Consider the following 478608-nt stretch of genomic DNA (forward strand, 5'->3'; position numbering starts at 1 on the left):
ATTTCCTAGAGGAAATTTCAAGAACCTGAATCATTGGGTCATGTTAAAGGTCATATTAAAGGTCTCTGATGTGCATTAAGGCAAGGGTTTTACACCCTGACCAGGCCCTTGCCCCACAGCTTATTTAGTGGGTTTGAGTTTTGAGGAAGGCCAATTTTACTTGGGACAGCACTAGCTGAGTGATATGACCCTGTCCTTTCCATGGCCAAACACAGTGAGGGGACAGCTGGGTCTCATTGGGCCACACCCCAATTCCTGGGTGGGTAGCAATTTATCATGTGGGGAAAAGGACAGTCATGGGAAGCCAGCCCTGCCTCCTTGGATTTCCTTCTGTCTCACAGCGGAGACGTCGCCTGCCTCCTCCAGTGCACGGAGAACACCTTACAGATAGACAGCACCTCCAATTCATCTTTGCACCCCAAAAGCTAGCACAGACCCTGGCACATGCTGGTGCCCAATAGATAATTGCTGAATAAATGAGTACCTACTGTCTACTCTGCAGGAGACACTACTCTCAGTTCATTCACATGCACCATCTTATTTAATAGCCATAGCAGTCACAAGAAGTTGGCTTCGTTATCTCTGTTTTTTTTGTGTGTGTGTATTGACAATTTTGAAGACATTTTTATTGCTATTTTACCAATAATTTTTAAAAACCAGCTCATTTATCAAAGATTACCAAATTTGTGTGAATTTGAAAAGTATTTGGGCTTATATATAAGACAATTTTGGTACCATGTAGACCTATAACATGGACGTTATCTCTGTTTTTACAGGTGAGTAAATTGAGACTCAAAAAAAGAGGAAACTTGCCTGAAGCCACACAGCTAATAAGCAGCAAAGTCAAGATTTGACTCCAGGCGTAATATTTCTTTCCACTAAAGTTGGAATGCTCCATACCATAGTGTCATGTGACGTGGAAATCACACCATTTTCAAAAGCGGTGATTGGTGCCGTCTGTGCCAGGGTTGAAAGCAGACGCTGAGCTTCAAAGGCCAGGACTGTGGGTCAAACATTCAGGAAGAGGAGATGGAGCTCTCTCCGCTGCAGCCCTGGCGCTATTGCCATCACTGTCTCCACCTTGGTCTTTGTGTTTGCAGGTGCCAGTGAGGTACAAAGAGAATTATAGCCCTTACAATACCAGGTTTCTCAGAGTGGGCTTGAGACCACCTGTGTCGGAGTCCCCTGCAGCGTGTATAAAAACGCATGTTCCTGGGTGTCCCTAGAGCTATTGAGTTACATTTTCTGAGTTGAACCCAGAATCTGCATTTTAACAGTTTCTCCCACTAATTCTCATAACACACCCTGGAGTTTGAGAACCACCACCTTAGCAGGGAGGGCCCGTGATCAGAGCCACAGGCCCAGCAGAAGGGCTTGTAGTCAGGGACAGGCGTTCCCTGATCAGATTTGGGTCACCAAGGCATACTGGGACTGTCCAGCATGACTGAGAGAGGGCCCTGGGCCTATCACATGTGAGGGTGTCACATCCTGACCCACAGAACTGCTCTGTGCTGTGACCAAATCAACAGTCCCATCTCAGTTGACATTTGTCAGAACCAAGATGTCATATGACGTACAAGTGACATTGCCACTAGAAAACAGATGAGAAGAGTGTTGATGAGTTTGAAGCACAAGTCCATTGGTTTGATTTTTTTCCAAGTTCATAGGAATGTTCTCTGAACTTCACCTGGCTTCTGGGTCATGCGCTGGGGCCAGAGATGGCAAGGAAAAAAAAGGGGGTGGGGAATGGAGGAGGGAGGGAGAGACACTTTCTAGCTTATCAAAAGAGGAAATAGGTGGGGACCCGTGTTTTATCAAGAAACCACTGGAGGAAAATGTCATCTGTGGTTGTTCTGGGTAGAAAAGACTTTGGGGTTAATCAATGAATGTTTCCTCCAACTTTTCTGTATTTTCAGATTTTCTTTAACAAATATAGAACAATAATATCTAACATTTATTGTGCACTTACTATGTGTCGGACACTCTTCCAAGCACTTTACAGGATTAACTCATTTCATCCTCACAACCACTCTGTAATGTTTGTGCTATTTTGACCCCTTTTGCAGATCAGTACAGTGAGGCACAGAGATGTTCAGTAATTTGCCCAGGCTACATAGCTGGTAAGCGGCAGCGGGTGGACCCGAGAGTTTGGATCAGAGGCCGTTGGCCTTCAGAGGCTGTGTGCTTAGCCTCAACACTGTGCTACGCGTTACGTTCATAATATGAAAACATGAGCACTAACAAATACTTTTCATATAACTATTCTGAGTGTCACCTGTGTTCTGTCCATTTCAAGTGGTGAAGGAATTGACCTCTGTCAGCTCATTTAACTTCCCCAACGTCCTCATGCCACACCGCCCACGGTGGCAGCTGGTCCCCACCTGCGGCTACCGAACACATGAAAGCTGCCTACTTTGAACCAAGACACACAGTGTGTACAAAATACCTGCTGTCTTTCAAAGACTTCGCATATTTTTAAAATATATGTAAAATATTCCCTTCATTTTTAATTGATTACATGTCAAAAGGAAATGATGACATTTTGGATATTTGGGGTTAAATAAAAGATATTATTAGGACTAATTGAATTCGTTTTCCTTTTTACGCTTTGTAATATGGGTATCAAAATTTTTAAAATCACATGTGTGGATTGCTTGGGTGGCTCGTGTGATATTTCTGTTGGGCAGTGCTGGCCTAGAAGGGAGGTGGTGCCACCTGCCCTGCTTTTTGATGAGGAAATGGAGGGGCTGAGTAAACTGCCAGGGTCCGACCGCCGTAAGGTGTGGAGGCAGGGTCAGTATCAGGTCTGTGACCCCGTCTCGCCACGCCGCTTTCCTTCCTGTACTCATAAAGTCTCGAATCTGCAGAGGTTAGACAAGCATATGAAACAAGTAGCAGACAGGGAGTTTGCACCGCTTCCCTGGTTCACAGCCGTGTGCTGGGCACCTGCCATGTGGGAAGCACTTTGTACGCAGGACCTCATTGAATCTCACACCGACCCCATGCGACTATAGTTAGTAGTCCCGGTTCACAGATGAGGGAGCCGAAACTTGGAGAGCTTCAATCCGTTGTCCTGGGTTACGCAGCCAGCGTGTGGTGCAGCCAGGACTCAGTCCGCCTTGCCAGCCCTAGGCTCGGTGGGGAGGGCAATATGCACGCTCAGGTAGCACCCCCACAGTGCAGAAAGCGACAGGTGATCTGGCACAGGGCCAGAGTAAAGTGGACAAGAGCCCCATGAACTAGTAATTCTGAGAAACAAGGGAAGCGACAGGTAAACCAGAAAATCACATCCCAGGTCAAATCAAGAGACTAGCTGACTAAAGGCTACAGATTCAACCACAACCTGGTCTCCATGCCAGGAGGAGGAAGACAGCGTCAGTGAGGAGGGAGGTCGGGCAGTGTGCAGTGCAGGTCTCCCTGGGACCAAGAGGCAGAGCTTGCAGCTTGAGTGCATTCAGGGCTAGGATCTTTCTAGAAGGGTCCAGCTTGGCCACTTCTGGGATGAGGAAGGTATTGTTGAAGGCCGAAGAACCTATAAAGTTCACTCAGCTTCGTTGAGAGGATTTGCTCCCAATCGGATGAGCAGTTGGCTTCCTGAGGGTTTGCTTCTGGAGAGAGAATTTATTGCTCTGCTGACAAGAAAATTCTGGACGGTGTGACCCTGGGGTTTCTTGTGGCAAATGAATGAGCGTAGCTTTGGAGAATTCCCTGGCCTTATTCCTGGGCTCTTTCCCTTAGGCTTTGTCCCTGTGGATCTCAGACCATCTCCAGGTCTGAATCTTTCTAGAAGGGTTGCTTCTCATATCAGTTCCCCAGATGCCACCACAGCAGCTCTGGACAGGTGGTGCCAAAAGTGGGTGGCAAGTTGCAGGTGACCGCCCAGGCCCAGGGTTCCCTGCCCAGTGTCCTCCTCCTCACTCGCCAGGGAAGGAGGGCTTTGAATGGATTCAGGTGGTTTTTTTTTTTGTTTGTTTGTTTGTTTTGCTATCTTCCTTTGGTTTTTCTAAGGTATACTGCACTATAAATAATGGGAGAGTTCTTACTTGTTTTGGTTTTTTGGTTTTTAAAAAAACTAAAAGTCAGTTTCTTACACTTTTTGGTTGATGAGAATCATTTCTTCAGAACCTTATCATCTCAGAGAATTCACAAAGTCAAGGTGTTGGGCTTAACAAGCTGAGAAACGGATCCCAGAGTGAGGTTAAATCATCAAGATAACATGCTGGCCAGCTAGCTGCACACGTGATCGAACCTGCACGTTGATCTTCCTGTCTTGAAAGTCCCATTGGTTACCTTGCCGTCGTGGGCTCTGGTTCATGCTTCACCCCAAAGGCCGAGAGTCATTTTCCAGGCTCCATGCTCCCTCTTCCTTCCTCGTGGTTCACTATTCTCCTCCCTCTCTCTGTTTCCTTGTCACCATTCAGATGCTGGCTCACGTCACCTTCTTATATCTGGCCTCATTTTTTAGAGATGCCCTCCTTCTTTTCCACCAGCCACTCCTTATCATTTTATTTCATTTTCTCTTCTTTATAACACTTATTACTACAGAAAGCATCCATTCATTTACTGTCTGGTTGTCTGTTGCCCAGCTCCCATTCCCACTAGGCTATAGGCTTCTCGAGAGCAGGGCTCTTGTCTGTCTGCGCAGTGCAGAGCTCTTGTGTTCAGAACTGAGCCCAGCTGTCTTGGAGCCAGTCTTCCCACTATAAGGTGAGGTCTGAAAATGGCATCGTGTTGACCTGAGCCCCCCCAGCCCCAACGCCATCTCTTGCACAGGATGGAACACTCAGCTTTATTTGCCAACATAGCTTCCCCGCACTTGAGCCCACCCTTCTGACTCTAGACGTTCAGGAAAGGGTGCTCCATGCATAGGCTTTGGCTGGTGGAGCCCTGAGAGGGCAGAGGCTGGAGTGTTGTCCAGTGGGGTACACGGCGCGGAAAAGGAGCAACATAGGATGCAGATCTGGAGGGAACACTGGGCACAGAAGTCCTCCTCCAGAATTCTTGAGGTTTGGAGAGTGACCCTGGCTCCCCCCATACTGGGGCTGGAAAGCACAAGGTAATCCTGGACAGCCAGATGCCTTGGGGACATCTAAGAAGCTAACACAAAGGTGACATTTTCCTCAAGAGGAAGCTCAGGGCCAAGGCCACACCATGGGAACATAGTCGTAGGGGAAGGGGACTTGAGAGAGAGTTGATTTTGGTGTGCTGGGGAGCTGGGACTTTGGGGTCCTGCTTTCTGGAGGTTCCCAGCCTGGAGGAGTCTGAGGCTGCCCGGCGGCGGAAGGAGCGGATGAGCCCGCGAGCCTTTCCCAGGGGTGTCAGCAGGTGGCGCCCTAGGCCAAGTACTGGAAGGCTAAGCGAGCGAAAAGTGAGTCTGTTCTCCAAGCCACTTCCCAGGAAATGACTCACAGGATGACGTCATCAGTTGGGTGTTCTTCATTCCAGTCATGGGGTGAGTGAGACCCAGGAGCACTGTATCACTTCATTAAAGCTGAGCTGTTCTCAGGGTGAAGGGTGCAGTAGGGGGTAGTCTCTTGACTCATTCATTTATTATTTCATTCATTCATTCTACATTCATCAACATTCTAATGAGTTACTGCAAGGTGCAAGGCATTGCACCTGTTCCAGAGGGACAGTGCAAGCATTTCCTCAAAGAGACTTGTGTCCTCGTCCCATCTGAGCGTGGGGAGTGTAGTGGGAGGATGGGAGTGAGGGCCAAAGGCTGGTGTTTGAGTGTGGAAAATGGGGGACGTGGAGGACGCAATGGAGGACCTTCCCCCACGCACCTCCTACTCAGCCCAGGCCACAGTTCTATCTCATCCTCTCCCTCCTCTGAAATCGGGCACCACTTATCACATGTACCACATTTCTGGCATTTATTACAAACTGCCCTATAGTTTGATAATCTTTTTCTGAGCATTTATTTTGTCTCCTCACCCAGCGGAATGATAAAATATGCCAGGTCATATCTCACCCAGCGCTGCCATCTTCACCCAGCCCCCGCCTCCCCAGCACTGAGCACAGGACCCGGAACATGGGGATGCTGGGGAAGATGTGGTGATGATACATCCATGGGCCACCTGCAAGGAGGTAGCAGGGATGGGAGACAGGCCCTGCCTGGCAAGCTCTGAAGTCACAGGTATTCATCAAGATGTCAGAGGTCACTGAGGCAGGGAGGGGCATGGGACTGAACATGAGGGTAGTCAGCAGCTCTCAGGCAGCAGGTCGCACCGAGAGGCCTCACAGCCAGGCCATCACCACCCTCATTATCATTTCAGATGAATATGGATCACATCTGTCATAACAGTGTGGGCCCCACTGGACACAGAATTGACACTCATCTCCCACTGGTTGAAATCTCCCCGTGATAGAAGGTTTCAAGGCAATGTTATTCCCTGGGCACAATAATAGGTAGTGATATTCATTATTTTTTCATCCATTTATTCATTCATTTGTTGAGCACCTACTACTTGTCACCTACTGTGCTAGGTGTTGAGATGCAATAATGAACTGAAACAGACATGGCCCCTGTCCCCACTGAGTTTAACATTTTGACAGACATCAAATCATCACATCAGTATAAAATTATTGCTGTCTTAAGTGCTACAGAGGAGAGGTACATAGTGACATGAAAACATGCCACAGGAGGTTCAGCCAGGAAAGAATCCCCTTCTTTCACCCAACAGAGGCGGGAAACCAGTATGGAAACAGATGTCCGAGCAAATCCAGCTGTGCCGTCCACTGAGACTACCTGCTTCCCCACTGAATTCTGTCTCCTGGGAGACTCATTGGCTGACCTCTTTGTGTTTGGATTTGGGGGATGTCATGACCTGAGAGGCAGCTGGAAACACAAGCTCTACCACATTCTGGGTTTGGTCAAATAGCAGGATACCCAATCCGGGATTCACTAATCACCTCTTCTATCAATTCAAGTGGAAAAGCCACTGAAAATTGGGAGATGAGAGTTTTAGTTAGGATGACCAACTTGTCCCAGATTTCTCAGGACTTTCCCAGATTTAAAGTCCCATATTCTGGGAATTTTCTGGTTTTAAACCTGAAAGTTCTGCATCCTGGGAACCCCCCCTCAGTCCTGGGCAAACCAGGATGGTCAGTTACCCTAGTTCTTGGTCTCTGCCCAACACTGCTTGTCAGCTTCCTCTTCCGTAAGATGAAGTTAGATTAGAACGTGGGTTCTCAGGCCTGGCTGCTAATTGGAATTACTAAGGAGGCTCTTAAAAAACAGAAATGCTCAGGCCTCCCCTACAGATATTTATTTAGTGGAGGTAAAGCCCAGCTATCAGTGAGTTTTAAAAGCTTCCCTGGTGGTGCTTCTGATAAGAGGCCAGGACTGAGAACTGTTGCTCTAGTTAATCTAAAGTCCTCTGTGGCACTCTGATTCTCTCCTAGGGGGAGTTAGTTATATGTGGACCCATTAATTCACATACCCCGAGCTCCTGGGGCTGGTTGGAGTTGCTATTGTTGTTCCTATGGATGATAAAGTATACTTTTTTCTCTCCCTCTTTCTTTCCTTTGCTGCTCTCTTGTTCTTTCTCCCTCTGCCTGCCCGAGCTCCTAAGGCTGATTCCATCCAGCTGTGCTCACTAGGCCTGGCTCAATCAGTGATATCCCTCCTCTGCCTGACCTCTGTCTTGGCCTTGCCTTTCCCCAGCCTCTCTGACCCCTCACTAGAGGAGCGGAAAGATCTGTGTGGACAGAGCCAGGTGCTGTCCCAGGAGTCCCTTCCTCTCTCTCTGCTCAGTGGAGACTATTTCCAGGTGTGTGCCTCCTCCAGATGGGGCCTATATGGGGGTCAGAGGCTGGTGCAGAGCTCCCAGCTTTATACACCATTGTTGGGGACTGGCACAGTCCTTGTCAGGCCCTACTCTACTCTACTGAAAATTCTGGGACACGGCCTCTAAATCAGTGCTGATGGTGCAGGGGCTCGGTATGTGGAAGAATGTTCCAAGCCCGGCAGTGCTCCCTCCGCCAAGGCTCTAGCCCTCGCTGACAGCCTCCATTACATGAGGCTGAAATGGCACTTTCATCCACTCAGTTATCCAGGTAAAACCTTTTGAAGGGATCATTCCCCACTGCGATCTTTCAGCAAGTCAGCTCTATTTCTGAAAGAGATCCATGGCTGCCAGCCTGATCCAAGCCCTCTTCATTCCTCACCTACACAATGACAACAAGCTCCCAACTGGTCCCCCTGCCTTTCTCTAATTCTTTCCCAAGAGTCATCTTTTAAAAACATAAATCAGATCGTGCCATCAATGCAACTCACCGTACCAACATACTACAAAAGAAAAACCACATGATCATCTCAATAGGTGCAGAAAAAGCATTTGACACATTTTAACTTCTATTTATAATTAAAAACCCTTAGAAAACTAAGAATATCCTCAACTTGATAAGGGGCATCTATAAATAATCTACTGCTAACACCTTCCTTAATGGTGAAAGACTGAATGCTTTATCCCAAAGATCAGGAGTAAGGCAAAGATGTCTGTTCTCACCATTTCTATTCAGCATTGTATTTGAATCCCTAGCAAGAAACCAGGACATTTCAACTCAACACTGGACTGGAACAATAAAGCAAGAAAAATAAATAAAGTGCATACATACTGCAAAGGAAAAGGTGAAACTGTTTTTACTCACAAACAACATGATCATCAACATTTTAAAAAAACCCTAAAGAATAGACAAAAAAAATCTAGTAAGTGATATTAGCAAGGCCACAGTATCAAAAGTCAGTATGCAAAAATCAATTGCATTTCTAGCAATAAACAATTGGAAATAGAAATTTTAAAAAGTATTATTTACAATCATATTGACAAACAAAATTCTTAGGGATAAATCTAACAAAATATATGCAAGAGCTCTACACTGAAAACTATAAAACATTGCTGGAAGAAATTAAAGAAGACCTAAAGAAATGGAGCAATATACTATGTCCATGGATCCAAAGACTCAATATTGTTAAGATCAATTTCTCCCCAAATTGATCTACAGATTCACTGCAATCCTAATCAAAATCTTAGCTGGCTTTTTTTGGTAAACATTAACAACCTGATTCTAAAATTCATGTTAAAATGCAAAGGACCAAGAATAGTAAAAACAATTTTGAAAAATAAGAAAAAACCTAGAGACTTACACACTAACTGATTTCAAACTTATAATAAAGCCACAATAATCAAGATAGTGTAATATTGGCACACAAATAGATCAGTGGAACAGAATAGAGAATACAGAAATAGACCCACATATATATGGCCAACTGACATTTGACAAAGGTCCTAAGGTAATTCAATGGGGAAAAGGTAGTCTTTTCAACAAATGGCACTGGAACAATTGGATCTCCGCAATGGAAATGAAAATAGATCTTGACCCTTAGCTCACACCATATACAAACATTAATTTGAAATGGATCATAGATCTAAATGTAAAAGCTGAAACTATAAAAATTATAGAGGAAATAGCAGGAAAATCCCTTGAATTAGGCAAAGATTTTTAGATAGGTCATGAGAAACACAAACCATAAAGGAAAAAAACTGATACATTGAATTTCATCAAGAATAAGAACTTTTATTCTTTCTTTCTTTCTTTCTTTATTTTATTTTTGAGACAGAGTCTCGCTTTGTTGCCCGGGCTAGAGTGAGTGCCGTGGCATCAGCCTAGCTCACAGCAACCTCAAACTCCTGGGCTTAAGCGATCCTACTGCCTCAGCCTCCCAAGTAGCTGGGACTACAGGCATGTGCCACCATGCCCAGCTAATTTTTTCTATATATATTTTTAGTTGGCTAGATAATTTCTTTCTATTTTTAGTAGAGACAGGGTCTCGCTCTTGCTCAGGCTGGTCTCGAACTCCTGAGCTCAAATGATCCACCCACCTCGGCCTCCCAGAGTGCTAGGATTACAGGCATGAGCCACCACGCCCAGCCAACTTTTATTCTTTAAAAAACACTATTAAGAAAATGAAAGACAAGCCACAGATTGGGAGAAAATATTTGCAAAACATACATCCAGAATGTTCAAAAGGTTCCCAGAATATATAAAGAACTCTTACAGTTCAATAATAAAGAGACAAACCACTCCAAAAAAGGGGAGGAGAGCAGCAAAAGATTTAAACATACTTTACCAAAGAAAATATGAAAATGGCCCATAAGCACATAAACAGAGGCTCAACATCATTAGATGTTGTAGAAATGCAAATTGAAATAACACTACACACCCACTAGAATAGCTAAAATTTAAAAAGAATGATAATACCAAGTGGCGGTGAGGATGTAGAACAAGCAGGACTCTCATACATTGCTGGTTGGTATGCAAGATGGTACGAACACTTTGAAAAACAGTTTAGTATTTCTTATACAGTGAAATATACACTTACTATATGACTCAGAAACTCCACTCCTAGGTATTTACCTGAGAGAAACAAAAACCTATGTCCACACAAGGATATACATGAGTATTCACAGAAGCTTTATTCATAATAGCCCCAAACTGGAAATAACTCAAATGTCAATCAATTGGTAAAAGGACAAAAAGTTGTGGTATATCCATATATTGGAATGCCACCAACAATAAAAAAGGAACAAACTACTGCTATATGCCAACTTGGGTTAATCTCAAAGCATAATCTAAAGCATTATGCCAAGTGAAAGAAGCCACACACCAAGGGAGTGTGGAGTACATACTTATGGAGTACATGTGGAGTAACCTATGGAGTAACATATTTATGGTCCTATGCATTCTACACGAGGGACAAAAATATGAATCCATGGTGGTCAGGGACTGGGGCTGTGGACAGAGGATTGACTGAGAAAAGGCAGAGTAAATTTGGGGGGGAGCTGGAAATATTGTACATTTTGATTGCAGTAATGGCTACACAGCTGCAAATATTTGTCAAAATTCATCAAACTGCAAACTTTTAAAAGCTGGAGTATGTAAATTAAACTTTAATAAATCTGATTTTTAACAAAAGAATCAGATCCTCCCACTACGCTCCCCTGGCCCGTACCACTATACTGACTTAAAAGGACACGTGGCTTTTCCTTGCACTTGGAATACAGTTCAGACTCCTGACTGGGGCCCACAGGGCTCTGGGACCACTCTGCCTTGTTCACTCCGCTTCTGCGATGTTCATCACTTTTGTCCTCCTCAGACTCGCTGGGCTCTTCCTTCTACTTCGAGCACCGTGCCCCCAGTTCTTGCATGACTGGCTCCTCCTCACTACCCAGGGTCTTCCCTGACTGCCCCATCCACAGCAGCCCCTCATTCTGCTCTGTTTCATCACTGCTCTTTCCATCCCTGCGTGCTGTGACCATGCTCACTCACTCAGACTTGCTTACTGCCTGTCTTCTTTGTTAGCATGCGGAAGAACATGGATCATTCATTAGAATCCTCATTGTCCTTGTTCACAAGGATAAGGGACCTGATCTGTTTTGTTCGCCAGAATTTGTCCAGATTTTTCCACCAAATTTCTTCAGAATTCCCAGCACCCAGCCCAGGCCTGGCATATAGGAGGCCCTCAAAATTATTTGTGGAAAATTTCCTGAAAAGGTGAAACAGCGTTACCATATGACCCCGAAATTCCATTCCTATATCCCTGGAAGAATTGAAAATATATGCCCCCAACAAACGTGGCATAGCAGCATTATTCCCAAGAGCCAAAAGGGGGGAAACAATCCCAACAGCCTTCTGTGATGAACGGATGACATAAATGTGGCACATTATTCCCCAGTAGAAAGACATGAAGTGCTGATACGAGCCACGGCCTGGATGCACCTTGAAAACATTTTGAAGTGAAAGAAGCCAGTCACAAAATGCCACATACTGTGGGATTCTAGTCACAGGAAGTGTCCAGGGCAGACAAATCTATGGACACGGAAAGTAGATGAGTGGCTGCCGGCTTAGGCGACGGGCTTTGGGGAGAAATGGGAAGTGACTGCTAAAAAGTAGAGCGTTTCCTTTGGGGATGATGAAAATGTTCTAAAATTGATTGTGGTGATGATCGCACAACTCTGTGAATGCACTAAAAGTCGTATCATTGTACACTTTAAATGGGTGAATTTTATGGTATGCGAATTCTGTCTCAATAAAGCTGTTAAAATGTCTTTGTGAAATGAATGAATGACTTATGATTGTGTTCTGGGTCTTAGGGGAGACAAATCGGGCAGGACATGTCCCATGAGCTGGTCTCTGGGCCTAGAAATGCACACATGAGAGGAGGCAGCTCCTACTGTCTGTGATGTGCAAGGTCCCCCTCTGGGACTTCAGCCCCGTGGCCTCTGGGTGCAGTGGGAGTCTCATGGGAAGGGGTCCTGGAGGGCCAGGCAAGGTACAGGCCCAGGAGGGGCTCCCGGCAATTTTCTCCCCAGCTCTCCGCAACCAGAGCAAAGCACCATCTTAGTCAGCGGGGCTCCTTCACTCCACCTGGGGTAATTACCCCTCGTGAGCCCCTCTGTGTGTGTCATCTGCACATGTGGGTAATTAACCTGAACTTCGGGCCGATGACTCGGCTGCTTTGCATCACAGCAGCCCTGGCCCAGTGCAGACTGGGAGAACTGGCTCTTCCAGGCACCCAGTGCGGGGAGGAGGAGGGTGGGGATGGCACAGGAGGGCTCTCTGGTCTTCCTCACTCCTTATCCCAAAACTGGAACCCAGAGCAGGTGGGGCCCAGGTGGTTCCAGGCAGGGCTGAGGATGGTTGGCTGGTTAACCTTGGGGCTGTCCTTGAGGCTTTGAACTCCCTATGCCAGGGCCTGAATTTGGTGTTGAACCAAAGGAGCCTTGGGCAGCCTCAAGCCTCAAGGCATGGGCTGAGGCCTGGGAAAAAAGACCAAGCACAGGAAGCAGGTCTTTTGAATCCTGGCCTCTCCAGTGCTCTGCCTCAGGGTGTCAGAGGGTTGCTCTGGAATCAACAGCTCAGCAGAATGAGTGACTATTCAGAAAAGAGGAGCTCTGAAGTTCCTTCCAGTTCCCACATTCTGTGTCCGATTGTTAATATTGGACACTTACTCTGCATAAGGGCTGTCCTGCATCATCTCATTTCATGATCACATAACCCTCTGGGGTAGATCCTGCTGTCCTGCCTGCCTGGGTTACAGAGAAGGACACTGGGGCTCGGAGAAGTCATGTCCATTATTTGCTCCACGTCACACACCTTCCATGTGGTGAAACCTGTATTCAAATCCAGGTCTGCCTGACTCAGAGTCCAAGGTCTCATCCAACCCTTGCCCACGCTCCCTAAATCTGTAATTTTAGAAATCCAGGCTCTCTTTCTGGTTATTTTGAAGAATGTGCATGTGACATAAGAACTAGATCATGAGGGTAGATACATGATTCATTCAACTGAGGTTATTTTGTAGGAGGACACAGTATTTTTTCTTTGTGATTGGGAGATCAGTGGAAGCAATTTAGTTATTGAGCAACTCCTATTTGGCACATAGTAGAAATTCAGTAAGGGTTTGTTGATTGACTGACTGATTGCTTAGACTTGTGCTAGACATTGTGAGGAGATGCAGAAGAATTTTATCAATCAATCAGTGAGTATTTACTGAATGCATATCATGGGCAAAGTGTTGGCCAGGGTTGGTAGGCAGACCAGACTTCCTTGAAGTTTTAAATGTTGGCAATTAATTCAGATAAAAACAATACGGTCCAAATTGAGCAAAATGCATCTGCTAATCCAGCTTGACAGCAGCCAGTTTGCAACATTCATTTTAGACAATCTAAATATGTTAGAAAGTTCCAATACCTAAGGCTATTGAAAAAATTGTGATTAAGAAAAAAGTTGTATAACAGCATACACTACCATTTTTAAGGGTTATCTCATTTAATCCTTACAACCCATGGGATAGGTGTTATTCTCCCTGTTTTATGGAGGAAGAAACTGAGATTCAGGTAGTAAGCTTATAAATATAATCAGAATTCCAATATAGGGTGTTTTGGATTTTTTAAAAACCATAATATAGTCTACACTCTTAATCACTATATTGCCTGATAGATAAGGAGCGAGTTTGGAACAGCAAACCGACCATAGGAAAAATTGGAAGCTTGCCTATACAAAGTATTGTCGATTAACACCCCCCCGAGAATCTGGGTCTGGACATACCTTAATGACAGCTTCAGGAACCCTCTGGAGGACAGAATGACCAATAACATTTCCACATCTGAAGGTGACATTGAGTTGGGAGACTGGGTAGAGAGCACAGAGCAACACTGAAAGCAATTTCAGGAGCCAAACAGCTTTGGGTGCAAACGTCATTTCCAGCACTTCCCAACTCTGTGGTCTTGGGCAATTTACTTACCCTTTTTGAGCCTCGGTTGCCTCTTCATCTGTAAAATGGCAATAAGAATATCTATCCATAAGGTTGCTATGACAACTAAGACACTGCACATAAAGAGGCTCCAAGAAACATTAGCTGTTACTGTTCTGGCAGCAGTGTCCCAAGGTGAGAAGGGCCAGGAGAAGGGGAAATGAGGCTCCTCACTGAGGGATGCGTCCGTGAGGGCATGCACAAGGTCAGGCTGTTCCTGCTCTATTTTGGTGGCCTGAGCAGCATTTGGGTACACATGTGGGTACACAGTAAATAGTTGTTTACAGAATGTATAAAAACTAAACAAGATCCAGGGGCTGACTGAGTGGGCTTTGACTTGCTAAAATGGACGGGAGCACATCTCAGCAAAATGATTCATACTCTGGTCCTAGCGTCACAGACCCTGAGCCACCTATCTTGATGTGCAGAAGGGATCTCGGGGTTATGACAGGCAGTTCTGGACGCAGCCTGCTAGTGGTGGTCCAGTGGTGGCCACAGCCCAAAGACCAGTGGAATCTGCATGTTTGCAGGGAGGATTTTGGAATTTAACTGGAAAACTTGTCCTCCACTTGTCTAATGCCTCTCATTTGGTACTGCTATGGTTAAGGCGGCTCCATAAGAAACTACTAGAATCATCACAACCCCTCAGGGTAGGAAAACCAAGGCTGAGAAGGAAAACAACACAAAGCTATAAACCCTCGAAGGCTGAGCTGAATTCTGCATGTTACAAGAGGAAGCATCTTAGAACTCAAATGTATTGTGTGAAGACAAATTGTAGGAAGAGCTGTTTGCACAGAGTTTTAAACCTATAGTAATAGTGTCCGATGTCCTCAAAGTACTTCAGAGTTTCTCAAAAGCCATCTCACAATACCATTTGATCTCTAAGGGGCAGGCAGAGCAGATATGCCTTTGCTGGGTCACAGCTGAGAGAACTAAAGTAAAGTGATGGGCCAAGGTCCCACTTCTGGGAAGTAGCCAAGCCATGGCTTGTCATGATGCATTGTCCCTAAGAAATGCTATAGGTTGGAAATACAGATAGGTTCAATAGAAGTGTTCATATCTTTGTGAATTTTGTATCCATCATAGTTATTAAGGGACTCTACGGCTGTTTGGACTGTCCCACTAATGCTGTGAAGTGCGCAGCTTTGGAGACAATTCGACTGCAGCCAGGCTCAGCCAAGCCACCAGCCTTGGGGCTTTGAGCTAGTCCTCAAGGCTCTCTGGGCTTTAAGAGAATGTCATTTTTCCTGTCTACCTTGGAGGATTGTCCTAAGGGCCAGATAATGTAAAGGAAGAGACTGTGCTTTGCAAATGTGATATTCCAAGTCTCAATAATATCACACCGGAAGATATCACTAAACGTCCCTTGGTATCTCAGCTGGAGAAAGCCTCCTGGCCCTGTTTGCCGGTCAGTCTGACACAGTGTGTATTAACTTCTCTACCCAGTCCAAATCGGATTAAGTCATGGATGCTGAGTGTGCAGAGAACTAGAGCAGGAATGTAAACACTTAGGTTAGGAAACGACCTTGGTGTTTGTTCACCTTCTCTACGTGCACAGAAAAAACTCATATTCCTTTAGATGAATTTGTTCTAAATGGAGAAGTCTTTAGAGAACTGAAAAAGCAGAAAGGCTCATGTTTTCTTTTCAAACTCTGAAAACCTATAAGAGAAATGAGATAATGTAGCTATATACTCAAAGATCTAAAATTTACCATGTTAACCAGGTTTAAAATCTAAGAAACTTTGTGTCTTTTTTTAATGATTCACATTCAAAAAGCAAAAAAAAGAACAAATTCAAAATGCATAACATTTCCCTTTCACTAAGCACACAATATAAATGTCTGTCTTTGGGTGACAGTTGGCAAAACACAACATGATTAATCTGGGGACCTGCAGGAGTTCACCTTCAGTGACTTCACACTTATCACCTGCTCTGATAAAAACACATCTGAAGCAGCTGAGAAGTGAACCTAGGAGAAGAATGGCATAAAAATAAAGCATTTCTTTTCAAACACTCTGAGTTGTACAGAGTATAGATAAAGGTTCTAACAAGAATGTACACATTTAACATCTTAAAATTTATTACCAAAACAGTAAATTGACATTAAAGAAAATTTTAAAAGATTGATCCATTACATCTATTACAGCTGACACTGTCATGGTAAGAACATTGATGCAGAGGCAGAAAACGTGTCTTTAGAATTCATCAATTAAATTAACATGAGAATTAGCTCCTTCCTTTATAGTCTGGAAATGTATTTCTTTGAGTCTTTGCTTCCTTGTTGAAAAACGGGGAGGGTAATAATAACCACATGCAATTGTGTTTTGGGGACAAAATGAAATAATACATGTGCCAGTGTTTTGCAAATGTGAGGGAGGTTTCCTGGTGTTCTTTTATTTTTATCATATAATTTTTCTTCGCAATTTTTATTTATTGCACACTGCACCTGTTTTTGCTCAGTCTGATTCCGTTCCTGTCTTTCTGGGCAGGGACATTTTCTTCTTTCTCAAACTGTGACTCTGTTTCCCCTTCTCAGATTCTGTTTCACGGTTCTTTAGCAAAGAACTCCGGACTACCTGATCACCTTTGTCAACTCTCTTCTTTAGTGCCAAATCTCTCTAATTAGAGACCTCTAGTCTCTCCAGAGTTGAAAGGGACCTCATTTTTTAGGATGAGAAAGTTGATGTTCAGGGGCCACGGGGAAAGAAGTTGCACTGCCTAAAAGTAACAGAGCCTCAACAAAAGCCCAGTCCCAAAGTCTTAGCCCAGCGCTTTCTCCACCAAATCTCTAGCAAAAAAAATCGTTCTCTGTGGGCTTTGGATTCAAAGCACATGTCTTAATACTCTCCTCTCCTGTTCACAGTACTATCTGTTGTTCAAATCATAACTATATACATAGTTATATATATAAAGGTCTGCATGGAAAGTATCCAGCCATTGTTAATATAACGAGCATGGTTTGTGCGACATCGATGGAACCTGGCAGCCAAGGCAAGTGGACTGGGATGCGCATGTGTGAACAATGGCGCCTTCACTATACTGGGCAGTGGGCGCCAGATGCCATGCTGTGAGCATGTGCACTGTGTGGCCGTCACATTCAAAATGACTGAGCGGGTAGAGCAACGAATCTGCATCAAATTTTGTGTTAAGCTGGAACATTCCTCCGCGTAAACTATTCAGATGATTCAGAAGGCTTCCGGGACGATGCAATGAGTGAGCACAAATAAAAGTGTGGCACAAACGCTTCAAAGATGGTTAAGAATCTTTTGAAAGTGGTCCATGTTCTGGAAGGCCTGCAACTAGCAGAACACCAGAGAACGTTGAACGTGGACGGGTTAGGTTACGAGACGCTGGGAGAACTGTGTGAGGTCCCAAGGTGCCTACTTTGAAGGGGGCTGAGGGGTCATTGTCCTAGGTACAATGTCTCTTGTATCTTGGATCTTCTTCAATAAATGTCTCTATTTTTCATATTACATGGCTGGATACTTTCCAGACAGACCGTGTGTGTGTGTGTGTGTGTGTGTGTGTGTGTGTGTGTGTGTGTGTATAAAATCATATGATAAAAACTACTATTTATTGATTTATTGGTGGGAACTATGTAGCAGGTCCTGAGCCAAATGTGTTACACAAAATGATTTCATTGAATGGACGTAAATATTCTATTTGAGAGGAACCATTATCTTCATTTTAGGGATGAGGAAACTGAGGTTCTGAGAGGGTAACTTGCCCCAGGACACAGGGGTAACACATGGCCAAGCTGGGACTCCATGGTGGTCTGACCTCAAAGTCCGTCCTACAAACCACTCGACACTGCTCTGAATGTCCCCCCCCCCCCCCCGTGCCTGTCGAGTGCCCCCGGCAGCCTAGAATGCCAGGCTGTCATACGGTCTTCCACGCAGCTTTTGGAACCTCACCTGCTCCTTGAGAAAGCCTTCTCACATTGTCAGAGAGGAGTTAAGGCTGTTCCTGTCTGAAGATGGGGTTCTCGTGGTCACCGTAGTAAGCTGGCTGCTCATCCACCCTGACTTACTCTGCGTGCGCGAGTGGACTCACATCTGCCACTGCCGGGCTCGAGGCCCACCTGTCTGTCGGCATCGCTGGTCTCTCTGCAGCTGCTTCTCTTGTGTGGACAAAGTAGCAGCAGCCCGAGGAGTATTTCCAGCAAACACCTGCTGAGCTTTATCTAAAGAGTCAGAGCAGCCTGTGTAAACACAGCCGTGGGGCTCCCTGGCTCGGGCCACTTCAGGAGGGTGGCAGTGCCTGTGGGCCTTGTTTTGTCGAAACCCCCTGGGGAGAGGGGACTTGAAACCGCTTCACACCAGGAGCAGGTGGAGGACCTGGGTGTGTTCACGGAGATGTGCAGACTCAAAGGGTCACCACGCTGTCCCCCTCAGGTGTGAGAAGGGCTGTCACAGGGAGGTGGGATCTGACTTCTGCTGTGTGGCCCCAGAGAGGCGAACGAGGAACTATGGACAAACAGGTCTGGAGAATCACTAGGAAGAGCGGCTGCACCAAATCCTTCTTGGAAACAGGTGGCACCTAATCAGTCAGGTGCTCAGAACTCTCCCCAGATGGGGTGATGGTGTTTTCTACCCCCTGGAGACAGCGAGGCACAGGATGGGCATGTGCCGGGTGGGGCTGGCACAGAGGGTACACTCCAGAGGGCTCAGCTTTTCTGGCCTGGGAGGGCCTGGAGTGCCAGGGCAGCCTCCTTCGTCGTCCATGCCCACTGCCTCTCTCCAAGGGGGTGGGGGCCCGCGTGCGCTCAGGGTGCCAGGGGTCCTGCCAAGCTTCTTACCTAGCTTATCCATCTAACCATGGAGTTCTGCTGGTGCAGTGAGAGCTACGCCCATGATGGAGAGATGAGCAGGGCGCTGGCCCTCTCTGCCCCCATCTCCTGAGTGAGACACAAGGAGACGGTAAATTCCGTGGCTGAGGGAAACTGTGGCTCCTGGGTTAAGGATTCCAGACCCCGAGCCACAGACCTGCTGGGGATCACTAGGTGGCCCTTTGGCCACCTTGCGTCTCCCCAGCATCTATCTTCTGGCCCCTCCTGGGTGTGCCTGTCCTTTCTCTCTCTCCCCTTCCCCTTTACCCAGCGGCAAGGCTCAGCGTCTGCTGGAGACAGGGGCCCCAGTGTTGCCCCACCAGCACTGTCCCCGTGAGTCTTTCTTAGGGCTGGCAGAGAGGGCAGCCGGGGACTAGAGGCTCTGTTTGGACTGTGGGTGATTTTCTCCTGGCTTGAAAAAATTTCCTGCACCCTACCTGGCCTCTCTTACAATACCCGGAGGGATGCCCCCTCCGAACAAGCAGCTGCTGTGCGTCCTGGGGCAGAGACCCAGCTGGTCTGTGCTGGGGATCAGTGTTAAATCTTAGGGAAGATCTCTATGAGATTTTTATAAAAGGGAAAATTAACCTCTAGTGACAAGAAGCAGATTAGTTGTTGCCTGGGGCTGGGGTGGAGGGGAGGGAGGTGAGGAACTGACTTCAAAGGCTGGAGGAAACTTTGAGGGGATAAGAATGTCCTAGATCTGGATTGTCATAGTGGTTTCACAGGTGCATACATTTGTTTACTCATTTAATTGCATAGTTATTATTGATGCAATGGTAATTAAAAAGAAAACAAATCTTAGAACAGATGGGTGGCAGATGCCCTTGTCCAGGCAGTGGCCAGACAGGCACCCTGTGTTCTTAATTCTAAGGATCCTGTTCAGCCACAGCAAAGAATATGTAGATCGTGCAGATTCTTGGAAGACTCAAAATGAAGTAATACTGCATGGAAAAGAGAGCACTCACCGGATGTTTGCAATGACGACAGCTTTCTAGCGCTGGGGTCTGCTCTGTTGCAGAGGGGGCTCACCCCTGCAGCAGAGGCATCGCTGGCCCTTGGTTTCTCTGTCCCTGCAAGGCTACGAGGTGGCAGCCTGCAGAAAATAGAAGGAACAGGCAGCAGGGAGAGCGGAGTCCTGCTGACACCTACAAAATCTGGATGGAAAGCTGATGCTGTCTTTATTTAAAATTTCAATATTTTGTTTATTGTGGACTTTTTGCATTAATGTCGATTTTTTAAATATTGTATTAAAATACGGTCTACCTTGATTCTTTGGGCACCCTCCTCAATTGTGTGGGCTCGGTGGGTGCCTCACTTGTTCACCCTCATCCGGCCCTAAGGGAAAAGTAGGAAGAAAGAACCAGCCATCAGTGCAGGGAATGCAGAGACAGCAGTCAGTCCTCTGCAAGCCCCGGTGGAGAGAGGCCCGAACTGCCTGGGAAGGTGGACTGGGATGGAGAGACCTCCCTGGGGCTGGGGGAGTGCTGGGCTTGGGGTGGGGAGAGTAAGGCTCTGGGGAGGGCTCCGTGTCCTGAGTGACTCATTCCCTTGAGGGTGGGCTCAGTGTCTGCTCTCTGCCCTGCCTGGCCTCTGTGTTGTAGCTGCCCCAGGCCTGGAGGGAAGCCCACTGTTGTGCCTGGAGTGGTGGGGAAGCTCAGAGTGGGGTGCGGAGAAGGGAGGGCTACTCAGGAGCTGGGAGGTAATTCAGGACGAAGCTGCTGATGGAGCTTGGCCTGAGGTAGAAACTAAGGAGGTGACAACAGGGCTGGGAATAGAGTGGCCCAGAGCGCTGTTTCCCAGGCTGGAGCCCTAGGAAAGAGCTCCCAGGCCACTGGATAGTGGCAGCTGGAACAGCCATGGGAGCAGAGAGCTGGGACTTTGGCCTCAGAACAGCAGTGAGAGTCCCTCACTCCTCACTCTCTTGGCTGGTGGCTGTGACACTGTGCTTATTTGCACAGCTGACATGATTTTTATGTAAAACTCCCTCCACTGCAGATGGAAATGACCCAGGTGGGAAGTGATCAGGGTGCCTGATAGTGGCCTACGGTCTCCACTAGGTGGGGGTAAAAGGTGGGTCCAGATGCTGCTGACAGCCTCTGGGTGGGGAGTAGCCAACGGCGTGCCTGGCAGGCATCTTTCCAGAAGGCAACCAGGGAGCTGGAGGGAGAAGGGCAGGGACCAAGGCCAGAGGACAGCTGAGATCGTGCAGTCAGGAGGAAGCCAAGCAGGCTGGAGGAAGGGAGCCAGGAAAAGGTGGAGGAAGGGGGCCAGGAAAGGGTGGAGCCGGGCCAGGGTCAGGTGCCCAAGTCAAGGGCAGGGGCAGGCTTCCGAGGCCAGGTCTTGTGCTGCCCTAGCACCTTCCTCCCGGAAATAGGGAATCTACTAGCAAAGAATTTCATGCCTAGTGCCCCCCGCCCCTCCCCTGCCCCCAGCCCCAGCACATACCCTGTGTGTTCTCCCGTGGTAGATGCCCTGCCTTCCTGTTCTTTGCCCCCAGCCATCTGGCAGTGCCCAGCGCCAGGCATGTTCTCTGGTGTCACGTGTTGGGCCCATTCTCCAGCTGGTAATCTGCAGACCTCCAAGTTCACGTCGCTGACCTTTCCCTCAGAGTCAGGATTTCCATTCCTCCTGGCTGCCCAGAACCCCCAGCCTGAGCTCTTTCTAGAGATCATGAGACTTTCATGGAAGGAGGCTGAGGGTGACCCTCTGAGGCTAGTGGCCAGCCTGGGAAATGGAGCCGGGACCCTTAGGTCTGGCCTAGGCATGTCAAGGCTCCGTGGCAATTATGTAGCTCCCTGGTGGCCAAACAGCATCTGGGCACCTCCCTAGGAGAGAGGGAAGCGCAGCTGAGGACACGATGCTGGTGTCTCCTCAGGACTGATGACAGGCGGGAGGGGTCCCTCTGCCACGGTGAGCTGGTGCAGGGGCAGGAAGGGGATCTGGCCTGTGGCTGAGTTCTGCCGTCTTGGAGAGCCCCCCAGAGCAATCTAAGATTAGAGAACACTAGGGTACCTGCCTGGGCCTTCCAGAAGTTCTCTCCTCCGTCCTTCTGCCTCCGCATTCAATTTCCCTCAAGGCACCCTAAGCTGGAGCAGGCAGTTCTCACCCTGGGCTAGAAGTCTCTCCTTTCATGAATGTAAATGGAAGAGAATAGTCGTCACTTCTTTTAAGTCTTTGCTCAAATGCCACCTTGGAGAGGTCTTCCCTGACCATCCTGTTTCAAACTGTGACCTCACCCCCCACCTTCTTGATCTCTTCCCTGCCTCATTCTTCTGATAGCACTTCTCACTTTCTAATTCATTGATTTTTGGTGGCCTCCTCCTCCCACCCCCAAAGGCTGGTGCCAAAGGGCAGGGGTCTTTGCCTGCCCTTGCCTTATGACTTCTGCACTTGACCCTAGCTTGGCTCTGCCCTTTCCTGGCTCCCTTTTCCAGTCTCCTTGCCCCCCTCCCAACTGCACAATCCCAGCTAGAACGATGCCAGGCACACAGAGGCACTCAATAATACTTGTTGAATGAATGACTGTGTGAAGGATGTATGTAAAGCATTTCCTAGCATACGGAGCACCTTCTGACTATTGCTGCTGTTGTTGTTTGTTGCATGTGACTTGTACAGATTCCTTAGCCTCTCTGGCCCTCTGTCTCTTCCTCTGTGAAATGAGAAGACTGACCCACTAATGATCTGTGAGCTTCCTTCAAACTCTAAAAATCTTAGTGCCTCCAAAAACTCAGAGTCAGGAAAGTTCTTCCCAAAGCTCACATAAATCTCCTTTTTCAGTTCTGAGCAGCAGCTCTGCTGGATTTGAAGATGCTAAGCACCCTTTTGCGGTAGCTCTTCCTCTACTTCTTTTGACTCTGAAGATCAGAATGGGACATATATACGGGACCATGAGTCAGCCCAATATTTCTTGGACCAGTTTCCATTCATATGTTTTATTTTAATTGACTTTGGAGTGGTGTTTCATAACATTTGATTGTTTTCAGTAGATGCAATTCATTATGTACATGATTAAAGGTCATTTGATTTTAATCTCTTCATTAAGAGTTGTCCTAGAAATCACCAGAGTTCAAGAAAATAAAATTGCCAGACCTTGTGTCCTGATTTGGGATTTGGACATGTGGTCCTTGGAGATGAATGTTCACACCGTCCTGCCTTGGCTGGGGTTCTGTCCCCTGACCTGGGTCATCCTCTCTGGGGACAAGGTCATACCTCAGAGGGCTCAGGAGCATCTGCTTCAGGGGCTCAGATCAACAGGGCTAAGACCATCCTCACTGGGCCTCAGCCCTTTCTCTCAGAATCTACCCCCCTCTGAAAGAGGCGGTCCAGAACCCTCGCTGCTGCTGTGGGGGCGGTGCAGGAGTAAAGGTAGCCTCGCATTCCGGTATTCTCTGAGTAACTGGGACGGCCTCGGTTGCGGGGGCGGAGGGACAGGTCTGGCAAGTTCCGAGTTGTTTGTGCTGGGGATTACCTCACACATCCCAACCGGCTTCCCCGCCCCATTTGGTGGGGGCCGGCCCTCGGCCCTCCAAACCCCTTTTCCCCACATGCCTGGGAAGCCAGGGGCCAACATGGATCTTCTCCTCGACATCAGCTGAGCCTGGAAGACCCATCCCTCGGAGACCATGGAGAGGGACAGCCGGGTGAGTGTGTCCGTCGCCTGAGGCCAGACTCTCCCAGCGCTGAGGAAGCTGCTGGAGCTGGGAGACAGGTGGGGCTGCCACCATGCGCCCCAGATTTGGGTAGATTGAGTGTGCCTTTTCTAGGTTTCTTGGCTTCATTTCAATATGGTTCTAGAAGGAGCCCCTGGGAGGAGAAGCTGATGGAGTTTGGGGTCTGGTCAGCAAGCAGCCCCAGGGCTGTGTGGCTGAGTCCTGGGCTCCTGCTCTGTGGCCTGCGAGCACTTGGCCAGACATCTATGCGGTTGGAGTGTCCACTGTGCTGCTTGAGAATCTAACCTGATCTAATTTATTTTCATCTCGTTGGTTTGAGAATCAAAAGCATTCTAACTGGTATTCAGGGTCACCTTGTCTAACCCCCTCACTAGTCTCCTAAACTCTCCCAGAAAACTGTGACCGTCTATGTCCCTTTAAGATTTTCAAGGGTATGTTTCAACCTCCCTTGGTCATTTATTTTTAGGCGTAATAACCTTCATGCTTGGGAAGTGCTTCCTTATGTTTAACCACAATTCCTTCTGCTGCAACTCAAGCTTTCCTCCTCCTCCTCTTTCTCCTCCTCCTCCTCCTCAGTCTCCTTCTTCTCTTCGGGGCAGTAGAGAGCAGCAAGTCTGTCCTCTGTGGAAAAGCCGGTCATATACACAGGAAGGCTTCCAGAGATTTTGTTCAAATGTGCTTCTGTTTTCTTTTCTGCCAGGAAATCCCTCTTTGTGCTCACACTTCTCCTTACATCTTATTTTCTGCTTTTTCTCACATTCTTTGTACTTTACTGATATGGTAGAATCTGGGACTCTGGGAAGGATGGACCAGGTTTGAGAAAGATCAGGTCATCCTATGTTCTGGCTTATAGTTGGCTTGTGGTCCATTCTGAACCCCAGATGTGTTTCTACAAATTTTACCATCATTTCTCCCACCATTCTTCCAGCCTGCTCTTGACTCTTCTTTCTCAGTCTGCCTCCCCTACCCTTATCTCTGATTCTTGTCTCCACCTCACCAAAGTCACTTGGCCCTAGGCCTCAGGAGCTCATTGAAGCCTCTCTTGAGCAGTAAGAGTGGTGCACTGGGCAGAATGGAGTTGTGTCTGGGGAATGGGGAAGGTGAACCCACAGTCACAGCCATGGGGGATCCTCCTTGGTAACATGCTGGGAGCCCAGACTTGATGGTCCCTAAACCCAAGGATGAGAAGGGCTGAGCTATCTGAAGGGTGACTATGATCACACTGGAGGTGGATGATAGGGCCTGTCTCTGGGGCAGGGTGATGGAGGTGATGTCTACCTAGGAAGCTCATCTCTCCAGAGTCAGGGACAAACATGGAAGGTTGCTGGAGGGGCACAGGATGGAGAATAGAATTGATAGAAAAATAGTGACTCCCAATTAATCTAGGAGTTAAGTGTCAAATAGTATGGGAGGCGCCATGTTCATTCTGGAAGAAAGATTGCCCGAACTTCTCTTGGAATTGAAAACCCGAACAATTATATCCTTATTTAAGGTTCTTAAATTTAACCCCCCGTTTAAGGTCGAACCTCCAAGAGAGTGAGCCTGAGGTGGGGACAAGGAGGGCTATGGTTGGAGATTTCTTAAGTCTGATGAACTAGGAGCAGTCTGGGAGAAGCTGCTCATCTGAGGCCGTGCCTTCTCCCTGAGGGCTTTATTGCAGAGAGATGCATTGTGGTTTTTGTCCCCCAGCTCCAAAAACTAGTGAGGAAGATGGCGGTCCATGGCTTAAGGCTGATGGCGCTCCTGTGGCAGCTGTTGGGTCTTAGAGGAATCTTGGAAAGGGGCGGAGAAGATGCTCAGCTTGTGGTGGGCCTGTTGCAGTGGACAGAGGACTGACCACGTTCCGGGTCAGCTTTGGGCAGACACTTAAAACTTCCTGAACCTTAGTCTCTTCATCTCTCAAGTGGAACAATAATAGTACTGTTAAAAGAAAAACTCTGGACAAATTAAATTTGACAGAGTTTAGAACGATTGAGCAAAGAATGATTCGAGAAACTGGGCAGAGAGACTCCGGTGCTGCTGTGTGGTCGGAGAGGATTTACGGACAGCAAACGGAAGTGAGGGACAGAAACAGCTGGATGGGGACAGCTCAGCATTTGCCTTGTTCGAACACACTTTGGACAGCTGGCTGCCTTTGACTGGCCGAAACTTGGTGGTTGGTACAAGAGTGGGTTGTAGTCTGTTTACACATCCGGTTAGGCTACGGTTCATTATGTACGGAGAAATGTTTAGGCCAGACTTAAACCATGTAAGCAGGCATCTTTAAGCTTTGTTTAATAGTGCCTAACTCAAGGACCTTCAAAATAGTGTTTTTCACATAGTGAGGCTCATTCAGAATAGTATCTGCCATAGATATTAGAGACATAGATCTATTCACACAGTGTTAAGGTTTATCATCATTATCACCATCATCACCATCACCGTCTAGGGTCTAGTCTGGGCTCCTCAAAATTTGGACAAATATCTTCTTCTATCCATGCCTCAGTTTCCCCACCTACCAAAGCAGAGGGCTGGACGGGTTGGACACACTGCCTCCTGAGACCCCACTCTGGCTCCACGCCCGTCTCTGGGATGATGCAGAATGGGGTCCAGGTCACTGCACTGGCTATGTGCATCTGTTCTTGACATACAGTGGGCATTTGGTGCTTTTACAAAATGGGTCACATTTTTAATGCTTAGAGAAGTGCAATGTTTATTAAAGAAAGACCGAAGTAGACCCAATGACGGAGCACCATTCTTCTGTAGAGTGGATTTTCTTATACTGGGTCTTCTTAAAGCAGAGCAGGTTCCAAATCAGCCTGAGACCATAGATGCCACAGACAAGTGAGAAAGGCAGGGGGCCCAGGGCTGGTCCAGGATGAGGCACCATCCCCAGAGGGACCTGGGCTGGCTCCCAAGAGGGCAGACCAGACTCAGGTCACTCTGCCATCCCCCAGCCCCCAAGCGCAGGCACTCTGAGGACCCCGGCACTGCCCTTTGCCCCTGCGGGCAGGCATCCTCACCTGAGACCTCTGTTTCATGTTTTCCTTGGTGCTGAGCAGCCTTCCCTGCCATTCCCTGTGCTGTCCCCTGTGACTTGGCAAATGTGAGTGTAAGCATGTGGGAGTGTGTGCACCGAGCTCCAGGCTGGGGTGCTGGGCGGGAAGGCCGACTGATGTAACATGGCCACTTAGCTTAAGTGTCTTGTTTTGACAAAACAGCTTCCTCTTGGCATAGCAACAATGGGGGCGGATGTGTCTGGCCAGGTGGGCAGGGTGCTGATGGGGTAGGCACGAGGGAAGCCACCACGGGGAACTCCGGCTCTGTCAGCCAAGCAGGAGCCTTGGTGGCCCTGAGTGAAGCCTGGCTCCTCTAATAAGGAAACAATACCCAAGACTATACAGGGAGCCCCCATTATATACCAGCCCTGAACAGTGTCACCACCCCAGTGCTGGCAGAGAGGGAAGGCAGAGACACAGGGAGAAACTGAGGCAGCGAGTTCCTGAGCCATCCAATGGGCAGTAGTGAGCACCCAGTGCTCTTTAAAGTATTTGATGAACAAATGAACAAATGAATGAGTGAACAAGGAAATGTGTTGATTCTGGTCTAACAGGGCTCTCCCAGGCTTTTTCACATGTATAGGAGGCATCATAAACTAGAAGGAATTTTAACACTCACCCTGGCTAGTAATTTTCAAGCTCTTTGTAGCAGCTGCCTCTTTTATTCAAATGAAATCTTACGTGGACTCCACTGTATGAAACTGAAAAGCGGATCCTCTCTGTTCGAGGTGGAGTGAGGGCTCCGAGCCTCACCACAGTCCTCACCGGTCTCCAAGGCACCTCCATGGAACCCGTAATGCTCCGTGGAACCCCATTTGCAAACCACTGAGTGTCCAATCCCTTCATTTTACAGATTAAGGAGCTGAGACCCAGAAAGGGATGTGACTGTCCCCAAGGTCACGTGGCTGGCTAGGAACAGAAGCAAGGCTCCCCTGTGCCTCCCACACCTGGGGCAGGGGAGGCCTTGCGCTCTGGCTCCTCTGTGTGGAGCTCAGGCAACTCACAGGCTGACGGGGTCCCTGAGGTTCACACCGTGTGCACTTTGGGTGCTGGTGGCTGGGTGTAGGCAGTAGGAATGTGGCTGTGTTCTTGGGGGGGGCTGTATTTGTGGAGTTTCTCTGGGGTCAAGGATGGGGAGAGGAGAGAGCCCTGTGTATCCAGAGCTACAGTGAAGCCTCTGTCTAGCAGGGAGGAGGGGGAAGAAGCCATAATGTACTCCCACCCAGGCCAGGCCAGGCCAGTCCACGCCGGGATGGGTTTGGGGCTCCCCTGCCATGCCCCAGGGCCCCCAGATTCCCAGTAGGCAAGGAGGGGTTTTAGGCCCTGTCAAGAGAGCTTCTGATCTTTCTTGGTACCCTAGTGCCTGGTGGGGTTCGAGAAGTCATCTGTTCCTGCCTAGCCCAGAGTGCTGGGGTGCCAGCCATGGTCCTGCCTTGGCCCACCCCTTTGAATGTCCTCAGTACCCAGGGTCACTGGGAGAGAGAGGCTCTCTCCACAGGGGCCTAAATCTGGGGTGGGTCCTTTCTTGTTGGAGGTTGGTAAGGGTGGGCAGTGGGACAGCACAACAGCCCAAGGATAGGAGTCAGGAGATCGGGGTTCTAGGACTGGCACTGCCCCCAAACTGGCTATGTGACCCTGGGAAAGTCACATAGGCTCTCTGAGCTTTCATGGCCTTATCAATAGGACAAAAGGCATGGACTAGAGGGTTTTCAAAGTCCTTCCAGCCCTGACAGCCTGTGATATGTCTAGCCTGCCCCTGGGTGGTCACTTTACACAGCGATGGCAGACTGGACTTAGAGGGCCCTAATGCCCCTGTCCTCGGGCTATGAAGATGCATCACTGTTGTGCTGCTCCTACTACTGGACATTCTTCAGGTCTAGCAGGAGAGCTTTTTAGAGGGTCATTGTCCCTGCAAGCCTGGATTCTGGGTGATCTGCAGTGCATGTTTCCGGGAGTTCAGGCTGCTGCCTGTGGCCAGAGAACTGTCTGTGCAGAGCCTGGGGCTCACCGCATGGCAAAGCCACATCACCATGAAGACGAAGCAACCCAGGAGCCGGTGTCACTCAGCATACAGGACCCTTCTCCTCCCTGGTGTCACTGGCTGGGCCCACAGGAGACCCAGGAGAGGCCAAGGGCAGGACACACTCCAGGGCTTGTTAACTAACTCCCATTCCCCACCAGGTAAGGGCCCAAGGAGCAGAGTCTGCCATAGGAAACTGCCAAAATGCCCTATTCACCGCGGGTGGAGGGGCTACCCCTGGAAGCTGTGGCATAGAGAACACTGGGCAGGGAGCAAGGGCCTTGGGTTTTAGTCCCTGTCCTGCTATAAGATGGACCCGAGCAACTTTGGCCAAAGCACACAAATGTTTTGGACCTCTGCATCCTGGTCTGTAAAGTGGGAATAATAATCTGTATAGACTCCTGTCCACAGAAATGTTTGGAAAGGGTCCCAGAGCCAGGGACTGCTCTCCTCAGCTCTCCCCTGGCCCGTCCTCACTGCCTTCCGTGGACCCCTGCCCTGCCCACCTGCCATGCTGCCTCCTGCCCCAGGATGCCTGGAGGGCGCTGAGCAGACTTTGAGGGAGGACCCCAGGGAGGTGCACAGGCACAGCCAGGTGGCAGCCGTGACATCCCAGGGTGCGGGCCTGTTTCATGGCATGGTAAGGGCTCCCAACTGTATTACCCCAGGAGACAACCTCAGAGACCATCTCAGGGGGAGGTGGGGAGGAGAGGCAGGGCCAGGAAAGAATGATTGGTAAGGTTAGGCAGGGAAATGGCCCAGGGTCACCCATGGTCCCCTGCTCTCCCCGGTGCACCTGCCCCTGAGCAGGCTAAGAAGGCTTCGGTCTGCAGACAGGTTGTGGAGAGGCCGGGGCACATCAAGGAGTTGGTCCTCTGAGTTCCATTCCTGGGTGTTCTGCTCACTGGCAAAGGCCAGGATTTGGGAGGCAGAGGTTCTGGTCCTGGCTCTGCCCCTTGGAGCTCGGGACCTTGGACAAGGTCTCCTCCCCTCCCTCCTCCCCACCTGCTCTGAGGGTGAGGTCAGGCCTCCAGTGGGAGGCTGGAATCTCAGCAATTGTTCTCCAAGAGTTGAGGAAAGGAAATGAGTTAGTGCTATGGTGGTTTAGACATCAGGAAGAACTTCCAGCAGGGTGGAGCGGCAGGCTGTGAAATGCCTAAAGAAGGGAGGCTGTGGAACCTCCTGTCCTGGTGGTCCCTGAAGATGAGAACACTGCTGACTGTCCTGAGACGGTGCGGCTTGAGGGGTGGAGGCAGGGGCTGGAGCAGATGGCCTTACTCTGGATGCTTCTCTCCTCTGGTCTTGGGCTGCCCTTCCATCCTGATGTCCCTGCTGGGACTCGAAGTTCCCTCACGAGCAATTCTCAATCAGGTCTTGGGGTCCCAGGACTCTCTCTTGCCCTTCACCTGCCTCCTGCTGGCTCCGACAGCAGAGCACTCGCTCTTCCAAGACCAGGGCTGCACACTCCCTGGACCCGTCCACAGGGCCTCCAGCCCTTTCTCTGATACACCCTTTCTAGCTGCTTCCGGCTGCCCACCCTGCCTGCCCAAGACCAGTTCTCCCTCTGGTCCGATTCCCTTCACAAAACACCATTCCCCACTCAGTGGGGAATCTTCCCCCACATTTTCCTCCAGGCCTCACCCCTCAGGCCTCTCTGCCCTCTCTCCTTCAGCCTCTCATCATGGAGACAGGGACAGGATCACAGGGTCCCCTTCAGGTGGAAGCAGCACTTGATGGGGAATTAGAAGACTGTGTTAGAGTTCCCAAAGACACCAGTAAGTTCAGGGGGGCTACGCATGCTGATTAGCCCCTCTGAGTCCCAGTTCTTCGAGCATAAACTGGTAAGAGTAATTCCTGCCCAGCTTGCTAGCTGGCAGCCTGGTGGGAATCGAATGAAATAATGGGTGCGAAACCGCGAGCCCTGTCTTCAGGAAGGACAGGGAGTTCTTGTGGACATTCGTGATACATTGGTCAAGGCTCTCCTCCCTCCTGGCAGGCCTGGTTAGAATCTAAGCCCTGTCACTTCCCTGGTGTGTGACTTTGGGCATGGTCTTAACCTCCCCACACCTTGGTTTCAATACCTATAAAGCGGGGCTGGCAACACCCATGCAAAGAGCTGTTGTGAGGTTGACATGGGATCTAGCAAAGAGCTAGTGGGCTGGTATCTTCATCACGGTTGGACACATACTTATAGACCAGGCTCTTTCATGTATATTGCCTATTTATCTGGGGGAAGGGGGTAAAATTTGCCCCACTTTACACACGTGGAAGCCAGTTCTCAAGGGTTAAGTTACTTGCCACAGGTAACCCAGTTAGTAACAGATGCAGTCATATTCAAACAGATCTTTCTATTTCAAGCCCAGCATTCTTAAACAAACAAACAAACCGATAAACAAACCGCACCGTCACAGCTAAAGTTAACCAAGCCCACACTGTGTGTCGGGCCTTTGCATATATCATCTATGACTACAATGCTATGTTGCAAGGTGATTAGCTCGAACTTACAGATAAGGAAACTGAGATGTAAAGTGAAGTCACTTGCCCGGGGTCACCCAGCTGGCTTAGAGGCGGGGCTGGATTCCAGCATGGTCTCTCTAACCCAGAGTGCTTGGCACCCACCCTGACCCTGGCTCCAGGTCACTAGGCTCTGCCCAGGCCTGGCAGGACTCAGGGCCCAACCATGGGTCACACTGGAAAGTTCCACAAGACCAAGATGCCTGCAGGAACCCCAGGGCCCCACCACCAGGCTCCCAGTGGTGCTCCCAGCCCTGTAGGGCCCCAGGTCCCAGTTCTTAGGCCATGTCACAGTGCAAAATGAACACGCTGTACACATGTTTCAGGGAGAAGACTGCCCAGGAGGCTCACCTAACTCAAGAAGGGCCATGGACTCAGATGCAAATAAGCATGGGGTAAAATCCTGACTGTGTGATTCTAAGCAATCCGAGCTCTGAGACTTGGCTATCTTATCTGTAAAATGGGCTTCTAAAAGTACCAACCTCCCAGGGATGTAGGGATAACTTCATGAGGTCATAGACGTGAAAGTTTATTGTACACTGTAAGTGCCATACGTGGGTGAGCTATTGGTATTTTATTGTACTGACTTATGGGAGTCCCCCTGAGCTGGGGGAAGTGTGAACGTAGCAGGGCAGGAGACGAGGCACCAGTGGAGGTGCCACAATGCCAGGACCCCTGGCAGAGGCCAAGGCTCAGGCCACCGCTCGGAAAGCTCAGGGCCTCACACGGCTGGGGATTGTCCCTCTTACTAACGGACCTTATTCTGGCTTCTGTGCAACACTGTCTTTCTTTCTCCCTGCGATGAGCTTGCACCACCTTGCAGCCCCTTCGGTCGTGCCCTGTGGCCGTTCAATCTCAGCACGGCGGGGGCCGCCTGTGCCAAGGCACAGGGGAGGGGAGCGGCGTTTCCTACGCAACTGCTGTGTGCCGGGCATTGGCAAGAGCTCTCCTATGTGATCTCACTGGGTCCTCAGGGTCATTGGTCCTATTTTATAGATGAAGAAAAAGGCAGTTAAGGGGCTGGCCCAAGGTCACACTGCTGCTCCGTGATAGACCCAGCATTGGGACCCAGGTCTGCCTGATTCCAAAGCCAGCGCTGTCTGCGATGCCTTCTCTCTTTCCACACATCCTCCACACCCTTCCTTGCCCCCAACCCCAATCCTGTTCCTCCTACAGCTGCCAGAGACTAACCTGCCTCCTTTTTATGGAAATCAAGTCTCCAGACAATGTCCCCTTCGGCCCTGGGTCCCCTGGGTCAGCAGCAGCTGCCCTTCAGGTCCCTAGACACACGCAAGTGTGCTCCTGCTCAGCTGCTGGGGCGTCGGGACCCACATCTGCCAAGTAGCCCCGTACTCCCTGGGGAACCCGTCCTGGTCCCCACCTCTGGCAAGATGAAAGCAGTCAGGAACTCAAGATTCCTCCTTAAATTCATCCCACAGCTCCCAGAAAAATGAGAAAGCAATCAAACTGATCACTTCGATCGCCCAGAAGAGGGAATTTTTTTAAAATAAAAACAAAAAACCCAACTCGGCAGGGATGGTGGTGTTGACTTGGGGCAGATGTTCTAATGAGGGGGACGTTTACGTGGCCAGCTCAGTAATAACGTCAAATGCTTTTAAGCACAGCGGGAGGTGAGGGATGGCCACAGAGGCGCCAGGGGTACCAGAATCCTAGAGCCTTCTGTCTCCTTTGCACATTCTGCGGACTGTCCTCAGCACAGGGTCCCCGAGCGCAGGTGGGCTTCCTCCACGATTCCTGCTGCCCCCCGGGAAACCTGCCCTCCTGTGCAGCCAACCAGTTCCCAGCAGGAATTATGATGGAAGTCAGACATGGCCCATGGGTGAGGCCAGTTCCCAGCTTGTCCTGCTTCTCTGGGGACTTGAGAGGGGGCTGCAGAGGCAGAGATGGTGGCAGGATGTCCGAGACCTCTGTAAGGGGCAAAAGGGAGGTGAGAAGATGCCTCGTGTGACTGCTCAGGAACTTCCCATCACCCCTGGCTGCCCACTGCCTCCCTCTCCCAGATCTGGAGCACCCCAGAGGGTCTCCAGGAACGGAACAGGACTGGCATTTGTAGATTGCCTGCTGTGGCCGGGGGCTGCATCCTGTCATGCGTCCCTCCTCAAAGAGTCAGCAAAGCCTTGAGGTTGAGAACACAACCTCCAGAACATGACTTCTGGGCTCAAACCCTCACTCTGCTCCTTTCTAGCTGTGAGAACTTGGTCACGTCACTTAACCCCTTGGCCTTTGTTTCTCCTTTGCGAAATGGGGATAATAATAATTCATACCTCATAGGAACTATTATTAAGGGGATTAAATGAGTAAATACATATAAAGCACTTAGAGCGTGTTATGTCCTCTATAACTACAAATTAAAGTACTAAATCTAAATTAATAAATCACCCCACCTACAGCTGGGTAAGGCTAAGGTTCTTGTCCAAGAGTGCTGGCATCATAGCCCAGCCCTCACACCTTCTCCTGCACCTTGCCTCTGCAGTTTCCCTGGTGTGTGTGTGTGTGTGTGTGCACGTGTGTGCACGTGTGTGTGTGCACATGCAGGCCTGCACACATGCAAACATTCTGGTGTTGCTGAGCATGGTCGGGTACAAGACAAACAGGACAGTGCTTTTCTTAAGCAGTGCTTTCCAGACTTGTTGACTGTAGCTCATAGTAGGAACAATATTTCATAATCTAACACACATACGCAAAAGGAAAGGCTGGGGATGCAGGAGTGGGAATGAAGAGGGCAGAGGGGCGGGCGCTTCCCCCACTGGGGGCCACATCTCCTTGACACAAGCTCTCAGAGTGAGTGACCAGCCCAGCAGCCTCTTCTTTTGACCCTCCCTAGACACTCGTAGGCTAAGCAGGGGTCCCCAAGCCCCAGGCAGATGGCCCACTGCCCTCTGCCCACCTCTGCCGGTCCTGTTGGGGAAAGACTCTAGGGGAGCTGAGGGCCAGAATTTCATTCTGCACTTGGACACACTCCTCTTTTCAGACACTTCCTTGTCTAGGGGGCTTTGCTCAACCCCTAGCTGCTGGCCCCGGAGCATCTGTCTCCCAGCTCAGCAGGGCCGACGGCTGGGGTGGGTCGGCAGGGGAGCAGCCTGAGGGATGCTCTTCACTCTGCTTTCAGAATGCTTCCCCAGCAAGGGCGTCTCCAGCAGGGACATCGTCTCCCGCTCGGGCATCTCCATCCAGGACATCTCCAGCCCGGACATCTCCGGCTCGGGCATCTCCGGCTCGGGCATCACCTTCCAGGTCATCGTCCAGCAGGTCATCGTCTGCCAGGTCGGCCTCCATGGCATCCTCCCCGACCAGAGTGTACCTTGTCAGAGCAACACCAGTGGGGGCTGTACCCGTCCGGGCATCTCCTGCCAGGTCAGCGCCAGCCACCAGGGCCACCGGGGAGAGCCCAGGTAAGGGGAATGCTTCAGGAAAGGCAAGAGGAACAGGGAAGCAGCCCATGGGCCAGGGGGAAATCCCAGCACCGGCACCCTCTGCTCCTCGTAATGGATAATGATGGGGGGACGGGGGTTTGGGGTGGGCAGTGAGGGACCTGGTGAGGTAGAGGAAGAAAGGAACCCTTACATGGAAACTCAAGACAGTGGAAAATTAGGGGCAAAGTGGGTAGGCAAAGAAAAACCAGGACCAGCGAAGCAGTGTGTAACTTTGGAGGCTGCACAACCCAGGTCGCTGATTTCAATAGCGAGAGCCCTCGGTTAGAGACCAGGGCTCTTCCTTGGGTGGCCTTGTGGGTCTGTCCGGGAAGCTGGGGTCTGCAGTGAAACAAGGTCATGATCAGTGGGCCCCGCTGTGGGTGGACAGGAAGTGGGGAGGTTCTGACCAGGCATATACCTCCACCCCCAGCCCCCCAAACCGTGGGTTGTACGATTCAGCTACCAGGAAGTCAGAGAGGCCAAGTGGGCCTTGGGGACTGACTCTGCCCTAGGGAAACTGTTCCTGCCCCTTCCAACTTTGTCCTCCTCCCATCTCAGATGTCAGACTGTCCCCACCACAGTACAAACAGGCCTGGGTGATATCTGGCTCTGGAGGGTCACCCGAGGTTTGGGGCCCATCCACAGTCTTGCCCCCTCAAGGGCGGGTGAGGTACTCTGACATGGTAGGCTTTGGAATCAGACATGCCACTTACTAGCCAAGTAACCTTGGCTAAACTATTTCATGCCCATGAACCTCAGTTTCCCCATCTATAAAATGGGCCTAATAAGAAGGCTCACAAGGTTGCTGTGAGAATTAAGGACGAGAACACACACAAAGTGCCTGGCTGGCCCAGAGGAAGAGCTCAGTACAGAACAGCTGTTGGTAGCAGGCAGGGCGGTGCCTTATTCTGGGGTGCAGAGGTACTACTGGGGCCCTCCCCGGCCAGCCCTGTTTCCTTCTCCCTCCTCGACCATGCCGGACTCCCCGCAGTAGCCTCACCCTCCCCTGCTCCTAGGTCTCAGCCTGCCCAAGTTCTCCTGGCGGGAAGGCATGAAGCGGCTGCCGCTCATCGGGTGCGTGCTCCTGCTCATCGCCCTCGTGGTGTCGCTCATCATCCTCTGTGAGTTGAAGGAGGGATCAGGGGCGGGTTCTGGTCACTGCATGGTGGAGGGGAACCCAGGGAAGGGGGCACATGGCAGGGACAGGCCTGGGGACCACAGGCTTACCCAGCTGCCCTGTTCACAAAGGGCCACTCCTGCAAATGGCCTTGGACCACAGTGTACCCCGCTTTGAGGGAGCCAGGTCAGGAGTCGGGAGTGAGAAGAACCTGGGCTTGGGCTCCTCTGTGCCACTACCCACTTGGGCAGGTTAGTCAACCGCTCTGAGCTCAGGGTGGATAAAATTCTTTCGTTCATTCAATTTACTATGTGCCCCATGAAATCTCAGTCCAAATGCCCTGAGTTATAAGGAATAAATGAGATAATGGTGCAATACCTGGCACAAAATCTCACTCTAAAAATGCTAGCTGTTTCAGGCCAGGCACAGTGGCTCACACCTGTAATCCTAGCACTCTGGGAGGCCGAGGAGGGAGTATTACTTGAGGCCAGGAGTTCGAGACCAGCCTGAGTGAGAGCGAGAACCCATCTCTACAAAAAATAGAAAACTTAGCTAGGCATGGTGGCGTGCACCTGTAGTCCCAGCTACTCAGGAGGCTGAGGCAGGAGGATCGCTCAAGCCCAGAAGTTTGACGTTGCTATGAGCTATGATGATGCCACTGCACTCTAGCCAGGGTGACAGAGTGAGATTCTGTCTCAAAAAAAAAAAAAAAATGCCTCTCAATGATATTCAGTCAACAGGATGGTGTTCAGTGTTCAGGGGTTCAGGCCCCTCAGTCTCCTCCCTCTCTTTGGGAAAGATGCCCAGGACGTGTCCCTGGGTTCTCTGCTCGGGGGTCCACCGTGAGCCCAGCACAGTGGGAAACCCTAGGAGGGAGCAAACGTGAGCATGCGCTGTGCTCTCCCGTCCTGGGTGACGGGACAGTCTCCTGGAGGACGGCTGGAAACCATGAAGGGCAGATGCATTTCAGTGTGACTGTGAGGAGGAGGTGACAGCTGTGTGGGCTGGGTGCAGGGGACAGCTCCTGATGGCCGTGAGGCCAGGTGAGGACCTGGAAGACAGGAGAGCAGTTATGCCCCCGACAGGGCACATGCGTGGATGGCTGCCCACATGCCCAGGTGCGCAAGGGCGGCAGAGGGGAGAAGGGGAGGGAGGACCCAGCTAACCAGAGAGGAGAGTGCACATTTGGGGACCTAACGCCATCTGTTTGGTTTGGTAAGGCCAGGCCACACTGTGGAGAACTTTAAATGCCAGGCCGAGGAATAAGGACTCTGTTGAAGAGGCAGCATGGGTGGAGACGGGCTGGGTGGGCTGTTTGAGGGGGAGGCAGCGTGCTGGAAGAGCAGGCTACAGCACCGTGCAGACCTGCTGGGGCACCCCAGTTCTGCCAGTGCCCCGCCGCGTGACTTTGGCAAGTTCATTAACACTGCAAGCCTCAGTTTCCCCTTCTGCCTGATCAGGCGGTGGAGTCACTGTCATGAGGCACAGAAAGGCCTTAGCACGATGCCTGCCACAGGGAGCCTCCAGCCGGCACCTGCTGCCTGCCCGCCCTCCCTTCCTCACCCACGGCACCCCACTCCTTAGAGAGTGGGGAACCACCCATGGAGGGATGAGATGGCACCCACGGGGGGCCCCCCTGACAAGAATTAAAACTCTTGGTGTGGTCTCACAGCATTTTCTGAAGTCCATCTGCCAGGGGGACCTACAGACTTCCAAGGCCAGGGAGGTGGCTTGACTTGTGCAGGTCACAGAGCAGCTACGTGGTGGGGCAGGACTAGAGCCCAGGCCTCCCGGCTCCCTGCTCGGCACTCTCTCCGCTGCATGTCAACATGTGGCTTTGTAAACATTCTGAGGGGGCTGTCCAGGGGTCCCCTGGAGGCTCCCAGCCCAGGACATGGGAGGAGAGGAAGTCCAGGGCTCGGAGAGGGGCCAGCCCAACAGATCAGAGGGGATCTGTGTCTGGACCTGGAAGGAGCAGTTGCACAGGGTGGCCTTCACCCTCGGTGACCAAAAGCATGGTGAGGCTGGGGCAGAAGAGGGCGGTGGGGCTGAGGAGCTGGTTGAGGACGAGGGGCAGGGTGAGGAGCTAGACCTCAGGTCTCTGAGGCAGCCGAGGGGAGGTGTCTCCCTGCAGGAGGGGCCACGGTTTCTGGTTTGGAAAGAGGTCCATCAGAGATCAGTCAGGAGGCTGATTTTCATGTATGGTTTGCACAGTTGTTTTCTTTTAGACCTAACTTACACATTTGGGAATCAGCCACCTAGAATTGCTCGTTGAATGAGAAGACGTTCAAGGCAGAAAGACAAGTAATGGGGAAAGAACCGAGCACAGGGAATGTCTCCTGTTCAGTGGGGAGGGAGCAGGAGAAAAGCCTCTGGGGCTGGAAGGACGGTAGCCTTTGAGAAGAGCAGACAGGTGGTGATTGCGTGTGTGAGACCATGAAGTCACAGTTTCTCTGCTGTGACCCTGTGGAGCACAGAGGAGGTGGGATGGCAGAGAAGGGGGCTCTGGGATACTGGAGGAGGTGGTTTCTCTGGCCACTACCCCTGCCAGCAAGCAGGGAGGGGCGTTCCCAAAGTGGTACCTGTCTCCACACCTGTCTCCACACCTGTCCCTCTCTCTCTCCCTCTCTCTCTCTGTCCCTCTGGGTGGCTGGCTGCTTGAGTCTTCCTGGTGCTGCCCTGCTTGCAGGAGCTTTCTGGAGCACTCCGGAGCATTCCTGAGCAGCCTTTCTCTCCATACAGATGGGGGACGAGAGCCCCAGATTCCAAGAGGGATTGCAGGTCGGTGCCTCAGAACCCCCAGGGCCTTGGGCTGCTTCGTGCCTTGTCACTCTTGGGCTGGCAGTGACCCGGCTGTCTGCCTCTTTCCTTCCAGTCTACTTCTGGCAGGGCCGCACAGGGATCAAGTACAAGGAGCAGGTAGAGAGCTGTCCCAGGCATGCCGTTCGCTGCGACGGGGTGGTGGACTGCAAGCTGAAGAGTGACGAGCTGGGCTGCGGTAAGGAGGCTGGGCACGGGGAGAGAGACTGTGTGTGTGTGTGTGTGTGTGTGTGTGTGTGTGTGTGTGTGCGCGCGCGCATGCCTGCACGTGCCCACACTCGGGTCACTACAAACTGTGAGGCAAACTAGGTGGTGCAGCTGAAACAGGAGGTGGTAGACCTGGAATCAGCCGATCTGGGGTCTAGTCATAGTAGACTGGAGCTTGAAACCTGGCTTTGAGTGCTGCGTGACTTAGACAAGTCACTTAGCTTCTCTGGGCTTCAGTTTTCTCATTTGCAAAATGAGTGAATGGGACAAGATTAGTGGTTCTCACACAAAATCTGACAACTCCCAAATATGAGACTGAGCAAAGCAGAGCAGCTCTGGCTGGAGGCGGGTGTGGGGTCTGGAGTCCCATCTCTGTGCCTCTCTTCTTTGTCCAGCAGGTGACCTCTGACTTGTCACCCTGTGATTTCTTTTTTTTTTTTTTTTTGGAGACAGAGTCTCACTGTGTTGCCCGTGAGTGCCGTGGCGTCAGCCTAGCTCACAGCAACCTCAAACTCCTAGGCTTAAGCGATCCTCCTGCCTCAGCCTTCCCAGTAGCTGGGACTACAGGCATGCGCCACCATGCCCGGCTAATTTTTTTTATATATATATTTTAGTTGGCCAGATAATTTCTTTCTATTTTTAGTAGAGATGGGGTCTCACTCTTGCTGAGGCTGGTCTTGAACTCCTGACCTCGAGCAATCCACCCGCCTCGGCCTCCCAGAGTGCTAGGATTACAGACGTGAGCCACCGCGCCCGGCCTACCCTGTGATTTCTTGACTGTCAGTTTGTAAACACCTGGCCTAGATGAGCTCTGGTCCTCAGTGGATCTTGCATGTGCTGCCTCCATACAGCCCTGCTGTGGGCGGTGCGTGCATGTGCCATCCATCCCACTGTCCAATTACGTGTGCCCTTGCCCAAGACTGTGTCCATCTGGGACTGAACCTGGCTCTTGGGCACTTGGTCAGATCATAGACTTTATTCTCCTTGTCACGCTCTTGTCTGGGCACAAGGTGATGGCTCCTGGCAGTGGTCACCCCTTCTCCCAGCAATGGCACCCTGGGTCCTACTGGACGGCAAGCTCTCTGCCCTGCCCCAGCCCCTTGCCTTGGCTCTGCCTTACTGGGCATCCTGGGCTTCTGCCCATCACTGCTCAGGCCAAGCTCCCGGACCTCAGTAAGGAGCCTCAGGACAGGAGCTTCTCGGAGCCTTATTCAGCTCATCCCCCAAGAGCTTGAACCTTCCTAGGTGCTAAGCACTTGCTCTGCCTTTTTCTTGCCCTGCAGTGAGGTTTGACTGGGATACATCTCTGCTTAAAGTCTACTCTGGGTCCTCCCATCAGTGGCTTCCCATCTGCAGCGACAGCTGGAATGATTCCTACTCAGAGAAGACCTGCCAGCAGCTGGGCTTCCAGAGGTAGACTACCCCCCACACCCCAGGGCCAGCTTCAGGGATGCCTCAGCCATGTCAGACCAGGGCTGATCTCACTAGCTCAGGACACTTGTGAGGTAGTCAAAGACACAGGGCCCTAGGATCCTGAGAGTTTGGAGCAAGCTATTTCCATGAGGCCAGAGAAATTATTGTAGAGCTGTAATAGTATTAATATCAGGCTCTTATATGGTTCTTTGCATCAAAGCATCCTCCTGTCCATTATCACATGCAGTGGTCACGGTGGTGGCCCTGAGAGGTGGAGGGGTATTTGGGCAGGTCTTTCCTTCTTAGATCTGGGAACTAGAAGCTCAGACTGTGCAGAGCCCTTCAGCGGACTTTGTTTTTTTTGTTTTTTTTTTTTTTTTTTTGAGACAGAGTCTCACTTTGTTGCCCAGGCTAGAGTGAGTGCCGTGGCATCAGCCTAGCTCACAGCAACCTCAGACTCCTGGGCTTAAGCGATCCTACTGCCTCAGCCTCCCGAGTAGCTGGGACTACAGGCATGCACCACCGTGCCCGGCTAATTTTTTCTATATATATTTTTAGTTGTCCAGATAATTTTTATTTCTATTTTTAGTAGAGACGGGGTCTCGCTCAGGCTGGTCTCGAACTCCTGACCTTGAGTGATCCACCCGCCTCGGCCTCCCAGAGGGCTGGGATTACAGGCGTGAGCCACCGCGCCCGGCCCCTTCAGCGGACTTTGATCTGTGGCAGCTGTGGCTTGGGCTAGAACTCACCAAATGGGAAATGCGATGGGGCAGGTGAGGCCAGGCAAAGTCCTAAGGATCTTTGGCTGTAAAGATATTAAACAAATCAGCCAATGCTGGTGGGTGGAGCAGGGAGTAGGGTGAGCAGTGCCCTTCCAGCTTGAAGGAACCTCTCCATCCCACCTCTTGGTCTGAGTTTGCAAGCTGAGTGGTTTTGGGGCTCACCAGTATGTGTGAGGAGAAGGATTGAGGATCTCACTGTGGGTTCTTTGTAGAAGCAGCACCTGGAAAGCCAGAGGTGGGGGGAGTTAGGACTTAGAACGAGTTCTCTGCCCCCACTTCAGCCTCAGAGTCCGGATCCGTGAAAGGGGACCTGAGGGATCGGACGGAGGATGATGGGCATCTTTTATCCATGAGGTGGATGCCCTCACGCAAGTCCAAACCTCCCCTGGGCATTCAGTTCTTTCAATGTCATTTATTCAAAGAACAGTCACCGAGCTTCTGTTACATGCCAAAGACTGCGTGGCACCCAAACACAAAGGCTCCAACCCTTGAGGAACCTCTCGTGTGGGTAGTGAGAGAGACTTAAACCGTAGTCACAGCACAAGGTGATGTGTAATGATCAGGACAGCATAAAGCACGAAGGGCACACGACAGAGAGGGTGCCTAGCTGCTCTCAGAAGAGAGCAGAGAGTGGAGGAACGGACCCGCTGGGTAGAGGAGCGGCATGTACAAAAACATGGTGTCATGCAAGGGTACCGAGTTCTAGAAATGCACACAACTTCCACACAGAGAGCGGCACATGTCAGAAGCACCTGCCGCGCTTGTAAAAATGTACCCCAGAATCAGAGTCGCTGAGATTAGGGTTTAGAACCTGCTTAGCAAACATTCCAAGGTGATTCTTAGGCACACTGCGGCCTGAGACCCCGTGGGCTTGTCCAGAGCTCTCAAACTTTAATGTATAAGTCAGTAACCTGGGATTCTTTAAAATGCAGACTCTGGTTCAGTGGGGCTGGGGTGGTGCATCTGCCTGGTCCACGTATCACGGTTTGGATGGAAAAGGGCCAGACTGGTGCTTCTCACACTTGAATATGCATCAGCAACACGGGACAGCCTCTTGAAATACAGACTGCTGCCCACTCGCCACCAGAGTTTCTGATTCAGGAAGTCTGGGGTGGGCCCAGAGAATCTGCATTTCTGACAACTTCCCAGGCAATGTTAATGCCGCCAGTCTATGCTGGGAACTACTGGGCACTACTGGGGTAGCCACACGGGGCTAGTGGGGGTGGGGCAGTGGAGTCAGACTGTCCTGGGCTTTGACTGCTGCATGGACCATCCAGGCCATCACAGCCCGGCCTCTGCCAGCTGGTGGGGACTCTAATGCCGCTGGAGGACCTGGGTGGACTCCGCCTCCAGGGGACTCATTCTTCTTGCAGTGCTTACCGGACAACCGAGGTGGCCCACAGGGATTTTGCCAGCAGTTTCTCAATCTCTGAATACAACTCCACCGTCCAGGAAAGCCTCCACAGGTACGGCAGGGTGGGCTGGGCTGTTTGTGAGCAGGGGAATGAGGAGGTGGGGAGGGGCTCTGAGTCAGGGAGTGCCCCCCTTTTCCCTTTCGGGGTCCCAGCCTCCAGGAGTTCAGAGTGTCAGGGCACCTCGGAAACAGTCCTCATTCACCATACTGCCTCCTGACGTGAAAGTTCTTATGTGAGGCTTGGTGCAGAGACCACCAGGGGCGCCCCTGAGAGTTTACCTGGTTGGCAGAGACAATTCACAAGCCTTGGGGCCGCCAGTCAGCCAGGTGTCTGGACTGAAAGCTGCTACTGGGAGTGGGCCTGGGGCGGGGAGAGAGAAGCTTTCCTGGGGTTGGGGACAGGGTCGGGGAGCAGCAGCAGGGGGCTGCCAGGTATGAGTGTCAGGGACAGGGAAGCCCACCTGGGAAGCATCGGCCTCCTCCCCGGCCTCCTCATCCTCTGTCATCTTTGCCCTAGAGCCCCCTGTCCCAGGCCCGCTGAGGGGGAGGTTTGGGGGTGTCTGCCAGCTAACATGGTTTACTTCGCGGAGCGGTGAGAAGGCCCAGTGAGGGAAGGGAAGGGAATTTGCCGCACCTGGATGGCTGCCCCGTGCTGGGGGCAGTTTGCATGCTACATTGAGGAACTGTGTCAGAGGAGCATCAGGCCACCCGTTTAGTTGTGGAAAGATGCTGGGACAATGAAGTAGTCCTGGGTTCAAAGAACATGGATCTAGCCAATGTGTGCAATCTGCCACAGAAATTTGGGGGGTGGGGGGAGTAGAGGAGGTTTGCATTGAGCCACCCCTGAAGGCACTGAAAGGGAGATTATCCCAATGAGAGGAAGAAGGTCATAATCTCCACCTTCTTGTGTAAAGGGTAGCTCCCTTGGAAATGGAATAGGAACTGAGCAGGAGTCAATCAGGAAGGCTTCCTGGAGGAGGTGGCTAATGTACCCTTTTCTCATCTTCTGTGTCTCCTCCTGCAGGTCTGAATGCCCTTCCCAGCAGTATGTCTCTCTCCAGTGTTCCCGTAAGATGCTCTTCTTGGATGGTGGCCAGTGTGGTGTGGGAGTCAGGAGGCAGAAGGGTGGGACTCCTCTGAGGGAGATGACTGGCCCTGGGGGTCCAAGCCAGGGAAAGGGGCTTAGCCAGCAGGACTGCTTTAGGGCCCGGGTCCCCTGTAAGGCACTGGGGTAGCCCAGGATAACATTTCCCCTCCTCCTGACTTTGGCAGGAGCTTAGCCCAGCAACCTCTCTCATTTCAAGGAAGCTATTTGCTCCTATGCATCATGGGAAGTTTCTTCCTCCTTTGTTTTGAATGATAGAGACCCCCATCATAGGGCTCATCAGTTTAGGGTCTTATTAGAATTCGTCTGCATGCCTTAGCCCCTGACAACAGCCCTGGGATGCAGCATCACAACCCCAATGCCTGGCACAGGGCCCAAAGCATGGGGCACTTAGTAAGCATTTGTCAAATTAACGAAGGAATGAATGAGTAGAAAGAAAGAGGAATCTGCCCCAGTGAATCGAACTTCCCAATGGACGATCCCAGAAAGCTAACCCACCATGTGGTAGCTCTGCCTTGGCAGGAAACAGCTGTGTGTATCAGATTAAGTGAGCAAAGCAGCATCCATGGGTGGGTGGGTACCCTTTAGGACGGGGCTACCCAAGCCTGCCCTGGGCCCAGGATTGTGGCACGGGCTTCCTGAGCAGGAACTCAGGAAGAACTCTGGGAGAAGCAGGGTTCAAAATCTGTCTCTTCCTCTTCCCCCAGACTGTGGACTGAGGGCCATGACCGGGCGGATTGTGGGAGGGGCGTTGGCCCCAGAGAGCAAGTGGCCTTGGCAAGTCAGTTTGCACTACGGCACCACCCACATTTGTGGAGGCACACTCATCGATGCCCAGTGGGTGCTCACCGCTGCCCACTGCTTCTTTGTGTAAGTACTGGAGTGGGTGGGTGACTCCATGCTGCCAGGACCGGGGATCACCAGGAAGGGCTGACTGCAGGCTGACTTCTCTGTAGGCGAGGACGGTAGGCGTGAGTTGGGCACCCATGGGCCAGGCAGTGCTGGCGTGGCTTGGACGGTCACTCAAGGGCCAGGATTTGCAGTTGATGTCCTGAGAGTGTGAGTCGGGGGTATTGTTGTCAGTGAGACCCAGGGATGAGAAAATCCCAGTGATGGCACCTAGGGAGAGAAAGGCAGGCAGGAAGAGAGACTTGGGAGCCTGCCCTTGAAGACCAGGCAAAAATAAAGAGTCTTTGGGTTCATTGCTGCTTCCTGCAACTGAAACTCACGGCAGAGGAGCCCAAAAAATCAGAAGTGCTGTCCCAGAGACTGTGGGTCAGGGATTTCGGGGAGGGCATTGTAGTCAGCTTCTGACAGTCACCAGCCAGCCCTGTCCCTTTGGGGGTGTACAGCCCAGGTTAGGGGCAGGAAAGAGCCCTGGGTCCAGGCCTCCAGGGCACTGGCCTCCCCAGCAATGAGTTTTCTGCGGTCACTTTGTCCTGTCTACACTTCTGTTACTGCTGAGGCTAACACTACTGAGATTGGTCCCACCTGCCATATTTGATCCTTGACGACTTGCAGATCAGATAGTGGGGCAGCGAATGCCACAAAGGGGTCTTATTCATCCCTTCTCCTTCATTACTGTAAGGCGCAGAGCAACCAGTTCAGAATTTTGGGGGGACAAGATGTGGAGGGTTGCTTTGGACCCCAGGGATAGGATAGAGGGTTCCCTCCAGGGGGCCTTTCATCCATCCTCCTGCCTCCAAGCTGGTGCTCTGGCTGTGGCTCCCTGTCTGTAAACTCTGCCAGGCAGGTAACTAGCCCCTGCTCCCTGTGACTCTTGCAGGACCCGGGAGAAGATCCTAGATGGCTGGAAGGTGTACGCAGGCACCAACAACCTGCACCAGCTGCCCGAGGCAGCCTCCATCTCCCAGATCATCATCAACAGCAACTACACTGACGAGCAGGATGACTATGACATTGCCCTCATGCGGCTCTCCAAGCCCCTGACACTGTCCGGTGAGTGAATCTGCACCCCCTTCCCCCCACTCTGGCACCTTTGGCAGCCCGTGGACTTGGCGGCACCTGTCAACTCATGTTGGGGCCCCAGAGCTTCGACATGGCAGAAGTCAAAGATGCTTAGAGAGCCTTAAATGGAACATTTCTGTTTTATAATTGGGGAAACTGAGGCACGAAGTTTAGAAATAAGTTTGCCCCAAATGACACATCTTACATTACAAACTGGTGACAGAGCAAGGGCTTGGATACTGGTCTTAATCAATATAAATAGATTGAATTGTTTCACTGGTATTAACTGAGCAACTAGGGTCAAAACACTGTAGAAGGCATTTTACGTGTATAATTCCATTTACTCTTTACAACCAACCCTGTTGGAGCAAGTACTATGGTTAGCTTCATTTACTATATGAGGAAATGGAGCTTGAGAGAGAAAATTACCTGGCGCCACAAGTAGCAGGCGGCAGCTCCAGGATTGGACCCAGGTTGGTCTGACTCCTAAGCCAGGCTTTTTCCACTCAGCTCCAGGCTGGCAAACTGCTTACCCTGCAGTTGGGAACGTAAGCCGAGTACACACTCAAACAACTAATTGCCATGAAGTCGTTGCTGAGGACCAAATGAAACTATATAAGGAAATGCTAGGGAAGTTCCTAGAAAATCACTGTGGACAGGGAACGTCAAAGAAGGCTTCATTCATTCATTCACCTATTCACTCATTTGTTCACTTGTCAAATACTTTGTGTCTACTATACTGCCAGCCCTGCGGGTGCAATTGCAAATATAACAAAATTGGGGACACAAACCAGGACAACCGGTAGAGGCCAGTGATGCGACGCTGGGGGGAGGTAGGGAGCTATAGTGCCGCAGACGGGGCAACTCAGCAGCCCTGGCAAGCTAGGGGAGGCGTTCCTGATAAAGGGTAGCTAAGGGGAGTCCTCAAAGGATTGGTGAACACGGGGAAAGGGGAGCAGGAGGGACCCTGAAGAATGAGGCCAGGGTCCTCTCACATAAGCAAAGTCATACAAGTGGGAAAAATAGGAGCACTGGGACTTCCGGAAGCCTTGGAGGGCTCTCTGGTTAGTCTGGCCATTCTTATGCTCTGAGCCTGTGAGCTGGTGTTTCCTGGAACATTAATTATGGAGGCGGTGTCTGTCGTGAGTCAGAGCAGTCAGCTCATCGGGGTGGGGTGAGGAGGAGGATCCCTGGGTAGAGCTCGGTTGGGCGGGGCCGGCCCAGAACCACGCCCGGGTATGGCCACGCCCACTCACGACCACGCCCATCCAGAGCCCAGCCCCACCCACCGTCCCTCCTCCCGCCCCTCCAGCCTTGTCTGGGTGGGGGCGGGGGCTATGAGGTGAGGGGTGCCAGCTGCCTCCTGCCCTGCTGCTCACCCCCACATACAAGGGGACCAGAACAGGCCTCCCCCTTGTAAAACCCAGACTCCGTTTGGCTAAACGTTCAAGTCTTACCTCTCACCCACCCCCTTAATATTACTCAGAATTCCAAAACAAATCAAATAATCCCTAAAACCGAATGACGGCTACTCTAATATTGCACATCCTTTTCAGACCGTGGCAGCCCCTCTCCAGGCTCGGACAGGCCCCTGGGCAGGAGGCAGACCCTTAGAGAATCGCAGCTCACATTTACACAGTCCTGTGGTCGGGACATGTGCCCTGATTTTTGGTTTTGAAATCAGGGCAGATTTTCTCAAACTCGTTTGCAGGCCGAGCACCTTGAAGTCACAGTACTTTCTGAGCAAACTTGTGAAAACGAGTGGAATATAGAACAATGGAACACAGAAAGGTGTTACATGTTTTTAAAACTTTACCTCTCAAAAATGGGCATAGAAAAGAAATCATGTTTTGTGTTTTTTGTTAATAATGAATGCTATCCCTTCGTTTATTTTTTTGCTTGTTTAGTCTCTAGCAGACAAAATGTGGTGGACACCAAGATTTAAAGTCCAATTTATCGAGAAGAATTTAAAATTCATTCATACTTCCGCTCCCTCCCCTTCCTCCAGCACTGTTCTAGGTGGAGAATGCTGTAGTGAATATGACAAATGACTGAGACTATTGCGAACATCCTATCTACCAACTATTATTTTCTTCCTGCAGATTGGAGTTCAGTGGTCAGTGCCCTAGTCCATCTAAGGACTCTAGTCCTCAGAGGGAGTTTATGAATGATACACAACAGCCCCTTGGTGGGACCAAGGTAGCAGGGCTTTGTGGTCTGCATCTCTGGGGATGTGCTCTTCCTACTTGAAGAGATTTCTTACCCTGTACTGGGAGAACATTTGGAAGGAGAACCATGGGCCCTGGTTCTCCCCATGTGAACCAGGGTGCCCAGGTGCCCTCCCCAAGCCAGGCTGCACACACCACTGAGATGCCATGGCCATAATATCTGGGACTTAGCCTGCTGCAGTTCCTTGCTGTGATGGAAAGGCATGGAAGAGGCTCAGCCAGGACAGCCACTCTTGGTGGGGAGAGACCCTCAGCCTCCCAGTATCAGCTTGACAAGGGACCTTCCAAGTCTTATACATCTGCCCATGGGGCAACCACTGAAATCAGACTGGCTTTGAGAACTCTGGCAGCACCTAGAAGGCTGGAGGATTGAGATAAAATGATTATGTTTCTTGCCTGATCAGTCCGAGGCCCTGGCCCACTCTGGGGCAGGGAGAGAGCTCCTAGAACATTGGTACTTTTGACCCTCTACCCAGTCCACCAAAACCTCCAGTCTTGTTCCTCCACTGATGTTTTGAGGTCTTATTGCAGCTCACGTCCACCCTGCTTGCCTCCCCATGCATGGACAGACCTTCAGCCTCAATGAGACCTGCTGGATCACAGGCTTTGGCAAGACCAAGGAGACAGATGGTGAGAGGCAGAGATGCTAGGCTGCGCGTGTGTGTATGCGGAGGCAACGTGTCTGGTATACGGATGCAGGCCTGTCTAGATGAGCGTTTGGGTGTGCAGATTCATGGGCCTGGGTGTGAATGTGTGTATATAGACACCTGCGTCTATGCCAGTGCAGCTGCTGTGGCAATACCCTCTAGTCAAGACTAGAAAACCCCTGTAGTTGAACAAGTTGGGTTCATTGCTCACTGCAATTAGGCAGAGCGCACACCGTGGAGAGCCATGGAGCATCTCAACAAGAGGGTGCTATTATAGAAAGGACTTATAGGATTTGGGTGGTTTGGGGAGAGGTCAAAGATGTGGGTCTTTTCTCTAGATTGGATGCTGTCAGAAAGCAAGGGTAACTCTATGATTGGGATTCTTGCTAATCTTACCTAGAAGAGTCTAGATGCTGTAATTGGTAAGGAAGCAGCAGTCACCCATACTGGCCAGGAGAGGGGGATGTTTGGTATTTTTGTGGTTTGCACAGTGACCTTGTTTTGGTCGGGCCTTAAGCAGGATGATGAAGTGGGCTTGTTTTGCCTCACTTCATCCCGGTCACAGTCTGCCTGGTCCAGTGTTGGTCCTGTAAGGCTGTTTACTTGCCCAGGAGGACACCATGGTCTGGCTGACCTCGCTGTTAGCCGCAGGCCTGTTGCACGTGTCAGGGCCACTTTTCCCTGTGCTGTGTGATGGAGAGATGACTGGTCTGGTGCACGTTCTTATGACCTTGCCTCCATACCTGCTAGCTGTGTGACCGTGGGCAAGTCACTTCCTCAGTTCTGGGTTTCCCCACCTGTAAATAGATTAGTAAGACCTGCCTCTTCAGGACACATGGTTTCTGAAAACAAAGGAAGCCGTGTATCTGACGGTGCTTTGGACTCAGCCAGGCGTTGTGCAGCATGTCAGGTCATCGTGTAGGCTTGTGAGTGTGTCTGTGTACATGTGTGTCTCTGTTTTATGTGCAGTGAATTGTGTCTCATGTGAGGGTGTGTGCGCCCATGTGCCCTGGGTGTCCAACCACAGAGGGCCTCCCTTGGGCCGGGGCCAGGCATGGGCATGGTGCCCTCCACTCCCAGGAGTCTGGGTCCTAGGTTGGGGAGCTGGAAGCCATGAAGCTTCCCACAGTCTCACTGGCTTCTGTCCTCTCTCTCCTCCAACCCCACTTCACTGAAGAGAAGACATCCCCCTTCCTCCGAGAGGTGCAGGTCAGGCTCATTGACTTCAAGAAGTGCAATGACTATTCAGTCTATGACAGTTACCTTACCCCGAGGATGATGTGTGCTGGGGACCTCCGTGGGGGCAGAGACTCCTGCCAGGTGAGGGGTCTGTGGGTGGGGCTCAGGCCCCAGTACCCTAGGGATGGGGGAGGCTGGGGTGTGGGGTTGACATGGGGTCAGGCTGGCCCTGCTGACATGCTGTCTCTCCCCAGGGAGACAGCGGGGGGCCTCTTGTCTGCGAGCAGAACAACCGCTGGTATCTGACAGGTGTCACCAGCTGGGGCACAGGCTGTGGCCAGAGGAACAAGCCTGGCGTGTACACCAAAGTGACAGAAATCCTCCCCTGGATTTACAGCAAGATGGAGGTGAGAGCCCTGCCCCGGGACACTGCAACGAGCAGGCTGGGGACTCCCAAAGGTGGGGAGCCCAGAGGAGCCCCCAGGCCTTCCCTGGGGAGTAGGCAGAGGCCCCCTCAGCCCGATACATTGAGAGGTGTTCAGGATAGGGTCAAACCTCAGGCCTGGGGCCAACTCCAGCTGCCTGTGTTTCTTTCTCTCCTTTCCTTCCCTCAGAATAGAGCTCAGGGAGTTGCCAAAGGCTGGACTCAGGCCCAGTGCCCTCCCCAGTGCCACTCCCTTCTCCCCAGTGATGGCCGAGGTGTGAGTTCACACAGGCCACTGAGGGTCACATGTGAGAGGAGGCCTCCCTCCCTGGCCAGAAGTTGGGTATCAGGAACGGGGGTCTGTCCCCAACTCTGCTGACTCAGTTCAGACTCTGCCTCCCCTCCCTGGGCCTCCCATCCTTAGCAGTAAAGCAGGGAGCGCTGAGCCTACCCTTCTCCTCTCTGCCTGGGGCGGGGGCAGAGAGTGGAGAGCTGGGAGCGGGGAGGGGGCGGGAAGGCTGCTCTAGAAATCCGGTGTGGTGGGGCTCTCCGAACCTGCTTGCATCCTCTCCCTCCCGGCCCCTCCTCTCTGGGAGGCAGTGCCAGGTGACAGCTGGGCTGAACTGTGGGCTCTGAGCCCCACCATGGGCTTCTGTGCTCCCCGCCCACCTTCATCCTGTTCTCCTGTTCTCTTCCTCAGAGTGAGGTGCGCTTCCGGAAATCCTAAAGCAGCTGGCCTGCTCCTGCTCACAGCGCTGGCTGCTGTGACGACTCTGGCCCAAGTGACTGGCCATCTGCAGCGTGATGGGGCTCACAGCCCCCAGGCACCTTTGTGCTCCCACCTCCGCTGTCTGCTGCCTGTGTGTGTGTGTGTGTGTGTGTGTGTGTGTGTGTGTGCGCGCGCAACCAGGAGAGCTGACAACTCTTCTCGAAATCCCAGGTGGGAAATCATCTGGAGATAAGAGTTCGGGTACCACGGATGTTCCTACAGAGATGTCTGGAAATGGTTGGAGGAGGTGGAGCCCAGGGCCCAGGGAAGGGCCTGGAATTCTTGCTCCTCTGACCCTGACTTGGAGACTAGCCCAGTGTGGGCAGGCGCTGGCAGCCTAGGTGATGCCACTGCTGACCCAGGACAGATGACAGGTTTTGTTGGTGTGCCAGCCTCCCTGCGCCTGGACTCCCAGTGGTGTTATGAGTGTTGCGCCCATGCTCAGCCTTCCTGCCAGTGCCTCGGATGTCAAGAGTTGGGCTGTGCTGTGACTAACCAGGCTGATGACTGTGGATAGGTCTTAGTGCATTTGTTTGGTCACAAGTTGTTGGGGCAGATTTTATTTTATTTTATTTTATTTTTATATTCAAGAAATGGAAATAGATGCATTTTTAAAGATTCTCTAAAAATTTCAGGAGCCTTGAGAGCTAGCATCAACCACCCCGAGAATTCCAGGGGACTCGTATGGAAGTTGTACCACTTTTAGAGTCCTACAGAATGTTTCTGGCTTCAAAGGACTGCACAAAGGACTGGACAAAGTCCCTGGGATGGACATCTCCCGAGTCAGTGCAGCATCTAGAGCCTGTTCGAGATACTCAGGGCAGCAAATCCTCATCTGGGCTGGCGAGCAAATCCAACACAGAGATTCACATTCCTGCATCCCAGGGCCCCAGCCAAGGCTTGAAGAAATAGACGCTGCTCCTGCTTAGGCTCCCAGCAGCCACCGGGAGGGGCAAGTGCACAGCATCCCTCATACCCAGGGGCTGTCCTGGGCCTTTGGGGTTTCTTCTCGGCTTTCTCCTCCTTTCAGTTTCTCAGTTGTTCCAGAAACATAGCACTGGCATAAAAACTGCCATGGAGAGAAAACTAACCCTGTCCCCAGACTCCCCCAAAAGAGCTCTTCTGAAGGAACCCAGTTGGCCCTGCTCCTGCAAACCATCAGTGGGGCTGGCCCAGCCGGCTGAAGGCCCAGGCCTTCCCCAGCCTTTTCTCTGGGGCACCTGTGTCTCCGCAAGTCTCCCTGTCCTCACCTTCCTCAAGCTGGTCTGGGCCCCTTGAGGTGATATGCTTCTCAGAGGCAGGGGCCGAGCAGCCCAGCCCAGCCCAGCCCAGCCCAGCCAGGTGGCTGCGCAGGGGAAAGACCACCCCAGAGGAGAAGGCTGGAGTTGGCTGGAGTGGCTGGGCAGGATCCGATGGGTCTGGGTACACTGGGGAATGTTAGCAAGGCTGGGGAGGGGGCCACATTCATGTCTACAGCAGTCCCCCAGTAATGGTCTTCAGCAATAAAAGTCCTGTGACCTGAAGAATTTGTCTTTGGATATTTTACTGGTACCCTAGGTAGAAAATTGAGATTGCCCTTCCAGGTCCCGAGACATCCTCGGTTTTGATTCTTAGTTTTGGTTCCTCATCTTTGGGCTCTGATCACTTAATCATACATTCATTTATTTAACCATTCACCAACCATATCCATGCCTCCCTGTGCCAGGTACTCACGTAGGCCCAGGAAATACAAGGGGCATGACAACATCCTCAAGGAACTAGGTCATGACCCGGTGTGCTGGAAGCTGTGCTTGTGTGGATATCATATGTGGAACTTGGCCAAAGCAGCCACCAGCCACAGCTCGAGATGTCAGGAAAGTCTTGGCAGAGATCAGGTTTGAAAGGAGTCTTCAAGAGTAGGTGAGCCTTCACAAAGCAGATGGGGGGAGAAGGGCACTCGAGGGCATGTCCTTACTCTCCTTCCTTTTCCTCTGCCTTGGCCAGCCCAGCAATAGGCCTGTTGACAAGGAAGCCCCAAAGCTTACTCAGCTGTTTCCAAGACAATTGGATGGGCGGTTCCACTGGCCTGTTCTGAAAGATTTCCCCCTTCTTGCTCTGCACTTACTTGTCCTGTGTTTAATGTATCGACCTCAACCATTACAATCCCACTGGGGAAGCCCCAGTAGCCTGGCCACATGCTCAAGCCTCTGGCTGCAAGTACAGAATTCTCCAGGTCTGCCCAGCATATCTGGCGTCTGGGGAAGCCTCAAGCTTGTTTGCTTTAGTCTTTCATATTAATGCCAGGGAAAGTCCTTCCTCCAATTCTTTTCTTGTCCCATGTGCACAGCAAGGGGGAGGTGGCAGGTGCTATGTTCACTGTATTTCAAGTAGGGGTAACACCTACTGTAATAGATCCCACCATTCCTCACAATTTCCATTGCTTAACCCAATCGAAGTTTATTCCGTGTCCACCTAGCAGTTCAGGGAGGGTGTTCTGATCAGTGGGAGCCTTTCTTTCCCATGATTTTTCAGGGACTCATGTCTTTTCATCCTGTAAGTTTGTCATCCACATTGTCATCTGCTTCTGGCCAGAAAGAAATTTCCACTTACATTTTATAGGTGCAAACATGTCACATGGCACCGCCTAGAGGAAGCGGGATAGGGAAAGGCAGTTGTTGGCCGATTTCTATAGACTTAGGCCATTTCTGTTCTTTTTTCCTTAGAGAGCAGACCCTTTCCCCTCTCTCTGAGGTTTCCTAGGGCATAAATTGATTGGCAGGGGTGTAGGGATATTGGCGGATCAGGGAAATAAGGTAGAAAAAAAGAATCTGAATAGAAACAGAAAAAAATACATTCCTTGGTCCCAGGATATCTACAGAGCCTAAAAAAATCCTGCAGGGGGAGGGGGCTTCCCAAAATGGTCCAGAATCTCCAGGGAGATGCATGTGTTTCCAATGGGGAGGGGGAATTTAGGTGACATTGTCCTATGTCCCTGGATCCCACACATCTCCAGGTACCAGCCAAACTCTCTGGCTTTGTCAACTCTACTGACTACTGAACTTCCATGGAATTTCCCTGGGGAAGGGGCAGAGAGCCAAGTGCGTATGTCGGGGGTGGGGTGGATGGTGGATGACAGCACTTTCAGCCTCTCAGGCCTCCAGCTGCCTCTGGGCTTTGGTTTCATTCCCAAGGGCCATTGTTTCCCATAATAGCTTAGCCTTTGTCCTGATGCAAGTGGGCGGACATCAGGACAGGCATGTGGAGAGCTTCTCAAAATGACAATGATGAGGATAATGACAATAATAGCTAGCATTTGCTGAATGTTTGCTCTGTGCCAGATGCTGTGCTAAAAACCTGATGCATATTATCTCCTGTAAGCACAATAATCCCATGAAGTGGGCATTGTTATTACGCCTATTTTACGGATGAGGAAACAAAGGCCAAGGTAGTAAAATAAGCCTCCCAAAACTACAGGAATGCTATGTGGCAGAGTTGGACTTTGAGTCCAGGCTGTCTGATTTTAAGGCTGGTTATACCATGCTGCTTTCCAAAGTCAGGTGGAGTCCTCCCAGCTGTGACCTCATAGGGTCCACCATCTGGCTCTGTGTATCTTTCCAAGAGGCATGAGGCTGGGCACACCCCTCAGAGGGTCACATGACCAGAGGCTTAGCCATGTGGTTTCCGGGGCCTTGGTCAAGTGCATCAGGAGAGGAAGCTCCCGCCCCTCCCCCACCCTTGTGTCCAGTGGATGGTTTCTGGGAGGCCTTGCTGAGCCATGACAAGCTGTCACCCCAAACACCTCCATGTCTCCTTGGTGTGGGTGGGTGGTTCTGAGAGGCACATGCCATTCATTCTCCACCTCCTCTGCACTGGCTCAGGCTTCCTGTCCCTTGGGAAAGCTGCTGCCCAGCCCAGGAACTAAGCACCATCCTGCTCTTACAGTGGGTCCTCCCAGAGAGCAGGGAGGACCATGCGCTGGAGATACACAGCCCTGGACCACAGGCAGGAGGCTTTGTGAGATGAGACCTCTGAGAAAGGTGAGGGCATGGCCCGGTCTTCAGTCCTCATTGCTCAGCTCCTTCCAGCAGGACATGGGATGTGGACATAGCAGATGCCTTCTCTGTCCAAGCCCTTAGTCTCAGAGGAGGTTCTTCACTTTTTATACAAAGAAGGAGCCGGGAATCAGCTTTGAATAATTCCTCGTAATTACACTGTGTTGTAGTAGAGAGAGCACTGGAATTGGAATCAAAGTACCTGAAGGTACAAATTCCAGCTCTGCTACCTACTTAGCCATGAGACCTTGGGCAAGCCATCCTCTCTGTTTCTTCATATGTAAAATGGGTGTATCTGTCCCACGTGTGTTGTGAGATTAAATGGGATGACACAAGTAAACATGGGGGCAGGGCAAAGTGATTGGCATATTGCGACATCTCAACAAATGTTGAATCTGCAGCAAAAGGGCCAGGTCCTTCACCAAACAAATGAGACAGGAGAGAGAATTATGGATAACTCTTCAGGAAATCCTAGAAAATTTGCCATTTCTCTGCATAAACATTGCTCCTACTCTCTTAGCAATGGGCTGGCTTTCCATGAAGGTGACACTACCGCCTACGGCAGATGGACATGGTTTCTCTAGGTCTTGGAGCTCCCCTGAGTTGAGCTCACTGTGGTCTCTCTTGTCACTGATGGGGCCAAGACAGCTGCCGGTCCATGGAAGAATTCTCCTCTGGGAGAAATTAGTGCCCTGTGCTGGTGGCCTCTGTCTGCTCAGCCAATAGAGTCAGGAAGTTCAGGGCTTGAGGGGCACCCATCCTCACCCCCCCCATGACTCCTCAATCCACAGCCATCTGGCTCCTGCCCTATCATACCAGTGACCCCCCATGTTGCCATATCTGGTAGACACTTTTTAGTCCTCATCTTACTGGAACTCTTGCAGCATTTAACTGTTGAGTACTCCCTACTCTATTTCATTGCCATAACCTTCAAGACACGGACTCTCCCAGTTTCCCATCCAGCCCTCTGGCTGCTCTTTCTCAGTCTTCCACAAGTTCTATAATGGTCTTCCCAGGAGATTGTCAGGTCTCTTCTCTTGTCACAGTCAATGCTCACCCCGGGCTGGGCCATCCCATCTGTTCTTGGGGTTTCCAATTAACATCTATGGAGCCAGCAGGAATTTGCTCTGTGTCACTAAGGTGCAAGAAATGTCACATTTCTTTTTAAAATCAGATTAATCTGATTTTGCACTGCTGCAGCCTGGCTGAAAAGCATCCCTTGTCATGTTCTTCTCCAGGAGAACTTGCACATAGCTCTCCAGGCTGGGTGCTCAGTCTGTGGCCTGCACAAGCACCCCTCAGAGAATTGTACAGGTAAAGGGCATAGTTCCCAAACTTGCTGCTCTCTGCACCCTCAGTCTCAGGAATCCCACTCTCCCTGGGTCAGACTTAGGCTGCTTTCCTCTCTTCAACCGCTAAAGCCCCTTCTCCCAGCAGACAGTGCAGGCTTGTCTCTCTTAGGAACATGGCATAGGGGCTGTAAATTCTCTTTGGGGTCAAACCCATTCCTTCCTGATGAGATCATGACAGAAATCAAGATGAGGATAGATTCCAGTAATTGCATACCGGTTTTCATGTGAACACAAGCCTTCATTCCTCTAGGATAAATTACCATAGGTGGGATTGTTGGGTCATCTGGTATTAATAATTGTGTGTTTAACTTTGTAAGAAACTGCCAGGCTATTTTTAGAGTGGTTGTACCATTTTGCATTTCTACCTGCAATATAAATGTTCCGGCTGTTTCTTATCCTCTGCAGTATTTGGTATCGTCAGTATTTTCTTAAGATAGTAATTTAAATAGATACACTGAAATACAATGATATCTTTTTATGGTTTTAATTTGCATTTCCCTAATGACTAATGATGCTGAGGATCTTTTTATGTGTTGTTGCCACCTATATATCCTCTTTGGCAGTATGTCAGTTTAAATATTTTGCTCCTCTTTGGTGGGTTGTTTGTTTCATATTGTTGTGTTTTGAGAATTTTTTTATATATTAGGGATACAAGTCTTTGTTGGACATGTGATTTGCAAATATTTTCTAGCTGTGCAGCTTGCCTTTTCATTCTCTTAATTGTGTCCTTAACGGAACAAACATCTTTAATTTGGTAAAGTCCAATTTATCAATTTTTTCTTTTCAGGTTGTGCTTTTGGTGTTATATCTAAGAACTCTTTGCCAAATACAAGCTCATGAAGATTTTCTCTGATGTTTTCTCTTGAGAATTTTATTGTTTTATATTTTCCATTTGGGCCTATGATCCATTTTGAGTTCATTTGGATACTGTCGAGGTATATACTGAGGTTCATTTTTATTTGTTTGCAAAAAGACGTTCAGTTGTTCCAGCACTATTTGTTGAAAAATGTGTACTTTTTCCATCCAATTGCCTTTACATTTTGTCAAAAATCAACTGAACATACTTGTGTGGGTATATTTCTAGATTCTCTATTCTGTTCCATTGATCTACATGTATGTCCTTTCACCAATACTATCCTGTCTTAATTACTGTAGCTTTATAGTATGACTTAAAATTGGATAGGGTAAATCCTCCATATTTGTTCTTGTCCAAAATTGTTTTGGCTGCTCTAGTTCCTTTACATTTCCATGTAAGTTTTAGAACCAGCTTCCTTATATTTACAAAGAATTTTTTTTTTTGGAATTTTGTTTGGGATTGTGTTATATCTATAGATCAATTTGGAGAGAATTACCATGCTAACTATATTGTGTCTTCTAATCCATGAACATGATATGACGTTCCATTTATTTAGATCTTCTTTAATTTCTTTCATCTAGCTTCTGTAGATACATACAAATCCTGTACCTATTTTGAGTATTTACATGTTAACATAACATTTTTATTAAAATAACTATATTTTTCAAATCAAAAAGAATAAGGAGAAAAGTGGCAGTGTTTAGATTTTTGCAAGTTTCTTTAATGTATGGCTTAATAAAATGTAACTGGATTCTCACACTTGCTTCTGTATTCAATCTGTTGTGGTATGCTATTTTGGTTGAAATATATGAAGAAAATCCAATCTCACACAGACATAGCATTAGAAAGTTGAAGAATATTTCAGTAGCCTTTTCAGATAATTGAGTATACTTTTCTTTCATATTATACTCAACCTTGACAAGTGGTAGCTTTTTAAAGGTTAGTCACAATGTGCAATCTGAAACCATAGTAATGAACTTTTTGCATTGGGTTAAATTAAAATCTTTTGGTCTGTGTCACACTTTGAATGAGTCCTTTACCCATGCTTAATTCTGTAGCATCATTTATTGGTAATTTAGAAAACATTGGTTCTCTGAGTTATGAAACTCTTCCAAATGTTGACACATTTCATTATACAATATCAAAAATTACATGTATTAATATGAACATTGATATCAGAAAAGTCTTTAAAGATTGGAAGCTGTCGATCCCATGGTGAAGATGCAAATTCTCTAAAATTTTAATTTTCAATTGAAAGCTTAAATTCTATCATTAGAAACAAATATTGTCAATTGTTTTCCTTGAGATGACAAGCTCATTTTATTCATATCTTAAGAAATGATTGCCAGCTATCAAGTTTGAATAAGCATAGTTTGTCCATCTTCATTCAAGTAAAAACGGTGTTATACGAACAACGTATCTAGTTTAGCATGCAACTCAAAAATACAAATGCTTTTCCTTGAGACAAACTTAGCACTTTGGTATGCAGCAGAAATGCTTCATGCATACTTCCTACGCTGTCACACCAAATATTAAAAAGACATGTGCTCAGGGTTGAAATTTAATAATATTAATAATTTTAATAATCAATAAACCTTGCAGCTTCTTCAAGGATGTTTTTAAGTGAAACTGATGGGTGTGTGGAGGAGAAGAACACAATGACTACAAGTACTTCCCACTTTGGTGCCACTGCCTTGATATGTGTCAAGAAGCCAGCAGTTTTACTCATCCTTGCTTTTGTGCCATTGGTGCAAATGCCAACACAATGAAAAAGGCAAAGAACATCATAGTATTATTATGAAAATACTTTTGACCCTGCTCACCCCTTGAAATGTCTCGGGCATCCCCAAGGGTTTTCAGACCATACTTTGAGGACTGCTGCATTAGACCATACAAGACAAAAATGGGAAACTCTGCAGATAGTGACTGTGAATAGGGACTTCCTGGAAATTCTACTGGAATCATATCTTTATCTTACCCTCATTGCCCACCCTTGGGGAAAACTGAACAATCTATCATCTGAAGAGGTCTAAGACTAGTCAGCTTTATGCTGTGATGGGGATCTTGTTGAAGAAGAGGAATAAAAATTTAATTGCAGTTTAATAAAGAGCACAGTTGGGGGGAGAAAGAAGAGTGATTGGGAATTTGCATTTTCTTAACTGCCTGGGCTGGATGCATCCCAGGTGAGCACTCAAATTCTAGTTAGAAACACTTCAGGCATTCTCCCTGGGTTTGAGGAAGTGTGGCTGATGTCCTCAATATCAGTGATGAGGTGCGGGTGGGGTTGGTTTTGTGGGTGAACTGGAGACAGGAATCCGTCAGTTGCTCTCTGATAATTCCTCTAACTGGACTAATAGATAACCCAAATTTAGTTGAAATCAACAAACTGTCACAGGCACTTGTTAGTACCAAGGAATGTGTTAAATGCCAGGAACACAGGCTACAGCTGGGTTAGAGGACACACACCTACAGATAATTTATCATGGTATCACCCACTGGCCCTTCCTACCCTGGTCCTTTTTTTTTTTTTTAGCTTGATTGTTTTTGTAATTTTATAATTTAGCTCTCATTACAGGAGCACTTCTAAAAATACAAACAATCTTTAAAACTATACAAATAATATAAAAGCTACCATTTTTTTAATGCTAAGTATTGTGCTATAAACTGGTCACATTGTCACATACTTTATCTCACTTAATCTCTCAACATTATGAAGTAGGTACTATTACAAAGAAGAAAGTAAAAATTACTTTAAGTCCCACCATCCAGAGGTAAATATTATTAGCATTTTGGTAAAGTCTTTCTGGAACTTTTTTTATACATCCATAGATAAAGGTCTACAATTTTATATCAGTGGGATCATATTATACAGGTTGTTTTGTATCTTGATTTCATCTTAACAATATGAGATGCAGACCTTCCCTACAGGGTTAGATATTACAAGTAGTCCTCCCTTACCTGAGAAGGATACATTTCAAGCCCCCCAATGAATGCCTGAAACGGTTGCTAGTACCAAACCCTATAGATAAATATGCACACACATGCACACACTATATATAGATGTGTGTGTATAAGTTTTTTCCTATACACACATCTATGAAGTTTAATTTATAAATTAGGCACAGTAAGAGAATAACAACAATAACTAATAATAAAATAGAAGAATTCTAACAACTATAATAATAGTTATATGAATTTGTTCTCTCTCTCTCTGTTTCAAAATATCTTACTGAACTGTACTTAACCCTTTTTCTTGCTGTGATGAAGAAGAGACAGAGCCTGATGGCATGAGATTTCATCATACTACTTAGCATGCAAGTTAAAATTTATGGATTGTGTATTTCCAATTGACCATGGGTAAATCAGACCACGGAAAGTGAAACCTCGAATAAGGGGGGACTACCGTATCATCATTTTTAATGGTTTCAGAATATTCCATTGTATGGATATATCAGTTTACTTGATCCATAAGTGGACATCTAAGTGTGGTAGTTTCCAATTTTTGACAGTATACACGATCCTGCAACAAATCTCTTTGTGAGTGCATATTTTCATTCTGAAGCAATGATCTCCAAAGGGTAAATTCCTATAAATAGGATTGTTTACATTTTTATCCCAAATGTTAAACTGTTTTTCAGAAGAGTTGAACTAACTTCTATTCCTCCAACAGTGTCCAAATCTACTATCTTGTGCTTCAACGAATGCTAAAGGCTGACATAAAAGTGCATGTGAATATGTTCTTGTACGGATACCTGCGTGTATATGTGAGCTGTCCACGTGTGTGAGGGTTCATTTAGTCATTTAACAAATATATTTTTGCATCCACCATGAGGCAGACAGTCAGCTAGGAATGCAACCGTGAGAAACTCAACACGAATCTAACTCTCATGGAGTCAAATATTCCTTTAAAAAAACTGCCATCAGTTCATGAAGAAAAATTGTGTAGAGACATGACACCTATACCAAGGATCTTGAGGGTCTGGTGATGATGATTTGGAGAAGGAGGGGTAGATCAGGGAAGGCTTTCTTGACAAGGGGATATTAGAGCTGAGATCTGAAGCACGAGATGGCATTCACTACACAAAGAGTAGGCGGAATCATGTTGCAGGCAGAGAAAAAATTTTTATCTCTTATTCCACCCTCACTGGGAACTATCTTGCCAGGAAAATCTACTGCCATTCCCTCAATGTGAGTGGTCTTGCCTTTCTGCCTCAGTGTGCTGTTCTCCCAACTCTTTCTCCTCCCAAGGCAGGAGGCCTATGACTCAAAAAATGCAAAGACGGCTGGAGCCCAAAGGGTGAGGGCGAGAGTCGGGCCGGAGGGAGCTGAAGAGGTGGGCAGGGACCAGGTGCCTGATCACACACGCGTGAGCGTGTATATGCATCTGGGTGCATGTGTGAACATCTAAGTGCTGTTGGTAGGTGGATTAGTCACTGGCCCTCATAGTGTGGTCCCCTGACCAGAAGCATCAAGATTTCCTCGGGGTTCCTCTGTATGTTCAAGCTTGAGAACAACTGGCCTAGAGGACGTGTCTGTCTGAACACACCTGCATGGGTGAGACTTGGGGATATTTGACTTGCAGGTGGAGCTTTGCATCTAGGTATCCTTGTGGCAGGAAGCCCACTCTATCTCACTTGGCCTTGTCCTCTCAGAGCACTCCTGAGCTGAGGGCAGGCACTCTGGGGCACTTAGCACATATGAAATACTGATGGTAATGTGGCAGCCAGACCTGTCTCCAGCTGAGCCCCTGGGAGGAGCAGCCACAAGGCGCCCTCCTTTATCACAGATAGAAATCTAATCTCCACAGTGCAGAAAGCAGGAGGTTCACACTGGGAGAGCAAGAGAAACAGCCTATTCAGAGTGGAGAAACATCTCCCTGCACTTCCCTTAGATTTCTGGGACAAAGGAAATAATTGCTGCCCACCTCTGGCTAATGGCTCTGAGTGTGCAGAGAGAGACAGAGAGGGCACAGGTGGGTGCTAGGACCTCAGGCCCACATGGAGCAGGGATGGGGGATTGCTGGTGCCTTTGGGAGGGGGTCCTTATGTTACAGGATCATGTATGGTGAGACTCCCCATGGAGCAGGACCTCCTCATGGGAAGAAGGGGCCAGGAGTGCAGAATGACTGAAAGCTATGAGCCAAGGTCATGTCTTCCCCAAACAAGACCCCAAGCAAACACCTGCTTTGCATCCAGATTCCAGTCTTGCTCTGCCACTTACCAGCTGAGTGACTTGAGAAAGTTCAGGCTCAGTCTCCTTATCTCTGAAATGAGGCTGACAATATGTTCTGCATCAAAGGGGATTAAATGAGGTAACAAACATGAACTGATTAGCACCATGCCAGGCATATAGTAGATGCTCAGTTAAAGTTGGCCGTTGTATTTGTGTCACTTCCTTGAAGCCTCTCCTGACCAGAGGGTTACAGTCAGTTCTCTTGCTCCACTCCTTGAGCCAGCTGAGTTAAATTGGGTTGGTCGGGGTCCTGCAGAGATGGGGTTGGAGCACTCAGTTTCCAGGCAATCTGTACAGGTCTGAAGCAGTGGGCATATTCCTGGGACCCCACAGTTTCTGGTGCCTTGTGTCTCTGCATTCACCGTGACTTAGTGTCACAATGGTCTACTACGGGGCGGGGTTCACCATAAAGACGGTCACAGGTAAAAAGGGACAAGTATACCCAGCCCACCAAGGTGTTATGTGGTAAAGTGTGTGACACACCTAGTTCCATGCCTGGCATGCAGTAGTGTTGGCAAAGATGAAGTCCTATTTTGGGGCTGGTCAAAGTGGGTTTAGTTAATATAGGAAAGTCAAGAAATGAATAGTCATTGAGCAATGACCTTTGCCAGGTACTACAGCAGGTATTTTACACGTGTTATCTCACCCAATCTTCCCAAAATCCCTGTGGAGGATGTGATAAATATTATTAATATCATTTTCACAGATGAGAAAACTGATGCTCAGAAAAGTTAAGTAACTTGCTCAAGACCAACAATAATTAAGTGGCAAATCCTGGAGTTCAGTGGATGATTATATATGTTCATTCTACTACCTCCCTACTGCCTTCCAAAAGAACCTTATTCTTTGGCATGGGAACTGCAAACAGCATTATCATCTCTCCATTGAGCGAGAATTATTTGCCAAGGAAATAAGTTTACCAACCTGGCTCATTTTGCCCACTCTGACCACAGGGAGCTTTCTTCCCACTATCTGACCTTGACCCCTCCTAATACAAGCAAAACCCCTTTTCTCTTGTTCAGTCCTCTGCAAAGGGCAGCTGGGAACGTTTAAATAGCTTGCTTCATGACCAGCAGTTCTTAGGAGATGGGAAACTAAAAATAAACTCAGCTGGGTGGTGTCTCTGGGGCCTCATCCCATGATAAGGGGGCTGGACTTTGAGGGGAGAGAGAGGCAGAGAACAGAATCTGGACACCAGGTTCAGAAGTCCTTGACCTTGCTGATTTAGTTCCTGGGGCTGGTCCTCTTCCAGGTCAGCTTTCTTCTCCGCATAGTGGGGCCCGGGAAGTCTGTGTCAAAGGCCCTCCCACTTGGGCACCAGCCAGTCCTCCATCCCCTCTGCTGGAGGAGGAACCAGATAAGACAAAACAGACCCAGATGGAAACTTACAAACCTTCCCAACAGGACTTTCTGAACCTGCCAAGTAATCAGCCTGCATGTCCCACTCGCTCACTGTGGCTCTGTGTGTCAGTTTGCTCTGCCCCAACCCAGACCCCCAGCCTCCCGTATCAGAGGTTGACTCTTCCAGGGTGATTGCCCTCAGCCCCACCCCTATTCTGGTCCCTCTCTTGCCCTGGCTGCTTTTGGCAGTTTCACATTAACTGGGACATCAATGATCAGCACTCCCAGGCCAGATGCAGTGGCTCACACCCGTAATCACAGCACTTTGGGAGGCTGAGACAGGAGATTGCTTAAGGCCAGGAGTTTGAGACCAGCCTGGGCAACATGGCAAGACCCTGTCACTACAAAAAAGTTTAAGAACTTAGCCAAGTGTGGTGGTGCACACCTGTAGTCCTAGCTACTCGGGAAGCTGAGGAAGGAGGATCATTTAAGCCCAGGAGTTCAAAGTTGCAGCGAGCTATGATCATGCCACTGTACTCCAGCCTGGGTGACAGAGCAAAATCCCTGTCTTTAAAAAATAAATGAAAAATTTTTAAGAAATCAGCACTCCCAAGTACATAGCTTAGTTAAGATTTTAAAATATTTTTCAAGCATGTAGGAAAGTATATGTTTTCTCACTCTGCAGTTAGGATGCAGAAATCCTGAGAGATGGATGGTGTAAGGTTTTTTGGAGTGGCCGGAGCCAGAGAAAGAAAGACGAGCAGAGTTGAAAGGGATAAGTAAAGAGGCTTTATTGGGGCGTTCCTGGATGAGGGTAATGAGTCCCAAGAAAGGGACCCAGGCGAGATTTTCGGGTCTCAGGAGAGAGAGAGAGAGAGAGAGACCCGAAAAGTCGCATTACCCAGAAGTCTGAGTGGGTTTATATATGTTTTTAGGGATGGGGATAGGGGTTTTTTTGGCAGGAAGATTTATGGTAGGGAGAACAAGGAATTGTCCCTTGCAGTTTTAGGGTGGGTATTGAGAAATAGGAGGGGCCGGTGGTATGTGTGGACTCTAGGAACCGAGACTCCTATCAGGGTAACCAGCCAGGTGTGGTCGTCCTTTAACTTAGCTGGGCCTTGCAGGCATTGTCCTTGGCAGGTCTCGTGGGCTTCTTCTTTTTCCATTAGGGAGGGGAGGGGTGCCCGCCACCAGCCTTACAGATGGGGCAAAGGAAGGGGGACTGGACCAGTAGTCAGGAGATCTCACTCTGGTTCCAAGTCAACCACGAACAAGCTGCAGGACTCTGGAAAAGTCACTTCCCCTCTCTGGGTCTTGGACTCTCAATCTGTAGACCATTCTCGAAGGCCTCATCTAACTCCTATATTCCACTCTGTTTCCTTTGACTCTTCTTGCCATGTCTGGTTCAGGGCTCTGCACTCACAAGTCTCTCATGCCCTGTGTCTTCCGAGCCTCTGCCTTTCTGAGTCTGTCTGATCTTCTTACCATATATGTCCCTGCCTGGACTGCTGCAGCTCAGGCTCACTGTGTAGTCCAAGACTTCAAACCACTGTGTTGTCTGCAAGTCACGCAGGAAGCAGCCCATGGGAGGAGTGAGTGGAAGACTCAACTCTTAGTCCTGGGAGAACCCGTTAAAATACAGATGCCCAGGTCCCGTCCCTGGAGAATCTGATTCATGGGTCTGGGGTGGGGCCCTATCACCTTGTTCCAGTCATCTGCCACTGCAAAACATAATGCCCCCAAACTTTACATTTAGAACAACAACCATTTAATTTGCTCCTATCTGTGGATTAGGAATTGGGGCAAGGCCCCGCTGAGTGGTTTCTGGTCAAATTCACTGCAGGGGCTGCCTTCATCTGGGAGCTGGGCTGGGTTGGGAACATCCAGGATGACTTCAGGCCACTCTCCACGTGGTCTCTCTCTTTCCAGCAGGGTAGGCTGGTTTCTTAAGAGGCAGCATTCAAACAGCAAAAGCAGAAGTAGCAGATTTGTTAAGGCCCAGTCTAGAAAGTTATATAATGAGAGCTCTGCCTCTTTCTATTGCTCAAAATAATCACAGAGCCAGCTCAGATGGAAGGAGAGAGGAAGCGGCCCCCACCTCTCAGTGGAAGTGGTGGCAAAGTTTCATTGCAGAAGAGCACAAGGGATGAGGAGCTATTGCTGAGGCCATCTTTGGAAATGCAATTTACCACAAGTTTAAAAACACTCGAGTCTGATATGCTCAAGGTCCCTGAACCATGCCCCAGGGAGCCCGCTTCCCACCTGACCCTTTCTCCCTCCTGTCAAACCAGGTGCAGCAGCAGACTGCTCACAGGCTGGGAGGGGGACTAAGTATTGATGCCTCTTGGTTTTCTCTGTCCATATCATTCCTATTTTTTGCATACAGCAAATATTCATCATACACTAATTATACTGACAATGAGGGAGGGAGGAGAGGATTAAAAACATAAGCCAAACGCCCCTCCTGTCCTCAAGTTACCTGCCACCTAAGCGTAAACAACTTAGTCAACTCCTTGGGCTGAGTCATCGTGTCCCTTCTGATTCTGAATTAGAAAGGTGCAAGTTAAACTCAGGAAGATAACCGTGAATTTTCTTTTTAACCATGTGCTGGAGAGGAGATGTGTTTTAGGGCTATCTAAATGTTTAACGCTAGAGCGAATGGTCAGAATGATGAGTGCTTTACACCCATCCCCTCCCACCAGCCATATCGAAGGTCCTTACAAGTCCTGAAAAACGAAAGTCAATAGAGATAATGCTTTGAACCGTGGACGTCCAACATGCCTCTGGTCTGAGCAGCAGTTACACCAACAGCCTCACCAAAGGGATAGCTACATTACAGGAGGGTGGGAGGGTGGAGAAGTCAATGGGCCCAGGAGCCCATTACAATCAGACAAGAGAGGCAGTGACTCTGATCACAGTGATCTGCTGACCCACCCAGGGCCCCTCTTATGCCCAGTGTCATCAGAGATCAGCCCTTTTTCCAAGACAGGCCAGGCACAGCCCCAGGATGCCAGGCCTCTGGCCACTGCTCTACCCTCCTTGGGAGAAATGCAGGTTTGTCTACAGGTCCTGAGTCTGCCCTACAGGGAAGGTCCTCTCTACCCTCGAGGCGGGTAGTCTGCAGGCTTCCTGTGACTTCCTTGTAAAGAACCTGAATGATCTATCAGCCCCAAATCATTTTTATTGTTTTCCTAAATCCCAGCTCAGGCTTTGGGGTGGGGGTGGAAGAGGGAGATGCAAAAGACAGTAAGTGGATTCAAATCAGTCTTACTCACCCAGCAAACGTGACTGGGCCAGGGGGTTATTGTTTAGTTGCAAAGCTGTTCTCCAGACTAAATGGAGGTGCCTGCTGGGTCCCTACAATTCCTCCTGGCTCAAAAACTCAGCTACTGCCTCTGTTCTGAATCTGGATCTGGTGGGTTGGAAGAAAGTATATGATGATAAACAGGTGCCTCTCCCCACGAACGCTGGCTCCAGGCACTCAGGGAGGGGCGGGGAGTTCAGGCGCCTGCTTATGCTAACAGACTGTCAGCCTCCCTGAGCACAAGGAAAGCGGAAACTCACAGCTATTCTGGTCTTGTCTAGGGAGCCATTATGTCTTGAATTTCCAACGTCATTATCTCCAAAGGGCAACATCGCTCCGTTTTTCTCCCATTTGCATTCACCGGGAAAAGACAAATGGGTGCGTATTTGCAGAGTAGAAAGGCTTGGGGGGGGAGTGGTCATGTGCTGTCATTTGGATAACCAGCAGCTCTGGAAGATGCCTGCTCATAATTAGAGATCGGCACCTTGAGGTGACATTTCACACTTACAAGACAAGTTTAAGTTAATCAGGCAGCAATTGGTTCTCTAGACTAATTAGATTGGGGTGGATTTTTCACTTAGAAACAAATCCCATCTATGCCTTGGCATGCCTTGAATAATGCTTTCTCCTTACGTGTGTTGTGGTTTTCCTGCGGGAAGACAGGGTGAAATTTTATTTCAGACCTTCACCACTCTGACTGCCTTTGTTTTCTCTCCTTCCCCCCAAATCAAGATCTGACATAAAGGTAGCTGTGCAGGACCCGAGGCAGGAAGAGAGATGCCGGTCAGTGTGTGTTTGATTCTGATGTGCTGCACGTGTCAGATGTGTGCTGATGGGGCTGTAAGTGGCAGGTCAAGGTCTTTTAGGGGAGAAAGACATGCTGAATTTCTACTTTGTCATGACAAAAGACTGTCCTCCCCAGCTGGGAGCCTCCCTTATAACAGTTAGGATTGTGTTGGCTGCATGGGACAGAAAACCAGCTGTGGTAGATTTATGTAACAGGAGCTGAAATTTCTCATATAGCGAGAAGTCTGGAATGATGCCATTCAGATGTTGTTGATGGTTCTTTCAGCGTCCTGCCCTGCCACCCTCACCTGAAGACTTCTTTTCTTCATGGTTACAAATGGCTGTTTCCTCTCCAGGCATCACAACTACATTTCTGATTAAAAAAAAAGAAAGATGAGGATAAGGACGAGGGGAAAGTGTGAAGAGCAGAGGACAAAAAGCACATACCACTGTGTCTTTCCTGGAATTCTCACCTAGTATAGTTCTGTTCCAATCTCCTTGCCCAGAACTGGGTCATATGAATGGCTCTATTTTCAAAGGAGTCTGGAAAAATGGGTAGTTTAAACTGAGCACACTGCTGCTCAGTTAGAAAAAAGTTCTGATAGAAAGGAAAAAGAAGAGAAAGGATCTGGCTAGGGAGCCAGTAGTGCCTGCCACCTTGTCCCTGCTGCTCCACACATAGCCAGAGAAGGCCGACTTTTCATCCCCCAAAGTCAGTATCGGGGTTACCTGCTCTTCCTCTGCAGTCTGGTCTGGAGCTGCCCAGGACCCATCACCCAGGAGAAGGCCTCATTTGGGAAGGATTAGAGCCCTGGGAGGCTCAGTATCCATCTGTCCTCTGCCTGTCGCCTCAATAGCACCAAGTACTTCATCCCTTCATCTTGGGAAGAGAAAGCAAAACTAATGCATTTCATGGATGTGGTCTAGGCTCAGGGAACCAGTTCCGAAGACCTTTGATTAAGAGCTTTGGGAAAGCCGGGAGGTTGCTGGCTGGAGAGAGAGCAAAGAAGGTGTTCGAAATGGGTGTGGAGAGGTTGGCTGGTGCCAGATTATATAGGGTCTTATGAGTCAGCAACTGCAAGTCGTTCCAATTCAACAAATTATAAGTGGGTCATCATTTAAGATAGTGGAGTTTATAAACGAAGTAAAATGCCCTGTCTGACCTTCAGGAGTTCCCATTCTACTGGGGCAGCAGCCACATGCAACTAACATAGTAGAGTTCAGACTATGGTAAGTGCAATTACAGATATCGAGGCGCCGTGCTGTTAATGACAACCTGGACAAGATAGCTTTCATTTCAATAAGATAATATTGGAATTTAGTTTGCAGGGTAGGAGGGGTTCTTCTAAGTAGAGAAGGGAGGGAGAAGATGTTTGAAGCAGAGAAAACTATATGAGCAAAGGTTTGGGGGCAGGAAAGCAGGCAGTGTATTTGGATAATTGTGCATGGCTCTCTTGGGCTGGGAGGTAGCATTTATAAGGATTGGGGAGACCAAGGCGATGGGGGTGATAGGACATAGGTCAGGAGATGAAGCAGCAAAGACAGGTGGATGTTGGGTTGTAAAGACTGAATGGCATGTTAAGAATTTGGACTTGTAGAAAATAGGGAACCATTGAAGATTTGAATGACATTTGTGTTGTGGAAAATATCTCTACCGCATAAGAGTTGACAGAGGTGAAGGTGGGGAGACTGAGGCAGAGTCACCAGTGGGAGGCTGGTCCCATGGAGGCCTGATACAGATGAGAAGCAGTGAGGATGGGAAGAGGCACTGGAGGCAGAGGCCTGAGGATGGCAAATGCAGGAAGGGAGCAGCGGTGAGGCTCAGGAGGATGGATCCGGCATGGGTCGTGCTGAGTCCCTGGGATTATTCATCTGGTCCCGGGAGAGAGGACCAGGCAGGAGGTGGTGGACTCATCAAGCCTAAGTGGGTGGTAGAGGAACTTCATAAAGTGACAAAGGGCCCAACCCAGCTGCCTGAGGGAGAAGCAGAGGAGTCTGAGACAGAAAGGTTGGGGCGGGAGGAAGTATGGGAGATCCAGGCATGGTTTAGAATGAGCAAAGCTCCCTCAGCCTAGGAGCCAGGAAACAGTCTGTCCTAGGGGCTGGGGGCTCAGCATTCAAACCTGTGCACAGCTAAGTGGGTGTGAATGGACACTAAGTATCAGTCAGTGGGCAGGGTCTGCTCCATTTTGCAGAACTGCATCCCGGAAGGAAAAGGTACCTCAATTTCTTCCTGATTCTACCTTGGAGGGTTACCCGCTGAGAGGAGCAGGGTCTCCCCTGAGACTCCTGGTCTCTCTCCTTTAACTTCCCCTTTGGACCCTTTGCCACCTGTCCATGGCTGTGTGACTGTGGCACTGACATGTGGAAGGACTATTTTTGCCACAGTACAAGGGAACCATGGACAAATGCTATCCAGAGGGGGTTTTAGCTGCACAGCTGTAAGTTAGCCCAGCACAAGCTTCAAAGCATGAAGCTGTCCCTATGCTCCCAACAGTTGTGCTGTCCTCCCAGGTGTCTTCCCATGGATCCAATTCCGGGGGATTGGGGAGCAGTGTTTCAAGAGTGGTTTCTGTCCTTCCTTGCCCTATTTCCACTAAGGCTGGACAGCCCTGTCCTGGCTCTTTCTCTCGGCTCCTTGGACCTATAGAGAGGCAGCGTTCTTCACTGAGGACCCAGGCCCATTTCTCAGCTTCATGTTAATACTGCTTCCCTCACAGCCCCTTGAACCCTGACTGTAGGGTCCCCTGAGAACAGCATGAGCCATCCATTGCCCCAAGGATTAAATCTGGAATCATCCAGGAATTGCTAGGGCCTGCCTGGCCTGACATCTGCTTCTTTCTCCAGCCTGTCTCCTCTGCTCAAGGACCACAATGGCTTCTTTCACACCATGCTCCTCCTGCCTCAGGGCCTTTGCACATGTTGCTCCTGTTCCAGTGTCAGAATCACTTCCCAACCCCGTCTGACACCCCGATTCTTTGCTACTTCACTTCAACTCCTTAACACCTCTTGACCCTTCAGCTCCTTTCTCAAATGCTCCATCCACAGGACTCTGAACCATCTTTCAATTACATACCTATTCATGGGAACATTTGATAAATATCTATCTCACCCATTAGCTATAAGGGACCATGTGTTTCCTTTTCCCACTATAACCCCAGAGCGTGGCCCAGGGCTCAGCGAAGAGAAGCTCCTCCCATCCATAAATGTGTTGAATGGATGGAGTAGCTGCTGACCTCCTTTTAGCCATCCCACATTTTTCACAGGGGTAGATGTGTTCCTTCTTCCCCTAGAAGGGAGATGCGACTCCCCTTAGCACAGGCTTGTATGTTGCTGTGTAGCTGTAATATTCCAAATTCCTCCCACTGTACTTCTGGATGGGACGTGCGTGAAGCAGCACTATTTGAGAGTCAAGCCACGGCCACCCCTCATGCAGATCGAGCTCCTGTTATCCCTCTGCAGCCCAGGCTGGTCAGCGTCAGGCAGGGGGTCTGAAAAGTGACTTGTCCAAGCACTTTGGAACGCTCTGGCAGGAAAGGGGCTGAACCAACAGGTGGCTCCACTCTGGTGTTCCAACCCATTGGCCTTTCCTTTCCCAAACAGGCTTGCGAAGCCTAGGTTTCACTGTCCTCACCAGTGGGTGCTCCAGAAAGCAACACAGGGAGGTGGCCAAAAAGCAGGACTCAGGGGTATCTGGAGGGAGAATCTACCTGCCTAAGGACACGGGCCTAGAAAGTGGTGTGGTTTCACATGTCCCACCTAGAGCAAAAGAGAAGGAAAAAGGACAATTGTAACGAAGACCTCAGTTTATGGAGGAAAAGACAGGAACAGAAAGGCTAAGCACACGAATGGGCAAGATTTCAGTCAAGCTTTTGTGAAAGAGCTTTAGCTTTCACAGGAACCCAAGGGACTTGGGGACTGGGCCAGAGTGGCATCCACCTCAGCCCAACGTCCCATGCTCAAGAGGGCAGAGCTGTCCTCCTGAGAGTCTTCCCGAGGGAACACTCTTTGGCTACTCTTTCTCTGTAGCCATTTACGGTTTCTCTACTCCTTCCACAGCCTTCTTGAATTCATGTATATTTCCTGCCTTGGGATTTTGAAACCCTGCCATTTATTAAATAATTCAATCACCTAAGGCCAGAGCTAGAAGGGACCTCAGGATTATCTAGAACATCGCCCCCATTTCACAAAGGCAGAAACGGATGCTCAGATCAGGGTTCTCTTCCTAGCAGGCCTTGGGGTTTATAAGGAAGTCCCTGTGGCCCTACCTAGGCTTGGACAATTACAGCCTCTCTCAGTAGCCAGCCCCCTCCCCTCCAACACACACCTTGGCTGAGGCTGGACAGCCCCCATCGTAGCATGGCTTCTGGCTACTGACCGCATGGCAGGGCCTTGTGTTTCCATGGTTTCGGCCACTGCCTGGCCTCCTCCTCTCCTACAAGCTCTGTTCCTCATAGTAAGAGCTAGTTTGTTGAGCTAAGCTTCCCATGGGGTCAGTATTCTCTTCACCATTTCCCACATGAGGAAACTGAGACTCAGGAGGTTAAAGCAGAGATACGCTCAAGGTCATGTCACAGATAGAGCTGCAGAGGTAGGATTTACATCTTCAAATTCAAAGCTTGTCATCTTGAATTTTGATTCTTGGGGACTGGGCTGGGGAGAGGGTGGTACTTGGCAGGGCCAGAGTTTCAGAGGGGGTTCTGGGGAGCAGATCTGTGGTTCAGGTGAGGGCTGTCTCCTCAGCTCCCCACCTGGCTCTGGCTGAAAATGACAACTACAACCAGAGCTGGCTCCTGCGCCTGCCACACAGCCATTCATGCTTTTGGTGCACATTCTACTTAATAGCCAAAGCTCCCAATTAACGTGGGCTGCTGTGTCTGGTGCTGGGTTATTTTCTATTTCCTCTTATTTTTGCGTTCCCCTGAGTTTACTATTTCAGAGAGACACTAGCTCTGTTATTGAGTCTGTCTCACTCCCTTCCCACCCTTGCCAGAGGGAAATCAAAAAGCAACAGCTGATGGCAAATCTGCTCTGGCGCTTGCACGCGGCGCGCCCTCGGCCGTCTCCTGTTGCTTCTCGGAGCCTGGAGCTCCGCTGCCCTTTGGAAAAATCTCCGGGCAGCCGAGAGGAGAGGAGAGGGGAGGATAGGGCAGGAGGGCGCGTGAGCACGGGTTGGGAGGGCGGGCAGGCAGGGGAGGAGAGGGGGTCTGCGCGCGGACGCTACCCAGAAGCCACCGGCCCGCAGCCACAGCGGCGGCCGTCCTCCCTGAGCCCAGCCGGGCGCGAGCTCCCGCCCCTCGCCCCCCAGCCCGCAGGACGCGCCTCCCAGCCCGCCCCAACCCTCCGGAGGAGGGGAGGCGGGAAACAGCTCAAGCCTCTCCCACCGCCCTGCCTCCAGCCCCGCCACTCCCTGGCTCCTCGGGACTCGGCGCGTCCTCCTGGGATCGTCTTGGAGGGGACCAGCTGCGCAGGTGAGCGGCTGGGGAGGTGGCAAAGTTGGCCCCTTATTCCGAGGAGGGCCGAGGCCGGGGTGGGGACCGATGCTCGGAGCGCCGGGCGCGCGGGCTGCGCCGCTTGGGTGGGTGTGTGCGGCGCTCCGCGGCTGCTGCGCCCCGGCGGGCGCCCGGGCGGCGGGAAGGCGGCTGGAAGTAAACAAGGAGGTGGGCGTCGGAAGGCCCGGGGGCCTCGGAGCCCAGGCAGGCCATGGCGCTGGGGGTGACGCTGGTGGCTGCGAATTGCTTTCGTGGCTGCCTCGAGCTTGGGGCCAGGGCTTCCAGACGCGGGGAAGCGGCGGCGCCCAACCTTTAGCCAGGGCAGTTTTTCCCTTTGTTACTTGGAAGCGGGGGACACTTGCGTGAGCGCGGGGACGTGCAGACGGGGTGGCCGGGCGTGAGTGTGGACACATGAGCCACACAAAATGGAACTCGCAGGTTTGGTGCGGGCGGGGGGGAAGGTGGGGCCGGGAAAAGGAGGGCTTCCAGCGCTGGGGGATTCTTGAGCACGTCTGCACCCTTTTTCCCTCCTTCTTGTCTGTCCAGTCCTGGTTTCTTTCCAGGGGGCTCTGGTCCCCTTCTTCCCCCTTCCCCAGCAGGGCTGGCGCTGGCAGAGCCTCCCCCATTGTGTCTCCCGGGGCTTCCGTGGGGAGCTGATGGGCAGCCCGGGTCTCCCAGCGCTCGCTTCCGGCTCTTACAAGTGGTGGCTGGTAGAGAAAGCGCCCAAGCGCCCAAGGGTGGCAGCGGGCAGCAGCCTGGCTGGAAACATGGGCCTGCCCAGGCCCCTGCTGCCCACTAACCTCCATGCTGGGGGCCATAGCTGCTGGAGGCTTCTACCGGCCAGTGTAGCCTCTGGCTCCACTCCCTTTGTCGCCTTGGCTTCGTGCTCCCTGGCTGGGCTGGGATTTCCAGGCTCGAAAACGGATCAGTGGACATCCCAGGCCCTCTACGAAGGGACCCCCGCTCGGGGGGCCAGCCGCCCTCATATTGTGGATGTGTATATGTGTTTCCGCAACTTAGCCTTTTGCACGTGACCTGCCTGGTGGTTGCCATGGAAACTCTCCATTCTCAGCCTCCCTCTTTTTCCTGCCCATTCCTCACCTCCATATCTCCTCCCCTCCCCCCCAATATGGTTGCCTAGATACTGGTTATCCCTGGCTTCTCTGGATGGGAGACCCTGGATGTCTGGCTCCCACACCAAACCGAGGTGGCCCCTCGTCCCACCCTCCTCACACACACTGCATGTCACAAACACCACACACACATATAGACACATACCACACCACGCATACCACACCACGCACTCTCCGTAAACACACCCTCACATGCACACCACACATACACATATGTACACATACACATATCATACCACATACACACCAAACACACCGTATATATAGCACACCACCACACACCTTGCACTGTGTGTGCTCACACATACACCCGGCAACAGTTGCACATACCGTGGCTTCCCAACACATACACACACGCACATACACACACGCACACCGTACTTTTAAATAGGCCTCAGGCTGGGCTGAGGCAAGGAAGAGAGAGGGCAGTTTCCCTCCTCATCCAGCTCTGCGTGTGGAGGGGAAGACAGGCTCAGGAAGCCCAGGGGGAAAACTCTAACATCTCCCTGGAACCCTGCAGAAGAAGATGGAGGAAAAGGCACTGCCAGATTCTCAAAAGAGGAGCCCCTTTCCCAGGGGCCAGGCTCGAGAGGCTCGGCACAGACCAGAATTCAAATCTTTTCACTGCTGCCTCTCCCTTCCCTACCCTGAGACAGCCTGAGGCTCCAGGAGTTTTCCTGACTAGTCGAGGATCAGGCGGGCTCTGAGCCCCAGAAGGAGGGAAGGAAAAGCTGTTACTGCTCCAGGAGAGCAAAGGGTGGCAGGGGAGGGCAGGGAGAGGAGGCAGGAGGAAAGGGAAGTCAGAGAGAGCAGGAGGGAGCCACAGGAGTTAAAAAAGTGGAAGTTAGGGTGACCTGCTCCTGCCCGGGGCTAAGGCCACCCTCTCTACCCTCTGGCACATTTTCCTGCTTGGCCTCCCCAGCCAGATCTGTGCATCTGGGAGAGGAAGCCCGTTTGCAAAGGGCTCCAGGATTGCCAGGGCTCTTCCAAGACTTGTGGCTTCTATGATTGTCAGATGGTAACGCCTGAGGGAAGAATTTCCTTCTTGGCTTCCTTTTTATCTTCAGTCATTCAGGGAATTGTTTTAAGTATCTGCTGTGTGTTAATTGCTGGAGACCTGATTGTGAAGGGGGCGACACAGTCCCTGAATCCCAGATTTCTCAGAGCCAGAAGAGGTGGTCAAGACATACTGGGGAAACTGAGGCACAGCAGTCACACAGCCAGTAGTAGCTGAGGCCTTCTGACTCCTCAGCCAGGATTTGGTCCCCACACTGCCTGTCCTTATCTCTTGCCTTTTCTCTGTTGCCACGAGAGATGGTGGGTCTATGGAATCCTATGAAGGGAGAGCCTTTCGGCAGCTGGAGACTGGGATGCTCCTTCCAAAGTGAGGGTCCCCTGGTGGGCAGGGATGATTAGGGAACACTGTGTTTTCTTGGAGGGTGAGGCTGGAGGGTGCGGCAAGGAAGGGGGGAGAAGGAGCAGCTCCCTAGACTCTGGAAACTCCCCGACAGCCTTCAGGGGAGTCAGCTCACTGCGTGTCCTCCATAAACAAGATCCCCCCACCTCCCAGCCCTGTTGGACCTCGTCGGCTGCCATCTGGATGACACAGTGTGCCAGGCAGCCCCCAGGATCCACCTTCCAACAAACCACCTTTTGGCATCTGCCCGAGCGCCCTGGAGAAAGCAAACCCGTCATGAAAGGCATAGCCCCAGGGAGGCAGAGGGCCGGTTCCAGCCCCAGACCTGCCCCTGCACTGCTGTGCTTCCCAAAGGCGAATGCATTTATTCCACAGATATTCTTTTGGCTGCAAACTGAGCTTCTGGTGAAATTCAAAAATGGCTTAGACTGCTCTTAAGCAACTGAAGACCTCCAAGATTTTATAAACTCTGTTTCTGCATCTGTCAATAGTGGGGTTTGGAGTCATGATTTCTAAGGCACATCTTCCTCTAAGTTTGTGTGGATTATGCAGTCTTGAAAGAGATCCCTTTTCTCTCTAGGTACCAAATTGTACTCATTATTTCACAGCACAGGGCTGCAGCTGAGCTGAGCAGGAAAGGGCTGGGCTCTGGTTACTCTGGAGAAAGTCCCCCTTTCGCCCAGTGTGGCAGGAGGTGCCCAAGGAGCTGAAACTGCATTTTCTTATCTTCAACCCAGGGACCCAGCCCCTCCTGGACACTGTGCCCACCTGGTCTTCTCCCAGGACACACACTGGGACTGGGTGAAGTCTTCAAAGAGGCGTGCTGGGGAGAGGATAAGATCCAGGGCTATCATTTAGGGGCCTGTGAAATCCTCTGGAGGGAGGACCTTTGGCCAGCTGGAAAGTCAGGGGCAAGAGGGCCTGGTCAGGGACACATCGTGCCGGCTCTCTGTCCCTGATGAGAGGCAGGACCTCTTTGGCCAAGACAAAAGCCTGGAACCAATTTGGCAGCATCTTCTCTGCTGCAGAATTAGGGGGAGGGAGAAGCCCTGACCTGGGAAAGTATGAGGCCAGCTTGGAGGCCACACAGGAACACGCTTGTTACAGAGACGTGCGGGGGAGCAGGAGGGGCTGCAGCCGTGGGAATGTGGCAGCTCCAGCTCAGAATATCTGATTTGGGCAGCGAGGGCCAGCCAGGGATGAGGGGATCTAGCTGGAATGACAGCAACCCCCACGCAGCCGTAGGACAAAGCCAGGCCTGGGTTGAGAGACTAGAGGCCAAGGTCTCAGATTCCCTCATGGAGTCCCTCCGATATGGCAGGCAGGCCCTGGGGGCTTCTGAGGCCCCGGCAGGCTGTGAGTTGATGGTTCCCTGGCACTGGGGCCGTCCTGCTCAGGCAGGCCAATTGATTGTCCCTTCCCTTCCTCTCCCCCACTGCCTGCCTCACGTCCACTTCCCGCCAGGAAGGCTCTGTGACCCTGTTCCTCCACAGGAAGGGCCCCACAGCCACTCACATGTGCACTCACACTTGCACACGTGTTCCCTTCCTCACACATCCATAATCTCCCACACTGACACGGAGGCCAGTGCTCAATATTCCCACACACCTTTCACCTCCTTCCACTGCTGTGCCTCACCCTGACCATTGTGGCGGCCTCTGAACTCCCATCCTCTCAGCCCGACCCTCTCACCTGCTGGCCCACAGCTCAGGTCCAGTCCCGTCGCTCCTCTGCTCCCAGACCTCCTGGGCTCGCCATCGCCTGTTAATAAGCGCAGGCACCCGGCTCTGGCATTTAGGGCTCCTCGTAACCCTTCTGCAGCCACCTCTCCAGCATCTTCTCCAGACGGTCATCCGAAGCCTGGTGTTTCCCTGCTCTCCTCCTGAGCTCAGGCCCTGCTGGAATGTGCTCGCTCACGCCAGTCTGCTGAGTAGGGGTGGCCGCCTTTGGACACACACATTTGGGTTCTAACCTGATTCTGACACTGTCTAGTTTTCTTAACTTTTCTTTTTTTTATGACCTTTTTAAAAATCCTTTTACATATATATTCTTTATTTCAGCATATTATGGGGGTACAAATGTTTAGGTTACATATGTTGCCTTTACCCTGCCCTAGTCAGAGCTATAAGTGTGTCCATCCCCCAGAGGGTGCACACCACACCCGTTAGGTGTAAACATACCCCCCCACCTGCCCTACACCCAGTGAATGTTACTGCTATATGTGCACATAAGTGTTGATCAATTAATACCATAGTTGTCTTAACTTTTCTAAGTCTCAGTTTTCTTATCTGTCAAATGTACATGAGGATGGAGCCGGGTAAACTATGTAAAGCGCTTAGCATGGTGCCTGGCACATGGTAAACACTCAGTAGCTATCAGCTGCTGTAATAATGATAGTAATGACATATCATTATCATTAGAATGACATGTTGTTAGGTCACCTGTGTTCGAGGCTCTTCCAAAGTGCTCATTCTTTCAAGTAGCTCTTCCTGATTCCCAGTAAACAGGCATTACAATTCCCAACAAACATACTCCTCCTGTGCGCTGTAGGCCCTACTGATTCTTCCTTTAGAATACACAGCCGCATTTAGTTCCTTACAGACATGCCTTCTCCCTCCACCCCACCTCCCTCTCAAAGGCAGGCCTGTTCTCCCCACGGTGCCTGGCATGGGGTCACTGGTGAGCACTGGTGATTGAACCTGTGGGGAAGAGTTCTCACCGCTGGGAGGTGTTGAAGCCTCGGAGCCATTTCCCTGACCCTGTGCACACACACATTCCTGGGTGGACGTTCCTTTATTCCCAGACATCATCTCAGTGTGCCCAGTTCCTTTGGGAGAGTCTAAAAACAAAGAATTTGACCCTCTCTGAGGTCTGAGAGAGGCTTAAGGCCCGAAGTCAATGGAGGGAAGCTGAGTCATTACAGCATTTTGGTAACTGGGATTTGACAAGAGACCCAGAGAATAGAAATCAGGAAGTGAGTGGGGAGGGCCAAGAAAGTTTTTAAATGCCTTAAAAATTCCATACGGATGCTCAGGTTGTTCCGAGCTTAGGTTGGATTTTGACTGAACGGGATAACAATGCTGAAGCATCTATTCATTCACATATCAACATCGGGCAGCTGCTGTGCTCAGTGCGGGGGATCCAGAGATGACCAGAATGTGCCTCTGCTCCCAGGGAGTTGCAGTCTAGCGATGGCAGGATGTGGGAAGAGGTGTGGCCTTGGCTCTGCGGGAATGGGGGGAATGAGGATGGGGAGAAGGGAGGGGACCACGTGTTTCCTGAAATAGAAACAGAGTCAGGTCAGCAGCCCCTACCCCCACCCAGAGGTAGGGCACATCTCCAGGTATCCAGGCCCATGGGCCAGGGTCCATCCTCCGGCCACTTCCACCCCCAAGGGAGATGATGTGGATATATGCAAAGAGCTCTGCAGGCTGAAACTTGCAGGCCAGAGCTGTGCTTCCCACGAGGCGGCAGAGAGAGCGAACGGGGAGCAGGCCAAGCTGCCTGGTCCTGTGGTCTGGCTGTGGGCAGGGTAGCGTGGGCCTGGCCTCTGGGTTTCTGTTTCCGATGCTGGGACTGCTAGTCTGTCCTGTCTTGAATGGGCCTCTGTCAGCAGGTGTGTGGGGGAGGTGGGGGCCGGGCCTGGCCGGTGGCTTCTGTGCAATACCTCCCGCCACCCAGCCTCTCCAGAACCAGGCTCTGTGCGGGCAGGCGCAAGGCCCGGGTCCTGCTCCCGCACTCACTCCGGGCAACTCATGTCCTTGGCCTGCGCTCGGGTTGGCCACGCAGTGCTGCTTCTGAGTGCTGTGTGAGAAGTCCATGGAATGATGGCCGGGATGCCAAAGACGGTCACAGTCATCAGTGACACTGAGGTGACGGGAGGTACCATGCCTCCAAGGTGGACCAGCTCGGAGTCTTTCCAGGAAGACGTCTAGAAATCAGGCCTGGGTTTGTGATTTGTGAATTGTTTTCCTTTCTAAGGAAGAGGCCTTATTTCTCTGCAGAGTCAGTTCTTTTCTTCATCCCTTTTTTCCCTTCCTCTGAGCAAGTTTCTCTTATGCGGAAGGAGCTTCATGTTAAAGGTAAAGGCACCTTCAGGTTAAAGTAACAAGTTCCCTACTGGATAATAAAGGAGTTTTTCCTCTCCCACTCTGCCCTGTAACAGCCAGGCTGGGTTGGGTCTGGGCTCTTAGAGAAGCAGCTTTGAGTCTAGGGGACCCTGCGGACCTGCCTCCCCAGCAGTGGGGGTGCCCCTCCTCTGTGAATGGGGGACCGAGGGGCAGCATCCCAGCACTGGGCTCTAAGAGGCCCCGCCAGGCCTCTAGGCCCATGACTGGAGAGGGAAGAGACCCCCCTGGGAGGTGTCAGCAATGCTCTGGGGCAGAGCTGCCCTACCCTGCTCCTGGGCTGTCCGGCTGCCTTCCCGGTGGTTTGGGGAATTCAGCAGTGTCCTCTGCCACCTTGCACCCTGGGCTACTGGAATTTCACCACCCTCTGGTCTCTCTTTGCCCTGCCCAGGTTTGGAGTCTCTTCTCTGGCACTTTTTGTGGGGGAGGGGGGGAAATCATTTCAAGTCAGGCTATTAACAAAATAATTGATGTTTAATTGGTTTTTTTTTTTTGATGGGCATTTCAAATGCAAATTGAGGGAACGGGGTGCATTTCCCTTTGAAGGCCACAGATCCATCTGTGGTTGACCCAAAATGCAGGTTTTAAAAGGCAGCTCTAAAAGCCTTTGCTGGCTGGGTCTTGGCTATGGCTCTGAATCAGAGCTCAGCACGCTACAGAGCATCCAGCCCAGAAGGGTGAGCAGATGCAGGAGTGCTGGGATGGGGTTGGGGGTCTGTTTTTGTTTTTAACTGAATTTTAAAATTTTTATTATTTTTCTATATCAAGATTTTATATGTTTGGAACAGTTTTAGATTTACAGAAGACGGGAGCAGATAGTGCAGAGTTCCAATGTTCTCCCCTGCACGCAATTTCCACTATTACTAAGATGTTACATTACTATGGTACATTTGTTACATTTAATGAATGAATACTGATACATTGTTATTAACTAACATTGACACTTCATTTACATTTCCTTAGTTTTTACCTGAAGCCCCTTGTCTGTTCTAGGATCTCATTTGGAATACCACATTACATTTAGTCACCATATCTCCTTAGAATCCTCTTGGCTGTGACAGTTTCTCAGACTTTTGACAGTTCTGAGGAGCACTGGACAGGTATATTGTAGGATGCCCCTCAGTTGGGATTTATCTGATGTTTTGTTCATGAGTGGCTGGGGTTTGGGTGTTGGGGAGGTAAAGTGCCATTTTCATCACATCACGTCAAGGGAGCATCCAATCTGCATGATTCATCGCTGTTGACGCTGGCAGGACTGGGTTATCTGTCCCTATCGTGCCCCTATGTAGCACAGTTCCAGGGCTTGGTGACAAACATATCATCACATCGGTGTGTCAGCCAGTACTCTCCAGGTGTCCTCCCCGTCCCAGGCCTTGCAAGTCATGAGGTAGCCCAGAGACTTCAGACAGGACAACCTTATTAAAGAGCATGAAGCAAAATGTGTGATGGACAAAATCAGTGCCAATGACAGGCGGCAGGTGCTTTTTTTTTTTTGAGACAGAGTCTCACTCTGTTGCCTGGGCTAGAGTGCCGTGGCGTCAACCTAGCTCACAGCAACCTCAAACTCCTGGGCTGAAGCAAATCCTCCTGCCTCAGCCTCCCGAGTAGCTGGGACTACAGGCATGCGCCACCATGCCCAGCTAATTTTTTCTATATATTTTTAGTTGTCCAGATAATTTCTTTCTGCTTTTTTTAGTAGAGACAGGGTCTCGCTCTTGCTCATGCTGGTCTCGAACTCCCGAGCTCAAACAATCCACCTGCCTTGGCCTCCCAGTGCTAGGATTACAGGCATGAGCCACCGCGCCCGGCCGGCAGGTGCTTTTTGAGTCTGGAGAAAGGGGTGTCCATGGAGTGGTAGCTGGACAAAGACAGCATTTCTCAACCTTGGCTTCACATTAGAATTAGTGGGGAGATTCTCAAAATTACTGATGCCTTGGCCACACCCCCAGAGTTTAGAATTTAATGAGTCTTGATTAATTCCCAGGCATCATTTTTTGGGCCTTTTTTTTTTTTTTTTTTTTTTTTTTAGCTTTCTGTGTGATCCTAAGGTGTAGCCAGGGCTGAGAACGGGAATAAACAGGGATGGGAAGGGCATTCTAAGTAGAGGGAACAGAACATATGAAGGTATGCAGATAGAGACACCCCTGGCAGAAGATGGTAAGTAGACCATCTTAGCTGAAAGTAATGGGAGAGAATACTGGAAGGGTAGAAGTTTTTATAAGCCAAATAAAGTTTGGATTTTAGAAAAATAGATAGGACACTGAAGCACCACTGAATGCATTTGAGTTTGGGAGGGAAGTGATCAGAATACACTTTAGGGCCATCGGTGTGCAATAATTAGTGTTCAGGACAGGGTGGGAGGAGGAGGTCAAAGGTGGGTGCAGCTACTCCAGTATCAGGCAAGCTGCTGCAATTACCCAGGGCAGCAATACTGCAGGAGTAAGCATGGCCGGAACGTTGCCACAGATGCAGCATGGAACCTAAGAGGGAAAGGGGAAACCCTATAGACATGGTTAAACTGTACGCTCCCTCAGGTGGGGACTGTGTCTGTCTTGTTCATTGCAATGTGCTTGGAAAACAATAGGCCATCAAATAAATGTTTGTTAATTTTGCTGCTGGAAGGATAAGGGTGTCATTCTTTCCAAAATTATGCCTTGTTCCAAAATTTCCCTTTCTGCACTGATTTCTCCACCCGAATGCAGGCAGATTTCTCTGCTGTACAGAAAGCAATCTGACTAAAGAACTCAGGCCTGTTAGGATTGGGAATATTTCTCCTTTAAAAGAAGGATTTAGTGCCATTTAAAAGTCTCTCCTTGAGAGAATGTTGCGGGGTGTGTGTGTGATATATTTTTCAGTAGGGGTGGTCTTTATTTCAATTTTATGCCCTCATCTAATTCTGAGCTACACTAGAAAAAAAGGTGACCAGCAGCTTTGCAGCCCACTTGTGAAGCGTTGCCAGTCTCTGGGCTGGTAGTTCTGTTGGCATCTTCTGTGAGCTGAGCTCCAAGGGGTAGAATCACCTACGACTGGTCTGGGACACGATCCAGCTCCCAGCGTAAATATACTGGTATTCTGCTGGGCAGAGAGCAGCGGGTGCCCAGCAGCGGCTGTGAGATGGGCGGAGGCTGAGGGGGAGAGGAATGCACTGAGGCTGAGGCTCAGCTGGGAGCAATGGGGCGCAGCTGTGGGTCAGCAGGTATGCCCGGCCTCCTCCCTCCTGAGAGGCTCCAGGGTCCCAGCCCTACCCCCACAGCAGTCATAGAGCAGAACAGAGCTGGGCAAGAAAAAGTGAAAGGGGAAAAGAAAAGACATAATGCATGCCACAGTTTCAAAAAGCTGTATTTTGGGTAATTCTCTTCCTGGCTATTCTCCCCTGGCCTGGGTGAGAACATTTCCATCAAATGAGCCCAGCTTGGTCCTGAGTCAGGGTCAGCATGTTTTTTCCCATCAACTGTACTCAACTTCCCCCCCCCCCCCCGATTTCTTATCATTGTAAAATACATATAACATAAAATTTACTATCTTGATCATTTTTAAGTATATAGTTCAGTGTCATTAAATACCTTTATTAAGTACAACTATTACTAACTACCGTCCATCTCCAGACTTTTTTTTGTCTTGCAAAACTGAAACTCTATACACATTAAACAATAACTCCCCATTCCCCCTTCCCTGAACTCCTGGCAACCACCATTCTACTTTCTGTCTCTGTGATTTTGGCAACTCTAACTACCGTACATGAGTGGAATCATGCAGTATTTGTTCCTTTGTGTCTGATTTATTTCACTTAGGATAATGTCCTTGAGATTCATCCATGTTGTAGCATGTATCAGAATTCCCTTCCTTTTAAAGACTGACTAATATTCCATTGTGTGTATATACAACATTCTATTGATCCATTCATTTGTCAGTGGATACCTGGGTTGCTTCCACCTTTTGGCTATTGTGAAAAATGCTGCTGTGAATATGAACAAATATCTCTTCAAGATCCTGTTTTCAATTCTTTTGGGTATATACCCAGCAGCAGAATTGGTGGACCATATGGTAATTCTATTTTTAGTATTTTTGGGAACCACTACACTTTTCCACATCAGTGTACCATTTTACATTCTTACCAACAGTGCCCAATGGTTCCTTCCAATTTCTCCACATCCTTATTAACACTTTTTCTTTTCTTTCTTTCTTTCTTTTTTTTTTTTTAATGGTAGCCATCCTAATGGGTGTGAGATGGTATCTCATTGTAGTTTCTGTTTTGTTTTACAGGTTTTTTTTTTTTTAAAGACAGAATCTTACTCTGTTTCCCAGGATGGAGTGCAGTGGCACGATCATAGCTCACTGCATTCTGCAACTCCTGGACTCAAATGATCCTCCCACCTCAGCTCCCTGAGTCCCTGGGATTACTGGCAGGAGCTACCACACCCAGCTCTCCTTGTAGTTTTCATTTGCATTTATGAGGTTGGGAATCTTTTCATATGCTTATTGACCATTTGAATATCTTCTCTGGAGAAATGTCTATCCAAGTTCTTTGCTTATTTTTGAATTGGATTGTTTGCTTTTTTTGTTGTTGAATTTTAGGTCTCCATAGATGCTGGGTATTTATCCCTTAGCATATATATGACTTGCAAATATTGTCTCCTATTCTGTGGGTTGCCTTTTTACTCTGTTGATAATGTTTTTTTGATGCCCAAAATGTTTAAATTTTTATGAAGTCCGATTTGTCTATTTTTATTGTTGTTGTTGCCTGTGCCTTTGTTGTCATACTCAAGAAATTATTGCCAAATCTAATGTCATGATGCTTTTGCCATGTTTTCTTCTAAGAGTTTTATAGTTTTAGGCTTTACATGTAGGTCATGGATCTATTTTAAGTTAATTTTTGCATATGGTATTTGGTAAGGGTCTACCTTTATTCTTTTGCATGTAAGTATCTAGTTTTGCCAGCACCATTTGTTGAAAAGACTGCCTTTTCCCCATTGAATGGTTTTGGCACCCTTGTCAAAAATCATTTGACCATATACATGTGAGGGTTTTTTTCTGGACTCTATTCTAGCCCATTGATCTATATGTCTGTCTTTATGCCAGTACCACACTGTTTTGATTACTGTAGCTTTGTAGTAACTTTTTTTTTTTTTTTTTTGATACAGAGTCTTGCTTTGTTGCCCAGGCTAGAGTGAGTGCCGTGGCGTCAGCCTAGCTCACAGCAACCTCAAACTCCTGGGCTTAAGCGATCCTACTGCCTCAGCCTCCCTACTAGTTGGGATTACAGGCATGTGCCACCATGCCCAGCTAATTTTTTTCTATATATATATTTTTTAGTTGGCCAGATAATTTCTTTCTATTTTTAGTAGAGACGGGGTCTCGCTCTTGCTCAGGCTGGTCTCGAACTCCTGACCTTGAGCGATCCACCCACCTCGGCCTCCCAGAGTGCTAGGATTACAGGCGTGAGCCACCGCGCCCGGTCTGTAGTAACTTTTGAAATCAGGAAGCATAAGTCCTCCCGCTTCGTTCCTTTTCAAGATTGTTTTAGCTATTTGGGGTCCCTTCAGATTCTATTATAGATTTTAGGATGGATTTTTCTATTTCTGCAAAAAATGACATTGGGATTTTGGTTGCATTGAATCTGTAGATCATTTTGGGTAACGTTTGTTTCTTAACAATATGAAGTCTCCCAATCTATCAACATGGGATATCTCTCCAATTATTTATGTTTTCTTTAATTTCTTTCAGAAATGTTTTCATTGCACAAGTTTTTCACCTTCTTGGTTAATTTCTAAGTATTTTATTCTTTTTGATGTTATTATAAATGGAATTATTTTCCTAATTTCCTTTTCAAATTGTTCATTGTTATTGTATAGAAATGCAACTTTTTTGTGTGTGTTTATTTTGTATTCTGCTGCTTTGCAGAATTCTTAATAGTTCTAACAGGGTTTTTTGGTGGAATCGTTAGGGTTTTCTATATATAAGATCATATTATCTGTGAACAGAGATCATTGTACTTCTTCCTTTCCAATTTGGATGCCTTTTATTTATTTTTCTTGCATAATTTCCCTGGCTAGGACTTCCAATACTATGTTAAATATGAATGGTGAGAGTGAGCATTTTTGCCTTGTTCCTGATCTTAGAGAAAAAGCTTTCAGTCTTTCACCGTTTAGTTTGATGTTTTTTATATACAGCTTGTATTATTTTTGTTTTGTTTTGTTTTTGTTTTTGAGACAGGGTCTCGCTTTGTCACCCAGGCTGGAGTGTGAAGTAGCGTGATCATAGCTCACCACAACCTGAAATTCCTAGGCTCAAGTGATCCTCCTGCCTAAGCCTCCTGAGTAGCTGGGACTACGGGCACATGCTAAAGCATCTAGCTAATTTTTGTATTTTTTGTAGAGAGGGGTCTCACTATGTTGCTCAGGCTGGTCTTGAACTCCTGGTGTCAAGGGATCTTCCTGCCTCAGCCTCCCAAAGTGCTAGAATTACAGGTGTGAGCCATCACACCTGGTGGCATTATGTTTTGTAAATTCCTTATTTGTTGTGTTTTTATCATGAGAGGGTGTTAAATTTTTTCAAGTGCTTTTTCTGCATCAATTGAGATGATCATGTAGTTTTTTCCTTCATTTTGTTAATGTGGTATATTGTATTGATTGGTTTTCATGTATCGAAGCATGCTCGCATTCCAAGAATAAATCAGGACCACCATTTTTGTTTCCCTTAGTCCTTGTACATTGCCACAGTTGCCAGGGAGGCAGCAAGAAAGAATGGAAACAGAATTAGGTGACAATTCCAGGTAGCAATGAGGCCTTAGACAATAACATAATTCTGAGCCTCTTCTTTTCTAACAAGTAAAATAGCAGTAGTAACCAACATCACATACAGTTGTGATGTTTCTTTGAGCTACTGCTTGTGAAGTTTGGTGTTATTAACATCATCATCATTGCCATCATCCCCTTCAGCCAACATGGACAGATAAGAGGAGCAGAGAACATTTGCTCCTCTTTCTCTTGTAACAGCCGCAGGTACACTGGAGGGTCCAGGGCTGAGGGACAAGAGTCCCTGTCCTGATACATCTTGCCCTGACCCCCTGAACCCAAGGAGGCAGAGGACCAGGGCCACCTTAGGAACAGCACCCTGGTTTTGGAGAAGTCCCCTTGGCTCTGCCTATGTGTCTCAGGGCCCAGCCCTCCTGAAGATTACACAGAAGGGGCCCCTTGTGGGAGGCAGTTGCTGCTTCTTGAATGACTTTGACAAAGGAAGAAAACTGTGCATGTTGACCACAGGAGTGGCTGAGGACCTTGGGGGCTGGGGCTCAGGTGGGGCAGCGGCAGGCTCCTGGCGTCTGTCCAGCAGAGACACTAAGTCTTCCGTTGGGCAGCTGCCTTGCAGCCAGGGAGGGGCGTGAGATGTTTTCTCCCAGGAACGGCAGCTGTTGACTTTTCCTCCCTAGCCGCGCCCCGCTGCACTTCCTCTCTCTGCCCTCTGGCGCGTCAGCATGACTAGGGCACGCAGGGGCATGGCGGAGGCACCCGGGCAGCAAAGGGCGAGGAGGCCCAGTCCAGCCTCAGGGAGGACAGCATGGGGGCTTGTTTCATGTTTCCTCCAAAGCCAATTTTCTTCTCTCCGTGGTCTCACCTCTCCTGGCTTCACCGCCTGTCCCCCGTCCCTTTCATCCCCTCACCCCCAGTTTCTGCAAGGACTCTGCCCCTGGGCCAGCCTCTTTCTCTTGCCCTTGCCTGCCTCTCTCCCACTTTTCTTTGGGCGTCTCCCATTTTGGTTTCTCTTCCTCTGGGGTTTCTTTCCTCTCTTGCTGTGTCATGTCCTTTCTGTCTTGCTTCTGTGTCTCTTGGAGGGGGCTCCCTCAGTTTTGGTTGGGGAGGACGTGTCACATGCTTGGGCTATCCCAGCACATGTGCCCTCCCCACGCCACCTGTCTGCGGCCGTGGATGACCCAGGGGTCAAGTAACTTGCCCAAGGCCACAAAGCCACTGAGTGGCAGAGAGGTGGGAGAGCCGAGTGTTCGGAGTGAGGACTCTGGGACAGGTTGCTTGGGTTTGAATCTGGGCTCTGCTACTCTCTAGCTCTGGGACTTTGGGCAAGTTACTTAACCTTCCAGCCTCAGCTTGCCCATCCGTATAGTGGGAATGATCATAATAATAACTACTTCCTAGGACTAGTGTAAGTATTGAATGAGTTAATATATCTAAACCACTTAGAAGAGCACTTGGCGTGGCGTGAGCCACCTAATAAATGTTATAATGGCACTTTGCAGTTTACGAAGTTCACAAAGAACCTTCAGATGTATCATCTCACTTGCCTTTTTAGTATCCTTGGGAAGTGGCCAGGGGAAGGGACTGGCTGTGTCCACACTGTCCCCACCCCGTGCCCGCACCCTCGCCTAGTCAGCTGCATGGTTCAGTAATCTGTTCAAAAAAAATCCCCCTCCCGAGTAAATGACTCTATGCAACAAGGGAATATGAGTTTTCTCTCGGGGCTGAGCTGGCAGCCTGCGCATTCTGTTCACTCCCCTTCTCTCATGAATATGCATGAAGCTGGAGATGCGGGGAGTCGGTTGGTAAATATTCATCCAGGGACAGGAGCCCCTTTCACCACGGCCCTCTTTGCAGAGCTTGTTTGACTCCCCCAGGACTCAGCCTGCTGGGCTGGGATAGGAGCAAAAACCAGGTGGCAGCTGCCTGGGGGAGGTGGGCCTGCAGGTGGCCCGTCATGGCCCTTAGTCGCTGAGCGGGGGTGAGCCCTCTCTGCCACGTGGGCCTGGGGGCTGGAGTCTGGGGCTGGCTGCCTGGGTGAGCCGGCCACTCCTGGCATGGAGACCACCTTCCCTCCACCAAAGGGAGGCAGACGGGGCAGGGTCGAGGTCTGGAATCCAGCACTCATTCACCAGGGGCCTCTCTTTCTCTGCCTCACTTTCTGTCCCTGTAAAATGGGTCTGATGTTATCAGAGGAGCTTATGGAGTCCTGGAGCCAACCCTCACCTCTCACACGGGAGCAAACAGATGAGAGCAGCAGCGCGGAGCGGGCGAGTTTGGTGCGGGTCGTGTGCCTGCAGCGTGGATCTGAGCAGTGTTAGGCCAGGCCAAGGATGAAAACCGAGAAGCCCGGGACTAAAATCGTCACAAACAGGTCAGACATACCAGCACAGAGGGGGATCTTTACAGTCCTGAGACATCAGTAAGTCTTGCTGTCTGGGAAGAAAACGGGATGGTGGCCGGACCTACCTGAGTTAAGGAAGACCTGGAGGGACGGGACTGGCCCTGAAGGCTTCGCAAGGCCTCCTTAGGCCTCGGATTCTATCAAACGGCCTCCCACGCACGTTGCAAGTGTTACCATGAGGCTATCTCTGAGGATTAAATGAGAATAAGTATTTAAAGCACTAAGAATAGTGTGTGACTTGTGTATTTGTCATGATTATTATCACCTTTCATATCTAACTCAGATATTTGAGCCTGGGCCCTCAGATATGGGGTTTCCATCTCAGAATTTGCAATTCTTCTTGGTTGCTTCTGTGGAGTCCAGAGAAGAACTCCCGTGGTGCAGGCAGACCTCTGTGCCCACCCCGCCTCCTCATGACCAGTGACTTATTCCTGTCACCGAGCTTGCCACCCCCTCCACCTAGAAGACTCGGGGCCTTCCCTCTGCCTTCCCTTCCACACCTCGTGCAGGGCTGCTGCCCAGAACGTGTGAGTGAGCGCAGGGACAGGCTCTGAGCAGGCCCAGGGAGCCCCCACCCCGGACGTCTCTCTGCAGGAAGGAGATCGTGCCCTACGGCTGAGGTGTGCAGGGACCTGGGGTCGGGCACGCTGGCCTCGGCGCTGCGTGGGAGCGTTTACCGTCAGGGAGGCTGGAGCCGTATCGTGTGACTACACGAGGAAACGGAGTTTTGAGCAGCCTCCCAGAAGGGGCCAAAGATGAGTAAGATCAGACCCTCCATTTAAAAAAACCGAATGATGAAATCTGGTCGTGGCCCTGGAACTTTGAGGTGAGAGTGTTTAGGGCGTAGTGTTGGGGGTCTGAGGCCACAGTGTGGTCCCTACTCCTGTCTCCAGGCAGGACCGAGGTGAGGGGAGAAAGAAGCCCTGAAACTGAGAGGGAGCCAGGGTCCCTGGGCTCCACCGGGAAGGACCCTGGAAAAGCCCCGCTGGAGCTCTGTGCGATCCCTCACGCAGGTGAGGACTGTCTTTTTGTTCTTCACTTTGTTTTCACTCTCGCACGAGAACTGAAGCCAAGCAGCTGAGACGGGAAGCAGAAAGATGATGGGCAGTTTGGAGAGGGAAAGGGCGTCTGTGAGTGGGGGGTGGTTTGCTGGGGTGCTAAGGACACCCTGGTGCCCCAGCCTGGATGGAGAAGTAGGGAAACATTGGGTGGGGGCAGGGAGCCAGGGAAGATTGAGGAGGACATTCCAGCCTCCCCTGCACTGCGGCCTCTCTGGGAGTCTGTAGCATTTGTCTGAAAGCATCACGACACCTAAATTCCCATAAAAACAAAACACAGTCCAAAGCCGCGCCAGGGTCAGGGCAGGGTCTGCTGGTTTGTACTCACCGGCCCCCGAGTCCCGTTCGTGAGCACAGACAGTGGGGAGGTGATGGCAGCGCTGACAATGTGGTGCTTCTGCAGAACCCCATGCCTAAGGAGGCCTTAAAAAGCCTCCGGGTCCAGTCCCTGTTTTCCAGAAGGTCTTGCTTAGCACAAATAGACCACCCTCCCCCTGTTTTTTCCCCAAATGGTAAGACTTACTAATGTCTTAGGAATGTAAAGATTCTACCTTTCTGCCAGGAAATCTGCCATTTTTAGTCCTGGCTGTCTGTTTTCATCCTTAGCCTGGCCTTAAAGACGGCTCAGATCTATGCTACAGTCATAGCCACCTGCACCAACTCACCTGCCCAGCGCAGCAGGGGTAGTGGGAGAGGCCTGTTCTCATCATCTGTTTGCTCCCCGTGTGAGCAGTGAGGAGTTGGGCTCCATGCCCCCAGAAGGCCCTTTCTAGATGAGATTCTACCCCTCACCTTTCCCAAAGCCAGTGCTGCCCCTTCCGTCTCCAGTCCAAGGTCATCTTATAATCAAAGGAGCCTTTTGCTGGCTTCCCTCCTGCCCCTCTCGTTGCCCTGGCCACCCGCATGCCTGCAGGGCCTTGTCTTCTTCCCTGGTTCCAGCCCGCTGCCCCAGTGACCTCCGGCATTGCTCAGCCTTCCTGCTGTTCCTTGTGGCCACTCCTCTGCCAGCCCTGGCGTGCCCACCTCCCACTCCCAGCACATCAAAGCTGCAGGCGGGAGCGGGAGGCATGTGTTCTGAGCCAGGCCTTGCCCCTGACTAGCTGGATGAATCAGGTGCATTGTCTCTTTTTGGGGGCCTCAATCTTCTCAAATAAAAAGTAGGAGGCTTCATCTCAATCATTCTAAACCTCACTGGCTTCTGTGATGCCAATTGCATCTGGTAAACCTCACCGCTTGGTTATTCCCTATTTATACACAGGCGAATCTTTTTTTATTAATAACAAGATCTGGAGACAGCACAGGCTAACCCATGTCCCCTGGCATACACTAATAGTCCAGGGTAACCAGTTAGCCTAGACAGTGGGACCCAGGCATTCTGTGTGATCCCACAAAAGGTCTCTTCCAGTATGCACTCTGGAGTGGGGCCTCATCTTTCTCTGGGGCATCCCGCCAGGACGCGGGCCATGGCAGTCCCTTGGAGCACGTCGTCGGTGGGCTGAGTCTGCAGGAAGGCAGGCAGGTAGGGTGCAAGGTGGGGCAGGCGAGGTTTGGGAGCAGGAGGAGGGAGTGATGAGGGTGAGATAATGAAGTTTCCTTGTGATTTGGAGCCTCTGCATTTTCCAGAGAGGTTGTTTCTGAGTTATTTTCACAATGGAAACTGGTTATTCTGATCTATCTCACCGTTGCGTGGAATCAAAAATAATATAGCATGTTGCTATATCATCAACTAGTGGCTTCTCTTTCTGAGCAGTTTTTACCCAGCAATTAAGCGAAATTATGTGACTCAGTATGGAAAGATAATCGCTGGAGAAACTTCGGATTGCTTTCTCCCGCACATGCAGGAAGCAACTGCGCACACGGCAGACGATCAGAGAGGAAAATTAACTTGGAAGTGCTGCTGCCACCAGAAACATCAGCTGTTTACTAATCAAGAGACAAATGAGAGCATGGAAAGGGGAAGAAGAATGAGTGGAAACTAAATTCTTTCTCATACTATAGAGGAAGCAAGATGTGATTGGTCCCACTTTCCAGAAAGGAAGAATGATCCAAATGGTCTAGAATTAAAGAGGTGGGAGCAGGAGGGTGAGGAGGCTCGGGAGTCCCCCAATCCAGCAGTGTTGATTTCTCAGGTGCCCTGTGCCAGTGAGCCAGGTCCTCGGGCCCCCCAGGCAGGGGTCCAGGGCCCAACGTGCACATTGAGGATCATGTCATGTCCCCATTCCCTCTCCTCCCAGTTCGGGCTTGCTTCTCCCTCTCCCAAAGACTCCTCCCTCCTCCCCTCCATCTGCTCCCTAGACTCTGTGGCTTGGAAATGAGATTTGTCACTCCCACCACCTCCTAAACTCCCCACCCCAGCCAGTCCCAGGCAGCCCAGCTTCTTCCCAGGAAGGAGGGAGAAAGGAACGTGGGGTAACAGGGAGGGTGGGGTGCACAAAGGGGTGGTATGTGGCAGGGAGGGAAGCCGAGATAGAGTTTCTTGGTGCAGCAGTGAGACAAAGGCATTCTGTGTCCCTTCAAAGGCTCTGTGTATGCACTTGGCCACTCAACTCACAGCCAGTGCCAGCAGAACCACGGATGAGATTTTTAAAAATGGGTTTAGGGGCCAAGAGGCACCCTGAGGAGGCCTGTGTTGAGGTGTGGCTGGTGTAGCCCAGGCCGGGCAGCAGCTTGAAGGAGTAGAGAATTGGTCGCTTTTCAAATCTATAACAGAATTTCTTTCAGCACACTGTAACTCGATCAGAAATGTTTTCTTTAGAATACAAAGACAAGTCTTAACTCTTTAGCTTGGCATTCAAGATCTTCCACATTCTGACTGCAGCCATCTTATCTGAATTCTCACCACCTACCCCATCACGCTGTACTCAAACTGGATTCTTCAAGGATTCGGAGGTATCTTACACTAGAAATGGCCAATACCGGGTAGGGCGCTGCCAGGCCCCCTCCTGTGCTCTGCAAACACTACCAGTGGGTGAAGGCCCTCTCTCCTGAGGATGCTCATTGAGAATCCCGCTGAGGAAGCCACTTGAGGCAGCCACTATTGAATGAAGTGCCTTGAGGGTCAACTTGAACTGAACTTGAACTTGAACTGAATAGTGTTGATCATTCCTACTTTCCATTTCTGGCTCACTGCCTTTGTTCATGCTGTTTCATCTGCCGAATGCCCCTTCTCTTCTCTCTCCATCCCTGTCCATCAAAATCCTTTCCTGCTCTTGGGGTTCAGCGGGAATGTTGACTCCTCCACAGAAACTTCTCAGGTTCCCTGTTGTACTCCCTGCTCCCCTTCTCCCTGTTCTTCTGGACCCTTGTTGCATGTAGTCTCTACCTCTTGGGAAGTTCTTTTCACATGTGCTGATGTATCAGAGCCCTTTACTGCCAAGCCCTACTCTCCATGTAAGGTATATCTTGTTCACCTATTTATCCCTTGCTGATCCAGAACAGTATGGCCCTTTCTAGGAATTCATTGTTTATTTGTGGGATTGCCTTGAACCTGAGCATCTATGGAGGTGATTGCTGGAGGTTTGAAGGGAAGGCACAGCAGCAACCTGAGCCATTGGCCATTGTCCCAAGAGAGGCCCTGCTTGCCTGGTACTGTGATCCATCCCTCTTCTAGCGAGAGCTGGTCAAGGGGTCACTGTGGGAGGCCTGGCCCATTAGTCCTTCCCTTTCTCACCTCAGATCCAAAATTCACTCAGGCCCTTAGGATTGGAAGGCTTTTAATGTGTAGTTCCATCCTCCTTCCAAGTCCTGAGTCCAGTCTTCCCACTGGCTGAGCAAGGAGCAAATGGAATTTGAAGATATAATTTGGAGATGGGGCTTGGTCTGGGAAGTAGCAGTAAACGTAGAAAGAAAGGAAGAGATTTTACGAATAGCAGATAATCAAAACTTACTTTATTTCATACTTTGAAAAATGTGTTAGGACTGTATGACTACCTGAATCACTGAAGGAACTTCCCACTATAAAATAATTGATCCCAGATTTATTACTACAGAAATTGGTTCACAAAAAGGAAGGAAAACCATCCAGTGATCAGTCACCACTCCTCTCCCCACGCCAAATACTACGTAAAAACCAAACAACAACAAACAAACAAACAAACAAACAAACAAAAAAACCCCAAACAAACAAAAAAATCCCATGAGATAAAATTAGCACTGGAGTATGTAAAGTATAACCAACCAGAACTTAAGCCAGAGTTACCCTTAGAGTGAATGCTAATTGATGTCACTACATTCTGGGGACTAGTAAACATTGGGTTCAACAAGATTGGAAAGCCAAACCTGAGACTCCTACATGAAGCCCAGGAACCTTGAGAGGGGCTAAAGGGAAATCAAGGTGGTATCTGCTGCCCTTAGTCTCCATGAAAAAGCAAAATGTATCTTCTCTGGAAAAAAGTGTCCCATTTTAGGACCATCAATTTTCCATAGATTAAAATCTAGCAAATATGAACTTACAGTCAAAGATAACCAAACACAGGAAAAATCAAGTCACCATGACTGAGAGGCACAGAAACAACAAGTAGATCTAGATCCCCAAGGATTTAAGAGTTTGGAATTTTCAGAGACAGGCTATAAATAGCTATGTAAGAAATGTTGGAAGAAATAAAAGATGGAATCACAAAAATGAGCAGGCAACAAAAACTAACACAAATGACCAGGTGCTTTCAAAAAGAACCAGATAGAACCTTTAGAAATTAATAGTATAATCATCAAAATAAAAAATTAAATGGATGGATTAAATAGCAGCTAAACACAGTTAAAAAGAGAATTGGCAAATGGAAAATAAATCTGAAACAATTACCCAGAAGGTAGCACAGAGAAACAAATAAGTGGGAAATATGAAAGAACACGTAAGTGCTATGGAGAACAGAATGCGAGTGTCTGACATATTTCTAATCATAGTCTCAGAAAAAGAAAGGAGAGTGGGGAAGAGGCAATATTTGAAGAGATAATGGCAGAGAGTTTTTCATAATTGATGAAAAGAATGAATCTACCGGTAAAGGAAACACAACAAAATACATAGAAATACATCCACATTTAGACTTTAGTCTAATGAAACCCACAACACCAAACACAAAAGGAGAATAAAAGGAGGCAAGGGAAAAGATAGGCCAGTCAGGAATGGCAGTGAGCAGCAGACTTCTCAAGAGCAATAATGGAAATTAGATAGCAGTGGAATAACATCTGAAAAGTGCAGAACAAAAATAATCAACCTAGAATTGTGCACAAGGTCAAACTACCTTTCAAGGATAGGACTGTATTAGTTTTCTATTGCTGCAGAAAAAATTACCACAAATGTAGCACCTTAAAGCAACACACATTGATTAGGTTATGTGGCATCTCTAGGTCAGAAGTCTAGTATGGCTTAGCTGAGTTCTTTGCTTCAGAGTCACAAGAAGCTACAGTCTAGGTAACCCCGGGCTAGGGTTGTGGTCTGATAAGATAATTGATGGGGGAAACAAGTACTTCCCTCAGGTTGGTGGCAGAATTCATCTCCTTGTGACAGAAGGACTGAGGCCCCCATGTTCTTGCTGGCGATTGGCCAGGGGCTGCTCTCAGCTGCAAGGTGCTAACCACAATTCCTTGCCCGGTGCTCCTCCACATGGGCCCTCCCACAACATGGCAGCTCACTTTTTCAAGCCAGCAAGGGTGAAATGTCTCTGGCTCTAGTCTGCTAAGATTGAGTCTTACATAACATAACACCATCATTTGGGCGATATCCCATCACCTTTGCTGCCTTCTGCTGGTGAGAAGCATGTTGCAGCTCCTGCCTTCATTCAAGGGGAGGAGATTACACAAGGGCTTGAACACTAGAAGGGTGGAATTACTGGGGACCACCCTAGAGTCTATCACCAAAGATAATGCCACATTTTCAGACAAACAAAACAGAGTTCATAACCAATAGATCTTCACTAAAGAAAACTCTAAAAGATGTTCTTCAGGAATAAAGAAAATGGCTTGAAGGATGGCTGAGATTCAAAAAGAATGATGAACAAATCAGTTAGTGAATATGTTGTATTAGTTATGTATCACTGCCTAACAAATTGCCCCCACACTCCACAGCTTAAAACAACAAACACTTGTTATTTCACATGATTTCTGAGGGTCAGGAATCAGGGGAAAGCTTAGCTGGGTGGTTCTGGCTCAGGGTCTTTGAGGAAGTGGCAGTCAAGCTGTCAGCCAGGTGGCAGTCAGGTGAAGGCTAGAGGATCTGCTTCCAGGCTCTCTTACGTGGGTTCATGGCAGGCCTTATCTCCCAACAGGCTTTTGGACTAAGGCCATCAATTCTTTGACACATGGGCCTCTCCACAGGGGTGCCTGAGTATCCCTAAGACATGGCAGCTAGCTTCACCCAGAACAAGCAGAGAGAGAGAGAGAGAGAGAGAGAGAGAGAGAGAGAGAGAGAGAGAGAAAGAGAGAGAAAAAAGAAAGCCATAGTGCCTTTCATAACATAACATTGGACGTGACATGCCATTACTTCTGCCGTATTTTACTGGTCACACAGACTAACCCTAATACAATGTGAGAGGGGACTATACAAGGATCTGAATACCAGGAGGCATTAGGGGCCATCTTGAAGGCTGGCTTCTGCGCCTATCGGTAAATCTAAACAAACATTGTTTTCGTGAAGTACAAATTCTAGTATCTATTTTACCGTGTTAAAAAAAGACAGGACTGAAATATTGTACAATACTAACATATACCAGGCAGGGAGTGATTTGTATTTTTGTATTTTCAAGGGAGTCCTGTACCTAGTAACTATTATAGCTATTAACTCTAAACTTTTTCAGTCATTGTTAAGTGGAATACACATGGTAAAATTCCAAACATAACCACTAAACATTTGGGAAGAGCATGTATAATTTCTAAACCAGTAGAGGGAGAAAGGGAATAAGAAAAAAATATTCATTTTTTTTTAAAGGCAAGACAACAGAAAGAAATAAGCACAAGAAATGTAGGGGGGAAGCAGATGGTAGAAACCAGACAGAATATATAATAGTCACAATAAATGGAGTAAGTTAAATGGAGCGACAATTAATAGAAACCATCAGGTTGAAATTTTTTTCAAAAATCTAGCTCTTTGCTGTTTATAAAATACACACACGACATATAAAGACACAAAAAGGTAGAAGGCAAAATAGAATTTAAGACAGAGAGGATTGCTATATAATCCTAAAAGATGCAATCAAAGGACAATATAACAATTTTAAACTTTCTGTTAAAATATTGTAAGAAACACAGAGATAAATTTATAATTCCTTCCTCATGGTGATAGATTTTAAAGTGCCAATTTTAATTTTTGGTAGGTCAATCAGTCAAAAAAAAAAAAAAAACCAAAAAAAAAAAAATACAGAAATTTATACAACACACTAAATAATCTAATGGCATATAGAACTTTTTCCCCAACAACGAAGGAATTCACAATCTTCTAAACATACATGGAATATAATTTTTTAATAACTGGTATACACTAGGTCATAAAGTGAATCTCAATACATTTCAAGGCATCTGTATATCATACAGAGCATGTTCTCTGACCATGGTGTACTTAAGTTAGAAGTCAGTAACGAAAGCAAATTGAAAATCAGTATATATGTGGACATTTAAAAAACAGACTTCTTAATAATGCATAGGTAAAGTAAGAAACTATAAAGGAAACTTAAAGTACTAGAAACTAAACCATAATCAAAAATCACGTTTCAAAGCTTCTATGATGGAATGAAAGTAGTACTTAGAAATTTATAGTCTTAAATGCTTCTATTAGAAAACAAGAAAAGCTAAATATTAACGAACTAGGTATCCAACATAAGAAGATAAACAGGAGGAAAAGAACAATGGAATAAACCCAAAGGGTATGTAAAGGCAGAATTAAGAAAAATTTAAAACAGACAATAAATAAAAGTTAACAAAACCAAGAGCTGGTTCTTTGAAAAAACTAATAAGATAGTTAAACCTCTGATGAGATGGAGGAAGAAAAAAGGGAGCTGTCACAAGTAACGTTAGGAATGAAAAAATGGACATAACTACAGATCCAACAGAAATTAAAATGACAATAAGAAAATACTATCAACAACATTATAGCAATAAATTTAAAGGCAGGAGAGGGCAAATTCCTATAAAATTATAACTCACTAAATGTATTAAAGAACAAATAGGTATCTGGAGAGGGCCATAACCATTAATTAATTGAATAGGCAATTTGAGATCTTCCCACTAAGAAACTACTAAGCCCAGATGACTTTACAGTTTAGTTGTACCAAACATTCAAAGAACAGATTATTTCAATCTTTTGTAGACTCTTTCAAGGAATAGCAAGAGAGCAAGTACTTGGTCTGTGAGACCAGTACTACCACACCAAAACCAGGCAAGGTCAATACAATAAAGTAAAAATTGCAGCCCAATCTCATAGATGCAAAAATCCTAAAATAAAATATCAACAAACCAAATCCATCTGTTTATTAAAAAGATATTACATTGGTTTCATCCCAGAAATGCAAGGATGATTTAACATCTGATAATCCATACATATAATTTACTTCATTGATAGAATAAAGGAGAAAAACCATAGATATAGAAAACTCATTCATAGTTAATATAAAACAGAAACGACTTAGAAAAACAGGATTAGAGGGGAACTTGCAAAACATTAAAACTCCCTTTAAAATCAGTAATAAGACCATGTGTGTGTGCATGCGTTATGTGCATGTGTTTGTTCACCATCATTGTTTCTATTCTACATTTTACTAGATTTCCTAGCTAGTGCACTAAGACAAGAAACAGAAATAAATAGTGTGGGAATTGGAAAGGAGAAACAATACTGTATCATTTACAGATGATATGTCTACAGAGAAAACCCAAAGGCATCTATAAGTAAATTATTAGAAATAATAACAGTTTAACAGGATTATTGGATTGAAGATCAATATATAAAAATCAATTGCTTTTCCCTGTACCAGCAAAAATTAGAAAACACACACAAGGTAACATTTAAAATAGCAATAAAAATTACAAGGTATTTAGGAATAAATCTGACGGAAGATGTATAAGACCTGTATTAAAGCATTTATGAAACTTATTGAAAAGGACCTAAACAAATGAAAAGATTTATTTATAGACAGGAGACTCAAGATCAGAAATATGTCAGTTCTCCCCAAGTTGTTCTATAGATAGATCCATTGCTGTTCTCATGAAAATACCAACCGTTTTAGATGGATTTGACATGCTGATTCTAAAATTTATATATAAGAGCAAAAAACCAAGAATAGTGAAGACATTCCTGAAGGAAGAGGAGAAGAAGAACATGGGGGCTTCCACCACATGGCAAGGTTATCATAAAGCTGTAGTAATTGAGACACTATGATTTTAATGCAGGTACAGACAAACTGACTAAAGAGAAAGCTCAGAAACGTCTGCACACCTAAGTATAAACCAGATATAGACAAAAGTGGGATGGAACATTGGGGGGTAGTCAGCAGCTGGGGCCAGGACTACTGGTTATCAGGATGGGAAAAAGTGAAACTTGGATTCTTACTCTCACGCCTTACGCAAATATCCATTCTGGATGGAATAAAGATTTAACTATAACAGACAAGGCTTTACGTTTTTTAGAAAAAATTCTTTCTGACCTCAGAGTGAGAAAGAATATCTTAAGACCCCAAAATCATTGCACTCAATTATGTCAGAATAAAGAAATGCTGTTTATCAAAAGACAATTTTAAAAAGTGAAAAGACAAGGCACTAATTGGAAGGAGATATTTGCAATAGTTAATGACAAAGATACAGTATCTAGAATAAGAAATTATTAATAGTGTCAGCCCATTTGAAAAATGGGCAAAAGACATGAAAAACACATCAGTGATGAAGAAACAGGAACGGCAAACACTCAAGCCCAACTCCATCACAAAATAATCAAATTTAGACCATATTTTACACCTCTAGATTGGCAAAAATTAAGATATCTGACAAAATCAAGTATTGATAGAATGTAGAGTAATGGGGCCGGTTATATGCAGCTGGATATTCTAATGGAGATGATCACTTTGGAAAACAACTTTATTGTGTACAGTTGACAATTTGTGTACCACACAACCCAATGAACTACTTTACGCCTAAGCTTATCTCTAGAACATTATTTTTCAAACTGCAGAGTGTGACCCATTAAGGAGCCTAGCCATTTTTTTTTTTAAGGAAACAAAGTAGAATAGAAAATAGAATACCTCATTCATAGTTTTGTGATACTGTTTCTGGTATACATGATATGTGTTTGTACTGGGCTGCAATGTAAAATGTATTTCTTATGAGAGTGGTGGTCAAAAGAATTGAAAAACAGTGCCCTTGGCATTCTTGCGTTTGTGCCTTGGGCAACATACACAAAAATGTTCACAACTCCATTATTCATAATAGCACAAAATTGGGGGAAAAACAAACAGATGTTCTCTGACAGAAGAATGGATCAATACATGATAATTTACTAGTAAAATGGACTGTTACACAGCATTGAAAATGAATGAACTATAGCTACCTGTAATAACAGGAGTGAACCTCAGAAGCATAATATTGAACAAAAAAAGCAAGTCTCAGAAGACTATATACAACATAAATATAATTATAAATCTCAAAAAAGCTTCATTAAACAATATATTTAGATATATGTATATGTTAGATGTATTTTGAAAAAGAACAAGGTATATATCCATACAATGGAATATTATTCAACCATAAAAAGGAATAAAATAATACATGCTATGACATAGATGAACCGTGAAAACATTATGCTAAGTTGGAAGCCAGATGTTAAAGTTCACATATTTTATAATTCCATTTATATGAAATGTCCAGAATGAGCAAACCCACTGAGACAGAAAGTGGATTAATGGTTGTCAGAGTCTGGGGGACGGGGCAATGGAGAGTGACTGCCAATGGGTATTGGGTTTCTTTGGGGGATGTTGAAAATTTCTGGAACTAGACAGTGATGATGGTTGTACAACCTTGTAAATATACTAAAAACCATTGAATTGTACACTTTAAAATGGTACATTTCATGGTATGTGAATTTTATCTTTTTTTTTTATCATGACAAGAACACTTAACGTGAAATCTACCTTCTTAACATATTTTTAGGTGTATAGTACAGAATTGTTAACTATAGGTACAATGTTGTACAGCAGATCTCTAGAACTTACTCATCTTGCCTAACTGGAATGTTATACCTGTTGATTAGCAACTTTTTAAAAAAGATATTCAGGATACTGATTACCTCTAGGGGAGAGCCCAGGTGATGGGTTGGAGAAAAATAGAGGTAAATGCAGCAGTATTGATAAAGCCCTAGTTCCTAAGTGACTTGTTTATGGGTTTTTCTGCTATTACTATGCTTTATTATACGTGTGTGATATATATATTTTTATGCATATAAAATATAATGTAAACTCTAAAAGAAATACAAGTAGGAAATGAGATGGCATTAAAAGCAAAATTACTGCCCTTTGATTAAAGGCTTTTTGAATCGCCTACTCAGAGTCCAAGGTCTGGGCTTTGGCACGGCTCCGGATGCAGTCGTTCTGACCCCTGGTGGCTGAGAGGGGAAGTGCAGCCGGGGCTACTTGCTCAGGGTCGGGGAAAGTAGGAGGTGACTGTGCTCGGAGCAATCGTGGTCCTGGCCACTAGACACATGGCCATGGGTCAGGCCACTGTCAGTCTCACCCCACATGGGAAAGAGCAAATAGCCTTAGGCTTTCCTGGTTCCATTTCCTTTGCCTTCTTTCTGGCGCTTTACCACACTCATTAAGCCCCAGAGTGAGGTGTGTGTAACTCCACTGACATCTGTGAGTGGGACTACCTGGCCCTGCCTCCTGCCACCACCCAGATGGCCCACCCTGGGGCCACCCACCCCAGAGGCCAGGACTTGATACGCTCCTGAGCAGAGGTGTCAATGTCCGGGGAAGGAGAGGCCGGGGTGCTGATGCTCAGAGAACCAATCTCCAAGCTCCTTTTGTTTAATCCAACCACCCTTCTGGAGGATTCTGGACCAAAGCCTTTGGGAAGAGTTGACATGGGCACTACAGAGGTGAGATGTGAGAGGCACCCTAGGGAGAGCTGTCAGCATCTCAGGGCTGACCATAAGAGTCCAGGAAACAGCGAGTCTCACGCTCCACCTGGCTGGACAAGGGGGGCATTGGTTTACCGGCCTCATTTAATCTGATATAAATAGAAATTTCTGACGGAGGTGTTGGCTGTGGGAACCAGGCGAGGAAGCCCCAGACGTCTTAATGAACTGGAGATGGCCACATAAGCCTGGCCTGGGGAGAAGGACACAGAGGAGATCACCTCCAAAGCCCTTATGATTGGGTGGCTTTGGCCAAAGGCATCATGGTGCAGGAGTGACCGTGCCAGGTTAGGTTCTAGATCCTGCTGCTCACTCTGGTGAGCGTCAGTTAACCTCTTAAAGCTTCAGGTTCTTGACCTGCGTCGTGGATTGGCTATAGTGCCTGCTAATCGTACTAATTCAAGTGTGTTAATTGAATTAATGCATGCAGGCATTCACCGAGTTGCGAGCACTCTGAGTAGAACTGGGGATTTGACTCAGCCTCTGGCCAGGCTGATGGTTGGAGTCGGGGGTTCTATCCAGAGAGTCATTTCTTCTTCCCTCTGTCCCCAGACGCCATGGAGGTGGTGCTGATCTTTCTCTGCAGCCTGCTGGCCCCGGCGGTCCTGGCCAGTGGTAAGTACCCCTCTGGGGCCTGGCTGTGACAAGATGGCAGCTTTGTACAGCCCGGTCTGGTGGAAGGTTCTGGCCCTTTGGGACATTAGGGTCAGGGAGCTCTCAGGTTCTTCATGTCAGCAGAGAAAGTCCTGGAAGGCGACAGCTGTTTATTCACAGACTCCAATCCAGCCTGCCCACCTCCCCCCACAAGGGTCCAGCAGGGTCTACTTTTAAGCCCTCCAAGCCCACCAGCCCCTGTGGACTTTGACCCTTGGGAGTGAAGCCTGCGCATGAGTCTCTAGGCCACAAGTAACCGACTCTGGCCTTACGCAAGTCACGTGTTCTTCTGTGGTCTCAGTTTCTCCATCTGTCAAAGAGGAAAATAGACTGTGCCCTTTGGGGATGGTATAATATTAACATAAGAATCAAAAGGGGCAATAAATATGGACGTGCTGTGAGCACAGAACCTGCCGGGGTTCTGCACCGTACCTGCCCTCGGCCCGCTGGTTCACCGAGTGGCAGGCCCGCCCTCCCCTGCGTCTCCAGGTGTCTCTGCTTAATGGGTCCTGCTTCCCAGGAGTCCCTTTGTGGGCACTGAGATCTGTGAGGCACGGTAAGATACTTGGGGACCAGGGTGAGTGGCTGTCTTCCTGTTGACCACATCTGTTTGTTTTTGCAGCCGCTGAGCAGGAGAACGAAATGGACCCTTTCCATTATGGTGAGCAGCGGTGAGGGTGGCGACTCTGGGTGCAGGGAGTGGGGGGGAGTGCAGGCCTGTCTGGGAAGGGACAGACACTGTCTCCCTGACCCTGGCCCTTCTTCCATGTCACCCCTGGTTCCTGTGGCAGACTACCAGACGCTGAGGATTGGGGGACTGGTGTTTGCTGTGGTCCTCTTCTCAGTTGGGATCCTCCTTATCCTAAGTAAGTTTGGTGTTTCTTTGTTCACTCTGTAAGAGCAACAACTGCGTCTGCTAAGCCGGTGGGGGCCGCGTGAAAGCCTGGTCATTCCCTCTGCTGGAAAGGGCAGGAAACTGTCCTCTGCGTTATCTCCAGGACCTAACACGGTGCTGGGAGCATAATAAGTGCTCAGTGAAACAGTGAAGCATGGACAAGGAAAATGCCACATGACAAGGAGCGTGGATAGGAAGGGGCAGGCGGCTCCTAGTGCTGTATCCGTAGGACACGGGTGGGAGGGCAGTCACCAGGTCGGAGACAGGTGCTGCCCTAGTGTGCTCCGAGAGATGTGTCTCTGCGCTTGTTTTTCCCGCGTGAGCTGGTCTACACAGAGCCCTCTGCGTTTCCACGATCGCGTGGGCTGTGGTGGTGTAGCCAAGCTGTTAGAATGTACTGCCTTTGCCTTAGAAGACCCCTGCCGTACCCCGACAACAGCTGTGCAAGTGAGCAGTGCGCTGCCCAGCTCTGGGAGTGCCATTTACGTAGTCCCACAACCTGCGTGGCCTCACAGGGCAGCCCTGCTGTGGCCAAGTTGGGGGCATGACCTTGAGCCCCTGCTGGGAGCCTGACCTTGGATGGTTTCTTTGCCTTTCAGGTCGCAGGTGCAAGTGCAGCTTCAACCAGAAGCCCCGGTAAGGATTCCATGGCAGCGGATAGCTGGGGTGATAATAGGAGGGACAGGGAGGGGCCCCTGGTGTGTGACCGAAAATGGGTGTTCTTTTGGATTGTTGTCCAGAAACAGAATGTGTATCGAATAGGGGTAGAGTTTGAGGACTGCCAGGCAGACTTTGGGGCAGAGAGAGTCAAAACACTGAGGGTTAGCCCATCCCGTCTCTCCTGATGTATATGGGAGGAGAGGGGGTGGGCAAGAAGGTGCTGGAACTTTGTCTGGAGGCCCCTGAAACAGCCGAGGTTGGGAGAAGGGAAACAGAGGGCTTCCTGGTCTCCCTGGAGGCCCAGGTCTTCTCTACAGGACCTGTGACACCGTCCCTGCTTGTCATGTGCTCACGAGGCTCTTTGAGCTGAGTAGACACTTGGACTCCCCTTCTGCCCCCACATAAAGGTCACAGCCCATCACTCCACATCAGAAGTCCAAAGCCTGTGGCAGGACACACTCAAGGCCCGCATGGCCCTGGGTCACCCTGTCCCCAGGACGTAGCCCTCTCCAGGGCTGGCACCGAACATGCCTGTGAGTTCCCTCTGGTCCCGACGGCTCCCTCCACCCGACGCGCCCCACGGGAGAGAGTGCTCAGGGCACTTGGAGGAGACATCCCAGGGGGCCCTGCCCCAGCAAGGACAGTGGCCCTGCTGTCTGGGTGTGCCCTGCAGACCTCTGATGGGGCCGTGCGTCTCTTCCCTTGCAGGGCTCCCGGAGACGAGGAAGCCCAGGCGGAGAACCTCATCACCGCAAATGGTAACTGCCCGTGACCACCCGCCCAGACGGAACAGAGGGGACCGGGGAGGCTCCTCATAGGGCCCAGGGGGGGACTGTCGCCAGGTGCCCCGGGCCTCCCTGGAGTGACTAGACATGCTCCCGTAGGGCCGGGACAGGGGTCTCCAGGCCCTCTGCAATGTTACCCCCGGCCTCCACCAAGCAGGCTGCCACAGCCATTATTTACAAAGCGTACAGCCCCATGAGGGAGGCGTCACTGCCCACGTTTTACAGCCGGGGGATTCAGAGAGGGTAAGGTGCACGCCCAGGTTCCCGTATCCAGCACGCAGCAGGGTGAGGATTTCCACCTGGGTCGTTCTGACACCAAGTCCTACGTGTGTCACCTCTTTGCTGCCCCAGAGTCAGGCACAGGCCTGGCTGCTGTGGGTGGCCCCCTGGGGTGAGGAGTCCTTTCACCACAATCCATTCTGGTTTTCTTTCCAGCAACAGAGCCCCAGAAAGCAGAGAACTGAAGTGCAGCCCTCAGGTGGGAAGGTGAGATGCTCTGTGCCTGGATCTGTCCCTGTCACCGTCACCGTCTCCATCGCGGTCTGGGCAGGGGAGTTCAGCAGGGAATACCGGGCTGGCTTCTGCAGTGGCCACAGCTTTTGCTGCGAGCCCCGCCCTGAAGAGCCTTTCAGGATCTGAACAGGGCAATGGGACGGACCTGGACCAGAAACACCCCAGGTGTCCCGCACGTGTGCACGCAAACGTTGGGACGTGGGGCTTCCACAAAGCCCAGTGGTCAGGTTCAAAGGCACTACCCCAGCCGCCACATGGGGACGATTAGTGAAATACTCCTGATATCCAAGTAGCTTAAAGACAATGGCTTTCAGGGGTGATTCCGAAAGTACCTTAGGGCCACTTTTCTTCAAAAGATTTTATTATGAAACTTTTCAACTCTACACAAAAGTAAGATGAATAGTATATGACACCTCCATTCCAGCATTATCAGTCCTCAACACTTAGGCGCACGGTGTTTGGTATCCATTTCCATTGTTCCTTACTAAGGGAAAAAGTCAGTCTTTTGTCAGCTCTCCTCCGCCTCATTTTCCATACAAGCAAGTCGTAATAGACAGGTATAAAACTTTATCCTAAATTGTAGGTTAAAAGAGATTTCTGGAAGATAAAATGCCTGATGCACCAGCTTTTACTGTGATGGCAATAGCACGGTGTACCTGTGTAGTTTTTAAATTCTTTCCTAAGTGCTTTTATATCTTCCGAACAGCCCAAGGGTGGGCAGAGCAGGGCCTTTTACATCCCTCTTCTGGATGGGGCTCCCCACGGTAAGTGATGGCCTACGTGTGAGATGGTCGAAGATCCCCATCTAGGAAGCAGGTGTCCTTCTCCCCGCAGCCGGCAGGTCAGGCTGTGGGAGTGGCGTGGAGATGCTCAAAGCAGGCAGCCTCCCGATGAAATGTCTTTTCATTTTTTTTCAAGCTAGGTCTTTCTCAGAAACCCTTTTCTCCGGAGTCTCAGGACTGTGAGCGACTATTGGGGGGTGTCCCAGGTTTAATAACTTCCTTTCCACGTCCGCCAGGTTCCAGCCCACCTGGGAGAACCCTTCCCTGAGGTCCACCTCTCTCCTGCCTTCATCTCCTTTCTCTGCACCGCAGCCTTGTCCTGCTCCTGGCTGCACAGAACGCGGGGTCAGGAGGGATGGCATCCCAGGAGTGCCAGTGGGCAGGGGGCTGTGCTCAAGGTGGAGAGAGGAGCAGCTAAGGTTCGCTGAAAGGAGCCACAGTTTTGTTTTCATTTAAATTCTCTCCCTCCTCAGCCTCCCGGAACCTGAAGGCAGCTGCTTGAACCTTTAGATGCAAATGTCGATGCTTAAGACCAGCCATTTCAGCAACAGACCTTTCCCCAGGAGAAGCCAAGAACTTGTGTGTCCCCCGAGCCCCTCCCCACACCCCCAACTCCATCCCTCAACTTACCGATGCGGCTAACACTCGCCTCCCCCTCTGCAGCCTGCGGCCTCGTCGTCTCCTGTGACGTGTCTGTGTGTGCGTGTGCGTGTGTGTCGCTGACCGTGGTCTTCGTGGCTGCTCGTTCGTGGATGATGTTGTGCCAGTGAACTGTGGACTCACTTCCCTGGGCAGGAACTGAGCCTTGTTGCCATCGGCTCCCTGCCCCCGTGGCCCCCCACCACCTCCCGCTCCTAGGAGTCCACTACCCAGCCCCTTGTCCCGGTTTAGGGTTGAGTGTAGGGTGGGAGCACGGGCAGGAGTCTCCAGTGGTCTTGGGACCTAGGAAGGTTTGCATCACCTTGACCGTCATTCTGTATGGACTCTTCTTCACTCCTCTTACGAGAACCTCGCTTCCATTTGCCACCCGACCCCAGTCTGTTCTGAAGGTCTCTTAGCAACTGGAGACACAAGGGAAGGAGCTGGTGAGCCCAGCGTGGCTTCCAGGCAGGTACCCGCCTCTGTGGTCCTTCATCCTCCTCCCGGGGGGCTTCCTCCGGGGAGTCCCCGTCTGCCCTGACCCTTCACAGAGCACCCAGATTCCGGGCCCAGGGCTTCTACTCTGCCCCCGGGGAATGTGCCCCTTTCATTTCTTCTCAGCAATAACCCCATGGGCTCTGGAACCCCTGCCCCGCAACCTTCCCTGCTTCTGAGACTGCCATCGTAGCTCAGCTCATCTGCACTCAGACTCCTGTCCCTAAAGTTGGTCTCTGGCAGGCGACAGCTGAGGAGTTCCCGCTCTGTCGGGCGGCACGCTGGGACAGGCGGGTGGAGGGAGACCCCTGGTCGGGCAGCGGGGACAGCCCCCGCACCCTTTGCTCTGCCTGTCGGTGGTCAGAGCGGTGCAGGGGGCAGCTGAGAGACCCAGCAGGCAGAGGGAACAGCAAGAGGTCGAAGGTCTAACGAGAGTGGGAACTCGAACCAGATCCCAGCTTTCCTGTCCTCCATGTTCCCCTGGAAACCAACCACACCGCACCGCTGTGACCAGACTGCTGTTCTCTGTATTGTGATCTATCCTCTCAACCGCAACAGAAACAAGGAATAAATACCATTTGTTTCCTAGCCGCTGGGAGGTGTTTTCCTTTCTGTGAAAGCACTTGAGTGTTCGTAGGGCCGTGGAACTGAAAGGGCCTAAGGGAGGGCGTCCTTGGGCAGAGCGGGGAAGGGAAGGCTGGAGAGCCAGCCAGCCGCGTGCAGGGTTATTTCAGCTGCTTTTAGGGTCACCTCCTCGACACCTCCTCCCCGCTTTCCTTCCCCTTGTCTGCCTGGGACCCTCCTCCTCTCCTCTTTCTTCCTCCTTCTCCACCCCCCCCCCCCAGTCACTGGGCTCAGGCTGCATCTCCTGGCAGGACCTGTACCTTGTATCATCTTGGAGAGAAAAAGGGAGTCACAATGGCTTGACCAAGTGGTCACTGGCCCAGAGTGAAAGGTTCTAGCCTTTCTCTTTGGTCAGTTCTGGGGCCACTACCTAAGGACTTGAAAAGGAGGCGCATGAGTGGGTTACCAGGGTTATGCTCGATGCCCTTACCCTTAGCCCAGCTCTTCTCTGGAAAGAAAACACATATCTTAGTCCCAACCATATGCCCCCTCCTCTGTGAAGCCTTCCTGGACTTCAGGTAGGAAGAGTCCCTTCTTTTTTCTGCTCCGGTCATACTTGGTTCCTGCCTTTATATTCACACTTCATGCTTTACACTTGGGATCCACAGGGGCCAGGCAGATAATATCCATTTGTGAATCAGCTACAGTGACAATAAACAGGGCACTGGGGCCTGGGGTCACCTAGAGTGTCCTCCCAAAGACATTCCACTGACAAGACTCCCAAAGACATCAGTTTTTTAAAAGTACTGTGGGCTACACAAACAGCTGTGGGCAGATTCAGCTTGGAGGTGGCCCATGTGCAGCCCAAGCCTCTGTTGTGTGTCTTCATTGCCAGACATGATTCCTAGAGGGCAAGGACCTGCCTGTTCTAACATGCCTGGAACACTTTAGGGTTGCAAGAAAATTCTTCATAGAATCTGCCTCGATTCCACAAGTCATTTAGAGTCGCAGAACTGCAAGGAGAGGGTATTTGGCCTCTCTCGGGGCCCAGCCACACCCTCTCTGGCCCCCCAAGACCCACTTGCCTCCTGCTTCTGGCTTTGGTCCCTCCAGTCTTTGAAAAAACTCAGGCTTATAGTTGAGATCAAGTTCAACATAACAACCCAGTGATCATGATGGTTAAAAAGATCTCTGGTCACACTTAACACTTGGCAAGGAAGCTAATGATCACTGTTGGGGAACACTCATTAGCCCAGGGGGTCCATAGGCCTTGCAGCAATTTCAGAGCACGCCGGACTGAGACCCTTGCAGGCCCCAGGACACAAAGGATCATGTGTGCCTCCCCCGTACAGTGCTAAACACAAAGCATTAAACTTCAAACTAGGTGTAAGTCCAATGGGGAGGTTGTGGTTTTTCCCATGATAACTTTGTTAATAACAGAGGGTGATAGTTGCCATCTCTAACATATGTGTAAAATGATTATCCTACTTTACCAAGGTCTAAGCACCTGCTTAGTTTTCCTCCTGGTAATCCAGCTTTATTCTGAGAGAGGGCAGCTGTTCCCATTTTACAGATTCTCTCTGATACAATTGTGCCTGGTCCAGGTGACGCAGCTGGGAGCTGTTGCTAGGCATCGACCCCAGGCTCTCTGTCCACAGTGCTTTGTAGCACACAGCCTGGCCTCCTCCAGGAAAAGGATGATGCTCGGATGAAGGGAGGGGTGACCGGATGGCGCACAAGACCACGTCTGGGGCGTGGCTGTCCGTTCAGGACATCAGCTAGCTAGACCGTGCCCCAAGGAGGCTCATGTGGGAGGCAAATGGTGTAGACACAGGACACATAAAGCGCAGTCGAAGAAACTGATAATCAAAATAGCAATAATAAAGAACACCAGCAGCTGACATTTATCAAGCACTTGCTGGGCTGAGGACTTCACCCAGATCAACTTGTTCGGAACTCGCAATGCTCTATACCTACCCGAGGGCAGGACCCTGTGTCTGTCTGTTCACTCGGCCTCCAGTCACCCCACACTCGTTTATATCTGTACTTTGGTTTAATGTGGCAAATGTAGCCTGGTTGAACAGGAGAGCCCCTTGCCGTGCCATTTCCCAGAAGGGAATGCCGAGCCCCCTGGTCTCAGACAGTGACCTCAGGTGTCCTATACATTTTGCCTCCCAACTCCTCCCCCTGCCACCGTGAATTCCATTCCAAAGATTTTCAAGTCTCTTTGCATGGGGGTGTTTGTGTTACTTAACACCGCTGTAAAAATAGGCCAGTCCACCTTCTGGGCCCCCAGGTGCTGTGGCCCTCCCGCCTCCTTGGGTTTTTTGCAGGTTATAGATTAGAACTTGCCAAATTGTTCTTGGAAGAGAGTCAGAGGCAGCATGCAGGCAGCAGGGAGGGGAAGGGTGAGTGAGGGGGATGCCAGGCTGAAGCACACCCCAAGGTCACCGGGCTCTTGTCCCCTTCCTCTGGGCAGGGGGGCTCTGCCCTCCCCAGGATCTCGGGCTGGCAGGGGTAGCTGGGCAGGGCCAGGGTGGGAGAGCGCTCCAGCTCTGTCTGGTTCACCCCACCTTGCCCTTGGCTTCGCTGCCTCACCCTGGGCCCAGCGAGGGGAAGAGAGGTCAGGTGTGTGAGCCAGGGGAGGAGCTTTGGAAATACCTGTCTCCAGGCCACAAAGAGGAGGAATGGTGACCTCTCCCCATGAATGTGATTCATGGCTGTCACAGCTGAGCTCCAGGGGGGCAGAACCAGCCAGCTCAAGCCAACCAGCGGTTGATTTTATGGAGCCGGCCCCAGCCCCGTGCCCGGTTGCACAACAACGGGCACCTGCCAAGGCAGTGATGGCAGAGCAGGTGATACTGTGATCGGATGTCCTGAAGGCCTTGGGGCGGTGGGGGCTGGTGAGGGTGGGCTCCTCTGCACTGTCCAGAAAAATGGGTTCCTGCCCGTGTGCCGGGCCTGGAGGCAGCCTGGTGGAGCAGGAGCACAGCCCTGTGTCCCCTCTGCTCTCGCTGTGGGAGCTTGGGCAGACCCCAGCCTCTCTGTCGGTTTCCTTCTCTGCAAAATGAAGTCCTTCCTAGCCGTGGGGTAAACCAGGCCTCCTGCTAGTGTGTAACCTGGGAAAGCCACTTAAGCCTCAGTTTCCTCAACTATAAAATGGAATCAGCAATGTCTTTTCTGTCACCTCACAGGGTCAAAGTGATACAAAGGACATAAACACTCTTTGAAAATTCTCCATGTGGGAATGATGCTATTCATATTGATGTTGCTATCCACTTCCTTATTTAGACAGCAGGGTTCCCCTTGTCTCTGTGAGACCTGGGTTCAAGTTCTGACTTGTCCACGTATCACGTGCAGCTTCCTCCTCTGTAGAATGGGTATCACAAAGCCTGCCTGGCTCGAGCTGTGGGGAGGAGCGAAGCAGCTCTTCGGAAGGACGGAGAACATGGACGGAGTGGCATTGTACCAAGCGAGGGGAGCTGGGCACCAGGCTCAGTGAAGATGCAAACATTTCATAGATAGCACGATCCGAGTCCTCATGTGGGCCGGGGCTTGGCAATCTGTGCAGAGTGAGAACAATGATGACACAGGCACATGCGAGCCGTTCAAGACACATCGTGGAATCCAGAAGGTCGTGGAGGAAAAGAGAAGCAGGAGGGATGGGCTTGCTCCACGAGGCCCTCCTGGAGGCCATGAGCCTCAAGCTGCTTTTCAGAGGCAAGGAGGAGTGTGGGTTCTGGCAGGCGAGAACTACGGCTGCAGAAAGTCGGCCCCTCCGTCCTGGTTCAAGCCTAGACATGAGCTCTGAGAAAAGTCAAGAATGCATTTCTCCCATTCACTGTGGGAGGGGTGGGTCAAATGGGTTTGCCCTTGTCCCCAGCTGGTGACCTTGACTCTTAGAGTACATTGCCCTTTGGCAGTTCCCAGGACCTCTGTGCCCCATCTTGAAGCCAACACTTAAGGAACGGACCCTCCAGGGCCCACCTCCTTCCAGCCCCGCCTTATAAGACCCCAGTGACCTGGCATCTGCGGCCATAGCAGGACACAGGAGCCAGGGCTCTTAGGGGTTCAGGACCTCTGGGTGCACAGATGGGGCCTGGGAACGGCCCCTTTCCCTGCCCAGTGGCCACACGTGGCATGCAACTGAGGACTGACTTGGGACGGGGGTCAGGGCTTTCCAGGGGCTTCTGGCTTCTGCCTCCTTGAATCCCCTTTCCAGCTTCGAGCCAACACCAGGAGGAATTGATTTGGGGACCTGGAATTCAAAGCTGTGGACAGGCATCCCCCAGGAAGCCCGGGCTGGCAGAGCTCAGAGCCCCATCCTAGGAAGGCTGGTGGTGAGGGCTCTGCTCTGTTGCTTGCCTTTGATCACCAGGGAGACAGAGGGCAGCTGGATGTCCCAGCCTGTCACCTCCTTCCCCTACCAACCCAACAATGACCACCCCGGATTGCTGCCTTGAGACGTAGAAGCCAGGGGACAAAGGGATGCCTGCTTAAGAGACAGGGGAGACAGAGGCATAGCAACTGGGGGCACTGTCCCTTTGGGTGTGACAGTGCTGAAGGAGGGATCTGGGAGTTGGGGCCACTTCTCCCTGCCTCCCAAAGATCTCCCAGATCTCTGGGTCTTGGAAGGAACAGGAGAGCACAGCTCGGTTTCCTCTCTGTCTCAGACAAAGGAGGGTACTGAGGGGCTCTGCCTGCCCTGTAGCCTTTCAGGGACACCAGAGCAGTGCTCCCACCCCAGGTGGCTCCATCCTCTCAAGAAAGACTGGAAGAACTGGGGCCAGACACCAGTGGGGAATAGCCGTGCTGCTCGGGTTTGTGTGGGAGGAAGGGAAGGTTGGAGATGCGGGGAGAGTGGTGGCCGGCCGAGATGGAGCCGGAGGGCCAAGGAGGGGAGGGTCCTCTCAGGGAGTCTGCTTCAGAGACCACCCAGGTGGGGACTGAGCCAAGGGAAGGGGCCGCAGTGTGTATTCTTGTCCCCTGAGGGGCCGGCTGGAATAAGGAGAATGAAGCCGCCATTTATTAGGACCTTCTTTGGCCAAGTGCATCACCTGCATCGTCTCTACCCCTGTGACAGTCTGCAAGGTAGGTGCCAGCAACCCACCTGACAGAAGGGAGAAGGAGGCCCAGGCAGATGGCCTGCCCCAGGGTCCCGCAGTCCGCAGTGAAGGACCAGGATGCAAAGCGGTGTAAGTGTGAGTGTGTCTGGCCCTCACGGTGGCCCCGCACGGATAGACACGTCGGGGAGAGATTCTCCTGATCTGAGCTGCTCTCGGCAACACAGCCCACAGGCTGAAGGGGCCGGGGCCTCTCTGCAGGGCAGTAGGATTCCTTAGAGAGGGGCTCCTTGTCCCCAGTGCCTACCAGTGACCGGGTGACCTCAGCCAGCTGGGGGAGGACAAGAAAGAAGTCTGAAGAAGGACTTGGTGGTGAGTGAGGTGAGAAGGTGGGACCTCCCCAACTGTTAAAGGACACTGGGACTTCCCTCAAAGGACAAATGGACACTTTTCTGAAAACTGTCCAAGGGCTTGGGGAGGACAGGAGAGGAGGGGGCAGGGATTGGGGTGCAAGAGGAAAGAAAATCCCCCACCATTGAGAGGGACTCGGGGGGAGCTGTAGGCAAGGTGGGGGTTGCCGGCCACCTGCTGTCTCTCTGTGAGCGCAAACTAGGTCCTGCTACCTTTTGCAGGGCAGGTGACAGCATGGGAAGACGGCACCTTGGGCAAGTCCTGGTCTGCCTGCACCACTGGTGAGAAGATTTTACTTCTCTACAATGACTCATTCATTTGCTAAAACCGAGAGTCCACTATGTGCCTTTCTAGGCACTAGGGATCTAGGAATGAACAAACAAAAGTCCTTGCTGTCCTGGAGCTTAAATTCTAGTGAAAAGAGAGACAAACAGACAAGGAAAATATTAATAATAACTTAGGTAAGAATAAGTGCCACAGAGAAAAAATACAGCTGAGAAGGGGGTGGGTGTGAAAATTTCAGACGGGGATGCCAAGAAGGGTCTTCTGAGTTGGGCCTGTGAAGAAAGACCCGAAGGCAGTGTGAGCTTAGCCAGGAAGCTCTCTGGAGGCCGAGTATGCAGGAAGAGGGAACAATCTGTGCAAAGGCCCTGGGGCAGGAGCATGCCCTGGAGGGCGAGGGACCTTCAAGGAGACCAGTATGTCTGGAGTGGAGAACAGGGCAGGGAAGTTGGAGACAAGTTCCGAGGTCACTGGGGCCAGATTAAGAAGGGCTTTTTAGGGCTTATATTCTGAGCCCTCTGAGGGTTCTGAGCAGGAGAGCAAACCATTTGTAAAATGAGGGGTTCGGATGGGATGGCTGTGGAGTCCTTTCCAGTTAGTCTGTCTGGAACATGGGGTTTCTGGGATCGAGACGCCTTCCTTCTCAGCACTGGGGCTGGGTGGGGGCGTGGAGTGTGTACATGGGGGCAGGGGGTTCCGGCTGAGGTCTCCACTTCTCTGGCCCACTGATAATATGTTTGGGCCAGGGCACCTTACAGTCCCATCTCACCCTGAGATTTATGAGCCTCTCGAGGTGCCCAGCTTGGGGAGTTTCTGCTCTGGGTTCTCTTAGCGTCCAGGTGTCCACTCGGTAGCATGTGATGGGGCCTGCTGCCCAGCAGGTCTGCCCCTGCCTCTGGCTGGCCGGGAAAGGCTCAGAGTCAGGAGTCCCAGGACAGATCTCAGCCCCTCTGGATAAGCCCTGCCTTGGCCTCCTAGTTTCCATTTTCAGGGTGTTTTCAGCCCCCAGGCAACTCCCTGGGGGTGTGATTAGTCCTCCCCTCGGGACAGGGAGCATTGCTAAGCCGGGACAGCGAGGAGAATTGTCAGGGTGACAGAGCCGAGTGTTGGAGGGAGAACCAGCCCCTCCCAGACGCTGGTGCCCCGTGTTGGTGTTGGGGTCTCTGTGCCAGGGCGGCCACAGGAAGCTGAGGGAGAGCCTGTGGCCTCAGGTCAGCCCACAGAGATTGGTCGCCACCCGCCTTGCTCCGGCCCCTCGGAGGCCTTGGTGGCCGGGAACAGGGCTCCGGGGAGGCAGCGTGGTGGCTGCTCCCCCGCTGTGCTGCCGGCCTGGGATGACAAGCGCTGTCTCCCGGCCGCTCCGTCTGGCACCAACCCTCAGAGGCCTCATGAGGCTACTGTCGCCTGGGGGGTCTTCTGAGGTGTGGCGGGCAGGGCTGGCATCACAGCCTGGCTGAGTCCCGGGGGCTAGTGGGGTCCCCACTGAGGAAAGGATGGGCCACAGGAGCGGCCCCCACACCGGCTCCAGGCCCCAGCCCCCCAGCTGCCCCCATCTCTCTGCCGACCACCAGAATGACACGGGGAGCTGCCTCAGGCCCCAGCACTGGGACCTGAAAAACAACATTCTCACCCGGCCATGGGCAGCACCCGCCCCAGAGCCTGCTGCTATTCTGTCCCATCTCAGGGGACTCCTGGCCACCGAGCAGGGCCCCGGGGCAGGTATCTCAGGCAAAGGCCCAGCTGGGCTGGAGGATGAGGGGGCAGCTGAGTAAAGCTCGGGGACTCACAAATGCCCCTGAGTGTCTCCCTCAGCTGCCACCAGCCCAGGGCCTGCTGGGGAGCGGGGGCTCAGCTTCTGCCCTGGCCAGTGCAGGCAACGCTCCTGGCTCCTGGCAACACTCTGGGGCCCCCTGGGCAGCCTGCAGGGTGCTGGCTGCGGTGTGGCGCCCCAGCGGGGAGAGGGGCTGTGAGGGGCTGCACCTCCCTCCTCAGGTGCCAGGTGGAGGTCAGAGAATCTCCCGGGCTCTCACGTGGATCCCCTGCGCCAGCCTGCCCCAGCAGGTGCGTAAGGTAAGGACTCCCTTGCCAGCCCCTCCTCCCTGCCTGTGTCCGTTCCTCTCCGTGGGCTCAGCTGACATGCGGAGGGAGGGAGTGCCACTCTGTCTGTCCAGGTCCCGGGCAGGCGGCACTGCCCGGCTCTCTCGCTCTTGCAGACACAGCCAGCAGCTCCTGCCATGGACAGGTGGTACCTGGGTGAGTGCCCTGCGTCCCCTTCCTCCCCCTTCTCGGGCTTTGATGTCCGTCCTGTCACCTTCAAGTGGACCCGCCAGCTCTCTAGAAGTGCAGGAAAAGCAGAAACAAGGAGAGGCAGAATTTCCTGACAAGGGCGCGTCAGTACAGAGCACGGGCTTGCAGGGGCATGTGTGCAGGGTGCCCCTGAGCTGCAAGAGCTGGAAGACAGCTTGGCCAACGGCCTCCTCATCCGCCTGTCTGTCCCCCCATCCACCTGCAGGAACTCTGAAGCCAGACCGCTGGCTTCAGATCTTGGGCCCCCCACTTCTTAGCTGCCTGACCTCTGGCAAGTTATTCAACTTCTCTGTGCCTCAGTTTCTTCCTCTATAAAATAGGGGTGATAAAAATGCATTCCTTACCTTATAGGGCCGCTGTGGTGAAGAAAGAGTTAATTTCTATAAAGAGCTGGGAACAGCACCTTGCACACAAAGTTCAAAAATGCAGCTGTCAACTTGCTTTCTCCAGCGCCTCCTATTATCCATCTATCTATTGATCGACCTGTCACCCATATCTATCAATCATCTATCTAACTTCCCGCCTATTTTTACATCTTATTATTCCAGAAAGAATGCAGGGTGGCTTACAAAAGTAGATGGGATACAATACCGTAACATAATAAATCTATAGCAAAGGGGGCACCATTGTCTTGTGCAGAGAGTGGTAGGAGATTTAGTAGCACGGCCTTGAGAGTCTGGGCTTTCTGGCTCTAATTTGTCATGAACTGTGTTTCAGGCAAGTCCCAGCACCTCCCTGCCCTCAGTTTTTCTTGTGTGCCCATTGGGGATCATGGCCCTGCGCCGGCCACCTCCTGGGGTTGTTGGGAGAAGGGAATAATCAGCCTCAGTGTCCTTACCTGTCAAATGGGGCTACCAAGGATTCAGCGGGGCAGTGCACACAAACAGCCTGGCCCGGGGCCCACCCTTGCCAAACGTTAGCTCTGTGGTAATATTTTCAGAAGCGGAAGGCGTTGCAGCTTCGTCTGTAGGGCCACGGAGTTCTCTCGCTCTGTCTCACTCATTCATGCTCGCTTGCATCATCAGAGGGTGGGTGGCTTTTCTGCTATCAACAGCTACAGCTAACAGTCAACAAAAAGCTAACACCTTTATTTTTCCAATCAACACAAATGTAACAATAACAAAAATGATGCTTCCTTGGTACCAGGCCCCACGCTATGCTCTTCACGTGCATCATCTCACTCCTCACGGCAACCCTAGGAGGTGGGTACTATGCCCATTTCACAGATGAGGAGACTGAGACGCAGAGAGGTTAAGTAATTGACAGACGCCGTATGATTAGCAAGTGAAGGAGCCAGGGTGTGGACGCAAATGTTGATCCCTGACACTGCTTGAGGAGGATTCACAGATGAAGTGATTCCCTTTGGAAGGGAACCGGCCCTGGCGGACAGTGACCTTGGCCCTTTGGCTACCGTTGGGCATCAGCCTCTTCTGGAGGCCAAGTCAATGGGCTAGAACTCTAGGAGGACGCCACTGTACCCACGGAGCAGCTGGCACCGGAGTCCCCACTCCTCACAGTGGAGTGGGGAGGCCTCCTGGGAGGTAGGGTAAGCACCTGACTCCTGACGCCAGAGGCCTGACTGTCAGTCTCCACCTTGCCCCCCCATCGGCTGTGTGACCTTGGGCAAGGCCGGCCACCTCTCTGTGCCTCACAGACCTCATCTATAACATGGGGAACTAATGCAAAGCTCAGGGAGGTAACAGTGAAGAAAGTCTTTGTAGACCATAAAAGCAGAGCGTCCCCCACGATGGCTCTTGCTCCGTAAGGACCCTGCACCGTGGTACACTGGCACGGAAACAGCTCGAGAGCCGGCCAAACGGCTGCAGGAGGAAGTGCCAGGGGCAGCAGAGAAGCAGAGATTAGTTGGGGATGGCTGGAGCCCTTCTGACTGAGGTGTGAGCTGCTAGGCGCACCTTGATGGATAAGACAACACAGGAAAGGACCTTCCTGGGCAGCAGAGACGTGGAGGATGAACGTGCTGGTGGCTCGGGCGGTCCTCAAGGGGTGTGGTAGGAGGGGGCCGGGCCAGGCTCCTTAGGACCACCGCAGGGGAGGCTGGGGTGCAAGGTAAGAAACATCAGCTGCAGAGGCAGCGTCCATGGGGGCTGGTGCTATGGGCACCGCTGGGGCTGGAGGCCTCTGTGGGACCCTGACATTGCCCCCCGAGTGTTCCTAAATACAATATACACTGAATGTGTTTCTAAACTTCCACTTCTGCATCCCACGACCCCAGCTGTGGCTTCTGCAGCCGGTGGAAGAATACCGCTGCCCACCCATCCCCAGCCCTGCTCTTTGGAAATTTCCTCTGGGACAGCTTGAACACTCAGCCAGCTCCTCCCTGCCCCTGCCTCCCCGCACGCCTCCTCACGCCTCGGCGGGAGCCCCTCTGTCCACACCACGGCTTTTCTTGTGACCAGGGTAAATATTACCTGGCACTGTTAATGTTTAATGCCCCCACCTTGTCCCTGGCCACCCCACGGCTAGATAGTCTCCCCGAAGCAGAGGCAGCAGGACGAGGGCAGCTGGCGGAGGAAATGGCAGAGCTGTCCACAGACGACGGTGAGTGTGTGTGTGCCGGTGCACAGCAGGTGGCTCTGCGCGGCGCACCTCTGGAGGGGTGAGCTGGACCCCACTCTTCCCGCTCCTGCCACCGCTGCCTTCCAGAATGCCCAGCCCCCTCAATGTGCCAGCCTCTTCTCTAAGAAAATTTGCACCTTAAGAAAGGACCCTGCCTTAGCCCCAAAGAATTATGGCTTGAACGGCAGAACCTGGGCTGCAGGTCAAAGCCGGTGGGCTGAGCTTCCGCACTTGCCTTTCTGGCACGCACCTGCCTGGCTCAACGGAGCTCGCTAGACTGTCTGAACGCAGTGCAGGAGGAGGGGGTCTGTCTGGCTGAAGCAGGAGCAAATCCCTCCCAGGCTGGATTTGGGGTTCAGGGTACACTCCCCAAAGGCATCCTGTGATGGGGGATGACTCACGCCTGGAGGCCAGTGAGGCACCTGCTGACTGAGGTAGGTTTTGAGCAGATCTAGAAATGGGGGGGAGGTCAGTAGGGGAAGGGCTCGTCCGATGGCTCAAGACAAGGTGGTCAGGGAGGAGGTGGCCCCCTGGGGTGCTGAGGGGAGTCCTGGCTTGGGTCTAGCCATGGTTCTGACACTGAATCTCCATGTGACCTTGAATAAGACCTGAACTGAATCTGGGAAAACAACCTTGAAGGCCTTCTGCATGGGGACAGGGTCATGGGTCCCCCTGTGTCCCCCCCTTGGCCTCTGGCCTTCCTGAGCAAGCAGTACCTCAAGCCCTTCAGGACCAGGCACTGGGCCCCCCCACCCCGTTCTCTCCTGGCCTCAGGAGGGCTGCTGGGGACGGCTGGGCTCACTAGGCCCTGAGGCCTCCCACTCAGGGCACAGTTCAGCACAGCCAGGAGGTGCCGACTTGCACATTCCTTTGGCCTCGGGCACCACTTCCCTGGTGCCAGCAAGGGGCTCGAACAGGGCAGGAAAGAGGGGCGGCCCTCAGCGGTGCCAGGAAAGACCTGGCCAGGCCACCTTCCAGCTGCCACGGGCAAGTGGACTCAGCGGCTGCTGGGCAGCCCACCCTCAGGCCGGGGGAGAGGCCACAGGAGGCAGGGGCAGGACTAGATGACCGGATGACCTTGACTTGAACAGTCTCTTTCCTTCCTACTATCTGAGAGGCAGTGTAGCAAAGGGCTTAAGCATCTAGATTCTTAGCCACCTACTGCCTGATTTCAAATCCCAGCTCTACTCCCTAATTGCTGTGCAACTGTGGGTGAGTTACTTGACCTCTCTGTGCCTCCATCTTATCATGGATTATAAAGGAATAATATTAATGCTTCATAGAGTTTTTTTTTTTTTTTTTTGAGACAGAGTCTCGCTGTGTTGCCCGGGCTAGAGTGAATGCCCTGGCGTCAGCCTAGCTCACAGCAACCTCAAACTCCTGGGCTTAAGCGATCCTACTGCCTCAGCCTCCCCAGTAGCTGGGACTACAGGCATGCGCCACCATGCCCAGCTAATTTTTTTTTCTGTATATATGTTTTAGTTGGCCAGATAATTTCTTTCTATTTTTTAGTAGAGACAGGGTCTTGCTCTTGCTGAGGCTGGTCTCGAACTCCTGACCTCGAGCAATCCACCCGCCTCGGCCTCCCAGAGTGCTAGGATTACAGGCATGAGCCACCGTGCCCAGCCCTTCATAGAGTTTTTATAATGGTTAAACAAGTCAGCGTTTTGTTAGCTTTATTCTGCCCCTTGGCAAGCACTAATATATTGTTTCTTAAATAAATTTGCCGCCAGGCATGGTGGCTCACGCCTGTAATCCTAGCACTCTGGGAGGCCGAGCTGGGTGGATCGTTTGAGCTCAGGAGTTCTGAGACCAGCCTGAGCAAGAGCGAGACCCCATCTCTACTAAAAATAGAAAGAAATTAGCCGGACAACTAAAAATATATAGAAAAATTTAGCTGGGCATGGTGGCGTGTCCCTGTAGTCCCTGGGACCTGTAGTCCCAGCTACTGGGGAGGCTGAGGCAGTAGGATCACTTGAGCCCAGAAGTTTGAGGTTGCTGTGAGCTAGGCTGACGCCACGGCACTCTAGCCTGGGCAACAGAGTGAGACTCTGTCTCAAAAAAATAAAATAAAATAAAATAAAATAAAATAAAATAAAATAAAATAAAATAAAATAAATTTGCTTCCCCCTGAGGATGGTAACATAGGAAAGCAAAGTCTAGAAACTCAAGTCAAGACCCAATTCTGCCTCCAACTTCCACTGAGACTTTGGATAAGTCTCCAAACTGGGCCTTGGTTTCCAACTTCTGTTCAATGAACTTGAAGGTTCTATTTTATTCGTTCATTCATGTCACAAATGTTGGCCAAGCACCTGTAGCTGATTAGTTCTAGGAGGGGCGGTGGCTGGCAAGCCTAACGGAAGTGTCTTTCTTGGCCTTTTCTTGCTGTGGTATGAAGTGCTGAGCAGGAGAGAACTAACCCCCCAGAGCTGCAGGGCCCCCCAGACAGCATGGGCCCCCCCTTTTGCATGCTTGGTCTTTGGTCCCCAGGGGACTGCCTGAAGCAGCCTGGGGCAGGTACCCCCCGGCAGTGGTTTTAACAGGCTCACCAGCTGCCCTTGCCCACTGGGACCCTCGGGGTCCGCCAGCAAGGGAAGGACTGAGGATCCCAACAGCTCCTGTGGCTGGGCCGCCGTCTGTGACCTCCCCTCATCCCACCTCTGCTCTCTCCTCAGGTGGCAGCCCCAAGGGGGACGTGGACCCCTTCTACTATGGTAAGCCTGCTGGTCCCCCGTTCCCGAGCCCCCACACACCCCTTCGCCCCCAGGCAGCTGGTTCCCGGCCTCCCCCAGCCCTGGGGCTGTGCCATGTGCCCCTCGCCTCCCCCGGTTACCACGGGGCTGCTGCCAGGGCAGGCTGCCAGTGGGGACCGCCCATCCCACTTCTCTTGCCCTCTTTTTCCCCTGAGACTATGAGACTGTCCGCAATGGGGGCCTGATCTTCGCCGGCCTGGCCTTCATCGTGGGGCTCCTCATCATCCTCAGTAAGTGGGCGGCCTCGTGTTAGAAGGGGGCACAGGGTGGGGTACATCTCTTCTCAAAGCCACTGAGCACACTGGCTTCCCAGAGCCCTCAAGGGAGGGGTGGGTCTCTCCTGCTCCCCACCCCCCAGGAGGTGGGGATGGTTGCCCGGCGGGGTGCCAGGCCACCTGGACCTGGGACCACAGCGTGAGGGTCCCTCTTCCTCTAGTGCACCCTCTAGTGGACCCGGAGGAGCTGCTGAGACGGGGGCGCGGGCTCCTGATCCTGGGACCCTGCAGGGGAACTGGAGGGCCAGGCAAGGGGAGCCGGGCACCCGCCCTGACCTGGGCACACTCTTAGGCTTGAGCTACATCTTATTGCATTTAATCTTCTCAGCAACACTGGGGGATGCCACTACTGTCAGCATTTTACAGATGAAAAATCACAGCCACCCTGAGAGGTGCAGCCACTTGCCCAGGGCTCCACAGCCCACAAGAAGCAGAGCTGGGTTCAGGTGCGCCCAGGAGCACCCTGCTCCCCGCTGCTAGAAAGCAAGCGTGGTTGGGAGCCAGCCCCTTGGGCCCCGCTGCTAACTTGCTGTGGATCCCAAACTCCCTGGGCCTCAGTTTGCTCATCTGTTAAATAGGGATGATCCCACCTGCCTCACAAGATCAGGGCTAGCTGTCAAGAAAGTACTTTTAGAAGGGTCCAATGTAGATATGGGGTGTTCTGCAGGAGAGAAGGGTCCTTATATATGCCCAGCCCTAACAGGCACACAGTAGAAGTTTAATAAATGCTTGTTGACTTGTTTTGGTGCAACCAAAAAAAAAAAAATACACAGAAACACAACCAATAAAAAGAAGACATTATGCATCAAACACACCTCTGTGTTCTGGAATTCTAACACATCACAGGCTCTGCCACTCCATCTGAAGGCTTCCTGCTGCAGGTATGGCTGGTGTCCCGATTTGCTTGTTGTGAGCCACTCGAGGGCAGTGCTGGGCAGTGGTTGAGCACACAGGTATAGGAGGCAGAGGGGCCCGAGCGAGGAGCTCAGCTTTGCACTTACTGCCCTCCTTATCCAAGTGTTTACTGAGCAGCTACTGTGTGCCCAGCACTATGCTGGGACCACCATGATGGCCCAGTCTCAGTCACTGCTCTCAATGTACTCACAGTGCACCATGGATCTGCTGCAGTGAGTGTTTGTTGACTGACTGACTGACAGGCTCTTGAATGCTTGTGGTCCACCCTATGTAAAGAGAGACACGATCAAATGTGGCCTCCAAACCAATACTGTGGTGATTCTGGCAGGAAGGAGGGAGGAGAAGCTGGAAGAGGTCAGTCTTCCAGGGTCTCCTTGGAAAATGAGAGGTCGATGTAACAAACCTCCTTTTCCCTTTTCAAGGCAGAAGATTCCGCTGTGGGCGCAATAAGCAGCGCAGGTGAGTGCGGCGGCCGGGGCTGCCGATGAGGCGGGTGGGGGCTAGGGAAAGGAGGGGTGGGCCAGAAGTTTGTCTGTGCCTCTGCAGTGGAGGGGTCTCCAACCTCAGGGACCCCTGGACTTGCCCCTCCCCCTGCCCTCTTACCTGTCTGTTCCTTCCCCGACCCAGGCAAGTCAGTGAGGACGACCTGTAACAGCAGGTACGTTTGGAGGGACGGGAGGGGGCAGGCAGGGCAGGCTGGGGAGCAACAGGAAGAGCTCGACTCTTTGCCTAGGTGGGGGAGAATTTTAGGGTCATCCAGGCATCAGCCAGGTGGCCTGGCACCCATCGACCCATTGTGTGTTTTAAGGTGATAGCCAAGGGCCTGGCTTGGAGTGTGTGATGCGGAGTTTGTGGGGGAGCCCAGGGGATGGACTGGGAGGGAACAAAAACCCCAGCCTCTGCCACCACCACCCACCCCACATCCTGCCTTTGTCCTTTCAGAGTGAGCTGTGCCCACCCGGCGCTGGGGCTGGCTGGGAAGCCAAGGAGGCCCGTCTTTGGTGTCTTCCTGTCTTCCCTGGGCTCTGGACCTTTGTCCCCGTCACTGCCAGCGCTCAGGCTGAAGGAAGTGCCAGGCTCAATGTGACCCCGGGTGGGCCTCGCCCCCTCCTGCCCTGTGCCACCTCGTGCTCATAATAAAACCGGTTTCAGTGATGGCTCCTTCCTTGACCTGCCTTCCCCCTTCCCTCCCTCCCATAATTGTCACGATCCGCTTCTCCAGGTTGGAGCACAAACACAGCCTGGTCTTATTTGTTTTTCAATTAATTGCTTGGGCACCTGCTGCCTATAAAAGCAAGAAGTTCAGTACTGTCATCTGTAGGCCACTCTTCACCCCCTGAATTGACAGGCACCCTGGGGGACAGAGACCTCAGCCTGGTTTCCAAATGTCTAGGGGACGCCTGGAAGGCCCACATTGCTCCTGAAAGCTCGGCCACTTGTCCACAAGGCCGAGTCAGAAGAACGAGGACGAGTGGTTTGAGGAGGAAGGAAAGAGAGTTTACTTTGCAAAGGTGGAAATACAGTAGACCTTCTCGGCTCAAAATTCCAAATTTCCCAAACGTAGGCAGAAATACAGAGCTTTTAAAGGGAGGGTTCTCGGCTTCAGGCAATTACTGTGGTTAACTATTCTAATCCTCCCATCTCTGCCAAAGACAAAGCCTGTGAACTCTGCCAGTGCCCACCTGGGGGCTGGTGCCACCTGGGAGTTTTAACAAAAGACTTAGCCTGCCTCAGGGATGCAGGCCAGGCTGCAGTTCCCAAAAAGAGTGGGGAAAGTTTTAAGGAGACAGAAAATCTCTTTGCCATTTTTTTCCCAGGCCATTCCCTCTGTTACAACATGTTGGAAGTTGTTGGGTCTGTAGGATGCTCGTAAGGCCTCTGCCCCAGGCACTGGGCGCTGCCGTTGGAAGCCTTGGTGTGACCTTGCATAGGAGTTGCTGCAAAGACGCCCTGGGCTGCCAACGTCACACCTGTTTGTGGCCACATTCATGTGCTCTGCCATTTCCCGCAAGCACACTACTGGGCCAGGGTAGGAAGGTGGTGTAGGGTCCTACCACACGTTCCAAGGAAACCAGATCTCTCCCTCTCCCCTTCCTGGTACTAGGCTCAGCCCCCCTTTCCACTCTTGGGGCCAAGGAAGCCCGGATGGACCCACTGTCATTCAGCTATTTGGGTACTGGTTTGGTTAAGCCCAGGGCCAGGGCCCAGGGAGAGGCCATGAGGGTGAGACCATTATTCCGTTTGCTCCTAGCCCCTGCCGTGCAGACAGCAGCCCACCCAGGGCAGCCCCAGCCTGAGGTGCTGTCAGGCTGCTTCTCCCACCGGTGCCCAATTCCTAATGCCCTGTTCCTTGTGAGGCCCCAGGCCTTGCAGCCGGGCCCATCTGGGAGTTTCTGCTCTCAGGACAGAGCCCCTCTTCCGTCTCCCTCCGAGGAGGCTGGAGGGATGGCGGGATCGTGGCACCACCTAGTGTCTGCTTTCCTTATCCGGGTCTGCAAGCTTCCCAGGGAGGGCAGGGGAGGTCTGGCAGGAAAACCAATGAAGCAGCAAGTTGCTGGAGTTCAGCATGAACATGGGGGACCACCATTCTGCTTGGGAATTAAGCTCTTTGTCTTAATCCACTGTCCCCAGGGCCTGAAGACCACCAACCCTCATGGAATCACAGAAGGCTTGAGCAGTGAGGGTCCTTAGAGAGCAAAATAGACAAGTTTCATTTTGCAAAAGGGGAAACCAAGGTCTCAAGAGAAGCAGTGGCTTGTCCAGGGTGACATGGCCAGGCCTTGCCAAGCCAGAGCTAGAGCCCAGCTCTCTGGCTCCTGGTGCAGGGCTCTGCCCACCACACAGACACCCAGGGAGGGTGGGGGAAGGCGGACTCCCCACCCTCGCCTGTGGCTTGGAGAGCTGCGGGGAACGAGAAGGAATGGGGTTGGGGGAGAAGCTCCAGAGGAGGCCAGGAGCCACACAGGGGAAGGCCTGGCAGCTTGCAGCTCACCACCACGGTCTTCATGACACCCTGCTCTGAACGGTGGCTCATCGGTGACAAGTAAAACTTGATAGTCCAACCCCTTAAGTAGGACTCAGCATTTCCGGGCACATGCTTGAACTCTTACACGAGGGTGGGAGAAATGTGCAAGAATGGGCCAGGTGCGGCCAGGGGGCTTTCTGGAGGGGGTGGGCTCCCAAAGCCTCTGGGTGTAGCAGCAAGGCAGATAGGAAGAGGGGTATTCCACGCCTGCGGCCCACTCAGGGAGAAGTAAGAGAAGTGGAGAGGAATCATGATTCTAGAAAGTTCTATTAAGCCTACTGCACACAGAGGGGAATCCCAGCCGCTCTGGAGAGGACATGATCCCACATGAATCACTTCCCCGCTAACCCTGCTGCAAGCCTCCCTCCTTGTGAGACGTGAGGCTTCTCGGGGTCCACCTGATACCCAGAACCCCCGGGCCTGTTGCCTATGAACCTTGGGGTGGGCCCATGAGGGCGGACGCCCGACAAACCCCTGCTCCGGTGACATTCTGAGCTCCGGGACCTGCTCCCCGGCCAGGACTCTCGTGAGCAATTTCCCCTCCCTCTCCAGGAAGGTCACAGGGTCTGGGAGTTGCTGAACTTTCACTTCACTTTGGGATTTTCCACATTGCAGACCGCTATTAAGTCACAGAGAACAACCACGTCTGGGAGGTGATTGCACGGCTTACTGTCAACCGCACGACTTGCACACGGCCAGCCTCGGTCTGAGGGCGCAGTTCCCCCCGTGGCCACCGGGGGGAGCGTGCGGCCGATTCCGAAGGCCCTTTCCGGGCGCTTTCAACTCAGCCTTTGCAGGAGGAGGCGCCCTGCGTGGCCTGCCCCGCGCCCTTTCCTGGGAAAGCCCCGGGCTCTCCTCACCCCGCCTGCACGTCCCCCAGGTCCAGCACTTGCCCCGCTCTGGGGCCATTCGTGGCCGTGGGGTCCTGAGCCCTCGCTCCTTCCAGAAGGCAGAGACCATAGATGATCTGCACGTTTCCCCAGAACCTGGGGTGACCAGGGAGCCTCTAACTCTGGGGTTTGAGAGAATCAAGCCAGGAGCAGGACCCTGAGGAGGGCAGGGACGTCTGTGGGGTGGGAAGGGAAAGAGGTCGGCTGCCTGCGGAGCTCTTCTCAAGCCCAGCTGCAGAGAGTCTGGCTGAATCCAGGGGCATCAGTGGTGTCACCTGTCCACAGGGGAATGTCATGTGGGCTGGAGATAAAGGTCCCAGCCTCGTCGGAGAGCAATGGCTGAGTAGGGCAGGGGACAGCAGGCAGGGGGAACTGATGAGGGCCCAAGGGACACTCCACTTGCCCCTGTGGTCTGGGGAGGGGGCAGACTGCTCTGCCCTGCCCCAGGGGCAGCCTCACCCACCCTGAGAAAGTTCTGTCAGGGCTCCCCAGATCCAAAGGTGCTGCCTTGGACAGTGGGGCCACGAGGCTTTGCCTGAGCCAGCACAGCCCTGGCCGTTCCTCACAGCATCCAGGGACAGGAAGAGCCAGGCACGAGGCCCGGAGGGGCGGGAGCAGAATAATTAGTTCGTGGGCCCAGCAGCGAGCTCTGCCCCATCCTGAGCTTCAGAGCCTACTGCCCACCCCCACCCCCCAGCTTCTGCCTAGCTCTGGGGGTGAGGAACTCACAGGGAGGGCAGAGAGAGAGAGCCCAGTGGGCGCTGGAGCAGGAGGTCTTCTCTCGGTTCTGGATGGCAGTCCCTGGCTGGGTGGCCTGGGGCAGGGCCTCTCCTCCCTGGACTTGGTTTCCCGATGGGAGGAACTACAAGCTTGGACTGGGTGATCTCTGGCTCCTACAGGCTGATCTGTCCAGAGCGCGATCTGGCATGGGCCTCCGATTTTTCTAAGTGCTTTGGGACCTTAGGGGAGATCCCCACCCCACCACACCCCAGCAATCCTGAACTCTCCCTGGTTCAAGGAGCAAGGAGGTGGCCCCCCAAGGAACCCACCCTGAGTATCTCTGCTGGTCCTACCTCTAGAGAAGGGGACAGGCTCCCTGGGCACAGGGGTGGGGTGGAGTGGGATGGGGCTGGGGGTGCTGTGCTCAGGAAGGGCCCAGGGCAGGGGGCCGTTGAGTCTTCCCCCAGGCCCTGTCCTCCTGCTCCTGGGCCGCGGGCAGGGAGATCAATCACTTCCCTGTTGACCCGCGGCCCAGGCAGCTGAGCTCTGAACTACAGTTCAGCAGGGGCCTCTGGGGGGTGGTTAATCTGCGCCTCGACAAGCACCTGTTCTTCATTCTCCACTGACAAATGCTTGGCCAGGGGAGATCAGAGGCAAAGCCATCGTCACTCGCCATCGTCACTCGGCCCTGTCCTGGCAGGGAGTCGCTGGCTGGGAAGATGGATCCAGGGCCACAGCAGCCTCCATTGGGGCCTGGAGGGGGCAGCACTGAGCCAGGGAGAGCCAGGGCAGTGCCTGAGTGTCTTGGCTTTGGAAGAAACCCGGGGCTCAGGCTCAGCGTCCCCTCCCAGGCTCTGGCTGCCAGACTGGGGACACTTTATGTTGCTTGCGGTTGAGCGATGGAGGGCTTGGAAGGAAATCCCCTTTAGAACTTTGAACCTTGGTGCCCTGAGCTTCATCCTGACACTGGAGGGACAAGGAAGGTGGCAACAAGCGATGGGGGTGAGGGGGCATGAATGGACCTCATGCCCGGAAGGGACTGGAACTAGCTACATCCGGCAGCTCCCCACGCCTTGATTTGTTGGACGTATTTTCCAGGACTTGCTGGGCTGCCTGCTCTGACCCTGAGCTACACCCATAGTCCCCCACCCCAGGAGGCCTTCTGTCCCGCAGGCTGCTATTGTCTTTAGATCTCCGTACTTGGCTCCCTGTCCAAGAAATTCTCACTGTTGCTGTCCTGAGGGCTTCTTTGGTGTCACCAAGAGAAATTCCGCAGGTGAGCAGGCAGGGAGGGTGGAAGAGGGGAGATTCCAAGCTGGGGCAGCATCTGTGGCCCCAGGACACCTGCCTGCCGCTCTGGGCAGACCACGCTGTAGAAAGCGGAAAACTGGCTTTGTGGCCAGCTTCGTCCCTGGCCTGCTGTGTGACCTTGGGAAGGCCCTTGTCTGTCTCTGGACTTGGCACCCACACACCCCACAAATACACAGTCGCTTCCTCCTAGCAGTGAGCGGAGGCTCCCGGCAAGTGATGAAGCAGACAAAAAGACACACTCGACAAAGCAGGGCAGATGAGGCTGGCCTGGCCCGCAGCCAGGACGTGTTGAATTCTCTCTTGGCCTTTGTTTCCTCAAAGGCCCGTCAGTCACTCACCGCGTGCGTGCCAGACCAGCCTGCCCAGGAACCCCGCATCCCCAGCTCTGAAGTAAATGCCACTTCGGGTCGCGTGTCTGAGGACCATATGCTCCCGACACAGTTAATAAAATCACCCAGGAGAAGCCCGGAGCCCCGAGACGCCACTTGGGGAGCAGGAGTGGGACGGGCCCAGCTGGGCCTCTGCTGTTCCAGGACCCTTCCCGAGCCACCCTCTCCAGCACCCTGGGCACCTGCCAGGGGACCCCGCATCTCCTGAGTTCTGGGCATCCCTACCGGTCTGAGCGCCCCTACATGCTACATGGGGGCAGCGATTGCGTCTGATAGTTCACCCTCCAATCCCCACTGCCTAGCCCTGTTCCAGGAAGTACATGCTCAGAAAATGTTTGTTGAATGAATGCATGACTGGCTGACGAGAGGAATGAATGAATGATGATACCAACAGCTGGACTAGCTCCCTAGCAGCGAGGGGAGTTGGTGGGGGCTGGAGTCTGAGTGGGTGGCTGGGGTTGTGCGGGAGTGTGCTCGCTCACTTGAGGTGGGGGATGTTTGGGATTTGTCCCAGTGACAGCCATCATTTCTTCCTTGGCGTCACAGTTAAGGTCACAGCCTTTGGAATCAGCAGACTGGGGCTGAGCCCCGGCTTAACCAATTATGAACTATGTGGCTATGGGCATGCTCACCCTGAGCCTCAGTTTCCCCAAATGGAGAAACAATTTGTCACATGTGGAGGTTCCTCGCTCGAAGCCAGCGCTCTGTGGACAGCGGCTGTTAGGACTGTTAGCTCTAAGCTCTTTTTAGCACCAACACGTGGTGCTGCTGGCTTTCCTGGGCCCTGCCAGGCATCAAAGCCCCGTCCCCTTAGTGCTGCAATGTCTGGGAAATTCTGCCGGTGCCTTGTTCCAGGCACGGTGTTCTCAGACTGGCCTGGTCAGGGGGAGGCCGGGGCAGCCCCAGCCCCACGCACGCCTTGGCGCCATTCGAGCCACGATGTACACTTGTCTGGCTCAGCCTTGGGAAGGCCCCACCTCCGGGGCCCTCTGCCAGCCGGGCCGTGGGTGCCCCGTTTCCCTGGAGGCTGGAAGAGGGGGTCCACGGCTACTCTGCTGGGACCAGGGAGGATTTGTGGGAAAAGTTTCCTGGTTATAGGTTTCCCCTGTGTATGTGTCTGTGAGTGTGTGAGTGTGAGTGTGCAAATGTGTGAGTGTGTGCGAGTGTGTGTGTGTGAGTGTCTGTGAATGTTTGTGAGTGTGTGAGTGTGGTGTGTGTCTTTGAGTGTGTGTGTGTATGTGTGGATGCCTCATTTAATGAAGGGGCTCAGTGCAGAGCTCCAGGGTGGTGTGGGTGGGTCCCACTCAGGTGGCCCGGAAGTCAACTGCCACATCGTCACTCCTGGAAAGGGCAGTCTAGGAAGGACCAGCGCCCTCTTCCCTGCCCTGCCTGGCCCCTGGGCGTGGCTCTGCTCTCTGGAGAGGACACCCTGCCACCTCATCTGATGAGGAGTGTGAGTGTCTGAGTGTGTGTGTGAGTGTGAGTGTGTGTGTTGCTAGCTGTGTTGGGCTGCGGAGGAGCAGAGCAACCCAGGAGACAGGGAGGGTGCAAGAGGGTGGCCCTGACATCTGGGGACCTGGGAAACAGTCGGGCTCCCCCTGGCAGAAACGGTCAGGAGACCCTTTCTGGGCTCAGCACCACCCCTGATAATGAGGGGCCCAGATTGGAGGTCGCCGCCCGTCCCTTGCAGCCGTTCTCAGAGGCCGGCGTGGACACAGGTGAGGGCAGGAGGCGAGCCTGGACCCCAGCTTTGCCTGTGAGATGCAACTTGGGGTGAAGGGCAGGCCCCGTGTGGTTGAGGACTTGAGCTGGGCTGGCACCCAGCCTGCGGTGCCACCGTCCCATCTTGTGGCACTAGAGGGAGGCAGACAACCAGATTCCCTGTGTGGAGGCCTGGGCATGGAGGTTCAGAGGACAGCAGAAACATGCCCAGCAGTGGCTGAGGTGGCAGGATGTCTTCTCCAGAGAGCAGAGCCACGCCCAGGGGCCAGGCAGGGCAGGGAAGAGGGCGCTGGTCCTTCCCAGACTGCCCTTCCCAGGAGTGATGATGTGGCAGCTGACTTCCGGGCCACCTGTGTGGGACCCACCCACGCCAGCCTGGAGCTCTGCACTGAGCCCCTTCACCAAATGAGGCAAGACCTCTCCTGATCCTGGGGTCTCTGGACAAGCTCCTGAGGTCACCTTTCCCAAATTTGGGGCATTCCCCAACAGTTTTTGAAGACTCGCTCTCTTCTAGATCATTTTCCCTGCTCCCAGACCTCGCAGTGACGATGGTATGAAGCAGGAATGTGCAGTGGAGGGCTGCCAACGAGGGGGGACAGACTCGGGGGTGAGCTTGGCTCTGCTGCTGACCAGCTGGGCAGCACTGGGCAAGTTCCTGAACCTCGGTTTCCTTACCTGTAAGATGGGAATTATAATACCCAACTCATTAAAGAAATTGAATGAGATCACGTGTGTAGACAAGATATGCAAGCCATAAAGTGCTACGAAAATGTAAAGTGGGTTTTCATTGAAGGATGAAGCAATGTTAACTGAGGTTTCCACTGAGTTGGGTGACTGCATGTTTTTCACTCATTCAGCAAATTTTTATTGAATATTGAATACGTGACAGGCACTGCATTAGATGTTTTGACAAGCTTACGTGGAAATTGGTTGTGACACTACAGAACACAAAGCCATAGCAGATCTTCTAGTCCAGGGTTTCCCAGATGCCAGTCCCAAGACCCACGGTAGGCTGCTTCCATCCAAATACCTGGGAATTATAAAATACAGATTTCTGATTCTGTAGCCTGGGATCTCTCTCCTCACCTGTGTGTGCGTGCGTGTGTGTGTGTGTGTGTGTGTGTGTGTGTGTGTGTAATTGTGTAGTTGAGTTTGGGAGCCGCTGAGACCCAGAGATGGGAGACGCTCTCAGAGGACCACATGTCACATGCAAGGTCTCCGGGAGTCCCTGTACCTTTTACCCTTTCCCAGAGGGGCAAGGACCACCACAGTCTCAGGTCTCCTCCCAAATGTGTGGTCTACAGGGATGTGTCTTGGCAGAGTGCCCAGGATATGGAATCAGAACGCTTTTGATTCCATATTCTGTCCTCTAGTAGCTCTGTCATTTAGTGACTGCATAATCTTTAGCAGGTCACTTGCCTTCTGAACTCAGTTTTCTCATCTGTAAAACGGGAGTATTGATGTCTGTCTTGCTGTGGGGTCTTCATGTGAACATACTTTGAAGGTTGCAAAGCTCCACTTGTTAAATCTGAATAGAGTCAGACCCAGACTGACTATTCACAGGAGAAACCCTACAGGCTGAACTGTCTTCCACTTTCTCCAAGTCCAGCTGGATCTAGTATTGAAAGAGAATCCTCTGGATGGAGAACACCCCCACCCCTCCCAAAGCTTTCCGAGACTCAGTCTTTGGGCGACACCTGCTGGCCAAGACAAGTACTGCATCCTCCTCTAGAAAAAAATGACTCGGGAGAGAAAACTTGCCCATCACCTTGGACATTCACGATCACGCTGCAAGACAGGTGTTAAATTCCAATTTCTACAGATGCAAAAAGTGAGACATGATCCTCACATCTCATGAGAGGCACAGTGAAGCTGTGACTGCAGGTGCTTCAGCTACATCTCGTGCATACTTCTTGCCCTTAGACTGGGCAGAGTGGGGCATCATTCCCTCCCAGGCGGAGGAGACCCCTCTAAATTGTCCTGAAGTAGGAACTGGGATTTGGGCCATGGCAGGGTTGGTGGAGAAAGACTTGTCCTTGTGTCAACAACCCCCGCCCCAGGCAGAAGACCACCATATCCGGTTGTTCCCCAACTCCTGGGGAGCTAGACTTAAAGCAGGGGCTCCACCCACATAAAGACACTCCGAGGAGGCTCAGAGAGGCCATTTGGCCAGGCTGTGAGGTGAGGGCTGGGGACAGGCTGCCCCATGAACCAGTTGCATCTGTGCCCACAGGCTCAGCTGTTTGGGGGCAGTGGCTAGCCTGAAGTCTGGTGGTTGGGGGTAGACCTGGTCTAGGGTACTTCTCAGTCAGCTGGGCATAAAGTATTGTGACTGAGAATGAAGATTTGGCCTTATCTTTTAGAGATGCACACTGAAAGATCAATGGACAAAATTATTTATTTTAAAGAAATTCATGGTGATGGGAGGGGAGCATACAGGGGGTATAGATAAAACAAGATTGGCCATGAGTCAACTATCGTTGGAGCTGGGGAATGGGTATGTGGAAATTCGTTATGCTATTCTTTATACTTTTGTATATATTTGAAATTTTCCATCTTAACCTTTTAAAAAAATGTAACAGCCGAAACACCACCAATGTCAACACAAAGAATGAAGACTCTGAAGTCAGACCACCCAGCTCAAAGCTTCAGCATCTAACACTTACTAGCTGTATGCTTTGGACAAGGTAGTTAGTTTCTCAGTTTTATTCTCTGTAAAATGGGGATGATCATAATTATACCTGTGTTATAGTGTTGTTTTGAGGATTAACTGAGATTATGCATCTAAAGTATTTAGCACAGTACTAGGTCCACAGTAGGTGCTCAATTATAATAACCGTTATTATTAGGACTCCACAGCCCTGGTTATAATTTGCCAAAGGAAGAAGCTACTTTGGTTCATTTAGACAAACAACTGGACAATCTAGTTCAGCTCTGGGTTCTAACTGATGAGTCTTTCAAGACACAGCCCAGAGCCACCAAGTGTCAGGTGTGAGGGTGTCTCAGATAGGTAGACACACACCATAGAGCCAGGCTTTCCTGAAACCCCGCAGGGAGGCCCTTTTCCTGATACCTCCTTTTCCCTGTCGCTTTGGCTGTCCTGGGACTCAAGCCCAACTCACATCCTACCTTGGTTTTTGCTGACCACGCCTGTCTCTGAGCTTAAGCAGCTCTCTTCACAGACTCATCAAACGTCAGGCCTAGACAACATTTAAAACGTCATCTAACACAACCAGGCCTTTATAGCTTCATCCAACAAATACTGATTGGAGACCTGCCTTGGGCCCAGCACCACCCTGGGCACTGAGGCTGGAGTGGCAAGCAAGGCAGACACAGTGCCTGGGCAAGAGACTAAGGACAACATGGCCTGGGACATAAATGCCACTTACAGAGGGTAGCCTGGTAGTCAGAAGCCCTGGACCTTAGCCCTGCCTGTCCCTCACAGGCCGGTGACCTGGGATGGCCTTCACCTGCCGGCCACTGTTTCCGCTTCAGCGGTACAAAGTGCCTGCAGGAGATGCTGTCCAGCTGCCCTGCCCTGACCTGCTGACTCTGAGCATGTGGGCCTCATGGTGTTGCTCTTTAAACATCTTCTTCCCATCTGGAGTGCAAGCTCCCCAAGCGCAAGGACCCCATGCTAAACTTTTCCGGAATCCAGGAGTTTCTTGCACAGGGGCTGGGCAGAAACTTGCCAAAAGAATGAATAAACTGACCAAATGTGCTTCCTCTAGGTCAAGTGTGGGCCAGAAGCAGTGAAAGAACAGTTTTTACATGAGGAACAGTGGGAAATGGATCCCCAAATACCTTATACTGTATCAACCACTTAGAGTTTTGCAATGTCCACCGGCATATTAAAGGCACTGGGAAGTCCTGCACTAAAAGAAACCTATTTGCCTTTGGTTATTCCAGTGTTTTCCAAACCTATTTGACCATGAGTTAAGTTTTGCACATCACCTGTCACCTCCTTATGAAACACTTGCAAAATGCTGTATGGGATTGTTTCATGTGTTCAACTGGGTTTGTTAAAAGTAAAGTCAAGTTTGCTAAAGATATTAGGCTTTCAATGCCATTGTGGCATGAAATGGGGACCTCTTGCTCCCCGTTGCTGCATTCTTGGCTGAGCTCTGCCATCCTCCCTGGGGCTGGGCTAGGACTTTAGATGACATGCAGAGTGTCACCCACTGTGTGTGAGTGGTGTGTTTGACCCAGGCAGCACCCGGTCTCCCAATGTTCAATACATGATGTATCTAATCATGCTCCCCCCTCCCAAATAATCTACATCAGCATTACAGGGCTGGGGAGACCGGTTCAGTAGCAGCTCATGGGAAAGGGGTCCAGATTTATTGGCATGTCAGCCCAAAAAGCCAATAAAATATTGGGCAATAGGAAGAGAAGCTCAGATACCTACCAAGGGGGTGACAGTCCTGTGCTTGGGGCTACTTGGACCTTAGTTTGATTATTGGGTTTGTTCTGTTTTAAGAGACATGTTATTTAAATTGAGTATAAGCAAAAAGGGACACCAGCATAATGAAGGGTCTAGAAATTATGTCAGAAAAGGAAAGTCTAACAGAAATAGGCTATGTAGCCTGGCAAAAGGAAGCTTGGGGGGCCTGCAGCAACTGTCCTCAAATATTTGAGAAGCCATCATCTGGCAGAGATCAGGCACATCCTATAAACTCCAGAGGGCTAAGGCAGATTTGGGTTCAATAAAGAAGCACGTGTACATGATTGAAATTAGGATAAACTACCGCGTGGGGAGGGAGCCCCTGTCATTGGTGGCATTCAACACAGACTGAGTGAGTGCCTGTCTGGGTGGTGCAGAGAGAGACCATGGGTATGAGATGGGGCCAGGTGTGGTGTCCACCTTCGCTGTCCCAAACAGCATTCCACTCACCACTAGGACACCCCTGGCACTGTGACTTTGGCCTCCAGCAGGTGGAATTTTGGGTCTGCACACTTCTCCCACTCGGAGTGGCTGGAGGGGCTTGCTGGTGTCTTCTAGCGATTCCTGGGCTTTGAGGAGTGCCGCAGTCCTCCATGTTGGCAGCCTGTCACAGTGACAGGAGGGATTTTGTCCTACAGAGAGACAGCAGAGGGGACTAGGACAGCACTAAGCTGTCTTCCATCCTGAGATCCTCCAGTGTGGAGATTGGCAGGTCCAGCCCAGGGAGAAGTGGCCAGATTTTCTAGAAAGAGGACTTTTGTCATCCAAGTCAAGGTCACCACCATGGTCGTGGGCCTTGACTTCCTCTTCTCTGGGGAGGAAAAGCTCTTCAAGAGGGCTGTGGCACTTTTAAGTCCCTTCTGTGTGAATAGCACTGCACAAATACACAATTTACACACAGACTCAAGACTTCGGAGGCACGGGAGGGGCCCTGGCCAGAATCCAGATAACCTGGTCCTGGGCCCAGTCCCGCTGCCACAGCGCGGCTTGAGGACAACTCCTGGGGCGAATTCAGGTCTGGCAGGATCTGAAGCTTAGACCATTTAGGGGGAGCCTCTTTGAGGAAAACAATACAAAATTAGATACAAATGTGATTCTTCATTTAGAATCATAAAAAGAAATTGCAACAAATTCCAAATCTTGGAAGAACTGACAAATACTACAAACATCACAAAATCTGGACAGATAACATATTTGTATTAACTAACCGCCTGACACACCTCTACAATACTTTAAAAATTAAAAAAAAATTTTTTTTAATATAACTTCTGCTCACGATTTTACGCAGACCAGCTTCGGGTTCCACACATTTCAAACCTCGTCTCTCCTCCCTTCCCCTCACCTCTGGTACAGGCACCTGGAGCCACAGTCATACTGTGATACAACTTCTGGCCCCGAAATGCTGTCGCAAAGCCAAGCGGGTTGGCTTGTTGGGTAGTAGGAGCATTGCTGGGAGCCGCCCCCTACCCTGGGAGGCTGTGTACTTGCCTGTGAGCCACATTGGCCCATCCCATGGAGCCCAAGCCTGAGGCAGACCCCGAAATGGTCACCAAACCCACTGGAAAGTCAGAGCAGAAAAGAGTAGCGGCCACAACTGATTTCAGTTAAGCTATATTATTGCACGAATTTTTCAATATCTGATCATATGAACACGTTACTGCGGACCTAAAGGATTCTGAAGCTTGAGCTATATAAGCGTCATGGTATTATATACTTCTCCCTCTGGGCACATCACAAACCCCTCTGAGCTTCAGTTTCTTCACCTGTAAAACGAGCAAAACAATTCTGGCCCCATCTGTCCATTTTTGGTGAGGATCAAACATGAAAGAAAGCATGAAGGCTTTGGAACCCAATAGCGCTGCCACACGTGGTCATGACAATGACCATGAAGACAGCAGTGATGCGGGCTGAGCAGGTATTTGCCGAGACTTCTTTGGTTTTAGGGGTCAATACTGCAGGCTCCCTCGTTCTGCCAAGTGCTCACCCTTAGAGGCCAGAAACAAAGCTTAAGGCTTTGGTCCCAGTTAAAGGACATCCCTCTGGAAGGCATGACACGTGAGGCTGTAATCAGGTAATTGCAACCTTGTGAGAATGAGCCCGTCTAGTCGCTAAATCAACATTTACTGAGTACTCCCCCAGTGCAAGGAGGCACCAGGCTGGGGCCTGGAGGTACAAACCGAATGGGTTAGGAGCCCAGCATCTAGAAGGGGAGACAGATCAGACATGTGCACAAATACCCACAGTTCAAAGGGAGAGAGCCACAGGCCAGGTAGATGTCTGGGGCAGCTGAAGCCCAGGGAGGCCTGGTCAGGGACAGCTGAGGGTGCCTGGCCAGAGCTTGCCGAGTGAGCAGCCTTACCCAGGTGAAGAAGGGGACACTGGATACTTGAGAAAGGGGAGGGTTTCCAGCATAGAAGATACTTACATAAAACTGGAGCACATTTCTGAGTGTCTCGTGGGCCAGAAGAAATGCAAGAAGACTTGGGAACCCAGAGAATTTAGCTCCACTCTCTGAATTTTCCTTTTTTTCTATCTCTGTTAGTTTATATGCCTTCCACCCTACCCCCACCCCCACCCCTAGAGAGAAATGGGACTTCAGCTCCATAGAATTCAGACTTTGTAGAACCTCTCTGGGTTGGCTTCTCGGCAATATCAGAGTTGTGAGCTGAGAAAGAACAGCAGGAGAGGGGCCATAATTGTTCAGGGGACTCCTGCCTTGTTGGTGGCTCTCACAGCTCCTGACCAATCATCCTGGGGTCACTGCTAAGACAGTGGCCTGAACAAAGCTATGGGACCCCAGAGACCCCATCAGCCTCAGGGCTTTGTACTCTTTGCTCTATTGAGCGCAAAACCATGACGTTATAATATAATTGAAAATGCTGAGAGGATAAGAGGCAAAGATACCTCTGGGCTAAGCAGATAGAATTTTGGTTTAAGGAGCACCTGGGTAACTTAATGATACTACTTTTGTATATAGGCATCATAGTCTATGAATTGTAGCAATTCATCTCATCTCAAGAAGAAAGAAGTATTTTAGACACGTGTATGCATTTGAATCAAAAACTGTTTATTTTGTGTAAGGTTGTGTGCTTGTTTGCTTCTGAGTATCTGTGCATACACATTTGTATTCCTGCTTCTTTGCCTGCATTAGAGAACACGCGTACATCTATGGATACACACTTAGGTGGAGAGGACTGGGGCGTGTGTATATTTGCTTGTGTTCACCTTGTCCTGGGTGTTAGGAAGGGACCTTGGTGATCAGTCTAGTCCAACTCTATCACTTCTCTGGTGAAGAAACTGAGAAAGGCAAAGTGACTTGTCCAAGATCACGCAGCTGGCTATAGTGACAGAGATGACAGTAGAACGTGGGATTTTTGATTTGTAGTCCAGGACTCTTTCTATAATGTTAAAATCAATTACAAATAAAAAAAAAAAAAGCAGGCAAATCCTTGCTTTTGTCCTCCCCCAATCAATGAGCAACTATTAACAAGGTCAATCTTGAATTAGCTATATAACCTCAAATGTTAAGTTTTTAAGATTGACCTGTCAGTATTGATTGCTTTTATGCAAACCATATGTATACGCAAATTGTCAAAGAATTTCAGAGCACATATGAAGGCTTTGTTAAAATAACTATGTGCCTTTGTTTTTGAAGAAAAGTCTTCAAAATATATAAGCTTATTGTTTGAGCTAAACAATAAAAACATCTGTTATTTCTCATGATGGCTCTAGCCTTAATATAACATGGCAAAATAATACCCCCTAAATATCCATGATTAACCTGAATTGGAAAGGGCTCACCTCCCAGTGACTTCATGTAGCTGCTTCAACCAGCGTTGGTAAAAAACACAACACAAAAGCCAAAAAAAAAAAGCCAGATCATCACCTAGTGTTCTGATGCGACAAAATATTGAAACTAATCACTGCTTTTAAATGGATGGTGTGTCCCTACTAGAAATGAATTCCACAAATTTGAGGATTAGAAAAAAGATTACAGCATGTGCATAGGTGCCAGTGCAGAATTTCTGGATTGTGTTCAAATCGCATTTGAGCGCAGGTGTGCCTGTCATTAAGTGTTTATGTTTACCTGTACACAGGAATGTTTGCCTGGGCAACTGTGTTTGTTCTCACCTTGGTATGCATATATTTGTGTGTGGGTGTGAGGGTTTCCATCCAATTGGGACTGTGAAGGAACTGTCCCTTTTATCAAAATAAAACAGCCCCTCCAAAACGTCAGCTGTGGAGGGAATGGCTGGGTTTAAGGTGGGTGTGGGGTGGGACAATCCTCCCGACTCTTTTCCCTCGAGGGTCCTTTTTCCCTTGGTGTCCCCTCGAGAGGATTCTTGCTCACCCTGTCACCCTAGGTCCCCACCCCACAACTCCTGTTGAAGAGGAGGCTTCTGAACACGTCTGAGCCAACCTGTCATTTTCAAAGATATTTTCCTGAATACTAAGGAGGAACAAAATGTAGGAAATGGAAAATACAAAAAGCATAAGGACTGTCTGTTTTGGGGTCCTTCTCTTGTTAGCAGTCTTCCTGCCTCAAAGTGCTCCTTCCGTGTTCCTGCCGCCTCTTGCCTGGATTCCCCACTCCTTAGCTCTGGCCTTGTCACAGCATGGAGCACAGATGTCATCCCAACATCCTCCCAGTAGAGCTGTTCCCTCCTCCCAACCCCCACCGGTCAAGGTCCCTGTGAACAAAGCCAATAATGTGGGTGATGTTTACCTGCACTTGCTGTGTGCCAGCCACTGGGCTTGTCTTCTTTAACCCTCACTGTGACTTTCTGAGGTTGATGCTGGGGCTGCCACAGGTAAGGGAACTGTGGCTTGGCACACACAAATTTCCCAAGGCACACAGCTGGTAAGGGGCAGAGTTGGGCTGAGAACTCAGCTCTTTGTCATTCCAAAGCCAAGCTCCTAACCCTGACATTATAATGCCTCCTTTTGCTAGGAGGAGTCCCCAGACCTGCCCTCCCCACCTGCCCTCCCCCTCTATTCCCACATAAGCCTCCAGACTGTAGTTACCGACACAATGAATGACCTTACCCTTCAGGTAACACAGGTTGTGGGCCCTTAAAGGTCCCCATGTGTAATCTGTATAAAAGGGACAGCCGGTTATAGGACGTACTTCAGGTGCATGAGAAAGGGGGGTCCTCCTTTACCTCCAGCATGTGGGGAGGCATGGAGCTGGAGCAGCTGTGCTGAACCCCCCAGGCCCACTCCACGCCGCCTCCCCAGCAGACAGCAGACCCTTTCATCCTGTCTGACTTAGCGGTTTATTTTAGGCATGGCCTGACCAGGTGCTCTGGGTCAATAGGCTTAGTTTTAAATAACTGGATTCCTCTCAATGACCGTCTTCTTTAGAAGGGAAGGGGCGTGATGGAAGAATGAGCCCAGCAGGCTGAGGGTGGTGGGGGAAGGGAGCTAAGCCAGGAGGCCGGAAATGCATGACCTCTGTCACTCCCTGCAGGACCTCGGGGCTTCCCACTCTGGGCCTCAGTTTCCTCATTTGGAAAGCAGAAGATTGGGCTGGGTCATCTCAAACATCCCTTGCAGTCTCTGTTCTATGCCTGTCTTGGAATGACAAAACATCTCATGAAAAAGCATCTCAGAGTGGTGATTCGCCATCACGGAGCCACCAAGGGAGGCAGTGCCACATAGAGCCAGCAATGCTGCTCTGGATTAAGGAGACCTGGGTTCCAGTCTTACTTTTGATACAAACTCAGTGACCTTGAACAAGCTAAGCCTCAATTTTCTCACCTGTTTAAAAGGGGGCTGATAAAATTTCAAAGGATAGTGTGAGGATTACAGAGAGCAACTGCAGGTGAGAGCCCTTTAAACTCTTGAAGTACTATATAAAAAAATAAATGCTCCCGGCAATTCCTCAAAAAGTTAAACACAAAATTACCAAATGATCCAGCAATTCTACTTCTGGGTACATACTCAAAAGAATTGAAAGCAGGCATGCAAAGAGATATTTGTACACCCATGTTCATAGCAGCATTATTCGAAATAGCCAAAAGGTGGAAGCAACTCAAGTGTTCACTGGCAGATGAATGGATGAACAAAGTGTGGATATAAACAGGGTGGAATATTATTCAACCATAAAAAGGAATAAAATTCTGACATATGCTACAACATGGTTGGACCTTGAAAACATTAAATGAAATAAGCCAGACACAAGAGGACAAATACTATATGATTACGCTCATATAAGGTACCTAGAATAGGCAAATTCATGGAGACAGAAAGTAGAATGACAGTTTCTAGGAACTGGCGGGGGAGCAGGGGGGAATCGGGAGTTATTGTTTAATGGGTGCAGAGTTTCTGTTTGGGATGATGGAAAAGTTTTGGAAAGGATGAGTGGTGATGGTAGCACAACATTGTGAATGTATTTAAGACCACTGCATAGTACACTTAAGATAGTTAAAATGGTACGTGTTCTGTTATGTATATTTTAATATATTAAAAAAAGCAAATGCACACTTTTCAAAATCTGGCTAAAATTTCGAGGGATATTTTGGCAAAACCTGGGGATGAGGGGTCCCTGTTCTCCTGCTTGAACTTGGGCCAGACATTTTGGAGAAGAAAATTATCTTCCTGTGTCAGGTGGAGCTAATCAGCAGCCTCTCTCCCTCCCTCCAACCTTCACACTCCACTCCTCGCTGGTGCCCAGGTAGAGCCAAGTGGCCAGGGCACATCCAAGGCGACCCCTAGAACCCTACAAAAGGGAGGGTCCAGTCTTGGCTTCTAGTCCATTCTCAGGGCTACCGTGGACCCCTGTTCTGGATTTTCTGTGGCCCCTTATTTTGGAAGTAAGACAAAAGGAGAGTGTTCCAACCTTATCAACTTGTCACAGCAGACCTGGCTCAGCCATGCCTGTGTCTTCAGCTCCTAACACAGTGCATGGCACACAGCAGGTGCTCAACATTCATTTTGTAAATGAGAAGATGCCCTCACTCAAGTCCTGTTCAATGCCAACTTTATATAGACTAGTATAAGGAATAAAACAATTTCTGCTGGGCAAGAGAGCTATGGGAGGCGGGCAGGTGCAGATAAGGAGGAAGCTACACAGGTATAGCTACATTAAACTGTCGACTGCAAATAATTGTTTAAATAGTCACAATGTGCCAAGTGCTGAGGAAAATTCGGACAGAGTGCTGGAAGGTGGCTGCCCTCGGCCGGGGCTCTGCAGAAGGCAAGCTTGCAGAAGCAAGGAGAAGTCGGAAGGGCATGCAGCTACGAGCTTTGGGTGGGGAGTAGCACCAGGCGGCACGGAAAGATCTTAGTCTTGATTTTACCCAGAGCACCCATGGTCCCCCATCCCAGGGGGTAAACTGAGTCTGAAAGTGGTAGGAAGCATGTGCCCCAGGTTACTGAGCCAGTAGAAACGGGGCGTCCTTGGCCCGAGCATGGCAGGCTCTTGGCACATGTATGACACATGCCTGTGCGCGACCACAGCTCCAAGCCGGTGGGGGACAGGGACCCCTCGCCTCTCAGACAGCGAAGCCAGATCGGGGCCCATCTGGTCTGGGCCCCGCCCCCGTCTCTGGGCTTGTGGGGCTGGGGGCCGTCAGGGCTCAGGGCTCTCGCTGCGATCACCACCCGGGGTGCCGCGGGGGGGCGGGGAGAGCGGCCGCCTAGCCCAGCCCCGCGGATGACAGGAGCCGGGGAGCCGAGGAGGGAGGAGCCGCCGCCGCCGCGGAGCGCTGGGCTGAGGAGCAGAGAGAGCGGGGCGCGGAGTGCGGGCGGCTGGGAGCGCGCTGAGCGGGGGAGAGGCGCTGCCGCACGGCCGGCCACAGGACCACCTCCCCGGAGAATAGGGCCTCTTTATGGCATGTGGCTGGTAACTTTCCTCCTGCTCCTGGACTCTTTACACAAAGGTGAGACCTGCGCGGGCGGCGGGGCGGCGGAGGCGGCGGGGCCGGGGTGCGCGCGGCTGGAGGCGAGGCGAGGTGCCCGGAGCACTCCAAGTGCCCGGGGGACCGACCCCTGTGCACGGCCCCGGGTGGGGCGCAGAGGGGTGGGGCAAGCACCCGGAGAGGGGCCGAGTGAGAGTCAGCCCGGGACCGCTCGGCCAGCCACCGGCGCCTGCCGTTTTGGGGTGCGCCCGTGGGGGTGGTGGCGAAGGAGCCCCTCATCTCCCTGCTCCATAGCGGGCCGCAGTTCTACCCTGGACCCCTCCCCCAGCCCCTTGCCCGCTTCCTGCGGCTTGGTGGCGCTGGGACCCGGAGTACCCTCCGAGTCGAGGGGTCCTCAGGCCGTGACTCTTCACCTAGGAGTCCCGGCTTGTTTGAGCCTCGGACTCGGCGGCTCACTCCTCCTCTGCATCTGCGCGCCCCTCGACCGCCCCGGACCCCCGCCCTGGCACGAATGCGGGCGCACTGCATGGCGCTTATCCGTGCGTTGGTTGGATGCAGGGCGGGGATAGCTGGGGGTCCTGAGAGCTGGGGGTCCCTCGGGTAGCAAGTTTGTTCTCTAAACCCCGAGGTCACCCTCCTCCACCCCACCCCTCTGCCCCAGGCGCTAGCCCTGGTTTCGCTGCGCCACCGTGGCCACCTCGGGCAGCGCGCCCCAAGGTGCGAGATTCTCCGCTTCCGCGCCTGGCCAGCCGGACCTGGGGACAAGTCTTCGGGCTGGGGGGCGTGTCCCTCTTTCCGGAGAGAAGGGGTTGCTAGGGGTGGGTCCAGGTGTCCGGCATGTCCAGACCTGCCGCTGGGGCGCCGCGCACCTGATCCGCAAGGTAGCTGGGACTGGGAGGTTGGAAGAGGGCAGACATTTCCGACTGAAGCCACCTGGGCACCGAGTCGGAACCAGGCTGGCGCTGGCGGTCGGGTTTCCAGGCTATCGCAGAGGACGTGCCGCGGGGCGCGCAGATGGCGGGAGATGAGGCGGCCGAACTCTGCGCCCTTGCGCGGCAGAGCACACACGCTCAAACAAGCTCAGCTTTACCTGTGCAGCCCTCTAACTTTTCTCCTTCGCGCCCTAGGGGCGGCCTCTTCCCCTCTATGTCCGGCGGTTGCCCTGGCAGAGCAGCAACTCTTGACCCCTAGGCCACGAGGAAGGGCAATCCAGCAGAGGATTGGCGCCTGGGGAGGGGTCCAGTCCTACCCTGCCCAAGCCCCAGGGGTCCGGAGTCTGCAATATATGGGGGACTGGAGGGAGGAGGGTAACCCTTATTTGTAGATACCGCGGGGTCAAAGCCAGACTGAAGGCCAGGGTGCTGCTGGCGTTTGCTGAGAGATCAGGATGCGGGACTCGGGGTGGCCTCGGAATTGTGGACAAAGTCGTTGAGTTTCTCAGACCCAGTGGGGTCCACTGGGTGACACACCAAGGCTGGGCTCAGTTGTTTAACCCTTTGCCCCCCACGTCACACCCCTTCATCCCACCTTAGCAGAGCGACAAGCCTGCCTCCTGTTCAACCCCCCGCCCCCCAGTCTCCCTCTCCCCAGGCTCTTCCTGCTTCCCTCTGCCCCCGCAGGCTGGCTGGGCTCACAGCTTTAATTACATTAATATTAAAAATACATAAGGTGAGGAGCGGCTTTCTCTCTCAATAGCTCTCTCTCCACCCCCCACCCCTTTCCCATTTTGTCAGGGGAGAAAGCACAGGCCAGAGCTGCTGCCACACTCGTGCCCAGCTTTGTCCTCAACGCGCCCCCCGCCCAACAGTCCCCCCCCCACTCTCTGGAGACCTCTTCCAGAACAGCCCATTCCCCAGGAGTGGAGGAGGCCTCTCAGCAAATACCTGAAGGCGGCTCCCCTCCCCCCTCCAGGAGCCTGGCATTAATAAATGAAGCCCAAGCTATTTGATAGGGAGGGAGCAGATGGGGGTGGGGGTGGAAGAGGCCCAGAAGGCGACAGGACAGCTAGAGGGGCAAAATCCTTTCCAACTTGAGAAGGAAGTTGCCAGCGGCCTTGGGCCTGTGGGCAGGCTGGAGGTGCCAGGTATGGCCACCCGCCCCTCGGTGGCCTTTGGGGCTGCAGAGCCCTGGTGCCCCTGCGATTCACAGGCTCGAGCGGCTGTTGGGTGCCAGGGCGCCTCGCCAGACAGGCCTTTCTTTCCCTTGGTGCCTTAATTGGGTCTTAGGTGCCAGGCTGGTCCCCGGGGCCTGTTCTGCTTGGGGTGGCTTGGAAGGGGGGTGGCGGAGGCGGCTTGGGGAAGATGTGTTGCGGAGAGAGCGCAAGAAAGATGGGGTTTGGTGTATTTTCTCTCCCGTTGCCAGTCACCCCCGCGGCACCAAGGAAAATGTAAATGTGAATGTTCGAGCCTGTTACAGAAAACAATATCCTCTTGCAATAATTTGTACGTCCATCTGTGAGGAGCCGGAGGAGGCAGGGAGAGAGAGAGAAGAAAACAGGATGAGATGGAGCGTCCTCTGGATGGAATTAAGCAGTTATTGAATGTGTTTTAAGCTTCTGTTATTTCCATTCCTCTCAAAATATCTTTTTTTGATGAAGCCTGAGCTCAAGACTGATTCCCCAGAACTAAACTGGGAAGGTGTTTTAATAATCGGTTATCGAGTCTCCAATAACTGCCTTATTATTGCCAAAACAAATCCAGGTTTGGGCAGCCGGATGAACCCCAGCGAGGCGCTCTCGTTGTTCCATCCAGCGCGCCAGCATCTGTGGTGCCTGCATTTGCATTTTTACTGTGTAAAAGAACAAGCTTCCCCGGCACTAAAATTCCTGTTTTCTAAAAGCCAAAATAATGGGTTGCATTGATTTTTTTTTTCATTTTCCACCCCAACCTCTCCAATGGGGACTCATGGTTCTTCTCTCTTGAGAAGACCAAATTAAAAGCCTTCGTGAGGCCATTAAGAAAATCTCTAACACCCTGTTCAGTGTCTAATTAAAAAAAAGGGGGGGGGGTTACTGGGGAAATGTGTTTTTAAAATCTTGAAATGGCAAACACAACTTGGAGAAGGCAGGCGAAGGGCCAGTGAATATGGGGGTGGGGGCGAGTGGGCAGAGAAGCCCTGATTGCTAGAAGAACACGAGGGAGAACGGAATTGCCGTGATGCCCGACAAACCTTTCCGATGCTTCGTTTTTCTGGGCATCAAAGCCAGCTGCCTTTAATATATTTCTGCAGCAGAATGGGGAGCTCAATTAGGAACAAAAAGCAAGTAAGCAGTTGACCCAAAGGCGGTGCTTAAGTTGAGCAGGTCCCAGGGGACTGGCTGGAGCAGCTTAGTTTTCTTAGGATGAGGAATGGGGAGGAGGTGGGCAAGGGAACAGGGGTTTGGGCCCCTGCTAGCTTGCTAAGGAAGCATGCCCCTGGACAGCAGGCTGGGAGCCTCCAGACACAGGGGGGAGGTCTGCCTGGAGCACCTCATGGGCTGTTAGCCTTTGACAGAGGGGTGCAGACCTCAAGCCTTCCTTACCTTCTCCATGTCTTAGGATTTCCACCCCTGTTAGTTGGTTGATCTCCTGCACTGGCTGGTGAAGGATTTTATTTGTGGATGAAAAGAGGGAGGGCAAATGTTCAGAGAGCTTTTTTCGGGGGGTATGAGTCTCAGGCTGGGACTCACATGATCTTGGAGAAGACGTTTTCTTGGGGACATTTGAAGCAATCAAGGGGAAGAGCCCCCAGTTCCCAAAGTGCTTTCTCAGCCCCTACCTAGCCCAGTAGATTCTAGCGGGTAGCCAGGTGCCTGATAGGGCAAGTTACAGGCAGCAGAGGTGGCATGGTGCCAGGAACCCAAGGGCAGGCCCCAGATTTGCATGTAATTTGCATGTGGATTTGCATGCTCACCTAGCCAGGCCAAGAGCCATGCCCTCTGTGAGTAGCATCTTGATCTCAGCCTCGGTAGCAGCCAGGCGGTGGCCTTCTCCTTGCACGGAATGGGGGCAGGGCAGGAGCAGGAGAAGAAGAACTGGTGTTTTTGGTAGTGCTTCTGTGTCTGAGTTTTAGGCCTACAGGGACTCAGCTCTGAGTTCGCCATCTGGCCAGGCAGCCCTGGAGCTGGCCCCTCCCCTATCCAGGGACAGACAGTGACACCGGGGCTATTGGGGTAGGATGGGTGGCAATGGGCAGAGGTGCCTTAAGGCAGAGCAAACTTGGGGTGTGGGGTTGTTCCTCTTGTGCTGAAAAGAAGAAGAGAAAGAGAGGGGCACACCAGCTACAGGAATCCAAGGTCTGCGTTAGCCTTTTGGTGGGTGCACCCCAGAGTGGAGGAAGCTGGGTGCTCAGGGCTGCGGTCAGTAGCCAGTGAGGTGGCAGCTGATGGGATGGGGCATGAAGGGAGGAGAATGCTCTTCCACCCTCCCAGTTTGTCCACATCCAGCTGGGGAGGGGTTGTGGCTCTGAGAGATTAGAGGAACAGCGCTGGCTGGCTTCGTATTCCTCCTTTGTTAGGGCAGCTTCAGCCCTGTGGGGTGGCTCGGGGTGGTGGACAGCAGTGGAACATGGGCACTGTGGCTGCAGAGGGAAGGGTGTGTCAAGAGTTTAGAGTGATGCTTGAAGAGCACACACTTCAAGGGAGCTGAGTACTCCTTCCCAGGAAGCCAGCCGGGAGCTGCAGTGGGCGTGTGGCCTCAGGAATGTTTTTTCCCTGCATTTCCAGGGTCCTGAGTGAATCCTACCGAGGCAGATGCAGCTCCAAGGCCTTCCAGAGTTTTTTCTTTCTTTTATTTTTTTTTTTAAGATAGAGTCTTGCTCTGTCACCCCAGCTAGAGTGCAGTGGCATCATCACAGCTCACTGCAACCTCAAACTTCTGGGCTCAGGCGATCCTCCTGCCTCAGTCTTCCAAGTAGCTGGGAATACACATGTGCGCCATGACACCCAGCTAATTTTTCTATTTTTCTGTAGAGACAGGGTCTTGCTCTTGCTTAGGCTGGTCTTGAACTCCTGGGCTCCAATGATCCTCCTGCCTCGGCCTGCCAAATTGCTAGGATTACAGGCGAGAACCACTGCGCCCAGCCCTTTGAGAGTATTTTTATGCACATCCGCTGATGCAGGAGGGCCCTGGTCCACCAGAGCCCACAGAGGTTTCCAAAGGATGTGGTGTGCAGGTCTGAGGGATTGGGTAGGGCTGCAGGGGATAGGTGGAGGTAGAGAGGGGAGGGCCAGTGGGCAGATCCTCAAGCACCCCTCACCCCCATTCTTGCACCCAGAGCTTTTATCCATTTTATATATTGGAGTATAAGGAAAAATAAAAATGATTGTGACCTGCTGGACTGGTGGAAGTTTGAAGTCAAGGCAAACCCTTTGTTCACATCCTGGCTCTGCACTTACTGGCCAGGTGACTTTGGGCTTCTCTGAGCCTCATTTTCTCCAGCTGTGAAATGGGATTAAAGAAGATAATGCATATAAAGTAGCCAGAGCATAGTTGGTGCTCAATAAACCTCTTCTTTTTTTTTTTTCTTGCACTGCCTCTACTTTCCTCCCCCTACCCCACCCCAAAATACATCATCAGATCCTGTCCTGAGCCGATGTATTAACCAGCCACATGTTTGGCCAAGCCAACTGGCTGAGACTCTGTAGCAATAAGATAGAGCGAGTGGTGGCCAGGGCAGGGGACATCAACTCCCTCCCTCTGTCCCCTAGCTGGGTAGCCAGTAGTACTCCTTCAGCAGAAAACTGAGGCAGGTGGACACCCGGGTGTCCCTGGGGAGCCTGGCACACTTCCTTCCCCTAGACAGCAGTGGAAATGGGGAGGGTAGAGGTTGGCTCCAGACTAAGATTCGGGGGTGAGGCAAAGGCCAGTCTCATATCTGCCAAAGGAAGGCCGGGGTGGGTTGGTAATTCTCTCCCATGGTTGGCGCGAGTAAGAACTGTCCTGGATTTCCTGCCATAAAGTCTATGCAAGTGCTCCTCACAGGTGAGCCCCCAATAACTGTAGCTGAATGTATTCCTTGGTCTCTCCCCGCTGAAATGAGCTTCTGTTTTTCAGGTATTTTTGTGCATAGGGAAGACTGTTGGCGGCCCATGACCTTGGAGGTCCCTGGGTCAGTCCTCCCTCCATGACCCAAGGCTGCCACAGGGAAGCCGCAAATGACCCAGCGGTCAAATGCTGCCCCTGGCAGGTTGTGGCCTGGGGGTTCCATACGTGTTGGGGAGGCTGTGGGCATAACAGCCTGCATGCCCTGCTTAACAGATGTTTGTCCAGTGCTGCTTTAGCGTGAACAGCATTAGCCTTGGGGACCACCCATGCCACTCCAGCTGCTACTCCCCTCATCTGTTCAGCCATCCTGCCGCAATCTCTGTGCCCGGGCTCTGTATGATGCCTGCACTGACAGTTTCCAAGGTCACCATCTTCATTAATAGCAGTTACTCAAATGCTAGTTGCATCTCCATTAAACTGATTCTAATGAGATGTGTGTGTGAATGCATGTGTATTAGAAAGAGCATTGTCCGTGGACTTACAAAACAAGGCTCAGACAGGCTAACCTGGGCAAGTTGCCTCATTGTTCATGTGCCTCTATTTCCTAATCTGTACAATGGGCAAAATTACTCCTGTCCTGGCTGTCCTACAGAGCAGTTGTTATTGTATGTATGTATAAATAGAGTGAGGGTCATACAATTATATATCATGTGACAATGCTTTGTCTACTGAACATATAAATACACACATGTAAAAACCACAGCAAACCGGTTTTAGCGTTACAAATGCTCTGCTGAAGTGTAAGGCATAATTACTGTCATTTCATCATACAGGAACGGTGAAGGTCTCACAGCTGTTTGTGGCTGTCTCCCCCTTCATGGGCCCCCCACATAAGCAGAATTTTCCTAGCCTTGCTTTTCAGCATCATGGGAACAGCTGAGGAGGCACAGCCATGCTGGCAACAGTCTTCCTGGAGCAAACTCGGCAGATGCCCTGTGGCCCTAGTGCTGGTGGGCGTGGGAAGAAGGCTACCTCTGCTCCCTCCTCCCATTCCCCTCCCAGGTCCTTGGATGCAAGTTTAGCCCATAGTCCTCTGGACTAACTCCCCCAAAGGGTGACTGTCCCTGCAGGGAATCCAGTCTTTTGTGGGAAGAGCAGTAGGCCCACAGTCCCACCTTGTATGACCTCATTTGAGGCCACAGTACTCACTGGAATCCCTGAGAACCCTGCCGAGTCAAGGGTTTGGGACAGCCTGCTTCTAGGGTGGCTTGCCCAGAGTCATGGGGTATGGAGGAGGAAGGGGGACCTGCTTGGAGGGTGGGAGAGAGATCCAGGTGACTGCCATGGGAAAAAGTCTTCCAGGGTTGGAAGGCATCTCCCAGGACAGGGAATCTGTCCCCTAATCAGATGCCTGGTCCCCTCTGCAGCCTCCCCACCAGCAGTTCTCTTCCTCTGCTCCAGCACGTCCAGGAACAGGGAACTCCTTCCCCGCGAGGCAGGCCATTTCTGGTCACACAGCTCTGGCTAGAGCAGGGTTCATCCTTAGAACGAGCCCAACCCTGTGTGGTCTTGTACCTTCTACTCACTGGCCCTGGTTTCACCTTTTGGGCCACACAGATGAAAGCGAAGCCCTCTTCCTCTTGACAGCCCTTCAACTGCTCCTAGACAGATGTCCCGGCCCTCTGAGGCTCCTCCTCCAGACACACAGCGTCCCTCATTCCTCTGACGCTCTCTCGTATGACAGTGTTTTGGTGCTTCATGATGCCCCTGCGTTCCTCGCTTGACAGTGGGGCGGCCAGAATGGAAAGAACAGTGGAGATGGTGCTCCAGTCCCAGCCTGGACTCTGCTAGCTGTGTCCCTGGGGCAAATGACTCCACCTCTCCAGGCCTTGTGAATGGAGGGGATTGGACAAAATAATCTCTTAAGTCCCTCAAGCATTAACAATCTAAATCTAGGATTCTCTGGGGACAACTGTGCTGTCTGAGCCGACTCCCTGGAAAGATCTTTCTGGCCATAAGGGACCTTCCTTTGACAGGTCCTGTCTAGAAAGAGCTAGAAGATTAAAGAGTCTGTCTGACTGTCAGCTGTTGCTTGTAACTTCTCCTGGAGCCGATGGTGCAGGGGCCTTGGGGGTTGAAGGGTAGCTGCACCTTCCCTGGTCTCAGAGATTTCTGGTTGCTGGTTACAGGAACTGTGTTTGTGCTAAGAATCTTAAAAAACAAAAACCAAAGCCACCCACATTCCCGGTGGACATGGGGAGAGTACTTAGCAATGCTGCTCATGGGGATTGGAAATTGGGGGTGCTTTTTGGTCATCTCAATGACCAGGGTGCTGCTGACATTTATTGTAGTTGGGGGAGGAGTGAGAGGGGATGAAAAGTCTGATGGCTGGGATAGTTCCAAATAATTCAGAATTGTCATACCCCAAATTGCTGCCCTTGGTCAGATAGCTCCCTACAGTGTGCTCGCACTTTGGTGACCGTCTGAGTCAGTCTAGCCCGTAGTGCACTCGTTGAGAAACGCATCCCAGAGTAAGGGATGCCTGGGCATGAGAGGCAGCTCTGCCACTACTAGCTGTGCAACACCAGGACATTACCTGCCCTAAGAACCTGTTTTTTTATCTGCAAAATGGGGTCTTGAGCAGTGGCTGCATTCAAGGGCTATTGTTAAGAATTAAATACACAGTAACACGAGAAAAGGACTTTGCACTGTGCCTAGCACAAAATAACTGCTAAAAAGAAATGGTGGCAATGGTGAAATGGTGGCAATGGTGATGAAGGTAGTGGCAGAGCAGGTGTGGCAGGTGCAGAGGAAGCCACAGACAGAGAACAAGGGTTTGGTCAGCTGCTCCATCCTGTCCAAGAGCGATACAGCTCGGGCAATCTGGGATATGCTCTATTGCTGTCTGGGAGACTCAACCTTCTCCCCAGGGTCTAGACGCAGACAGTCTCCAAGGTGTGCATGCACCATAAGGGGTTTTTGGTGAAGGAGCAAGACCTCATATAGCTGGTCCCCACTTGGGTTTTTTGTTTTTGTTTTTGTTTTTTTGAAACAGGGTCTCACTCCGTCACCCTGGCTACAGTGCAGTGGCGTCAGCTTAGCTTACAACAACCTCAAACTCCTGAGTTCAAGCGATTCCCCTGCCTCAGCCTCCCAAGCAGCTGGGACTGTAGGTGCCCACCACCATGCCTGGCTAATTTTTCTATTTTTTGTAGAGACAGGGTCTTGCTGTGTTGCTCAGGCTGGTCTCCAGCTCCTGGCCTCAAGCGATCCTCCTGCTCCCAAAGTGCTAGGATTCCAGGTGTGAGCCACCTCACCACGTCCCCACCTGGATTTTGAATGGACTTGGTGGTTGAGCGGAGGCCTCACTCATTGATCCTCTCTGGACCCAATTTGTCCAACTCTGGGATGAGAACAATCAGAGTGAAGGCACATAATATATCTCCTGCGAAAACCTTTGTGTGGAAATGCGGTGAAGTAATCAACCTTGCAGATCAATCCGAGAAACCTCTCCGGCCTACATCTGCATAAAGAGCTCTGTGCGAGGCCTGGGGGTCAGCAAAGGCTGTGTGGCTATTGCAGTGCTCTGTTGTTATTGATTATACCACCGTTATTTTATTAACTTGATCACCAGATTGAGTTAATTAATGTGGTGGTAAGCTCTTGTCGGCCAAGCCGATGAGAACGGCCTGTTGTTAGGAAGGCGGATACAGAAGTCCAGTATGGCAAATCTACTTTTTCTAAGGCCTGTTACTCTGAGTGTAGACAGAAGACACCTGCATCAGACACAGAATTTCTGGCCCTCATGACAGACGTGGTGACTCTGTTATCTAAGGCTCTGCATTTTTAACAAGCTCTCTAGCAATTCTTATGTATATCAACATTTGAGAACCACTGTTTTAAGTTATTATTATTCTCATTGTAGGCCAGCAATAAATATTTGTTGCACGAGGTTTCATTTTTTCCCCAGAAATCCTTATTGCTTGCCTGCTATAATATGGTACTTGTAACAATAGCCACAAATACACCAGAAACTGTCCTAAGCTCTTCATATGTATTAACTCATCTAACCGTAAGAACGCTTGAGATAGACATTTTTCCTCACCCCCGTTTTGTAGATGGGGAAACTAAGAAGTGGAGAGGGGAGGTAATCTTGTTTGAGGGTACACATACTGCTTGTAAGTGACAAAGTAGGGATTCAAACCGACAGAGTCTGAGCTCTTAACCACTGTGCTAAGTGCCCAGGGGATGGGGTGATGACCAAGGCAGTTGCTGCCCTCGGGAACTCCCAGCCCTGCAGGGGAGAGGATGCCTTCTGCCCCCGTGGTCCTGACCGCTCCTGGCCCTCTCCCCTTCCCCCGCCCACGCTTTCTGTGCCCTCAAAGGGTCTTACCCGTTTCTGGGGGCTGGGGTGTCACAGGGGCCCAGCGCTGGCAGACGCTCCTGAATGAAAAGTCCAGTGAATGAGACGAGTAAACATTGTAAGGGAAGAGAACAAAATGACTCATCCTCCCTGTGGAGGTGGCGAGGTGTTAATATTTCAGTCCCCTTGGGTTGGCATTTACGATGATTAGAGATGATGACATGGGGGTAACTCTACGTGCACCTTGGCGGAAGCCTCAGTCAGCCAGGTCCTCAGACAGAGGCCTGGCACCCCCATCCCAACCCAGGCAGGTGGGGTGGGAGCCCAGGGTGTCACATGCACAGGTGTCAATTTCCCATCCCCAAACCAATCCTGATGCCCAGGCAGCGGAGGGCGAGCAAGAGATGCAATGGATGTTTAGGTTTCAGCAGTGACCCTGAGGGCAGGCAGCCCAAATGCCTGGGGGCGATTTCTGGTTTAAAAATATTGCTGTGCTATTTCCACACTTCTAATCTCCTAGCGATTTGGAGCCTGTTTTATGAAACACAGCGTTGGGGTGGTGCTCAATGTTAAACGGCGGAGAAGATTAAATGGGTTTAAGTCTGGGCGTCCGTCACATGACAACCAAGCCCATAACTTCCATTTTCTATTAAAAATCCATTTCCCCCTTTGACCAGAAGAAGCTTTGCTGTTGATCTGAGAGTCTCTGTCTTTATTTATGAAGTGTCCCCCTCCTCTTCTTTCTCTGTAAATATGCCTGCCTCTGTCTGCAGAGGGAAGGAGCTGGGGCAGTGACTGGGATTTGAGAGGAAGGTAGGAGCTTCCTGTCAGGGGATTTGCTTTCCAAATTGGGACTGGCTCAGACAGAAGAGGTGAAGGAGAAACCCCTCAAAGCCCCAAACTTTGAACTCTTCAGTGTGGTAAAGGGAAAAGCTCAAGCTTTGGAGCCAGACAGACCTCTGTCGAATTCTGGCTCCATCTCTTCCTAGCTGTATGGCCTTGGAGAAGACACCTACCCCCCTCAACCTCCTTTCCTGCACCTGTAAAGTGAGACTAACGTCACCCCCACCACGTGCCTGTGGGTGAGGATGAAACAAGGAAATGCCCTGAAGCACCCAAGCCCTGTGCCTGGCACACAGTAGGCACTCAATAAATGCTAGCCTCCCTTCTTTTGAGGGCTCGATACATTAGCTAGGGCTATAAGGCTTCAGGGAAACAGATGTCCTGCAAAAATGCCAAAGGAGTTAGGTATAAGGACTACAAGAACTTGAGTGGTCTCAGTTGCCTCTGTGAGGGGCTGTCTGACACCCTGCACCTTGCTCCCCCAAGCTGCAGACCTCCCCATGTTCCCCCCAACCTTCTCCATTGAGGGCCAAGATCCTCAATCCAGCTGGTTTGGCCTCTTCTTCCAAGGCCCACTCAGTGCCCCAGCCTGGAAGGTTTCTGCAGGGTTCCCAAACATGCCCCACCCACCGCACCTGCTGTGACCCCAGCTGTCCTTCTCTGGGAGCGCCTCCCCTTGTCCCAGCCCACCTCTTCAGAGCTTCCTTGCAGCTCGGCTCAGGTCCCATTCCCAAAGCTTTTTGTGTGGCTGCTGAGTAACTTCTCTCTGTCCCTCCGTCCCGGGCTCTTGTCCGAACCAGCGCTTTCAACCCGTCCTCACACACAGCCCTGGGCTGCTGTTCAACCCCTTTCCCTTGACACGCTCCTGGAAGGTGGAGCCGTTCTCCCTTATCTTTGATGGCACCCACCACTCCTGGGGGACTGCGGAGCACCTGGCTGGTGCTTGGTAAACCTCTCCCGAGGGGATGAAAGTCTCTCCTGCTCCCTGGGTCAGAGATGACGGGGAAGGGCCACGTGGAAGGGTGCAGGAGTCGGCTGAGAGGAAGCAGGGTTTGGAGGGGGTTTAAACTCTGCAGGGCTGCAGCGTGGGGCTGTGCCCTTTCATCTCTGCAGCAACTAAGGCACCCTCGACCTCTGGGGAGAGGTGGGATGCGAATAGTAATCCCCATCCCTCACAGCCATATGACCTCATGGGGAACCCCGAACTTTCACATCCGTGTCGCCTGCTCAGCAGCCCTGGGAAGCAGGTAAGATGGTGCACTCCCCATTTTGGAAAAGAGGACGTCGAGGCTCAGAAAGTCTAAGGGTCTTGCCCGAGGTCACACAGCAGGTGAGGGGTGAGCCCCAGGAGGGAAGGTAGTTCTGCCAGAGCCCATGGCAGGGTGCTGTGCATTGCACACGCCTCCCTGCTCCTCTGAGCTTGCTGAGGCTTTGTCACTGCTCTGAGTATCCCAACAGGAGCCAAAGAAAGAGGTGGAGCTCCCATCATAGAAGCCACACGAGACTCTATGAGGTCAGAGTGAGGACATCAGGCCCTTGCTACTCCCCCTTCTGTTCCTGGGGGACAGAACACGTCCATTGCTTCTGCAGTCACATACCTGTTGCCCTTGTGCCCAGCCCTCAACTTCGCACATAAAGATTTGAGGTATTTGGCGATCTGTGCCTCAGTTTCCGCTTTCTGGATTTGCTCACCCCTTTCTCTTGGCAGGCAGGGTGAGGCTAAATTAATGTTTATTTAAGGGCTTCTGCATTCTGAACTGACAGGTGCCTTGTGATGGTAAAATACGAACCCAATGTAAGTGCAAAATGGTATTGTTTTACACCTGAGGGTGATGTTTCATAATGGCAATGCACTGTCAGAGCTGTAAGCAGAAATGAATGGTGTGTCTAATCCTTCCCAGCTCCCCCAGACTCAGAAGACAGAAGCTCCCATCCAAGGGTGGGAGAAATACGAGGCTACTCGCCTTTTGCTATAAATCTGCCGTTTCATCAGCCCTGACAGGTGGCTGGACAATCCCAGTCAATTCATCAATTAAATCTACCCATTTGTAGTTGCTGGGAACCTTGTGTCCTTGGCTCTGGCAAGATCTGAGGCCCAGAATTGCAGGAAGGCTGCTGTCATCGTGGTTGATGCTCCTGGTGGGAGCGGAGGCGGGTGGGGAGGGCTCAGGAAGGGGCTGTCTCAGGAGGAAGGGTTAGAGGAGTGTATTTCCGGATTTCCAGCCAGGAGAGAAGGAGAGTAGGAGCATGTGTTTAGAGTAAGGTTGGGATGGAGGAAAGGGCAGGAAGGGGTCCCCAAGCTCGAAAAACAGATTTTGTGGTTCATACAAGACAGCGAGTGGTGCAGCCTGTGGCTCTGCTGTCAGGCAAAGTCGGGTGATGCTCCCAGCTCTGGAACTTGCACGTCATGTAACTTTGGGTAAGTTAGGTAACTTCTCAGAGTCTTAATTTCTATATCTGTAAAATGGAAATAATAATAACAACACCCCCCAGGGAGTTATGAAGATTACATATAAAATCTACATAATATAAATATAATATCTAGAATGGACCTGGCGCTGAGCCCTGTCTGTAGTTAACAGTGAAATCAGCGGCGGCTGTTGCCGGAGGTAATGTCATAACAGTGGGCTACATCATACTTTTCCTTAGCTCAGCCTTGAGGATCGACTTACCCTCGCCCGTGAATCAGACAGTTGCTGAGTTCCTCCCTGGCAGGGATGTTTCTCAGCTGCCTAAGCCCATTTGGCACAATGAATGTAGAGTCTTTCTGTACCTTGATGGACTTTGGCTCTCAAAATCCATGAAGCTGCTAGGGTGAGGGGGTATGACTAACTAGGTTGTCTCGGGAACCAGCCACAATGCCGGAGCAGTGTCCCTGCTCCCCAAAGCTGGATTGGCTGGGATGTCCAGAGCCCGAGCCCAGGAGGAGTGTGTGTTGTGTGAGTGTGCGCATGCATATGTGTGTTAATCCTGTTCTTGGCCAGCTAAAAATGGAAGTTGGTGGCCGGTCGGTGTGTGAGGAATATGAAGGCCCCCCCCTTTAGTTTTGTGGTGGTTTCACCATGGCCATACATCACCCAATGGTTAAGAAAGTGACTCTGGGGTCTGATTGCCTGAGTCTTCACCCCAGAGCCCTCACTTACTGGCTGTGTAGTCTGGGGTACATTATTGCTTTGATGAGTGCCTTAGTTTCCTCATCTGTAAACTGGGATGATAACACTGCCTATCTCATAGTGTTAGTTGGGAGGATTAAAAGAGGTCATAAAGTCCTTACAGCAGGGCCTGGCACATAGAAGACGCTTGGCAAATATATGCTGAATGGACCTCGGTCAGGAAGGCTGTGGGAAGGTGAGCAGAGTCCTGGGAGTGGGACCTGCTAAGTGTGGCTCCCAAGAGTAGCCGCCTCAGCCTCTGTTTGCTCACTGGTGAGATGGTGTGATTTCATGATCCTGGGGTACTCTAGCCACTGCAAGCTGGGCATGCTTCAGGGGTCCCCCACAGAGCTGACATGCTCAACCACCAGCCCTGTGACTGTCACACGGGGAAGCAGCATGAGGAGGAGGAGGGCAAGGCGATGTGCCTCCCCCACCCCCCGAGTGCTTTTCAGCTGCTAAGGGTGCAGTGCCGGGTGTGGACAGCAAATGCATTTGCTGCTAAGAGGACGCCCCTGACACCGCAGCAAGGAGCCCATGAATGTGTTTTCCGGCACGTCTGCTAATGGCTTCATCATGGCTTTTTATGAGACGATGTGAATTGCTCTGACCAATGAGGCTTAATGGCCTTCCTCAACGAGCTGCCTGGTGTATTCTCCCTGGAGGCTCGGCTCAGAGTTAAGCCAAGAATATTAATACAGCCGGATGTGGGCCCTCCCCCTCCCTATAAAGTTGTGGAAATTGAGGTCAAGTTGGGTCCCCTGCAACGTTCTTTAAACAAGCAGCAGAGTGGTTTGTTTGCTCCTTGATCTTCCTGGTGGAGAGGGAGTGGCTTCCAGCTGGAGACCTGGGACTTGACCCTCTCCTGCTCCGGGTTCGCTTGCACTTGCGAGGCAGGCTCCCGGGCAGGGAGGGAGGGCCCCAGATGCCAACATTCAGGGCTGCTGGGGTAAGAGCAGGAAATACCAAGGCCCTGTGCTGGGATGGAGGAGTAGACGTCTGGTCCTCCCAGTCAGGCGGCCCTGCATTGCCTGCTGTAAGCACGAGAACGTTCTCCCGTGTGGTTGAAGGTTGGAACAGCAGCGTGTCAGAGATGGGAGGGGTCTTTTCAGTCTTGTCAATCCTCCTCGTCAGCCCCTATTTCATGAATCAAGGAGCAGATGATCAGAGAGGGGAAAGGAATTCTGCAGTCAGTTGGTGTCAGGGCTGGGTTTAGAGGCTGGGTCCTTGGCTCCCCAAGCCTGGATCTTATCCATCCACCGGCTGGTCTTCATTCAGCCCTTGGTGGCAATGCATTTTTAAAATCAGCCTCTAGGGGTTGAGGCCAGCTCTTAAGTCTCCTGCAGTCTTCCATCTTCCATGTGCACATCCCAGTTTCTGCAGCCATTCGTCTCAGAACGTGGTTTTGATCACTTTTACCTTTCCTCTGTGGCATGGCAGGAAGAGCATTAAAATCCTCTTTATGAGCAATGAGTTCAAATTTCAGTTCCGTAACCCAGCTGTGTGACAAATCACATAACTATTCTCAGCCTGTAAAACGGGATGGCAAACAAGGGGTGATACCATCTCCTCTCAGGGTTGTACAAATGAACCAAGGTAACGGCTGTGAACTTGTATGCCTATAGTAGGTGCTTAGCAAACACGTATTTACCCAGGCATTCAGTGTCTCTCCTAATATGCAGATGTCAGCAGTGGATCATGACTTTGGATTGTTCAACGGAGAGTGTGTGGCAGCCTCTCCTCATGGACTTGGCTTGGCACAGAGGAGACTTTTAACTTTTACCATTTCTGTGCAAGGCCAGGAGCTTCTGTAGGGCAGGAACTGTCTCTTATCCACCTTCGCCAGTGCCTGGTGTATAGTCAGTGCCCAATAAGTGCGCATTGAATGACCGGCGCTTGAAGTTGGGATTTGAGAGTGCCGTCTGTGCACGCCCCCGTGGCCTGTGAGGGTATTATCAGAGCACGTCCTAACTGATTCTCTCCCTTCACCTCCCCTGCAGCCCGCCCTGAAGATGTCGGCACCAGCCTCTACTTTGTAAATGACTCGTTGCAGCAGGTGACATTTTCCAGCTCCGTGGGGGTGGTGGTGCCCTGCCCGGCCGCGGGCTCCCCCAGCGCGGCCCTTCGATGGTACCTGGCCACAGGGGACGACATCTACGACGTGCCGCACATCCGGCACGTCCACGCCAACGGGACGCTGCAGCTCTACCCCTTCTCCCCCTCCGCCTTCAATAGCTTTATCCACGACAATGACTACTTCTGCACCGCGGAGAACGCTGCCGGCAAGATCCGGAGCCCCAACATCCGCGTCAAAGCAGGTAAGGGACAAGGTGCCTGCTCCCGGACTCCGGAGCTCAGTTTGAAGGGCTGGGATGGGGGTTCTTAGGACACGCGTGTGACATGCCCAGGGGAGCTTGCAAGAAATCATTCACTCAAGGACAGTTTTGTTGTTCTCCTTTGAATCTTAGCTCTACCACGTATTGTGTGTTCTTAGGCATTAGAGATGCCTTTCTAAGCCTCAGTTTTCCCATCTGCAAAGTGGATGCTAGTACCTACCTCTGCAGCACTACCTGATAGTTAAATGAGATAGTGCTCATTTAAATTAGGTGCTCACTTCAGCCCTTGACTCAGAGAAAACACTCAGAGAATTTCTTTTTTTTTAAAAGCATTTTATTGAAATATAATATGTAAAGGAAAGTGCACATATTGTAAGTGTATAGCACAATGAATTTTCACAAAATTCAACGAATGTACAGTATCAGCACCTCAGAAGGCTTCCTCATGCTTTTTTCATATATTATTCCCCTAAGAAGAACCACTACCCTGACTTTTAACAATATAGATGTTTTGCTTGTTTTTGACCTTTATGTAAATGGAATCCTACAGTATATATTCTCTTGACCCTTGGCTCAGTATTCTATTTGTGGGATTTACCCCTCCCGCTGTGCACTGTGGTATGTCATTCATTCTCGTTGCTGTTTAGCGTTCTATCATATGACTAGGCCACACTGTATTTGTCCATTCTACTGCTCAGGGATGTTTGACTATAACCTATCTCATGAGAACAAGCATTTAGGTAAAATTCATGATGGAAAACTTTTAGCAGTGAAGGATTCTGGCCTTTGGAAGAGTGGATGGGGGCAAGGAAGTAGGGTTTCTCAGGTGGTCTCTTTAAAGAAAACAGAAAGTCTCATTTCTCTGGGTTGGGTCTGGAGGTGAGAGGATGGCTTAGGTCAGCCATTCTTAGCTAGGACATGGTGATACGCCGGTGTGTCACAATCAGTGGTAAGGTGTGCCTTGAATAATTGTAGAGTTTTGGGAATAGTTTTCTTAGAAGAGCTTTTCTTACAGGAGAGGACAGGTGGTGTTCTAGCCAGCCCACTGCCATGGCGCCAGGCCCAGGTTGTGCCATCTCTCCTGGGGACTGCGTTAGGCTGAGCCAGGAGAGAGGTTCTGGGGAAGGCCTCCAAACCAGTGACAGCCTCTCTCTGACTTCCTGGGTCCTTCTGCCTTAGGAGCACCTCTCACAAGGACAAGGTTCCAAGGAGGTGGGAACAAGGTTGAGGTAGGGCGAGAGTTCTTCATTTCACTGGTTGGTTTGGGGGTAGATGAGGAGCTCTTCGAACCCAAGGTCATGCTCAGGGTTTGGCTCCTGGGTTCCCTATGGAATCTCTTTCTAGGATTAGGACCTTTGCACTGTTCAACCCCTAAGGCAACACCAAGTGCTAGGCTGGGAGCCCTGAGGCCTGGATTTGGGACCCAGCTCTGGCCTCCACAGCCTGGAGGATTGAGCTAAGGGGGGACATCAGGTTTCCTGCTACATGCCTGCCATTGAGTTAGGATGCAGTTTTCACGGTAAGTCTGCAGGGTGTTTCTTACAAATGAGGAGACTAAGACAAAGAGAGATTTAAGTCACTTGCCAAGGGCACGTAGTTAATCACAGAGGTGCAGGTATCATGAAAAGCCTCATTGTCAGAGTGCTTTCTGTGTGCCGGGCCTTTCACATGCTGCTCTGCTATTACTTCCTTTTGCAAATGGGGAAACTGAGGCTCCAAAAGTTAACTGACCCTTGTCCTGGATCACGTAGCTGGTCAGCGCAGGGGGCACGGCCTGCTTGTTTGGTGCTGTGAATCATCACCCTCTGCTGGGTCCCTGGGACATCACGGGTAGCCTGTACCCCAGCCTGCCCTTTCCACTCCCCACTCTGCTGCCCCCCAGGGTCAGCTCCCCTCGGTCTCCTCTGGGCTCCCCCACATTGGAGGCAGTGCCTCTCCCCTCTTCTCTCTCCTCCATCGTCCCCAGCGCACCCACAACTCCAGAAGGGGAAAGAATGAAGCCTGGGCCGGCCGGGGAGGGCCGGTTCATGGGAAACGACCAATTAAGCTGCTCTTGGTGATGCCAGAGGGGCTGCAGGTGCACTGCTGGGGGAAGGGCTGCCAGGGCCCTAAGTGTCGCCTTGGCAACCATGGCAGGGAGACGAGCAGGGCACACTGCCCAGGTGCCTGCTGAGGGACAAGCTCGGTAGGCAGTGGGGCTCTGGATGGTCCAGCTCCGCTTGGCAGAGAAGGGGGCAGGCAGGACGGAGTGAGCCCCCGCAAGAGGCCATGCAGAGGAGGACAGGGCAGAGGCAGGACCCTCAGTCCCATTCCCCAGGCTGGGTCAGCCTGCCCAGAGGGCCTGACACGTGGAGGTGGCTGCAAGTGACAGCACCCAGAAACTAGCCCTGGGACTGAGGCAGGAGGTGGACGCTGGGGGTAAGGGGTGGTCTGAAGGCAGGGCCAAGGCTGGGGGACAGGGAGGGCTGCTCTGGAGGCTGCAGGCAGTCTCAGGAGGGGCAGAAAGCAGCAAGCGTTCTTTGTTTTGGAGGATCTTGGAGACCATGTCCATGTCTCAGAGACAGTCACAGTTTCAAATGTTCTCTCCCGTCGTCCTTCTAAACCACTAAGCCCTTCCAGAAAGTTCAGTATCTGAACTACATCTCCCAGGTTATCTGTCATGTTAAAGCAGCCCCCAAACTGCTGTTAGATCATGTGTCACAGGTCCTATTTTAGCAAATTATGGGCACCGTGCCCAAAACAATTGCTACCCTGGGTCCAGGAATGATGCAAGAAATCCAATTCAGTTATCTTAGGGGAATTCCAGCGTATTTCCTTATCACCTACGCATCCCGTCGTTTGAATATGATGACACTGCAGGGCTTAGGTGCTGCCCTCCACGCTCTTACAGTCTAATGTGCTTCTCCAATTACTGCAATGGGAAAGGCTGGAATTTGGATGTGTGGTCCTGCAGGGGGAGGAGGCCACGTATTTCTGAGGCAGAGCAGGCTGCCCAGTGTGTCGGGGAGGAGGGTGATGGAGAGGGGGTCGCCCAGCCCGGCACCCGATTGTGCAGGAGCGGCTGGGCTGGCTCCGTGGGAGGTGGGGGGGAAGAGGTGGGGAGGGTATGGCTTTTGCAGGAGTTGAGCTGACTTGCAGCTTCTTTCTGGGGCTCCCACTGTATCCTTGTGACACTCTCCTCCTCCCCACTCCCAAACTCTGCAGTTTTCAGGGAACCCTACACCGTCCGGGTGGAGGATCAAAGGTCAATGCGTGGAAACGTGGCCGTCTTCAAGTGCCTCATCCCCTCTTCAGTGCAGGAATATGTTAGCGTTGTGTCTTGGGAAAAAGACACAGTCTCCATCATCCCAGGTAAGGAAGAATCACCGGGTGGCAGACAGGGGTGCTTGGGTAGCAGATGGATGAAGCAGAGGTGCCTGAGTTGGTTGTTGAGCTAAACAAGATCCTGAGATTGGTTCTGGTGAATGATTTGTTATTGTTCTGGTGATACTTCGGCAAAAAAGCATCTTTGGTCTTGGTCTGGCACATGTTGGTGGGGCGGTGAAGACCTACGTGAGTGGCCTCGGCTGGGTGTGTGAAAGTCCCATGAGACACGGGGTGCGGCAGGGGCCCCGTCCTTCCTGGCAGCTGGGGCTTGGCTCCACCAGGCCGTGGCGGACGAGAGGCCGGTCTGTGGTCCGTGTTTCTGCATTCGGAGCACTGAGCACTGGCTCCTCGGGGGACCAGCCTTGAGTAAGCTCATGGGGCTTTTTTCTTTTCTTTTCTTTTCCTTTGTGCATGAGTTGGTTGAAGACTCTATCAGAATTCTAGCCAGCCTCATTCGGAGGCTGACGTGGGGATATGGGTTTAAAACCATGGTGTAGGTTCATCTCATTACAGCTGCCTCGACTGTGAGTTCCTCGTTATTGGTTCCTTTTACCTCTTCACGGTTGTCCCTCCAACAGGAAAACAGGTCTGGAAACCCCAAGAGAGGACCTCAAGTCCTTGAAATACCTCTAGGCCTCCAAAGAGTTACAGTTATGAAACTCTGGGATTTTTCCACCATGCACTCCCTCATCCCCACACATTGTTGCTTTTTTCCTTCCTTTCTCTACCAAGGACCTCTGTTTCCCTTTCTGTGAAATGGAGGAACCTGGCCAGGTGCTCTCTGAGTGCCCTTCAGCACTGAGGTCCTGTAGCTGGTGGTATGGAGTGGTCGTTGTTCCTCCAGGGGTGGAGGTTGGTCGGGGAGTACGTGCAGCCCTGAGAGCAGGGTTCTTAGCCTGCGACTCACTCGAATCCCCGAGGAACTCCTTAAAAAACACCAGCGCTTGGCCCAGCCCCGAATCAACTGAATCCGAATCCCTCAGGCGTGGAACCTGGGCATCAGCATTTCCAGTGCTCCCTCCGTGGTTCCGATGCATAGCTAGGATGAGAACCAACGCCTGGGCATGTTGACAGCCAACGTGGTGGGGCCTTTTTTTTTTTTAGATTACTTTAGATTACTTTTTAGATTACTTTTTTAGATTACTTTAGATTTGTGTTTTGCTTTCAGTACTTTTTTTCTTCTCTCAGTTCTAAGCAGATGGCCAGGCCGTTATATATCCTGGCTGCAGAGCTTGTAGTAGGACAGGAATCCAAAGCTACTCTGAAGACAGCTGCTCTTCCTGTCTTTTGTAAAACCATAGCTAATGGGAGAGGTTAGGATGGGTGTTTTGTGTGGGGAGCAGGGCCTCCGGGCCGAAGGAGCTCAGGGGAGACAAAAGGATGCCAGAGATGGGCTGGTGCTGTGGGCTGCTCGGTGTACACAGCGGAAGAAGCAGTTGGACCCCACAAGGGTGGCGTGTGGGACCCATAGGGACTGAGGGCCAGGGGTCTTGTGTCCAAGTGAGGCAAGGGGAGCACATCCCAAGGCCCAAAGGGACCATGCAGGGGGGGACCAGGGGCTGCTGAGGACCAGAGGGGCCCGGACCATGGCACACCCCTGAGAGAAACCCTAATAGTGATGGACACAGTCTCCTGCCTGTCTAGCAGAGTCAGATTTAAGGCAATTTAAAGAACATCAAAAATGTGGTATTTCTTGTATACTTGAGTTTATGGACTAAGCGTTATAGCCATTAAAATAATAATTATTATCTTAAAATTTGGGGAGGTGCTGACTATATGTCAGGCACTAGGATAAGAAACATTCATATATGATCTCACTTTATCATCATAAAAAGTCCATAAGTATGTTTCCATCCTCCACTTTACAGAAGAAGAAACTGAGGCTCAAAGTGAAGTAACTTCTTCTGGGTCACAGGTCTATTACGCAGAGACTTTGGCCTCAGGAAGGTGGAAAGAATCAGTGTTTGCTGATTTTTTAAGGGATGGCTTCACGGAACCAAGTCTAGTGTTGTGAGTAAAAGCCTAGAATGTTGGACAAGAGACTGCCTGGGTTTGAAACTCACTCCATTGCTTAGTGGCCGGGCAAGTTATTCACACCCTCAGTTTCTCCAACTGTAAAATGGACTCATAGGGTTCAAGTAAGGTGAAATGAGTTAATATGTGAGCAATGTTTAGAACACTGTCAGACACACACCGAGGCCAGGTAATAGCCGTTATTAGGTGGAAGACAGCATAGTCCTCTTTGTACTTGCTGTTCTGTGTTGTGGGGTTTGTGTTTCTACTGTGTAACAGAGTCTGGGACCCCCACAAGACTGCATTTCCCCAGGGTGGGAACTGGGTTATCTTCATCCACCCAGCCCCACTCAGATAAATGCTCACTGAATGATCAGTGAGCAGATGAATGGCTGGTTGGAAGAATTCCGAAGGAATCTGGGGAACAGCATGGACGGGGGCATTGAAATCAGGCTGGCAGGTAGGCGTGGGTGGGACTAGCAGATCGGTTAGGAGAGAAGGAAGGTTAGCTGGCTCCTGTGCTTAGGAGTTGGAGGCAGTGAGCTTCCCCCAGGCGGCCCTTGGAGTTGGGGCTTCAGGGCTGTCTTTGATGTGGAGACTGGGCTGGTGGCCCCAAAGGGCGTAATTATCAGGGAAGTGGCCTTGATGCTAATCTTCAAGGCTGTGTTAAACTTTGGTTCTGCAGAACCCCTTTCTTTCCTTTGGCCTTGGAGAATTTTCCTCTTCTGCCCAGCCCTCCAGCCCCATTGATAATCATTCTAGATTCTTCTACAGCTACGTGTTAGATCCAGGGACAGTCTTCCCAAAGCGCACGATTCCAACTAACATGCTCCCAGAGGAATCGATGAGAGCCAGAGAGAGTGGAGTTTTGCTTCCTCCAGGCTTTGTAGGTGAGAGACCAGAACTTGGGCCCACATGCTACATGCTTTAATTTTGGAAAATGCAAATAGTTTGATCTTTTATAAAAATAGGATTTTTTTTCTGCTATCCATATTCACACTATACCCAGTGTGTGTGCTCCGTGTGTGTGTGTGTGTGTGTGTGTGTGTATTTTGAGGTGGGGAGGCTGTATGGACGGCAGCTTCTCACAGTGGGGACGGATTTAATGATCAGTTGCCCTGAAGGTTAAGGAAGGGTGGAGGAGCCAGACACTTCCCTCTGACACTTCAGGATCCACTTCTGGAAAAGGGGGAACTGTGTTGACTTTGATCTCTGTGCCAGCAGGGCTGGGCTCAGATTATCCCTGAACCACAGGGCCTGCAGGAGAAGGTGCTGGAAAGCAGGAGGAGGGACAGGAAGACTGATGTAGGCCATCCGGGCCCCAGGAGGTCCCCCCTTGGGAAAAGCAGGTGCCCTGGGAGGAGGAGGCCCTTGCAAGGGTGCAGGCCCCTGTGAATGGGAGCCAGCCCACCCACACCTTTTTCTGAGGGAGTTTGGAAAGAATTAAAGGCTTGGGACCCAAGAAAGTTCCATGCATTGGGTATTTGCTCACAGGTTAGCCTTCCTGGCACTGCAGCTGTCCTGGAACTGGTGGAATCTCTAACCAGCTTTTTGGCAATGCTTTTCCCAGGGTAGCGAGAGGCTGGAGAGACAGCCCAAAGTGCCCCCCTTTCCCAGAGCCACCTGCTATACCCACCTCCGCTCACCTCCCCTACCTTCCCGCCTCAAGCTGGTCATCTTCCTTCAATCTGGCTATTTAAAGAAGTGTGTGTAAAGCACGGAGCCTCTCACCTGGGGTCTGGCAGGCTCCCACCCCCACTTCTCTCCTCCAGGACTTGGTCCTGGGGTGAACTGGCTCCCAAGGCAGGCGGGGTGGCGGGGAGAGGGCCAAGGGCTGTGCACAAACATAAATTAAAATTAGGGCCTCAGTGAAGCCGAGATGCGGCTTAATTTCCCATCTGCATGATCACCATTACAATGCATGTTACTGGATATAAAGATAAATCCGGCCCTGTTCCTAATAGCTTTTAATTTCCACCAGATCTGATTATATCGATGCGGGCTCCTTGTGGGAGTTTCCCAGCATGCTCTTCCCCAGCATCCTGACTGGCTGTCCTGGCCCCACGGGGGCGTCTTGGACACTGCTCAGATGCAAGTCAGATGTGTGTGCTGCTGCTCTGGAAGACAAGCCTGCAGCAGCCCCCTTGTCCGTGCGCACGGGGCTCTTGGATGCTGGGTGTCATCAGGCCTTGGCTGGGCTGGGGGTGCGTAGGAGATGCTGTGTGTTGGGGGAGGGGGAGGCAGGGCAAAGAGGAATCTGGCCAGAGGGGTCCCGTCTGAGAAGGGCCCCCAGTGGAGAGTTCCTATCGGGCAGTGCCCCCTAGCTGTGGCCCACCTTTGTCCAAGGTGAGAGTCATGTGAGCCCAACAGCCTCTCCCCACGTCCCTAGAGTAATTGACCCCAGAGTACCGGGGTTCCAAGTGGGTTCCATACCTCTTCTCGTTTGATCTGGTACGCAGTGTCCCGTCCTCTCCTTATTGACCCCCTGCCCCTCCTCTGTCCCTTAAACTCGGTTCACATGTGCCCTTCTAAGTGAGGCCTGGCATATGCCTGCCACCCGGACAGACAGAACTGCTCCTCTGGTTTCCTTCCTGGAACGCTTACTTCGCTCTGTCCTGCGTGGTAGGCCGTTATTTCTGTCTGTCTGCCGCAGGAGGGTGTGCGACTATCTTTTTCATCTTTTCATCCCCAGGACCAGCATAGCCCTGTTGGAGAATAATAATAATAATGAGATTAATGATAATGCCTAGCATGTATGGAGACCTCATTTGGGGTTAGGCGTTTCACAGTGTCTTATCTCTAATCCTCGCAACAACCCGTTAAGAGATAGTTTTTTATTTTGTTTTGTTTTTGTTTTTTTCCAATTTTACAAATGAGGGTGTTGAAGCCCAGGGAAGTCAGGCCAGTTACGCAAGGCCGCACAGCTGGTGAGGAATGCGGCCTGGATTTGAGCGGCCCTCGGGCTGCCTCTACCTCCTGCCGCCTCTGCAGAGTAGGCTCTCCTCGGGAATCGACTGTCCTCAGTTTTGACATAGGAGGAGGCCCATCCCTGTCTCCTGCATCTGCTGGGAACAGAAACATGTCACCAGCCCTTGTGCTGACCTCTGGCTGTGTGTGCAGTGACCAGAGGCGTTGGCTTTCCTGAAGGGCAGCCGATCCATAGTTTACAGTCAGTGAACAAAGCAGCCATTCTCACGAGAAGGCTTTGTTGGGCACTGGCTCTATTTTTGGCCCAGTGGGAGCCACAAAGACCGTCCTGATCCAGGGATTTGGGATTCAGTTTGTGTTGTCAGCTCTGAGGGACAAGGATGGATGACCTCAATATGATAAACAAATATGATCTTGGTTCGGCTTTGGAATGTAGATTCAACTTATGAGTTACACTTTGCTCAGGCTGATATTAACCTACACCAACTTGGATGGGGGATGAGCACAGACGAGAGCGACAAGGTGGCGGCTGGAAACCAGTTTTGACCACAGGGAGGCTACAAATGTGTGAAATCACATAGTGCCAGGGCTGGAAAGGGCCCTCCAGGCTCCTGTAGTCCCGCCTCCTTGTTTCCTGATAAAGAAACCCAGGCCCAGAGCAGGGCTGTCTTGTGTCATCTTCCCTTCTGAGTCCCGCTCACTCAGGGCACAGGATTTTAACTACTCATGGGGTACTTTCCTCTTACTACAGGTACCAGATATTTTTCCTTCTTTGTCTGTCTCAAGCCTACGCATCTTTCAAAGTCTGGTTCAAATACTACTTTTTCCCTGATGTCTTTCTTGATTTCTGCTAAGAATGGATTTAAAAGTCACCCAGATTAACCTCCTTCAGGGGGATCCTTTTCTGAACTTCCCCCAAACTTGGTCAGTTCCTCATTCAAGGCACTAATCATGTTTGTCCTGCAGTGTTTCAGAATCTGTGTCATCCCCACCGCAGGGATGTGTGACCATTGAGGGCAGGGTCCATGTTTTATCCAGAGCCCACGGCCCTCCAGGGACTAGAGATGGTGGTGCAAGGACAGTCGCTCCCCCACTGGACTGTCCTGTGGACGGAGGGAAGCAGGGACGCCTGCCTCAGGTCACACAGCAGATTGGTGGCCTCACCAGGGTTTAAGCCTCGTGGTACTTTATCGCCATTATGCTGAGTTGCTCCTGTGGGTTCCTCTTGTGACACTCTGCTGTTTAGATGCAAAATTGGAGATCTCAGCTCTCAACTCTTTAGGGGCCTGGAGAAAAGGGCTGGGCTGGTCAGCCTGGGCTAATGTGAGAAAGGCGATGGGCTCGAGATAATTCAACAAATGGGGTTTGGGCCCCTGCGGGGTGCCCGCACAGTGTCAGGTCTCCAAGAGGAATCCAGGTAGCCCATGACCTGTTCCTCTCCTTCAGGGGCTTCTATCTAGGGGTTGCGTATCTTCCCCTGAAGAGGATGATTCAACAGATGCCCAGATTGTTTCTGATGGCGGCAGCCCAGCAGGGCGTCCCGAGGGGGTGGAATACGTCACCAGGCTACGAGAGCAGAGAGCACTTTGGGTGGAGGTGACAGTGCAGGCAAAGGCCAGTGGGCAAGGAGAGGACCTGGGGATGTGGCTGGAGAATGAGAGACTTAACTCACAAAGGTCCTGTCTAGTTCTAGGGAATAAAATAAAGGACAATGTGGTAATAATAACTAATATTTATTGATCACTTATTAAGTTGCTAGGCTTTTATCTAAGCATTTTACCATGTGTAGCTCATTTAATCTACACAGCAATCTGAAGACAAGGGGACTATTATTCCCCCATTTTACAGATGAGCAAGTGGAGACACAAAGAAGCTAAGTAAATTGCTTAAAGTTACTAAGTGGTAGAGCCACAATGTAACCTTATGCATTCAGGCTCCATCACCTGGGCTCCTAAGTGCTGCACTCTGTTGTCTCACAAAGAATTAACATACAGAATATATTTAAAAACTACTGCAAATCAACAAGCAAAAGACAAACAACCCAACAGAAAATTGGGTAAGAGTTATGAGCAGACAATTCACAGAAGATGTAGTGGAATGTGGTTGGAGGCTTTTGAGTTGGCTAGTCTGAATCTGTGACCTCAAGCAAGTTACCTTCAAAGCCTCAGTTGATTCATCTATAAAATGGGGACAAGGAAACCTATGGCACATGGAATCCTTGAAATGCAAATAAGGCCTCCGGGGAGACTTAGATTCTTAGACGGGGAAGGAATGGCCTTAGTGCGTCAGGGAAATTGCCCACCCAGCTTCATGGGGTTATCCAACCTTGGGCCCCGTTTGCCTAGCCCTGTTTTCTCCAGAGACATCGTCCCCTGCCACTCCCGCCTGTGCTACCCTTTCTGGGTGCTGGGGTGCAGGTGGAACATGGGTAAGCAGGGGTGCAGCCGCCCAAAGGCATGGTGGTGTTGGGTCATAGATGGAGAATGGGTCCCCTAACCATGATCTTGAGAAGGCTACAAAGGGCTGCAACTAGAGAAATGACCACCACAGTGTTTTTTAACTCAGATATACCATGATCACATCTGGGCAGAGGAGGGAAGCCACATGACTGGGATGTAGCATTATCAATCTCTGAATTCACCAGTGCCTTGCAGGGTACCTGATAAAAATGTTATGTTGAGGGAAGGAATGAAGGTGTGTGGTTTCGTACCAACATAGTAAAGATCAACTCCACAAATTGCCTGGGTCTGATGTGCTCAAAGTGCTCAAGCCCTGGTTCAATGATAACTGTTATCTCTAAAATGATACAGTTTATGAAGTGCTATTGCATTATGTCATTTGCTCCTCACCTTTGCTCTGTTATGCCCATTTCATGGAAAAGGACATAGGTACAGTGAGGCTTAGCGACTTATGCAGTTAGAAGAGAAGTAAAAGGGAAGGAAATAAATACCTATCAAGCCATGTGTATGTAGGGCCCAATGGCAGGCACCGGCATGTCATCTCATTTCATTCTCCTCGGAACCCTGTGAGGGAAGGGTGCTACCCCCATTCTTAGATGCCAAGGAAATGAGATTGAGGGAGGACAAGCAATCTACTCCAGATCGTGTAACTTCCAAGTGGCAAGGCCTGGGCTGGGACCCAGAGCTTTTGTCCCCAAAGTCCAAGCTCTTTCCTTGTAACAGTGACTCCAGGCCGAGGGCTGTCCTAGGGACTCCCAACAATTACTGTGTCCCTCACCAAGGCAGTCATAGAGAGGAAAAGGCAGCTGGCCCTTAATTTTGCTCTCGTTTGTTTATTGTTTGCTTTGGTGGGGAAGGAGCATCACGTTCAGATAGGCTTGTGTTCTTCCTTGGAGTGTGTGGAGAAAATGCTGCTTTCTAAAGCTGTTAAACACACTTTGCAGGTTGGTGATCACCAGGAAGCCCTCGGAAGCAGCAAAGGCGTTCTCTCCCTAGTCGGGTGGCCTGAGTCAAAATGATAATCATAGTGATAATATGGTTGCTAAGTAAATAGAGGATCAATTATTATATCGAGCTCTTACAGGATAAGGGCTTTTCTCCATCATGTCATTGAATCTTTGTAAGTGTCCTATGTGGTTGGTGTTATTATTATCCCCATTCTGCAGATGATGGGCCAGAAGTAAGACGAGGTCAGTCACCTGCCCACCTGCCACAGAGTGAGGAAGTGGTGAGGCAGCGTCTTAGCACAGGGCAGTTTGATTTTGGCTCTTAGAGATGGCTTGGGCCCCTTCTTAATCTGTGACCTGCAGGCAGCGTCATCACCTTTTGTTTGTAGGGTGCTCTCTGGTTTATAAGGCCTGTTCACCGGCATCATCTTATTGAATCCTCCCAGGCACATCTGCAGGAGACACAGATTTAGCAGGCTCACTTAACAGGGAAACCAAGGCTCAGTGGGAGGCAGGGCCCCGTTCAAGGTCACCCAGTGAGGGCGGGGTACACCAGAACTCTGGTTTTGATGCTCGCACCCAGGAGCGCTGGAGGCCCCACCTGGAGTGCGTGCTGCGGCTCCCCAGGGCTGCTTCCAATATCCCAGCAGGCGGGCTGCTCTGCGCTTGCACGCCAGTTGGTTGTTCCAGAACCATCAGCCGTGCTCCTCAGTCAAGCAGAAATGTCTCGTGTTCACAGGTGCCTCTGGCGGCGTGTGCATGTGTCGTGTTTTGCTTTTCCATTTAGTTCATGGCAGGCGCTGCATTTCCAGAGCACCCACTGGGTGAATTTCAGCAGATTTAAGACAATTGCAGGCAAACGCTCTGCCCCGGGATCACACCGTGGCAGTGGACATGGAGCAAGCCGCATTGTTTGGTTAAGTTGGCACCTCTGTAAGTTACCCTGAAATCAGAGCAGAATTCTTTATAGAAGGTTAGCCTACACATAAATCATCATTAGACTACCTCATTTTTGTTTAATGCCTACCTAACTGTGCTGTAGTCTAAAAATGTGTGTTTAGTGAAGTCAAGGGTTGCAGGGAAATTATAGGGTTTTCAAAAACCCATTTGCTTTGCTGGTGTTCACATCAGAATCAATCTTGCCTTTAGTTCTCAATCTCATCGCAAACATGCGGCATTGCTCGCCGAATTCTGGCATTTAATGTAGGGTAGCATTTATTCAGAAGAAGCCAACGGTGCTTACAGAATGATAGAGCTATGTATAGATGGCACTTCCTGCCAAGCCTGTGATTTTGAACTCTGTTGCGTATCAATGAGGCGTTGCCTCCGGAGCCGGTGGAGACGGTGCTGCGGTTCAGGGCCCAGGCCTGCGCTGGGTTGCAGCAGGCGGGGTGGTCTGTGCCTGGAATGCAGCAAGCCTCACTGTGTGCCAGCACATAGTAGGCACTCAGACGGTTTTTGTTGAATGCCTAGAGGAAGATTTAACCAGGAGGGTGGCTGACCCTTTGGGTTAAATTTGTAAATGGGATGGATTGAAATGAAGGGGAGGGTGTGGTTATACCTGGTTTTGTGACTGCTAGAATAAACCCGTCATCTGCTCCCGTTATGCCCCAATTAAGCAGGGCTTGCTTGGACCCTCTTATAGGATGGGATGATGCTGTGTAGCAAAGGAAAAGAGTGTGCTCTGGCTTCAGAGAGGCTTGGGTTCAAATTTTGACCCCATTCCTTACTTGCCATATGACCCTGGGCAAGGCCTTTCACCTCTCTGAGCTTCACTGTCCTCAGCTGTGAGAATTAGAAGTCACATACTGTCTGGGTGTGCTGACTCATGCCTGTAATCCTAGCACTTTGGGAGGCTGAGGTGGGAGGATTGCTTGAGGCTGGGAGTTTGAGACCAGCCTGGGCAACATATCGAGATTCCTGTCTTTACAAAAAAATAAAAAATTAGCTGGTGCACACCTGTAAGTCCCAGCTACTTGGGAAACTGGCATGGGAGGATCATTTGAGCCTAGGAGTTCAAGGTTACCATGAGCTGTGATCACACCACTGCACTCGAGCCTGGGTGACAAATTATGTACTTTTTTTTTATGTATAGAGAAAATACATTTGCCATGTAGCTTATGTATTTTTGTGTATAGATCTATTTTCTACGTGTAGTTTCTCTATTTGGAGGTTTTTAATTTTTCCTAGTGCTAGATAGACTTATGCCCACAAACTGACCCAGGGTCAGTCACCTTCTTCTTGCAGCCTGAGAAGGTCTCCATGAGGAGTAAGATCATAGATGTGATCACATAGCTGTGGGCATTTAGGAGGGTGAACACTGCTCTTCTTACACAGAGGGTCGTGTGGATGTCAGGGCTGAGAGCATGCAGACAGGATGGGGAGGAGCCCTGCCTTCATGGTGGGGCAGAGAAACAGGGAGGCCCTTAGCATTGCCCCCTACGGGGCCTAAGCCCAAGCCTAACATTTTGCTCTTAGTATTTTGGATCTACCTGACTGACATCTTGCTGTGTGCAGAAACCTCTGGAGGATGGACACCTGTCTCTGCAGGCTGCCAAGCTCACCTTTTAGAGTGGAATGCCAAACCCTTTGTAGCCAGGCCCGGCTCTTCTGCATCCCAGCATGGAGTGCAGGAGGGGCCCTGGGCTTAGACAGAGGCCTCTAAGTCAGAGGTGTTTCCTCTCACACCTAGAGACCCCTCCCCTCCACTTTAGGGTCAGAACAATTTGAGGCTCAAAGTATGTCTGAATACCCAAGTCGTTAGGCCATGGAATCTGCCAGAATCCTGGAGAGTCAGCTGAGAAGCAGACAACTGAGTGGGAGAAAGAAGCCCATGAGAGTGGGGGGTGGGGGATGGGGGTGCAGAGGCAGAGTCTGGGGTCCGCCAGGTGTGAAGAGAGCTTCATCCCGTGTGGGGGTCTGATGGGCTCTCCGAGACTTTGAATCAAAGAATCCCTTCTGAGAGCATATAACTAGGGTCCCTCTTCACTGTCCCCCCTGAGTGGGACACAGAAGGGGAAAGGGCTTGCATCTAGACTGTTCCAGAGCCTGCCATTACTGACCAGGCCTAGGGAAGCCATTTTGCAAGGGTTGATCGGACACGGCTATGCCTCGTTGGGGCCTGGGCCCAGGAAGGGTACAAACGCGCATCTTCTGGTCCCATCAGGCTATAGCTGTGCCAACCATATCTGACATCGATTTCATCCCCTAAATCTATCTAAATGGCTATGTTGGCAGAAACAACCATCAGTTGATTGAATTTTCAGTTCATTATTTAATTTAGCAAATGTTTTTTAAGCACTTCCTGTGCGCAAGATGCTGTGTTATATAGACAGTGATTCCCAAGGGTCTGTGCGTGAGGGTCTCCAGGGATTTGGAGAAATTCCTCTTCCCACACACCAAAGAAACTAATTTTGATTAAAATATATGTGTGTGCATGTGTATAAATAATATGCATGGTGTAATTTGTGTATGTTGAATATGCGTCTGTATGTATTCACACACACACACACACTTTTTCACCTGTGGGAAGGGGAGAGAGACGCACCTGTTTAGAGCTCGCTATCTATGGGAGGGAGAATCCCCTGGAAGCATCTAGCTCCAAAGTGTGTCTCGGTGAGCCGGGGGCTGTCATGTTCAGGTCTTGACCCTTTCTCCTGAACGAAGAGACGGTTTTCCATTCCCACTGTATCTCCTGGGCAGGAGTGAGGGTGGACTAGGTGTTTTGACTTTTAGGGATAGCCTTGGATCAATCACTATTTAATGAGGTCTATTAGGTGCAGGAAGGGTGGACAGAGGCATGAAAATATGTGGGGGACACTGTGCCTGCCTTCGAGGGGCTTGCTGTCTAACAGGCAAGATGGACTTGGGATACAGGTGACCCCAACACGAGGCAGAGTGTGATGAACATGCAGGACAGGTGTCAAGTTCTCCAGGGGCTCAGAGGTGAGGGAGACCCGTCTTCTGTGATTAGAGAAGGCGCCGTGTAAGAAATGGCACCTCCCCTGGGTCCTGGCAAATTGGTCCATTTTGGGAGGCTGAGCTTTCTAGACCTGTCAGCTCTCAAGTTTAGAATCACCTGGGGAGCTTTTGAGAACCGTCAGTGTCCAGCCCAGCCTAAGAGCAGTTCAACCAGGATCCCTGGTGGTAAGATCCAGGCATGTGAATTTGTTAAAGCTCCTTATGTGATTCCATCGAGCATCTAGGTTCCAGGTAAAGGAGGCCGTGCCAGGGAACTCCTGGAGAGCTGAGCACAGTGACTTGCTCTTGGGGAAAAACAGCCTGGCTTAACTGGAGCACAGGGTACATTAAGGGTGGGGTAGAACTGATGCTGCATGAATTGTACATATTAAAGGGCAATGAGGAACCATTAAAGATTTTGAGCAGGGAATGGTCTGGAAGGACCATGAGGTCCTGCTGGGTGGAGTGTGATGCTGTACTAGTCATTGTACGGAATTTGGGGGGATAAAAAAACACAAAGCACTTGCCATATGTCCTGCATTGTATGAATTGCTTTATACAAACTGACTCTTTTAGTCTTCCCAATATCATTATGAAGTAGGTGGAATTGTCATCATCCCCATTTGAAAGATGAAAAACAATGAAGCACAGAGAGGTGAAGTAACTTGCCCAAGGTCACACAGCTAGGGATGGGATGAAATCCCAAGCCTCCTGGCACCAGAGCCCAGTCTTCCTCTCTAAGCCATCACATCTGGGCCTCCTGGTCCCCTTTTCCACTGAATTGGACTATCTGTAGGAGGAGGAAGGGAAGAACTCGAAGGCAGGCCTCAGTCCGGAGGCCAGGAGTCCAGATCCGAGGCCTTGGCCTGAGTGTGTCCACATGTGGGGCCTCCTCTGGAAGGTGAGTATTCAAGTGCGAGGCCTCATCTGGGTGCTGAGTGTCCAGGTATGAGGCCTTCTCTGGAGGGTAGGTGTTCAGTCTTCAGCCCTCAGCCCCAGGGCCAGGTCTGGGATGAGGTTTCACTTTTTTGAATGAGTATCCAGGTGTGAGACCCCATCCCCAGAGGCCAGATGTCTACATCTGTCTCTCCTTTGGATCACTTTTCTAATAGTCACCAGCTCTCCTAGAATGCAGTAGGGATAGGGCTAGGAAAGTGGGAAGGGGGTGTGAGGTTTCCAGTTCCACCTCTGTCGCTAAAGAGTCTTATGACCTCTCTCTGGGTACCAGTTTCCTCAGCTGTAAGTGAAGGAGCTGGAACAGATGATCCCTTAGGTCCCTTCCAGTTTGGTTCAGTTTAACAAACCGTACTAAGCCCCTGTCCCCTGCATCGTGTGGGGCAGCAGCGATGCGGTGACAGGTCTGTGCCCTGCAAGGGAGGTAGACCAGATAAGAAAAGAGCCCCAGTATGTGTATTTATTAAAGAAACGCTATTCCTATCCACAAAGAGACATGGATCGGAACAGTCACTGCAGCCGTGTGTGTGATAGCAAAAAATAGGAAACCAATGTGGATAAATTAAATCTGTTATCGTCGTGCAATGATATACTATGCTGCAGGGAAATGCATGAACCAGAGCTTTACAAATCGGTGTGGACACGTCATGAAAAAATGTTGAATGGAAGAAAGCAAATTGCAGAAGGAGGCATACATTATGGTACCATTTGTATAAAGTTTGAAAACATGCAAAACGGTACCCTGTATTGTTTCTGGATATGTACATATGTGGCGACAGGATAAAAACACGCGTGAGAATGATAAACACCATATTCAGGGGAGTGCTTACCTCTGAGGGGGAGGCAATGGGCTTGTGGAGGGAAATACAACTGTTTTTGGAATGTCTTATTTCTCAAAATGTTTCTTCTAAAAAAGATCTGAAGAAAATATAGCCAAAAGAAACATGGGTCTTTTTACATGAATTTTATGCTTTTTGCCTGTGCATGATCTATTTCATTAGAACAGGAACCATTTCAACACAATGTGCAAAGGTCTAGGAGGGGTGAGGCGGGCTTTAGCTTCCTCTGTGATGTTCCTGGGTTGGGGGACTGGGCGTGCAGGGAGGGAGGGGCTGGTCCTGGGGGGCTGTTGGTGGGGCTGGGGAGGGGCAGTGCACACACCTGCATCTCAGCTGTGTCCTCAGTGACCTATTTCCTGCCCCCGCTTCACGGGCCACCTTGGGCAAGGGTTGGTGCTCAATAGTTGTTAAATAACAACAATTAAAAGTGGTGTAAATATAAGAGGAGAAGACATGTATCTGCCTGGAATCCCATTGTAATCTATTTCCCCGTTTAATGAGAGCTTGGAGACCCAGCGTGAGGCCACTGGAAATTAAGATTGCCGGGAGGATTGATGGGGCTGGGAGACCTTCTTGTTCTGCCGCTCTCCGAAGAGCTGCGAGCCCAGGAGCGTCCTGGCAGCCCTCTGTCCTCTGTCCTGAGGGGTGGGCAGTCAGCGACCGCAGCCTGCAGACAAGCGAGTCGCCAGCTGGGCAGGGAAAAGTGATTTGGGGATGGGTGGCCACCGGCTAATTGTCCCCATTGCGAGGTCTACTCCCAGCTGTAGCTCAAATTATGGGAGAAAACTGGGAGTCCAGGTCCTAGCAAACAGGGAAACCTGAGAGAGAAAGGCGATCTCCCGTCTGCCCACCCCGAGGGGCCTGGAGAACAGAGGGTGTCCTGGGCAGAGGGCAGGGCAGGGTTGCCACCTGCTGCCTTCTTGCTTTGGCTCTTAGAAGCACCTAGTTTTATTCCAATTTACCCTGCAGTGATGGTTCCCCCTGCCCTGCCCTTCCCGCTTGCACAGCCAGGTTCCCAGGGGGCACACGGAGCTGGTAGAATTGCTTTGTCAGGGTTGGAAGGGGCCTTGGAGATCACGGAGCCTGATGCCCTGGGTATTTCATACAGATGCCATTTGTGGCCTTGATGGGACCTGGGACCCAGGTCTCCAGCAGCATCCTACCACAGGATGAGGGAGTCTGTCTCATTCTGAACAGGGTGGGTTTGTGTTGGGATCCTGGAAGGTCTGGAAGTCATCGCCAGGGTTTTCAAAGAGCACGGAATTAGCATGCATATCAGTGTGCGTGTGCCCGCAAGATAGAGTTCCTACCTCGTTTATCACGTGTGGGCACGTAACAGATGTGTTACTGAAAAGTGATGTATCAAATTGCTCTTAAACGGAGGAGTACTCTTTTTAGGGAAACCTTGAGGTGATTTTGGCAAGCGTGTGGATAGCTGGGCGCACTCACACACTGCTGATGCAAGTAGACACTGGTGTAGCCTTTCCAGAAAGCAATTTGGCACTATGTATCTGAAGCCATAGATGTCCATATCCTTAGGGCTCTATCCTTACTAAGTAACCAAAGACGGCAATAAACAGTTCTGTTGTTGACTGCAATGTTATTTATTTATTTACAACAGTGAAAAATCAAAAATCCAAAATAGCCAATAACAGACGAATGATTAAATAACTTATGGTACAATAATACGACAAAATATTTTCAATACATTTTAACCTACATGAATAAAATATCAAAATATATTAGGTGGAAAAGTAATTTTGTATATATAGTGGGATCCCAATTAGTTAAAAAACATGTACTAGACTATAGATGTCTCATAGATGGATTTTTAAATTGATACATAATATTTTACATCTTTATGGGTTATATGTGCTATTTTGTTGCATGCATAGAATGTGGAATGATTAAGTCAGTATTTGGTATATCTGTCACTTTGAGTATTTATCGTTTCTGTGTGTTGGGATCGTAGATGGATATCCTGAAACGTACTTGAATGCTATTAGTGATTATCATGGTTATCTCTGGGTAGTAGGATTAGGAAGGATTTCTGGTTTCTTTTCGTAGTTTTCTACATTTTTTGAGTAGGTGTTAAGAAGAATTGGTTATGAAGTGGTTTTGAAGACTGAAAAGTCATCTTTAAGTGTAGGTACCTCGCCAAGTAGCTGTTGCTCCTGTTTTTTTTAGGGAGTCCCTCTTTCGTGAAGTTCCTCCTTATATGGGGCTAAAATCTGCTTTTGTGACTTAGGTGCTCCTGCTACCACTCTTCGCCCCTGAACTTCCAGAGGGGAAGTGTCTGTCTTTCCCTCCGCACCCTTCAGCTATGTGAGGACAGCTCTCATACCCCTGTCCCCTGCCCCCAGCCAGGCGCCTGTTCTTCTGGCTAAAGTAACCCCCCTTCTGCAGCTGACCCTCCTGTTCCATCTGATCTGATCTCATCAGGTGCAACCTCTGGACATGCCCCGGTGTGTCTAGGTCTTTCTCAAAGCCAGGGCCAGAGTGAGCGCCCCAGACCACAGACGGTAACCGAGGGTGCGATGAGCCTGCTGCCCTCTCCTTGGCCTGAACGTGCTGTTTCTAACCAACACGCCCGGGGGCAGGTTTTTCATCAGCCCCCTCGGAGCGTTGGCTCCTTCTGGCTCTTAGGAGCTCTGAAATTTTACCTGAAATTCTCAACTCTCTCATTTCTAAAGTAATAATAATAGTTTTCTATGACCCAGATAGCAATAGGATGGCCTCTGCCTCTTAAGAGCTACAAAAATTAGCTCTGATCTTAATTAAGCCCTGGAAATGACCCATGGCCCTCCCAAGGTGTCTGGAGGTTCGCAGGAAGTTCCTGTTCTCGTGGCTGTCGCTGGCTCCGGCTTCCCCACTCGCCGAGTCTTCCTCTTTGCTCTGTGCTTCTGGGACGCTTCTGTCTCTGCCCTGATGCTGACCAGCTGTGGCCTCACCCTCCTTTCTGGTTTTCACAAAATCCCCACGCCTGTCACATAGACCCGCACGTATCCTGCAGACCTCCCTGGGGGTTTTGGGGAGGTCAGGCGATGTGGATCACAGGAAGCCATCACTGTCCCTAGGGTCCAGTGGGCACCTGCCACGTTGAGGGGCCTGGCTCCCTGCTCCCCTTCTGAACTGGGAGTGCCAGTCCTGCCTCAGCCCCACGGGAAAGGGCCCTGCTCCACTTTTCTTTCTCCACTTCCCAAATTTACCTTCCCGACAGGGAGAATTCAGAGGGTCTTTCAGATCTTTCACAGTTTCAGGGAGCGTGTTGATGTGTATTAATACATTTCATGGTGAGAAGATCTGTGATGGTAAGCTTCCTTCTCCTTGTCTCGGATGGCTTTACCCGAGGGCAGGGTTTTCCTCTGCCCAGGACAAAGGACCTGTGCTCCTGGTGGTTGAGGGTGTAGCAGGAGCTGCGGATGAGCCGGTGGCTGCACTTTGGTCGGATGGGTGCAGGTGCGGTACGGGGCAGGGGGCAGGGGCCGCCCTCCTCACTCCACAGCCAGGTGCTCCTTTGTCCAGTCCCAACACTCGGAGATTCCCTGTAGGTGGGGAAAAGTGACAGTCTGATTTTGTGACTCTGTTAAAATGGAAAGATCCGAATTTCTTAAGAAGGCGAAAAAACAAAACCAAGAACCCTTTAAAATGGCTTGTTTTGTGTTTCTGACTTGACACTGCAATTTGATTACAGTCAAGAGGAGATGTCTGCATGGGATTCCTGGGCACGTGGGAATCTTCCGAAGGAAGGCAGACCTGCGGCTGGGGGGACAGAGCAGGACTGGGAAAGCCGGGACAGGTCTGAGTGTCACCTGGGTCTCCTCTTGGGCAGGCAACTTACCTCTCAGAACTCCCTCCTCTAGAAAATGGGAATGCTGAGGGAAAGTTATTATTTCAAGGTCTTATTTCCTTGACATCGCCTCAACCAGGAGCCAGGACTAGCTTCTAATATTTTTTCCCTGAGGGATCCACGTCCTTCCTTTGGGGAAGTTCCTGAAACCCTCCCCTCTGTCATAAATTAGCGTTCACATAATCCAGGTTCCCTGTTCCCGGTCTTACGGGTGTTGTATATTTCCTTACAAGTCCTGGACAAATCTTTTGGGGCTCCACAGGGGAACAGGAATTAAACTCCAGAGCTGCCCGGTGACTTACAACAGAAGTCACTGAAAGCTTCTGATCGCTGTTTCCTCGGGTGACAGGGTTCAGAGCGTAGCGCCCTGGGGCAGTGCTTCCCAGCTGCCTTCGCCTCCCAGGGCAAAGAGGAGGAGGCTGTCTGTGTCTGGGGTGATCTGTCCCCCATGGGCTGGGGACGGCGTCTGCCCGCCCCAGGTCCAGCCCTGACTCATCCCAGGCTGAGGGGTCTGTGTGTGGGGGGGAGTCAGGAGGAGACCAGGTAGCACGTAGGCAGGTAGGCAGGTAGGGAGGCGGGTACCCCTAGGAAGGTGAGGGGGTCAGTTTGGAAGCTGTGATTTTTCCGTGGGTGAGGGGGCACCATGCCACTGAAGAATGGCCCAGGCCACTTCCCTGCAGCCCCTTCTGTTTCTCCCTCCTCCTTCTCCACATGACGCCCTTCCGAAGGGACTTGAATTATAAAGTCACTGTTTCAAGAATAGACACAATGGGGTGAGCCGGTTAGCTGTCACCGTTAGCTCTCAGATCCTTCCTCCTTCTGCTGCTAGTGGAGAAGAATCACTCTTCACCTCCCTTCGATGACAGTGTGTCTGTGTCGTCGGTCCTTCTCACCAGCCACCCACCCACCCGGCCAGCTGCCCCACTGCACCCTCTCCATCTGGGCCCTGAGTCCTGGCCCACAATATAGTCATAGCCGGTGACAGTCAGGGGAAGCTTCCTTTCTCAGAAGAACTTTCGACATGAAGGTGTGGAAGATCAAGGAGCAATGGCTGCCGAGGGGAGAGGGTGATGGAAACAGAGTGACGGCAGCGAGTTGAATTAATTCCCTGGTGTCGGATTTAATGAAGGGCTGCCTCCTGTGCTGCCTCGGAGAGTGATTGGCGCTGGATGCACGCACAGCTCCAATTAAGAGTTTCTGCATCCCACAGGGGCAGGGTGGCTTTGAATCTCTAGACTCTGGGGGCTTTTCTGCCCCCTCCCCCTTCCAGGCTGGCACAGCCCTAATCCAAAAGTCAGGGATCTCTGCTCCTCTTAAAGGCAAAGGACCCCAGGATCTTTTTTAGCTGCTTCCGTGTATCCCTGGAAGTCCTCTTTGCTCCCTCCTCTCTTAGTCCTGAGATAAGGCCCAAGCCTCTCCTTGGCAAACGGTGCCTACTTCACCTCTTCCCTGGTGCCTGAATCCTAGAATCACAGAGGCTTAAACCTGGGAAGGAACCTTGGTGACAATCTAGTCCAGAGTCATTTATTGGTAACAGTGTTGGAACTAGGACCAGGGTCTCTCTGGCCTCCTGTCCTGGTTCCGGCAGCATGCAGCGTGAGTGACAGCTGTGTCTCAGGGCCTCCTGTCTGGGTTCTGGGGACAAGCCCCCCTAAGTCACGGGTCTACTGCCAATTCAAGGTGATTCTCGTAGCCATAACTGAATCGTGGCAACAGAACCCACGTCGCACTTGACAGTCAACAAAAGTGTGCCTGTATCATCTCATGTTATACTTGGTGTGCTGAAGGCCACGGAGATATTATTGCCCTTGGGTTTGAATCCCAGCTCAGCCCCTGAGTGATACATGATCTTGCTCAACTTTTGGTGCTTAACTTCTCAAAGCCTCCTTTTCTCATTTGAAAATCGAGAATAATGACACTTGTACAAATTCATAACAGAGTAGACACTTGTTATGTAAATGAAGAATAAGGCTCTGAGGTTAAATGACATGCCCAAAAGCACAGCAGTGACCAATGGCAAAGGGAGAATTAGAACACAGGTCTTCCTGCTCCCAGGCCTGTGCTGTTTTTGCAACACCTTTTGCTAAAACCATGCCACCCTTCTCCTTCCTCCTCCTCCTCCTCTTCATTTACCAAGACTTTACTGTGCTAGGTGCTGTGCTAAGGAGTTTGTAGATTGTAGACTTGATACCGCTTAATCCAGACAGCAGCCCTGTGGGGTGCGTATGAAGTGTATTTCCATTTTATATTCAAGGAGACAGGTTTAGAGAGGGTACGTTGCCCCAGGTCAAGAGCTAACAAGTGGCTCAGGCAGGATTCGCAGCAGGTCAGTGTGTCCCCCGAGCCCAGGCAGTCACTTGCTGTGTTCCCAACAGTCCTGTACTCCCAGCGCTGCCCCCACCCTGGGGTTCCAGCTCCCTGGGACAGCTTCAGGCCAAGTGACAGGGGAGACTTAGAGGCTCATGCTCGCTGGCTCACGGGGCACCCCCTGTGTCCAGGCTCTGTGCTGGGCCAGGGTGTCCTTGCCTTGTCACAGGACCTCATGCTGAAGCCCCATCCCTGACACTGGAATCGCAGTGTTTCCCAGCGGTGACAGAAATAGACCTCTTCTCCCTCGTTTTCAGAGTGGGAAACAGGTCCAGAGAGGAAACAGTGCTCAGCAGAATCACACAGAGCCTTTAGCAAGCCGCAACGTCTGAGCCCCAGACCCTGTCGTATCCCCAGATCACCCTGCTGAATGTGCCTGGTTCCAGCAAACAACCCAAAAAAGATATTCACTGGCTGATGCTGCTCAAAGAAGTCTTCTTTGTCCAGTGAGCTCCCAGTGCCCCTTTCTTCGAAGTGTGCTGGCCTGGAGGGGCCCTGGATCAGCCCCCTAGGGGGATCTGGCATTCTCTCCTGCGCTCCAGGGCCCACTCTTAACTCACCATCAGGTACAACGCGCTGTGAGATACATTTAAAATTATATGTTCCCCAACCCCCTCCGTCTTTATTGATGGGACAATTAATGAGACCCTAGCGTGAGCCACCGGAGTAAATAAACACACATTATTGTCCCACCCTGTAGGCCTTGGCTGACAAAGCTTTCCCCTCCTCGCTCAGCTAAGGCTTTAATAATGAGCTGTGCTTGGCTCTTACAGGCATTGAGTTCAGTTCCCTGAGGCCTCCGTGAAAGGACCTCCTGGAATCGGGGATCAGAGCTCCTCTCCCCCATCCCCTGGACTGGGACTCTGGATAGAAATGAGAAGGTTTGCTCTAGGGAGAGAGACCCTGCCTTCTGCAACATTATACTCTGAACCACTTATTTAAGTGACACACACACACATACACACACGCATGGTTCGTGAATTGGTGGTGTTAAATAACAATTAGGTCAATAATGCCCTTTCCAAAAAACCTTTTAACAAATTATATCCATTGATAATTAGTCCCTGTGAGAATCTCAGTGTGGGGAAGTCCTGTTGGAAAGTGGATCCAGACACAAACCCAGTGCTGGGAGCTGAGTCTCTCACTTGTCAAGGAAAACCTCTTTCCTCACTCAGCTCGGGCAGAGCCAAGGCCCTGGGTCAATCTCTGCGACTCCTGTTGCCTTGACCTTGAACAAGGGCACTGTCTTTCGCCTCCCCTGAGCCTCTGAATTTCCCCCTAGGTGGCTTCCTGGGTTACTGAGGAAGCTGTGGGTTTGAGGACACGTTGCTGGCTCGGTGGCTTAGGGCATAGCTTGGCGCCAAGAACATCTCTGGGAGAGAAGCGCTTTCCTCGCTTGCCCAAGGCTTCCCAAGGAGCCGGTGCCTTCTCCTGGTGCCCGTGTTCCTGCCCAAGCCCAGAGATGGTGCCCAGGCGTGTTACAGAGAGAAGTAGCTTGAGAGGGGTGAGAAACTGTCTGAAATAATTCCATCCTTCCCTGGAGACTTGGCGTGAATTTTATCTAATCACCATGGCAACAGATAAAAAAAAAAAAAGAAAAAAGGTGTGAGCGTATCGCCTTTGCTGTGATAATTCAGATTTATATATTCAGATCAGATTGGAGTTGGAGATTTTTTTTTTAAGGGAGCAGATGCAGCAGAAGGTGTGACTGCAAATAATGTAGCACAAATGTTTGATGATCCTGCCCTTTAAGAAGTGGAACGCAGTTTCCTGCAGTTTTTCCAGAATATAATTATTCCATCAAACCCATTGCAATGAGGACTCATTACGGGCCTGCATAATGCAGAGTCACGTCCGTGCCAACAACACGCCTGCGCACACACAAACACACACAAACACGCATGCATAGGCAGTCCCAGCCCCCGCCCTCTGCCTCTGGCCACCCCCAAATGGAAACCTGAGAAACCCCCCAGAAAGGCCTGAGTAAGGGGCCTGAGAAGGCTGTGACCAAAGGGCAAGGTGGGGACTGCTCAGACTTTACAGATGATGCAGGATTTTGGGACCCCCTTCCCCCTGCTGTCCTGCCCGTGGGAGCCCACTGCAGAGTGGAAGCCCTCAGAGGGTGGGGGCTGGGGCTGGGTGGTCGTTTTGTACAGTCTCTGTCCAACCTGGCTGATTAATTCAGATGTTTTCATAAACAATGTGATTCTGAGCATTTGTTCAAGGTCACACATCAGTGAGTGGTACTTTCTGATCTAATCCAGTCTTCTGACTCCTAGGCTGGGGATTTTTCCACTAGAAGCTTCACTTTGGGATTAGAATTAGCACAGAGGCCTACACCCTGTTTTCTTTTCTCCCCGCCTCACACACCCAGGGAAGACTGGCATGCATGCAGTAGCCCATGTGCTCGGTAGAGAGCGGACACACCCGGTGGACACTTTATCAGTGTTTACTGGGCCTTATCTACCCCTTCCCTGCCTGACACAGGTGCTTGCAGGTACTGCCTTTCAGGAGCTGACAATTTCTCCAGGTCTCTTGGTCCCAAGCCATTGGCAGTTCTTCCGGCGCCATCACCTTCACAACGGACTGCCCCTGGTGCAGACTGAGAGCATTTCCGTTCTGCTAAGGGGCAACAGTCCCCCTAGCCTCCCCATACCCTGGCCCCAACAAAGATACAGGAGTCTGTACTTGCCCAGCTCCCCCCAGTCAGGAGAGGGACAGCGCCAGGGTGTGCAGCGTGAGGGGGACAGGGCCGCTGAGTACAGGGGCACCTGGTGCTGCCCCATTCCATGCTGGAGGATGAGTCCTCCATTATTCTCTCTCCCACCCCATAGATGTCCCCTTAACCGACACTTCCCGAATGAGAACCCTGGCCCAGAAAGGACCCCTGGCTTGGTAGGGCAAGGTGAGAGCAAGAACACAGTCCCACCAACCTCCAGGCTATCCCTCCTCAGTCGACCAGATCAAATCCTGACATGTTAATCAGTGCCTGGACGGAGGCTTGTCACCCTTATGTTTCCACGTCCCCTGCTCACAGTTCCCACTGGCAGACTGGGTGTCTGGCATCATCAAGGGCCCTCAGAGCTCAGGTCTGCACAGACCCAGAGGCTGTCTGTCCTGGTGTGCCCTTTCATTAGTCCTTTCTGAGATTTAGTGCCAGTTCTCCCTGCTGCAAGGTTTGGGGGTGGGGTCCTTCCATCCTGGGCTTTGGGTTTCGTGCACCAGGTGTCTGGGCAGAGCCCCCAGCTGACCTGCACTGCCTGTGATGCAGCTTAGCCTGACTGCTGGCTCCGGCCCATTAGGAACCCCTGGCCGGCAGGCTGGGCTCATCTCTGCTCTGGGCCTCCACACCTTGCCAATGATCCAGGTCACCCGCCGCCGCCTCCCCGGCAGATGGGCTTGTTCGGAAGGCTGAGGTCTGCTGCTCGCGTGGTGCTGTTGTCTGCTGCCCTCTCAGCAGAGCGCTTATACAGTTCCCTTTCCAGTCATTTACCTGGATCTCCAGGCTAAAAGGTAGGACATGTAAGAGACACAGGGAGGGTCGTGGCCCCTTGTCCTACCCTGGCCCGGCCATCAGTGTCAGTAGCGCAACGCCTCCACCCCACAAGGAAATAAAGCTGCTTCTGGGAGGACAGCTCTTTCCCGTGTACACGCCGCCCTCTGAATGGGGAGAGGCAGGCAGCAGATTGTTTGTGTTTGGTGTGTAATTTATTTACCTGGGAAGGCACAGCTCCGCGGAGCATCTGGTTTCCAGCATGTTTCCAAACCCTCATCCCCGCTCACACCCCATCTGGCCCAAATGAGACCAAGGAAGCAGGACACAGGGGGCTGCTTTCCCCCTTTGCATTCCAGTACTGGGGCTCCTCTCTGGGGACAGGGGTGTTCCACCTGCACAGAAGGCAAGGAAGACCTCAGAACTCCTCCCTGTGCCCAGCAGGCCCAGATAAGACCCGTGTGTAATGATGGATCGTGGGCCGCAGGGGCACAGAGGTGACTGCAGCCTTGCTCCCCAAGCTTGGTTCTGGGGAGCTTGCTCAGCCAGCTCAGACCAGCAGCTGGGCCTGGGCATTGCGGCCCACAGCACCCCCCACCTCCCCTGCTCCCTCCCAGGGAGGCAGCCAGTCCTTACTGAGGTGGATGAAGCTGGCGCTACTCTGCCTCCCTAGACGGTTGGGTCTCCCTGAGCAGAGGTCGGCGTGGCACCCGGGCCCCAGGCTCCTGCACACATTAGCTGGGCTGGGCCACAAGCAGCACTGCCATCCTGGAGTCCCAACCAAGCCTCCTGTCCTCCAGTGCACACCTCCAACCTGTGCTCTGTATGGGCCCCTCGCTGCAGCGTGTCCACTGTAGGTGACTGGGGACAGTCAGGGCTTACAGAAAAGCTGATGGAACCAGGCTGTGTGCCCGGAGGTGAGAAGACAGGGGAGATGTGGTTCCTGCCTCTTCCAGTGTCTGAAGTGCTATGGGAAGGAGGAAGGAGCGAGCTTATTTGATGAGGCTCTAAGAGGCAGGCTGAGGACCAGTGGGGGAAGTTATGGGGAAGACAGAGGTAGCTCAATGTCAATGTGACTTTTCTAACAAAGTGGTCAAGCGATGGCTTGGATTCCCTCACAAGGCAGTGAGCTCGCCGTTACGGAGCGTGTCTGAGGCAGGGAGAGGTAATAGTATTAGTTCCCACTTACGGAGTGCCCACTAAGTGCCAGGTGCTCTCGCTCTTGTCTTTGCTTTCTCATAACAATCTACAGTTTAAGTATCATTGTCCCTATATTGCATAGAAGTCACAGAAACAATATGCCCAAGGTCACACAGTTTGTAAATAGCAGAGCAGGGCTGAGTCCTGAGAAAGGCTGTGCCCTTCCTAGCCTTTCCTGGAGCTTATGGAAGGGAAACCTATTGTGTGGGGGGAGGAGTCACCTAGACGATCTCCGACACCCCTCTCCTTGCCAAAGATTTCGTGCCTCACTGCCCTGGGATGCTGTCCTTGCTTAACCCGCCTCTGACCATCTTGCATTTCAGTCTGACCTCAACACTTAGGCTCCCCTGGACCCGCAGAGCAAGGCTACCACAGCTTGTAAAACTGCTCCACAAAGTACTGCATCCTGCATGCACCACAGCTGTAAGCTGGGCACCATCCTCCTCCCGTGTTAACTCAGGGACCTGGCATCGGGGGACTCAGGTGGTCGAGAAGTGGCCAGGCTCCACCACTCGGCAGACCCTACCTCCTGAAGTCAGCTCACTGTTCCGGCCGCCATGGTGCACCACGCCCTCCCCGCTGCGGACCCCTCAGGAAGGGCTGCCGTCTGTATTCATGCATGTGTCTACTTCTAAAGAGGAAGGGTTTTCATGGAATCATCTGTAACTCCAGCCTCGCATTTAGCATCGTGCTGACCGTGCGTGTCTGAGGAGGGATGGCGAGAGGACAGTGAGTACTTGTTGACTGACTGGCCACTGGTCACCCAGGCCATGGAGCCAACAAGGCTGCCTGGCACAGGGGTCCTGAAGCAGCCCCAGGCCAGGACTACATCAAGGTGCTACCTCGAATTTGAAGATACCCACTCCCAAAGCTCAGGATTTGGAGCTGCTACAAAGAAAGAAAAATCTGTTGTGCTTGACTTGTTAGGCAGAGAAGAACGCTGGCTGGGGGAAGGTCAAGGTCTGAAGGCAGGGGCTGCGAGGAGGAAGTGTTGTAGCAGCCATGAAGATTGGAGTGCAGAGGGTGAGGGGGGTGATGAAAGCCAGCGGGTGGCAGGGAGCTGGCGGCTGGGCCCCAGGGCTGGTGGTGAGATGGCAAGCCCTTGGGTTTGTGCATGTGGGTTGGATTCATTCATTCCTTCATTCATCTGTCCCTTACAGAGTGCAGGACAGCCCTCGCTGACCCACACATTCTAAGCAGTGTCATCATGCGCTACATCGGAACCTAAGTGAGCCCAGGCCCCCCAGGGAGGCTCCGTGGAACACCTGAGATTTCAGCTGAGGCCGGAAGCCTGAGCAGGAGTTGTCAGGCGAGGACTGGGATGGGAGAACCATTCTAGGCCGTGGGAACAGCACATTGCAAAGGCCTGGGGGAGTAATGGAGCCCTGTGTGTTTGGGGAGCACCCTGTGGTCCCCAGGACAGGGAGTGACAGGAGGGGTTGTCCCAGGTTGCCAATAGCAACACGCAAAGCTGGGAGTGTCGGCAGCTGCGTGGGGTTCTGAAGAGGCGGCCACATGGTCAGGTGTGTATTCCAGAAGGATGCCCTGAGGGCAGTGGGGAGAGGGGCTTGGATTTGGGGAGACTGGCCCTTCTCCTGGGGGCTCCAAGCACCTCCCTAGGGACCCCTGGGCTCCCCTTGGCCTCCTAGGTCCCTGTGATGGGGCAGAGGCAGAGAGGGAGCTACAGAGCCCTGTGCCAAGGCACTGCCCCTCGGTCATACAGCCAGGTGGGGACAGCCCTGGCAGGAGGCCCCAGGTCCATCTCCTGACCCCGATCTACTCCCAAATGCCCATATCCAAGGCGCCTAATGCATTTTCAAAATGTGGGATCATGATAATAAAAATTGACTTATGTAGCACTTACTATGTGCCAGGCACTGCTCTAAGCACCTTACACATATTCATCCATTCATTTCATCCTCAGACTAACCCTCTGAGGAAGATGCTATCATATTATTACCCCCATTTTACAGATGAAGACACTGAGGCACAGAGAGGTCCAGGGACTTGCCCAGAGTCTCGCGCAGCTAAGTGATGTGGCTCGGGTTCGAATCCAAGCAGTCTGGCTCCGACTCCCGTGCTTAGCCGGCACAGCAGAGTGGAGCAGACGGACCGGCAGTTCAAGAATGAGCCTGTGAGGGGAGGTGCTGGGGTGCCTGTCTTACACAGAGTGACACGAGTCTCCCTGGGAGCGGGCGTCCCACAGCCCCAGGCCCTGGTGAGCAGGGCGTGCTCTGGCTCAGTGGGGCGGGAGGGCCGGGGACACCTTTCCCTGGTCAGCGCTGGCCACCTACAGGGCAGAGGGCAGGGGGCCAGAGGGTTATCTATCACCCGGTCCCCATCCCACACCCTCACCCCTGCCTTGCCCTTAAGGAGAGGAAAGCTCCCTTGGGGTGGAGCGGCCTGAACTCCCTTGGTAGCCTGCCTTGGTTTTGTTTTTGTTTTGCAGCCAGGTAGTGTTTTTTTTTTTTCAACGACTTTTTTATGAAGTTTAACATACATACAGCAAAACACACTGACCTTAAGTGTACAGTGCAATGAATGTTGACAAAATGAACTTGCCCACGCAGCCACTCCCTCCACCCCCGTAACCTCACCAGCCCACCACGAACCTCCAGTGCACCCCTCCCAGCTGTCCTCCTGCCCCGAGGCGACTGCCCTCCTCAGGTCTGTCACCACGGATTAGTGATGCCTGGCTGTGACCCGCACACAAAATGGAAGCGTGCAGCATGTTCTCTTACACCTGGCTTCTCCCGCTCCATCCCGCGCCTGTGTCGTTCACGCAGGAGGTTGTGGCGACTGTCCTGGTAATCACCGCTGCTGTCAGGTGGCCCCGGGCCCTGGTCACCTGCGCTCTGGGCAGCAGTTCTTCTGGCTCGGCCAGCCCCCCACGCTGGGGTGAGGCAGGCCCTGGCCCTCAGGGGGAGGCTGGGCCCCCTGGACATTGCAGAGCTGACGTGCCTCCTTTCTGTGGCTTCCTTCCCCCTTGTCTATACCTTTGAGAACTTTCTCTCACCTCTGTGGTCTCTTGTGGTCTCTGGGTCTGGAATCAAAGCCAGGCCTGCCGGATAGAGAGTCCCTTTCCCCACCTCTGGCTCAGGCCGGAACAGGCTGTGTAGACCCAGGCGGAGGGTGCGGTCCAGTGGGCCTCTGGTTACTGGGGTGCCCAGGGGCTAGGGCTGGTTGGAGAGTGGAGGGAACACTCACCAGCCACAGATGTGGTAGGTTGTGGAGGAGGAAGCTAGGGGACTGCTGTGGTCCCTTCCAACTGGGAAACTGCAGGAACCCAGGTTTCTTGGAAAGGACTCTCTTGCTGCTGGGGATGGGAGGAAGCGATGTGAATGCGCATCCTTCAGGCCTCTCCTGGCTTCGTCCCTGAGGAATGCAGGCTCCAGACCCCTCTTGCCCTGCAGGATTGGAATCTGCATCTAACTGGATGTGTGGCTGAGCCACCGGGGTTTAGGTGGCTTCTTTAGACAGTGCCCGGAGGTGGTCAAGAGCTGGACTCAGGCCACACTGTCTGGGTTTGGATCCTGGCTCAGCCACTTCCTGTGTGACCTTAGGCAAGTTATTCAATCTCTGAGCTTCGCCTATCAAATGAGGATAATAATAGTACTTACCTCACGGGGTTGTTGTGAGATTTAAATGAGATAATCCATGTGGAATACTTTGAGCAGCCCCTGGCACATGGTGGGCAATAAATATTATCTCTTGTAATCTGTCACTCAGTTCCGGTCCTTCAGCCTGCTTTCCAGATCAAGGAACTCACTTCTCAGCTGAAGGAACTGAGGCCAGTGAGCTGACACGTTCCGGGAGACAGAGGAGATGGCGTTTGACGGGAGAGCTGTAACCTCCTGCTACCACCTTCTCCCCACGTGGGTCTGGGATGCGGTACCCGCAGGCCACACACAGGCTGCTGGCGTGTTTATGGATATTGAATTCTGTCTGTTAATCGCCAAGGATTAATTGTTAAGGAGAAACACAAGGTGTTTGTCTGGCTCCCAGCAAGTTCTAAATTAAACGAGAGAGGGAGGGCAGCGGCCCAAGAGAGCGAGCAAGAGAGTGTGCAGGAGGGTCTGGGGCTGGGAAGGACCTGCCGCCCAGGGAAAGTGGGATGGGAGCCAAGGGGGTGGCTCTGCCAGACAGCAGGAGGCCCCAAGGTGTCAGACGCTGCTCAGCTTCCTGCATCTCAGTGAAGGGGGTGGCGGGCAGCTGACTCCCTGGGGAGCTTGGAGGACCGGGCCTGGGCTGCACACAGGTGTGGACACCAGTGTCCGGAGCTGAGGGATCTCAGCGAGGCTTGGGGCTCAAGGTGGTCCCAACTGGACTCTGTCTACCCTCCCTTGTGTGTGAGTGCGTGTGGCTGTGGTTACTGTGGCCCCTCAGGATGGGTCCTGACCCAGGGACCTCGTCTCCTGCCCCGGCACCCCAGGCCCCCTCCTCCCTGGGCCTCCATCCTGTACCCGGCTGCGTCCTGCTCTCTCACTGCTTCCTCCCTGGCCTGTGCTCCTCGTCTGTGCTGCACAAAGCCACACTGAAGTCGCTCATTTCCTTGTCTGTCTCCCCCACGGACTGTGAGTGCCACGGGGGCAGGAAACCGTGTCTTATTTTTCTCTGTATTCCCTCACCCCGGCGCAGGGCTTGGCACGCGCTGGCTGGCTGGCTGGATGAAAGGGTGGAGTGAGCATCTCTGTAGATGTACTCCCGGGAGGGACGCTCAGGAGACAGGGAGAGGCCACCTGAGGCCTCAGCATCATAAGTAACCCAGCGACCCGAGTGTACCATGATTTTCTGACACAGGGCTCTTGGTGTTGAGGCTGGAGTCTAGATGTCCTGTTCTCAGAGACGAGACCCTCCCCGCCCCCCAGTGGCCTTTTCCTCCAAATATTTTTCTCTGCTCCAAATATGCTGACTCTCTGCAGACAGGACTGGAGCTGAGGGGAGTAAACCTGCCCAAATGTGAGTGCATTCGTTGTGAACCAGTTAACCGGGAACTGGGTGTGTGTGCAAGTCCAGGCAGCCTGGGAAGCTGACCAGCTCTCCACGTCCACACCTCGGCTGCCTGCGAGAAGCTGCCCCGCTCTCTCCATCCCAGACACACCCTTCCCCACTGGCCACCTCCACTCCCTCCAACTCAGGGTGTCACCGGATGGGCTGGATCCTATTATTTTCAGAACATTTGCAATTCCTGTATTAGTGATCAGGAGTTCACTAGCTCGGGGTGACGCCCCCGGACAGCCCCAGTGCCAACAGTGTCCCAAAATGGGCCTCTGGCACAACCGAGAGACTTAGCTCCACGTTTGTCCTGTCATCACTAGGAGTCAGGATTCTGGGTTCGAATCCAGACCTTCCCTCTAATGGAATCCTGTAATGCCTTGTGTTAGGTCATTTCCTTGCTCTGGGCCTCCTCAGCGTCTCGGCCTGTGAAATGAGGGGCTAAGCTTCCTTGAGGGACCACTCTACTTCTTCAGGGTTGGGTTTACAATTCCTCACCCATGTATCCCTGAGATGGTGTGCTATCTGTCATCTGACAACAGCAATCACCCTCCAAAGACCCACGGTCAGGGGCCGGCACCAAGGAGAGGCGAGTCCTTTTGTTTCCTTTCTGAGAGCATTTGCCCAGGGTAACCCCTCTCAGGGGTCATGGCCATCCAGTAGGGACACCAGGGGCAAGTTTGCCTTTCCCCTCCTGTCCTGCTTTCCCACCATGAAGGTGACACTAAAGCCAGCCCCGGCTTTGCTGCTGCTGTGGAGCTGGTGGGCTCCGTACAGCGTCCTCAGGATGCAGGAGGCCCTTGGGCCTAGAGACGCTGGCGGTCCCAGTGGCAGGGGCCCTGGACCGGAGTGCCTGTGGCTTCAGGGAGGAGGGAAGCTGGACGCACTTGAACACCACGTGCGCTGTGTTGTGTGGAGGCAGCCAGGAAAGTGGACGGAACAGGAGCGCTGTGGGCTCCGCCTTCCCTAATTACCGTGTGCTCCTAAGGAAAGTTCGTTCCCAAACACCATCGAGCCTTAGTTTCCTCGTCTGTTAATGGGAATAACACTGTATTCCCATTCAGGTGATGCAAGCTGTCGTAATAGAAAAATCCCTAATCTCAGTGGCTTAACACAATAGAATTTATTATATTTCTTGCTCACGTGGACTCCCATAGGCAGTGGGGGTCTGTTCCATGCAGTCATTCAGGAATCCAGGCTAACTGAGAATCCACTGTCCTTAACTTTTGGCTCTCAGGGTTTCGCTGATGTCACCGTTCAGAGGTAGATGTTGAGAGGGGACGAATGTAGAGGATGAAGTATGAGGTTTTTGTAGACGAAGCCCAGGTGTGGCATCCATCACCTCCACCCACGTCCCACCAGCCAGGAATCAGCCGCATGGCCCACCTGGATGTAAGGAAGTTCGGGAAAGCAGAGTCCCTGGCCAGGCAGCTGCCCTCCAGCCACAACTCCACACCATGGAAAGAGACTAATCTCTTGTGGACACTGATCATCTCTGCCAAAAGCACCAACCTCTAGGATTGTTGGGAATGTTTACAAGTAAGAAAATGCACCTGGTGTTAGTAGGTGCTGGGTAAAGTCCATTCCCCCTTTCTCTTCTCAAACAAGGCAGCCCTCCCTCCCAGCTTGCCTGACGTCTTCACTTGACTCTGAAGGCCCGACAGGCTGGGGCCTGCTGTTTCCCGTGCACTTGGTGCAGGTGCACACTTGGCCTTGGCTTGGCTTAGCCAGACCCAGCTGGGCAGGTCCTCCTGGCTGAGCCCAGCTGTGGCTCGTCCTCGCCACACTCGGGAGATGCGAGAGCGCCCACAGCACATCCATGGCCATCATGATTGGCAGTCCATATTTACTGAATAATAAATATGTGACCTTGGAGTCAGGGTGGCCATGGCCAGGGCTTGCTGCTTACTAAGACCAGGCTTGTTGCTTCTCAACATTTGTTACGTAGCTGGAATCAAGGGCGTGGCAGGAGTGAGCTTTCCACAGGATACCTGGGCAGGGAGGTGGCGTGCCAGGGGTGTGAGCACCAGTAATGAGGTCTGTTGGCTAGGGCTGGGGTTGGAGAATAGGGAGGGACTGGAAATGGAGTCCTGTAAGCCCTAAAAATGAATACTGTCAGTGTTAGATGGAATGACCAGCTCATCCCAGTTTACCCAGGACTTACCTGGTTTTGGCATCGAAAGTCCCATTTCCTGAGAACCTCCTCCCCATCCCAGTCTTGGACAAACTGGGACAGTTGGTCACCATAGTGTTAGATACAGAACAATAAAGGAGAAAGAATATGAACTTTGGAGTCTGACAGGATGAAGTCCAAATCACTGGCTGCACAACCTAAGTTCTGTATGCTCTCTGAGCCTCACTTTCCTCATCAGTAAAATGGGTTTAATAGCGTTCATTGCACAGAGCCATCTCCATGATTAGGTAAAGTAGTATATGTAATGAGCCTGGTCCTCCCTTGCTGTGGGTAGTTGTCCAGCCCCTGCCTGACCGTTCTCTGTGACTGGGGAGCCCCTCTCTTCTGAGGGAGCCCATTCTCTTTTTTCCTAGCTCTGGATGTTAGAAACATTCCTTTTAGGAATCTCTGCACACTGGTTCTTCTTATGAACTCTTGCACATCGCAGCCCTTGAACGCTAAAGATGATGGTCTTGTGCCCAGCGGTCTGAGCAGATGGATCGGTGTGGAGATGGAGTTGTGCCATCTCAGAGGGGCTTGTACTGGGTCTGTGGTCAAGAGATCAGGGCCTCTGGACTTAGACCCAAATGACAGTAGGTATGTGACAATGCGGGCTCCCCCCTCCTCATCCTGTTTCTGGTAGATTGGAGCTTTGCCCCTTGCGACCACCATATGGGACCTGTGCTGTCAGACAGTGTGCCCAACTCAGCCTGGTTTGCCCAGGACTTTCCTGCCCACCACAAATGGCTGTGCAGCTCATCTTCAGGGGCACCATTTCCTCCAGGTTGTACAGTGTACAACCTGGACAACCATGCACAGAGTCCTGTATACACTGAGGGTTATAGCAGGTAAGTAGGTTGACTTCAGTTTGAGGACAGTGTGTGGCTCACCCTGTGTACAGCTGAAGTAAGCAGCCACCACCTGCTCCCAGGCACTCCTGGTCGATATGTAGGCTTTGTGGGATTAAAGCCCTTTTATCTGTTTCATCTCATTATCCATTCCTGTGTCCTGGGTCAGTGTTCTCAACTTGCATCACATCAGAATCAGCTGGAGGGCTTGTTAAAACATAGATCGCTGGGTCCCGACTCCAGAGTTTCTGATTGAGTAGGTCTGAGATGGGGCCTGAGAACTGACATTTCTGCAATATCTCAGGTGATGCTACTGGTCCAGGACTTCCTTTGAGAACCACTGTCCTAGGTAATCTTTCATGGTAGCCCGTGCTATGGAAGTCAGTAGACCAGGGTTCCGGTCCCTTCCCAGCCTCTTATTAGTGACATCAATGTAGGCGTGTCACCTCACCTCTCTGAGCCTTAGTCTTGTTTGTCTATCAACTAGGAGTGGTAACACTTGCTTTTAGTACCTTGAGGTGTTGTCTGAAGGATCAGATTAGACAATATGTGTTCCAGTGGTACAAGTTGTTTGATAACTACATAGTGTTGTTTGCAGCCAGTCATTTCTCCTCTGGGATGTAGGTGTTTTCCCTCTGTCTTCTGGTGGACTGTTCTAGTCTTCTCCTTTTAGAATGTGACAATACACCTCATCATCTCTTACCATAAAAAGTACCAAGATGCAGGGAAAGGGCCTGTTGCAGGGAGACTTGCAGCTGCATGCCAGTAGCCTGTCAAAGCCTGTCCCCAAACAAGAGACACAGTTTTGTTGGTGCAAACCTGCACTGTGGCTCTAGTCCACACAGGGTGGGGCTTCAGCAGGTCATGGAAGCTAGTCTAGGAGAGGCCCAGGCTAAACTCCTTCCCTGGCCACTATGCAGATCCTTTTGGGCAAGGAAGAAATGCCCAGGCAACCCAAGGCTTTGGCCCTAAAGACCCAAGGGAGTATGAGGCCAGTCGTCCATATTTCCATGAATATGTGCACAAGCGCATTTTGCATGGAGATACAAGCAGTCTACCTGGGAACAAATGTGCATTGAAACCTGCCTGCACAGACACATGACAGCAGGTGAGGATGAAGCATGTTTGACACTGACATGGTATGACTAACGCTGAAGTCAGCCAGAGGGGTCTGCCTGTGTCAGCATCTAAGGCAAGACTTGAGAAACAGTTAGCTAATTACTGCCAGACCCACAAAAATTCTTTGTAGGGAGGGAATGACCTAGAATGCAAAATAAGTTTCATTTTGTATGGAAAACTGGGCGGATTCTAGCAAGAAAAGTACCGAGAAGGTCAGAATCACTGGGGTGCTGGCAGAAGGTAAGAAAGGAGTTCAGAGTGTGTGGGTGGAGAAGAAATGAACAGGTGCCATTTGCACCGTCCCATTCTAGAACAATGAAGAATATGTACCTGTATATAGATGTGCACTCACACATAATCATTCAACAATAAGCATCTATTGAGTAACCTACATTCCGCCAGTTTCAGGCAGTCATCATCTCTCACCCCTGCAGCCTGCAATTGCTTCCTAACTGATTTCCGTGCCTCCAATTTCTTTCCACCTCTATCTAAAATAGGGATCTGATCATATCACTGCCTGACTTTAAACCTTTCATGACTCCTCGCCGTGCGTGTAATAAATATCTGCATTCACTGTCACAGCCGTGCTAGACTTCTCCCGGTCCCCGGAGCCTGCCGTGCTGTCTCTCGCCTCTCTGGCCTTCCTCTAGCTGTTCCCGTTGCCAGGATCACGTTTCTTGACATGGGAAGCCCAAGTCATCCCTGGTAAACAGCTCTTCGGATGGTCTCCTCAGTGAAGCCTTCCCAGGGTCCAGCAAGTTACGGTTGCTGGATTGTAGGATGTCATCAATTCTGGGCTGGACTATGGATTGAAGACATACCATCTTTTTAATAATAATACATGCCACCTTAAATGTCTCCATCAATGGTACAATACATTCCAGATTCAGGAACTTGGACACGTGGGACAGCTTGTTGTTGCTCGGTGGCACATAGCTCACTGCTCCAGTCTCATAGAGCACTGGGCTACAATCCGCTTTGGGTGTGGCCGGCCACCGAGCTCCGATCTGTGCTTCCCGGGAGCAGGTGGCACCTGGCATTCGCACACTCAGTGTATATGTGCTGCCTGAAGTCCACTGGGGACATAAGATGACCCAGACACGGAACTTGGCCCTTGTTTGCAACACTCAAACTTTAAATTCTTAAAAGCCTTTTACAGCTATTCTTACTTTTTCATCAGAGAATAGTTGGAAAGGATAAAAGAACTAAAAATGATCTTTTCTAACTTATAACTAGGGGAGTTGAGGCCCAGAGAAGTTTAAAGCAACTCACTCACAGCCAAGAATAGAGTTCAAGCTTTCAGATTTCACGGGACCACATTCCTTCAGCTGGGCAGTGTGGCCCCCTTAAACAGCGGATTTTAGGGAACCAGCGAATGTCTCCCCTGGCTTGCTGAGCTGCTGCTACGTGCCAGGTGACAGCAGCTCTGCGAACTAGGTCTTCTTACCCCCATTTGGCAGAGCAGGAAGCTGACGCTAAAAGATGAGAAATAACTTGCCCACGTTACAGCAGCTGGTGAGGGGGGGCTGTGAGTCCAGCTGGGAGGGACCCTACAATTCCGGATTGTTCTGCTCTACCACGTTACAGATGTCTTCGGCGTTATGGCCAAAGCCTTTTTCTTGTCAATAAAATGAGAGGATGGGACCGAGGGTTCTATGATAAAAACAGTCCTAAAAAGCTTTTAGAAATGTGTGTGTGTTTGGGTGGGTGGGTGGGGGCTGTTTCAGCTGTGGAATGATTGGCAGGAGCTACTGCCATTCAGAGGGCAGGACCAGGGCTGCTAAACACAGAGAAGAATTGTCTCACCCAAAATGCTGTAGTACCCGGTGGTAGCCAGCCTCCAAGATGGCCCTAACAATCCTCCCCTCCTATATCCCCGTGTGGCGCTCTCTCACACTGTGCTGGGATGTATCGGTCTGTGTGACCAACAGCATGTGATGAAAGCGATGATGTCATTTCTGAGATTTGCTTATAAAGGATTGTGGCTTCTGTCTTGGGTCTCACCCTTGTTTCACTGGCTTTGGGGAGAACCAGCCACGAGGCTGGGAGCAGTCATGTGGAGGGGCCCACGTGGTGAGGAACTGAAGCCTCCAGCCAACAGCCAGAGGAAACTGAGGCTTGATGTGGCCCCAGCCTCGCCTTGCTGTGACCAACAGCTATACAGTCGCATGAGAGACAGAGCCACAGTCACTTGGCTCGGCCCCTCCCAGATTCCTGACCTGCAGAAATGGTGTGAGCTTATAAATGATCATCACTTTAAGCTGCTTGGTCTTGGAGTAATTTGTTATGCAGCCGTAGATGACGAATACAGCCCCATTAAGAGACACTGCAATCTGCGATTCCTGGGAGGGCTGCGAGGAGCCCTGTGGGTGGGGGCTGGGTTCTGAGAAGCGAGAGTGATACTGCTACAGGCGTATGCGGTGGGAACCGTGGCTCTGGTGTGTGCCCCGTGGCTGGGCTCTGGGCCGCCTGGCTCCTCCTTTGCCCTGATGCGAATGTGTCCGTTGGTCTGCCCCTCCCTGGGGGTTGGGGGAAGCCTCGGTTTGGGAACAGCCTGGCTGCTGTCCCCTAGTCGTGACAGTGACAGGACCCGCTGGGCTCAGCTCCGGGCCCAGAACAGTCTCTGCATTATTAGGGCCCCTCATGTTTTTCAAAACCTCTTTCATTTTGTACGAGCAGACAGATGTGCGGGCCTCACAGGCGCACACAGGCTGCCGCTCTGGGAAAAGAAAAAGATATTTTGGGTTCCCCTCTCTTTCTGTGGAGGGCCAGCCTTCTTCTTGCTTTGTTTTTTCATGTGCTTTTTAAAGGCATGATTGTCCTACTGTTCTAGACACAGCCCCTATACACACACACACACACACACACACACACACACACACACACACACACAGCCTCTACACCCTTCAGAGACAGGTGTCTGGGATCTGCCCTTTTACCCTGTGTGACCTTGAGCAAATGCTGCATCTTCTCTGAGCTTCAGTTTTCTCACTTGTCAGTGAGGATAGTAACATGTGCCCTGTGAGATTTGGAATAAAATCGTTAACATTGAAGTCCTTTGTAAACTAACCTCGTGGCTCTGCCAGTGGGGTTGTGTGGCCTTGGACACACCGCTCTGTGTCTCTGGGCTTCCATTTCTTCCTGTCTGCTTCCCTTCCTCCCCCTGACAAAAGGAGAGCCCTCTGACCTTCCAGTAGTGATTTCTTTCCACGGGAGTTTCACAGTGCAGAGCAGATGAGGGCTGGCTGCTCTGGTCTTCCAGGCTGTGCAGGGCCAGGGACCCCTTCTGCCCCCGTCCCTGACCCCTGCCATTTTGAGTTTCCCAGGGGCCAGGGCTAAGACAGCCTCCTGCAAGCCAGGGGCTCTCTCACCCTGCCCACCAGCCCTGCCGCTGTCCAGGGCCTCCCACCCCTGCTTGTCCTCCGGACCCTCCTCCCACCTCTGACCCAGGCCCTGGGCCCTCTCTGTCCCTCTTTTGCCACTTCACCCCCACGTTGAGATTCCTATTTAAAAATAAATTGCTGCGATCTTTAATTGCAGACTAAATAATTGCTTGATTTTATTTAAATGTGGCTCTTGGAGGCTCTGGGAACAATTAGAAGAAAACATAGGGCAGTGCCGGGTGCATGTTTTCAAGCATATAATTTTTTTTTTATTATTATCATACCGATGTTTGTAGGATCTGGAAAAAGAAAGTGCGCCCCTCCTCCCGAGTTAGTCATGCACAATTTACATGCAATAATCACAATAATAATGATAATAATAATAATTCCTGGCTTTTTCTGGATTTCATGCTTGGCTCCTGAGGAAGCTGGGCAGTCACCGTGCATTTCCCCGAAGGAGAGAGGTGAGAGCAGCCCCAGCCGCCATCCTGCAGACCCTCGGAAGTGGCCGCGGCCTGGCCCGTGCTGTCTGGGTGGTGGGACTGATGTGGGCCAGAGCTGACTTTCCGTGTCTGTGGTCTGAGAAGTCTCGGGCAGGTTCAGCCTCCCGCTCACCCACCGTGTCTACGGTTTCACTGGCAGTGTGAGAGCCACTGGGGCCTGGGAGATCCCTTAGTTCAAGCTCCTCTTTTTGTAGCAGAGGCAACGGGGCCCCAAGAAGTGATTTTCCTCTTGAGTCCAAAAGCTTGTTAATAACAGGATCAGCAGGACTACGCGCATGTGAACTAGGAGAGCAGGGCCCTCAGAAACAGGAAGACCCGGGGCTGGGTGCCTCTCCTGCCACATCACTCTCGGTGCCATCCTGGGCACGTTGCTCCGTCTCTTCGGGCCTGTTTCTTATTTTGGAAAAAAATTAGAAATAATGATACTTGTTTATTGTGGGGAATAAAGAATGTATTATATGCAAAAGGCTTCCAGCGCAGTACCTGTACAAGGTAAATGCTCAATCAAGGTTCACCCTTCTTCATACATTCACATTGTGTATTTGGATGCAAATGTCCCCGGGAGGGCAGCACCTTGGACCCTGGGCTAGATGACTGCTGGAGGACATAAGGCCCTTGGAGGGGACCTGCAGAGAGAGAGGAGAAGGGAGGAGGAGGATGATGTCCCCCTGCCCCGCCCCCTGGCAAACCTGTCTTGCATAGGCCATGCTGAGACACCCTCTTTTCTCCGGTCCTTGGGGCTTTTCCTTCCTCACTGCTGTGTGGCCCCCTGTGTCTGCTGAGGCTCAGGCTGCAAAAATGGCCTGTTGGGCTGTTTCATGCACAGTTACTGAGCACCTACTATGTGCCAGACACCACTGGATACTGAAGCGACAGAGACAAGTAAGAGGTGGTTTCTACCCTCTGTGAAAGTGGCATTTGACAGCTGCCTTTGCTGTGATGTTAAATGATGGTCAGAGCCACTTGGAAGGTGCTGGGGGAACCTGAGGATGCGTGAGGGTGGGCAGACTTCCCAGCTTCTGGGGGTTCAGGGAGGCCACCTGGGGAAGCCACACCTGAGTGGGGTCTTGAAGAATGCATAAGAGCTGGGCCAGGGACATTTACAGGGAGAAGGGGCAGTGTGACCGGAGGCTGGGAGGTGGCAGCCTGGGTATGCAGACGACCTCAGTGGTTCAGAATTACAACCTGTGCACTGTGAGGCTGGGATAGCAAGAGACAAGCCAGAGAGGTGGGGCAGGGGTCTTTGTGGGTGGCTTTCCCATGCCTGTTGAGGACCTTGGGCCGTGGGGAGGCAATATCTACCCTGCTCTGGAATCAAAACTTGTCAGGCGAACCAGCGGGCTGTGGTTCTTTCTGCTGCACCTGCTTTGCCGCGGCAGATCCAAGGTGCCCCTCTGTGATTAACCACCTCCTTTGGCACAACAGGGCAAGTGACATTTTTTTCTTTTTAAGTAGCAGCTTTAATGAAATATAATTCATATACCATATAGTTCACGCATTTAAAGTGTACAATTAAATTTTTGTTAGTATATTCACAGAGTTGTGTAGCTGCCAACACTATCAATTTTAGAACATCCTCATCACCCTAAAAAGAAACCCCACACCCATCAGCAGCCACTTCCCCTCCCTCTCTGACTCGGCAAACAGGAATCTGTGTCGGTCCACATCCGCCTGTTCTGGAATTCATGTAAATGGAGAGTCACACAACATGTGGCCTTCTGTGTCTGGCTTGTCTCACTTAGCATGATGTTTCTAGGTTCCTCTGTGTCATAGCATGAACTCACATTTTATTTAGCAATTCATCCATTGATGGACATTGAGTTTGTTTCTGCTTTTTGGCTATTATGAAACATGCTGCTATGAACATTGTATGCAAATTTTTTGGTAGACGTAGGTTTTAATATCTCTTGGTAGATACCTAGGAGTTGGATTGCTGAGTTATATGGGAATTACATGTTTAACCTCTTGAAGAACTTCCAGACTGGTTTCCAAAGTGGCTGTACCATTTTACATTCCCACTAGCAGGGTATTAGGGTCCCAGTTTCTTCACATCCTCACCAACTCTTGTTACTGTCCGTCTTTTTGATTACAGCTCCATTAGCTTCCTATTGCTGCTATAATGAAGTACCACAAATTTAGTGGCTTAAACCAGTGGTCTCCAACCTTTTTGGCACCAGAGACCGGTTTCATGGAAGACAATTTTTCCACAAATGGGGATGGAGGGAAAGGGGGAGGCGGAGCTCAGGCGGTGATGCGAGCGATGGGGAGCGGCTATAAATACACGTGAAGCTTCACTCGCTTGCCTGCTGCGCTGCTCACCTCCTGCTGTGCAGCCCGGTTCCTAACAGGCTGTGGACTGGTACTGGTCTGTGGCCCAGGGATTGGGGACCACAGGGCCTTAAACAACGTAAATTTGTCCTAAAATTCTGGATGTCAGAAGTCTAAAATGGGTCACATGCGGCTAAAATCAAAGTGTTGGCAGAGCTGTGTTCTTTCTGGAGGCTCTAGGGGGGTCGTTTCCTTGCCTTTTCCAGCTGGGAGAGGCTGCCCAGATATCCTGGTTTACAGCCCCACCAACTTCAAAGCCAGAGATCACATCACCCTGACCCTGCTTTTGTTGTCACGTCTTCTTCTCCGACTCTGACTCTCCCGTCCTCTTTCACATACAAGGACCTTTGCAATGACATTGGACCACTTGGATAATCCAGGATAATCTCCCCATCTCAAAATGTTTAATTTAATCCCACCTGCAACATTCCTTTCACCAGATAAGGTCACATATTCACGTGTTCTAGGGGATCACGATGGTGAATGTCTTTGGAGGGTCATTATTCTGCCTACCACAGCAGTCGCCCAGAGGAGTGTGAAGTGGTATCTCGTGGTTTTGATCTGCATTTCCCTGATGGCTAATGTTGTTGAGCATGGTTTCATGTGTTTATGGGCCGTTTATATATCTTCTCTGGATAAATGTCTATTCAGATCCTTTGCTCATTTTAAAATTGAGTTGTCTTTTTATTATTGAGTTGTAAGAATTCTTTGTATATTCTAGGGACAAGTCCTTTATCAGATATATGATTTACAAATATTTCTCCTATTTTATAGGTTGTCTTTTCACTTTCTTTGTTCTTTGAAGAGCAAAATATTTTAATTTTGATGAAATCCAGTTTATCTAGTATTTCTCTTGTTATTTGTGCTTTGGTGTCATATCTAAGAAACCATTGCCTAATCTGAGGTCATGAAGATTTATCCCTATGTTTTCTTCTAAGAGTTTCGTATTTTTAGCTCTTACATTTAGAACTTTGATACATTTTGAGTTAATTTTGTATATGGTGTGAGGTAGAGGTCCAGCTTTATTCTTTTGCATGTGGATGTCAAGTTGTTGCAGCACCATTTGTTGAAAAAACTATTCTTTCTCCATAAAATATTCTTGGCAACAGAGTCAAAAATCAATTGACCCGAATTGTGAGGGCCAATTTATGGACTCTCATTTTTAGTCCATTAATCTAAATGTCCATTCTTATGCCAGTAGGGCACTGTTTTTTATTTTATTTTATTTTATTTTATTTGAGACAGGGTCTCACTCTGTTACCCAAGCTGGAGTGTAGTGGCACCATCATAGCTCACTGCAGCCTTGAACTCCTGGCCTCAAGTGATCCTCTCAAAATGCTGGGATTATAGGTGTGAGCCACCATGCTCAGCCACTATCTTGATTACTGTAGCTTTGTAGTAAGTTTTGAAATCAGGAAACGTGTATCCTTCAGCTTTGTTCTTCTTTTTCAAGATTGTCCTGGCTATCTTGAGTCCATTGTAATTCTTTATAAATTTTAGGATCAGCTTGTCAATTTGTACAGAGAAGCCAGCTGGAATGCTCATAGGAACTGTGTAGATTAATTTGGGAAGTACTGCCACCTTACAATATTAAGTCTGTTAGTCTATGAACATGGGATATCTTTCCACCTATTTAGGTCTTTTTTAATTTCTTTCAATAATGTTTGTAGTTTTCAGAGTATAAGTTGGGCACTTCTTTTGTTAAAATTATTCCTAGTTGTTTTATTTTTGTGGCTATTGTAAATGGAATTATTTCTTAATTTTACTTTTGGATTTTTTCATTGCTAGCACATAGAAATACAATAGATTTTTGTATACTGATACTGTACCCTGCAACCTTGCTGAAACTCATTTATTAGTTACAATAACTTTTTAGTTAATTCCTTAGGGTTTTCTATATACAGGATCATATCTATAAATAGAAGATAGTTTTACTTTTTCTTTTCTAATCTGGATACCTTTTATTTCTCTGTCTTGCCTAATTGTCCTGGATAGAACCTCCAGTACAATGTTGGTAGAAATGGTGAGAAAGGACATCCTTGCTGTGTTCCTGATCTTAGGAGGAATGCATCCACTCTTTCACCATTAAATATGATGTTAGCTGTAGGTTTTTCATAGATTCCCTTTATGAGATTGAGGAAGTTTCCTTCTATTCCTAGTCTGTTGAGTGTTTTTTATCATGAATGGTGTTGAATTTTGTCAAATGCTTTTTTGTGTATTTGTTGAGATGGTCATGTGGTTTTTGTTCTTCATTCCACTGATGTGGTTTATTACATTTAGTTGATTTCCTTCTGTTAAACCAACCTTGCATGACATGTAATCCTTTTTATATGCTTCTGGATTTAGTTTGCTAGTATGCAGTAATCATTCTGATGTTAGGATTCCAGAGGGCAGCAAATCACTGCTCCTTCCTCCTAAACCATTCCACAGATTCATCTGCAAGAGTCTTCCTTACTTCCTTGGCTTCATCTTTCCCATATTAGCCCCAAGACTGTGAGCTGGTGACAATGGGAGTGACCACCACTGAGCTTCTTGTCCTTAAGGCTTGGCTCAGATATCCTCCTGGGTAGCAGGCCTTTCCCTACAGCCCCTCCATGCACTTAGCAGAACTAATAGCCCCCTCACCTCACCTGGGCGCCCCGCTGTATAAAACTTGTTGCAACACTAGCTGCTTTCTCATATGTTTGGTTATTTAACTGTTTGTGTCCCCAGCTAGAATGCCAGCTCCTCAAAGACATGAATGGAGGGACTCTGGATCCCTGCCTACATTCACCTGGTTGCAGTCCCTCACCTTGCTGGGCTCTTATATTTTACAATTAGAGGTACATTCCTTTGACTTAAGAATTTGTCCCAAGTTAAAATTGGACAAAGGTATCAGGAGAAGTAATGTGCTAAACCAGCAGTCATATCCAACTTAGGGTGAGTGAGTGAATCCATCCTTTCTGGAGAGAAGGTTTGCTTGGGAAGATGGAAAGTGTGGGTGCTGAGGAGGGAAGGAGAGCAGGAAGGTGCTGGGGTCATTGTTGGCTCCTACGTGGTACCCACTCTTTTCCTGAGGCTTGTATATATCTATGGATCCTCTTAATCCCACAACATTTTAGAGTTACTTAACGTGGTCTTGGTGGTTGGACTGAGGAGAGAGACAGAACTTTTATCTTCAAAATGATAACAGTGAACCTGGGTTCAAATCCCAGCTTTTCTACTTATTAGCTCTGTGACCTTGGGTGAATTATTTAACCTCTCTCTGCCTCTACCCTTCATTTATAAACATGGGATAAGAATAGTACCTACTTACCAGGCTTTTGCTATAATTAAATGAGTGTGTGGAACTATGTGGCACATGATACACACTTGAGTATCAGCTGTCATCATTATTGATAGTAGCCAACTTCTGCGGTGTGCTATGTCCCCGATAGGCTGCGTGCCCCCAGGATACAATATGTCACACTGCTGCTTTGGCTCCTGCCCCAAGGTCTCCTGTCTCTACAGGGTTGCCTGTGCTGGTCCAGCCCCCTTGCAGTCCCCAGAGGCCTCCACACTGTGGATGCAGGGTCACTGTCCCACTGTCATTCCCAAAGCACACCCTGATGCTGGGGGTTGAGTGGTCGAGCAGGACACGTGCCCTCACTCTGGGCATCCTGTGGTCCTTTCCTGCATCAGACCTTCTGCAGTGCCACCACCCTGGCTCACTCAGCAGATGGCTGTAACTTCAGACCTCGCAGAGACAGAGCTGAGATCTTTGTCTCCTCCCTCCCAGCAGACCCTTGGGTTTCTGAAATACATGGCACCACCTTCCTCATGGTCTGGTACCCCTGGGGTAGAGGCAGCCTTTCTCAACACAGAGACAACATCCTGGCAGGCCCTTTGCTTGGGGCAAGAGTCGCCCACTGGCCTTATATTTATATAAGTGAATATAAAAATATAATACAAAATAAATATAAATAAGTCGCCCAAGTGATTTTTCCTATACTAATGACAAAAAATTGCTCCAAGGTGATGTCCCTTCTCTCCCTTCCCTTGCACAGACATAATGGTTTAAATGCCACTTCCTAAAGCACCCGGTTACACACACACACACACACACACACACACACGCTCATCTAATATTTACAACAGTAGGTATTATTACTCTTTTTATAGCTGAGGAAACTGAGGCTCAAAGAAGCCAAGCAATTTGCCCAAGCGTTTCGGCCCCAGAGCTAATGCTCCTGACCCACACATTATCCTGCTCCTCATGGTGGGATCCTGCAGGCTGCAGTCCCCCCTGGGGGTGGCCCATCCAGAGAGGGTGGCCAGCCTGGCTGCCTGGCCTGGGCAGAGGATGTCAGGCACAGGTGGGTTTCTTCTGTCACCTTAGGATGGGCCCAAGGGGCAAGTGGAGGGTACATGGGAGCTGGTGGGTTGGGCCCAGCAGGGGAGGCTGCAGGGGCACACCTGGAACAGGTGAGGAGGCACAGTGGGCGAGGCCTGGGGGAATGTGGCTCCCTCTGCCAGGGCCTGCTGCTCCCACCTACCTTCCCATCTTTTTAGTTTTTTAGCATAACCACAGCCTGTTCTCGATGAAGAAGCTCCCAAAGCCTCCAAACACTCCACCCTGACCCCTGAAGTCAGGGTCTGGGGCCAGCCCTGTGTCCAGGCCCAGGAGGGCCTCCCTCCTCCTGCAGACCTCTCTGCCAGCTAGACAGCAGGAGGAGTGTGCTTTTGGGCTGAGCAGCAGCTGATCGGAACGGATGATATGTTTTCACTCTGGTGTGTTCAATAGTGCGCATCGGACAGGGAGCGGAAACGGGAAAGATAAGTGGGAAATAAATCACCCAACTTGATTTAGTCATAATAGTAAGGAGAGGGGGGTTGCGGAGCTGCCATCAAAGCCTTGATCAGTGGCTCTGGGGGCAGGAGATGGAGCTTCCTCTGCCCCACACCAGCCCTCTGAAGCCCCTGCAGGAGACGCTCTGGGTCAGGGATGGGGCAGCGGGTGATCGTGGACACACTCTGAGCTTGCTGGGAGCCCCGAGCCACAGAGGCCTGCACTGCTCGGCAAGCTTGGACGTAGCTGTGTGGAGGGCCCGACCTCACCTGCCCCTACCTGTGGAGACCTGCCTGGGTACGCCTGGGGAAGGGGCTCAGGGTTGGTGGGGGAGACGGGAAGTGCTTGAGGGAGCTGATTCCTCCTATTTTTAATGCTGTCCAGAAAGCATCTTAGCCTGCTACTTCTTCCAGGCAGGCATGGGCCCGACTCCATCAGTCTGGGCTTTAGGGGAGAAGGAGTCGTCATGGGTTCTCTCGGCCACCCCTTCCACGCCGGTGTCCTGCCCCTTGGAGTGAGTGCAGGTCTAACCTGGAGTCCTCCCACTGCACGGCTAGACTGTTTCCCCTGTGCGTGTCATGGGGTGGTGGAGGGTGGCTGACACATCCCGGGAAGACAGGCCCCGTGTTCCCCCGAGCAGGGTGCAGGTGCGGGGACCGTTGCGGGGTGTGGAGAAGGCCAGTGATTCCCAGAGGCCCGGCATCAGGGAGAAGACAGCTTAGGTGACGCAGGAATATCTATTCCAATTCACTAAGGGATATCTGCTCTGGCAAGTTATAAAATACCATTTCCACCGAGGCTGTAGAATTACTTACAGGAGCCACAATGAAACCAGACAACCTTTCAATCAAGCTGCCTGTTGTTCCCGCTTCAAGGCTGGCGAAATAAATACTGAGCAAATAAAGTGAGTCGGCATCTGAGCATTTTAATGAATAAAGAGTAGCGGGAGGGCCCGGGGAGTGGGGAGCTGCTGTACATGCCGGCAGACAGACCACATGAGCCCACGTGTCAGCTCCCCACAGTGTCCCTCCTCCTCCCACCCTCACCTTCCACGGCCCCAGCCCCCCTCCTCCTGGTAGGGCCTCCTCACGCTTCCATCCTGCTCTGGTCCAGAGCTCCGTCCCCTGGCTCTGTGGCACTGAGTGGCTCTGCCTGTGGACAAGGACTCAGCCAGACCAGGGGCCCCAGAGACTAGCAGCCCTATGGCCTCAGCAGTGTGCATCTGGCCCCTGAGGGATTCGTTTACTCAAGACACTGGAAGGAGCCTTTGGGGTCAGTTTAGTGCTCTGCATAGGGCAAGGGTGAGAAAGACTCACCTGCTGATGAGGTGAGACCAGAAGGTAAGCAGTGATGTCAGGGCCTTTAAAGGGGGCTTCTAAAGTTGCTGTCATAGCGAGAACCAGAGAGTGCAGGGTTGCGGATAGGCACAGCTGGTGTGATGTTCATGGGAGACAAAGGGCCGGCTGCAGAGCCAAGCTCTGTTTGGCTCCCTCCCCTCTGTCCGAGAGGGGCTGGTTGGACTGGGAAAGGTAGGACAAACCTGGGCAGAAGGACTGGAGCCCACGGTGGTGCCACGATCAGAGGAGATGACGTGGCTGTGCTAGACAGGTGTGTCTTCTGGCCGCTTCGTTCCCTCCCTGCTGGGGTGCTGAGAGGGGACACTGCAGATGAGGTTGCTAAATCCCCATCCGCCTCTCTGGGGGACTGTGCCGAACCGAAGACAGGGCTGTAAGTGAGGAGAAAGGCAAATGTTGTTTTGCTTTTCAAGGTGGGGATGCAGGGGAATGCTGCAGATGACCCACAGAGGAGCTCAACGCCAGCCCCAGGCAGGCTTCTAGAACAGCCCTGGAATGGATAATCCTGGACACAAAGGGAAGTAAGAGGTGATCACCAGAAATCAGGATGGGTTCGCCATAAACTACTCATGCCAGACAAACAGATTCCTCTTCTGTAAAATGCTGGTAGATCAAAAGAATGTTCTGGAAATAGGATGAGGATTTTAGCAGGGTATTTGTCATAACCTCTCATAGCAACTCTTGTGCCCAAGCTGGATACTTGCAACCTGCAGGGTGTCCAGGGAGGAGCATTTGGAACAGGCCAAGGGCAATGAAGGCCTAATGGATTGAGATCAAACTGGAGGGAAATTTCTCAGGATATGGGGATCCCCTGTTCTTTCCAAGATGTGTTATCAATGTAAAGGGCATACTAATAAAACTTGTGAATGACCTAAAGCTACAAGGAGTAATAAATACCATGTATAGTAGTAATAATAAGAAAAACAATAGCTAATGCTCTACAGCACTTACCATAGGCTAGGCACCGTTCTTAAACACATCACATGTTAACATTTAATTTTTGTAGCATCCCAATGAGGTAGGTAATATCGTTATTCCCATTTTACAGATGAGGAAACTGAGGACTAAGAGGTTAAGGTAACCGGTTGCTGGACCAGGATGCACCCCAGGTCCTCTGGCCCCAGAACCTGTGCTCCTAACCCCTTGCTATGGAAGAAATGATGAAGCGATTTCAATGGACTTGAATTGTGGGCAGAACATGAGATGAAATCTAATAGGAATACACGGGAACTACTGTTTCTAGAATCAAAGGGCATTGAGACAGAATGGGGTGTGAGACTTGTCATAGCATATCTGAGGAACTGGTAGGAGTTTGGTCGGCTACATCTTGGTCTGAATCAGGAGAGCTCCAGGTCAGTGACAGCTGGTCAGTCTGTCACTGTGGACTCCAGGCTCCATGATTCTATGTATTATTATTTCTTTTTTCCTTTTATTTTTAGTTGGCATGTAATCATTGTACATATTTCCAGGATACAGAATGATATTTCAATACATGTATACAATGTGCAATAATCAAGCCAGGGTAATTAGCACATCCATCACCTCAAACATTTATCGTTTCTTTGTGTTGGTAGCATTCAAAATCCTCTCTTCTAGCTTTTGTAAAATATACAGTAAATTGTTAATTATAGTCACTGTGCACTAGAATTCATCCCTCCTATCTAGCTGTAACTTCGTATCCGTTAACAGCGGTCCCCAACCTTTTTGGCACCGAGGACTGGTTTCATGGAAGACAATTTTTCCACGGACCAGGGAGGGAGGGGATGGTTTCGGGATAATTCAAGCACATCACATTTATTGTGCATTTTATTTCTATTATTATTACGTGCAATATAAAATGAAATAATTATACAACTCACCATAGGTTGGGGACCCCTGCTAACCAACCTCTATCTCCCTGCACCCCTACTATTCCCAGCCTCTAATAACCACAATGCTACTCTGTCTTTCTATGAGCTCAACTTTTTTTTTAGCTCCCACATATGAGTGAGAACATGGTGATATTTATCTTTCTGTGCCCGACTTAGAGAAACGCATTTCTGTTGCAGCCCTGGACACAAGCCTTCTGGCTTCTACCCGTAGAGCCACGATCCTTCGCAGGGGCTGGGGAGGTGGTTAGCAGAACTAGGAGGAAGAATGTCACTGATTACAGAGCAGAGAAGAAGCTGATGTTGAAAGTAACCCACTGTGTTCTATTCTCCACTTGCAAGGAGAATGAATGCTCACCCTGATATACTGCAAAAACAAAACCAAACCAAAAAAAGTGACTCTTTCAAGATCAAAATAAAACTTTCTTCAGAAATTACCATATTCCCGATGCTCTTGGTAAAGAACAAATAATTTACATTTTAAACATTAAGAATGGTGTGAGTTTTTAAATATATATATATATATATATATATATATATATAAAGGAACATGATGAGTTTTAAAAGATTTAGGAAACCAGATTTAGCTGCTCAGGTCGGGCTCCACATTTTTCAAAGGACATTGACAAAATGGAGCAGGCCTGGGCCAGGAGGGTGGAGTTAGGAGCCCCTGACTATAAGAACTAACTAGCTAACTAATATGTCAGCCGTTGAGGGATGGTTGGAATAACTGAAGATGGGCTGGGGGAAGGGCACTTATTGTCCTTGGCACCTGGAGGGCTGGCACGGGAACAGGCTGGACTTAGCACAGGTCTGCAAAGGGAGGACTCAGGGCCCAGGGCAGACCTTACAGCACATTTCAGTTCAATGCAAAGAAGCTTTTTCTAGCCCTTCACGCTATTTAAAATGGGGCCAGTGACTGGAGGAAACCACATACAACTTGCTTAGCATAGTGCTTGGTGCATTATTAAGTGTGCAAAAAAGGGTAGCTGTTATTGTGATGATGATGATGAACTTCAAACATTTGAATCCAGAATCCACCGCTTGTTAAGTACATGGTTTTGAGCAAGGCAGTTCCCCTCTCTGAGTCTGTTTCCTCGTCTGTACAACGGGGATTATAGCACCTACCTTGCAAAAATGTTGAGGATGAACATTTAATGAGATTGGTTACCAGTAAATGTTTTCTCAGGACATTCCTCAGAAGACAAAGGCTATGCCTGACCCCAGCGCAGGGCTCAGCATGCCTCAGGTGCCCACTGGTAACAACAGCCGTGAGAGCTGCCATTTGTGTGTCGGGCACTGTGCTAGGCACTTTGCGGGGATTCTCTCATTCCCCACAACACCTGCCAGCGGTAGGTACCACGCTGCTTTGCCATTCACCGTGTTACAGACGAAGAATTTGGAATTTGGGTGGCAGGAGAGCTAGTGGTTGACTCCAGGTCTGGCTGGTTCAAGTCCAAGACTTAAACAACACCCTACTGCCTCTCTGAGACTCAGCAGATTCCTTGGGAAGTGAGACGGAAGAAGGTACATGGGGTTTGCAGGTGCAAGGGATCTGGTCTGCTTTTTTCCCCTTCACGCAAGCGTTCTTGCAGAGGAGGAGCAGGCCTGGCGGAGCCTGCCCCTGGGCCGGGAGGCTCAGGCTCCCTCGGCCTCCTCCCCTTCCAGCCCCCCTTCGGGCTTTTCTCTTTCAGCCTGTCTGACTCCATCTTGGTACTTTGTCCTGCTAATTCCGAGGCTGGGAGGGCGTGTGCAGTCTTTATGCCGTTCAGCCCTAATTAGAAGTTCCTGACAGCTTGTTTGGGGCCCTGTCAGGCTCTCTGACTTGCCTTGCACCAATAAGTAAAAAGGAAAATTGCTGTCTGCTCCGTACCTGGATGCCTGCTGTCATTCTGCAAGCCTGTGAGGGCGGAGGCGCTCCGCTGACGGCGCCTATTCTGGGCACGCCAGTGCTGACTCGGCAGGGGCAGGGGGCTGCGTCCCTCCAGGCTTCACCCAGAGCTCCAGCGCCTGGGCCCGGAGGAACTAATTGATTGAGACTTGATCAGGGCAGCTGGCTGAGGCTTGAGGGCGGGAGAAATCGACCAATGGGCTTTCAAGTCCAGATTTCAAGTCCTTTTGCTTTTGAAATCCCACATATGTTCAGGGTCACGGATCTGCAAAGCACACTCAGGTCGTTTTATAGTGACCTATTGTGGGGACAGGAGGGCACAGTGGGGGGGGGTGGATCTTATATTTTGCCAGTGATGAGGGAATGATATAGCAGAGGCCTGACCCCTGGACCCTCTGCCCACTGACGTGCCTCCTAAGAAAGTCTTGAGAGTTCAGCAGTTAAGACACAAGATTGTGAAACTAGACCACCCAGCTCAGACATCTGCTCTGCCACGGATAAGCTGTGTGTCCTTGAGCAAGGCATTTCACCTCTCTGGGCTTAGTTTCTTATCTGGAAAATGGGAATAACAGTAGAGCTGTAAGGATTAAATAAAGCCTTCAGGACAGTACCTGACACCTAGAAAGCACTCTATAAATGTCAGCTATTATTAATCTCACAAGACTCTTAGCTAGAGCATTATAGTTAAGTGGTTTCAATTGCAGTTAGACTGCATATTACCTTTGTGATCTTGGGCAAGGTACCTAACCCTGACCCTGAGTTTCTTTATTTCTCAAAACAGATATATAACAGTACCCTCCCCTAGGTTTTTTGTTTTTTTCTTTTTTTGAGACAGACTCTTGCTCTGTTGCCCAGGCTAGAGTGCCGTGGCATCATCATAGCTCACTGCAACCTCAAATTCCTGGGCTCAAGTAATTCTGTTTCAGCCTCCTGAGTAGCTGGGACTACAGGCGCATACCACCATGCCTGGCTAATGTTTTCTATTTTTAGTAGAGACATGGTCTCACTCTTGCTTAGGCTGGTCTCAAACTCCTGAGCTCGAGTGATCCTCCTGCCTCGGCCTCCCAGAGTGCTAGGATTATAGGTGTGAGTCCCTAGGGTTATTATGAGGATTGAATGAGATTATGTACGTAAAACATTTAGCATGGCCTAGAACAGAGGTCAGCAAACTGTAGCCCATGGGCCAAATCAGTCCCATTTCCTGTTTTGGCAAACAACTTTTATTTGAACAGAGTACCTCTCTTTCCTTTAAGTATTGTCTGTGTGACTCTCAAGCTACAACAAAGTTGAGTATGACCCACAAAGCTATAAACATTTGCTGTCTGGCCCTTCACAGAAAAAGTTTGCCAACCCCTGCCCTAGAACATAGTAAGTGCTCATTAAACACTGGTTGTCATGAACAAATGATTGTCATTGTAATTCCCACACTGCTTCACCGAAGACTTTGGAGGCCAAGCTTGTGGTAATAGATCACGTCTAAGACTGTTTAACCAGAGAGGGTGTTTTAAAGGTCTCATATGATGGAGGAATTTTTTGAACATTCACCTTGTCTGTGTATATTTTTAGAAAGGAAAACGAAGAGTGATATTTAGTAGGGTCATATACCTTCCTGAGCCACATATTTCCTGTCTTAAGGGATTCCAGGAATTTGGGAGCTGTCCCTCTTTCGATTCTATTGATTAATTCCACCGATGAGGAAACTTTCATTCCCCACTGCTGCACAGCCCCCACCCCTAGAAAACTCCTGCTGGATTTCAAATATCCAGTCCCGTCTGAATTATTGGACAGAGGCACCACAACTGTACTTGAACTGAGTCTGTGATCTCCTGCACACAGGTAACCACCCCTTGTCCCCAATATGGGGGCTTAGGAAGGATCCTGAGAGCCGCCTGGGGGTCATGCAGGCCAGGGGAGCCCTGCCCATTCTCGGGAGTGCAGTGGACAGCCCTGTGGTCCCCAGGCTGTGCTGGCCTGGGAGAGGGCAGGGCCGGCGGTGCGTGTGGCTTCCGAGAGAGACTGGAGTGGCGCTGGCAATGCCCTGTTGACCTCGCATACAGCCAGGCTATTATCACTCAATTTTTACGCCGTGTTCCGGACACTGCTCCGCCTGCCACGGATGTGCAGCCGTTAAAATATTAATGTCTGGCGTGTGGCAAACATTTAAAATATGCTGAGACTGGGAGCTGTTGAGCTGGGCCTTGTTGACACACTGTCTCACCTGGGTGTTGTTTGCTATGTAAATGCCAAGGATTCCTCCCTGAAGTTGGAACCAACACTTCTCCTCTCTCACTTCCTCCTGGGGCGGATTGGTAAGGCGGGCAATTGTCGCGATGGACCAAGTAGGTGTGTTTTAGTGCCAGTTGCTAGGGAGCATATGAAAGGGCTGGTTTCAGGGTGTCGCCAGTAACAGCAACCCTGGACATGCATCGAGGACAGCTCTGGGCCAGGCACTGGGGTTGGCAACCTGGCCACTACAGTTCACCAGGGCGTTAATGCTGTTCACCAGCGCCCAGAATACAGCATAGAGCAGGGCAGGCAAGATGCGCAGAGTGGGCTCCACCCCTCCCATCCCCCTGCAGCCATCGCTGGTGGATCCTGACAGTCCTTTTTGGCTGAGCTTCCAACCCACCTCCCGGTCTTTACCAACACAGGAAGCCACCTCCCGCCTGAGATGAAACCAACTGGTCGTCCCCAGCGGAGAAAATGACAAGTGATACAGGAGGAGTTCTGATGAAGACCAAGGGGGCTCCGAGGGGGTGGCCCCTTTCTGGGTGGGGAGAGGCAAGGATTCAAGGAGGAGGCTTGGAGGTTGGGTGGGGTGGAGCACGGGAGTGAGGAGCGTGGCAGTGCTGGCAGAGGGGAGGGTTGAGCACAGGCTGGGAGGAGGGACCTGCCGGGCAGGTACTGAAGCCACAAGCAGTGTCCTTGGCCACTTTTGGGCCCTGCCATGTGGCAGGAGCCTGATCAGCCGTCCTAGGAATGGTGGCTCAAGGCTGCGTCTGTTCTCTGGCTTTCCCCAGAGTGGTTTGTTTAGCTGATAAAAACCTCGGGAGATCTTCTCTCTGTCGAGGAGTCTCTAGAAAGGTCTGTGCCCTCCCAAACTAAACAGAAAGCAGATGACACAGCCTGGTGTCAGGGCATGTCTAGGATAGAGACGTCTGGCGTTGCCAACCAGGGGCTGCCAGCCTTTCTGTAAAGGACCAGAGAGTAAATATTTTAGGCCATGCAGGCCCCGAGATCCCTGTCGCAACTACTAGGCTCTGCCATGGCAGCGCACACGCAGCTGTGGACAATAAATGCATGGACAAGTGGGCATGGCTGTGTTCCCAAAACACTCTATTTATGGACACGGAAACTTCAATTTCATGCAATTTTAATGTGTCATGAAATAATATGCTTCTTTTGGTGATTTCTTTCCCCCGCCCCCAACCATTTCAACCACGGAAAGGCCATCCTTCGCTCTTGGATTGTACCAAACAGGCAGTGGGCTGGATTTGGACTCCTAAGCTAGTCAAATCATCACGTCTCAGACTTGGCTGGCAGTTTTAGCTGACTTGTTTTAGCTCCCCTGGGCTGCCCTCCCCCCTCTGGCTAGGTGTGCTCACCTCTTCTGATGGTTGGGGAAAGCACCGGTTTTGCAGAGTTCACGGCCGTGACGTGTCTCCGGGAGAGGCCAGGGCTGAGGGTTAGCTTAAGCTTTTAGAGAGCAAAACCCAAAAGCTCTTGTACGGTGCCCCTCTACAAGCTGCTGTTGCTCTTTCCTACAGACCTCCTGGTAATTGGTGGTCCGAGAGGGTCAAAGGTCAGGACATTGAGGCCCAGAGAGGGGAAGTGATTTGCCCAAGACTGTTCAGCTGGTTAATGGTATGGCTGGGACAAGAACCCTGGCTGTCCAGGGATAGATCCTTTCCACTCCATCATGAGATAAAAGGGCCTCCTGGCTAAGCACCTTCTTGGCCCCTGGCCCCCGGCTGTCGGGAAGCAGCCTGGCCTTTGCTCCTGCCATCGCTCATGCCCACTTGCTGCCGTGTCTTTCTGAGAAGGGAAGGACGTGACCAACAGGCACCAGCCTGGAGGTAGTAAAGGGAGAAGTAAAACATGATAAATCGCTGCTAATGCTGCTGGGTGACTGAGATAAAGGCTTGATTGTTTGGGCAGCATAAATCAACACCCTGAGCTGGGTGGGAAAGAAAGCAATAATTTAAATCTATTTTCAGGGTCTTGTGGGCCGAGTGACTGACCAAGAATTGATATCTGAGGACGGAATAATGGATATGGGAGGGTTATATATGGTTAAACCACACCACCTGTCTCCAGCCCTGTGGGTGTGCCCCAGGCAGAACCGTAACTCCCGCCTCTGCTCCATGGAGAGGTCCCAATAAGCCACTTGTCTGTCCCCCCAGCCAGCCCACCCACAGACAGCCTCTGCCCCTCCTGCAGGCACCCCAGCCACTTACTCACAACGTCTCACGGAGGGACTATTTCTGTTAGGCCCCGTGCTGGGCACAGAGGGTTCCAAAGTACATGAGACAAGATTAGCACCAGGAGGCAGTAAGGTCCACGTGAGCAAGAGCTGTGGGTATGGCTGTCTAGTTCACCACCACACCCCCAGTGCCCAGCACAGTGCCTGGCACACAATAGGTGCTCAATGTATTTTTTTCTGGAAGAGGCAAATGACCGAACAACAAAAAAAGTCACAATGAACTGCATTAACTTCTGTACAGAGAGTGGACTGCGGCAGGGGCGTGAGGGGAACAGAGGAGAAGCCAGACACTCAGGATTTCCTGCAAGGCCCAGGGACGGTTCAGGAAAGCAGCAGAAGAGGTGAAACCCTCGCTGAGTCTTGAGAGCGGAGTTGAATTGGTCAAGGCAGGGGCATTCCAGGTGGGGCACGTGCAAAGGCCTGGAGAAGGCGGTGCTGCTGCCTTTGAAACCAGAAACATCAGGATCGTGGAGAAAGGTGGTGGATGCCACAGCAGCGGATTATAGTTTTCATTTCCTTTTTTAAAAAATGTATGTATTTTTAATTGACAAATAAAGTTGTGTGTATTTATTTTGTACAACATGATGTTTTGAAATGCCAGTTTCCATTTTCAATGTGTATTTCCCTACATCCTGCTTTCCCTTCTTCCTGGGGTGGTTTCTCTTGGCTTGTGGGTGTCCATGGAGAGGAGGGAGGGGCAACGGCTCATGGTGGCAATAGATGGACCCTTGGACTGGCGAGGTGGGAAGTGTTTGGGTGGATGACTTCTAGGTTCCTTCCGTTCCTTCTAGTCTCTTGTTGATGCTTTCAGTCATTTCTGGGCAGGCACCACCTGCTGATGCTGAGATGCCCTTCCAGCCCCTAATCAAGGGTTAGGCACTTAGTAGACTTTAATAAATAATTAGTAATGGATTACTTTAGGGCAGATTTCCCTCTTTTGCAGAAAAGGGAGAAAGATAAAGTTCCCCAAGAAATATTGGTGCTAAAGATGTTCTCTGTTGTTATCCGAAGTATGCATAAAATAACAATAAGGCCAAAATAAAGAGGTAACATAGACTTACCATGTGCTGGGTAATAGTCTAAGCACCTTAGATGCATTAATTTAGTTAATCCTAACAACAGCTTTAGGATTAGGATTAACTGATTATTATCCCCATTTCACAGATGCAGAATGGGGGTCTGGGGAGATGGCTAACTTGTCCCGCACCAGGCAGTCAGTAAGTTGGACCAGGCGGTCAGGCTCCAGCCTGTGCAGCCTGCCTGGTGCAGCTCTGTGGGCTGCAGGGGGGACAGGTGCAAAGGTGTCTGCTGGCAGGTGGTTCCAGGGACTTTCCTCAGCAGCGGCCTCTCAGGTGCTGGGGTAATTCCGCCACCACCTCCCACCAACCACCACTACTCCACACGGGCGCAGGACGCCGATCCTACCAAGTGTGAAGATGGATGGGCTCCACAGAACCTGTCAAGGCCTGACAAGGGGACACATCTGAACCGGTGACGGAGGTCGTAAATTTTTATGTTCATTATGTTTGTTTTGTTTGGTGTAATTAATGGATCTATTAAGCTCAATCAAGCTCTGACCTCTTTTATAACCATTATAAATCAGCTGAAATGGCTCTGGGAGGAGGGAGTCAGTATCATTTTGCAGGTCTTGGAGATGGGGCTGGTGGGGGAAGGAGAAGGCCACCGTGGGTCCCATGGGGATTGACTAGGGATGGCATTGGAAGCTGTCAACAAGGCATTGGGAATGGAGGAAACAAAAGCCATGGGGAAACTGAGGCAAGAGCCTCGTTATGTGACTCTCACTCTAGTGACAATTATTCACATTTTTATAAGTCTTGGGTGTTTGCCGGGGTGAGAGATTGCTGCAGAAAGGGGAGTTGGGAGGGAGAAAAAAACAGAATCTCACATACCTTAACCTCTTTGCCCTAAAAATGGCTTCCTGAGGAATGAACACACTGGTCGCACAGCCCCAGAAAGGGAGCAGGGCACAGGGAAGGGAGAGAGGGGTGACACAAGGCGCCAGAGGAGGAACTGAAGGCCCAGAGCACACGGCCATCACTTTGCCATCCCTGCTCTCTCTGGTTTGGTGAGCAGAGTGACTGCGTGTGACTGAGCAGGGTCGCAGCCACGGTTCTCAGCTATTAGGATGAATGGATCCCCGGGTTACCAGCAAGGACGGCGTGCGTGTGCTTTCATAATAATAAAAAAAGAAACTAACAAAATACCATTCCCCATCATTAAAATGCAGAAGCAGATAAAGAGCTGTGTAATTACCAAAAATTCTTATTTCCATAAGAAACCAGCACTTCATAAATTTTCCAACCTGAGCCTTTCTCTCCAGGGAAACTGGATTTCTATGAATATAGAAATTTGGTAATTGCCCCTGAAACTGTGCTTTTCTGTGCTAATGAGTAGCAGGCGCTTGCTGTTGCTTACAGCGCCGAAAACGGTGCAGCTCCCCCAACCATCGCTGTGCGGTGAGAACCCCCAACCCCCGCCCCGCCCCACCCCGCCTTCCACACACTTTAGACCCTTCAGGGCCTCGAGGTCTGGGTTTCAGGGAGGGTGATTTCTTCTCCAGGGGAAGGAGGAGAGGAGCAGGCCTGGCAGCCAGGAGCCCAGTTCTGCATTCTCCCAACTGCATTTGTATTCCTCCTTACTACAGGCATGCATTTTTATTTCTGTGCAACGTGTTTTTTTAAAAAAAAATAAAATAAATGCACTATTAGATTAAAAAATGTACAGCATTATATAGCTCATAATGCCATGGTAGATTTTAAACCTCTAAAAGCATATGCATTAAAGCAATTTTCTAAACTAATATAGCAAGAGGTCCACAAAAGCACTGCCACATTTGATAATCGTTGCCATCTTCAGCTGAGGATAATGATGTTAACAAATGTAATGGGAGTAATGAGTGGAGATTCAAAAAGCTGCTTTTGTTTAATTTTTTTGTAATGCAAATTCGGTTTGGGAATAAAGGAAGAGGGGAATGGGGGAAAACCCTCTTATTTGAAATGAATCTTAATCCTGGCTGATGATAGGCCGGTTGTAAGCAGAAGTGGCTTCATTGTGGAATTCAACAATCCGGAGATGCAGTTATCAAGACGATGGGGAAAAATTGGGAAAAAAAAAAAAAAAAAAGGAGCTGCAGAATTGAACGGAATTGAATCTTCTTTCATGAGCCTGGAATTATAGATGTTGGAGTAAAGAAGCCTCAGCATGCCATGGGTGTTGTCCCTGGATTTATCCGTGCCAGGGATTGGAGACCCGTCCCTGGTATGGACTCCTAAGCCTGGTTCTTAGAGCAGCTGGTGTAGGGAGAGAAGGGTGGAGAGGAAGGGAACTGCCCTAACTGTCACCTAAGCCAGATGATCCATGGGACCCTGAGTTATTTTATCAAGTCCTACCCTGGGTTTTTTTCGGGGACTTTAGCAAGCTATTCTGCCCCTCAGTTTTCTCTTCTGTAAAATGGGAGAAGCAGTGAGTTCTCACCATCAGTATGTTTTTTGAGGGTGGTGGGGCTCACATCTTAACTCCTCCAAAGAATGGAGGGTAGCACAGAGCTGAGGAGCCTCGTTTTGCTTTGCCTTTGGCTGAGCTCAGCCTGCCCCATGAAACAGAAATCATGGCCATGACTTTGGTGCACAAAGGAAAAAGCCTGTTCAAAAACACCATCCTGGAAGGCTCCCCCGGGCCCATTCAGGATTATGCTCAATTTTCTTGGTTTGCTCTAGAGAAGACAGGAGAAGCAAAGCTTGCCCTGCTGGTAATGCTTCTCCAAGAATCTGCTCGTCTTGGGAGCAGGGAAGGGCACAAGAAGAAGCACAGCCCTCACTGGATATACAGCTTTGTGATCTTGAAGTGGTCCAACTCCAGTTGTACTGGTAACAGGTACCATGTGGCTCAGGGCTCGGTGTGCTCTTTCTTCCTGAGCGTGTCCCATTTCCCCACTATTGTCAACTTGCCGAGGGCAGAGACATCACTGTATCTATGGTACTGTCCACGGGGCCCATCCAGGTGCTGGGCTCCACAGACACTGCCTAACAGCTACCGTTCATCCAGCTCTTCCCACGTGCAAACACTTTTCTAAGTGCCTTACAGAGCTCATTTCATTTAATACGAACAAGAACCTAGCAGGTTGCGCTGTAATCATCCCTGTTTCACAGATGAGGAAACTTGAGTCACAGGGCAGTTAAGCCACACAGAAACATAGGTTGTAAGTAGCAGAGCAGGCCTGAAACCAGTGCTCTGCTTCCCCAGGGCTAGTCCCTGATGATTGTGCTGTAGACGTGTCGGTTGCTGAAGTTGGAGGAGTGAGCTTCATCCAGAACTCATGTCAAATCCACCCCACAGCCCACGCCTGGTCGCCACGCCTGCACGACAGCTCAGCCCCAGGAAGGCTGCCTGCTGGCTAAAGGAAGGTTTTGGGGGTAAAATTATTCTGAGGGAGTGAGTATTGTAGAAGAATATGATTTTAAGAGGGTGCAGAGAAGTGAGGAAGATGAGTTACAGTCACTAGCTCCCCCAATTTACAGCTTTAATTAATCTGAAATTACAACATAGATTTTTATGATTAGCAGGGACATCTCAGTGAGCAGAAAAGGAACCATGATCCCAAGATGAATCTGGGAGATGAAATATCCATGCAATAAACAAGGCAGTGTTAGAGGAAGAAAAGTAAAATAAGAATCCCAGGCCATCAGAACAGTAATCTGTCAGCAGAACAAGGCTTTCTGAGACTGTCCCTTGGAGAAGGGACAGCCATCCTTGCACCAATGGCAGGACTGCCCTGAGGCAGGGATTCTGAGCCAGCCCCCAAGTCTGGGGTGGTTGGTTCCCTCAAAGACCTGGGCCTGGACCAGCTCCCTGGGGTCTTGTCTTTGTCACGACCACTCCCAAGGCTAATGGATAAGGAGACTTCTCTGTTGCCCTGAAGGTGCTGCTTCATTGGCTTGCCTCTGACGGAGGTTGCCCCAAAGATAGTGAAACAGGAAGAAAGAGGCTGGAGGTTGGGGGGTGGAGTGGGAATATGGTTACATAGCCATCTAGCCCTCCAGGAAATTTATTGACATAAATAGCCACTTAAAAAACCCTCTGGCTACTGTGATGGCCTGAATGGGTCCCTATCCCCTATCCACCCGTTCATATGTTGCAACCCTAATGCCCCATGTGACTGCATTTGGAGATGGGGCTTTTAAGGAAGTACTTAAGGTTAAATGAGGTCATCGGGATAGAGCCCTAATCTGATAGGATTAGTATCTTTATAAGAAGAGATACCAGATCTCTCTCTCTCTCTCTCTCTCTCTGTGTGTGTCTCTCTCTCTGTCATGTGAGGACACAGCAAGAAGGCAGCCATCTGCAACCCAAGGAAGAGCCTTCACCAGACACCAACCTTGCTCACACCTTGGTGCAAAATATCAGCTACTAATATTTCTTGAGGGCTTGCTGCATGATAGGGACAAGTTCTCCAGAATTTTGAGAAAACAGATTTCTGTTGCTTACTGCCACTCAGCTTGTGGTATTTTGCTTTATGGTATGCAGCCAGAGCATGCTAAGATGGCTAGCATCTTGTTTCGTGGGTGCTACAGGCCGACTGGGTCGCACACTGATGCCAGGCTGTATCTGAGGCTGTTTAGTAACGTACAAAGTTTGGCAGAAGTCAGTCACCTTATTTCAGTTTATCACAGAATAAAGAGTCCATGAGGTGGACATTATCAATCCCCGTTTCACAGATGAGGAAACTGAGGCTCAGAGAGTTTAGATTTCTTGCTCAAGTCAAAGAGCCAGTGGGTACACTTGGAGGCAGGTTCTCCAGCTCGGACAGGCTCTGACTCTGGGGTAGGACTCGGCCTTGGGTGGACTTGGGTGATTGCTGCATGGCGTGTAATGGGAGTCCATACCCAGGCTCCCCACGCCCCACATCACACTTGGCCATGAGTCTGGCTCTCTGGAGTGAGAAGGAGAGAACACTTGGCAATAGGTCCAGGCCGGCATGATCCTTGGAAGCCTCCTCCCACCCTTCTCTCCCCATGTCCAGCAGGGCCCAGGCAACCAAATACCCTGCTCCATTAGAGATGTCCGCTTGCCCGCCACCACCCACCTTCCTGTCAGGGACTTGGAGCACCGGCTCCCACAAAGGACAGACTTTATAGGAAACTTAAAACCTGCTCATTTGCTACTGGAAGCTCAGCCAAAGCCAAGTAAGACTACATCCCAGAGCAAGAAGAGAGCTAGATTCTGTTTGCACCTGTGTGCATGTGTGAGTCTGGGCCCCTTTGCAACGATATGTTTTCCCATGTGAGTTGGTCATAGAAGCATGTCACCTCAGAGCTGAAACTCTGGCCACATGCTGCTACTTTAGAAGGTATTTGGTCTATCCCCTTCAGAGGATTTGCAGAGGAGTAAACAAAAGGTCTAAGCTCTGGCTGTTAACCTGTGGATCATGACCTCCTCCAAATTATGTATGATTGGACCATTCAGGTCAGTAGTTAGTTCTATGGAAGACTATGGAGTCTACACTTTAAAATAAAGGCCTCAGGTGGGTTTTGGTAATTGAGCAGTTTCAGGAAAAATGAATTAAAGCGCTTGCCCAAGATATTAGTGGCAGAAATGGGGCTAGACTCTAGGCCTCCTGCCTCCCCCACACTGCACACCTGTGTACAGGTGAGGGACCAATGTGGGCCACACGGCATTTGCACAGATGAGTCTGCCTCTGTGGATGGCTTTCAGTTCAACAGGAAAAGTCAATCTGGCCCAGAACGCCTGTGATAAAGGGATTCACTGTACAGAGGGCCTTCCCGTTTACACCTCTTCCTTCTCAGCCCTTAATCCTGCTGGATTATCTAAACTAAACACTGCATTCTGATTGCTTTCCTCCCTGGGAATAGGCTGGCACCGAGTCCTGGGAGAGGTAGAAGCGATCTGAACTAGGATCTCTGTCTGCCTGCAGGCTTCTGTCTCCCCTAGCATTAAACAGGAGAGGCTGATTTGAAACTATCGAACCAACCAACAAACAAATAAAAACCTAGGGGAAATAAAAACAAAAACAAACTGGGGAAGACCTCACACTAGCAGAGACAGCTCGTGTACACTGGGAGAGAAAAGAGCGGGCCGGAGAGGGCTCCTGCCACGGGGATTTTGGTGTCAGGCAGAAGTTTGGATTGGTGTGAGAAGATGGGCTGCTCAGTGTGGTTCCCCAAAATAAAGCTCACTGGGCCAAGACCCCCTCACGTTTTCAGCTGTCTCAGAGAGGACCCGGCTTGGGCAGAGGAAGGGGCTTGCATTCTGAAGTCCCTCTGCCTGCCCAAGTTCACTACCACCTGTACGCTCAACTATTCCGCCCAGGGCACTGTACTAGGGACTTCATGCTGCAAGGTATGTTTTTGGTCCTCGTTTTACAAATGAGAAAATAGAAGCTCATAGATTAAGTACCGGCAGCCCAAGGTCACACTTCCCAGCCTCGTGTGCCTCTCACCTTCCCACTGTTGGACATGTGGGCATTTAGAATTCCGAACTTCAGTACTGTAGTGACAAAGCATTCTGAGACTCTGGGAGCTGGGTGGAGTAAGAAGATGGCATTCACCTGTTTGAGAGTATTTAGATGTAGTTCTGCTTAGAAGCAAGAGGCTGGACAAGACACACGGGGGAGGTGATTTGCACCTTTATCAATCTCTCTTTCTGAGCCTCAGTTTCCCCACTTATAACTGGAGATAATTTCAGGCCACTGCCACAGTGGTTTTGAGCGCTGAAGAAGTCTTGTTCCCCACAGAGAGCATCTGCTGTACAGGACCCGTGTTAATCCTGGTAGGTGGTAAAGGTGAGAAGGAGAGGAAACGAAACCTTTCTCCTCTGCATTGCTGGGGAGGAGAAAGTGTCTTGTTTCAAACAAAAGAAAAGACATATAATATTATCTTAAAAACAACATTCCTACTTAGAGTTAACTGACTTTCGATTAGGCTTGTCTGAGACAGATTTACACTCCCGGGCTGGATTTACCTGCCACCCGGCACTACCCTGTCTTCCATGGCCACCAGAATGTTCTCCAAGAATGCAAACTCGTTTTAATAACAGCCTAAGCAAAATAAAATTAGAAAGGTGAATCTGCTGGGGGGAAAATCATATATTGCAAGTCAAAGGCAAATGCACACTATTTTTAGATTCTGCATTGTAGGGGGTTATCTGCATTGTCCGCCCCTCCGCAGCCCCCAGACTTGCCTCCCGCGGCGGCGTGGATGCGGCGGTCGGTGCGGGGCGCGCACATCCGGCGCACACGCACCTTGACAGCGCTCCACTTAGCTCACTGCCTGCGCCACCCACCTAATGCGCACAGGGAAATGGAAACGCCGTTCCCACGTTCCCCTGAATGAAGAGTTCTCTATTAGTCACCACCAGCCTGGCTGGGCCCCCGTGGATGGGACCATCCCCGCTAGGAGGTACCAAAATAAATGGCTTTTGAGGCACCACGGGGAAATATGCTGAGACTCGCATACAATTAAAACAGTTATTAATACTTGCACGGTTCCTGGGTGTGGGTGTGCGTGACATCTACCTTTTCCCTTTGGCTGGAGCGAAACAAGAGAACATATGTTCTCATCGCCGGGGCTCCCAGCCGAGCCACCGAGTCACCGAGTCACCGGGAGGAATGCTAAGCGGCTCCCGGGCCGCCCCGCCAGGCTGCCCGGCTCGGCCCATGATGGGCTGGGCTGGGGGACTAGATGTCCGAGTTTCAGCCACAAGGTGTTTCCAGGCTTCAATTTAGCCATCTGTCTAAAAAAGCACAATTGTTCTAAGTGCGTGTGTGGCATGGGAGCAGGTAAAGGTGGGGGCGGGGCCGGGGCCAGGGGAGAGGCGCAGGGAGACCAGCGCATACCCTGACCCGCCTTGTCGGGGTGTAGGAGAAAAAGGAACAGATGTGAGGGCACTGGGAGCTTTCAAGGGATGAGTCTGAGGAATAATAATTTTTTGTCTTTTTTGCTAAATTGTTTTATCATCATCTTGCCTAGTTTGTTCCAGGTCATTCTTTCCTTCCTTCCTTCCTTCCTTTTCTCATACTTCCTTTCTCTCTCTTCGTCTCATTTACACCTTTCTTCGTAGGAGTTAGGTGCATGAACTTGGGCGTCTCATGTGTGATCCTAGACAAGTTACTTTAACCTCCTAACCCTCAGTTTCCTCATCTGTAAAATGGGGATGATATTACATGGGCTGGTTAAACTAGATAATACAAGTGAAGAGTTTAGCTCAGGGGCTGGCACATGGCACGTGCTCTGTAATGGGGCAGTGGCGGTGGTGGTAATAGTTGCCATTATGATCATCATTGTCATCGTATTCCTCTTTCCTCTTTCCGGTGTTTCTTAAGCTGCTTCTAGGTGTCCGATGCTGGGCCAGACTCTGGAGATAGACATTCTGGCAAAAGTCCCTGCCCTCGGGGCACCCCCAATCTTGTGGGTTAACAGTCTTGCTTCTATTTCCACCCAGCGGCCTTTAAGGATGTCAGGTAGTGGGTGGGGCAGGACGGACTGAAGGGGAACCCTGAGGTCAGGCACTGGGAACTGTCAGGAGTGGCAGGGGTTCGTAGTTTGAGTTGTGAGGCTAGGATGGGCTAATGGGCCTATAAGCCATTTGTCACTTGGGAACCGAGGTTTCCTGGGACCAGAAAACTAGCAACGGCAGAAGCAGAGTCGGTTTCAACGTCAATATTTGCCACACATGGTGAGTAAACAAAGTCTCCCAGGTCAGAAGCCAGCTGTCTGGGGAGGGGAGGTGGTGCTGGGCAGAGGCCCTGGTGGAGACCAGGCAGCTGTCTGGATAGCAGACAAAAGAATTCCAGTGGGAGGAAGAATAAGAAGTATCTTTCCAGTTCCCCCTTAGAGCATCAGGGGAAGGCAGCCCGGATAATCTCAAGACAAAATAGCCCTGGGGTAATTGAGAGTTGGAGGCCTGAACTCCGAGCAGTATTCCTTCAAAATCACCTGGTTGCATAACGGAGTTGCCTGGCAGCCCTGAAACTCTCCGCAGCTCCGGCCTCCCTTCCCAACTGTTCACACGTCCACCGCCAGCTGCTGCGCCAGGTCCTAAGCCCCTTTATCCACAGCTCTAAGGCATGAGCCACAACTGCAGTCACATTTTCAGAGAAACTGCAAGTTTGCTCTGCTAATTTAAGAAACCTCCAAATTCAAACTTACCAAGTAGATAAATTAGGAGGTGGTTATTTGCATTCTAGAAAGTCTTCTGTTTTACAGTAGGGTTGAGCCACAAGAATCCATTAACGATCAGCTGCTTCTAGATCATTTTGGAGTTGATTTATACCTGACAGGGGCTTTTGGGGAGGACACATAAAGTTAAAGAATTAGAACTACTGTTGCTATCTCAACAGTTGGAAATGAAGGTAAAACATCTCTGATATTAGGATGAAACTCAATGGGAAATACTGTTTGATGCACAAAAACTTGATAATTACTCCATTTTTTAAAAGTTATGTTAATTCTTTTATTCATTCATGAAACAAACATATATCGAGTACTCACTGCGTGCCAGGAAATGTGGTATAGGACATAGTCCTTGTTTTCAAGGAGCTTCCAAGGAGCACTAAATCAACACGGATGGTGTGGAGTGGGAATTGCTGTGAGGAGGGTGACACTAGACTTCTTTTTCTGGGAAGTCTAAATGAAACTGAAGGAGGAGCAGTCAGGAAGGGCTTCCTGGAGGAGGCGAAGCTTAGGCTAGCTTCTGGAAGAAAGTGGGTATTTGCTAGCTAAGAAACTGGGGAAGGGCCATCCCAGCAGAGGCAACACACCACAGGAAGGTATCTTGTTCTAGGGACTCCGGGGAGACCAGCCTAGGTCATGAAGGGTTTTCTGTCCCTAAAAGCAATGGAAAGGGCTGGGCATTGAATTGCGTCATGCAGGGACAGTGACACGATCCTATCGGCATTTCAGGAAGATCATTCTGGCACCAGCACGGAGGGTGGACAGGGCAGCCAGGCAGGGAAGCGGCGAGCCAGACAAGAAGCGGCAGGGCCTGGGGGAGGCTGTGGGAGGAGGAATGGAGAAGCAGGCTCCCGTGCCAGGGCAGTGGCTGGACCCACAGGACTGTGTCACTGGGGGACGTGGAGCAGAGCAGTAACTATAGCTGCCACGCATTGCCTCTTCACCCCATGCTGTGCCATGTGACTATGTACATGTGGTGTGGGCGTGAGTGGTCTGGGAGTTATGAGGCTGGGCACAGGGGTGACATCCTCAGGACATTCAGGTCACCAGGCCCAGGGGGAGGGGAGTGAAGACTTCCAGCCAGGCTCTGAAACAGCAGGACCAGGGGTCCATAGGTGACAGACACTAGCAGGTGCTATGCCCCATGGTAGGGGCAGGCTCCTAGGTGGTGTTTTTTTGTTTGAGGATGCAAAGATGACCATGGAGCATGTGGAAGAGGAGGTGGGGATGGAGCAGGCCTCCCCTCCACCCCCTGCTGGCTTTGCCAAGGGGGGTCTTCCCACAGCCCCAGGGCCCTTCCCCAGCAAGCGGCCAGCTCCTCCTCCTCTGGAGAAAGCTGCCTGCCTCCCGCCTGCCTCCAGATGCGTCTCATCCTGAGTTCAGTGACAAATATCAAACTATTTTTCAGAAGTGTTAATTGGGATTTTTAATTGACCATAAACAGGTTATCAAAGCCTGTTTGTCTCTGGCGTTGTTTGTTCTCCAGGGGACGGTCCCTCCCAGAGTGATAGTGTGTTCAGCAAGCACGTGTTTCCCTGCCCCCCACTGCCGCTCTTTTTTTAGTTTTATCTCATTTAAAAATAAGAGAAAACAAAGCAAACTCCGCTCTGTCTTAGGAGGCAGGACCTGAAGTGCTGTGTTTAAGGGCTGGCAGCGAACCCTGAATGGCTGCAGCTCTGGTAGTGAGCCCATGGTATGCAGCGTTGTTAGAATGTACTAGAAAGTGCTGCTCTGCTTCCGGTGAGGCAGAGGGGAAGCGCCCGGCCCACATTAGGGCGTCTGCTCCTGGCCCCAGTCCCGTGGTGGGGTGGGTCTGACCAAATTTGCCTCCGTCACAGCTGCTGCTGCAGCCAGGGGGTCCGCTGCTCACGTCCCCACACTGGCCAGTGCTCCTTAGATGCGTCCTAGGAACCTGGTTTGCCATGGCCGAGGTGTTAGTTATTGATCGTGCAAAGTAGGTCGGTCACTAGCTAGTTGGCCTCACGCGTCCTGTTTCTGACCTGGCCTTGTGCTGGGAGCTGCCGCTTCTCTGAGCCTGGGGTGGAGCTGGCTGGGATTCCCTAAGGTCACCAGGGTTCTGGGGAACAAGGGACACGCGGTGCTGTCCGGGGGCTCTAGATGAAAGGGTTCTATGGCATGAAGGAGGACAGAGGTGGTGTGGTCTAACATGAAAGAGCCCCGACCGAGGCTGCAGTCAACTCCCTCAACCTCTCTGGACCTCAGTTTAGCATCTTCGAGACATCTCTGCCCATCCTGCTTCATAGGGCTGTGAATAGACTTGAAGAGATTTGGGAAAATTTTAGAGCACTGTTATGATGAAACACCCATTTGTTCTTCAAACATCTATTGAGCAGATGCCAGGCACCGTTCGAGGCCCTGTGCATCCAGAGTTGAACGTGGCCAGGCTTCTGAACTGCACCCCCTCCGACTCCTGAGGTCCCAAAAAGTGCAGGACAGCACAGACGCGGGAGGTCTCAGGATTAATTGTCCTCCTCCCACCAAAACCGGAACGCTGGTCCGTGCGTGCCCTGTGCCACGCTGTTTGTTACTCGTTCTCCACTGCCTAGAGGCTTAGGCGGTTTTGATCATCATTCAGCCTCTAGAAGTGATGGTGAGGCCGAGCCCAGGAGGGAAGTGGGCCCCCGAGGGCTGAGTCGGGTGTACGTGTGTGTCGGGGTGTGTTCGGATATCTTCTGTGTGTGCTTGGGTCCTCTGAGAAGCCGATGTCTAATGCAGTTAGATGTGCAGCTGATGTATCGGGAGAAAGTTCTGTCGAGGATAAAGTGGGGAGGAGCAGAAGGGGCTGGGGAGAGCCGCAAACCAAGCTGCAGTGTGACCCCTGGGAAAGAGGAGGGTGGGGGGTGGGCGGAGCCTCAGGCTGCAGTGGAGCTCCTAGAGGCAGGCCCCAGAGCAAAGCTGGCCTTCTAGAGGGGTGCTGGATTGTGCAGGGCGGCCCTGGCTCCAGTGCCCCCATGCATTCACTCATCAGCAGGGAGCAGCCTGAGAGCGCCCAGCCCTGGTGGCCTTGGCTGGAAGCTGCCATGAACGGTGGATGTGGTGGATGGTGGATGCAGAAGATGCTGGAGGTGGTCGGCCCACCCAACTCCTGCCAGCTCTTTGTCCCAGCAGCCCTCTCCCATGGCTGCCACAGCCTGTTTTCTCACAGCTGTCCCCTTCTGGCTTTTGGCGTCCTTCCTTTTTTTGCAACTCCCACCCCTATGCTCTGGGGTGGCCTCATTAAGCCAAAAGCTCCTGTTTACATTCTCATTCCTGAGCCTGAACCTAACTCCTCTTCCTGTTGGAGCCAGAGCATGTGCTCAGCCCCTTCCCTGTGTAGTTCCTCCTCTGTGGGCATCCACCAAGGCCAGGGCTTGCCCCTACAGGTTCTGCTTCACTGCCATATTGGGTGGCCCCCATGCCTGTCTGCTCAGACTCTATTGGCCAAATCCAGATGCTTACTGCCCAGTCCCTTCTCCCCCCGTCATTGCTGGACTCCACCAGGGCCTGCCTCTCCCTGGGCAGGGCCTGCCTGGCCTGTGCCCATTTCCTGGATGGAGCTACACAGATTCAGGACTGCAAGCTGAAGTTCTGTGAGTCACAGTGACTCGATGAATTACCTTGTCCAGGTAATATGAACATTTACGTGTTAACAGAGGTTTGCAGTGCCTTGGCCCTAGAGAATGCGGTGCAGTGCTTAAATGTTACATGCTTGGCAAAACTAGTTGGATGGGGCGGAGCGGAGGAATTCCTTCTGCTCCCCCAGAGTGTACCATCGTTTGGGCTGCCATGAACTGCCCTGGGAATATGTGTGGAAGAGCGGTAGAGAGGGAAGAGGGTCAGGATTTTTAAAAACATCATGGTTTAAAACAACCTGATTCAAAAATGGGTTGAATAGACATTTCTCCAAAGGAGATATAAAACTGGCCGATAAGCCCATGAAAAGGTGCTCAACATCAGTCACTAGTGAACTACACGTCGAAACCACAGTGACGTATCACTTCACACCCATTAAGATGACAACTATTTAGAAAAACAAACAAAATAGCAAATATTGGCAAGGATGTGGAGAAATTGGAACCCTTGTGCACTTTTGGTAGGAATGTAAAATTGTATAGTTGCTATGGAAGACAGTATGGTAGTTCCTCAAAAAATTAAACATAAAATTACCTTAAGATCCAGCAATTCCACTTCTGGGTATATACCCCAAAGGAATTGAAAGCAGGGTTTCAAAGAGATATTTGGACACCCATGCTCATAGCAGCGTTATTCACAACAGCTGAAGGTGGAAGCAACCCAAGTGTCCACTGATGTATGAACGGGTGTAGTATGTGCACACAATGGAATATTATTCAGCCTTAAACTTCCTTTATAGGAATTTCTGACACATGCTACAACATGAGTAAACCTCGAGGACATTATGCTCTATGAAATGGGCCAGTCACAAAAAGACACGTACTGTATGATTCCACTCCTATGAGGTACCTAGACTTGTCAAATTCACAGAAAGTAGAGTGGTGGTTGCCAGGGGCTGGGGGCAGGAAGGAATGACAGGGAGTTCGTGTTTAATGGCTACAGAGTATCAGTTTGAAGATGAAGAGTTTTGGAGATGGATGGGGGTGATGGTTGCACAACAATATGAATGTACTTAACGCTACTGAACTGTTCACTTACAAATGGTTAGGACAGCAAATTTCCTGTTATGCATAATTTACCACAATAAAAAAAGAGGAAAAATAAGTTATGGCTTTCCGTAAGAGGAAAGATAGACAAATAGATTGACCACTGGTTTGCCTGAGAATCTTTACTTTGCGTCTCCCAGTCAGGGAACACAGAGGCTAGAAAGTAGGAGGGACTGCCGAAGGGGGTCTTTGCAGAAAAGAAGCCACATAGGACAGGTGGCCTGGTGCAGGAGGCTGAGCACAGAGCAGGAGTCAGACAAATTGGGTTTGATCTCAGTGCTGCCAACTCATTGCTGCCAACTCAGTGCTGTGTGACTTTGGACGAGTGATCTAACCTCTCTGAGCCATCATTTCCTTATTGATAAGGTGAGGTGAAAATACTAACAACACCAGAGCTATTGTGAAGCTAAAGGCAATCTGTGATGTGCATAAGGAAGTTCCTAGCAAATAGAAGGCCCTTTGTAAATGTTAGCTCCCATATTAGTCTCTGAAGAGTCTGTGGAGGAGGTGGGGTTTTCAGGCTGTTTAAATGCCAGCGGCTGCCTCCAATGACAAGGGAGGTTGTACTATTAATGGGCGAGCATGTGAGATGTCCTTTTCCAAGGTGTTGGGCAGGAATTTAACATGTTGGAAGTGAGCTGAATAGTGAGTATTAGGATTGTGGTTATAACTACGGGAGATTAGCATTTCTAGCCCCCATGTGAATCCAGATGACTTTGAAGGGAGAGGAACTAAATAGATGCTTGGGGACCTCTACCGTGTGGCAGGCACTGTGCTAAGCACTGGGGAAGCACAGGCAAGAGGAGACGGGTCCTGCCCAGCTACTGCTCCTGGGCCAGCACCCTGGGGGGTGCTGCAGGGCAGATAGACGCAGCCTCCCCAGGAAGACAGTTTAATGTTGACCGATGACCCAACCAAAACGCTAACTCCTGTTTCCTGTTTTTCTTTAGTAAATAATCTTCAAAGAGCACATTATAAGTTTATGATTTCCATCCTGAGCTATACCCCTAGTGCTCCCTGGAAATGCTTTTCTCCACTCTCTGCTTCATTCTCAACATTCCGAGCCTTCTGCTCTCCCAATACCCCAGACCAGCTGGTGCCCTTCTCAGAAGATGCCCTCACCTGAAACATGCCACCGCGGAAGAGATCAAGCCCACTTGCGTGGACCAGCTCAACTTTCCTGTCTGTCTTCTCCAAAGTACCTTCTGTTTGTCTGAAAAATACAAGCAGTCATGCCTGGCTAAGCTTCCTGCTTCCATCTCCCTGGTCATCCAGGGCTTTCCTTCCCGCTTAGGGGTTACTCTCTGACCTTTCCTTCCTCACCTACTTGCCCCTTTCTTTCAGCTTTCATCATGTTTAAATCTTCTCACCATTTTTTTTAGTGTAGTCTTCTTTTTCAAGAAGGGATCACTGTTCTCCACATTAATTTCTGTTTTTTGCTAACATTTATTGAGCAGCTACTATATGTTCTGGGTGTTTACCTTATATTATCATATTTAATCCTAACAACAACCTACAAAGTAGGGCTTACTATTCTCCCTATTTTGTAGTTGAAGAAACTGAGGCTCCACGAATTAATAACCCACCCAGAATCACATGGCTGTAGGTGGTGGAGTCAGGATTTAATCCCAAGCTCATGACAACCACCCAGTCTTCCAGCCAGGAAAGCAATCTCTCAGTTGTCCCAAATGGTGCTTCCAGTGCCCCTTCTGTGGTCCTCATCCTCTGGATCCTTCTGTACCCACTCAGGGCTGGAGCATTTGGAATTGGCTATTTTGGGTTCCATGGTACCAGTGTGTGCTGCTGTCCTCTGCATTCTTCCTGCAGTAGCCTTCGTGAGCTCTTCTTTCTGCGTCCACCCCCTGCACATTGGTTTCTCCCTGGGCTCTGGCCTTAGTCCTCCTGTTGTGTTCCACATGTGCTCTCTGGGTGAGTGCACCCCCTTCCCTGAACACTGATGCCCCCAACACATAATGTCTGCTGTTCCCAGCATGCTCAGCGTGTCTCAAAATGAACTCATGACCACCTTCCTCCTTTCAAATCTGTTCTTGCAAATTGGTTAGCAAAATCATTGTCTGCTCAGATTGTGGCAAACATCATCTGGGATGTCTTTCTATCAGCCCTAAACCCAGTGGATAACCAAGTCCTCTTGAGTCTACCTTCTCAATTGCTATGGATTCTCTTTCTCTCCCTTTATTCCTTCCTGCTGTCACTACTCTTGTTTAAGACCTTGTAATATTTCCCTTGAACTCTCATTGTCTTGCTTCTGGTACCTTCCCTCTAATCCAGCCACTACGCAGCTGCCTGCCAGGTGTCTTTCCAAAGCCCAGTCTGTCATTGTGCTGTGTAGACTCCCTGTCTGCCAATCATGTAGAGGCTGAGGTTCAAGTCCTTAGCAGGTGTTCAAGGCCAGCACAGCCTGGCTGTGGTGCACTTCTGGCCTCATCGTTGATTACATACCCTGGGCTTCATTTATGTTAGTTATTCACGAGTCCCTGGAAGTAAATCGTACATTCATGGCTACATCACAGAGCAGACAGTTCAAGATCCATCTGATCCATGATGCTATCTTCAGTTCCCCAACCAGAATGGACAGCTCCCTCTCCTGGGTTCTTAGCTAACTCGGTTCAAACCACTAAGGGGTTAGTTGTTTACACGTATACCTCCTTGGCCAGGCAGGGCAAAGACTTGGCTTTTCTCAGGGTGGGTCTCCAGAGCCCAGCATTTGTGTGAAAGTAGATTGCCTGGGGGTAGCACATTTTAGGAGCCTTATAAATGCTAGTTTCTCTTTGAGACATGAACGGAACAGGTGCCAGGACACTGTAGATGGACACATATCCTAATTTTCAAAAAAATGGAAAAAGATAGAACCTACAAATGTCATTAAGCCACACTGCATTGGGAAAAGAACTGGCTTGTATTCACTCAAAACAAGTCATGGCAACAATTGCATCTCCTGTTTGCATAAGGACACTGAACTAGAGGGGAAGAGAACATGGTATCCCCAAGATACCTTGATGTGAATAAGGCTTTCGACAGAGTCTCTTACTGTGTCGTTGTGGGCTAGGCGGAGAAACATGTTTGGAGATTAGTCATTGATCCATTAAAATGTTGAGGTAGAATAAAGTGGGCTATCCGATTGAACCCTCTCACGTTACAGGTGAAGAAACTGAGACCAAAAGGCTCGTTTTTAAGAAAGAAAAAAAGAAAGAGAGAGAGAGAGAAAGGAAGGAAGGAAGGAAGGAAGGAAGGAAGGAAGGAAGGAAGGAAGGAAGGAAGGAAGGAAGGAAGGAAGGAAGGAAGGAAGGAAGGGAGGGAAAGGAAGGAAAGAAAGGAAAGAAAGGAAGGAAGGAAGGAAGGAGGAGAGAAGAGAAGGAGGGAGGGAAGGAAGAACGGAAGGGAAGGAAGAAAAAAAGAGAGAAAAGAAAAAAGAGAGAGAAAAGAAAAAAGTAAGAGAAAAGAAAAGAAAAAAGGGCCCAGAATGTATCCCTCCCAGCTCTGAAGCCCGTGCTGACTCGAGGCTTTTCCCAGGGTCCGTTGGTCTGTCAGCTGCTGGTCTGTCATCTACTGAACAATCACACCCAAAGAATGTTGTTTAACAAGCTGACGTGGACCTGGAGGGAGGTGTCAGATGGTCGGCTGCGGGGCTTAATCCTTGACCTGCCCATTCAGTAATTTACCAAGCTTTGGAGTAAAACCCAGAAGGCATATTTTTCAAATAAGTGAACGAACGACACAGAATGCAGGAGGGATAGTCAACCGTGGGACTCCAGAATTAGGATCTGAAATACCTTTCAGGCTAGAAAGATGGGCCGAGAGTAAGGAGACGAAGCTTAACAGGAACAAATGAAAAGTCTTGCCCTGAGGTTTCCAAAAAATCAATTCTCTAAGTACAGGCTAGGGAAAACTTGACTTGATGTAGCTTCGGATAGTAAAGGTTTGAGTTGGTAACAAGAGGGTCTTAGGGAATGTCAGCTGCTAAAATAGCCACAGCAAGGTGCTGAAGATTGTTGTTGGGCTAAATTATAAAAATTAGATTCCAAAGCATAGGTCGCAATGCTTCCTGGACTCCATGCTGGTCAGACCCATCAGAGCCCAGGCTCCGGTACTGAGTGCCACACTTTTGGAGGGACTTTTACAAACTGAACGTGTTGCAGGCAGCACTCAGGATGGTGAGGGGTCTGGAAATCCTGTCAAATGAGGAATACTCAGGAAGATGAGAGTCCTTAGTCTGGAGAAACTTCTAAAGCTAGTTGTGTCGTCATGTGACAGGGGAAGTAGCCAGCCCCATGGGCCCCAGAGGGCAGAGCTTGGGAGCTGTAGAACAGCAGGTTTTGCTTCCATGCAGGGGAGATATTTCAACGGGATCTCCCCAGCCAGCCAGACATCTGTGCCGGTCAGGAGCTCCACGGTGCTGAAGGTGTGCAGGGAAGGGAAGCAGAGGGGTCGTCCTGGGGGAAGAGGTTGATTGAGGTGATCTTGAGGGTCCCTTCTGGTGATTAGCCCCTGAGTTTTATGATTTTCATGATTATTGCTCTGATTATGGAATCGTCGCTGTTGTGATTCTGTGAGCCTGCATACATGCATAAAACCAGACTTCCCCTCTCTCAGCCCATTATTCCAGCTAAGTGGTAGTTGTAGTTTAAAATTCCAGCTGACGCCTAGTTATCGAGCACCTGCCTTGGACAGACCTCTCCCCTGAGTGTGTTTTGGGCAGAGGTAGGAGAGGGAAATGCAATGGGAAAAGGCCGTTACCCTTCTGCAGCTCACATAAAACCCACTTAGAACTGTGAGATCGCGAGGGCGGAGGAAGTGACAGGCAAAAGGGGGTGTTGCCTCTGCTCTCAGTCACCGTAAGCAAGAATTAGACAAAAGGGGCTGATTTAGCAGAGTGAAAAGGAGGCTAGGCGGGGAGCAGGCCGTGCCCCACGAGGAGGGGGTTGGGGTGGGGGTGGGGAAGGCGAGGAGAGACCGGGCTGAGGACTGACTGTATCCTTCGGTCCCTCTGCACCGAGGCTTAATGACTTCACACCCCCTTCGGCACAGCTCTAAGTCGAAATGGACTTATTTATTTTTAACAGAGCCCATTTGAGGTAGTTGTGTTTTCAAAGGCTGATGTACTCATGAGTACTTTTCATTCTCACGGGTTAAAAAGAAATCCTTTCGGAGTGGAAATGCTATGGCAGAACTGGGGCTGGGTGGAGGGTGGTGCCCTCCTACGCCTTTGGGGGGGGCCCACTCCCCTCCCAGAGAGCCAGAGCTGGTGGGAAATGAAAGTGGGGAGCAAAGCCCCCCTGGGGAAAGGAGCTGGAGGAGAAGAGAGGAGAATGGGCCTCTCCCCGCCCCTCCCCTGTTCCTTTTGCTGAACATGTAGTGTCGATGTAGTCATGGCTTTTAAACAACATTACACACACTTGTCGTCCGAGATAAAATGTTATTAAGATTAAATGCCGAGCAGGGAACGAATCCGACTTCCCACTGTCATATTTCAGCTGTGGTGAGTGATTGCCTCTCCGTAGCCCCAGCTCCTAAGCAGGGAAACGGCATTATTATCATTAATAAGCCCATAATGGGGAAGAGAAATTATAAACATTTCTGTAACAAGCGGCCCTCCGATGTTAATATTTTATGAGCACACAGAGAAGCCCGCAACTGAATGGAAATGGCAGAATTATACGTCACTGTAATGTAAACACTCACCATTGGGTTGAGTCAGTGGTGCTGGGAGTGGGGGGGGAGGCTGGTGGTGATGGGCGTAGGTGGCACTTACAGCCTGGGTGGGTCCCCAGAGGCAGGAAGTGGGAAGCCCCCAAGCTCCTGTCATCCGGACTCACCTCGCCCTGACCCTCGGGCTTTCAGAGAGGCCCCATCTCTCTGGGACCCCTGTGTGCAGGGAGCCTGCCCGTCTGCTTCCACACCCAGCACGTCACCCTTGGTACTGAGTCACTTTACACTCACTCCCGGGACAGATCATCATTGGCCTAAATGCTGCTGCCTGGGGACTTTCCAGGCTGTTCATGTGTGTGTGTGTGTGTGTGTGTGTGTGTGTGTGTGTATGTGTGTGTGTGTGTGTGTTTCCTTTCTCTTAAGATGCAGTATACGCATCTGGAGGACAGAGACCCTGTCTTCTATACTTTGTCATCACCAAGTGCACGATACATGTGTCGCAGGAGCCCTAGGGAGGTTTTTTGGTGAGTTATTTTGGTTTGGGTTTTTAGCCGAGGAACCTTGCATCAAACCAGCTCTTGGGAGCGTGGTGAACAAGAGAGCTGCTCTGGCAAAAGCAGGGTAGGGGCCGGGGCCTCACTGGCCAGCCCCCCTTTTCTCTCACACCCTCTCCTCTCCCAGGGTCCCCCGAGGCACCTCTGTGGGGCACAGAGGGAGAACTACTGGAAAGTCCCCTTTGTCTGTTTCTAGATGATGAAACTGAGAGTAGATGTGACCTGTCTGCCCCAGGGACTGGATCCCAAGTCCCCTGGTTCCCAGGGAGGTGTGCGACATGGTCGAGGGGCCACTGGGCTCTTCTCCCAGCTCTGCCTGAACTGGCTGGTGGCCTTGGACACATCTCACTGCCTCTCTGAACCTCACTTCCCTGTCCCTAAAATGAACGGAGACAAGAGGTGACCCCTAACACTCCTTCCAACTCTGAAACCCGAGAGGCTTACGATCCTCACGGAAATCGTATCGTCCCCTGCAGTGTCCAATGCACTCGGTGTTGAAAGGCCTGCAAGGGCGGCCTGGGGACCTGTGGATGCCGCCACGCCTTGTGGGGCCACCTAGTCACCTACCTCGCCTGCCTGGGTTCTGCCCTTGGGCTTTAAGCTTCCTGGGGCAGAGACCTTGGTGGGGACTTGCCCTTACTGCGTCTGTGCACAATGGGCTCAGAGCCCAGGACTTGAACTGGCCGTGAGGACAGGGACCACAGTGCCTAGCGCAGTGTCTGTCTAATGGTAGGCGCTCAGTAGAGTCTGTTGAACAAATGAATGGTTGATTAATGAATTGCTTAATAGTTTAGTTAGTTAATGAACTGAAACAGCTCTCTCTCCTCAGCTTTACTGCATTGCTTTTTGTTTTTCAGTATAGTCTGTGGCTTTTGAGAACTATTTACGGAGAGCCTACTAGGTGCTGGTGCCACGCTAGTGACTTTACGAAAAGGCAAGAACGCCTCTGGCTGGAAGCCTGTCTCTTTCCCTCCGCCGCCCCCCGGATTCCGCCTTCCCCCTGCTCCTATTCATTATTCCTCTCCGCAGTTATGTTATTATTGGCCTTGGCAAAGAGTTTCAGGGGTGTCGTTTGTCTGAGCAACATTATGCAGAATTAAGTTCCAGGGTAATTTCTGATGCAAATACCTGTCCTCCAGGAGGATGTGAATTAAGCCTGCTGGTCTCTACTCGACAAGAGGAGGCTGCCTTAGAATCCAGGTGGTCGCAAGTCAGGGAAGCTCCAGGAGGGTGTGGGACCAACTGGGACTGCTCCTTGGGAGGTTCCTGAGTCGCCCAGGACATGGCCCCCAGGGCGGGAGGGAACCTTGAACAGTCATTGCCTTCACCCCCACCATGTCTCCGCTGAGCACCCCGGAAGCTGAGGATCTCTACCCTGACCTCGTCCCTGCCCCCCGTAGGGAAGGAGTTTCCTCCATAGGCATATTTCATAACCTGCGGGCAGGAACTTTTTCTTTATAGCTAACACAATCTTTCTTGCTATGTATTACTGTCCTTTAGATCCATACTTTTTGAATTTCAGTGTGTCTGTGGTCACCTGGGGATTGTATTATAAAACATTCTGATTCCTTGGGTCTGGGCAGGGCCTGGGCTTCTGCATTTCTAACCACGCCCAGGTGATGCTGTTCCGCGCAGCACGCTCCAGGTAGCGAGGTTTCAGAAGGTAAAACAAACATAAAACCAGACAGCCCTGCTCATTTGCATTTATTTGTGTGGGCCCCTTGAATGTTTCTGTCTAGAACTGCTTTGTCTCCCGGAACTACCCTCTGACTGCAACTTCTCAGCCTCCGTGAGCCTCGGTTTCCTTGTCAGTGAGACCAGGGTGACGATACTCTCCCTGCTGGTGGTGGTGTGGGGTGACATGCTGGGAACAGCAGCCACTGGAAGGAGGCAGGGAGGAAGATCCTGGCTGTGCTCCTTCCCCAGGGCTGTGAGACAAGGAAGGGGCCAGTGTCCTCAGTAGTACTTGGTGGCCAAGAGCTGACAGGACTCCTCAGTTCCCATGGGGCGTATGGAGGGCGCCAGCAGGGAAGAGCCAGTCCCCAGCCTGGTCAGACTGGTCTTAGTTTAAAAGGGTACGAAAGACTGTCTGTGTAGCTTGGGGTATCATCTGGCACTTACTAGAAGCGTATTGAGGAAGATGCCGGTGATTAGACTGTACTTTCATTTAGGGCCTTTATTCTCTTCCAAGTATTTTCCAACTGGCCTCTCTTCACAGCCCTTCGAGGCAGGTAAGGAGGCATGCGTCATCCCTGTGCTGCGGGTACAAGGCACAGAGAAGCTCAGGGGCCTGCCCAAGGTCACACAGTTTGTCCTTGGTGGAGCCCAGCCCAGAGGCCCATCCTCTGCCCCCTGCTTTTGTGTTCTTCCTGCTGCCCTTAACATGGGGCTGCAGGTGTGTGCGGGGAGGAGGTGGGGAGGGGGGCTCTTCTCCCTGCCCGGCTGATACTGGGCCGAGTTGGTGGGAAGGAGGCTACCCCTCTCCCCAACTCGTCCGCACTCTTGTCCTGCTGGGACCAGCACCCTCATCAGGGAATGGCAGGCCTGGCCTGGGCCCATCCCAGAGAACAAAGCCTTCCCTTTCCCCCTGCCTGGAGATGAGAGGGGATCCACAGGCCATCCTTGAAGGTTCCCGGGCGTGGCCAGCCCTGTCCCTGCCTGCTCTGCCCCTCTGGTTGGTGGTTGAAATAGTTTTATGCTCCAGATTCTCTGAGTCATTATGTTCCCAGACACCGTTCTTTTCCTGGTGTTCTTGCTGCTGTTGCTGCGAATTCCTTCCTCCAACAGCTGTCCGGGAGGAGGGAACGGGTTGGCCCGTGCTCGTGCTGAGCCTGCAGGGAACGCGGCCTGGGTTCCTCTCAGGGCTGCCTTTCCACCCCCTGGTGACTCGGCTCACGGGGCCTGTCCAGCCACAAGAACACTTGTGGTCAGATAGATCCGAGGCCCGGGCCATCCAGCCTTCTTTCTCCTGAGGTCCCTGGGGTCCCTGTGTGGGGATGCGGGACACCTGCCATCTATTAAGCTCCCCTCATCAGTTCTGTTAATTATTCAGAATCTCGCTTTCTTCCCCTGAAGCCTAGAGAGACTATTCTTCTAAGCTTTGATTCCCTCACTTTTCAAGCAGAATGCAAACATTACCCATACACTGGTGGGTACAGAGTAGGTGCTCAATAAGTGATGGTTGAAACAATTTATTGCAGAAGAATTGGGGATTTAAATGCAGATTGCCCTCCAAATCCAAACAGCCTGTGCCTTTCCCCTCTTCCTTGAACTTCTTTAACTGCAAATTCTAGCTTCCCTCCTACCCCTCTGCCCTCTCCTCCTTTACCTCCTCTCTCTCCCCCCATGAGTCTTCCCCAACGTCCTGTCCTCAGCCCTCTTCCCACGGGTCCACACTCTGCAAGATTCTTCACACTCCCGAGCCTGCGGCCTCTGGAGAGACGGGGTTAAGAAGAACCTACCCACAGCCGGCAAACCCTCACAGTCACAGACCCTTAAAGAATAGAGGACACGTTCAATGTGTCATAATCCACTTTCCCACTCAGTGCCTGAGTCACCACCCAGCCTTGGAGCCAAAGTGTAAAGACTGAGCTAAATAAATGTGAGTTATCATCATCATCATCATCACCAGGCTTGTAGGGGTGTGGTAGACGAGCTTCACCCATTGGCCTGGGTGGTCCTTGCTACTGCGGCTAGATTCCAGAGGCCCGGGGGTCCTGGTGACCACTCTGCTTCTTCCTCCCACCCCCAGGCACCTGCCTGCTTCTTCCCTAAAACTCCGGATCCTTTCACCTTCTAGCGCCCCCAGGAAAGGATACTTGAAGGTGTCACAGTCATTTACACCTGAATGTGACTGAATTGGCCACAGCCAGTGAGAAGAGAACTGTGCTCAGGAAGTAGACAGCAGGTGCCAGGGGGCACATGAGAGAGACACTGCAAGTGGGGCAGGGACCCAGGGTGGGGAGGCTGGCGGAACAGGGGCAGCTGTAGAGCAGGCAGCTCCTGCTCTTGGCTCTGCCACTGGGGTGACCAGGCCCCATGACAGCGTCTTTCTGAGACCCAGTTACCACTTGTGCAAAAGGAAGGGCCAGACCCAACTGTGCACCGTGCCAGGCTCTGTAAGCTACTCACACCTGATGCTCACAGAGGCGGTGGGAGTGCTTTACTGCACCTCTGCCGATGTGCAGAGGCAGGGCAGCACCTGGGACTTCCTTGAGTGACTGAATTCTAAGCCTAGGTGACCCACCCAAGCCTAGCACCCCCCTCCTGGTGGCCCTCCTCCAGACAACTGTTAAGGGAGGCCTCAGCCCTGTTGGCCCTTAGAAGTTGTTGGCCAGGAGCTGGGGCTCCAGCAGTGGGAGGGAGCCTGGGACCCCAATTCTGGGTCTCAGCTTCTCCTCCCTCCAGCCCTGTCCCTTTGGGTTCAGTCGGACAGATGCAGCTGCAGAGAGAGAGCCTACCAGCAGAAAGCTCCCTCCTCTGAAGGAGATCATAGCACATCTTTGGGGGCCCAAGCTCTTTCCAGGCCCCGCTTTCCAAAAATAAAATTCAAACGCGGTGGGTACTAAGTGTCTACCCTCATGGCCCATGGGGCATCGTCCTACCACCACCAGAAATCATCATCTCCCTTCACAAATGACAGAACTGTACAACTTACCAGACTTTTGCCAACCTGCAGCTTACCCGGCCACATCCTCGGGACCAGACAGGGTGAGTGTGCAGATAAGGAAAGGCTCAGAGAGGTTAAGCTGCCGCCCAAAGTCACCCAGAGGCAAGAGTGCTTTCTGTCTCCTCTTGGGGAGCTCAGAGCTCACAACAGCTCCAGGGATAGAAAGCAAAGCTTTGGGTTCTTCCAGAATATTTGTAGGTGCCCATCCTGAAATCACATTCCCTCTGCCAGCAGGCTTGCGTACCACCACGGGCCCTGTTACCTGGGGGTGTTGGGACCTCAGGGCTATACCTGGGGACACAGAAGACCCATCACTCTGCCTGGGCCCACCTGTGCATGCCCCACACCTGACCCTCAGCGGGTCTCCACCCTGACCCTGTTTTCTGGTAGCCTGACCCGGGAAGGTAGGGAGAAGAGGTAGGGAATGGGAGGAAGGGGGAGTGGTGAATATAGCACCCTCCTGGAAATCAGCTCCGACCATTAATTTTCTGTGTGATCTTGGATATGTCACACGACCTCTCTGAGCTTCACTTTCCTCATCTAATCAGGCGATTAGACGATCTCTAACATTCCTTCCAGCTCTGAAATCCTGACTCCTACAATTTCCACCATGTTTATGTGCCCACTGTAGGTCCCAGTGCCGATGAATGTTGACAGGCCTGAAGGAAGCCACCTGGAGATCTCTGGGTGCCCGTGTGCCTTGGTCACTCTCCAGGCCTGACCCAGCGTTGCCCTTGAGCTCTAAGCCTCCTGGGGCAAGGGCCGGAACAGGGGACCTTTTCTGCTGCCAAGTTTTCCCACAACAGGGGCAGAGCACGGCTGGACAGGCACTGGCCTGTCCACTGGGGCCACTCTGGCTTCTTTAAGGGGGGACTTGGAGCCTTCTTCCCCCTGAAGGGCAATTAGTCAGGCAAACTCCAGTACCTCCCTCTGGCTGGAGACCTGGGCACGCGGCAAGCCCCGGTGATATATGAAGAGAGGGGTCAGACTCCACTCAGCACCTCCTTTTCTGTTTGTTCTGAAGCACACACACACCCTTCCATTTTACATTATCGACTTAAAAGCATTTAGCATTCAGCAGTACACTTTAAATTAGACAGACACGTCTTATCAGCACAGAAAAACTAGCACAGAGACAGAAAGGGCCACCTCCATCGAAACCTGGTCTTTTTCTTTTTTTTTTAATGACAATCCCTCATGTTCTCTCTCTCCTCCTCTTCCTCCTCCTCTCTCTCTTTTCCTCTCCCCCCCACCTTGTTAACTCGAAGTCTCTGTATATAATTGAGTTAAATGGTTTTGATATGCTAGCATCTTCACCCCACACACCCTCTTCCTCTTTTTTTGGTTAATGAAATGTGTGAACAGTTTGTTCCCAGCTAAAAACAAGCCCTGATGGGTTTCATACCTTTGCGTGTAGGAGGGAGAGGTAGGTTCTGAACAAGGCACTGGCTGGCACTGGGGGAGGCCGCTGGTGGGAGGGGAGGGGAGGAGAAAGGAGGGAAACGGAAAGATCAGACCAGAACTTCAGGCGTGATTGGTCCCTCTTTTGTTCTCCCCGTGTGCCAGCCCCGCTGGGGTCCTTTTAATCGGTGCATAGACACGGGGACTTGGGAAGGCTCCACCCCTTTGGGAGGGGAATCAGTACATCCGTGGTCAGGAGAAAGGAGTGGATGCTTGGGATGGCCTCAGTGTTAGACATCCTAACAAGACATCCTTGTGATCCGTCTCCAGGGAGGAGGGAAGGCAGAGTATGGATAAGAAAATCACCATCGCCTGGCTTGAGGAGGCACGTATATACCTGACTGCGTTTGGCACCTACACATGTGCATATGTACACCACCCTTCTGTGCCCTTGAGAGCAGATATTGGGACCCTGTCTGGGGTGACGAGGAGGGGACAGCCAGCTGTGTGATAAAATTATGGCGGCTACGTTTATTCCATACCTCCTGTGAGCCCGGGGTTTTAAGTACCGCGCTCGCTCATGAGACACGGGCTGCTCTTCTCCCACCTGGTATGGGAGGAAACTGAGACTTAGAGAGGTTGAGTAACTTGCCCAAAGTCACACAGCTTTCAAGCAGTGGATCCAGGATATGAATCCAGGCAGCTTGGCCTCAGAGGCTACACCTAACTCCGATGCTATATAGGAAACAGCCTGGAAGCAGAAGTCCTCGATCTGTTGGCTGTGTGACCTTGGGCTGGTCAGTCACCTCTCTGAGCTTTTGTTTCCCCACATGCACCCAAAGACAGAGATGCGTGTGCTTTGCAATGTTGAAGTGATGTTGGTAAACGCCTGGACGACTGGCTCAAGCTCTCATGTCCATGTTCCAAAGAGACTAGTGGAACACTTTACACACAGTGGGGCCTTCCCTCTTGCCCTTTCCCACTTAGGAGCGTGCCCTCCAGCCTGCCGTGGGCCTGTAGGAAGGACACGGGCCTGGGTGTCCTGGGGACCAGCCATGTTCTGGACTCTGTGCTATTTTCCTTGTAGCTCAGTTGTTGGCGCTCCCTCATCCCTCATCCCTCATCCCCCCGACATTTCAGATACTGCAGGGGCTTCAGAAGCTGCCTCTAATTCCTGCTGGAGCAGCATAAGATACAGATTAGTCAAAGAAATAAATAACAGTGGGTGTTCAACACTTGCTGGCTGATGGGAACAAGGGGATGACTAAGGGAGAGTGGATGGACGGATGGATGCGTGAACTGGCCGGGACAGGGGCACGTCCTCTGCAGAGGAATGAAGGGATGCTGGCATGGTGGGAGGTGGGACAGATCCGGGCCTGATTTCTGTTTCAGCTGTTTAAACGCAATGTGATCTTGGACAAATCACCTGGTCTCTTCCTGCCTCAGCCCCGTCATCAGTGGAATGGGAGTTGGGAGACAGTCGGGCTCAGGGCAGCTCTCTCCCTTTCTTCTCCCTCCAGCCAGTCTCTGGCCTTCAACTTTTCCCCAGGAGGGTCACGTACCTGTCTCTGTCACCTCCAGACTCTGGGACATGGGTCACATTCTCTCCTCACTTACATGGGAGGGAGAACACTAAAGTACTCTCTGCCAGCTGCTACTCTCTTGGAAGAAATCCTTTTCCAGCCTTCACGTGTGGGCTGGAGGGGGTGTCAGGACAGGGCTGCAGGACGTCTGGGCTACCTTTTAGCAGGAGCTGGCACCTGTCAGTAAATGCAGGAGTTCTTTTCACCTGTTGCTCTCAAGAGTTTGGCTTCAACTGAAATTCATGGAAAAGTCCCCTTTGTGCCCATCGTGGCTGCCACGTGAGAAAGGTGGCATTCGTACTCTGTCCTGAAGAAGGATGGGCAGGAACTTGTCAAGGTGAGGCCAGGGAGGAAGCAGGGAGGCACTTTGAGGTAACAGGGAAGGAGTGGTTCATTTGAGGGAAGCTTCGGGTTCAAGTTCACGGCAGAAGCAGGTGGAAAGGAGGAAGGCAGCAGTTGTGGGGAAGGGGCAAAGTTCTCTGGACAGGACGAGGCAGGTAGAGAAGGGGGCAGCCTCATAGACCATGCCAAGGAGGGTGAGCTTTACCTTGCCTGTTTCTCATTAGGGTGCTGTTAGCATCGGGTGGGGACAATTCCTGCTTCCACGGGGCCATCATGTACAAAGCAGGGTATTAAGGATCCCAGGCACCCCATCTTCGTGACAACCGAAAACACCTCCCCAATTTCTGAAAGGGGGGAGTGTCTCACTCTCATGGAGAACCACTCTGAGCACACTAAAGGTTGAAGCAGGAGTGACAAGATCAAATGTACGCTTTAGAAAGCTCGCCGTGTTGCCTGAGCAAGGACGTGGAGAGACTGGGAGCCTGGTGGCCAGTTAGGAGCTTAAATAATTATATTAATTTGTGGTGATATTAACAGCAGAGGCTCCTGTGGGCTGGAGGATTTTATGTGGGTGTTTGTGATGCTGCCCAGGGCCATAGCAGGGACTCCCAAGGAGACAGTGGAGAAAAAGTCCAAGGATTAATTTATTAAATTAATTAAAGAAACAGTATTCACTAACAACATCCTCGTGTGAGTTTTCTGTTTCCGTTTTAAATGGAGAAACGGAAGGACACTGGAACACGGGAAGGGAGGCAGGGCAGCCGTGGAGGAGAAAGCAGTCTCCAAGCAGCCATAGCGACTCTGCAAATTAAAAATGGAAATTCAATCAAGGCCCAGAGTGTCAAGAGAATGTTTTTCCAACTTGAGATCCTGCAGCTCCTGCAGAGGGGCCTGTCTTGGAATAGCCTGCAAAAGGGAAGGCTTTCCCAGGTGCCCTATGGTCAAGCCAGGGGGCCTTCAAGGAGGGGGCAGTCTATGTCCCCAAAGCACTGCTTCCCAAACTGTAATCCATGTTGCACGCAGGAATCACACAGAGGGCTTGTTAAAATGCAGATTCTGATTTCTTGGGCCCCTGTAGGGGCCCAAGATTCTGCTTGTCTAAAGAGCTTCCAAGTGATGCTGAGGCTGCTGGTGCAGGGACACACTTTAGGGGTGGCAAGGCCCCCAAACAAAAGCCTTGCTGGATTCTGCCAGGTCCGTCCATTTGCAGGGGGGTTTGCTGGGAGGTGACAAAGCTTGGAGGGCGTGGGAGGGAGAGATAAGGGTGGGTCTGCATCCGTGTGTTTTTTGTCACTGGAACTCAGGCAGCTGGTGGATATTTAGTCTGGAAAATGCAAGATGAGAAACCAGGGTCAGAAGCAGAGAGGGAGAGGAGTGCTGGGGTCAGAGGCTCCTCCTCAATGGGCAGCTCTGGGACAGTCCCCCCCACCTGCCATGGTCTTTGAATAACTTGCCACCCTCAGGCTTCATCCTCCTCAGGCCCTGTGCTCCCAGGCTGGAACTTCCCCGGGTTTTCACTGCAGCTGTCATTGCTGCAAACCCAGGCCCTCTGGAGAGGAGGGGACCACAGAGGAGCCTGTCTGGTGGGTGTGGGGGCTACTTGAGCTGTCAGACACTCCCAAGTGCCCTGTTTGATCTTTCCCTGGCAAAGCAGGAGAACTGGGGAAGCCTGGCCCTAGGGAGGCTGTCCTTACAAGCCCTGGTGACCTGCTGACCCTGCTGTGGAATGGAGCATGCAACCACCATGACAGTCTGACCACTGCAGGCCAGGCTTGCAGGAACGACCCACTCTATTAGTGGCCTTATTACAGACACCAGCCTGAGCCAATACTCCCTCCCAAAAGCTCCTCCCAGCCCTGGCCCTTTGTTAGGAGAGCTTTCCAGATCCTAGAGAAGCCCCCCACAGCTCACCATGCCCACTGGAAACGCTCCTGTGCTTTCTGCTCACTGGCCTGGCTAGGATCTGAGGGGACCTTGTGTGGGTGGGTGGGACTCCCCCTGCCATGTCCCTCAGGGCTGTGGAGACTCTGGGCCCACAGGAGGGGCAGGGAGCCACAGCAGGACTCCCAGGCTCGGGGGCTGGAAGGCCTGGGTTCTGCCTCTTGCTGACAGCGTCGGCTGGGAGAAGCCACTTGGGTTTTCTGGGCTTGGGGGTCTCCATTTGCATAACAGGCTGGAGCTCTGAGGCCCATGTGGTCAGGCCTTCAGCTGCCTGCAGCTTCGAGAAGGTGTTACCTTCACCTGATGGGTGAGTGACTGAGGGAGGCCCAGAGAGATTACGAAAGGTGCTGAGAGTGGAAGCCGGAATCCAGCTGTGGCCAGGTGAAGAGCTGCCAGGGTCCAGGGGGTGATGAGACAGGGTTCCCCGTACATCTGTGTCGTGGAGAGGAGGGTCTCCTACCTGACTTCTGAACTCTTTGTGACCATTGTTCAGGGACTAGTCTTCCTGGTGGGCACGTGGTGGACATTCTAACAGCAAAAGTTAGCTAAGCTTAGATTCCCCTTTGAAGAAGGAGCTGAAACAAATTGGTCTGGTGGGTCTGTAGGTCTCTGCTATTCTGCCATTGTGGCCTCCCCAGGAATCCAGGAGAATTCGGGGCCATTTGTAGCTTACACTAGAATAGGTTTGAGCCCCGACAGAAGGAAAGGGGAGGGCGAGGTGGGGCAGAGGCTCAGGGCCCCACAGGGAGAGCCAGAAACTGTCCCAGGAAGGGAGGGAGAAGCTAGTAGCTTACAGGACTCTGAGCAGGCTCTGCTGGGTGCGGGCATGGCCAGGCTCAGCAGGGAACTAGCTGCTCACCAAGGGCTGAAGAAAGCACCCATCACCCACCAAGAGCAGCCAGATGTCCAAATAGCCATGAGCAGAGCCACCTTTGAATACGACCCAGTCTTCAAGGCCTGCTCAGTGCCCCTGCTCCTAGAAGTCTTCCCTGATCCTCTCTGGGGAGGAAGGGCTGCTGACCCCACCCCCGCAGCTCTGACCCCTGCACCCTGCTCGCTGGTGATGAGAGTTTGTGGAGGCCAGGACCTGGCTCATGAATCCTGGTGTCTGCTAGGTCCCTGCCTTGGCCTAGGTGTCTATGTGGTTAGCCACAAGCCTGCTGGGCCCGGGGTCTAAGACCGCCTATAGCTCTCCCTCTGCTTGATACCTAACACTCGTCACTGCACGGTGGCCAGGCCCAAAGTCAGCCTCTGGGGTGGCAGTGAGCCCTGGCCTCTGCCCTGGCCCAGGCAGACCACAAGTTGGCCGTCCACCCGGCAGAAGGCAATGGGGCCGGCAAGCCTGGGAGCGCCTCCCCAGTATGTGCCCACATAGCTGTGGCTGCAGATGTTCTCGGCTTGAACCTGCCTCTGGCTCTTATTGTAGACAATCCCGTAGCATTTCTGCTCTCTCTGGGCAGTGCTTAGCCCACCGGTGTGCCTGTTTCACAGGGACTGTGGCCCCGGACCTGCTGGGAGCTGCAGCTCTGGGCACTGCCCCCCTGGGGAGCAGAGAACGGCCCCTGCCATCTGGCCCCATGGAGTGATGCTCTGACCCACCCTGCTTGTGAGACAGCCGCCGTCCTTCCAGACAGCGCAAGCCCCCGCCACAGCTGCCTGTGACCCAGGCTGATGGGTTGGGGGTGCAGTAGCTTCAGAGGCATGGGGAGAAGGGCTGGTCTTGGGAACACCCCCTGTCTGTGCCGTTGTGGAAGTGGAAACCCTTGGAAACTGATTTTTTTCCTGCCGATTTGTGATATTTGTGACAATACTGCCCGTCTTTTCGTTGGCTCTCCGCTCTGTTTTACTGTTTGAATCAGGATGAACCTTCTGTGAGCGAGTCTGGTGGGTTCGGAAGCCATCAGCAGAATTGCAGGTTGAAAGCCCCGTTTCCTCCCCTACTTCCCCGTCTCCCCTTCACACCCCAGCCGCCGCCTCGTAAGACACCAGCCCCGGAGTGGGGTCGCTCGGTGTGGAGAGAGAATCATATTCAGGGGCGTGAGCTGTTCGATACAGTTTGGAGTTCACCGGGAGGAAATATTGATAAGACGAGGCTGAAGTGGCGGCTGAGAGTCTGCTGGTTCCTTTCGGAGCGGCTGGCAGATGAGGGATGAGCGCGGGTGTCGATAGCCGACCTTCACTCCACCCGAGAAACGATGCCCAGGGTGCCCCGGCCTTGGCCTCTGCTGGGGGGCTGGAGGGGACGTGCACTTAGAACACCAACCTCACAGCCAGGCCCATCCTTACAGCGATCGCGTGGTGGGCAGGTTTCTCCCCACAGGCCCAGCTGCAGACTGGGACCCAGGCCCCTTGCTGGCGGGGCAGAATGTGGAGCCCTGATATTTTGTGGTATGTTTGAAAATGTTCCAAGCCATGATATCATCTGGGTGTGTGTTGAGATCAGCCCAGGTCAGAGCTAGACTGTCCATGAGCATAATTATAAAAGTTAACGCATACTGTTCTAAGCCCTTCGCATAAGCTCACCCATTAAATCTTCGTCACAAGCACAGGAGGGAATTGCTAGTACTATCTTCATTTTACAAATGGGAAACAGAGTGGGCAATAACTTGCCCAAGTTCCCACAGTGAGGCAGCAGCACAGCCAGGATTTGAGCCCAGGCAGCTTGTTCTGGCGTCTGTTCTCTTAACCACTCTACTGTCCACCTGATAAGATACTTTACATTCCATGAATCTATACACACACCGTCCCGTGTGGTCCTTAGCATGCCTATAGAACAAGCAGTCGGGGCAGATTTGCCCCATTTTACAAATGCGGAAATACAGGCACAGAGATCATCTGATTTGCCCAAAGTCACACAGCAGGTAGCAGCAGAGAGACTCAGGGCACAGAAGCAGGGGAGATTAAAGTGCCATTTCTCTGAGGGGTGAGGATGTTCTTTCTCTTACACCATGCAGCCCTCCGTCAGCGTGACTGCCTGTCGGTCCCTATAGAAGGGGTGCTTGGCTGTGTGCCTCGTGGGGACGGGGGATCCTGGGCCTGCAGTGGGACATCTGGGGTGGGGTAATGCAGGGACACTACTTTGACCTCATACCATTAATGCACAGAGAGAGGGTCTGGCACGCAGGATGCATAGCACAAACCATGGGGACATGGTCCCCATGCCACTTGGGGGGGCCACCATCTGCTGGGAGCATCATAGCAGTTCCATCCAATCTACCTAGAACCCCTTTACTTTGTCATAGAATGGGGGTGCTGCTTCTGCTTTCCCCTCAAGAGAACCCAAAACTTCCTGGCTCCAGGAGTGCCTGCATCCCTGAGTCAACTTAGGAGCCCCCAGGCTGGAAACAGGCCTGGAAAGCTTCGAAGAGGAGGAGCCGCAGCTAGGCGCCAGGTACCATCCACAGTGTGTGCCGAGCTCGTACCTGGGCACAAGTCAGGAGCGGATGGGACAGAACCGGCATCCAGCCACATGAAACTGTGCTAAGGTACAGCACAGAGGACCTAGATGAGTATTGGCAAAGTAAATTGCTTTGGATGCAAGTGCTGCTCTTGCCTTCTCCAGTGGAGAATCTTCTATTTAAGGCTTACAAGGTGGGAGGATGGAGAGAAACCCACCACATGAGTGAGACTCGAGGGAAGGTGAGAGTTCGAGGGAAGAGAGCGGGATGTACGCTTCTCATTGAATCCATTTCTCAGCACCGTCTTCCCAGGCCGGCTCTAACCTGTGCGTCTGCATGGAAATCAGGAGATAAATAAATGGAAACGCTGAGTTCCAGGGCAGCCTAAAAGGTTGGGGAATGAATCGATGTTCTCCCCAGGCAGCTGTCCAGAATGAAGTGTAATAGTTAATAAAGGCTGATTGTGTGCACACACAGCTGGGGCCAGCAAACAGAGCAAGCCCAACCCGGGAGGCGCATCCTCTTCCTGAGCCATCCCTCCCCCCACCCCAGTGGCGATCACAGGCTGATTAAATCATACTTCTGGGCAGCGGATCCAATTAGAGGGGGTGCGAGAGGCCTGGGCATTACCTGTGAATGCACGGAACACGTCGGGTAATCCTTAATCTTTCTGATTTGCTTCCCCAGGCGTGGGGAGTTTGGTGGGGTCAGAGGAAGGGGAGGAGGGGAGGGATCAGAACACCAGCCCATCAGCACTTGGGGTAAGGCTTCGCGGGGAGCACTCTCTCAAGCATGAAGGGAAGACGGAGAGGAGACAAGACTCCCACCCTTGGGGAACCGACTCTCTTCTCCTCGCGGAAGTCCACCCGGGATTTGGCTCAGGACGGTGCTTAACGTAAACAGAAACACCAGCTCAGATCTTAGGAAAGCAGAGGATAATTCAAAAATCATTGGTATTTGGCTTTGGAATGTATTGATTTTCCTCCCAGAAGATTTACCTACCTAATTCCACTTGGCTTAAGCAAGTAATAAAAATGTGTTTGCCTTTCTTGATCACATTTAGACTGGCAGCAAGAGGCAAGGGGCCTCAGAATCATGCTGGCTGGCTGGAGAAAGGTACTTTGGGTTTGCAGCTTGTCTACAGAGAGCCACAAGAACAGGCAGTGAAAACTGATTACCCGAGGAGTTGGGCAAGCACAGGGAAACACAGATGTTTCAGAGAGATTAGATCCAGGCAGGTGGTCCGGGGAGGCTTCCTGGAGGAGTTTCCACTTGACTTTGGGAACAAGTACGGAAATACACAGCACACCCAAATGTGTTGCTTCCTCTACTTCCCACCTCCAGATATAGGTAAGCCAAATGGCATTTGTCTCCTCACCTGGCATAAAAGGCTATTCAGCCTGCGTGGACAATTGCCATTAGGTTTGTTGTGTCACACCTCATGTCTTGGGATCAGTTCCACAAGTATGCCAGGCCCACAGTGACACCCAACGTAAGTGCTGCAGGAGAAGAATCAGTCAGAACCCAGAATGATAAAGACGTGTACTGTACATGCAAATGAGACACCTGTTACCAACAGAGCAGAACATGAGTGTCCCTGTGAGTTGTCCACTTGTGGGACCACTGCATGCACATGGCTTGTTCTGAAGTTGCTGTCATTGCTTCTCCTGGAACTGCTCATGTACGTGTGCTCATTCCCCGGGTGACGGCAAATCCTTATCCTTTGAACATTTTCTCTTTCGACTTTGCCTGAAGAAGGCATTGGTATATAAAGCCACAGGCGTCTCAGTGACTCTTTGCTAATGGAAAAGCCATGTGTTCAGGGTGAGAGGGAAAGGGCCATTTGGAAATCTAGTAAGTGCCCCAGGGGAAAAGTTGCTAGCAATGCACCAACGATGTCGCTACCACACCTCAAATTGTACGACGGGGACCACCTGCCCCTCTCTTAAAGAATGCTGGGCTGGGAGGCAGGAGGCCTGAATGTCATCCTTGCTTTGACACTGACCCTCTGATTCCCTTGGAGGAATCCAACCTCCCCATCTCCAAAAGGAAGGGGTCAGACTGGATGGAGCCCAAAGTTTCTTTTGACTCTAAAGACTGCAATGCTTCAAGGGAGTCTCTTTCTCCCCCGCCCCTCTGCCTTCATAGTAGTAGGGCCAGGGGGCTCCATTCTCATTTCCTTCCACGTTCCAGGACCTGAGCATTGCTTTTGACTGACTGTAGGTGTAATAGAATTTGTACTTTCTCAAAATTTAATTACTAGCAGTAAGTGATCAATCAATCCATTGATTAACTATTTATTGATTTCCCCTTGACATGGTTCTGAGACAGGCTGCATTTGAAACACAATCCTTTGGTAATTGGCTTATCCTGCCCGGTGCACAGCCTCTGTTAAAAGGCACTGGGGTCTTAGTAAATGGCTTTTTATCTAAGTATTTATTTCTCAGCTCCCAGGACTGCTGTCGGGAGACATCTTATGTGTGCGCTGGGTTTAGCAGGTAAGCCCTGAGATGTAAACACGGGCGCCACACAGCCACTGAAATCCGTGCAAGAGATTCAGGCCCTTTAGCGGAGGGTGCCAGGGTCAGTCATTTCACCTCAGTGGGCCTCTGGCAGCTGCTCTATAAAGCAATGGTTTGGGGCTTCACTATCTCTAAGGGCTCAAATTCCTTAACTCTGATTCTAACTCTCCATTTCGCAAACAGTGGAGCTTAAAGAGACAGGAAATTTACATATCAAACACTGCTGCCAGCACAGGTTGCCTAGGCTGTGTCCCTCTCGGAAGATGTGGATGGGGGTTGGTGCTTTGAAGTGTTAACGTTAAGTGCATTCTTTATGCCGGGCACAGGCCAGAGGGAATCGGCCTCGCGGTTTCCAAATGTGCACCTCTTTCAAGATGCAGCCGGCTCTCAGTTATCCACGTGGATGCGAGCATGGAGAACAGAATTCCACTCCGACTTCCCCTGCCACCCAGACCCTCCGTGTACCTTCCCTCTGGCAAATTATTGCGTGCGCAGGAAGGCAAATCCATTTCACTGTCAACATCAGCAAAACGACACTGGGGGATGTGTCTGTTCCCCCCTTCCTGGTGCCTCTGCCCAAACCCTTAATGGATTCTAAAGTCCAGAAGAAAGGACCTTCGGAATATCTGTTGGTTTGGAATATCGGTTAAGGGCATACAAGTCACTGGGATACAATAGAAGTAGGAATCAAGTGTTACCCAAGCACAGAGGCACAGACCTGTGATTCTGTCCCGGGGAGCAGGCAAATGCCTCAAGGAGGGGCTGCCCCCTCTCACTGGGCAATCAGAGTGGCCTCTGACTGTAGCCTCAGTCGACCCTCGCATCTGCCTGTGCACGGCAGCTGGACCCTCCTGGTGCAGCCAGAATCTGTCACTCCCTTGTTTCAAAATCTTCAACGGGTCCCCACGCTCCAGAGTCAAGACTAAGCTCCCAGTCATGACATTCCAGGCCTGTCTGGATCCAGCCAAACTTGCCACTTGCCTCCTGCCCACCTGCCTTCCTGCCCTGCTCACAGTAGGAACGCAGTATGTACTGGAGTGAACAAGTCAGTGAATGAGTGGGTTTGGTTTCGAATGACAAAGAGAAGTTGGGGGACGTACGGCATACTCAAAATTATGAGGAGGTAAAAAAAGCATCAGAAGTGCTCTCTTAATTTCTTTCCCTTTCCTTCCTGAGAGGCAGGCAAAGGTCCCTGAAGACTTAGGAGCCAGAAAGATCCCTTCTATTAATAAGGGTTCAGCATCACAGGCTCAGCCAGGCCATCAGCCCCAGCTTGATGTTTCTGTGGGCCCTAAGGCCCCTGTGTTCTGGCCCCTGCCACTCTCTGATCCCATCTTGTGCCACGGTCCCACTCGCTCATTGAGCTACAGCCATATGGATCTCTTAGTTTCTCAAACAAAGCAGGGCCTTTCATCTCTTCCTGCCCCAGGGCCTTTGCACATGGTCCTTCACCTGGAAAGCCTTTCCCTCCATGCTTCACATTTTGCTCCATCTCATCCTTCAGGTCCCAGTGTAAATGTCATTTTTCTCAGTAAACGGCTATTTCCTGGCCTATCTAAAGTGGCCCTTGTCCATTATCACTCATCTCACTTCCTTCCTGGTTTCCGCCCTAACACTACCACCTTTGTTATCTTTAATCTGATCTTCCTGACTGGACTGTCAGCCCCATCAGCCCCAGGACCACGTCTGTCTTGTTCACTGGCATCTCCCCAGGGCTCAGCACAGTGCTTGGCACTGAGAATGTCCCCTAGATGGCTGTCGAATGATCCAGCATGGAAGGCTTGGGCTGGAGGAAGTTGTGCCACCATCTCTCACCATACACCCAGCTCAGGCAGATGCGGACCTTGAAGGTCTCCCAAGGCAAGATGCCACCACCAGCAATGTGAGGCAGAGCTTTCTCAGAGCCAGCCTGAGCACCCGTCCCCTGGACCATCTGCCCACCCTGGTGCCCACCCATGCCAGCGCTGCCAGGCCCATTGAAGCTGCCCTTCAATGGACGACTTGTCTTTGAGGGCTGCACTCCCCAGCAGGAAGCTCTTTTGCTCTCTCCTTTTATGGGGAATTTTTGCTGCTGGATTGACTGTAATTGTCGGATTTGCATTTGGTACACCTGCAGCAAGAGGCCCTGGGGGCATCTAGGCCTTTGGAAATCAACAGGAATAAACAAACAAATATATTCATAAGAGGGGGATCTGGAGAGGAGGGGCGGCTGGAAAGGAAGGGAAAAAACAAATCCAAGTGCCAGGCCCACCAGTCTGCAGCAGAAGTCCCGTCCCCCTCCCCCTCTGCCACCCCCCACCAGACCGACTCCAAGCTCTGTGCCAAAGTGCCCGCCTTCTATCACTACAGTGAAACCAAGACTGTAATTTGGGTGCTAGCCTGAATGGCTTCATTTCTTTTTATTAACTCCGGCATCGGGGTTTTAGGCAAGTTGGCTATTGTTTGAGCCTCACTTCTCTTCTCTCCACTCCCCGTGCTTTGAAGTGGCAGGAACAGCCAGAAGGAGATGGCACTGAGCAGCAGAAGTGGCTGGAGCGAGAGACCAGGTTGCCTTGCAGTCAGGTGGCAGCCAGAGCTGGAGTGGTGGAGGGAGGCTTGGGGAGGGCGAACTCTCTCTGCCTGGATCCCAGTGCTGTTTGGGGACTGGCACGGGTGCCTTCCCGGACTCACCTGCCAGTGTCCCACAATGAGACCTGGCCAGCCTCCCAGATACCCACTGGGCTATAGCATAATAAGGCAAGAAAACAACCAGTGGGCACACTGTGCTCTACAGATTGCAAGGTGCCTTTACACACTGTCGCGCCTGAGCCGTTTTTGCTGAGAGCTTGCACCAGACTCCTGAGACACGCGGTTGCTGGCTGGGGGATGCTCTGCAATGAACTGGTTCCGTGGGATCTGTAGACTGCAAAGCACCCTGCAGAGAGATGGGAGGATGACATCACTACAGGGCAGATGTTATGTGGCCTTAGCCAACCTCTCTGAGCCTCAGTCTCCTCATCTAGATCGTAAGCACCTGTGAGGACAGGGACCTTATCTGTCTTGTTCATCACTGTCCTCCTCCTGCTGTACCTGGCATGTAGTAGACAGTTTAAGATATTTTTAAAGGAATGAATAGATAAAAAATGACAGAAAATGGGGATAATAATATCCTCCTCCCAGGGTTGTTGGAGGAATAAATGGGATCACATAATAAATGCTAATGGTGTGTGGTTGTCACATTGTTCTCAGAGTGGGCAGCTTGCTTGCTCCAGTGCACGACACCTAGAAGAACTTCTGGAGCCAGATCCCAAATCCCTCCCTTCCCCCCCAGTATGGAATTATAAAAGCAAATCTGGCTGCACTGTGTTTGGATACAGGGTGGCTTGCAGGACAATAACAAGCGGGTGGGAAGCAGCGTCCCCTCCCGCTGCCAAGCTCCAGACCCCTTCCTCTGGGTGTTCTGATCAACCCTGCAGGCTGGATTCTGTGTCAGGTCAGGAGGTAGCTCCTGAGGGCATCCAAATCAGAGGAGGGAGCCAGGCTGAGAGCCAAGTGGGAAACTGAGTCCTGAGTGCAAAGAGGAAGAAAGACTTGGGATAAGCAGGGAGAGGGTGGAGTAACTACCTGAAACCAGCGCCGCTGGCTGGGCTGGCTCTCCAGTGCCCAAGGACGTGAAGCTTCCCCCCTGGAAGTCCGGCCCATTGCAGGGCCAGGGGCTGGGCAGGCACTGGGTGGGCCCATTACCAATGTTGACCTTGTTGGAAAGGTCCCTTCTGGTCACACCTGCCCTTGCCAGCCATCTGCTCTGGAAAGCTGGTGTTGCTCCTTGGGCCCCCAGCACCTGTCCAGACTCCTGGAGGAATCAACCACCTGGACCAGGCCCCTGACACCTGCTGACTGCCTCCCTGACAGCCCCAGCCCTGGAAACACACGACGGTAAAGACGTTGATGGGGACAATAGCAATGTGCACTATGGAGCCCCCACCATGTGCAGGCACCAGGCTCGGCACTCCACACCCATCACGGCGTGTGATCCTTCCAGTGCCCGGGGAGAGGCAGAGGCGTTGCTACCGCTGTATTACAGAAGAGGAGATCAAGGGGTGTAGCCCCCTGAGGTAGCCACATCTGCTAAAACCGAGTCGGAATGTGCCACCTTCCTTAGACAGTGCACTCTGGCAGTGGCCAGCCCTTCAGAGGGGTCTTCTGCCCATAGCTCAGGCCTCACACCCCACGCCACCTGAGGCTGAGGCCGTCTCTGCCGGCCTGGGCATGTGACACAGGCTCCGTGGGGTAGGGGCAGGAGTTGGGAATTGGGATAGGGCCCAGAGAGGTGGGCTAGGGGCCTCAGGAGGCCCAGCAGCCTCACTGGGCAGGTAACTGGGGCACAGCAGTTGCATTGTCATCATGGGCAGCAGCTGAGGGGCCAGATCAAGAAACAGATGGAAAGTCAAACCAGGGATAAGACAAGGACAAAGGCCTGAAGTCCTAGGAGGACAGTTCGTCATAACATAGGTGTCTGATTGTGAGACAGAGGCAAGGGGCTGATGTTGACAATACTTCTTCCAGTGTTCACTATGGGAAACGCTAACCACAGTGCTGGTTCTTGACATCCGCGATCCTGTTTGGTCTCCAACACCCTTGCAGCAGAATTAACACCTTTAGTTTACAAATGAGGAAACTGAGGCTGAAGAGGCTGGCTTGAGGTCCCACAGTTAGGAAGCGCCAGAGGCTGGACTTGACTTTAGGGCCTCCTGAGATCCACACCCCTCCCAGCACACCCCTCTGCTTCCTGGGACACAGGGGAGCCAAAAGGAACCACTCAGAGGTTTCGGGGGGTCTCAGCAGCAGCCCTGGGCTCTAACTGCAGTGACAGAGAAGGAGAATCAGCCACTGACCAATGGGTCAAAAGTCCTTCCTCAATCCTCTCGTGGGCAACAGAGGGAGTCCCGGCCTGCATCTGGGAACACAGGCTCTGGCCCTGGCGTTGTATATGCCTTTGCAAAAGTCACCACCTTCCCAGAGCCTCGGGCTCCTCATCTGTGAAAGGCAGAGGTTGGGCTGACCATAGACCCCGTTTCTTTCCTTCCCTAACTTTCTGCCAATCCATACATGGACCGTATGGGTTGCGTGGCATTGTGCTACACCTTAGTATCCCCCGGTCCTGGGCAGTGACAGAGGCAGTTGGCACTGGGGCTCAGGCGCCGTGCTGTCTGGGTGCGAATCCCCCGGTTCCAGACATGCTGGCTGTGTGATGGTGGGCAAGTTACTGATTTCTCTGGGCTCAGTCCCCTCATCTGTAAAATAGGGACAATGACAATATCTACCTGCAGAGGCAGATTTACCAGGAAGCTAATGCAGCTTAAGCTTCAGAGCCCCTTACTTGCACAGACCCATTCCAAGGCCCTATATTTTTAAAATAGACCGGCCAAATCACACATGCTTCAGACCCCAAAACCTGGGTCCACTCCAGCCCGCCTGAGAGTTAACACATGTACATCCGGCTCTCAGACCAACGACTCACTCTGTGCACTCGGGCAATGTTCACTGTTGAGGTTGTAGCTGTAGGTTGTTGTTTTTCCATTGAGGCAGCCTCATTTTACAGAAGAGAAACCGAATCTTAGAGATTTCTTTGACTTGTGTGTAACTGCTCAGCCAGTAAGACCCAACTCCCAGTCCCTTGGGGACACCAGAGAAGACAGCGAGCTGGTCCTGGGCTTTGGGGGGCTGACTGTCTGATCAGAGAGGCCGTGTTGATGCAAACGAGGTGGGAGTGGCTTGAAAAGCCGTGGGTGATCAGACGCCAAGCTGGGAGCGGCCTGAGGACTCGGAGGGAGGGCTGTGGGCTGTCAGCGAACCGCTGAGATGGGCAGGGCTTGCCCTGCAAGCGAGAGGGACACTGAGGAAAGGCAGAAAGGGTGCTGGGCCTGCGGGTGCCCAGGATGGCTGTTGGTAGACATGGCTGTGAAGGTGCCCGGCAGACACGCAGCCAGGAGAGGGACGCGGCAGCTGCTGGGTCAGCTGAGGCGAAGGCAGGATCAATGGGGATGCGGAACTCCGCGGTCACAGGTCCGTGGGCTTTTTCCTCCCAAGAGAGCTAGAGGCCTTTGAGAATGTCAGGTCTCTCTCCTGCGCTACGGCTTCTCATTAGTAGGGAAACCGGGCCATCGGGAAACAGCTCTGCGGGATGAAAATCTACGCGTGCTCGTGACACTAGTCAGCCTACAGTGTCCCGAGCTACCTTTGTGCAGTGGCCATTGGGAGGCAGGCGTTGTGCTAGGTCTATTTTTTTAAAAAAAAATTGAGATGAAATTCACATAAAGTGCTACATGGTTTTTATATATGAACTTAACACTCCAAAAGAGCAGCATAAGATGGAAATCCTTATTTTTGCAGAAAGGGAAACTGAGCCACATAGAGGTTATATGACTTGCCCTAGGTCACATAGCAGGGAGTGTCAGAGGTGCCCTAGAAGGTAGATCAGGGTGAATCCAAGGTCCAACCCCTTCCTATCCCACTGCAATTCATAAATGTACTTATTTATATAAATTGTTGAACAAATAAAAATATCTGCTCAGAAAGCCTGTCACCAGCCAGTGCCTCTTGGAATGTCATTGCTGTGGATTTGGTTACAGGCCTCCCACAGCCTGTGGTGAGTCCAGGCCACTGGTTCTCTGCAAGCCTGGTGGAATGAGGACCCCTGAGCTATTTGCCCAGGGAGCCCCCCATTCTTCTCTGCACCCCGAGTCTTGATCCCCTCCTCTGCACCCCGAGTCTTGATTCCCTCCCCTGACCCCTCCCCCTGCATACTGGAGCTACACCCTCTCTCCCCGGGCCTGCCCCTCCTCCTGGCTGCTGTGAGCCACAGCGTTTTCTGGGGTGCACTGTTGTGTGTCAAATGTTTGGTGTTGGAGCTGAGCGGTACAGAATCGCAGCCGGCCTTGCTGTACTTGTTACAGCTCAGTGGAAACACCAGTGCTCTTTGGAAGAGCAGGGGAGGAATAAATGTTTCAGTCACGCTATAAATAATGTATCGGGGAAAGATGTGTAAGTGGTGCTCTGGGTTTTGCCAGGAGGTATGTTTTCCTTCTTTTCTTTCTTTTTTTTCCTTTCCTCCCCCAGCCCCCCTTTATTCAGTCCGATACAGAATGCCTCCCACCAGGGATCAGAGGAAAACAGCTCTGCTCCAAGGGAAGGAGAAGACTAAACTGTTGAATCTAAACAAATCAATCCCTGTAGGGAAAGGGCAATGGAAGGAAAAAGCCTGGCCTGGCCGGGCGCTCGGCAGTGATCTGGGCACTGTCAGAGGGCGAGCCTTCTTTCTGCAAGAGGCCAAGTTCATTCCTTCTGAGCGGGGTGGGAGAGGAACAGGAAGCACCCCGGGGAGGGAGGGTTGGGATGGACTCTAGGTTCTGCGTACAGGACTAGGGCCATTCATTGATGGGGGATGTCCCCAAGGTATAGGGTCCTGGGAGCCAGTGTGGGAAACCAAAGGCAGTAGAGCCAGAAGCAGAGCCCAATTTCTGGTAAAGATGGCAGCCAAAGACTGAACCAGGTAGGGGGCCAGGTGGAGCCACTAATGGGAAGGTAAGCTGCGAGACCGGAAGCATCATGGGAGGTGTGCAAGCTCTTAGGACTGCATCTGTGACATCGCAGGATGTTGAATGGCAGCTTCTCAGATGCATGAAATGTCATGGGTGTGGGTGGAGACCGTCTCACGTTGAAAAATGCCTTAGTCATCTTCCTGCTGCTCTGGGCCTCGTTGCCTCCTGGGGCCCACCAGACTGAGACGGAGGCCTTCCCCTTCTCTGGGGCCACGTGGATGTGGTAAGTTAAAGGTGATGGCACCTCCGGTGGGGTTTATATCAGGGGACCAGAAGAACCCGTGGATTTTTTTTTCTGATTCTACATCTCTTCAAGAGCCATCTGGCAGTCACATCATGGGAATCATCTGGGGAACTTATTAAAACCTGCAGATTTCTTGTCCCCGCTCCAGACCTACTGAAGTCAGATTTTGAGTGAGGCCCAAGAATCTGCATTTTGAATAAGCACCCTAGGTGACTCTAATTTGCATGAATTTTGATAACTCCTGTGAGGAGCTGCATTCAGTATCTTTGGTGTGAAAGGAGTTTGCTGGAGAAGGTCTTTACGACCTGCTGAAAACCAGTTTCCCTGTGTGATTTAATATTGTCCATTTGACAATCTAGAAGCATTGATTGAGCACCTACTATGTGTAAGGTGTTGTGCTAGGTTATTGCCTGGAGCCACAGAAACAGTGTGAGGGTGGAAGGAACCTCCGAAAGCATCTGCCACCCAGGGAGAGAGTCTCTGGTCTGACATCCTTGACAAGTGGCCATCCATGAACTCACTGCTCTGTGAGGCGGCCCAGTCCATGGTTGGGGGGCTTGCATGTCCTGATTCTGCCTCCAGGCACATGAACCAAATGTGCTTCTTGTTATATACGACAGCCCTTCAGATTTTGATCTGAAGCACACCAGTCTGTCATGTTTCCTTGAAATCTCTTTTCCAGGCTAAAAACTACCAGTTCCACAAAAGGGAGTGTTTGCCTAGACTTCTTACCTTTCTCCTCACCTGCTACAACCTTCTCTTCTCTGGATCCTTGAGTTAGTGACCATCCTCTTTTTAAAATGGCACGGTGCTCCTGGGATGGGTTGGCCGGCAGAAGTGAAGAATGGAGGCAACCCTCCCTTCCCCTTTTCCAGCCTTTGTCCTGGAAAGCCGCCTTTAGAGGAGGAAGGCTGGCTCCCCCAGGACGGCTTTGGCGGCAGAAGCAGTTCTGAGAAAGGCAAGAAACAAGTTGCTAGCGTGGTAGCACATGCCTGTAGTCCAAGCTACTTAGAGGGCTGAGTCAGGGGGACCTCTTGAGGCCAGGAGTTTGAGGAGAGCCTGGGCAGCATAGTGAGACCATGTCTCTGAAAAAAAAAGGAAAGAAAAAAGTTGCAACCAGGCCACTCCAAGCCTTCTGTGTTCCAGTGCTGTAGTGCTGCTGAGGTCACCCCCACCCCGAGTTCTCGTGCCAGTCCTGGCCTGTGAGAGCTGTTTGCCAGGCTTCAGCCAGCAGGCAGGCCCCAACCCTAGACCGTGCTAGAAGGTGCCAACTCTCTTCACATCCTGTGATTCTTTTTCACGGGCCCAGTCTCTAGGACTCGTCACCATCTGACATCCTTAGCTCTTCCCCTCCACCAAGGCAGCACCAGGAACAACTGCTCATTAGCCAGGCAAGGAAATGGGAAAGAAGTACTGTTGGATGGAGATGAGCCACAGAGGGGACTACACCCCGAGTCATGCTTTGTCACACTGGCCTTAGGGAGGGATGCAGGAGAAGAGACCTAACAGGACCAGGTGGCAGGCAAGGAAGACGATTTAAACGGTGGCATTTGGGACTGATTGGAGGGGAGAGAGTCTGGGGTGGGGAGGCTTCATTATAATAATTGTATCCTTCCCCTGCAGTTACGACCTTGCAAATGCAACTTGATGTTTGTAATGAGCCATAATTAGACAATCACCAAAAGTTACAGTGAGTAGAGTGAATGCAAAACCCAGCCAGTAGCAGGTACCCTGTGTATTCACTGTTCGGGTGCACCTGCTGTATTCTCAGTTCCCTCCTCCCTTGGGGTAGAAGCCCCGGGGAAGGCCTTCCATTACCATGGCTACGTCCTCTGCTGCTCTGTTGTTACTTGGCCAGGTCTGTGGTCCGCTAAGGAGCCTCTCTCTGGTTACCAGGCCTTGAGTGTCTTCCTGCTGTCTGAGGAATCATCCTCCAAATTTGAGTCTCTGGATCATTGGCCCTGAGAAGGTTGAGCACAATCCTGAGGTTCTAGTTTCCCCAAGAAAAGAGTCCTAGGATCAGGTTGTGGCAGTACCCCTCATCCCTGGAATAGTGACCTAGGCATTTTTGTCACTATTGCTAAGAAAACACAGGACTGGTACCCAAGATTGCATAGCTACAAAGTGACCAGTAATGAAACACATTGCCTCTTCTACAGTATTTGCCTACTAATAGGAATACAATCCCCAACTCAAAGGAACCGCCAATGATGGGATTTTAGGCATCACCAGTACATATAATGGGATGGGAAGATTTTCAGGGGCAAGGGGTCTTTCTTAGACCCAGGACTCAAAATCACCTCTAGGTACAGCTCGCTGTATGCCTGGGCAAAGATGGAGGACACCCATCCTCTCCCCTGGGTGTTCCAAGTGAACAGGATCCCCTGATAGAATTTGCACTGCTGACACAGACAGGGCACCTGTTAATGCTAATGACAGCGAATGATGCCCTGACCCCTCTCGGCAGCTGGGCCCCACCTCCCGGGGTGGACCGATTTTGAATGTTCACAACATTTACATTTTAATTAAAATCCTTTTTGGACTCTCCAGAGTTTCCGTGAATCTCTTAGTCCCTACTACAGCCTCCCCTTTTATGGCAAAGTCATTTCAGAGCATGAGATCCATACTAAGACTTTGCTTGTACTGCTTATCAAGTGAGTCCTCGTAGAGAACCACAAAGAGGAAACTTAGAGAAATCAGACCTGCCATTTTTCAGATGAGGAACCCGATGGGGGTGAGGAAAGCCATTTGCCCAAGGCCACATGGGCAGCAGCAGAAGTGGGCCTTCACTTTAGGTCGGCTCCTCATCAGTACTTTCAACGCGATACCATCATCTTCCCAAACAAGATGGCAGCACCTTCCCAAAACAGAGGAGCTGGTGAGGGGCAGACCATTGGTGGTTTCAGTCTCCCCTGCCTGGAGCTTTGCATTCTGAGCTTGTTCTATGGGACTTGGGCCCTAGGAGGGGACTTGGACAAAAGTGTGGGGCAGAAGACACGTGCTGGGCAAGTCCGAGCTCAGATGCCAAGTTGCACACCCAGAGTGGTCAGTGCTAAATCATCCCCTAGAACCAAGCCCGCTGGCCTCCACCTCCCCCAGGGATGCTTAGGGAAGCTAACTCGTTGCACAAACTGGTGCCCTATGGACCTCAATAAGACCTGTGCTTAAATAATAAAAATGTCTTTGCAAGGGTCTGGATCAGCCAAGCTGTTCTGGAAGGCACTCTCATTTCACTAAAGAGGCAGGAAATCAGACTGCTGTCCTGACTCCCCCATTAGCTACGTGCCCTTCATCAGAGCACTTAACCTCTTTTGGCCTCAGATTTTTATCGTTAAATGAGAATATTGTTAGTGGCTTCATAGTCTGTGGTCAGGTTTATATTGGATAAGTGTGAAAATGCTCCGTCAACTAAAAAGCACTATAATAATATTGAAGCTCTGGGTTTGATTATCACAGCCGGGGACCCTCTTCTGTTACATTTACCTCTGGGTGCAAGGGGAACGTAAATAGGCACAAAGGAAAAACAGTCTTCCCAAAACTAGCCTGTTGGTACTGCAGAACTGCGCTGAGCTGGGCTCACCTTAAATCCCAACTGCTTCTGCCTGCAGGAACTCTGAAATAGCAGCGATGCTTACCGGGGTCTGGGAGGCAGGCCACCCAGGCATGGGGACGGAATCGTGGGTCGATAGAGAGGGAAGCACCTCTGTTTACCACTTCAGCTATCGGCCGGGGCGTCTGGAAGTCAGAACCACACCCAGACTGAAGGTGGGAACAGACAGGCTGACTGGTAGCTAAAGCCCAATCTTCGCCTGATGACCTGGGGCACCCAGTTAACCAAATTTTGGTTACAAATGACAAAAGTAAGGAGCATCGGGGTGTTGGGCTGCTGGGTTAAAGGTGCAGTTTGTCTCACTGACACTTTGGTTTGTGGGGTTGGCTTATGGCTCAGGACCCAGTTTTTACCAAAGAAGAGTCTTCACCACTGGCGAAGGTATTTATCCTAATCCTGAGCTGTCGATCGCCTCTTCCCAGGGCCAGACTGTACTGTCTAAGGGTGGCTCTAGTGTGTGTCATGTTCTTCTGACACGTTAACCCTTTGTTGGTCCAAGTCAGCTGTTGACTTGGGCCCTTGAATGGAGTCCAGCCTGTCACGAGCCACAGATCCCCAAGCTATGGCATAAACTACACTTTCTTCATAATACGACACCCTGCCAATGCCCCGTCTCAGGCCTCAGCCAGGCCCGGATCTCACTCAGAAGACACGGGTTTCAGTGCTTGCTCTGCTGGTAACTGGCAGTGTGACTTTGGGCAAGTCAGAACCTTTCTGGGCTTCAGTTTCCCACTCTGTAAATTATGAGGGAGTTGGACTTCATCCCCCTGAAGTAGTGGGTCAGAAAAGTCTCCTGGACGTCAGAACATGAGCTGGAAGGGGCAGCCCACCGCTCCGGCATGGTGTTGGCAGACTGTCCCAGCTCAGACCAGCTGATACCGTGCCTCTGATGAACACGTAGCATAAGCTCCAAAGACTCCAGGGCTGCAGAAGGGACACCATGGTGGCTCCTGTTTATGCTGAAAAGAGGGTCCTAAAAGAGGCTTGTGTTCCATCCTGTGCTTGTTGTAAAGACAGCCTTGTGACTCCACGGTCACTGCGAAGGCTTTGTTGTCAATTAGCAGGCATTTGCATGGTGGAAAGGCCATTGTTCTCGAGCAGTCAGCTCACGGTGCCTCGGTGCCAGCTGGCATGCTGTGACCAAGCCCGGCTCCAGCACCGTGAGGTGATGCTGGCGAGGGGCGGCGAGCAGTCTGTGCTCATTGTGCCGGGCCAGCGCACGCACGGGAGTCAATCACTCCTTGACATTGCAGGAGCAGAACACCCTTTTCCCGCGGGCGGTAGAGAGGCTCCGCTTTGTTGTGGAAGAACAGCAGAGCAGACTATTTATTGATCACGGAGGTTAAAAAGAATCACAGGGTTAAAAAGGGACCTTAAAAGGTCACTAATCCAAGTCCCTCTTAATGCCAAGATCTCCCTCTGTAATCCAGTGTCCATCTCTAATGTGTGTCCGACCAGCTTCCAGAAAAGAGAATGGAGACCGTTGACAGTTACAAATGAAGTCAGAAAAACAGGTCCCCATACAGATGAAAGGACAGGATGGGGAGATGGTTTTTCCAGGGACCTAGGATTAGATGGTCACTGACACGGAGCATTAAATTCAACTGGGAGGTTTTTGGCAGCAAAAGCAAAAATGGAAATATGATCGTTATATGGGTGTCTGACAAAAGGACACATGGCAGGAGAGACATGCTTTTCCCTGGTACTAAATTTTAAAGCAAGCCACATTCATTTACGGGCCAGGGAAGGTGACCCTGGAGGTTGTGGCTTCATTTCTGTTTCCCTTTCTTACTGTGATGCCATTATTTTCCAAGAGTCTGTAGGACCTCTCAAGGCTGTCTGTGACTGGTCCGTTTTTCTTTGTTTCTTTTCTCAGGAGCATTGGGTTGTGGTGTGGCCTGAAGTCCCAGGGAGTCAGGCCCCCTTGGAAATTCCAAGGCCTTTTGAGAATCTGGAAGGAAAGCAGCTGACTTGGGGTGTGGATGTTGGCGGGTAGGGTAGGGGCCTCGCCTTCCAGAGCTGGCCGCTGTTGGCCCAGGACTGCGGGAGGCTGGTGTCATGGGGGGTCTCTGTCACCAGTGGTGCGCCCTGCAGCCCGTGCAGACCCACCTTAGAGCCGATGGGTTACACCAGTCTCTGGTAGCTGGTGTGAAAACCCCTTATGTGATTGAACAGGTAAAGTTTTTTTTTTCCCTCTTAGAGCAATAGGTGCGTTTCTAGTGCTCCATTTGATTAGTCAATGGCTGGACCCAGATGGTATAACACTGGCACCTCCTAGTAAGCTTCCAGTTCTCCAGGGGCATCTTGGGGCATTTGGGGACCACAGCCACCATGTGTGTGTCCCTACCACCCACCAGGCCCCAGACTGGGCATGGTCTGGACACTGTCATTAGACCCTTCATGGATGCTCTGCAGGGGCTGTATAGTGATTAAGACCACAGCCTTTAGGGTCTGTGTTCAAATCCCAGCAGCCCCACTAACTTGGTTGTGTCCTGGGGCAAATTCTTAACCCTCCTAAGCCTCAATTTTTTCATCTGTAAAAGAGAGTAATAGTAAAATCTACCTTACTGGGTAGCTGAGATTAAATTAATTAGATAGATAGATAGATAGATAGATAGATAGATAGATAGAGATAAATATTTAGGATAGCCATCGGTGGTGTATAGTAAATGGTATATAAGCCTTTGCTATCATCATCCTTATCCTTAGAACCTTTTAGTGGTACAGGTATTATTATCCCCATTTTACAGCTGGCCAAATTGAGGCCTAGAGGAGCACAGTTCCTAGTCAAAGGTTACGCAGAGTTACATGGTGGAGCCAGGAGTGGGATCTGATTCTGCCTTACTCCAGACCCTGTGCTCTCTTCAAACATCTTGCTGCTTTGAACACCAGTTCTGAAGAGTATGAGACGTCACCTCCCCTTGTCCCACCTTCTGAGACGGTCACGTTGCACACTCCAGCTCAGCACCAGCAACACTGACCCTGAGTGGCTTTTTGTGGAGTGAGTCGAGGGCAAGCTGGTTTCAGCAGCCGTGGCAAAGAGAGTTGGGGAGAAGTGTGACAAGGCTCTTCCTGCAACCAGATCTGCCTTCCAGCCTCAGCCTCTAAAAATGGGCCTCTTCTCCTGGGCATCTCCATCTTGAAATGGAACAAAGTCCCCTTATGGCACCTGCCATAACTGTAGTTTGGGGCTGGACCCATGGAAGCTAGGACAGTGGCCTGAGATTGCCCCCTGCAAAGCAATGCCTCTTGGAATGCCTGAGTGTCCCTGCTTTCTGGCACTGGGAGGTTCCTGTGGAAGGCCTAAAAGGGTAGGGGAAGAAATTGCACTTTTCCACTGACTACACCAAGCAAACCTCATTTTAAATCCTACCTCTGCTGCTTACTAGCTGTGCAACCTTGAGCAGGATACTTAACCTCTCTGAGTCTTGGTTTCTTCATCTGTAAATGAAGATAGTACCTCATAGGTTACGGTAAGCGTTGAATAATAACACCTGTAAAGTCTATGTGGGGTGCATAAGAAAGCAGAAGCTATTTATTATAGTTGTTGCTTTTATTATTATGATCATTATCATTATTATATTCTGCTGCCTCAGAATTCAGAGCCCCCAGACAGCTAGCCCTCTTCTGTCTGCACATGGAGCCCTCTTGTGTCCTGAACTTGGGCACTCCCAGACCCCTCTGCCTGTGGCTGTGGCTCCCCCCGCGACAGACCCCAATATCAGGGCATCAAGATGGCAGCTGGGGCTGTGGGCCTGAGTGTGAGCTGGCGCCATGCCCGGGGGCGGCTGCAGGGCTCGCGCCATGGCTCGGCTTTGGGCTGTGCACTTAGGGTTTGCAGAGAGAGGATGGGCTGGCAGCTGCCGCAACATCTGGACACCTGGCATTGGGACTGGGGGAGGCGGGCGTGGGTGGAGGGTTTTCTGTTTCAGGAGACTGTTGCGTCTGGTTCTATATTTTACATCCTGGGGTAGAGATGAGGAGAAAGGCCGTTCCAGGTGGCCCCACCACGGTACCCGAAGTAAAGCTTTGTCGTTCCTACCCCCTGTCTGCTCCGTTCGCTCAGTGCCACAGATAAATGGTTCTTGATGGGGAGGAGGGGGCTGGGCACATGTGCGCCTGGGTGAGGACAGAGCTGTCCTGGCTGCGCTCTGGATCCATCTCTTAGGTTCCTTCCAGCTTAACATTCCGCGGGACTCCGCGCCCATAACTCAAGGAAGCCATAGCTTCCCAGAACAGTGCCACCTCGGCAGTAAATCTTGCCCATTTGAATAATGCCTCTGTCCCTGTTCCACTTGCTGACATGCCTCCAGCTCCCGACTCCTCACAGAGCTGCTCAGAGGCAGGAACTACTCGCGCCTGCCTCATTCATGGACCGGCTCAGAGAAGCGAGTGACTTTCCCAGGGTCACAGAGCGGACTGGTGGTGCCTGCACAATGCCAGCCCACACCTCCCTGTTCCAGTTCCATGTTCTCCCTCTTTTTTTTCCTAATAACAACTTTATTGAGATATAATTCACATGCCAGACAGTTCGGCCATTCAAAAGGTACACAGTTCAGTGGGTTTTCAGTATACTCACAGATGTGTGCAACCATCACCACAGTCGATTCTAGAACATTTTCATCACCTCAGCAGTAACCCCCTGCCCCTTAGCCAATGTGCCCTTATTCCCCCACCTCTATCCCTAAGCAGCCACCCGTCTGTCTCTATAGATTTGCCTATTTGGGATATCTCGTATGAGTAGAATATGTGGTCTTGTGTGTCTGGCTTCCTTCCCTTAGCTTCTTTCACGTTTCTAAGAGTCATCTATATCAGTACTTTATTCCTTCTTATGGCCAAATAATATTCCATCATAGGGCTATACCATATTTTGTTGATCCATTCATCAGTTGGTGAACATTTGGGTTGTTTCTACCTTTTGCCTATGGTGAATAGTGCTGCTATAAACATTCATGTACTAGTTTTTCTGTGGATGTATGTTTTCATTTCTCTTGGATACACAACTAGGAGCAGAATTGCGGGGTCATATGGTAACTTTGTTTAACCATTCAAGGAACTGCCAGACTATTTCCCAAAGTGCCTTCACCATTTTACATTTTCACCAGCAGGGTGTGAATGTTCCAATCTCCCTGCATCCTTTCCAACATTGATGCTCTCTTAAACCCTCACCTGACTTATGGGCTAGCTAGGGGGTATGGGGAGGTGAGGACGAAAAGAGACCAGGCTGAATTTAGGCAAACTAGTGGCTGAGTGGGTTGGGGGGCAGATAGGAATCCTTCTGGAACCACTCTTTCCAGCCTTCCAGAAGTCACTCTGGCATCAGGCTTGACCAGAGACCAGCCTTCCAGAAGTCACCCTGGCATCAGGCTTGACCAGAGACCAGCGCTGTTCTCCATAGGAGGTCATCCAGATTGTTGAAGCCAGAATACTGGATCCACTTAGCAATCAGGGAAACATCATGAGAAAAGTGACTGTGGCTTCGTGTGTGGCTGACGGTGACTGGGATTATAGACCATGTGTGCATGCTGGCCATTTCCCTCCCAGGACAAGCCTCCTTGTAGTTTTGGGTAACCAAGACTGCTCAGCAAAGCCAGAGAGCTTGCTGATTGTCCCATGCTGGGCGGGGGCTGGGGGGCGCCAAGTCCATTCACGTCTTCTTCCATCTCCACTTTGAGGCCAGGGTCGTAGCTCACTTCCCTGAAGTTAAGCAAGTCTGGATGTTGAACTCTGAAGAAGCGGGGGGGGGGGGTGGGGGGGGGGACAGCCCTGGACAGTCCTGAAAAGTGGAGAAAGGCAGAAGACAGTGGAGGGAGAAGCTGGCCCCAGGCGTCCTGTGCCTGTGAAAGCCACGCTAAGGCAGTCTGCACCCTCCTTGGGGCTGAGGGATGGCAATGGGAGAACGCTGGCTTCCCGCAGCCCTCCCCACAGCTACCAGCATGACTGAGTGCTTTATGGTTAGCCCTAGGCCTCTTTCTGCTCATCCAGATCCTTCTGGAAGGTCAAGCAAGAGTCTCTCGTGGCATCTCACAGCTGAGTGCCCAGGGTTCAGACTTCCGTGGGCCACCATCTCTCCACCACCCCTTCCACCCTGCCTGGCAAGACCAGAGCTGGGGTGGCTCACGTGTGAGCATGTTGCCCTTCAGTCGCAGCGTGTTAGAGCTGGAGGGGCCGCAGTCACAGATGGGGAGGTGAGGGCTGGGAAGGGTAAGGGACTTACTCAGGTCAAGGGCACGGCAGTGATGGGATAAGGACTCTGCCACCCTCTACCCTTGGAGGAGGAGGCAAGTGTCAACTGCTCCAGATCCTGGTTCTTTCTTGTGCAAGGGAATAAAATAGAGCTGCCCCCTCAGCAACGAGACAACCCCATGGCAGCATCGCTTCCCACAGCCCAAGTGAGAAGGGCTGGGGACTAGAACAGGCAACACACTGGGGACTAATTCTACCAATGCTGTGTCTCCAGAAACAATAAGACATTGCTGAGGTTGAGAAGCAGTTTTGAAGTCGGGGCCGCCCCTTCTAGGAGGCCTCTCAGGGCTGCTGGATCTTGGTGAGCCCAGCATGGCCCCAGGGGGTTGCTTTCAGCCTCGCGGTCTCAGAACCCTGCGGAGGGAGGTGGTGCAAGGAGGGGGCAAGGCCAAGGGCATCAGGCCTCAGTGGCTTAGAGGAAACACTGGCTCTGAAGACAAAGGTGAGCCTGGGCTACCCTAGGAGGCTGGACCAATGCCCATAACCAATTATGATTAGATAGTAGTTGATAAATGACCATGACTATTTTGGAGGGTAGGCATTGTCATCCCCAATGTCTCCCTGAGCCTATTTCTTCTGTAGTGTGGGAATGAGAACATCCTGAAGGGATGCTATGACTATAAAACCAGATAATGTCAAGAAAGTATTTTGAAACTCTGAAGGGCAACAAACATTTAGAGGTCCAATTATTCTTACATTTGCTAGGCATGCAACCAGGGCCCAGATGCTGAACACGGCAGCTGTCAGTGAGCTGTACAGCTCGGTCTCTTGGAGTGGGGAGGCCTGGGGCCACTGGACAGATTGCTGTCCCTGCAGCCCCTGCCAGGGTGGCTTTTCTATGGTCTTTGTCTTTTTTTTTTTCTTGGTAGAGATGGGGTCTGATGCGTTGCACAGACTGGTCTCGAACTCCTGGCCTCAAGCAATTGTCCCACCTCAGCCTCCCAAAGTGCTGGGATTACAGGCATGAGCCACCACACCCAGCCATTTTGTTGTGGTCTTATCATCCATTTCTGTTCCTTGTCCCATCCCAGGGCAGTGGATGCTGGTCCAGCAGCTGGGAACAGAGGCAGTGGCCATGGCAGGCTGTACGAGCAAAGCACCCTGGCCTTAGACTGTGTGGCCTTAGCCTGTGCCCACAAACCAAGCCACGCCCATATTCCCCGTGGTCACAGGCACGACCTCCAAGGTCCCACCCAGGGTTTCTTCCAAGGCTGGGAAGGCATGGGAGACACAACAGGTCGCCCTGCCCTCTTCTGGAGGTCACCTGGGGAACCCTTATGGCCTGGACTTTCCCAGGTTGACCAAGTGGCAGGGGCCTGGGGCCTGTCTGGCCTGTTTTGGGAAGCTGGGCACTTAGCTGCTGAGTCCTGAACAGCCTGCAACCATTCCTGATGATCTTGGCCATCCTAGCAAGCCACCTACCGGGAACCCCACGCCCCAACACATGCACGTGTGTGCATGCACACACAAACACACACATACACACACAAACACACACTTGAAACAGGGTGATTCAGACAGACTCTAAGGACAGCTTCTGATTACTTGTTCGATCCTGTGACCTTCCCTCAGATGTGTGTTGAGACTGTCAGAGGCCCCAACAGCCCCTTTGCATGAGGCTGCATGTGACCTCTTCTTGCTGTCTACCTAACTGTCCGAAAAAAGAGCTGGAGAGGACGGTTCCTCAGAGAGCGGCTGCTGCCTCTCTTCACGGCATTCATTCGGTCCTTCCTTCCTTCACCTAACATCCTTTGAGCATCTTCTGAATTCTGTGCCTGTAAGCTTGGGAACATGCAGAGGAGACCTGGGTCCCATCTTCAAACCAGTGGTCTGCAAAGCCATCAGCACTAGGCCAATCCATACATGCAGGGTCTAGTCCGGGTACTGCTGCACCCAGCAGCGCTTCCGATTCACCTGGGGAGCAGTCAGAAACAAATTCCCAGGCCCCACCCTGGAGATCCCGACTCCAAAGGCCCGGGGTGGGGCCTGGAATCTGTGCTTTTTGCAAGTTCCTAGACAATGCCACAGAGGAGCCACATCTGGCATCACGGCCCTAGTGCACTCCTTGAGCCACCAACGAGGAAACTGAGCCCCAGGGAGGGCTGCATCAACTTGCCCGGCTGCTGGCCCGGCTAGGTGCCACCCCGTGTTCCGTGCCCCGGATGCTCTGCCCACTAAAGGGAGGACAGGGTGAGCTGGGCAGGGGTTCTGATGAGGGCTGGTCTAGGCAGTACCTCCCGAGGCAGCTCTGGGGAGGGCTACGTTCCAGAAGAGCAGAGCAAGGAGGAAGCACTTTGCAGCCTGGGACTGGGGGCGTGGAGGGAGCAAACGTCTGCAGGTGAGAACTGCCTGGGTCTGTCTGGGGAGTGAGGACCTGGAGGTGGGTGCGGAAAGGTAGGCTGAGAACAAATTTGGCACCAAGGAATTCATACATTATTTGATAGGCATTGGGGAAGGTTTTTTGAGCCAGTGGTATTTTAAGGTAATTACTCTCACAATAAAGCGAGTAATTAGTTCAGAGCAGGGAGGTCACTGAGGAAGAGCCTCCCAGGAATGAGTCCACCCCTGCCCAAGGTGTGGGCTGGGGGTCACTGTGGGGCCTGGAGGGGGAGCAGAGGGGCAGAGCCAGGCCATCACGGTGACCACAGGAAGCCAGGGAGACCACAGAGTCAACGATGTTAACGTTTTAAACCTTCACGCCTACAGGAAAGTATGGTTTGGTGGAGACAGGGCTAGGGAGACTGATTTTAAAGGAAAGACTTTTCCTTTGGGGCTGCAAAAATAGAGGCAATGTAAGTAAAGCACTTAGCACAATTCCCAGCCAGAGTAAATGCTCAAGATTTAGTTGTTTGTTGTTCTGCAGACAGGTTAAGTCTGAGCTTGGGGGACTCTCACGTTCCCCACCATTGGTCCGATTCGTGGTGGCAGCCACTGACCTTCCCAGGAACCAGCAGACATTTGGCTTTGCAAAGATTTCACCTCCTATCTCCTGAGGAGGCCCCCCTGGGAGTCTGGGCTGCCTAGGAGACCAGGAGCCTGGGGGTGGGTGCGGGAGAGGAAGGAAATAAACATTTACTGAATAGCTACAAGGAGGCAAAGTCTACACCAGCTGTCTGGCTGTGTGTTATTTCTTTCCAACTCCACACAACCAAGGGATGAGGTGTCACCACTGTTCCCACTTTACAGAGAAAGTGCATCACTCACCCCAAATCCCTCTGTGACCCGTGATGAAGGGGCTGAGGCAGCCACGAACCCTGGTCTGTCTGCCCCCAAAGCCTGTGCTGTTTGTCCTCACGAGGGCCCACTGCCTCCTCCCTCCACAATCCTTTCTCCTTTTCTTTGCTCACGTTTTATCTCTTCTGACACCCAAGGAATTGAACTTGGCTCCCCAGTGATCCAAGGCAGGCAGAGGTGAACCTCACGGAAGCGAGCCCTGCCTTGCTCGCAGTCGCCTTCAGAGAGGACGTTGCTGCTCGGGAAACGGTTGCCATTGCCACCTTGAGCCTGTCCCTACCACGGAGACCGGGGAGCACCCCTCGGACCTGCTCCCACGCCTTCCCCGGGTTTCCAGAGTGGAAGTAATTCACCCCGGGACACACAGCTGGGCAGGAAAGCCGTCCACTTTCCAGGTCACCGCGGCTCCCTCTGGTGCAGGGTGAGCGAGCGCGTGGAGACGTGCACAGATGGTGCTGGCGCAGAGAAGGAGGTCAAGGGGATTTGGGACGGGGCGGCGCTTGGTCACTTGTGGGTATGGCTGGGCAGAGCCCCTGTGCAGGGCCGGCCGGCAGGGCCACCCTCCTGGGCAGCTTCTGGGCTGCGGTACCTGTTATGGGACACCTCTCTGAGTCTGTGCGTGCACTAGTGCCCTGGAAGCCCCTGTGCACAGGCAGGATGTGACATGGCCACAGGGGCACAGGGTCACCCAGCCTTTCCTGAGAAAGCAGCGCGAGGGCACAGGGACAGGAAGCACACAATGCACCTTCATTCCCATCTCTGTGCCTTTGCTGAGGACACCTGGATCCTGCCTCAGGTGCACCTTTCCATCTGCCCCCAGCCCCTGGGGTGCAGGTGCGGGAGTGGGCATGGGCCACGATATCACGTAAAACGGGCCAGGAAAGGGAGATGGGGACTATTAGCCCACCTGTGTCGTCAGCAAGCTGCGTCACCTCTCTGGACTTCACTTTGCTTTCTAGCATGAGCGGATTGGACAAGATCACGTCTAGGGTCCTGTCTAGCCACAAGATGCTAAGCAGTGCCTGATCACTAAGGCAAAACTCATGTCATAGTCAGTCTCCTACCTGAAATTTGACCATGTGTGATACATTCCTTTGGTTCCCCATGTTTTCTCTTTTTCTCTAGGAAAACTCTTTTGAATGCAGGTATTCTTGTGATGGTAACAGCAGTGGTGTGCTGGCAAATGTTTAACAACCAGCTCTCAGGGAAGGGGGAGACCCTGATGGGTGGTGTTTGCAGATGGATTTCCATGGCACAGATACTCCTACCATGGCAAATTGCATGCTACCAACGTGAGGTCACTAAACTTGGGATTGGGGAGAGATGCACAATTGACTCTCTGAGTTGGTCTAAGCAGCTCCAGCACACTCATGAATCTGCTAACACCTTGGCAGGCACACATAATAGGTACTAAATAAAAGCTAGGAGGTAAGAAATGGCTGGCAGCATAAGGGGACAGAGGAATACACTGGGAGGGAGGGGGACGGGGGCGAGGGACTCTGGGCAGGAATTGGGGGAGGGACCCTCACAGAGGCCCCCAAGGTCAGACTTCCCACCTGTGCCTCCCTTCCTATCAGGTGCCTGTCATCAAACATTCCAGGTGTGGGTCCACCTTGAAAACCTGATAGCAAACATTTCTGTAGGATTCCAGCCTCTCCAGAGAGCCCAGGGACCCTGCAGCCACTTCCCCCCCCCCACTCCAGTCTGGACAGGACACTGTATTTTTGCAACAAAAAAATTCAGGGCCCATGGTCTGACAAGGACTTTTTTTTTTCCCTGACTTTGAGTGTATTTAAATGAAGTCTTCCAAGGTCTAAAAATTAAATCGTGGTTATACATTTAATGAAATGCCTTTATTGAAAAGAATAAAATTATTTTATATTTGAAAAGAGCTGTAAAAATTCAGCTAACCATATAGCAGCTAATACCACATTTGAAAATAGAAATCACTCAAGTTATTAGGATTTGTTAGTACTGGGTAGGGGATACACAGATGCTGATTATGTAATTCTTTATGTTCCTCTGTACATGTGAAATATTTTGTAATATAAAAAAAAAGAAAGGACTCAAGAAATCAGGAAGCTGGGCTGTCATAGTTTCAGCCCCAATCCTCCCTAGAATTTCTACCCCCTCCACCTTTTAATCCCAGGAAGGGGAAAATATCAGCCTCAGTTGTCCTGGGTCCTCGGAAAAAGGGACACTGAGGGGACACTGGGGTGCAGACACCAAGTAATCTCCTTTCTCTTGAACTCGCTGTTCTCACCCATCGAGCAGGGAGGGATGTCCAGAGCTTCTGGGATCCTTTGGGGCTGCAGCAGCCGTCTCTAAACCTCTTTCCCTGTCCAGGGCAGCCCTGCAGCCTGCGTGGAAAACATTTTCCTTCCATGCTCAGACGTGCACCACCATTGTGGAGGCTCTCTTGAGCCGCGTCCCTGTCTGTAAGTCCAAGGCCTTATTGGGCTGGGTCATCCCACGTGGAAGAGTGTGATCCCCACACCTGGGGCTCCCAGGCCCATCTGTGACTCTGAGGTGGCCCGTGGGGCCTGGGACACAGTGTGAGTGTGTGCTCTCCACCGAGCTGTCTGAGTGGGGTCCAGTGCGTGTGAGGTCCTCGGCTGGTCGGCCCCACAGAGATCCCTCGTCTGTCTCCCCCATGAGTGGCTATTACAAAGTGGGGTCAATCACACTGGGGCTGGGGGTGCCCCTTCAGCCCTGCCTGTTACAGAGAAACATTTGTAGAAGCGGGGTCCCCCGCCCTGGAGGTCAAGAGGGAGGCTGCACGGCTGAGTGGACTCCCCGGCTCCCCCCGGCTTCTCCCTGACAGCTACAAATAGGCTCTTGAACGTATTTAATAAACCCCGGGAAGGAGCGGTGGCCGCCTCGCCTCTGCGGGGGAAAGTGGTTGTCTTCAGTGGGAGGGAGGAAAGCAAAACTTTCTAAATAGGCTCAGTTTGGGGCAGGAGAGCGCATGGCAGGAGTGTTACGGATGCCCCCACACACGCGGGAGTGCGCTGGCTGCACTGGCATCTTGGGGGGCCCAAGGCGGGTAGGACACACTGCCCCACCTGGCTCTCAGGAAAAGCGAGCCCAGCACGGAAAGCCAGTGGGCACCTAGAAATCCCTTCTGCACCCCGGCCTTTTCAATGAGGGTTGGAGTAGACAACTTCTGGCACTTTGGGATTCTAACATGTCCCCATGCTCCCTCAGAGGAGAACTGGCTCTTGGCTTGGAGACTTGGGAGACTTGGGGGGTGGCTGGGACGTGTGTTTCTCTCGGGGGAAATGAAGCATGTGCGTCCAGGGGGCAGGCAGATGGGGCAACCCTGAGCCCAGGACTTCTCCCTGGGCCCCTCCGGGGTCCGTCCCCTGCAGACCCCCGTGAGGAGCTGTGCCCCACAGAGAAGGAGGGCTTGTGGGGTAGGAATGGGGGCAAGCAGGCAGGTGTCCATCCCACCTCCACCTGACAGTAGTTTCATGGCCTGAGGGGCCTCTCCACGCCCCCTCTCCTCCCCACCCCCAGACAACCTTGTGCAGAACTTTCCAGCTCTGCTGCCCACCAGCTCTCTGTCTTTGGGTCTTAGCAGTTTTCCAGGCCTCTTTCCTCACCTGTGGAATGCAGGTAACGCTTGCCCAGCTCACCCACAGGGGGCTGGAGGCTCATCTGGGAGGAGGTGTGGGAGGGCACTCTGTAACCTGGTGGAGGGGACCATGTAAGTGTCCCCTGTCGGCAGGAGGGTGGGGGTGTGTGGGCGGGGCACCATGAAGCCCTCCCCTGCGGGAAATGACAGGAACTGAGAGTCTGGCCCCGTGCCTGAGGTTCAGGCTGGGCTGCCCAGCTCACCTAAAACATGCCTAAATTGGGTAGGATTGGTCTTTAAAAAATGAGTTGGTAGCTCTCTTTAGATGAACTGGGGGAATGAGTGAAGGCATTCAGAGAGAAATCCTCCACCCTCCGGAAAATTAAAATAAAAGGTAGACTTGCAGAGTTCTTGAAGTGGTCAGCCTCGCAGGGAAGGGTTGAGTTTTCCTCCCCAAGGCCAACCTCCAAGGGCAGCGACTTGGAACAAAAGACACAGGCATATCTATACTCGGGGGGGGTGATATGTGCTCCCCCCACTGCATACACACTGGCACACGCAGTCAGATGTACATATACAGTCACTTTGGTTGTCTTCAATTATGCACCGTAGTCCTGACATCCCTGAATTGAGTTAAACCCTGTGAGAAGCTATTTATATTTTCAGCTTGTCCCACCTCTTGAGGTTAGATGTTCTGCGAGTTTACAAGCTTCCGTGTGAAGTCGTACTTCTTTCTCTGGATCTTAAACTGGCCCCGTAAAAGCTTCAAAGGGAACTACATGGAAACTAGGAGACACAAAGAGAACACAGGGTGGATGAATTCAGACTCAGACCTAGGAAACAAGTGCACCAGAGGCGAAGTCTGAAACCCCTGCAGGTTGAGGGTTAAAGGGTTTAGTGGAGCTTAGTACAGGCAAATCAAAGGAGTTTTGTCTCGCTGGAGAGGGAGGTCAGGAGAAAGTGTCCTGGCGTCTCCTCCTGTTACTTACTCCCTCCCAGAGGGCTCCCTGGGGGAAGTGGCGTTTCCCAAGCTGCTTGAACACAGGACAGCTTTGGCATCCTGGGCCGGGATCAGTGTCCTAGGCCAAGGGTCGGAGGTGGAAAGGGCATGAAGGAGTCCGAGAGCAGGATGGGAATCACCCTGGAGCGTTTCTCCTCCTCAGTCTGATGCCTTCGTCTGAGCTGCAGCGGAGCTGGGGCACGGCCGTCCACCAGCCCAAGAAGGAAGCAGGAACTGTAGATCCCACTCTGGGCCGCTGCAGCCGTGCCCAGGGACAGAAGGGCGCCCCCAGGCACTCCTGCCCATCCTCAGGGACACAGCCCCCCATGTCTCAGAGTCACTCCTTCCAGACCACTGCCTGACACCCAGTGCCCTGCTCTCCTAGCAGCCACCTTGGTGGCTTTGCCAGCCTGTGTCCCACCCAGCGTCTTGGCAGTGGGGCCTGATCATCCCCGTTCTTTGTCCCCCGTCTGTGGCTGGTGAGGGTGTCCAGAGAGGGCTGGAGACTCTGAGTTCCACAGGAGCCCAAGTCAGGCTTTCTGCCCTTCGGGACCTCACAGTCCAGGGGGACTGGGGTTGGGGGTTACAAAGTAGAGACAGTTCAAGAGCAACGGTGAGGGCTAGGTGGTAATGTTGAGATGACCCCAGCAGAAGTTCAGAGAAGGGAGCTGTCACCAGGGACTGGTGGAGTGGGGAGAGCCAGGGTGGTGTCGCAGGAGAGTGCCAGCTCGGTGGCAGAAGACATGCTTGGAAATCCCAGCTCGACTGACCACTTACCAGCTATGTAACTTTGGGCCCCTGAGCCTCCGTTTCCCTTGTTAGTTAGATGGACTCGTAGTGCCTCTTCCCAGCACAGGAAGGGCCTGGCTGTGAATGACATGCGGCGGACGCTCGTTTCCTCCCTTCATTCCACGGGGCAGGCAGGTCCCAGGGACCCAGAGCGGGACAGGAACCAGCAAGTGGAGCTGCTGCCCTTGTGCTGACTTGTGCCTGTCCTCCGAGCCAGGGCCCTATTGTCTGGGAGTTTAAGGAGGTTCTGATCTCTCCCTCCAGAGCCGATGCTGACTGAACGCCTCCATGCCCTTCCCAGACGATTAAAACACTTCCACAGCCAGTACCCACTGGCCAGGTCACATGGGGAGGCTGCCACAGTCACATGGCAGCTCTGTGGAGGCAGAGTGTGTGTGCGCGCGCGTGCGGGACACCAGGGAAGTCATTATATCCTCATCTTGGATGCAGACAACTAACCATGAGAGACGTTCTCGCACTAATGTGCTCGCAGAGGATGCGGGAATCAGACTTGAAAGATAAAGAGCTGAGCCTGGGGTTGCCCCCTCCCCAGCAGCCCCTGCAGCCTTCGGAATGCTTATGGTCAGGGGTGGGGAAAGGGGGCACTTAGCCATCTGCGTCACCAGTGATCCCTGTCCAGGACCCCTTGGGTCACCTAGTCTCTAGTCTTGGCATCTGATCAGAGCGGCGCACTTGGCGGGATGGCAGGGGAATTGAGATGTGGCCTTGCCCGTGTTGGACACATGCAAACTCGTCTTACCAGATGGAGTGCTTCTTAACCTGATTTGTTACAAAATGCAATGTGTGTATTCCCCTCTATTAAAAAAATAGTGCAGGTAGAATAAATAAGCTTTTGACAAGAGTTATGGCCACATGCCTGGTCTTTGTATTATTCTGATTGAGCACAGACATATGTGCTCACGGACATACATGTACACATACACACATAGCAGGAAACAAATCTCCTCTCAGTCCTGTTGCATGACACATCCCAGTGAGTCGCAGCTCTGTGCTCTGTACTGCACTAGGGGAAACTGAGGATGGAGAAAGAACCTAAAACACAGACCAGCCCCTGAAAAGAGAAAAACCAGAGGGTGGCCCGTTTGTGGGGGCCACTGAGGGGTTGCGGTCTGTACAGGGAAGAGGCGTTAGCAAGCACCACGGGAGAGGAAACAGTGGTTTGGGCCGTGGTGGGGACGAGAAGTGATCCGGTTAAAGGCATATCTTGAAGGTGGAATCCGCAGGCTCTCCTGCTGGTCTAGATGCGGCTGTGAGATAGGGGTCAAGGATGACACCCAAGTGTTTGGCCTCAGCAACTGGATAGTGCGTGACCCCCCCAGAACCCAGAGGCCGGCTTTGAGCCCTGACTGTGACACGCCCCGTATGATTTGGCACAAGTCGTTCAAATAAACTTCACCCCGTATCTGAAGTAAGAGCAACAATCCCCCAAGCATCTTTACAAGATTTCCTGAGGATGGAACAGGTAACATATGCCAGGGCTCGCTACCAGCATGTCGTCAGGGTAACCATAGTGGCAGTGACGTGCTCAACAATGGGACGGGCTGCCGTGGCAGGGACAGAGCCCTTCGTCCAGCAGTGGGTGTGATGCGGGTTTGCCGCCTGTGAGCGCAGGTGGGGGAGAAATGGGGCAAGAGAGAGCCGCTTGCACAGCCCAGGCACTGAGAACTGCCCCATGGCTTTGCAGCGTATCGGGGACTGTCACAGCAGAACAAGATGTGACCGCTGCATCTGAGGCTTCCTGGGCAGCCCCCAAGCTCCAGGGGACCATTCCATGCCCCCACCCACCCAGATCACAGGGCCCAGACTAGTCTGCTCATGTCTCCTCCACGAGAGAACATTCCTGGGGAAAGTCCTTCCTGTGGGTCTTGGGTGGCAAGACAGAAACAGGAAGGCCAGGTGTCGTGGGGAAGATGAGCAGGTGGGCAGGCGCCCTACAAAAAGAGAGCAGAAGGCACAGGAAGGCAGCCAGAGCGGGGTGGTTTCTGGGGCCTCTGCAGCCACCGCCAGTTCCCCCACACTGGGCAGTAGCGTGGGCAGCTGACAACACCTGAACTGTCACTGCTGCCCACGCGGCTGCAGCAGAATCAGGACAGAGGCAAGCCCTACTGTGTGCACCCTCCTCCCCCATCCCCTTCACCAGCTGTCCCCTGTCCCTGAGCCTTCCTCCAAGCCCCTCCACCCCAAGATTAGGGGGGTCAAAGCCACAGACTTTCAGATCTGTTCCCATCCATCCTCCCAGCCGACATAGGCAGCGTTCTCCAGGTGTATCCAGCTCTGCTTGCATACCTGGGATGACAAGGGTCTCACCACCTTGCAGGCAACCCTTTTCATTTCCTCAGACTCTGATTGGTAAAACACACCTGTCACGCCCACTAGGACAACTGTAGTTAAAAGGACACAATAGCAACTGTTATCAAGGAGGTGGAGAAATCAATCCTCATACATTGCCGGTGGCAATGCAAAATGGGGCATCCACTTGGGGAAGCAGTATGGCAGTTTCTCAAAAGGTTAAACAGAATCGCTGTATGATCCAGGAATTCCACTCCCAGGTATCTACTGAAGAGAAATGAAGACATATATCCACACAAAAACCTATACACAAATATTCATAGCAGCATTAGTCATAGTAGCCAAAAAGTGGAAACAACACAAATGTCTATTAAAAAAACAAATGAATTGGTAAATCATATATCCATACAATGGTATATCTTTGGGCCATGAAAGGGAAAGATGTGTTGATTGGCTGCAACACGGATGGACCTTGAAAACATGATTCTGTGAAAGAAGCCAGATGAAAAAGTCTGCGTGTTATATGATGCCATTTGTATAAAATGTCCAGAATAGGCAAATCCATAGAGATGGAAAGTAGATTAGTACTGGGAGAACTGGGGGTGGGGGGCGGGTGTCGGAGTGATAGCTAAAGGGCATGGGATTTATTTGGGGGATAATGAAAAACGTTCTAAAATTGACTATGGTGATGGCTGCGTAACTCTGTGAACCACTGAAATGTACACTGTCAGTGGGTGAATCGTATGCTATGTGACTTATATCTCAACAGAGCTGTTACACGTGCGCGCGCGCGCGCGCACACACACACACACACACACACACACACACACACTTGCTAGCTCGTATGGAACCAGCGTGACCAACTAAGGGGTTTCCCAGGACATGGGACTTTCAGTGCTAAAACAGAGACAGTCCTAGGAAAACTGGGATGGTTGATCACACTCTGTGAAACCCAAATCTGCCTCTTCATCATGTTTACTGACCGGCTTGAGGTCTCCCAGGAGCCACCCAGAACACGTCCAAGCCCTGCGTCTGCCCCAGGACAGCCCAGCTTGATGAGCGCCACTGGGAAAGGCCTAGCCTATCTCTGCTGAGCTGATGTCCTCTGCCCCTCATCATGTCTGAGCATATGAGGAGTGGGTCCCCTCCACTCTGGGGACCTCTACAGAATGGGCTGTGCTGTCGGTGGGTGTTTGAAAGAAGGACCCGGAACATAACCCAGCACCCCAGCTGTGTTTGCCCACGCAGGGGGGCAGAGCCATCACACCCTAACTGCAACTTATTTCTCCAGTAATGTGACCTCGTTGCATTGGCTTTTGGGGGGAAGCCCAACCTTGGTGTAGGATCCTAGGAAGACTCCTAAGTTGTTTGCATGTGAACTTGTGACTTCTGTCTCCACTTTTCCCTACCCATTTTGATCTGATTCTATCTCATCTTCTCTCTGATTCATTTATTTCTTTTACCTCTTTTTTCTTTTTTTCTTGTTTTTTTTTTTTTTTTTTTTTTTTTTTTTTTTTTTTTAGTCTCACTCTGTTGTCCAGGCTGGAGTACAGTGGCACAATCATAGCTCACTACAGCCTTGAACTCCTGAGCTCAAGGGATCCTCCCACCTCAGCTTCCCAAGTAACTAGGACTACAGGTGTACACCACCGTGCCTGGCTAATTTTGGCTTTTTGTTCATTTGTTTATTTGTTTTTGTTTTTATAGAGACGAAGTCTCGATATATTGCCCAGGCTGGTCCCAAACTCCTGGGCTCAAGTGATCCTTCCACCTCGGCTTCCCAAAGTGCTAGGATTATAGGTGTGAGCCGCAGTGCCTGGCCTCATTTCTTTTAAAAAATATTCACTGAGCACCTACTCTGTGCACTGACATGGGGGATACCACAGTATACAGGGCCTGGCCCCTGCTCTTAAGGAGCTCACAGTCTCAAGGAGTGTTCCAGACTCTTACACAGGCATATGGGATGCTCCAAGAGAGATGCTGCAATTGCGGTGAGCACAGGCAATGGCCTTCAACCCCAGTCTTGGGTGTCAGGGAAGGCTCCTCAAGGGCAGTGGCCGCCAAACCCAGAGCTGATGGTTGAGCGGGAGTTAACCTGCCAGAGTAGGGAGAGATGTGGGGGCAGAAAGGGGGTTCCTGGTCAGGGAACAGCATGTGCAAGGGCCAGGAAGCAAGAGAATAGGTGACCCCACCAGCTGAGACACAGCTGAAACGTGCTCACTAACAGAGTGTGTTTTAGCTGGAGCTTCCAGAAGTCGTTCCTCTTTCTTGTCTACAAATGATCATAATAATAATTCATAATAGCTCCCATTTATGTACTGACTACTCCTTAGGCACGGTACCAGGTTCTTTTCATATATAAGTTCTAAACCTTACAACAACTCTACAAAGTAGATGTAAAAGTCACATTTTACAAATGAGGAAATTAAAGCTCAGAGAAATCAAGGAATTGCCTAGGGTCGCACGGTTAGGCAGTGGTGAAGCTGGGTTTGAAGTCCAGGACTACCTGATTCTAAGGCCAGGTGACCTGCCAGTGATGCTATGAGTTAGGGGTTTGGGGGTTCCAGCCAGGCAGGGGGAGATGTGGCTTCCCCTTCCCTCCCTTTCCCTCTTTCTCTCCCTCTCCCTTGGGGAGTGAACTAAGTGGTGCCCAGCCGGGCATGAGCCTCCCCTTCTGACTTGCCCAGGACAGAGCCCACAGGAAGCCATTCACTTAGCTGGAGTGGAGGGGCAGGTGTGGGGATAATTTCTAAGGAAAATAAGTCTTGTTCCTGTGCTCATACATGCTGAGTTACTGGGTCCCAGGTGCTGGTTTTTGCTAATCCCAATACATTGGGAATTGTTTAATAGGATTTTTTCCTTTTAATTAAAATATGATAATGAAACTTGCTGCTTCACTCTTAAAAAGGAATGCTTGAAAATGCTCACCTATTCCCCAAATGGTCTGGCCGGGAGAAATAGGGATGTCATTTTACTCGGCGCAGCCATCATGCAGATGAAAGGCTCCGTTTTCCCTCATTCAAATGCAGAACTCCATCATGTGTCCTGTGGACATTTCTAACCCCTTCTCGCCTGCTGGGGCAAGGCCCCCAGCTTTGGGGGCAGAGCGGGGTGCTCAGGACCGGCTGTGATTTGGGCATGCACAGAGGAGAAATTACCAACACCTCTGCATCTCAACACGGCGCAGCTGAGTGCCCTTCAGAAGGGGTAGGATGGAAGGAATAGAAGGCTGAGGGCCGTGGGGACGGGAGTCACCCTTGGACAAGTCCTTTATGTGGTCCGCACCTCAAGGACCTCCCCTCGACCCCAGCTGTAGATTTCCATGATTGTAACCCAGTTTTGACCAAAGCAGCATTTCCCAGCCAGCATTATGACTTCACTACATCACCTCCTCCTTTGCACGTCATGAAAGGTGACTTCCTCTTTTTTCCCATTTCTTCTCTTTTTGCATAAACTGTGCCCTTCTCCTCCACCCTTTGATAGATCTCCATTACTCTTTCTCTTTTGTTTCCCATCTCTTCTTTTGGTCCCCTCTGGTCTCCCCTTCCCCTTTTTCCATTTCCTTCCCCTCCCTCCCCTCCCCGACAAAGATGACTCTGAGGCTCACCCCATCCTTCTCCTGAGCCCCGGTGCACCCTGGGAAGGGCAGAATTCACCAGTGAGTCACGTAATTATAAACACACACACATTGGGATGTTCTGCATTTCAAGCCATAAAACGCAACCACTGGCATCACATCCTCTGGATATCTGCGACTCTGGCGCTGTGGAAAGACAACCACAGCTTGCTAAATTCCTGACCAGCCAGGGATGAAGTGGTGACGCTGAATTTGCTGGGAAAGAATGGGCGGACGGAGCGGGGGCTCTCTCTCCCCTCCTCCCCCGTCTGTGTGTCAAACCGAATGGGACCGTGTGCCACTGCAGAACATCAAAGAGCAGAAGAATTGCTTGAGAAGAAAATATTGGGGTTATGCATTCGCAAGCAGCCTGAGCTCCCAGTCACCTCCAGGGCTGCGCATCCGACTTTAATCAGCCCCCAGAAGGGCAATTTGCTCGCCTCTGAGCAGCCCACCGTGGGCCTGGTGGGCAGCAGGCGTGGCGGTGCCAGCCGAGGGAGGAGAGGGCTTATGGCTTGGCCACACTCGTGCCCTGTGCCTCGCCATGGCACCGCGAAAGAGACAAAATCCGATTTCAAGGCCCATTTATTGCCAGAGGACTTGGCTCTTGAGAGGCACCAGACGTCAACTCCCTCTGGGACCAGGAAAAGAAAGGGCCAGGTCCTGAGACTAGATGAGGCTCAGGACGCCCAAGCTCCGACCTGCGACCCACCACCCACGAGGGCAGTCTGGAGGGGCAGGGGTCCACCTTGCAGCGGGTGGGGGCCCAGATTTGGGTGTGTTAACGGGGCTGGAGTGGGGGAAGGGGCTGGCGGGAGGGAAGAGGATTTGCAAGTGGATGTGGCTTTGGGGGCCTGTTGATCAGCTCCTGCCACCAGAGTATTAAGGAGAAATCACTAATGCAAATTCCAGGCAGCACAGACCCCAGGCTTACTCCAGGGTCCTGAGCAACTGGGGTTAAATCCACAGGCCCATGGCGTCTTGCACAATGTGTCACCTTTGCCTGACCTTCTAAAGCTTCATCTAGGAGCTGGAAGGGCAGAAGGGGCTATGGCTGCAGTTCGATGTCACAATATGAAAGGGGGGCTGGGAAGGGTGTAGTAAAAACCAGAGGCCACACAGCCAGCGACAGCGGCAGCTGGCCCAGAGCTTGGGTCTCCCCGTTGGTCCTCTTTCTGCTTAGAGCAGGATAAGCTTTGGGGCATCCAAGGTCCCAGCCCACAACTGTCCACGTCCCCCTACATCTCCAGGAAGCTGCCTAAGAGAGCTGAAGAATCTCTTTCCCTGTCCTCGTTGCCCCAGATAGCCCTGTCCCAATCTGCCCTGGTATGTGGCTGCTTCCCAGCTAGACTGTGACTTCCTCAGGGCAAGAGTAAAACTTTATTCATCACTGTGTCCCCCACAGTGCCCAGCGTGGTGCAGGGCACAGATAGGTTATCCACACACATTTGTTGTAATCGAGCTTGAATCTGGCTGGCCCCGTGGCTCCCCTGCCTCAGTCATGTGCAAGGTCACACTCAGAGGAGGGGTCACAGTCAGCGTCCACCCAGGCCAAAGTGCCTGACCTCCCCTCCCCTCGCAGGGCCCCCCTTAGCATCAGAGTCCGGAGGGTGCGACAGGCAGGTGCTGTTCATCGACCAGGTGGCTCCGCACCCTCGCCTTGCCCTCCGAGAGGATGACGTGCCGTTCGCTGCGCTGCATTTTTGAAGAGACAAGTGTCTTCCCCCCACCCTTCAATCCCGAGGAGGGATTTGCACTTTGATTATTTTTGAAAACAGGTTTGTGAAAAATTTGATTTGAGAAAACATTCTTCTCCCACATGCTGAAGGATTGAGGGTCTGTAATCCCTCTCAAATCGCCCAGACGAGGTTGGTATTGCAATGTCGGTATCAGAGCTAACAAAGGGGATTAGCAAGGAAAATTCTGCGTGAAAACCTGCCACGCGCTGAAGGCTTTCAGTGTAAAGCAGATAAGATAGGTACAGCCAAGCCATTTTTAACCCAGTTTTCAGAGCACTCAGAGCCCTCCTGCTGCGCTGACAGGGAGCGAGGGCTGGGTTCAGCATGTCTGTCCCTCCCTACCCCTCCAGCTCTCGCAGAAGGAAGAATCCTCTTCACTGGGTGCAGGGTGCCCAGGCCCGGGCTGGCCAAGGTGTGGCCAGGCAGGGAGGGTTCCCGCAGGCCACAGGGAGACACGCGCGTTCCCCTGCTGCGCCCCCCCCACGCCCGCTTCTTGGTGGGGTTATCACTCCAAATATCAGGTGGCAAAGAAAGAGACCTGGCCCCATGTTGTCTTCATCAGAAGGCTGAAGGGCAGGTGCCACCGTCCTGGGGTTGGAAGGATACTTAGAGCCCCCTGGTCCCATCCGACCCTGAGTGCCCATGCCACCAACCGTTAGGAACTCTGGCTTTGAAGTTACCACTCGCTATTTGTGTAGGTTTAGGCTTGAGTTAACTCTTGTATGCCTCAGTTTCCTTTTCTTTAACAAATAATGTTTACCTCCTAGTCTTGTTGAGAGAATTAAATGAGATAATACATGTAGAGCCCTTTTCATGTTGCCTGACCCATAGTAAATGACAGTTACAATTATTATGAAGGAATTAGTAGTACCATTAGATATGGAGGAATCACAGCTCTTTCAGGGAAAGTAATCTACATAAAGCTGAATTTCTTGGCATAGGGAAAACTCTTGGGCTCTCTCCCTCTACAAAACCCCACTCCAGACCTGACCAAATGCAGGGGCCATGCCATAAAACTCCGTGCAACTCGACTACTAGCACTACTTACTAAAACTTACGCTTTTGACCAAATTGGCTGGTAGCTTCCCAGCTCCCAGGACCAATCCCTTTGGTGGCCTGCTCCACCCTAGGATGAGGGGGCTCGGCTGGTGAGGGGGGCTGGAGACTCATCATATGAGCAAAGTTCAGAAGAGACGCCTTTGAGAAAGCCTAGTCCCCGACTTTGGATGCCTAAAGGCTTAGGAGAAAGCGGAACTAGTCTCAAGGGCAAGGGGTGGAGAGAGCTGACTCTTGCTCACCATAACCAACAGTGAGACGGCCTGGAAATGAAGTGGCCTCTCTGGAGAGGTGGTGAGCTTCCCAGCCCTGGGAGCATCTAAGACAGCGTGCGGATAGCCTCTGGCAAGGAGGCTGTAGAAGACATTCCCCTATGGGGTGGAGGCTACCACTAGTTTACTGCTAATGTCCCTCCTAACTCTACCAGCCTGTGATGACCTGGCCCGTTACTGCCCCTCTGGGCTGCAACGTTCTCCTCTGCAAGCCGGTGGCTCTGCCACTCCTCTGAGGCCCCTCCTGCTCCAGCCAGGGAGGCTCCTGTCTGCAGACCTTCTTTCCTTACCTTAAGGGGCTTCTTCCGAAGGACAGACACCAGATCACTGGCCGCTGTCACCTCAGCACATAGCGCAGGGAAAGGAGGAAAGGCGTCATGGAAGAGCCAGGGTTGAGATGGGTCTTGAAGACCATGAAACAGAATTCTGTAAATGGAGCCAGACAATCAGAACAGACTGGGCTGGAAGTCACTCTTCAGGTTGCAGATTTGGGGCTTAGTAAAGGATTTTACATTTTACAGATGAGAAAACTGAAACTGGTGCTTCTAAACTGCACCAGGAGTCTGGAGTGGCCTGGACTCGGGCCCTGCTGTTCCCCCGCCGGCCCGGAGGTCGCGAGGAGTGGCTGCTCCCCCACCCTGGGAAGGGCCCTGAGCGGAGGTTGCCCCGGGGGCTGGAGGGGGCTGGTGGGAGGATTCATCCACCCTTTACGCAGTTCCATGTGCTGGTGTGTGGCAAGGACACCCTGGACGGGGGTGAGAGATCCGACTCTGGTTCTGTCTTCACGTCTACCCGGCAGTGCCACCCTCAGCACCTCCGTCGCCCTTCTTTGAAATTAGAACAATGATGTACTGATGTGTCCCTCACAGAAATATCGTAAGGTTCAAATGCAATACGTGATGCATGTATGCGACATAAATCTTTTAAAATATAAGGTCAGTTATTGAGAAGCCGCAGTCCCCAGGACACGGTGGTCTCCGTGGGAAGTGTGGGGAAACGGAGGGTGCAGAGACGCCTGCATTCCCCGCAGGGAGGAAGAGTCATCCTGGTCAGAGCTGCAGGGGGTTGGAAAATGGAACACTCATGACGTCTGGGGGGGACATGAGGGCCCCACTTTGAGCTAGCTGCCCATCCCAGCGTGGCCACATCCCCAGGTATGTGATCTTGGACAAGGCATTTAACCTCTGAGCCTCAGTTTCCCCGGCTCCACATTGAGGGTGTTGGGACCTCCATTGAAAGTTCAGTGAGATACTGCAGACCAATTGCCTGGTGCAGGAGTTCCGGAAGTCCCCGCCGGACGCTGGACATAAAAGCTCATGCCAGGAGTCTCGCGCATCCAGCTGAACACTGAGCCAGGCTGGGGCCATGGACGGGTGCACGTAGAGAGCAGGCCCAGGCACCGGGTGGAGGGAACTGTGAACGCAATGGCTCTGAGGTGGGCACGGGTGTGGGGCCCTGGGGCCGTGTGCGACGGGACTGGGTGCCTCTACCAGGTGCCCCAGGCATGCCGGGGATGAGACGGGCCTTCAGTCAAGGCCTCAGAATTAAGCGCCTGCCCACGTGCACAGGACCAGAGGGAAACTGGGCAGATCTCATGAAAATCACCCTCGGACAGTGGTGGGGAAGGATCTTTTGAATGAAAAGAATGTCTAAGAGGGAGAAAAAGGATGGGGAGTTCTTTGCAACCTCTGGTGTCTTAGCAGAACTGGGGGCTGAGGACGAAAACCTCAGGTTCTCGGGGGCAGGACGACGGGACGAGCCCCGCCGTATCCACCCAGGAAGGAAAGGCATAAATCATGCTTCTCTCATAATATGTGTCCACCTTAAAAAAGAGAAAGGAAATTATCTGCTGTAATTAGTCTAATGACCTACACCATTAGAGGTTATTTACCACAGAAATAAAACTTCCCACCATAAATGTCAGCACGGCTTCCTGAATGGAGGGTCTCAGGAACTGCTGCCGACAGACGGGCCTGGCTGATTTCTTTTGGAGGTTTGCCCCCCTCTTTCTTTCTTCCTGGAGGATTAGGGGGCTGGCGGTGGACAGGTGACAGGCACCTGGCGTGCACGAGGAGATGTGTCCTACTGTGTACTTGCTGCTCCTTGCCAGGCGCCCTCAGTCTTGCCCAGGTGGGTGAGATGTCAGGGCTGGTCCCCGGGGCAACGGGCCAGGGGAGCTGGGCCCTGCCTGGCCCCAGGTGTGCAGGTGTGGGCCCTGGAGAAGGAGGGACAGCAGGTGACTGGGGAGATGGTGAGAGAATAGGCACACCCTGCGTGGAGGGGGCTTTTCTAGGTGCAGCTTGGGAGTCTGCCACAAACTCTGACATGCTTTGTCTCGTCCGATGCTCACAGTGACAAGGCAAGCGGCAATACTGGCACATTTTGTGGATGAGGAAACAGAGGCTCACAGAGGATACATGACTGGCCCCGTGAATAAAACAGCCCCAGACTCTTTAACTACCTGACAATGGCCCATCAACCTAAGCTTGCCCCACTCTCAAATCAGGAAAGTATAACTATCTCGGACTAAAAGGCGTGGGATACCCCCTGAAAGAAATTAGCCGGCAACTGAACATCCAGATTTCCCACTGAGGGCCCTGGCACCATGGGGTGGGGTCCTGTCTGCTTAAGAAAGGGCGGCCCTCCCTGGCAAGCCCTGTACTTTGTGTGGCATCTACAGGGGATGAAGGCTGAGCAGAGGCAGATGATCATTTGGGCCGATTCTCTGACCAGGTCTCATGCCAGAACAGAGGAGGGTCCCAGCAGGAGGGGGCTGTGGTAAATGCCACCCACAAAGCATTTTTACCGTCTGGCCTGAAGCTGGTACAGGGGTCTCCAGCCTCCCTGTACCCAGGGCTCAGCCCCAGATGATGGGGCAATGTCCCGGATGCCTGTAGGGAGCCCAGCTGCCCAGGAACTAGCCTCAACGTGCCTGTAGAACCCACCTGGGGACAGCTGCTTTCTCTGCCAACGTCAAGGCCATGCCAGCAAACATGGGATCACTGCTCCTACAATGGGTCTTGGGGAAAGACGGGCATTAATGGTGTTTCTTAAAGGAGACACAAATGGCATTTGGGGCTGGACCATCCTTCCTTGGGCAGGATTGTGATACACATTACAGGCTATTTATTAATAACAGTGTCCCTGCCCCCACCCACTAAATGCCAGTGGTACTGACAGGCATTGCTGGTAAGAAAATGCCCGACATATTTCCAAATGCCATTATGGCACAGGGTAAGGTCTGATGCAAAGATCCACCGTGGACACCTCCGGGCTGCATCTTCATGTTGACAGTCAAAGCCAGCCCCACACCAGGTCGTGTCGAGGACAAAGAGTATCCTCCCTACCCCAGACGCTACTGCCGACCTACCGAACAGACGGCCTTGACCAGGTTGTGGCACACCTCTGGGACCCGGTGTCCTCGTTTCTAAAACGACAGGCTCCTTGAGCTGGAATATTTTCACACTTCTCCCCGGTATCAGGCTGTCAACATGGTTGAGTCTTCCCTCTCCCTCATCAGTCATTTCTAGCTTAGCATCAGTGTGAGTCACTCTGCTTCTCCTCCCAAGGGCATTGCTGTTTCCTGCCTTCTCTCTCACTGTGGAATAAAGAGCTTTGTCCCAGTGAAGGAGCTGCAGGCGTTAGGAGGTGGGAGAGGTGTTCTGAATGCCAGAGGGCACTTTCCCGGGGCCAGAAATCCCTTTATTCAGTGGTTATGCTCCACTGGACCTCCTTGCCCCCGCAGTCTGCAAGGCCCCCCGCGGAGAACATGTGTGTTTAGGGTGGGAGCCGGAGAGACTGGGGAGAAACAGAACTCCTTCTCTGGGGGGGTCCCAGACCAGCGATTTCCAAACCTGACCGCACATTAGGATCACCTGGGGGTCTTTTAAAACATCCAAAGCCCAGGCCACACCCCAGAGCAATTAAAGTACAATGTTGGGGGTGAGACCAGCTGTTGGTGGGTTTGGAAGCTCTTGGGTGATTCCAATATTCAGACAAGTTTGGGTACCACTGACGTAGACCCAAAAGCCAACCCTGCTTCCCAAACTCTGGTTCTCTCTCTGCTCTGCCGTACCACAAATTAATCTGTGCCTCTGTCAGAGAAATCTTTGCTATTTAATAGATGGCTTCTGTCTCGGTGGCTGGCTCCTGAAGCTGTGATTCTAGCTAGGGGTTGTTTTTGAACCTGGGGCTTGTAACGTGTTTCCATGCCTATGGAGGCTGGATGGGGAGTGCTCCCAGGACCAGGCTTAGGAGTGAACAAGTTAAACAGCCTCGTGGTGACTTCAAGGCTCTTGTTTGGGGCCACCAGTGTACATGCGAATGCCTATCATGATAAAGGACTATCTCACCCATACTCAAGACATAAATAAAAAGGCCAAAATATAGAACCAAAAAGGGCCAGACCCAAGTACACCTGATGCTTTCTTTTAAACTTGTAATGGGCTGACTTTCCGCCCCTCTTCCCCAAAGCTCATTCATTTACTGATGGGTTTTGAACCTTCCAATCCCCTCCTGTTTGCAGGTTGGTATTGCCTTTCCATTCACTACTCTGTCAAGAGCCACAACGTCAAGAATGGTCATTCTTTGGGGGCAAAAGAATAGGCACCTCCCTTTCCAGGACTTGTGGAGGTGGCCCTCCTGGCTCTGCTCCCCACCTTCCCACCCTTCTCTGTGAACACCTGTGATGCTGTCACTGCAATTCAGCTGATTTCAATCAAGTTGAAGCTGGTGGGTGGCTTTGCGAGTTGGCTAGACTTATTTTAATTTGAAACCAACAAATGGTAAAAAGAAAGTTAATCATTTAATGAAGGTAAGCAGTTCCATTTCTCCACTGTTCCTCTTGTACTTCTTCCTCTCCCACCTGTCCTTTATGGCTGCAGTCCCCAACCCTGGGGCTGCAGACCAGTACCAGTCTGCTGCCCCCTCCTGTCCTACCCCCATCCATGGAAAAATTGTCTTCCATGAAACTTAGGAAAGTCTAGGGGACACAGGGCAGGAGGTAACTGGCAGGCAGGTGGGCGAGCTAAGCCTCATCTGTATTGACAGCTGTTCCCCATCACACATGTCACCGCCTGAGCTCCGCCTCTACCACCTCCCCCCTCCACTCCCTCCCACACCCCCACCCCATCCCCATCCATGGAAAAATTGTCTTCCATGAAACCGGTCCCTTGTGCCAAAAAAGATAGAGGACTGCTGCTTTATGGTACCTGGATGCCCAACATTTTTCTCTTTTCAGTAAATTCTTGACAGGTCCTGTGAAATGGTAACCATGTTTTTACGTAAGGGAACAGCAAGGCATTGTCCGTCACTACTGTCTCAGCACACATTTTTCAGATTAGTGAGCATCCTGTGATGGAAATACCTGACTGGTCTTGGTGTCAAAAAACCTGGGTTCAAATCCCAGGTGTGTGATCTTGGGCAAATTACTCAGCTTCTTATGCCTCAGCTTCCCGCGTCTGTTGAGACATTTGGTTAATAATAAGAGCCAAAATGTTAACCAAAATTTATTGGTATGTGGTACATTTACCATATACCAAGTGCTGGGCTAAGTGTTTTAGAGACATTGGTTAATTTAATCCTTACAACCAATGAGATAGGTATTATTATTCCCACCATAGACATGAGGAAACTAGCTCTCAGGTGATTCCACTTTCCCAGGGTCCCAATACTGTTGAGTGATAACGCTGAGACTAACTGACCCCAGATTCCATGCTAAGGGGCCTCCTCCTACTGGAAGAGTTTAGCATGTTAGACAAGCAGATGCCCTTTAACATCGTAGGTGGTTTCAGTCAATGCTGGTTGATGAAAAGCCAGGGTTCTCATGTTCCATGGGAGTGAGAAGAGGGGTAGGCATAGGGTTTTGAGATATCAGATACCATGCGTGAGACCTCACAGCTTGTAAGGGGTGGAACCAGGATTTGAGCTCAGACTAGCCTAGTGTGAGATCGGCACTCATAATGACCACACTAGTTTGCCCAGTGAAAGTGCTCATATATGTGTACATCTTGCAGCATTGGATACATAGTATGGACTCAGTAAATACATATTACTTACTTAATCTGCTATCCATAGGATCCTGTAGAAATGCAGCATAGGAAACTTTCCTGTGTGCTGGGTACCTTGTGGGGGAGGATGAAGGGCACCAAAATATAGATAGTTGAGATGAACTTGACCTGCTTTACAGTTTTGCTAAAGGGCCTGGGTTCTGGGATCCCCTCATCCCCAGTAGATGAGGGCTCTGGTCATTCAGAACTGAATATACTAGAAGAAACCAGACATGAAGTGGGAGCCACAATCCTTCATCCAGAACTTTGCAGTGGAGTGGAGCCCTGGAATGCATGTGTGAAAGCTACTCCGTGTAAGCCAGTGGTCAGGATGGTGTCCTCAGGGACCCAGGCCAAGCGTGTGCTGGATCCACATATGGGCTGTTAGCTTGACAGGCTCAACCAGCTCCCTCCTGACTCCACGCCATCAGTCACAGGGAGAAAATGAGGGAGGACAATTTGGTACAACCTGTCCCTGCTCCTGAAAGACAAATCAAAATTTAATCTTACAGATGGTGGCTTCTCAGCTTCTGCACCAAAGAGGGTGTGTATTCCCATGAAGAAGCAGGGGTGCCGGTACAGAACTGCCCCATTTGTGTCTGCAGAGCTCCCAGGCTGCTGGCCCACTGAGACGGGCAAAGCTAAATATGGACCTGTTGAAAAAAATAAACCTGGTATCACTTTCATCAGACCTCTTCTCCTTTTAAAGGGTCCTCATTTTGACAAACATCTGAGCCGGGAGTAGGCAGATGGTCTCTCATTCCACCGTTCATTCATTCAGCAAACATGGAATGAGGACTAGCTCAGTTTCAGGCCTCGTAGTACCCTTGCTATTGTAATAACTAAATATTAAAATAACATTGCAATTTATAGAACATTTTTTATAAAACACATTCTTTCATTGATCCTCCTGGTAACTTTATCATAATTCCACTTTTCAATCAGAAAACTGAGGCCTAGGAAGGCTGCATACCCACATACACCTAGCTAGTAAGTGACAGACACTGTCACACATGATCTCATTTCACCTTTAAAATAGTCTTGTAAGGTAAATATTATCTCCGTTGTATAGATAAGGGAGTGAGGTTTTATGATGTTGAATAATTTTTGCAAAACCACACAGCCAACACATGGCAGAGCCCAGCTTCTAATTCCGTAGCTAAGTTCTTTTCCCCAAAGAGAGATCCCATATTCTTGGGATCTTAAAGTTAAGTTGAACAACAAGATGCAAATACATTAACATTTTTAAAGAAAACAGACCTGCTAACATACAGATAGATTCTTTTCCTGAGACTTGGAATCACCTGACTTCACCCTGGAAGAGTTGTTTGTTCTCTCTGCCTTCCCCTTTGACTAAGGTTTAATAGAGCTGGGCTGCTGCACCAGACTTCACAGATAGGTGTCGCCACTGAGCCACCTGGAAATTACTTAAACCTAGGGTTTCAGACAGCAAATAAATTTGTTCCTAACAGTGTGTAAGTATCCACCTATTATGTTTACTTATAATTGAGTTTTCTCTATGGTGTCAAATGTGTTCATAAGTGCTAAAGGACAACCAGTAAAAAACAAGACTTGAGTGGCTTAATCAAAAAGGCTTCATTAGCTAGGCTTTGAAAGGAGAACAAGTATTTTATATCTTCAGCTTAATTGTCCTAGATGCCATGTCCATAGATAGTAAATTGTTTTGCTGAAATGAAGAAATTCTTACAACCTAGGGGATTTTTCTGTCTCTGCCTCAAAGCTGAAACTTGGACTTGAACTGGGCTATGATCTATTAAGCACCTACCATGTGTGCCTGGTACTCCAGGAATCACTTTCATGGGCATTATCTTCCTTAGTTCTTACAGTTACCCTACACAGTAGTTATTATTGTAGTCACTTTCCAGTTGAGGAAACTGAGACCCAGAGAGGTTTGGTGACTTGCCCAGGGTCACACAGCTCATAAGTGGTAGAAATGAAATTGGACTTCATCTATCTGACTCCAAGTCCACTCTTCTAGCTTTTCACACTGACTCTTCATCCTGTGCATTTGATCGTCACTTGCCTCTGTGGGGTGGGCACCCCATCCTGCCTGTTCAGGCCTAAGATGGGTTTGTGGGAGCAAGGGTGTTCTCCCTGTGACATGGGGGTAGAGAGGAAGGCCAAAAGAGAAGAAGTGGCAAAGTGGGGGGGCCTAGTCCAAATGGGTGGCAAACAGATAAGCCTGTCTGAGCATTGGCTTGGAAATCTCTCCTCTGGAGTTAATTTCATTCACAGTGTCTTCCCTATTAAGTGGAGCAGTTGGTTGGCTGTAGGTGTCAGAATGGCCTTATAAAAACTAGAATCCAATCTAATCTTAGGGGAGGGATGGGCAGGGAGAGAGAGAATGAGAAGAGGGGGGAATGGCAGAGGGAGGGAGGGAGAGGGAGCTGGCAGTGTTTACAGGTACCGGTGGGGTAAAGAGAGCAATTTGTTAGCTCTCCGCTGTTGGTGGCTGATGAAATTCAGACCTAGTTCTGCTTTGTGCAGAGAAGCTGGATCATGTCCCCACGTCTGCTGGTCTGAGCTGCTTCCTCATCTACTTTAAGAGCTTTAGCCAGGGCTTTATCTGCTGTTCTGGGGCAGCAGGGGCGCTGCTTTGGGATTGTTCACATTTGGGAACTCAAAGTCACAAGGCTGTAATTTACCAGGCTGGTCTTTACGCAACAACGATTTATTGTCTCCCGTGTGCCAAGCACTGGGCTAAGTGTTTTATCAAATTTGTTGTAACAATTTTTCTCACCAAATTTATGGCATTGAAATTATTATCCCTACTTTACAGATTGGGAAACTGAGGCTGAAAGAAGTTGCCCAAGGTCACACAGCTAATAAATGAACTGGGATCGTGTAGACAATAGGAGAGTCAGAATTTGAACTTAGGTATTTTGCTCACAAGTCTACATTATTTCCCTGGAATCAGGCTTCTTAGTGACTTAGCACAAGATCTGCTGAGAGGGGCAAGAAGTGAGGGGCCCTGTGACCTGATACGGACATGTGAAAGCATAGAAAGATGTATCTAAAATCTACTACTATGCTAACAAAAAAAGATGGGGTAAAACAAGGGAAACCTTGCTTTCCCAAAATCTAACCATTTTTTTTCAAATCTTCATTTATACCCCTTTAAGCATACCAACATGAACATTTTGGAATCAAAATACGTTATCCATATCCACTTCTAAGTTCTTTAGCTAAAAGGGAACTACAGATTTGCAAAGAGCACAAAACGAGATTAAACATATTTTCCTCCAAATCTTAATTTTTCTGAAATATTCCTCTGCTCCGTGGTCTTAGCTTCCCCATGAGTGGACCCTGCAGCCTGGGAGGACCTTGTTCACCTGCACCTTTCCAAGGATCTGGGCTTCGAGGCCAAATCTCCGGAGGCCAGGCCCACCTCACTAGGGGGCAGTCACCGAGAAAGGCTGGTCTGGGTGCCCACCAAGTGCCCAAGCCCACAGCCACACTTCTGCTGCACCCCGACTGCACCCAAGGCCGGCCTTGATGCCGTAGCCAGGCTGTTTCCTAGCGACCAGTTTGGACAGAGAAAGCCTGAGACCAGCCACCCCAGGCTGGAGTAGAGTCACTGAGCACCAGGCCCCGACTTGGCAGTCCTTGCAGGAAACATATGGGACTGAACAGATGGGCTGGGCACAGGCGCCCCGAGCTAGAACCATAAAGGCAAGAGCGGGGCTGGGGAGGGAACAGCGATAAAGACAGAAGAAGCCGGGTCAGGAATTGGCTCCCTTAGCCAGACTGGGGCTGGGCACTTTGGGGCAGGCTTCATACTGGGATGGTGCAGACAGAAAGCACAGCTTCTGCATTATTCAACAGCCCTATATGGAAGTTCTCTTTCTCCTGGGAACACGGTCCCCCTAGTGAGCAGTAGTGGCACTTAAGACTGTCCCAAGGGGGGCTGAGGGACAAGCCTGCTGGTGCTGGTCTTGGGCCACTTAACACAGCCTTAGTAGCAAGAGGTCCCATTTCTCAACCCTGTGCTCTCCTTGTCCCCATGGATATGCCCCTCTCCCTCCCTGCCACTTGTCTCCCCGCTCAAATACAAGCACCTATTTGCCTGCAAAGACTGATTTTTTTTTTAACCAAAACTAAAGGCACTATAAAGAGATGATGAAAGCCACATGGACACTTTGGACTAGGGACGTATTTTGTTGTAGGGCTAGAATTTGTTTGCGGTGCTGCTCCGATGGATGCGTGTCTGAAGCCGGCTCAGAATGGTAGGAAGGGCTACAAGAAGTGGGCACCGTCAGCCTGCAGGAGACAAGACTTGGGCTGGTTGAGGAGAGCGTGACTCACAGGCAGGTGACTCACAGGTGTTGAAACTGAAGCGCTGTCATACGAAAGAGGGAATTCACTGAGCCTCCAAATACACTTCCAGCAGGTGGAAGTTCCAGGGAGATAAATGTAAGCTCTATTATAGGGAAGACTTTTTCTCATAATTAAAGCTATCTTAAAATGGAATGGATGCCTTTAGAAGGTAGAGCTCACCATCAAGGGAGGTGCTCCAGCAAAGACGGAGCAACCGTCTGGTCGAATGTTGGATAAGCCAATTCAGCCACTGAATGAGGTTAAGGCCCTTTCCAGCCCTGCGTGTCTGTAACTTTATGAAAGGAGCTATATTGAATAGCTCAAAAATCTGATTCAAGTAACTCTGAATTCTGTGTCCCTAGGCAATTGTCCTTTTTTGAATGCGAAGGCATCCTGCAAAAAGTATTGTTGAGATCAAAGGTAGCATAGGGGGGAGAGAGAGAGAGAGAGAGAGAGAGAGAGAGAGGTGTTATTAGAGGCCTAGTTTATTACGAGTCTTCGCCAACTGCTCAGGGGGCATTGTCCTGCATGGTCACCTGGGCACGGACAGACCTTCAACAAGTAGCAGCAGGACCCGGCCCTGCCAACCCCTCCTCCTACCTGGTGCTGGGGGGAGGGGAGGTGCAGGAGTTTAGTGACATGTGACATGTGGCATTTCTTTTCTGGCACTTTCGAGAAGCTCCACCATCCTGTCCCCTGAAAACGGGGACTTGTTCTGGGTCACAGGGCTTCAGGGAGTTCTGCAGCGAGCATGCATGTGTGCGCGTGCCCGTGTGTTGACTTTGTGGCAGTGTGTTGTAGGTTGTTGTTTTTTCCCTAAATGGCTTAATATGCCAGTGTTTGTGGAGCATCCTTGGAATCAAAGTGTCTTTGGCGTAATTATTGTTAATTGCGCAGACTATTCTATAAACTCATCCAATTAAGAGAAAGTTATTAACTTTATAAAATATCGCAGGCATCCCACAGTGCCATGTGTAGATGGAATAACAGTTTGAGAGGCAGAGTCAGCGTGAAATATCATGCAAATGAGGAGACTTATTTACTTCTTTTTAAAAATACCACAACATCCACACTGAGGGGTGGGTTTCCTCTCAGTTGGCCAGAAACTCTTGGGCCAGTGGCCGAGCCTGAAGGACTTCCCAACCTGGCCCAGCTTCCCCCAGAATGAGCCCAAGGGTGCCTTTAGTTGAGGCATCCCAGGAGCTCAGATGTGTCCCCAGCTCCTTGGGACAGTCTGGACACCAGCTTGACCCCTTCCCAGCTACGTGAGCTTCCAGAGCCTACCTGACCTCTCTGGGACTCTATTTCCTCCTCTGCAAAATCAGAATACTGACCTCCTGCTGCTGTTGTGAGGATTCAATAAATTAACACACAAAAACATTTGGAACAGTATCTGTGTAGTAATAGTCAACAAATTTTGGTGAATAATACTCTCTTTGTTATTGCAAGACTCATGACTATAACTCAGTGTCTCCCCTGAAGTTTCTTCTTGTCTGTTACACTTCAGTAAGAAATTGTAAAGTTCCATAACACTAGTCATCATAGTATTACTATTTTAAAATCTATCATGGTTGGGCCATAATTTTTTAAATAAATGTTTTAATAAAGTATAACACATTTGTGTCAAAGGACACAGATTATAGATCTTAGATTATAGATTATAGATATTCAGCTTAATGATTTTTTTGTGAAGTAAACATATCTGTATAATTGTCACTTGGCAGAATGTCACCAGCAACCTAGAAGCCCCCTGTTTCCTTTTGTGTCACTAACCCCCTCCTCCCCTATGAAAAAAAGCATAAAATCTAATTATACAAAGTACACTTTTTTGGGAGTCTGGCTTCTTTTGCTCAACCTTATTTTTGTGAGATTCATTCATGTGAGATTCAATCATTCAGAACTGGAACAAACTCAAATGTCCATCAGCAATAGGAAAACAAACTGTGCTGTATTGATATGATGAAATACTATACAACAATGGAAAGGAACAAATTGTATACATCAGTCATAGTACGATCTTCTTGAGAAGGTGAGGACTGTTTGTCAGGACTTAGACCAGAAATTCTTTTACCAGCTTTTTCTGTGCATAATTACCTGACGGCAAACTGTGCCCTCTGTTTGCAGGCACCGGGGTCCCTGGCCCTGCCCTGGGCTCGCCGCCAGCCGGGCTCAGCCCCCGGTCAGGCTGTGTGCAGGGGCAGTGCCCGCCATACCATGAGGGGGCAGGTGCTGGGTCTTGCATGGTGACCGTGACTTCTCCTCCCTCTGCTACACTCTGGTGCAGGTCAACTTCCCTGAAAGTGGAGACCCCACCCCAGGGTTGCCACCAGAGGCAGGGAGGTCAGACCGGGCTGAGCATCGTGAGCACCAGGCCTGTGTCCCAGCTCCACTGCTGCTGACCTTGGGCCAGTCGTTTAACACTTTGAGCCTGCGTTTCTTCTTAAGCCCCAGGGCGGTCACGGTCCCTGCCCTGTCTACCCCGGGAGGTAGTTTTAAGAATCAACAACAGGGGATTAAAGGAGGCAGAGAAGGAGCAAGGGAAGGAAGAAAAAAGAGAATCAGCGAGAAAACTGAAAGCTTTCGATTAGATAATGTGGCTTTACATTAGAATCACCTGGGAACTTTTAACGATCCGGATGGCCACACCGCACCCCAGACCGATTAAATCAGAATCCAGGCATCCGGAAGACTCCACTGGGCAGCAGAGTTGAGAACCAGTGGCGTAAAGTACATGAGTGGTATTGGTGTGATTGTCATTTCTTCTGCTCATTCACTCACCGAGGACCCTGGGCTGGACTCTGGGGATAGAGACGTGTTCTCAAGGAGCTTGGAGTGGATGGGGAAGACGGTGTGCGCGCAGAACTGTGAACTGAGTGCATGTGCCGAAGCAAAGAAACAGTGGGGGTGGCGGGAGGTGGGGGAGAGAGATGTGTATGTGCATGTACAGCTCGGTGGCTTTTCTTCCCTTAGCCCATTTCCTCTCCCCACCCAGGGAAGAGTGCTGCCAGGAGAGGAAAAGTGATCATAATTATGCAAAAGCAACCCAGAAAGCCCCTAAACTGCCCCAAAGCCCTGACCTGCCCCAGCAACCAGGTCCAGACATAGCCCTTAGACCTCAGTGGCCCTCCTGCCAGACCCCACGTTCGGGCAAGGGTAGGGGTGGCTGGGGGGCTGCTTGCCCCCCAAGCCTCTGAGCTCTGCAGGGTCTGCTCCCCCTGCTGCCCCTTCCACCCACACTCTCCCCAGCTCTGACAGGAGGCAGCTGGGAAGAGCAGCCTTAGTCTCTGACCCCCTGGGGCGGGTTATATTTGGATGTTAAAAGTAATGACACATCACCACAAAGTCCTCCCTCCTGCCTGCCTAATGCGGTAAAGTCTCCTGGCAGGGAGGGGGCTGGCTTATATTTAGGTCTGGCATTCCCTGGTAGGCATCCTGTTCTGAAATGGAAATTCTTTTAATAGCTAGCCAGCCCCGAGTATTTAATGAGCTGGTGTTGACTTTTTGATTTCTTGTTCTTGGTAGAGGACTGTGAGCTGCTTCCGCTAATTAGGGGAGCCCCTCCCCAATCATACCATGTTTTGAGCATGGGAAAGGGGAGACAGCACCCTATTTGTCCTCAGTGCCCCCTTCACGTCTCCCCTTTAAGCTTCTGTCCTCCCTAAGAACTTTGCTTTCTTGTCAGAATTCACCTCTTCCAGGGAGTCTTCCCAGATTTATCCACCTGCCTCCAACCAGCTCTTTACTATTACTCCAAAAATGCCCTGAAGTCTTTTCCTGCAGGTCTTGTTGTGTGTCCCCAGCAATATCAGCAGCACACTGCTAGAACACCTGTCTCCTGTTTGGAGTCACAGAATGCTAGGACTGAGTTGACCATTTGGGGTCAAGGATCCCTTTAAGAATCTGATATTAAAGGGGTGGTGTGGGGGGGATATGAACCCTCTACCCAGAAATGTATGCACAAAGTGTAAAGACAACTTCTGAAGCACATGGACCCTGGGTTAACTAGTCTAACCTCCTTGGCTTGCAAGTGCAGCATCAGTGACCCAGTCAGAGATGGAAAGTGACTTGCCCAAGGTCACACAGCCAGTGAGTGGCAGAACTGGGACTCAAATCCTGGTCTGCTCCCTGCCCCCCTCACCCCACCCAGGGTTCCTCCATGAGCACTGCCCTGTCTCTTCATAAGTTGTCACCTCCCCTCCAGGCCACCAGCCTGCAGGGTCCAGGGCAGGGTGCTCTGCACCCCCAGGATGTTCACCCCTTCATGTTGACCGGTGACTTTTCTGCAAGGAGAGACAGGCTGGCTCGGTCCTGGGCACACCAGGCCTCAGCAGGAGGTGCCAGGGTGTGGAGGGGTGGGCAGGGCAACGTGGGATGGGGTGGGCTGCCCACTGTGGTTCTGGCAGAGAGAGGCAGGACACCACTGGCCCCCTTGCTCCTGAGCACTTCGGTATAACCAGTATTGATCTCTTTATTGCCTCCTGGAAGGGCAGCTTCATTTGTCAAGCAGAACTACCTTTGTATCTGCAACGCAGGAATTGATCCACAGCAGGGACGAGTGGTGTGCTGGGGCGGTGGGGCGGGGGAGTGGAGGGAGGAGAAGGAAGCGAGCTGGGGAGGAGATTGATAGCGCGATGCTGATGTGGAAAATGAAAATAGAAACCTTCCAGAGTGATGGGAAACATCTGACTTGTCTGATGATACTGCCTGAGTTCTGGGATGGGGATAATGTAGTCTGAAAGTTGGCAAGCTACGGGGAGGGGGAGAGGCGGGAAAGGCTCTCTCGGCCCTGCCTCCCCGTGGAGCCTGTCGGGAAAGCCTCTCCAAAGGTGCAAGAAGCCAACTGGGGCCCTTTTGGCTTGAGCATCATTTGCTTTGATTTCATCCAGTTGATTGAACGCCTGCTGTGTACAGATTGCTGTGCTCAGGGCTGAGGGACACACAGAGATGAGCACGGTCAGCTCCCTGCTCTCCAAGCCCTCACGTCCAGTGTGTGTGTGCACTGGGGAGATGGGGGACAGAAAAATCCCTAGACAACTGCAATATTCAGCCAAGGAAAAGGCTCTGCACAGGTACAGTGTTATGGGACTGGGGGCAAGGTTAAATTTGACCGGGAGAGCTGGATAGTTTCTTAGCAAAGATGCCACCTATCTTAACACACTGGACATCATTAGGCAAAGTAGAGAGGGAGAGGGCACTGCAGGTAAGGAAATGACTTAAACAAAGGCTAGAAAGGGCAGAGGAATCTCTACTGTAGTGTAAAGCGATTTGGCACCCGCTGGATGTGGAGAGAGAAGAGAAAGGAGTTCAAGAGAACAGTCTAGTACCTTGCCAAGGTACTAGAAGGGCCCTGATACCTTTCACCAAGAAAATGAGCACAGGGCAAGAGGTTTGGAGGAGGGAAAGGATGAGTCGGGTTCACTCCAGTTCAGTCATTCAGTAAAGATCCCGAGTGCCTTCTGTAGTCCAGATACTGTGACCTGCACTTGGGAGGACTACAGGGATCAGAAACACACACGGTTCTCATGTCTCATGGAGACTTCCTGAGTCTCTTGGAGCTAAGAGTCTGTGGAGAGACAGACGTTATCAGTGAAGCCCACAAACCACTGTAACGATGCGCCTGTGACAACAACAGAGAAGGTCGCTATGCTCCAAGACCTTGGCCAAGGGGCTCAGAGTTGGCCTGGGAGCTCAGGGGTGGCTTCCCTCTCCCAAAGAGGCAGTACTCGGCCTGGAATCTGCAGGATAGGTAGCACAGAAGGCAGAGAAGAACACTGCAGGCAGGGGAGCGGCATGTACAAAGACTGGAGCCCCAGGGAGGAGGGTGGGGGAGGATGATCTCCCGAGGAGGAAGGCTGGGCCAAACCACACAAAGCCCTGCCGACCATGCTGGGAGTTTTGTCTTTCTCTACTGGTTCTGGCCACAGTGTGGGAGGAGGCGCTCTCCCATGCTGCTGGTGGGAGAGCACACAGGTACGTCCTCCACAGAGGGAAATTTGGCAGGTTACATAAACATCTGGAATGTGCATACTCTTCGACTCTGCAATGCTACCTCTAGGAATTTACCCTACAGAGATGGAAGGCACCTTTTTGTGCAAGTGTGAAGAAGCCTATGTACAACTTTTTGGGGGGGGGTTATTTTATTTTATTGTTTTGTTTGGCAGTGTTACTTCTGATAGCTAAAACCTAGAAACAACTAAAATGCTCAGGAATAGAGAACTGATTAAATAAATGAATATCGCTATGTGTCATTGAATATGGGGCAACCATTATAAAGAACAGGGAGGTAGCTAGGTGCAGTGGCTCATGCTTGTAATCACAATGACTTGGGAGGCTAGGGCAGAGGATCACTTGAGGTCAGGGGTTCAAGATCAGCCTGGGCAGCATAGCAAGATTCTGTATCTACAAAAACATTGAAAAATTAGCCATGCGTGTTGGCTCACACCTGTAGTCCAGCTACTTGGGAGGCTGAGGCAGGAGGATCGCTTGAGCCCAGGAATTCAAGGCTGCAGTGAGCTATGATTATGCCACTGTATGACAACCCTGGGTGACAGAGTGAGACCCTCTCTCTGAAAAAAAAAAAAAAAAGGAATGGGGCACACTTGTCTGTACTAATAAGCAATAACCTCCAAGATAGTTTAAGTAGAAAAAGGCAAGCAGAAAAGAAGGGGCAAAAGTGTACCGTGTCCTGCTATGGAAGGCCCGCGTTGAAGGCCCCAAACCTCTGTTACCTCTTCATCCTCAGTCTGTCCTCACGGTCTCCAGGAGGCTACATTTGGCAGGGTGGAGGGAGGTTGCCCTAGACACTATCTAGAATCTGTTTGTAAAGAGACACCGTTGACAAGGTCTCTGCTGACTTAGCAACCCCTGAGTCAGAAGGCCAGATAAGAATCGCACCCCCTGCCACCTGTTTGTAGGACTGGGAGTTGGAGTGAGGAGTAGTTTTGGAAGAAAGTGTGGCCCGAAAATACAGTTTTAACAACAAAAAGGGGTGGGAGAAACTGGTCTCTGTCATTCCCTGTTGACTCAACAGGAAAAGAACAGAGCAGTCAAGGGTGTCTTGTTGGCATTAAAGATCTGCATAAACAACCAAGTGGAAGTGGTTGTTTCCCAATCCCGGCAAGCCTTTGCTTGGGAACAGCTTGAAAGCCCAGATGCAGAGGGTGTTGGTGCCTCCTTGAGGGGACAGGCTGCCTTGTTGGGTGTGTTTACACGAGGTGGGGATGGGAAGTTAGCGAGTGATGGCCGGGGCATCTGCATGGGTCCTTGGCAGGCATCCACGTAGGCTCTGGGGTGCACAGGCAGGCAAGGTCTGTTCGTAGACCCTCTCTGTTTTGGCCATCGTGGCCGTGGGAGAAGAGAGTGCAAACCTTGTCTTCCAGGCCACTCCACATGACACTCATCACTTTATTCTAGCAAACAAATACTGTATCTAAAGTTAAAAGGCGAACTACAAATCAGGAAAAATACCATTTGAAACCAATATGGCAATGGGGAACAATAAAAACCCTTAAAATATAGTGCTCTTCTAGATCGTTAAGAAAGCACTAACACCCAAAAAACAAAGCAAAAATGGGCAAACTATATGACAGAGAATTCGCAGACGAAATAAAACTTGTTGAAAAGAATATGGGGGGAAAAATCAGCCTCACTGGTAATCAGAAACGCAAACTAAAGCAAGGTGCCATTTTTGCCCTTTCAGTTTGACACCCGTTTGCCTACAAGTTTCTACACCCAGCATTGATTGGCACGTATTTTAAAATACATAATGCTCAGTGTTGGCAAAGGTGAGAAGGACGCTGCCGATGACAGTGAAAACTGGTACAGTATTTACGATGATAGGTGCCAATAAAGAGCCTTAAAAATATGATTTCCTGTACACCTAATAACTTCATGTCTATGAATTCATCCTAAGAAAATAATCAGACATCCAGATAAAGATTTATAGTCGTGCAAAATCAGAAATGGTCAAAATACCCACCAACAGGAAATGGTTTAATACATTTTAGTACATCCACATGGCAGACCATCTCACAGGCATCCTACGTGCCGGTGTATGCAGAATGCTCAAAGATATAAAGTGTCCTCGGTATGATGTTAAGCGAAATAAGCAGGAGATCTAACTGTGTACAAAGTGGTCTCAACCATACCAAACTGTGTGTGTTTTTATATACACATATAAAAGTAGAAAACGATATTAAGGAAATACACCAAAATGTTAATAAGAGAGAGTTGGATTGTGGGTTTCAATTCTTTCTTTTATACTTTTCAATACGTTTCAATTTTTTTAATAAATACACTTTATTTTTATGATCAGAAAAAATTATTCAGTAAAAGTTGCCTCTATTTGCAAGGCTGCGTTAATCACCTCAGATCATCAGGTGTTGGTGCCATCGCTCCACTGTGGGGCTGCTGTATTCCGCAGTTGCTTTGCTGCCAAACTTGACCTTCGCTCGCTCCTGTCTCCCACCTAGGTCTCTCCACGAGGCCTCGTCACCCTGCCCAACCCCACAGGGCTTGGCTCGATGCCATTACACCGCAGATCTCAAGGCACATGTCATGGGTCGAATGTATACACGACAGGGCAGACAAAACTTCTTCTGGCTCCCATGACCGATCTCACTGTGCCAGAGCCCCCGTTCCCTGTGACACAGGTGGAGACAGGAGGTCTTAAGCTCATCACTTAAAAAGAGTGAGGTGTCTTGCCGTTTACAGCAGTCTGTTGGGCCTTCATGCAGACATGCTCCCGTGAGGTTCACATTCTTTGTCAGGACTCTTTCTCCCCACTAATAAGGCCCCTCGATTCTTCTTACCCAAGACAGCTGGTGGGTGCAGGAGGAACTTTTCCATCCCTGTGGCACTGGGGACAGGTCTCTGTGGTTCCTGTGTCACCCTCCTGTTGAGGGGTCCTGCCCTCACCATCTGTGCTGCTAAGGTCTGGTGTGACCCGAGGTCTGTCCTCGCAGCAAAGGTAAGGTGCGGGACTGGTCGTGGGGAGCCAGGCCCCCTCCACCTGCTGCCTCAGCCTCCACTGGCTGCTGTGGACCCGTCTGCGACTGGTCTCTGGGTGCCTCAGCACCCCTGCCTGCACCTCTGTAGCTGGCCCTTCACCCACGCCTCTGCTTTTGAGCCGTGTGAGTTGAACTCTTTCCCTGCTGAGCCCCCGACGGATACAACGGTGCACAGCAGTCTCCGCTGTGGATAGTGGCTCCTGTGAATGGCAGAAACCCAGGCCAGGGCGCCTACGCATACAGTTCTGTTCTCTGAGACTGGTGGGCCTGACTTCCCACTCCGGTTGGAGGGCTGCCATCCTGTTTGCCTCCCACTTCCTTGGAAGCATGTCCAGCCCAGTCTCCAAGGAGGACAGATTCAGCTGCAGAGCACCTGTTGGTGTCAGGAGCCAAGGCCACAGGGACTTGCCACTGCTGGGGTCAAGGATGGCCACATACGCGTCCTGAAAGTCAGTCAGTGCCCTGCTCCCCTCCCCTCTCTTCTGAATAGTTCACTGGGCCCAGAATGCTGTCTGTTCCCAGCAGACAGTGAGTTTCCTGAGGGCAGAGCCGCGATTCCATCAGGTCTGCGTTCTCCCTGCTCAGCAAGCACTCTGCTCGGCATGTCAGAAGTTCTCCCTAAGTATTTACTAACTCTTCCCCTAATCTGTTTTCCTATCCAAATTCCACCCTCCTTCAGTGGCCTGCTGGACAGGGACCTTCCACCAAAAGTCTTTCCTGGATGGAGAAGGGCTGAAATTCCTCATCAGCAATTTTGAAGAAAACAGACATCAGAATCATAGTCCAAATGTCCCTCCTTGGGCCACTGCAATGGGCTAACTTTTGCAACACTTGAAATGCAATAGAGATATGCAATAGAGCCCGAGCAGAGAACAGGGGACTCTTGACTTACTGATCATAGAGCCAGAGCGGGGTCTGGGTGGGTGGGTGGAGGGATAGATGGAACTTATGTCGAATGAAGACTGCCTTTTAAAAAATGAATATATCTAAGAAAAGAGAGAATATTCCAGAGAGTTGATAGCTATCTCAAACACTGGAAGGGGCATTGTACGAAAAACATATTGCATGTATTTAAGGTTATAACTACAATCAGTGGGTGAAAGTCTAAGGAAGTGGGTTTTAGCTCATTGTGAAGGGGTGCTTTAACACTCGGAGCTTTTACAAGTGGAGCAGGCAGTTTGTATCCCTCTCACTGCAGCCAGGATTTAAACAAAGGCCTCCCAGCATTTTGGGGGTGGGTAGTGAAGGCAAATTCCTTCTGGGGTCGCAGAAGCCATGGAAGGAAGAGAAAATATTTCTAATCCCCGGTTTCTTGTCTGGTCCTCAGGATACACCCACAGGGAAATCTCAGGAGGGGAGGAAAGAACCCCGAGAGAGTGGGAGCCCCGGCCCACAGCACACCTGGGAGCTGGGGGAGTGGTCCCATCTACTTGGGTCTCCTGGGACCACTGCAAGAATAATTCCCCATGTGTCCAACCTAAGAGCTTAGCTCTCCCCATCACACAGAATGGAAAACTGAGCTCAGAGAGTGGAAAGAACAATAATGACTGTCACTATGTTCTGAGCTTCACCAGGCCCCGGGCCAGGTGTTGTACACACCCAGTCTCCAACCCTTACAAGAGGTTGTGTTGCGGTTGGCCTCAGTTGACAGATGAGGAAATCAAGGCTCAAGGAGATTAAGTGACACGCCCCACCTCCCCTGCAAAATGGCACTGCTAGAAAGAATCCAAGCCAGGGTTCAAGTCCAGGTTGCCTGGCTCTCCTTACAACTCACCACAGCCTTGCCTGGGTCAGGAGGTGTCACCCAGACAGCTTGAACTGAAGTCAGAACCCCCTTCCCCGACCCTCATCTCTTCCCATCACCCCAAACCTGTCTGTCCCTGGTTCACCCACCCCCTCCTCCCATCGCAGGCTCTCCTGACCTAAATGGAGAAATCCTGTCCAACAATGACAGACTCCGTGTGCCCAGGACTGAAAGGAGCCAGGTGGCAGAGTAAATGACAGTTGGCTGCGGGCCTCTGCTTAAGCACTTTCCATTCGGCCTCGTCTTTTCATTCTGGGCCGTGCTAGGTTGCGCGTGACTCTGTGCATGGTGACAGGGCTCTGTGATCGCTGCACAGGGAGGCTCCCCAGCCTGGTGAGGGAGGATGGGTGGGAGGACTGGGAGGCTTGAGCTGAGCTCAGGAGATGAGGGCATGGTCAGCCCCCTCAGTCCAGCCTTGTTGGAGACTCTGAGAAATGTTTGTTTGTCGGATCAGCCCCGCGGTGAGGCAGGGGAGGGTGTTGAGGCCAGGGGAAGGGTGGTGCTGGTCTAAACCCCTGGAGAAGGGAGGGGCAGAGAGGAAGAATGGGCTCCCTGGAGAAGAACTCCTCCCCAGACCCACAGCCAACAGACAGCCTGTGCCACAGGCCAGGCAGTGGCCGTCCCCAGAGCACCTGCCTCACGTCCCCATGGCAGTGAGCCCTGGATCCCAGACAGGCCTCGTTGCCAGGGAGGCAGGGCAGACAGACCGGCATGGGAGAGATCTTTCTCTGTCTCCAGTCTCTGGCTCCTCCGCCCTGGGCTCCTGGGACAATCAGGCCACTGGGCCTTCCATGCTATCTGCCACTGGAGCCCTCAGAGAGAAGCTAGAACCGGTGGTAAAGGCGGGCAGAGAGCTAGATGCGGGGAGGGGAAAGATGTCTGAGAACAAACAATGGGCTTGGCCCACCCTATTTGAGCATGAATAAATAAACAACTGCAGTGATGAGCCGGCTGCCTTGCCACACAGTTTCGCTGGCCAAGAGAGAATTCCTTCAAAAGAAGGGAGCCTGTGCTGGCTCATTATTGATGAGCAGGGCCCACCAAGGTGGGGGCCTCTGTTGTTTGTTGCAATTCAACACAGCCCTCGGTGAGAGGGAGGGAGGGGCAGGACCTGGGTGGGAGGTAGATCTCCGTACAGCAGCCAAAAGCAGTAAGAGGTCAAGTTCACAGCAATCATCGCAGAAACATGCTCAGTGCAATTTGTCCTGCTCTCTCAGTGACAAAGGTCTGGGTGCTGCAGCCACGTTGAGCCACTTCTCATAAATGCCACCTCTCCACCTCCAGTCCACGAAATAGATTTATGTCACCAAATGTTCAATTTAGCGAGCACATACCAAACACCTGCCGTGGGTCGGACACTGTGCAAGTGTGCGAGGGCTCACGGAGGTGAACGTGATGCTCGCATTACCTGTAGGGAGCTTGTGCTCTGGAATGCCGGGGTCCAGGAAGCAGCCTGCTTGGGAGAAAGACCCGGGCTTTGACTCAGACAGGCTTGGGTTTGAACACCAGCTCTGGCAGTGCCCAGCCACAGGGGCCCTGGCCGAGTCATCTGCCCAGATGAGCTTCCCCATTGATTCAATGGGGCTAATAGTGCCTTTCTTGAAGTGTCATTTTAAGGATTACAAAGAAGGATCTGGCCCAATTCCTGCCACATGGTAGCTACTCAATAAATTAGAGCTACTGGTGGTCGTGATACTATTTGACCCACATACAAATATCTTGATCTAGATTATTCAAGAAATTGCTTAATTCTTTCTGTTTCTATCCAAAAGTTTGGCATTTCTTAGTTGCTCTTGGAGTAGCCTTCCTTACCCGGAATTCTTTCACTGTTGTCTCTGCTGGAGGAGAGGAGTCGATCTCCCCTCTGTAAATTTAAAATCTTCTTTCAGAATGAATTTCACTGCCTTACATTTATGACAGTAGCCTTATGTTTTAGGAAGTAATAATATTAAGTAGCAAGCATTTATTGAGTGCTTGCTGTGTGCCAGGCACTGTGCTGAGTGCCTCGTATCCACTATCTCATTTGATCTTCACAGCAAACTCTGACATAGGCACTTCCCTGTCACCATTTTGCAGATGAAGATATGGAGGCCTAGAGAGGTTAACTTGGCCGCGATCACACAGCAGGTGACAGAGTGAAGATTCAGATGAGCCTGACTCAGAGCTCTTCCCCACCGTAAGATTTACACATGGATTTCATGTAGCACGCAAGCCCTGTGGAGTGCCATTTGACTCAGGGTAGCAGGGCCACAGATGGGCAAATTAGGACCAAGTGCAGCAGCAGTTCTAGGATGAGGATTGCAGCACACTGAGAATTTTCGGGCCAGGAACCAGAAGATTCTGACTCCCACTGGTCTCTGATTGTTACCGATGTGTGACTTCCTGTCATCTCAACTAGACTGTGAGTTACTCAAAGGCAGGGGCTGGCAGCCAGTCCGCAGGCACCTGTTGGGCACTAGCTGTCTGTCTCACCTGTGCTGAGGGTGGCAGTCTAAGGAGAAGACCCCTCCTGCAAGGCGTCACAGGCAGCTGGAGGGGAGACCCTCACCCATGCTGAGGTGACCAGCCACACCAGGCGGCCAGTGCCCACGGCCTCATGTGGAGCAGAGAGACACTTCGCTGGCACCAAGTCAGACACCTCCCGTGCCTGGGAGCACAGAGTAGGTGCTCAAACGTACCTGGCAAATTGAATTTCCTATTCTTGGAGGTCACCAAAAGGTACCACCTCTGGGCCACGTCCAGCTGGGGTTGCTGGTTCTGATGTGGGCACAGAGGTAGGAAATGCGATTGTCCTTTTGGTAAATCTGTGCATTTCAAAGAGACGCAAGCTTGGGCTTTGTGGGTGTGTGGCCTCATCACAGCAGTGGAGAAAATAGTGAGACTGAAAGATAATTCTTCCAGCTCCTGCTTGGGAATTGGACACAGGGCCTTGTTGTCCCAGGAGAGATGACACTCACTGACTTGGCCTGGACCCCAGTGTGCCCAGACCCGCCCCGAGAAGAAACAGGAGGAAGGCCAGGCTTCCAAACCCAGCTGCCTCACTCTGCATTTTCCCTCCTGCTGGAGACAGCGGCTCCCGCTCATTCAAGGGTGCAATGTTCTCATGTCTCTCTCTTTCCCTTCCTTTATAATCAGTGCTGATTCTCAGAAAAGGCTGCAGACATGTATTCTTATTAAGGGGTAAATAACTGAACACATTTTATAGTGTTGCCTCTCTCAGGGTATTTGCATTTAAACCAGGACCAACAGTTTAAGTGAAAGGAATAAAACATGGAGAGTGGAATTTCAGATCTTGGCAGATACTGAATAATGTTTTGGATGGTGTAGTGCTTCTGGAACTTTCATGATAATGCCACCTATTCTTACTAAACGCAGGCTGGTCCTGATCTTAGACATCTCGACTGGACACTCTCTTGGCCTCAGAAGGTTAAAGTAGAGGTCTCCCTGCTGAAGAGTGTCTGCCCCTCCCCACGCATCTTGGTGGCCTTTGAACCCTGGTTTCCTGATAGGCCTGTGCAGAGTTCATGAGCCAGGGTTGAGCAATTGCCTCCGGGTCTTGTTCTTTGTCTCCTGTTTCTGAGGACAGAAATGCCGGGCCAGCCCCATGAGGCATGGTAGTATCTCGCTGTGGTTTATTTGGAACTGGGGATGGGGGTGGGGACAGAGAAGAGCAGTACTTGGTGCGGGGTGGGGGCAGGGAACAGCTGGCGTGGCTTGGAGGGAGCAGCTGCTACAGAGCCTGCTCTGTGGGTGCACAGCAAAATGGTGGCTTTTAATACTTTTCAAGAGATAATCTCGTTCAGTAAATTCCAGCTGAGGCGGTGGGAAGATGTCTGAGATGATTCCTGCCCTCCCTTCCGTCCTCCTGCAGTGTCCTCCGGAGACCCTCCCCAGTGTCCAAGCACAGTTGGGTCCCTGGGGTGCTGTCACTCCATCCCCACCCCTCCTCCTCCTCCAGCTCTGACCTCCTGGCCTCCTGCAGAGGCTAGCCAGGGCAGGAGGAAAGGTTCCGGGCCCTTCATCAATCACCGTCTCCCTGCCTGGCAGTGCCCAGGGACAGGAAGCTGCCATCTCCACAGCCGCGTGGCGTGGTTACCAGCGATGCCAAGAGATAATGACAGGTTGAGTGTTCTCCGCCTAGTGAGGACTTGCATGCAAATGACTCGCGCTGAATGGGCTTAATTGTCACCGCCTGATGTGGTGGCTCAGACCACCTCCTCCTTCCTCCTCTGGTGGGGAGGAAGTGGAGCAGGGAGCAGAGAAAGCCTGCGGTGTGGGGACGGGTGGGCTCGAGATGGCCCCTGGGACCTGGAGCCCTGGGGAGAGGGAGGCTGGCGTTTCCCCTCTGCGGGCCGGGCCCGCTAGTGCACAGCTGTGAGTGGAGAGTGGGGATTTGCTCCCCGACGTGATCCAGAGTGAGACGCAGCGCTACAACCAACCGTAAATCCCTTTATGCCTGGCGGCTCAGCCGAGAGAGGCTGTCACGTGCCTACAAGATGTTCCCGCTTGGCCAGCCAGGCCGGGGAGGAGAAAGGAGGGGTGCAGAGAACAAGGCAATAAGTGCCCTCCCTATGTGCTGCCTGAAGCCCTGCCCCAGCCACCACCACCCCCGGAACTGCAGCCAGGGACATGGGCAGAGCTGGGCGCACAGACCTGGCACGGAAGATGTCAGGGTGGACAGAAGTGGAGAAAGCCAACAATCGCAGACTGCTCCCTTCATCTCAGGCATTTTGCTCAAGTTTTCACCTGATGTGTGTGAAGACTCATCCATTCTCACCACACCCCTAACATGTAGGCTCTAGTATTATTATCCCCCACGTTTGCACATAAGGAAAACGAGGCATAGAGAAGTTAAGGAACTCACTGCAGATTACATGCTTTGGCAGAGCCCAGATTCAAATGCAGAGCCTGGCCCTAGACCTTGTACTCTGCTATTCCACCTCCCTCTGGTAACGCACCACTTGCCCAGTGCTCTCCTGGAGTCAGCAGCCGTGATGAGTCCTGCACGCTAAGCTGGGCTTTAGCGTCTGTCTGTGAGGGAGCGGACGTCACTGTTGATCTGATGTTTGTTGTGTGCCCACCTTCCGACCCAGCTGGAAATGCCCTGATCTAACTGAGCCAGGCTCCGGCAGCCCTTTCTGAGATGAATCCTGGAGTGGAGTCCATGTTGACAAGGAAAGCACAGGGTGGTGGCAGTTGTCTAGTGTTGAGGAGGAGCAGGTTTGGGGAGAACTCAGGGAATATGTTCACACGGTGGGCAGAGGGGCTGTGATGCTGCTGAACAGAAAGAGCTCTGAACTCATCCAACACATCACCGTTTCGCCCATTTACACTTTGGGTTCCATATGAGATTTCACGTGGAGAAAGGCTTTCATACTCAAAAAAAAAAGTATCTGACATTAGAAGATTTCTTCATTTTTTTTTCTTTTCTTTCTTTTTTCTTTTCTTTTCTTTTTTTTTTTTTTTTTGAGACAAAGTCTCATTCTGTCACCTGGGCTAGAGTGCAGTGGCATCATCATAGCTCACTGCAACCTCAAACTCCTGGACTCAAGCAATCCTCCTGCCTCAGCCTCCAGAGTAGCTGGGACCACAGACATGCACCATCATGCCCAGCTACTTTTTTCTACTTTTGGTAGAAACAGGGTCTCACTATATTGCCCAGGCTGGTCTTGAACTCCTGGCCTCAAGCGATCCTCCTGCCTCGACCTCCCGAAGCGCTACGATTACAGGAGTGAGCCACCCATGCCTGGCCCAACATTAGAAGATTTCTAAAGGTCCATTCTTTAGTTCTATGAGTCTGGATAATAAGGGGCCACTGAAAACTTCTGATTATGAGAAACCATTTGGAAATCTCCTTCCAGTCACAAGTACCCCAGTGGGTAAGAAAGAGTATGGACCAGAACTAATCACAGCCATCCAGTGGCCGAGAGGGCTGGCTAGTGAAGAGGAGGCAGCTGCACATTCCCAGTAGCAACCAAAATATAGGGCTGGGTTCAGTGTCACCTCCTTAGAGTTATCCTAGGAAATGGGGCAACAAGAGAAGAGACAGGCCTGTGAAGCACGAAGAAAAGGTTTCTGGTTTGGCAGCAACTGTCCCCAAATTTACCCAAGCTACAGCAGAATTTTTTATGTTAATTGGTCAGGAATTCTCTAATCTCTGAAAGGAAACTGGTGTTGAGATCCATATTACTGCGATAATTCTGTAATTCTGCTGCATTAGTATTATTAAATGTCACTGAGTGATTGCTTTCCCAGCATTTAAATTCTTAATGCATTTATCTTTTCAAAACTTTGGGCACCAACATCAAAAAAAGACACCACCAGAAACCCTTCTTCCAAAATGGGATAGTCAGAAGGCTTTCTCAAAACTCTCAGAGCTCTTAACCAGTTTCAACCAAAGCACTCAGCCCTGACTTTTGAGATCATGACAAACTTACTGTGAATTCTTCTTCACCATATCTCCAAAAAAGCAGGATGGAAGTTGGCACTGCCCCTCCGGACCACACAGAGGGCCTCCCTGCTCCCTTTTGCCTCTTCTTAAACCTTTTCCCCATGCACCCCAAACCTTGAAATCATGTAGACAAGGGCAAAGAAATATTTGGACTTTATACTTGGGAAACAAGAGCTGAGATCAGTTGGGATCTGTCTCTGAAGGCAGACAAAGAAGAACAAGCCAGGATTTCACCATAGAGTCAAGAACTCCGAAGGCGGGGTGGGGGAGGGGAGCATAATGGTACCCAGGCCTGTTTCAACCTAGTTTACAATGTTGTGCTTTGGACAACTGCCACCTCCTAAATCACCCTAGATGCCCATGAGATAGCAGGGTGTACCTTGGGTTGGGATTTTAGGAAACCTGAGTTCCAATGCTTTCTTTGCTGTTCAACCTTGGGCAAGCCATTGGACTAATTCTTATTCTTCAGTTAAATGGGGGTAATAAGTTCTACTCCATCACATATGGCGAAACATTAAGGTTCCATGAAAGATATTATCATTTTTATTTTGTAAATATTAATTATACTGGAAGGTAATCCCTTGAAAAATCTCAGGAAATGACCAGGAGAGAGAGATCTGTTAGGCGGGCACTCCAGATCTCTTAAGCTTTGTACAGTGGGACAAACGGGAATGAGAAGAGCTGGAGAGAATGTTTGAAGGTTTCATATTCTGCTTTCCTTTGTAATCAGTGCCACCCACCTGTTTGAGGAAAATGTTAAACAATTAAACGACCAATAAATATTTTACTTCTTCACTATATATTTTTTGGCATCAGGCCTGGTGTGAGTTTAGGGATAGGGTTAGGCACAATGTGCCTATATGCTCAATATGTCTAGACTCAATATATCTTTGGTTGCATTTTTAAATTTTTTTTTAAGCAAGAACAATATTCCCAAAGATGCAAAAAAGAAAGTGAGCTTTCAATGATTGTGAAATTGACAATTTTCTTTCCAAGTTAGAGAAGGAGAATCGAGCTACAAAAAGAAGTAAGGAGAAGGCACCCAAATGAAAAATCAAAAGTAACCCATGGGACCCTGTTCTCTCAGTCTGGCAAAGGCCTTGGCCTTGACTCAGGTTGAGTCTTAGCTGCCCCCACACACCCTCCCTCCAGTTTGCTTCTTGCAGAGGTCTTTCTACCAGTAAGGTGACTAAGGCCATTCTGGCACTGTCCCAGGTCCTGAAATGCCACCAGTTCCCGTCTTCGTGATTAAAGTGGCTCTGGAGCGCTCCCCTCTAGTCAGCTGTTGTGTAGAAACTAATTTCCATATAATAACATTTTGTTATTTGTAATAAATCATACCCACAGTAAGGTGACTGGGTTATGTCATTATTTGCAAACCTACAGAATGTAATTATAATATGTCGGGAAACCTCCATGCAGAACGGTGCTGTTCCAGCCGCAGCACCATCCAATAATAATAAAAATTTATATTGTGCTTTATGTGACTGCTCATCACAGTAACTGTTCGATGCCAAGGGAAAAGAAAGCCCATAGCAGTGACAAATTCATGCATATGGAAACCTTATAAATGCCAAACTAGTTGATCCCAAAGTTGGCTACTAGGTTCTCTTCCTTTTTCCTATGAACCTTGTATAGTAACGACAGGGTGTCCGGGTTTGCCTCTGCATTCAAAACAGTGAGGATTTTTTTCTGGAGTTCCTTTTTAGGCATTATATACACATGCATCAGCCTTGGCTGGTACTTGTTCGTAAGGATTCAATTTTTGAACAAAATGCCTGTATTGCCCCTTTTCTTTCCCTTTTCCCTGTGTCCTTGTCTTCCACCTCTCATGCCTCATCATTATTTTCTGAAATACATAGTTCTACTGCTCTCTGTGAGCACAGCAATGCAGGTTCCACGGGTGACTGAGGAACATACTGGTTATTCATCATCTTGCATCTGTTTCCAAAATCTCCTCTCTTGTTGAATTTCACCCAGGCATAGAAATATGTGATTGCAATCAGAAATGGGCTCTCCAGTGCTGCCTCTCCTCCCCAACCTGATACCGACTGCTCTACTCCTTTGGCATGCCCTGCTGGGATTCTTTTTTTCGGAGAAGAATGGCAAGTTCTGGCTGACCAGAAGGTATTCTGAACTTCCAGGGAGGTTGTATTTCCTGGTAGTAATGCCATTAAGCACAAAGCCTTGTGGTTTCAAATGATCTGGGTTTAAGAGTAGCAATTCTTCACCATCCAGTGCCTTGCAATATATCGTGTGCCTCCGGGGAAACATTCCCCCACTTTAGCCACGATGGTCTTACTTTTATTACATGTGTGGTGGTGGCAGCTCTCTAGGATAATTTTGTTTAGGGCTGTGAAATTTGCCTTCAAATCTGAAATTGAATTCAACCCACTGCTTTCAGCAGGAGCGATGGGCTTGTGTGTATATCTCTTTCCCAGGGATGTTTGCAGTTATTGATGCTGAGTGTGGTCATTTATCATGGACAATACAGAAGCAAAAAGAATTTATTAATAAGTTTTCTGCTCCCACATGATTTTGTCTTGGAGCGTAAGACATGACATTTTGTTCCTTAGCCATTTCTATCTGCCGATTTCCACATACTCCTCCTGCACCTCCACTTGGAAAGGTTTGTTGAGTGAAGGTGGTCTTATGTTAGTTGTAAAGGAATTAGAACTTGAAAGATGGCTTTTTTTTTTTAAATCATACATGGAGCTTGCAAAACTCCATCTCAAGGTGACGTGCACAAGGCCTGACCCTGGCAAACTCTTCCTGACTGTGAAGTAAGGTAGAGAAGTGCACCACCTGGGAGAGGAGCTTGTCCTCTGTCTCAAGAGATGTTGGTGGAAACACTGGCCAGGGCCAGCCCTAGCCTCTTAGGGTCAGTACCCTTGATGTCTACTGCAGCCTGTCCAAAGAAGGGAATACTACATAATCCTTAAAATTGTTCTTTTGAGGATGATTTAATGATGTAAAATAAAAACTCTTGCTGCAATATAAGATGAAAAAAAAAAGTAAAACTGCACATACAGCCTGATCTCCACCCATCCATCTAACCCCCAAAAATGATTGGAAGGAAATGCACCAAAGGCACCAAAATATTAAGTTTCTATCTCTTTTTGGTGGGACCACAGGTAGTTTTTATTTTCTTACTTTTGCTTTTTCAAATTCTCCAAATTTTTTTACAAGGAATTGGTGTCATATTTTAATCAGAAAAAAGTAGATATTTTTTAAAAGCCCTCTAGACAGGGCTCCACTGACTTCCTGGATCCCTGTTCTAATGACTTCCTCCCAGCCCTCCCCCTCCACTGTGAAGAAAGCCTTCCTCATTAGAGCTCCCCCATAGCCTTCCCTCACCCTCAGCTCTTTTCAGAGAGGAGTTGTAGGGAAATATCAAAGGGCGTTTGTATGTGTGTGTGTGTGTGTCTGATTGTGTGCCTGATTGTGTGAGCCAAAGAGACAGAGTAATCATTATATCAGGAAGGAGGAAACCCACCATAGAAATGCAAAACAGAGCAGTTGAAGAGAAAGGCAGGGTGAACTCTCTAGGAGTCCCTTCCCTCAGAGGTAACAATGAGGGATGAAAATCCCACCATAGAAGCTGTCAGAGGGCAGGGGGTGACAGGGGGACCTGAATAATAGGGAGGTTCTATCCAGGGGGAAGGGGACACGCCCTTCACACTTCCCTGGCCTCCTCCTTCCTTAGGCTCCCACCACATAGGACCAAAGGTGGGAGTCTCAGTAAAGGAATGAGGATGCCACAAACCGGGAAGGGGCCTGGGGAGTCCAACCAGGGAGAGAGGACCAGACACCTGGAGGCAGGGAAGGAGCAGGGCTGCTGCAGGCAGTGCATGTCAGGTGGGGGTGGTCCAGACCACAGATGGCAAAGCCAGAGCACAGCCTCCAATTTTGCAGAAGAAGCTGATGCCCAGAAGGACTGTTCCTGGAGTCTTAGGACCAGAGACCCAAGCAAGTGTGTGTGTGTTGCTGAGAACGTAGGCGAGTCTGAAGAACTTCTCACCTGGGGAGTGTGGTCCCCTTGTGGGTGTTTGAAAATGGGGGAGGGGAGCATATTTGGTTGCCATAGTGACTGAGGGATCTATTGGCATTCGGTGCGCAAAAGCTAGGGATACTAAATGTCCTTTGCATGGGATAGGCCTAGAAAGGCTTGTGCCTGCTCCAAATATCACTGTTACCCCCATTGAGAAACAGCTGGAGATTGACTCTAGGATGGACTCTCTGAAATGGAGCCACAAACAAGGACCCAGTGTCTACGCATCTCTCTCGGAGTTCCTTGAGGCTTGTCTTGAGTGCCTCTTGTTCCTTTTTCTGCTCTTTGGCAAAACTGAGAAAAGCTGATGCTTTATTTCCCTAGATGCCCATGTCAGGTGAGACCCAGCTCCATTTTAAAAAGGCCACTTAAACATGCAGCCAATTCAGTACAATGGGTCAAGGAAAATAGGAGCCCCATATCCCTGTGATGGGCAGAAACAGGAAGCTCTGCCTCCTGGCTTCTGTGAGGGCCCCAAACTTTGCCAAGCCCAGTTTTTCTGATCCATGAGCCTGCGACTGGGGTTTGCAGAAGCAGGTAAACAGGCCCTGGGTGGCAGACAGGCAGCCTGTCGTCCTTTCGTTACAGGTAGTACGGGAGGAGCTTTCATTCTCACATTTCGTTTGTCAGGCTTTAATGAGGGAGGCCACACAGCAGCCCTGAGGTATCACCTGAGTGAGTGAGGCCCACGGTCCCCAGGCAGGTGCATGGAGGGGCAGCTCTGTGGCCGCCTCAGGGAATCTGCCCTTTGGGGACTGGCTGGAGCGGGTGGAGAACCAGAGGCTGTGCTGAAAGGCTTCCATTTTCCTCCCTCCGGAGCCTGGAGTCTGCTGCCCCCTGAGCACCCCTCTGTGTAGATACTGCTGAGGCCGGGCAAGTGGACACAGGGATGGACATGCCGGCCCGTCCCCCTCACTGTGTCCTCTCCCCAGTGGGGGGAGCAGGGACACCCCCTTCTTTAGCACCCCATAAGTGCCAGGAACGGTGCCGGCACTTGGATGCCTTATTTTGCTTAATCGTCACCATCACTCTCTGAGATGAATATTATCAGCCCCATTTGTGGACGAGAACACTGAGCTTCAGGGAAGTGACTTACACACGATAACAGTGTCAGGGTCATGCCCAGAGCTGCCTGATGTCAGGCCCTTCCTCCTGAGCCCGCAGGGGCAGCAGGTCAGAGGGGCAGCTGGGCGCTTGGGCTCAAGAGCCAGACTGCCCAGGTGCCAAGCCTACCATTCATTAGGTGGGTGACCGTGAGGCAGGGAACCACCCTCTGTGTGCCTCAGCTTCTCCCATCTGGAAAATGAGGCTAATAATAGTACCTACTGCATGGCGTTATGTAAAGGATTATGTTATTGAGTATATGTGAAGCACTTAGAACATTGCCTGACAGTTAACAAGTGCTGTGTAACTATTGCTCAATACAGCGACGACCGACCTTAGTGAGCTGAGCCCTGCCCTGGCTTCCAGAGTGAGAGGCCTTTGTGGTCAGATGTCAGGCGCTGAGGGGTCTCGGTGCCAGACCCTACAGGAGGTCCCAAAGAAAAGACACAGAGCCAGCCCTCCGGGGGGGCTTCCAGGGAAACTGAAGGGCCTGGACATGCACGCATGCAGACACGCGCACACACATGCACACGCACATGGATATTGAGAATCCCTAAGACACCAAGTGCAGACAGTGTGAACTGGGCACAAGGCTGGCTGGCCGCACTGCAACTGCTCCATCGAGGTCTGGGCAGTCTTCACTGAGCTGGCTTCCGGGAGGAGGTGCACCACGAGCTAGGGCGTGGAGGGATGACACCCTAAGACAGAGCAGAGATGTTTAAGATGACCAAACTAGGAGCCCAGAGCGGTGGAGAACCCAGGCTCTGACCACTGCCTCATCAGCACAGCCTTGCGCCCTAGCTCCAGGACCCTCCTGCCCCGCCCCCGCGAAGATGACCAGCTCAGATCAGATCAGGCCCCTGTGACCCAACCCCGCCCAGGGTGCTCATGCCAAGGCCTGTGGCCTCACACCCAGGCTGTGGCCTTTCCTCCGGGTCCTTTCCAGATGCCCCCTGTACTCAGCCCTGCCTCTGTCCGGAACCTGCAGGAAACCCACGTGGCACCAAGCTCTAAGACCTAGGAACCCGTAGTGTCTGATTTGGAGCCTCCGATATGGAGGTGGACCCCAGCGAGAGACCTGGCTGCACCGGGGGGGGGGGGTAGAAAGTCAGGAAAAAGAGAGTCCAGCACAGTTCCTGGAGGAAGGAGAAGAGGCTTCCCTGGGAGCCGCCTCCCTGGCCAGGGTCCCTCCCTCTTTCCAGAACGGGCAGGGGCAGTGCTCGGAGCCCCCCGAGGCGGCGTGTGCGACAGGAGCATCTGAAAGAGGGAAGTTAGATGCCGCCGACACCTGAGTCCTTTAAAAGCCCGTCAGAGAGCAGGGATAATTTATGAAGAGGACTCCGAAGGAATGCAGAGCCAGGGAGGCGCGGGGAGCGCAGCCGGGACGCATAAATCCGTAAGCCCGTGCTCGCTCAGGCCCCTGCGTCCCACGGCGGAGCTCGCGTGGCGCCCGCAGACTCCTGCCGCTCTGATACAATACAGTAAATGCATTGTGACAGTCGCTGAGTGGATTCTGTGTGCTGAACAGATGTCTTCTAGCAGATGAGGTTTCTGTGACTGTATCACATTGTGCTTTCATCAATTATACATCACTCCTCATTACAGAGGCAGGCGCTCACGACCGGGTGCGGTGGCTGAGCGAGACACCGGCCAGACTAGGACGCAGAAGGCAAACTTGGGGGCGCCGGGGTGCCCACCGGCTTATGGGGGTGATGGAGCCAGCTCCTCTCCCCAGAGACCCTGCATCATCCCCTTACCCTGCCACCTCCTTACAGGTCTCAATACCCTCTCCCCCAATAATGATTAACATTACAAATTATTTCACATTGGGTAGAATAATGAACCCCACATACCCATCACCCAGAGTCAGCACCTATCAAGGTTTGTCCACACCGGCTTCATCTCTCTCCCTATTTTGTGCCGAAGTATTTTAAATTGAATCCCAGGCCTCTAGTGATTTCACTCCTGCATAACTCAATAGGAATCTTTAAAAGAAATACGTCCATTTTCCCATATAACTGTGTGACCATTGTCACCGCTTATAAAATTGACAATACTTCCTTGTCATCACCTGATAGTCTGCATCCTAGGGTCTTTGTGGTTTATAACCCCTTCCTAGCTGCCACCCTGGGACACGCCCACTGCACAGTCCCCGCAGCGCCCGATCAGCAGTCCCTTCTGCTGCAGTTCTTAAATCCACCCCGCCCAGACCCCAATCAGAACTCGGATAATATTCTGGTGTCAGCCTTGTGCTCCTTCCCCAGTTGACTGTGGGGCCGTGGCTCCGAGGAGGACGTGTGCAGACCTCTGGAAGGGCTGTGTGGGATGGGAGGAAGTTCTGGCAGGTGTGGGGCTGGGGCAGTCAGTAATGACAGGAATAACACAGAAGTGTCTGGCTACTGCTTTCTGGTGAGGGCCAGCACTTCCCACCGAGTGTCACACATGCTTTGTGGTTACCAGGCAATTCTAGGTGGTACTTGGACAAGCATTAAAAAAAATGATGCATTTATTCCACTCTTCATTAAAAAAAAAAAGACCGTAGAACCAGCATATCAAGCCTAGCTTCATGGATATTAGTGCTGCAGATGAACCCAAAAGTTTGGCGATTTAAGGTCAATTTTGAGAAAAATATTAAAATAAATAATAATGCAGATGCTATTTGGATAAGGCAAAAAAAAATCCCTAGTGGGACCCCCAAACCCTAAAGTTCAGGAGCCCTGTGTTATGGTGGAAGGAGTAGCAGATTGGAAACAAGATCATTTGAATTTCAGTCCAAGCTCTGTTAATTACCAGCTGGGAAATCACTTAACCTCTGGGGGCCTCACTTTTTCACCTGTACGTTGAGGCTATGCCTGCCCACCCTGCCTACTGCACTTCACCGATGTCAAGTTCAAAAGGGCAAGATAGTATTTTTAAACCAGGACACCCCCTAGATTGGCAAGTTTTACGATACACTAACAACTCCCCCGTTTGAAAGCTTCCTGCACCTCATGTCCTACATGTACTTCCAGAGCTTCTCTGCAGCTCCCAGCCTGGACCCGGTCACTCTGATTAGCTCTGATGCTGCAGGTCGTTAAGCCCGGCCATTGTAATAAGCATCGACTGTCATTACCAACATTATTATATTTACCTAAGCTCCCCGGTGCATATGAAGATGCAGAGAGCCCTCGTGCATCATTTCCTTTACGAGAACGATTCGCCGTGTCTAAGAACCATTTCTAGAATTAATTTGCCTACTGCAAACAATTTATATTAATGAAAACACATTGAGTTGGGGGAGCTGGGGGGGCCGGTGTTCCGCCTGCGGAGTGTGTTTGCTTTGTTCACCTAGAATAAAAAGAGTTTGAGCGTGTGTTTGTTTTGAATAAATAAATAGCTGGGTGACAGGAGGATGGGCTGCCCGTGCATCGAATCCAACTGGGTCTAGCCGTCATCTCCAAGGCGCACTGCGGAGTCAGCAGGAGCCCGCTCCGGTCGCTTGCATTTTAATACGCGGTGACGTCTGTCATCTGCTTTTCTCTATTTACAGCCCCCCTCTCAGGCTTGCATTTGATCATGGTAGAAGAGGCCGCCAGTCTCATCTGAGGCTTGGAATAAGCCAAGGTGGGGGCCTCTGTGTCTCCTGATCCCAACTCTTCCCTGCAACAGCCTCCAAAAACCGCACCTTTGTTCCTTTGAAACAGCCTCTCTCCCCCTGCGTGTCCTTATTTTATTTATTTGGGTCGATGAGGCTCATTTTCCTCTCTACAGATGGCGGCAGGGTCCCCTGATCTCAGGCACTGAAAACATCAGACTGATGCTTTGTCAGAGGGAGAGGGAGATGGGAGGAGGAGGAGGAGAGAAGGGCAGGAGGATGGGGAGAGGTGGCTGTGAGCTTGGGGACAGGAACCCCACTCCCACCTCTGGCTGTGCCTCCGCCTCCCATCCTGGGTGTCCGTATCAGCCTTTGGAACCCAGCCTGTGCCACCTGCCCCACTGAATCCGTCTGGCTTGTTTGGACACAAGCATCTCAAATGTTTAGCGCTTGACAGTCTGATGACAATGCACTTGAGAGCTCTCCCGAGCAGCAGAGAGCACAGGGGACAGCTCCGGCCCTGCTCGCTGGCATCCAGGACGCATGTGTGTTTGCATGATAACCTACAAAACGCATCATCCCCTTCGGTGCACACACGCAGGGGCCTGCGGGGCGGGGAGGGGGGGTTTGTCAACACGGCTTTGTTTGGGAGCTGCAGCCCGTGTTATCCCGGATTAATTTGCCCCTCCAGCTTGCACAGGCTACCTATGGCCAGATGGGAAAGCGAAAGAGACTGGAATGAGCTCTCTGTCCTCAAGGAGCAAGAGGACCCTCTGTCCTGAGGGGAAGGAAAGGCTGCAGCACCAACAAACGACGCCCTCCAAGAGGGGTCGCTGACAAGGCCAGCTGAGAGGCAGCCCCCCAGGGCGAAGGGGGCTTAAGAACATGGACCCTGGTGCCAGACTGCCTGGGTCCCCTGGCTCTGGCACTTACTATGTGACCTCAGTGCCTCAACTTCCCCAACCCTAAAATGGGGGTGACAATGGAACCCAACCCAGAGGATTGTCAGAGGATTCAATGACCTGATATCACCAACATGCTTAGAATAGCACCTGGCACATTGAAATGCCATGTCAGTCTTTGTCAAAGAAATGCCGTGTGCTGTTTGCCCCCAGTGGTGGTGGGTTATACTGAGGTTTGGAGTGGTGGCGTCACCAGATCCCGGGATGTTAGACCTAGAGCTCCTCTAGCCCTGGGTGGAGAGGGGCCGTGGTTCACTCGGGACCACAGGAAGACTCAGAACACAGTTCTCTCCGTCCCCCCGCCCCGAGGAGGGAGCTCCCTGTGCATCTGACACCCCGTCAGGTGGGCATGAGGGACAAGGAGGAGGCGTGGAGAGTGAAGAACAGCTCCAATCTCAAAAACCTAGGGGGACTTTGTAATTTTCCCTCCCTTTCATTTTCCACTGGCAGAGAGTGACAGCTCCGAGCCCATGCCCTGCTCCCTGGGCTTACCGTCTCGGCGGGGGGCTCCGCGAGGCCGCCGGGGCTGCAGGCTGCAGAGGAGACTGAGAACATTGCCCTGACTCATCTCTACGGGGCAGCTCCTGGGCTCCCTAGACAGGATGACAGTGCACACTGGTGTGCCCCAGACCCATCATGGGGTTTGGGGGTGGGGGTGGGAGGCAGTGTGATGGGGAGGGTGGGGGGAGCACAGACCACAGCATCAGACAGAGCCCTGGCTCTGCCACCTTCTCACCAGCTGACCTTGGGCGGGTCACTAACCTTTTCTCACCCTCCATGTCTTCAACTACAACATAGAAATAATAATAGCACCCACATCCCGGGGGTTTTGGAAGAAATCAAATGAGCTCATGCTCACAGCACCCTATTCATTGCCCACGTTATCAGCTATTTCAGTTACCAAGAGGCGCGAGGGGGTGGTGAGGAGGCTTCACCTAAGAAGGCATCCCCCGGGGGTAGTAGCAACACGAGTGACCTCTGGCAAAAGCTCAGAGCCTTCTCCCTGGGGCCCCACAGGATGTGGCCACCTGCCCAAAGAAGGGCTGACTTGGCTGCATGTCTGTCCTGGAGGACAGGACAGATGGGGCTGTAGGAGGCTGTGGGGTAGCAGCCTAGGGACCCGCACCCTGTGGTCATCACCGTACTCCCAAAAGGTCGGCGTGGCCCGGCACTGTGCTGGGCTAGCGGGATCCAGGCTCCGTCCCCAAGAGCTAAGGCACCAGATCCAGCAAATCACTAAAACAAACACTGGGAGATGCCAATCTGGTTGGAGAAACGGTTCTTCCACCATTTCTGCCTCAGACAATGTCCCCAGAATTTAAGGAATCATTGTGTTGCCAGCTCATGGGGGGCTGGGTTCCGAATGTTTTCCCTGCCCTTAGAAACCCATCACGGAAGCAGGAGCCTGCCTTTGACTCTTCCATCTCCTCTCTGCTGTCCCCGCTGTAGTCCTCCTGTTGTCTGCACCTTCCTGCCTCCAAGCTAGATCCGATCCTGCCAGCTGAGCCGAACAGGAGGGAGCTGAACAACCTGACAACTGAGAACAGAGAGAGCCAGGGCAGAGGCTCGGCTCTGTGACCTTGGCCAGATTGCTGCCCCTCTCTGGGCCTCTGTCCCTCTTCTCTGACATGAGCTGGGAAGGGGGAGTGACCAACTTATTGCTAAGATCCCGTCCATCTCTAACTTTCTGTTACTCAAAGTGTAGCATTAGCTATTTAATGAGGCCTCAGCCTAAAGTGTGTCCACTTCGTAGGAAGACACACCCTTGCAGAAGGCCAGAGTCCTCTGGGTCCCCACACAGCCACTGAAAGCAAACCTTTAAAGCAGCTGATACCCTCAGAGGTTTCACTCTTTTTACTTGAGATGGGCTTTGCCAGGAAAACACTTCCTTTATTTTCTCACTTTTGGTGCTGCTGCCATTGGAATGAAGAGTTCTCAAAGTATTGCATAGTGATGCCCCACATCCCTTCCCCTGTGTCACTACTGTCTGGAGCCGACATTCAGAAGGAATAGGGGAGACCCTGGACAGCACTGCCGGCCACTGCTGGCTGGCGGCTGGGGAGGCTGGAAGAGCATGTGTCACCAGGGGTGACGTGCACTTCATCACTACAGTGTGGCATTTGGAACGGAGATCCTGCTCCACCCATCGCCAGCGGAACCCAGACCGGGGCTGGCAGCAGGGAGAGGAGAGGAGGAAGGAAGAAACCTGTTGGATGCTACGTGGGAGGAGACAGGTTCTGACCCCACTCGGCCACTTTGCCCAGGCTCATCATGTCTAATCATCACTTCCATTTCTTAAGCACCTGCCATGGGCCAGGCGCAGTGCACACCTTCAGTTATTATCAAAACCCTGTAAGAGAGACATCCCTTTCCCTAACAAATAAAATTCCTGATGCTCAGGGAGGTTAAAGAGCTTTTTGCTGTAACAGAGCCGAGGAGAACAGAGCCAGGACTCAGCACAGTTTGGCCCCAGGCTCTTGTCCATGCACTTCCCAGGACACCACAACCAGCCTCAGTCAGCACATCTGTAAGTCAGGGGCCCATACCTCACCTGACTGTGCACGGCTTTGTAAACCGTGAGGCTGACTCTCTACGTGATGGATCCCAGAAGAGGATGTGATGGGCTGCGCAGAGAGAGGAAGGCTGCAGAGAAATGAGAGCCTCGCTGGAAAATTCTGGACAGCTGCCTGGGTCCAAGGAGCAGGTCAGCAAGGCCTTCGCCCTGCATGGAACAAGTGGGCCCCTCCCTGCCAGGCAAGTAAGAGAAGTGAGAACTAGAGCATGGGGAGCAAGCAAGTGTCCGCAGGGGGCCACTCAACCACTGTCACAACACCCTAGACCCCAGGGGAGGAGAGAAACAGGAAGAGCTGTCAGGAAAGTAGAGGGATCTCAGGGTACCCTGTGCCATCAGCCCCCTCCTCAACACCATTAAACACCATGTGCTGTAAGTGGGGACACAGGAACAAGAGAGGGCTTGGTCGGTTAAATCCAGCACTGGTACAGACTCCCTGATCTCTTCTAAATGCCCCAGGTTCAGATTTTTGTGTCTCATGGCAAGCTTGGCTCTGCCCGAAGAGCCCAGAAGAATTTGGAGCATGGGATATCAGGTGTCTGGGAAGAGAACATGGAACTAAGGTGTCCTTGCTGGGACTGACTTGGGAGTAAGTAAGAGGAGGGGAGGGATGCCCTGTCCACTCAAGGCATCACTGAGCCTTGCCAGAAATAACACCCACTTTCTTGGTGTCAAAGGGCATGCTGCCCTAAACCCAGGGATGGGAATTAAGAAGAGAGTGGGTCTCTGAACTGGCGTGTTGCAAAGGGGTAGAGATCCTCCCCCACCAAGATGGCTTCCTTGTGGGGATCACATTGAAGGCTCAGAAAGATCAGCTGTTCCCTGTGCCTTGGAGGCGATGCCCCAGCCTCCCCATCCATCCTCCCACGGAGCACAAGCTGTGCACTGTTGCTCGCAGATAAAGGAGTGGATTAAGATGGAAAGCAGGTGTGGAGAGCAGGTGTGGCGAACAGAGCCCTAGGCCTAGAGTCAAGAGACCTGCATTCTACTCCTCGCTTTGCCACTAGCTATGTGATCTTGGGACTGTCACTTCCACCCCCTGATGTGTTCCTAGATCTATAAAAGGACATCTAGGAAACCTACCTGGGTTGGCCCAGGTGGCCCTCAGGTCCCTCATTCTAGGGTCCGAGAAGTAGTAGGTCTCACGCAGGGCATTTGTGACTTTAGCAGCAAACGTTCATGGACAGTCTCCCCACACTGGATGCTTGGGGGCTGTGGGTTGGTCAGGGACCATCCTGTCCTCCGGGTGCTGGGGGTGCGGGAGGGGGACAGGTAGTGCAAGGCCCTGGTATAAACAAAAGTGCTATAAGAGCATGGAAAGGTGTGATTCATTCTGACAGGAAATTGGCCGAGAAGGTCTCACAGAGGAAGTGACATTTCAAGGGAGCCTCCAGGAGTGAGTGGGTCCCTGGCCGTGGTGACTTATCCTCTCGGAGCTCCCTGATGGAGGCACCAGTTCTCCCACCAGTCTCATCCTGCTGCTGCCTCCGCACGTCACAGCTGAGTGAGGATCAGCAGGGACAGGCCGTTAGGAGTCAGCTGGGTCACACACACATCGCCCTGTGACACACCGGTGCTGCTCTTGTTTACGCGTGCTTACGGATATATTTGTAGGAACTGAAACTGCTCGTTTAAAACAGCAAATAACACCCCAAATCGCTTCCATTTGATGTGAATGCACTTTTGTGGGCAGAAAAGATGAATTCCTAATTCCGTTCTGCTGAGCAGAATGAAGGGAGTCACGTGGAAGGATTGAATGCCTGTGAAGAGAGGAGGCCCTCAATAATCCTGGGATAGAATATTGGGGAGATAATCTGGGCAGAGATCATCAGAATCAGACTGTAGGAAATACTCAGGCCACCCATGGCTAACTAGTGATAGTCGCTATGGCTCTAAGTCGTGTTGTAATAGTAAGATAATATTCATTGAACATTTGTCATGTGCCAAGCACCATTCTGAGTACTTCCCTTGTGTTATCTCATTAATCTTCCCAACAGCTCTGTGAGGTAGGTGCTCCTGTTAAGCCATTTTATAGATGAGGGGACTGAGTCACTTGCCTGGAGCCCATGCTCTGTGGCACCACGTAGCAGCCACCTCCTCTCTGTTCACATGCAACAAGCAATGGTGCAGAGCTGATTCAAAATGGACTGAAGTGACCACGCACTTGGGATGATGCTCATGTCTGATTGCTCCAGACTCAGAACACAGAACAAATAGTGGAGGTGCCAGAAGCCACCCAGGCCCTGAGAACGTTGCTCTGATGACTCAAAGGATGAGAGAGTCGCAGTCTGATTTTGCCCAGATGGAGTCTCGTTGATCCCAGGCGTCCACGGGGGACCCTGGATTTGGGTGAGCCTGGTCCCATGCAATTCCTTGGCACAGGCTCGAATGCAGACACAGAGCTTGCTTTCCAGTTCCACTTTGGGACTGGTTATCTCTCCTAAATGTCCTGTCTTGGGTAGAATGTGGCTTCCGAGAAGTCGGTAGAAAGGACTAACCCAGCGGTGGTGCTGGGGATGGGTGGAGGCAGGTGGTGAATCAGACCAACAATCGGGGGTTTCAGACACAAAAATGGAGCTAGAACAAAGACATTGTCCCTGCCCCTTGGGGCTAGAGCCCAAAGTTAGAGACAGGGGCGATGAGGCAAGCATGAGTCAGTCATCTGAATGCGAGAGGACAGAAGCGGAAAAGAATTTAAATGTGTTTCTATTTTCTTAGTTCCCTGAGGATCCCTGAACCTTGCGTGGGGAGGTGGGGGCGGAGCGGGTGGGAGCGGGAAGATCTGCACAAAGCAGACGTGGCCTTTGGTCATAGGGAGATGGCTTCCTGCAGGGGATGTTCTGGGGTACCAGGGAGTCCCTCCCCACCCCAAAATGTCAGAGCTTCTTTCCTGTGGCTGAAAGCATTGTGCCTGTTAAAATGCAAATTCCTGGAGAAAAGCGATGTTAAACCCAATCAGTGTTTTACACCGCTGTCTGATGGGGTCGTAATCGCAGAGAATGTGGGAGCTAGCAAGGACTTCCAAAATCCCTGGATTCAACCCCCTCCCATTTTGTGGATGAAGGGGCAGAGAGGGTAGGACCACAATCCAGGTCCCAAGGCAGGGCGGGACTGTGCTGGGCTCACTGCACCCGTAACCTGGTCCTGTGTCAGACGCTCCCCCAAGGGCTCACGGGCTCATGGGGGGAGGGCAGACGCGCACATAGAGAGGGGTGACTGGCAGTGCAAAACAGAGTGTAATGGCGCTTGTGACAGGGATTGGAGGAGAGAGGGAGCAGCGTGGGCTGGGATAATCAGGGAAGGCAGCCCCGAGCCTGGGAGGCTGGCAGGCATTCAGACTGGGAGGGGCGTGTGAGGGATTCACGGGACGAGATGAGGTCAGACCAGACTTCGGCCAGTGTCCTGTGGGTAAAGGAGAGCCGGGGAGGCTGCTGAGCAGAGGGGTGGTGAGGTGGGAGCAGTGTTTAAGCCCTGCCTGGCAGAGGGGTGTGCAGGAGGTCTTGGAAGGGGAAGACAGAGGCCAGGAGACTCAGCTGTGAGCTGTCTGGCTCGGGGCCACACTGAAGATCCCAGAACAGGCCATGGCTCTCCGAGCAATGTGAGGAGGGGAAAGGCCATCGTTTCCTGGATTAGGAACCACCTGGTCACTGGGTGACCTTGTGTAACTCACTTGGCCTTTCTAGACCTCAATGCCCTCATCTCTAAAATGGGAATGCTAGTGCCAATAACAATAATAATAATGTCCCTGCCTCCTATGCCAAGTTGAGGAAATGAAATGAGATCATGGTATGAAAGCACTTGGAAAGGACGAAGGATGGGAGCATTCTTTTGTCCTCTTTCCTCCTTGGAAATCAATGCTGAAAAATTCCATATTTCCCCCACCCAGGTCCCTTGGCCTTCAGCCTCATTTACTTCAGGTCACATGTGAGGTGATCAGAGATACAGACACAGATCGGGGCACACGGCAGGGGAGCCCAAGCCCAACCTGCCCCAGAGATGGAGGGTCCTGGCTCCATGGCGGGCCCTGTGGGGTTCTCGCTCTCCCTTGCAGTCTGGGACTCTCTGGCTTTCACTCGGCAGGCCCGAGGGTCCCCTCACTGTCCATCCAAGCATGAGCAACCATCTCTCTCTCTCTCTCTCACCCCACATGCTCGCCCAGGCATCCTTAGGCGTAACCATTTAATTTATTTATATTTATGAAACCTCCAACTAGGTCAATGCACTTTTATGCACATCTTAATAATTATTGGTATCATGGGGGGGAAGAAGAGGGTCACGTGGGCCGTAGGAACTGGCTCATCCTTCTATCAGCCAAGGTCCTCGGGGACCCAGTGTGAGGAAAATGCCTTTGTTGGTGTGCTAATCGCTGAGTCCGTATCCAAGGCTGCCTTCCCCAGCCCCAGCCGCACTTCGCCAAAGGAATGGAGAATGGTTTTGTGGGTTCAAACCACACCACCACCCCCAGATCCCACTGGACTTGTAAATGAATATGGAGCCCAACATCAACAAAGTAGCAGCTGAAATGAAATTAGACACTGAGTCCAAAAGAAGCCAGACTGTGATTGTCACAACCAGTGGAACTTAACATGTCTTTTCTGCGAGTCCCAGATACCCTCTTGCCCCTAAACTCATTCCTATTAATATCTCCTCAAATGCACTTCCTCTTACTTGATTCAGAGACCCACATCCCACGATCATGGGAGTTTCTGCCCCTGTGAGAACTGTAGCATGTTCCTCACAGGAAGCTGTAACCCAGGGAGCAGAAGTGGTTCTCTAAGTCAAGTATAGGAGGAAGTGAATTTTAAGGAGATAGGGTGAGCTCAGGAGACAAGAAGCGTTTCTGCAAATGAGGGTAGAATCAACATAAATAATTAACTAAATTTGCTTATACTGGTTTCTAGAAGGTCCATGCCTGGTGTGGCCTGTGGAACAGCACAATGATTAAATCCATAGGCTTTGGGGTCAGAAATTCTGAGTTTAAATCCTGGCTCTATGACTTGCTAGCTGTGTGACCTTAATCAAGTTAAGCCTCAACTGCTTCATCTGTAAAATGGGGGTAATAATAATGCCTAAGTCACCCCAGGTAGAGTGCAGTGGCATCATCATAGCTCACTGAAACCTCAAACTCCTGGACTCAAGCCATCCTACTGCCTCAGCCTCCCGAGTAGCTGGGACTACAGGCATATGGCACCACACCCAGCTAATTTTTTCTATTTTTGGTAGAGACATTGTCTCCTTCTTGCTCAGGCTGGTCTCGAACTCCTGAGCTTAAGCGATTCTCCCGCCTCAGCTTCCCAGCGTGATAGGATTACAGGCGTGAGCCACCGCGCCCAGCCATCAGAGGTGTCTTGAGGATGAAAAGAGATAATGGATCCATATAAGATTCTTAATGCATGGCATTCATCTCAATGCATAATGCTCAAATGTACTGCATTACGTGAAAGAAGCCAGTCTTGAAAGGCTATCTGCTGTATAATTCCGGGGAGAGGGGCTGACGACACAGGGACGTGAAGGAATTTGGCAGGTGGTGATGGAACTGTTCCGTATCCTGATTGTGGTGGTAGTTACACAACTGTGTGTATATGTCAGAACTTCCAGCATTGTACACTAAAATGGGTGAATTTTACTATATGCAAATTCTGCCTCAATAAATCTGACCCATTTTTTAAAATGAGATAATACATTCATGCAAAAGCCTTCATGCGTGGTGTTTACTAGATAACTCCACTTTCATAGTGAGTAGGTGACACATGGTAACTTGTATTATTATCATTGCTGTGGGGAGCCCCTTCCTGCCTCAGAGTGCATAGGCACGGCGCATTTTTCAAAGGGGCAAAAGGGCTGTAGTCCTCCCCAAAGGAGGAGGCTCTGGCTCAGTGACCTGCAGTGATCCCATCCAGGCTGTGACATTTGTTGAAGACGTTCCATCTTGGCTCACCAAGTTGTTTTTGCATAGGAATGACTGCAAGTTTTTGTTCTGATTTGAACACCTTGGCAGACTGGCAGACCTGGTCCCCAGCCTCAGAGCTTAATAGCCAGTTTCTCACCTGCCCTCATTGTTCTTTAATCTGTGTAATTTTAGGACCCTGTTCAGCACCTTCTCCATGTTCACTGTTCCCATTAATAATCATGATCAGCACTTACCTAGGTGCTTTTCATTTTCAGAGCCCATTAATTAACACTAATTAATCCACACAGCAGTGCCAGAAGGAAGGGGAGCTATCATTATCCTGGTTGCAAAAAATGCAGGGAATTGGAAGGCTCCATCCAGGTGACTTGCCTGTGGCTTCAAAGGGGAGAGAGAGAGAAGGAAACCCTAGGCAGAGGACACTGGTAGCCCAGATCCCCGCTCAAGCTGGAACTGTTAATGGGTGACTAGAATGGCCAACATTTATTGAGCAGTTACTGTGTGCAAGGCACCACACAAAGAGCTTTTCATGCATTTTCTCATTTAATCATCACAGGATTCCTGGGAGTATCTGTGTGCTATGATTCTCTGCTTTTGATGAATAAGAAAGAGAGACACAGAGAGACTAAGTACTACCCGAGGCCACGCAGCCAACACACAGTCCAGAGTTAACCTCTCCCTGACCTCGTTCTACCAGATTGCCCCTTAGAGCTAACCAACTGTTGCACCAAGTTCCCTGAGCCAGCAATAGGGGGGAAAGCTGCTGGTGACATTGCCTTATTGTCACCTTCCATCCCTTATCCCTGCAAGGGAGGGATGAGAGGGCCTTTGGAGGCAGCCAGCCCAGAAAGTACGAGCCAGGAACCACCGAGTAGGCAGAGCCATCATGACCTCCTGAGTACATTTCCTCCCTGCTCTCTGCCTCAGTTTCCTTCCTTAGCCCACGAGAAGGCCATCTGTTTATTCTCTTAACATTTATGGAGCTCAGCACAACCTTGAGCTCTGGGGACCCTTAAAGATGAGTAAGGTATGGTTCCTGTCTTCATGGAACTCACCATGTCTCGGGGAAGCAAATCTCCGATGGAAACAACCAGACAGCTAAATAGGTACACAGCACAGTGAGGCTCTTTCCAGTTACTGGACATTCAAAACCTCATCTGGGGACTCTACAAAACTTTTACATGGAATAATGTCACTAATTATTAAATATTCTAAATACATCATGTACCTCTAGAACTGGAAGGGAATTACACTTATTCATTTATTTAATTAATATTTCTCGAGTACCTACAATATGCCCAGCTATGTTCTAAGCACTAGGAATACAATGACAAAGTAAACAAATGAAGTCACCAGCCTCATGGATTTTACCTTCTAGAAGAGAGAGACAGTCAACAAACAAGAAAAACATCATCATGAACTATAAAATATCAAACAGTGGTACATGCTGTGTGGAGAATGAAAACAGAATGAAGTAAAAGAGAGTGTTCAATATCCACTTAAAATTGGGTGGGGAGGTGACGTTTAGCTGAGACCTAATGACAGGAAGGAGACAACTGTGTGAAGGTCAGGGAAGAGTCCCTAAGCAGAAGGAACAGCCAGTGCAAAGGCCCCATGTGGAGATAATCTCATTGTACCCAGGGAGTGGGCAGAGGGCTGGAGCAGCTTGGGTGGCATCGACAAGGAAGAGAGAGCCACAGAGATGAGATCCAAGAAGCAGGCAGGGCCAGATCATAGAAGGCTCTAGGTTAGGGTAAAGAGTTTGAATTTGATTTTAAGTGTCATGGCAAGCTGTGGAGGAGGTGGCATGGCTTTCAAAGGGGCACTTGGGCTGCCAAGTGGAGAATGGATTGCGAGACGACAGACGTGGAAACAGAACATTAAGCTGCAGAGCCCGGGCAGGAGAGGAGGGTGGCATTGGCCTGGCCATGCAGTGCCCTTGGAGAGACAGATGGGTCTGGGATGTACGTGGAGATCCACTGACGAGACTTGCTGACAATTGGGTGAGGGCAGAAAGGAAAACAGCAATCAGGGACAACTCCTGTTGAGTACCTGGATGGGTTGGGATGCCCTTCACGGAAAACGGGAGGACTGGGGAGAAACAGGCTGAGGTGGGACTGAGTGTTCTGTGCTGGACGTGCTCACTTTGAAGTGACTGTTTGGCATCCAGGTAGAGGTGAAGAATGGGCAGTTCTGGGGAAAGATCAGGGCTGCAGGTGCAGACCTGGGGAGCCATCGGCAGGTGGGTGGGACTTACAGCCAGGGCAGAAGATGCACAACCCAAAGGAGAGAGCCTAGATAGAGAAGGGGGTTAGGACCTTGGGGTGCACTGACACTGGGATGTGGCACAGAGGGAGGAAGCAGGAAAGGGGATTGAGAAGGTGCCCCAGGGAAGGAGCAGGAGGCCTGGGATAGAACAGAGCCATGGAAGCCAGAAGTCCAGAGTTTCAGTAAGGAGGAGGTGGTCAGCAGGGGGAATGCCCCCGGTGGGCCAAATAGGGTAAGAAAATCTTTCTTGGTTATGTAGCTCCTAAATGTGGCCATGCATTAAAACCACTGTGGAGCTTTTAAACATGATAAATGCCCAGGCCCTAGCCCAGAGTTACCGAACTGGACACTCTGAGGGTGGGGCCATGGCATCAGTACTTTCTAAAATCTGTTCCAGGTGATCCCAGTACAGCCCAGGCATGGACGAGGATCTGGGAACCACTGGTCTCGTCCAGGCCCTGGGCCAGAGGCCAGAGAGATTCAGCAACCTTGGGTGGTGACACCGGTGCCAGGGACTGGAGGGTCAGACCATAGACTCCCTGCTCCCTAATGTGGCACTCTGTCCCTTACACCACACTGCCATTCTGTTTGTGTGGATTGGATTTGCCATGTGGCAGTTGTAGGAGAAATTTAACTCTAGATCAAAGATTCCAATTTCAAAGTAAGCCCAAGCCATGTGGAAAGTATGACACCTCTTTTAAGATGTCTAGCATATGCAAATCAATGGTAATAAGCCTCCAAAGACCACCCGTGCTGTACTCCAGCCCAGTTGTCAGTTATCTGCACTCGGATTATCCACTTTTGCTGATGAGGGTGTTGACTCTGCCGCTGATTGTTCCTGACAGCCGGGGCACAGCTGGACCACGCCTCCCCAGCACAACTGCATGCTCAGAGGGGTTTGGGGCACTGGGGGAAAAGAGTCTGTGCGAACAGTCCCTTTGCTTTGTTGTGCGAGGCATGGCGGGGGCAGGGAGAGTCTCATTTCTTGAGCACGTACCACGTGCCAGGCACTGTGTTAGGAGCTTCCTGTACGTGGTCTCTGTTAATGAGCACAGTGGCTTAGTTCTCATATCCGTTGCTATTGACTGAAATGGACACCAAAATGGATACCGAAAGCTAGAGGGTGATGAAATGTTGGTGGAATTAAGGGGACTAGGAGTAGGAAGCAGCCAAGTAAGTGCTGGGAGAGTTCACTGCTGGGAACGCTGCCCGAGGGATGGTGGGGAGCAAGGACTGGACCCGCCAGCTTCCATGTCTGGGAATGGCGGGTGGTCTTCCTCCTCACTGGACTGGACGAGACCCCCTCGGTGAGCAATGTGGAGTCAGTGACACCAAGAAGGAGGCCCCGGCCCCGGTCAGGCCAATTGCCTCCCCCAGGGCAACTTCTTTGCAGGTTCTGGTTATAAGGGGCTCAGCTGGTCCTAGAGGGGACAGATGAGGGGACAGCTCCCTCAGCACAAACCCATCCCAGACAGCCCAGCCTCTGCGGACAGTAGGGCAGGATCGTCGCTGGTGGAAATGGTGTCCTTCATTCAGGCAGAGAGTCTGGGCACCTGGACTTCTGGTGTCTCGTATTCAGAGCCCGGACGAGAACCCGGGACCAGCCACCCTCGCTATTCTGTGGAGCAGGCCAGGGCGTCACCCCTGTGGTGGCACAGCCTTTGCTTTCTGATTGCTACCTTACGGCACATGACCCCGTGTGGGGAGAAAAGCTCTGCCTATTTTAAAGACCGTGACTTACAATGTCTTAGTTAGGGGTCACGCTGTGCGTTCTTCTCCTGCAGGGGCTCTCAGGCCCGGCCACGTGGTGGGACCACCAAGAGAAGCTTTGTCGAATCAGGTGCCAGAACCTCATCCCAACCTACTGAATCAGAAACCTCAGGGGTGGAGCCTGAGCTTCTGAACTTTGAAAAGTGACCGTAATGTGCATGAAAGTTTGAGACCCACAGATGTGAACTTGGCGATCAGGGCCCCTGCAATCCTTCCCTCTTCTAAGCAACTGCCTGCCTCACCCAATTTCTTCTCAAGCCTGTGACAGGTCTCAAACCCTGCGTCGTCCTGGGTTTTTGCTCTAGTTTACCTGGGTTCCTCCTCATGCTGCTGAGCACAGCCCAGTCCTCCGGCTGTGGCCCCAGTGCCTCTCGCCCTCAGGACACGGGACTTGTGTTCTAATAACTGTGTCTGCTCACCCCCAGGATTTCAGCACGTGGCCATGTCTGCCAGGCCAGTCACCCCCTTCCCGGGCCTGGCGGTGGGATGTTTCCCTCTAAGTCCTGCTCTTTGCATCTGTCCTTCACATGCAGTCTGTCCAGCTCTGACGCCCAAGGAGGTTCCAGGGTTTGCATAGGCCCCATAGCAGGGCAGGGGCAGAGCCCAGGAGGACTCAGTACCCAGTCCTCGCTTAGCCCAGTCCAGCGCCTGGACTTCTGCCCTTGAGAGGTGGGGAGAGCAAGGCTCAGGGGCCTACACACCTGGAACTGCCTCCGAGGGCTGATGATGAGGGAGGCACTGCGAAGACAATACAGGTTCACCAAGTTCATGTCCCCTGGTGAGTGCAAAAGGGCCCCTAGCTCTGGAGAAATGGCCAGTTCACAGCTCTCTGACAGAGGCCTGTCTAAGAGCAGAAAGTATATGACTTGCAGAAAGAGCATGGGGGCTCAGAGGTGGCCCCAACCATGACAGCTCAGCTTCCAGATAGTAACAGCAGGCAGCTACCCTCTGAGCCCACCCCAAGGCACCCCCACCTAATCCTCTCCCCACCACGGAGGGGACCAGAGGACCTTCTGAGAGTAGGACAGACACCCTCTGTACTAGATCTCTGCAGGACCGCCCAGGGATTCGGAGCTCTGCCACCCCTGCTCTGCCTCTCAATGGGTGAGTTTCACCTGAGGATACAGTGCTCATTGTCCTTCTGGAGAGATGGATCCCCAAGGGGAGAAACTGAGACCAAGAGCTAGAAAGTGCCCCCACCAGAGAGGCCCAGGAGTCGAGGTGCGAGGGTGCTGGGCACTCTGAACCCCCTCCCCGCCCCTCCAGCTCCCAGATTGAGGAATCCTGCACTCCCCCTTCCCAGCCCCAGAGAGCTGTGGAATTGCAGAGCCGGAGAGAGCTCAGGGGAACAGCCCTGGGCTCTTGAATGGCCAAGCGTGAGGCACCCACAGCGCAGAGGGAGGTGGCAGTAGCTGGCAGATGCTGACGTTCTCCTTCAGCTGTGCAGGGGGTCCCAGAAGGATGTGCAGGGGCTGGGTGGGAGGGAGGAAGCACCAGGGAAGGGTGGCTGCAGTCCTCCTCCAACCGTCTCCTTGGGACACCACCCTTTGGCTGTTGCCTGAGGAGATGTAAGGGAGAACTTAGCATTGTGGAGATGCCACCCCAAGGGGTGCTGAAGCGTCTTCACTTTACTGCGCACCACTGGAGTGATAGGCAGTGGGAAGTTGCAGGGGAGAGGAGGCTGCTGGCTTCCTCGGGGAGCTGCCCTTGCTGCAGGGTCCCACCTACCTCTGGATGCTGTGACTCAGGGATTTCCACCCTGGGGAGCCACTGGGGCTGGAACAGAGTGCGGGGCAGAGCACAGGCCGTGGCGTTGTCTGGGGCTTGGGGCAAAGCCATCAGGCGGAAGGCCCTGAATGAAAGGGAAGGTGGGTTCTGCTGCCGTTGGCTGTCAGGGCCTGTCACAGACAGCCCTGCCCCGCCAGCCCAGGCAGCCTGGCCGAGGGGGTCTTGAGAGATTCCTCCAGACTGGAATCTGATTTGTAAGCCCTTGTGTCTGGGCATCAATACCCATAAATGCAAAGCCCTGAAGGCTCTAGAAAGCTCAACTGGACACAAGCTTGCAGAGGGCGTATGGCCAGTCTGCCCTGGGCATGTTCCTCTGGCGGTGGCAGATCGGGTTTGGAATGTTCCTGTCAGCTTCTGATTGTGCATCAGACCGTGCCTGAGCTGGGGCCACTGAGTGCTGCCTGGTGCCACTTAGTAGCAGTGTGAACTTGAGCCTCATTTTCTCCATTTGGAGAAGGGAAAGGCTAAAACAATAGCTCTCTCACAGGGCCATTGCGAAGCGCAGCTAAGATAGCATCTGTGAAGGTGCTGTTATCCCATTACTGTGGCCATTATGAACACGAAGGCTGACGGGGGCCGTTCTGTGGGGTTCACATCGCCTCTCCCTCTGCGGCTCTGCGATACCCGAGGGACCCCACATTCTGACAGAGCAGGGCTGTCTGGCCCGCCCAGGGCAGGAGGGTGGGAAGGAGCCCGAGGAAAGCAGTTCTGGTTATACCTGCACTTGAACTTGCAGAGGAGAACTTGATTGACAACCACTCATCTAACAGAGGGGGAGGAGGCTTGTTTGCCTTCACTCAGCTGATTTTTGAGAATCAGCTCTTTGCAAGGTGCATTTCTGCAGTATTGGCCTTCCTTACTGAGCACCTTCTGACTGCCCATCGTTGGTGCTAGACTGGAGACAGCTGGTCTGACCTGGTGCTACCTGAGCACCCTATGACTAGGGGGTTGGGGGGGGGTGGGAGTAGGAGGGGAAGGAGGCCCTGGCAGAGGAAGGGGGTGGGGGAGGCTAATGCCTTGAACCGGATTCCACAATGAGTAATCCATGTGAATTATATTGGCAATGAAATGCCAGATCAGAAATCGGGAACCCTGACTTCTTCGGGCCTCCCCCGCAGCTGGGTGGCATTAGCTCACCTCCCAGGACTGCTGGGAAGCCAAAGAGGCTGCAACTGAGCCAGCCCTTGTGAACTCTACAGGGAGCTTCTGCCCCGTGAGAAATGTGTGCTGTGGCACAGGAAGGCAAGAGCACAGCTGTAGGTGGAGAGACGACACGGTGAGGCCCTAGACCAGGGGTGGGGAACCTTTTCATGTTGGAAGGCCACCTTAATTTAGTTGTAATCAAATAAGGCCCTAGTCAAGAAACTTCAATTAGTTATACTTAAAAATTACATTATTTTATAAAAATCTAACTACTATATACTTCATTTCAAAAACTGAAAACTATTTGTTAATTTTAAAGTTAACTAATCTTTTAATGACTTTGTTGTGTCTGCTTTTGTTGGAAAACCTTTGAATATTTGGTTGCAGCATGGAAGTCCGTAGTTTCAGTGGATCCTCTAGATGGGTATCAGTCATTTTTGATCTTAAGGGTGTCTTGATTTGGGTTAGGTAGGAGAATGTAGATTCACAGCAATAAGTGGTTGAAAAGCAGGAAAGCATTTTTTAGGCATGTGGGTATTCTACTGCACTTTTCCATATTTCAGTGGGATCTTTCTTAGCATCAAACAATGACTTTAAAATGTCATCTACTGAGAGCTCAATCAATTCCATCTGTAGTTCTTTAGTGCCTTGGTGATATCAATTAGGTGAGGCTGAAATGCCAATTTGAGTGTGATGTCATGGTTCTCAGTCAGTGAACCTTTCATTGTATTCTCCAATTAATGGGTCTGTAACAGCTGCATATTCTTCATATGATTCACATATATCATCCTGCTCATAAATGACCTTTGCTAACTGGGGAAAATGTTCACCCGAAATTTCCTTTTGAAGAAGAGTTTTGAAAAAAGATAGCTTTTTTCGAAATGCTTGAATTTTTTGCCACGTATCATATATAGACTTAGTTTTACCTTGCAAAGAAATATTCAAGTTATTTTGATTTGACATGCTATCACACAGAAATGCTGCATTCCTACAGAAATCTTCTTTCAATAATTCACATTGCTGATTCTGTTCTTCATAAAATTTAACTATCTGTTCTTGCAGAGATAAAATTTTGGCTAACACCTGTCCCTGCGATAGCCAACATAATTTAGAATGATACAGCAAATTCACACTGAACACCACATTCTTCAACTTTAGCATGTTACAAAACTGATAATGCCCTGTTGCACTTGCGCAAATATAGTTAACAAATGCTTGTTGCAAAGTGTCAATTAATTAGCTTTAGCACAGAGATTTTGCAGATGCAAGATACAATGAAAAGAAATGAGAGCATCTGGATCTGTTAATACTTTTTTTTCTTAATCTGTGCAGTAAAGCCTTCATGTTTTCCTGTCATGGAAGGTGCACCATCTGTATATATACTCACTAAATTTAGCAAATGCAGTCCAACTTTTCAACATTTATCTTGAAAGTTGTTGAAGATATCTGTTTCCAGTGTTCTGTTCTCAAGAGTGCCCAAAGTGAGTAACTCTTCATAGCAAAGAAAATCTTATGACCCAATGAAATATAAAACCTGCACTGAGTCAGTAGTATCAGTTGATTCCTCCAAAGTGATTGAATGATATATATTTGCCTTTTGAAGTATTGCATGAAGTTGTTCTGTTAACTTGAAGGCTAACTCATGTTGCTGATCAGTATGGTTCTCTTTGAAAGAGGCAGTTGTTTGTACTTTCAAATATTATCAGGATCTAAGCATCCTACAACTTCAACAATGCATTCTTTCACAATTTCTACATCACTGAATGGCTTCCCTTTTTCCCCCCGAGTATATAACCTACTTTATAACTCACTTCAGTGGCATTATTTCCAAGTCTTATTGCTGCTTGAAAGAATTGTCTTTGCTTTTGCTTTTCATCTTTTAATTTCTTCAATATAACTTTTCTCACCTATCCCTTTAATTTAAAATATTTGTGGTCCATATGAGTGTTATAATGCTGATAAGCATTAAATTTCTTTAATGTTGATACTGCAGTATCACAAAGCAAGCAAATCATCTTATCTTTAGCAGAAATAAGATAATATTGCAATTCCCGATCCTTATTTAAAAATCTGTTTTCTTCCGTCAGTGTTCTCTTGGTCTTGTTTGACATGATGGGCTGTTAAGCAGACAGAATTTAAAAATACTGTTGAGCTGTGCAACTATTCACAAATTCCACTTCAAACAGAAACACAGTGCACTGTTGTTGAAAGCTGATAACAGACTGGCGTACTCAACCCCCATAAACTCTCGCCAACCAGCCTCACACGGTAGTGGTGCTAGTCAGGCGGGGCAGCCATTCATTTAGTCCTTATGCCTTACTAATGTTCTAATTGTGCCAGTCAATCTGGGAGGATTATTTCATTGAAAGTTATTTTATTCTTTGGTATTTTAAATACGTTCATTTTAAAAATAAAAATATAAAAGATGAATAAGAATGTATTCGTAAAAATAAAAGGATTTGTTCTGTAAAATTTGGATTCAGTTAAAAGGCTGCACTTAAGGACCTAGAAGGCCGCAGGATCCCCACCCCTGGCCTAGACGGATGTGTCCACTCTTCCTCGTCCACTTTCCTCACCTTCCTCTCAAATAGCTGGTCTGAGCAGGAGAGCAGAGAACTTGCCTGGCACCAGGGCAAGCCTTCCCCTGGGAATGCCTGGAATTACAGCAGCACAGAGTGACACTGGCTAGTGCTCCAGGAAGCCACAGAGAGTGGAGGTAAGACTACTGGGCAGGGAGTCCAAAGACTGGGTTGTTCCCCCAGCTTGGCTACTCACTCACTCACTCGGCCTTTCATCTTGGGAACATCACTGACTCTCTCTGAGCTTCAGTGTCGTCCTGTGTGAAACGCAGGCAATAACACCTACCCCTGGGGCTGTTGAGAGGTCTCTGTGTGTGTCTGGCACATGGCAGCTGCCCAGCAAATGGTAGCAATAACTGCAATGATAAGGATGATCTCCAAAGCCGTTTCCTGCTCGCAATTCCTCTTCCTCGGGAGCCACTATTTGTTCCCAAGTAAAGAGAGCTGGGCACAGCCACGGTCCCTCTGGAGCTCTGGTCTCCCAACACCTTCCCCACCAGAAATCTGCTCGCTGATCCCTGCAGCATCCTCCTAATGAGGCTTGCATTTCATTATCTCATTTGCCTGGGTGCCTGGTGCCCAGCTAAAGAGCATTTGACATAGGCACAGGGTTCTGCAAGAGGCTGGTATTAATCCTGAAAGCTTAGCCTCTACCCTCAGCTGCCATGTGTGGAAAGCTGGCCTTGCAGCTGGCATGGGGCCAGGCTGGCAGGGAGCAGAAAGCCTGATCCCTTTTTGAGCTCTTCCCAAAAACAGGCCTTTAGCTTTAGCACCAGGTGCCAGCTGCCGCGGCCACTGGCTTCTTTGTCTTAGCCGAACCCCCTACCCCCATGAAGGGTCATGACTCTCGGTGGCCCTGGGAGTCAGTAGGCACAGTCAGCAGAGGGTCACACTATCTGCCACTGGCCACCAGAACAGCATGTACAAAGTGTGGCAGTCAAGGGAGATATTAATAGGTCTTGCATATACACACAATAAACCAATTCCTTTACTGCAGAACTTTTCAGGGCCTTTAATGGCTCAGTCACCAAAAACATATTGAGTGCCTACTAGGTTCCAGGTACTCATCTAGCTGCTGTGAATAAGTGGTGAATAATGTAGACAAATTATATGCTCTTGTGACACTTATATTCCAGTGCAGAGGGAGACAGAAAACAAATATGTAAATAAATAAGAGAACTTTACATAGTGGTGAGTGCTATGAAGAAAGTAAAGCAGTAAAGGGATTTAGGGGCATGGATGTGTTAACCTGCATTGTGAATGTCTAAGGGGAAGCAGAACTGTGTGTGCTGTGAGCAAGTCTCAGCGCTGCAGTTCCTAAGAAACATCTTGAGGAAAGCTCTTGAACAATTCTTCTAATACTCAGATATAATGCATCTATCCTTGGCACAAGGTGCCTTGAGGGCCACCCATCCTCTCTCCAGGACAGCATTTGAGGCCTTCCAGCTGGCCTCTGCCGTTCCGGCTCACCTCCCCTATTCCAGCTCACCTCCCCTGACCTCGCTGTGAAACTGCGCCGGCGTGCACCCCCCTCACAGACACATCGCAGTCCCACAGGCTTGCCCGGCATGTTCCCGCTTCCCAGAAAGCCTTCCCTGCTCTCTGTGCCTGGCAACCATGTCCTCATCCTTTAAGGCTGTCTTAGACAGGGCAGACAATCTGCTGTGATAAACAACTCCAAAATCTCGATGAGTTAATCCCATACAAGTTTATTTCTCGCTCACATCACATCCCAGAAAGTCAGTTAGGAACAGAGCTCCTTCCTCACAGCTCCTTCTTTCTCCTGGGGCCTCGGAGCCCCCCCTTGAATCCATGTGTGTGGTCGGCAAGCAGAGAAGAGCGTGAGTGTGGGGGAGCAGGCAGGAGACGTCAGGAGCCAGGCCTGGAGTGAGGACATCATTCCAGCTGCATCCGTGGGTCAGAACTCAGCCATGTGGGCCCATCTGGCTGCAGGGGAGGCTGGGGCATGCAGTGTCACTCAGCCACCAAGAAAAAGGGAAGGTGGCAATAGCATTATCTCAGTTGGGATGTCACCACCACTGTGAAGCCTTCCTGGCCATCCCCTTAGCCAAATTAACACAGAATAAGCTAAGCGAGGAGGTTTGGTGTAGGAGAAGGGGTGCAGGGTGGGGACCCGCAGACCCAGGCTCGTGTTCTGTCTCTGCAACCTATGAGCAGGGGTGGAGGGCAGCTGACTTCTGCCTCGTTGCTTTACCAGCTCTCTAACTTTGGACAAGTTGCACTATAGGTCTCAAGCCCCCCATCTATAAAATGGAGATGATGATGATGATGATGGTAACAACTACCTGGGAGGATTGTGGAGAAGATAAAATGAGGCAAGTGCCCAACCTGTGGCCAGTGCTCAAAAACGTTATCTGTGGTTACCATGGGCTCTGAGAAGCCGGGTCAGGCTGCCAGTCCTCAGCGCAACCTCGCCACGGAGGTGACAGAGGGGGAGTAGGGAAGACGGTTCTCCGAGAGATGTCTGCCTGTCTCAGAATGAGACTGGCCTGCAGCTTTGCGCTTCGCTTGCAGAGGCCACGGTCTGCATTGTCCCTGTCACTGGCCATACCCCCAGCCGCTGCCAAGTTCTGAGTGTGCCTGGCTGTGTATGTGTCACACCCAGAGGGCAGAAGCTGCAGCCAGGCACGGCTGGACCCAGAGACGAAAACAGCCCACAGCCAGCCCTGTGCTGAGGGGGTCGGGAAAATGTCTGAGGGCCACCAAAAAGGTAAAAACAATGGGCCTACCCGCAGGGCCAGGGGCACGATGGAGCTGTTTCCTGCCTTGGATGCTGAGCCCCTTCAATGTGGCAGGTACCAATCGAGAACCTTAGGACAGGACAGCGACTCCAGCAAGGATCTCCGCCCTCGTGTCGCTTGTGTTCTCATGGGAAGAGACAGACAATAAACAATCTACACAATAAATAAGTAAATTAGATACTGTGTGTATCAATGTGATGGTCAGAAATACTAAGCGGAATGGGTACAAATATACGATTTGATAGAAGAAATAAGACCTAGCGTTAGATCAGTAGGGGGACTATAGTTTACAATCATCTATTGTACATTTCAGAACAGCTACAAGAGAAAAATTCTAATGGCTCTAGCAAAAAACAAAAAAAAAGAACAAATATTCAAGGTGGTGGATATCCCAAGTACACCGATTTGATCTTTACAAATTATATGAATGTATTAAATTGTCATGTGAACCCCAAAAGTATGCACATTTATTGTGCATCAGTGAAAACAAGAAATGCCAAGGGAAGAGTAGAACAGAGAACAGGTGAGGAGGGCGGGGCAGGGGCAGGCGCGGCACTGGTCAGGGTCGCATAGCACGCAGGGTTTGAGAGAGCCCTGAAGGACGTGAGCGGCGAGGGATGGGGCAGAGCTTCCCAGCAGGGGGACCAGGGACGGCAGAGGCCTGAGGCAGGAGGGTGACCGCCAGGGCCCATGAGGCCTCTTGACTGAGCGTGATCGTTCTAGAGCAGAGATACGTCCCTCTGGCTGCTTGAAAGCCGTGTGTTCTCAGGTGAATAAAAGCAATAACAATAGCTAGTGACTGCCTTCCCAAAGTGTTCAAAGGACAAAGCCTTTCTGCACAAAGTAGAGAAGCAAGTTCCATCCGTGAAAGCTACGAGGTGGCCAGTTTGCTCATCAGTCCAAAGTGACTCGCAGAGGTTCAAGTGGCCATCCCCAGATGCATTCGTATGAGTCAGTTCTTTGAAGCTTCAGACCAAGCTTACTCTTTTCCCTCTTGCAAATGCAATGTTTAACAGGCTTCTTTTCCCAAAATAGACCTGTTCTGCGGACACAGAACGTCTAGGAGGTAACCCTCCACCTTGCTGTCTCCGCCAGTGCCCCTGGGAGCTCCCAGCTCGCAGCCTCAACTCGGTTTAATGTGGAGTGGATGCCAGTGGGCTTTGAACCTGGGGAACCAACCTTGGCTTGTTGCAAAAGGACCATGGGCACCACTTCCCCTTGCTCAGCCTTTGATCTCCTGGTTAGACCGGCATCCGGCCCAGATTCTGGGGAGCATGCGGGGAGCACGTCTCCATTTCGTCAATCATCACTCGCCGTCTCTTACTTCTGTTGCCAGGTGGCACAGGCCCAGCCCAGCCCTTTCCACATGTTGTGTGACACGTGACTCTGCCCTCAGAACAGTCCTCACTGTCAACTCGACTCATCCCATAGGGAAGTGGTGCGACCTCGGTCACTTTCTCTCCACTTTCCATTTTGTTCATTACCTCCACTTTGGGGTCCATTGTCATAGCTCCCCTCTGCCCCCAGCACTCACAACTCTCCCGGCATGAAAGAGTCACGCGCCGTGGTCATAAACACAGCACAGATTCCGCAAACCACAGGCAAATCACATAGTGGACGAGGGCTAATGTCACACGGGGGTGCGATTTCCCTCTGGCACTAGCTTCCTTCACATCTGTGGAAGTGTGGAAGTAGAATATTCACACGTAGAGGAGATTTTGTCAGCTGATTTTAAAATGCAGCTGGCCTGACCCTCCCCCCCAGCTGGTCCAGCTTTCTGCCCCTGCCCAGGGCTCCATAGGTAACAAGGTCCAGCGCTGGGGGACTGGAGGCCCGAGCTGAGCTCTCAGCACCACGGGTGCCGAGTCATTCATCCCATCCGGCTTTTGATTGTTCTTTAGGGTTTTTTTTTCCTCTCTCTTTCCTTTATCCCCCTTTTCCTGAATCTCCCAACTTTCTTCCTATATGGAAGACATAAACACACTAAATAAAATGGCAACCTGCCCCAGAGTCAGCTACCAGTAGCCTCACCTCCAGGACCAGTTGTGGGGTGGGGGACGCACCACCAGGAAATGGCCTTGGTGCTGACTGATCCTCACTCCATTTCAACAACAGCCCCGAGGGCTGGGGTGGGAGGTAGGAGCTAGGGCACACTGACGAGTAGTAGTGACAATAACCTTGCATTTGCTGCTCCAGACCCTCGCATATAGTGTCTGCAAGCCTTACAGCATCCCTATAAAACAGGTAGGAGTATCTTCATGTTAGAAAGAAAGAACTCGAGGTTCAGAAAAGTTAAGCTCGGCCGTTCATTCATTCGCAAGGCACCTACTCTGTTAGCTACTGGCCGAGGACTACCGTTCAAGCCCAAGCTTGTTAGATTCCACCACCTCCCACTAACTCGTGCTTCTTTGACCTGGGGTCTCAGAGAACTTGCCCTCCAGCCAAGGAGGAGACCCACATGTCAGCATTTCAGTGCAACTTACAAAATGGGGTTAAACACATCCAGTGAGTCCCATCCCACATGCTGCGGGAGCTCAAAACAAGACACGATTGCAAGGGGGTCTGAGGTGGCATTTGCATGGGGTTGGTGCACGCTGTGGTGAGGAGCCCTGAAGTCAAGGCCTGGGGGAGTGTGTGGCACGTACGGGAACAGCCTATCCTAGGTGGCAGACATATGTGGGGCTTGGGGGCTCCCTTGGAACACACGATGTACCAGTAATGAAAGCTTGGGCTCTTCGGGCCCCAAGTGCCAGAATAGCATCTTAGAGGGCCACTTCCACACCCCTGGCAGCTGGTCCTCAGTGCTGGGCCAGACGCAGAGCCCCAGGAAGCCTGCCGCTCTGAACCAAGGCTGCAGGCTGAAGGGCTGCTGTCATCAGAGGTCTGTGATGCCCCATTCCTTCTCAGCACTGCCCCTGCCACAGAGGCTGGGAGGCTATGTCCCCTCCCTTCCACCACCTCCCACCCTCTTCCTGCAACATGCTCCTCCTGGGCTTCTGTGCCCATGGAATCATTGTATGCAATCATTTGTTCACCTCTACCAAGCCACGACTTGTGCCAGACACTGTGGAAGGCCCTGGGATACCACTGGAGTCAAAATGGGTGTGGTCCTGTCCCGGGGGAGCACAGGCTTTGATGGGGAAATGCGTACATAAATGGCAATTGCAGTGTGGTGTTAGGCACCGAGCCCAGGGCACTTTAGGGCATACATGAGGGGCACCCCACCCATTCTGAAAAGTCAGTGGAAGTGAAGCTCAGCTAGAACCTGAAGATAAGATAGTAACCAAGGGGATGAATGGGGGGGAAACAGACCCAGACCATCCCAGGCAGAGGGTGCATGTGCAGAGGCCCAGAGGACGGGGGTGGGGACAAAGGACACCAGAGTAAGAGGTTCTGGTGGACGAGGAAGGGGAGGGCAGGGGCACTGGAGGCGTGGCTGGAGCAGCAGGCAGTAGCCTCATCCTGAAAGCCCCACAGAGCTGTGGACAGTTCGAATTTCATCCCGACATCGGCACAGAGCCGCTGCTGCGGGGTTTTAAGAGAAGGGGTGGCAGAATCACAGAACGAGGCCTGAAAAGTCATGTGGCACAACTCCTCATTTTGCACAAAGAAGCTGAAACTCAGAGAGGGAAAGCGGCCTGCCCCAGGTCACTCTGCAGAAGTGGCTAGAACCCAGGTCTCCCAACTCATTGTCCAGTGCTCACTGCCAGGGGCCCCAGGCTCACTCCCCATTCGGGACAGGTGTGATGACACATGAGGGAACAGGCTCACGTCCACCTTCCGCTGCCCAGGTGAGAGGGCGCTGCAACCTGGACACCCCAGTCCTACCCAGCACTGGCACATGGCAGCACTTAGCTGGCATTTCCAACATGTTCGCCAGTGAGCCCTGGGGCCCTGACAGCCCGAGGAGGGTCTGCTCCCACTCACCTGCTGGAGTGGCTATGCCCAGGGGTCTCAGCACCAGCCCTCCGTCTCTGTCCCTGTAAGTCAGGGGGCAGCGCTGGAGCCCAGCCCTCAGGACACCTCTTGCTCCAGGCCCAGCCGGGTCGGGGGTTAAGCTTGGTTAATCATTCTCTTGTCACTGCCTTGTTAATTATATAGTACAATGAAGACCAATTTTACACTAGAAGTAAAGCCCTTGGAGGGGATGGGCAGTGGGGGAGAAGGGCTGTGTGGGGTCTCAGGATGAGACCTAAAGCACGGTTGACTGGGCAGGATGTTGTGCCAATCGGCTCTGCACTCTGGGCCCCAGGGGCCTATACGGGAGACTTGGGCAAGTTGTGTAGCAGCTAGATTTCTGCCACCCTAGGAAGAGGCAGGGGCAGAAGCAAGGCAAGGAGGATCACCCTCTCCAAGTCCTAGAGGGTTCTAGAAAAAGCCTTGGCTAGAAGTGTGTCCTAGGAGTTCTGGGTTTCCCGCTACTGAACGGTCTGTCTCAGTCTGCTTAGTTGTGACATAGGACTGCTGATACTTGCCCAGCCTACTTCATGGGGCAATGAGGGTGGATTTGAAAGCACCAATACAAGGGGCTGTGTCTGGACAGCTCGGAACATCACTTGAGGTGCTGCATCTAGAGCTATTAATGTTTCCGTCATCATCATCACTAATAGCATGCAGTCCTTTCCAGCCCTTGCATTCTTTGACATGCCCCTGGTCAGAGTGGTCCCCCTCCCCTCCAAGGGAGAGGCCCACCTCAGCACCTCCCCACTCATCCTGCCCCGCCCCTCCCAGCAGCCAGGCCTGCGTTCACTTGGGGGACTCACCCAAGGAGCTCTGGGCAGGGACTAGAGCTTCTCCGCACTTGGGGCAGGCCTGGCCCCCTTTGGCTTCTCCCTACCCGGCCTTTGCCCCTCCCCTGAACTCTAGTTCCTTCCTTCCTGTCCAATCTTCCCTCTAACCTGCCTGACTCCCCCCAGCCAGCCCCCACGTCCCTGTGCCTGTGCAGGATGCCTCGCGGTGACTTCTGCCCTTGGCCAGGGTCCCTGCATTTCTCTCCTCTTCCTCCAAGGGAGCTGTCACTTTTTCAGCCCAGGGCCACCCGCAGTCTAAAGAGCTCCTCCTCCTTACCCACCTTTCCCAAAGGTGCCTGCTCCCATGGTGCCCGGTGGCCACTGACCGCAGGGTCCCGGCTCGCCCACGTCTAGACGGCTACTGCTTCTTGTGTTGACTCTGCAGCCCCAGCACTGTGCCTGGGAGATGCCAGCTACATCCGCCACCCACCTCCCTCTCCTCTGCATTTCTCCCGTCTCCCCCCATCCCTCCACCAGAGCTTTCCAGCCCCGGCACCACTGATAACTCTTTGTTGTGGGAGCTGTCCAGGGCTCCCAGTATGTTCAGCAGCGTCCCTGCCCTTACCCACTAGATGCCAGGAACAACTTCCCCCTCCACCAACCACAAACGTCTCCAGACAGTGCCAAGTGTCCCCTGAGGGGCAAAATCTCCCCTGGCTGAGAACCACCACCCTAATCTGCACCCCAGCTAGGCGGTGGCCCTCTCCCCCACCCCCTGCCCCCTGCCCCCTCTGCCTGTGCTTTGTTCTGTCTCCCACCGGCTCCTGGTCTCAGAGCACGTTCCCCCCACCCCCACCACTAGTGTGGCACTTTGCAGCCCACGCGGGACTAAGTGCCCTCTCTGGCTTGAGCAGCTGCTCTTTCTTCTGGCTGCCCAAAGCCAGAGCTGCTCAGGATGGAGACGGAAAATGCAAATTGTACGCTGAAATGCTTTGCTAGCGCCTGGGGCCTCTCCCTTGTTTTCTGCTCAGATGAAAGGCAGGAAGAAGCCCCCTCAGCCCCCAGTGAGGCAGCAGGGGCCCCTGGGAAGCTGCAGCTCCCATACCCCCCCAACCCCTACTGCACCCAACCCCCTCTGGTGACGTCAGGAACCTCCAGGGAGGGAGGGCAGGCGTGGGGTTGGGGAATTCCGTCCCTGCGAAGGTGGAGGAGGTGGAGAGCAGGCGGAGCCCCCTCCCCTGGACCTCAGGGCTTCTGAGGCCACGTCTGCTCCAGGGGAGCAGCCTGCACTGGCATTAAGCACCTTCAGCCTAATCCCAGAAGGTCACCTTCTGTCTCTGGTCAGAGCCTCTCCTGCCAGACTCTGCCTCCGCACCTGCTTCCTGCAAGTCCCCACATAGTTACCCTCCCATTCATGACACTTGGCTCTCACTAGACTATCTAGGGGACATTTTAAATTCCTTCAGCATCACCATGAAGCACTCAGAAGAAATCCTTGTGTCCATGAGAAAGATCCCTCATCCAAGGTCTAGTCCAACTTCCGTCCTGCCTGGCCCAGTCTGGACTGCTCCTTCCCTACGGCATCTGCAGATGTTGCTCGCCTCTTACTGGGGAGATGCCAACATGCCCCCTCTTTACTATCACCCTCTGCCCCACCAGACCCATTTAATCCGACAAAAATGGATTAGCACTACAGCCAAGAAGGCGTAGGCACGTGGGCGCCTAAGCTCTAGCTGGACGGCTCCGCAGGCTGCCAGCCCTTCCCCAGCCCATGTGAAGCCCCACTGGACTAGCTGACTTCTCCAGGCCCTTGACCCTCACTGGGAGGTCGATCACGGCTGCATTCATCCCTTTGGCTGTCAGCACTGACAGGGCCACACGGGTGGCATGGCTGCAGCATCACACTGAGGCCCTGCTCCCAGGCAGGATCTCACAGAGGGCAGGTCGGTAGGATGTGTCTGTCTCCAGCCTTCCCCACGACCCCTCTGCCTGCTTCCTCTCGGGCCCACTAGCAGGCAAGAGAAACTGAGCAAGACTTGGATTAATGCCTGGGAGCCCGGAGAGGAAAAAGTCCGGTCCTCTCTCCCTCCCCCGCCTCCAGGCCTCAGTCTCTCTCTCCCTGTCTCCCCTCCCCTCTGCACACATTGCCCAGTTCCTCCTTCCAAAGCACGCGTCACATCCAGACACCCCCCATGGCCTATCAGATAAACGGGAGCTCCTTGCCAGGCACTCAGAGCCCCCGCCCCATGCCGCCCTGCAGTCTCCACCCCCTGAACCTCCTGTAGCCCCCAACTGACCCCTCAGCTCCAGCTACACACTGAGGATGTCCCCTCTCCCCATCTTCCTGCAGGGTCACTGAGCACTGGCTGTGTGCCAGGTCCCGCGCCGATTACTTCATAATGGTTTGTCCCCATAATTCTCATAACACGCCTCTGAGACGGATGCTGGGCTTAACACCCCTTTACAAGTGTGGAAACTGGGGCACACAGGAACTGGAAACTGACATGAGTAAGTGACAGAGCCAGGACTTGGCTCTCAGGACAGGGTGACTGCAGTCTCTCCTCTCTGCAGCACATCACACCTTCCTCCTCCACTTCTTCCTCCTCTTCTTCCTGCTCCTCCAGGACTCCTGGGATAGGCTCCTCCAGGTTCCTGATGCCCACCTCCAACCTCCCCCCACCCAGGCCTCCTCCACACTCCAGCAGAGAGAGCTTTCTGTGCATCCAAGCTGATGGCAGGGGACAAGCTGACATGTCCGTAGAGCTGACCTTGTGCCCAGCACAACCCTCCCTCCCTCCACCGAAAGCCATCAGCAGCCACCTGTGCGTGGGCTAAAAGGCAAGCCCCTCTCTCTTACACCCGACACTTCCCACTCTGGCCCCACGGCCCAAACTCATCGCCCACCAGACCCCTCCCCTCCCCTGCCCCATGCACCCCAGCTTCCCAGACACCGTCCTCTGTCCTGTCACCTTTGACAGAGTGTATCCTTCACTTCAGATACTTCGCCTCATCCCTAAACCAGGAGAAAGACACATATGTGTCCTTCAGGGCCCGGCTCGACTGTGACCTCCTCTGTGACATCTTCCCTGACTCTTCAGACAGAGTGGTCCGCTGAGCACCTTGGGCTGCTCTTGTCAGGGAATTTTGTTTCCACTTCCTCAAATTGTGAGCCCTTGGATGTCGGAAGAGCTGCGGTCAACCCGTCATTACTGAGCCCCTACCGTGTGCCTGCCACCCCTGCGAGCACCAGGGGTCCAGATCTGAACAAGATCTTGACCTTCAAGGAGCTCACTGTGTAGCGGGGAGACAACATGAAAACAGCCAATTTTAAGGAAAAGGAGAATAGCATGAGAGAGGTGGCGAGAGGTGCCAGGGGGCCCAGACGTGGGGGACCAACCCAGCCAGGGCAATGCCCAACTCGAGTCCGCAAGACCAGGGAAGCAGCTGTCTGGCCAAAAAAGGAGGCGGCTCAGAAGGAAGAGGGGCCACGCAGAGGGCCCGGCACGAGCAAAGGCAGAGAGCGTGGTGTTTTCAGGAGATACGAGGTCCATCATGTCAGACGATGGTATAGAAGAGACAGCAGGGGTGGAAGCAGTCAGAGGCAATGAGCTTTAGCTGCTGTCCCCATTAGGACTGCATTTGGCTGCAAAGGTAACCAAAGCCTTCCACAATGGCCCAGCCAAATTAGAGAGTTGTTTTTATATATATAACAAGGAGTCTGGGAGCAGGCAGTTCAGGAGACCAGACTCCTTTTTTCCTGCTCTGCCAGCCTCATGATTGCAAGACAGCTGCTGCATGGCTGAGCCTCATTTTCACCCTTCCAGCAGGAAAAAAAGAGGCAGAAAAAAGTTTAAAAGGCTTGTACCAATGGCAACTGTCCTTTATTATTGTATCAGAATACGTATAACATAAAACTTTAACCGTCTTCAGCATTTTAAGCATCCATTGCAGCTCTACTAAGTACATGGATGTTGTGCAACCATCACCACTATTTCTAACATTTTCCATCAACCCATACAGAAACTTTGTACCCATTAAGCAATAATTCCCCATTTCCCCTCCCCGCAGCCCCTGCCAGCCACCATCCTACTTCTTGTCACTATGAATTTGACTAACCTAGGTACCCCACATAAGTGGAATCGTACAGTATTTGTCCCTTTGTATCTGACTTATTTCACTTAGGATAATGTCCTCAAGGTTCACCCATGTTGTAGCATGTATCAGAATTTCCTTCCTTCTTAAGGCTGAATAATATTCCATGATGTGTATACACAATATTCTATTTATCCGTTCATTTGTCGGTGGACACTTGGGTTGCTTCCACCTTTCGGGTATTGTGCGTAATGCTACTATGAATGTGGGTGTACAAATACCTCTTCGAGTCATTGCTTCAATTCTGGGTATTCCGGAAGTGGAATTTCTGGATCATATGGTAATTCTGGGTTTAATTTTTTGAGGAACTACCATACTGTTTTTCATAGCAGCTGCACCACCTTACATTCCCACCAATAGCACACAAGGGTTCTAGTTTCTCCATATCTTTGCCAACACTTGTTACTTTCTGACTTTGGGGTTTTCTCTTAAAAGTAGTCATCCTAATGGGTGTGAGGTAGGACGTAATTTTGATTTTCATTTCTCTAATGTTGAACATCTTTTCCTGTGCCTACTGGCCATCTGTATCTTCTTTGGAAAAAAGTCTGTTCAAGACTTTAGCCCATTTTTAAACTGGGTTGTTTGTTTTTTGTTGTTGAATTGTAAGAATTCTTTATCTATTCTGGATATTAAACCCTTATAGAGATATGATCTGCAAATATTTTCTTCCATTCCTTGGGTTGCCTTTGTGCCCTTTGATGCATAGAAGTTTTAAAGTTTGATGTAGTCCAATTTATCTATTTTTTTTTCTTTTGTTGCTTATGCTGTAGGTGTCTTAGCCAAGAAATCATTGCCAAATGTTTTCTTCTAAAAGTTTTATTGTTTTAGACTCTTACATTTCAGTCTTTGATCCATGTGTCTGCCCTTTAAGTTTGGAAAATAAGACCTTTCCTGGAAGCCCTTTCCCACCCTCCTCCCCCAACGAACTTGATCCCATCACCCAGAACAGGCAATGATGGGCACTTTGCCAACCCAGACAAATTTGGAAGAAAGGGAGAGTAGGTATTGGGTAGACAACAAGCAGTGTCTTTCCTCCAGGCTGAAACAATACTGAGCATACAGTGGGCTCTTAATAAGCAGATACTCAGGTTTGTACCAGCTGAATTCCCTCATGTTTGGCTAGTCCCAGACAGGGCAGTGGAGTGACTTCATGACAGCAGAAATAACCCTGAGTTTGAAACTAAAGGTCCAGGCCCCGGCTTACCACTTCCAGCCTTGTTACCTACCACTAGCAGGACGCTTAACCTAGCTGAACCTGTGACAACAATCACTTCTTTTTATGTAAATGTTTCACAGATTACGAGGCCCTCTCGCATACATTATCCCTTTTCATCCTCACAAGGACCCTGTGAAGTAGATCTAGGGCAGATTTAGTTGAGCTCTATTTTTAAGATGAGAAAATAATTGCCCAGAGAGGTTAAGTGATTTGCCCAAGGATGCTCAGCTGCTAAGTCTCTGACTTCCTAGGCCATGGGATCCCCTTCCTGTCCATCTGGAGGGATGGGGAGAGGGAGGATTGTGAGTATCAAATGAAGGTCCAGACAGGAAAGTGCTTTGCAGACATGGGGTGTTTTTGGTTTTTCAGTGCCTGTATAGATTGGGGATGGTCGTCTTCAATCCATGGAGATGAGTCTAGATGAGGATTATGCGAAAGGAGAGTTGAGGCTCCTTCTCTCTCCCCAGGCACCTGTGAGTTCAGACAATTATCGGGGCAGGGAGAGCTGCTCCCTGGCTGGCATTCCCTGTAGCCCAGAGGGGAGGCAGCTCCCAGGGAGGGTTTTTACCCCTGGCCTGGGTCTGAGGAGCACAGAGACAGACAGGCACGGGGTCAGACCCCCACCAGCCGCACGCCCGCCTCTGTGTAACCTGCAGGCTCTGCAGCCACAGCTCCCACCTCTCTCCCTTCCCGGGGAGTCCCCATCTCCCTCTCTCCCCCCTCCTCCTCCCCCTCCTTGCTCCCTCCTTTCACAGGCATAATGAGTCTGATAAGACGTTGTCTCCTTAACAGGATTAGCCATGGAGATCTGTGCCCCTCCCACTCATTCTGTAATACTCCTCATCTCCTGTCCTGTAATTTTCTGCTGGTATCAGAAGCTCCGGACCACCTCGGGGATATTAATTCCTCCTTGTTCTTTGATTGTGTAACTGCTGATGTGCTGGGATGCCCCCACAGCCACCGGGCCACCGAAGCCCTGTGGGTAAATGACACGAGGCCCTCACAGGCTCACTCCCTCCAGAGTCAGCCACGGTCCCCCCACCCCGGCCCCCACCACCGCAGCTTCCAGGTCTTCGGGCAGCAACTGCCTCTGACTCACGGGCCAGGGAGGCAGGTCTAAAGCTGGAGCTTAGGTGGCGGAAGAATGACAAAGGCATGCCCCCAGTGCAGGCCTTTCCTTCCTTGTCTTCCTGCCCCCCACGTGTCCCTCGGGAGACTTTAGGCAGGCCCAGGCAGAGGTGGTTTGGCACCGTGGATAAGAGAGCCGCGCTCAGGACCCCTCTTGCTTCCTGGGGCTGTGACACGAACAGCTCAACAGCGTACCCACCCTCTCTGAGCCTCGGCTTCCCCACCTGGACAGTGATAGTGATAATACCCGTCTGCCAAGGTTGTGGCAAGGCACAGAGTACAGCACCTAGCACACAGTAGGTGCTCAGTCAGTGCTATTGATATTTTCCTTCTCCGCTGTTTCAGGGCCGGAACTCAGTGGGCGTGGGGAATACAGCTCTTGGAATGACCCAGACATGCTTGTTTCAACCCTGAGTTAGATCCCCAAACTCCCCTTGCCCCGATTCTCTCTGAACTTTGTCCTCCCAGATCTTTCTTTTTACACATTTCTAGGGACTGTTGCAGAGGAAACTTTATGGCCCCTTCAACCCAAAACATTTATTAGAAGAAAGCTTAGCATATAGAGTAACTCCTGAGAAGAGGTAGCAGGAAAAGAAGGGAATTGCCTGGCCCGGTCCCCAAACCATGGCTGAGGCCAAGTCCGGCACAGTCTGAGATGGGGGCAAGAGGGTCGCTCTGGGCGGAGACCCTGACTCGGGGTTAACAAGGCATTTTCATGGGGAGGAAGAGGGACAGGGAGGCCGGTGTCTGGAGGAGTTAACAGAGGAAGCGAGAAAATTGCCAGAGTCAGAAGAGGTGAGGCTGCAGCTAAATCTAGGTTAATTTGGAAACAGTTTTGTGATCGATTGTGCAGAAAGTGTTAGCGAGTGAGAGGTGGGAAATTGCACCTGTCTGGTGAATGAGCTCAGAATTCCAAGTGCTGTGGGGAGGCCGGGAGCTGGCGCCACTCGGGGGACTGCTGAGGTGGGGAGGCAGTGTGTTCCCAGGGGGCTGGAGGGGCCAGTGCTTCCCCTCAGAAGATAAGTGCACAGAGAGCATAGCAAGGATCATCAATTATGCCCTTACTGTGTGCCTAGCCCGGTGTGAAGCCCTTACCTACATTTCGCAAGTAATGTTTGTGACACCCTAGAAGACGGCTGTCTTCCATAGCTAATGTCGATAAGCAGATGCCGGCTTCCAGGCCAGGCACTGTGGGGGGACTTGGGGTCTCTGCCCTGAAGGAGCTGTGGAGTCAGACAATCTAGCTTCAAATCCCAGTTGTGTTTTTTTCTAGCTGTGTGATCTTGGGCAAGCTTCTAAATCTCCATGAGCCCAGTTTCCTTGTCTATAAAATGGGGATAATGTCAACTGCCTCTCCAGATTAAATCGAGGCAATGCAAGTAAAGTATCCAGCACTTTGTGGAAATCGACAAACAAGAGGGCGTCTCCACCACCCTCCCCTTCCCCTCGCCCTGTCCACTGCCACCACGGATGACAAACCATCAGTGCATCTTACAAATCAACAGTGAAAGGCAAGCATGTGATGGAAGCCAGGAAAAGCATACAGATACCGCAAGCTAAGGGAGCAAGAAATGACGGAGGACTGCACAGGGGACAGGGAAAGTAGGATGTGACTTAGAGCTGAAAGGTACTGAGGTCACACAGCGTCGAGAGGTCGGTGCACGGACCAGTTGACTCGGGGCAGAGCACTTGTGTATTCACACCTTTTCAATAAGACAGACGTACTTTGAGAGCTGATAAGACACAGATGTTGACAGGACTGTGAACACTTCCACCTTTGCTGATAAGCTCCCCGGCTGGCGTGGCTGGTGTGTGGTACAGTCACGCTGAGTCGTCTGTAAGTTAAAAAGATGGATGTTCAGGATAGCTGAATTGCCCCTGCCATTTGAGCAGCAGCAGAGGCCTTTGAAGAGTTCTAAGAAGAGGTAAATGGGACTCCAGAATGATCTAGAACCGCCAACACATGCGGTCACTCCAGGCTCTGGAGTGTGCTGACATAGACGACGAAGGATCCTCCCTTCCTGGGACTCTGTGAGTCCTAACCGTGAGAATGATCATTTATTGACCAGTCACTGTGCGGGCGCCAGGCCAGGAGCTTTAATTCATACGACACTACAAATCTGTGTGGTTGGTACCGTTATCAGCACAATTTTATAGATGAGGAAACTGAGTCAGAGAGGTTAGGCAACCTGCGTGAGATCACACTGATGGAACCAAAGTCTATCCGACTTCAGAGCCAAGTACCAGTGAGGTAACAGGCCAAGATCCAAGCCCTCATTCATTCATTCATTCAATGAGTATTTTTTGAGCACCACCATCAAAGTGTGTGACCAAAACTGAGTCCGGCACAGGACAGGCAGGGAGCCCCTGCCTCGCGGAGGCTGTGGTCTCGCTCACCAGCGTGCACGGGGCCTTTACTGAGTGCAAGGCGTGGGCTGCGCTAAGGCCTGGGAGGCAGAGACGGATGGACCTGCAGCTGCTCTTGGCCTTGGGAGAGGCCGGCCCCTCACTGTGGGGCCTCTCTCTGCCGGACGTGAGCCCTGGAGGCCTCTGGAGCAGGGGGGCCTCTGGAGCAGGGGGGCCTCTGGGGTGGGGAGGTCCTAATCGGGGAAGCAACCGTAGGAAGGACAGAGGGACGGTGCCCACAGCCACCCAGCGCCCTTGCAGCCACATGGGGCGCACAGGGACAGACATCACACGGCTTCAAGAGGTCGCAGTGCCATGCCCTTTTAGCCACTTCCGCCTGGGACACTTTGAAAGACCAGCTTTCTCCTTCCCTGTCTGGAAGCACCACGTCGTCACCAAACAGAGACACCGAAGAAGGCAATGTAGCGAAGACAGAACTGAAGCGAGGCATGATTCCACAGCAGCCAGCGACTCCTCCCAGGAGCCCTGTAGGCGGGTGTGATTGTCACCACTTTACAGATGAGGAGACTGAGGCTCAGAGGGCTTCTTGTCTGGGACTTGCCTCCAGGTCACACAGCTACAGAGTGGCAGAGGCCACTCTTCAGGCTCTGGATCCAGTGCTCGGTTTGCAGTGTGATCTGACCAGCATTGACAGGGCCCCTGGGAATTCCTAGCCATGGCCCAGGTGTTCTGTGGGGGGGTCAGAGAGTGGGATGTAGCATCTTTAAAGAGCTTGCATCCTGCCTGGAAATGTGAGGATGACCCCACATGGCACAGTCAGGAGAGCATCCAGATGAAACTTGAGGCCCTTCCAGGTCCCAGGCTGTGTGATCCAGCAGTGGGGAGCCACGAACCGTCTGGAAAGTGAGGGGGCTCCTGGTTAGCCGGACTCTCAGTGAGGGTGTGAGGGGGCCTTGCCGAGGGCAGGGGGCACCCCCTGTGGGAGGGAACCGGTGGGAATCCCCATGGCCATACAGTGCATCAGCAAGTACTTTGCAAACGCATGGACAGCCCAGCTTTGTGATTTCGGTCAAGTTGCTTATCTATTAGAGGGGAAGAAAAACCCCCTCACGCCTCAGCAAGGCTGTAGCAAGGACTAAACAGGGGAAGGCAGGTAGTGTGCTGGCACAGTGCCTGGAATCCGTTCCATTGTCACTGAGCTGGGGCTGGGGTGACAGCAGCGGCCAGGACCTGCACCACCCCTCAGGGGCTTACACTCCAGGGTCAGTGCCAGGCCTGAGTGACTCAGTCCACACCTCATCCCAGCAGAGATGAGTGTGCAGAAGACCCTCATGGGGACAGTCTTCTTGGGGAAGGGGTGTGAGCTGAGCTCTGAGGGGTGGGTCAGAATGAAACTTGGGGGCTGGCACAGTGGCTCACACCTATAATCCCAACACTTTGGGAGGCCAAGGCAGGAGGATTGCTTGAGGCCAGGAGTTCAAGACCAGCCTGGGCAACATAGTGAGACCCTGTCTCTACAGAAAATAGAAAAATTAACGGGCATGATGGCACATGCCTATAGTTAGCTACTCAGGAGGCTGAGGCGGGAGGATGGCCCGAGCCCAGGAGTTCAAGGTTACAGTGAGCTATGATGGCACCACTGCAGCCAGGGTGACAAAGCAAGACCTCATCTCTAGGAACCTTGGGAAGGGGATGGGAAGAGTGTCCCAAGTAGCAGCAAGGTTTGGGCAAGGAGTAGGCCAGAGGAGACCAGCGCAGCTGGAATTCAGGGACAGGCCCAGAGATGGGGTCAGGGGGTGGATGGTGAGCTTTGGCCGCCCTGTTAAGGATTTTGGTCTTCATCCTAAGAAAATTGGGAAGCCGCAGGATGTTTTTCAGCATGACCAGATGTCTCTTTCAGGAGGACCTGGCTACAGGGAGGAGAATGGATTAGATGAGACCACAGTCGGTACGGGCACACAGTAGGCGCTTGATAAGTGGCAGCAGCGTGGCCTTTATGGCACGCAGGGTGCTATGGGAGGGGAGGGCCGAGCAAGGAGCATGGGCTCCATGAGGGCCAGGCCCTGGGGTCTTCCTGTCACCTCTGAGCTGCAGAGCCACCCAGGATAAAGGAAAAATCCCAACTGCTCAGGGGCTGGTGGGGGTCTGTGGTGCGGGTGGCCATTCCGGGAGGAGGCAGAAGGGTGGGGCCGCACCTTAGAGGTGAGCCCGGGGCAGGCAGCCACCACGCCCCCCCCCAGGGCCCCAGAACACAAGGGTGGCCCTCCCTGCTGGCGCCGGGCAGCCACTGGGGTTCTGCTGAAGCCAGGCAGCTCTCCCAAATTGTAATAACAGTGATTTCGATTACACCGTGAGCATCTGACACATGGAGCGAGAGCCACGAAGCCCCCTGGCGGGGAACATAAAGGCGGGGGTGGGGGCTCCGGGAAGGGTGGAGGCTGTCGCCCCCGGCTGGGCTCTGCCATGTGCAGCGGACCAGGCTGGGAATAAAGAGGCTTATTTCAGCACCCTGTTATTATGGCATCTTGTTTTCATAGTTTGTTCAACAAACCTCTCTCCCTCTCCCTCTCCCCCCCGCCTCTCTTTTTTTCGTCTTCCTCTCTCAGCAAATCCATTTAAATGCAGTTCTATTCTTAAAGCGCCCCTCTCATGCATGTCTAATGAATGTCAGGGAAATGCTATTACAATGGGGCTGAGCGGGGTCCAATCGGCAGTGTGTGTACAAGTCATTTGAAAGGAAGCCTGGGAGCGCTCCAGTTTTATTACAGCATAATTAGAAATAAAATCTTGTTGCAATATGAGAATGAGAGATGTGTGCTAATCCTGGGGTAGAGAAAGACGGAGCTGTATTTAGAGAAAAGGATTCAGGGACAGAGAGAAAACTAGCCTCTTCCCCTCCCCTCCTCGCCCCAAGTTTCTCCTACCGGTCTCTCCCTGAGACTCCCTAGGACTCCGTAGGGGCTGCTCCGGGCACAGCGATGCGGCCCTTCTAGATCCCAGTCGTCCAGAGCGATCACTCTGCCAGGACCCCAAGCACCCTCCTACCTACTTAAAAGACCAGTCCGTGGGCAGCTAGGAGGGGGTGGGAATGGTTTGCAGAGCCTGGACTTGGAGGCTGAGACCCAGGTCAAGTTCCCAGTGCCCCACTTCGGAAAGTTATACATTTGTTTATTTATTCAGTCATTCAACAAACACTTACTGCCTGTTATGTGCCAGGCACTGTGTTGGATACATTCTTTAACTCATTTAGTTCTTTCAGGAAATAGGTTCAGAGATTCAATGTCTCATCCAGCATCACCCAGCTAGAAAGGGGAACACAATTCGGACCCACGCCCTTCTGACGCCAGAGCCGGGCTATCTTCACTCCACTGTGCTGAACATCCAGGGTCCTCCGAGTCCTTCAGACACCCAGTAACGCCACGTGCTATAGAGCCCGAGGCAGAGATGAAGGTGGGACCTGCCTAATCCCTCTTACTGAGCAGAAAGGGGGACTCGGATGATGACAGCTCAGCACCATCAGGACAGTGAATCAAACGAGGAATGTGGAATTTGTGGGACAGGGGTGCAGAGGGACTGTTATGTCACATCCGTGTGGAAGATGACTCTGGCCTGGGGCTTTGAGTCAACACCGGCTCCTGTGCTCAGCACCCCTCAGATCTCCAACTGAGACGGGGTTACCAGGGGAGGAGGCCTCCACCCTTGCCCAGCCAGCTGCATGGAGAGCATAGAATCACAAAGGAAGTGAGGCCCGGGAGATACCTCCAAGGTCAAATGGTTCAATCCCCTCATTCATCATTTAGGGAAACTGAGGCCCAGAGGGCCACTGAAATTTGTCAAAAGTCACATAGCGAATTAGAAGCCAGTTTCTCATCTCTCAGCCCAGTGCACTCGACTCCGCCATGCCTGCCTCTGCATAGTGTTTGCAGAGCAGAGAGTCCCATGGAAGCCATTTCTCAGCCACGGTGCTTATTCAAGCAAAGTCTCAACCCGTCTTAGAAGTCCAAGGTTGGGCAGGGTTGGGAAGGCGGCCTCAGTGCACTTAGCCAAGATCAGCCAAGCTCTGGAGCTCAACCTGGCCCCTGGGGAGCCGAGGACAGCACCACTCCTGGGGCCAGCAAGGGGACCCTCCAGCCTTGCAGGAGAAACAGAGTCTGAGTCACACCCCACGAGGACAGGGTGACGCCGGCACTGCTCCCTAAGCCCACATCTTCTTGCTTCGCCCCTCGCTCTCTCACCCAAGGAAGTGGCAGTGAAGGAGCAAGGGAATAGCCCTGGGAACACAGGGTAGCATTTGTGCCACCATGAGCAGCCTGGCCCACCAAGTCCCAGCCCAGCCTGGGGTCACACTTAGAAGATGAACATGGGACCATGGTGTTAGCCAAGTCCCCAGGAGCCCCATGCCAGAAACAGGCAGATAAACCCGCCCCCTGCCACGTGGAGGCTCTTCAGATGAGAAGCCCTCCTCTAGCCTGCTCCCACGCCAGCTGTAGCTTCAGCCCTGGGGCCAGAGCTCCTGGCTGTGTGCGCCCCGCACCAGCCTGCACAGTGGACGTTCCACCTCCCGTCCATCCAGTTCTCTCCTGACCCAGCCATGTCCACTCTGCCCAATTCCAATTCCACGAGTAAAGGGCATTGGGCCAGGAGCCAGGAGGCCTCTCTTGACATCTGCACTCTGACCCAGACTAGCTGTGTGACTCTGTGCCTCAGTTTCCTCCCGTGGAACATGAGGCGGTGGACGAGATTGAGTCTTCCATCGAGGGTGCAGACGAGGCCATGCCCATGTTAAAGGCCCGTTCCCAGGGCCTGTTCCCTGCCCACCTTGTTCCTGAGTGATGCCTTCAGCGTCCTCCCTGCCCCGCTCGGCTCCTGGCCCCTGACGCCCACCAAGGGTCTCAGGCTCAGTCTTCCTCTACCCCTCATTGCTCTCACTCTCTGAACCCAACCTGTGTGGGACAGCCTGAAGCCTAGTGACCTTCAGGACCAGCTCCCCACTGCCCTTTTCTCTCCCCATCCTAACGTCCTTCCAGAACAAGGCCCAAGTCTAGAATGTTAGTGCTGGCAGGGTCCTCAGAAAATAGCACGTCCAAGTGAGGAGTGCTCGGGCTGCCATAAGACGATACCACAGACTGGGGGCCTGAAAAAATTTTTTTCCTAGTTCTGGAGGTTGGAAGTCAAAGATCAAGGTGCTGGCAGGTTTGGTTTATGGTGAGGGCTCTCTCCCTGGCTTGCAGAGGGCCGTCTTCTCGTGTGTCCTCACGTGGCCTTTTCCCTTTGCGTGCACATCCCTGGTGTCTCTTCCTCTTCTTAGAAAGGCACCAGTCATATTGGATCAGGGCCCCACACTATGACCTCGTTTAACCTGACCTACCTCTTTAAAAGCTTTATCTCCAACTACAACCACATTGGGGGTCAGGGCTTCAACATACACATTTTGGGAGGACACAATTCAGTCCCTAACAAGGAGGATTTAGGACTTAAAGCCAGCTAGGGAGCTGGGACTTGAATCCCGGTTCCTAGCTCGTATCTTGCATGCCTCCTACTAAGCTGCAAATCTCTCCCCCGGGTCGAAGGTTTACAATCCTGGGAGTCCAGAATCCAGGGGGAGGAGAGGAAGAAGAGTGGGTCTGGCTTCCCTTGGGTTTTTCAAACCCAGGCTGGCAGGTGCCCCCAGGGCCCTCACCATCAGCAGAAGCAACAGAAAGGAAAGAAAGGCAGGTGCCCCACGGAGTCTGCCTTAAATAGCTCCCTGCAGGCTGCCCTGGTGCTGGGGCCCCCAGACAGAGGCTAATTCCTACAGGCCCGGAAGTATTGATCATCCCACCTGCCCTGCCCCACTGTACAAATAGCCTGGGAGGAAGGATGGCCCAGATCGTGGGGGCAAGTTACCTCATTAGTCTTATGAACTATCCACAAGCTCCGAGCTGCAAGCTGACCACATTGTTTGCACAAATCTATAACACATGGAGCAGCAACTGGTAACCTGTATTGATTGCAATTTCTCTTTTGGAATTGGTAGCCCCTGGGGGGCAATTGAGGTGCTTGGAAGCTCTGGCATCCTGAGGCTGCCCAGGAAACAGACTTGGGCTGTGACAGGCTAAGTATCTCTTCTCTTCCAAGAGAGACTGAATGGTTTTTCTGACCCTGGCCAAAGCCTGGTCTAGGTGCAAAGCCTCATTCTATTCCTTGCCTCCTCCCCGCTACCCCATACCTCCCATTGCCTACTGGGACCTTCCTGGCAGGGTGGGGGAGGGTGGCAGAGCAGGAAGCCCCTCCCTCAGCTTCGGGTTCTCCTGCTTCAGGAAGGCATCCTTGTCCAGCAGTGGAGAAGCAGCTCCCAAGCCCCACGCGAGTACCGGTGCTCAGTGTACATGTCTCACACACACCCCTCATGCTCTCGCACACTCAGCATCATCCTTTCTACAAGCACACAGCGCAGTATGCATCGCAACATCCTTTCAGAAACACTGTCGCACGGACACCACGAAAAGAACCCCGTGAGCAGAGAAAACCAGGGTTTAGGACCCCCAATTTGGGGATGAGTGAACAGAAGCCCAGAACAGTCATGGGCTTTTCCTAAAGCCACACAGCTGGTAGGTGGCAGGTCTCAAACCTCCCGTTTCTGGTTCCAAATACAGAGCTCTGTACAGCACCCATTGAGGCCTACGCCTCCCCAAGCTGCCAACCCCTTCCCTGTCCCCTGCAATGCCCCATCGGCCCATGCGAGTGTACCCAGCAGGTATACAGGCCAGCACACACTCTGTTCCCTCACAGGCACACTCAGCCACCTGCTCACGACTGCACCTTCCTGCTCACACTTGGCACCTAGCCACGGCTGGTTCCTCTTCTCCCTAAGCCGCAGCGTCTGAGTCCTCCCCAGACGGATGACTGCCTGACATCCCGAACTCCTACTTCACTCTGCACCAGCCTCTGACAGGCGGTCGTCCGTCCATCCTCCCAGTCAGCAACCGCACTGTCTTCTGAAACTGGTCTCGTCTCACTCATTGCTCGCCCAGCACTCTGGCCCTGGCTGGTGACAAGGAAGCCACCACTAGAAGAAGCAAGGGGCCAGGGGACCGGCCACTGCCCAGACGAGGAGAGAGTCCACCGCACAGGGAAGAGGCTGGCCAAAGCCCCCTCCACAATGCAGCACACACTCGCCCGGACGCTGGGTTGCAGGAAACAGCTCCAGATGTGTGTTCAGGAGCCCAGGCATGAACCCTGGCTCTTCCACTCACCAGGTGTGCGGCTTGGACGAGTCTCTTAGGCTGAGCCACAGTGTCCTCGTCTGTAGGGCAAGAGGAGAAGCGTGGACTCCCCAGGCTTACGGCGATGCTTAAGAGAGGGAGGATGTGTGAACATGCCTGGTGCGGTGCATGGTCCCCGCGGGCATTGTGTTTCCACCGGTGGTGCCCACTGATTCACGCACCTCCGGGTGTCTCTCTTGCTGAGTTTATGACGTGATTTAAGGTGCTTCACCAGCTCAGCCTGGATCCCTCTCCAAACTCAAAGCAGACCGTACCCACGAGGGGTGGCCAAAGGGCTGGAGACGGGGAGTTTATGGCTGCAGGACCCTGGACACAGGGCTTCTTCCTCAAGGGCCCAGCTACGGAGACCGCTCACATCGAGGGGCTTGAGCTTGCCTTAAGGCAGGCAGAGGTGGAACACCAGGGCAGCGTGACTGTAGGGCGTCGCTGCCCCCTGCCTGCACTTGTGTGTTGCGTAGCTCCGCTCGGGGTGCCGGGGCCTGGACTCACATGTGGTCTGTCCCAGGACGAGTGGCCCTTTGTTGTTAGTAGTCTGTCTTCTGGGCGGAGGTAGCGTTTGCAAATTTCCAGTCCAATGAGCTAATGAGGAGGTAAGTCCTTAGTCAGGGAAGGACGTGGAAGACCAGAGTGAGTGTCCATTTCCCGCCTTCCCCCGGGCCCGGTGCCCCTGGGTCTCACCTCGCATGTTTGAGGAGCTCCTGGGAAGTGTGAGGTCACACTGTCCACTCTGGCTCAGCTGGGAGACCCTGCAGGGGGCCTCACCGAGAAGATGAGTCACCACCACGGCTTACACCCCACAGTGCCTGGGCCTGTGCTGTTGTCTGCGCTTATTTCTCTTCTGTTAGCTCCAAACCATCAGTCTTGCTTCATGTCCCAGCCTGGGCTCACCTGAGCTGGGGAAACAAGGAAAGGATCAAAAGTGGCCTAAAGAGGAAACAGTGGCCCAAACCATTGCAGTGTAGTGGCGGAGGGTAGAGGGGGAGAGACTCCCAGGGTCCAGGGCAGCTGAGGGACAGGAGTCCAGGCTGGAGGTGCAGCCGTCTCACCCCATGTGGAGTGAAAGGCCTCATTCATTCCACACGCGTCCACCTGAGCATCTGCCATGTGCCAGACGTGTTCTGGAGCCGACGTATGGGGTGAACTAAAACAGCCTCTTGCTCCCAAACAGAAACACCATGTGCTCTGGGCACAAATAAAGCAGAGTAAGGAGTTGGGCGGGCATGTGGGACACAGTCTCATTTCGATAGAGTGGTCAGACAAGGCCCCTCCAAGAGCTGGCATCTAAGCAGAGACCTGAATGAGGCTGGCAGTGAGTCAAGGAAAGAGCACTTCAGGCCCAGAAGGAATGGCAACAGCAAAGGCCCTGGGGTGGAAACCAGCACACGTGCACATGGGCACACTGATTTTAACACCACTGGAGTGAGGCTCTCCAAGAGGCCTTGCAGCTCCCACATTCTTTAAACCATGAATTTATAAGTTGCTGGTCAAGACAGGATCTTAAGGATGGCCTAATTTATCTCTCCCATTCAATACTTAAATGCCCTGTGCAATATCTCAGCCAAGTGTTTCTTTAGCATCAACTGAAATACCCCTGGTGACAGGAGACTCACTACCTGGCAAACACACTCATTCCAACTTTTTACACTGTTGACAAAAAAGTTTTTTTTTCCATTCTAATTGTGGTAAGATACACATAACATGAAATTTACCATCTTAATCATTTTTTAAGTGTTAGATTTTAAGCTCAGTTTCATTTTGCAAAACTCAAACTCTATACCCATTAGACAACACCTCCCCTTTTTCTCTCCCTCCAGCCCCTGGCAACCACCATTCTACTTTCTGTGTCTATGTGTTTGACTACCTCAAATGCCTCCCATAAGTGGGATCATACCGTATTTGTCTTTGTGTGGTTGGCTTATTTCACTTAGGATAATGACGTTGAGGTTCATCTATATCAAAGCATGTGTCCACATTTCCATCTTTTTTAAGGCTGAATACTCCACTGTGTGAATACACTATGTCTTGTTTATCTATTCGTCTGTCCGTGGACAGTGGGTTGTTTTCACCTTTTGACTATTGTGCACGATGCTGCCATGAACATGGGTGAACAAATATCTCTTTGAGACCCTGCTTTCAATTCCTTTGGGTATATACCCACAAGTGGAATTGCTGGATCATATGGTAATTCTATTTTTAATTTTTTGATCTTGACTGTTTAATCTTGACTTTTGAATCCTCACCAAAAAAAATTAATTTTAAAGGTCTAATTGGATACAGTAGAAACCATGATTACCAGTGGGAAGAAGTTTGCCAGATGCAGAAATACTCGGAAATGGGAGTGGGTTAATCTGGGAGGGCTTCCTGGAGAAGGTGAATTTCCACTGGGATCAGACCTTTCTAAGTTGCAGCTTCCTCATGAGTGAAATGGGGATAAAACTACCGTACAGTTTCAGGAAATTTCATTCACTCATTCATTCTGGAAGTATTTGTGGAGTGCCTGGTTTGTGCTTGAGTGAAACGGGACCCCCTGGAAGGTTTCTAGGGGAGGAGCCACATGATCTGACTTGGGCTTTAACATCACTCTGACTGCGAGACAGACGGAGGAGGGGCAGGTGGAAGCAAGGAGGCCAGTTAGGAAGCTGCCGTCCCCTGCCCCATCCAGTAGTTTCCCTTGCTTTGCTCTGGAGGCTGATGTGGGATCTGTCCAGCTCCCACACTCCCCGAAACCCTCAGCTCCCCCTTCCCTCTCCCGCCACCCTCCCCCCCCACCTTTGTGGAGTGCAGCCTCTCTCTGTCCAGCCCCTCTGGGGCCACCGAGAGCCCCAGAGGTTTCTAGCAATTATCTCTCCACGGCTCCTGCAGCTCTGGGGAGTCTCCAAGGCCCAGCTCTTCGACCTTTTAGAAAAAGACAGAAAAGATACTGTGAGCTCACTTAGCACCTATGTGCAGAGCCTTAGAATTGCCGAGGAGGGGCTCCTGTATCTGGAAGCTCCCTGCTCTGCAGCCCAGCTCCCTCCCCGAGAGGAAGAGGGGAACCTGCAGGAGGCCAGGGCTGCCCCAGCCCTTCTTCTTCCTGAAATGACACTGAATCAGCCACCCATGTGCTGGGGACCTTTGTATGCAGCATTTCATTTCGTGCTCCCAACAACCCTGTGATATAAGTTCTGTTTTCCTCATCTTCCTGAAGGAGACGTGGAACCCACACAAATAAAGTGAGATCATAGAGACATCAGTTGTCAGCGTGAGGGTCTTTATGAGTTTACCCAACCCAGTGGTTCTCAGTCCTGCACCTTAGAATCTCCCAAAAAGCTTTTTGAAAATACCAATTTCCAGGCCACCACACCCCCTGAGATGCTGAGTTTAATTTGAAAGCTCCTTAGATGATTCTAATGTCCAAACACGGTTAAAAATACTCGCCTAATCCAACTTCTCTCTCTTCCTATGCATGGGGAAACTCTGAGGGCCTGCGGGAAGACTGGACGTCCCTAAGGACACCCTGCGTCAGCGCCCAGGGCTGTCGTAGCACAGCACCACCCACCGGGTGCTTATAGCAACAGGGATTGATCGTCTCACAGTTCTGGAGGCTGGAAGTCCACAGTGCAGGTGTCAGCAGGACCGGCTCTCTGCGGGCTCCAGGGGAGGCCCCTTCCTCGGCTCCCCCAGCTCTGGCGGTTGCTGGCAGTCCTTGGGGTTTCCTAGATGTCAGACGCATCACTGCAGTCTCTGCCTCTGCCTTGACACAGCACTCTCTTTCCAATAAGGTCACATCACAGATCCGGTGGATATTAATCTGAGGGGGACACTGTCCAACCCAGGCTATGCCCCAACATTCGTGGCAAGGCCAGAATGCCTACCCAGTCTCCTAAGTCCCAGTCCTGGGCTTGCCCCACCACACCTGGGGGCTCCACCCCTCTTTACACTCCTCCTCTCACCCATGGCTCCTATCAAGTCCCCTCCCCACCCTTCACCAGCCCCCCAGAACTGACAACCCCGCCTCTCATGGTGGAAAGACATTGTCTTCTAACTGTAGAATCCCAGAGGGCAAAGGTCAAGTCCAGGACCTGGAGACCCTCCAGAAGGACTTGATAAATTCAGCCACACTGAACTGAATAGGTGACTGCTCCTGCAAAGGTAGTGAGGACCCCATTGACAGAAGCAACCAAGCAGAGGCTGGCTGACCATATGTTCCAGTGAGTGGTGCTGCTATTCTAGGACAGTCAGCCTAGCACAGGGCTTTGGAAGAGCATATGAAGTAAACTAATGGTCCAGGCTCTACCACCTACTAGCTGTGTGACCTTAGATGGATTATTTAACCTCTCTGTGCTTCAGTTAATAATAATAATAGTAACATCCATTTCAAAGCATTGTGGGGATTAAATGAGATCTTGTATATAAACCCATGGACCTAACTTGTAATGGATGCTCAGTAAATATTTAGCTTTAAAAAAAACTACAGTCCTGCTCTAGGTCCCCCAGGAGGAGGGTGGCAAACCAGGCCAGAGTGTTCACCGCAATAATAAAAAGAAGAAAAGTATTCACTAACCACGTATGGCACTTTCCTAGTCGTGAGCATGTTGACAGATGATGCCACAGCGTTTGAGATGTGAGAGTCAAGCAGCGTCAAAGGCAGGGTCCACATTTAAACATAGCTCTGCGTCCTGGTCTCAGAGCCTAAAGGAAAGGGACCGTCGAGTGCAAACACACAGGGACACTGTTGGCATTTCTTGGTTACTCAGGATGCCCAGCACCTCTGGCCCCTGGCCCCTAAATGCCCTTAGCACCCCCCAATTATGGTATCATCCAAAAATGATCCCCTCCACACATTTCGAAATAGCCTAAAGAGGAAGGCTGGACCCTGCCATTTTTTCCTTCTCCAGTGGGACCCAACCTCCTGGGGAGCAGAAGCCAAAGATGTGGGCTAGCTACTCCTCCCCATCCCGGCATGACTCCCCGACCTGCGGGCCGTGCCTGTTTCTGCCCTAGCACCGTATAAGGCTCGCTCCACGGGCCGCTTCCTCCTTCCCTGCCCCAGCAGGGCCCATCATGTGATTCTCATCAAACATGCAGAACTGATGTTGCACGAGTCCCCCCCAGAGGGATTAGCATAATACCCCTGATTTCTGCTTCCCCTCTCCCACATCCCTCTCTCTGTGCATCCCCTGGCTGCAGCCTGCCTTTGTTTCAGGAGAAGCAAAACACTGTGTCTGAAAACGTTACTGCAATTAAATATGCACAAGAAGGGGGGAAGGGAGGGGAAAATGAGGACAATGAAGGATGTGAAACATCAGATGCAGCAGCTGCTTGTTGCTATAGAAACCCTAGCTCCCCACCACCATCAAGGCAGCATCAGGCCCCCCACCCCACTCCCCACACTGGTTTAAAATCCCCGTAGGGCCAAGTGCCCCGTTTGTCCTGAGGTGCCGGGAGATGCGAGATCACAGGGTCCGGGGCTGGAGCACCTGTGGACCGCTGGCGTTGATTTCCGTGCCTTTGCTGTTTTTCCGCACCCAGCACCACCACCCCCTCCCGACACTAGTACTTCTGATTGGCAGCAACACCCTCCAGTAGTTCTGCATTCCAGTCCCAGTTACATAATAAATTACGGAGAGCTTCCGCGTTTGACTCTGGGATGTCACAACATGGAGACAAAACGGCACATGCAGAGGCCAGTGGGGGAGCCAGGCTTCTCTGGGCTTCGTCGACTCCCCTCCGACTGCCGCCTGTGGGGCTCGGCGCCCTCCCCCTTCCTTCCTGTCCTTGTCCACAGTGCTGAGTGGGGGTCCAAACAGTTGTGGTCTGTGTGCTGGAGGGGGGCAGCGTGGGGGGCCCACAAACTCCAGGATCTAGAGGACAGGCAGGCTGTCAGATGGCCGACTGCTCATCTGGGAGGGTCCCCCACAAGATGCAGCTCATGGGGGGGTCATTGCATAGCCCCAGACCTGGGCCCACATAACCACTTGTCTGAGGAGAGGGGGAGGGAAAGCCGTGTGGCAGCGGTTCATGGGGACGAGACCAGGGTGTTCCGTTGACTGCAAGGAGGGTGGTGTGATGGGGCTTCCTCCATACTCTCACATCCCCCCTAGAAAGTGGATGCAGCTGGTCGTCTTGCTCGTTCTACCCCGATGGGTTAGGTCTGATTGCAAGAGCCCCACAAAGTGGAGCTAAACCCCTGGCACATGGGGGTCCAGTCCTACAGGAGGTGTGTGGGCGGGAGGAAGGAGAGAAGGAAGAGAGGGAGGGAGAGAGGGAGGTGCACTTAGGAGACTGTAGATCAACCAACGTTCATTCAGAAGCAAGAGACCAGATTGATGACGTTATTTGAAGCCAAATTAAATCAGTAACTATTATAAAATAAAATCCTAAGACTGTTTAGTCCGAAACACAGTGGAAGGGCAGGACGGCCGCCTTGCAGTTTGAGAGGGAGTGTGGGGGGAGCACGGGCTTTGGCTGGTGCTGCAGCTGCACTGGGTCGAGGCGGGACTGTGGCGGGAGCTCCGCAGATCATGGTTCTGAAAGTCGGAGCGATCAACTTCCGAAGGGGCCACTGCTGAGGCAGTGAGCTCCCCAGCCCCAGAGATATTGACGTGAAGGCTGAAGAGCATTTGTCAAAGATGTTGTCAAGCACACTGAGCTTTTCAACCGTGCAGTTCTACAGCTTCTACTGTGGAAAGTGTCCTTTGGTGAGGTCTCCTCCTCCAGGTGCTGAGAACCTTGGACTTGTGCTTGGGGTGGGAGGTGGGGCGGGTTTTCAGCACCACAGGATATTCCTTATAGGAGACTGAGCCAGAGCCAGAGCTCTCGTCACTGGTGGAGGGGATGTTACTCAACCCCCAGGTAGGAAGAAGCAGATCTCTAAATAATAGGGTTTAAAAGGCACGGGCGGGGCTACCCAGAGTGTTTCCCTAGGAAAGCCGGACATCGATGCTATCGGGTCCTTCCCGTGGATTCAGCATGCCCCTCTCCCCTGCGGCTTCCTTTTAAGCCACTGTCACTATCCGGATTCCAATGCCCCCTCCCAGGGGACATGGCAGCCTGGGGTCCTGCATGTCCGCCTGGGAAGGCGGCTAACCCCCCAGGGAGAAGGCAGAGGAACCCAGGGTAAGCTTCTCCATCTCAGTCTGGCCTCGGTGGGACGACATTGCCATGGGCTTAGAGGGTCCAGTGCAAGCCCCTCCCCAACCCTCAAATCCAGTTTTTAGCCCTCATTAGCTCAAGGTCGGGTGAGACAAGGAAGTGCACTCCACCTCTGAGCAGAGTCTTACATCACGGTCAGTCACAGCTAAATGGGAGTGCTGCAGCCTGGGCTCCCGCCCCCTGCTGAGCCCTGACAGGGACTGTGGTGGCTGTCACACTGGCAGGAACCATAGAGCATAGTGCCTGTCCTTTTCTCTGCTGTTTGTTAAACCATCGTTGCTTATCTGCATCTCCGTGTCCCCACTCCTGGTGCAGCTCAGCTTCAGTAATCATTTGTTGAGTGAATAAATTATTTAAATTAAGACAAAAGGACTGAGGTTTATTATTTTTTTAAATCTGTACATCCACCTATGAAGTATTATTTGTACAGATAAGGCTCAGAGAGGTTAAGTATCTTTCCCAAGGTCACACAGCTAATAGTTGAAAGAGCTGGGTTGGGAGCCAGATCTTGGTCTGGGTCTAAAGCCCAACTTCGTTCTGTTAAACCCTGAGACATCTACACGTAAAGGAACAATTACTGTAATCTCTGCTTGTCATTTTGTTTGTGTGTAGAAAACCGTCATCTATCGGAGATGCTGCCCCGCCTTTGAGGTTGCACCAGACTAGGGAGTAATAGACTATGTCCTGATTGTGTCTCCAGAAAACAGGTTTTTTATTACTTACCACGGCGGGCTGTACATCTCTGACGTACAGAAGGAGGACGCCCTCTCCACCTACCGCTGCATCACCAAGCACAAGTATAGCGGGGAGACCCGGCAGAGCAATGGGGCCCGCCTCTCCGTGACAGGTAGGGGAGAGGGCTGGGGGAGAACGGGGCAGGCTGGGGTGGGAGGCACCAGCCCAACCCGGGACTCGGCATGTCTGCACCACCCCGGGGCTCAGCGGCCTCAGAGAAAGAGATTAAAGAACACAGGTCCTAAAACCACCAGGGAGGGCCTCCTCCCGTTTGGTTTGGGTATCTTTCATAGAAAGACTCCAGCGATAGGCCGGGCGCGGTGGCTCACGCCTGTAATCCCAACACTCTGGGAGGCCGAGGTGGGAGGATCACTCGAGGTCAGAAGTTCGAGACCAACCTGAGCAAGAGTGAGACCCCCCCCACCAGCCCGTCTCTACTAAACAATGGAAAAGAATTAACCAGAAAACTAAAAATATATAGAAAAAATTAGCCAGGCATGGTGGCACATGCCTGTAGTCCCAGCTACTCGGGAGGCTGAGGCAGGAGGATCGCCTGAGCCCAGGAGTTTGAGGTTGCTGTGAGCTAGGCTGATGCCACGGCACTCTAGCCCGGGCAATAGAGTGAGACTCTGTCTAAAAAAAAAAAAAAGACTTCAGAGATAAACTTAACTCTCCCGGAGAACCTATAGGTTTCCATTTTCAAGCGAGGATTATGGACCCCTCGCTCCCTTTCCTGTTTTTGCCTTCCTTGTTAGGAAGTTCACAGATAAAATCTGACACCCAAACATAGTAACTATTTGTCTAGATTTGGGGGATTTTTGTATTTCTGCAAGTCTCTAGGTGTTTTCTAAGAGTCTATCTTATCAATCAGTGCATATGTATCTTTTGTTGTAGGCCATCTCACAACATTTGAAAGTAGGCAGAATATAATGTATGAACAACAATATTTCTAAGCTGAGTAAAGGATTCTTCTTCTGGAGTGATTACAGCTTCTTAGGAGGGCTGGAAGCGGTGTTTCCTGCATCCCCTGGGTACCAGGGACTTCCCTCATTGCTACCTGTTCAGGCACCACAGTAGCCCTGTGAGGAGTGTGGTTCTCCCAATTTTTACAGGTGAGAAAACCAGATCTTAGGGAAGCCGAACAACTTGCCTGAGCTATTTAACCAGGGGGAGAATTCAAACTCCGGCCCCCTGGCCCCGGGGTCCTTCCAGCTGCAGAACCCCATAGAAGGTGCCAGTTGAATGCCCGCATCCATGCTCCCTGCAGAGAGAGTAAAGAAGGCACATGTGCCCCTCAAGGAAGGCTCTCTGGAACAGCCGTTTCCAAACTTTTTTGACAGCAATCCCCAGACAGACACTGTTTTCATAACCTGCGAGATGCATGCTGGTCCTTTCTACCGCACCCATTGCAGGGCACTCTGGCATTTTCTATTCTGTTCCATTCTGTTTAGATTTTTCTAAATGCTGGTCCAAACTTACCAAATGGATCTGACAACCTGTCCGCAGTTTGTGACCTGCAAGTTGAAAAATCTCTGTCTTAAGAAAGTGAGACTAAAAAAGGAGGATGAAATAATAGCCAGAACGCCTGCTTTTGGGATCAGACTCACAAAATCACACAACCTCTCTAGGCCTCTGGAAAAGCAGCCGGTCTAGGCGGCCGCTCCGATTCTGTGTGCCTCTGGTGCACTGTGCTTTGGGGAGCTCTGCCCTGACCAAGGGCTGACTCTCTGCCACCCCTCTCACCTTTGAAGGCAAGACCAGGAGAACAGGAGCCAGGAGAGGAACAACCAGGCTCACTGATTCACCTTGTGTCCTCAGTGCCCTGCCCTGTGCCTGACACATAGTAGGTGCTCAGTAAATATTGATGGCATTGATCAATGCCAAGGCAAACTGTGCTGTCATACAGGGAGGAGATGGGGCTGCGCTATGCGGCTTGACTTTGGATTCCACAGCCCAATTCCCTCAGGGTGCACTTCCAAATTATAGTGACTTGTTTGTATGGTGTTTTGCATCTCATTTGCATGCCTTTCATACAATGTGGGAAAGGCACAGAAATCTGCCTTCCTGCAGGCCCGCTCCCTTCTCCTCCATGAATATCTGGCTCCTTCGCCCTCTGATCTCCTGGTTGGACCTCAGCCTTTGGGAGAATAGGCAGGAGTCCCTCAAAAATAGACACTCTTTAAACTGGAGGATATGCCAGCCCTTCTCCTTCTCCTCTTCGCGCATCAGCAGCTGCACGGAGCAGGGGTGGGTGGGAGGAGACTCGGAGATCAAGCCCGGATAGAGAAACAGGGGTAAAGAGAGGAGGGTACCCAGACAGACAAAAGGACAGAGGCCCAGGCACAGAGCACTGGACATGGGGCAGGGAAAAGCCGAACACGGAGAGAGACAAAGGGAGCTGGAGGAGAAAGGAACTGAGGGAGCTGGGGGAGGGGGCCCCATGCAGTGACGCGGGCCTTGATGTGATGTGATGTGACAAGGCGATCTGAAAGCTGCTTGTCTCGGCAAAAATGCAACTGATACTGGAGGGAACAGTGCAGAGTGCAGAGGGGGACCCCAGCCCACCGCACTTCAGGTCCACCCCCCAGAGTTGCGAATGGGGGTGAGTCCCGAGATTGAGGCTGGGCACAGGTGTCAGCTGGGGTGTTTCAGTCTTTAGTGGCCAGAGCCCCGTGAGGTCCTGGGGCTGGTGGCGAGAAGGGCGTGTTTGTACCAGGTTCCCAGGCCCAAATGCAAGAGGAACAGGTGAGAATGGCACACGTGGCAGTGCATTGGAGGTGGCTGTTTCCTGAGGACAGGAAGCACATCTGTGGCCTCTTCAGCACGCGCTAAGTATTTGTTAAAGTTGGGGGGGGGAATGATGAGGTGTATTATTAAAAGGGCATTTAGGAATCAGGCCAAAGTTTCAGTCTCAGCCACCCCACCCATTAGTTGTGCAACCTGGCATAAAATAAAGTTCCAAACCTCAGCTTCCTCATCTGCAAAATGGGAGTGACACAGTGTACTGCACCGGGTTGTTGTGAGAACAAAGTAGGATGGCAAGTGCAAGAAGCTCAGCGTAATGCCTGCCACACAGGCAGCGCAACAGACAGCAGCTGCCGCTGTTGTGGCCATTGTTATTCTGTCATTGCTGCACTGTTATTCCCACTATGTTCCCAAAGCTGCGGGAGGGGAGGGGGACAACTTTCATTTTTCTGCATCTTCCAAATTAGAGGTGGCAGTTGCAGGAATAGTCTGAGCTCCTGCAAAATACAGCCTAATCAGAATCGTCCCGTACATCTAGGTGCTGCGTAGAGTTTACCAAGTGCTTTCGTGTGCCTTAGCTCACTTTGTCCCCGCAGCCACTCAGTGGGATGGGCGTTATGATCCACATTTATAAAGGAGGAAACCAGTGAGCCGAGAGGCTGAGCGAGGAGGCTCAGGTCCCCCAGCTCACGAAGGACAGAGCCAGGTGCAGAAGCCGAGCTCCCGGCAGTGCCCCGACCACCTACGCAGGGCGGCCCTGCTCACCTGGCCGCAGGGAGTCCCAGCAGCCTCCCTAGGGCGCCCCAGAACCCCCGCCCAGCCCAGCCCCAGTGCACCTCCCCCTCGGTGACTTCTCAGGCAGGGCCATCTGTCTCCCCCAGCCCTGCACTGGTGCTGGCAGCACCCGGTCCCCCCGGGCTGTCGCCGTGTACACGCCACAGCATTTTACTTCTGCTCGGGAGTAATGAAAGAGGTTTCTTTCCCTCAGAATTTAATTTCACGCCTGAGCCTCGGTGATTAATTCCCTCCCCCCGCCCCTTCCTCTACCGCCCTGGCGGCCCCTCCGCTTGTAAATTCTGCGCTGTGCCACGGAATTTGTGTATTTTGCATCAATTAAGTGTCACATTGAGTAATTCTTTCCTGGTACCGGGTTTGTTTATCTCAACCATTCCCACGGGGTCAGGGAGTGGGGGAAGAGGCCGCAGGACCTGGCAGGGAGGCTGGGTGGGCTGCAAACAGTCATCGCCCCGAACATCTGCAGTTCCATTTAGTGTCTGTGAAGCTCTTCCACAGACATTTTGCCTCTGGTTGCCCACAGCAGCCTTGTGAGGTCTGGGGACGGTGTCGTCACCTCCTCGGTACAGATGAGGAAACGTGGGCTCTACATCATAAGACTCCCCCAGGGTCACCCGGCTGATCAGTGACCCAGGCAGACCTTGTCCCTGGTGTCCTGACTCCAAGCCCCGGCTCCGTCTGCAGCCCACAGGCACCTCCTGAAGAGCCCTGGAGGGCGGCAGGAGAGCAGAGTCTTCTGGAAAGTCTTTCTCCCAGAGGGGAGAATTCCCAGCCCAACCACTCTCCAAGGGAGATGAGCTAAGGACAGAGGAAAGTTCCCATCAGTGCAGGGCAACCCAGAGGAGCTCGCGGCTCTCAACATTGACTCCTGAGCAACTCTTAGTATTCTAGATTATTCCATCTCTGACCCCACTCACTGAACAAGAGTGAGGGAGACCTGGTTTCTGATCTTACCTCTGCAGAGGGATCCTGGGCAGATCCCTGCACCTCTCTGGTCTCAGCGTCCTCGTCTCTTTGTGCGCTCAAGGCCCCTAGGCAAGCTCTGCCATTCCACGAGTCTACATAGATCTGCAACGTGAAGTTTTATCCAGAAAAATCAGACCGCTGGCCCACCCATGCCTGAGCGCCCCCATTCACCCTCCCTCAGGCATTTCTGGTTCGGCAGCTGGGGGGGATGCAGCCTGGGTCAGCACTGCCTGGGGAAGACAGACGTGTGGCCTGCTGCTGACTGCGCTCGGGAGGGGACGTGCTGGCAGCGGTCGCCTCTGGGGAGGCAGATGGGGTGGCGGAGGGCGTGGGGTGGGTATGCTCCTCTGTGCTTTCTGAAGTTTCATCATGTGCATGTATTACTCGCTCAAAAAAACCACACTGTTAAAACTTTTAAAAAAGAGGGGCAGTTGTTTGAAAATAAAATGAAAGAAAAAGAAAACTCTGTAAGAGTCAGCAAGAGTGGCCTAGGGGAGGCGTCCAGAAGAGGGGAGGACACTGAAGCTGGTTTGTGAGAGATGACTAGGCGTTGGCCAGGCAGAGCAGGCTGGCCGGGTATGCAGGTGGCCCAGCATGCCACACTGAGGGACTGCGGTCGCAGGGAGGGGCAGTGTAGCCGGGACAGGACTGGCTGAGCCAGGTGGCAGAAGGCCTTGGAATCTGGGACAAGAAGTAGACACGGTGTTGTGCAGGTGAACCAGACCTATGGAAGCTTTAAAGCAGGAGGAGGTCCCCAAGGGGCAGAAAGCCCAGGGAGGCCCCTCAGGGTAAGAGTAGCCCGAGAGAGTGGGCACCACTCAGAAACGACACAGGCATCACACACAGAATCCTGCCCAAGGAGCCCTGGTCTTCTGCAGTTAGGGCCACAGGCCGCCCGGTCGCTGGTTTCTCGTAGTTTGGGAATGCAAAACTAGAGGAGAATTGTTGGGGGCGGCAAGTGTGGCTTGCAGAAGGCTAACTTCCGAGTACTTCTGGGCATGATGGAAATGCACTGACCACCCCTGAGTCTGTCCAGAGCGCAGGCAGCAGACAGGGCAGGGGCAGGGAGACCTTCCCCCATCCTTGGGAGGGACCCCCTGGCCAGTCTGAGGCCCAGACAGAGACGTATGGAGAACTGCAAACTTGAGAGATCATGACTCTCATGTCCAGGTGATTGGCCGGACGCCAGGGACGCTGTGTGAAAGGAGCTCTCACTCTGGCTCTCTCCCTCTCCGCACCTTTGCTCTGTTTCCTTTCCTTCCCTCTGTCTCTGTCTGTCATTCTAGCCCTGAGCTCCGCCATATCCTCTCCTCCCCCCAGCCCTGCTGGGAGTCCCAAGCAGGGTTTTCAGGGGCTCAGTCTGGCCCGAGCACAGAAGATGCAGAGAGCCCTCCCCAAGACGTCCCTCTGGAGCCGTGCTGGGGACTGCTCGCCATGGGCACCCGGGGGCGGCAGGCTCCTGTCTGGGTGCTCACCTTCCTCCCCCAGCCCCACTTCACCCACCCAGGGCTGGCCGGGGCTGCCGACCCTCTCTGCCTTCCAGACCCTGCTGAGTCCATCCCCACCATCCTGGACGGCTTCCACTCCCAGGAAGTGTGGGCCGGCCACACCGTGGAGCTGCCCTGCACCGCCTCGGGCTACCCCATCCCTGCCATCCGCTGGCTCAAGGATGGGCGGCCCCTCCCAGCCGACAGCCGCTGGACCAAGCGCATCACGGGGCTGACCATCAGCGACCTGCGGACCGAGGACAGTGGCACCTACATCTGTGAGGTGACCAACACCTTCGGCTCGGCAGAGGCCACAGGCACCCTCACGGTCATCGGTGAGTCGGGGAAGACCCTTTCACAGCCGCGGTAACCTCTGGGAACATCACAGGTGACAAGAGAGGAGTGTGGCTGGCAGCTGCACCCGCCTCTGAACAGTCCTGGGGGACAATCCTGGCTGGTTGGGGAAGGCAGTTTGGTGACCTGGAAAAGCCCTTGGTCTGAAATCAGAAGCCCTGCCTTTTAGTCCTGGCATTATCAGATAGTAAGTGGCTTAGGGCAAGTCACATAACTGTGACCATCAGCTCAGTGTCCTTGTCTGTAAAATGGGATAATGATCCCAGCTCTCCTACCTCCTAGAGGTCATGAGGCTCGAATGGGATGAGGAGGGTGATGGTGACACACTGGCCTCGAGGACAGGGCTCCTTACCTTGCCTTGTGGAGGCAGCATCTAAACTAAGGGAAGCAATTAGAGAGGACATGTGTCCCCATCCTAGGGTGACACTCAGAATATTCAAAAATAATTGATAGGGGCACTGATCAATCAGATATGACACTGGGTATAAACAACTGAGTCAGCTACACCAGGGCCTGCCAGCTGGCTGTCACCTCTGGCCCTTTCCTGCTCCTCTCCCCGTTCCTCCTGGGGGTCCAGGGAGCCAGTGTGGAGAGCAGGTGGCCTTAGCAGACCCCTCCTGCTGAGGAGCCCCCAGGCAGGCAGAGAAGGTAGACACAGAGGGGCAAATGCCAGGGAAAGACCTAAGGTCATCTCCACCCCTCCCTTGTGTGACCCGGCCTCAGGTTCCACATCTGTAAAATGAAGAGGCGCCTTCTGGCTCCGGCACCCAAAGTCGAGCTCTCTGAGTTCCCTGCTCTCTGGGCTGCAGTGGGGCTTGGATCTGGTGACGCTTAGGGAAATCCCAGGCCTCATGGGACAGCAACAGCCTGCGTCCCTGACAGCATCATGAGGGTCATTCAATGTGGGCAGTAGAGAGAGACAGTCCAGGGATGACCCCACCCCACATCCTGCAGGAGGGTTCACTCTGCCATGAAGGTTGAGCAAGGAAGCTTCCCCCTCCCTCTCCTGTCTCAGGAGTGCAGGGCTGCAGGTCCACAGACCCTCAGGAGGCCCAGAGACCCACAGAAGAGCCCACCCTCTGTCCTCTTGGGCCTGGTGTCAGACTCCCGCAGCCCAGACATGGGCCTGGTCTCCTTCTCCCCCAGTCAGGGGGGTCTTGACAGTTGCAGTACACTTGTCTGCAGTGCCAGGAAGAGACTGTCCACACACAAATTCACTGTAAAGCCGGACAAGTAGAAAGAGCCCCAAGAAATGCCCTGGGAGTGGCAGTGTGTGGCACAAATGCTTAGGCTATGATGCTGAGAGCCCTGCTTCAGGGGACTTGGGGCTTCCTCCTATGCAAACAAGCCCTGGGCAGCAGAGCAGGCAGATAGAAGGACCAGGGTTGGTACCCCTTCTTGCCCTAAGCACTGTGCAAAAAAATTTATTCTAGTATTACCTTCACCTCCTTCTGTTACACACACACACACACACACACACACACACACTCACACAGCCTCAGGAAATAGGTCAGAAGGACAACACACCCCAAATCCTCAGAAAATTAGCAAACCTGACTGTAGGCAAATGGAGTGTCCACAGCTCCTGCACCAGAACATACAGACAAGCAGATACATACATGGATGTGGACATGTATGTTGCAGTTGTCATGCCTGCTTCCACATGCACATGTTCACACGTGGATGGTGCCCATACTCATGCACCGATGCACGCATCCCTTCACTGTAACAGGCCATATCCAAATGCACTCATGCAGATGTACACCAAGTAACGGCCTCCAGATGTGTGTGCACCCACACCGCCCCCGAATGCATCTCCTCTGACCCCGCCCTCACCCCTCCTCACAGTGGCCGTGGCTGCACCACCAGGTCCAAGGGGAAGCAACGTGGCTTTTCTCTGTCTTCCAGCCTCTCTGCAGCCCCTCTCTGCCAGGTTCATGGGGAGGAAACAGTGCTTTCCATAAACCCCTGTTCTGCCAAGAAGCCCCTCGCCCACCCTGCCACCAAGCCCGTGCAGGAGAGAGTGGCTAGTAGAACCCTGGGAGTTCTGGCTGGCGACTGGGACCAGCAGGAGGCCACCTGCCTCACTGTGCACTGACATTTCCTGTTCAGCGGGCAGAGGCTCTGGGGAGTGAGCAGGGAGAGCCAAGTGTGAAGTCGTGCCTGCTTTGGCTGTGCCCGACCCACACAGGCCTGCAATCTTCCCTTCTGCTGCAGGCTGCCTCACTGGGCCTCCCAAGCTCCTGCAGCCTGAGCCCCCACACAGAACCTCAGCCCATCGAGGTCAGGGGGAGGCCAGGTCTACATCCCTAGCATGCATTCCATGCAGTCCAGAGGCGGGGGATGGTAAAAGAGGTGATGAAAAGACAGTGTGCTCAGTGTGGAGTTAGTTATATACAAGGGGCCTGGAATAGGGATGGGAAAGTGGGAGGGAAAGTGGTGTCCAGGAAGGCTTCCTGGAAGAGGTGACACTCAGTGTGAAGGATGAGTAGGAATTAAGCAAAGAGCACTCTAGGTGGAGGCCCTGGGGCCAGAAGCAGCCTGAGGTATGCAGGAGCCACAGACGGGTTGCTGTTGCTGTAAAAACTGTATGGATTTGATGACAACAGAAGGAGCCTAGGAGAAAAGGGGAGCCTTGAATGCCACACTACGTTGCTGGGAGTCGTGCACACTCTGAGCAGGCTGGCTGCAGCAGAGAGGACAGCTGGAGGGAGGCAGGGAGGAAGCCACTGCATGGGTCTAAGCCAGGGGCTGCAGGCCTGCAGCTGGGCAGTGGCAGTGGGGATGCGGAGCAGGGAGTCCAGGGATCGGGATCCATGTGTGGAAGGCAGCGGCGGGTTATCTCCACAGGTATGGGGGCAGCTGGCTGGGTGGGCAAGGGTGCCTCTGTGGTCTCTAGGGTGGGTGGCAGGGGATGCTGTGCCAGTCAAGCCAGAGGGAGCCGGGCAGCCCCAGCTGGGCAGAGGGACACACTTCGGGGAAGCACTGGAACAGGATGTGCAGAGAGCTCCCCTCGGCTGCTCTTAACACATTTTTTTTAAGGAGTTACAATAAAAATCTTTATTCAGGTTTGGTCAGTACAGGTAAGATATACTGGAGTCACAGAGCAATATGCGTTAACAGGATACAACAGTTCATAAAAACTGAGTAACAGTGCACACAAGCATTCAGTCACTTAAAGAGAAAATGCACATTGAGGCCTAGAGCAAGAGTTCCCCATCAGTCCTCATCCACACAAGGGGTCCAGAGGCAGAACCTGGGCCCACCCCAGCCGCACTCGCCCACGGTAAGCCCTCTTTCTTTCCTCCTCCCGTTCCCCCTCCCGCCTGCCCCGCTCCCCCCAGACCCCCTTCACGTGACCCTGACACCAAAGAAGCTGAAGACCGGCATTGGCAGCACGGTCATCCTCTCCTGCGCCCTCACGGGCTCCCCGGAGTTCACCATCCGCTGGTACCGCAACACCGAGCTGGTGCTGCCCGACGAGGCCATCTCCATCCGCGGGCTCAGCAATGAGACCCTGCTCATCACCTCGGCCCAGAAGAGCCATTCCGGGGCCTACCAGTGCTTCGCCACCCGCAAGGCCCAGACCGCCCAGGACTTCGCCATCATTGCGCTCGAGGGTGAGCGGGGCTCAGGGCGGCGGGCTCACTCCCTCCCGCCTGCAGAGATGGTCCCAACGGGAGGAGGGATTTATCTGGGGCGCACTACACGCCAGGTGTGGGGGCCCCTTTTTTTTGTTACCTATTTTGCAGTTGAGGAAACTGAGGCTTCAGTCACTTGCCCAAGGTCACACAGCTCTACGCAAGGGACAGAGCTGCGATTTAAACTCAAGTCTCTTAACCATCACACTGGATTGCCTCTGCCCTCTGACATTACTAGAATGTCACTATTAGAGGAGTCTTCCAGAGGACGGAAGAGTGCCAGGATCTCTGAACTTTTGAATCCTCTCTCTGCCTGAGGTCTCTTCATGGCAGGCTCTGTTTCTTACCAGGGACCTGGGTTTCTACCTGTTTCTCTCTCCCCCTTAAAGCTGTCACTACTCAGGGTTCCTCACCCAGCACTTCTGCGTATGGTTGTTCAAGCTGTTCACTATACAAGTTGCCCAGCCGAGAGGGTAGGTGAGGACTGAAATCCGGCTTGCACTCCATTTGCCAGACCACGGGCCCCGGCACGGGGCTGTGACCCCACAGAGGAGGCACCTCGTCCTCATTTGTACAAAGGCACAGTGGGGGCTAGTGGCAACCCCGTCCTTACCGACAAGCTCAGCTGTTCCCCAGGCCCTCCTTCACTGCTACGAAACACACAAACCAAACGTGATCCTTCCAAGGATTTTCTCCTGTTGGAACAGAGATGCCAGATCCCCCACAGGTCTCCCTGCCATGCCCTGTGGGTCCTCACTCCTTGGGAGGTCCAAGGTGCCCACTGATCCTAGGCCCCTTGCCCACCCTGGGGGGCACCCAGCAAAACAGGCCTTCCTTAGCGCTCACCTCCTCTTGTCCTGCCGAATCCCTGGTCTATCTGCCCAGCCCAGCACAGACCAGTTTGGAATGAGTGCCTTTCACGTCAGGGGACCCCCTGTCCGAATGATTCCCCACCAGGGGGCAGACCACCCCTCCCAGCTGGTTTTCTGTCTGAGGGGCGTCCCCTTTGCCTCAGTGGGATAACAGGGGTCCCAGAGGACAGCCGTGATGACCAGGTGGAAGCAGCCACGTGGGAGTTGAGAGTTGGGGAAGGTGAGGGACAGCCACGGGGGCAGAAGGGGGGAGAGAGGAGGGGACAAGGGCAAGGTGACATCCCCCGGCTCTCCCAGCACCAGGCCCTCCCTGGGTTTTAGGTAAAGGTCTCCCCCAGAAGTTGGCAGACTGGCTGAGTCTTGGATTAATATCAGAGTTTTGGTGTGAAATGTTAAGTAGGATGTAAAGAATGCCATGTTGAATTTGCCTCCCCCCCTTTTTTTTTTTAGTACTTAATGCCTATTTTAATCCTTTACAACAGTCCTGTGGGGAAGGATGGCCAGGGTTAACAATTACACAGCCATGTTCCACTCGAGGAAGCTGGGCACAGAGGTTAATTGTCTTGTCCAGGGTTATTCTGCTAGCCAAAACTTACGGCTCCACCTCTGGGCAACTTGCGTTTGCAGCCTCAAACTTCAGGCCTTTTGCTCGCAGGACCAAGGCACCCTCACCCCTCCTGCGGGCACGGTCACATGCAAAGGGATTGGGAACCAGACTCCACAGGGCAGGGCCCCTCCACACACAGTTCCACACAGTTAACTTCTGAGCCTCTGTGTCTTTATTAATAAAGGAAAAGTTGAGAGGAGCTAACATTTATTAAGTACTCACAAAGCACTGTGCTAAACGTCTTAAATGCAGTAATTCATTTCATGCTCACGATATCCATTTGAAGTGGGTCTAACCATCATCACTGTTGTTCCGTCCTCCAGCACCAAGAGTTGGGAAGACTCAGAGAGGTTAAGTAACCTGCCCAAAGACACAGGGCTAACAGGGGGTTGAGGGAGGAGGATCCCAACTCCAGAGTCTAATCCCACGTGCAGTAGTCACTGGCCCTGGCCGGGCTGTGACTGCCAGTGAACCGATGTGCGTGAGAGTTCTTCACTGTTACCACGCACCGGTTTGCCTCCTCTCCCTGCCAAGGTGGGGTGCCTGGGGGGATGGGCTGTCCATGGCTCGATGACCCTGAAGGGGGCTCCTCGCTCCCTGCAGACGGCACGCCCCGCATCGTCTCGTCCTTCAGCGAGAAGGTGGTCAACCCCGGGGAGCAGTTCTCGCTCATGTGTGCGGCCAAGGGCGCCCCGCCCCCCACGGTCACCTGGGCCCTGGACGACGAGCCCATCGTGCGGGACGGCAGCCACCGCACCAACCAGTACACCATGTCGGACGGCACCACCATCAGCCACATGAACGTCACGGGCCCCCAGATCCGCGACGGGGGCGTGTACCGGTGCACGGCGCGGAACTCGGTGGGCAGTGCTGAATATCAGGCGCGAATAAACGTAAGAGGTGCCTGTCTACATTTAAATATCAGCATAGGTTTTGAGTTCCTTTGCCATCTCTGTGGTTACCATTATTCTTGTGCTGATTGGTACTTATTATTATTATTAATCGTCATTTTGATTTTAGTAGAGGTCTCTCTCTCTCATCCCCTGTCCCCTGCCCTCTGTGAGCCCCATCATCCATGCTTTGTGTGTGTGTGTGTGTGTGTGTGTGTGTGTGTGTGTGTGTCGGGTACAGCTCACCCCCTTTCTCATTCCCACCCTCCTCCCTCCACCGTTGCTCTCCAGAGCTCCAGCTGCCCACCCCACCCTCTGGCCCATGCCCACCCATCAAATCTCTCTGTGCCCCGGGTACGCCACCCACCTGCTAGCATCTGCCAGCCCTGCCAGGGCCTTGCAAGGACAAGGACGGGGCAGTGGGGCCAGTGGGTGCCCACCAAAGCGGTGCCCCTGGTGTCCTCCCACTGAGCCAGCCCCCCAGTACTCCGGGAGGTGCGAGCAGCCAGGAGCCAGGGCATCATCTTCTCCCCCCACGGCTCAAACCATCGAGAGTAGGAGCTGAGGCTGGGTGGGGTGTTCCAAGACAGGCAGCCTCCAAGAGTGTGGCAAGGAGTCCTTAAGGGGGTTGTCCCCGTATCTCAGTTCTCCAAGTCACTGCCTTGAGAACAGAGTCTCCCCTGAAGCTATTTGCAGCCCTCTGGGGTCTGACTGGTCCTCATCTGACCCTTCCAGTGAACCCTGGCCCCAGGGCAGAGGTGGAGGAGGGTAGCACGGAGGGAAGGGGTGCTGGTCCAGGGGCACTACGGGTTTTCCGCAGGGGCAGGGAAGGGGAGCACAGGTGGAGGTTCATGCTAAATTCACCTGTACCTGGCGTCCAATCCACAAGAAGTGCGGCCCTCGCACCTGGTCACCCTCCTGCCCTCTCCTCTGAATTGGAAGGGGGCGGAGCTGCAGGGCCCTGGGAGATTTCCTAGTCTGGCCCCTCATCTTCTGGATGAGGACCTGAAGCCCAGGGAGCTCTTGTACCCGCGCGGGCACTGTCCCTGCTTGGCGGTCTCTGTGCCCTCTTTGCACCCCCCACGTTGCCATCTGCCTGGCTGACCCAGCTACGGCCACTCCCTCCCCCAGCCAGTGTGACCAGAGCCCCCCCCTTCACAGCCCCTTCTCTGGGCCCCACAATACACGTTCACCTGGTGAAATAAAGTCATCAGCTCATCCAGTGAAGACCTCCTGTTGTCTTTAAATAGCACAGATAAGATCTTTGGGGTACGAGACCCATATGAGCGTGTAGAATGGGAATAACAGATTCTCCACATTTCCACTTGAACCCCAAAGCCTTAATATTTTCATAAATGAGGATTTTCCCCCCCAAATCCCAGTCACTTCTTGATGAGGCTGCAGTTTGGTCACGTACCCAGTCCCCCTAGGGGAATGGCTCTTGCCCCAGGCATGTATGTACCGTGTCTGTTTGCAATTATTTGAAGCTAGTAACAGTGAGTCCCAGAGAGACCACCATGTCCCTCAACTCCGGTCTCCATCCTGAGCCCTGGAAAAAGATGTCCCTCTACCCCCACCAAATGCCTACACCCTGGAAGTCCCAGGGGCCGAGCACCCGAGAAAAGCTGCACAGGGCGGTGCCTGGCTGTCCCCGGCTGACGGCACCACCTGCCCCCCCTCTCCTCCTGCTCCCTCCTGACTCCTGCCCAGGTCCCCCCAGCATCCGGGCGATGAGGAACATCACAGCTGTCGCCGGGCGGGACACCCTTATCAACTGCAGGGTCATCGGCTACCCCTACTACTCCATCAAGTGGTACAAGGATGCCCTGCTGCTGCCGGACAACCACCGCCAGGTGGTGTTTGAGAACGGGACCCTCAAGCTGACCGACGTGCAGAAGGGCATGGACGAGGGGGAGTACCTATGCAGCGTCCTCATCCAGCCCCAGCTCTCCATCAGCCAGAGCGTCCACGTGGCCGTCAAAGGTAGGTCTCCCTCCCCCACCCGAGCCCCTGCCCACCCTGCCCACCTGGCCACCCAGGATGCACCGGCCCCTCTCCGGCCAGCCACCTAGGCGGCAGCAGGCAGTCCTGAGCAAGTGGAAGCCGAGCACAAGAGGCCCTTGCCTGGCGTTCAGAAGAAAGGGGGCAAGATAATAAAAGACTGTGGGTGCACACAAAAGGCCACAAGTGCCTCTACATCCGGGTCCCTCCGCAGGCTGCAGGACAAGGCAGCCTCACCCCAGGGGCAGGAGGGGTCAGTCCCAGACAAAGAGGAGGCAGGTCGCCTTCTGGGCAAGAGGCCGGGTCAGAGCTGGTGGGCTGCACTGCGCCCCTGAGGTCAGGATGAGCTGCCCCGAACTTGGCAGAGCCACACAAGGGATCAGCAGCAGGAGGCCAGGGTGGAGGAGCCCACGCTGGGAGCCCTGGCTCGCCCCTGGGTCACAGACTGGCCACTTCAGGCTGCTTTTACAGGACTGGGAAGGCCCTTCCATCTGCTAGCACTGCTTGAGGCCTGGAAAGCTCCGCCTGGTGCCTAAAAGCCTCCTCCCTCCTGGGCCCTTGACGCTCACCTGGGTGAGGTCTGTGCTTCCCGCCTGGGACGGGGTAGCCATCCCTAGGTCCGTGGGTCAAATGAATGAATGAACATAAAGAAGCAAATACATGAATGTGTGAGTCGGTGATGATGTCCTCTTGCTCCGGGGGCTGTGCAGGTGTGCAAAGCCCCCAATACATTCTCCAGGAGTGACAGGACTGGAGACTGTCAGGACAGTGAATGAAAGGGTGGTGGTCCGGTTGCTCTGGGGCAGGGTGGGAGGTGGGTCCTGCTGGGCCTCACCAAGGAGGTCAGTGAGAGCCAGGCAGCTCTCACTGCCTGGGAGGGGGTCACATACCACGCTGCGTAAGGGGTTGACATCTCTTTCTGGAGAGCAGGGCAGGGTTGAGTGGGGGTGGGGGGCCTCAAGCATGGAGAAGGTTAGTGGAGGAGCTGTCCTCTGCAGCATGGGGCTCCAGCACCAGGCCGCGATCACTGTGACAATCTGGCAGACAGCACTGCGGAGGGCCCGCTCCGTGCCCAGTCCCTGTGCTTGATGCCCTACGTGCGTGTTTTATTTAACTCCAGAGCTACCCACTTACCTAAGGCAGGTACCATTTCATCCCCAATTTCCAGGGCAGAAATCTGAGGCATGGAAAAGTTAAATAAATTGCCATCTGGAGTCAGAATTTTTCCCAGGTCTGAATAACTGCCCAACCTGGGCTCCCACCCAGAATGGTCAGAGCTGGGGGAAGGGCAGGAAGCGGGGAGGAATGTTCGCCCTGCCCTCCACCCCAGGAATAAAGACATAGAGACTGCAGACCACCTGGGAGGGAGATGGAAGAGACAGAGCCCTTGGGAACTCTGAGAGCCCCTTTCCCTGGGCATCTGTGTCACCCCAGCAGTGGGGAGAGGACACTGAGGAGACCGCCCCCATATCCTTAAGGGCAGAGAGGGAGGGACAGCATTAACCAGGAGAGGAAACCCAGCCAGGGGCCCACGGGAGGATGGAAAAGAGGAGAGGGCTCCAGGCCCATGAAGGGGCTCTGACACTGGGCGACAGCCCCATGTGTCCCAGACGCCAGGCTGCTGCTTTGCTCCCAGACTGGAAGCAAGACAGAGTTAGGGAGAGGGAAGGCTGGGAGGAGGAAGAGTTTGGGGGGACAGAGGCTGCATTTGGCTTTGGCCCTCCCAGCACGGATGACAGCGGGATGTCCAGTGGGATGGCGGGTGGACAGCTGGAAGAACTGAACCGTGGCCGTGAAAGGCAGGTCAGCGCTTCCCCCATGCTCCTTGTCATTAGTGCACAGAGGCCGTGTCACATGCATCCTGTGTTCCCAACACCCGCCGTAGTGCCAGACAGCCTGTGCTTTGACCTAAAACTGAGACATCAGGCTGGGGGGACTGACTGACTAGGAAACCTCACTTGGAGCCCAGAGAACGGGGGCCTCTGTGGCCATCTCAGACCCTGACAGCCCTGCCTCCCTGCTGCCCTCCTGTTTCACCCCCGCCAGGCTGACGGCCACCCTGGCCACCTCCTCACCTAACGCCTCTGCTCAGCCCTGGGGCCCGGCTGTGCCAGCCGGAACCTCACGAACCCCCTGCCACGTCCCCGCCCGTGGCATCCTGGGCCAGCCAGCCCGGTGGCAGTGGCACACAGCGCAGCCTGCCTACCCCACCCTGCATCCCGGGGCCGCCTGTATCCATTTCCGTGACAAGCAGTGGACCGAGAGTTTACAGTGTAAACATCACATATTAAAACATCTAACCTTTGCTCTACTCCCTTCACCCGCCCGCGCTGGCAAGCATTTGGCTGGGTTTGTTGGCTTAAAAAAAAAATAATAACAGGGCTCCAGCGGCCTCGGAGTACTCGGAACATCCTGAAAGCTGCTTCTGCTCATCAATTATTCAGCTCCATTCAGGGAGCGATCAGTCCTAATGAATTGAATCTGATGCATTCTGTCTCAGCGACTCGCCGGGCCTGTTGTGATGGTGCTGAGCGACAATGTCTCCGCGGCCGGGGGAGGGGGAGAGAGAGAGAGAGAGAGTGTGTGTGTGTGTGTGTGTGCGCGCGCGCGCGCAGAGAGCACATGAGATCCTAGAGGACAGGGCTGATGCACTTGCACACGTGAATCCCCAGCACCCAGCACAAGCTGGGCATTCACAAAGCAGGAATGTGTGTGTGTGTGTGTGTGTGTGTGTGTGTGTGTGTGTGTGTGTGTGTGTGTGTGTGTGTGTGTGTACGATGTACAGGCTCGTGTGTACACCTTCCCCCTTCCCCACCCTCAGGGTCTGAAAAATCCCAGAAATCCAGCCCTAGAAGGGGTGTAGTCACCTGTTTTCTCTCTAGACCAAGAAGCAGCAGGCTGTGAGGGGCTCCAGGACCCCGTGCCTCCCCCAGAAAGCTCAAGTCCCCTCCCCTCCATTCTCTCCTTGCTCCCTCCCCCCACCTCATTAGAATGCACTTTTGCAGAAGAACCATCAGAGCTGATTATGATCACGCTGCTTGATTAGCTGATGTGCTGTTCCAAGAGCTAGCCAGGGAGGGGGATGGAGGAGGTGCCCCTGGGCATGGCAAGACGCCCTGACTGGGGGCAGGGGCTGGCGAGGAAAGGATGGGCCCATCCAGACCCCACTCTCCAGCCCCCACTGCTACTGCCTGGCTGGAAAGTGCATCCCACCCACGATCAGAGCAGACCCATAGAAAGTAGAGTAGGGTGAGGTGAGGGTGGGACAGGGCACTAGAAGCTGGAGATAAAATAGGAAGTGCCCCCCACACCCCCACCTCTCCTTGGGGCCAAGGGTTGGTGGCAGGGCGGGGCAGAGCCCATGCTGTGCCATGAGCTGGAAGAACAACTGCTGACTCCATTCCTTCTGGGACTGCCTGTCTTCTAATGAATTTTTCAAACACTGAGCTGAGAAAGGCAGAACACACCCGACATGAGCACGCATGCACACACATGTGCGGAGACCTGTGTGTGAGGACACATGCATGTACATGTACATGCTGGTACATATACACACGCACATGCAACAGATGAACACATTAGCCTGTTCACTCGAGCACACATATGTATACATGCTTACTAGCAGTTACATGTACGCAATCATTTCCTCTGTTGGCGTCCTCTTGTAAGGGAACATTCCTGAGCCACGAAAGGTGGCTGCGGGTGGGGCCACATGATATATTGCCCAAGTGAGCCTGCTGTGGCCCAGCAAGGTGGGAGGAGCAGAGGTCACAGAGGGTGGAGGACAGTTCGAGGGCTGCCTGGGCTTTGGCACATGTAGCACTGACTGGCGGGGGAGAGCCAGGCTGCAGGGGAGGCAGGTGCGTGTCCCTGGCCATCCGAAGAGCTCCTTGGCAGAATGCTAAGAGGAGAGCACACAGATCCAACCTAGATTTGGTGACTTTAGGGCCCCCTGTAGCTGAAAAATAATGTAGCATAAAAGCATCTCTGGGCATGCAGGCTGAATGTTTAATTAACTAGGAAGGCAGAGCTGCAATTGGGGCCCCTTGGCATTGGCTCAGCGAAGAAACATCTCCATCCCTCCATCTGAGCCTCCCAGGGCCTCTGGAGCCAAAACGAAGGCGTGAGGTGCTTTCTGCCCATGCTCGGCAGGGCCAGGACCGGGAGGCAGTGCCAGGCTCCCGTGGAGAGCGAGAGGAAGAGGGCACACGCCCACCCACACACAGACACACTCTCACAAATGCCCACACTCCCTCCCACACTCGTTCTCCCCTAGCCGCTCAATGCTGAGCTTGAGAGCTGCTCACCCCAGTCCCTGCCGTATGCCTGGGCACACATGGCAGAGGCCCCGTCCCACCCTAATGAATGGGTCGGGGGTTTCTACGATTGTAGGGCCCATGACAGAGCCAGCTGCCTGGCCGAATGCCCGCCATTGGCAGAGGCAGAGGTTTGGAAGAAACCCCACTGGAGTCCACAGGAAGGGGCACGACAGGCTCAATGGGAGGGGATGGCCTAATGGCACTTGCAGGGAGGGGCCACCAAGGAAGCTGCTGCCAACAACCTATTTTCCCAGCCCAGCGTGCCAGGAACATGGGTGCAAGCAGCCTCCTATGGGACAGACAGGGCTCGTGACGGTGGTGGTAACAAAGGTGATGATCATGGTGGCGATGAAGCTGTAGCAGCATCCATGTATTCATGTGGTGACATTTACTGTGCACCCACGATAATCCAGGAACTATTTTAGGTTTTGTGATACAGCTATGCTCAAAAAAGACAAAAATCCCTGCCATCAGGGGGTTTACGTTTTAATTGCGAATCGGATCACACAGCAAATACCCCAAAGACACTCGTGTCACACAGGAGCGGGGCTGAGAGTGCTGGGGGTGGGAGGGGAAGGGGTTTGCAATTTTAAATAAGGTGGTCTGGGAAGAGAGGGTTGTGTAAAAAACTGAAATAAGCTATTATTGTTCCTAAAATATGGGACATGTTAGAACTGGAAAATCAGTGTTAGACTTTAGACATTATTTGGTCCAAGCCCTCCATTTTGCAAACGAGGAAACTGAGGCTCAGACGCAGAGACAGGGTGGTGGAGAGAAGGCAGCCTCGCCTATGGTCACTTCAGTGGGTAGCAGAGTCTGGAACCAGGTGCCCGGGCCCCAGGCATGGCTTTTTCCCCACCACAGGCTGTGCGGGCAGAGAAGCTCCGACTTCCCACGGTGCACACGCTGCTAGCAGGTGCAGTAAATAAAAGGCTCCGTCTGAGACAGAGACGATGAGAGACACCGGAAAGCGTTTATGGTCTGGGCTGGTGGTCAGCGCGCCTTTCCCCGCGCAACACTCCCAAACAAGTGGCTGTAAAGGCTTTACGGTAGCCAGCCATGGCATGGACGGCCTCGGCCACTGCATCTTCTCAGCCACACTGGCCTCTTCACCATTGCAATGCCTTGCTAAAGACGTGCCCGAGCAAGGCTTCAGAGAGAAGTCCCTGGGTTGTGGGGCATTCGTGTCCCTACGTCCAGGCTGTCTGCTGGGGACATGTCAGGACTCAGGGGCAGGAGGCCCATGAGCTGGACTCAACACTAAAAAGAGCTAAGATTAGCACTAGGCTGCGGGGGGGTGTTTTGCCAGAGGTGGAAATGGACACACACACTCAACTAGCCCACATCTGTCCCCTGAGCACTGGGGAAGGCACTGCAGACTCACAGTCAGAAAGCAGCCCCCATCTGGGTACTCGTGGTACCCTAGCCCTAACCCTAACCCTAACCCTAACCCTAACCCACACCCTCCTTTTACAGCACTCCTGGTAGTTAGCGAGCCCGGGACAGAGCCAGGATCCCCGGGCTTTCTTCTCCCTCCAGGCCGTTCCCTGTGCCGGCACTTAGGGGCTGTCGGAATGCTAGCCTGGAGCTGTGGAACCCTGAGCAGCTCTGGCCCCTGGCACTCCCAGCAGAGCTCCTGGGGCGTGCTCCCCAGCCACGGCACCTGCAGAGGGGGTGGAGGGCGGCGAGGAGCCTGCCTCGGGCCTCTGGGAAGCCGTCTGGTCATCTGCCTCCCACAGGAGACCACGGCGCTCTCGGGAGCGCTGGGCCAGCCCAGCTGAATGTCTGACCCGCCAGCACGGATGTTGGCCACTCTCTTCTTCAGTGGCCTCTGAAATAGCCATCGGTGTCATTCCTGAGGACCAGAAGGGAATGACAGCCCCTAGTTGGCCTCTGCCCCTTGACCCAGCCTTTCCCTCTCCTTCACCCCATATATTTTTTGAAAGCGTGTGTGTACTTTAATTCTCAGTTCAAAGCCACCTCCTCCATGAAGCTGCAGTCAGTCACCCACCTGGATGACATCTCCCCCTGCTCCAAGTTCAGCCTCTGTGCATCCAGGTGATGCTTGTCCAGCAACCTTTGGGGGAAGTATCTTACCTTCCCTAGTAACCGATAAGCTCCCGGGGGCTCTGGAGTTTAAGCGTGTTTCTCCTTTCCCCAGCCCACACAGAGCATAATGCCTTCGCAGAGCAGGCATTTCATAAATATTAAATGAATTAGTTAATTAATGAATTAACCTGCCTTAGTAACTTGTTCCATTATCTAAATCCTTTCGTACCGAGAAAGACAGTCTTCTCCTGGCCTGAACTGAATCTTCCGGCCTGATTTCACTCTCTCTCCGTCCACTGCTCTGTCTGATGGAAATGCCCTCCCCCGGCATGGCCTTCCAGACCTTTCCTCCCTCCACAGAACCTCCCACCTCCTTGTTGTGCCACATGTCCTGCTCTCCTGGCCCTCGTCACTGCCGCCACTCTCTGCTCATGTTCAAGTGTCCACAGGGCTCTTAAATCACAGCCACCAGTTTGGTGCTGTGGCAGCCAGGGCCCTGCCCCTAGGAAGGACCAGGGGAGAAGCTCCGGGCTCCAGAATCCCGTAGCATCAATGTGGCATCTTGACAAACAGCACAGGGCACCCCTTATGCTGATCGAGCCCCCATCCTGTGCTCACCCTACCCCTTGCCCACCTCATGGGTGAACTTCCGAGGTTACCCTAGGAAATGATATCCAGACATGTGTTCATTCATTTACTCACCCAACAAGCATTTATTGGGCACCTAAAGTTTGCTGGGTAAATGATAAGTCCTAGCTCCCAGCCCTCCAGGGAAGTGGTGACCCAGTTCCCCACTGCCATGTGACAAATGCTGTAATCAAGGCATGGACCGAGGGCTGCAGGGCTGTGCAGGAGGAAGGTGGGCTTCACAGAAGAGGTGGCATTTGAGCAGGGTCTGAAGGGACAGGAGGCCTGTGGGGCTCTAGCTTTGGGCCTTTGCAGGAGGGAGGACTGGGCCAGAACTGGTTCTTCCAGGCCTAAGGAAACACTGCTTGGCACGTCAGGGTCTCTGCAACAGCTCCGCCAGGGAGGCCCGCAGGGCTAGGTCTGACCTAGGCTCAGGAAAAATAGAAACCAGGAGGGGGTCAGCAGAGGCCCAACAAGGGCAAACTCTGGGAAGTCTCAGGAACAGGCGTTGAACCATTGCTGGAGTCAGGGTTCCAGAGAAATCTACCTGAGGATGTCCAAGGCCCAACAAACCGCTCAGAACACTGGGGGCAAAGCCCCACCCAGGGAAAAGAGGTAGCCAGAGACCAGGATGAGGAGACCCGGACAACAGCTACAGCACCAGAAAAGCTGGCTGGGAGGTAGGGCCCAGTGGATCTGGAATGAGACGGGGCAAAGCCGGCGGGTGAGGAGTGCACGTGGCGGGAGATGAGGACAAGTGCCAGCTATGCTCACCGGGCAGGGCGAAGGTGCGGGGCTGTGGGCGCTCGTGGCAAGCTGACGGGGCCCAGGGCTGGAGTGAAGGGGGAGGTGGGAGATGACACTGGAACGGTCACCCTGCTGAGGATCATAGAGGCCACATCCCTCCTAAATGTCACTTCCTCGGGAGCTAGAGCTCCTGGTTAAGAACTCCCCCAGGGACCCAAAGGGCTGCCGAGGGTTATCAATGTCCACACCTGGCTACTCCACGGGCAGCTCTGTCCCGAGCCACGAACGTCCTTGGGGTACAGGGAGGGCCTTGGGCTTGCATCCCATGCCACCCATCCTTGCCCCTCAGAGCCCGTGCCCCTCCGTGGCCACTCTGGGTGGCCGGGGGTGGAGAGTAGCAGGCTTCCAAGGAGGGTGGGGCTGGTGCCTGGGAGAAGGCCAGAGAACCGCGGACAGCCTTGTAATTTAATTATCCCACTGCAGAAAAGAGATCTCATCTACTGGGTGCTCATCCTTGTTAAGCTAATTGTCTGTCTCCTCTCTCCTCTCCCCCCACTTGCTGGGGAAGTCGCTGCAGCCTAATTGAGTTATCATAAAGATAATGGCTGATGCTCTAGCCAGAGCCGAGAAAGGAGGATCCATCTCACAGCGACTCGGCTCCAGACAGGCCCCCCAGGGGCTGAGATGTGGGCGGTGGGGGCAGGAGGGAGGAGCCGCATCTCTCGGGGAGGGAGGTTGGGTGGATGGTGCTTTGCCAGAGGCGTCTGACAGCTGGTTGTCTCACAGAAGTCAGGGCTCCCTCTCTGCTCTTTCTTGCCACCCAAGGGAGCTCACTGACAAGACACGAGAGTCTCTGGTCCGGGCATGTTTGGGGCTTTCTCAGAGAGACAACCAAGGAGCGTAGTGAAGAGAGCTTGGACTTGGAGAGCAGACAGATCAGGTTTAAAGCCCCACTGTCACCTCTTCTGAGCACAGAAACCTAGGGCCTAATACCTCTCTGCTCTGAACCTCAGTTTTCTCGTCTGCAAAATGGAGACATTATAGTGGGAGGATTCAGTGAGATAAAGTGTATAAAGCACCTGAAACAGTGATGTGCGCTTCCACTCGCCTGTCCTAATACCCGACGACAATGGAGAGGGGTGGGGTGGGTGATGGGGCCTTTGCGAGAGGAGACTGGGACACAGCACTCCTGGTTTTAGGCATCCCAGGCCCCCAGAGAGCTGGGAGATGTGTCTCAGGGGTGAGAAGGAGAGCACAGGGGTGCTAAGGAGTGGCAGAGAAGTCGGGGGGAAAGCTGAGCAAGGGGTCTGCAGGCAGATGGGAGTCAAGAAGCACGTGAGTCCACCCAGGGCAACTCTGAAGGTCAGAGTTAATGCGGCCGGCCAAGGCTCTGACCAGAGACAGCGGGCCCAGACTGGATGGCCAGAGGGGCGGGAGGCAGGCATGATGGCAGGGCACCCAGGCATGTCCAGGAGACTATGCACGTGCAGGAGAACAAGGCACCGTGTCCCGGGGAGGTCTACTCAAGGCCCCCAGCTGAGGCTGGAGAGGCAGCACAGCCGGCCAGGCTGGGGCCCGTGGGGTCTGACGGCGGCACCCCCTTGCCTTCCCAGTGCCCCCGCTGATCCAGCCTTTCGAGTTCCCGCCCGCCTCCATCGGCCAGCTGCTCTACATCCCCTGCGTGGTGTCCTCGGGAGACATGCCCATCCGCATCACCTGGAGGAAGGATGGACAGGTGATCATCTCAGGCTCGGGCGTGACCATCGAGAGCAAGGAATTCATGAGCTCCCTGCAGATCTCCAGCGTCTCCCTCAAGCACAACGGCAACTACACGTGCATCGCCAGCAACGCGGCTGCCACCGTGAGCAGGGAGCGCCAGCTCATCGTGCGCGGTGAGCAGGGCCAGGCCGGCCACGGGGGAGGGAGGGGACAGCTCTGTCTGCTGCTACAACCAACAGTTTCTAGATTTCCCGTTTGAATCACAGGCTCATGGAAGGTTGGCTCCAGCAGGGCCCTTCAAGATCAGGAGATCTAAACCTCTTATTTTCCAGGGCAGGAAACCGAGGCCCTGGGCAGAAGAGACACTTGCTTAGTTAGTCGTTGGCAAAGGCAGGATTGGAACTCAGAACTCCCAACTCAGCACTCAGCAAAAGCTATCAGCATCTTAGGTTTCAGAAGCTGCCTGCTCCCAACTTTATAACAGTCCAGGCGGGACTGAGCTTGCATGGAAGGTGCCCCAAGCCCTGGGAGACCTATCAGAGATGGAGACCATCTGTTTCTCCCTCCCCTCCCTCTTTCTGCAGTGCCCCCTCGATTTGTGGTGCAGCCCAACAACCAGGACGGCATCTACGGCAAAGCTGGTGTGCTCAACTGCTCGGTGGATGGCTACCCCCCACCCAAGGTCATGTGGAAGCATGCCAAGGGTAAGCCCCTGGCCCAGCCTACTCTGCGAGGGTGGGAGAGGGGAGGGGAGGATGCTCTGATGGGATTTGAGCCTGTTCCCTGAATTGCAACTTCTAGCCCTGGGTGGGAGTCCTGGTTTCCCAGCTTTAGAACTGTGCGTCATCCTCAGCACCCCTAGGGGTCTGTGGACCAGGGACAACCACCATGCTGACTCCATATTTCCTCTTTTCCCCACAGACTTGGCCTCCCCCCACCTCCCTCCAGCCCCAGAACTCAATGTACCACCCCACCCCATCCTGGGCTCCCAGAGCCCCAAAGCCCCCAGCTTCTCACCAGTTAACCTATTCTGGGACCTTAGTCTTTCTTGGAGCCCACCGACGTCCCAAGGACATGCTGGCTTTCTGACTAAGGCCCAGGTCCTAGACTGTATTCGTGGCTGATGTTGGGGGACATGGGAGGGCCCAAGGCTCCCTTGGAGGATGCCGGCCTCTTTCCTAGGTCTGGCTGCCTAAGACCAAGCAGCTGCCATTTGAGGGCTCAGTCTTCTTCTCAAAAAAATCTTTTTTTTCCTTTCTAAGGAATTCACCCCAAAGAAGCTCAGGGCCAAAGTGGGCACTGAGCAGAGGCTCCAACCCCATCTCCTTGCTTCAGAGCTGGGGCAGGGCCAGACCTCAGTGAGGGTCTTTCCCTTGGCCCAGTGGGAGCTCTGTGGGCTCCAGCACTTTGGAGATGTGCAGTTCTGCTACAAGATGGCCCTAGATCGGCAGGGGAAAGGTATCGGGGCCATCCCCAAGGCGCTCAGCTCGCTCCCGGTGCAGACCCCGGCCCCCTAACTGCCTCCTCCTTCCAGGGAGTGGGAACCCCCAGCAGTACCACCCAGTGCCCCTCACCGGCCGCATCCAGATCCTGCCCAACAGCTCGCTGCTGATCCGCCACGTCCTAGAAGAGGACATCGGCTACTACCTCTGCCAGGCCAGCAACGGCGTGGGCACCGACATCAGCAAGTCCATGCTCCTCACCGTCAAGAGTGAGTCCTCGCAACACCCCACTCACAGCCCAAGGCCGTCTCGGCATGTCCCCTGCCTGCCCCCTGGGTTTCCACTGTTCCATCTAGGAAGGGGAGGCAGGAAGGATTCCTAGTCAGAGGCGGGCTTGGGACCCTCAGATGGGGGATTTGAAAGCACTGTCATCCAAAGCAAGGGCCTCACCCTGAAGGGTCCCAGCCCACCCCACCCCAGGCATGATAAGCTCATGATCTGCTCTACCCAGGTGTCAGGTGGCATCACATTTACTTTGATCTGCAGATGGGCAGTTCAATCTGAATACTCATCTCAAATATTTTATTTTTGCTAATTAATATACACCTGCTTGTGTACAGCCTGATTGTGGCTTAGAAAGGAAAACATGAGGCACATAATGTAGGAGAAAGGTCTATGGGGAGAAAATCTGGGTTCCAATTCGAGATCCACCTGATGAGCTGTGTGACCTTGGGCAATTCACCTTACCTCTCTGTGCTCCAGTGTTCTCAGCTGTGCTAGAGGTCCCTTCCCGGTCCACCCACCTCACAGTGTTGCGAATAATGCAAGAACTGGTAACAGAAAGAGGAGGATGCTTCAGAAAAGCAAAGGAACAATATCACTCTTTATAGCTCAGTGCTCTACCTGTGCCTCTGAACCCCCAGATGCAGAGCCAGCCTCAGTGGCCTTGGAAGCACACAGCTGATTTTGCTATCCCAAAATTCTGCTAGGTCACACACAGACATCCTACTGGGCCAGCCTATCCCTTTACAGGGGTCTGTGTAATGGGTCCCTGGGAATTGTGTCAGAAAGACATGGTCCATCTGTCCCTGTGTCAGGACAGAACCACAGGCCACAGAGGGCAGCAGTCAGAGCCTGTGTTCTCATGTCTGACCAAGCCAAGTGTGAATCTCGGGGCTGTGACTTAATTACTGTGCAACCTTGATGAGCGTACTTGACTTCACGATACTTCATTTTCCTGATCTACAAAACGAGGGTCGTAATAGTTCCTTACCTGCTATGTTTTGTGTCAAGAGTCAGACGATATACATAAAGCCACCAGTATGGTACCGGCCATCAAAGATGTAGCCGTGGGTTTTGTCATTCATAACGCAGTCCCTCCAGGGTAGGCGGAGGAGAGGGGCTGCTGACGGCCATGCCCCGCGTGCGGTCTGCCCAGCCTCTCCCCGGAGTTCCCTCCTGTAAGAATCACAGCCTCTTTATCGCTTGCCAAAGCCGGTGCTCAGCTCAGCACAAGGCAGGGAAGCCCCAGCGATCGATGTTCAGGGAGCTCCGAGCCGGAATCCCCGCCCTGGGGAGCCGCTTCCCTCACACTATCAAAAAGCACTTTGTCCTTAATAAAACCAGGCAATCAATCTACATCCCTCAGCCGGGGAGAACTTCGCTAATTCTGGCTGTGTGAGGCAGAGGAGGAGCAGGCATCTCTGGAACCTTCCTTGGAATCTGGTCCTTACCTCCCCGCTGTCGGCAGGAGAGATGAGCCCAAACTCTCCTCAGATTGTTGTTATTATTATTATTTGGCCTTTGCTCTTTGTCTTTAAGTTAGAGGATTCCGTGGGGCTGCCAGCTCTGTGGCAGGTGGTTGCTCCGTGGAGATGAGGGGACACGGGTGACGGAGGACGCAGTGGTCAGGAGGCTGGCTGTGTGTGAGGAGACCCCGCCTGGGGGTGTCCCTGGTGTCCTGGGGCCCTGTGTGAGTCACTTCCTCTCCTTCCTGGGGGCCTGCCTTTTCCTCCGCCATTCTCACTCCACACCCCAGGCAGCTGCTATGAAGCACTCTGAGAACACACGTCATAAACTCAGAGCTTCCTGCTGAGCACACACAGCCCCAAGTCACACACACACACACACACACACACACACACACACACACACACAGTGTTAACCATTGGTCTTCCTCTCACCAAGTTTCCTTCCGCACTAATTACCCCTGGGCAGAACTGGACCTGGCTCCCCCCTTCCTTTCCTTCCCCTGTCCTCACTCCGGCCCTGTCATTGTTCTTTGCTTCTCTCCTGGTGAAACCCAGGACACCCCTCTCTTATGGCCGCTGGGTCTCACAGACACCTCCGGGTCCGTTTCCCACTCACGCGCCTCTCCATCACACAGTCTCTCTCGCCCCCCACCGCGCCCGCGAGACCCTTCTCCGAGGGCTGCTTTCCCTTCCTCTGTCACAGACGCCCCTCCCATTCCAGCCGCACTTGCCCCAGTGACCTCCCCCGGCCATCTTGGAGGCCACCGTGCAGGGCCAAGGACATCTGAGGCCCGAGGAGGTGGCCGTGGAGGTCTGGCACGGCCAGGGCCTGCTGGGGCTGGAGGCTCTGACTACCTTTGTGCAACAGCCTGAGGGATTCTGCGCTATATCTGGCTGCCGAAGATGCCGCTATGGTAATGGGACACTGTTGACGGGTAGGAGAGGGCACTGGGGTGGGTGTTGGCGCACTCAACCATCCTTGGAACGTCCATTCTGCCTCCTGCTTCTTCTAGGCAGGAGCACTGTTCCAGGCCACCCCCACTCAGCTACCCCCAGCACATGCTCTCCCCTTGCCTGCTCCGTCCTTTTCCTCCTTCATCCTCCCTCAACCTTACAGCAGTTCTCCCACGCCCCCATTCTGATTTAGATTTAAAGGACAAAGGCAGGTAGAACCCTCAGGACCTGGGTGCATGGGCCATCCGTGTGCTCACTGGGGAAACCATCTCCAGTCATCCTTGGTCCATCTCAAACACCCACACCCCCCACACTCGCCCTCACCCATTTGCAGAGCCAGCCACGGAAGGGCCTACCATTTGCAAGGCCAAGTTCAAGGCTTGCCTCAAGGCCTCTGACAAACGCGGGAAAGTTTTGACCCAATACAGCTCCACCTTTTCAGACCTCACACTTCTGTGAACTCTCAGAAGGCAAACTGACCTGAATTGCCACTTTACCCAAGCAGAAGAAGGAAAAGTAAATATATCAAAGGGAACAACAGCAGAAAAACGATCCAAGTGTCAAGTTGGACGTCTGTGGTTGGCCTCTGTTGGGGAGCATGTCCGCCATTGGTCCCTGCGACTTCCTGTGATAACTCAGCACTCACTAAGTGTTGCTCACCTAACACTCACTAAATAGGTCAGTAAAGCCCCGTGACTAAGAGCACAGACTTTAGAACCAGATGGACTTGGGTTCAAATCCCAGATTTGCCACTTGATACCTGTGAGATCCAGGATAACAATCTCTGTAAGCCCCAGTGTCCTCCTCTGCAAGTTTGGAATTGCAGAATAATACGTTTTACTCATTGGTAAGGTCTACCATGCACTCAGAGCAATGAATATAATGCATGGCACAAAATACACACTCAACAATTGGCAGTCCTCAGTTTTGGGTGGTGGAAACCTAGTGATGAGTAAGACAGAGTTGCTGTTCTCAGGGAATTTAGGATCTTGAAGAGGAAATAGACAGATACCCAAAACAACTATTATACACAAAATGATAAGTGCCTTAAAAAGCTACAAACAAGGTGATACAAAAAGAATCAGAGATGGAGTCATCAATTTTATTAATAACTCTGGAGGCAGAGAAGGGGTGTCAAGAACAGCTTCACAAAAGCAAAATAGTCGCTAAGCGGGGCTTGAAGGATGAGCAGGATGCTGACAAGAACCAGGAGGGGGACGGTCATGCCCTTCCAGGGGGAAGCACAAGCAAGGCCGTGGAGGTGGGCACGTGTGCGAATGTCCTACAGCACGGTGGGAACTTGGGGCGTCTGGCAGAGAGCGAAGGGAGGATGAACTGTGAGATGTTTATGGGCTGTGGAAGCTAAATGTTTTCTTTGTGTAGAGTTGACTCGACAGCAGGCTCCAAACCAGAGTTCCAGGGGCCCGAGGGTCTGGTGGGGGTCGGGATTCCCGAGCTGTTCTTGGAGAATTGCTATGCAGAACCCTCCTCGGGGCCCCAGGGAGTGGAGGGTTTGTTAGAGTGGGAAATTGGTTTTCCAAGTCCTTGAACATCCCTGATGGCAACCATCCAGGCCCAAGTGGCCCCCACTCCTCCCTGACCCCAGTCTCGGTGTGGGCCGAGCCCATGAGTGCCTGAGCACACAGCCCAGCCTCACCACCTCCATGCACAGCACTTTACAGTTTACAGTGCTCTTTCCATACCTTGCCTGTGAGGGTGGCAGGCACTAGCTCCTGCTCAGGGAACTTTAGAGACTGGATCAAGGTCACTGGGTAGTCTAGTCCTGGGTGAGACAAGAACTTGCCCCGTGGACTCCCGGCATGGTAGAAAGAGCACAGGCTGGGAGTCCACAGACCGGATGCTGGTCCTGGCCCTGTGGCTCACTGGCCACGTATCCACAAACTGGTCTTTGTCTTCTCTGGGCCTCGGTTTCCTCATCTGTACAATACGAGGCCCAAGCTAGAATCTAGTCACTAGCTGACCCGAGGTTCCTTCCAGCTCAGTCCTGGCAGCACACGTGCTCTTTTCAGGGCACCAGACCACCTCCCAGAACTTGGCTGAAAATACATGTAATTAACAGAAGAAAATGCCACGTCCACAGAGCTGCCTTTTTATCTCCCTTTTAAAATATTTTTAAAAAGAGATAATGACCCAAAGGAAGAGGAGGCAATTCCTCCTGCAGCTGACACATGGGGAAAAACTAAAGCAGCTTCAAAGAGAATTGTTCATGGAGAGGCAGGTATGAAGCCAAGCTGCTGAGGCTGGCTGGGTTTTGATGCTGCGTCGCGAGGCGGCACCTCCCGGGACTCGGCCGCCCCATTGTGCAGCTTCAGGTTACCGTCTAAGACAGGACTGTTACACCCCAAACTCTCCTCCACTCTGAAGGTTCCAATGATTGGGCCACAGCAAAGCCCACGGCCAATTAAGCTCATAAGGGCTCTTTGTTTGGTTTGAGTTTTGATTTATTTGTTTAGCAAAATGTCAGGCCAATTAAAGCGAGATCCAAGTGCCCTCAGCAAGCAGACACCCAGCTGCAGAGTCACAGGAGTCTTGGGGAGAGGCATGGACCCAGCTCTAGTGGAAAAGGGGCAGTAGAGGGAGCTTAGACCAGGTCACCTTCTGATTGGCCACTGGGACAGAGGTCAGGATGCAAAACTTTGGAAAAGACAACTGTGTGTCCCATGACCCAAGACGGTCCTAATTTCAAATTCACCCAAAGAAAGCTCCTTCTTGCCAGACAGAAGCAGCACTTCCTTCAGAGCAGGGGACCTGGGCCGTTGCCCCTCCCCCAGGGAGGGAGTCCAAGGGCCAAAGGGAATGGCCGCCCAGAGCTTGCAAAGCCCTTTCTAGCCCACATTCCAGGTACCCAGGCAATTCCCTTCCCGCACGCCCCAAGCCTGCTTCCAGGACCTTCCGAGGCCTCCTCCGCAGTCTGTCCTCCCGTGGATGGGCCCTGCCACCAGCGTGACCCCTAGACCTGAGGGAGGGCTGTTTGCAGGGCATGTAGCTGGAGCCTGGACACGTGGACCAGGATATCCACATACATACCCATAAGGCCCCTCTGAGCACATGTAATAAACTGAGGCACGGGGACAACTGGCCCAAGATTCTCCTGTGTGTTCCCTGGTGGTGGGTCCTGTCTCCTCACCAGACTGAAGCTCCTTGGGGGCTGGGAACGGTCCTCCCCTCCCTGGGTGGGAATTCTCACCCCTGGCACCCAGCTGAGCACAGCCCTGTGCCCATTCTGGCATTCTGCGCCAGGGACGGACCCCAGCCCGCAGGTTTCGTCTAATCACACCTGGGGTCACAGGTCACCCTCTGCTGTCTCCTCGGCCCTTCTGAGTCCCCTGATTGGGTCGGGGGCAGGTAGGACACTCTGCTGGATCTGCCGACAGTGGGGGAGGAGGCAGGAAGACAGAGTGGTGGTGGCACTCAGGGGCTGAGGTCTGGGCTGGTGGTTGGCCCGGCCACAGCTGTGGCATTTGAGGGCCAGGGCCTGCCGTCTCCACGGGGTGGTAGTCATCAGTCAGCCTCACCCGCCCAGCCCCAGCCTGGCCTGGGCCAAGCCAGGGGGCCTGCTCTGCAGGCTGGGGCCCCGCCTCCCCAGCCGCTGGTGATGGGGGAGGGGAAGAGGGACCGAGCCACTGCGATGACTTCCATGGCGATGATTATCCAGCTGGCTCGGTGGCCTTATTGATTTTCAGACTTCATAGAATAGGGAGCGTCACTTTGTCTCCTGCTTCATCAAACAGAGGCGAGGACAGAGGCTGGACACATCCCCGCACCAGGCCGGGCGCCCCACTGCAGCCCCCTTCTCAGAGCAGCAAGGAGTCAGCAAACCACCCTGGGCCTGAGCCAGGAGTCTGCAGCCCGAGCCAGCCCCGGCTCTGCCCACCCTCTGCAGGGCCCAGGGAGGCCGAAACAAGTAGTTCACGAAGGGGGCAGGAGGGCCCTGGCCAGGGAGTCGGGAGTCTTGTTTCTTGCCCTGGTGTCCCCATGACACCCTGGGCAAACTGGGGCCATCGCTCCCTCTCCCTGGGACTCAGTCTGCTCCCCTGCTCAGAGGGGTCACAATCCTCTGTCCCTTTCCCTCACCCCCGAAGGCATGAACAGAGCCCAACAAGTGGGTCCATTCTTTTGCACCAATGGACACCCAAGGGCACATGTTGTCAGTGCCGGGCCCTACCTCTCAGAAGCTGTAGCCTTGGAGCTTCAGGGGGTTGTAGAACAGACGAAGACGAGTCTGAACGAATGAACTGCAGGAGATCTCACTGACCTCACAACACCAACAGTAGCATCAGAACAATTCACGGTGCATCCCAAGCCCAGCCCCAAAGGGGACCTGGGTACAAAAGTTTCAAGGTAGAATAAAATAATCCCCACCCTAGCCCCATGCCCTCTCATCGCCATAGCAACCCAGTGCCCCTGACAAGCAGGGGAGGTTTTACTGAAGGAAAAGGAGGGATGAACCTGCCCGTGCAGCCTCCACTCCCAAGTGAAAAGTGCTTGTCCCCAGAGCTCCCAGCTGCACCCTTATCCCCTTAGAGGCTTTAGGAAGTGGTGACGTGCTTTATGTCACCACTATTTAACTCTCACCCTTGCAGTCCTGACGACCACGGCACTGGAGAGTTTCCAGATGAATCTGGGCTCCATGGTATCATTTAGGGCACACCAGATGCATAATAAAATTACGTGCATCCCCCATGTCAACCCAGGTAAAGGTGCCAGCAAACATTCTGAGACAAAAGCGTCAAGGTCATCACTGGGTGGCTCCATTTAATGGATAAGAAAATACAGACAGGCAGAGAGCTAAGCACTGCCTCAAACCCTGCCCTAAGAGGGGATCCTAGAACTGCTCCTCCAGTTATGACTGAACCCCTTCTAAATGACAGGGCCAGAGTAAATTGCTGAATCTGCCAAGCAATAAACCTGTACTTCCTGAGTAGCCCCCGTGTGTCCAGGCTGGTGCCGAGGTCTGAAAGAGAGACAGGCAAGATTAAGTCACCATCCCTGCCCTCCAGGAATTTACACACACGATAGGAAGCTGGAACTAACCTTCGGGAAACAGGGCAAGATCACGTGTTGAAATGTTTGGCACTAGAAGTGCAACATTAGGTTAGAAAAGGAAAAATCCAAAGTGCACAGACACGGTCAGGCAGAGCTGCCTAGGAGAATGGACTTGAGTTGACCCTGGAAGAACAGGTAGGGTTTGGATAGATGAAGGGAAGAAAGGAGGCATCCAGGCTGAAGGAATAGCATGAGCAAAGGCCCTGGGGCAGGACGCCCATGGGAGGCAGTGAGGAGCCCACCTGAGCAGAGGTGGCAGCTGGGGACGAGAGGGCCATGTTGGTCGGGAAGTGAGGCCCTGAGGTCTGTACATGACGTACTAGACGATGGGAGTGACACTAGGATCTTGAGCAGGGAATGGAGAGAAATGGCAACTCTCGGAGTCATTTTGAAGGCACAAATACCAGGCCTTGATGAATTGAACAAAAGAAGCCAGGATGGTGCCACCAATAGCAATGGAATAGATGAGGCGGGAGACGTAGTATGTTCGCTGTGGCTGTGTCAAAGCAGAGGTGACAGGGGGTGCCCTGAGGCAGCTGGACACAGGCTGACACTCTGCCAGGATTCTCCCTAGAGCTGTGTGCTAGACCAGATGAGCCTGAGGCTCCCGCCCCACTAAAGTGACTGACTGGTGTGACTGGCAGGTGTCCTGTCCTGAGACCAGCGGGCTGAGGGCAGATTCCCCCAAAAGCCTGAGCCCCCACCCCTCCCTGCCCAGCCCTCGGGGCCTCTCGGGTCTACAGAGACTTGAGACGTGGCAGGATTCAGTTCTAAAGAACATCTTCCCCTGCCTGTGTTTACGCATGTGCAGCCCTGCCGTGTTCATTCATTGCTCAGTAACTGGCTGTTGAGTACCTGCCCTGTCCCTATCCCTGCGCCAGGTGCTGGGGGCTGTGTTGGGGGGCAGGATGGATGTGGTCTTTGCACACCCCTGCGCCTGCCTGCCTGCCTACCGCCAGCCGGGCGCTGAGCTCCCCGTAGAGCAGGGAGCGTGAAGCCCACACAACCTGGCACCCTAGGGAGCCCCTCCAGCTCCATGGAGCAGAGGCCGTGGCTGCCCTCCCTGGGCCCTCTGCACTGAGAACCTGTTGTCGCATGTCGGACCCCTGTATAAGTTTCCTGTGGCTACTGGAACAAAGTACCACAAACAGGGTGGCTTAAAACAGTAGGAACTTGTTCTCTCCCAGCTGTGGGAGGCTAGAAGTCTGACATCGAGGTGTCAGCAGGACCATGCTCTCCCGAGGGGCTCCAGGGCAGGAGGCCTCGTTGCCTCTCCTGTTGGCTGCTGGTGTTCCGTGGATTGTAGACACATCACTCCAGTCTCTGCTCCGTCATCATGTGGCCTCCTCACGTGGCTCCACATCCTCTTCCCTCTGTGTGTGTCTCCTCTCTTCTTCTTGTAAGGGACACCAGTCACATTGGATCAAGGGCCCACCTGCTCCACTACGACCTCATCTTAACCTAAGTCTTGATCACATCTGCAAAGACCCTATTTCCAAATAAGGTCACACACACAAGTACAGGGGTTAGGACTTCAGCATGTCTTTTAGTATCCCCATGCCCAGCCAGTGGTCTGATACCGATAGCTCTGTGCTTTCCAGAATCTGGAAGCTGACATGCCCTCCTTCCGGCATCCTACAACTGCCCCTGCCTCGATGCAAACAGTCTCCCAACCAGAGTCCCCCTCCTGGACAAGAGTCGGCAAGTCTGACCTCTGCAGTGCACAGAACTCCAGGGCAGGGGTCAGCGAACTGGGCCTCAGGCCACATCCAGCCCGTGTCACTGGAGGCCAGCCACACCCGTGCTTTATGTCGTGCCATCTGTGGCTGCTTTTGAGGTTCAACAGCCGAGTCGGAAAGTCATGACAGAGACCTATAGCCCCCAAAGCCTGAAACATTTACCACCAGGCCCTTTACAGCTATAGGACACTCATAGTGATGATCTGGAAGCAGCTTCCAAGGGATTCTAGAAAAATGGCGTCATCTGCTTCTGTTTCTGGAAGGATTCTGATGTTCAGAATCACTTCTCTCATCTCTAAAACGAGGATCAAAATACTACCTACATCCTAGGGCTGTGGGGAGGGCGTTTAATGAGATAATTCATGTAAAGCATTAACCATGGTGTGTGCACATAATAAGCATTCAATAAATGTTAGCTATTATTATCACTATCATTTTTCCAACATTCTCAGGAAAGGCAAGGACCCGAGGCAGGGGGAGAAGCAGGTCCCACCTTCCCTGGAGAACTCTCCCCTTCCTCTGCACGCACTCCTTGGCCGGCAGCCAGCAGAGCAGGTGACTGACCCCGTTTTCAAGCTAGATGAAGCCAGTGGGCCGACCATGCAGCAGAAAGAGGGCTGCAGGCGTGACCCCCACCCCAAGCCCCTCCACACACACCTTTTCTGCCAGTTCTGCCCCTCGTGTGCCCGGGCAGTGGACGGCTAGGGTCCCTCGGGGCCCCCTGCTCCGCGGGCACCTCCCCACCCGCTCCCGGTGCTGGGGCTCACTGCTTCCATGCGATTTGAATTTATCTCATGCTTCAGGTGGAGCTTGGCTAATCAGGGGAGACAAGAAGCCCAAGTGGGTGCAATCAAATTAACACCACCACGGCCCTGGCTCTTTAAGAAGGGAAAGACAAAGCTGGCACCAGAAGGCACCCCACCCCCAGCCTGTCCCCAGGGAAGCCTGGAGATGCTGCCACTGAGGCCCAGCAGAGAGCTTCTCCCACCCGCCCCGGCGCCACCCCGTGTGCCAACAATGCCCCTTTGTGGCGGCTTATCTCACGCCGACAAACAGGGTACCGTTCTTGTCGGGAGCTTGTTAACAAGGAGCAGAGACATAAGCCTTTGGGGGGAAGGAGGGGCCCACCCACCTCTCAGGGGTGCGTGTAATCCTTTCAGAAACAGAAGGAGGCAGCCTCTGAGCCAGGGAGCTCCCTTCTGCCCTGACAAGTGGGGTGCGGGGTACGTGGAGCCCTCAAGAGGCTTCAGGGCACCTCTTAGAGAGGGTGAAGAAGAGGACATTCAGAAAGGCATTTCGGCATGCCTACAGCATCCTTTTTAGTGAAAAGCTCTATGAGATGAGAACGATGGAGAGATTTCAGTTAGACTTTCAGAAGGACTTCCTGAAAAAGTAAAGTCTCTTCCTTGGGAGTGGCGAAGAACACCATAACTTTGCTGTCCTTCCTCCAGTCCTACTGGCTTTGGAGTGTCCTGCCCGAGGCAGAGGAGGGACCAGAGAACATCTACTAGGATGGGCGTGGAAGAGGGACCAGCCAGCCCTGTGGTTCTTCCCCCAGACCACGTGTGAGAATCCGCTGGGGGTAGCGGTGGCCTTTGAGGAATACAGATGCCCAGGCCCCACCCTGGACCAATTAAATCAGACCACAGAGGGGGGGGGAAGTCTGTGCAGTAATAGCTTTAAAAGCTTCCCAGGGGATTTTTTTGTCAGCCAGACGAGAGAACCTCTTCCCCCAGACCACCCACCCGGAAGGGCAGACTGGCCTAACCCCTGGTCCGCTGGTTCCCAGTCTTCTTGCCCCCCAAGGTAAGATGCGTTTCTCTTCAGAGAAGCTCTGCTCTTGGCACTCCCGTTCCTGGGCACCTGCCCTGACCTTCTCTGACATTCACACTGGATGGGGTCCTGATTCTGGCGCTTACTAGCCACGTGGCTTTGGGCAATTTACTTCACTCGGCCTCAGTTTCCCCAGGCACAAAGTGGAAATAAAAATGTAGAACTCAGGACAGGACGTGGCACACAGTAGGTAAACTCTGTGATTATGGTTAACGTGGTGCACGCGAATGGGGAAGTCCTGCCCCAGCTTCCCTTTGGAATGCAGTTTCCACACCTCTTAACATTTCAGCAGCTCTCCCAACAGCCAGTGGCATCCTCATCCCGTTTCTTCCACATCCTGCTTCCCACACACGCTGCTCCTCTCCTTTGGGTATTCACAACTGAGTCTTCCCTCCCTGGTGACTTGGGGACTTGTCAGAAACACCAGCTGAGCTCCAATCAGCAGAGGAAGAGAGGGAGGGAGACAGAGACAAAGAAGGCCTGGCTCATCTTCCTTCCAACTCCCGCCGTCCCCAGCCCCAGCCTGCCCAGGACTGGGTTCCTGCCCCCCTACCCCTACTCCAGTTTTCAGCCTCCTTCTGCACTCCCCCCAGAATCTATCCACGGGGGGGAAGCAAAAAAACAACCAGACGGAAGAAGGCTGGGATAAGCCAAAAGAAAGGGTGCTGGTGAATTGTCACGCAGCAGCTGTGTGACCTTAGACAAATCACTTAACCTCTCTGAGCGTCCATTTCCTCACTCGTCATGTGGCGGGATAATAGACTCTAGGCTACCTCCTTAACAAAAATGAAGCTCCATGCAAGGGATGCACCAGTGCTTTGTAAACTGCAAAGAGCAGGCCCGCCCCAGCTTATGAGGTGGGAGCCCAGAGGAAGGGGAGCTGGGGCAGCTAGGGAGGGTCTGCACAGGTGCAGAGTTTGCAATCCCCATGGCGGGGTCTGGGACCTGAGACTTCCACCTCCAGGCTGGGGTTGGTGGGAAAGTGTGTGGACGCTGGGGGTGAGGGAGGCCGCAGAGCTGTCTGGTGGTGTTTTAAAAATCTATCAGCCTCTCACATCAAATTAAAATGTAAATAGCAGCTGGTCCGGGCAGGACCTCGGGGGTGACAGGAGCCGGCCTGCGAGTAATTTCACAGACGGGAACCGGTTACATCGGATTCTGACAACTGTCTTGTTTCTGAAATTGATTTCCTCGCCCCTCGGCTTGCTGCCCTGGAAGGGCCCTGGAGCAAGGGGAGGGGTGGTTCTTCTCCGGCCCTGGTGCCTTTCTCCTCGCGCCTGCCAATAAGGCCGCATCAGAACGAGCAGGAGGAAATCGGGACTCTGCACGGCTGTAAGGCGGCAGCCTGAGCCCCAGTGGCCCGGCCGGGCTCCTTCCTGCCCTGGAGTGAGTCTAACCATGGGCCCGGGCAGCTGTTCTGGGGTGCGAGGGGGGAAGCAAAGGCATCCGGTGCTAGGGCGTCCTCTTTCTTTCCATGAATATGTGATAAGTCCTGGAATAGAGACACTCTGCCCTGGAGAGTCTCACGGTCAGGCACAAGGGGACAAGGACACTGCAGTAGGACATGCATGTGCAGGGGATGCCCCACAGGAGAGGCAACTGCATGCAATGTGGGGTGTCAGGGAAGGGCCCTGGAGGTCGTCAGGAAGCCTCTCTGGCCGCTGCTAGAGTTGGCCCCAATTCGGCCACTCTCAGTGCCAGGCACTGTAGCAGGCGCTGGGGCTGGGCAGCTTGGAGACTGGCCTGCTTCACACCAGGATTCCCCCAGGGCCTCAGAGAGAAGCCCCCTCCCCACCTGAAGGGGCTGTATTGGAAGGTGCTATGTACTGAGGGGTGGCTCACCCACACCCCTGTGCCCAGCCCCTCCCTGCTCCCAAGTCCCCTGAAAGTCTCCCCTGCACTCCTCTTTGTAAAGAGAAATCAGCTTTCCCTGGCTGTTAATTGACTTGCATTGCAGGAAAGCAGACGAGTGGTATGTTAAAGCTTCCTGTGTCCTGTGCTGTGTTGCTCTTGTGGCTGCCATTAGCATTTGTCACACAAAACTCACCCTTGTGCATACAATCCCCTTCCCCGCCCCGGCTCTCCTGCCTGTGCCCCTAAAGCTACAGTCCCTGCTGCCCATCCCAGGAGTAGCCCACCGAGACTGACCTGCCACGGAGGCCACAGCCTTTTTGGTGACAACCAATTCCATTTCCAAAAGCTAGAGACTGTGTGCAAGGGTGGCACAGACAGACAAGAGGGACAACCACCTTCTGGAAGCCTTGGCTACCTCATTTGAAAATGAGGATAAACAGACTGACTTCTCCCGGTGGTTGCTGGGAAGAACCATTGAACAATAAGCCAAGAGACAAAGTGTCCAGCCTGTGGCCTGCGCCATCGTGGGCACGTGGGAAGCCACAGAGCTTCAGCAAGAAATATATGGGGACACAGGCTTTGGAGCCGGGGAATAATAACAGTGCCTACCTCAGATGAGTTCACCTATGTGAGGGCTTAAAATACTGCCAGCACATGGTAAGCTCTCAGTAAAAGGGAACCATGAAAGTGTGTGTGTGTGTGTGTGTGTGCACGCGTGTGTGTGCACAGGCAGTGTGCACTCAGGTGTTGCAACCGTGTGAGTAGATGTGTATTAAATAGCCACATCAGGATATTGATGTGCAGTTGATAATTACGTCAGGTTACGTGTGTGTTGCCATGTGTGGGCTTACGGTAAGGGTGTCAGAGCACGGGCCGTGAGGGTGACTGTTTGGGATTGTCCATCGGTGTGTGTTTCTGACACTGTGCGTGTGTGCGTGTTTGGGAGAGAGAGAGACTGGGTCAGGATCCATGCTCGTGCAGATCACTGCACATGAACGTCTCCCTAGGGGACTCTTGGGGTCTCCCTTCAACCCAGAAAGCCCTCTGGAGCTCAGCCGATCTCCAGGTAGGGAGGGTTCTCAGTCGTGTTTGTGGCTGTGATTCAGGGAAGAAATATTAACCTGTATAATCCAGAGCAAGGCGCAAGGGGAGGGGGAGGAAAGAGGAGACAGCAGGTGGGGCAGGCACCTGTGCCCTGAGCGTCCTTCTATTAGGGGCACAGAAGACGCCATGGTCCTTGGAGGCGGGGGGCAGGGCCTGCAGGAGGGCACAGTGGCGAGTTCTGTTCTGGCAGGAAGACTGCGTAGGGCAGGGGAAAGAGAGGAGGAGGATCCCTGCCTCCTGCCCAGGACACAAGCGCTGAGTCACGGAACCCCTTCGCAAGACAGTGAGCCAGGTCCTCAGACCGTCTTCCCCTCTCTCCTGAGACCCACACACCCCCAGGGGCCCAGAGACGAGGGGCCCAGATGCAGGCCTCACTTGACCCCTCTCTGCGATGCCCCTGGTGCCAGAGCTCACTGCCTCCCCCTGTGGCCCTTTCCCTAAACAGCCAAGACCACCAGAAAAGTCCCTCTTAGGCCAAATGGGAGGCCTGCCCTTCGGCCTTTGCGGTATGTCTCCCTTGCTCCCTGTGGGTTACTAATTTCCAGTCGTCCGCACGGTTTGCCATCTGCCTGTCTTCCTGGTCACACCCCAGCTTGTCGATGTCCTCCATCAGATAGAGTGACCAGAACAAGGCATACGTCATGGGTAACCTGAGCTCGTAACTATTAGTCCTAAGGAACTGGGAAGTGGTTCTCCCAGTGACGCCTCATCGCCCCCACGCGTGCAGCCGTGTGTTAAGCATCGCCTCCCCAGTCCTCTCTTTGGCACGCGCTGCTGCTCGCTAGGGCGTGACCTCGGGCACGTCGCTTTCCTGCAGCCTCGGTCTCTTCACTTGTAAGAGGAGGGGTCTGTGCGGGTGATCTAAACCAGTGCCATTCAGTAAGGACAGAACACGAGCCATATATGTCATTTAAAATTAAAATCTTCTGGTTGTTACATGTTCAGAAAAGTAAAAAAAAAAAATGAGATTTATTATAATACTGTATTTTATTTAACTCAATATATCTAAATATTAACATGTAATCAATATAAAATTTAAGGAGATATTTTACATTCTTTTTTTTTTCCTCCAATGTGTTGGAAATCTGGTGTGTATTGCTAGTGCCCAGTCATGAAGGTCTTCATCTGGGCTCTGCCACGCTAGGGTCCCGCGATTCTGTGCGATAGCCCGGCAGGTGACATCTTAGGCCAGGAACTTGGTGCGTGCGTATTTATCCGATGCTTTCCTTGGAACGGGAGAGGGCATGAGAGCCTGGGGGGCAGGAATGGATCCCAGGGGTCTCGAGCAGCCGCTGTGTGGCAGGCACGTTACGTACATGGACTCACTTTGTCCCCGCAACTGCTCCAGGGGTCTCAGAGAAGTTAGCTTTAATGTGCTGCAGGCTGCATAGCTGGTAGTGACAGAAGTAGAACCCAGGCCTGCCTGGCCCCCAAGCCCCCAAGCCTTCTCTCCTCTTCCCCATGGGGGAGCTCCCTGAACTTCGGGATTGTGAGAAGAGCATTGGGTCGTGCTGGGTGGTGCTTGTTGCCGTAATAGGCTGCCAACTGGGGTGGGGGTGGGGTGGGTAAAGGGAACCGGCTCCAGGCCCCAGGTGTGGTTGTCACCACACGCAGCAAGGCTGAGGGGCCAAGGATCTCTGGGGACCCTGCTTTCTCTGCGCACACGTCTGTCTCTCTGAACAAACCTGACTGGAAAGACAAGTTCCCTGAAGTGGGCCCAGCATGTATGGATATACACGCTGTGCACTACTCAAAGGTACGCAGCCTAAGGGGCAAGTGGGGTCTGAAACATGGTGTATGCTCCACTGGCCAAGCTGTGGCTCCTGGCACCAGGCTGCATCTGGAGGGTGAGGATACCTTTGTAATTCACACACAGGCCCTGGACAGGTTAGCGCAGGCCTACCTGGGGAACAGAGCAGAGGTGTTTTGCAAAGCTGTGAAGTTCTCCTACCAAAAGAAGAAGCTTCCTTTTCCCTCTGCCCTTCCTCGGACTCTGACCTATGCTGAGGCTGGACCCTGCCCTGGGCCCCCTTTTTGCATACACACATGCACATGCACACACACACCCCTCCACACAAATATTCCCCCAGCTCCTCTGTGGCCTCCACAACAGCTTCTCAGGAACAGGACCTGCCCTCCCCAGGAAGGCCTCAGGGCCTGACCCACCCAGGTTCCAGGCCCCTGTCCCCTGATCATTCACTGTAAGGAGAGAAGAAACAGCCTCGGTGCCCCCCGCCCCACACCCAGGCATTTCAATCCTCCAGTAAAAAATGGAGGCATCTGCAATGCGAGGCCCGACTTGTTGATGTAAAATCTTACTCTATATTCCACCCAGGTTTATACGAGTGAATTATGCAAATCTTTGATGGAAAAATATTCCTCCGCACATCCTTGAGAGTGTAAAACCTTAGTCAATAATTCATACTCGGGTGTCTCTGACTGCAGGCTTTTTCTTCATTATAACTTGCACCTCGTTATTTGTCTTTCACGTTTTATTGTATATCTTCGTGTAATGCCATGCATTATAAAATTTATCTGCTTCATTACTTGATGAGCTGGGGCCGGAGAATGTGCTGAGAGGCTGGCGCAGGGGCCTGGGGCCAGGGCTGTCCTCAACATCACACCCTGCGTGACAAGGCGGCAGCGGAGGAGGTGGCTGTGTGCGGCGCAGCCCCCGGCTCCCTGCCTTTCTTCAGAGGCTTATTTGTCCATAAACGTCAGCTGTCCCCGGAGAGTTTGCGGGGAAGAACTTTAAGCAGGTCTGTAAGACAGTGGAGAGAGAACCCCTGAGGACACTGGAAGAAAGAGGACAGAGGGCCAGCCACTGGAAGAAAACAGGACAGGGGCCGGGTGGGCAGGGAACTGGGTTTGGAGGGGAGGGGAGAGGAGCCCCCTGGCAGGATGGCCCAGGCAGGCCCGCGTGGGGGTGGGGGGAGCCCGTCTCCGCTCTGCAGGACTCACCGTGAGGAGGGGGCCTCCCCTGAACAGGGGTGTCAGATCGTTGCAGCTAGGGATGGCCCCTCCCCGTGTGTTCTCCAGGATGTCTCCTGGGCACCCCTCCCTAGACAAGGGCCACTGGGGACCCGCACTCTGAGAGGCAAGTCTTCCCAGAAAGGGGGTGAGGAAGAGAGAAGGCCAAGGACAGTCCCAAAGTGGCATCAGCCTATTGCCTTCCTGGGGCCTGGCCAGGAAGCTCACTGCCGCTGAGCTCCCGCTCAAGCAGGTGCGGCTGCCGGGGGCCTTTTCTCTGCTCTCCCCATGCGAGCGCTGCTAAGTCAGGCGTGGTGCGCTCCTCCTGGCCGGGTACCCGCCATCCTGTCCTGGAATTGCTGGTATGCCTGTCTCTTCCCACGCCGAGAGTGACACTCCCTGAGACCAAAGGGTTCTGTTAGCTCCAGAACCCAGGACGAGACCTGGCGCACAGTAGGTCTCAACGATGCTTGTTGAACGGGCGACTGTGCTTCCCCAGATGCCCCTCAGTCAAAGTTGATTTCTCCCAACACTCTGTGAAACGCTCACGTTCGTGCTCACGCAGGGCGGGACCCCGTCTCATTGTCACGTGTACACCCCCAGCCTGGCACAGGGCCTCATGGTGGTGTAAGTGCCCCTGGTGTGTTCATGGAGGTGGGCGGAGGAGAAAGGGGACAGGGTTTCTCTGCCCCCAGACCACCTTTCCCCCGCCCCTCCCCTCCCGCTGCTGCTGGCCGAGGGGCACAGGCCCGGGCAGGGGCCAGGGCGGTGGGAGGGGTGTCCCGATGACCAGGCAGGGCCTGGGCTGCCCCATGGGGAGTTTCCCAGGTCAGCTGTGGGGGGGTGGGGGCAGATCCATCAGCCCTCACGGGGGTCGGGCTCCCTCTTGACCATCTTAATTACGGTGGCACAGCCAGGGTTTTCCACTGGATTTTGTTTGAAGGAACAGGAGGAGGATAAACAAGCCCCAGCGACAAAGCAGAGTCCTGGTGCCTTAAAGCAGGTTCTTAACCTGGGGTCCAGAGACCCCCCCCAGGAGATCCAGAGATCGAATTTGGGGGGAGTCTGTGAATTTGGGTGGGGGAAAAGAATCACATACTTTTTTCACTTACCTCTAAGTGAAAATTAGTATTTCCTTCCATTCTGAACATGATCAACAGAGCACAGCAGTAGCAGGGCCTGTGACTGTCACCAACAGAAACCCACACACGTGTTCCTGTCCTATCACAGTCACTGCAGATATCTCAAAATACCGTTTATGCTCACCACCGTTACCAGACCACGGTAATACAAGGTAATACAAGACAGTAATTGTAAGACCTACCGCTAGGACTTCTTTCACAAACAGTAGTAAAGAACACATACTGATATGTGATATACAGTATCAAAAGTTTGCTTTTCATGTTTTCAATATTTGCATAACCATATTTCAATACAGCTGGTTTCCTGTGTAATTCTGTGTATATTATGCATGTGAAAACTTTCTGCCACCAGTCAGATGGCCTCCCCAGAGGGGCCAGGGAATGTAAGAACCCCTTGTGACGGGGTGAGGGGAGAGGGGACAGGCAAGGGGGCTCCCTACACTCGGTCCCCACCCTGATCAGACCCTTTCCCGGGGAGGGCGGCCGGGTTGGGGCTTCACCACGGGCACGTGCGCCTCCCCCAGGCTGGCCTCCAGACCCTCACTGGGCCCCCTCGTCTCCCCAGTCCCGGCCATGATCACCTCCCACCCCAACACCACCATCGCCATCAAGGGTCATGCCAAGGAGCTGAACTGCACGGCGCGGGGTGAGCGGCCCATCATCATCCGCTGGGAGAAAGGGGACACCGTCATCGACCCCGACCGCGTCATGCGGTACGCCATTGCCACCAAGGACAACGGCGACGAGGTTGTCTCCACGCTGAAGGTGAGCGCCCACACCCCACCCAGTCCCCGAGGACCCCGACTCTCAGAGAGTAGGGAGCCCACAACTATTACGTCTGCATCCAAAGGAGGCAAATGGGGAGTCTGGGAGCCCCTCCCCACACCCCAAAATGTACCTCCCCTTCCTACCGAGTTCCCCTCTCCATCCAGGCACCTCTGCCTCACTGTATCTCCTTTCTGACAACCCCACGGCCGTCAAATGTGGGCTCCTCAGCCCCCCTCATTCTGGAAACCCCTGGGCTCCGTTATCCCTTAGGGACCCCTCAGCCCCTCCCTTCTGGACCTCTCAGTTCCTCCAACCCTCTGGGGTCCCCCTCCCTCCTGGGACCCCTCAGCCCCTCCCTGCATGGATCCCTCCACACTTCCATCTTCGGAACCCTCTGGCAAGAGAAGCCCTTGACAAAACCCCTGTGGGTCCCCCTCCCAGAACAAGATGGCCTTGCTGATGCCCCAGGAGTGGCCCCTTCCAGTGACCAGCTCTAAAACACTCTCCCCGTTTCCTCCTTCTCCTGCCCCTGCTGCTGGTCTCCCAGCTCAAGCCAGCTGACCGTGGGGACTCTGTGTTCTTCAGCTGCCATGCCATCAACTCGTACGGGGAGGACCGGGGCTTGATCCAGCTCACTGTGCAAGGTACCTTCACCTGCCCTGCAGTCCCAGCCTGCTTCCCCAGGGCCAGGGGCCCACAGCCAACCCCCCCACACACACAATGGGCAGGGGGCACTGCCCACCCCACAGGGGAGGATGACAGGAAATGGCTTTCTGGGGAAAAGCCTCCCTCCTGCCCAGAGTGGGGAGATAGGACCTGTCCAGGCACACTGGAGACAGCAAAGCTTGGCAATGGCTGCAGCCCCTAGAGAGTCCCTTGCCAGTTCTGAGAGGGGTGGGGGACTCAGGTCCCTGGGCCCAGGCCCCTGGAGGAGGTATGGGAAGGGAAGCCATGCTGGGCAAGTTGGGGGCCCTCCCCCAGGGCAAGCAAGAGAGGTCAGTGAGGCAGGAGGCCAAGCCGGGCCACCTCGGCCTCTGAGCCCTGCTGCCGGCCTCCCCAGCCCTCACCCTGCTCAAACCCCTGGGTCCCAGGTCCTTGGTTAGACCACAGGTCACACCAACCCCCAGGGGCAAGCAGGAGGCCAAGCTCCCTGCCATAATCCTCACCTCTGCCCCCTCCCCCACCTTACCCCAGAGCCCCCCGACCCCCCAGAGCTGGAGATCCGGGAGGTGAAAGCCCGGAGCATGAACCTGCGCTGGACCCAGCGATTCGACGGCAACAGCATCATCACCGGCTTTGACATCGAATACAAGAACAAATCCGGTAGGTGCTGGATTGGGAGGGTGAGGGCTTGGCCTTCCACGGCCCCTTGTGCCACATGCCCTGCCTGTGCCCCTCTGGTGGGACAGCCCCTGGGGCCTCAGGGATGGCCATCTACGGCAGACACACAAGCACCCACCAGTGTACAAGCACCTGTGGCTTTTGAAAAGAGGGACACTGGCCAGCTAGGAACTCAGGGAGCAGATGGAGGGGCCCCCAGTTGGGCGGTGTCAGGCCTTTCTTTCCGAGATTGTCCCTGGGCTAGTGTCCTCAAGGGTGGTCTGATTTAAAGCAATTTAAGGGCACTGAGCCCAGGGCTGTGGGCTGTCTCTGTGGGGTCAGCAGCTCTGTGGGTTTGGCCGGGTCATCTGGACACTCCTGTTTGGGACGAGTGGTGACCAGAAAGCCAGTCTTTCCCGAGAATGGGTCGCTGGAGGATGAGAGGCCCTGGAAAAGCTTGGATGCAGGTTTCCTCCTCCTCTCAGCCCCAGCGGGCTCCTCGCCGCGGCCCTGCCACAGGAAGCTCGGGGGACGCCAGGTATCTGGGGAGATGTGCTGGGGCCCCGGCCAGGGGGCAGGAATGGTGAGGAGGGGGCCTGAGAGGGGACCAGAAGGCACCTGGGTGGCCTCAAAATAGGAGTGAGAAGAAAACGTACTTCTCATTCCGGATCCTATTCTACCTTTTCAATTCGATACCATAAGCCTATATTAGCTTCTCAAAATAATTTAAAAATAAAACACAGAAAAGAGTGTAGAGAAGTCAGTCCTCCCTGGTCCCTTTCCCCCTGCTCTAAGGTTCTCCTGAAGCCTTCCAGACCCTTCCTCTCCCACTTGGCGGGGCGCATGGCCTCTGGCTGGCTTGCCTCTCCCCTCGGTGACCTCATCCTGTTCCCTGCTGTATTCATTCCCAGCGCCTGCATGGACCCGGCCACAGAGCAGACGCTCAGCAAATGGTTGTTGAGTGGTTTGAAGGGAGACACATTAAAGCAAAGCTCTGAGCTGCAGTCACCCCTTGAGAAGCAGCTCCATCCAGGGCACGGGGTCGGGCCGCTTTGATCCTGGCTTCTGCAAAAAAGCCCCACCCTCAGGAGCTTCCCGTCTAGTGTCAGGCAGCCACCCAGGAGCTCAACCTGAGAGCTGCCAAGCAAAGGAGGGCTGCAGCCAGCACGCTGCATTGAGCTGGGTCTTGAGGACTTAAAGGCGACGGGCCCAGAGCTCAGGGACCTCAGGCACAGGGAAGGCAGAGCCCAAGCAAGGGTGCGGTGCACGCCAGGGAGTGGCCTGTGGCCTGGCACGGGGTTCACAGATGCAGTTCACAGGCAGTAAGGCTACAAAAGTGCTATGGGGCAGGGCTGGGAGGGAGGCCTCCAGGCTGAGCTTTCGCTCTGCTGGGGAAGGTCGTCTGAGCCCCAGGGAGAGGCCTGAGCAGCATGGCATCTTAGAAAGAGGGTGCATGTGAGTGGGAGAAATTGGTGTCCAGGAGATGAGCAAGGAGGCTGTGGCAGCCCTGCAGCTGGGGAGAGGTGACGAGACAGAGGGGCAGAGGGAGCAAAGGGCTGCTAGAGTCCGTCTGACATCTCAGAGCTCCCTGAGGCTGGGTGCAAGCTGCTGGAAGCAGACAGGCGGGCTGGGTCCAGATCCCGACATCTCCGCATGGCTGTGCATGTGCCATCTCCTTGTTGGGTGCACATCTGGGAAGGGAAGTGGATGCCTGGGCTGTCCTTGAGCCCCTACCCCTCTGCTCCCCATAACTGCCTCCCTGCCCTCCTCCCCCAGCTGCCCTGCTGCCCGCTCCCCCTCCCCTGACCACTCCGTGACGTGTGGAAACCTCTCCTGGGGCACAGCTCAGCAGGGCGATGCTGAGAACGTCACACGTCTAGAGAGAATGCAGGAGAAGGGGCGGGCAGGGAAGATGCTATTCTCAGAGCATGTCCACGCCTTTCCCCAGCCCCTTCTGTCTCCCCTGCAGGATGAGGAACTGCCATAGACAACCTCGGAGCTGGCAATGCCAGGGTGGGTGGGGAGGGTAGAGGGAAGGATGATGAAAGTTCAACCTCAGACTCTCCCTTCCACAGGGCTTTGCACCTTTAAAGAAATAAATCCCAGGACCCAGAACACTGAGAAGGCAGCCGGTCCTTTCCCCTCCCTACGTTTGGGTGGGGCTGCTCCAGAACAGCCCCCCAGACAGGCGTCTGTCACACCCTGGCATTTAGGAACAGGAGTTCCTTGAGAAGCACAGCGTGGCATCCCCGGAGGCAGGCAGGGACCACGAGTGTAGCAGTTTCCTCGTCTGTAAAGTGGGAACGGCAGTGCCTGCTTCCTGGGACCGTTTGGGGGATTCGGGAGAAAGCCTCTAGCACAGGGCTAGAGTAAACTTTTAATAAATGTAAGTCCCTTCCAACTCCAATACTTCATGTAGCAATTTATAGTCCTGTGGGACTTGCAGGCTGAAATATGTGTGTCTGTCAGTCAGCCACATGTACTGACTGCCAATATTTTTTGCAGAATCATGTACCAGCCATGTGGTAGGGAAAGAAAAAGAAACAGGAGACAGAATGTTGCCCTTGGAGCTTACAATGCAGTTGGAGTGAGAACGTACACCGCACACGCACACGCACACGCACACTTTGAGAACCATTACAAAGCACTCCCCAATCAAGTGTAATGCACCACAAACTGTATTACGTGAGACGTGAACAGGGTATCCAAGGGAACAGAGGATGACTCAAAGGAAGCCAGGGCGCGTGCGTGCGTGTGGTGTGTCTGAGCACACCTTCCTGCACCCGTGCAACAGCGGAACGAGAGCCACGCTCCAGCAGAAGGCTTGGGTTGACCAGGTGTCAGCACTGTGCGCTCTTTAGCAAACACTTAATGTCTTTGGGCGTCTCCTTATCTATAAAATGGAGACAGTAACACGTCATTCTCAGGGTGGTTTTAAGGCTCAGGCGAACATGATGACATACATAAAAGTGCCCAGCACCGAGCCTGGAACATGGTACCTCCCACAGTCCCTGTTCTGTGCTCCCGCTCCCCCACCCCCTTCCCCCACCGCAGAACACACCCATCCTGGGTCCTGACCATCTGCTCCTGGCTGCCTTCTTTGCCCCAACTGTGCCTTTGCCAGGTTTTCTGCCATGTTGCTCATCGTGCTAATTTTCCAAGGGAAATTACCAAGTCTGCCCTTTCTAAGCCATCCCACTCACGCTGACTTCTCCTGGCCCCAGGCAGCAGAGTAATAATACATGAATGCTGAATGACAAATAGCACCGTCCACACAAAGCTATCAGATGGCACTGTGCAGATTTAAAAATGCAGACACCACATTTCGCCCCTGTTCGCCAAGCAAGGAGCAGGATGGGTTCTTTGAGGATGGCCCTCCACGCCCAGAAGGCAGCCTCCCGGCACAAGCTGGCGTGGGGGCTGGGCTGGCCACCATGGGGTGAGCTGGCCTGGCGTGGTGTGGCATGGCGTGGCATTCTGTGGCCGCCACACCACAAGAGGGACTGGCATTGGGATGTTGAGGGCTGTCGTCGTGACGCAGAGAACCCTTCTCCGTGCTGTGAAGAGATTGCCGGGGGAGGCTCAGAGCCGTGGTGCAAGGAGAAAATCAGAGATGCAGAATGGATCCACGTCCCCAGCACACAGGCAGCTAAATGCTCCAGATGCGGCTGTTCTCCAAGCTGCACCCCCTCCACCGTGAATACGTCTCCTGAAAAACCAAAGACTCCCGGTCCCCTCTCAGCAAGCAGCCCACAGAGCAGAAGGCACTGACATCTCCCCAGCCACTTCCTTATTTTTTAAGAAGAATATTTTGCATCATAAACCCTTTGATGAAGAAAGGGAGAGAGAGCCCTTAATGAAATATGTTAATCTGGGTAAGCCAGGCTCATATGAAAGGGAATATTAAAACAGACAATATTCGCCAAGCCAGCTCGGTACTCTGAGAGAGCTGAAAAGGAGAGGGAAGAAAATAGGGCCCCTGATTTCAGCTATTCAGGGTCAGGGAGATGGCAGCGATCAAGTTTGGAAAATCAACTAGAAACCTCCAGATTTGACTCTGATGCATTAGCCTAGAAGGGTTGTGGAGAGAGAGCTATTTTGTGCCAACATCAAAGATGATTTAGGAACACAAAGTCAAATTCACCTGCAAACTAGTAACGAAAGTGAGAAAAAAGGGACTGCTGTCTGGATCACCCACCTCCCCACCTTCCTGTGATTGGCAGCTGAGCGAGCCAAGGAGGGGACAGGCAAAGAGCACACTGTGACAACAGAAGTCCAAAGTAAAGGACAAAAAAGGGGGCTCTGATTTCAAACCAACAGCAGGTCTTAAGTGCCCACCACATGCGAAGCGGGGCAGAGGACCCAAGTCTTAGCCATGGCTCCTGCCTTCAGGGAGGCTAGCGTCTCCCTGGGCAGTGACCCCTCCAGAGCAGGTGCTGTGGACTAAGAGGGGCTGTACACGCTGTAAGAGCTCAGAGGACAGGAGTGGAGAAAGGTGAGGCTGGAAAGGTGAGCATGAGCCAGATGTTGCAGGGCCTGGGTCAGGTTAGGAGATGTGGCCCTTATCCTAAGAGCAAGGATGAGCTATTGGAGAGTTCTATGCGAGGGGATGGTTTGTGTCTAGGGAGGAGCACTCTCGGGCCCCAGGTGGAGTGCGTGGCCTGCAAGAGGGGCTCAGAATGGACAGTGGCTGCAGTGTGGAGAACAGCTGGAAGATGCAGGCGTGCAGTGGATGCCAAGGGCCAGTGAGGTCACTTCCTTGGTCCAAGTGAGCAATGACAGTGCCTGGGCCTGGGGTGAAGGTGAAGATGGAGAGAAGTGGGGAGAGTTGATAGCTACATGGGATACAAAAGCTATTGGACTTGTATGGAGGAAGAGAGAGGGAAGAGTCAAGAATAACGCCCTAAATTTCTGGCACACGTGATGATGGTGGTGCCGTGTGAGACAGAGAGCCCAGGAGGAAGCTGAGTTGACAGGTATGTGGTCAGGAGTTCTGTCTTGGATATTTTGAGTTTGAGGTACCTTGAAAAATCCAGGAGGAGTCATCAAGCAAACAGTTGACTCTAAGGTTTGGAGTTCAAAGGAGAGGCCCAAGCAAAATACTAGTATGGGAGTTACCTGGGTAGAGATGGAACAGAAGGCATGGGTGGGAAAGCATGTATGGAACAAGGGAAGGAGTACCTCGGGTAGAGCCTCGAAGGACTTCAACTATTAATGGTGGGATAGAGGACGCCCGCAAAGAGACTGAGAAAAATGGACCCAGGAGATAAGTGAAAAGCCAGATAGCGTTTTATCAGGGAGCTGAGGGAAGAGTGTTTCATGAAGGGAGAGGTCTAAGTGTTGAACACACCTAAGAGGCCAGGTGGGAAATTGAGTTTGGTGGCAGAGAGGTCATCTAGACCATGGACATATGGCAGTGGTGTCCCAGGAGGATGGGAGGAGTAAATGGTGAGCGTTTATATCACCCAGCACTGCACCTGGCACACCACAGGTGCACGGTAAATATAATATTAGTGTCTCTTCTCCTCAGCCCCTCCGTTTCCAGACACGCTGCCTGAGTGTCCTCCCTCTGCCTGCACTCATCAAACATGAATGCACCGGCTCGTGCTCACTCTCGCTCTCCCATAAACATGGGCAAATCAAATGTGATTTGCGAGAGGGCACCAGCTCCCGGGATGCCACAGAAAGAAGTGAGCACCTGCCTCCATGTGGCTAGGCTGTTCCGTCCCAAAGCCACAAGGAGCCTGCCTATTTGCAATTCTGGCTTAACCTGTCAGCCACAGAGTGACTCTCCAGGTGGTTGGGGTGTTTTATGAGACAAAGAGAAAACAATGTGTCTCTGTGCATCAACACCTGCCATTTTGTTCCTTCGGCTGGTGAACCCAAAGAATTAAATACAAACCACCGACGGGGAGCTGGGCCAGCGCCCTCCGCAGATGCTGGGCCTGCGCAGCTGAAAGTGGCGCTTTCAAAAGCATCGAGACCTCAGTTAACCAGAATTTAGGGGCTTGGGACGGTGTCTTCCGGTAAACTGATTCTCCTGATTCATCAGGCATTAGCTCAAACATTTTTTTTCTTAAAAAATCTTTCTAGAATGTACTAGCCTCCTTTCCTGATTTAGGAATTAAACTGTGGTGGATACAATTTAATCTTTTCTACTGAGGATTTTTCTGGATATTCTACTGTGGGTTTAAAAGGTGTAGAAAATTAGACTGAGTAGTGACATCGGGACATGTCCTGGGGACATTTGTAAGCTTGTTTCCTTGTGCTTTGCCTCTTTTGCTTTTGAAAGTAAGGTGCCCAAAAAGTGACTTGGTTAAGAATTCTGGGTTTGGAAGGTCCTACCTGAGGCACTACTGTAACTGCACCCCCTCCCATTTTTCTCTGAAACCCCCCGGTAGGTGCACAGCAAAACTACATTGAATGAGTGACTGGATTCCTCTGGAGAGGCAGGTGTTGATAGTTACAGCATCCCTGAATGGCATTTAGCTGGTATTTTCCGTGTTCTACAGCTTGCTAAACATTAGTCCTGAGATGGACTGCCCAGCCCCCCGGATAAGTCATGAACATGTTAATCTCTTTGTTGGTCCCTGACCCTAACGACTCAGAGCCCATACTGCTGGTGAGGGAAAGACGGTAGGTGTGGGCTGGGGACTCTGGTACTTGGTCTGTCCCCCACCAACCCTGACATGTAACACTCCAGTTCACCACCTCACAAGTGCACAAGTTAAAGAAACACAGAAGCACAAACAGAAGGAGAAAGGGGGAGGAGACTTGGCTTCCACCTTTACATGGGACCACTAGGCAGATGGGGTACCTCGTAGTTAGAACAGGTCACTGACGTGATGAGAGACCCGGGAAGAAGGGCACTGGCCGGTCAGATCCTCAGGGATGGCAAGCAAGTGGTGATCTTGGCAGGGACCCTGGGAAACCTCTTATTTAACCCCCATCTGAAGTTTAAGCTCATAAGCTGGCCAGCAGCCATGGAAGGTCAGGCTTCTTCCAAGCTGGAGCTTCAAGGGATGACTCCTTGTACGCTGTGAAGTCACTAAGGCCTGTGCCCTCTCTCTGCAGTCTGTGTGAGCTGGACCCTTCTGGGCAGCCAAGATGAGATTGGGATGTACAGGTGCTTGAGGCTGGGAAGGGGTCCTGGAGTTTACCTGGCTGTGCTTTGACATGGGTGTCTTCTCTCCAGATTCCTGGGACTTCAAGCAGTCCACACGCAACATCTCCCCCACCATCAACCAGGCCAACATCGTGGACTTGCACCCGGCATCCGTGTACAGCATCCGCATGTACTCCTTCAACAAGATTGGCCGCAGCGAGCCGAGCAAGGAGCTCACCATCAGCACCGAGGAGGCCGGTGAGCACCGTGCCTGGCCTCCCCTACTCATGACCTTGGGGACCAGGGACATCTGGGGCCCACACCAACCCTGTCCATTGGCAGTGGGCTTGCAGTTACAGAGGGGAGAATGGAGATCCCAAGGTATTTTTGTCTACCTCTGGATCACTGGAGGCTGTTCTGTCTGCCCCTTGTCCAGGTGGGGTTCTGGATTCCAGGTTTTGGGGAGCTGTCCGTAGTCCTTCCCTGCTCCTCTGCCCCTGGCCTGTTTGGAAAAGACAGATCTGCAAAGGATGGAGTACTAGTCCCCTGGGCCATTTTCTGTAACCTTTGTCATGGAATTTTCCTGAAAGTTTAAATAAGATTTCTCTTGCTATATTTTCTTTGTTATTGTGAAATATAAAATAATGCAGAAAAGTACGTATAACATATATGTGCAGTTTTGTGAACAATCATAAAGTAATAATTAGCATAACCAACTCACTGTCACCACAATGTATGTGCATAAGCCATATTGTTTAGTTTTGCCTGTTTTCCAATAGAATATATTCACAAAATCATAGTTTATTCTTTTATGTCTTGCATGTTTTGGTCAATATTATTTTTGCAAACTTCATTCATGTCATTGGTATAGCTGTATCATTTGTGCACTTTCAGTGCTGTGTAGTATTCTGTTATGTGACTGTATTATAGGCTGTCTACTCTACAGAAAGTGGCCATTTGGGTTGTTTATAGTTTGGGGCTATTACAAAAATATTGCTATGAGCATTCTTGTACTATGCTAGTGCACAGGTTCATGAGTTTCTCTCAGAGATATAAGCAGTTGTAAAATTAGAGTCATCAGACAGGCATATACTTCTACCTTTAACAAAAAAATGCCAGAATGTTTTACAAAGTATTGCACCACTTTGGTGTCCCGTGATCAGTGGATGTGAGTTCCTGCTGCTAGAAATCCTTGCACGAAGCAGACTCTTCAGACTATCAAACTTTTACAGACTTTTGCGATCCTACTGGATGTACCTTATTGTCATTGTTTGCTTGTATTTTCAGCAAATTATGGAGAATGAAGAGGAAATTGAAACCCTATGATCATTTCAGGGGAATTCAAACAAAGGTTCTCTGCTATCTGCATCTGAGTTTTTCTCCCCAGGAGTCCTCCAGCTCAGGACGGTGGGGGTGAGAACACAGACTTGACTCATGATTTTTCTTCTTCCCCATCCCCCCAGCTCCCGATGGGCCCCCCATGGATGTCACCTTGCAGCCAGTGACCTCACAGAGCATCCAAGTGACCTGGAAGGTAAGTGAGGTCAAAGGCATCTCCCCTGAAGTGCCTTCTTGCCCCCTGTCTCCTCCATCTAGGAGTGAAGCCCCCAGCAGGCCTGCTGGTCTCTGGTTCCTTTTTTTTTTTCCTCCCTTCCTCTACTCTGAAGGAATTTTCTCTGGTTTCGTATAATTCCCATGCCTGTTTTTCACTAAACCCAGTGAGGTTTGAGGGGCATAAGTAGAGGGGCATAACAGGCAGGCTCCCCACCAACCCCCACTGATGGAGCCTGTGTCTGGGGTGGGATGGAGAACTTGGCAGTGCCAAGGAGGGAAGACGGTTCTTCCACCACACTGGCCCATCCTGCTCATACCACATGTTGTGATGGGGTTGGAATTAGATTTGATTTTGTGCAAAGTTCCTCCTCTGTAACATCAAGATGAAAATACCTCCCTCCCTACCTCTGAGGGTGGGAGAGCTGCAGAGAAAAGAAGCCAGTATGTGCTGCAGCCATTTCTAAGGGGAAGAGACCTGTAAGATCTAGGGGGTGGCTGAAGCATCTGTCCCTTAAGGAAAATCTTAGAGGACATTCCACAGCTGGGCAGGGAAACAGAGCAGAACAACCTTGAGCAAGACCGAGCAATGCTTTCCTGGGTAGCTCTGGCCCTGTCACCACATCCCTCCACGAGCACAGAGGGCTGACAATCCCGAAGCTTCCTTTTGCCCTGCATCCTCCAGTGTCCAAGCACTTTCCCTTCCATTGACTTACCTGATCCTCTCCCCCTGCCTGTGGGGTGGTGGGAGGGGGTGTTCATATCCCCGTCTGTCAGAGGAGGCCACGGGTGCAGAGCGAGCTGTGAGGTGACTTGCCCACAGTCGTTCAGATACAGACAAGAGTAGGGCTCAACACAGCATCTAGAGCCCCAGCCCCCTGCACGGGGTTCTGGAACAGGGAACATTCTTCCGGCCCATCTGTGCTCCTCCCGGAGCTTCCCCATCTCAGCAGTGGGGTTCAGGGGGCGATCGGGAATCAATCACCAAGATCACTTTCTGAGGCTAAGTCCTGATAGGAAAAGCCCAGCTGCTTTGGTCCTCCCCTGGGCTCTTCAGAAAGGTAGACTTGAGAATGGGGGAGATTCAGAAGGGCCTAGTGATATTTCCCTGAAAAGACAATGTGCATGGACACACACTCACTTGGTCTCTCTCCCCACCCCCACCCGACACACACACACACACACACACACACACACACACACACACACACACACACGGGCTTCCCTCCCTCCCAGAGAAATGGCCAGGAGGAAAGTGAGGCAGGGGCTGGGCAGTTGGTCTCTTCTGGGGGCAGCCTACCCAGTAAATGCCCGGAGCCAGGGTTCCCCTGCAGATTCAGAGCTGGGCTCCAGGGCACTTTCAGATACTGGGGTGAAGCCTGGACCCCAATCCCCAAGTCTGGCCTGTGTCCTGGCTCTGGACCCATTTCCTGGGAACGCTCCAAGGAAGCTGGGAGGTGGGGGCAGGGACACGAATAAGTATGTAAAATACAGAGACATTTGGCTAGAAAGCTCTGACCCAGAGGTCGATAAAAATTTAGAATCAGATTTATTTCTCCAAAGTCTCATAATGAAAAATAAAATTGATTAGAAAGTTAGAACTTCAGAATGAACCAGCCGGTCAATAAATTTTGGGCTGACTTCTCGAGGGATTTTTTTTTTAACACTGAGAAACAGATTAATGAAAAATAAAGATTCACTTGAAGATAAGTCACTTCATTTTAAGACTCTTTCCGCGAGATGGATCGCCCCTGCTTTATGACATAAATTTGCAATCAGCCCTATTGATTTCTTAATGCTTCAGAGAAATATTGTTAAGATTGATTTAAATCCTAAGTGTGTCTGTTGAGGGGGGGATAGGGGAGGAGAAAGAGAGAGAGAGAGACAGGAGAAGAGGAAAAAAGAGAAGAGGGAGGGAAGAAGGTCTGTTGAGATTTGTATAAATATGGGGAGATATATATACATATCGGATTGTGCCTGGTTGCCTGTCCAAGGTCTCTGTCAGTATGTGTTGATGTGACAATGTGTACAGGTATATATGACGGTATAGATAGCTCCAGGTATGTAGGTAGGTGTGTCATTATATAACGATGTTCATATCAATGCGTGTCAGTATGGATATGTGTATATGTAACATGAGAGTAGCTGTCAGGGTAAAGACGAAGGTATCAGGCCCTCAAAGAGATGTTTATGTCTATACTAGGTGTCCACGTGTGTGTGAGAGTGTGTGCAGGCACACGTGTGCAGATATAGACCCAAATGCAGAAATTTGCCCACTGACAGGCAAGCAAGTGGACTGCAGAGAGAAACAGTATTCAGACAGCAACACAAAGTCCAGTCAATTAAACACACACACACCTATTTAGTGAGTTCAAAACAATTATGTTAAATTAAAAACTTCATTTTATTGAGTTAACAGTGAGCTTAAAAATGCAGTTCATTTAAAACATTCATTGACTAAAAAAAAAAAAAACAGTAAGGCTGTTTTAGTAACTTAATTGTTTGTGATCTTACTACTTTTTAGTACAATAAAAGGTAGGCTTTTAAATTAACTTCATTGTTTTTAAAACCCTGATTCAAGCTGTTTTTAAATGCACTGGGGTGGGTGTTCTGTCTCAATTTATAGACGAGCAGGCCCAGTCATTAAAGGAGCCAGTTTCTATCTGGGGGTCTAAATGTATCTGACTGAGGGTAGGTGTGTGGATTAGGATGTTTGCTTTGATGGCTCTGAATGTGTGTGTTCCCGGTTCTGGATACGAGTAGACATATTGATATTGTGTGTGTGTGTGGTGTGTGTGTGTGTGTGCGTGTGTGGTCATGTGTGAGCATGTCATGTGTCAGTAAGTGTTTATGTGACTATGTTTTCTGTCTCAGCACATCTGCGTGTGTGTGTCTGGCTGGGTGTGCACCAGGGTTTGACCCTGGGGTGACAGGGTGACAGTATATTTTCCAGCCCCAGACTGATGGCGGTGGCATTTTCTGCATTGGCCTGGCCAGCTGGGACCCGTCCTTCATTCCTGCCAGCCGCCCTCTGACCCCCATGTCCTCGCCTTCACTGCCCCTCTGTCTCGGGGCTGGCTTCAGCCTCAGCCCTCACCATGCCCAGCCCCTGGCGGTGGAGTAGGGGCAGTCCAGCCTGAGCCTGCCCAGAGGGGCTGCACCCAGGTGAAAGTCCACGACTTTTCTTTTTAGTTGTAGTGAAATACACATAACATGAAATTTACCATTTTCACTGTGTATAAGTGGGCAGTTTGGTGGCAGTACACACATTCACAGTGTTATGCAGCCATCACCACTGGCCATTTCCAGAACTTTCTCGTCATCCCAAACTGAAACTCCATAACCGTAAAACATTAACTTCCCACGTCCCCTCCTTCCAGCCCCTGGGAATCCCTATTCTACTTTCTACCTCTATGAATTTGCCTCTTATCAGTGCCTCATGTAAGTGGAATCATGCACTATTGGTCCTTTTGTGTCTGGCTGATTTCACTTTCCTTTTGTCTTCAAGGTTCATCCGAGTCGTAACGTACGTCTGAATTTTCCTCCTTTCATGGCTGAAGACTATTTCATTGTTTGGATATCCCATATTCTGTTTAGCCATTCATTTCCTGACAGACACGGGCTGCTGCCACCTTTTGGCCGTTGTGAATGACACTGCTATGAACAGGGGTGGACAAGGGTCTGTTTGAGCCCCTGTTTTCAGTTCTCTGGGGTACAGACCTAGGAGTGGAGCTGCTGGATGATAATTCTATGTTTAACTTCTTGAGAAACTGCCAAACTATTTTCCACAGTAGCTGCACCGTTTTGCACTCCCACCAGCCATGTGCAAGGGTTCCAGTTTCTCCACATCCTCAATAACACTTATTTTCTGCTGTTTTTATAACAGCCGTTTTAATGCATGTGAAGTGGTATCTCAGGACTCTGTTTTTATTCAAACTAATTGTTCACCTTCCTCTCCAACTGATTACTTTTTGTCGGATGCTTCATTTTTCCCAGGCCCCCAAGCCCATGCAATGATATCCCTATTCATTCATTCATTCATTCATCTGTATCGCGGGCCTGCGGTATGCCAGACCCCACTCTAGACAGAGAAGACAGCAGTAAACAAAACAGACGATGCTCCTTGTGCCCATGGTGCTCACATTCTCATGGGGCAGACAGTCAAGTGCACAAGTAAAATATGTAGAATGTCAGATGACGCTAAGTGCCGTGGAGGAAAATAAACCAGGAAGACAAATTAAGAGTACTGGTGAGAGGCAGGAAGCAATCTTACAGAAGGAGCTAAGGAAGGCCTTGTTAAGAAGGGGCGTCCCAGCAAAGACACGACAGAGGCTGGGGGGGCAGCAGCGTGGCTATCCGAGGAAGGAGTGTTCCCTGAGATGTGTGTGTGCCTGGTGTGAACAGCAGAGGCCAGCGTGCTGTAGTGTCAAAGACTTTGGCTTCAGAGCACCATCTCAGAGCGTGCCCATGTCTTTGTCCCCACCTCTCCCCTGTGCTCACAGGCGCCCAAGAAGGAGCTGCAGAATGGCGTCATCCGGGGCTACCAGATCGGCTACAGGGAGAACAGCCCTGGCAGCAATGGGCAGTACAGCATCGTGGAGATGAAGGCCACCGGGGACAGCGAGGTCTACACCCTGGACAACCTCAAGAAGTTTGCTCAGTATGGGGTGGTGGTCCAGGCCTTCAATCGGGCTGGCACAGGGCCCTCATCCAGCGAGATCAATGCCACCACCCTGGAGGATGGTGAGGGCTCCCGCAGAGGGGAGGGGGTAGAGCCCAGCTATGGGCAGAGCCAGGGCTGCCAGAGAGGGCCATGGGTCCTTCCACTCGTACCTGGGACCCATCTTAGTCTGGGATCCACACAGGCTCCTTTGGTCCCCTCCATTTCCTCCTGCCCATTGGTTCCACTCAGCACCCGGGGCTCTCAGTCCATTGGCAGACTCTGTCCATCGTCTGCTGATGCTCTGCCCCTCTGTTGACCTGTTGGCCTGTCTGAGCACTTGTCTGCCCGCCTGTCTCTCCATCCATGCTTCTCCCTCTTCCTAGCACCCTAACTCACCTCTGACCAAGCTCTTTCCCCTACACCCTGGAGCCTGTCTCTCCTCCTTGACAGCTTCTTGGGAAAAGGGCAGAAGCCAAGTTACCTTTGTATTCTAGGCTGGAACCTGTCCCCCATCTGTTTTAAGGACCCAAGATGAGACTGTGGAGTTAGGAAATCCTATCACCCATGTGGCAGAGGATTTAGAGCCCAATTATTTAAAACTTCATTCTTTCATGACCAGAGAGGACCCCACAATCTGATTAGTAAATGGAGGGGCCCAGTCTCTCCAGGGAGAGAGGGTTAGGAGGAAGCAGGAACACACCTTCTCCCCAAGCACACAGAAGACACCAGCTGGTACCTGAGCCTGCACCAGGTAGAGAGAGGAGAGGTGGCCTTGATGCCCCCAGAGATGGGGCCAGGCCAGTCACAGTGCCCCAAAGAGCAGAGTGTTCTTCCAAGCTTCCTTCTCGATGCCCCAACCCAAAACGAGGGTCTGAGATTAAAACCCTCCATGGAGTCTGAGCCTGCCCACTCTGCCCCCCACAGAGGGCCCACCTGCCCGAGAGCAGGAGCCATCGTCCCGTGCCCATCAGGACACCGAGCATTCTACCACTGAGAGCTGTTCCTTAGATGAAGCATGCCCCCCTCCAACCTCGTCCTCTCTGAAAATGCAGCGCCCTGGGGAGGCGGAGGCAGGGCACATTAGGTCGGAAACACCTGAGAGTAGGTTAGCCCACACCAGCGCTTCCTAACCTTGGCTACAAGTTGGAATTATCCAGGGAGATTTCAAAATACTGATGCCCGGGCGTCACCCCCAGAGAGTCTCATTTCAGTGCTCTGGGGCACGGGCTGGGCTTTGAGATGGAGCACACTTCAACAGCCCCAGAGCACTGGGCCCCTGAGAAGGGAGGACACAAACAAGGGGAAAGGCACAGAGAAGCCCAGGGGGAGGGCCCAGAGCTGCACTGCACCCAGGCCCCCAGCCACCACCTTCACTGTCCCCCTCAGCCCCCCACCCTGAGGTGCTGGCCACAGGCCTGGCTGGATTGAGGAAGATCAGCTTGTCACCTCTTAATACTGGCAGTGTTAGTTCAGGCGGCACCCCAACCAAGTGGTTCTCAAACCTGCGTGTGTATCGGAACCTTCTGGAGGTCTGTGAGATGCGGATTGCTGGGCTCCAGCTCCAGAGCTTCTGCTTCAGCAGATCTGAGAGGGGGGCCAAAAATTTGTATTACAGCCTCAGCTACTCCGGAGGCTAAGGTGGGAGGATGACTTGAGTCCAGGAGTTCAAAGCCAGCCTGGGCACCATAGCGAGACCTCATCTCTTTTAAAAAAAAAAAAAAAAAAAAAAGTTCCATTTCTAGTAAGTTCCCAGGCAGCACCCTGGAGAGCCACAGCACAGCAGCTGTGTCCTTGTCCACAGAGGCTCATGGAGGTTAAGTAACCTGTGCAGAATCTGGATCAAAATCCAGGCCGGACCCTGAATCCTATACTCTTCTTGCTTCCCCCGTGCTCAGCCTTCTGTTTGGAGCAAGGCTGGATGCAGGATGCCCCGGGCGGCACGTCCCAGGGAACAGCTGCCTAGGCCAGGCCAGGCCGCCCGACCTAACGCTGAGCTCCGTCCACCGGGGCCGTGCCAGGGACGAGCCAGGCCGGCTGCCCTTGACCTCCATCCGAACACCCCCTGCCTGGCCCTGTGGGGGGGCCTTGGAATTTCCAACAGGGAGAGATCAGGATGGCTGCAGAGTCATTCTGAAAACAAAGGAGGAGAGGGGAAGAAAGTTTCCAGCAGCATTTGCTCAGCAGTTTTTCATACTTAATTAAGGCCCTCGTTAGCCTGTCAGATCCTGATCGTTTCCTGGCAATATTAGCACTCCTCCTGGGGTATTCAAGGGCCCCTGCTTTAGCTATAGTGTCTTTTCCATAATTATATTACCTTCATTTTGTTCGAACGGGCGATCTGTATTAGTTTATTACACTGGGTCCCTAATTACATGGTGCTTATATTTTTACACCTAAGTAATATGAAACAATAATCATTCTCAAAGAGGATCGTTAGGATGATGTATTATCATTTAAATGCTCATAAAAATTAGAGTTGCCTCTTGTGGGGCAACGGGATCTAATTACCTTCCATCCAGCCTGTGCCTGTTTCTCCCATTCAGAGCAAAACAGACTCGGTCTTTTGCTTTGTCTCTGGCCCTCAAAAGCCAGCAGGAAGTGCCACCCACGTGCCCCCTAGGCGAGGTGGGGCCTGGTGTTCCCGCTGTCTGTCATCTCAGAAAGGACAGGCTGCACCAGGCCAAGCCGGGGGCTGGGCCTCAGGTTCAACGCAAAGGTGGCTCTCGGAGGGAGAGGGTGGAAGGCAGGGTGGACTCCCAGCATTGGTCCCCGAGAGTGTTTTCCCGTCATCCCAGTCCTGGTGGTGTGTCTGTGCACAGGGGCAGGGACAGAGGTGGGACGAACGGTCTCTGAAGTCCTAAGGGTCTCTGTGGCAACGCTTCTCCCCTGCACCAGGGTTCATTGAGATCCTCCTCCCCCTTCAGCTTGGCACAAGGACGCAGGAGGCCCTACAGACGGGCCGTGGCTTAGAGCCCTGGTCAGATGACGCAGAGGGGCTGGCAGCTGTCGGATAAGACAGTGAGCTGCAGATACCTCTGGGGCCGGCTTGGTGGCCTTCCAGGTTCTGATGAGTCCATGGGAGGAGGGGTTCCCCTGGATTCCCAGGGGCTCCTGCCAGAGCTCATCACCTCTTCCCAGGATTTGACCAGAACCAGGAACTTGCTACCCAGAGGACAAGGAGCCAAAGGCTGCAAGGCTCTCTGTCACCCCAGTCTCCAGGAAAGGACACGTGGTTCACTTCCCAGCTTCCCAGCCCCAGTTCTCAGGATTCTTGAGTCAGGAAGTCCCTCCACTTGTCTACCTGGATGCGCCTCTGGTTGGGCAGCAGGACCCAGCCTGGGACATGTACTTTGTGCTGTCCACTCCTGTGCCTGACTGACTGGACCCTTGGCTGTCCCCCGACCCCATGCAGTGCCCAGCCAGCCCCCCGAGAACGTCCGGGCCCTGTCCATCACGTCCGACGTGGCCGTCATCTCCTGGTCGGAGCCCCCGCGCAGCACCCTCAATGGTGTCCTCAAAGGCTATCGGGTCATCTTCTGGTCCCTCTACGTGGATGGGGGTGAGTCTGCCGGGACCGATGGCTGGGTCTCGGGTGAGAGGCACAGGGTCGGCAGGGTCCACTTCCTGGCTTAGAGCCAGCATCTTCCCACGGGGTGCAGGTGGAGTGGAGTGTCCCCCGTGCTCCATGTGTGGAGGCCACAGAGGGGGATAATGGTTAGAAGGGCCAGGGGATAGTGAGGGAGGAATTGGGGTCCACTCGCACATGTCCACATTAGCCCGGGTCAGACCAGGCGTCTCTGGTGAGGGGTGAGAAGGAGACACCAGGCACTCCTGGACTACAGTAGGTTTGGGGAGTTATTTAGGGCACTATAGGGACATATTTGCTTTTCTAATTTAACATGCGGATATTAGGCCCCTACGGCCCCATCAGCCAGGATGAGGCAACTGCAGAGTTTGGTGAAGGGACTGCGCCCAGAGGAGTGGGGGCCTAGGGGGAGCACCCACCTGAAGGGCAGGAGAGGCACCAGGGTCACCAGAACCAGGGAGAGCCTCCCTTGGCCAAGCCCCGCTGCAGCCAGGCACACACAAGGTGTATTGTCTGTGCAGTGAGCTACCCGGGACCCAGAGAAGGGCACACGCCGTGGAGCTGGGGGTCAGAGTGGCAAGTGGAGAAAACCCAATACAGTGGCCCAACCTATTAGGTGTCTTCGTCATCCTGGGATGTGCTGGTGTAGACAGGTTTGGGTAGCCCCCCACGAACACACCAGGCTCCTGCCCACTGGTGTACACAAAGACCTTCAAGTGACCAGAAGGTCTGTAGTCCACACAAGCCCGGGACCCAGCATCCCAAACTGGAAATGTTCCACTGAAAGCCTTCCTCATCTCAACAGACCACAAGGGTGACCATGAGTCTGCCCCCTGCCCCCCACCCCCGGCTCCTGGGCTTCCTGCCTCCCAGACCCCTGTGCCCTCTTCTTTCCCAGAGGGCCCGGGAACCCAGCTCACCTATCCAGAGCTGCTACCGTCCCTTCCCCACCTGGTTCCTGCTCTGCCCAGACCACTGCCAGCAGGAAGTGTCTCCCCCACCACCGTCCCCACTGTGTCCTACCAAAACCAGAGGCCTCTAGCTCAGGGGGTTGGTGTCTGACGTCCTCCCGAGTTCTTTTGCTGTGAGATGCCGCACCACGCTGCTCAGAAGGTGACCTCCCTGCATTCATATTTGAGCTGAGCTGGGTAAAGGGTTTCCTTAGCTCAGCCTCTGGGGAAGCTGTTGGCCTCGCTAATCTCCAGAGACCACCGGGACTGGTGGCCGTGCTGCCTCCTTCCTGGCTCCAGCCTCCGTGGTCTGCCCTGGTTTCTGACCCCCTAGGGAAGGAAGGCCCTGCGGCTCAGGCCTCCGACATTCCTCCTGCACCTGGAGTCCCTCACACTGGGCACGGCCTTCTCACCCTCTGGCCCCTGGCAGACTGCTGCCTCCCCAGGCCAGGCCCTCTGCCTTGGGCCTTGGCCTGCACAGGGCCACCAGCGAGGTGCTGGGAGTGGGTCACCTCTCCAAGGCCGGTCCTCAGACAGTGTCTGGGCCTGTCTTTCTGAAAGCCCAGTAGTCCCAGTGGGAGGCTCAGGAGTCTGTCTCTTTTCCTTATTCGATGACCCTGGCCCTCCCAGGGGGCCCCTTCCCTAAGCTCCCGTTTGGAGTCTGCAAGAAGTTCCTTGGCAGAGCAGGGCTGTGAGTCCTAGCTGAGCCTGAGGAATGGCCTGGCTCTTCCTGGCTGAGGCCGTCACTCCACCAGCCTGGCCCCGGTTCTCTGGGCAGGATTTGGCAGGGAATGGGTGGGTATCTTCCGTGGCGGGAGAAGGCCGATGGGTCACTTAGCCCCTTATACAGAGAGCCAGGGCGCCGGCCCAGGGGCAGTCAGAGGCAGGGCAGGCCACCTCAGCCAGTCACAACTCACCCCCGGGGTTGACACATGGCCTAGGGAGGCCCCACAGCCCAGGGAGGGGCTGGGCAGGAGGAATGGGCTGGGCTCCCCGCCAGGTCCAGGCCCCCCCAGGTCTCTCCCATGGGAAGGGGTTGGGTGGCAGAAGGGAGAAATGTTGCTTGCAGAGATGGAGAAATGGAGATGTTCCAAAGGGCGAATACCAAGTTGAAGTTGGTACAAGGTCACCGGAGGCCAGGGCCAGGCCAGCATACATGCCTCACCCTTTATTGGGCCACTCAGAGAGAGACATGGCCTGGGGCGGTGGCCCACACCTGCTCCCGGGTACCTTGAAGGGGAGGTCCCTCTAGTCCTGGCCGCCGTGGAGTGGGGCTCTAAGCCAGTGGGGCAGGTGAGAGCGGAGCCCAGGCCGATGGGCGGCAGCAGGGCCGTGGCCGGGCAGGGCTGGGCCAACCTCAGAGCCTGCTTGTCTCCGGCAGAGTGGGGTGAGATGCAGAACATCACCACCACGCGGGAGCGGGTGGAGCTGCGGGGCATGGAGAAGTTCACCAACTACAGCGTGCAGGTGCTCGCCTACACCCAGGCCGGGGACGGCGTGCGCAGCAGCGTGCTCTACATCCAGACCAAGGAGGACGGTGAGTGCAGGCCGCCCCTCCGGACAGGCCGCCCTTGACCTGCTCCACTGCCCACCCCCCAACCCAGCTGGGGAGTGAGGGTGAGAGCAGGGTACCGTCCTTTCTCCTGTCCCTTTGAGCCACTGCAGAGTGACTTTGAGGACTTCAGGGTCCTGCTTTGGGGAGCACATAGCTTATCATAGGTTGTGGAGAAACGCTCTAGGATTCCTGCATAAGCGTATCAGCAACTGTAAACCCCACGCATGTGCGGGCACACACACACACACACACACACACACACCCCTGCAGCACTGAGTCAGAGGCCAGATGAACCCTCCTCCCACCCCTGCCCCAAAGGCATCCTTTTTGAGCCATCTGCCCCTCTGCAAGGTTCAGCCTGGTTTCCTCTGCATACAGATGTTGGGGCTGGGCAGAGCAGGAGTGTCCCTCAGCACATCTTGGCTCAGGGACTTGGTGGTCACCCGACAGAGGCCCCAGTACAGGCCGGGCCCTGGACTCCCAAGGAGGGGAAGGGGATGCGCCTAAATTTGGAGCTCTGTGATCTCAACGCCCTTCTCCTGGGGCAGAACTGGAGAGACTGGGGGCCACACTCAAGTGAGGGCAGGGAAGTGGGGAGGCTGGGAACAGAGCGGACCCAGGAGGGAGCAGGTCGGGGCAAGGACTTCCACCCAGGCCCGGAGCCGCACTACTCTAGGGGTGCCCGTCCTGCAGAACACCACACCAAGGGGACGCCGTGTGTGAACAGTGCACAGCCCCGGGCTCCTGCTTCCAGCCCTGCCACTTTCTCCCCCACCGCCCGCAAACCCCATCACTTAGCTGTTTCTTAAGTGAACGACCTGAGCCAGGTGCTCTGTTGTTGGAAGGGGAGGTTTGCGGGAAGAGAGGCCGGTGCACAACAGGCACTGAGATGGTAGCCCTGTTGGCTTCCTTCCCACTCAGCCTCAGTTTCTCAAGGGATACAGAGACCCAGGGTCTAGGTCCTACCCAAATAATTTGTCAGAAGGTTCTGGGAAAGGAGCGACTCAGGAGAAGCTGCCAGTGCAGCCCAGCGCCCAGCGACTGGACCAGCTCCCGGCTTGGCTTAATCTCCCCCCTCCCCCAAAGCCCCCCCTTCTCCCCTTAAGCTCTGAACACTTCAATATTTACCAACCTGCCTGCCCTACTTTTCCTGTCATTAATCCTCCCATCACGGCTTCCTGGGACAGCTCCAGGCAGAGCCACCTGCTCTCGAGTGGAGACTGAGCTGAGATGGCACCCAGAGCCTGGTCCAGTCTGAGGTCTCGGGGCCACACTCAGGCACCTTCCTGGCCTCCAGCAGTGAACCACTGGGCCCCAGCCTTCCTCTTGCCCCTATTCTGGTGCAAGACTGAGCCACCAGCACCAGGATGTGTTTCACTGCCCAAGGTGAGGCCCCGCAAGGGCACCCAGAGGTCTAGGAGCACCGTCTTCCCTGCAGGGAGCCTTCGGCCCTCACCCAGAGTCACTTACGGAGCCACACACGGGAAGGCGCATTACAGGAGCCAGGCCCAGGGAGGCGCCGCCCCTCACCTTCAGGAGCAGCATCACAGCGTGGAAAAGGCTCGGTAGATACATCACAAGTGCATGCCCAGCCCTGGCATTTGCGGGAAAGTCACTTATGATAAAATGAGGAGAGTGATACCTCATCAAGCCGTTGTAAGAAGCAAGATAATGACCGGGCACAGTGGCTCATGCCTATAGTCCCAGCACTTTGGGAGGCCAAACCAGGAAGATCACTTGAGGCCAGGAGTTCAAGAACAGCCTGAGCAACATAGCGAGACCCCGCCTCTACAAAAAATTTAAAACTAGCCGGGCGTGGTGACAAATACCTGTAGTCCCAGCTACTCGGGAGGCTGAGGCAGGAGGATCACTTGAGCCCAGGAGTTTGAGGTTGCTGTGAGCTGTGATGACGCCACTGCGCTCTAGCCTGGGCAACAGAGTGAGACTCTGTCTCAACAAAACAAAAAAAGGAAGCAGCACGATAACTGTAAAATCTTTTCTAAAATGTCAAGTGCTAGCAAATGGTGGTTGCTTTATGGCTACTGAGAAATGACTGCTTCAGACGGGGGTATCAGGGTCTCCAAGGGGAAGCCTAGGCCACAAAGAACCTTGTGTCAGATGAAGTCTCATCCAGAACAGCAGCCCTGACTTAACGTGTGTGGGATGTGCTGTCATAACATGATTAAACCGTCCCAGTAGCCTGGTGAGGTAGGTATTATTTCCATTTTACAGGTGAGAAAACTGAGGCCTCGAGAGCTAAAGCTACTTTCCAAATGCCACTCAGCTAATAGGTGGCAAATGCAGGCTTTCCTGTCTCCATAGCCTCTGTGCTTCCCACCACACTACACATCTGTTAGGAAGCTTCTGGTTGTGAGTAACCAAAAGCCTGACCAAAACAGATTTAAGCACGTAACAGGCAGTCCTGCGTACGGCAGCTCCAGGGCTGCTTAAGTCAGTGGCTCGCTCCTCTCTGCTCTGCCATCCTCAGCACGTTCCCCTTGATTTCCAGATGGCTGCAGCCCCAGGCATCGCACCAGACAGAGCAGAGTGAGGAGAGGCAGTCTCCCCTGTGGGCATGCCTCTCCTGGAGTGACAGAAACCTTTCCTAGAATCCCCCTCAACTGACTTGTCCTTATCTCCCATTGGCCAGAATGGGGCCACATGCCTCTTGCTAAGCCAGTCACCAAAGTGGAAATGGATGTATCATGGCCGACTCCCCCCAAGCACGTGGTACCCTCTGGTATAAGCGATAATGACAGCTGAAGTGTGGAGGAGCATGGGGACCTCCACACACGTGAGGTTCTGTTTGCAAGGAGTAGGAAGGAATGGCAGGGGTAGGCAGCCCACCCTGCCTGTCCACCACAGCCGCCCCGGCTCCACCAAGCTCTCTCCTCTGTAGGTGGAAGTCACTAAGTTATTACTCAGTTGGCGTGGGAAGCAGACAGGTCTGCGTTCCAATTCCAGCCCTGCTGTGGGAGCTTGGGCAAATATCCTAATCTGAAGACACTGTGACCCCTTTCCAAAGGGAAAAAAAACATCCAGAAGTTTAGAGAAAAGCAAAAGAAATAAAAAGATTAATGCAAACATATAAAGTCAAGTTCATTTACTAAGTTCAGATCTCTTAGTCCAAGCTTGGTTTCAGGCTGGCTTGGCTGGACTCCGTCCATGAGCTACAAAGCCTCTTGCCCACTCCTCACCTGCCCTGTGAATGCCCAGCCTAGCCGCATGGCCTCCCGGTGCACAGTGGAGTAGGATTTTAGACCACTTTAGAGATCTTTAACTGAGGAAGAGGTACGACCAGATCCATGTTTTAGGAAATTAACTCTTATTACTTCTGCATGCAGGGGTGAGAGAGTAAGAACTAGTGTCACAGAGACCTGTTAGAACCTGTCTAGGCAGAGATGAGAAAGTTTGGTACCAGGGCAGCAGCAGTGAGGGTGAGGAGGAACATACAGGTTTAGAGAAACATACCAGAAGAGTTCCACCTCCAGTAGTGGCAAACGAGGTGACTCAAACCCACTCCCCTTCTTGCGGAGGACAGCCAGGAAATCTGGATAACATAGTTTTCAAAACACTTGCTTGAAGGTATCAGAGAGCTGGCAGGAGAGTGAAGAATCACTGGGCAAGAATCTAAGGCAAAACAGAGGCCCAGGAGGTGAGCCTGGCATTTGGAATAGCTCTTTTTCCCTGCGGACATGTGCTGAATCTGGAGGCAGTGGCAGGGAAGCTGAACAGTACTGGAAAGACATGGATTGGGGGTCAGGCCTGCCAGGGTGTGTGGATCTGTCTGTGGATCCCCCTCACTTTGGTTGAAGGACAGCCCACTAGGAGTGAAAGTGGATCAAAAGTAGACAGCTCACCTTCAGATCACCTCAGTCCTGGACCCCAGATTGCTAGTGTCCAGAATGCAGCTGCCTATCAGAAGCAAATATGAATCCCTTCTATAGGAAGAGAACATCATCTGAGGCCTCAAATTATTATTACAAACAATTTTGCAAATGCTATGTCTGGCATACAATAAAAAATAATGGGGAAAACATGAACAAAAGCCAGAAGGAAAGAAAAAAAAAAACAAGACAGACAAGAGAAACACACCCACAAGGGTTTCAAACATGGACTTTAAGATAATTATGCTTGACAAGATTGGAAACTTCAGAGAATTGGAAACTACCAAATGCAAAATCTAGGGAGAAAAACTACTAATACCTGAAATTAAGAACTCAGCATATGGGTTTAATAACACATTAGACACAGCTGAAGAGATAACTAGTGAATTGGAAGATAGGCTGGAAGAATATCCAGTTGAAGCACAGAAAGACAAATGGATTGAAAATTTTAAAAAGCATGTAAGACACATAGAGAAATGACCTTAAACTTTAGTATGTATCCAAGTCACTTGGGGATCATGTTAAAATTCAGATTGTGATTTGGTAGGTCTAGGGTGGAACCTGAGATTTTGCATTTCTAACATGCTCCCAGGTAACGCTGCTGCTGATCCATGGACCACATACTGAGTATCAAGGACATAGAGGATGCAGTGAAAGGAAATCCCAGAGAAGAGGAGAAAAAGAACAAGACAGAAGAGAAAATGTATGAAAATCATTCAGAACTGATGAAAGACATCAAGCCACAAGCTGAAGAAGCTCCATAGACAATAAATTAAAGAAACCTACACCTAAGCACATCATAATAAAGCTGCTAAAAAAGCAAAGAGAGACAGAGAAATCTTAAAAGCAACAAGAAGAAAAAAGACTGATTGCCTTCAAAGGAGCAACAATAAGATTGTCAGTTAACTTGTCAGAAACAATGGAAACCAGAAAACTATGCAATGGTATATTTAAAGTATGTAAGGAAAATAGTTATCAGCCTATGATATGATGCCTAGCAAAACTATTCTTCAAGATTAAGATGAAATGAAGATTTTTTTCAGACAAACAAAAACTGAGAGAATTTATCACCAACATACCTGCCCCAGAGAAAGATTAGAGAATATTCTTTAACTAGAAAGAAAATGATCCCAAGCGGAAGCTCAGTGATGTAGCAATGAGGGCAGGGCAATTAAATGGTAAATATACGGGTAAATCTAAATTAATAATGACTGCACAAAATAGGGATGATGAATATACGGAATTAAAATACACAACAATGCATATAGGCCGGGCGCGGTGGCTCACGCCTGTAATCCTAGCACTCTGGGAGGCTGAGGCGGGTGGATTGCTCGAGGTCAGGAGTTCAAGACCAGCCTCAGCAAGAGCGAGACCCTGTCTCTACTAAAAATAGAAATAAATTATCTGGCCAACTAAAATATATATATAGAAAAAAAATTAGCCGGGCATGGTGGCGCATGCCTGTAGTCCCAGCTACTGGGGAGGCTGAGGCAGTAGGATCGCTTAAGCCCAGGAGTTTGAGGTTGCTGTGAGCTAGGCTGACACCATGGCACTCACTCTAGCCCAGCACTCACTCTAGCCCGGGCAACACAGCGAGACTCTGTCTCAAAAAAAAAAAAAAAACAACAATGCATATAAATTGGGAGAGGGTAGATGAAAGTTCTAAGATCCTTGCATTGTCTGAGAAGAAAAGCGCCAATTGATACTGGACTTCGGTAAGGCAAAGATTCATATTGTAATATGTAATCACTAAACATAGTGAAAGGCTATATTATAGTCAAGCTAATAGATAAAGGAAAATAGAATATTTTTAAAGTAATGGACACACTTGAAGCTCTGACTCGGGTGAGGCAAAGGCAATATATGTAACCTAAACATCTGTACCCCTGTAATATGCTGAAATAAAAAATAAAATAAAATAATCCAAAAAAAGCACAAAAGGAAAGAAAAAGGAAAATAATAATCAAGGGGATAAATAGAAAGTCTTTAGTAAGATGGTATATTTTAACCCAAATATAGGTGGTGAGTGGTGGCTCACACCTGTAATCTCAGCACTCTGGAAGACCAAAGTAAGAGCATCTCTTGAGGCCAGGAGTTGAAGGGCAATATAGCAAGACCCCATCTCTACAAAAAATAAAATAAAATAAGTTAGCTAGTGTGGTGGTGCACCTACAGTCCTAGCTATTTGGAAGGCTGAGGCTGGAGGATTGCTGGAGCCCCCGCTGCAATGAGCTATGATCGTGCCACTGCACTCCAGCCTGGGCAACAGAGCAAGCATCTGTCTCTAAAAGTAAATAAGTTAATTAATTAATTTAATTTAGTAAATAAAAATTTTAAAAATATGTCAGTAATTGCATTAAAGATAAATTGATTAAATTTTCCAATTGAAAAATAAAGACAGGCTAACAGAAAACAAAACCCAAATATCTGTTGTTTACAGGAGTCATAAAACATAACGGTATAGAAAGAGTCAACCTGAAAGAATGGAAAAAAATAAAAGACATACCATGTGACCATGCAAAATGTCTAATAGAAAACAATATTAATATCAGACATAGTATACGTTAGGCAAAAATCATCATTAGAGATAAAGAGGACACTTTGTTATGATAAAAGACTAATGTATTAGGCAAGTAAAACAATTTTAAATTTGTATGCACCTAATAACATAACCTCAAAATGTATAAAAACAAAAACTGATGAACTACAAGGAGAAACAGACAAATGCATAATCATAGTGGAGGATTTTAACACACTTCTCTCAATAACTAATAGAAAAAAGCATGCAAGAATAGAGTTGAACACTGCAACTAGCACACTTACTCCCGTGGCCATCCACAGACCCCGGTCCCCCACAGCTTCAGAGACACCTGGCAGAGGTGGAATGGCAGGGCTGTAGCAGGGGGGACAGGACAAGTCAAGGATGATTTCCGGCTCCTGGGCTCAGGCACCTGGATGGATGATGATACTGTATCTAGTTATTTTATTTAGCTCCAAATTATTGACCACTTATTAGAAAAAAAAAATTGAGGTAGGTGCCATAAGCTGAGAGTTGGGAGAGGGAATGTGTTAATATTAATTGTTACCATTTGTGTGTCTTCTATGTGGCAGGCACCGTGCTAGGTGCATTATTTTAATTAGCACTAACTCTCACTATAGCCTTTTAATGTGGTTATTACCTCCATTGTTTAGATGGGGAAACTGAGGCTCAGAGAGGTCAAATCAATTGAATAGGATACTGTCACTATCCTCAAGGAGCATAAAAGCTCCCGAGGAGGGGAGACAAGTACACTGGGGACATGAGGATGGGGCGTGTGAGCTGAGAACAGGAAGTTTCTAGTCTCCCACGTAGGCAGGGCAGGCCCAGAGATGGGGAGGGGAGCTCAGAGTCCGCATGGGTTGAGGTCCACATAGGATGGATTTCCTAGTCACTCCTAAGGCAGACTTTCCTCCAGAAAGGGCCTAGCCAGCAACCGAGAGCAGTGCCCTGGGCCCCTGCCAGGAAACCGGCTGTGGTCCCAGCCTTAAGGAACTCGCAGGACCAGTGCCAGTGTTTTTTTTTTCTCCTAAATACAGGCTTCTAGTTAGTAAGGGCACTGGGGCAGCGGGGCAAGGGATAAGATCACAGCATCAAGATGAATTCCTCATGGGTTCTGTTTCTCTCTTGCCCATCCTAAGTCCTTGGTTCTGGCCAGACCCCTCTGAAGCTGGCCACGCTGAGGGCCTCCATTTAAGAGACTTTATTGCAAGCCCAAAATGATGGCCTTTCTCCTCCCACCTGCTTGTAATGCTGGACCCTGCCCCCTTTAAACCACAGCTAAGGACACCACCTCCAGGAAGTTCTCCCTGACTGATCTGCCACCCTCTCCCTGTTCTCATTCTTTCTCAAAGGCTGTGCTCCTCCTTTCTCTAAACTGACCAGGACTTCTCCCTGCTCAGTTCCAGGTCCCCCTGCTGGCATCAAAGCTGTCCCTTCGTCAGCTAGCAGTGTGGTCGTGTCTTGGCTCCCTCCTACCAAGCCCAACGGGGTGATCCGCAAGTACACCATCTTCTGTTCCAGCCCAGGATCTGGCCAGCCGGTAAGTGAGTCCAGGGCCAAACAATGAGGGGGACAGGAGAAAAGAAACCTTGTAGATCACTGGGCTTCCAGGCCAAACCCTGAGGCTCCGTGTATCTGAGCTTCTACCTGGATTCATAGATAAAAATGGGGACTGGTCACCCCAGAGTGGCTGAAGCCCTACCCAGTGTCCACCTTGGGTCAGCCCTCTGTTGCAGAGACTGCAAGATTGTCACAAGGCCTAGGAGATCCTTTGGGTGAGGGGGTCATCAGCATGCAGGCAGGGGGAAAGGGAGGCTAGCCTCAGCTCCTCTGGTCTGGCTGGCAGAGGAAGCTCCCAGCAGGCCCTGGGGCCGGTGACTGGGGACTGCCTGGTTTGTGCCCTCTGGGAATGAATCGTCTTTCAGCATGTCAGTCTGGCCTTGGAGCTCTGCCCTGAGAGAGCACCTCAGCATGGAGCCAGCTGAAGCAGGGAGGAGGGAGCCAGCATGTCTCTCTGGGCCTGGGCCCCGGCCAGGGGAGAGGACTGAGAGGCTGCAACATCTACCCAAACCCTGGGAGCAGAGGGGGCAGCCCCAGGGCAGGACCCAGCGCAGGGGACTAGCCCCGGCCCCTCCACTGAGGGCTCAGAGGGGGCCCACAGAGCGGGAAGAGAGGATGCACCCATGTCCGACAATATGCCTCTTTCATTGTCCCCAGCCACCCAGTCACAGAGTCCTGCTGAGAGACTACTGTAGACGGTGCCTGTACAAAGGGCTTCCAGTCTAGAGGGGTGGGAGCCCGCATGGAGCACATAAAGATGTCCCCAGGGCAGGGGAGCAGGAGCAGGAGCAGGAGGCAGGCTTCTTCCCCCGAGTCAACAACTGGCCATCAGCCTGAGCATCTGCAGACGAGCTCTTGGCCACCAAGAAAGCTGCCCTGAAATTGCTCAGTAATTGTGTCATCATCTCCTCCTGTACCCTCTGCTTTCCCATGGTCTTTCCGAACACCCTCTGAGTGGTAGGTGACCCAGCTCCTAGCCAGTGAGACCAGAGTTCTGTCACCAGAGTGGAAAGGCTATTGACCCTCTTCCTCCTCTCCATCCTCACACTCGGCAAAGTGCACACATCATAACCGTGCACCGTGAATTTACACAACCCACAACCCACCCAAGCAGCAGCACCCAGAGCATGGAACAAAACATGACGATATCCCAGAAGACCCTCACACCCTGCCATTCCCTACCCATCCCTCTAACCACCATCCTGACTTCAATAGCAAAGATTACTGCCGCGTCTTTTTATGCTTCGTATGCATGGAGTCATACCATTTATCCGGCTTCTTTTACTCAACATTATTTTGAATTTGTGAATTTCATCTACACTTTCATCATGCATTCTCACTTCTGTGTAGTTGTTGATCATGTGCATGTATCACAATGACTTATCTATTGTGCTATCCGTTGATCTCCATTGATTGAAGGCTTCGGGGTAGTTTTCAGTTTGGAGCTATTCTGACGGTGCCGCTGTGCACATTCTTGTACGTGCCTCTTGGTGCTTGTGTACATGCATTTCTCTTGGGTGTACACCTAGGAGAGGAATTGCTGGGGCACAGGGTCTGCAGATGTTCTCTGAGAACACCCTGCCGTTATTGGGTACTTGTGCCAGTCACACCCTTGCTCACGGGGGAGAAGAGTTCCAGTTACTCCACACCCGCACAGACACGTGGTGTATTTTCCAGTCAACGTTTTCAGCCATATCTCTGCCCGCTTTCCCCTCTCCCCCCGTTCACCCCCAAACACTAACATTCTAAGCTCTTGCAACACTAAGCTTTTCACCGTGCTGTGCTGGATATCCACTGTGCCTTTTCACCCCTGCACACCTTTCCTTGCCTCCTCTGTCATACACCGAGTGCATGAGACAGCAATTCCTGTTCACGTGTCTGTCTCCCGCACTGGCCTCTGAGGCCCCATGAGGACAGAGGCAGCATCTTTTCATCTTTGGGTGCCCAGCTGCCGAGCACTGAGCCTGGAACGTCATGGTCACTGAATACATGTCTGATGAATGAATAAGGAGCAGCCTGGCGATTGTATAGCCTTAGATACTGGGCAAGTTTCATTTCCTTCACTGATGGGAGACGGTAGCCATTCTCTAGCTTGGGTTTTTGCACTTGTTTCCTCCTCTGATGATGGAGAATTTCCCAAGGATTGGTGTCGGCGAGCCTCGCTTTCTCATTAACTCGGGCTTCAGGAGGCCCCGGTGGAGTGGCTGCAGATTCCTCTCCCAAGCCCCAGAACAGAGCTCCTGGTCCCCGCCCCCTCCCCCTGCTGCTGGAGACACTGGGACCCTCCCTCCATCCTCTTTGTGTCCTGAGCATATAGGAAGCCCCTCTCTCCTGGTGTGATGGGAACTTCAGTTCGGCCACGTTGAGGGGAACTGGGGACAAGGGGAGGGGAGTGGGGCTGAACTTAGTGGGGGACCTAGGGACCCCACCATGTGGTTCCAAAAATTTGCATTACAAACTCATTTATGAAAGACAGCCCTGGGAGGGGATGCTAGGGGTGAGGGCATGCTAGGTGACAATGCAAAACCTCAGGTATGAGCGTGGGGTTAGAGGCGAATGCCTGAGACTGAGTGTATTCAGAGTGCTGGCAAGAGCGTATGAACATGTACATGTGGAATCCTCAGAACAGAACTGTGTGTGGCATTGGCACTCGGGGAGTCATCCCCTGGGAGCAGTCACAGCTGCACTGAGTCCTGGTAGAAAGTTTGCCAAATACTTTAATACATTTGTTGTTGTCCTCTGATTATAAAAATAATGTAATTTTATTATAGAAAATTCTGTAGGATATATAAAAGAATAAAGGGGAAAGTAAAAATTACTTGTACTTTCACTTCTTAAAGATAAACACTGGTGATGTTTTGGTATATAGCCTTCCAGTCTTCGATCTGTACATATCTTACAGGTTGTTTGGGTTTTTTTTTTTAACAAAATTAAAATAAAATTTTACATAATGTTATGTATCTGCTTTTTTCATGTAATACATGTAGGTACTTTCCTTCACTATCAAATAGTCTTCTAAAACCCATGACCTAAAACATAAACATGGCTATTTATACACAATCTATTTAACCAGTCCCCTGTTATTCTATATTTAATGTGTCTTTCAACTTTTCACCATTATAAATAGTGCTTCAGTGAACATTCTTTGCAAGTCTTTCTGCACATATTTCAGTATTTTCTTAGGGTAAATTTTTATAGGAATTCCTGAGTCACAAAGAGTATGAATATTCTTAAGGTTTTGCATACACATTTACAAATTGCCTTTCAGAAAGTTAGCACAAATTTATTTTTCCACTAGGATTGTAGGTACCTGTTGTATGTTGGTACGAACGGGCAGCATTGTCCTTTCCACCTCTGTCGATCCCAGGTTCATTTTTGCTTTGTTTTTATTTTTGTTGGTTGGATTTTTTTTTAAGGTATCTTATTTTAAATTGCTCTTCTTTGATTACTAGGTAGGTGGATTATTTGTATATGCTTATTGGCTATATTTTTCTTCTTTGGGTAATTGTCAATTCATGTCCTTTGTCCATTTTTCTGTTTGCATTTCTCATGCTTCTCTTATTGATTTGTAAGTGCTCTTTAAATATTAAGGATGATAACCATTTTCTATCATATAAATTGCAAGTATCTGCCAGTTCATTGCTTACCTCTTGATTCTATTTTTGATGTACTATCTTTTTTTATAGAATTCAAATTTATCAATCATTTCCATTTATGATTTTTGCCTTTATTTTTATGATTAGACAAACAGAAATATTTACCTATAGTTTCTTCTTTCATAGTTTGCCTTTTTTGAATAACTTTGATCCATTGGGACTTTATTTGGGGATATGACTATGTGCTTTTGAAGGTGATTTCAGGAGATTCATGGGGAGTCCAGGTTAAAAGAAAGGTAGCCAGGATCTTGGTAAGATGCTAATACCTTCAAGGGGAAGCCAAAGTTTCCTGCCCTGTGTAGGCACAGATGTACACTCTGGTACCCACTGACACACACAAGCAAGGAGACTCAACTTTTCTCCACACATGCACGTGCATGCACACACACACACACACACACACATTCCTCTGTCCTCACCAAAAATAAGCCCAGAGAAGAACAAGTCCCAGTTTACAAAGGACTTGCACACCCCGTGCTTCACTGTGCCTCACAGTCACCACGCAGGTTAGGCAGAGCTACATTGCTTTCCTAGTTTGCAGGAGAGAAAACTGAGGCCCCAGAAACCATGGGTGACACTATGGGTCACATGCTTAGTAAGAAGAGCAGGCAGGTGTTGAAGCTACTATACCACCCTAGACCTCGTGTGCAGATATGAACTACAGATATGCACACCCGTCCCAGAGTGCCACAGCCTTGAAGAGCTTCCCAACTACAGGGGTCGGGGTGACTCTGCCCCTGTCCCCAGCAGGGACCTCTTGGGTTCAAGGCCAGACACCCACAAAGGAGGCAGGAGGAAGAGTCTGCCAGGGAGCTCTGTCTGTGTTGCAGAGACGCCTGTGCCTTCTCCCTAACATTTCCCTGCAGACAGCCTGGGGCCAAAAAGGATGTTTTCTCCTATTTTAAGTCATTGGGGGCTTCAACCCTCCCGTGGGGCATGGAGAACGTCCCTCTGTGGCCCCATGTCTATCTGGAGGTCTGTCCCCTGGCGCGTGCATGCATGCATCTGCACATCTGTGTGTGTGAGCGTGTGTGTGCAAGATCCCGTGACTGCAGAGATAACTAATTATTAGCTCCCTCTGGCCTCAGGGCCCCCCATCTGTTCCAGGGCTGCTCCCCCTCCCTGGACGTCCACTCTGATTTCAAAGGGACCCCAGTGCTGTCCTCCTCTCCCTACCCCGCGGCTGACAAAAAAATAAAATAAAATGAAAGCCAGCCCCATCCCGCCTGTACCAGGGAAGAGGCTGACAGGAGGTCTGCAAACTAGCGCTTATCAAAAGCTCCTTCTCAAATTCATTTCAATATCTGAGCCTCTGGTTTCCAAGGCAACATAATCTTTTCATCAAAGCAACTGGTAAAACCACTGGGATCCGATATTGTTTTGTTGGTAACTTGTCAAAACTGTCATTTTGTTAAAAAAAATTTATAGATTTATATAACCTACAAATATATATATAGCGATCCATACCACTAATAATCATTAATAAAGTGCTGCCCGGAAAAGCTTTCACGGTTCCTCTCCCGCCCCTTCCTCCCCGACGGGCTTGGGGCCCGCCGCCTGCAGAATGAAGGAGTGGTAATTAGACGGCGGGGCTGGGAGGTGACTGAGCCGGGGACAGGCTGGGGGAGCCTGTCTACAACCCTAATAAGGCAGAGGCAGTAATTTAGCTTCTTCCCGAAGACTCTTTTCTCTGGGTCTTCCTGGGACCTTCCCTCCCCCATGCTCCCTTCTCCTGACCACCCTCCCCCCACCGTCCCTCACCCAAAACTCTCACATTCCCTGGTCTGAAGCCAAAGTTACCTCTTTGGATCAGCCAAAGAGGGAAACTGAGGCCGGCCCGGCGACACTGCAGAGCCAGCCTATCAGCTCGCAGGGGCCAAGCCCAGCGCAAACTGCCCACTCCTGCTTGGAAACTGGGAGAGCGCCAGCTGGACGGAATCCGGCCACCCCGTCCCCCGGCCCGGGGCGCTGAGGACGACTGGGACGCTGGAGTCCCCGGCGGTCCCGCTTCTTAGGGTCTGTTCGCCTCTGCCCCGCAGGCTCCCAGCGAGTACGAGACGAGTCCTGAGCAGCTCTTCTACCGGATCGCCCACCTGAACCGCGGGCAGCAGTATCTGCTGTGGGTGGCCGCCGTCACCTCCGCCGGCCGGGGCAACAGCAGCGAGAAGGTCACCATCGAGCCAGCCGGCAAGGGTGAGGAGCCCGGGCCGGGCAGAGGCACAGGCGCTCACCAAAGCTCCCTTCCGGAATTCTGCTTCCCCCACAGGGGCTCTCTCCCCTCCGCTCTGTCGGTGGCCTGGTGGCTGCGAGGGGCTCCCCCGCCTCCGCCCGCATCCCCCAACACTGGGCCTCTGCTGCCCCCTGACTCCGGGAGCGCCTCACAGCAGGCTGCGCCGGCCCCGCGTCCCCGTCCCCGTCCCGTCCCCGTCCCCGTCCCGTCCCCGGGGTGGGCTTCGGGCACCTCGCCCTGCTGCAAAGCCTACTCTTGGCTTGAAAGAGGACAAGTCGCCCCCACCCCCGAGCCAAGCCCGGCAGCTGAGGCTCAGGGACAGCCCCCGTGCAGAAGCCTGGACCCTGGGTACACAGGCGGCTCCAGGCACTGCTGATTCCTGCGACCGACCGCAGACGTGGAGAGTGGCCCCCACCAAGGAGGAGAGTGAGACCCTCTTAGCAGTGCCTCCCCCCATCCCTAACCTGGACAAGAGTCGGGGGTGCACCCCCACCTTTCAGAGGAGAACAGCTCCAGGGCCTCACCCTGCACAGGCGGAGCTACCTGGCTGAGCCGGTCCGAACCTGGGGGATAGGAACTAGCCACAACCAGCCCAGGACTGTCGGTCCTCTGCTGGCCTCTGGGCCTCCCTGGGCCCTTCCTCTTGCCCTGTCTCCTCCCTCCGCCACTACTGACCCCCTTAGCTCTCTAGCCCTGGGGTCCCAAGGCCCAGACTGACGAGGAGGGGTGTGCCTGCTCAGCCCAGCCACCGTTCCCGGGGTGACTTGAGCTTCCCTCGGTTCAGACTCAAGAGCGTCAGACATGCCCTGCCACAGGGTGTGCTGTCCATCCCACAGGTGGGCGAGCTGAGGGGGCAGTGGCATGGCCCCCGAAGACAGCTGAGACGGGGTGGGCTAGCTCTTCCAGCTCCAAGTCAGGGCTCTCTCCACATGGGCTCAGTGCCACTACCCCTCTTCCTCCCGGGTGCTACCAACCCCTCCTTCCTTCCTCCCGGACCCTACCAACCCCTTCTCCTAGAGCCTGCGGCCCTCCCAGGACAGCGGCACTGGCCCAGAGGCCAGGGTCTGAGGACCGGGGCATCTTGACAGAAGGCTGGTCCCTTCTCCTGTGGGCGTTAAACAGGACACATTCCTAGAGAGCCTGGTGCTTCCTAGAGCACCTTCCCCTCACAGCTGCCCTGAGAGGTAGGACAGACAAGCACTGCTGTCCCCATACACACACGGGCACACATGCACACTCGCACACGGAGACACACAGACTTTGGGGAGCCAACCCCAGCCCGTGGCAGGACCAGGTCTGGAGCCAGGTCTCTGGAGAACCTCGAACTTTCCCCAGAACCCCAGGACCCCAATGCCCCTTGTGGAGGCCCCTCTGCCTGGCCTGTCTGTCTGGCCCCAGCAGCCCGCCCTTCTCCCTCCCCTCGGCAGCCCCCAGACCTCCCTACTCTAAGCCCCGTCAGCCCCATGCCTGCACCCCAGCCTCCCAGCTGCTATCTCACCCACCTCACACTGTCCCTCCACCTAGGAAGGGCCCCAGCTCTGTGGGTCCCCTCTGACCCTCCCAGGTACCTGGGCACTTTGTTCTTTAAATTCAGGCCTGAGGAGGATCACTTGAGCTCAGGAGTTTGAGGCTGCGGTGAGCTGTGATCATGCCACTGCCCTCCAGCCTGGGCAACAGAGTGAGACCTTATTTAAGAAAAAAAAAAAAAAAGCCTCCAATTCCAGAAGGCTTCCCCAGCCAGCGCCTCCACCACTCAGTTGGCAGGCAGAGTTCATTGCTCCTCCTCTGTGCTCCCTGGTTACTTGTACCTACTCCTGCCATAGTATTTTGCACCCTATAATGACTTTTAATGTCTCTGTCTCCCTCTTAGACATCTTGAGGACAGGGGATAGATCTTATTCATGTTTTGAACCTCAGAGCCTCATGTGATCCCTGGTCCTTGAGAGGCATTTGATAAATGCCTGTTGACTCACTCCCAGCTGACATGCCCCATGTCCACCCCCCAACCCCAGCCCAAGGTGGAGGTCAGGTAGGGGAGGGAAGATTTGAATTGTAAATCTGAGGAGCCCTGAGAAAGGGGGCCCCAGGGCGTGTTCAGGGGTAGAAGTGGGGTGGCCCTCACCCTCTCTTCCCTGTAGCCCCAGCGAAGATCATCTCATTTGGGGGCACTGTGACGACACCCTGGATGAAAGACGTTCGGCTGCCGTGCAATTCAGTGGGAGATCCAGCCCCTGCTGTGAAGTGGACCAAGGACAGGCGAGTGGCAAGACTCCTGTCTTGGAGGGGTGGGGTGATGGGGTGACCCCAGAGAGGGGTATAGTAGAAGAGTCATGACGAACAGAGTCTGGGGAGTCCCTCCTTCCAGCCGAGGCCCTGCAGGGCCCACAGCTACTGCTCTCTCCAGCAGGCCTGGCCTCCCTGGCTCCCCTCGGTTGGAAGCCAAGGACCTCCCTTCCCTGGGTGGTTGAAGAGGCCATGGTTACTGGATACCCCAGGGAGTGCTGAGCAAAACCCCAAGAACCCAGGGTCCCCTGGGAAGCCTCCTTCCCCTCCCAACTCTATTTGCCTACACACCTGGGGAGGGCCTCAAGATGGGGGGGTGCCTGCCATAACTGCCCCCCACCCCCTGGCCCTGCAGTGAAGACTCGGCCATCCCGGCATCCATGGACGGGCACCGGCTCATCCACACCAATGGCACGCTGCTGCTGCGCGCCGTGAAGGCGGAGGACTCGGGCTACTACACCTGCACGGCCACCAACACCGGCGGCTTCGACACCATCATCGTCAACCTTCTGGTGCAAGGTGGGACTCGGCAGGCTCCGTGGGGACAGGGATGGAGAAGGGGTAGGAATTCCATCGCGTGAGATTGAGGGTTACTGGATGGTTATTGGTCTCCCTCTGGGGAGACAGATCCTTGGTGGGGCAGAGGAGCAGGCGGACGGGAGGTGGGAGGGTGGGGAACAGCAGTGGGAGCCTGGAAGAGCCAGTACCTCGCTGCCATCGGCCCCGACGCCCCCATGGTCGGGTTCACCCTTTGCGCTGATGGCTGGTGGCTTTCCCCTCACAGTGCCCCCCGACCAGCCCCGCCTCACTGTCTCCAAAACCTCAGCCTCATCCATCACTCTGACCTGGATTCCAGGTGACAACGGGGGCAGCTCCATCCGAGGTGAGGAGGGGTCTGGAGGAAGAGGGGAAGATGTGGGAGGAGTTCTGGACCCTGGGGCAGGGAAAGGGCTTCACCCACTCCCACCATTTGTCCCTGTAACACCCAGGAAATGGCTGGGGGGTGCGATTCAGCCACAAGGAAACTACTCAAATGCCATGGGACGTGCACTGGCCGCATCTGGGCTTTAGCACAACCCCCAACCCCACCCCGACACTTGTGAGCTGCGCCGGCCTGGAGCAGTCTGTTTTCCTCTCTGGGCCTCGGTTCCCCTGTCTGTCAAAGGAGACAAATGTGCTCAGCCAGGGCTTCCCCACCTTGAAAGTGCATGTGAAGCACCAGGGCGTCTTGTACAAGTGCAGACTCTGTCCCAGCAGGTCTGGGGCGGGGGCTGAGAGTGCACATTTCTAACTGCTGCTCAGGGATCACACGAGGAGCAGCCAGGGTCTATACAGGATCCCTGTGAGCCTCACAGCTCTGCTCTTCTGCTCCCCTCCCCACCTTGGCCCTAAACCCCAACACTGGAGCCAAAGAGAGAAACTCGCCCAGGGGCTAGACCCAGGGGCCTTCCAGTTTTGCATCTAATTTGCAATAACGCACCTTCGATGACCTGCCCCTGCCTGGAGCCCAGCCCAGGTGAGGCCTGTCAGGAGCCCAGGCTGGGCTCCTGCTGCCCTGCCCTGCCCCACTGAGCCAGGCACCCCTCCCGGGCAGGCTTCGTGCTGCAGTACTCAGTGGACAACAGCGAGGAGTGGAAGGACGTGTTCATCAGCTCCAGCGAGCGGTCCTTCAAGCTGGACAGCCTCAAGTGTGGCACGTGGTACAAGGTGAAGCTGGCGGCCAAGAACAGCGTGGGCTCTGGGCGCATCAGCGAGATCATCGAGGCCAAGACCCACGGGCGGGGTGAGGCTCGAGTGACACGGGACGGGGGTAGAGTGTCAGGTTGGGGTGGGGGGCTTAGGGGAACCAGGGCATGGGTGGAAGATGGCTGGGGAAGGGGGGGAGGAGGGGCCCAGGGACACAGGGAAACTGAGGGAGGAGACGAGACTTAGCCTTCCCATCACCAGAGCATCCTGATAAAGCCCTTAGAAGAAACTGGGTCCCACTTCCTAGCCAGGGAGGCAGAATGTGGCACTCATCTGCCTTCTCTACCCCCGACTCTTCCTCCTCTGCTGAGGCCTCTCTCCAGGCCTTCCTCTCTCCTCCCTCTCCCCCTCTTCCTCCCTCTCCTCCCTGGGGCATCCCCACTCCTATCTGTGCCACCACTTATACCCCAGGGCCACTGCGGTCCCAGCTGCCCCAAGGAAATCCTCCCTCCCCCTCAGTCTCTAATCTGTCTCTCTCCCTCCGGCCCCCAGAGCCCTCCTTCAGCAAAGACCAACACCTCTTCACCCACATCAACTCCACGCATGCTCGGCTTAACCTGCAGGGCTGGAACAACGGGGGCTGCCCCATCACAGCCATCGTCCTGGAGTACCGGCCCAAGGGGACCTGGGCCTGGCAGGGCCTCCGGGCCAACAGCTCCGGGGAGGTGTTTCTGACCGAGCTGCGAGAGGCCACCTGGTACGAGCTGCGCATGAGGGCTTGCAACAGCGCCGGCTGCGGCAACGAGACCGCCCAGTTCGCCACCCTGGACTACGACGGCAGTGAGTCGGCAAGGGTGGGAGAGGCGGCATGGAGGCTGGAGCGGGGTGGTGCCCGGGAAGCTAGCAGAGTGGCAGGCACGTAAAGGGACAGACAAATAGAAAAACAGGCCGGAATGCAGGCAGGGGAAAGGCTGGCCGACAGGTGAAGGAGCAGGCAGGTGTACCAGCAGCCAGTAAGGACGGACAGACACACGGGCAGGTAGGCAGGTCAGTAACACCAAAGACAGAGTTTCAGGGCGATGGGGAGGGAAGCAGAGCTGCAGGTGAAGTCCTGCCCTTTGGGAGCTCTCTGCTAATGTGGAACATCAGCCAGGACGGGAGCGACTAAGCTGCAGTGGCAAACACTGGAAACTTGGTGGCTTAACCCAGTACAGATTTGTTTCTTGCTAAAGTCCTGTGAAGTGTGGCCGGCCACCATCTTGTAGCTGTGCCATCTTATACACAGAGCCTCCAGGGTCGCCAAAGAGAGAAATAGAAGAGGCACCCCAGTTTGTAACTGCCTTGGCCAGCAGGTGGCACGCATCACTTCCGGTCACACTGCCGTCCAGAACTAGCCGTGGGGTCCAATCTAACTACAAGGAAGTCTGGAAAATGCAGACAAGCACAGGGACACATGGGGGTCATGTAACCAGTGTCTGCCACATAGGGGTACCTCACACACTTGCACCCACACATGCACCCACACATGCATGCTCACAGAGACGTTGCAGGAACATAGAAGGCTGAGTTCAGAGGGTCCCATTGTCACAAGTCCCCTGTGTGTTTAGGAAACAGAGTGAAGGCAGTGTCAGAATGGGATGGGCTCACACAAGGAAGGCTCCATGAAGGAGGTGACTCAAGCAAAACTTTAAAACAGGCAAGGGTCAGAGCTGGAGGGGGTTGTGTCAGCAGGGGAGCCTGTCACACCTCCCTGATGGCGCCCAAGCCTCACAGATGTCACCCGGGGGAAGAGGGAGCAGTGAGATGATACAGGGTATTTAGTGGGTTTTGTCCCCATCTAGGGAAGAGAACCCAGGGTCCTACCCTGACTTCTCCCTGCTGTGCTGTCCTTTTGCCACCACCCCGCAGCTGGAAGTGGGAATTTAACCCCATCAATCCACTCTCTAGCAGTGAACACTAAAGGCCAGCAGGCAGGAGACTAACTTTGGGAGACTTCAGGCTAATTCTAAAACAGTACCAGGAAGTCATTAGTGGAAGGCAAAGTAAAAACGACGCAGCTGCTCATGGCTGTCCTGATGGGAGCAGATTTGGGAGCAGCGGGGAGGGCCAGGGCCCTGGGCCAGCAGGTGGAGGCCAGACACCAAGACAGCAGTGAGCTCAGAGGGCTAGCTCACCCGTGGGACTCCGCCTAGCGCCTGGCTCGTAAGGGACATCGGATTCCCTCCTCTGCCCAACACAGGCACCATCCCCCCCATCAAGTCTGCTCAGGGCGAGGGGGATGACGTGAAGAAGCTGTTCACCATCGGCTGCCCCGTCATCCTGGCCACGCTGGGGGTGGCGCTGCTCTTCATCGTCCGCAAGAAGAGGAAAGAGAAGCGGCTGAAGCGGCTCCGAGGTGGGAGAGTTTCCTGGGGGCCTTCCAGGAGGGGTGCCCACTCAGACACCAGCCACCCTCCACGGCTCACAGCACCACCTGGATGAAGGAGTGGGCCCGTTTCCCCATGAAGGAAGGGCTGCCACTCAGACCTTCTGAAACCTCCTTTTAGCTGTTCACCACATCCTCCTCTGTGCCCCCCAGCACCTTGTGCCTGCCCCCCTCAGGGCTGACATTTAGAAGCACACACTGGTAAAGCCGTATTGATTGATAAAATATTGAAACATTTCCATGTTGGCTGGTAAATAGATGTTGCTCCCTCCTACCCTGGATGCTCCATTTTCTGCCATGGGATCCCTGCAACTTTCCTAGGATCCAGCCACTAAGGAGTAGATTCACAGGGAGTTTCTAGGACCATGCTCAGTCCTGACTGGGCAATTTCCATGCAAGTCACTGTTAAATATTTTGAATATCATCCCCTTTTTCAATACCTGACACCACAGTCTGGCATGAATGGGTCTGATTTACCTGAATTTTCCCAGGGACTAATAGTGTCTGGCACCTATTAGTTGCTGCATAAGTGTTCGTTCCCTTATTTGGAAAACATTTATTGGGTCTGTTACATCATAGATACTGCCAGACATTAGGGATATAGAGATGAATGAAGAAGGGATGGGTCACGACTGTATAAAGCTCATGGTCTAATGTGAGAAGCCAGTGGACAATAACAGCACAGAAGAGGGAATGATTAATGCTCCCTAGGATGTTCAGGAATTGGGTGGATGGATGAATGGATGGTTTAATGGATGGTTGGATGGTTGATGATTAGATGGATGGATGATTGAATAGATGAGGGTGGAAGGATGGATAAATGAAAGGATAACTGAATGGGTGGTTGGAGTTGGAAGTTGAATAGATGGTTGGACAGGAGGATGTATAGATGGAAGGATGATTGGATGGGTGGCTGAATGAAAGGTTGGATGAATAGGTGGTTGGATGGATAGATGGTTGAAAGGATGGATGGATGGATAAGTGAATGGATGGATGGATGGATGGATGGATTGTTGAATGGATAGATAATGGGTGATTGTATGAACAGTTAACTACATGGGTGGGTGATTGAGTGGATGCTGAGATGGATGGATATTTTGATGGATAGATGTATGACAAAATGGGTGGATAGTTGGATGAAAGAATAGCTAGAATGAATGAATGAATGAATGAATAACTAAATGAATGATTGGACAGATGGGTGGTTGGATGGTGGTATGGATGGTCAGATGGAAGATTGGATATATAAATGGAAGAATGGTTGGATGGATGGGTAGAAGGCTGGATGGATGATTAGATGATAGGAGGGATAATTAGATGGTTGGATAGATGGGGTAATAGTTGAACAAGTGGATGATGAGTGAATGGTTGGATGGATAAATGGATGCATGGGTGGATGGTTAGATCAATGGATGGTTGGATAAATGGTTGAATGGGTGGATGATGGAAGCATGAGTGGATGGGTAGGTAGATGAATGGTGGATAGTTGGATGGGTGGATGGTTGGATGGTTGGATGCATACATGCAGCTATCAAGATTCACTCTGACAAATCATTATCAGCTATCAAGGGTCTGATGGATTAACTAGGCCCTTTGATTCTCCTCTCTTCCAAATTCCTAACCTGAGAGTCCTGATCAGAGGAGTTCAAGATTCCTCTGAGACAAAGCAGAGACCTCTAAATCCACCCATGGATTTTGCGGGGATAGATACCCCAGAGGAGAAGTGAAGCCTCTTGGTTGATAAGAAAATGTAGTCATCTGGGGCTTCCCATTGACCACCTCTACTTCACCTTCCACTCTCTTCTTCCAGCAGGTAACTGAGGATAGACCCTCCACTGATGCCCATTTCCAGCCTGCTGTATGGGGTCTTGTTTAATTACAGTCAATTAATGAAGTAGATGGACCACTTACTATGCTTTGGGAAGAATCTCCCTATTAGATAAAAATCTGAGGAAAGAAAAACAGACCTGAGCCAGATCCTGAATTGGGAGCAGTGAAACCTTATCATGTTTTGGGCAGTTTTGTAGGTCCTTACATTTCTCCTCTGCTTCTTAGGAGACCAGCCCTTGCCCCATTTTAGGGAATTCTCCCCTCTTATTCACCAGGCCTTTTCTAATTGTCATCCTGCTCAAACTCCATTCTCACCCAGGCCCCCTCTCTGTTGTTTTACAGATGCAAAGAGTTTGGCAGAAATGTTGATAAGGTGGGTATCATTGAGCTGCTTCCTCTCTTCTCCCCTTCCCCTTCTCCCCTGCAGGGGACACAGGACTTCCCTCTGTACTCCCATGGTAGGAGCCAGGCTACTAAGATCCCACTGTCCTGCACATCCCTCCCCCCCAGTCCCTTATGGCTGCTGAGCCACCCACCTCATGTCCTTCTCCCCACAGCAAGAACAATAGAAGCTTTGACACCCCTGTGAAAGGGCCACCCCAGGGCCCACGGCTACACATCGACATCCCCAGGGTCCAGCTCCTCATCGAGGACAAAGAGGGCATCAAACAGCTAGGTGAGTGACAGGTGCCACAAGCTCTCTGTCCTGCTCTGGGTGTGCTTCCTCAGGCCACAACCCATGGAGGACAACCACCAGGCCCCATGGCAGTGCCCAGGGCTCTAGCCCCATCAACAAACCAACAACCTTGGAACTCACTGCAGCTTCTCTCCAGGGATAAGTTTCCTCCTTTGCCCAGTGGGGAGAATTACAGGCCTTTCTGTGACTCACCATTGGATAAAAACAAAGAGAAATCTGGAAAGGACCCCTGGTGATTGTCTTTCTTCCCCTAGGAGATGACAAGGCCACCATCCCCGTGACAGATGCTGAGTTCAGCCAAGCTGTCAATCCGCAGAGTTTCTGCACTGGTGTCTCCTTGCACCACCCGGCTCTCATCCAGAGCACAGGACCCCTCATCGACATGTCTGACATCCGCCCAGGAACCAGTATGCATTATTCCCAGGGGGACAGCCTTCTCACACAGGGTGTCTTGGGCACAGCATGGGGCAGAGGTGCTAAAAAAAAAAAAGGAGGTGGGTGGGGAAGAAGCAAGAGCAGAATGGAATAGAATGGAAAGAGCACTGGAGTTAGAGTCTGGAGATCTCGATTGCAGACTTACTAGCAGTGACCTTGGGCATATTGCTAACCTTATCCCTCTGGGCCTCAGTTTCCTTACCTTAGAAATTTTGAGAGGGTTGGGAATTCTTGTTCTCCAAGGGCCTTCTATCTCTAGTACTGTGACTCTGGACATAAGGACAGGACACATCAAGGACTATAGGGAATGAGTGGACAGTCAGGAGGCAGCAGGAGAGGATATCACATTCTTCCCCCGGTGGAAAGAAGAGATGGGGTGAGTGGGGAGAGCCAGGGTGCCGTCCCCTGCCCTCACCCCTCCACTCTGTTGCTCTTCTCCTCTGGGGCAGCCACGAGGTCAGGAAAGGCAGCTTGGTCAGCACTCCCACGGGAGCTTCTGAGGCTGCTTCTGCCCCCTCCCTTGGTCCCCACTGCCCTTTCTGGTCAATGCCAGCCGCCCCCGGCCCGAGTGTCCTCAATGGGAGGGTGTTATTTCTTGCTCCCTCTGTGCAGATCCAGTGTCCAGGAAGAATGTGAAGTCAGCCCACAGCACACGGAACCGGTACTCAAGCCAGTGGACCCTGACCAAGTGCCAGGCCTCCACACCCGCCCGTACCCTCACCTCTGACTGGCGCACTGTGGGCTCTCAACATGGTGTCACGGTCACCGAGAGTGACAGCTACAGTGCCAGTCTATCCCAGGACACAGGTGCGCCTAGGCCCCTGCCTGCGACCTGCCCACCCTCCTCCAGGTCCCCAGCACTTATCCCCACCTTCCATTCTTCCCGACTCCTACCTGCCAGCTCACGGGGTCCAACGCACAAGTCGGTTTCCTTTCTAGCTGGTCCCTGACTCACTGTGTGGCTGGGACAAAAGCACTTGACCTCTCTGAGCTCTGCTTGGTCAAAGATTTCATTTTGCTCTCCCCAAAAATTGTCAGAGACAATGGTACAAAAGATATTTGCTGGGGAAAAAAGACTGACTGTTCCAGGGGGTGGTTGCTTATTTTCAAGAAAGAAGATTTTCTGCCCTTTGTTAACCAAAGATCCCACTTCTGCCATCACTGCCGCCCTCACAGGATCTTCTCAGCCTGGTCCTCCCCCCGGCCAGGATTTCAGATGGCTGCTGGGGTTAGGGGCAGGGGACCTGCCCCGTCTGGTCTCAGCTACACCCTTCTCCCCATAACTCCTCCCTTTCCTGAACCCCACGCCTTCTCTCTGCCCAGACAAAGGCCGGAACAGCATGGTGTCCACTGAGAGTGCCTCTTCCACCTACGAGGAGCTGGCCCGGGCCTATGAGCACGCCAAGCTGGAGGAGCAGCTGCAGCACGCCAAGTTCGAGATCACTGAGTGCTTCATCTCTGACAGCTCCTCTGACCAGATGACCACAGGCACCAACGAGAATGCTGACAGCATGACGTCCATGAGCACACCCTCAGAGCCCGGCATCTGCCGCTTTACTGCCTCCCCACCCAAGCCCCAGGATGCCGACCGCGGCAAAAATGTGGCTGTGCCCATCCCTCACCGGGCCAACAAGAGTGAGTGCTCAGACCACCTCCTCGGCTGTGTCCCCTGCCCCCAACCCCATGAGCCCTGGCTAGATCTAGTCCCACCAGCATCTGACTCCTGCCAGCCCAGCTTGGCTCCTTGGCGGTGCAGGGTAGTGGGGCCGGCATCATGGCTCTCCCCCTTAATATGTCTGTGGCCTTGGGCAAGTCAGCTAACCTCTCTAACCTTAACTTTCTCATTTGCAAAATGCCAATGATAGCATCTTGTTTGCTTTGTCATATTGGGCATTAGCAATGAGATAGATGTGTGACACATAGTAGAGTCTCATTAAGTTCTGATCATTCTCTTAATCTGAAGCTGTGCCAGGATGGGAAGAGACTGCTTATGGGGTCATTTGCCAATGGCCTCTGGTCTCAGTGTTGGTTGAACTTAATCCAGACCCAAAGGAGCAAACCTGGCAGCTCAAACCACAGTGGTCCTATGTCATGGTGGGCAGTGACCTGGCCTACCTGGGCACCACCGGACCCAGGGGCCTGGCCACAGCATATGCCCTTGGAGGATGGCAGGGCAGGTCTAGGATTACGAGGAAGTCCCTCAGCAGACACGGGGGTCACAGAGTGCAAAGCACAGGCCATCAAACAGTGTAGAGCCTGGTCTGCTTGGCACTGGCCATGCTAACAGGCAGGGGTGGGGGCTCCAGGCCACCTAGAGAAGAGCCTGGAGTAATATCGAGTTCAAAGCCCAGTGGTGCTGAATGGTGCTTCTTCTCACTGCGTGGATTTGGGCAAAGTATTTAATCTCTCTGAACTTCAGTTTCCTCACTTGCAAAATGCAGACAGGTACTAACCAATCCTGGGGGCTGTTGGGAGGATGAAATGAGATAATGTAAAGTGCCGGGCACAGCTGGCAGGTGACAGGCAGGTGCTCACAGAGCAAAGGGGTCACGATGTGGAGGTCCTGGAAGCTGCCATACGGAGGCAGTTTAAGAAACTAAGGCAGTGACAGGGAGTGATGCTCCTTTCCTCGTCGGGGTAAAGGAAAACTTTCTGACAGCCGGAACTGTTAGAAAGTCCTCGTCCTCAGCAGTGGTGGGCTCTGTACCCCCTGAAGCTGACCAGCCTGTAGTGATCACTGGACAATAAGTATCAATTTATTGAGCAACTATAATATGTGCCAGCTACTGTATTAAAGCACTTCACATACTTCATCTCATTCACTCCTCACAATAATCCTGTAGGCAAATATGACCATCCCCATTTCACAGATAAGGAAACTGAGGCTCAGAGAGGTCAAGTACCTGATCCTTCCTCCACTCTATTGCCAGGCAGTAGAGGGGCTCCTATGCCAGATCAGGGAGAAGACTGGGCTTGGGGTGGGGCGGGGGGGTGAACAGGCTGGTTCCCGGGGGCCTCTGCCTGCAACATCCTCTGCCTCTGCGATTCCAGGTGACTACTGCAACCTGCCCCTGTATGCCAAGTCGGAGGCCTTCTTTCGAAAAGCAGATGGACGTGAGCCCTGCCCTGTGGTCCCACCCCGCGAGGCCTCCATCCGAAACCTGGCTCGAACCTACCACACCCAGGCTCGCCACCTGACCCTGGACCCTGCCAGCAAGCCCTTGGGCCTCCCGCACCCAGGGGCCCCCGCTGCCACCTCCACGGCCACCTTACCTCAGAGGACTCTGGCCATGCCAGCCCCCCCAGCCGGCACGGCCCCCCCAGCCCCCGGCCCCACCCCTGCCGAGCCCCCCGCCGCCCCCAGCGCTGCCCCTCCGGCCCCCAGCTCCGAGCCTCCGCGGGCCGGGGGCCCACACACCAAAATGGGGGGCTCCAGGGACTCACTTCTCGAGATGAGCACATCGGGGGTAGGGAGGTCTCAGAAGCAGGGGGCCGGGGCCTACTCCAAATCCTACACCCTGGTGTAGGGCACGGCGGGAAGAGCTGCCTACGCCGGGACCTCGCTGCTCCTCGGCCCTCACACACCAACTCGGCTGTTTTCCTGCATTATTTATATTAAACTGACAGACAAAACCCCCCCAAGTCATGAACGCTTGTACATAGAACTCTTTTGTACAAATGAAACTATTTTCTTCTTCTCCATGAAGCCAGGGCACAAAGAATTTGACAGTACGAGTCAAATCCCCCACCCCCCAAAATCTGCGTGGAGATATATATACATATATAGAGAGAGAGGAACACATCGACGAGCTATATATCTATATATTTCTCTCACCCTATTTTGAGACAGAGGCACAAAGACTCAGCAATTTTTCCCCTCCTCCTCACCCCCCCTCCAATCTAGGTGGTTTTGACAAAGACCAAAATCCCAACTCAGAGACACTGCATGCGATTTTACTGTTCCAAGAAAACCAGGAGTTGCTTCAATTTGCAGATGCTTATGTGTTAATACCTTTTTCTATGAAAAAAGACCCAGCGCCGTGTGCAATAAAGGTTACGTGGTGGCTTTTTTCCCATCTGGCGAGGGCCAGTGGGGAGGGAGGAGAGACCTCTGTACCAGGCTGCCTGTTTCTCTCGGAGAGACTTTGTGAGAAGCCCGGGCTTTCGCTCGGTGCTTTAAGCTTTATAAAAGGCTTTCAATTAGCCAGGGTGCGTCCTCTCCTGTTCCCAGAGCTATGCTGGGCCCCAAGGGGGACCCGCTCTGTGGCTTTCAGCAAGCTCCTAAACCCCTCTGCGCCACGGTTTCCTTTCCTGTAAATTGAGGGAAGCTTGTAGCCGATGGAGTGAGGCAACCTTGGCTCACCAAGCACAGGGGAGGCTGGGATGGGGAGGGGTTGTCTGCCAGCTTCTGTCCCCCAGGAGAGCACAGGGTAGCCAGGAGAACGTGGCTACGCACAACCACTGGCCAGCAGTTCTGGGAAAGATGCCTTTGAATTGGGAGCGAGGAGGAAGAGGGTATACCTGGGCGATCAGGCCAGGGCTGAAGTTCTGGGCTGACTGTTAGGGTAAGGTGAGGGCAAAGGGAGGAGAGAGGTCGTTGGAGGTCAGAGGGGCAAAAGGGGCTCACTCATGGAGGAGAGGGAACAGGGCTCAGCCACAGTGAGTCAGGTCAGCAGGCCCCCCAGGTACCTTGCCTGCTTTCTAAAGAGTTGGCAACTAGACTGACTGCCAGTAGAAGAAAAGGCATCCACACAGAGGTGCGGCCGCATGCTGTGCGTGTGCCGAGGCACTGCGTCTGACCACAGGGTCGGAAGGCGGCAGGTGAGCTGAGCCTCCAAGGACGTGAAGGTTTGGACAGGCAGAGGCAGGAGCCTAGCAAAAGCCCAGGGGCATGGAGCTGGCGGTCTGGAGAGGAACCCCTCCCCCACCGTGGCGGGGGCTCCTGGCAAAGGAAGTGCATTTAGGAAGCGCAAACGGGGCTCCTGAGTTAGGACTTCAAGCTGGGGCTGAGTTGTGGATGGGGAATCTGGAAGGAAGGTGAGTCTGGGACTTGCGGCTCCCCAGCCGCTGAGATGGGGAACTGGAGAGGCAGGCGCGAGTCCGTGCAGCAAGCAGATCGTACCTAGCAGCCTGGGGCGCATGGCCTTTAATAGAAGCATCTTCCAAGGAGCAACTCACGCCACAAACATTCTCGGAGCACCTGACGTGTGCGGGCTGCAGAAGAGTCTCAGCCATGAGCAACTACATTCCCAGGTAAGGGAGGTCGCACCATGAGAGGGGAGGGGCGGGCATCTGTGCTCCTTGGTATTCCTAGACTCATGGGGAAATGCCATCTCAGCCCCCACACACAGGAGCCACCCCGGAGCCACCCCGGAGAACCAGCTAACAGCATCGATGAAAACCAAGGCCCTGCGTTCCAGACACCGGTGACAGCCCAGCTTCATTCTGGCTCTGGGGGGACAGGACGCCTCCCAGGGCTGCGCGCGCCATCTGCAGGTCGCCTCCAGAACTGCAAGCATAACGATCAAACCCAGGCGTTCTGCCGGGAATGCCCCCAAGCCCGGTCCCCTGCACGCTGCGCACTGGGGAAACAAACAGGAATCAAATTTCTCTAATCTCGATATGTTCTTTAGCTGAACCTCAAGCCTGCCTGTCTGACCCGCACCCAGAAGCTAATTCAAAAATCAGCAGAGCTCCTGCTTCTTCTCATTCGTCCCCAGCTCATCCTCACTAAACTATTTATCCGGAGCAATCATCTTAAACATTTGCTTGTTCCTTCCCAGATCTCCACATCGTCCACCGTAGACAAGACAACCGTCTGTCCTTGAGAGCCTTGGTACTCAACATGCAGTTCCCGGACAAGCAGCGCCAGCGTCACCCAGGAGCCTGTTAGAAATGCGAGATCTCAGGCCTCACCCCAGGAGCACTGAATCCGAATCTGCATTTCAGCAAAAGCCCCAGGAGGTTCATATGCACCTTAAAGTTGAAGAAGCCCTCCTCTAGAAGACCCTCAGAGAGACCACCCCTTTCTCTCCCCATCTACCAACCACCAGAGCTAGACTAGTGGGTCTCAAACTTAGCTGCGCATCAGAGTCACCTGAGGAGCTTGTTAAAAAAAATTCAGAAGCCCAGATCTCACCAATCTTAACTGACTCAGAATTTATTGGCATACAGCTCAGGCATTCGTATCTTTATGGTATCTTATGGTGGTAAAAGATACATAACATAAAATTGATTATACCATTTTAACCATGTTTAAGTGTACAACCCAGCAGTATTAACTACATTCACCTTGTTGTGCAACGATCATCACCACTATCCATTTCCAGAACTTTCTCATCATCCCAAAAAGAAACTCTGTACTGGTTAATCAATATAACTCCCCATTTCCCCCCTCCCCCAGCCCCTAGCTACCACGATTCTACTTTCTGTCTCTATGAATTTGCCAATTCTAGGTTCCTCCTATAAGTAGAATCATATGGTACTTGTCCTTTTGTGTCTACTTACTTCACTTAGCATAATGTTTCTAGGGTTCGCTATGTTGTAGCATATATCGGAATTTCAGTCCTGTTTAAGGATGAATTATATTCCACTATTTACCCATTTTGCTTAGCCATCCATTGTTTCGTGGACCCCTGGGCTGCTTCCACCTGGGGCTATCCTGAATGACGCTGCCATGAATGTGGCTGAGCAAGGATCTGCTTGGGTCCCTCTTTTCTCTTGGGTACACATCCAAGAGCAGATTTGCTGACTCGTGTGCTTATTCTATGTTTAACTTTTCGAGGAACAAACAAACCATTTTCCACCAGGCATCTGCCTTTCTAATAAGCGAGAAGATACACGAGCACTTGTTCATTGACTAACTACCCCGAAGCGCTTCCTGTGACCTGGCACTGAGCTAGGCACTGCAGATGCAAATGCCCTTGGGTCTCTTCCTGTGCTCAAAGGGTTCGCTGTCTGCTGTGTGTGCAAACTGTCAGGCCTAAGGAGGGAAGTCTGGCGGGGGTGGGAGGACATCCGTAATGGCTAGCTGTCTACCAAAGTTCATGCTGCCCCCTCCACCTGGCACAGTTGTCACTAGGAAGTGACTGCCCCTCCTATGACTATAGTTCCAGGCCCCCTGACTTCTAGGCAAGGCCATGACACTGAGTTCTGACCAGTGGAATGTGGCAGAAGTAGTGATACACGGTACTTTCAGGCCTGGCTCATAAAATCCTACTAGCCCCCCTCCACGCTCTCCAACCAGATGTCAATGCCCAAGGTGAACTTGGAAGCCACTTACTGAAGATGGCAGAGTCCCTATCAGCCTGGGTTATATAGCTTTGTAGACCAGAGACCCCTCTACCCCCCCCAATGACAACTGGACTTTCTGTGAGCAAGAAATAAACATTTAATGCATCAAGTCACTGAGATTTCAGAGTTTATCTTTACAACAGCTAGTATCAACTTATACAGGAGATGAAGGGGAACTTGGCTCCCCATGGAAATTCTCCCTTGGTGGTCCAGGTCCCGGGCATCTTCCCCCCATGCCACCTCCCCTCCCCCTACACAGGCAAAGGGTTGGGAAACAGCCTGGAGTCAGGGCTCTGTCCTTCCTCCCCGATTCCACACCTTCTGCTGGGCAGTGGCAGCAGTACTCTAGGCAGAAGGAGAAACAGCTGCCAGCCGGAGGGTGTTACCCTGGACGTGATCCACATTTGGTTTTAGTGTCTCTAAGAATCAGAGAATCTCAGGACTCAAAGAAACCTGCAAGGTCACCTAGTCCAGGCTTCCACCCAAATCCTGAATCCCTTCTGCAATCAGGAAGGGTGGACCGGCCTTCCCATGCACTCCTCCTGCTGGAGAACTCCTCACTCCCCAGCCTGCACATCGCACCTTTGGACAGTGCTACTAGCAAAGTCTCCCCCACGCTAAGCATGGGCTGTCCCCTCTGACTTCCCCCCAAAAGATTTGGTATCACCGCTCCTTGGGGCCCCACAAACAAGTGTCATTCCTCCCCAACATGGCAGCCCTCCACATGTGGTATGTGAACATTGTTCTCAGCTGACAAACTCCACAAGGGCAGAAAATGGTTCCATTCCTTCCCTGTGACATCCAGAACAGTGCCTGGCTTACTAGGGGCATAACACATGTCGGACGTAGATGGATGAAGGGGAAAGAGCGGGAGAAATGGGCAGGGAGTAGATCAGTGAAGAGTGAGGTCTCATGGAACATAGAGCCAAGGTGTGAGAAGACGATACCACAGAAGACAGTGACACCTGCTGCCGTTTATTGAGAGCCTGGTTGTGTTGAGCACCCTGCTAACCACTAGCACGGATACTGTCACACCTTTACAACCACCTGTAAGAAAGTGTAACTCCCATGAACACAAAATCCCACGCGGTTCAGTCCCAGGGCAGTGGCGCTGGTCAAAGAACCTCAATCCAGTAACCAAAAGAGAAGTTTTAAATAACTCATTGTTAGCTTTTGTTTTGGTGACGCTGGGGGATGCAGATGAACAGGAGAAAGTGATGCCCACTCACACCCTCCTCCTCCACGTGAGTCCGCACACCTGGCGCTGCAGGGCCTGTGCCTCCCCCTCTCCCCACACTCTGCCGCTTCTCCAACCCTTCTCAGCTCCATCCTCCTCTCCTCTGGAGAATGTCCTCTTGAAACAGCAATGGCTGGGGACAGGGAAGCAGAGGAGGTGGGAGAAAGAGCAGGCAAGGCAGGCACCCTCTCCAGTGAGCAGTGGGAAGGAGATAAGGCTGGAAAATGAAGGCATCCATAATTTCTGCCCTGAGGAGGTAGAGTCTCCATTTTATTGGCTAAGAGAAAAGTCAGAGAGGTCAGGTGATTCGCACAAGGTCGCTCCGCTAGCAAGTGGCGCAGGCCAGGGTTTGAATTCCAGAGTTAGTGTTCACCAAACCCCTTGGAATCCTTTACAGAACCCAGGTGCCACCTGGAAGGCAGCATCCGGTGAGCACCTACTGTGCGGCAGGCACCTACTATGTGCGGAGCCCTGTGACGGGAAAAGCAGGGAATGTGGGGCCAAACCCCAGTGCCCGTCTTCCAGCTCTGTGACCCCAGGAGAGTGGCTTCACCCTCATGGCCTCACCCTCATGGCCTCAATTTCCTCTTCTGTGAAATGGGAAGATGACCCCTGCGCTGCCAGGTTGAGACTGAAAGGCCTTGATGGGGGTTAAGTGCTCTAACTGCCAAGTGGGGATTAGGGAGACAAAGACCAGCAGATCAGAGGGGCAAGTTCCAGAGAAGCCAGGGTTTGCCTGCTCTGCCCAGGCTTGTGTCCAGGGGAGCAGGTAGGATATGACGGTCCCTTGCTGCCCTGGAGAACCTACTGGAAGTCCCCAAGACACCTTACAGCAGGTACAGGAAGAGAAGCTCTGGAGGCCGAGGACAACCTCAAATCCATCATCATCGCGGGCAACCACGAGCTGGCACTCGGCGCCCTGACTCCAAACAGGAGTCGCCTGAGCAGAGGGGGTAACGTGCAGTAGAGCACCAGCGTGTCAGTGCCCGCAGCCCCCGCCCCACCAAGGAGGCCTCGCCCATATGGTGAGCTCTGCCCCAAAGTCCCCCTGCTGCCCTGGGCACCACTCGTTCTCTCCTTAGCTCCACCCTTCCCTGCCGGTGGGAGGCAGACAGTACCATTCCAGGCCCGGCCCTGTGTGTCCCCGGCTGTGGGCCCACTAGCACCTTGGTGACACGTGGCATCTCCGCATGGGCTCTGAGCAGACGCATCCTAGCTCAGCACCCAAGCGGCCACCACAGCCACTGCTATGGCCTCCTGGGACCAACGCCCCATGCAAAAGCCGGGCCCCAAGCCACCAGCAAGCTTCAGGCCACCAGCCCCTGCCCCCTCGCTCCCGCAGGCGTTGCTGTGGCATCTGACTCTGCCTGCCACCTGGGGGCCCACCTACCCTCCTCCCCAGGAGGCGGGTCCCACGCCTCTCAGGCCCTGAGACCCCCTCCTAGGGATGCTGGGACTAGAGGATAGCGTGGTCCCTCCAGCGGATATCGGGGTGGCAGGAGGGTCACCGCTGCCCGGCCAGACCCCTCGGGGCCACCGCCAGGGTCTGAGTCACCATGGACCTGAGCGCAGCCTGCAGAGCCCATTGCTGTAGCAGGTGGGGCCCTTGTGGGGTGCAAGGGGGTCCCGGCTGAGGAAAGGGTCCACGACGCCAGGGCGGGAGGGAATTACTCGTGGGCCTTCAGGTAGAGGAGAGCCTCTGCTCACGGAGTGCCTACTGAGAACTTCACCCTTCGCTGGGGCCGAGGGCCTGGGGCGAGGCGTAGCCCAGCGGACTTCCACGGGGTCTGGGATGATCCCATCCTCAGAGGAAGACCCCGAGGCTCAGTCTCTGGACAGTCACTTGTGAGGAGCACAGAGGCAGTAAAGGGCAGAGGCAGCTGCCTCCCTCCCCAGGAGGAGGTTCCTGGACAGGGGACACCCAGGCAGTGTCCCAACGACCTCTTTTTGTGGCTACAGGGAATGGATGCTGTTGTGGCCCCCAGGCCTGCCACCTTCTCCAAGAGGGGCTGAGGATGGAGCAGACGAGCTATTTATTTCCAGGCACAAACGCTGTCTTGCCTTCAGTCGGAGGCTCCGCTGGCCTCTGAGGCAGGGAGAGCGGTGGGGAAGAGGAGGAAGGGTGGACCAGGAGGCCTTTCCTCTGGGACTTTCCCTAGCCTCTCTGGACCCCCTTCCCTGTCCCCCACACTTCCCGCCAATCCCTGTGCTAGGAGGGAGGGCACACGCTCGTGAGGGCGCATGCACTGTCCCAAGTGTGCCACACACAACCATCCCTGCAAGCCACTGGGTTTGAATTCTGATTCTGCAACCTACTAGCTTAACCCTTGCAAGTCTCTTTTTGTTTTTCCTTTTTCATTTCATAAAATGGTGATCACACTGCCCACCTCACAGGATTGTTGTGAGCATTCGGTGAGACCTGCAGGTGGGTAAAGCAGCACTTAGCGCTGGCTTATACTAAGTAAGCAGAGGCTGCTATTAGTAAGAGGTGCACTACACCCTAACTCCGTGTGCACACACGCGTATGTTCATAAGAGGGACAAGCGGGGGCAGGGGAGGTATCTGAGACCCATTTCAGTGTGTCCTGTGGAAGAAGTGGAGGGGGCATTTTCTTCTGTGTGAGTCCAGGACAGCTGTAGGAAAAGACTCCCGACCGCCACCTCAGCGCTGGTCAACAGCAGAATCGGCCACCTTAGAGGGTGACAAGCACCTTGTCCTCGGGAGCGTTTCAAGCAGAGGCTGGATGACAACTTGCATTTCCATAACACTCTACAATTTATAAGGTGCTTCACCCAGGGCATTTGACATGGGTTATCTCATTCATTCTCTCCGTATCAGGTATTTTCAGCCCCATTAGACAAATAAGGAAACTGAGGCCTAGAAAGAGGACTCATTTCCAAAAGTTCTTGTGTCCCGCTAATAAATGGCAGCCAGGATTTGAACCCAGTTCCTCTAGAGGCACAACAGAGCCTTGGAGCCAGGCTAATGTCACAGGTAATCCACTCCCCACCTCTGCCCCTTTCCAATCCCAGGCCTTGGTGCCCAAGCTGTCCCTGCTGTGCCCCTACAGGGGGACTGGTCACTAGGAGAGTGGTCGAGACTGTGTCCTCAAACTCCCAGGTCCATGCGGTTGACAGGCACTGGGTCGCAGGAGCCAGTCTTGTGTTCCAGCCCAGGGCCCCACCTCTCAAGCCCGCGTGCCTGCTCCAGAGCCCACACCTGCCATTTCTCTCCTCCCCTCCCTGCCCTCCCCGCCCCTCTCCTTTCCTCTTTCACACCTAACTGGCCACGAAGAGGAACACAATCCCCCAGCAACTTTTTCCTTGCTGTTTTGTCCTTTGTGTCCAAGACTTTTGCTGTTACTCATGGGAGGTCACACAAGTTCCAGCATCTGTCATGGTTCCTGTCCCCTGCCCGGGTGGCAACAACAGCTAACATTGATTGACGCCTTACTACGTGTTGACACTGTTCTGAGGACTTCTTTAACCTTCACACCACTTTATGGGATAGGTAGTACTATTAACCCCATTTTACAGATGTGAAAATTGAGATACAGAGTGGCTAACGAATCCTTGTTGGATTCATACCCTCTCTGCTTTTAACCCTGACAGTGGGACTCCCCAAACTGTCCCTCTGCTTTCTACCTCCCAAGAGCAGATGTCCCTCCCCTCAGTGGAGGCCATCGGAAATGTCCCCTATGCCCTCCACTCTACCACAGAGAGCAAAGCCAGGAAGCAGGCTGACCTTTCCCACCTTAGGATTTTTTTAGAACTAGGAGAGCACAACCTGCACCCTGTCCTGCCAGAGCTGCGGGCGGGTCTGTGCTTCCCTCCCAGGCCGCGCTGCCTGCCCACAAACCACTTCATCACAGACAGCAGGGCTCTCCCTGCATAGCAAGAAGGCTGCTGGAGACAGCAGTGCTCCCAGGAGGGAGGCTACGGCTGAGCTGGCTTAAGGAACCCAGCAGCTCTCTCCCAACTCCAGATAAACCCTCTCAGAGACCCAGATCCAGTCCCCTATCTGATCAGAGTGCAGGGCCTGGGGGGAGCGACTGACATACGGATTAGATGAACTGATAAGGTTCTTTCAAGACCAAAACAAAGGAGGGAGGAAACTAACCAGATGATCTGACCCAACCAAGGAAGAAGGGTGGTGATCCTTCTTCCTGGGCCATCTTGTCCTAAGCCTCCAAACAAACTGGCCATTGGTCCATCCCAGAGGTATGGGAGAGCCTGTTCTACTGTCGTGCACTCTGGTGCCAGCACGTCCACAGGCCTGCAACCCATCACTCTTCGCTCCCTCTCCAGGAGCCCTGGGATCCCAACCCGAGCCTGAGGGTCAGAGAGAGCATTGCTGGGAGCCTCTCCACAGTCCCACTAGCCTCAGAGACCCTGGAAAGGAAAAGAAGGAGCTGCAGGACTCCCAGGGAGTGGGCCCCCCCAGGGAGGCCGTGCGGGGCCCCGCATGGGGAGGGGGATCAGGGCTTTGAGGACAGTGCCCTGCTGGGCCAGAAGGGGACTCTCAACCCTCTCTAGAAGAAATGCCGCTAGATCTTCTAAAAGCACTGACAACAATCAGGATAAGC

The 478608-nt window shown here is 51.9% G+C and overlaps 4 protein-coding genes across 5 annotated transcripts; all 4 read left to right on the forward strand.

The window, feature by feature from the left end:
• Positions 1 to 23728: 23728 nt before the first annotated feature.
• TMPRSS13 (transmembrane serine protease 13) lies at positions 23729 to 51109 on the forward strand. The gene is made up of 13 exons (XM_045556386.1): positions 23729 to 23789; positions 34522 to 34804; positions 35842 to 35946; positions 38818 to 38940; positions 40253 to 40382; positions 42538 to 42630; positions 43603 to 43646; positions 44391 to 44553; positions 45470 to 45642; positions 48411 to 48509; positions 49704 to 49846; positions 49960 to 50112; positions 50830 to 51109. Exons 1-13 carry the CDS (start codon positions 23772 to 23774, stop codon positions 50854 to 50856), a joined length of 1554 nt encoding a protein of 517 aa, XP_045412342.1. The 5' UTR covers positions 23729 to 23771; the 3' UTR covers positions 50857 to 51109.
• A 21825-nt stretch (positions 51110 to 72934) lies between these two features.
• FXYD6 (FXYD domain containing ion transport regulator 6) lies at positions 72935 to 108291 on the forward strand. Its single transcript, XM_045556389.1, has 8 exons — positions 72935 to 73271; positions 102833 to 102895; positions 103557 to 103595; positions 103726 to 103800; positions 104429 to 104465; positions 105198 to 105247; positions 105710 to 105760; positions 107043 to 108291. Exons 2-7 carry the CDS (start codon positions 102838 to 102840, stop codon positions 105736 to 105738), a joined length of 288 nt encoding a protein of 95 aa, XP_045412345.1. The 5' UTR covers positions 72935 to 73271; positions 102833 to 102837; the 3' UTR covers positions 105739 to 105760; positions 107043 to 108291.
• A 7854-nt stretch (positions 108292 to 116145) lies between these two features.
• On the forward strand, positions 116146 to 124005 carry FXYD2 (FXYD domain containing ion transport regulator 2). Of its 2 annotated transcripts, none has more exons than XM_045556388.1 (6): positions 116146 to 116276; positions 121583 to 121621; positions 121816 to 121890; positions 123273 to 123309; positions 123478 to 123508; positions 123793 to 124005. In XM_045556388.1, the coding sequence occupies exons 1-5, from the start codon at positions 116258 to 116260 to the stop codon at positions 123500 to 123502; spliced, it is 195 nt and encodes a 64-aa protein (XP_045412344.1). In that variant the 5' UTR covers positions 116146 to 116257; the 3' UTR covers positions 123503 to 123508; positions 123793 to 124005. The 2 variants fall into 2 exon arrangements, with proteins under 2 accessions (XP_045412344.1, XP_045412343.1); XM_045556387.1 differs by lacking the exon at positions 116146 to 116276 and adding an exon at positions 118757 to 118889.
• Positions 124006 to 143011: 19006 nt separating this feature from the next.
• DSCAML1 (DS cell adhesion molecule like 1) lies at positions 143012 to 469553 on the forward strand. Its single transcript, XM_045556390.1, has 33 exons — positions 143012 to 143234; positions 159535 to 159852; positions 163075 to 163221; positions 377058 to 377204; positions 383142 to 383420; positions 386784 to 387059; positions 389163 to 389459; positions 391160 to 391432; positions 400806 to 401084; positions 401496 to 401615; positions 402446 to 402622; positions 421333 to 421532; positions 422083 to 422179; positions 422730 to 422858; positions 430051 to 430218; positions 431424 to 431494; positions 436014 to 436254; positions 439587 to 439733; positions 442092 to 442247; positions 450092 to 450231; positions 455947 to 456100; positions 458276 to 458393; positions 458776 to 458939; positions 459205 to 459303; positions 460015 to 460203; positions 460659 to 460946; positions 462346 to 462501; positions 464704 to 464734; positions 464919 to 465037; positions 465313 to 465465; positions 466106 to 466300; positions 466817 to 467128; positions 468545 to 469553. Exons 1-33 carry the CDS (start codon positions 143189 to 143191, stop codon positions 469018 to 469020), a joined length of 6162 nt encoding a protein of 2053 aa, XP_045412346.1. The 5' UTR covers positions 143012 to 143188; the 3' UTR covers positions 469021 to 469553.
• The last annotated feature ends 9055 nt before the right edge of the window (positions 469554 to 478608 follow it).

Source organism: Lemur catta, chromosome 7 (assembly GCF_020740605.2).
Source record: "Lemur catta isolate mLemCat1 chromosome 7, mLemCat1.pri, whole genome shotgun sequence".
NCBI classification, from domain to species: Eukaryota; Metazoa; Chordata; class Mammalia; order Primates; family Lemuridae; genus Lemur; species Lemur catta.

Bases quoted from the DNA above. Each gene is read 5' to 3' on its own strand.
- TMPRSS13 (XM_045556386.1), top strand. The intron at 40,383-42,537 runs GTAGACTACCCC...TTCTTCTTGCAG, and splicing joins CAGCAGCTGGGCTTCCAGAG to TGCTTACCGGACAACCGAGG. The intron at 48,510-49,703 runs GTGAGAGGCAGA...ACTTCACTGAAG, and splicing joins CAAGACCAAGGAGACAGATG to AGAAGACATCCCCCTTCCTC.
- FXYD2 (XM_045556387.1), top strand. From the start codon at position 118,772: ATGTTTAATGCCCCCACCTTGTCCCTGGCCACCCCACGGCTAGATAGT. The intron at 118,890-121,582 runs GTGAGTGTGTGT...CTCTCTCCTCAG, and splicing joins AGAGCTGTCCACAGACGACG to GTGGCAGCCCCAAGGGGGAC. The intron at 123,310-123,477 runs GTGAGTGCGGCG...TCCCCGACCCAG, and splicing joins GGGCGCAATAAGCAGCGCAG to GCAAGTCAGTGAGGACGACC.
- DSCAML1 (XM_045556390.1), top strand. From the start codon at position 143,189: ATGTGGCTGGTAACTTTCCTCCTGCTCCTGGACTCTTTACACAAAG. The intron at 460,204-460,658 runs GTGAGGCTCGAG...TCCGGCCCCCAG, and splicing joins GGCCAAGACCCACGGGCGGG to AGCCCTCCTTCAGCAAAGAC. The intron at 462,502-464,703 runs GTGGGAGAGTTT...GTTGTTTTACAG, and splicing joins GCGGCTGAAGCGGCTCCGAG to ATGCAAAGAGTTTGGCAGAA.
- FXYD6 (XM_045556389.1), top strand. From the start codon at position 102,838: ATGGAGGTGGTGCTGATCTTTCTCTGCAGCCTGCTGGCCCCGGCGGTC. The intron at 102,896-103,556 runs GTAAGTACCCCT...TTGTTTTTGCAG, and splicing joins CCCGGCGGTCCTGGCCAGTG to CCGCTGAGCAGGAGAACGAA. The intron at 103,801-104,428 runs GTAAGTTTGGTG...TTTGCCTTTCAG, and splicing joins TGGGATCCTCCTTATCCTAA to GTCGCAGGTGCAAGTGCAGC.